This window comes from Homo sapiens, chromosome 5 (genome assembly GCF_000001405.40).
Source record: "Homo sapiens chromosome 5, GRCh38.p14 Primary Assembly".
Classification (NCBI taxonomy): domain Eukaryota; kingdom Metazoa; phylum Chordata; class Mammalia; order Primates; family Hominidae; genus Homo; species Homo sapiens.
The window spans coordinates 153,443,791-153,989,303 of NC_000005.10; the positions used below are offsets into that span (position 1 = coordinate 153,443,791).

The 545,513-nt window shown below is 41.2% G+C and overlaps 1 protein-coding gene, 3 long non-coding RNA genes and 1 pseudogene across 17 annotated transcripts, besides 11 other annotated features; 2 read left to right on the forward strand and 3 right to left on the reverse strand.

Moving 5' to 3' along the window:
• Positions 5,933 to 6,793: an enhancer, noted in NCBI's record as "OCT4-NANOG hESC enhancer chr5:152829283-152830143 (GRCh37/hg19 assembly coordinates)". NCBI's record gives its function as "activates a minimal SCP1, AML or CMV promoter by ChIP-STARR-seq in primed H9 embryonic stem cells {active_cell/tissue: H9 hESC(primed)}" and the evidence as "EXISTENCE:reporter gene assay evidence [ECO:0000049][PMID:30033119]".
• Positions 12,509 to 13,082: an enhancer, noted in NCBI's record as "OCT4-NANOG hESC enhancer chr5:152835859-152836432 (GRCh37/hg19 assembly coordinates)". NCBI's record gives its function as "activates a minimal SCP1, AML or CMV promoter by ChIP-STARR-seq in primed H9 embryonic stem cells {active_cell/tissue: H9 hESC(primed)}" and the evidence as "EXISTENCE:reporter gene assay evidence [ECO:0000049][PMID:30033119]".
• On the forward strand, positions 45,825 to 370,079 carry GRIA1 (glutamate ionotropic receptor AMPA type subunit 1). 14 transcript variants are annotated; one of them, NR_157093.2, is made up of 17 exons: positions 46,880 to 47,180; positions 50,138 to 50,275; positions 203,138 to 203,377; positions 206,540 to 206,724; positions 212,029 to 212,082; positions 230,710 to 230,871; positions 233,204 to 233,371; positions 242,435 to 242,539; positions 254,254 to 254,364; positions 255,077 to 255,283; positions 261,907 to 262,277; positions 320,644 to 320,842; positions 326,378 to 326,625; positions 350,831 to 350,945; positions 351,686 to 351,800; positions 358,566 to 358,700; positions 367,235 to 370,079. NR_157093.2 is itself a non-coding variant. In NM_001364166.2 (17 exons), the coding sequence occupies exons 1-17, from the start codon at positions 47,519 to 47,521 to the stop codon at positions 367,433 to 367,435; spliced, it is 2,748 nt and encodes a 915-aa protein (NP_001351095.1). In that variant the 5' UTR covers positions 46,880 to 47,518; the 3' UTR covers positions 367,436 to 370,079. The 14 variants fall into 14 exon arrangements, 12 of the variants coding, with proteins under 12 accessions (XP_047273084.1, NP_001351095.1, NP_001244949.1 ...); NM_001364166.2 differs by lacking the exon at positions 350,831 to 350,945 and adding an exon at positions 48,436 to 48,520 and having other exon boundaries at positions 46,880 to 47,542; NM_001258020.2 differs by lacking the exon at positions 350,831 to 350,945 and adding an exon at positions 65,960 to 66,016.
• Positions 151,145 to 151,234: a silencer, noted in NCBI's record as "silent region_16531". NCBI's record gives its function as "represses an Ori minimal core promoter by ATAC-STARR-seq in GM12878 lymphoblastoid cells {active_cell/tissue: GM12878}" and the evidence as "EXISTENCE:reporter gene assay evidence [ECO:0000049][PMID:35858748]".
• Positions 311,592 to 311,890, forward strand: RN7SL177P (RNA, 7SL, cytoplasmic 177, pseudogene; annotated as a pseudogene).
• Positions 338,817 to 339,365: an enhancer, noted in NCBI's record as "NANOG-H3K27ac hESC enhancer chr5:153162167-153162715 (GRCh37/hg19 assembly coordinates)". NCBI's record gives its function as "activates a minimal SCP1, AML or CMV promoter by ChIP-STARR-seq in primed H9 embryonic stem cells {active_cell/tissue: H9 hESC(primed)}" and the evidence as "EXISTENCE:reporter gene assay evidence [ECO:0000049][PMID:30033119]".
• Positions 347,458 to 348,047: an enhancer, noted in NCBI's record as "NANOG hESC enhancer chr5:153170808-153171397 (GRCh37/hg19 assembly coordinates)". NCBI's record gives its function as "activates a minimal SCP1, AML or CMV promoter by ChIP-STARR-seq in primed H9 embryonic stem cells {active_cell/tissue: H9 hESC(primed)}" and the evidence as "EXISTENCE:reporter gene assay evidence [ECO:0000049][PMID:30033119]".
• Positions 353,734 to 353,783: a silencer, noted in NCBI's record as "silent region_16532". NCBI's record gives its function as "represses an Ori minimal core promoter by ATAC-STARR-seq in GM12878 lymphoblastoid cells {active_cell/tissue: GM12878}" and the evidence as "EXISTENCE:reporter gene assay evidence [ECO:0000049][PMID:35858748]".
• Positions 381,009 to 381,549: an enhancer, noted in NCBI's record as "OCT4-NANOG hESC enhancer chr5:153204359-153204899 (GRCh37/hg19 assembly coordinates)". NCBI's record gives its function as "activates a minimal SCP1, AML or CMV promoter by ChIP-STARR-seq in naive and primed H9 embryonic stem cells {active_cell/tissue: H9 hESC(naive and primed)}" and the evidence as "EXISTENCE:reporter gene assay evidence [ECO:0000049][PMID:30033119]".
• Positions 443,638 to 455,197, reverse strand: LINC01861 (long intergenic non-protein coding RNA 1861). The gene is made up of 4 exons (NR_146729.1): positions 455,116 to 455,197; positions 454,397 to 454,570; positions 451,751 to 451,995; positions 443,638 to 443,673 (listed from the first exon to the last, which is right to left on the reverse strand). It is a non-coding gene; the product is annotated as a long intergenic non-protein coding RNA 1861 (long non-coding RNA).
• Positions 496,762 to 497,961: an enhancer, noted in NCBI's record as "MED14-independent group 3 enhancer chr5:153320112-153321311 (GRCh37/hg19 assembly coordinates)". NCBI's record gives its function as "activates an origin of replication core promoter dependent on BRD2, BRD4, P300/CBP and CDK7 cofactors, and independent of MED14, by STARR-seq in HCT116 cells {active_cell/tissue: HCT116}" and the evidence as "EXISTENCE:reporter gene assay evidence [ECO:0000049][PMID:35650434]".
• On the reverse strand, positions 510,065 to 530,173 carry LOC107986464 (uncharacterized). The gene is made up of 3 exons (XR_001742937.1): positions 530,051 to 530,173; positions 510,562 to 510,678; positions 510,065 to 510,447 (listed from the first exon to the last, which is right to left on the reverse strand). It is a non-coding gene; the product is annotated as an uncharacterized LOC107986464 (long non-coding RNA).
• Positions 514,954 to 515,561: an enhancer, noted in NCBI's record as "H3K27ac-H3K4me1 hESC enhancer chr5:153338304-153338911 (GRCh37/hg19 assembly coordinates)". NCBI's record gives its function as "activates a minimal SCP1, AML or CMV promoter by ChIP-STARR-seq in primed H9 embryonic stem cells {active_cell/tissue: H9 hESC(primed)}" and the evidence as "EXISTENCE:reporter gene assay evidence [ECO:0000049][PMID:30033119]".
• Positions 515,562 to 516,168: an enhancer, noted in NCBI's record as "OCT4-NANOG-H3K27ac-H3K4me1 hESC enhancer chr5:153338912-153339518 (GRCh37/hg19 assembly coordinates)". NCBI's record gives its function as "activates a minimal SCP1, AML or CMV promoter by ChIP-STARR-seq in naive H9 embryonic stem cells {active_cell/tissue: H9 hESC(naive)}" and the evidence as "EXISTENCE:reporter gene assay evidence [ECO:0000049][PMID:30033119]".
• Positions 516,169 to 516,775: an enhancer, noted in NCBI's record as "OCT4-NANOG-H3K27ac-H3K4me1 hESC enhancer chr5:153339519-153340125 (GRCh37/hg19 assembly coordinates)". NCBI's record gives its function as "activates a minimal SCP1, AML or CMV promoter by ChIP-STARR-seq in naive H9 embryonic stem cells {active_cell/tissue: H9 hESC(naive)}" and the evidence as "EXISTENCE:reporter gene assay evidence [ECO:0000049][PMID:30033119]".
• A 70-nt stretch (positions 530,174 to 530,243) lies between the features above and the next one.
• On the reverse strand, positions 530,244 to 533,399 carry LOC107983980 (uncharacterized). Its single transcript, XR_001742534.1, has 3 exons — positions 533,265 to 533,399; positions 532,473 to 532,566; positions 530,244 to 532,103 (listed from the first exon to the last, which is right to left on the reverse strand). It is a non-coding gene; the product is annotated as an uncharacterized LOC107983980 (long non-coding RNA).
• Positions 533,400 to 545,513: the final 12,114 nt, after the last annotated feature.

The window sequence follows — 545,513 nt, forward strand, 5'->3', positions numbered from 1 at the left end:
GCCCGCCACTACGCCCGGCTAATTTTTTGTATTTTTAGTAGAGACGGGGTTTCACCGTTTTAGCCGGGATGGTCTCGATCTCCTGACCTCGTGATCCGCCCGCCTCGGCCTCCCAAAGTGCTGGGATTACAGGCGTGAGCCACCGCGCCCGGCCAAAACCTGTTTATTCTTACTCCCATCATGGGATCACTTTCCCATTTTTGTATTATAGGCTCTGAGAAGATCCATGATGGTGTAAACTAAAACAAAATATTTCTTGAATTTATTTGAGGAAAAAGTATATGATACAGTGATATATAATAATATATTATGTATTATATAATATATATTTATGTTATTATATATAATATATACATATATAGCACTAAATAATCATATAAATATATATAATGTATATAAATAAAAATATACACACATATGTTTTTTCCCTCCTCTGGTTCACATCTTAACCTAATGTAGAACTATTTCTTATAGGACATAGTTTGACAAACCCTAGATTGAAATGATAATTAAAGACCTTGGTGGTTTTTAAATATTGGCATTTTATGACTTGGTAACACTTCATTAAGCAGCACATCAAGCCAGTTACCATACTGTGATAACTGATGTGCATAATGATGACCTGCACATTTTAAAGATCCTGAAGGGCAGTCTGAGCCAATGAAGAAAGATTGAATTTATGTTCCTATGGCTAAGGACTGAGGGCCCCTTTTTATATCTGGACCTTTTGCATATTAGTACCCTGAGAGAGAGAGAGAGAGAGAGAGAGAGAGAGAGAGACAGAGACAGAGAGACAGAGAGAGAGAGAGTGAGTTTATGTATACCTTTAGTGTATACTACTAAAAGGTGAACGTTTTAAACTGTATATATGTGCAGTTGCACAGTTACACACATCCATAGTTCAGATCTAAATAGAGCTCTGCTGAAGGGGAAAAAGCAGTTGGCACCCAAAATCTTTCTGGTAAGTTTTCATAGAGGGTTCTGATAAGAGGCATTTTGTTACATGAAAAGTGCATGAGCTTGGCAATCAGACAGATATGTAGCTAGCAGGCTGAGGTCTGTGAGTTATATATCTGAACCTCAGTTTCCCATCTGTTGAATGGGGAAAAAGTAGCTACCTCTAGATGTTAAATAGCAAATGTAAAGATTCTAGCACAGAGGAAGAATTCAATAGAAACTTTAGGTAAATTTACACCTCTTTTCAATGTGTCTTCTTGAGGACAGAATCTGTAACTTCTAAACTTGGGCTCTGCACATCTAGCATACATCATCTAGCATCTCAGCCTGCCATTGACTTTCCCGATAGGATTTCTACTGAGAAAATTCAGTAGGTTCAGTGGGTTCTACTGCCAGATGTAAACTGCTTTATAAATTGATTAGTTAACCATAAAACTTAAATTTTGAAATAAACTAGGCATTTATTCTCACCATACCCCTCCTGCCAAAGCCCATTAGCGGAAGAACTAGGGTGTCCTTCTTCCCTACCTCATCCTAGTTTCTTTCTGCAAACTTCAAATTGTCACTTCCTCAGAAGGCTTTCCTTGACCACCTTGAATAGTTCATTTTCTGTTGACAGCACTGGGTACTTCTCTTTTGGAGCACATTCTGCAGCAATCTTTCTCTTTCTCTATCTCTTTGCACTTCTTTGATTTTCATCTGTTCTCCCAAACCAGTTTGTAAACTATGAGAGGGCAGAGACTATGTATGACTGCCTTTCTCTGCCAGTGTTATTTTCAGTACTGAACAGTGTTTGGCACATAGTAGGTACTGAACAAATACTTGAATGAATAAATGCTCTTTTTCCATTTCTTACTAAGAGCTTATTCCTTGTGAGTTTTTCATCAAGGCTGAACATCGTAAGTAAGCTTGCAGCCAGAGTTCTCTCTGTGCCCCACCTCTGCGTGAAAACGTAACCCAGTGACAACTAAAAGGTCACATCCTAGAGGCTTTTGGCCAGCTTGCTTACAATTGGCTTTCAACAAAACAAAAAGCGATGGAAGGCAGGTGAGATTGAATCAGAAATCATCTCCATGTTATGATCCTTTTCTTGCTGCTGGCAACATGTAGCTGTTTGCTTGGTGTAGCTCAGTTTCTGGGTTCTCTAGCGCCACCAAACTTTGCAGACTTCACTTCCGGTGGGTTCACATTTGCATGAGCTCTGGCCATCCTACATTGCTCTACCCTGTAACATTTGTGACTTAACTGCCTGGCTTCTGACCCCATCACTCCTCCACACCCTACAACCCACGTCTCCCTTGTGCTATATTCCCCAGTCTTGGCTCTGTTCCCAGTGCCCTCAGCCTGCTGCCACCCACGGCACAGCATGACGAAATGATTCCTTCGACAATATTTGCCTTTGGAAACATAGCCCACGGGCAAGAGATGCCTGGATTTAAATATCCAAACTGTATTTCTCTGCAGCAGGAATTGAGGAATTGTGTTCTCTAGGGTCTTTCCAAACCCAAGTGCCTGTGTGTTCAACAGGCTCTGTGGTTTCATGAGAGACTGTGGATGGGATTGATTTTTTTCTTTAGCTCTTCCCCAGTTGACCTTGGCTGACTGCCCTGTGTCCTGGTATCCTTCTCTAAACCCGAACATGGAGATCCCAGGAAAAGAAAATGCTAAATCAAGGCCAGTGGTGATATTTACTTAGAACAGATGGTGACACAATCCTAAGCTTTCTCGCCCTGAGCATTACTCCAGGAGAATTTTCTGGGTCTGATACAGCTGAGAAAGGATGAATTCAGGCACATTTTTTCCCTGAGCCTGTCTACAAAAAGTGTGTTAAAAACTCATTATTCATTTTTAAAAATAGAGACCTCTACAATGAATTCCACTTCTATGTTCGTAGTATGTGAAACAGCATCGTATTGGAAAGGAACCAGACTAGGTGTCTGGAGATTTGCATTCTACTTCCAGCTTGAAAAAGTTACTTAATTTTCCAGGTCTCATTTTCCTTATAGGTTAAGCTGCCTTAAGCTTCCTTATATTACCATGTGCCTAATACCATGCCTGGCTAAAGATAATATGGATAACAGCAAGGACTAACATTTATCTACGTTTTTTGTGTGCCTGTTACTCTTCTAAGCATTTTGAGGTATTCAACTATTTATTGCATGAATAAATAACTAAAAACAGAAAAATGAATCCAAGTCCTTTTGAGAAGCTTTATTTTATATATATATTTTTTATACATATTCTAATTTAATTATCCTCTCTTAGACCTCTATCTAATACTGTCCCTGCCACTTACTAATACAATTTTCTGCTTGAGTTTTTGGTATCACTAGATGGCAGGGTACATGTTCTCACTCATTTTTGTTCTCCCAGCAGCTGGTATAAATCCTAGCAGATAAAAGGTGTTCAATAAATGTAAGATTCATAAATGGTCCAAGACCAATAAAATGTAAGCTCCATGAGGGCAATGGAGCAATGGCTTTGTCTCTTGTATTCTATACTTCTCTGTGCTAAAAATTGTGCCTGGCAAAAGTAGACGCTCAACAGCTAGGTGAATGAAGGAATGAACGAACAAGCTAATGAACAAACAGTAAAGAATCCACTGACAAAGCCATGTTTGCTCTGTTTAGGGTACAAAACTACTTGAGCATCTATGGAACAACAGCAAGACTTGAGGCAGAGTAGGCTGCAGATTTTAATAACACCTGGTAGACACCAGTAGCAGGCAAGGAGCTCGCACAGTGTACAGTGTGACAGTTTGCATTTAGTTGGATGTCTTATTCATCCTCCCTAAGTACAGAGATGATAAAGAAGAATGGGATCTCAGGCTGCTGCAAGGAATAAAAATTGATACTCCTTCCCTTTGAATAAGCAAGTCTCATTGAAAGCTTTGATTCTTTTGCCTATTAGAGAGTCCATGATCCGTCACTTCAGGCGAGGCCCACGTGTATGTTTATCTGGTAAGTTTGCAAAGGAATCTGGGAAACGCTGCTACCACCACCGCAGATGGTATCTCTGCCAGCCGTTTTGAATTGTGGCAATTGCTACCGCTCCAAGCTCCTCCTGTCCCGGCCCCCTCTTTTTAATCTGCATCCTTTTATCTTTCTCATTTCACATTTGTTTTCTGATCTGCTTGGTTTTGATACTAGGAATTAAAAACAAGCATCAAATTGCATTTTAGATCTGCAGAGCCCAATCATCTCAACCTGTCATTGACTTTCCCGATAGGATTCCTACTGAGAAAATTCAGGTGAGAGGACCTTGTGGTTTCAAACAACTGATGAAATCAAGGATATCGTGGGTTGCTGATTACAGTCTGGGCCGCTTGAGCCTTTGGTTATGTAACAAAAAAAAAGTAGCAAAAACAGAAATTCCTAAAGCTGTTACATATTTAGAGTCTAGTTTGTTACATGTTAGGCTATTTTATCAACTTGTGAAAATTTGTTTTTTATTGGGATATCATCCTAAAATGAGAAAGTATAACAAGATGTGTAGTGTAATAGAACCTCAGATGGGGAGTTCAGAGACAAGTTTTGCTGTCAGCTATGACCTTCCTAGCAACTGAAAAACTTCCTCAGTTGGCTCTTTAACTAGATGTTAATGTATCATATTTTATATATTGAGATTTAGCCATGCACGGCCCAATTAACTATAGCTGGAGAGGGAAAGAGAGGCAAGTTAGAACTGAGAAATTCCTGACCAAAGTCTCTACCTTCTTTGGTTCTCAAGATAAATGCTTATTCTATAAAAGATGGAATAATAAAAATCATAATACTGGCAGCCATTGCAACATTTGTGAATGTTCTTTGTGCCAGTCACTGTGCTTAGTGCTTTAAAATCACATCATTTAATCCTTATAACACCAGCATGAGGTGACAACTTTTCTTATCCCCAAAATACTAATAAAGAGATGTGGTTTGAAAGAGGTTCAAAAACTAACACCCCAAACTGGGTCAGATCCCCTTGTTATACCCTGTACTTTTCCTTTGTATTGATTGTCGAAGCTCATAGCTAGATATTTGTGTGACTTTGTTCACATTAGATTTAGGGCATGGGCTGTAACCATTTGCTCACTGTTTTTGCATAGAATAATGCCTGGCACATAGTTAGGGCTCCATAAAAAAAAAAAAATCACTGACTGAGTAAGCTAGATTTGCTGACTGGCATAGCAGCTGGAAAGATAGGTCTGTTTGCAGGAGTTGGGTACCTGAGGTCATTGGGACAGACATCAGATCCTAGGCCAGCCCATAAGTCAACCCTGAAGGCTTAGATATGAGGAGTTGGGGGAGAGGGATCAATAGTAATGAGAGCTCCAGCAACAGATAAGCTTCTGAATTCAGACATATAATCCAAGAAATCACAGGCAAGTGACTCGATCCTAGGTCCAAGGCTATAATCTAAATAGTCAGATTTCAGTTACTAGAAGGCAGAATGATATAGCAGAAAAGGCATGAGTTCAGAGCCAGAAAAGATCTAGATACAAACCTTCATTTGGTAACTCACAGCTGTATGGTGTTGTGATTGTCAATTGGAACCCTTTTTAAATATCTTTAAATTACCTGAAAGATGGGAATAAATCTCATCTTGTAAAGCTGTGGAAACACTTGATAACTACCAAATATTGGGCCCTTAGTATAGGCCAGGTGTGTGTGTTAACACTTTATACACATTAGCTCTCTTGCACTTCACAATTATTCTATGCTACAGGAACTATTGTCACCCTTTTACAGAGGAGGAAACTGGAAGTCAAATAGCCCCAGCTGTGGAGAGAGGCAGGTTAGAAGGGAAGAACCTGGGTGGGTGCAGATTGCAGAGATCCACATTGGAAAAGAGATGGCTTACCTTTCCTGCTTTCACCCATAGATGTCATCATGATCCCCTCAGTAAGGACAGACTTTATAGTCATTTTTAGCCATATGCTGCAGGCTATCAGTACCTTTCATGCGCGTCTGTGTGAAGAGACCACCAAACAGGCTATGTGTGAGCAACATGGCTGTTTATTTCACCTGGGTGCAGGCGGGCTGAGTCCAAAAAGAAAGTCAGCGAAGGGAGATAAGGGTGGGGCCGTTTTACAGGATTTGGGTAGGTAAAGGAAAATTACAGTCAAAGGGGGTTTGTTCTCTGGTGGGCAGGAGTGGGGGTCGCAAGGTGCTCAGTGGGGGTGCTTTTTGAGCCAGGATGAGCCAGGAAAAGGACTTTCACAAGGTAATGTCATCAGTTAAGGCAAGGACCGGCCATTTAGACTTCTTTTGTGGTGGAATGCCATCAGTTAAGGTGGGGCAGGGCATATTCACTTCTTTTGTGATTCTTCAGTTACTTCAGGCCATCTGGGCATATACGTGCAAGTCACAGGGGATGCGATGGCTTGGCTTGGGCTCAGAGGCCTGACATTCCTGCCTTCTTATATTAATAAGAAAAATAAAATAGTGTTGAACTGTTGGGGCGGCGAAAATTTTTGGTGGGTGGTATGGAGAGAGAATGGGCGATGTTTCTCAGGGCTGCTTCAAGCGGGATTAGGGGCGACGTGGGAACCTAGAGTGGGAGAGATTAAGCTGAAGGGAGGTCTTGTGGTAAGGGGTGATATTGTGGGGATGTTAGAAGAAACATTTGTCGTATAGAATGATTGATGATGGCCTGGATACGGTTTTGTATGAATTGAAAAACTAAATGGAATAACAGAAGGAGAAAAACAGGTATAAAAGGTCTAAGAATTGGGACGACTCAGGATATCTGATTAGAGAGTGCTTAAGGAGATTTGGCATAGTCCTGCCAGCAAAGATTATTTATTTACTTCAAGAGTTAAGAGTGGCAGGTTGGGGATAGCACCAGGAGATATCAGCTGTGATGGCTTGGAGAAACAGTGTAAACTGGCAGTGTAAACAAGAGCAGGGCATGTATGAGTAGTTGAGAACGGCGAATAGGAGTATGACTAGACAGAAAATAGTAGGGATGACAAGTTTTTTTGGGGGGGAGGGGCACAGTCTAAGTTGGTCTGGTGTCTGGAATGAGACTGGGGCCTAATAAAAAGGAGCATCTATATAGGAGCTTAAATGCGCTGTATCCTGTAGCATTCCGAGGACAGGCCTGAATTCTGAGAAGGGAAAGTGGTAAAAGTATTGCCCAGTCCTTTTTAAGTTGGTGGCTGAGCTTGGTGAGGTGTGTTTTTAAAAGACTTTTAGTCCATTCTACTTTTCTTGAAGACGGAGGACCATAAGGGATATAAAGGTTTCACTGAACACTAAGAGCCTGAAAAACTGCTTGGCTGATTTGACTAATAAAGGCTCGTCTGTTATCAGACTGTATAGAGGTTGGAAGGCTAAACTGAGGAATTATGTCTGACAGAAGGGAAGAAATGACTGTGGTGGCCTTCTCAGACCCTGTAGGAAAGGCCTTTACTTATTCAGTGAAAGTGTCTATTTAGACTAAGAGGTATTTTAGTTTCCTGACTCAGGCATGTTGGGTAAAGCTAATTTGCCAGTCCTGGGTGGGGGCAAATCCTTGAGCTTGATGTGTAGGGAAGGGAGGGGGCCTGAATAATCCCTGAGGAGTAGTAGAATAGCAGATGGAACACTGAAAAGTTATTTCCTTGAGGATAGATTTCCATGATGGAAAGGAAATGAGAGGTTCTAAGAGGCAGGCTAGTGGCTTGAACTATAGTATAACCTGCCTTTGCTGGTGTGTGGCAATTAGGCCTGGTGGAACCGCCATCAATAAGTCAAGTGTGATCAGGGTGAGGAACAGGAAAGAAGGAAATTTGGGGGAATGTGGTGAATGTCAGGTGGATCAGAGAGATACAGTCATGGGGGTCAGGTGTGGTATCAGGAATAATATGGTAGGCTGGATTGAAGTCCGGGCCAGGAACAATGGTAATTGTGGGAGACTCAACAAAGAGTGAGTATAGCTGAAGGAGGCAGGAAGCAGAAAGTATATGCATCAGGTATGAGGAAGAAAATAGATTTTGGAAGTTATGAGAACTGTAGAGAGTGAGTTGAGCATAGTTTGTGATTTTGAGGGCCTCTAAAAGTATTAAAGCAGCAGCAGCCACTGCACGCAGACATGAGGGCTAGGCTAAAACAGTAAGGTCAAGTTGTTTGCACAGAAAGGCTACAGGGTGCGGTCCTGGCTCTTGTGTAAGAATTCTGACCGCACTAACTATGCCTAGGAAGGAAAGGAGTTGTTGTTTTGTAAGGGATTGAGGTTTGGGAGATTAATTGGACACGATCAGCAGGGAAAGCACGTATGTTTTTATGAGAATTATGCCGAGATAGGTAACAGATGAGGATGAAATTTGGGCTTGACTGAAGTAATGGGGGCTGTCTATGAAGCCTTGCAGCAGTACAGCCTAGGTAATTTGCTGAGCCTAATGGCTGTCAGGGTCAGTCTAAGTGAAAGCAAAGAGAGGCTGGGATGAGGGGTGCAGGGGAATAGTGAAAAAAGCATCTTTAAGATCAAGCACAGAATAGTGAGTTGTGGAGGAAGGTATTGAGGACAAAAGAGTGCATGGGTTGGGCACCACAGGGTGGATAGGCAAAACAATTTGGTTGCTAAGGCGCAGATCCTGAACTAACTTGTAAGGCTTGTCTGGTTTTAGGACAGGTAAAATGGGAGAATTGTAAGGAGAGTTTATAGGCTTTAAAAGGCCATGCTGTAGCAGGCGAGTGATAACAGAATTTAATCTTTTTAAAGCGTGCTGCGGGATGGGATATTGGCGTTGAGTGGGGTAAGGGTGATTAGGTTTTAATGAGATGGTAAGAAGTGCATGATCGGTCGCCAAGGAGGGAGTAGAGGTATCTTATACTTGTGGGTTAAGGTGGGGGGATAAAAGAGGAGGACGCAAAGGAGGCTTTGGATTGGGAAGAAGGGCGGCAATGAGATATAGCTGTAGTCCAGGAATAGTCAGGGAAGGAGATAATTTAGTTAAAGTGTCTCAGCCTAATAAGGGAACTGGGCAGGTGGGGATAACTAAAGAGGAGTGCTTAAAAGAGTATTGTCGAAGTTGGCACCAGAGTTGGGGAGCTTTAAGAGGTTTAGAAGCCTGGCTGTCAATACCCACAACAGTTATGCAGGCAAGGGAAATAGGCCCTTGAAAAGAAGGTAATGTGGAGTGGGTGGCCTCCGTATTGATTAAGAAGGGGACGGGCTTACCTTCCACTGTGAGAGTTACCTGAAGCTCGGCGTCCGTGATGGTCTAGGGGGCTTCCAAGGCGATCGGGCAGTGTCAGTCTTCAGCCGCTAAGCTGAGAAGATCTGGGAAGGAGTCAGTCAGAGATCCTTGGGCCAGAGTTCCAGGGGCTCTGGGAGTAGCTGCCAGGTGAGTTGAACAGTCCGATTTTCAGTGGGGTCCCCCAGAGATGGGATACGGCTTAGGAGGAATCCCGGGCTGCGGGCATTCCTTGGCCCAGTAGCCAGATTTCTGGCACGTGTAGCAAGCTTCTGGGGGAGGAGGTTCTGGAGGAACGCCTGGCTGCTGCTGTTCAGGTGTTTGGAAGTTCTTGTGTGCTGGAGATGTGGCTAGGGTTTGTCTCGCAGTGGAGGCAAGGAATTGCAACTTTTTTCTGTTATTGTACACCTTGAAGGTGAGGTTAATTAAGTCCTGTTGTGGGGTTTGAGGGCCAGATTCCAATTTTTGGAGTTTTATTTAATGTCAGGAGCAGATTGGGTAATAAAATGAATATTGAGAATAAGATGACCTTTTGACCTTTTAGGTTCTAGGGCTGTAAAGCGTCTCAGGGTTGCTGCCAAATGAGCCATGAACTGGGCTGGATTTTTATATTTGATGAAAAAGAGCCTAAACGCTATCTGATTTGGGATAAAGAAAAAGGAGCATTAATCTTGACTATGCCTTTGGCTCCAGCCACCTTTTTAAGAGTAAATTGCTGGGCAGGTGGGGGAGGGCTAGTCACAGAAGGAAACTGTAAGCCAGACCAGGTGTGAGGAGGGGAGGTGATGAAAAGATTACAGGGTGGAGGAGCGGAGGCTGAGGAAGAATTGGGACCTAGCTTGGGCTGGTGAGGAGGGGAGAGGTCAGATGGGTCTGTAGAAAAGGAAGATTAGAAAGACTCAGCGATGCTTGGGGTTGGGACTGAGGGGACAGGCGGGAGGGAAAGAAGGAAGATTTGGGACGAGTTGCACTGGGCATAGATACTAGGAAGGGACTGATGTGTAAAAGAATGCCTGGATGTCAGGCACCTCAGACCATTTGCCCATTTTACGACAAGAATTATTTAGATCTTGTAGGATGGAAAAATTGAAAGTGCCATTTTCCGGCTATTTGGAACTACTGTCCAGTTTGTATTGGGGTCAAGCGGCATTGCAGAAGAAAATAAGGCATTTAGGTTTTAGATCAGGTGTGAGTTGAAGAGGTTTTAAGTTTTTGAGAACACAGGCTAAGGGAGAAGAAGGAGGAATGGAAGGTGGAAGCTTACCTATAGTGAAGGAGGCAAGCCCAGAGAAAAGAGTAGAGACATGGAGAAGGGGTGGGGGGTTCTTGCCCTCCAGAAAAGCAGAGAAGGGGTTGGGGCACGGAAATAAGGGATTGGGGCACAGAGATAAGAGGTCAGGGTGCGGAAATAAGGGATTGGGGTGCAGAGATATAGGTTGGGGTTTGGAAATAAGCGATTGGGGGATTCTTGCTCCCTAGGAAAGTGGGACTTGCCGCTAAGGGTGAAGGAGAAGGGGTTGAAGGGTACTTGCCCCTGCCCCAGGAAAGCAGAGAAGGGGTAGAGACAGAGAAGGGGTTGGGGTACTTGCCCCTCCCCCAGAAAAGCGGGACTTGCCGCTAAGTGTGAAGGACTAAGGCAGGCGTCCCTGTGTGGTCTGACACCCTTGAAACGTGAGTGTATAATCAGAGAAGCATCCTTGCAATGATTAAACACCAAGGGAAGGCTGCCTTCCCAGTCCGTGACCGGCGCCGGAGTTTTGGGTCCACGGATAAAACATGTCTCCTTTGTCTCTCCCAGAAAATGAAAGGAATTGAAATTAAGAGAAGGGGGAGATTGAAGAGTGGAAAGGAGAAAGTGGTTGAGGGACGGTGAGAGAGGTTGGAGAAGAGAGTAAGAAGAGGCCGCTTACCTGATTTAAAATTGGTGAGATGTTCCTTGGGCTGGTCGGTCTGAGGGCCTGAGGTCATAGATGGATCTTTCTCACGGAGCAAAGAACAGGAGTACGGGGGATTGATCACCCAAGGGAGGTCCCCCGATCCGAGTCATGGCACCAAATTTAGGCACCAAATTTCATGCGCGTCCGTGTGAAGAGACCACCAAACAGGCTTTGTGTGAGCAACATGGCTGTTTATTTCACCTGGGTGCAGGCGGGCTGAGTCCAAAAAGAGAGTCAGCAAAGGGAGATAAGGATGAGGCCGTTTTACAGGATTTGGGTAGGTAAAGGAAAATTACAGTCAAAGGGGGTTTGTTCTCTGGTGGGCAGGAGTGGGGGTCGCAAGGTGCTCAGTGGGGGTGCTTTTTGAGCCAGGATGAGCCAGGAAAAGGACTTTCACAAGGTAATGTCATCAGTTAAGGCAAGGACCGGCCATTTAGACTTCTTTTGTGGTGGAATGTCATCAGTTAAGTTGGGGCAGGACACATTCACTTCTTTTGTGATTCTTCAGTTACTTCAGGCCATCTGGGCATATACGTGCAAGTCACAGAGGATGCGATAGCTTGGCTTGGGCTCAGAGGCCTGACAGTACCATGTTGGGAGTTGACATGCAAAGTGAAATGTAGTTACTTTCCCAATTCTGGATGACCCTTAGGTTTTCTTCTGATATTCCAATGTGCTAACAGAATTGTTAAACTCAACTTCTCTTCTCTGTCATGGTTTAAAGAAATTCAAATAATAGAAGAGGAAATAATGGACATTTCTGGGACCCAGAGCATAGCTAAGTCAGTTGGACAATGGCAAATGTTGACTTCAGAGCATTTCCTCCTTGACTACCCCAAGCACACAGAAGCCATCCACTTCCCCTTCCAAAGCTAGTATTCAAAAATGCTTCCTGCCAAGTTAGGCTGAGGTGTAAGTGACTAAAGATGACAAAGTATGACTATGGGATATTAATTGCTGCAGAAACCAAAGTTTTGAAGCAAAAAGAATAATCGTGAGCATCAAATGAAATATTAAGTATATCTACTTTTAAGAAAATGGTAGAGGATATGGTGGAAGCCTCAAATCCCTCTACAGTTACAGAATTTGGATAGTAAACTATTTAACCTATATGTGAGGCTAGCTCTGTCCCAGAATAACCCTGAGATCACAAGTTAATTCTGAGATCTAAACATCTTGGTTGCAACCTTTTGATTTACACAGCTTATGGGCTGAAACGAATTTCATCTTTCTCAGTTTAACACAAGAACAACAAATTTCTCCATCTTTTGTGTAAAAGATCTGATTTTCATAATATGTAGTTTAGCACCTGATAACAATTAATTTGTTAAGTATGATCTGAGAAATGTTATGATGCACTGTGCTTTTGTCTCATTCTGTCTTTTTAAATAGTGCTATTAGCTCCTCACTGCCCATAGTGGCCTCATGGCTTTTTTGAGGTAATATGTACAGCTTAATCCAGAGAATGAAATATCTAGTCCTACATGGTATGGTAGTCAGAACTTTAAATTTAATAGGAAAACTTCTCTGAATACCTAATTTGTACACTTTATAGGTGAAAACTTGCAAATGATTGACAGGAGTACAGATTATATATGACTTCTAATCTCTTTCCCCATCTTGTGCTTCAACCCTTCCTCCATTTTGCTAGCCAAGATTTCCAGTCTCTTCAGGATTGCAGGTGTAGGGCGGAGTGGAACAGGAAAGTTCTGGCTTGACTGACATTGTCATGCACTGACGTTGCATTCCTTAGCCTTGGGAGCTGTTTACACTTGACTGTCTACTTTGAGGGGGGTTTCCAGAAAGGTTTTATCAGTGAGTGGCTGGCATCCACAGCTCCCTTGAAGGGGGCTTATGTATCTTTCTTTTGCCTCATTACTTGCAACTCCTGCTGAGTCCCTGGGAATTGGGCAGTACATCGCCAGCCTCTTTTAGGTGAGACCTTTTTATTTTCAGGAGGTCCTCCTGGAAATGCCTAAAATGATGCCTTTCCAGGATCTAGCACATGTAGCCCACATCTGATTCACTAGAATTGCTTAGGGATCTTTGCACTGAGAGCCTCGCTCTGAGAACACTGTTTGATCCCCACCTTCATAACCTCCACTTTGCTCTGGTCAGCCACTTTCTCAGGAATGATGACCAGCCTATTCCTCTACTAAAATTTTCCCACCCCTACTCTCCATTCCTCAGACTACAACATAAAGAGAAACTTAGTAGAAAATAGTCTCAAAGGCCTTCTACCTAGGTGAGTGGCAGGCTCCTGCCCAAGCCTCGCCATGGCAGGAAGACTCACAGCACACTGGCATTTTTCTCCCAACATCCTCTCAGTCTCTTCTCAGACTCTCCAACTGCATAGCATGAGGTGGGTGGGTGACTCAGGTGGTAAATGATTTATCTGCCATCTCCTTTTTGCAAATCCTGTATGATAGTCCTATTTTAAAATCTAACATCTATTTTCTTCATGCCTCAGCCAAAACTGAGAGAGGAAATTTGAATGTCCTGTTAAAACTCCATTTAACTCACAGGATCATTTTTCAATACTGTTGTTTTATTTAGGTTAGTCTTTGGAAGACATAACTAAACTCGATATTTGTAAATATGTGCTAATTTCTGGAAGCATTTCAATATCAACATTTCCTCTGGTCTCTCTTCCCATGTGACCTGCCGAATTCTCTGATGTGGGCCTTTTCATTTGATTCAGACTCACATTTAGGGAGTAGCAGGTTTAAGGTTAGAATCCAGGCCTCCTCACCCTCAGTGACCTGTTGCTTTCCACCAATGATAATGACAATAAAAATAGTACAATACTAATGATACACATTAATTGCGTGTAAACACTGCCTTTAAGTGTAATAGCTTAATCAATCTGACAACTTATACATAGACAATATTACGATGTCCATTTTACAGATAAGGAAACCGCCACACAGAAAGGTTAGTAACTTATCAGGGTCACACAGTTAGTAAGTGGCAGAGCAATTGGGTTCAGTGTCTACATCCTTGACCCTTAGAAAAAGAGTGTTTTTGTCTTCTTACTGTACACTTTACATTCAGAGCATTTTGATATAAAATATTTAATACCTCTGTATGATAAAGGAGGACAAGGATTACCCTCTTTCTTGATAGATGAGAAGTGCAAGACATACAAGTTGAGTAGGAGCCTGGTGTGAGGTCATACTGCTAATGGGGACAGAGCCCACATGTGAAACCAAGTTCCTTGAGTTCCTAGCGAGTATTTCACACTGTGTTAGGTGGCCTAATATATCATAGGCCTGTAACTGGTATTTCTGTAAGGGGAAAAAATTACTGCAGAGAGTTTTCCAGGATGTTTCAAACTAAATAAGAGAGGGTTGAGGAGCACAGGATGAGCATGGAGTAGGAGAGCATTGAACTAGACAAAAGCCCTACTCCAAACTTTATATATCAGTTTCCTTTAAGATTTTTTTAAAGAGATATGCTGTTTTTATTTATGTAAACAACCAATGTAGTCCAACCTTCAACTTTACAGAGAAACTGAAGCTCAGAGAAAAAATAACTGAACTTACATAGTGAGTTAATGCACAACTGAGTCTAGAAGCCAGCCAGTTTCCCAGTTCTCTGGCCCCACACTTTGCCCCTTGTCCCTTCTGCTGGTTCTCCTGTGTTATCAATGTAATATAACCCTGGAGTCAGGCTGGGAGCTGACATACAGTGAGTATGGTTTGTACCAATACCCTGGTAGTAAAACAAAGTGATTATGTTTCAATTAATGACATATGCATATGTATGCCAAAAAGAAACACCCTGCTATGCATATGCATATATTATTAATTATGCAACATGCTTTCTTACATTTATATTTTCATAGCTTTTTATAGCATTAATTACTTCGTTAAATTTAAGAAAAATGTGAGGGATGGCATAAACAGGCTTTACTGCCAGTAGGTAATCAAGTGCTAAGTAGCATGGGGTTGTCTGTGTGTCAATGAATGCTTCTTTCAATCCTGTCTTTGACAGTTGACAAAACTACACTTCTTGATTTCTACCATGATGCCTGGGTCCGCTGTGGTGTCAGGTGCTCAAAAGCAGTGGGTAATTGATGTTCTATTCTACCCTCTAGGTGTGCAGAAGTATTCGCCTTGGAGTTTGCAGAGCTGAGTTGTAACTACACCTTGACCCCAGTTAGCTGTAAGACTCTGGGTAATTCAATTCCTTTTCTAATTTTATTTTTCCTTTGTCACAACCATAATGCAGAGCATTTCTTGGCAAAGAAATGAAAGAAGACAAGGTACTAGTGGAAACATTGGATGAGGGCCAGGGTAGAAGGGGTGGTAATTTCACAGAAGTAAAAAGGAAGGAGAATCTGAACCATAAGATCCCAGTAACTGGCTTGCCTCTCCACACTCCTCCTCTACTGCTCCTCCCCTGGAGGCCTCCAGCCACACTGCCCTTTCTGTTCCTTAAATAGGCCACATTTTCTCCTTCCTCTGAACCTTCTCATGCTCTGTTTCTTCTGCCTGGACCCCACCCCTATTTTTGCACCCCTTACTGGCCTAACTCCTATTAGACCCTCTCATAAGTCCCTAAGTTAGATTCTCCCTACTGTAGACTTCCACAGATGCTTCTCCTCTCATCAAATCACACAACAGGCCTTATGGCAATTATTTATTCATTATTTGCCTTTCTTGGTAGACTGAAGCTCCATAATAGCAGGAATTGTGACAGCCTAGCTCTTGGCTGTATTCCCAGAGCACAAGTGCATAATATTTATTGCAGGACTGATTTCTGAGGAAAGCACATACTATATGATCCTGTCCATATAAAATCCTTTAAAATGCAAATTAATCTATAATGACAGTAAGGAGATCAGTGATTGCTAGGGAACCTGGAAGGAGTTGGGGGGTGGGAGACAGATAGATTTCAAAGAACCATAGAGAACTTTTAGAAGTGATGGATATATTCATTGGCTTGATTGTGGTGATGGTTTTACAGACATATACAGATATCAAAACTCATCAAATTATACACTTTAAATATGTGCAGTTTATTATACATCAATTATAACTTAAAGCCATACACATATTAAAGTATAAAGCAAATAGAAATGCTGTTGTAGGAAAAAAGAAAGAATTGAGTAAGATGTGCAGAGAGCTCAAAAAAGTCAGAGTGAAAAATGTCCATTAGATTTGAGTATTTTCAGGTATTTGGGAACCTAAGCGAAATCAGTGAATGGAAATCCACCAATGATGAACGGGCTTTCCAATTGGCTATTTTTCTGCCTAATCAACTCCATAAGATGATAGGGCATCCTTCGCTCCATCCCACTGGCTCTCTACACCAGTGTATTAATTTGATAAGGCCATTTTGCTTGTAACAAATAGAAATCACCCTGTGCTAGATTAGGCAAAAATAAGGAAATTATTATAAGAATACAAGAATTCCTGAGAAAGCCCAAGGCCAGGAATGTCACTCCTAGACCATGGGGAAATCAGAAATAAAGATCTGGAATGTGAGCAGTAACCCAGCATGCATGCTTAGTTTCCAATCCTTGCTCCCATTGGCACCTCTGCTTCTTTCCCTCTCCCTGAAAATCAGATTTGGGCACTCCTTAGTTGACTCAAAAAGACTAAGGACATCCTGTGGCTCCCCGATTGGCAAAGTCCAGCTTCAGCCACCAGAGCAGATGAGCTGTCACCTTTAAATCACAATTCTGAAGCTCTGGAAGAGAGAATAGAATTGGTTCAACTAGATTTGGGGGCTACCTCCATCTGCTCAAGTTTGGCTGGTGAGTCACTTAGATGATACATGCTGCTTGAGCTTTCCTTCTTGGCTGGGGGAAAATGGGAGGACATTTATTAAAGTAAAGGAGAATTGATGATTTAGATAGACACTCTGGAACTCTCTATTAAAGTTTGTTATAGATATGCAGAGTGGGGATGAGAATGTCCGATTCCCAGATAACAAAATTGAGCCTCGAATAATTCATTCATTTCCCCAAAGCACATTCTGTAAGAGACTGAAAGGCCTCCAGACTTTGACTACGAGCCCCAGTGCCCTTGCTAGAACACCAAATGGCTTTCCTAAAGCAATCCTGCCCTCAAGAAAGATTTTAAATATTATTTGAACTCAAGTGTAAATAAATGCAAATAGCTCGAGCATGATCCCAGCATTTTTGAGAGGAAAGATTGGAGGGGAGGCAAGATGGATTTACCTTTTAGCAGAAACCAAAGGCTTAAGCTGAAGAATAGCGTATTAATGGTAATATTTCAGTCATCCTTTGGTGCATATGTGGTTTTAAAAAGGACATCTGTCCATTCTGAAGCTCATAAACTACATTGCAAAAGTAATGATAAATGTCTTCATTTTGACTTAGTTATACTAAGGTCTTAAGGAGACAAAGGGTATATTGGGTAAAGTTGCTGTCAGAAAAAATTCTGACTCCAGATACTTCCAGCTTGTTGAAACAGAATGTATCTGAAATCTCCCAAGGAGACAGATTTTTTTAATGCCTGTTTCAGGACAATCCCTCAGATCAGAACAGCACAAATAGTTCAGATGGATGAGAAATAACCACTTATTGTGTGCTCACCTCAGGTGAACCAAATCTGGGTACAATTTGCAAAGAAGCCACAATGATGTGGGACCAGGAACCCAGCAGTGAGACCTGGAGTGAAGGCAAAGTGAACAGCTTCTTCCAGCCTGGGCTCAACAAACCAGATTTGCCACATTTACTCACTGGGTGAGCAGGTCCTTGTGCTTTTTCCATGCAAAGCTCATCCCTGAGACCCTGGAGGTAGAGGATTGGTGTATGACATGAATGAATCAGACATCGTTTCTGCTCTCACAGCTTTAACAGTCAAGCAGAGGCAACTGAACAATCTTCGATACAAACACAAAGTACAGAAGGATCTATCCTAAGAGATGGGTGCACATAGATCCTTTAGATTTCTCATGCCTCAAATTTAATTTCCTCTTCCACAGCTACCTAGAATGAGCTTACTTTATCAGCAGTGGCACTACTGTACCTTTGGTGGTTTAGGTAATTGGAATTATCCTTGGAGCTTTCCTTTCCCTAACCTCCATATGATGAGGTTGTGATTTATTAACCATAATCACATGTTCAACTGAAACTTGTTTTCAAAACATGTTTTGAAGCTGCCCTCTTCTATCAAGCCTCCTTTTAAGCATCCTTTCCAAGCCACCACCTTCTCTTATCTGCCAATAGCTGAAGTTTCCTTACAGTTCTATCTGTATTTACATTATATCTTTAAAATCCATTCTGAACTCTATTGATAGAACAATCTTCAAAATAGAAATTTGAGCATTTTATTTTCTAAGATATGAGTTTTAGATTGCTTTCCATTTTCTCTGGGAGTGAGATGCACAATCCTTGGCTGGCCTGGTGTCAAAGCGTTCAGTGACTAGCCTTTGCCCACACTTATCCCTATAGCTTCACCTTCAGCCACTCACTGCCTTCAACTTTCTCCTTAGCTCTACAGACCAACCTCAGAGTCCTGAGCAGGACATATTGTTTTTCACATAAGGACACTTAAACAAAAATCGGTCTCCTCCAGCTGAAATCATTTCCTCCGTTTCTGCTGCTCATTTCCTGGGTGAATCCAGATTAGGTTCCCTTTGGTACGTTGCTCCTTCATAACACTCACTCTGGTGGGAAATTAATTTAACATCTTTTTCCACTAAACTGTCAGTCCCATGAGGACAGGGGTTGTCTGCTTCATTTACTGCTGCATTTAACTTTTGGCACAGTACCTGACAGTCAATACATATTTGTTGCATGGAGGAGCCCAGGAACTAAAATGAAGAGTCAGAAAAAATGAGAATAAGACCTAATTGTGGAGGGCTCCAAATGCCAAGCAAAGGAGAGAAAACTTGAAATGCAAAACCTATCTCCAAAACCTTCCCATGGCCCCTTTGCAGCTGCTCTCTTTTTCATTGCTCCTGATATAAGACTTCTCCTCTGCCATCTTGTTTCTCACTCCCTGCCATGTCAAGGGCACACACAATGATTTGTTTTCCTCTGTATCCTCAACAACTGGCACAGGGCTAGCTAAAGAGTGCTGCAAATATCAGCCAATCTAGCCTAGGTTATGCTACACTGAAAAATCACACCCAAATCTCAACAGAGATCTATTTCTTGCTCATGTAAAGTTCATTGCAAGTGTAGCTGGGTCTCCAAAGTAGCTGGCCTCCATGCCATGGTCAAATACATGTGACAATAACTTCCATGTCAACATGTGCTTCCAAGCTCAAAATGACAGGAGAAGAGCAAGCTTGGCAGAACAAACTTGAGCAAATAAGTGTGCCCGTCTACTGACCCCATCACTCTTACATTTCATTAGCCAAAGCAATTCACACGGCCATGCTTAATTTCAGGAAGACAAAAATATATGTGCAATTCTCCATTTTTCTGGAAATGGAGGGGAAATGGCTATTAGTAAATAGTAGGAATGTATGCCCCAGACCTGAACATACAAACCATTCCTCTTTTTTTTTTTTTTTTTTTTGACAGACTCTCGCTCTGTTGCCCAGGCTGGAGTGCAGTGGTGCAATCCCAGCTCATTGCATCTTCCACTTCCCGGGTTCAAGCGATTCTCCTGCCTCAGCCTCCTGAGTAGTGGGACTACAGGCACCCACCACCACACTCGGCTAATTTTTGTATTTTTAGTAGAGACTGGGTTTCGCCATGTTGGTTAGGTTGGTCTTGAACTCCTGACCTCAGGTGATCCACCTGCCTCAGCCCCGCAAGTGCTGGAGTTACAGGCAAAAGCCACTGCTCCAGGACGTTTTTTTAAAAGTGAAAGCAAGTTTATTAAGAAAGTAAAGGAATAAAGAATGACTACTCCATAAGCAGAGCAGCCCAGAGGACTACTCGTTGCCCATTTTTACAGTTATTTATTGATTATATGCTTAACAAGGGGTGGATTATTCATGAGTTTTCCAGGAAAGAGGTGGGCAATTTCCGGAACTGAGGATTCCTTCCCTTTTCAGACCATATAGCATAAGTTTCTGGCATTGCTATGCCATTTGTAAACTGTCATCATGCTGGTGGAAACATAGCAGTGAGGATGACCAAAGGTCACTCTCCTCACAGTCTTGGTTTTGGTGAGTTTTAGCTGGCTTGTTTATTGCAAGCTGTTTTGTCAGCAAAGTCTTTATGACCTGTATCTTGCGCCAACCTCCTGTCTCATCCTGTGACTAAGAATGCCTTAATCTCCTGAGAATGCAGTTCTCAGGCTTATTTTACCCAGCCCCTATTCAAGATGCAGTTGCTCTGGTTCAAATGCCTCTGACATTTCCTGCCCCCCTCCCTTTTATAAGAGAACCCTTAATCCTAAGGGTTGTAAAGGGACAAAGATCCATCTTTTGTAACTTCTTCATGATGAATAGGGGTGAATGCCTTGGTAAAACAATTTTACCAAGGCTTTGACTGGAATATCTGACTGAGCTCCTCTCTACCCTGAATATAAGACGCATGTCAGAAAGCATCAGTATGGTGAGAGCCAATCATAACTCTGAGTTCAAACAAAAGGTGATATCTGGAAGATTAATAAGTGTTCAATTTAAGAAAACATTTAGTAATTTTATTTTGCATTTCTACTTGAAGAGTACAGCTGCAATATATTTCACAAGAGCAAAGCAAAATAAGCAAAATTATTCCAAGTAAACCGAATTAGAAGGCTTTCCATGAACTGGGCAGTTGTTGGAACCAAGCTTCTATGAGGTTGCTAGCTAATTCCAGTACATGCCCAGAATTAGAATATTGATCCAAATTTTTACATTACTTATTCCTCTTGTTTCTTCTGAGCAGCAGCTAGAGATCACTAGTTGGTTTACAGGAATGAGCAGGGTTAGTCTAAATTGCCGAAAAAAGAAACCTCAAAAACAACTGATGAGACTAGAATTTAAGAACAGGTATACCATAGTTTTTGAAACCTAATTTTTCTCTTTCCACTCTCCCATTTTTACTAAAGGCAAATCATGGTAAGATTGATTTGGTTGCCAAATAAGTTTTAGCTTTATACTTGGCCTAATTATTTGTATAAAGTGCAGCAAGAATAATTATTTTTCACATAGGCTTTTTAAATTGGCTTCATTGGAACTCTGGTCCATAGAAGGAATGTCAGATGAGACTTTTTGAAAGCCAATCCCAGCTATGAGCTTATGCCCTCAAATACCTATGAGTTGAATAAATTTCTCTCCTCTCGAGGTCCCAAGGTAACTTGGGGCTTCTGGGCCAGTCAGAAAGTAACATTCTTTACTTACCACAGATCAGAACCCCTGTACACGGACTCTGTAGACAAAGTATGAGGCCTATTTTCCCAAAGGGCTTTTATTGACTCTAAGTTTGATTCCTTAAAGGAAAGCACGCCATTCCAGTTAAAGTCTTGGTAAAATAACCAGTTTCTCTGTGTCCTGTTGCAAGAGAAAACACATTCTTATTGCACTTATGCAAATAACCATTGCTGTAAATTAAGAATACTCACAGATACTTTCAAAATTCTGGAGAAAACAGGTAGAGAGAAACAAATATGCTCCAAATTTTGTTCACAGGAGTATACTTTACTCAATTGCTAAAAACTGTAAATAGCTCAAAAGAAAAGTTTCCTTGACTCTGAAAAACAAAACAAAGGATCAGCAACATTTTAAGTGAAAAGCCAAATCTCCAGAGTTATCAATCAGAAACATGCATTTAAGAGCACCTGTTAGAGTTTCATAGCTGATTATAAAAATATCATTTAAAGAGGATCAAAACAAGATAACAATTGTCTATGGATGGCAAAGTAAACCATTCCATTTTTTAAAAGATAGTACTAAGTGGTCCTTGCTCTGGAGGGAATACAGATTGTCTGGTAAGGTATGCCATTCTAATTCTAGTGTCCCAGGATCTCCAGTGCTGAACAGTGCCCAGTCACCATAGGGAACTGTCATCCCAGCACTATGGCACCCCAATTTCTTAACCTCTTTTCTTCTCATAGGCCTGTCCTTCCTCATCTACTCATTCTTGTAGTCATAACCTAGGCTTCATCAGGTCCTATTATTTCCTTTTTCTGGGTTTTTGTGTTTTTTGACAAAGTCTCACTCTGTTGCCCAGGCTGCAGTGCAGTGACGCAATCTCGGCTCACTGCAACCTCCCGGGTTCAAGAAATTCTCCTGCCTCAGCCCCACAAGTAGCTGGGATTACAGGGGCCCACCAGCACGCCAGGCTAATTTTTGTATTTTTTAGTAGAGATGAAGTTTCGCCATGTTGGCAAACTGGTCTTGAACTTCTTGACCTCAAATGATCCACCCACCTCGGCCTCCCAAAGTGCTGGAATTATAGATGTGAGCCACCGTGGTTGGCCAGGTCCTATTATTTCAAATCTTCCAAAATATCAACTTCAAGCCAACCTATCACCTCCTATATTTCCCATTCATTCCCTGGACTCCCTATCTCCAGCAAACTTTTGACCCCACCTGTATTATCTTTTTCTTTTTTGTTGTTGTTGTTGAAACAGAGTCTCACTCTGTCACCCAGGCTGGAGTGCAGTGGAGCAACCTCAGCTCACTGCCGCCTCCATCTCCTGAGTTCAAGCAATTCTCCTGCCTTAGCCTCCTGAGTAGCTGGGATTACAGGCACATGCCACTACGCCTGGCTAATTTTTGTATTTTTAGTAGAGACAAGGTCTCATCATGTTGGCCAGGCTGGTCTCAAATTCCCGACCTCAAATGGTCTGCCCACCTCAGCCTCCCAAAGTGCTGGGATTACAGGTGCGAGCCACCATGCCTGTCCCCCATCGTATTTTCAATCCGTTGATCCATCTTGTTACTCTTACTGGTTTATTATAAAGGATATTGCAAAAGATACAGATGAAAATACATATAGGGCAAGGTATGGAGCAGGGGCATGGAGCTTCCATGCACTCCCTGGGTATGCCACCCTCCAGAAGCCTCCACATGTTCATCTGTCTATCCAGAAGCTCTCTGAACCCAATTCTCTTGGGTCCTATCACCATTATACTGTCCTTAGTCCTTTGTGCTATGGCCTCACTTTATCCAGCTTAAATCACATGATCAACCATCATAATAATTCTCCTTGACAGTCTTTCATTTCCTTCCCTGTGTCCTGAACACTAAAATGCATCATATTTACTTACCTACACTACAATCCTAAATCAATTTAACTCCTCATCCACTCAGGGGCAGAACATGTACAACACAAAGAGCCAGAAAATAACCTCCAACCAAATTTCTGATTTCTCTTTAAATTTGTGATCAATAAGTGTGTTCTTAATACAATCATACTGTATTTCCCAAGTTTGTTCTCTTTCCCACTCTCCCAGATAATTATTTCACACTTTCCCTTTCTTCTCAAACCTCAACACCTTCTCCCTCATCTTCACTCACAGCCTCTGACCTTGCTTCCCACTTGACAGGAATGAAGAATTGGAAAAGAACATCATGAGCCTCTCACCTACCTAATGGCTTTATTCCAGCAAAACTTTCTGTACTCTTCCCTCCCCCTTCAATTGGATCACTTCCAGCAGCATACAGACAAGCTGTTATTACTCCTATCTTCCCCATCATCAGTGACTTATTTACTCTGTTTCTCCTTATAGCAGCACCCCCTGAAAGAGGTATCTAAACTCTCTGTCTTCACTTTCTTTCTATTCTGTCTTCAGCTCACACCAATCAGGTTTATTTTTTCTTCTCAACCATCTTGCAAAACTCTTCTCATTAAGATTAACAATGACTTTTATGTTGTTAAATCCATGGACATTTCTCAGACCTAAGCTTACCTTTTTCCTACCAGGAGCATTTGATAAGGGGATTGAAACACTTTCTTCCTTTGCTTTCCAGGATGCCACACTTACCTGGTTTCCACCCACACTTCTGAGTGCTTTCTTTGTCTCTTTTGCTGGATGATCTGCATCTCCCTGACATCTGAGTGTTGAAGTGCTCTGGGGCTCAGTCCTCAACCTGCTTGTCTTTTACATCTGTGCTCTCTCCTTAGTTATCTCAGCCAGTCTCATTACTTTAAATACCATCCATATGCAGCCAAATGCACAGCCCTAGACTGAATTTTTTCCCTAATCTCTAGACTCATAGTTAACTTCCTACCTGACCTCTCCACCTGAATGTTTAATAGGCATTTTAAATTAAATATATGTCTAAAAATGAGCTCATAAAATTTCCCCACCCCCCAAAGCATGCTTTATTAATGGCAGTTTCATCCTTCTGGTTGCCTTGTTGTGCTCCTTGATGCCTCTCTCATTTCCTACATCCAGCCTTTCCACAAATCCCATTTGCTCTTCCTTCAAAATATAACCAGAATTCAACTTTTCATCAACCCCACTGCTACCACTCTATTCCAAACCATCATCAGCTTTTTCTTTGATTATTGCAGTGGTTGCCTACCTGGCCCCTGAACTCCTGCCCTTACCCCCTTTAGCCTCTTTTCTATATACTAGGTTGACCAGTGGCCCTTAGTCCCCCTCCCCATTACTTTTTATTGTAACAAAAATTAAAACCCAAGTCCTTATTCTGGCTTACAGGGCCATGCATGGGCTGGACCCTATATTCACTCAGACCTCATATCTTGATCCTTTCCCCTTCATTCTCTCCAGGTCACCCACACAAACTTCCTTCTGTTCCCCAACACCCCATACTTGCCTGCACTTCTGAGCCCTTTTTCTCATTTTCCTTCTGTCTGGAATACTCTCTCTAGATGTCTGCATGGCTGGCTCCCTCTTTTCCTTTGGGATTTTACTCAAAATATATCTTCACAATGAGGTATTCTTGGCTACTCTATCTAAAATTTCAATCTGTCTAAAATGTCACTCTATTCCTAACACTTTATATCCCCTTATCTTATGTCTTCACTTTGTGTAATTACTTCACTTGTGTAATTTTGGTCCATAAAATATATCACTGTCTAACATAATCTAGACTATACCTATGCATCTTGTTTATTGCCTCTTCTACTAAAATATAAACTCTATGAAGGCAAGAATATTTGTCTGTTTTATTCATTATTGTTTGCTGAGCTGGTAAAATAGTGTTTGACATAAATTAGCTATTCAATATATGTTTTTCACATGAATAAATTGTTTTTAGGAATATTACTTTGGGTACACCACTAGGCAACCATACACTATAAGGAATCGCCTGGTCTACCAGAAAGAACACTGATGTAGGAGTCTAAGAAACCAGAAACTTAGTCCCTGTTCTCTTATTAACTTGCTATGTGTTCTTGGGGAAATCATTTCTGTCTGCAGATGTCTGTTTTCCTATCTGTAATGTGAGAGGATTAAATTGGATTATTTCTTGTGTTCTATTCAGCTCAATAGGTAAGATAATGAGAAAGTTCAAGGAATAGGTGGGTCATTTTTGCATGAATTTTAGGATAATGTATGCTCTAGGAATTTTCAGTATTTGCAGTATGTGGCTTATAGTAGGCACATTAGAAATTCATTTGTATGTTAATCCCTGATTTGTTTCATCAGCTAGCTCTATGCATAGACCAACCTGGAAATTCCAGACTACCTCACTCAAGTTTTGGATCTTGGTTCACTTTGTTATGTAGCTAAATCTTTGGCTCTTCTCAACAACTTGTATCTTATCTTAGCATATAAGTTGGCTAAAAGAAAAGTCAGGATTCAAACTAGAGTTTTTAAACTCTAACCGTACCACCACACGAGGCTGCTTGTTCTGCATGGATGAAGGTGCTTGTTTTCAACACGAACCATGATTCATTTGCTGCAGGCCAACTCAATAGAAAAACAATTGAGTACTATCTATTCACCATAGCATGCTGTCATTTGTGGGTCTTGAATTGATCACCTCAAAGGAGCTTGCCTGTCATTTCCCTCAAGAAATAAAGGCTCAGTGAAAACACTGTGGAATGTTGGTCTCATAAGCATTTCACAAGTATTCACTGATGGCCAATAATGGAAACTACTGCTTAAGAACCTAGGCTTCAAAATCTCCTTTCTCACTGCCTAGCCACCTACATGACTTTCAACATGGGACTTAGCCATTCTGAACGTTCTTTTCCCATGCCAGACTTGGGAGGCATTATTGAGATCTGTTTCTCTCTCTCTCTCTCTCTCTCTCTCTCTCTCTCTCTTTCTCTCCCCTAAATCTGTCAATCTTCAAGTCCTGATGGTTGTGTTTGCATCCTGAATATATTTAGACTTCACCCACTCTTTGTTTTCTCTCTCTTTCTCGGATTATTGTCCATTACAAATATGATATTGTTACTTTCTTCCTTGGCTTTCTCTGGTCCTTAGACTGAAGTTCCACAGCCTAAAAAGGACTCTAAATGTGTCTGAGCTGGCCCCTACCCTCACCAGTCTTACCTCAGGGATCTTGAGCTCCCTGGTCTTTCAATTCTCTCTGCCTAGAACGTTCTTCCCCCAAGCCACTTTACCCATTTACTGATATTCATGCTTCAGGTCTCCATCAATATTATTTTCTCAGGGAAACCTTGGAGAAAGTCGTCTTCTTATTGTTCACTCTCATAGCACTTTGTATTTCACTTTTACAACAATTATCACAAATATAATTAAATATACATTTTTCTGTGATTACTTCATCACTCTTATTAGATGGCAAGCTCTATAAAAACAGAAGTTCATAAATGTCTTATTTACCTCTGTACACTCAATGTGCTCAATGCCAGGCATACAGGAGGTCTTGAATTTATTCCTGAGGTTGATATCACATCTCATACCATTGTAAGGATTCAACAAGTTAATCCTCACAATGCAGTTAGCACAGTGCCTGGCACATAGTAAGCACTCAGAGAATTGTAGCTATTTCTTGAGTCAGTATATACTACTGACAAATTTTACAGTTCAGCCTAAATACTAGGAACACAGAGGAAATGGAAAAGTTGTTCAGAATAAAAACAGTGGGAAAAATTTGCTGTTTTCTCTACTCTCCTTTGCTAACTTTAGGGCTTGGTGCTGAAGTCATAACTGTGCTGCCTGCATCTATCTCCAGTCCACACGGCCTCACCACAGCAGGAGCCCCCAGTGCTGTTTCTTAATCCTTCTTTTCCAGCCCTAATTGACAGACTATTGCTGTCCTGACAGTGGATTCTCTGAATCTGCTCTCCTTAAGCTCCCAGATATAACCACTCCCTGCACTTCAGCTGATGACTGTGCTGTCTGCTTCTCTGAGCCCATGCAAGACTAAATCCTTCTACTTTTTCTCTCCTATCTCACGTTCCCAGGGTCCACCCCTCTCGTGTGTCTCTGAAGAGGATGTTTTATTCACGTTCCTTTTTTTTTTTTTTGCTTCATATTATTTTTTATTATACTTTAAGTTCTGGGATGCATGTGCAGAATGTTCAGGTTTGTTACATAGGTATACATCTGCCATGGTAGTTTGCTGCACCCATCAACCCATCATCTACATTAGATATTTCTCCTAATGCTATCCCTCCTTCTGCCCTCCACCCCCCAACAGGCCCCGGCGTGTGACGTTCCCCTCCCTGTGCCCATATGTTCTCGTTGTTCAACTCCCACTTATGAGTGAGAACATGCGGTGTTTGGTTTTCCGTTCCCGTGTTAGTTTGCTGAGAATGACAGTTTCCAGCTTCTTCCATGGAAACCCATTGCCTATCTCCCGATCAGCCCCATGGTCAAAAAGTCCCCTTTCTGTGTGCGTGTGTGTGTATGTATGTGTGTGTGTGTGTGTGTGTGTGTGTGTGTGTGTGTGTGTGATTCTTACTGAGTCCTTTTTACTCTTCCTTTCCTTCCTTTTTTTATTCTTTCATTTTTTCAACTTTTATAATAGAGTATTTTAAACAAAAATAAATGTAAGGAGAATAATTCAATGAACCTCCATATAGCCTTCACCTAATTACAACAATCACAAATTCGTGGCTACATTTGTCTTATCTATAGATACCCAACACGCACCTCCACCAGATTATTTTGAAGCAAATCTCAAACATTATTACTTCATCCATATATACTATAATGTCTCTATAAAGGACTATTAAAAATAACCACAACATCATCACACATAAAATATTAATAGCAAACAGAAACAGGTTGACTTCCTCTCTTCTTATTTGAATACGCTTTATTTCTTTCTCTTGCCTGATTGCCCTGGCCAGAATTTCCAATACTATGTTGAATAGAGGTGATGAGAGAGGGCACCCTTGTCTTGTGCCAGTTTTCAAGGGGAATGCTTTCAGCTGTCGCCCATGTAGTATGACGTTGGCTGTGAGTTTGTTATAAATGGCTCTTATTATGATGCGGTAGGTCCCATTCATACCTAGTTTATTAAGAGTTTTTAACATGAAGGGATGTTGAATTTTGTAGAAGGCCTTTTCTCTGTCTATTGGAATAATCATTTGTTTTTTTTTCTATTGTTCTGTTCATGTGATGAATTATGTTTATTGATTTGTGTATGTTGAACCAGGCTTGTAGCCCGGGGATGAAGCCAACTCGATGATCATGGTGGATAAGTTTTTTGATGTGCTGCTGGATTCGGTGTGCCGGTATTTTATTGAGAATTTTTGAATCGATGTTCATCAGGGATATTGGCCTGAAGTTTTCTTTTTTCATTGTATCTCTGCCAGGTTTTGGTATCAGGATGATGCCAGCCTCATAAAATGAGTTAGGGAGGGGTTCCTCCTTTTCAATTCTTTGGAATAGTTTCAGGAGAATGGTACGCTACCCTTCTCTTTGTATCTCTGGTAGAATTCAGCTGTAAATCCATATGGTCCTGGACTTTTTTTGGTTGGTAGACTATTTATTACTGCCTCAATTTCAGAACTTGTTATTGGTCTATTCAGGGATTCAATTTCTTCCTCGATAAGTCTTGGGAGAATGCATGTGTCCAGGAATTCATCCATTTCTTCTTGATTTTCCTTTTATTTGCATAGAGGCGTTTATAGTATTCTCTGATTTTTGTTTTTATTTCTGTGGGGTCAGTGATGATGTCCCCTATATAATTTTTACTGTGTCTATTTGATTCTTCTCTCTTTTCTTCTTTATTAGTCTAGCTAACAGTCTATGTATTTTTTTTTTTTTTCAAAAAATCAACTTCTAGATTTGTTGACTCTTTTGAAGGGTTTTCCATGTCTCTATATGCTTCAGCTCCATTTTGATCTTGCTTATGTCTTGTCTTCTGCTAGCTTTGGGGTTTGTTTGCTCTTGGTTCTCTAGTTCTTTTAGTTGCGATGTTAGGATGTTGATTTCAGATCTTTCTAGCTTTTCAATGTGGGCATTTAGTGCTATAAATTTCCCTTTTAACACTGCTTTAGCTGCCTCCCAGATATTCTGGCACATTGTCTCTTTGTTTTCATTGGTTTTGAAGAACTTCTTGATGTCTGCCTTAATTTCATTATTTACCCAGGAGTCATTCAGGAGCAGGTTGTTTAATTTCCATGTAGTTGTATGGTTTTGAGTGAATTTCTTAATCTTGAGTTCTAATTTGATTGCACTGTGGTCTGAAAGACTGTTTTTTTATGATTTCAGTTATTTTGCATTTGCTGAGGGGTGCTTTACTTCCAATTATGTGATCTATTTTAGAGTAAGTGCTATGTGGCACCAAGAAGAATGTATATTCTGTTATTTTTGGGTGGAGAGTTCTGTAGATATCTATCCATTCCACTTGATCCAGAACTGAGTTCAAGTTATGAATATCTTTGTTAATTTTCTGTCTTCATGATCTGTCTAATATTGACAGTGGTATGTTAAAGTCTCTCACTATTATTGCATGGGAGTCTCTTTGTAGGTCTCTGAGAACTTGTTTTATAAATATGGGTGCTTCTGTATTGGGTGCATATATATTTAGGACAGTTAGCTCTTCTTGTTGAATTTAGCCCTTTACATTATGTAATGCCTTTCTTTGTCTTTTTTTTATATTTGTTGGTTTTGTCAGAAACTAGGGTTGCAACCCTTGCTTTTTTCTGCTTTCCATTTGCTTGATACTTTTTCCTCCATCCCTTTATTTTGAGCCTATTTGTGTCTTTACATGTGAGATGAGTCTCTTGAGTACAACACACAGAGGGTTCTTCACTCTATCCAGTTTGTTATTCTGTGTCTTTTAATTGGGGCATTTAGCCCATTTGCTTTTAAGGTTAATACTGTTATGTATGAATTTGATCCTGTCATCATGATGCTAGCTGATTATTTTACAGACTTGTTGATGTAGTCGCTTCAGAATGTCACTGGTCTGTGTACTTCAGTGTGTTTCTGTAGTGGCTGGTAATGGTTTTTCCTTTCCATATTTAGTGCTTTCTTCAGGAGTTCTTGCAAAGCAGGCCTGATGGTGATGAATTCCCTCAGCATTTTCTTGTCTGAAAAGGATTTTATTTCTCCTTCACTTAAGAAGCTTAGTTTGGCCAGATATGAAATTCCGGGTTGGAAATTATTCTTTCTTTCTTTCTTTCTTTCTTTCTTTCTTTTTTTCTTTCTTTCTTTCTTTCTTTCTTTCTCTTCTTTCTTTCTTCCTTTTATTTCTTTCTTCTTTTTTTCTTTGAGACAGAGTCTCGTTCTGCCACCCAGGCTGGAGTGCAGTGGTGCGATCTTGGCTCACTGCAACCTCCGCCTCCTGGGTTCAAGCGATTCTCCTGCCTCAGCCTCCTGAGTAACTGGGACTATGGGTGCGTGCCATCACGCCCAGCTAATTTTTTGTATTTTTAGTAGAGATAAGGTTTCATCATGTTAGCCAGGATGGTCTCGATCTCCTGACCTCATGATCCACTTGCCTCAGCCTCCCAAAGTGCTGGGATTACACGCGTGAGCCACTGCGCCTGGCCAGGAAATTATTTTCTTTAAGAATGTTGAATATTGGCCCCCAATCTCTTCTGGCTTGTAGGATTTCTACTGAAATGTCCACTGTTAGTCTCATGGGCTTCACTTTATATGTAACCTGGCCTTTCTCTCTGGCTGCCGTTAACACTTTTTCCTTCATTTCAACCTTAGAGAATCTGACAATTATGTGTTTTGGGTTGATGTTGTCATGTAGTATCTTAGTGGTGTTCTCTGTATTTCCTGAATTTGAATGTTGGCCTGTCTTGCTAGGTTGGGAAAGTTCTCCTGGATGATATCCTGAAGTACATTTTCCAACTTGGTTCCATTCTCCTCGTCTCTTTCAGGTACCCCAGTCAGTCGTAGGTTTGGTCTTTTTACACAATCCCATAGTTCTCGGAGGTTTTGTTCATTCCTTTTTTTTCTTTATTCTCTAATCTTGTCTGCCTGTCTTATTTCAGCAAGATAATCTTCAGGCTCTGAAATTCTTCCCTTTGCTTGGTCTATTCAGCTGTTGATACTTGTGGTTGCATTGTGAAGTTCTCGTGTTGTGTTTTTCAGCTCCATCAGGCCATTTATGTAATAGTTTTCTTTTATGTCAATTATCCTGTCAGGACTTAAATATTCTACATTATTCTAATTTTTTAAATTATTTATTCCAATCACTATCCTAACAAGGTATGCATATTGCATTTGGTTGATATGTCCATTGACAAATTTCCTGTGCAATTTATTGGTTGAAGAAACTGGTAATTTGTTCTGCAGAGATTTCCATATTCTGGATTTTGCTGACTATATCTCCATGTCTCTTCTCTTGGATCTCTCATTTGTCTTCCTCCATTTGATAGTTCTTTCAACAGATATATGTGCTCAGTATTTCTCTACTCCACTCTCAACAAAAGCAATACAAAGTATATCCATGATAAAACAGATAAACTATGATCTCATCCATATAAATGTAAATATGTGAATGTCTAGTTTGTATAAAGAAATGCAGAAAAAAATGGTCACAGAAGTGTTGATAATGGTTGTTTCAGTAGAAGTTTTTAAGTGACGACTTTTCTCATACTTTCATGAGCTAACATTTGCTAAAATGAATATGTATTTATATAACTAAAACGTGGCTAGGTTTTGAAATGGGGAAATAGACAAAAAATTGAACTATCTTACTTTCTCTGTGTTCTACACTTCCATTTTATAAGTTCACTTTGGAATGAATGATTGAGATTCCTTTTAATTTTTTTCATTAATTCAACAAATATTTTTAAGCATTTGCTAAATGGCAGACACAGTGGTTTAAAGACACGGGCTTCTCTATGCACCTGTATTAAACTGTAAAACTGAGCACATTAAGCAAGTTCTTTACTACATAGCTCTAGTTGCTACTGGTGGATTTTAAGATAAAGTCCAAATGCTACACTGGAACACAAAAGGAACCTCCTGGCCTGGCCCCTGCACAGCTCACCAGGACTCATCCTTTGCCACTCAAACCTTTCCAAACTACTCTGGCTCCTTGAAATCTCACCATGATTTATCTTGGCTCTAAGGCTGTCCTCATGCTGATCCTTCTGCATAGAAAATTGTCTCCTTTTCCATTAACCTTCATCCTCCATTCACATGTGACTCCTATTCATCCTTCATTCTTTAGCTTCATCAATTCAGCTCAGAAGTCACCTTTTCCAAGAATCCTTTCCTGATATGACCCCATCATACCCTGTGCATGCTTTTATCATAGAAACAATAAATTGCCACATTACAGGCTATTGATTCATAGATATAAGCACTAGACTGTGAGCTCCTGGAGGGCAGAGAACCCTGTTTAGCTTATTTCCTCAGATCCTCGCACTGGACAATAACCAAGTATGTACTCAATAAATAGCTTTGAGTGAATAAATGAGAGGCCCCTCACTCTAGTGAATTTACTTTCTTAAGGCTTCCCCACTGCACTATTTATAGTCAAATCCAGTGGCTCTCCTCCATAGCCTCTAACACCATTGTCCACACGTTCCTTCTCAGAAATCCTCTTTGCCTTGGTTTCTGTGACAACATATTCTTTTTTGTATTCTTCCGGCTCCTGAAATCTCTCCTTGTTTTTTTAAATATATATATTTTTCCTTACCCCCTCAAATATTGATGATTTCCAAGGCTTGATCTTCAGACTTTGTCTCTTCACTCTGCATTCTCCCTTGAAGACACTGCCCACCCCCACAGCTCCAATGCCTCACTCCTAACCCAAGTAGATGTTACCTAAGCCTTTGAGACTAGCTCTGACTTTAATTCTGAATTTCCAAGCTAGCTTGCTCACAGCCAAATGGCCACAAAGATGTACTGCAGGAAACTGAGCTTAGCATATCTCAAGCATTACTCATTTTTCTTGGCAATCCCTCCCCCCAACAGCATGTGCATACGTGTTCACACCCACACACACTCACAATGTTTTCTACCTTCTACAGTTCTTACCCTGATTATCAGTTTTATGTTCCTACTGTATTAGGCCAAAAACACTAGCATATAATTTTTACCCTTCTTTTCTAACTCTCCACATTCAGCAAATTGAAAATGTTTGCCAATCCTACCCTGCTCAAGTTTAATCTCACAACTCTTTTCTTTATATTAAAAAGTAAAAATAATATGAAAATTTCAAACACATAAGAAAATTCTGAAAATATTACGACAAACATTTCTGCTGTATTGGATTCAAAGGCATTTTGTTCTCCAAGAAATAAAATGTTACAATCACTGTTAAAACAACCCTATGCCTTCCTATTCCCTTACTCCTCCCTACAGTAACTGCCAATCTGAAGTTAATTTATGTTTTTCCTATGTCATGCAATTAAACAAATGTAAAAGCAAGAAATGTATTAAGCTTGAAAAATAAAGATCTATAGGTGAAAAAATATTGTATTCATAATATGCTTCTTGATTCAGAAATCGGCCATATTTATATAATTACAAGTAATATATTTGTAGGAATAGGAGGTGATTTGTGATAGAGAAATTGTATAAGAGCTAAATTCTTATTCAACACTTCCTTTTAACTTCCTCTTTTGATGCCCTAATTCTGGAATTCACTTGGTTAATTGTAATTGCGGTGACTTCCTGACTGGCTCCTGCCTATGTCTCCTAGGTTATCGCTCTAAAGCATAGCATGGAACATGTCACTTCTCCTGTTCAAAAACCTTTGATTATTCTATTTGGGTTTGTCCTCTGTAATCTGGCATCAGTCTGTCTTTCCAGACTCTCTCCCTCTTCACTGGGGTTTCTCAAGCTCAGCAGTATTGACATTTTGGGCCAGAAGATTCTTTGTTGTGGGGCTGTCCTGTGCATTGCAGGATGTTGAGCATCATCCTTGCCCTCTACCCCTAGGTGCCAGTAGCAAACCCTTTCCATCCAAAGTTGTGACAATCAAAAATATCTCCAGACATTGCCAAATGTCTCCTAGGGAGCAAAAACTCTCTCTCTTTTGGTGTGTGTGTGTCTCTCTCCTGTACACACACACACACACACACACACACACTCACTATCCCTAGCAAAGAATTACTCTAAGTCATAACCCTTACCTACATTGTTTAATCCCACAAACCATACATATCTTAGATTCAGATTATAAGGAAATGCTTGTGTTCTTTTGAATCCCAACATGTGATTAGTACCAGCGCTGAAACAATCTCAGGAGGCTGAGTTTTGCCTTGGCTAAAAGCTACATTTGAGGGGAAGCTAGAATTAAAGTTCAGAAAAACAAAGCCTTTGACTGCAAGTGGAGGGGATATACACACTGATAAAAAGAGAACAGCTTAAATATTTCCCAGAAACTCTCATGGAAGTGGGTGGTAAAACTCAGTGAGAAGCAAGAATGGAGAATGCGAGGCTGTGATAAAGAAGAGGCTATGAGAGTTTGCAGCATTGATAATAATAGCTAACATTTGAGTATTTACTATGTGTCAGACACTTACAGTGCTTAATCTCAAAACAAATTTCTAAAGTCTGTATTATTACAATTGCCATTTTACAGATGAAAAAACTACAGTACTAAGAAATAAAGAGATTTTTCCAAAAGTCCCAAAGTTAGTAATGAGCAGAGCTGGGATTCAAACAGAGACTTTGGCTCTGGAGCCTGACATCTTACCTACAACATCACACTTTCTTTTATAAAGAAGTGCTTTCCTGAGCCCAGTTTTCTTAGCCTAAAGTAAATGAGGTCTTGGCCTGTGTGGGCCTCCCTGCTACAGGTTACAGGTCATTCAGAACCATTTCTCCACCTCTTCCAAAGCTGCATGGGTTAAGTGTGACACCAATCCACTGAGGTCCTGAGCTCTGGAAGGTTTTGGTTAGCAGCTGTAAAGGATGCCATCAACTAGCTTTGAATGTCTAGTCCCTCCACTGCCCTCATGCCCTGAGTGAAAATTCACTTTAAGTTTCCAAAACTTCCTCTTTGAACCTTCACATTGTCTTCCTACGCTGACCTTGCATCCTCCTGTCCCATCATTGGGATGTATCTCCTAGGAGCTGATGCACAGAAGCATCTCCACATGCTCCCTAAAGTCCTTGTTTTATTTTTGTCATAGAAAATACAAGATAGAAACTGCTTTTCTGGTTCCAAGTATCCAATTCAGCACTGACCCAAATAAGGTGCCAATAAATTGTAGCTAACCATGAACATGTATTGAAGGTCAATTGTTGACAAGGCATTGTGCCAAGCACTATACATGTAGCTTTTCTTTTAATGCGCACAATAGCTCCTGAGGTATTATTATCCCCATTTTATAGGTGGGAAAAGGAGGTTCAGGGAGCTAAAATACTCTGCTTGAGGTCACATGGCAAATAAGCCTTGGAGCTAGTCTGCAAACTCAAGCACTCTGACTCCAGAGTCCACACTCTAAATATTAGTTGGGTAAAAAGTTAATAATTTTGAGGGTTACATTTGGCAAGCTTGGCTTTGTCAATAGGCTAACATCTGGACCATCTGTATAGTGGTCAAGGAGTCCTTGAGAAATGGTGCCTCACTCCAGATGCCCTAGCAGAAGTCACAAGGCATCCTCCGCACTCTTCCCTGCAGCCTCTCTTAGTTTCTTATGTCAAAGGTCTTGCTCCAGTTGGACCCACTCTTTCCAGTTCTGGCTTCCTGTCTAGGGACTGCCTCCAGTTCCACACTCTAGAGCATGTATGATTGGCAGTTCCTGCTGCCAATTCAAACTCTTGCTCAGTTCTCAGCCCCACCCCTCTCCCCAGATTCCCTTGTCTTTTCTCGGAATGGTCCTCAGAGGGTCCTTCCAGGGTTCCAACACTACAGTTTTCAGTAAGGAACCGAATTTGCACCTAAAGGAAGCACGTGCCTGCTATGCAGGGTGGTTTTCATACAAAAGAGCCTAGAGACACATGGAGAAGATGGCCAGTCCGAAGAGAATGCAGAATTTGGACTTTGGAGAAGAGGCCAACAAATGCTAGAATTGTGTCCACTAAGGGTGGAAGTCAGGAAGAGTCAAGGCTAGCCTGTTTCTCTGGACCATTGCCCATCCCACCCCCACTTCCCCTCATCCTGCAGGCTGGAAGTGCATGAGGACAGGGAGCTGCCATCTTGGTCTCCTCACACCTGACAGACATTCTGGAGGCCTGTGTTCAGGCTGTGGCTTTGGATTCTGACCACTGTTTCCACCTCCCCCACCCCTTGAAGGACATCCAAGGGTTATATGTGTGAACTGGAGCCAGAGTGGCCTACTGCCTGTGCCTGAGCTCTCCTGGTGGCATTTTGAAGAGGAAATAGTTCAGGCCTCTGATATTCTGGCTCTACCCAGTAAGCCCAGGTGTGGAGACCCCCCCTTGAAAAGCCTACTTGCCTTAGTCCCTCTGTTGCCATTGTCTTTGAAGTCAGGTTGGAAGAAACTTTTCTCTCTTGCACTGTGGCTCCTCAGTGAACAGGATCCTACAGTGGAGGAGAAATAGTGTCTTGACTTCCTGGTCAGTCCCTTGAGGCCCTCATTTCCCAGGACACTCCTCCCAGGCCAAGTCATTCTGTCTCCTCTGGTGAGATCACAACCCCTAGGGACAGGCCAGCTGCTGGTGGGACTTCCCCTGGGAGAAGTAGCTTCAGTGCTTTGAAAGGCTGAAGCCATTTCTCCCAGAGAAGGTGAGTCAGAGGAGGAGGCCCTTGAGATAGCAAAGCAGGAGGGGTTGGTCAGCTTTAGAGGGGAACAGGAGGCTCTTTCTATTGGAAGTTAGAAGCTGAGAACCATGGCAAAAGGAACACTTTAGAGTGAAAGAGTCTATGGAGAAAGACACCTGGTGTTCTCAGTCCTTCCCCAACTCAACTCTTCCCCCAAAACTTTACAGCAGTGGATCACTGTGCCCTGCTCGACCATCACAGACACAGACAGCCACAGCTCTGCAAGTGCATGGGAGAGATAGCCCAGTTGTGGTAAAGGTGCAGGACCCACTGAGCTACATCGTGGAAAATGTTGAGGCAATGACCTGGGTATCTGACATCCAGGAAGACCTATGTCCCAGGCCATAGATCTTAACTGCCTTTGCTTCTCAAGATGTCTGTCCTGCCAAAAGCTGCATAGGAACCCAGTGTTCCTCATGCATTTCTATATCAGAGGGAGTATAGAATACTCTAGGGCTGCCATTCAGACTCTGCCTCTGTTTTAGTTTCTCCCTTCTGCCCTTTGTTAGGGCTTCCTGATACCCTAGGAATTTACCTGTTCCAGGACTGCCATGTGATGGTGACAGGCAGTGATAGAACCCATTCATTTTGGGGAATGCTCATGGGATCTTTTCCTGACTGAGCCACCTAACTGGTGCTGCTGGCAGAGGGTGCAGGCAGTCATGGTGTGTCTTGGTCTGGCTCTGGAGAGTTGGGGCTGGAGAGGTATGTCCTCACATTTAACTCCAGAGCAAAGCGAGGCACCTGTACCAGATGCCAGTTTGCCCTGCTGAAGTACTTCCTTGCCTATTCCATCCCCCTGGAGTCAAAGGCTGGTGCCACATTGCTCTCACCAGCTGTTGTACCTTCTGGTGAGGAAGATTCTAGAGACCCCACCTTCCCCCAGTGAAAGAAGTCTTATGCCTTAAATAGTTTACCAATGATTTGAAGTCTCATTCTTGTTTTGAGTTCAGGGAGTATATTTTCTTATATTCAGCTAGAAAATGCCATAAATAAATAGTGGTTAGGTTTTTAGCAAAATGTGCTGTAAATAAATAGTGGCTAGTTTTCTAGGTAAGTCTATCCCAGCCAGGTTGACATTACTATAGTTGAAATGGTATACTTTCGCTAAAAATAATAAAAGACAATATTGTAGAATCAGATTTTGTTTACTTCAAAAATCATATGATTTTCAATATGAGATACTATCAATGAAGTTCTTGAGATTATTGGCCCTGCTTGGGAGCCTCATCTCAAGAGTTAGAGGTGGAAAGCATTGCCTACTGGCTGATTGCAAGGGTCAGGGGAAAGGTGAAGTGGGAAGACTACTGACCCCTCAAAAAGTGAGGGGCATGATGGGATGCAGAAACTGGCAGTGTCACGTGGGAGGAAATGACCTGTCTCAAGATCTAGTTCTGCCATTTGCTGGTTCTGTGGCCTTAGGTTAGTGCTTTAGCCTCCTGAGTTAGTCTCATCACTGGTTAAATAAAGAAGAGTTAAATAATACTATTTCTACAGGTTTGATGAGGGAATAACATGACATATAATGCTTTTAGAAGATTTCTGTGGCATATAGAGCTGAGTGGTGATTGACTTTGAAGGCTAAAAGACCAAGATGTGCCTCACCTGTAAAATAGGAGTAGTCTAATATGTATAAAGTACTTAGCCTGGTGCCCAGCACATGATGGCAAATGGTAGCTGCTGTAAGTGACATTATTATATTACCATCCTTGACTTCCCCAAGGAGGCTGATTCCCTTTTGCCATGCCTACACACTGTTCCATTCTACAAGAGCCAAGATGCTATTTCTGCTTGACTTAGAGAATGGAAATGGGATGGTGGAGCATGGTGGCCAGCTCAGAGCAGGCAGCTATTGAATCAGGTCCTAAAGATGTGAAGCCACCACAGCAGTCATTGGGATAGAAGAAGGGTGGGAATGGGGAATGAGGAGTTCAGGAAATACTTTATTCAAAGGGTCCACAAAAGAGGTGAAAAGAGTAGGGAAAGAAGGAATGCAAGGTGAGGCATAGAGGAGGGGAGAGGTAAGCTTTATTTAAAAGTCTATGTTAAGGACACTACAAACTCTTGCCTGTGTTTATTCCTACATAAGAGTTATTCTACCAGTCGAACTGTCAAGTAGTGGTCTGTAGCCTAATCATTTGGCCTTCCCTGTCTGTTATGCTGAAATATTATCTCAGAAGTCTTTCATGGAAAACTTACTGCATGAGCTATGGAATGGTGGGCAGATCACATTCTCCAGGGACTCCATCTGCCTCTTCTAAAAGATCTGTCGAACTTAGGCCCCTTCTCTTGTTAAAAGATCTAACTTAGGCCTCTTCTCTTGTGTTTCTGAAAGCTGTAGTTTTTGTAGCTATTACTTTGACCCCTTTAAATGAGCCTCGCGTCAGGTCTCACTGTGACAGAACATGAACAATACCACTCACACAGCCGAGCTTGGGCTTCAAGTCTCTGATCTGCTGCTACCTGGCTGGGTGACCCAGGGCAAATGACTTAACCTGAGATCCTACTTCATTTTTAAATTGAAGGTGCTGGACTCCAGGATCTCAAAATGTCTTTCCCACTTTGACATTCTACCTGCTTCTCTTTCACGTGAGAAATGTCCCATTCCTAGCCTTTCTATTTTTCTTCTGCATGATTTTGTCTCCCTTAGAGTAATAAAGGAGAGGCCAGAGGTTAGGCAAGCAGCAAAATTTAATACTAGAAATATGACAGTAAATTAGAATCATTTATGTTCCAAGTCTCCTGAAAACTGATTAAAATCTTCCTTTGGCCACGAGGGTGGGTGGGGACTACAAGAAGCACCATAATTACTGTTTGGCCTCAATCAAAGAAGGCTATCGGATGTGGGGAGAGGAACATTGGTTCTTCTTCTCTTTCAAGGCACATTCATTTTTTGAAACACATTCATTTTTTGAGTCTTATGCATGCTTTCTGAATGGCTTCTCAGAGCTCCTTCCTGAGAATAGTGTGACTGAACCACTACAGGGTGGGGTTTTACATACGAGGACTCTCGGTGCTAGGTCATGTGTCCCCAGGCAAGGCCCTTTACCTTTCTGGAAGTATTGTACACATTGCCAAGGGCCTGTGCAGTGCAAATTTACCAAAGTGATTTTACCAAATTTACCATGTCCCTTGGGACAATATAGAAAAGTGGTTAGGAGAACCAGCCTTGGAAGCCAGGCAGATCTAGGTTGAAATTCCAGCCCTGCCTCTAAATAGCTGTATAAGCTTGAGCAAGTAACATAACCTCCCCAACCCTTTATTCTCCACTTGTAAATGGAATAATAAGTGTTCATACTTCAGAGAGTTGTTGTGAACATCACACAAAATGAGGCAGTTATGTAGCCTGGCACTGTGCCTGACACATGTAAGTGCTCAAAAAAAAATTAGCTCACATTATAGTCATGATTCCTGACCCCTAAGAGGCTGAAAATCAAGTGGAAAGAGTCAAGTTAAATGTCAATTAAAATCAGTAAGTAATACAGATACTCAGAGAGGCCAAAATCAGTATGGGAGAGCATTGTAGGGAAGATGGGAATTGCATTGGTTCTTAAAAAATTAAAACGTGATCAAGAGAAATAAAGGTACTTCAGGGAATAATAAGGACCATCCATTTATCCTTTTAATATGTATTTATTGAGAAGTCACTGTGTGTTAGATGCTGTCCTAAGTGCTGGAGTGGATAAGATGCATTCTAGTAATGGATCAAATGATAAACTATGTACCATAGGTAGCGACAAATGCTGCAAAGCGAAAAGCAGGGTAAGGGACATAAAAATCATGGCAGCAGGTGGGCTGGATGTAGTAAAAGACTTCCAACCAGATCCTGAAGTGAGAGCAAAAGCAATGCGGATTTCTACAGAAGATGCTTTCCAGGCAGAAAGATGAGCAAGTGCAGTGGTCCTGGGACAAGATGGTGATTAGTGTGTCCAATGAACAGCAGGCAGGCTAGTGTGACTGCAGCAGAGGATGCCAATGAGGAAGGGTATAGGATACCAGTGAAAGAGGCAGCCAGCTGCCAGATTGCAGACTTTAAGTATGGATGAAGTTCTGGGATATTTTGGAGCCGGAGAGTGACAATGTCTGACTTCTTTTTAAAAATTTCACTCTGGTGGCCATACAGAGAGCAAATTACGTTGCTGGGGAGGGTGTACAAAAGGAGTAGAAATAAGGAATTGATAAAGATTGAGAGATATGGGTAGAATGAATGACCTGGAGTGGAGCGATGGTGGAAAGTGGTTGGGCTCTATATTGTTAAAGTACAGCCCATAGAATTTGCTAATGGGTTGGAGGTGGAGTTCTTAGCTTAGCTTGACAATCAGGTGAATGAAGGTGTCATGTAGGGAGATTGGAGGGATGAGGGAAGGAGCAGGTTGGGGAGCACCAGCAGCAGAAGTTTGTGTATTCCTGATGGGCAGATGTTTTGAGGGTGGGGGAAGTGACATAGGCTTAATAGAAGACTGGCACACTGAGCTATAGGAGAAGCTTTCTGAAGTGGATTGGAACAACAGGGAAGGCCTCCAATGCCAGGATGACTCTGGACTCTAACCAAAAATAATGACATTTCACACCTCTGTACAGGAATGGCTGGCAGAGTCATTTCTGTGTGTTTGGAGATTCACCAGTCCCTTCACATGGAGCATGTCATTAATGCCCTCTCTAGCCCCACAAAGTATAACCTCTCATTATCCCCACTTCCCAGATGAAGACATTGAGACAAAGGGGTTAAATAGCTCATCCAGAACCACCCATCTGGGGAGGATGGCGGTGAAGGTCTGGCTCTATTGTCTCCTAGACTAGGGCCAGATGAGCTGCAGGGCCTCTCAGGAGAGCTGGTGCCAATGCTGCATGGTGGCCACCCGCCCATGTGAGTGTGGCCCAGGTGGCCTCTCTGAAGGCATTGCTGATTTAAAGGAATAGTCAGTGCCTCCAATTTCTACCAGTAACAATGGTGCTGCGTAGAAGCTTCCCCATGGAATCGTGGAATAGACTTTTTTTTTTTTTTCAGGCACTGATCCTGCCCCAGGGTGTTTTCCAGAACTTGCATGGCTCCCTAATTACCTAGTAATGCTGAGAGCTTATGAAAATGCTGTCATTTGTGTGAGGAGGGGAGGGAAGACTGAAAGAAGAAGAAGAAAAAAAAGCAGATAGAAAATGCTGTTAAACCTGGCAGAACTCCAGGGTGGGTAATTACATTCTTTGGGGTGTGTTCTCACCACACACACAGTCTGTGGATTATTTTGGAGCCTTCTGTATGAATTGTGCTAGAAAACATGAAAAAATATTATCATTATTATTTTTTAAAACATCTTTAAAAATAAGGCCTTTCTAAAGCCACAGAGGCACCCTCTCTCTGATTGCATTTTTGCCAGTTGGTTAGCTGTCAGCAATCTGTTCTTAGATCATAAATTTGATGGTCCCCCCACCCCCTTGAATTGCTTTACACTAGAAACCTAAAATGTTAAAGCCAGAAGAAACCTTGGTGAAACACCCATATTTTGCAGATGGAGAAACTAGTCCAAGAAGGGAAGGAACTTGCCAATACCACTATCACAGGTAATAGGAGGTAGAGGAGAGAATGGGCCTCCCCAGACCTGACATCTGTCCTTTCTCTCCCTTACCCCAGCCCCTGCTGTCAAATGGAGTTACAGAGTGTCAGAACCAGAAGGGTCTGTAGCCATCACCACATCTAATCTTGTCATTTAATAGATGAGGAAACAGTCTTGTAGAGGAAATGGACTTGGCCCCTAAATTGATACTGGGCATGAGAAGTGGTTGGACTCTTGTCTCCAGGATTCCACTGGCACTCCGTGGCCTGTCAGTCAGATCAAGCTCAGAGGCACTACTCTTACCCTACCCCTTTTTTCCCTAAGTCACTATATTCCATATCCCATATATGTGTGTGTATATATATATATATTCCATATTTCTACTTTTCCTTGAGAAAAGAATCTGAGGATCTAGCCACTCTAGGCCTACAATTCCTCATGGTAATAATCTGCTGCCTATTGAGTCCCTGTGGCCACCTTTAACAGGGCACAGTCTCTCTAGTTCCGTTTGTCTTCCCCATTCTCCCCAACTTGGCTCACTTCATTCATTTCCCTGCCTGGCTCAAGGAAGCATTTGCATTTGTAATCCCTGTCCAACACCATTCTCCTTGATTTGCGGTGTCAAAACAAAGCCAAAATAAGTAAATCTTAGACTGTTTTGGCTACATGGTAAGAGGACTTAAAGTATGCCAAAAATATGAGCTGGGATGGGTCATAATTAATTTGAGGAGTAGGTGCCATGCTGTCTCTAGAGCACAATTTGAGCAGCATTTGGAGGCTTTTCCAATGGGATGTCAGCCACCTGGAGTTCCTCCATTAGATACTTAACTGCTGGACTTTAATGAGCACCCATCTTCAGATATCCCACTTTAAAATATGAAAAGTCTTAAAAGATAATCAACTTAATTTTTCTTCAGTGTAATATAATGGGAGGGACGCTGCAGGGTCCTGGTGCCCAGTCCCTGGCATGCCAATCACTAGTCCCCTTAAGGAAGGTTTTTTGGCCTCAATGCTATTTATATTTGGAACCAGATAATTCTTTTTTGTGGGGTGGATGCTCTGTGAATTGTAGGATGTTTAGTGGCATCCCTGGCCTTCACCCATGAGATTCCAGGGGTACAATTCCATAATTGTGAGAACAAAAAACATCTCTGGACATTTTTGCCAAATATCCCCTGGGGGAGAAAATTGCTGTCAGTTGAGAACCACTGTCTTAAGCTAATCATGTAGCCACTTTGAAGACTTTGCCACTTTGGGAATGGCAAATAGGACTGGGGACTCTAAAGAGAGACAGCATGATGAGCTAATAAAGGATGACGTCAAATAAGTTATTTAGGGAAATGAAGCTGTTTGGTAGGTAGTTCTAACCTTTGAGGATGAGGAAATGAGAAAATCACCTTCTACCAGTGGTCAATCTTTTCTTTCTCATGCACATGCCCGCTATTGTAACTAGCATACTAAAAATGCCCCCATGGCTCATCATGGTCCACCAGGAATTCAGTGGGTTCCAAATCCTGACACTGACTTCCTCTAAGTTCCAAGTTCCCCAGTACACTCTTCCCAGTTATGCACTGCCGGCTCCAGGCTAACAGAGCACGTGGCATTCTTTCCTGCCCCCAGCCTTTGCTGGGGCTCTTTCCTTGGTTTGCATGTCCTTCCCAGTCCTCAGTTACTGCCTATAATCTCCTCATCCTTCACGGCTCAGTTCTTTTGAAGCCTTGCTGGATCCCCACAGACAGACACACTGATTGCATCCTTCTTTGCTCCCCCGCTGCTGTGTTTACATCTTTTAGAGCACTTGTCATGGTCTTTCTGGGTGACAGTTGTCCGGGTTCGTCTGTCTTCTTCTTCTGCCACATTCACCTGCCTTGAGGCAGAGACTGTGTCTGATTCCTCTTCATATTGCCCAGCACCTGGCACCCTGTGAGATACAGAATAGGTTCCCCACCAACATTTGAAATGAAGAGAATTATAAAGAAACATGGAATAAACATTGAACCTAATGTAGTTTGACCTAGATGCCTACACTTGAAATATGTAAGTTCTATATTTAATCAGTGAACAACTATGTATTTAATAGACCAAGGGGAGCTATTGACCATACTTGAGCAGGGCAATGACGTAGACCTCTGTTTTAGGAAGATCTGCTTGACTATATGATTTATAATGACCATGGAAAATTCATCTTTTTGACTCCCTTAAAAGTCCCCTCCCTACAAAGTATGCAAAACAAATCTTACCTAATGCAGGGGGACATTGAGGTTTTGCTTGTAAAGGGTCTAAAGAGCTTCCTCTAAAAGGTGATTGCAAGGTGTGAAGCCTTTAATGACAGCCTAATTATTATTATTACCAGGCACAAAGCTTAGGGAACCTAAAAGATCCCCAGGTACTATTCAAAGTAGTAAGATACAAAAACTGAAAATGGAGAAATTAAAAGATGGAATCATTAAATCAGAGACTCTTAATGTTGGCAGAGACCTTAGAAGTGATCTTTCCTGATTCTGTTCTCTCATCTTCCTATGCTGATGCTTATTCTTCCTTTAGAAGGTTCCTACCCAGTGCTTGCTGTTATTAGAGCCTAAGAGTTAAGAGCTGGGGCCTGATGGTGGCATTTACTGTGTTTAAATGCCCAATCTCTTTCATTAGCAGTGAAAACTTGGGGTGAGTTTTTAGACCTCTGTTTCTTCATCTATAAAATGGGCATGAGGCTACCTACACAGGTATTGTACAAATAAATGATGCAGGTGCATTTCTTAGCATGGTACCTGGCACATTCAAAATAGTGAATAAACATTAGCCTTAAAAATTATTTTAGCTAATTAATTAATATATGTGAAAGTGCATAGGAAATCACAAAGCATTTGACCTCCAAGTTGTTCCTATTTTGGGGCTTCATTGTACATGGTCAGATATTTTTTACAAATCCCAGTCCTTGTAGCTGTCACTCAAGTCCACATGATATACAGTCCTGGTGAGGGAAGTGAAGAGTCTGTGGATAAAATGGCCTATTCATATGGCAAAGCAAAATGGAGTCCAAAGTCTATTATTTCTTTCTTACTAAAGACAAAGTTGACTTTCCTTTTCCTGGATCATCTCCTGTTGGACAGGAGTCCTGGCCAGGGCAGTAAGTCAACTGGTAACGGCCAAAGCACTCAAGTTTGTAGGTTGTACTGTACATCTTAGTAGGTCTGTGTCTTTATGACTTAATCCCAGAAGTCTTATCTTTTTCATCTGTAAAACAGGGCTCATGGCCACTTTACAGGTTTGGAGTGAAGATAGATGGATAAAAATCTGTAAAGTTCCTTCAAAAACTGTATTCTGTGGCGGCTAGTGGCTGCTGCTTTGCATTTAACACTACTATCCTGAACACAGCTGATCTCTCTACAGGTTATTTCAGCAGAAGCCCTGGTCTAGGAGAGTCTATGAAGTTCCAGCTTACACCAGACATGACCAGCATCCAGAAAGACCTGAAAGAAGCTTGAATCCTCTCACTAGAATCCCTGCAAAATGACTCATGTAATTGCTCTGTGTAAGTATCCTTAGTCTTTATTGTACACCCACACGATTCTGATGCTATAGACTCCTGTGGAATGCAGGGAAAGAGAGAAGGGGGCCCATTTTAAATGCCTAGGATTGAAAAGAGACCACCGTTTCACTTGTAAAGGTAGACAGGGACTGTCAAATACCTGGTCAAAATACCTGCCAGTCACTCCAGATCCTCCCTTGTTTGTCTATCTGTCATTCCTTCCATTAGGAGAGAGAAAGCTTTTTTTTTTTTTTCCTTTAAATTTCCTAGGAGGGATTTCTAGGGTCTTTCCCTCAGGAATTAGTTGTAGGAATAATTGGGCCAGTGGAGTGCAGGAGATATATCCAGCGCAGCCCATGCACTCCTAGAAAAAGTGACCTAGATCAAGCAGCTGGTGGATTGAGGACTATTGTGGGGACCCCCTGCCACCTACTGACTTACAGCTGAACCCACATTCCCAGCAGCTTCAGCCTGGGGGCTGGGGGAGCGGGCAGACCGAGCTCAGAAAGGCAGGGGAGGGTAAAGAGGACTGTGGGGTTGCCCCTTTCAGGACCAAGTGCCACGTGTCACACACCCCCACCTCCACCTTTCTGCACACACAGAAAGGAGGATAAGGTGAGGATGGGAGGAAGGGGGAACAGGTAGGGAGGTCGGCTGTGGAACTCCAAGCTAGCTCGGTGGGTATTAGCATAGAGCTTGCTGCCTGTGTGAGTGTGAGGGGGAGAGCGAGAGAGAGCAAGGGAGGGAGAGAGAGGCAGGCTGCGAGGGGAGAGGAGAGGGAGTGGGGGAGCCAGCGCTCCAGCTAGCATGAGGACGGGCTTCTTTTCCCGTGCTCAGTTAATCTGGCTGTCAGTTGGTGTTAACGCTGCAGTTTAAGTGTTCGGATTCCAAGGGAAACAGACAAACCTCACGAAAGGAAGGAAGCAAGCAAGCAAGGAAGGAACTGCAGGAGGAAAAGAACAGGCAGAACAGCGAGAAGAATAAAGGGAAAGGGGGGGAAACACCAAATCTATGATTGGACCTGGGCTTCTTTTTCGCCAATGCAAAAAGGAATATGCAGCACATTTTTGCCTTCTTCTGCACCGGTTTCCTAGGCGCGGTAGTAGGTGCCAATTTCCCCAACAATATCCAGATCGGTGAGTGAGGGGGCAGCCTGGGGAGGGACTTTCTGGGTCTGGCCAGGGATTTTTTTGGGGATAGGGGTTGTGTACCCCCTCCCCGGTACTGACTGTTTTGCTTGGCTCCCTAAAGCTGTGCTGCGGTAACAGAAGGGAGACTTGGGCTTACAGCCAGAGGAGGGGGCTTCTCCTGATCGGATGAGGGGCAGAGGGGAAGTGTTCACACACGCACACATACCCTACTCGCACTCCAGGCAAGAGCATGTGAAATGGAGGAACCATCGCTTTGGAGGAAAAAAAAAATCAGGCTGGAAAGGGTGGTGGGTGTTTAAGGAGTTAACTCTATTGCTTGGTAGATGGTGCTTGATTCCATTTTTAATGTAAGTATGTATGGTGTGTGTGTTTTCACGTGTGTGATTATATATTACATATGCACATATATATGTAATTGAAGGAGGCAGTGCTTTCTCTGCTGGGGGACAGAAAAGAGACCCTCGAGAAGAAGGAGTGAGGGGTGCTGGGTATATTGCAGCCACTGAAATAATGCCAGAAGGCCCCCACTCCAAGGCGGGTAGGCTCCCTCTCCTGTTCTGGACTCCTCCAGCTGCCTTCTCTTTGCTGTCTGCCATGCTGCGCTGGTGGTCTCCACTCCCCCGATCCTGGAACTTCCTCGCCTGCCTTTTCTCCGTTCCTTCCTTGCCCCCTCCTCTTAGATTTCCTATCCACAGAGGTCTACCTTTTACACACACAAACACACACACGTACACATGCTCCTTTCTCCTCCTGTTGGCTCTCCATTATCCTTGTTACTGGGCTCCATCCTCTCAACTTGGAGGCAGGTTTCAACATGCTGCATGCTTTTTTTGTTCCCCATTTCCCCTTCTTAGTTGTTACACTTCTCAAAGGCCCCGCCACCCTCCCTGTATTTCTGAGGGGACTGACAGATATTGCTACTCCTGATAATCATGAGGGAAAGCAAAACAAACAGAAGCAATAACACCAATCACAAAGCATGTCCACAAGGGCTTGGGGCTTCCGTGTGACCAGCATGTCAGTGTCGTTTGTGTCCCGGAATGAAGCAAGCTGCTGTGTTTGGAAGCATCTTCGTTGGTTTGGTTTCTAGTCTCTCTCCCCTGGTAGGGAGATAGCTCCACTAGGGAAAGTTCGCATTGCTGGGAGTTTGTGCTCTTTTGTGAGTGTGTGTTTGAGGGGGGATGTGGTGCAATTGATATTTTGTCGGGCATACATGTGCTGCAGTACCCATCTCTTTCAGCCTCTCCAGCTAGCTGGCGGCTTGGAGTGGCCATGGAGTAACTTGCTTTGTTTCCTGACACCTGTTAAGCTACATCCTGAAGTGTGTACGTATCTGTGTGTTAGTGCCTAACACGCAAAACTTCCTGCCTTCAGGGGAGACACTTCCCTTGTAGCCCAGCCCGTAGCCTTCTACTCCTCAACCTCCCATCCTTTCTCTTTCATTCATTGCAGAGGAGGAGAAAGGGGACAGGGAAGTGTTTGGGGTGTGGTCATCTGGGGGGAAGGGGGAGCATCATAATCAAGAATTTTTTTTGTTTTCATTCTTTAAAATGGGAGCACTTGTACATGTGGAAATCACTGGCTCTTACATGTGGCATTGTTTACATTTGTGCTTATATACTACCTATCCTTTGTGGCTTGGAAGTGTTTGTCTAGTATATTTGTGTATATAGTAAATGGTATAAATGCATGAGGATGTTTCATGTATGTGCTATGTTTTCTCATGTATCTCTGCATATTTTTAAAATTATATTTAGCCCTAACTTGGTTGTTCAACTGATAAAGCCATTGCTACTGTTTTCAAAAAAAAAAGAGATTGAAGCATTAAATTGTAGAACAAAATGCTGAAAATATCACTGCCATCAGGTAGTACTTGATTCTATTTGTGTGATCTGTAACAAAAGGCTTGCAATCCATTTATTGGTTCTTAAAAACAGACACCCACTCTACAAGAAGTTAGAAGTGCATTATGTTTGGACTGTGATTACTGTCAGATTTGAGATAAACTTCTATGTAAACATCATTATAGTTCAGTCTCTAGAAATGGCTGATTTTAATTCACAGAAATGTAATTGATTTACATGTTGACAGTAAATACAAAGGTAAGCCATGGACTCTTGTTTCTCGGAACAGGCATCCCATCAGGCACCTTTACTATACCTTTTACTAGAATAGAATGTTTGTATCCTCTTGAGATGCCTAAGATCCCACATCTTTGAAGCACAAGGTTCCACCATGCAAACACACAATGGCAATCCCTTATGTAACAAGTCATTCCTAGGTAACTGGGATCATGTGTGGTGAAAGAGTAAGCAAAACATTGTTTGCAGAAAAGCAAGAGTTTTTAGAGAAAATGAATAATAAACCTTAGGGGCAATAGAATAGTTAAATTGCATGCAGGTCTTGCTAGGCCAAAGACTAAAAACTGTCCATGTAAACAGTTATAGTAGTGGAGAAGCCCACAGGGTCCCAGAGCTAGATTTCAATCACCCTGCAGCACTGATTAGTACCTACTTCCCGTAAGGCTCTCTGGTGAGAGATGAGGCTGATGTAAGAAAAATTAGACATGACTAGAGGGTGAGGGGGCTTATGTGTATGTTTATATAAGAGAATAGCAGCTCCTAGGTGGTTTGCACAAGGGAGGAAGAAGAGAAATGGCACAAGTCTCCTGTTTTCTCTGACTTTAGCTGAGTTGAGGGGTACACAATCAAATGTTTGAGCAAAGTAATAGATATTAGAGGCCCATGTCACAAAAAAGCTCATCTGTAGGAGTTTAAGTTTCAGTGTCCAGTTAAGCCTATTTGAACTCTCATCTCTACCACTCAAGGCTACAGCTAGTGAGTTTGGCATGGGGAGAAGAAAAGGACTCATCTGGAGTGAGTCGTGAGGAACTAAAACCTGTCTCTAGCCCATATACCATGTTGCATTTTCTTTTCTCATAGGGGGATTATTTCCAAACCAGCAGTCACAGGAACATGCTGCTTTTAGATTTGCTTTGTCGCAACTCACAGAGCCCCCGAAGCTGCTCCCCCAGATTGATATTGTGAACATCAGCGACAGCTTTGAGATGACCTATAGATGTAAGTAATTGCTTCTATTTCTGAGATGTCTTTCTGCGCTAGACCAATGAAAGGAGGGCCTGTGGGTAGGTGGTGGTGTTGCAAAAATGACTTCAGTTGCCATTCGTCTTTGTAAGAGAAAGCCCTCCAAGAAAAATTTCTAGAGGCTTCTGAGTGATTCCAGCAGTTGGCATTTTAGCCCCTGCAATGCTTCATGTAATGGATTTGCTTTTTCACTGTCAGCTAACTTTAATGCCAGCACGATGGGTGCTTGGGTTGACTGCATCTTCCCTACCTTGCAGAGGTTTTCTGGCACAGCTGAGAGAGTTTTACACATACGAATCTTCTGAGAGGCATAGAATTAAGGGTCCTGAGTTTGTGAAAATGTGGTTTAAAGTGCTTAAGGCATTTCCTATCTACATGTTAAATGGACAGAATGTAGCTTGATAAGAAATAATAGCTGAGAAGTTGTACACATCTGGTTCTTCATTTTCGGAAGTGACCAATAATTAAAACTTGGTGCCTTGGTCATTTTAAAAATAGCTTGAGGAAATTGGTTGTTTAAGGCACAGTTTGTAGGATGGTCATTGAGCATCAAACAGAACAAAGGTGGCCTCAAGAAGAAGGGATAGATAAATCTCTGACATCTGAATTGAATGCATTGTAAAATGTGGGCAACAAACACCATTCTGAGTTTTCCTGGCAACTAGGAATGAAAAGGAAGCCTGTGCTCACATGATTGGCTTTTCATGACAGATGAAAGCATAAAAATTAATCAGGAAACATATTTTCCCTTCAGGGATTAAGCTCAAGTAAAAATTTATGGCAGGGAAATGTGAGCTGAATTCACAAGAACAATTTGAGACCCCAAACTGGATTGAATTGGCACGATAGTCTTGGTGTGTCACTATTGACTTGGTGACTTCTGCTGAGCTGTCTCTGGTGGAAGTCATGGACCATATTTCCTTTGTGTCTTTCTCATAGTCCCACTGGTGAGTTCTCAATGATTTGAATAGGCTATGCTTTGAAGTCTCAAAATGAGAAGTCAGAATTCTTTCTATCCCAAAGACCACTCCTAAAATAATGTTGTTACAAATTCCAAGAACTATAATTATAGCAGATTTCATTTATTGAGAACTTACTGTGCATCAGAACTATGATAAATACTTTATAGTCATTTATAGTCACATTCATTACCATGTATTAAGCACTGACTACAGCCCATGTAATGCACTAATTGCTTTTTATGTGTTAGCTCATTTAATCCTCACAGGAGCTTTGCAGAGTACTAGACATTATCTTCCTTTTAGAGATGAGAAAACTGAGGCTACAACAGATTATATAACTTGCCCAAGGTTACTCAGGAAGCAAATGGTGGTTTTGAGACCTGAAGGTCCATGTTCCTGGATACTGTGACAGATACACTGATTCTTATGGTACCCTAATCAACTAGTGGGATTACCCAAGAAATGAAAGGGAATTTTCAGGGTCTTGTAAGGCAGAGGTCTAATAAAGTACCTAAGGAGAAAAACTTACAGTGTTTCAAACTGTAGCTATGATTTGCACAGGACTGGTCCATTGAATAAATAAAATAGCAATTCTTCATTTTGGTAATGCTGAGGTTGAAAATCTTATCTACTGTGTTACTCACTACCCTTAAAAAAATAGCTGAAGTTTAATTGCTGAATTTTAGTTCTATGAAACTATCTTTCTGGGAATCTAGAATAATACTGAGTAGCTATTTTGCTATTAGATAACCTTTCTTTACTTTTTAATGTGGCTTTGATTAGGGTCTTTGGAAGGGGCATTTGGTTGGGGGCATCAGTGTACCTATAAATGTTTAAACGCATATACATGTGCTAATTTATTTCCTGGAGCAGGGCTCCATAGCTTTTGTCATACTTTATAGCTTTTGTATTACTTGCATAGAGAATCAAGAATAAATAGCTGGTGTGTGTATTCACTCATGCTGCTGAGAAATATCTACAGCAGGTTTTGGTTGAAAGAGATGTGAACTGCTCTCCTAGTAGTGTCAAGATGTTGACTGGCACAGCAAGAAAATAAAAGACAAAAATAGGAGAAAAGGTTCTAAGGCAAAAGGTGGTGCTTCTGTCTTGTTATCTCAGCAACCTAAGACTTGATCTCTAATAGGGTTAATGACTGTTTATTAGGGAGACAGAAATATGATACAGACAATGTTGTTCATTTTGGTCAACAGGCCTGGAGTGGATGAATCTGAGTTCTTGAACTTGATGCTGCCATCCATGAACTAGTGTACAGGTTTCCATGAATTCCTGTCTTGTTCGTTCAGTTAATTCTTTAAGTGTTTCTTCAAAGCTATAAACTGAAATAGATATTGGAAATACAGAGATGATAAAATGCCCTTGCTCTCAGGTAGCTTACAGTCTAGTGGGAAACATTGTTATGGGGATTATCTGAGAAGCAATAATCTTATTTTGTGCTTAGACTTTGTGTTTCTTTTCTTTAGCTCCCAGATCCCAAAGGGGGTACTGGGCAAGTTAGGTGGAAATGGTGGCCTGGCTGGAGGAGCCTCTCTTAAATTTCATGTAAGGCTAGGAATACTTTAGGGCTGTGTTCACTGTGGTCCATTGGTTTGGGAAAACTTTACATCTGTCCCAATTTTAATTGAGTAAAAAATGTCAGTGGGAGCAAAGCAGTTTTAGGAAGAATGTACTCATTACTGATACATGGAAAAGCAAGAAAAGCATCTTATTCAGACTAATTTTCTGTGCTGTGTTTTTTGAAATCTGAATTAGTAGTTGCCTTAAATTAACTGCCCAATAAGTCTTAGATCTAGAAAATGACCAAATTTTATTTGTTTTTTTTTCATAATTTTTGCTGTCATTTGATTTTTTCCCTTTGCATTTTGCTATTCATTGTCCCTCCACCAGAGGGTGGAGAAGGGAAGGGAGAGGAAGTGTAATGGGACCTGTTCATGCTAGACATGTTAGCAGCAGGGGACTAAAAATGAGGAGAGGTGGTTATATGGTAGGGAAGGTGGGGAAGATAGAAGAGGACTATGGCTACTACTACTGGCCAAGGTGAGAGTTTGGTGCCTTCTTCGTGTTCAATCTTTCTTGCTTCCCTGGTCTGCCATTGTTAAAGAGTAAAGCCATTGAATCAGCAACCCAATGCCTTGGGATCTCCTTTAAGCACTTTTCCAAGCTTACAGGGGTAGAGTTTGGGGAGATTGTGCATAGAGAAGATATTTACTGATCAGCTACCCAGCTTATTTTGGTGCCTTTGTGGTAAGTGTAAATAAAGGAATAAATGAAATGCTGATTGAGATTATTACTATTAGAGGTCTGAGTAGCATAGTTGCAGCTTAATTCTTACCTTTTAATTTATTCACCTATTTATTCATTCATTCATTCAGCAAGTACATACTGAATGCCTACTTCATGCCAAACACTGGGCCAGACGCTAGGAATATAGGGGCCAGGAAAGAAGGCACAGCCTCTTTCCTTGTGGAGCTAACAGTTTAGCCCAGAGGTTCACAAACTTCAGTGCACTTAAAATTCACTCAGGGAGCTTGTTTAAAGCAAGACTCATGATGAACTTTTTACTTCTTGAATCAAGATATTCAAGAGTAGGCCCTGGAGGAATTCTATAGCAATTATTATGGGGATTACACTTTAAGAATCTCTTTAATCTAAAAAGTCTTCCATCCCTTTAGTAAGCATTTTTGAGCCCTCAACCAAACCTAGGCATGACATAAAGTGCTACAAATGCAGACAACAGTAAGTTGCATTCCCCACCCTGGAGTACTTTATCCATAGTAAGACATTTTCTATCCTGTAAAGAGAAAATTAAAATGTAATGTTGTAAGTGCTATAGCAGCAATTTGTATGGAGTATTGAAGATTCCTTGAAGAGTGGAGTTTGTCTCTAGGAGGTGGTGATTGAATTGAGCCTCAACGATAAATAGGGTTATCTATCTGCAGAAGGGGTCACCAAATATAGCCATCCACAAGCCAGTTCCAGCACAGAGACTGAGTTCTGGGCCCATACACTGTGTAAGAACCATGGAATTTCACATTAGAACTTGGACATCTTGTCTTGACTAATATTTTTAAATATTAAAATATCTGGCAACACTAGGGCCCAGGTCTATGCAGCCTCAATTTGCTGAGATGGGACAGAGTAAACCCCATCTACATGGCCTCTTTCCCAATCAGCCCATTCTTCCCATTTTCTTTACCTGCTGGCTTTGGCAAGCATTGAGTTTGCAAGCCCTGATTGATAGCACTGCAATGTTGTCTGTGTTGTGTCTTTATAGGTTAGCTTCACCACCAGAATATAAACTGCTGTCAGAAAGACCATGTATATCTATAGTTTAGTGTTGAGAACACTTGGAAATGCCTCTAATACAAATGAATAAATGTCTGTAGGAGTCAGGGAATTACACAGCATAAAAATGTTCAGAGCCTCAATGACAATAGGTGAAAGGTAGCAACCCTAACTACAGTGGGATGCCCTCTGTCATGGACCTACTGGGGAAGCCCAGGGGCTTCCTAACAAGACATTAGGCACTGGCAACAGAGAGATGGCCTTAGCTCTTGCCTGAACATGGCTCATCAACTTCAGAGTTGCAACACAGATTTGTTTTTCTTGACCTACACAATGCTTTTTCATATTTGGCATAAAAATCCAGATTTCTGGCATCTTTAAAAAAAAAACTTAGGGCATTAAGCAACCCTAGGCCCACATTCCTGCTTAACTTCTATTTTCTAGAGCTGAGAAGTGCTGCCCTTTTTAAATACATAAACTCCCAAGTTAACCAAAGTTTCCATTACTTCCTGTTTGATTGCTAGAGTAATCAAATTATGTTGTTTGGGCAGGCCTGTAAGTAGGCCAATCTACTCATACCTGATTTATATCGTCAGCATTCATCATTTTATTATTTTCTTCTAATAATATCTATTACTTACCCTGTCAAAAATAATAAAAGACACAAAAGATGTATAACTCCTACTCTCAAAAAAATTAGTGTGTATACAGTAATGAAGAGAATGGTGGCTGATGGTGGGATAAACAAGAATTATTTTGAAGACCTACTATGTGCCAAATACTTTGCAGATGTTGTCTTAAGTTTTATAACTGTCTTGAAAGGTGATTATCCCCATTTCATTGATGATGGTACTGAGACTGAGAGAGATTGTGTCTTCTTTATATTATGCAACAAATAAAAACCTAAGCTAGTATTTAAAGCCAGTTTGGGGGGCTCCAAAACTCAATGAGCATTCTCCTTTTAAAGATCTATGAATATGGCCAGGGGCAGTGGCTCACACTTGTAATCCCAGCACTTTGGAAGGCCGAGGTGGGCAGATCATGAGGTCAGGAGATTGACACCATCCTGGCTAATACAGTGAAACCCCATCTCTACTAAAAATACAAAAACTTAGCTGGGCGTGGTGGCACGCACCTGTAGTCCCAGCTACTCAGGAGGCTGAGGCAGGAGAATTGCTTGAACTCAGGAGGCAGAGGTTGCATTGAGCCAAGATCACGCCACTGCACTCCAGCCTGGCAACAGAGCGAGAATTTGTCTCAAAAAAAAAAAAAAAAAAAAAAAAAAACTATGAATATATGGACAGAGAAAAGTACCATAGCAGTGAAATAGCCCAACGGTAGAAGTGTCACAGTGGAATTTATGATTCAAGCTTAAGAGCTAAGTCTTCCAAGGCAGAAGCTATGACTGTGGATGATGAAAACTTCTTGGGGAAGGTGGAACTTTAGCAGGCATTAAAGGGTGGAGCAGATTTTGGTTGTGGAGTGGGAGGAGGGTATTTTGAGTGGGTAAAGTCACAATATTCCTCCTCGCCTCCCCTCAACCACTGCTGCATATGCTTGTTACCATGTGGTGGAGATTTGGGAGTTTGCCTCCTGCACCACACTATGTTCTCAGCTCCATGGCAGATGTCTACATTTCTCTGGTTAATGTTACAGTCTGAAGTTGGCTCCTCAATCTTCACCCGTGCCCTTACATTAAGGCACACAAGTGTTGACATTTGTCTGTGGTTGACTCTTGGCTCTTATTATAATATTGATAATCATCAGCTTTTATGGATAGAAAAATCCTTGTAAACATTTCTTTCCCTGACTAGTTTGAAGATCCTGCTGGGATGAGTGAGCTTACTGCTCTCCTCTCAGCCACTCAGGATAAAGTGATCATATAGCACATTTGGAAAACTGGTAAGCTTCATGTATTTGTTCATTCATTCATTCATCCGAAACCCTTTTATTATCACCTTCTATGGGGATATGTACTGTCACTGCCCCACTCCATACCTTTGTAGACAGCATTAGTTGATTACAGAATTTTTTCCCACTGAATCTACACGTGGCCTCAAATTGGTGACAGCTGATGCAAGAGATGAAATCCATTTTTCATTACAAGGCATTGCACTAGAAATTGAGAAAAATAAAATGCATTAGGCATTGATTTTCCTCTTAAGGGGCTCAGGTTCTTATAAAGGAAATAGGCATAAACCAAATCTGCCTCTCTTTCTCTCTCTCTCTCTCTCTCTCTCTCTCCCCCTCTTACATACACACACACACACACACACACACACACACACACACACACACACATTCAGAGGAAGGAAGGAAAACCTTTAGTTGGAGGGATTTAGGTTTCATAAAACAAGGACATTTGAGTTGAATTTGGAAAGATAGGTAGGATGTAGATGGGAAAATATATATGTATATATTTGTATACACACACACACACCCCACACACCTTCCTGTAATGGCAGGTTTGATGCAGTAAATAGCATACTGAGTTGAGATTTGAAGACATGGATTCAAATGCTGGACTACCTTCTTGAATCGTTTAGGTATAACCTTGGAGAAACATCCCCTCCCCCAAGCTTATTTATAAAATGAAGCTCATGGTCTCTGAGAGTCCTTCTGGGGCTGTATTTCTATGCTGGCAGCATATGGAAAACACCAGAGATATATGATTAATAGAAGTTCTCTACCTTTGGCTAGCAAGAGGATCCCTAAACAAGCTAAGTGTCTAAGGAAAGCTCTAGACTTCCCTTCCACCAACTTGCACATTCAGGGCGCATTCTGTATGCAAATGCTGAAGCATTATGCCTACTTTGGGGCCTCAGATGAATTCATTCAATATTTAACAAATATTTATGGAGTGCTTACTATTGTGAACAAAACTAGAAAGCAGCCCTGTGCTCATGGAGCTCACCAGCTAATAAAGGAGGCTGCCATTAGATGATCACATGAATGAGTGTATAGGTTGTAATAAACAATCTGAAAGAAAGGGCCATGATTCTATGAAAGCATATACAAAGGAACCAGCTCGTGCAGGAGGATGAATAGGTGCTTGAGCTGAGGACTGAAGGCTTTGGTGATGCAGTGATGGGAACAGGAGGAGTGTTTGAGAAGCTTCCTGGGCAGAGGCCTGGCCAGGCCTTGTAGGCTCTGTTATGGATTTTGATCTTTAGCTCAAACACTAAAGAACCCATGGAAGGGTTTTAAGCAGAGAAGTGCCGTGTTTAGATTTCTGTTTTCTCATCAGAAATCAGATGCTTGATAGTACTTTGCCAAATTCACATTTGCTGAAGACGTCTGGCTTGTGTTTCAATGGCCTTGTTTCTTTACTTCCATCTCCAGTTTGGGATGGAGTCTGGCAGATGGGCAGGAGGATGGGGACAGAGGCCAGGGGAAAGGGAAGCTGATGACTTGGTTTAGGGGTGCGTTGTCATGGTATGTGGCTCTCTGTGTGCCCATGGGCATTCCTGGAGATTGGAGGCTGATCCAGTGCAGTGCCTGGAGAACTGGTGAGGCTGTGTGGAGGCAGGGATTCATTCAGAGTCCTCATTTATTTTAACAAGGAAGACATACATAGCACTGAAGCTCAGCCTCTGTTCCAATCAGACAACTCAGTGGTCTTCAAATTCACACTGCCATTTCCTTCACTTACACTTACAAACTGCTCCTTCCATACTGCTCTGCTGAAATTCTGTCCTTCTGGTCAGCCCTAGCTCTTATTTTACCTTCTTCACTGAGCCTTTTTTCTCTTTCATATTCACATGCTCTTCTGCCCTTCAGCTGTTTTTACCATCTCCCTAGCAATGGTCACGCTTATCCCCAGGTTTTACTCACCTTGTCACTTGAACACGTGTCTTACCTGCCCAACTGGACTAAGCAATGTGAGGTCAATGACCTTGTTTACTTTAGCTTCCCATCACAGTCTCCACCACAGTATAGTGTTCAGTGGTGCTAGATGAATGAAAGAATAGATGGCAGTGACAAGAATAAGCCTGAATCATTGCTGCTTAGGGTAATGCTTTTGATATTATGAGTTTTGAGAGTTCCAACAGGCTGTGCTGTAAATACCTATGGATGGTTATTACTGTGTAGCTCCAAAGTTATGGGGGTGAAAATCAGGTGTAAGTCCAATTGAAAGCTCATTTTAGCTCCCGCTGGACTATTGTCATGAGGGGTCCTAAATAAGGTATAAGGTTCCATCTTCTAAATAAAGAATTTCTGATTCAAGCCCTGGGTTTGCCATTGATGTATGAGCCTTGTATGCATCTTACGACTTTGGTGTGTCCCAGCCTGCTGTCCAGAAAGCACAGGGGAGCCCAGGGCCATGGGAGGTCCAGGTTGAGGAGGCAGGCAAAACTGGGGCAAATGAGGCAGTTGGAGGCTAATGAAATTGATACCCTATGGTTAGGCGTGTTTCCATGTGTTCATTGTTTGGAACCTCTAGGATGAAAGTAAAGTTTGAGAATAGCCTTTAGTCTGTCTACAAAAGTAATATATACATTACAGAAAGCTATAGGAACAGAGACAGCAAACACAATAAAACTTGTATAATTATAGTACTAAGGATACATTTTCCATCCTTTTTTGAACCTAACAATTTAAACATTAATAGATTTATCTTACTGTCTTATAACATGATTTTTTGCATATTACAACCTTTAGGCTACTTTTATTATTGCACATTCATTTTTAATGGTTTCATAAAAGCCCACTGTACATATGTACCCTAATTTATTTAAGCTGTCTCCTTTTATGGGATATCTAGTTTATTTCCCTTTTTTTCTTAAAAACAGTGCTGTGATATTTCTCTCAATAAAATTTTAATCATTTGTACATATTTTGTTGTGATTTTAAGGGAACTATAAACCCAGTAGAACAATTTCCAATGAAATTGAATAAAATTTCTAGTATGTGCAGAACTTGAGATAACTTGTTTAATGTGAGTTCTGACATTGACTTGCTGTGTAACCTTGAAAAGCTTTTATATCCAGTTTAGTTTCCAGATGTATAATATGGGGTGCTAATACCTGATTCTCAAACTTATTAGAACAGGCAAGTGCCATTATTTGTATGAAAGAGCTTTGAAAAATCAAACATGCTAGGCAAACGCAGGGTAATATAATTAACCAGGCTTCTTATCTATTAGCATAAATGCACATAAGTAAAATGTAACTAATTAATTTTTAGTGTTTTCCTAGGAAGGTGTTCATTACCCATAAATGAATCTATTTTATGGATAGGGAAAATTGAAATCTTAAGGCTAAGTTTATCCAAGATCTAAATATATAGCTATGCTAAGTCTGAAAGCATTTCTTTTCATTTATGATTCAATCCATGAAAATGGACGAAATATGTGGATCATAAGAGTTTCTTTGGCTTAAGAAATTATTGTTTATAGAAATAAGGGGGAAAGCCCATTTGAGCAGTAAGCAGTCAGGACTGTTTGTGGCAAGTGACAGAAACCCAACTAACTGGATAGTTTTAACTTCAGGTATAGCCAAATTCAAGGGCTTGATTGATGTCATCAGGACTGAGACATGCCCTCTAGATTTTTATGCTTAGCTTTTCTCTAAACTGGCTTTACTCTCAGGCATAGATATGTCATATATCAGATCCCAGCACTGGCAGCCTTCACCTGCCCAGCTACAAGTCCAGTGGAAAGGAAACTTCTCTTTTCTCATCAGTTCCACAAAAGTCCTGGGCCTGATGTCATTGGATAAAACTTAGGACACATGCTCATTTCTGAATATGACACAGTGGCCAGGATATTGTAGTCTTTTGCTTGACATGGGCCTAGTGAAATCATCATTTTTAGAGCTTGGGGTAGTGAGAAGAACCAAAAGATTGTGGATTTAAGCCAGCCCACCAAAACCATACGGACATGGGGGAGGAATAATTCCCTCAAAGGGAATCAGGATGCTATTACCAAAAGAATGGAGATTGAATGCTTGAGAGGCAAAATAGATATATATATATATTTTTGTCTATTAAGCATATATATATATACACTATCTATATATAGATGTAAATGTATTTATTGTCTATTTTATGTATTTATTGTAAATAAATACATTTACTCTCTCTATATATATATTCTATCTATATATAGATGTCCCCCATTGCACATCTTTTCAGAAAAGAAAATTCAGACAGGCTGGAGCTGAACCAATGCAGACAAAAAGTCAACATGCTAAAGTCAGAAGAGCCACCAATGAGACAAGCACATACAAGGGATTCTGGTGGGTAAGTCAAGATCAGAAGTCAGGACAGGCAAAAGGTCTGAAATTCAGGCTTCTGAGTTAATCAAAGCTGTAGGGGTCTTTGGTAATCCTTGTCCAGCCACGAGCAAACCTGTGTTCACAGAACAGTTAGAAAGTGCTAGCCATTCACCCACATAGAAGCGACTGGGAGGTGGTCTCTCCAGGCCACTCTGATAATAAGTTGAGGTTGTCGGCTGTAAAATGTTTGGTGATCCTGAGGCACCAATACTCTGTCCCAGTGACCAGGACATTTCCTGCTCTACTCAAACACTCAAGCTATTGTGCACAAACTCTTTAACAGTCCCAGTTGGAATCTTGGCTGCAAATCTGATGAGCCCACACCACCAGATGGTAGGTTCTCCTAATTGGTTCCATCCCCTCTAGTTTTTGGCAGGAACGAAACCTTCCCTATACCTGAAGAGGGGACAGGGAGAGCCAGGATCAAATGAAGGAGGCTTTAACCTCTGTTAAACAAGCAGAGATCTCAAGCTGGCTCCTGTCCAAGGCAAACAGGGCAGTATGGTTCTTTTACATAGGTCATGGATTTACAGGGGACTGATATCCTAAGACTAACACTGATGAGGCACAAGACTGTAATGATTGAAAAGTGGTTTAGCTACAAAGGTCAACTGATTTGGGGGAAGGTGCACTTGTTTATTCAATAATTGATATTTGTGGAGCATCGTGGTAGATGAGATTATTATTTGGCAATTATTTCTCTCTCCCTCAAACTCCTTGGGAAAAAAATATAACTTCCTGCTTCATTAATGTCACATTTGGTCATTTGACATGCTCTGGCAACTTAGATATTAGTAGATATGTTTGAAGCAGAGATTATGAGAAGAACATGCCCCAGAGAGCCTGCTCGTCTCATAGGAAAGGTAAATACAGTAAGTAGAAGTGTCCCAGTCAACCCACAGCCCACAGACTAAAGTTTGAAGCAGAGCTATCCCAGCTGACCTGAAAATCTGTGAGCATTGTAGGAAATGCTCAATGTTATATACCACTGAAATTGGAAATGGTTTGTTTTGCAGCAATAGCTGGCCAATAGAAGCAACCAGCGTGTGTTCCACACTTTGCTAGGCACTGAGGGAACATTGGAAATGACAGACATAGTCCTGGTCTCCATGGAGCACTATTGTAGCTAGGAAGATAGACAATGAATACATTTACAAATAAAATATATAGAGAGAGATCATTACTAGGGTCATAAAGAAAATAGGATGTAGTGACATCACCACTATGGTAGAGAAGAACACCTTTAAAGTAAGTGGTCAAAGAAGGCATTTCAAAGGAGGTGACTTCTGAGCTCAGATATAAAAGTTGGAAGAGAGCCAAATGAGAGTAAATTCCCCTGTGGAATGTCGAAATCCAGCCCCATGGGCAACTTGGATTGAGAATCTTGGTCTAGGCAGAGGAGAATGAGGTGCCCTGGAAAAATCTCCTGCAAACTAGGTCACTCACTTGTCTTAGGGCAGATACTAGCTTCTCTCTACCACATCACATGTGCAAGTCAAGGGCTGGCAGATCACTTGCTGCCAAGACTAGATGGTCTCAGGCATTGGAAGCCACTGAGCATAGCAAGGCAGAGAGGGGGAGGTATGCTAGGGCATTCCTAACCATGAGGTGATGGAATTGGCTATACTTCTTGGCTTGGCTCCAGAATACTCAAGAGTTGTTGCTTATTAGGATGGCAAGAAGGGTGTGTGTGTGTGTGTGTGTGTGTGTGTGTGTGTGTGTGTGTGTTCATACATATATTCATTCTTTCACAGAGGAGGAAAATGAACTAGATGGCTTCTAGATCCCTTTCCAAGTGTGTGATTATAAAAAGGATGCTGAGATTTAAATTATGTGTGAAGGAAATGTTAAATTGAAGAACTTCATCTTAGCTCTGTGCCAAGCTCCATTTGTTAATTGAGGTGGTTAATTAGAAAGGAGTCTCCCTTGAGCAAGCAGGATAAGCTCCAGCATCCCTAATCTATCTGGTAAAGGCTATAGAGGTGTCACACCTACAAGGGAGAACAAAGAACATCTAATGCAAGCCCTCTGTTTAATCTTCACTCCAGACACTGAAAAGCAAGAATGTTGGGGGACAGGAAGCTCACAGCGCCCGCATGGAATTTAGACTCCAAGTAGTTTATTAGCTTTGGGAAAATTATTTAACTTACACTGCACTTACTAGCTCTTCTTCCTTACTCCAAGATCACTCTGAATACTTTAAAATATGGTTGGACATGGTGGCTCACACCTGTAATCCCAGCACTTTGGGAGGCCAAGGCGGGCAGATCACTTGAGGCCAGGAGTTCGAGATCAGTCGGGCCAACATGGCAAAACCCTGCCTCTACTAAAAAATACAAAAAATAGCTGGCATGGTGGCACACACCTGGAATCTCAGCTACTTGGGAGGCTGAGGCACGAGAATTACTTGAATATGGGAGGTGGAGGTTGCAGTGAGCCAAGATCAAGCCACTGCACTCCAGCCTGGGAGAAAGAGTGAGACTCCTTCTCAAAAAATAATAATAATAAATAAATAAAAGATGGTTTCTATGTTGATGTAATGAACCAAGTATTCTAGGGTTATGGAAGAATTTCTCATCAGCAAATCCAGCTACTTATGTCTTTGTTTCTTGCAGCCTAGGGCTGATGGAAGTCTTCACACCCCTTCCAAGAACCCCCACAAACATTCCACCACCCCCACATACCCCTGCAAGAATGAAGCTTTCTGGGGCTATGTTCTCCTCAACACCACCACAGGGGTCCTCTCTCACTCCTTCTGCTCCTTTTTTCTCACTAGCGTCTACCCTTTCCCCAGGATTCCAGCCTATACATTCTGAGTTCAACATATCAAAACCAGAACTTGGCATCCTTCCTGCCAAACTCATTGCTCTTTTCTCACTTTATTTCTGTTCAATCATTCAGCCTTAAAATGTGGGTGTCTGGTTTCAACTTCTCCATATAATCAATATTATGTGTTGATTTCACCACCACTATGACTCGAGTCTATCCCCATTTTCTTCTTTTCCCACTGGATTATGGCTTTTGCCTTCTGACTGTCATCTTCATGATATAATCCACTTACAGGTGGCGGATCAATTTATTGAAGACTATTTCTGATCATCAAGCTTCTTGTCTCAAAAAAATATCAGTGGCTTCCCATCTTATTTTAAGTTCAAACTCAGACTAAAATATGAGTCTCTCCATAATGGGTCTCTGCCTGCCTTCCTTTTGAGACTTACCTAAACCCTACACTCTATGTTCCAGCCAAACTAGACTACCTAGTGTTGCCACAAACATGCCTCTCAGTCTTTCACTGCTTTGGTCATACTACTGATTCCATCTGAAATAGTCTCTACCACATTGAGCACCCACTCTCTACTAAACCCTGGAGATACCGCAGAAAACAAAACCAGCAAACTCCCTGTACCCTTGGGGTTTACGTCCTGGGAAACAAATACATATAATGATTTCAAATACTAGTTAAATGATACAAACATAGCCAAATAGAGTCATGGGACAGAGAGTGAGCTGTAGTGCTACATTAGATGGGTGGTCAGGGAGGACAGGCATCACCTGAAGAGATGATATTTTAACTGAGCCTTGTTGCAATCCATAGAACTTTCTGCAGTGTTGGGAGACATTCTATATCTGTGCTGTCTAATATGTAGGCACTAGCAACATCTGCCCCTATTACACATTAGAAATGTAGTGAGCATGACTGAGGAACCAAATCTTTCATGTAATTTAATTTTTATTAATTGTAATTTAAAAAGTCACATGTGGCTAGTGACTGTCATATTAGACAGTGCTAATCTAGATTCTAGAATATTTCAGACAAGAAAAAAAAAACAGTAAGCATAAAGGCTTTAAATGAGAGTGAGTGTATATTCAAAGAACAGAAAGAAGGCCAGTGGAGCTAAAGCATGCTGAGGAAAGAGACAGGGTATTTTGTAAGTCATGATAAGGAATTGACATGGAGTTTAAATGCAATAAAATCACTAATGGATTTTAAGCTTGGGAGTGTAGTGATCTGATTTAATTTTCAAAAGATTACTGTGGCTCCTCTGTGGAGGAAGGAGAAGTGATAAATTGACATGAAAACAGTATGTGTCAGTCAGTTTTTGCTGCATAACAAATAACATCAAAATCTCAGTGGTTTATAACAAAAGCTTTTTTAAAAAACAATCACATCTGCAGGTTGCAGGCTGCAGTCTGTAGGTCAACCATGATTCTGATTACACTGTAGGATAGGTTAAGGCTAAACTCCAGGAGGGTTCAGGTCTGCCCGATGTGTCTTTGTTTGGGTATTGAGGGTCAAGGGGCAGCAGCTACAAAAAGACCTGCTCTCCTTTTCCAGGAGCACAAGAGGCTAAGCTTTATCATGCAAATATATTTAAAGCTTCTGCTCATGTCATGTTCTCTAATATTCCATTGGTTCAAGCAAGGTATGCAGCTAAACCTAATGCTCATGGGGCAGAAAACACACTCTGTCTTCTAAAAGGAATTACAAAGTCATATGACAAAAGGCATAGATGTGTAATTTTATAACAATATCCAATGTAACACAGAGGGGACTGGGGAGGTTCCTACAATAGTCTGGATGACAGATGGTGGTGGCTTGGAAAAGGTGTTAGTAGAAGAGATGAAAGAGGTAAGATTCATAAAGTATTTTGAAGAAAGTATGCACAGGATTTAGTGAGAGAATGAAAGTAAAGTATGGGGTAAAGAAAACAGACCATTTTCCAAAGTGCTTCTCAGATGCTACCACAGCCCTGTGAAGCTGCTTCTCCCTCCCTCAATTGCAGCTGATTTCCTTTTCTCTTATCTCACTGGCTCTCTTTTTTGTGCTGCTTTTATTGGCCCATTTCAACTTTCTACCTTCTGTTCTTGAGAGGTTTTATCTATTGTTAAGACTCTGAGGTTTTGAGGGCAAGAGAATAAAATTATTTGTATTTGCAACCCAACTGCCTAGGGAATAGGCTCAATAAATATTTCCAGGGCAATACAATGGTTAAGAGCAAGGACTTTGGAGATATCATCCTCATTTTGGATCTTGTGTGATCTTTATAATTGACTTAACCTCTCAAAGCCTTGGTTTTTATTTATAAAGTGGCAGTAATCATACACTCCTTTTACAGTTGTGCAGATTGAAGGAGATCAACTTGGAAAGTGCTTAGCATAAGGCCTGGCATAGAGTAAGTACCCGATAAATGAGAGCTATTATTGTTTGTTCAATTTAATTGTTTGTGATGACAAGCTTCTTTGGAAATGCCCTCCAGAGTCTTCATCAGAAAATTCAATGTTCTTGTTGAAATGAGGGGCACAGAGAATAAAAACACTCTGGATGGGATTTTGTAATTTAGTAAGGAGATCTCTAGATCTAAAGTCTCTTTGATCTGAAAATGACAGCAACAACAAAACCCCAAAATAGAGCCACTTTGCTACTTGTTTCCTTTTACCATCTGCCAAGATGGTTCTTTTTAGTTCTCGAGGTCTTGCTTGGAGTCAGCTGCCTTAAAATAATAAAATAAAATTTAAATCTGGTCCTGCACTTATTTGGGAGCGAGAAGACAAACTGCTTTAACTAAATATATAGCTAGTTGCTGCTGGAGTGAAATATAGGGCAATGTTGACTAAAGTGTTTGAGGAATGAACTGCTCTGGGAAAGTGAATTTTAGGATAAAACTGAGGATTAATCAGAACCTGACTTTTTTTTTGGTAACATTTGTAATTGAGACAGTTTCCGACATGTACTTTTCAAGCTTTCTTGCCTTAGTGAGATGACTTTGTTGATCCTAGTTTAAAGTTGCCTTGATCATAAGTATCCTGTAAATCCAGCGGGCATTGTGAACAGAGATTGTCTGCGATTGCAGATGAGAACAGAAAGGTTGGGGGTGAAATCGCTGAAAAAGAGTGCATGAAAGAGGTGAAAAGTTAACATGATGAGTTTGGATATCTGCAGGAGGGTTTCTCCGGAGCTCTGCAAGATACATTTGGAAAAATAGGCTGGGTTCAGACTAGAGAAGGCTTTGAAGGTCAGGAATAAGTATTTGAGAGACAAAATAATATGTTTAAGTTGCATTGTTGATATTCCAAAGGTCTTGTTTATAAGCAAATAAAGGATGATTTTATTTAGCAAGTACTAGAATAATCCTCAGCAAACATAAAGTTACCTGACATCAAATGATGCAGAATATCCACATTTCTACACAATGAACTCTACAGGGTTCATTTTTAAAGTGTTTTAGGAGCTCATTTAGTCAGTGCTTCCCATTAGAACTGTGATGTTCTGAGGATATTAATAGGTTATTTGGGGAGCATTGGGGGTGATGAGGGAAGGTTGCATGGTTATAAATTTAGTCATGCTGATTAAGCAAAGTATAAGGGGTGCTGTGTTTTAGGATTTTGAAGACCCTTTAAAATGCTAATGTGTCTTGTTAATTTCTAAAAAAGAGGATACAGTATGTATTTTCCAAACTTAGTCCCTCTGTAGCCCACAGAACAGGCGGGTCTGATTGCTTGGTGAGTGACAGATCAATGACCACAACCAAGGAGTATTTTAAAAAGGGATTTTATTACTTGCAACAAGTAAGGATGGCTGACACTGAGCATAGTTCCCAAAGCAGTGCCTCCCCAAATAAAGGTGAACCCAGGGCTTTTATTGACCTGGTTGGCTGAATCATTGTATGTAGAGGTGAAGTAAAGGCAGTGCAGGTGCAGGTGCAGTCACAGATCATGCTTTTATACTTGTGGCATGTATAGGAAATGTTGAATAAGCTCATCTCTGGATGGGGATTTTAGTACGTTAATAAAGGGAGTTCACCAAAGTTCATCTCCAACTCAGGCATCTCAACCAGTTTTTGTTTTTTGGGCTTCTTCCTGGAATTTTTTTTGAAACAAGAACTCAAGGTGCAACAGTTACAAGTGTGTAATTTCTCATTGTGTGTACCCAACAATCTGGGGACCCTGAGTTATAACTCTTTTTGCTGAATTTGTGAATAATGTCTTGTGATGTTTAATCCTGTTTTACATATGGTGAAACTAAGGCTGAGAGCATACACAGGGATTTATCTGCAGTCAGGTAGCAGCCAGGTCACGATGCTAACACAGAACTTTTGACCGTCACCCAAGGCCTCCTACTCTTCCAGGCTCCCTGTCAATTTTTGGAGCCAGTCCTCTAAACAGTTTTACCCAGAACAAGGAATTGCCGGTGATTTCAGAAAGAACTGGCAGACTCGGGGGAGGCACTTGCCAAATTGGCTCAGGCTGGCCTTGCTGCCATGCTTCTTTTCCTCGTTCCTGCGAAGCCAGTTCTAGGTAACCTACCTGCAGATGTCTACCCTGAAATAACACCCAGCCTCTGTTACACTGCTGTTACACACAAACAAACAAAGCAAATCTGCTGCAAAAAGAGGCAGGTTGAAATAAATTATTTTTAGTGCAACATATAACGTCAATGTCAAAAATACGAAAGAGGCAGGTTGCATAGGGAGGCTGAGGAGGAGATGCTGAGATTCAGTGTGGAAGGTGACAAGATAAGAGGAGGAAAGTTTGCCCTGGCCCTGAGGCAGCAAAATTAATTTTGCCCCAGGCCTTTAACTGAGGGAACCAAATCTATTTATTACAGAAATTATAAAGAGATTTGGTGACTGACCCCACTTTACCTTGAGTGATTGGACTTTACACGCAGGTAATAGGAATAATAGTGTCATATTTATAGAGCATGTTCAGGTGGTTGAGGATATGGAAAGCCTTTCCAGTAAGGAATGGTTGGAGGCTCTGAGAAGGAAAAACTTAGACTTGGATTTCATCATCAAACTTCTAAACAAACATATTTGGAAAGGTACTGCATTTTCTATGGCCCAAGAGGCCAAAACACAGACAAGTGAGTACAACATTTGGTCTGGCAGATTTTGACTCCACACGACAGAGCCCATTCTAAGTGTGTGGACTGGCTAGCAGTGGCGAGGGTTCCCTTTCTCTAGTCTGCAAACCTCCCAATCAACATGGCTGTTAGAAACCTGGTCCTTTTGCAGAATTGCTTTACCACTTCTACCTTGATGACCCAGTGCCTGTGATACCACCGTTAGAAAGTCATCTAATTGCGTTTAAACTTGTTCTCTCCAGCATCCGTTGAATAGCAAAGACAAATCCTTCTGACCATAGTTCTAATTCTGTGGGCTGGCACTATGGATTTAATTGTGCCCTCCCAAAATCCGTTTGTTAAAGCCCTAACCTCCAGCATGATGGTAGTGGGTTTAGCTGTCGTCATGAGGATGTCATCCTCATAATGGATTAATACTCTATAAGAGACACCAGAATACTTGCTCTTTCTCTTTTTCTGTGCACATGCACCAAAGTAAGGTCATGAGAACACACAGCAAGATGGCGGCCATTGGCAAGTCAGGAAGAGAACCTCACCATAGTGGCACCATGATCTCGCACTTCCAGTTTCCAGAACTGTGAAAAAAGAAATTTTTGTTGTTTAAGTCACCATTCCATAGTATTTGGTTATGGCATCCTGAGCTGACTAACACCACTGGTAATTAAGGTGTTTCTTCCATGAAAAATGAAATGATGGTCAATAGGAAGCAAACAGAAGCTTAAGCAGAAGGGCAGAAAGGAGTGAATTTGGGAACCAGAGGGAGTCCTATAGAGACTAGACCTGGGATTTTGACAGTTCTGCTGAGGGCTGGCCCTGTGCCCAGCCTCCTTCCACTTCTCTTCATCTCACTAGACCAAGAAAATATGCACATCTGTTATCCACAAATACTCTGAATTCCCCCGCCAACGCAGATCCCCGGGAAAACCTAACACAAGCAGAACAGTGGAGGAGATGCACGGGGTATTTGGTGTTTCTCAGGAAAAAGGCTTGATTTTTTGACACCCTCTATCTTGGTCTCTTAATTTGTCCTGAGTCAGTGAGCCACAGTGAAGTCCAGAGAAAAAAATGGAAATAGGAGAATCGGGCTTAAACCTCAGTTTTGTCGCTGATTAACCTGTGATCTTGGGCAACCCACTGATCTGTTCTTTGTTTCAGTTTCCCTCCATGACCCTGAGTACTTTAATAGCCTCTATTCTCCCATGTATCTCTGTTGAACAGATCATAAAGAGTAGTGATTATGAATCCAGACTTTACTGTTACTGTCAAATATCACATTAATTTCCTCAGCCACTTTACACCTGTGCAACCTGAGGCAAAATTTTGTAATATCTCTATGTTTCAGTTTTTATAGCTGTCAAATGGGGTTAATAACAATCCCTATCACAAGCAGTCTTTACAGGCATGGAATGAAAAATTGCTTGTGAAATGCTGAGTGTAAGGCCTATTATATTCAGTAACTATTACCTCTATTTTGGTTCAACACCATTTTGCAGTCTCCCCCAAACACCCTGCTGCAACACACCTCTAAGCCTTGGCTATGCTGGCCTAAAAAACTTCTAGACACCCTTGATGACCCAAATGAAAATCTTCTGAACCCAAGGAATGCTTTCCTGGCTGTGTAGGTGGCAAGCATCACACTCTCAAGGGAGTAAAACTGTGCCTTTCTGCAACCATTATTGCCCATAACCCATCATGTTGTGATGCGTTTTTTACAAGATTGTCTTTTGTTGTCTATGCTTTTGGGGTTATATGCAAGAAATCATTATCCAGACCAATGTCACATGGTTTTTCCCCTATGTTTTTCTCCAGTCGTTTTACAATTTCAGGACTTACATTTAAGTATTTAATTCATTTTGAGTTGATTCTTGTGTAAGGGATGAGAAAACGGTCCAATTCAATTCTTCTGCATGTGAATAGCCAGCTTTTCCGGCACCATTTATTGAAGAGACTATCCTTTTCCCCTTGTGTGCTCTTGGCACCTTTGTAGAAAATCAGTTGATCATAGACTTGTAGGTTTATTTCTCAGCTGTCTATCCTATTCCATTGGTCTACATATCTGCTTTTATGCTAGTACCATGCTGTTTTGATTAGTATAGCTTTGCAATATATTTTGAAATCAGATCATGTGATGCCTGCAGCTTTGTTTTTGCTTAAAATTGCTTTGGCTGTTTGGGATTTTTTTGTAGTTCCATACAAATTTTGGGATTTTTTTCTATTTCTGTGAAGAATGATGTTGGAATTTTGACAGAGATTGCATTTAACAAGAAAATTAATAACCCTATTAAAAATGGGCAAAAGACTTGAATGGACATTCCTCAAAAGAAAGCATACAATAATGGACAACAGATATATAAAAAAATGTTCCACATCATTAATCATCAGGAAAATGCAAATTAAAACCACAGCATAATATCACCTCAGACCTCTTAGAATGGTATTATCAAAAAGATGAAAAAAAGCAAATGCTGGTAAGGATGTGAAAAGAAAAGGAAACCCTTGTATACTGTTGGAAATCATGTAAATTATTGCCCTCAGTTTACAAAACAATATGAAGGTTTCTCAAAAAATTAAAAGCAGAATTATCATGATTCAACCAATTGAATCATGGTAAACATCTAAAGTTCTGGGTATATATCTAAAGAAATTGAAATAAATATGTCAAAGAAATATCTGCACTCTCATGTTCATTGCAGCATTATTTACAATAGTTAAGATATGGAAACAACCTAAATGCCCATCAACAGATGCTAGGATAAAAAAATGTGGTATTGCTACATAATGAAATACTACTGAGACTTTAAAAAAAGAAGAAAATTCTGTTATCTGTGACAACATGAATATAACTAGAGGACATCATGCTAAGTTAAATAATCCAACCACAGAATGACAAATATTGCATGATCTCATTCATATGTGAAATCTAAAAGCATCAAACTCGTAGAAGTAAAGAGTAGAATGGTGGTTGCAGAGGCTGGGGACTTGGGGCATATGTTGGTCAAAGGGCACAAGGTTTCAGTTAGACAGAAGGAATAAGTTCTGGTGAGATATTGCACAACAAAGTGACTGTAGTTAATAATATATTATGTATTTCAAAATTTCTAAAAGACTGGATTTTAAATGTTCTCACCACAAAGAAATGACAAGTATGTGAGGTTATGAATACGTTAATTAGCCTGATTTGTTCATGCCACAATGTATATGTCTATCAAAAGATCACACTGTAACACAGAAATAGATATTATTTGTCAATTAAAAACAAATTTTTTAAAAAGGCTATTTTTCTTGCTGAATCCCACATGTCTCTGGGGCTAGGGTAGATGTCTTTTTTAACCAGATTGTGTCCAGCTTAGTCCGGTGTTCAATAAGCATTAAGTGTCTGAAGGGTGGTCAATGGACAAACAGATGAAGGGTTGCATAGATGAATAGAAGTCTACCATATCTAGGCTGGGAGTGGTGGCTCACACCTGTAATCCCAGCACTTTGGGAGGCCAAGGTGGGCGGATCATGAGGTCAGGAGATTGAGACCATCCTGGCTAACACGGTGAAACCCTGTCTCTACTAAAAATACAAAAAATCAGCCTGACGTGGTGGCGGGCGCCTGTAATCCCAGCTGCTCAGAAGGCTAAGGCAGGAGAATCACTTGAACCTGGGAGGCAGAGATTTCAGTGAGCCAAGATCACACCACTGCACTCCAGCCTGGGCAACCGAGTGAGACTCTGTCTCAAAAAAATAAAAATAAGAAATCTACCATATCTACTTCTCAGGCATAAATATGATAACTATTTCCTTTAATTTCCCATTGGATAAATAACTGTTTATAAACATCTAGTTGCCAGACCCATGCTTGGAGTCTCAGGGCTAAAAGAAATGCTCCCCATTTGCTCTATGTGCTAGTCACATCAATCCCACTTGATCCCCACAGCACCCTTTGGGGGAAAGAGAGTAGTTGATAATCTGATTTTACCAATGAACAAAGGCTCAGAAAAGACTAGTTGATCCTAAAAACACCACACAGCATTCTAATGTTGTAAAAATACCTGGATTTGAGTCCCCTGTACACTGATGCCTTGTGGTGTGGCATTGGCTCAGATGCTTCCCTCCTCTGGGATGTGGACTGGCCTCTGAGGTCTCTTTAACCTCTGGAATCATGTGAGCTGGAGCACCTGTTGGCTGGGGAGACAAAAGGCTGCTGCGTCCAGATCTCCCTTCACGAGGAAGAAATGTGTCTGCACTTTTCATATCAAAGCACTTGGGCAGCATGGGGGCGTATTGTGATGAGGCTGATGGATCCTCCCTGAACTGGTGCCTCAGCGTTCCCATGCCAACTGAGGGAAGGAAAAGAAAAAAAGGAAAAACAAAAATCAAACACGAAAACTGAGCTTGATCTAGAGCTGAAGAAAAATATTCTACTGATGGCAACATTCATGGCCGTATTATGAAGAAAAACAAATTCATAAAAACCTCAGCTTGGCCTTAATGGTTGGATCTTAAGATGAGTGACAAATGACGAAATATTGGGTATGAGAGAGAGGCAGGAGGTGGGAGGAGAGCAGGCCCTGCAATCAGAATCACTTATTTGTAACATCCATTCACGAATACATTGCCCTCAGCCACGCAGGAAACCCACACAGGCCTAGAGGATGCTCTCTGCTTTTTTCGTGGTCCTGCCATTCCCACCAGTACCCAGAGGCCCGAACCAGCGAGGAGAAAACATTCACTCTTTCTCTGAATATTCAATTGAACTTGTTTTCAGTTTCCTGACAGCATCCAGATCCCCAGAGTGCCTGCATGGCTTTATTTTTTCATCCACCGCCTGCTGACTGGTCCCTCTCTTAATACCCCTCCTCCCCCAGGGCTTGCTTCTTCCTGTTTTGTGGGGAGCAGAACATTTGAGCTTCCAGGGGTAGTAACCACTAGTGCTGGTAAGCACAGCTTTGGAAATCAGGGGAGGGACCCTCAAAGAACCATGGAAAGTCCCCTGGGCCCTCAGAAAGGGAGGGATCAAATTAAGTAAGGGAAACAGACATGAGATATGGGCAGATGGGAAGCTAAGTAGCTGTGGCAGCTCCTTATAAAGAGATCACAGCTGGAGATGCGTTCACTAATCCCACAGAATAATCCTCTGTTTCTCTTTCCTGAACCCCCACATCTAGTTCATCAGCAAGTCTGTCAGTGCTAGTTACAAAATATATTTTGAATCCACACACTTTTTTCAAAAAAAATCTCTACCATAACCCCGTATCCCTCACACTGTGATCTTTTTCCCATATCACTACATTAACCTCCTAACCTGTCTTCTTGCCTCCTTCCAGACAATGTTCCACCTGGAGGCTAAAGTGACTTTTTAAACGTATTGAGCTGAACATTCCATTCCTCTGCTTAAGTAAATGTAGACTCCCTTCCTTGGCCTACAAGGCCCTCCATGAACCTGTCCCTCCCTAACCTTACCTCTTGCCCCTCTCTCATGTAACTGGATTTCAGCCTTCCAGGCCTTCCTTCAGTTCCTTAAACAGGCCAAGCTGCCAGGGCCTTTGCACTGGCTGTTCCCTTTGCCTGGGATGCCGTTAAATCTCATCATGGCTGGCTCTAGTTCACTATTCAGGTCCCAATTCCCACGTTACTTTCTCAGAGAGTGTTCCCTGAACACTTAATCTAAAGTAAATTTCTAATTGCCCTCTCTTCCAGCACTTCAACATCCTTCAAAGCATTTTTTTTAAATAGCCCACAGGTGCTACTAAACTTTGAAGCTTTTTTTTTATAATTAGTACCCATTTTGCCTACTTACTTGTATTATCTGATGTCTTTTTTTACCTGCTCAGTGTAAGCGCCACAAGAAAAGGATCTGCTTCTTGTTCCTTGTATCCTGTGTCTAGTCTGGGGTTAGCACAGACTAAGTGCTTAGTAGACATTTATCAAGTAACCACATAAATGAATGAATTTCTGAAGTGGCTATTTCTTTCTACCTGGATTTGAGCTCAGCCCTGGGGATACAGACATGAAAAATACACAGCCACTACTCTGAAGCTGCTCATGGCCTAATGAGGGAAACTGAGAAGTCAGTAGTTTCAGGATTAAAAGCCAGTAGTTTCAGGATTAAAAGTATGATAATGTATATTATTAATCATGTGTATACATGTACAATAATAGTAATAGTGGCCAAACTTGAGCCATTATGTGCTCAGCACTGTACAAATATTATGCAAGTATTTTTTTTCATATAATTGCCACAATAAACTTATGAGTTAGTATTATCACATTTAAACTACATAAAAATGCATTTGGCAGATGCAGAAATGGAGATACTGCGAGGTTCAAATAACTGGGCCATGGGGACAGTTAGTAAGTGGCTGAGTGAATTCAGCCTGGCATCGTGCTCCATGTCAGAGCCAGTGCTCTGAAGCACTAGATCAGTGATTCTCAAAAGATGACCGTCCTGGACTGGTAGAGTCAGCATCACATGGCAGCCTGTTAGAAATGCCAGTTCAAGGCCAGGCACGGTGGCTTACGCCTGTAATCCCAGCACTTTGGGAGGCCGAGGTGGGCAGATCACAAGGTCAGGAGATCGAGACCATCCTGGCTAACACCGTGAAACCCCGTCTCTACCAAAAATACAAAAAATTAGCCGGGCATGATGGCACGCACCTGTAGTCCAGCTCCTCAGGAGGCTGAGGCAGGAGAATCGCTGGAATCGGGAGGTGGCAGCTGCAGTGAGCCAAGATCACGCCACTGCACTCCAGCCTGGACGACAGAGCGAGACTCCATCTCAAAAAAAAAGGAAAGAAAAGAAATGCCAATTCGAGGGTCTCAGGCCGGACCTCCTGAATCAGAAACTTTGGAGTTGGGGCTCAGCACTCTGTTTTAACAGGCCCCGCAGATGATTCTGAAGATGCTCACCAAAGTTTGACAACCACTACCTATTGAATGACTTAATTTTATGGGATACTAGATCAGACTAGATCAGAGTCTGAAGTTTTTCTGTAACTCAGTTCTCATCTTAACGCTGTGAGTGTAGATTGCTCTCAATCCACGGCTGAAGAAGCCAGATTGTGACTGAATAAAGCCAGTTACCCTGCCTGACCCTGGCTCCAGGACCTGCAGCATGTAAAACATCATCCAGGAGTGCAGCCCCTGTGAAGACAGCTGACCTGAAGGGCATGGAGTCTGTGACCCCATCCACCTTGAGAAGCATGCTTCAACCAGCAAAGGAAAGACAGTCCTAGACAAGGAAACATCATCAAGTCTCTCTGTAGGAATACTTCATATCAGACCATATTGCCATGTGTTGAAGATTATTATATAATGATAATAATTAGTACAATAGTAATACCATACATTTTGATTACATTTTTGACATTTTCAAGGCATGTTTATATTCTAATAATCTATTTTCCCTCTTGATAATTTTATTTTCTCCCTTAAAAATCTCTCCAGTTACACAAAGTAGAGTAGGAGTGAAAGGATTGTTAATCTGTTAATCTGCCTGTCCAGGGGAGAGGCAAAGTAAAGAGATGTATCTGTGATTTCATGGCCTGTTAGGTTCGTAGTAACAATAGCTAATGTGTGTTAGGGAGCTTAAGTGGGCCAGGCTCTTTGCTAGATATGTCAGTGCTTATTAATTTAATAAAACCTCTAGACCCAAGGCTTCCAGACTCCCAACTGGTCTCCTTCAGCAAGCAGCGTTTCTTTTCTTTCACCTCACTCTGAATTCTTCAGACTCTCTAGTCATTCATTTATTTTATTCATTCAACTTTTATTTAGCTTATACATCCTACAGAGAAGGTGAAGGGCACAGAGGTGAATGTGCTGGCCCACAAATTGCTAGCTCTCTCAGGGGAATCCAGAACAATGCAGTGCCACCCACAGTGGAGCCTTGAAGGACAAAGGCAAATTATTTACCAAATCAAAAGTTGCCAGATTCAAGATTCTCTGCAGTTCTTTGAGGTTTGAGCTTGGTGCATAAGAAGAAAGGGGGATTTTGTTCTAATGAAAGACAGGACACAAGGGCCTACCTACAAAAATTGCTGCAATAAATGAGGACATCATTAAAATTGTCTTTGTGGGGGCCCATGGATATGGAAGTGAGTAGGGAAGATGTATACAAGCAATGGAAGGAATAAAAGACAGAAGACTTCCTAGATCTAGTGCTAGAGGCTCCATAGTTCTGTTCCTTACAAATGCTGTAACTTTGGGCCAGCCTCCCAACCTATTCAACCTTCTGCTTCCTTCTCCATGAAATAAGAACCTGGATTTCTTACTCACCTGATTCACAGGGAACCTCTGAAAATCAAACGTAAGAATTAGTAATAGTAATAATAACAATATAAATAGCTAACATCTATTGAGCAATTATATTTCTTACTTTCACTGGCTTATTTCATTTAATCATGAAAGCATTTCCATGAAGCAGGTAATGTTTTAGGCCCCAGTTTATAGATTATAAAAACAGAGGTTTAGTAAATTACTAAGTTCACCCACCCTTAACAAGCAGTGGAACAAGGATTTGAATTCAGATCTGTCTGATCTTTGAACCTATTACTATTAAATCACTACCCCAGAATTCAAAAACAAATGAGGAAAACTCTGCGAGTCATGCTGATGAAATGAGCGGAATCAAAAGAGGGAACAAAAGGGAGGGCCTGGGGTCAGAGGCTGTTAGCTTGGCATGAAGGATGGAAAGCATTTCCAGATACCATGTCCTGAGTGAGCACAATGCTTAGGCTATGCAGCAGACCCTGGACAGTGGACCAAGGTTTAAGAGTCAGTGTGAACTTTCAGGAAGAAGAGTTTATGCAGAGTAACACATGCCATAAACAGAAGAAAGTATCAGGGACCAGAGAAACAGAGTAAGAGGCAGAGCTGGAGTCAGGCAGCTGCAGATTCCAATGGCCTCTGACTTTCTGCTGTAGCTGCAAAGGTACATTTTATTTAACTCCATGCCCAGCCCTGTGGCAGTCTGGGAGCCCTTTGACAGAACTACAGCTTCCACATCTGGCTCAGTGGGGAAGGAGAAATAGATCTTCCCGGGCAAAAAGAAGCAGCTCAGTCTTGCTGCCTTCCCTTGAGTCTGGACAGAACCATCCTCGGTGGTGAGCTTCCCAGAGCCTTTTGGGAGTGGCTCAGGGGACCAATTTGCTTCCTTGAAGAATTTTGAATAGCTTCAGATGTAGCTCTGGTGGTTGAAGCTAAGGACAATAATGAAAATAATATGATAGCTGACATTCATTGAACTCTAATCAGGGGCTTGTTTTAAGGCATATTTTAGGCTCTATGCACTGTTGTGTGTCTTGCTGCTCTCATTACACCAAAGATATTATAGCACACCCACATCTCACATTGAATCTGATTTATGTGTGAGTTGAGTGGCATTGCTGCACACTAGTTGGTGCAATGACATGTTTTATAGATATTTAAATATTTATTAATTTGATTTTACAGTTTGCTTTTAATATTTCAGAGTCAATATATTTATTTTTCTGGTCAGACATACTTTTTAGGCCCACCCTTCAAAAGACTGTAGGACCCAGACACTGAGTTTTCTCATGCCACCTGGAGAAAGTGATCCTGTAATTATTGTGTTGGGAGCTGAGTGCTCCCACACATTGCCTGTGGATAAGTGTAAGACTCTGGAATTAAACTGCCTTAGGTTTGAATCCTGAACCCACTACTTTCTAGCTGTGTAATCTTTGGCAAGTGCCATATCCTATTTGTGCCTCAGTTTTCTCATTTGCAAGATGGTTATTGTAAGGACTGAATCAGAGAACACATAAACAGTTTAAAATACTACCTGTAACCTGTATCATGGCATGTAAAGTTGTTATTATTGATATTTAAAATGTCCCAGTGAGGTAGCCACTATAGTTATTCCCATTTTGAAAATGAAGTCAATTTGATGAATGGTGGAGAGGGACATTGAACTCAGGTGGTCTGACCGTAGAGCTCATATTCATAATGAGTAAGAGTTTGTATCAGTCAAGTTAGGCCAGGTTATACCACAGTAACAAATGACCCCCAAACTTCCATGGGCTAATATAACATGAGTTTATTTCTTGGTCATGCTGCAAGTCCAACACAAAATGGTGGGGGAGTGGGGAGAGGCATTGCTCCTCATGCTTCCTTAGGGACCCAAGCTGAAAGAGGGACCATCCTAACATGATCACAGTGTCAAAGGAACTTATGTAATAAGCCACACCCTGGCTCTAAAGCCTTATTCCCAAGGTCACGGACATCATTTCCACACACAGTTCATTGGATCAAGCAAGTTGATGGCCAGGCTTAACTTTAAAGGAGGTAGAAAAGTGAAATCTTACCATGTAACTGCAAAATTGGGAATAGCTAAATGTTATCTCAGAGGAAGGTTTTGAGGATCAAATTAATTAATCTATGAAATTATCAAAAATAGGGCCTAGAACATAGAAAAATCTTCTTTAATGTTAGGTATGAATTCTTATTAATTAATGAATTGCCTCTTGTAGCAGCTCTCCTGTATAAATATCTTCCACCTGATTCTCTTGTTCCTGATATCTCTCTCTCTCTCTCTCTCTCTCTCTCTCAATGATCCATCTTGCAGACCTGATCCATTTTATTATTAGACCTCTCTCTTATCATGTCATCTCTCTTGTTCTCCCTTGTCTGATTGGGTAAGTTCAGAGTCCTAAGCAAGATATCTGAGGGCAATCCGTAATTCACTTCTAACCTACTCTGGAATTTTTTCTCCCACTTTTCTCTAAGGCTGTGTTCTAACTGGAAGGACTCATTCACTGTTCCCAAATTAGACTGGCACATTCCTACCCCATCCCTTGATATTCTTCATTCTTATTGTATAATCTCCCTTCTCAAATGCCTCTTGCCTTTCTGCAATTTTATATCCCTCATTATGCAGTTTACCACTTCCTCCAAGAAGCCTCATTTTTCACCACAGCCTGAAATGATTTCATTCAGGGCTGAACTTCCACAGTACTACTCATTTGGCTGAACTTTACTACTCATTTGACCCTGAACTCAGACTGCTTTGAACATTTTTTTTTTTATTTATGCTTATGTTGTTACTGTTGTGGAAAGAACACAGAGCACAGCATCAGACTCATATTGATCTAAATTTCAGGTCTGTCATTGACTGGCCTTGACACCCTGTGCAGGTCAGCCATGTTCTCGAGCTCCTTGCCCCTTTCCTGTGACATGAAAGTGATTATACCTATTTCATAAGAATGCTGCGAGGATAGAATTGAAAACAAGTTATAGTGACCTACATATAGGAGATGACTGTCCTCATCATAGCTGTGTCCCTAGTATCAAGAACAGTACCTGGCAAATAATAGTCAGCTCAATGACTATTTGTTGACTGAATGAATTATTAGTAATCACCAGCCACTCTTACTGCATGCTAGTTTTCTCCAAAAGCTGTAAGTTCCTTGAAGACAGCTTTGAAAAGTAAAGTTCTTTGGAGTCTTAGGCAACGGTTCTCAAGCTTAATTATACAGGAGAAGCAAGGAATGTTATTGAAATGCTAATAGTTGGAATCTGGATGTACTGAATCAGAATTCCTGGCACAGGGCCAGGCGCAGTGGCTCACGCCTGTAATCCCAGCACTTTGGGACGCTGAGGCAGGCAGATCACAAGGTCAAGACATAGAGATCAGCCTGACCAACATGGTGAAATCCCTGTCTCCACTAAAAATACAAAAATTAGCTGGGCGTGGTGGGGCTCACCTGTAGTCCCAGCTACTCAGGAGGCTGAGGCAGGAGAATTGCTTGAACCTTGGAGGCGGAGGTTGCAGTGAGCCAAGGTCACGCCACTGCACTCCAGCCTGGAAACAGAGTGAGACTCAGTTTAAAAAAACAAAAAGAATTCTTGGCACAGAGTCTAAACATCTGTATGATAACAAACTTCCGAAATGATAGAGTCTGAAGATTATGCTTTGAGAAATCTTATTTTGGAAGAGCTCCTCTTGACTGGATACAAATCTTTCCTGGTAGGGCTTTGTAAGACAACTCATCTATAAGGATGAATAAACTTTCTATCCTTCTGGACTAGCTTTCCTGCATAGCTAACTCATTTAATTCCAGGCTAGATCACTTCTAAAAAATCAATGCATTAGAATTGAATTAATTTGTGTTCACTTAATTGATATAGTGTGTGCTTTTCTAAATGGCACTAGGTTTGAAAGTGAAGCTGGTCACACTTTTTTACAGTAGGCTTCTCTAATAACACTTGATTCTGTCTTTGTACCCAGTGCCTTCTGTATAGTATTAGCTCAGGGATTTGTACCTTCTTGGCCAACAAACTTTGTTGATGCATTGAAAAATACAGTTTCCTAATTGCAACTCCAGTGAACCTGTAATATAGTAAGATCCTACAGGTCTCTGTAGGAAATATTGCTACTGAAAGTCAAAGATCACTCATTAAGTCCATCTCATAGTTGATTGTAGTCCAGTGGAAATATTTGCTATATTTGGCAGAACTGTCTTTGTATAAATAGTGAACAGATACATTCCATCTTAGCACTGCCAGCTTAGGATCTCTTAAGGATTCGACTATTTACTTAACTGAGGTACAGCCCATGGGACACACATCACCTATTGAATTCCAGGTCTTAGCAGTTTATTAGAAGTGTAAACAATGCTTCCATTCAAAAAAGTCAACTCATCCAATTGTTAAGACGATTTATCTTTTTTCTTTCATTTCAGCCTAGTGCAGTGATTCTCAGCTGGGAGTGATTTTGCCCCTTTCCCTTCCTGGGGGACATGTGGCAATGTCTGGAGACACTTTTAAGTGTCACAACTCAGGACTGGAGAACTACTATTGACATTTAGGTAAAAGCAATGGATGTGCTAACCATCCTGTAATGCACAGAACAAACCCCTACAACAAATAATTATCTGGGCTAAAATGTCAATAATGCTGAGGTTAAGAAACCTCATTCTATTTTTTGTACTCATTAACTATCCCCCTCAAAACATCTCATGTACCCCATAAATATATATACCTACTATGTACCACAAAATTAAAAATAAAAAAGAGTATAAAATTAAAAAAAAAAACCACCTAGTCTAGTTCTTTTTTTGGCCAAGTGCTGGGCACTGGTTCCCTCTGCTATTTCATTGTGTGGAACCTGGATGGGCTACTCAGAGTGTTCCTTGTTCAGAATCAACTTCAGCTGGCTTACTCTTAGTGGGAAGGCAAAACTTGGGAGATAAGGGTCATCTCAATTTCTCCTTTCTTTAAGCACTAGTGGTTAGCCCTGTAGCTGGAATACAAACCACAACCCTCTCTCCTGATTCACTATAAGAACCTGGCTTGGACTTCTCAAGATAGTTTTCCCTCCTCATTTCCCTGGCTTGGTTGGAACACACTCCACTCAGTAAGTTGGAGAGTCTCTGTGGGTATACAACTGGCACTTTGATTGCCGCAACTTTGTTATCTGTGATCATGGTATATAATAATCAGGATGAAAGTCAAGTTTCCTATTAGTAATTTAGCAACAGTCACTCAACACTGTAAAAGAAAACTACTCCTGTGGAAATTAAACAGAGTCATTTTCTTGTGGTGAAAAGGTCCTGGGTTTGCCTCAGTGGGTCTAGATTTCAGCCTTGGCTACTAAACTTGCTCATGGGCCTCTGTTTCTTTATCTGTATGATGGGAATAATAATTTCTGCCCTGATTACATTAATGATGGAGAGGATCTATAAGATGGCTCCTAAGTTCTGTAAAATGTACCGCAGTTGCTCCCCAAAAGTGAAACTTGGGATTGGGAAAACTTCTACACAATCCCAGTCTATGAATTAACACTTAGGAATCACTGCATTATTATTTGAAGAAGTATATTTATAACTGCAGCATATCAGCAAAATGAGGCCAATATAGTAAAGCAAAATGTATATTTTAAAGGACTCATATTCTAAGCTTATACTCTTTTTTTGTTCAAATACCTTTTCTATTATGCAATGTTATGGTGATAGATTGCAGAATGTTTGGTTGTGTTTTAAAACAACTTACATGAAAATATCAAACATTAACAACCTGTATCAGTCCCAGAAATGTCTTTAAATATTTTTCTGATCTTTGAAACTGAATCCAAAGGAACTCTGCAAAGTCTCCTCAGCAGGAATGTTATCATGGATGATACATTGTGAATAAAGTTGTGTGAATGTAAACTGGATGCATTTGGTATGTTAAAAATACTGTTCACATGCTTTATTAATTCATGCACAATCATCTGCAGGAGGCAGATCCTATTTGCCCGGGATCACACTGAAACACAAAGAGGGTGAATATGTGCACAGGGCAGCAAAGCAAAAAGATCAGCAGCTTTGGACTCAGGCAAAGCTGATGTCCCTGCTGAGCTCAGCCACTTATCAGCTTCATGACTCTATGCTAAATTTTAAGAGCCTCAGTTTCTTCATCTGCAAAAATGGAAATAGTAATACTACCCCACAGGGTTGTTTGTGTGACTAAGTGAGCCAATATAGGGAAGAGGCTAGATAGAGAGACTAGCACTTGGTGGGTGCTCAGGGTTGTTTGTTTCATTCATTTAAATTATTTCCAGTATCCCCTAGTGTGTAAATAGTGAATCTGTGACATGGAGGCTCTTCCAAATTTAATCCAGTGCCATATGCCTTCGTGATGCTGATCATAATCTTGAGAACACAATCCTGAACTCCGCAATCTTGAATACTGAAATCGCAAAAATTCAAAATCCCTAAAGTCTAAAATTTCCAATAGCTAAATTCCTGAAAAACACAATTTTGAAAGATTAAAATTGCAAATCTTGAAATCTTGCAAATCAAATCCTGGGGAAGGGATTAGTGTATTTTTGGTTGTACACAGGATAGGTGCATCGTGTTAGTTACATCATATTAGGCAGAACTCTTATCCTGTTATTGTCTTCATTTGGAAATTAATTATGGTTTAAGGAGATGCATATTGGAGCTGACAAGGGGCAGACATGTGGGCTTAATTTTAGGTGTACACTTGACTGGATTAAGGAATATCTAAAACCTGGTAAAACATTACTTTTGGTGTGTCTGTGAGTGTGTTTCCAGAGGAGTGTGTAACCTAAGTGGATTAGGCGGGGAAGATCTGCCCTCAGTGGTGGCAGGCACCCTTCAATCAGCAGAGGGCACAGGAAGAACAAATACAGAAGTCAAATTGGTCTCTCTGGCAGCTGGCTGGCTTTTCTTCTACTGCACTGGACATCAGAAATATTCCAAAAAGTGTAGTTTCACAATGTTCACTTTCTGCATAAGCATCGTGTGTGTACATGAAAACATGGAAACTTCCTTAATAAATGTAGAGATGTCTTTTTGTATATCTTCGTTGGTGAAATGGAACATTTCTTGAGATCTCAGTTCTGTGAGCAATTGCAAGTGTGGTGATGACCCATTGCAGTCCTTGATCAATTTCGTCAAAAGATTTAGGTTGTCCATCATGTATTTCAGATGATTGCAGTAGTAAAGCTTAGTGCACACAATTACCAACCATAGTTATATACATTTGTAAATTTTACTTTTTGACTTATTACTTTATGAGTACAGTTCATTTGCACATCTTTGTTGTAACCATGAAACTGCCATTAGTACACCTGAGTGTTTATGCTTGCGAAAATGTGTATGTTATTATTGAATATTTTATTGTGTAGAGTGGACTATGTGTGTTCTTTGCATTTTTATGTTTCTCAAAACATATAGACATTATTTTATGTTTCTCAAATAAAAGAAACATTGCCCTTTTAAAATGTGAATAAATGTCTTTTAAATTTTCTTTTTATTATTTTTTCCAGAATATGTTTTTGGGTTTTTGATCTTCTGAGATTTCAACATTTGGGATTATGGTGTTTGGGATTGTGTCTTTCAGGATTATAGCCAAACCCATTTCTTCTCTGCCTCTGAACATCTGCAAACCCACTATTCTAGTCCTCACTTTTAAGGGTACAGGCTCAGAGGACTAAACTGAGGTTCTCAAGCTTTTATGTGCATCAGACTCACCTGGAAAACTTGTTAAAACACAGCTTGCAAGGCCAACCCCAGAATTTCTGATTTGGGAGGTCTGGTGTGAGGACAAGAATTTGCATTTCTACCAAGTTCCAGGTGATGCTGATGCTGCTGGTCCAGGGACCACCTTTTGAGAATCACTGAGCTAAATGTTTCTTTCTCTTTTCAGCAACATTTCACTCCTGTGGTTCCTGACTGTTGTTGGCAGTTTTCCCACAATTTTCCAAAACTGGTCTTCATCCAGTGTCTCCTCTCATAGTAGACATCACATTCATCCAGAAAATAAGGCATTCTCCTATATGCCTTCTTCTCTCTTCCTCCACGTTCCTTCTGTCTTCAGGCATTGTCTCACTGGTCCCTGGCCCAGTCTGTCAATCAGCTGACATCACTGCCCCCACTTGCTTTGAATCATGCCTCCTCCCTTAATGTCTATGTGTCCTTGCATAGGTTGGTTACCAGAGTAGATATACAAAGAATGAATGAGTCTCCCCATCTTTCCGACCTCAAGAACTTGATTAGTGGTATCCTGACTGGAACAATGGAATATGGCCTTTTGTCTGCAAACAGAAACAATTATAGCAGGTTTTCTCACTAGGGTCATGTTTGCCTATTTTATGTTAATAAGAGCTGTTGTATTGACTTAGCTGTCTTTATTCTAGTCACTTCTGCTTCACAATAAGAGGCTATCTGTGCTTGCGTTCCAGGGGGTGAGTTACTGTCTTATATTGTCTGACAGGGCTGTCCCTTGAGGAATATCTTTCCCCAATGCCAGTTCTTGTAGAGGGGCCAGGAGGTCAGAACTTAAGCTAACAAATGATTATCTTTCTCAGCAGAATTACCAGAGGACCTCAGACTCCTGGGTTCCTCCTTAAGGGACTCAGGTTCACATCTTTGGCCCAGAACACACTGTAACCTCTGAGTTCAGGCTTTAGATGAGGCACCTCTCAATTCCTATGGGACCTCAACCCAGTCTCAAATACTTGGTCAAAAGGTGAGTTGAAACTTAAAACAGTACCAGCCCCTGGACAGTATAAGTTGGTCTCATCACATCGAAGTATTCATGATGAGCATCATAAAATCTTCTGAGAGTTGGTTTTGATGAACAGATAAGGAAGAATACCAACACCCTAAAAGTTGAGGGCAATTCAAGTCCAGATGAGAAGAAACGTGCAGGATTGCAGACTTGGAATCCCAAAGAGGCACTTAGTAATGGTTATAAACTCTGAGGGTTATTCGTAACTGATGCCTGGCCTTGGGGTAAATGGATATCCTGAGGCTTTGGGCAGAACAGTTGCAAACTCCCCAACCTTTTGCTTTTCTTGGAGGTGATGTTTGTATGAAAAGAGCAGTTTTCTGGAATTCACACAATAAAATGAGCCCTCTCATTTCAGGCCCTCTGCTGGGTAATCTTGGGCAATATGCTTCCCCTCTCTGAGCCTTATTACCCTGTTCCCTCATTTTCGAAGCAGATTCTAACCTCTGATCTGCTTCTGTGGTGGCCTCACTGGGATATTCTGAAGCTCAAGTGCTGCTGCTGCTAATAATAATAATACCAATTACTATAGCAACAGCAACAACTCTAACTGTGAGCACTTGTGCTGTGCCCAGCTCTGCGGATGGTCTCATGTGTTCCATCAGCCCATTCTTACAGAAGTTCTGGTAGGTAGTTACTATCATTATACCCATCCCATAGGCAAAAAAACTCAGCCACAGAAAGGTTAAATAGCTTGTCTCAGGTCACATAGCTAATAGTGGTAGAGTCTGTACTGGAACCCAGCACTGTCCTGCATTTAACTGCTATGGTACACTGCTCTGTAGATGTTAAAATTACTTTTGGTGAACTTTAAGTAACTATCAATGGAAGATGATTTCTTTGCCATGCGACAGTTTGCTCTCCAAGCTTTAAGCGGATCACCAAGGAGTCTAACTCCTCTGGCCCTGACTGCCTCCATCTTGGTTTCTTGCCCTGCATGGGTTCATCTTTTCTTTGTTTCCCCTCTCTGGCATTATGAAAATGAGAAGCAGCTGTGAGCCCTGCAGATTGCAAATGGGATTGTGAGTGTTGCTATCTCTCTAACAACTAATTCATTACCCAGTGGCAGATAGTTTCCGCTGTGCTGTTACAATCTATTTGACTTCCAGGTGCCACATGGAATAAAAAACAATTTGTTCAACAGTTGGGCCTGGGTGTTTGCATTCAGACAGGCATGCTTTACCTCCCTATGTCCTTGAGGGCTGCCCTCTCTGGTAAGGAGCCTTCTTTCTGGGCAGGAAAAGCTCACTGCACAGGTGATAGACACTGAAGGATATGTCTGGACTTGGAAGTAACTTGATCTAACCAGCCATACCTTTCAGAAAATATTCCAAAAATAGTTACTGAACACCTATGATGTGCCAGTTACTGTGCCAGGAGCTGGCTATGCAGTGACAGTAAGATAGACGCAAGCTCTGCTCTTAAAATAAGCACATCTGCAGATAACTAATAGCAGTAACTTCAGATAATAATAAAGGTCAGGGGGAAAATAAGACTGGGTGATGTGACAGAGAGCTGTTGGTCTGGACAGGGACAGAGAGGGATGGTTGAAGAAGAGATACATGAGCTAAGATGAGAATGGTAAGTGAGAGTTGGCTGTGGGATAATAGTGGGGAAAAATATTCTAGGCAGAGGGAACTTCAAGTACAAAAGTTTTTAGGTGGGTACAAGTTGAGATGGTTCAAGTAATAGAAAGGAAGCCCACATGGGGGTTGGGAGGTGGTGAGCCCTAGAGGTAGAGTGCTAGGAGAGGTGGTTGTAGGGTCAGTCAGGGACAAATGATGCAGGGCCTTCTAGACCATGGGCCTTCCTGGGGATCTTCTCTTTCAGCCCTCTACGGGCCCAGCCAACCAAGGCAGGAACTGCCTTCTGTGTATTCATCATATCTCTGAAGTCCAACCCCAAACCTCTCCAAGGCCAAGTCTGTGTCTTTTTCTTTCTAAATATCCTCACCCAAATCTTACACAGTTCTTGACACATAGCAGATTCTCAGGATAGCCTGATGACTTCAAGGTATAAGTTAAGGAAGATATTGCAGACCACAGATATATTTTATTTATAACCAAGGAAGAGCTTATATTTAGCAAAAGTCTGCACTTCCTCAGTAGGTACTAAGCTCCCTGTTACTAGAGGTACATAAGCAGAAGATGGAAGATCAGTTGGTGGGAATGTATTGAATAGAGGTAGTAGTCATGGTGTTTTGCAATAGAGATAGCAGTAGTGGTCACAATGATAAAAATAGTAATATTCCTATGTATTAAACAGTCAATATATGCCAGACCCTAGATGTATATTATCTCATTTAAGCTTCCTAAAACAACCTCATAAGGAAATACCATTATTATTTCCACTTCCAGTCACAGAGACTGAAACCTCTCACATTTAAGGACTGTGCACCTGGGGTCAGGTAGTGAGTAAGTGGTAGGGTCCACTTGAAAACCCATACTTCCAGTCCATACTTGAAAACCCTCTCTAGGGAAACTTAATGATTGGAGTCCATATTTTGACTTCATGTATCTTGGCTTTTTATTTCTATCCAGAGCTTTATTGCAGGGTGTAGGGGGTGTCACTCTTTTACAGCCTTTACAGCCCTTTTACATATATTAGGTAATAATATAGAATTGAATTCTAAAATAGCTGAAAGTATGTTTTTTCCTCCAGCAAAATCATTCCCCAAAGATCATCCCCAAACTGATGAGTATCTTGTTCCTGTGAGCATTACTGTACTGATCTTTCTCCCGTCATGTAGTACTTTGTTATTTGAGTCATTTCAGCTCTTCAAGGTACTCAAGAGTAGGTGCTGTTGCCTTACACTGTTTAAGCATTCTCATAGACCTCTGAATTTCTTCAGACCTCACACTCACTCCTTGTTGTGATTTAATATCTGTCTTCCCAACAGGGACTCAAGCTATATCCCCAGTACCTAGCAAATGGCAAGTGGCAGACACCCAATAGACAGGCTGAATGAATGAATGCTAAGTTCTGTCTATCATCTTCATACCATGGCTGCTCCCATTTAGTTGGAACGTGTGCTCTTCAGTTTCCACAAACCCCACAGCAGTGTCTTGGACTCCTCAACATTGAGGATGTCATGTATGTGTCATTTATTATTATCCTTGCTTTTGTGACACCCACCAGGCTCACTGGATCACATTGTCACCCTAGCCCCTGTGGGCATCTGGATTTGGGAACCTTAACCTGAGGATCTTGGTAAAACCTCCTGGTGTTTCCGGTTTGGGAAGTAGGCTGTAGAGTCAATACCTGCGGTCAAACATCAGCCCTACATCCTCACTAATTGTGTGACCTTGAGCAAGCCCCTTTACTTCATCTAGCTAATAAAAAATAAATAAATAAATAAAACAGTCACCTCTGCATAGGTGTATGGCAAGGACTGAGTCAAGAAATTTTTAAGAACACTTAGCCCAGGACCTAGAAGATTCTAGTAAGGGTTTAGTAAATGTTAATTATGGTTGTTAGTAACATCATCAAATTTTTAAAATATTATCACACTGACTTTTTGTGAATCTAGACTTGCTAGCTCTGGTGTGCATCCAATGATACAAACCCCCATATTCAACATTCCTCTTTGAAAGGTTTCACAGAATGTTGTCTGAGCTGACCTTAAAGATACCTTGCAGCTCCAAAGTTCTGTGACTTTCACCAGGAGTCTCAAGGCAAATGCACAGAAGGGTCAGGCAAGTATCGTGAATGGAGGCTGGACCAGGGAGCCCATGCATTCTTCCAAAGGCATTTCAATTCAGTCTTGTTAAAGCACTGAGTTGCACAAAAGAAACGTCACTGTTGGCCAGCCTCGGTTCTTCGGCTAGCTCCTTCAACCCAAGTGTATCATCTAGGATGGAGGAGGCTTCTGAGGGACTGAGGGAGGACAAATCTTGGAAAGAGAGGTACAAGGAAGAGATGGGATTTGGATAAGGCAAGGAAGAGCCAGGAGGCTTTGGATGAACTGACCTCTAGATACATTCATTTTTATGCCAAAAGTCCATTTCCCACTCTTTAAACCCCTTCACCTCTTCTCAAGAAACTTGTGTCTCAGCTTCAGAGAGCCATGGCCTCATTTAAAATGTTGTGAAAGAAGGTGATGGAAGCATCAGGTTCCTAGGCTGGTGAATTTTTATTTTTATTTCTCCATTGACACAGTTTAACCTTTGCTTTTGGCAGCTAGCATATTGCTCAAATAAAGTGAAGAGAAGGGTGTGGGGGAGAAGGCAAGAGATATTTGGCTAGAAGGTTATGAGAATCACAATAGCTGTCATATGAGTGCCGAGCATTCTTCTAAGCACATCCCATGCATAATCTCATTTAATGCTCACAATAGTCCTCTGAAGTCTAATGTCTATTTAGAAAAGGGAAGCTTATCTGAGGTTTAGCATAGAATAACTCACCCATGGTCACCTATGTGAAAAAAGTGCAGAGCTAAGAATGGAATTGAAATCTGTCAAACTCCAGAGTGTAGAGACTGACCAAGTAGACCCCCCACTTCCAGGCCAATGCATTTCGGCACTTGATTTGTGGCAAGGAGTCCTCTCAGGGTTTTGGGGCTATGCTGGTGCTTGCTATGCTGCCTCGGAAATGTCACCTAACCTAGAAATAGTGTTTATTCTGTTACAAAGCAAGTTGGAAGAAAAGAAAACACTCCTTTTTTCTTTTTTCTGTGCCTCCTCTCCTTACTTTCCTCTGAAACTTAAGTTCCAAGGAGTGCAATTAGCAGGTCAGCTTGTCTTGCTGAACAGTCAGGTTACTTTCCCTCAGTATTTGATGCCAAGTGAATGTTGAGCTGAAAGGCTGGCTGATAAATGCCCCTCTGGGGAGAAGGAACTGTGAAATAGCCTGGATCTATTGGCAGATACTAGGGCCAAAAAGTCCTTAGAAACTCAACCTGAAAAAAATGTCTAGGGAAAGCAAAACGGCCAACTAAGGTAGTAAACACTTCAGAAAACCTTGATAATAGCAATTTGGAAAATCTTGCATGTACAGTTTCATTTCATAAACCCCTCCAGTCATGGGATGGATACAGATGTCTTGCCTGAAAATGTAACTGGTAAATTTACAGATAATAATGTATTGGTAGTTGCTCACAGAAAGACAGTATCACGTTGTGGAGTAAGTGCTTGACTGAGACTAAAAGGTCTTGGTATGAGCCTCAGGGTCATCATTACCAGCTGTGTGACCCTGAAGAAGTCAGGCATTTTCTTGGCCATCTATGAAGTTGGATTTTAACTCCCCAACCCTAATCCACCAGCCATTCTTAATCAAGGAGTCAGATAAATGTCTGGCCCCTGTGGGATTCATATCACTGTCTTCAGAGAAAAGGGCATATTTGAAAAAGTGTATTCTACACGGTAACCTTCTAGAGAGGCACAGGCCTTTTTTTGTTTTGTTTTGTTTTGTTTTGTTTTGTTTTATTTTTGAGGTGGAGTCTCTGTTGCCCAGGCTGGAGTGCAGTGGCACAATCTTGGTTCATTATAACTTTTACCTCCTGGGTTCAAGCAATTCTCCTGCCACAGCCTCCTGAGTAGCTCGGATTACAGGCATGCATCACCATGCCTGGCAAAGTTCTGTATCTTTAGTAGAGACAGGGCTTCCCCATGTTGGCCAGGCTGGTCTTGAACTCCTGACCTCAAGCGATCTGCCCGTCTCGGCCTCCCAAAATGCTGGGATTGCAGGCATGAGCCACCGCACCCAGCCCAACACAGGCCATTTTTAATGGGTTGTTAGGATAAGGTGGGTAAATAGATGTGAACGTGCCATGTAAATTTAGAATGTCAAACACGTACAGACTAATGCTATTTACCCACCATCCACCACCATTGTTTATCCAGTTGTTTATTCAATTGCAAATGGCTTCTTAGCCTGTTGGAGAAATGATCTGAGGTGGTCAGAGGTATGGCCCATATCTGTCAAATAAAGCAACCTCCTGGCACATATGATAGGCCAAAACCCTATCACTTGGGATTTGTGAACAACATTCTCCAGTCAGCTGAACAAGCAGGTGCTAGAAAAGAGTGTAAATAATTCAACTTGTTTCAGGACATGTGTTTAGGTGAGTAATGTGAATGTGAACAGTTTTTATCTTTTATTTCTTGGTCTCAAGTTGGCACTATTAGGCATCCATTCCTAACATAAAATAGTGTCTATGAATGGCAGCTGGTCATTAGATGTACATATCCAAATCCAAGATCAGTACAATTTTCACCTCCACCTTGTCTTACCTCTTGCACTCCCTAACTCAGTGGCAGTGCCACAATCCACCTAATCACCCAGAAAGAGACCAAGAGACTTTTGATTCTTTTTCCCTTATCCATGTCTTTGATCTGCCACCAAGTTCTGGAGCTGTTACCTCTACTGTCTCCCTCTAATCTGTCACGCTGTCAATGGTGGCAGGAAATACCGACAGCAGCTCCTAACTGGCTTCTGCCACCACTGCTTACCCACTGCCAAATCCATCCCAATTCTTGCTGTCAGAATCGTCCTTTTAAAACAAATCATCTACTGTGGCACTCCTTGTTCCACACCTGGGGAAATCCAGCCTCCGTAGTGTGATATTGAAGGCTCAGCAGACTCTGACCCTGTCCCATCTCAATTGTCCTTCCACACCCCTCCCCTAAATTATGCCACAAATTCTTGTCTGTGTTCTAAACAATAGCCAGATTTCCCTCATTTCCCTCCTGTTTCTGCCCTCTGACCAAACTCAATTTGCCAGCAATGCTCTCCGTTTTTTTCTTTCTTCATCCCTGTCTCCTCTCAAGACTTTTAATCGTCCCTCAGGGCCAAGTTTAGATCTAATCCCTACCAATAAGCTTTCCTCAATCTCCCACCCCTACCTCCACAAGAATTAGCCTTCCCCCATTATATCCCTTATCATTCTGCCGTACATTAGCAAGATTTGTATGCATGACTGTTAGACTGACAGCTCCTTTGGGGGAAAGGGCCTTATTGTGCTCATCTGTCCATCTCCTTTCTCTCTTCTTCCTCTTGCCTCCTCCCTCCTAACCTCCTCCAGCCCAGCATCTAAGTGCAGTACATTTCACATAAGAGACACCCCAGCAAAGTGTGTTGAATAGAATCCATTAATTTGCATTCCATTTCTTTGGAAATAGCTTTTGGAATCCATTGGGCAGATAGTGAAAATTTCAACTAACATGATGGTGGAGAAAAACCTTAACTTTTGTGCTCATGTTAAATTTAGAAACATTTTGTTTCATTCTATCACCTCTGCTAACCTCTTAACTAACTTGAGGTTATGGAGAAAGGGCAGAAGACTTATTTTTCTACATCTTTAATATTTCCGGTCAATTCTCTCTTCTCCATCAGTATTGCCAGTGCCTTCGTTGAGACAGGTCATCTTTGTGGTTAAAGTTTGAAGTCCCTGAGATAAGACTATCTGGGTTTTAATACTAGTTATGCTAACAGACAGACCTTGGGTGAGTTAGTTACTCTTTCTGGGCCTCAGTTTCCTCAACCATAAAATGAAAATATTAATGCTACCCATTTTGTAGAGAGAGATTCCACAGGCCTAGTTGGTGGCCAGGGAACCCTGGGATAATAAAAGCAATCGGACATCTTGGGAACCAGGTAATCTCCTAACATTCCAAAGATACCTGCTGTCCCCTCTCAACGCCATACAGTGTGTGCCAGTAGATTATAAACTGCATAAGGAAAGAGATGATGTCTGCTCTCCTCCATATCCCTGGCTCCTGACACATAAGAGGATCATAAACGCACTTTGCAAAGCAAATGCCAGCTCTGGAATTCTGCAGCAGCCTGGAGACCAGACCCTGCACATCAAGGCCCAGTGGAAAACTAATGATTTCTCCCCCGCAGACCTGCCTAGCGAAGGGCCCCGTGGAGCTTGGCTGGTGAGAGCATTCTTCATTCTCCGCATGTCCCTGGCTCTCCCTCTCTCTCCCCACCTCCGCAGCCTCCCAGTCAAGCTATTGTGCATCTCCTGCTCTCTGTGTCTCGCTGCCTGGGTCCCTTTCTGCGCTGCTGCCTAAGCATTGTCTGTGATGTCTTTAGTGTGAAAGGTGATTCACAGAAATAAATTGCATTGTGTTTTAGGTCCATAGCAATCTACCTCTGTAATCATGTCTGTAAGGGACTTCATAATAGTGTGAGGGCCTTGGTGTCAGAACCAGGGTCTCCAGTGGCTTCAAGATAGATAAGTGCTGCAACCAAATGCACATTCAGCCAGTGAAGTTGCAAGTTAGAGGTGAAGATGGAGGTGCTGCTGCTATGAAGCAACCATACTCTCAGCCCTTTTATCTGCAGGTTGATAAAAATCAATCAAAACATGAGATGTGGTTTTTTGTTTGTTTTTAATAACCACTGGAAAACTAAGACTTGTTTAATAGAGTCTCAGCCAACAGCTTGTGCTCTTACCAGCCCTGTGATTAGACGAAAGGGAAAGTTCAAAGTGTCACCTAGAAGGGGGAGGCACCAAAGAAGAAGAGGCAGGGAGGTGATACAGTGAAAGGCAAGGAGGAGCTGGGCTGGAATCTGAGAAACCTGAGACTGATTTGTTCTAATCATCATCCTATGTGATGGTGGAAGATAAGAACCACAGATTCTGGAAGGAAATTGATGGCATAGACTCAACAACAGTGGGATGAATATTTATACACAATAAAAGGGGGGCAAGCTGGTTCTCCCAAAATATTTAGAAATGATGGGAAGTAGGGGGAATTGTGCTCCCTTGATCACATTATTCAGAAGTGACTGCATTCTTATGGCATTTTTAACAGTTTATTGAGATATAATTTATATGCCATAGAGTTTACTTATTTAAAGTGTATATCTCATGACATTTTAAGGTGATATATTGTTAAGTCTATGACAAAAAGATTTAAAGGAAGCAATGTGAAACAAAGACCACAAGATGAGTAGAGAGGCTGTCAAAGGTGGAGGGGTGTTTTTTTAATGTGTCTGCTTCCCCAGCAACTGGTAGATCTGCCCTCATCCCACCTCCCACCACCCAAGGTCTGGCTATGCCTGCAGGTTCACTACATGAAGTAAGAATAGGTGGCTCTTAGTCAGCTCACAGGACACTCACACAGCTAAATGCTAGGAATCCCTCTGGGAGGTCTACTGCAATCTTGGAGGTTTAGAATTTGTTCCGCTTGAACTTTCAGATTATGAGTCCCACTGCACAGCCACCCACCCACCCTTTTTGTGTGACACTTGCGTTAGCACAACATGTCCCTATTTCTCCCTCTAATTAGGTCTTTACCAATTGATTTAGAGGCCATGTTCAGTTTCCATAAGCAATCAGGTACATCCTACAGGTGCGTTCATATGGTATCATTTGTCCTCATTCCTCTGGATGGTTATGATCCTCAAAACTACCTTACCTGTAACCTATACTAAAATATCTTAATCCTAGCATGTGTAATTCCAATGAAGTCCTTCCTCTTGAAAACTACTCTTGGTTCTGTTCTTGAATTATTTTCTGTCAATATCTTCCTTGGAATGACACTGGCTGGGTTTGTGAACTAATCAAACCTCATGAAGGGGTAACTAGCTGGCCAGGGCTGAGAGAATGATTAAATTAGGTCACTGTTTCCTAAACACAACCCTTCTCCTATCTTCATGTATTTATCATATCTGTGCATTTACTTATATTTTCCTTTAACAAACATATTTTAATTAAAGTTATTTAAAAAGGAAACATATCAACTATTGCAAATAGAAAAACCAGTATCACTATTAATAGTTAGAAGCTATAAAATTAAAACAAAGCATTGTTATTATATTCTAGCCATATGCCATTGCATTCATAGCGTTCTGAGCCTGATTCTTGCCTCTTTTTGTTTAAAATAAAAGGGAAATGGCAAGGTATGGAGATAAATAATTTACCAAACAGATTTTCTTTTTCACTTAATAGCAGGAATAAAAGGAAATTTAAAATGAATGTGCATACGCATTGTGAGTCTGTTGTTTAATGCCATTCTCACATTGGGAAATTCCACTCACCATACCTGGGTTCTAGTCTTTACTGAGCAATTAAATTGCTATATGGCTAGCTCACCTTCTTGTACCTCAATTTGTACATATGTAGAATGAGGTTGGTTAGTTGAAATACAGAATTCCTTTAAACCCAAGTTTCTCAATGTTGCTCACGGGCAAGCTGCACCTGAATTTTCTGTGTAGGTATACTTGTTGAAAAATGTTAATTTCTAAGCTCCATCCAAGATATTCTGAAAAAGAATTTCTGGAAATTTTTCCTGTTTTTATCATTTGTCCAGTTGACCATGGGATATTATAAGATTCAAACCATCACCTTAAAGCCTGTATGATAAACTGAAGAGTAGAACTGAACTGTGAATAGGAATCAAGAGGTCTCCGTTTCAGCAGCAACTTACAGTGTAAGCTTGCGCTCAGCTAACCACTCTCATTTCTCCATTTGAGCAGTCAGGTCACATTCGGAAGGCTCCAAGTCCCTTCCAATTCTACAAATACAGTGTTGGGTTGCTTTGTTCAAAGTTTTCTCTGAAAATCTGTGCTGAGGCCAGGTGCTTGGTAAGGTTGAAGGTAGAGATGGCCAAATGACAGCTGTGGTCTGTGGGGTGCATTGTCCCCTCTGGAAAGCCAGCCAGTGCACGTGGAGACGAGCCAGAGCTGCCTCTGCCTGCCTTGCCTTAACAGCATATATCCTCCAGCAGGGCCAGCCAGATCGGGCAAGCATCTGCAGAAAGGCTTAGCGAGATCTCTTGCAAAGTCAGCTTAGGCCCTGCTGGAGAGACAAGAAGGAAGACTTCTATGAATGCTAAGTGGGTAGAAAGGAAACTACAGCAGGGTCTGGCTTGGATTAACTCTTCATATCCTGGATGCCCTGGATTGAGATCTGAGTCTATGACATGTGTGTCTTTTTCAAACTGCCTCCTAATGAAACACATATATCCATCATCCAGAGACTAAAAACTAAGTCTCAACCTGAACTTCATGGCCCCCCAGAGCACTCCTAGCCTGTCCTCTCTGCCTCAACTCCCATGGTTGGCCAACTGGTTCATTGATCAACTGATTAATTCATCCACCAATTATTTTTGAGACAACCACTCTGGGCCAGACCCTATGTTAGTTACTGAGAATATACTTGTGACCAAGATGAACAAGGTCTCTTTTCTCATGAAATTTAAGGGAAAAAATAAACAAATAAACGGGACAATCGCAGATGGGGGAAAGTGCTTTAGAGGGAAAGAATAAGGTAAAGCGATAAAGACTAGCAAAGGGGAGGCCTGTCAAAAGAGGGGACATATGAGACCCAAAAAAGGAGAAAAACCCAGTCCTACAAATATTGTGGTAATGTTCCAGGCAAAGGGAAGAATCTATACAAGCCTCTGAGGCAACAAAAGGCTTGAGTAGCTTTGGGAATTGAATGAACGTTGGTGTGGCTGGAGCTAAGTAAGATAAAGTAAGAATGATATGAGATGATGTAGGAGAGGCAGGCAGTACCCAAAACCTGCAGGACCCGGGAGGTCACAATTCCCATTTCCAGGCTCTTCTCTTCAGCCTAACTGCAATACATTTTTTCTTGAGCATACCTCTACTTTCCCACTGCCTTCATTTTGCATGTGCCTAATGCTTTTGTCTGGCATAACTTGGCCCCTAATCACAGTATAAGCAAATTCTTCCTCCATTCTTTCGTACCCAGCTCAAACATTACCTCCTTCACAGAGCTTGTCCTAAATACCACATTTATGCTGAGTAGACATGAGCTTTTCCTTCTTCTGACCACTCAACTTCCCCTGAGCTTCATTTACTCTTTCTCTTTTGTTCTCATTCCCAAGATTAACTTTCAGTCTAAAAGTTCCTTGTGGGAAGAGGAAAGGACCTAATATTTGAAGGACACTATTTGTGCCAGGTGACATGCTAGGAGCTTCATATATCCCATTTCATTCATGACTATAGTCTTGTAAATTAGGTGTTATTAGCCTCATTTTAGAGGTAAGAAACCAGTGTTAAATTACTTGAACTACAGCACAAAACTACATGATGCAGGTATTAACTCTAAATTCCCTCAGTATACCTAGCATTGCCCCTTGCTCATCATTAGTACTAATTTCTCGAAGTGACTATACACTCTGGCAACTTCTAATCCTCATTTAAGACCAAGAAAAGGCCGGACACTGTGGCTCACGCCTGTAATCCCAGCACTTTGGGAGGTCAAAGCAGGCGGATCAAGAGGTCAAGAGATTGAGACCATCCTGGCCAACATAGTGAAACCCCATCTCTACTAAAAATACAAAAATTAGCTGGACATGGTGGCCCACACCTGTAGTCTCAGCTGCTTGAGAGGCTGAGGCAGGAGAATCGCTTGAACATGGGAGGTGGAGGTTGCAGTGAGCTGAGATCACGCCACTGCACACCAGCCGGGTGACAGAACGAGATCCTGTTTCAAAAAAAAAAAAAAAAAAAAAAAACAAGAAAAGTGTTGCCAGGTATGGGGCACATACCTAGAACTGTGGCCATTCATCCTGCAACTTGAACTTTGGGCATCACCTTGATCCCTGATACCTACTTCTCTTCATCCCAATCTGCTCTGTCCTTCTGGGCCAGCCTGTTCTTCCTGATGATAAATAAGTATTGAACCTGAGCCTATTATACCCCAGGCCTCAGCTGAAGTGTCTATCCCAAAGTGCTTGATGTTCAGAGAGTAGCTCTAACCAAACTTTCCCCATCCAGAAGGATATCCAAAGACAAACTCATTGTCTATAACACCAAGAGATAGAACCCCTATAAGTCAAACTTCTATGCCTCCCCTACATTCTCCACTTTGTAGAGAGATATTCAAATCCTCTCTTTTCCTGTTAATTACTGAGCAGCTGTGGAATCAGCATGGATCACAATTCTGCCTTCCTTTTGAAGGAATAACATGCAAGCAGGAGTTGCCACATTGTGATCATGGACTTACTTCAGATGTATAATAAATGACATCCCATGAGAATGGCTTGACAGCAGCTGATGGCACTTGGCAAAGCATTCTTTATTTGCCATAGGATGAAATTATCACTTTACTAAGAGTAAGTGTTTACAAGCAACTGGAGATCAGGAACTAGAGAAAATAATTCCATGTCCCAGATTGAAGGTTTACAGCAGATATACAGTGGAGTGAACTAGCAATCACAGAGTCTAGTCTTTGCTCTGCCATTTGCTAGCTATGAAGCCTTGGCTAACTTCATTTCATTTTCTATGATTCATCTCATGGTACCTCCTCCTAGAAGATTTCCTTAACCACTTCCTCTTCTCCCAGTCTGGCCAGGTGGCCCTCCTATGTCCTTCCATAGTGCCTTTTTTTTTCATTTATCACATTATATTATAATAGTTATATAAACACTTTCGTCTCTCACTAAATTATGTGAGTAAAGTATAGTGATTAAGAACAAGAATGTTATAATCAGACAGATATGGGTTGGAACCAGGGTTTGGCTGTCATCTAGCTATCTGATAAAAATACACTTCTTAGAGCATTGTTATAAGGATTAAGCATACATAAAGCAATTAGCATAGAGTATGGGTCATAACTAGTAAATGTTTTGCCTTTTATTTTTGCCTTTATAGCCACAGTGGCTAACGCAATACCTAGCACACATGGTAGGAGGGTTGGTGATGGTGATGGAGATGTGATGGAGGTGGTGGTGATCCTGGTGATACCTGAGTGGAGGTAATGGTGGCAATGTTGGAATGGTGACAATGTTGTAATCCCAGTGGTAATATTATAATGGTGGCAGTTGTGGTGGTGGTGGTGATGATGATGATAGTAACAAATGAGGATGATAAGAATCAACAGCTAACATTTGTAGAGAGTTTACTATTGTATATACAAGGCATGGTACTAAGTACTTGCATATATCTAATTTCATCCTTTTGACTTCTTTTAGATATGGCCAGTACTCCACATCTTTCAAGTGGGTGAACTGAGGTTTCAGAAGTTGAGTAATTTCCTGAGAGCCTACATTTAGTAAACTAAGACAAAGTCAGAATTTGATACAGGCCATATGATGTCATCATATATATGTAAAGTGCTCAACTGTTGGTTACTTGAATGAGGAAGGAAAGAAGGAAGAAAGAGAAGGAGTGAGGGAGGGAGGAATTTACTTGTTTTCTAATCTTAAGATTCCTTTTCTGAAAATAGAGATAATTCTAGCATTTATGGAAATCAAATGAGATTAAAAAAAGTCAAAGCTCTTTGAAAACTGTCAAGTCTTCTCTATGTACGAGGGCTAAACCATCAGAGGCAGCTTCATAATTACTCATTCATTCATTCAATAGATATTTGGTTTTCTGTTTTAGGCACTAGAATATAGTGGGCAAAACAAACTAAAGTGCCTGCCCTCAGTGAGCTTTCAGTCGAGTCTAGTGACAGACAAGCAAATGCCAGGTGAAATATATAGTCCTGTGGGAAAAAATAAAGCATGGAGGGGGTGAGGGAATATGTGTGTATGTTGGGGGTGGGGTCACTCTTTAAATAGGGTGGTGAGGGAAGGCCTCTGATAAGGTGATATCTGAGCAGGGCCTGAAAAAGGTAAGCCAGGGAGTCACACAGAATCTGGGAAAAAAGTGTTTTATATCCCACAGGGGAGTTTAAAAGTCAAATGAGGAATGATATCACTGTGATAAGAATGCTAGGAATGGGATTATGCAGGAACCCCAAGGCCTGCTGCCAGTGACTATGCAGTCAAGTCAGTCTTTTCCTTGGTAACCTCCTCTGGTGGGGTCTCTGAAGGCTCAGTCAAGGTGTGATGTCCCAGGGGAGATACTATTATCTGAAAGCATGGTTCCTCTGGCAACAGGCAATGGGTCTGAGGGAGATATCTTCTATTCTCCATTCAACCATCCATGAGCATGATGACACTAGGCAGGTCATCTGTGCTCATGGCATCACCCCTTCCAGCTGGGAAAGACAAAGGAAAGTCAGGGAGGTTCTCCCCACATCAAATGGAAAAGTCCTGCTCCACCAGGGTCTATAATGAAATGGTTTATTTAAGTCTATAATGACCTAAGATAAAGTTAATTTACTTTATTCAGATTTACAGACATTACCAAATTACATAGGATTGCAAACACAGGAGAAGATAAAATAAATTACCAACCAGATTGAAGAGCTTAGAGAAATAGGTAAATAGTCATGGGAAGAGATTTAATTTAGATAAACCAAAGGCAGGATATCTGGAAAATGCCAAGGTCAGGGAAAAGCCGAGAGGAAAAGATAGCTAGTAAGATGGAAGAGACATGGAAAGGATTCAGAAAATGACGTTGGTGATAGTGAGTGTGGCCAGTATTATGATAAAGATAGAGGAAATGGGAAAGATATTACTGAAAAATATGGCTTCTCCTTAGAATCCCAAAATAAATGAGGTAATTTGTGGAAAGCAGTGCCAGACTGGATTCTGTGGTCTTAGTTCCAAGTCTGCTAGGAACTGCCTCTGCAACTTGGGAAAGCTTTTTGATTTTTTTCTAACCTTTAGCTTCCTCTTCTGTTATGACATACAATACGGTTCTAAGTCTAAATGTTTCTAGTTCTCTTGTGTTTAAGGAAGGCGCCATGTGCTCTGAGGAGACCCTGAATCCATCCCTGGTCCTCCTGGCTGACCTTAATAGAAACATTGAAAGATGGAGATTCATGACAAGTAGTCAAACGGAAAGGCATTCATTTTGGAGATGGATCAAGGGTCCAGGCTCATCGGAGACACTGAAAAAGTTGAAAGGTTGCAAAATTGAGGGAGAACGACAGTTATGATAGTTCAGTATAACTGGGTTTTGCCAGAGGTTGTAGAAAAAAGTTAAAGATTGATTTGAAATGGTTGAGGGGTATGTACAATGCAGAAGGAGGGGTGAGTTAAATAAGACAATTTATAGGCTGGATGTCTTCAGGGACTGGGGGGAAGTTTGGGTATCTTTAAGATGGCATGGCAGTCTGACATACAGGAATAGTTGTATCCACTGCAAATCATAACCTTCTATGCATTTCAGGGTCGGCTTAAGGATATTTGCAAAGAACATACTGGAGGGAGAACATCAGACTTGTCCTAGTTGCTTGGGTCCCGGGTTAGTTCACCACTACAGCAATGTGGGAGCTAACTGCATGCTAAGCTTGGCATGCAGGGATTGGCAAACCTTTTCTGTAAAAACCCAGATAGTAAATGTTTTAGATTTTGTGAGCCATACGGTCTCTGTCACAATTACTCAACTTTGCTGCTGGAGAGTGAAGGCAGCAACTGATTGGTCCCTCTTATAATTGAAGCTCCTGAGATGGCATTCTCCTGAATGATAATATTTAAATGAAGGCCATAGCTGTATTCCAATAAAACTTTATTTACAAACAGATAGCTGAATTTGGCCCACACACCATAGTCGGCCAACCCCTGTTTAAGGCATGATGGCCCTGCCTATTAGCAAATATGTCCTCATCAGTGTCCTGAAACATGTTCAATTTTATGTGTAACTCCTCCCTATTGGGAACAAAGTGAGGGCCAACAATTCTTTTCCAGTAGGTGGTCCAAAGAATATAATTACTGAGGCGTGTGTCACTGGAAATGCATTCCAATATAACAAACATCTTAGGTACTTAACTTGTTCATTGATGTTTGAGGATGAATTTGTAGGGGAACATTAGATGTTCGTATGATTGACCTATGTTGAAAGGAGACTTACTAAGGTAGAGGCAGGTTTTCACTTTCTCCAAGAAGGAAGAGTTGAAGAAGTCCCTTCAATCTAGAGGAATCATCATTGTGCAAACATCAGGGAAGAGATGGAGCAAAGTTAAATGGCTGGAAGTCACAGGGAGCTCTGTTATGGCTAGTTGTAACACAGATTATGCACCTGGAGCTTTACATTTTATAAAATTTTTTGGAAGTGCTTTGTTACCTTACTTATCAGAAGATGCTAAAGTCATTCCCATAGGTTCTCCATGAATGAAGGAATTCAATAATTATTACCGATGATGATAATTTATGCTTATTATAATGTAATGGTCATTAGCACAGCAGCAGCCATTCACTGAGGCACTGTGCCCAGGGCTCCACAAGCATCATCTCAAGTTGTTCCAACAGTCATGGGAAGCAGGTATGGGGAACGTCTTACAGATGAAGAAATTGAGAGTCAGGTTTGATAATTGGCCCAAGGAAACACAGTTTATTATAAGTGCCAAAGTCAGGCCTCAAACTCAGCTCTGCTCCCACAGCTGACACTCCTAACCAACACATTGTCCTATTGCACAACTGCAGCATTCTTTCATTAGTGGGTATGTTAATGTGAAGAACCAGCACTTGGACCAGTGCCTTATAAGGATCCTTTGAAACCAAGATTTTATTGTAGTTGAAGGGCAGAGAGCTAAATCACCAAAATGTGTAAGTAGAGACAGACCAGAATGTAATCTCCATGAAAGCAATGTCCTTCTCTGTTTTTTAATTTTTTCACCATGTTATCCCTAGCACTTAGTTGTGTCTGATAAATATTTGAATAAATGCATCAGTATGTGAACATTATTTGGAATTATTTTTTCTTTTTAATATCAAAAATCTCATAACCACCTAGGCCAAGCTTAACCCGTGGGCCTCAGGCCGCATGCAGCCCAACACGGCTTTGAATGAGGCCCAATACAAATTTGTAAAGTTTCTTAAAACATTATGAGACTTTTTGTGTGATTTTTTTTTTAGCTCATCAGCTATTGTTAGTGTTAGTGTATGTGATGTGTGGTCCAAGACAATGCTTCTTCTTTCAATGCAGCCCAGAGAAGCCAAAAGATTGGACACCCCTGATCTAGCCTGTCTCAATGTCTAGGCTTTGAGACACCCCTGATCTAGGCTATAGAAATGTCTCCTATTTCTCTCTCTTTTAACCACATAGTTCAATACCCTGGACACAGTAGGCACTTAAGGAATATTTGCTAAGGATGGGGCATGATAGCTGACCCTTAATAAATAAAGTGCTACATTGCCACAGTAATCAACAACCTTCTACCCTTCCTAGCTCCTGTGACAGATGCAACTACTTCTTATTCCCCATGTGGGAGTTGTAACTCAACACTTCTCTCCCCTATTTATGGATGCAGATTGGAAAATACATTAGAAAGGGAGAAGCCAAAATATCCTCTGATTTATAATCAGTACTTTGGTTGAAACTTTCATGACTATATTAGTAATAGCTAGTTACTTGTAACACAGTTTAGAGCCATTAATAAAATACCTCGTGGAACTTTTATGTGGCTCCATGTAGCAGAGCTCAGACCTGTGGAAGAACCTGGAGTAATTAGCTGGAAGGATGTTATCACAGTTAGCACCATCCAAAGAGTGAATCCACTGCAGAGTGAACTAATGAGCCCTGGTCTGAGAGACACTGAATCAGAGGTGACCAGGAGTCAGGTATAGAGGGGCTATACTAGGTATAGGTCAGATATAATTATCACTAAAGCCCCTTTAAAATATAAACGTCCTAGATTTTTGACATACCCCATGTCTCCATTTATTGTGACATTGTCTTTTGGTAAATGAACCCCTTCTCATAAAAAAAATTTTTGTTGAAATATAATATACATCACTTGCATGAATTTTTACTCCTGCTTGAGCAGGCTGAGCCTGGTTGGTAATGTTAGCAGGATCTCAGTCTATGGCAGACATACTGACTCTTCCTTTGCTTTTAAGGTGCTGTGATTTCAACTAACAGAATTCATGTTGTATTAGACCACATAAGCTCATGTCCTGGAAAGAGAGCCACCTTGCCAACCAGTTCATAAAAATTAGCTCAGCACTTTCTCGTGAGCTCCGCATGGTCCTGGGATGGCCTGAGGTGGGTCCCAGCAATATGTATTTTTTAAAAATCTTCTCAATTGTGAAACACAGTTCTGAAATAGAACTTCATCATTTGGGGTCTGCAAGGCGAATGGTGTTGTACCATTGTATTCACAAGTAAACTGAGACCCAGAGACTAAATGTCCCTGTTGTCAGAGGTACAGCAGTAGTTAGGGGCATATTTGGGACTAAAATTCATATTAGTTTTCTCTAGATACAGAAATATTTCAATCAGGCCAATTTTTATACAAAACTAACTTCAGGACTGATGGTTTAGCCAGTTGTTGGTCAGTTATATGTGTAGGTTTGTGTGTTATTGTTATAAAAAGCAGTATCCTTTCAAATTATATGAGGGATACATGTTTATCATGGGAAACTATAAAATGTGAGAAAAAGGGGAATAGAATCAAAGTATCTATCATTGCACAACTCTGAGATAACCCTCTTATTATGTTGCTATATGTCCCTTTAGACCTGCTATTCATATGTTGGGTTTTTTATTATTTTCTAAGACTGGGATTATGGTGTATGCACAGTTTTTCATTCTTCACTGTTATTATATTATGAGCATCTTTCATGTTAATAAATAGGCATTCACACTAGCTCTTAAATAGCTATGTCGAATTCCTTGATGTAATATATCATAATGTGTTCAACAGAGTCTTTATTGGATGTTTAGGATGTCTGTGTATTTTAAAAACAACAAACTTGAGTAAATACTATACAACTTCTAAAGCTCAGAAGTGAGATATTTAGGTAGCAAACAGCTCTGATGAACTTAAAGAGTTAACAATCAGCTAACCAGAAAATGAGCTCCCCCTCCTTTCAACCAGGTTAAAACCTGGTTCTTTCAACCAGGCTGGATAATTGAGATGGTACACATTAATGATCCCTGTTCTCATCATTGTTCAGTGCCAGGCATGGCCAACACTTTGAAATATTAGTAATCAGGCTCACTGAGTTTATTTTCAGGTTTGAAACAGAGCTCTGCACAATACATTATTACTTGTGGATCCTTGAGACTTCTCTGCCACCTCCAAGAGCAGAAGCAGGGTCTTCCGAGGTTAACAGTCACCACTGGGTTTTAATCAGGAAAAAGAAAGATAGCCATAAATTTAAACTCTGAAAAACTCAGTACCCACCCAGAAACAGCAACAAAATCAGATTGGAGTCTGGAAGAAAGGTCCTCTAGACTTGAGAAAGTTCAGGGTGAAATTGGGTTTATTGTGGGTCTGAGATCAGAAAGTAAAATTCTAAAGAGCTCAAGGCAACAACATCCAAAAAGTGGGCAAAAATGGCCAAAGAATGGACTGTGGTATTTTCTGGGAAAGAAAACGATTTCCCCTCCCTTTTCAAAAATTTTCCAGGAAACTAATTGTCAGGCAACCCACTTGTAGAATGGAAGCATCTCTCAAAGTGATCTAGAAATTCCAAGAAGATCTTTTTTCTACTGTTATGATGCCCAGGGGAGATAGAAGGGTGGCTTGCAAAGTGGACTCAGGTCTGCATTCCAAAACTGCCTTCATTCCCTTTATGTGGGACTAAGAAAATTATATTATCCATCTAGGCATTTGTCCTCCATCCATTAAATAAGAAGTAGAGAGGCGTTACAGTACTCATCAAGAATTCCAGTTCTATCGCTTACTATCGGTATGAAATTGGATCATCTCTTTAATCTCTTTGAGTCTCAATTTCCAGTCTTTAAAATAGAGACAAAAATATGTTCCTTAGAAGATTGCATTGAATATTAAAATACAATGAGCTATAGAGAAAGCTTAGGCTAGGATCTGTGACATGGTTGGTGTTTAATAATTACAGGATTCAGCAGGTGTTTTATTTTTTTTTCCTTTCCAGCTCCAAATTATTCTATGTCAGGTGTTAGGGGTATATAGATATGCTAAGATATGTTCATTTCCCACCAGGGAGTCGAGTCCACTGTGGGGTAAAGACGTGTACACACAGCTGTCCTAGAAGATCAAGAAGTAGAGAGCTGTGTCATGAAGGCTCTCCAGGGGTGAATGGGAGAGGCTAACAGTAGAGGCAGGCATTGGGGTGGGCTTTAAAAGATGAAAAAAAAAATTAAGGCAGGGTAGGAGCAGAAGCACTCAGATAAGGAAAAAATGGCACAACTGGTTGGATGAATTGTTACTATTATTGCTTGAATGGCACAACTGGTTGGATGAATTGTTACTATTATTGTACCTATTCTAATAGGTACAATTGTTAAGGTAAAGGAAAAAACCATATTTGCAACTAGAACCAAATCAACTACTGCTAGAAAATTTAAAATCTTCCTTCAATATCAAGGTAGAAAAAGCTTAGCATCTTCATTTTGCTACTAACATTCTGACCTTGGACAAATAACTTTACCTGTTCCTCAGCTAAAATGAGGATGTAAATCCTAACCTGTCTATCTTAATAGGATGTTGTAAGAATTAACTGAAATAATGTACAGTCTGCCTCACAATCATCTGGACGGCTTGAGAAAGCACAGATTGCCAGATCCCACCCCCAGAGGTTCTAATTCAGTAGGTCTGGGGTTGGACCCAAGAATTTATATTCTTTTTTATTATGATGATGATTATTATACTTTAAGTTTTAGGGTACATGTGCACAATGTGCAGGTTAGTTACATATGTATACAATGAATTTATATTCTTAACAAGCTCTCAAGTGATGCTGATATAGCTGGTCTGGGGATTACAGTAAGAAAACCACTGCTTTAGGTCAATGCAGTTTTTTTTAAAAGCTATTATTCATAACTGGCTCAAGAGTCATGTAAGTGTTGATTATGTTTTATTATGTGTCTAGACCCTTAATAGACTACTCAGGATATGCACAAATAGAAGATGTAATATTTTCTGTAGCATTCCCTACACCAAATCGGCCTTGCTCGGTCATGCATAGTTAATGTATGTGTTGATTTTATTTGTCTTCGTGTGGCTTCTAGTCTCACTAGAAAGACATACATTTATTTGAATGTTGTAGAATGATATTATTCATTGGAATAAAATCGGATCTTTTTACAGTTTTTTTTGTTTGTTTGTTTCTTAATGAGCAGGCCTATGATTCCTAAAGGACTTTTTATTTTATTTCATTTGAACCTTTGATAGAAACTGCATCTTTCATGTGACCACTCTCCATTTTTCTGCTCATATGACCACATTTCCCAGTAGTCTTTAAAGGCTCCAGTTTGGATGGGATTTCGATTAATGGAAGAGAACAGATAGCTCTGTAAATAGAGCCAGATGTCTCTTGCAATATCTGAAATGAACTGTCTCAACCATCAGAACTGTAAATCACCTTCAGAAGGCTCCTTCTCCCAGGAGTAGTCTTTGCATTATTCATAGCCCTTTTGCTGTAGTACATTCTTGTCTCATGAAGATTACAGCCAATCACTATGCTTTCATAGCCCATCCTCCTCCCTGAACCCCTGCTTTCATGCTGTGTCATAGCCTTGGCACTCTGTTCTTTGAACTTCTTTGAGGAGTAGTGTTTTCCAGGACCTAGCTTCAGTTATGCCAAGAGTGTTTCCTTTCTGTGATCATGATACATTGTAAAGTATGTGGTTCCTTTTTCAAAGGGAAAATACTATAGTCACCCTAATTCCTTCAAGAAAGAAGGCAGAGAAAGCCCCCCCTCATCCTCTCCGAAGCAGTCACATGCTCTATTCAGAATGAATCATCACTTTGGAATTGTCTGCCAGTGTTTTGTGGGGTGAGGCTCAGACTCTTTCTATGGGTAGATCTGTAGGCCTGTTTTCTCTGCACCAGAGGTCCCAAACTGGTGTTCTATGGATTGCATCCAGTGATTTTATGTGTAGCATAACTTTTTAAGAGGAAGAGAGAAGAAAATTGACTTTGCGATCAACATTACAAAAAAACATCATGAGACTTTGAATAGAAATTTGGATTTTCAGCAAAAAAAAAGAAAAAAAAAAAGAAGAAGGTTTGGCAGTACTGGACTCCCATCTTTAAGGGTAACAGCCGAATGCTGGCCACGTCCTGTAAGAACCCACACTCTCCAGTTTGCTGCTGTCCATACCAGCTTGTGTGACTCCTTTACATTACCTGCTTGACTCCTAAAGGTATTTCAATTAGTGGCCTGTTTTTGCTCTTTTTGGCAAGTTCACAGACTTACAGAGTTTGAAAGCTAAAGGAGTCCCTGAGAACAAGGATTTTCTAATGTTACTTCACATCAAAATCACCTATACCCTATAACCAGGCTGCATCCAGTACCAATTAAATAAGAATCTCTGGGGAGGACCAAGCTGTCAGGATTTTTTTTTTTAATTCCCCAGATGATTCCAGTATACAGATCAGTTCATCTAAGAACCAGTACCTTGGAAGAATACTACTCAGAATTTATTGTGCATACAAATCACCTGGAGATTTGTTAAAATGCAGATTCTGTGGGGGCAGGGTCTAAGGTTTAGCATTTCTTACAAGCCAATGCTTCTGGTCCCCCAATCATATTTTGCATAGCAAAGCCTAAGAGATCTTCTGGTCTGTCCTTTTTCATAAGTTCAAAGAGATGTCAAAATGAAGCTTTCCTTGTTAAGTATCTAAGCTTAGGATGAATTATTTATTTATTTCTCCAGCTTTTCTTTTCCAAACAACCTTTTTCTGTAGAAACAGGGTCTTGCTATGTTGCCCTGGCTGGTTTCAAACTCTTGGCCTCAAGCAATACTCCCACCTTAGCCTCCCAAAGTGCCAGGATTACAGGCATGAGTCACTGCATCTAGCCAGAGTTTGCTTTTAAAAGCATAAATGACAGTGGTGTCAAGGATATTCCTGTGGAAAGTAGTTTTTCCTCTTATTTACTTACATTCCAACATTCCTTCTTAACTAAAAGAGAAAGAAGTGGGTCTTCAGCCAAAAGAACATTATTTCACCCTGGTGATGCTCATGGGATTCCCATTTTATGATGGTAGATGTGTTACTGGTGGTGAATCCATACAGGTCTGCAGCAACCTCAATTCTTGCCTCCTCAAAAGAAAGAATTCGAATGAGAGGCATAAGACAGAGTGAAAGACTGAGGCAGGTTTCAGAGCAGGAGTGAATGTTTATTAAAAAGCTTTAGAACAGGAATGAAAGAAAGTAAAGTACACTTGGAAGAGGGTTAACGGGGAGACTTGAGAGACCAAGTGCATGGTTTGACCTCTGACTTGGGGTTTTATGTGCTGGTGTGCTTCGGGGGTCTTACATTACTTCTCCACTGATTCTTCCATTGGGATGGACTGTCCATATGCACAGTGGCCTGTTAGTGCTTGTGAGGAGCCGCATGCACAGTGTGTTTACTGAAGTTGTATCCATGCTCACGTGAGGCATTCTTCCCTTACCAGTATTCGTAGAACCATATGCCAGTTAAACTCCACCATTTTGCCTCTTAGTGTGCATGCTTGAGCTCATTCACCCAGTTTCTGAGATATTGGGAAAATGCGATCACCAGTTTCAGGTTTTTCTATCCATTGGGAAACTGCCTTTCCCTGGCACTGGCTGCAACCAATTATTATTTTAGAGAGACAGTTTAATAATCGCCTATCATCTGATGGTTGCCTGACATTTCTTGTGGTGGCAGCAGGGGGGACCCTCTCCTGTCCTGCTCGTGTCTGACTAGCTACCTACTGTAATAAATGGGGTGCAGATTAGAAAACAGGTCCTTACCCTCCCCCTTCCCCACCCAGTTATTGCTCAAGATCACATAATTATGAAATAGAAGAGCTGATACATAGAGAAAAATAGTTCCAGTTGTCTTTATAAGTGGTTCAAAACTCTGTGAGCTTCTTTGATGGGTTGAGTTGTAAGTTATGTGGCAGCCTCTCCTTTCAGGTGAGAATGAAGCAGTCAGCCAGGTCTAATTGCCTAGTTATATGAGTGTACTGAGTAGGTAACTCTCTCAATAGTTTAATTTGAGGTCTGCAATTGGAGAGTTGATGCTGAAACATTTCTCAGGACCAGAAATTTCCTTTCAGGCTAGCCACTTCTCTGAGCTGAAAATGCTGTCATGGTGAATTCATTCTTCTAGATCCATGTTTTTTAAGTATATTATCAAAGGACTATGTGTATCGGAATCCCTTGAGACTCTAGTTAATGACTGTCCACGTCCCACTCCCAGAGATTCCGAGTCAGTAAATCTGGGGTGGGGCTCAGGAAGTGGTTTTTTGTTGTTGTTGCTGCTTTGTTTTGTTTTTGAGATGGAGTTTTACTCTGTTGCCCAGGCTGGAATGCAGTGGCGTGATCTTGGCTCACTGCAACCTCTGCCTCCCAGGTTCAAGCGATTCTCCTGCCTCAGCCTCCCAAGTAGCTGGGATTACAGGTGCCCACCAGCATGCCAGGCTAATTTTTATATTTTTAGTAGAGACGGGGTTCCCCCATGTTGGCCAGGCTGGTCACAAACTGCTGACCTCACATGATCTGCCCACCTCAGCCTCCCAAAGTGCTGGAATTACAGGCATGAGCCACTGCACCTGGCCAGGAAGTGGCATTTTTCAGAAAACTCATCCAAGTGATTTTGATGCAGGTAGTAGGCCAGATGCAGAGAAATATGATATAAAGGTAAATGTCCTTTCTTCCCTGTCTACTAGTATAGTGACCATTTTCTCCTGAATCAAATACTGCAGCCTTGAAACTAGTTAAAACCAGGGTTGTGCCATACTTCTACTCAGCTCAGAAGGAGGCTCTCCATTTGAGAACACATGGGTTCCTTTTGCTACCAGGACATGCAGCTTGGAACCTCTGATTCTCAGTGATGTAGGCATTTTCTTAGCATACAGCAGCCTGGAATTTATCATAATGTACATGTCACAGGAGGATATGAAATAGAGTAAACACCTTTTTTATAGACTTTAGATTTTGAGGTCTCACTACAGCAGCGTTTTGCAACTTTTTAAAAAAGAACCAATAATGATCTCTTTGGATGTTCATAAAAGCCTCACACTCTGCTGTCCCATACTAGATTCTGATATACCTAACTTTGAAGGATGTCCACCATTGAGTGTCACTACATACAGGGAGCAAATTCCATTTCATTTTTCGCGCATTCCTACCAACGAAGAGAAATTTGAGGCACATTATTTTAGGAAATTTGTACCATAAAAACAATAGGTATACATCAATGTTTTATCATTTATAATGTTTCAACCTTAATATGTTTTTGACACTGCTCCTGCTGCACTGGAGGAATGTTGTAATAGATTGTTACATAACCACTTCTCCTGGCAGGTATTTTCCCCCTTCCTTATTCCACTAAGACTCACTTGCAACGCAAAGACCAGGGCCTCATGGAAGAAGGCAGCTGGGCACAAGCCTGTTGCCATGGAAAGCTTAGGGCGGGAAGCGATTGATTGGTCTCTGCATACAGAGACTGATCTAGAAGGCTTCAGTGTGTCTGAATGGACCTGTCTGGGCTGGAATTTCAGTCAGTCTGACAGACTGCTAAAGGAGACTCAGGTGTACACTTCAGCAACTTGATAACTCTTCCCCAGCTGAAAGTCGAATCATTTGATCCAACGGGAAAGAAGCTAAAATTGTCCTGACAGCTAAAGAGCGATCTGACCTTTGTGATCAGGAGGAGAATTTCTTGTGATACAGAAAGTGAAAGTAGAAACTGGAATGATGGTATTGATGATGAAGGCATTTAGAGCAGCAGGCACTGCCATTCATTAAAAGATTGCACTGTGTCAGGCACATGCTTTATCCTATTGAACCATCATGCCAAACTTGGGACACTTAGGTATCATTGTTTTTCATTTTCCATTAAGAACTTGAGGATTAAAGCTGTTAATCTATCTGTTCATGGTGAAATGAGTAGTATGTGGCCTGGGTTTGAACCTTTGTTATAGCTGCAATTTTTTCAGAGCTTTTAATTGTTGAACTACACGGTGTTTCTGGGGCTATTCTTGATCTTTGCACAGTGTGGGGGCGAAAGTTGGTCCTTTTAGGAATTCAACTATTCTCTCATTTAGTTATGGCCAAGAAAGGAGAGGCTCAGAGATCAGTTGGTGCCTCAAAAGGTCGCTCTTCCCTGCAGCCGACTTAATATGTCTCCTAGCTCCCAGTCCAGTGCTCCAGCAAGATCCGGAAGCTAAATATTCCCTGAAGCCTTTATAATCTATTGAGAATACACAACAGAGTTGCTGGGAGTTTTTCCAAGGCAGTAAGTCTCATTTTTCTTATTAGTTTGGATCCCCTGAACCCTTAAGGTAGTATCTCAAATGCAGTTAAGTGTTCAACCAATATTTGTTGCAAGAATAAACATTACTAGTAAGAAATGTGATCTTGGAGACAATATTTTATGTTCCTAGTCTCTAGTTTTCCTATTTTTGAAATAAGCAGGTGTGTTCTAGATATTTCGAAAGGCCCTTCCACTTTAAAACTTATTTAACTCTAGAGCAAGGATCTCTCACCTGAAGTCTGAAGATTGGTCTATGTACTCTCTGTAACCCTACATGAAATGCTTTAAAACTTCATTTACAGTTATGTGTCCATTAACAATTGGAATACATTCAGAGAAATGTGTCAGTGGACAATTTCACCATTGCTTGAATATCACAGAGTGTTACTTACACAAATCTAAATGGTGTAGCCTACTACACACCTAGGCTATATTGGATGATACAGATTATAGCTCCTAGACTACAAACCTGTGCAGCATGTTACTGTACTGAATACTGAGGCAAGTGTAACACAATGGTAAGTATTTGTGTATCTAAATATATCTAAACATAGTAAAGGTACAGTTAAAATATAATATAAAAGATGAAAACTAGTACACCTGTATAAGGCACTTACCATGAATGGAGCTTGCAGAACTGGACGTTGCTCTGGTGAGTCAGTGAGTGAATGATGAATGAATGTGAAGGCCTAGGACATTACTATGCACTACTATAGAGTTTATAAACACTCCACGGTTAGGCTACACTAAATTTATTTAGAAGTCTATTTTTATTTCATTTTGTTTTTGAAATGGAGTCTCACTCTTGTCACCCAGGCTAGAGTGCAATGGCAAGATCTTGGCTCACTGCAACCTCCACCTCCCAGGTTCAAGCGATTCTCCTGCCTCAGCTTCCCAAGTAGCTGGGATTACAGGCACCTGCCCCCATGTCTGGCTAATTTCTTTAACAATAAAGTGAACTTGGCTTACTGTAATTTTTTACTGTACAAACTTTTAAATGTTTTAACTTTTTGACTCTTTTGTAGTAACAGCTTAAAACACAAACACATTGTACAACTATACAACTTTTTTTTCCTTATATCCCTATGCTATAAGCTTTTCTTTTTCTATTTCTAACTTTTTGTTACTTTTTAAACTTTTTGGTTAGAAAATGTTTAAAGGGTAAAGACACAAACTAGAGAATTTATATCTTTAAACTTTAAATGTTTAAGAAGTAAAGATATTAAGACACAAACACATGCATTAGCCTAGGCCTACACTGGGTCAGGATCACCAACATCACTGTCTTTCTTCCACCTCCACAGCTTGTCCGGCTGAAAGGTCTTCAGTGGCAATAGCACGCATGGAGCTGTCATCACCTATAACACTGCCTTCTTCTGGAATACCTCCTGAAGGACTTGCCTGAGGCTATTTTACAGCTACCTTTTTTTATAAGTAGAAAGAGTGCACTGTAAAATAACAACATATATAGTAAATGTATAAACCAGTTACATAACTGCTTATTATCAAGTATTATGTACTGTACATGACTGTATGTGTTATACTTTTATATACAACCACAGCACAGTAGGTTTGTTTAAGCCAGCATCACCACAAACACATTAGTAATGCATTGTGCTACATTACTATGGCCAAGATATCACTAAACAATAGGAATTTTTCAGCCCCATTATAATCTTATGGGACCACCGTCATATAAGCAGGTCATTGTTAACCAAAACATCATTATGTGGTGCGTTACTATATTTTGGTATAATTTACATATAGTAAAATTCACTCCTTTTATACAGTTCTATGAATTTTGACAAACCTATATAGTCATTTAACCACCATTATAATCAATATATAAAATATTTTAATTATCCCAAAAAGGTTTTTTAAGCACATTTATAGGCAATTTTCTCCCCTGCAACCCCAGCCTCTGGAACCACTGATTTGTTTTCTGTTTCTATAATTTTTTTCTTTTCCAGAATGTCATCTACATGGAATTCTGCAGGATGTAGCCTTTGCATTCTGGCTTCTTTCACTTAGATTCATTTTGAGATCCGTTCACATTGTTGTGTGTATTAGTAGCTTGTTCCTTTTTATTGCTGAGCAAATTTTTCATTGTATGTCTGTACCATAATTTGTTTATTCATTCCCCAGCTGATGAACATTTAGTCTGTATTCAATTTGGGGCATTTATAATGAAGCTGTTATAAATATTCATACATAGTTTTTTATGTGAACATATTGCTTAATTTCTCTTGTGTAAATATTATGGGGAGTGGGCTTATGGAGAATTGAGAAATATACATTAATGTATCTATAATTTTTTTTCTGGGAAGATAGTACACAGCTTTTGTCGGATTCCCAAAACGGTCCAGGGCTCACAAAAGGTTAGGCCCCACTGACCTTGCTGCTTCCTCTGGTTTGTGTTGGGTTCTTTAAGCTCTGTGGTCTGGCTTTCAAGTGGAGCATCAAACTGAGAGGCAGCCTGGCTTAGGAAAACAGGCATTGGGTTAGGATTGAAGTGCTTCCCACCTTAGTCTAGTCTTTCACTGTGTGACATTGCCAGCCTTCTTTCCCTTTCCGGGACCTTGGAAACCCTGTCCATTGGTAACCAGTTTGATGGCTAAGCTCCATTTTTCCATCATGTTTCCTAGACAACGCCATGCAAGCTTCTGCTCCAGCCCCTTTGGAGCTCTGATTCAGACACTAATCTCAGGCCCTCCAAGGAAGCATCATTCAGACCTTCCCTGCTTCCTGCAGAGGCACATGTAGTACAGTACGTGAGGCTTTCTATGGAGCTGCTCTCATTTTTGTTCATTAACTTCTCTCCCTGGGAGGAGGCATGCCAGGGAGGGTGTTTATCAAGATGAGGCACATGACAATAGGAGCACCAGATTTCCAGTCCCTGTTTTGTTATCAGAAGTTCGCTTTCCAGACTTGGGCAAATCACTTTAATGTCTCTTGCTTAAAACCTTGACTAGCTTTTCAATGTTTTTGGGGACAAGGACTCAAGGCCTTAGAGATCTTGTGATCTCTCTACATGTGTAATAAATATATAAACCATAATATAGCTGCTTATTATCAAGTATCATGCACTGTACATGACTGTATGTGCTATACTTTTATATGCAACTGGCAGCACAGTAGGTTTCTTTAAACCAGCATCAACACAAACACATTAGTAATGCATTGTGTTACAACATTACCATGGCAGAGATATTACTAGACAATAGGAATTTTTCAGCTCTATTATAATCTTATGGGACCACCATCATATAAGCAGGTCATTGTTAACCAAAACATCATTACATGGTACATGACTATATTTTGGTATAATTTTATACAAAAAAAAATTGCCTGACTTTTGCCTACCTACCCAGCTCCTACTTCCTTGAGTTCACTCCTTTGTGCACTCCAACCCCACTCACCTATCTGTTATCCTTCTGACACACCCTATTGCCTCCTTCCATTTGGCTTTATCCTACAAAGTTTGCTGTTTACAAAGTTTACTCTGAAATAGAGGTCATCATTTTGAAGACTAGAAAACCAAGGCACAGAGACTTACATGCCTTGCCCAAGTTTGCATAGTTTGTAAATGGAAAAGCTGGGGAAAATCCACGGAAACTTGGCTCTGGATTCCATGCTATTGACCAACTCCTGACTTCCTGCCCTGCTAGACCTTAGTGGGTGGTCATGAAATAAAGGATGTAGGAACAGTGTGCCAAGAGTTCTGTTGGATTATTTTAGCTGAAATCTCATAATGGCTTTTTATAGAATATTAATGACTTACAGAGCTCTTTGCTCTGGGTTATGGACTTAGGTTTCTAAATTGTCATCTCCTTCTAGATAACTTTTCAGGAACTTATCAGCACCCACACAGGACTGGATGTGCTTTTGGAAGGTACCATGGAGGCTGATATGGTGTGGCTATATCAAATCTCATCTTGAATTGTAGCTCCCATAACCCCCACGTGTCAAGGGAGGGACCAGGTGGGAGGTAATTAAATCATGGGTGTGTGTTTTTCCGTGCTGTCCTCGTGACAGTGAATAAGTCTCATGAGATCTGATGGTTTTATAAAGGGCAGTTCCCCTGCACATGCTTTCTTGCCTGCCACCATGTAAGAAGTGCCTTTGCTCTTCTACCATGATTGTGAGGCCTCCCTAGCTGTGTGCAACTGTGAGTCTATTTAACCTCTTTTTCTTTATAAACTACTCAGTCTTGGGTGTGCTTTTATTAGCAGCATGACAACAGACTAGTCTAATACAGAGGCTTTGGGCATAAGCTATGGGCCTTTGGTTTTGAGGTTCTCCAATATTCAGCTGGGAAATTATGTACCACTAAGATGAGTTTTGGAGAAGCCTCCTTGAGAGTAATTAAACCAGAGCAGCAAAACAATAGACTCCTACCTGTATGGAAAGGACAGAGTCACAAGTCAAAGCTTCAGGCTGAACCTTTCTTAGCAAAGTGAGAAGGGTAGATCTGAGACAAAGGAGCAGGGATTTTTTTTAGGTTGATTCCTGTATTTATGTAACTTCTTTCTCCTCAACAGTACAGGTTTCTTCATGATACATGTCTTCAAGACAGCATTGGAGTAAAGGATTCTCAGTGGCCTTGTTTTATTCAATGGCATTTAGTAAACGTGGGGAAGGGATCAAGAGTCCACATCAGATCCTGGCCCTGGAGCAGCTTTTCTAGTCGGGGGTCATGATAGCTACAGTCTCTCTAGTATCTTCTCTGTGCCATTTAAATAAATAAATCAGAGAATTGGACTCAGAATCTGATTCTCTGATTCCGCTGAGTCAGTTCTTGGCCAGGGTCATGAAACTGGTAACTTGTACAGCCTGGACCCGTACTCAAGGATGTGAGACTTGGAGTGGGGGTTGAGAGGAGGACAGTTCATGACAAGCCTGACCCAACATAGTGCTGTGCCCAATTAGCTAGCTACACAGATAAGCAAACTGAGGCTACCACTGGGTCAGTTCTTGGCAAGGGTCAGGAAGCTGTAACTTGTAGAGCCTGGACAAGTGTCTGTGATGTCAAACCCCGTCCATGTAACTGCTAGTTACTATATGGGAACTCAAGTTTATTACTTAACTGTATTAAGCTTCCATTTTCTCTAAGAAATGGGGGAAAAAAAGCTTTTACCTTGGCTTAAAGCAGTTGCAAGAATTAAAAAGTTAATTCATGTTGTTTATTTATCAGAATGCCTAGCACATTATAAGTCTCAGTATAGGAGAATTGTATTATTCTTACCATCATCACCATCACCACCATTATTTGCCAAGAGAGAGGTATATGCAAAGTGCTATAGTGGTTCAAAGGAGGGGGCAATCACTTCCACCAGGAAGACAGTGGAGGGTAGTGTGAGGATAAATGTAAAACCTGAAAATTTAAACTTGAACTTGAAAGGAGACTGTGTATGTGGGAATTTTGGATCAAAAGGGGATTCCAATAGAAGAAACAGCTGAGTTAAAGCAAAGCGATAGAACACTGATAACAACTATGAATGGTGAATAGAGCATTTTGGCTGATTGCTGTGTACCTAAATGGAGATGAGGGTGGAAAGATGCATTGGGGGGTAAGACTTTGAGAACCAAGTTCATTTGAGAACCAAGTTCATTTGAGAACAACTACGAATGGTGAATAGAGCATTTTGGCTGATTGCTGTGTACCTAAATGGAGGTGAGGGTGGAAAGATGCATTGGGGGATAACTATGAGAACCAAGTTAAGGGAAGTGTCATGAGCAGAGCTATGCTCCAAAAAGATTTAGCAGGCCATCTATACCCATTATGTCTGGGGTGCATATGAGGGAGTTACAGGATGTGAGACTTGGAGTGGGGGTGGAGGGAGGGCAGTTCATGACAAGCCTGACCCAACACACTGTTGTGTCCAATTAGCACGACCTATTTTGGCTTTGAATGGGGAAGGAGAATCTGTGACCTCTGAGTCAGCCTTTATGGAATGCTCAAGACTTAACAGGTCTTGCAAGATGCATTCTCTATCAGTCATAGTACTTTAATAATGGTTCCTTACTCAGCTTCATTCATTCATTGGAAATTCATGCATGTCTTTGTAGTCCATAGGATTCTCAGAATAACCTTGTGACTAGACGAGAGAAATATTGACTGTGCGATTACTGAAGGCAAAGACTGTTTGTGATGCTTGATTACTTGATTTTTGCATATCCAACAAGTGAATGAGTGAGTAAGTGAGTGAGTGAGTGAATGATTGAATCTCCACTTGACTCCTGAGGCAACTGAGATGAGGAGATATTAAAATATCTCAAGGTGTCATTATTGGACACACATATGACTAGGACTTTTGTTACTTTCATACTTCTCCATTTACAATTTCTTAAAAGAGTACTTTCCAAAGTATATACAATTTAATGATTTGAAATCCTGCTTGCGGCCAGGCACGGTGGCTCATGCCTGTAATCCCAGCACTTTGGGAGGCTGAGGCGTGTGGATCACGAGATCAAGAGATTGAGACCATCCCGGCCAACATGGTGAAACCCCGTCTCTACTAAAAATAGAAAAATTAGCTGGGCATGGTGGCAGGCGCCTGTAATCCCAGCTCCTTGGGAGGCTGAGGCAGAAGAATCACTTGAACCTGGGAGGCAGAGGTTGTAGTGAGCCAAGACTGTGCCACTGCACCCCAGATTGGCGACAGAGCGAGACTCTGTCTCAAAAAAAAAAAAAAAAACCTTCTTGCTTTTGTTGCTGTTTTCTTCCTAAAAGTGGAGCTTTGCCTTTTCCCTTTTAAGTCAGTCACTGAGACAGTATTTGGTTTTGTGCCCTCTGAGAGTTATTTTCCAGCCCACGAGCCCCACGTTCTGATTCTGATGTGAGATAATGGAGCTTAGCCCTCAGAGATATGGAAGACACCAATTGTTTCGTTCTCTAAGTGTTCAGAAACAACTGTTCTTTTCTTTTCTTCCTTTTTTACTTCCCCTTACAAGACTTTCTTTTCTTTGCCTCAAAGAGGGTAAAGGATGGAAGATAGAAGGAGGAACTCAGGTTAGTCTATGGCTCAGAGGCCTTGAATAGTTTGGGAAAAAAATTAAACAACATGAAACTATAACTTCTCATTGTTCTCTGCTGCTTCCACCTCCCACTGACAGTGTATGCTTTCCATCAAATATGTGTAATATTGGTTGTGGAGCAGATCAAAAACATCTATTTTCTCTGGAATGTACAGTCAGTCAATCTTGAAGAAGGAGCATCGTATCAAAGAGGTCTGTTGTCAAATACCTACTTCCCCCTTTCTGTCCTTTCTCTTCCCCTTCAAGGGAAACAAATGTCTGGGTTGCAGAAAGGCCCTTTCATCTCAAATTGTTCTCTTTTCATTAGTGTCTTGGTTTGGGCAGGGGGTATGGAGGCAGTCTACTATGAGTAGTATTGTTGAGGACATGAAATGTTAAATAATAAGATTTTACATTTGTAAAGTGCCATGTTCCTTGCTTTTACAGACAGAAACTTAGGCTGCTGGGTTTTGAACAATTAAGTTGAGGAGCTATTTGGGATATGTTGTATAAATCATAACCGCTTGTTGAAGGGTGTGCTGAAATCAAGGTGTGACCTCTGCACAATTCAGGGACCTCCTCTTGGGCAAGTCTAGAGTCCCAGCCTTGCCAATGCTTCAGAAATGATTAGATTCAAGGTGCCAACATCAGGCCAACTGAACCCTTGAGAGATTGCCCTATAAACTGTTATTGGAGCAGCATCTGTTTGCCAGGGTAAATATTCAGTCATATGGACTGGGCCCTGGAGTCTTCAGATGGTGCAGCCCTTCCCAGAGGGAAGACTTCATGGGGGTCCAAATGCTGGTAAGAAGTTTTTGTTTGTCTGTGTCTGCCATCACAGCATAGAGATTAAGAACCTGGTATTTGGAATCAGACAGATTTTTGTGTATTATTTACCTGTTGCTGCATAACAAATTGCCCCCAAACTCGGTGACTTTCTACAACAATCTTTGTTTATTATCTCTTATGGATCCCTGGGCCAAGAATTCACATGGAGCACAATGGAGAAGGATGGAAGACCTGAAAACTAAACTGAAATCATCTAAAGACTTATTTACTCATGTGAGCTGTGTTGGAGCTGTCAGCTGCAACACTTACACAAGGCCTCTGCATTGGGCCTGAACTTCCTCACAACATGGTGACTGGGTCTTAAGGATTGGCCTAGATAAAGTCATGGCAGAGACCACTCATGGAAAGCTATGTCAACAATGGAAGATGAATGGCCAGGATGAAGACAGAGAGAGAGAGAGTAAAGAATTCCAAAGGTTGCCATGTTTGTCTAACCCTGCTTCACAGAACCAACAGACAAAATCTGTAGCCTCCTCTCCTTGTCAGATCTGTGTATTTTGTATGGGAATGAATATGTCAGAAAGTAGTAGCTTAGTGATAAATTATGCATCAGCCTCTTCTTCATTCTAGGTTCACCAGTACTGCCAAATTAACATTACCTGAGCACCTCCTTTGCCCAAGAATTTTTACAAGTGTAATTTCATTTAATTCTCACAACAACCCAAAGTTATAATTTTAATTTTCCCCCCTTTGGATTAGAACTTAGAGGATATGGAAACCTCTCAGTCACCCATATATGTAAACTACTGCTAAAAAGGTTTATTTTAAAGAAGTGGAGCTGTTATTTACTCTCATACATTCACCTATTTTAGTTTCAGGGAGTACTTCTATGGCGGACTTATGTAATACCTGTGATCGTATAAGAAAGTCTTTTGGTTCAGGTATTCTTATCACATTATCTAACATATCTGTGAGACTTACCTTTGATCTCCCATGTCGTTATACTTCCAAAGCCACCTTCAACTAAAATCTACACTAAACAAAGAAAAGTGCTTCAATAAATCTGTGTTTCTAAGCAATTGTCACCTTTCCCAAAAAAGTAAAATAGCAATTTCTATAGCTGTTTTTTCTTTTAATGGCTTTATTGAGATGTGTCACATACCATATCATTCACCCATTTAAAGTGTTCAGTTCAGTATTTTTTAGTATATTCACAGATATATACATTCATCGCCATAATCTAATTTTAAAACATTTCTCTCTTGCAAAAGTAGCCCAGTACCCATTAGCTGTCATTCCCCAGCACCCTCCCACCATCAGGTTCTAAGCAACCATGAATCTACCTTCTATTTCTGTAGATTTGCCTATTCTGACCATTTTCTATATATGAAATCATACTATTTGTGGTCCTTTGTGACTGGCCTCTTTCACTTAGCATAATGTTTTCAAGGTTCATTCATGTCTTAGCATGTATCAGTGCTTCATCCCTTTATGGTATATCCATAAAATGAAATATTATAGGACTATAGTATTTCATTTTATGGATATACCATATTTTGTTTATCCATTTATTAGTTGATAGACATTTGAGTTGTTTTTACTTTTTGACTACTATGACTAATGCTGCTATGGAAATTCTTTTACAAGTTGTCATGTGGCCATATGTTTTCATTTTTCTTGAGTGTGTACCTAGTGGTGAAATTGCTGTGTTATGTAGTAACTCTATGTTTAGCCTTTTGAGGAACTGCCAAACTGTTTTCCAAAGTGATTGCACCAGTTTACATTCTCACCAGCAATATATGAGGGTTTCAATTTCTCCACATCCTTACCAACACTTGTTATTGTCTGTCTTTTTCATTATAGTCATTCTGTGGGTATGAAGTGGTATCTCATTGTGGTTTTGATTTACATTTTGTAACGACTGATGGGTGTTGAACATCTTTTTTATTTCCTATTGGTTATTTTGTATATCTTCTTTGGAGAAATAGCTCTCCAATTCCCTGCCTTTTTTTTTTTTTTTTCCAGAGACAGAGTCTCACTCTTGTCACCCAGGCTGCAGTGGAGTGGTGCGATCTTGGCTCACTGCAACCTCCGCCTCCTGGGTTCAAGCGATTCCCTTGCCTTAGACTCCCAAGTAGCTGGGATTACAGGCATCCACCATGCCAAGCTAATTTTTTTGCATTTTTAGTAGAGATGGGGTTTCACCATGTTGGCCAGGTTGGTCTCGAACTCCTGACCTCAGGTGATCTGCCTGCCTCGACCTCCCAAAGTGCTGGGATTACAGATGTGAACCACCATGCCCAGCCTCTTGTCCATTTTTTAATTTGGTTGTTTGTCTTATATTATTGAATTGTAAGAATGTTTTAACGTATTCTAGTTATAAGCTGCTTATCAGATATACATTTGCAAATATTGTCTTTTTTTTTTTTTTTTTGAGACGGAGTTTTGCTCTTGTCGCCCAGGTTGGAGTGCAATGGCACAATCTCGGCTTACTGCAACCTCCGCCTCCTGGGTTCAAGCGATTCTCCTGCCTCAGCCTCCTGAGTAGCTGGGATTACAGGTGTGCACCACCACGCCCAGCTAATTTTTGTATTTTTGATAGAGACGGGGCTTCACCATATTGGCCAGGCTGGTCTCAAACTCCTGACCTCGGGTGATCCACCCGCCTCGGCCTCCCAAAGTGCTGGGATTACAGGCATGAGCCACCGTGCCTGGCCACAAATATTGTCTTTTATTCTATGGGTTACCTATTAGCCTTCTTTATGGTATCATTTGCAGCACAGTTTTAGATCTTTTTTGTTGTTGTTGTTTAGCTTGTTTATTTGTTTCATTTTATGTGCAGTACTCACTTCTGCTTTCATTCATTTATGCCTTGAGTGTCCATTATGTGTCAGGAACTTTTCTAGACACTGGTGATATGTCAGTGAATAGGATAGAACAATGTCCTTGCTCTCCTGAAACTAATATTCCACTCAAGAAAGGCAGATGATAAACAAATAAATCAAAGATTTCAGACAATGATAAATATGTTTAAGAAAATGAAGTGAGATAATGAAGTGGAAAATTTTTATGAGGCGTGTGTCCAGGGTGGGGAGGCAGCTTTAGGTAGATTCACACTGTTGGCATTTGGGGCCAGATAATTCTTTGTTGTGTTGTAGCTGTCCTGTGCAAATATCCTACAATGCAAGGACAGCTGCCTGTGTAAGGATATCTGTAGCAGGATCTCTGACCTCTACCCACTAGGTACCATTAGTACCTCCCTCACTTGCTATAATCGTACAAAATATCTACAGACACTGCCAAATGTCAGAGAGAAAAATCACTCTCAATTGAGAACCACTCAGATTAATAGTTGAGAAAGGCATCTCCGAGTGATGACCTGAAGACAGAGTCCACCTTATGGGAAGCAGTGGAGCAAAAGCATTCAAGATAGATGGTAAATAAGTGCAGAAGCAAGGTGGGGATGCACTTGATGTGTTTGAGAATAGAAACAAGGCTTTAGAGTGACAGTGTGGTGAATAAGGGAAAGAATAGTAGGAGATAAAAATAGAGAGGTAGGCTGGGGTCAGATTATGAAGGATCTAGTAGACAGTAATAAGAAATTTGGAATTATTCCGAGTACAGTATAATTGGAAGCCAGTAAGTCAGGGATAAATGGGTGCTCTCAAATATAGGAAATAAGCTGTAGATTTGGGGTTTTGTCCCACTTTATTTTATTTTGAGTTTTTGTGGGTTTTTGTTGTTGTTTTTGCTCAAGGATCCACAATCAGAGAGTGATAGAGCTAGGACTAAAACCCAAGTCTCCAGGCTAGTAAGCTATAGGTCTTTCTATTAAACACGGGTGACGAAGCAGTCTACATTTATTAACTGTAGGATTGCAATTGGCCGTTACTCTAACTGACCTTTCCCTGAATCCACCTTGTTTAAGAATTCCTAATATAGTACTTAGCATTTGGCATGAAAATCAAAGAAGATGAACTTTAGCAAGAAGCTAATCCAAATCTGCTTCACAGACCAGCAGCATCAGCATCACCTGGAAACTTGTTAGAAATGCAGAATCTCAGGCCCACCTCAAACCTACTGAATTAAAATCTGTGCCTTGATAGTCCCTAGTTAATTAGTATGCATGTTAAAGCTTGAGAAGCACTGATCTAGTTTATCAAAATATCATCAGAAACAGTCGAGTGATTCAAATGGTTTTTTTTAATGGGCTTTTACTGAGTCAGAAGACTAATGATGGTGTCATCATTAAGCTCTCATTATAACATCTTTTTTATTCCTTTCTTTCTTTGGCTCACAGCAATTCTTCACTCACAAAGTCCTATGTAGTCTTCCTTAATAACAGCATACATTCTTTCCTTTCATTTCTGCAGCCACCACCTTTGTCTTTACCCTCACTAATTTGTACCTAGCTTATTATAGCCATATCAAAATTTATGCCTTCCTCCCTTCATGCCCTTCATTGCCTAGAGCTCTCCGAATCTCAAACTTCATATGGCTTTTTCTTGTCTTCAGAGTAAAATTCACATTTCCAACTCTGACTTTGAAGGCCTTCTATATCAAAACTCCAAACACGTTTCCCAGAGAATCTGTTGTGTGTATGTCTTTAAGTCCATGTCTTTGTTCACACCCTGGAATGCCCTTTCCCATCCTTTCTACTGCCTTCAAGGCTCTGCTGAAATCCCACTTCCATCAGTGATGTCAAATCTACCCAGTTGCCTACCCAGGTTCTACGGCACTTGTTGCCTGTACCAATTATTTTTTGGTGGGGGGGTCTGATAGCATTATAATTTCAGGCACAAGCACAGGTCTTCATAACTAAATTGTAGTTCATGGAGAACAGAGGCCACATCTTTGTCTGCTCCCACTCTAATGCTTAGTAAGGCACTAAGCATGTAGTAGGTAATCAGTAAATATTTTGCCTTTGAATCTGAAGTTGTGGAGTAATGCCCAGATTTACAAGCACTTCGTTTCTACTAATTTATTTTCTCTAAGGGTCTATGCTACAGTTCAGCAATTGTGTAAACAGCATTGTTTATAAAGCCAGCCATGGGTAAGCAGTCTCAGATCAGCTGGGTGGTAGGCAATGGATGCAGTCCAGAATTTCAGGCCAAATAAAATTGTGAATCTTTATTTCAAGAACCACTGTATTCTGTGGGACCAAGCTCTGTTCCGGGTGTCAGAACAATAGGTATCCCTCCCTGCTGCTGAGCAGCTGTATGGGGCAAAAAGCCCCGATTGAGCCTGGCCCGCCTGAACCTGGGATAGCCCAGATATAAAATGATAATAACATTGACCTGAATTCTGTATTTTGTTACATTTTTGTGTTTGCTTAGTACTTCTTTCTTAAGGTTGTTGGCAAGAGCATCTGCTGGTAACTTGGCTCAGTGTGTTGTAGGTTTTTGTATATGGTTTGGGTTTCCTATTCCTGGGCATTGAACTATTAAGATTCCTGCAGATAGGCATAACTACTTACAGCCTTTTCTGTGTATATATTAGCTCTTACGGACCTCATAAACCTAAAGAGGTGCAGAGGAAAAGTGCCATCATTCTCATTTTACAACTGGGGAAGCAGAGGCCCAGAAAAGTGATCTAACTTTCCCAAGTTCACAAATGTGTTATCAGAGCTGCAACCAGAGCTAAGGTTGAGGCTTTATGAACCTTAGGTTACTATTCGGTTAATAGGCTCAGTGCAGCCTTACCTTACTAATTATTAAAAATAGACAACATTAGGATTTAAACCAGATGGTCTTTTCCTGTTGTTCACACTCTTACCCACTGTCAGCAATGGCCCATCAGATAATCCACACTGATTCATGAAAAGGCAAATATTTTCTGTTTCTGTTCTAAGCTAGGCTTGCCAAAACCGAGAGCAATATTCTCTATCCCCGAGATGCATTGCTTCAAGCACCTATCTACTTTCTCTGCAAAGTTATCCCTTTGGCAATGGTTCTTCAATTCTGATTATATCTGGGAGAGAAATAATAAACCTATTTAGATGCTAATTGGCTTTAACATCTCAGTGAGTCAACAGGCTCATGTATGTCCTACAAGAAGTCTCTCAAACCTGGATCATACAGCTATCAAACAGTGTTGCTCAGCCACCAACTTCAAAATGGCTCAATCCATTTGAGTTTACAAAGCATTCCATTTTATAGCAAAGGACATCTGTGCTAAGGATAGTGTCTTAAAGGCTAGGCTTTTGAGGTGGCAATTATTTTCTTGCTGAGGTTTCAGAATAGACAATTTTTTTTCCTACATTAAAACAGAGAAATGAAGAGTCTGAGTATTCTAGGAAGTTCATGGCATAATGGTAAGCAGATAAATTTCTGATATCCTTCTGAAAATTAACTTAGTAGCTTTGTGACCTCTGGCGCCTTATCTTCTCCAAGCCTCGGTTTTCTCATCTGTAAAATGGAAGTCATAATGGTACTTACAAGGCCAAAATGATGACTAAATGAGAGGATAAATTTAAAATATTTAGCTCAATGCCTGGCACATAGTAAGTGCTTCATAACAATTGAGTACTAGTATTACTATTATTTATTAATAATTCCTATAGTCAAATAGAATAAGGAGTCCCCCTTGTTCACTATAGATATTCAGAATGTCCTTCTCTCAGGCCTGAATGAGTAATTCCTTCTGGATTACTAATATCAAAAGTCCATTTGTATCTGATTGAGATGAGGAAAGAAATGCAGGATGGAGCAGGGAACCAGTCCTCACACTACATGGTTTACTCCAGCGATTCTCAACGTTAGCACTACCTATGTTTTGCACAGGGTTAGTCTTTGTTTTGGGGGGCTGTCCTGCACAATGGAGGATGTTCATCAGTATCCTTGGCCTCTATCCATTATAAGATGCCAGCAGCAAACCAACCTCCTCCAAGTTCTGATGACCAAAACTATATCCAGATATTTGCCGACTGGGGGCACTTGCCCCCAGTTGAGAGTCACTAATTACACAGTACATTTGTCCATGATGGGGACATGTAGGCTCACGGGGTAGCCAGTGACAGGCAGGCAGACAGGAGTGGGGAATTTTTTTTCTGTAAAGGCCCCAAGTAGCAAATATTTTAGGCACTGTCTGTCCCAACTACTAAACTCTGCCATGTAGCTTGAAAGCAGCCAAAGACAACACATAAATGAACATGTTCCAGCAAAACTATTTATGGGCCCTGAAATTTGAATTTCATATAATTTTCATGTGTCACTAAGTAATCTTTTTAAAATTTTTATTCAACCACCTAAAAATGTTAAAACTATACATGAGTCGTACAAAATCAGGTGGTGGGCTAGACTTGGCCCATGAGCCATAGTTTTCTGACCTTTGGACTAAGAAATACATGAAGCCGTAACTTCATATTTATCCCTAAGATAAACATGGGATAAATATGATACTTCTCCTAACACCATCAAATTTACATATAAATTTTAGAGAAAGCATATTATTTTATTAAAATGAGCATTGCTATATTTTGGAATAGGACCCAAGCCAAAATGAATTTTAGAGATAAAACATTATATTCCAAAGTTATATCTTGCTTCCCATGGGCTGTTGACCCATGCCTCAGGTCCCCAGAGGCCTTCATTTCCTGCCTTCATTTTCCCTTGCTTTTAGGCTACCTTGGTAGGAAAACTTAAGAAGTTGCCATGCCATTTTAAGTGAGAAACTAAGTCATATAAGAGCCTTTTAGACTTCCCATAACTGGTTACCCTTAGATAGTGTCCAATAAGGCACCTCAAAATATTCTAAGTGCTCTAGTGGTTGTCTAATATATTTCATCAGAGAATGGTTGTGTAATATACGATTGTTTAATCCAAGGTGGCTCCTATAAATCCTTTTTGAAATGTTCAAGTATCTCTGTCACACACTTGGGGTATGAGGTTTATTCACTTCCATTGTCAACTAAGCAGCATGTGTACCCCACAGCTTGATGAGTACCCAGAAAATCAGCAAATGGTGTGGGCCCTACTCTCAGGAAGCTGGAATCTGATGGTGATATTAGGACCTGCTCATATGAGATGACCCGCAAAGAGTACACCATCAAGAAAGGTGTTGTGGCAGAAGGAGAAGTGGAGTGGCAAGCGGGAGGCACATTTTCTAGCACCTCCTGTGCATTCATCCTGAAGGAGAGAGTTACTTTACCTTTAGATAAGTTTTTCTCTTCTGCCCAGAGTGCTTTTTTGAGACAGATTCTGAGACATCATCCAAGTTCAGCTGGGAAGAATGCCACAATTGATTAGAGCTGTCAGCCGTGGATGGGAGATCAGGGATTGGCTGGCAAAAGTGCCAGGGTGTTGACAGGCATAGTCTCAGTCATCTCCACAGTTCTTCCTGGCTGGAAATGCCTCTGGCTATATTACCCTTATTGCATGATTTCATGGTACTGATCAGATCCAAAGAAGGAGGATGATTGTGAGATGCAAAGCTCAGGGGACGACTACGCGGTGAAGGTGAGAGAATGCCCAGAGCTTTGAAGAGGCTGCTTCTTCTTCAAAGCTGTGTTCCAGCAGAGCACATTTTGTGCATACTTGAATTTTCATTGGCTCTAGGCTGAGCGCATTCTATTGTGGCGTTGGCATGGGAAGAGGGAGGCATGCGAGAAATATTGCATCTCTGCTATTCTCCTGGGCCCTTGTGAATGGGAATGTCTTCTTAATGAGCCTATCCCAGAGAGTCTGGCCTTTCAGATAAACAAATAAGCATCAGCAGGAGATGCTCACAAAAGGACTGGGCAAAATAGGGCCACGTTGAGTGACAACCCAAATAAAGGAGTCCTAAGAGGTCTGAAGCTGGTGGCTAATGAGCACATCTCCTCATTTGTGATTTCTTGGCCAGGACATGTATTGTTGAGGGTGCCAGGAAAGTCTGTCTTATTTTATACAGGAAGAAGCCTTTCTGGCCTTTGTCCTGGTACTGGCTTTTATATTTTATGTTGGGCTAGGGGCCTGCCTGGAGGACATTTACAAGGTGAGGAGAAATCTCAAGCTGATTTTAACCTAACACAATTTTCTTATCTTTCTAGTGATATATATCAGTTTTCTCACTTGGGAAATGGGAATAAAAATACAACTCACCTACTAGAATTGTTGGGATGATTAAGTCGGATGATTCTCAGAAAGCACTTCCCACAGTTTCCAATATGTAGTCAGCATCTGATACATGTTGGCTGCAATCATTATTAGTAACAGTATTATCATCATCATTTTGATATGTGGAAAGATACCAAAAGGAGTGTCCAGGGGTGAGGGATCTAGTTCCAATTCTGCTACCAGCTGGCTGTGAGATTTTAGGCAAGTCATCTCTCATGTCAACTGAGAGTGCTGGACGGGAGTTTTTATTCATTTTGTAAACATATTTGGAGGACCTACTAAGTGCCAGGCTCTATTTCCAGGGAGCAAATATATAAAGGTGAATAAGACACATTTTCTGTACTCAAGAGATCCCAAAGGTAATGGAGGAGACAGGTAACACATGTGACCACATAGCATGAGAATTGCTCTTACTGTGTGGCTGCATGCCAAATGCTCGTGAGGCCTGGCACGGAATTAGCAAGACTAAAGGCTCTGTCCCAGTCCAACCTTCTGTGAGTCTATAACTGAAGCATCCAAAGTATAAGCTGGGTGATTAGGGGAAGAAGAAGTCACCTAGCTGGCAAGGGGCCTAAAACTCAAGTCCCCTCCTTCTAGGACCAGAGTACTCACCAACTACCAAGCTGCCTTAAAATAAAAACATTCAAGAACAAGTGATGTGCAGAGAGGCAACACAGTGATAAGTAACTGGGGTCTGGAAATGGGAGACTTCAACTTCAATTTCAGCACTGTTATTTTGGTAGTTTAATGATTTAGAGTCAGTTGTTTAATCTCTTAGAGACTCAGTTACTTCATCAGCAAGGGTGTTACTATAGTAATACCTGCTAGACATTATTATTATATGGAGAGAGAGAGCTTGGTAAGCTGTGACATATACATTCTAGTTGGTGGTTGTTTCTGTTGTTATTATTAATAGTAACAACAATAAATATCCTGTTGTTTATTTTTTTGAAGTGTTCAGTGGCTGGTAACTGAATTAGAGTGCCTGGAGATATAGGTAAGGGTTTTTTGTTTTAATAATCATTATCTTTGTTCAAGAGAATAGGAAAAATATAAGCCTCTTTTTAACTTTAATGCAAAAAAGTCTTTATAGCTTGTGTGTGAAAAACAAGAGGAAGGGAGGAAGGGGAGGAAAGAGATTGTCTATTTCTACTTAAAGCTAATTAGAGAAGTAATTTTAGGTAAGAGTATTATGACCTGATTTCTGATTAATTTAAGTATTATTATACTGTTGTAATAGAAATCCCTGAAGTGCTTTATTGATTATCTGTTGGTAGAATGAAAGGGTAAGCAGCTGTAGTAAATAAAATTTTTGTCTGAGGCAAAGCAAAGGAGAAGTAATATAGGAGAAATTATTATAATAAAGATGGGAGTGAGAGAAGAAACCTGGGTTCTAGTTCTTTCAGATAGGTGACCTTGAACAAATCTCTTCCCTATACTTGGCCTCGGTTTCCCCATCGGAACAACCTAGGGCATACTCTAGATAATCCCTAAGGTCCCTTTCAGCCTTGACAAACTATGAGATTTCTACCTGTACAATACTGAAACAGTGATTAAGAGGGAGAGACACCCACAAAGAAAGAAATAGTTTGTGCTGTGCTCAAATGCCTGACTGATAAAAAAGAGAACAGACTCATAAAACCCACTAATTCAAATTAAATGGATAATTCTTGTTGATTTTGAGCTGGCAATCTCAGGCTTCTAAATCACAAGGAAACTCCATTTGATCCTGCAATGGTCTCTTGGTCTCTTTCTTAGCTCAGTAGTGCTAAGCACAGAGGTTTCATGGAAATCAAGAGAGAAAGAGAGAGAGAGAGAGAGAGAGAGCTGTTTAAAAAAAGAAGAACAATATACTTGGATGAACTAAAGAGTGGTCCTCATGAAAGCCTCATAATGTCCATTGCCTACCTGTTTAACCCTTTGTGGCCTGATTTTTGGTCCTCAACTGAAATCAAATTAGGTAGTCTTATGTAGGGAAATGAATAACTTGTACACTGTTGTTGTTTGCCATCTTTAGGACCACCAAAGGGTAACGAATTCAGCAGACCCACAATCCGGCACTTCAGGTTTTTGAAATTTACTCATGAAAATTTAGGAAGTCCTAAAGGCTGTGAAAAATCATTGAACTTCATTGGCAGGCAGGACCTTGCTTTCAAAACTCTATGAGGCTACAAATCAGAGATTGAAACCTAAAGAGGGAACAGGGCTTTCCCAGAGTCACCTGCCTTCCCAGGCAGAACTGGGACTCGAAGTCACAGCTAGACTAGAACTCCACTGATTCCAAATCCAGTATAACCAAGTCTCCTGTGGCCTTTCCCATGATCTGGACCCAAAGACTTTCTGATGTTCCCCAAAAGAGTTGTAGGTGCACTCTGTTCTCTGGTTCTTTGCAGTGTAATGGCAGAACTGAGGTTAGAATTCTCCTTGGATGTAAGGATCACCAGCCCACCAGGCTGGCAGTTAGACAAGGGAGTGATGGATTTGGGATGCTTTGTGTGACCTTGTATACAACAGGTTCTTAGACACAACCCTAGGACATGGAAAAGAATTACATTCATCCTGAGCCCCAGCTACTGTTACCAATTCAAATTAGGACAACATATTGATTAAGATACAGGTAGTTATGCTACCCTAAGAACTGGAATCTGAATACCTAGTTTTTATTTCTACTTCTACCGCTTGTTAGTAACCTATTCTTGATCCACCATCTAACTTCTGTGAGCCTCAGTTTCTCCATCTTTAAGACAGTGATGATAATGACAGTATCTGTAGAACAGCTTAACTTGAACTAAATGAGAAAAACTAAACAAAACACATAGAATTAAGTATGAATTTCTGAGGTTAGTTTATACATGTTTTAAGAGCTTAGAGAAAAGGAAAAAACATAAGTATCCTAAGGAGATTAGGAAATGCTTCCTTGGGAAGGTTGGAAAGCAGCTAAGCCTTGAAGAATAGGATGTATTTTGAACACTGGGAGAAGAGATGAGAAGGTAGTGAAGTGGAGGCAATAGCCTGCACTATCCAGAGACAGTTTCTGATTGTCCTAATGCTATGGGCTCTCTACTTCAGTTTAAGAAATATTCCAATCTTTGATACCTTCATTCAACAGTCCTTTCTATTTTTCTAATTTCATTTCCTGAATTGTTTCCCTGCGGAGGAGTGGGCCTACTTGTTGAAATAAATCACATCACAGATACCTCTTTTCTTCTCTTTTGTTAAAAGTTCTGTTAAAATATATATATTGTTAAAAAATTAAAGGTTATCTCCAGATAATTCCCCAAATGAGTAGGCTTAGGCTTTAATCATATTATGTTCCCTTCCTTCTTGCTCTTCACTTGCCAAGTTATACTAATGATCATAATCTCTTCTATGTGTTTTGGACTTTACAGTGTGTGAAGGTTTTATTGCCACTGTTGGCCCTCTCAGTGAGCTGATGCAATAATTTAGGTTATAATTGTTGGACTCTTTATACGAATGAGTTGCTAGAGCTTTAGAGATGTTGCCTGACACGTAGCAGGCTCTCAATAAATATTGGATGGATGGATGGATGGATGGATGGATGGATGGATGGATGGATGGATGGATGGATGGGTGAGTGGATGAATGGATGGATGGATGGATGGATGGATAAGTGGGTAGATGAATGGGTGGATGGATGGATGGATGGATGGATGGATGGATGGATGAGTGGATGAATGGATGGATGGATGGATGGATAAGTGGGTAGATGAATGGGTGGATGGATGGATGGATGGATGGTTGGATGGATGGATGGATGGATGGATGGATGGATGGATGGATGGATGGGAGAAACAGGGGCCTTGAGTGGATTGATAGCTGCTCTAAGTATCTGCTGTATTTTATCATTTTCTCTCCCTCTATGGTAACTCCAGCTTCAGCAGAGATCCCAAGGCACAGAAAGCAGGCATGCCCTGCAATCATTTATCTCTGGGATGCCCTGGAGCCTGTCAAATGGAGATAGGGACCAAGATGGTATGTTGTAATTTTGTGATATAGAAAATCTGGTCAATTTCCATGAAGCAAGGCCCTCACCCCTATGGCTGCTTGTATAAGATACTGTCCCCTTTTGTACCCTGTGTAGATAATGTGTTTGGAGTTCCTCCTTTAGTTGAGAAAAATAGAATCCTTGCTCACTTCCATCCCAAAGTCTGGATTTGAGAGGGATCAATGCTTGGTTTGCAGGGAGAATATGCAGAACAAAGGAAGGACCAGAAAACTAGAAGTCAGAAGACCTAAGTTCAAGACCCAAGTTCAAAACTTATAAACTTAACTTATTTATTCATTGATTATGTATTGATTCCTTACTCTGAGGCAGGCTTTGCCAGACAGTGAGAACACAGTAGTGAGTAAGGGGGACAAGACACCTGACTTCATGGACCTTAGTTCAAGTGGGGTAAGAGAGAAAAATTAAATAAATCAACTGAATAAGCAAGATAATTGTAAGATAAAGATTCCCCAGGCACAGTGGCTCGCGCCTGTAATCCCAGCACTTCGGAAGGCCAAGGCAGGCAGATCACCTAAGGTCAGGAGTTCGAGACTAGCCTGGCCAACATGACAAAACCCAGTCTCTACTAAAAATACAAAAATTAGCTGAGCATCATGGTGCGTGCCTGTAATTCTAGCTACTCGGGAGGCTGAGACATGAAAATCGCTTGAACCTAGGAGGCAGAGGTTGCAGTGAGCCAAGATCACACCATTGCGCCCCAGCCTGAGCAGCAGAGAGAGACTCTGTCAAAAAAAAAAAAAAAAAAAAAAAAAGAAAGAAAGAAGAAAGAAAGAAAAGAAAAGGAGAAAGAAAACACGATTCTCTGAAGAAAAAAGCAATACACTGAGAGAAGGAAACATGAAGGTATTCGTTTAAATAGTGGGTCAGTGAATGCCCTTACTGAGTAAAAGTGACATTTAAGCCTAGATTTCAATGCTGGATGGTATTCATGCTACAAAACAATTTGGAGAATATTCTAGCCAAAAGGGAATAATTTGTGCAATGATTTGAAAAATGGAAGGACAACCAGGGTAGCTGGAATGTTTATGGCAAGGGAGAGAGTGATAGAAGATTAAATCAGGAAAACAGAGAAAGTAACAGATGAGGCAGTGCTTGACAGGCCATGAAAAGAAGAGTGACTTTTATTTTAAGTGCATGAGAAGCCACTGGAAGGTCACAAGTAGAAAGGGATGTGGTCTCATCTGTTTTAAGAATTTGGTCCAGTCGGCTGGCCGCGGTGGCTCATGCCTGTAATCCCAGCACTTTGGGAGCCCAAGGCGGGTGGATCACGAGGTCAGGAATTCGAGACCAGCCTGGCCAGCATGGTGAAACCCCGTCTTTACTAAAAATACAAAAAATTAGCTGGGCATGGTGGCGTGCACCTGTAGTCCTAGCTACTTGGGAGGCTGAGGCAGGAGAATTGCTTGAACCCGCCAGGTGGAGATTGCAGTGAGCCGAGATAGCACCATTGCACTCCAGCCTGGGTGACAGAGGGAGACTCCATCTCAAAAATAAATAAATAAATAAATAAAAGAATTTCGCCCAGTCACTGAACTTCTTTGTGACTCCCTTTTCTCTCCTGAAAACAAGGATTAAACTACTGATTGTCCTTCCAAGAGGTTGTCTGAGTGTCAGATCATGTTCATTATAATACTTTGCTCCAAGTTGTGCTTGATAAATTTTGAACTGAATTGTTTCATAACAATATGAAAATGCTTTATAAACTGTAAAGGGCCATGCAAGTATAAAGTATTACCAATAACCATCATTTCCCCAAAGCTCTGACTCCTTTCCAGGAGTTTGTGTGGAACAGGTAAGATAACTGGCCATAAAATGCTTTGAAAACCCTATGCTAATAAAAGATACTTTATATTTATGTTCATTTGTTTATTGAAGTTTGCATTTGGTTCCTTTATTCCATAGCACCAATGTATTCTCTATTTTTGGGCTAGGAAACAACAAGCAGACTCAAGTGTGTTATTTAACCTCAAGAAATAAAAATATCCAGAGATAATATGATGAGTGAGGCTGAGAGTCAAGTCAGCAAGTCTTTGGTTAGAACTGGGCACTTCTTCACTCTCTTACCTGAGTAGATGGGAGCTTGTCCTCATTAGTCATAGGCCCCCCGTTACTTATAAAGAAGTTGTGAAAAATAATACTGACAATGATGATAATTTGAATGACACATGTTTAGTAATGCATATAGATATATACTCATGGGTATGTATATACAGTCCTTTGCTACTTTTCTCAAAGCATGTTTTTCTCATCTATTGTTTTAATTTAGCTCACACTCACATGCAGAGGTAGAGTAGGAGTATTCCAATTGGAGAAATGGCCATGAAGTGCTTAAGTGGTTTGCTTCAAGGTCACACTGTGAGTGATAGAGGAGTTGAAACCAAGTCACAGAGCTCCCTAGTCCTGTGCCAGCACTCTGTATCAAGACCCCTCAGCTCCTGCGGGGCCTTGTGAAAAAACAAAAACAAACAAACAAACAAAAAAAAAAAAACAGGATCCTGAGCCTCACATTAAACAATTAGGAACTGGAGCATTTTCACACTTTAGAAAATATTTGATCCATGTAGCCTAGCCCTCTTCCCTCATGTCACATACAGGGAAACAGAGGACCACAAGTAGGAGCCCACTTGGGCAGGTGAGTTTTCTGCCAACTGCTCAAGCACCTACTGATGCTTCAGCTCTCTGTCTTTTAACCTCATATGTAGCTGGTGACTAAGGTGGATGGAGATAATGCAGTAGAAGTCAAGGTGGTCCCCTCTGAGGACCATCTTACCAGAGAGGGAATCACAGTAGGAAGAGAACTCTTCAGTTAATTGATAATTTTTTCTTTGCAATGGAAGGGAGGTCTCTGTGACCTTGGGTCTGACCTCGAGCCTGACATGCCTTTTTCCCTAGCCCTCTCTTGCTCTCCCTTCAGGGATTTGGGCAAGGTAAATCTTCAAGTTCATTTACCTTCTTTAAAATTGGGCAGCTTTACACATTATCTTGGCCAATTTGAGCCTAAAAAGTGATGTAGCTCAGAAGCAGTCAAGTTTAGTTGGATGAACATGAGTATTAGGCTGGGAAGCTCATGCCCAAGTGTGAACCTTGTAGCCTTAATCAAGTGTCTGCCTTAGAGCTAAGCTTCTCTCTTGGTGAAATGGTTTAAAATACCCATCCAGTACATGTCCTAAAATGGACATGAGGTTCCTCTGGGATAAAGGATGAGAAGATACTTTGTATTTTGTAACATTCTACTCAGATGCAGGATGTTCATCTCATTAATATTACACTCTGGTGCCAGTTTCTGGGGGGTCAGCTGCAGAGAAGCTAGTTCAGGCTGCAACATCTCATTAGAAGCTGAAATTTGGATTCAGGAAGAGGAGCATGGAGTGGGTGAGAGCCACTGTCTGCTGCTCAGGTTCCTGCTGCTATCTGTATTCAGAGAGGCATCCTGGTACCTTAGCAGTGCTGCTCAGTGGGACGTCTCTGACTTTGATGTTGCACGTGTCAACATTCTAATAGGGCAGCAGCCGAGATGGGGTATGAGTTTGGAAAGACATCTTATGACAGCTTTTTCCTAAAGATGTTTCAAGAGATAACCCTTTAGAAATAACGAAGGTAGTTTATGCATTTCATAGGAAACCCAGCGGCTTACGTAGCAGCTCACTTCGAAGTCTGGCATGCGGACGGCTTCCTACTCTCCCGTTTTTGCCCTCCCTGCACATCTGTGAGAAATCATCACTTGTCACAGTAACACAGTATTGTATTTAGTTACATTGACAGCAATGGTGAAAGGACTATAAGCCTATTTCCTTCTAAACTGTTCACATCAAATGAACCTTAAACATTTACTCCTCTCTTAAAATGTAAATCAGATCACCTCAGCCTACTGTTTAAACATTCTATCATGGCTTTCCATCATGAATAGAATCCAAATGCCTAACACAAGCTGGATGGTAGCCTGATCTGACCTTTGCTGACCTCTCTGACCTCCCCTCACACACAGCTCCCCTTGCTCACTGTGCTTGAGCCACACTGGTCTTCATTTGTGCTCAAATATGCCAAGTTTTCTCCTACCTTAGGAGCTACTATTAAAATACCTAACTAAAGCTCTAAAGCTCTTCATGCCTGCACCACTCTTTTCTAAGATATTTCCTGCCTGCCTCCTTCACATCGAGTCTCAGCCCAGCTCAGCCATCTCTTCAGTCAGTACTTCGCTGACCTTCCCCTTTGGCCCCACTCCTACCCCTCTGTACATCTCCATTACATTGCCTTTGGTAATGTCTTCTTAGCACATATCGATTTGTTTACCTATTAATTCCATGCCATGAGAGGAGAGATTCTTTCTTTTCTCTTTTTTTTTTTTTTTTAGAAGGGTGTTGTTCTGTCACCCAGGATGGTGTGCAGTGGCATGATCTCCGCTCACTGCAATCTCTGCTCCCTGCCTCCAAGGTTCAACCTATTCTCCTGCCTCAGCCTCCCAAGTAGCTGAGACTACAGGCACATGTCACCACGCCCGGCTAATTTTTGTATTTTAAGTAGAGATGGGGTTTCACCATGTTGGCCAGGCTGGTCTCAAACTCCTGGTCTCATGTGATCTACGTGCCTCAACCTCCCAAAGTGCTGGGATCACAGGCGTAAGCCACCACACTCAGCCTGAGATCCTTTCTTTCTTATGGTCTCCTGAATCTCTAGCATGGAAGAATAAAGGTGCCGTAGCACAGAATAGATCTATTATCCAATGAATATTTGTTGGAGGAATGAATCAATCCTCTCTTTTTACAGAGGGAGAAGTTAGGACCAGAGAAGAGTAGACATCATTGTGTTTCTGAAGGTTTTATGTTAGCACCTTTGGGCCATGCTGGGACCTTGGCAAATTATAGCATTCAAGGGTTTTAGGGTAATGTTCATGGATCCCTAGAAAGTCAGCAAATGGGGATCAGGGTGTCTTGAGCCCTGTGAAAGTGTTGGCATATTTCTGGGGAGAAGATTCATAGCTTTTATTAGTACTTCAAATAGATATTTGATCCATTGGTAGCACCCATCAATTTTTCCTTTTAATTAGCTTAGTTTGGGGAATGTGGAGCGAGCCTAAAAGAGGATAGATGTCTCAGCACCACCTTGAAGACCTTTCTTCTTTTTCACTGACAGCATGGTTCCATCGTTCTGCCCCTGAATACGGGGACAGCTCCTCTTTTTCTATTACCAGAGCATATCTTTCTTAAATTCACTATTTCCATGATGAATCTACAGTGCCAGAAGCTAGAGTCTGGAATCAAAGAATTCCAGAGTTGGGAGAGCACTTAATTCAGTGTTCATAAACCAAAGTGTACAGCAGAATTTTCTGGAGAGCTTTTTACAACTATGCGTTTCCCACTCCTTCCCCTGACTTTTATTTGTTTGTTTATTTTTGTTAGAGATAAGATCTTACTCTGTCACCCAGGCTGGAGTTCAGTGGCACGATCACAGCTCACTATAGCCTTGAACTCCTGGGCACAGCAATCATCCACCTGAGCCTCCCAAGTAACCAGGACTACAGGGGGTGTGCCACCATGCCCAGCTAATTTTTGTATTTTTGGTAGAGACGGGGTTTCATCATGTTGCCCAGCCTCATCTCAAACTCCTGACCTCAAGCAATTCTCCCACCTCAGCCTCCCAAAGTGCTGGGATTACAGGCATGAGCCACCACACTTAGCTAATTGTAGTATTTTTGGTACAGATGGGGCTTCGCCATGTTGCCCAGACTCATTTTGAACTCCTGGGCTCAAGTGATCCGTCTGCCTCAGCCTCCCAAAGTGCTGGGACTGCAAGTGTGAGCCTCTGCACCCGGGTCCCCTGACTTTTAGAAGTGGAGTATATTAGGTTCCTAGTGTTTCTGTAACAAAATTCCACAAGCAGGATGGCTTAAAACAACAGAAACTCATGGTCTCATAGTTCTGAAGGATAGAAGTCTGAAATGAAAGTGTTGCTAGGGCTGTGCTCTCTCTAAAACCTGTAAGTGAGAATCCTTCCTTGACTCTTCCTAGCTTCTGGTGGTTGCCATCAATCCTGGGTGATCCTTGACTTGAAACTGTCAAAGAACTCCTGCACTTTAATTTCCTCCTCTGTCACCACATGGCTCTTTCCCCTCGTGTGTCTGTGTGTCTTTTCTTCTTATAAGGACACCAATCAAATTGTATTAAGGTCCACCCTACTCCAGTATGACCACATCCTAACTTTTTATGTCTACAATGACCCTATTTCCAAATAAGGTCACATTCTGAGGTACTGTAAGTTGAAACTTTGTTTTCAGGAGATACCCAAAACATGACATGACATGGGGTATGGGAATCTGTATTTTTTAAAAAAACTCCACCAGTGATTGTGTTGAGACACATTGCTCTTATACACATGCCCTTCACTGAAAAGGTGAGAGAAACTGAGGGCTGGGAAAGGGACAAGCTCAGAGTCACTCAGAGTCTCAATGACCCAGACTGGGGCACCAAGTATCATGATTCCCCCAACATTCTTTCTAATGTGCCAAGCTGCCTTTTGGAGTCTGGACCTGGTGATGCTCTCACTGGTCTCCAAGGACCAGCATTTAAGTGAATATTTCCAGTGGTCCATGTCTGCCCCAAGGGGCTACTTACTACTCCAGTGTAACTAGAGGGGCATTAGTGGATCTTTTGGTCAAATCAACTGCCTCCATCCCAAAGGATATGGTTTTGGGGCAAGTTGGACTACTCCAGCAGTCATGGACAGGCACCCCAGCTTCCTCCAAGTTGTACTCATGTTGCCCCAAATTACTGTGGCGGATGGCTGGTACTATGATGAAATTCTGTGTTATATGTGTGAGAAGACTTCCTTCCTCATCCATCACTTACCCAGAACACTAACATGTGGTATATATTAACACGATCCTCTCTTGGGTTAGCATGTGGGTGGGTTCTTAGGAAAATAAATTAACATCTGGAAAGACAACCCAAGCCTTGCCCACAGTGTTTGAGATGTTACTCAGTGGAAATATTGGTTGTCGTGCCCAATTTGTGTCCCCTCCCATTGTGTTTTTATGCTGGAAGTCTGCACAATCTGTTGATCCCCGTCTCAACTGGCTCCCTCACAGCAGATGCATTTAAAGTCACAGATCTCAAAGTAAGCAAATCTAAAGTGTTTAATCTATTATTAATCAGCTAGTTGCCCAAATGATAGAGCTCTAGGGGACCCTGAGGAAGACATCAATATTTATGGCCTCCTTAGGGAGTGCATATTTTTCTCTCTCTCCTTTATTCCCACCTTTCTTGCCTTCAGATGAGAATGGAAATATGAAGCCTGTTATGTTTTATGCCATTGTACAAGGCAGGAATGTCATGTTTTGAAATGAGATGACTACAATGTGGTATTTTATGTTTGTTTGAGAATATTAGCTGTTAGGGCTGTGGTAACCTCTACCAGATTGGGTTAAACAAAAGCAGTCTGCAGTCCATGATAATACAATGGAAAAGCATAGGGAACACAAGAAACCTGGGTGAACTTTTTCACAAACAATTCATTTTTCTAATGAGGCAACTAAAGCTCAGAAAAGGAAAGGGTCTTCCTTGTGATCATACATTCATTTTATCATTCAACAAACCTTAACTGAATACCTCCTATTCAACAGTGCACGAGCTGCCAGGAACAATGAAGTAAGTATTAACAGAAATGCCTAACATTTACTGAGCACTTCTTAGGTGCTGGGTACACACTAAGTCCTTCAAGTAGTCTCTCCTGCTGAAAGTGCTATTCCAAGTGCAAGTTGGAACAGCAGGTGCCTTGGCACCAAAGCTCTATGTGACCGACCTTTCTGACCTGGCCTCACTTCCTTCCCCCTCCCCTCATTTCTCTCTCTTCTCTCCCTTTATTTTTCTTTTCTTTCTCTCTCTCTTTTTTTTTTTTTTTTTTTTTTTTTTTGAGACAGACTCTTGCTCTGTCGCCCAGGCTGGAGTACACTGTCGCGATCTCAGCTCACTGCAACCTCCACCTCCCGGGTCCAAGCAATTTTCCTGTCTCACCCTCCCAAGTAGCTGGGACTACAGGCACCCACAACCATGCCCAGCTAATTTTTGTGTTTTTAGTAGAGACAGGGTTTCACCATATTGGTCAGGCTGGTCGTGAAATCCTGACCTCAGGTGATCCGCCCTCCTCGGCCTCCCAAAGTGCTGGGATTACAGGTGTGAGCCACTGTGCCCGGCCCCTGTCCTCATTTCTTATGCTCCAGCCTCAGTGGCTTTCATTGTTACTGTTTTTGGAATATAAATCAGGCTTATTGCCCCTTTGGACCTTTGAATCACCTGTCCATGCTGACTAGATTCCTCTTCCCGTCCTCATTTCTGGCTACTCATATTTCAGGTCTTAGCACAAAATCTTTTTCAGCAATTTCTTGAAAGTGAGTCACCCCATTCTCACCCATTAAGAGATAGTGACTATCGCTATCATAAGATAGTCACTATCTCTTAACAAACCTGTTTTAGTGTCATCCTACACAGTGATGTGCTGTCAAATCCTTAACACCTGAGTCTGATGGGGTGGTGGTGAGGAGGGGGAGTGTGGTGAGGAGGGGGAGTGTGCTGATTTCAAGCATTTGCCAATTTTCATGATGTAAAGACCTTTACTATGGCTGATTCAATAGTTCAAGCTATCAGCATGATGTCACTGAATGAGAAGTTGGGAAGAGATATACACAGTCCACTCTTGTGAGCCACTATGCACCAGCTCTGACATACTTCTTGTTGTCTGAAATTATCATATTTATTTGTTTAGTTGTAATTCTTTTACCCTCCTATGCAATGTAAGCTCCAAAGGAAGAGGAACCTTATTTGTTCTGGTTATGGTTGTATTTCTAGCATCTGGAACAGGGCCAAGAATATGATAGTAACTTAATAAATAACTGTGGAATGAATTATGAATGAATGAATGAGAATTCTCACAATAACTCGGTTAGGTAGGTGCTACTATTATCCTCATTCACCGAGTAAGGAGACTAAAATGTGGCTAGAGATTAAATAACTTGTCCAAGCTCACACAGTCAGTGCATGGGATTGCCAGGATTTGAATCAAGGCAATTTTTCTCCAGAGTCTCTTCTCTAAATCCCAAGTTATATGAATTTAACAAAGTCACTCCTCTTGAAGAGCTCAAAGTCTAGAGAAGAAATAGACACTTGAACAAAAGGGGAATAATGCACCCATGACAATGACAAATATGTACGTAATATACACTCAGAGACCTCGGTGAGTGAGAACCAGGAGAGTGGCATGGTGATTAAGTAAGGTAATATTTGATGGAGTCTTGGAGGATATCATTGGAGTGCTTTTTCCACCATGCCAAAGTTGCTTCCCACCTGGAAAAACTGACATTATGAAATCTTTCTTGGATAAGGAAGAGAAATCAGGCTTTACTCAAATGTAAAGAAAAGCACAGAAGCATTATTGAGATGGTTTGAGGGTCAGCCGGATATTTCAGTACACAAGAAAACTGATAGTCCACTTGAGGCACGTTTCCAGACAGGGTCTTAACTTCTCCTCACTGCTGATCTTGTGACATGTTCTCTGATGAAGGGCTTTTTTAAGCTCTAGGTTGAATTGCTCACCCATTTCTGCTTCTGATTCTTTGCCTCCTGCATCAAAATTTCAGGTGGCTACTCACCTGGGATGGTAGTGTGATATAGTTTGGATGTTTGCTCCCACCCAAATCTCATGTTGAATTGTAATCCCCAATGCTGAAGGTGGGGCCTAGTGGGAGGTGTGTGGGTCATGGGGGCAGATCCCTCAGGGCTTGGTGCTGTTCTTCCAATAGGGACTGACTTCTCATAAGATCTAGTTGTTATAAAATGTGGCACCTCCCCCACCACCCTCTCTCACTCTTGTTTTTGCCATGTGACATGCTTGCTCCCACTTCACTACCCACCATGATTATAAGCTTCCAGAGGCCTCCCCAGAAGCAGATGCTGGTGCTATGCTTCCTGTACTGCCTGCAGAACTGTGAGCCAATTAAACCTCTTAAATAAATTATCCAGTCTCAGGTATTTCTTTACAGCAGTGCAAGAACAGCCTAACACATAGTGAGTGGACAGAGTACTATTGCAGTCTCTGATTGTTCTAGTAGCCAGGCTTGAGAAACCACAGAGTCATCACTGACAACTGCCTTGGCACTCCCTGCCTCTTCTTCTCCCCTCCCCAATCCCAAATAGCTACTAGGTTCCTTTGTCAGGTCTTGCATCATACCTTTCCCTTCATCTCCACAGCTATCATTCTGGTCCAAGATATGGGTCTATTCATCCACTCATTCATTCAACATACGCTGAGTTGTTGTCTGCTCTGTCCCAGGCAATGTGGTAGGCTCAGGGAATACAATGATAACCAAAAGCAGACATGACTCCTACACTCACAGATCCTATTTCCAGGGGGGCATATTCTAGTGGGGCAAGCAGTTGTAAATCAAATAACCACCTGCATAAATGGATAATGCCACTGTGATGAAAATTACCAAGGGGAGAAGGACATGGTGCTGGGGGAGTCTCTAACAGGGCATTTGACATAATCAGGAACACCAGGGAAGTAGTCACATTTATACCAAAATCTTAGGTTCTAAAAAATGAGAAAGCATTAAGGTATCGAATGGAGGAAAGGTCATTCCTGCCAATTGAAAAGACATGTACAAATATTCTTCAATGGAAGGACCTTAGCTCCTGCCAGGATAGTGAAAAGCAGGTTGGTTTGGATGGGGACAGAGAACACAGGTAGAGAATGATGTGGGATCAGGCTGAATAAATACGGCAGTGTTAGCCTCTGTGTCTAGATATTTGAGGGAATCAATTTTTGCACTCCCTCTATAATACCTAGTCTCCCCTTCTGGCTCATTTTGTGCACCCTTTGCCAAATTCCTCTTTCTAAAGCACTGGGTTTGTGTGTATGTGTATGCACGCACTTCCCCCAACCCCCATGCCTCCATTACTCCTCTACTCCAAAAAATGTCAGTTGTTTTTCTAGTGCCTGCAATGTAAGGCCTAAGCCCACTGGCATCAAAGACTTCTGTAATTTAGCATCAACTAAACTTTCAGCTGTCACTTCCCACTGTTGGGAAACCATATAACATGATGTTAGAACATAGTGACAGAAGGAGCTTTGGAGTCAAATAGCTGATGTAAATCTTGTTTCTTCCATTTTCTGCCTTTGTGACCTAGGACAGATTGCTTAATCCTGCTGAGCCTATGGTTTTATACTTTTAAATTGAAATTATAGTGTAAAGTTTAAATCAGATAATTAAATAAAGCCTTGAGCATAATCCATGATGTACTGAAAGTAATGATTAAATAATAGTCTATTAGACTATACAGCCTACTCACTATCTCTCATTCTTATCTAGTATTTACTAGCTAGTTAGGCACTATTTCTATTGCTTAGAACAACTTCTTTCGCATCTATCCAAAATGTATAACCCTTTGGTCACCAGATCAATATCTTCAGCTCCTTCCTTTCAGGTACTATATATTGCATTTGCTTCATAACACCTAATACAATGCATGAAGCATGCTTTTAATAAACATTCCTTGGATGGATGAATAAATAAATGAATAAAGAAATGAAGTAAAAGAAAGTCAATTTTTATATTATTCTAAGTGAGGGAAAAAAGAGAAACGAATCAAAATATCTTGGAAATAAAATTCTGTTCCTCTCTGAGCTTTTGATTTGTTTATAAGCTGGGGAGCATGTTGCTTACCATTTATTTAGTCTCACAAGTATGTTAACATCATCAACATAAGGTTTATGAAGTACTTTATACTGCCTGGAGGAAGGATGGTATAGAAATTTAAAATATTATATATGATCCTTCCAGGAAGAAAAAAAGAAGCAATATCTATTCTGTGAGGTGCATCAATTTTGGATCACTCTAATGGAAGTGCCCCGAGCAGTTGGTTTATCTCTTCAAATGTGAATTAATTTATACATTTCAAAGCTCCTGATGGATACTTTTCATTTTAATTAAGTACATTTTTGCCAAATTTCAACTTTAAAAACTCAACAAATTTGTTCCCACACTTGCTTTGTAGAATTTGCAATATTAGATATAAATTTATTATAAAAGGGTATGTTAGAAACTTCTCATACTGAAATCGGCCACCCAGCAACTTTTTCTTAGGATTCAAGTGCTCTAACATGTGCTCGCTTGTTTGTCTGTGTGATTCGGTGGTTTTATTTTGATTTTCATAGAAAATAATAAATATGTCTTGAAATGATCATTTCATTACTGAGTATTGCCAGAGGTTCAGAGTCCTTGCGTGCATCTGCATTTACTCTCAGGTTGGCACTATAAACTGCTACTGCAATTGTGATAAACTATCGAGAACAGAAAAAAGAAAATTTGATACAGAAATAATGCATAGTAAAATAATGCTGGGTGAGGGCTCACTGACATAATAATGTACTGTATGGAAAAAGAGGGAAGATGCTGTTGAAGAAACTGAATATTCACGCAGCGCACAGTAGTTCAGGTGTGCTGAGCTCACAGAATCAATGTGATTGCACAGTACTATATTGCTGTCACAAATGGTGTTTTGGAGTAAACAAATACCATTGTTTCTAACATTAAATTAATATTGGTGATTCAAAATGTACTGAAATTATAATTTGTGTTTGTCTCATTTGTAAATTTCCTTTGGTTTTATAGTTTTAAGATAGCTATAAATAAAGGATTGATCTCTGACTTCATGTTTGTACATTTTCAAGTATCATTATAGTAAATATAATTTGTCAACATTGTGGATTCAGAAGAACAGTTTCCTTCAAAAAGCGTTCATAAATTACATCAGTTCGAAAAAATTGCATTAGTAGATGATAGTAAAAGCCTCCAAGAAAGTGTTGCATTATGGCCAAGCTTTATTATACCAAGTTCACAAAACATAAAGGGAGGAATCAGAAATGCAGAGAATGGCAGATATGGAAACAGCAGCTTTGCAGGTAAGAGTAAAATACTGAAGTTCTAAGAGGTTTTTAGGGTTGGATAAAATGGAAAAATCAAGACTGAGAGACCGCCAGAGTCCTGTGAGTATTGTTGATGAACTCTTAAAATGTGCAAACTCAACAAGCTATTGAAATGTGTGTGTGTGTGTGTGTGTGTGTGTGTGTGTGTGTGTGTGTGTGTTACAATATATGTATCTCTTCTTCAATGCTTTGGAGATCTTTTTCCTACAGGACTACTTCTCTAATTTACCAATAACAGGCTTTGTGGAAATGATACCAATTTTAAAGAAATTTACTTTACACCTATATTTTCCTAAAAAAAAATTTGTGAAACAAGGGCATCCTTATTTTACCTCTTCAAAACTGTTATCTATACCAAGTTATCATAAAAGCAGTAAACCTGCATTTGTTAGTTTTTAAACTTTATTTTCAACTTCCTATGTCTATAAATGTTTGTTCTTGTTTAGGATGTGTACTGTGCTTGTTAGAAGAATACCACCTTTTTTTCTTACCCTTTTAAAGTTGAGAAGATTATTTGTAAGAGTGTGAAATGGTCTAAGCATTGCCCCTTTAAATGGGGGTATTGTGTTAATTGTAAGCACTGCAAAGTGGGTTGCTATATTGTGGCTGTTGTACTCAGTGTCAAAAGATTTAGTTCCTTCTTGACCCAGTCCTAGTTATTCAAGAGTCATCAAACAGAGATACACAATTTTAAATTGTTTTTCAGAATGAATCTGAAGAGAGCGAAGAGTTGAGTGGAGAAGTCAGCTAGATCATCCTTGTCTATCTATGCAGACTCCTTCCCATAATTTTTCCCCAATCTAGTTTATGCCTAATTTTATACCAGGAATTTCTTCCTGACCTTTTAATTGCCTGTCCTTAGGGCATGAAAATTATGAGTGTAATTTTACAGACCATTCTTAACTTTTCAAAACCATTCCAACGATATTCATCTAAGAAATGGCCAGTGTTTGTGGAGCACTAATTTGTCACGCAGCATTGTGCTAGACATTCAAGATATCCCATTGAGTATCGCACGAAAACCCTGACCAACACATCCCTATACCAACTAGGTCAGATCCTCATTCACAGGTATTCATAATACATAAAATTCCCCTGCATAGCACTAGGTCACATGTAGGCAATAATTATTTATCTTGTATATGCCTTTTCACTCAACTGTGAGCTCCTAGAGGACATAGGTAAAATCTGTTTTGTTCACTGCTGAATTCCTAGAACCCAACATAGTATCTAGCACCAAGAAGCACTCAATAGAAGTTGGATGAACTAAAGAAGAAATGGTTGGTCTAGGAAGGGGTTGGGACCATAAGAAGCATACTGTTATTTAAGAAGCAAGGAAGGCATTTAAAAAGCACAGAATTGAATAAAGGCAGATTCCTGCAGCAAGAATGCCACACAAGTCAGAAAGTAGGCCAGATTATTAACTACAAACTAAGGAAGTAGAATAACCTTTTGTGATTGCAACATGAAAGCAAAAGTCCAAACCAAGAATCATCTCAAAAGATAGAAAGTATATTAGGAAAACATGCTTTAACTGTACCCGGAAGAAAAAGAAGTGGGCTACCCCTTTTAGTGTGTGAGGAGGGAAAGCAAATGACTGATTTCAAAAGGCAAAAACATCTCGGGCTTTATTCTTTTGCCCCACCTTAGTTTTTCTTTCCCAGAGTAAAGGCAGTGATATTATAAAAGCACACAGCATCCAGAGGGGTTGGGGAGGAGTATGGCCATGAAACTAAGGGCTGATGAAAGATGATTTTAGAAGTTGGTTCTTTTCATAGCAAGAGGCTGTATTCCTTGAACTGTCCAAGCCATGGCCTGTTGTTTTTCAGAACTCACAGAAGGTGGTAAAGGTCAGAGAGTGTCCCTGAAACTAGTAGATGGCTCTAGATTCCATTGAATTCCTGCCAAGGGGCCTGACAGCATAGATGAATTCTACTACTTCCAGCTTCCTCTAGAGTTAGCAGAGTCCAGGTTTGGGAGTCAGGAGACCCAGATTCTAGTCCTGTCTGTGCCGTGGTCTCTTTGTGGTTTTGAGCATATCACTTTATCTCTTGTATCCTCAGTTTCCTCTTGTGTAAAAAGGAGATTTTTCTCATCACTAGTTGGTAGGACAAGGACATTTTTAATTTATTTTTTCTCCCTAAATAATGCATGTATAACTTACAAAATCAAATGTTACTTCAAGTCATAAGACAAAATTCAACATTCTCTTCCCTCCTCCCTTTCTATCTTGGATTCCAGCTCTCATAGGGGATCACTTTAGGCTCTCTTAGCTGTTTCTTCTGATATTTTACCTTTGTATCTCTTGTATTGCCTGTTCTGGTTTGGGCTGCTATAACAAATACTATAGACTGGGTGGCTTAAACAAAAGATGTTTATTTCTCAGTTCTGGAGGCTGGGAAGTACAAGATCAATGTGAGGCCAATTTGGGTCTTGGCAAAGACCTGCTTCCTAGTTTACAGATGGCCACCTTCTTGCTGCATCTTTGCATGAAAGAGAGAGGAGAGAGAGAGAGAAATTGAGTCTCTTTCTCTTCTTAGAGTCTCATCATGGGGCTCCACCCTCGTGACCTCTTCTAAATCTGATTAACTGCCAGGCGCAGTGGCTCACACCTGTGATCCCAGCACTTTGGGAGGCCGAGGTGGGTGGATTGCTCAAGGTCAGGAGTTGGAGACCAACCTGGCCAAGATGGCAAAACCCTGTCTTTACTAAAAATACAAAAAATTAGCCTGGCTTGGTAACACATGCCCGTAGTCGCAGCCACTCGGGAGGCTGAGGCATGAGAATCACTTGAGCCTGGAAGGTGGAGGATGCAGTAAGCTGACATCACGCCACTGCCCTCCCACCTGGGTGACAGAGTAAAATTCCATCTCAAAAAAATAAAAAATAATAATAAATCTGATTACCCCCCAAAGACTCCATCTTCTAATCCTATCCCACTAGAGATTAGGGTTTCAACTTATGAATTTGTGTAGGGGGCACAAACATGGAGTCCATAGCAATGCCGTTTCCTGATTTTTCAATTTTAGATATTAGTTTTTGACTGTACTATGGCAGATGCAGAATATTAAATTAATATTCAGTATTTACGTTATGATGACTAAATAAATACCTTCACAACCAAGCCAAATAGCACACTCTTAAACTTTTTGTGTTTCTGCTTTATTGTTTTTTGTTTGTTTGCTTGCTTGCTTGCTTTGTTTATTTTATTCTGCATATTTTATCATTGACTCAGATCCAAAATTTCTGAGCAAACCACAGAATTCCTCCCAGTTACAATCAGGAGTGTGAGATGATCTCTCAGTTGCATGGTTTTCCCAGAGACCTTCCTCTGGGAGCCCCATTCAGCTGAAGCCTGACCTGGTTGCTGCTGTGACCTGCAGGAGAGCTATCTTCCTGGGACCAACACTTTTCGCTAGTTCAGGCTCTCCTATTCTCTATATCTCATTCTTCCTCATTACCAGTTATGCTCTCATTTTGGCAGAATGCATTTTCCCGTAGTTTCTTAAGAAAGACAACATGAGGGTAAATTTTTAGATCTTGCATATTTGAAATAGTTTTTATTCCACTCTTAAACTTCATTGATTGGAGATGAAATGCAAGCTTGGAAATAATTTTTATTCAGAATTTTGCACACATTATTTCATTATCTTCTTTTTTCCATTGTGGCTGATTAAAAAGTCCAATGTTATTCTGCATGCTCCTTCTTTGTTTGGGATTTATTGTCCCTTCTCCTCCTCCAGAAGCTGTTACGATTATCTTTTTGTCTCTAAAGTTCTAACTTCAAGACAATCGCCTTTTTTAATTCACAGGTCATTCATGGGGCTAGAAAGACATTCTGTAAGCTTTTTCCACCTGAAGACTCAGACCCTTCAGTTTTAAGAGATTTTCTTTTGTAATTTATTTGATATCATCCTTGCCTTCATTTCTGCTCTTTCATTTGCAGTTCCATATGTTAGGCTTCCAAGATTCTATTTCTTTGACTTTTATTTTATTTTTTGGGTGATACCTTCAACTTCGTCTTTCAGTATTTTTGTCAACTAATATATTTATCTACTGCATTAACTTCCTAGAGTTCTTTTTTGCTTTTTGATTTTTCCTTCATTATAGCATTCTATTCATACTCTAGAATGAGTGTATGTTTTTTTAATGTGTTCTTTTGGTCCCTAAATTGTGCTTGTTTCCCATGATTTATTTTCATTCATTTGCTTGTTAATTTTAATTTCTCCCTCTCCCTCCTCCATATTTAGAGGCCCTTGACTATCTGCTCTTATAAGTACCACAAAGCCAATGGGCTCTTCTGCATGCAAGTAGGAAGATGGCCAGTAAGTGTCCTCTCCCTTATTCTCAGCTATACCTGGTGATCCTAACCTAGAGTCTAAATACTTTGTCTTCTTCAGAGTCCACCCCCAGTCTTCTGCTTGGCTGAAAAAGAGGGATTACCTGGCTGCATAGGCTAGGGCAGGGGCTCTGGGGCTTTCCACCAGGTTTTACCCCATCCCATACCTCAGACTTCAAAGTATCCAGTGCTTCATATTTTTACACCTTTCTTGTGATCTGTGGTTTTATGGCTTTCTTCTTATTGACTCTACTCACTTCCTCTTCACAGATGGTTATTTCAGCTTTCTTCACCTTGCTAAGTCAGTTACCTTCATCCACTCTCCATCCTTCAGATGTTGTACTTCCTTTGTCTTCTCTTCCCTCTTTTAAGTTTCTCTTTGATCTGTATATTCACACCTATTTTATTATTTTGCTGTGATTTATGTGAGTTTGGGGGAGATAGCAAAGATAAGCATGTATGTTCCACATCACATGCATCAGACACAGTGTTGTGAAACTGTAATTTTTAAAATAAACTTTTATTGTAGTTTTAGATTTACAGAAAGTTCACAAGGTTAGTTCAGAGAGTTCCCAAATACTCTGTGCTCCATTTTTCTCCCCTATGATTAAAATCTTACATTAGTGTGGTGCATTTGTCACAGTTAATGAACCAATACTAATACTAATACATTATTATTAACTAACACTAAATACTTGTTTAGCTAGCTCTTTGGAAAGAAGTCACTATGTCCAGTCTACATTTAAGAAGTGATGAGTTACACTCTACCTCTTTGAGGGCAGAGTGTCTATGTAAATTATTTCAAATTATTCTGACTGGGAAATTTGTTTCTTCTCACTATTTATTTACATATCCAGTCATTTATTTATATCAATATGGATTCAAGGATATCTATTTTATACTTTGGGTTATAATTCAATACCATTTCATTTATTTTATTGCTCACATTGTGAAATGCTTTTTAATTGTAAACCTTTATCTAAAAAGCAAGATATGAGTTAAATAATATAATATAATATATATATAATTAATATATATAATATAATGTAAATACGGTCTACATCTTAGAAATAGTTCTTTAGTCCTTTACTAACTAACAAAGTGCTAGACACAGAATGCTGGGCAGGCACATAGGATTGGAACACTAAATACTTCTTTGGCTAACTTAGTGCTTTTAAATATATATTCAGTCATTTCTAAATTCCCAGTGTCATGTTCCATGAGAGGTCACATAGATGCATAAAAGCTCCCTCAAGGACTATAACCTTATTAGGGAAATACACATATATAGACAATAAAAAAAAAAACAGGTCAACACTGTCACTAAGTAGCAAATTATGTCATTTTCATAGTTTAAGAGTGACAGATTTCATGGCCTGAGTGATCAATTTGGATGCATCCATCATGGCTGGCATCCCAGAAAAGGCTGGGAATGATTTAGACAGAGTGAAATGAGAGAGTCTTTTAACCACACAGGGTATAACAAGTATGCATCTATTCTTTTTGGAATGTTTAAAAATTATCAAATCAGAAGCATCTTAAAATTCACTTTTCTTTGAAAAATGTATGCAAGATCCAGCCACTTTATTTTTGTTCATATTTGGTTTTCGGCTCTGTCCACATGTACATTTCAAAATCCAACAAACAATTCCATTGTTTATACATTGTGGCTTCCAGCTGACAAAACCCCTTTATACACTGGCTCACTGATCCCCACAGCAGGCCTGTGAAAGAGGCAGTTACAACAGGTATTACATAGAGCTCCATTTTGCAGATGGGGAAATGGAGGCCCCTGATTTTCAGGAGGTTGCACAGGTACAAATGGGAGAGGTGGATCTAGAACTCAGCACTCCTGACTCCAAATCCAAGGCTCTGTTCATCAACTTGGAGCCCCTGTTCTGACGCTGGAAAAGCTGGGTGGAGGAGAGGCAGGAGAGATGGAGACTCTAAAAACTCAGTGTTGTGGTTTGTTAGGTCTCTGGTGTCCTTACTCTCCCTTCTCAAATGAAATGTAATATCTCAGCCTTAGAGATTAAAATGGGTTGCCAGTTATTCTCCTTCCTTTTCCAGGAAGAGGGGATTCTGCACCACTAATCTTTGCTAGTTGAACAAGTTGTTTAATGAAAAATCATATTTGTTTGCTAAAGCTGGTCCCACCGGCAAGCCGGTGCTAGTGCCACTCAGCTGTCATACAGGCTGATGGGTCAGGCAAGAGGTGGACGTAGGGTCTCTGGGAATGGTCTGAGCTCACCCGGTCCCGTGGCCTCCCCAGGCATTCTGCACACTTGGCTGTCTGCAGCCTCCTCTGCTAGGAATGAAGCAGAGAGAGCAAGCAAACACCACCAGGAAAGCTTCTTTAAGGTCCTTTGAAGGGTTCACTCTGCGGGAGACTGACGGTTTTGAACATTTCAGCTCTGCAGAGCCTTAAGCCCTGTTTTGAAGGGGCGCTTTGGTCAATAGAAATTTGGTCCTTAGAACTCACTTTCCCTCTTTTCCTTTGTATACTTCAACTCTTAGTACGTTCAGGGACTACCTGAATATGAATTGGTTATTGAGACTTTCAGAGGCAGGATCTCTGAAGGTCTGTGCCATGGATCCTGCACCCCATTTTGCAATTTTGCATGTTATTCTTCTTTCTAGGTTTGTGGCCCAATTAGGGGATCACCAAATCTTTTTCAAGAACTCAGGTTCTATAGGCAGACTGCCAGGGTTTGTATTCTGGTTGCTTCATTTCACATCTATGTGGCCTCAGACCAGTTATTTAAAGCCTAGGAGCCTCACTTTTCTCATCTAAAAAGAAGCAATGAGTTCTTGCTTCAGAGGATGATTGAGTATTCAGTGAGATAATGCAATGGTCCCTAGTACATAGAAGCACTCTTAAAATATTAACATTAGTTTTACCTATTATTGAATAAACTTTGCTATTTCTGAGTGCCAAAGGAAATACCAAGATGGCTAAAAAACCATACTTGCCCTCAAGAAAATCACAGTCTAGCTGGGTCCAGTGGCTTATGCCTGTAATTCCAGCACTTTGGGAGATAAATGCAGGAGAATTACTTACACCTAGGAGTTCAAGACAAGGCTGGGCAACATGGCAAGACCCCGTCTCTAAAAAAAAAAAAAAAATTAATTAGCCTGGTGCTGTGGCATGTACCTGTAGTCCCATCTACTCAGGAGGCTGAGTTGGGAGGATTGCTTGAGCCTAGGAGGTCAAGGCTGCAGTAAGCCATGTTCATGCCACTACATTCCAGCCTGGGTGACAAGGTGAAACTCAGTCTCAAAAAGAAGAAGATCACAGTTTAGAAGCAGATCTAGAGAATGACATGTAAATAACAGATTACATATATAATGACCATTGTATAAATGTGATTTTATATGTATAATGATTATATATAGTGGATATTTTATATAATAATATACTATCACATGTTATTATATATTATGGCAATTATATATATAATCAAATATACTAAGTCTTGTCAAAGTAGTATACTCAAACTACTTGGGGGAGGGAGAATGCAAGAATAGGAAGAGCACATCCTGTCAGTGCTGTTACCTTTGATTTGATTCTGATGGTTTCAGAAAGGAAGCACCTGACTGGGTTCAGTTAAATTATGGGTTGAGTTTAGTACCTATTAGAGGAAAGGGAAAAATAAAAGCAAAGAGACTAGCACCAAATTAAAAGTATATTTTAGGAACACCAGACAATCCATTTGCAGTTACACAGGGGAAAAAGTAAGAAAAATATAATAGATAAGGTGGAAAAGCAGTTTATGCTTAGAATCTGGAAAGCCTTGAATGCCAAGCAGCAGAGGTGAGGGAAGGACTCAGATCCTAAGGTGGTCTCGTGGAGAACTGAGTTTGACAATCTTACTTATTAGCCTCCCTTAACTGCCTTCCTTAACTGCCTTTGGATCTGTATTTCCTTCTTAGGAATTTCTTGTTTCTTCCTTTCCTTATAGCCAATATTTATTGGGCTCTTGAGTTTATGATATGGTCCACTGAAAATCTACAATCTATCTGTCCAATGATACTTTAACAGAATAAAATGAAGGTTAAACCACGGCAGCTTTTTTTTCTCACTAACATTCAATAATTTAGGTTTAATAAAGCTTCCGTGGAGTGGGGCTATTTTGTTTAGGTTTTTTATTGTATTTTATTTTATTTGAGACAGAATCTCTCTGTGTCACCCAGGCTGGAGTACAGTGGCACAATCTCGGCTCACCGCAAGCTCCACCTCCCAGGTTCATGCCATTCTCCTGCCTCAGCCTCCCGAGCAGCTGGAACTGCAGGCGCCCGCCACCACGCCTGGCTAGTTTTTTTGTATTTTTAGTAGAGATGGGGTTTCACCCTGTTAGCCAGGATGGTCTCGATCTCCTGACCTCGTGATCCACCCACCTCAGCCTGCCAAAGTGCTGGGATTACAGGCATGAGCCACTGTACCCGGCCAGGGCTGTTGATTTTATATAATTTCCTTCCTTTTTGGCTGATTGAAGTCCATTGCTAATTCTAGTTTGACACTTTTTATTACCTCAACTAGATTATTTTGTCCAGAAAGTTTACTGAGCATCTTCTAGGCTAAGCACTTTAGAAAGTATGAAAGAAGTTTAATTCACAATACTTATCCTAAAAGATCACAATCTTGCTGATGGCACTTAGACAGTACAGCAATCCCTTGATATCCACAGGGGTTTGGTACCAGGACTCCTACAGATAACCAACATCTAGGTATGTTTAAGTCCTTTATATAACATGGCGTGGTGTTTGCACATAACCTAGGCACATCCTCTCACATACTTTAAATCATCTCTATATTACTTATAATACCTAATACAATGTAAATACTATGTAAATAGCTGCCACACTTTATTATTTTGATTGTTATGTTGTTAATTTTATTTTTAATATTTTCAATCTGCAGTTGTGAATCTGCAAACGTAGAACCCACAGATACAGAGGGGCAACTGTACTCAAATTATTTGAGAGTGGTGCAAGCCCGCCAGTGAGTTTGTCACCAGTTGAGAAGACTTAAACGACTAACTCTATAATATAGAGATTTATTCTGGGTGGTCAGGAAGGGCCAAGATCATAGATAGTTAAAGATCCAGAGAAAATGGGACTTTGAAGTAAATGAAGGGAGGGGAAAAGAAAAATGTGCCTGAGAAATAGCATAAGTAAAAGTCCTGAGGTACATGGTGGAGTCACAGGGGAAAGGAAGAAGGCTGTCGGCTTGACTAAAGTGTGTGCAGGGAGATGAAGCCCGCTAGATAAGGTGGACACGGAGGCACTGCGCACCTTGTTGCCAAATAGCGCCGGTCGTCAGAGAGTCTACAGTGAGAGCCATCTCTTCCTGTTTGTAATAGAAGTATGGAGTCTGGACCCGGCGCGGTGGCTCACGCTTGTAATCCCAGCACTTTCGGAGGCCGAGGCGGGTGGATCGCGAGGTCAGAAGATTGAGACCATCCTGGCTAACATGGTGAAACACTGTCTCTACTAAAAATACAAAAAAACTAGCTGGGCGTGGTGGCGGGCGCCTGTAGTCCCAGATACTCGGGAGGCTGAGGCAGCAGAATGGCGTGAACCCAGGAGGCGGAGTTTGCAGTGAGCCGAGATCGCGCCGCTGCACTCCAGCCTGGGCGACAGAGCGAGACTCCATCTCAAAAAAAAAAAAAAAAAAAAAAAAAGTATGGAGTTTGTAAGGATAGGTTTCAATCAGTAGAAAAAGAGAAATGCCCTCAAATCCAGAATTTATTTAGGAAAGAAATAGCGCTTTTCCACCCAGGTTTTTGACTGTGGAAAGTCAAAGGAGGCACCTGAAATTTCAGACCACTATACCCAAAGCACCTACATACATAGAAAATGGTGATCTCAAGCCTCAGAGTGAAAAATGAACATCCCAGGGAGACCAAAGAGGAGAAGTGCCTGTCTGTTTCTTGCCAGGCTGGGGGGCCAAAGGGAAACTGGGAGAAGAAGCAGAGACACGTCTACCACCATGGAACCTTGCTGCTAAAAATTGATTTCAGAGTTTCCTTATGTCTCACAGCCTGGGAACTTGAATTAAATGAGCTTTGCACAGAGATTGCCAACCCAAAAGACCTGGGAGGTGAAGCCTTCTGTTTATTTCAAGTTTAACTGTAGCTTCAGCTGTCAGAGCAGCATCACATCTTGGGATCCCACCTGGAGCATCCTAGCCTCGGGGCACTTCTTTATCTCATGAGGAAGGTGGAAGTCTGAGCTGATCAGATGCTTGATGATGAAGTGGATTCCTCCTGAGGTAGAAACTTCCTCTCACTGGAAGTTTTCAAGTAGAGGACCACTTTGCAGGGACATTGTCAAGAAAATTCATTCATTCGCTGGATGAACAGAATGATGATAAACAGCTAACACCGACTGAGCACATGCTGGTGCCAGACCCTGTGTTTAGCACTTTAAGTATTTTGCTTCCTATGTCTCCATGAGATAAGAGATGCTGTTATCCCCATTTTACAAGCAAGAAGCCAAAACCTCAAAGAGTTTGGAATCTTACCTAAGATCTCATAACTCATAAGTGGTAAATATTTAAACCAAGTCTGTCTGATTCTGTGATCCATATTCTTACTTTTTAACTTCTTATTTCCAGAAAAGTGCACTAAAGCCCACATACTTCACAAAGAGACTTTTTTTAATATCTTACAGCCCTGCTGTTTTATAATCTCACTGCTAAAGATGAAGGCATTTTTGGTTTCTGACCTTTTGCTGGGACATGAAGGTCTTGGGATTAAGGTTCATATACTCTCACATGTGTGAGTTTCATGTCCTCAGTGCCCATGTCTAAAAGCAAAAGTGAAAATTAAATCAGAGCGGAAAACACCTCTCTATTCAACACCAGATTGTTAGGGCTGAGCTGAAAAGCTCCTAAGTAAACTAGTTCATGGCCAAGTGGCCAGAGAACAAATTCTAGGAGCCTGAAATGTGAGATGGGAGAGCCAGTTTGCAACCCCACCTTGTTCACAGGATGATTTCAGGCAGGTTCCTTAGATGACTGAAGTTTTTGAATTGTAAGGGACCTTAGAGAGTCCTAATGCAGATTGTTATCAATTATGCTGTACAGAATTATAGAGTTCACAACTTATTCTGCAAATATTCATTGTGAACTTGCTATGTGCCTAGTATTGGCCAGGAGATGCCTCCAGGGCTGCTAGAAAGGAGAAGGAGGAACAATAGGACAAAGTTGTTCTCTCATCCTCACTTCTTTAGCTGTGCCCTCCATTGTCTGTGTCATGTCAGCATTGCAGTTAAGACTTATTTTGAAAAGGACACTATATACCAAAGGACTATAAATCATGCTGCTATAAAGACACATGCACACTTATGTTTATTGCAGCACTATTCACAATAGCAAAGACTTGGAACCAACCCAAATGTCCAACAATGATAGACTGGATTAAGAAAATGTGGCACATATACACCATGGAATACTATGCAGCCTTAAAAAATGATGAGTTCATGTCCTTTGTAGAGACATGGATGAAATTGGAAATCATCATTCTCAGTAAACTATCACAAGGACAAAAAACCAAACACTGCATGTTCTCACTCATAGGTGGGAATTGAACAATGAGAACACATGGACACAGGAAGGGGAACATCACACACTGGGGCCTGTTGTGGGGTGGGGGGAGTGGGGAGGGATAGCATTAGGAGATATACCTAATGCTAAATGACGAGTTAATGGGTGCAGCACACCAGCATGGCACATGTATACATATGTAACTAACCTGCACATTGTGCACATGTACCCTATAACTTAAAGTATAATAATAATAAAATAAAAGAAAATAAAATAAGAAAAAGACACTATATAGCTTGAATTGCTCTTAGACAGCAATGTTCTATTCTAACACTCCCATTTGATAGATGATGAAGCCAAAAAAGATAAAGTAATTTGCCCAAAGTCCAGCCATCGTTGCTAGCTAGTTGCCACTTTACCCCAGTACCTCCTACAGCCCTGGGCTACAGTTCCCACATCTCTACGATGGAGGAAGGGGAACAGACTCTCTCTAGCAGTCTTTTCCAAGGCCAAAGTGTTTTCATTTTCTGAATTTCTTGAACATCCACTGTTTGGCCAGTATTGTCCTTAGCTATCTAATAGTCACAACCCTTAAGTTCTTTTCTTTCTGTCCCTCGTGCCCTTTGTCTTCAGGCTGGTAAACTGTCATAGATATTGATCTGAGCTTTGTTTAATCATGCTAAGCTTATACCATGGGTCCCAGGGAAACTAGGAAGATGAACAGTATATAACAATTACAATTAACTTGTCATTTAGCATTAGGTATATCTCCTAATGCTATCCCTCCCCTGTCCCCCCACCCCACAACAGTCCCCAGAGTGTGATGTTCCCCTTCCTGTGTCCATGTGTTCTCATTGTTCAATTCCCACCTATGAGTGAGAACATGCAGTGTTTGGTTTTTTGTCTTTGTGATAGTTTACTGAGAATGATGATTTCCAATTTCATCCATGTCCCTACAAAGGACATGAACTCATCATTTTTTAAGGCTGCATAGTATTCCATGGTGTATATGTGCCACATTTTCTTAATCCAGTCTATCATTGTTGGACATTTGGGTTGGTTCCAAGTCTTTGCTATTGTGAATAGTGCCACAATAAACATAACGTGTGCATGTGTCTTTATAGCAGCATGATTTATAGCCCTTTGGCTATATACCCAGTAATGGGATGGCTGGGTCAAATGGTATTTCTAGTTCTAGATCCCTGAGGAATCGCCACATGTGCCCTAAAACTTAAAGTATAATAATAATTAAAAAAAAACAGTTACCAGTATTTATTGAGTGCCTAAGGTAGTAAAGGCTTGAGAAGCTGGAGCCTATTTTCATACCGAATATGTAAATATCGACATCTCTGCTCTAGAAGATCTAGGACACTCTGGAAAAGTGTCTGTATATCTTATATTAGGAGTAGTGGCCTCACCAATGTGGTGTCATGGTTAGTAAAGGACAGGCTGAGTGAACAAGAAGGGACTGATCATGTCTTTGCCAGTTGCCACCGCCTAGCTACGTTCTTGGGCATGGGACCTAATTTGTCCAGCCTCAACTTTCATCTGTGTGACAGGTCCAATAATTCCCCATACCACAGGGATGTTGTGATGATTAAATGATAAGCAGAGATTTTAGTACAGGATTGGATATATAGTAAGCTCTCCATAAATGGTAATACTATTACTATACATATACATGTATTTTACATACCTATATATATTTACATACATTTATGATCTAGTTTATAATCTCCAATATGCCTTGGAAGCTTCAGAATGAGTCTTATTTCATTTTTGTAATGTTACTATCATACACAGCAATAACAGAAACAAGTTCTAAAATTTCTCCCTGGAGCTTTACTTCAGGAGTTTGCTACCAATTAGAGGGGTGGGGGGAAGAGGAAGAGATGGGAGAAAGAGAATTTCACCTGTTTTAGTCTCTATATACAAATAAAGTGGGTGACCCCTAACTTTGCCAAGCTCTTGCCTCAGAATGAAACCACACCCAGTGCCTGTAACTTCCTAATCAAACACGTGAGTTACCTTCAAGGGTTACAAAATCATAGTTCATGGATGAAATATGTGTGGCCCAAACAGAATTCTAATTTGTTAAAAAAAACAGTTGCTAACCTTTCAAAATACAAGAATTTCATTTGAAAATCTAGGTTTCTGTCTTCTCACTTACTTTTAACTTTCTTAATCTGACCTACATACTCAAGGCAAAACTATATAGCACACTGTTTTATCACAAAGGTAACACTCAGCCAAGTCAAGAATTGTAGCGTTGTCAGCCCCCAGGAATGCTCTTGTGCCCATCCCTAGCTCTATACACTGTCTCTCCAAACAGAACCTCTATCGGGATTCATCATAACATCCTTGTTTTTCTTTAGAACTTTACCACCTAAGCATGCATTTCTAAATGTTAGAGTTTAATTTTGTCTACATTTTGGAATTCAGAATATACTCCTGACCTCACGGTAGGAAAAATCTTCTTAAACAAAATATAAAACCATCCATAAGGAAGAAACTGATAAATTGAACTGTATTAAAGTTAACAGTTTCTGTCCTATAAAGCAGGAGATACCATTAAGAGAGTGAAAATGCAAGCTACAGAAAGGAACACTCACATTTAGAATACCTAAAATCAGTTTAAAAAGAGGAGAGACAACCAAGTAGAAAAACAGGCAAAAGGTGGCCAGGCGCAGTGGTCAGGAATTTGAGACCAGCCTGACCAACACGGCAAAACCCCGTCTCTACTAAATATACAAAAATTAGCCAGGCCTGGTGGTGCACACCTGTAATCCCAGCTACTAGGGAGGCTGAGACAGGAGAATCGCTTGAGCCCAGGATGTGGAGGTTGCAGTGAGCCAAGATTGCACCACTGCACTCCAGCCTGGGTGACAGAGTGAGACTCTGTCTCAAAAAAAAAAAAAAGAGATGAGCTATTAACACTTAAAAAGGCACATCAACATTTCAATAAGCATCCAGTATGTATTTATGTGTGTATCTGTTTACGTTTGCTTAATATAACACTCATAGGATTCATCCTCATGATTGTAGATAGGTGTAGTTTACTCATTTTCATTCCTGTATAGGATTCTATTGTATGAGTATGCCAAAATTTATTCATCCATAATTCTACTCTTGATGGACATTTGGGCCGTTTACACTTTTGAATAATGAGTCTATAAATATTCTTGTATATGTGTCTGGGTGCACATGTGCACATATTTTTTGTTGGATATAAACCTGGGAGTGTTATGTGAATGTTCAGCTTTAATAGATACTGCCAAATAGTTTTTCAAAGTAGCTGTACCAATTTACACTCCCACCATCAATATGTGACAATTCCCATTGCTCCAAATTCTCTCAAACACTTGGGATTGTAAGTCATTTTAATTTTAGCCCTCCTGGTGGGGGTGTAGTGATAACTCATTGTGATTTTAATTTGTATTTCTCTTGATTATTTGTGAGTTTTAACTTCATTTCATGTGCTTATTGAAATGCTGATATGCTTTTTTAAGTGATAACAGTTAATACCTTTTTTAAAAATTGATTTTAGGTATTCTAAATGTGAGCCTTCAGTCAAATGTGTATGTTGCAAATATCTTCTTCCTTTCCATAGCTTGCATTTTCACTCTCTTAATGGTATCTCTTGCTGTGCAGGACAGAAACTGTTAACTTGAATGCAGTCCAATTTATCAGTTTCTTCCTTATGGATGGTTTTATATTTTGTTTAGGAAAACTTTTCCTACCCTGAGATCAGGAATATATTCTTCTATATTAACTTTTGGTGGCCTTATGTTTTTCCACTTAAATTAATGATCCATCTGGTACTGATTTTTATTTAGGGTATAGTATAGGGGTCTAGAATCAATTTTTCTACATAGATATCCAGTTGTCAGCATCATTTATTGAAAAGATCACCTTTTCTCCACTAAACTTCAGTGGCATCTTGGTCATAAATCAAGTGACCAAGTATGTCTGGTTCTGCTTCTGGTCTTTCTTTTCTGTTCCACTGGTTTGTTTATTTCTCAGGTACTTAGATTTAAACTGAGCCTTTGTATCTGGAACAGGAAGCTTTTCCCCTTTTTCAAAATTGTTTTGGCTATTATTAGACCTTTACATTTACATACAAATTTTAGAACCAGCATGTCACATTCCAAATAAAACCTACAGAAATTCTAATTGGGATATAATTTAATTACAATCAGTTTGGGAGAGTTGATATCTTTACAATATTGAGTCTTCAAATCCCAGAGCATAGTATATTGCTTCAATTATTAAGATCTTCTTTTATTTTTTTCAGTAATATTTTGTAGTTTTCAGTACAGATCTTTTGTTAGATTTATTTTGTAGGTATTCAATGTTTTTTGATATTATAAAAAGTGTTCTTAAAATATTATGTCATAATTGTTTGGCGCTGGTAAATGGAAATACAAATGATTAATTTTATATTGATTTTATGTCTCGTGACCTTGCTAAATTCACTTTTTTCTACAGTTTTTCTTTCTGTGAATACAGTCATGTCATTTATGGGTAATGAGAGTATTATTTTTTCCTTGCCAACTTGACCATAATATCTCCTTATTCAGTTTGTTAGTACTTTAAGATGTTTTTCATCCTGATTATGAAATAATAAAGTATGTGTAATTTTCTTTTCTTACAATACCCTTGTTCAATTTGGTATTCAGGTTATGCTGACCTCAGGAGGAAAATAAGGCAGTGCTCCCTCTTCCCATTCTTTAAAAGAATGATATAAACATATCACAAAAGATATATATATATATATATATATATATAATCACAGTTTCTTTATCCACTCGTTGATTGATGGGCATTTGCATTGGTTTCACATTTTTGCAATTGTAAATTGTGCCGCTATAAACATGCATGTGCAAGTATCTTTTTCATATAATGACTTGTTTTCCTCTGGGTAGATTTATAATCTCACCTTCTATACTATTGACATTGGTGGATTTTTTGCTTGGTTGCTCTCATATTTTCTCTCAAATTATTGAGGGGTTGGTTTTGACTTTGTTTATCTTGTCTATTGTACATTTATTTCATTAACTTCTACACTTTATTTACTTCTTCTTTTCTATGTTTAATTTGCAGGGCTTTTTCCTGACTTCTTAAAATGGATGCTTGGTTCATTGATTTTTTTCATATCTTTTCTTCTTTTCTAATATATGCATTTGTAAAGCCTTGCATTTCTCTCTAAAGATAGACTTAACCACATCACTATTTTCTTGGCTTGTTTCAGATTTACTAAATTTTAAATTTTTTTGACTTTTTACTCCTGTATTAATTTGAATATTAGGCACCCCTTAACTGTTCTTCTAGTGCTTACACTGATGATTGCAACATTCATTCTTGGCATATCAAATGTTATTGTAATTGCCACTTACACCCTTTTCCCAGATGGTACAAAGACCTTGAATACTTAGTTTTATTTATTTAACTGCTAATGTACATGTTATTATTGTTGCATAATTTTTATATTTTTACAGTCGACAATATGGTATTATTGTTGTTGCTGCTCTTTTATTCAGTCAGCATTATTTATATTTACCCATATATTTATAATTTTTATTACCTTTTATTCTATTTGTTATCTCAAAGTTTCCATCTGGAATAATTTTCCTTCTTTGTGAATAATATCATTCTGTATTTCCATTAGTGTGGGTCTGTTGTTGACAATTTTTTTTCTTTTTCTTTGCATCAAAATGTCTTTATTTTACATTCTCTATGGAAAAAAGTTTTTGTTGGATATGTAGTCTACATCACAGTTATTCTCTGTCAGCACTTTAAAGATGTAATTTAGTTGTTTCTTGTGAAGGGTCAGCTGTCTGCTTTATTGTTGATCTTTTGACAGTAATCTGTCTGCCTTTGCCCCACTTCCAGGTACAGAGTTACTGTCTTTGGTTTTCAGCAATTTTGCAATATTCTGGTTAGTTGCGATTCTTTTTTTTAATTTAACATCATTTGGGTACATTGGACTTCTCAAATTTGTGTCTTGATGTCTTTTGTCAGGTTTGGAGAGCTTTTGGCAATTAATTCTTCAGACATCATTTATGTGTCCTTCTTTTTTCACTTTATGAAATTTCATTTACAATGATGTTAAGGTGTTTCACTGTAACCCACATTCTTTTCCATATTTTCTATCATTTTCTCTTTATATGTTTCAATCCTGTTATATTCTTCTGATCTATCTTGATGTTTGCTAATTCTCTTTTTGGCTGCACCTAATCTGCCATTGTTCCTGTCTATTGAATTTTAGATGCCAGTCATTATACTGTTCAATTTTGGAAAATTTTTCGTGGTTCTTTCACATGGTTTTCAGTCCTCTGATAAAATTATCAATCCTTCATTTAATCTCCTGGGAGATAGTAAGCATAGTTGATTATGAAATTTATGTCTGTAATGTCTGATTACTCTATTATCTTGAGCCCCTGTGGGTCTATTCCTATTTTCTCTGCTTTTCTGTTCATTTTAATTTATGTTGTCTTATCTTCCTGTATAACAGTTTTTTTTTACTGCGTTCTGGACATTGAATTTGCAAAATTTCTTTGCAGAAATAATTTGAGGCCTAAGCTGATGTTATCTTTTTCCCTAGTAGATATATGTTTGCTTGCTGCACTAGTACTCCATTATCAGGTCAATCCAATTTCAGGGATTGAGATGATTTGAAGCTACACTGCAACCCTTACTAGTACCTGTCTATTTCCAGTTCAGCCTTACTCCTATTGGGCAGCCCTTCTGAGTCCCAGCCTAAAGTTGGGTTTAACAAGCTTCCCCCACTGCAATCACCATATTTTGGTCCTGGACTCCAAATTTCATCTTTCTATTTCTGGCAAGCTCTTAAATGAGCTTCCTCTTAGTTGTTTAGTTGCTTACTCTAGAATTAGTAAATATCCCCAAGGTGCAAGCAGCTCCAAACACAAAGGTTACCTCCCGGGCTTCCTCCATCCTTAGATCCCAGCCCTGCTATTCTTTGCTCTTTTGTTAGCTCTCCTACATCTTCAAGTAGATTTGTAAATATTTTGCCCAGCTTTTCTTGTTGTTCTCATTGGGAGTATTCGTCCAAATTACATAGTCTTTCATTAACACAAGAGGAAGTCCTGTTCCTGATCTTGAAAAAAATGATAGATATGTCCACAATAGGCTGAAAAAGGCAGTGATTTCTCCCTTCATATGAGGAATACATTCTCCCACAATGTCCAGCTAGCCTCCTTCTCATTCACCTTAGCCCAGTGACTTTGGCATTTGGGATTCAGACTCTTTTCTTTTTTTTTTTTTTTTTTTTTTTTTTGAGATGGAGTCTTGCTCTGTCACCCAGGCTGGAGTGCAGTGGAGCAATCTTGGCTCACTGCAGGCTCCACCTTCCGGGTTCAGGTCATTCTCCTGCCTCAGCCTTCCGAGTAGCTGGGATTACATGGCCCACCACCACACCCAGCTAATTTTTGTATTTTTAGTAGAGACGAGGTTTCACCATGTTAGCCAGGATGGTCTCGATCTCCTGACCTTGTGATCTGCCGGCCTCGGCCTCCCAAAGTGCTGGGATTACAGGCATGAGCCACCGAGCCCAGCCCAGACTCTTTTCTTAAATATTCCAATAAGGTACAATTTGATCATCCTAGGTTTCTTTCCTCTAAGTCTGGCATGATATGGTTGGTAAATGGAGGTTAACTATTTTATTATTTTGCTAGAGAAGAACTCCTAAAGCCCCTATGGGGTTGGCATCATTCTACTGTCTGCATGCCTGGAAGATCTAAAATATTTAGTGGGCCCAGAACTCCTCTATGAGGACAGATTGCCAGACTGCTTTGCACTGCAGAGCCTTTCAATGGAAAACTGGATTTCTAGCCTCAGTTGTGATGTGAGACCAGGACAGTGTTGAATGGAGACTAAAAATAGGGTGACTTACAAACAGATAGTGTGTATCTCCCAGGGAGTGTGAAGTCCACTTTCCAAAGCAACTGCCAGCATAAGGAGTGTTAATGCCCTCTGGGATCCAAGTAGGATGAAAACAAACCACAGAAAATGAGGTAGGATGTTCAACTCTCCCTTTCAGTGATCAGGAAATCTACATGCTCATAGACTGGATTATTCAGAATAGACCTTGTTGAAAGTTACTGGAATGGAGGAAAACCCTACAAAGATTTCCAGATTCCCTGGGGAAGACAAAAGTATTTGGTCTTTGTTGTTATCGTTGTTGTTGTTTAAAGTGAACTCCTGTCCTTTGCTCTAATTCAAGGAAGAATTTCTGAGTATAGCTACTCTATGCAAAATAATCTCTGCCTTTAGGGCTTCCCCTAATTGTGGTCGAGAGTGTAGTCTCCAGAGTCAAGATGCCTAGATTTCAATCCTTATTCTACTATTTATTAGCATTGTAACCTTGGGCAAGTTATCTAATTTCTCTATGTTGCAATTTCCCCATTTATAAAATGGAAGTAAAAGTGCTACTTTATCTCCAAGGGTTTTTGTGAGGATTTTAAAAAGTCATGCATATAAAGTATCTAGAACAGTGTCTGGCACATGGAAAAACTCAAATAAAAATAGCTATTTATAATTAATTTTGTTTTAGTATTATAATTGTATAGTAATGCTCAACACGTTTATCGTGTGTCTCTCAAAGCCCTGGATTTCTTATCTCAGTTCTGCACTCTTTCATTTAAAGTTCTGAACAGGCTGTCTTCAACCTGGTGGATGGTTCAAACAGGCTGTCCAACTTTCTTAGTTGGATATGGGGATTTCCAAATCTTGCTGCTCATTTCAGAAAGCTTTTTGAAAATATAGACTCCTAGGATTTGCCCACAGAGATTCTGATTTAGTAGATTTGGAGTGAGGCCTAGGAAGCTATATTTTAAAAAGCTTGCCACTACGTATAATATGCAACCAATTTGGAATGACTGAACTATGATGACCTGGTACCAATTATTAAATATATGGAGCCAATTATTAAATATTCATAAATTTTGCAAACTGATTGTTAAACCATTAGTAGTTATTAGCTATGGTAGGAATATTTACACCATGGAAACTGGCAAATCCTACATTCTTTTTTTCCTGGAAAGCTGGTTTACTGTCCCACCACTGGCACAATCTTCTTAGCCCCTGGGATCTGGAGTATCTCTGTCTGAATCTCCTTTGGTTAGAACTTTACATCTCCATGATTTTCTGTTCTCTAATTGAGGTTTTGATCTGCCAGGCAGTAGATATTCCTGTGACTGAAAGGGCTTCCAGCTAGATATCTCTGCAGCCATAATCAAGCTCTCCATCATTGCTTTGTTTTGAGGCAGAGGTGGAAAACTGGTGGTCAGTGGTGATTCTGGTTCACAGATGCATAATTGTTGGCTCTCACGAAGACTTAAAATTAAAGTCGGAGGCAGCTTTTTAAAAAATTATAAGATGGCATATAAAAATCCAGATTCTCACCTTCTCTTTCAAAAAACAAACAAACAAACAAAAACTAAGTTGAAAGAAGATCTGGACCTGCTTTTCAGTGGACAAAGTTCAGCCAAAGCTACGTGAGCACTGGCAGGGGAAAGGTGTTCTCTCACCGGCTCATTTGTTCATTTATGTTTTCCGCCTGGCCTTGAGCTTGCAGCTCCTCTGGGAAGCAGTGTGTTCTGTTGGAAAAGGTGCCAGACTGGGTCTTTGGAGATGTAGGTTTGTAATCATGACTCTGTTTTTTAATTTATCGTGTGACCTTGGTCAAGTCATTCTCCCTAACAGAGCCTCAGTTTCTCACCTGCAAACTAGGGAGAATGCTTGCTTTGTCTGCCTCTCCAAATGTGAGATGGGGAAATGTGAGTCCTTGACCACCAGCTGTAGAAAAGTAAGGAATTATTGCTAAATATTGATTCCTATTTCCTGCCATTGGCACCTAGGTGGGAATGAATAATCCCAGAACAGGTTCTGATAGGAGAAAATATTTGAATAGATAGGAGTGCTGAGAAGGGATAAGGAGAGAGTGCCTATAATGAGAAAAGTGCACAAAACAGAAATACTAGTGAATATGCTGAATCTACAGTCTTCTTAAGGGAAATTTGGGAACATGAGAATTTGAAGTTGATACTATTAACCAACCTCATGTCACATATAAGAAAATATGGGCTTGGAAATCAAATCTGCACATAAATTCCAGAAGGCTATGCCTTTGTGCAAGTTAACTTATCTGAGCCTCTGTTTCCTCATGTATACAAGGTGGATATTAGAATCTATCTTGCAATGCATTGTGAAGATTCAGTGGGATAATGCATATTAAGTGCCTGAGATATTTTGTGAATGTCCAATAAATGGCAACTGCTGTTATCAGCTCAAATCAGGCATATGCAAATTGAACTACTGGCAAATAGGGAAGTAGTTAGGAGAATATGATGTATTGTTAGTGGATATTTCCTTATCAGAAAAGAACTTTGCATAATCCGTAAGGGACTTCTTCTACTTCCCATTCCACTGAAGAACTTCAATTTAGTATTTTACCCAGCATTTGCTGCAAGCTTCGTAGGATACCCAGCCACACATACCCATATCAGCAGCAAGTTCTGAGAGCCAGCGGCAGTATTAGCATTATAAAGTGTTTCCAGAGTTGGACCAGTGTGTGCTTCCCCTTCATAAATCCTTAAATCTTAGGCTCACTCAGCTGGAAAAAAAAAAAAGAAATCTGGGTTTGAAGAACACTTATTTATTTTTTATTTTCTCTGCCTTGTGTGCTTCTTTTGACTGCGCATCTGAATATCAAGGCAAGAAGTGCTCAAGTTCCTCTGGGCTCTGGAAGGCTGGAACCAATTGGTATTCTTGGAGTCGGTCCTTTTTGGACTAAAGCTCCTTTTTCTTTTCCTCCCCCCAATAAAAATTTCTGTTCCAGGGAGTACTTTCTCAGTCACTCCTTTCCTAATGTAATTCTGTTTGATTTCCACTGAACGGCTCCTGAAAGGAGACACTGAACCATGCCTCCACAAGCATTTCAATTCCTCAACACCAGCTTTCAGGCAGGAGCAGTTCCAGATGCATTTTTATATCCAGTAATCATGCATTTAACCAAAATGATTGATGCAGCATTTTTTCCCCTCTCTATCATTTCCAGTCCATTAGTCTTATTTGTTTTCCATGGTTTGGGTTCCTGCCAAATCAGTGAATATACAAATACTTGCATAAGTCATGCACATCTACACACACATACATGTAATAGGTACTGGGTCTGTATCTGAGTTGAATATTCAACATTTTATTTCCAGGCTTCATGTCTCCACTGAAGTTTTAGCCGCTTCTTTCCTTCTTTCTTACTTCCCTCTCTCCCTTCTTTTTTTCCCTCTCTTCCTCTCCTTTATAGTCTATTAAGTTGGTGCAAAAGTAATTGTGATTTTGCCATTACTTTTAATGACAAACCACAATGGCTTTTGCACCAACCTAACACTTTTCCCAGAAACAGCCACTTTTTTTTTTTTGTCAGCCATCATAGAATCTGATATTCTTCAGCGTTAAAGGGGCTTGAGAGAGGCATTTACATAATCCGTTCACTTTAGTTTCAGAAAATCAACAGGCCAGAAAGGAAACCATGTGCCATCCCAGGCTTTCCTTGGCCCTTAGGCAAACATTCCAGTGCCACGTCCCCCATCAGCCCTTGCACGCCCTGGACCCTGCCCGCTGCATCAGCCACCTCTCCACCTCAGTCTTCACACTGACCTCTCCACTTCAATCTTCACGCTGTAGCCACACAGGCCTTTAGTCCTTGCCTTGGGGCCTTCACACCTGCTTCTCTCGCTGCTCGGACAGTTTTTCATACATAGGTGCACACACCTTCTTCACTGCTCCACCTCCTATTTATTCTTTAGGTCTCAGCTCAAATGACACTTCTTAGATCACACACCATACCACCCTCTCCTGACTTTCCACCCTTTCTCTTCTGACACTTATTACGATTTGTAATTTTGTATTTACTTGGGTATTTAGTTGTTTAATGTATCTTCACTTATTAGAAGACAAGCCCTATAAGGACAAAGACCATGTTTTCCCCGCCCCTCAATTGTTTCCTCAGTGCCATAGACAGTGCCTTGTGTTTGATAGTGACAATAGTTAGCAATCATAAAGTGACAGTATCTAACATCTGTTAAAAACTTGCTAGTTCCAGGCACAGTGTCCTATGATTTTTATATGTATTTACTCATTTAATACTTACAACAATTATCCCGTAAAGTAGGTGTGATTATTATCCCCGTTTTGCAAATAAGGAAACTGGTCAAGTCACTCACCCAAGATTATATGGCTGGAAAGTGGCAGAGTTTGTTTGTAACCCAGGCATTGACTCCAAAACCTGAACCCACAACCAGGCCATGCTACTCCTGTTAAGCACTTCATTAATATTCATTGAGAGAATAAGTGAAAAATATACCTTAATCAATTAGTAGCAAAACTGAAAACCTAAATTGTTTGATTGATAAGCCATTTCTCTTTCTATGCAAACAGAGAGCCTCTCAGGTACCACCAGAATGCAGCAGAAAGAAAGAGAAGATTAACAAATTCATTTATTGCTGATAAGAACTATGAGAGGGACGCTGTGATATAGATCATGAAGTGAAGTGGAAATTATTATTTTAGATTCAGGCAGGACCCAGTGGCAGGTGGAAAAAATACAGAGTCAATTGAAGAGGCCTTAAGATAAGGAATCAGATTCTCCAGAAACATCAAGTGGGTTTACAGTTATTATCATTAACAATTTAGGCAATTCTTATGCTATGGATAACATTTTCCAAATGTGATTTTAAAGTATGAGTAATCATCAGTTTTATGAAACTGCTGCTCAGAATTCTAGGATAAAAACTCCAATAATGAGCCTTGTTCAGTTGTTCCATGGCATGTGGAACAGTTCCTAGCACATATAAGCACTCAACAGACATTTATTTAGTAATTAATGGGAAATGAACATCAACAAATCCATCAGCAAATACTTACTAAGTACTCGTTATTAAGTCTATACAGATCAAGGCACAACAAGGCACAAAAGTAAAATGTCAGATTTCTTTTCATGGAGAGCTCATAATCCAGGTAGACCCAGAAATAACCACCACAATGAATAAAAGCTGCTAGCTGGGCATGGTGGCACATGCCTGTAACCCCAACACATTGGGAGTCTGAGATGAAAGGACCGCTTGAGACCAGGAGTATGAGACCATACTAGTCAACATAGTAAGGCCCTGCCTCTACAAAAAATTTTTAAAAATCAGCTGAGCATGGTGGCCTGTGCCTGTAATTCCAGCTTCTCAGGAGACTGAGGCAGGAGGATCACTTGAGCCCAGGCGGTCGAGGCTGCAGTGAGCTATGATTGCACCTCTACATACCAGCTTGGGCAACAAAGCAAGATCCTGCCTATTAAAAATTGTTGATAAAATAAAAAATAAAAGTAAACGCCACCATCACTGGGGAGTTGCTTTGTCCAGGGGCTCTGCCATGTCCCTCTGCATATATTAGGTCATCTTTATACTCGTAACAACTTTAAGATGATGGTACCCTTCCTCATCCCCATCTCTAGATGTTGAAACTGAGGTTTAAAGATGCTAATTTCTGTCCTAAAGACACAGAAACAAGAACTTAGTGCAGCCAGGATTTGAACTCAGGTCGGTTTGAGTCTGGAACCAATGATGCCAAATGTCTTCATCCCTTTATTTTGAAAGCACTATCTGTGGGTGAGGCATACTAGAACTACAAGACTTTGCAGTATCAGAGGATGGGAGTGGCTACAGAGGGATCAATGAAAGCAACATTACCCAGTCTCTCCAGGTCTGCATATCCTGCTTACCTGGGTATGAAACACTCCATCTCTCACCTGCCACAGTCCTGTCATTCAGGTCCCAGATTCAGTATCACTTCTGCATATGCTGCTTACTTGGGTATGAAATACTCCATCCCTCACCTGCCACAATCCTATCGTTCAAGTCCCAGATTCAGTGTCACTTCTTCCTGGAAGGCTTTTCAAACATGGTACAATTTGATTGTTTCTTCCTTTATGCTCCTTTTAGAATCCGGTGTGTTTCCTGATTATAATTCTTATCTCGCATTCTGATTACTTGTTTCCCATTAACTAGTCTTTGAGTTCCTCTAGGACAGGGGTGACCAATCTTTTGGCTTCCCTGAGCCACTTTGGAAGAAGAATTGTCTTGGGCCACACATAAAATACACCAACATCAATGATGAGCTAAAAAAAAAAATTCGCAAAAAAAAAATCTCATAATGTTTTAAGAAACTTTACACATTTGTGTTGGGACATATTCAAAGCCATCCTGGGCTGCATGTGGCTCACAGGCCACAGGTTGGACAAGCTTGCTCTAGGATACAATTTTATTCTCCCAGGGCCTAGCACAGCCCCTAGCATATAGTAAGTCATTTAATAAATAAGTGTGGAACGAATGAATTTTAGGTAGAAATTGTCATCAGATGGTTCAACTAATATACAGCACAATTCCAAGAGAGGAGTGTATTCTTGGGCATCAGGGAAAAGGGACTTTGGAAAAGTTGAGTTGGAGGCCATGTGGCTATTAAGATATCTGTCTCCACATGCCTCGACTGACTGTGTGAGCCTTGGAAAGTTATTCTCTCTTCACTTCAGTGTTTTCATCCTTATAATTAAGATGATAAAAACTGGGTTGTTGGGAAGTTGAAATAACTTAACATGCAGGAACTCAGCAGAGTGTCTGTTCATTGTAAGTACTCAAATGTTGGCCATGGCTATAGCTGCTGCTGCTTGTCTTCTCTGAATTATTATTATGGAAATTTGGGTGAGTACAGCATTTCAGGCAGCAGGTCACTTCTGAGTAAAAGTACAGAACTATGAAGAGATCTCCTACCCTTGGATATAAAAACAATTCACAGCATTGCCAAGAAAGACTGTAGATATTCAGGGATGAGAGTGAGATTCCTATGAGCCAGAGAATCAAAAGCTCTGTAAATTAGTGAGTTCGTGATATCATGCTACGCTCCTGTTTTTAAGAGCTAGATATCAAAATAAATGGTCCAGTGTATGTGCCTGATGGCTATGTCTTTTCCACTGTACACACAAGTAAGATTCTGCATGGTGACTATCATTTTGTTTTCAGGAAGTAGATGAATCAGCCGTTTGGTTCCCTGGGAATGTGGGCTGCTGGCTTTTAATTCTTTTTGGGGAAGATTTCTATGTCATCAGCCATCTTGTTTATCTGGAAACATGGGACAAACGTTGGCTCTCTTTCTACCTATGTAGTCCTTTGCTAGGGTTGTACAGCTTGAGTAGAATTGGGAAAAGTGATTTGGATCCTTGTGACTGGGATTAGGGAGAATTGGTACATGAGTATACAGAATCTTTTCATTGATCTCCTTGCCTCTGACCTTGATTTAGCCACCTACTTTCAGTGGATAAGGCCCTACAGAACAAACCAACTGAAGCATACTTTAGGATAGGCCACACCTCTAATCTCATATTTATTATGACCAACTAAAAACTGCTTATCCTTCTCTTTATGTCTATTATTTAACTTTCCCCTCCTCTCTACCTTCTTTCCCTTAAGTCCTTCTGATACACTACATGCTCCTGCCATTGTGACTATGAGTCTAAAAAGCTGGTGGCATTACCCACCTTCCCCTCCACCTTCAAAACTCACATGTACACCATGCTTTGGGCTTCTCTGATTTGGCTCACTATTTCTTCAACTTAGAACGCCCACTTTCTATTATGATCATTAAAAGATCCTGGATTTATGTGTGGGGTGGATGTAGTAACAACTGGGAAATAGCATAAAATTATTTGGTTTCTTGTATGCTGGTTTTCTTCCCAGAGGTAACCTGTTTGGTTTGACGTTTGGCTTAATGTTGTTAATTTGACGAAGGTGGAAATGGATGGGCTAGAAATCTTTGTGGGACTAGGATAAGGCTTGAATGGTCTAATCTAGGGATTCAAACTTTCTAGTTAAGAATGTACAACCTGTGAGGATAATTTGCATTTTATTCTACATATATCCCAATTTAACCAGCTTTCAGACTTTAAATCACCATAAGATTTTGGAAAACTTCTACTGTCTAAATACAGAATAAAGTTTTCTAAGCCAGATGAAAAAAATTGCATCATTCTTGCACCCTGCAGGCAAATGCATGTTGACTGCAAAGCTATATAAATGTGTGTTGAGTGATTTAACAGGTCTGGCTATTGAACTTGTTAAAAATGGATGTCAGGAAAGAAAAACAGCAGGTGGGTGTAGACTGGAGGAGTGGGCAATGCCTGCTGACAGAAAGAGGAGTGACAGCTGACAAGGAGGGAAGGCCCAATGGAGACTTCAGGCTCACCACGTATGGAGCAGTCTGGGGACCGAAACAAAGAAATGAAAACAAACAGAGCACCCTACCACCTCAAGAATCCCTAAGGGAGTTATAATATGCACAAATGCTCATGATTATTAACTAGGAACCAGTTATTCTATGCCTGCTATGAGCCAGGATTCATTCCAGGAAATTAAAGAGAATAGAAAGAAGTATAAAATACAGTGCCTAGGTCTGCAAGTATTTATTACCTGTGACACTACTATGTTGGCCAAGGAGAAGTTCTGTATATTATGCTCTTTTTATAAAAGCAGAAGCATGTATAGAAACTATTAGGATATTTTTCTTCAAAATGTTTAAAATTCTTTAGCTGCTTACAAGAGAAATTTATTTAGTACTACTTTCTCAAAGATCCCATTTCCTGACAATGCTAATAATGGAGGCATTTCAAGATAATGACCTCATAAAATTCACACAACTGTCTGTCTGTGCAGACTTAGATAGCACAGTCATGACCTCACTTAGGTCAGGGACAGATCTTAGCTTGATAGGGCAATGGTCAGAAATGCAGTTTGGTTTAAACAGTTTTTTCCTCTTCTCTGTTGACTCATTTAATGAAAGAAAGTGTCTCATTCAACCTGCATATTTTTTTCAAAGATTCCACAATGATGGGGCCATGTCTCCTATGAGTTATTATACAAAATGGACACTGAGTCCTGAGGTACATTAGGAAGCCCCAAACTTATCCTTGTATTTAATTCATTTGAACATTTTGGATATTTTATTTTATCAAGCCAGTCATTTCGAGTTGAGAAGTCCGAAGATCTTACTCATTTTAGAAAGACTAGGTTAGGGCATTTTCTCTGGGGAAAGACCTCTTCTGTAAGGGAACTTCAAGAAAGGGAGCAGATGGGCTCTGTGTCTACTGAGAGACAGGAGGATAATCAGGCAGTGACATAGCCCATGGTACTGGAGAGAAAGACAAATCGCTATCCACATAATGGAAGGCATGGGGTAGGGTGAGCCAAATGGAAGGCTTATAAAGGCAGCAAGCAATGAGGACTAGCCATTTATTTAAAATGGAAAAGGGACAAGGTATCTTTATCCCACTTTATCCCACTGTCCAACAAAATTATTTTAAAAAAAAGAGAGAGAGAGAGAGAAGATGAAGAAATTAAGAGTGGGAAAATACTACTACAACCGTTTGGCCTTTCTGGCCTCTTAAAATCTGAGGCAGGTCAGGGAAAACATGGCAAGAACACTAAACTTAAAGAGTCAGGAAATGGATGCTCAAGTGTTGTTGCTGCCTCTGACTCAGCCTTACTGTGTGACCTTGAGGACAATATTTCCCCAAACTCCACCCCAGAGCACTTACCGCTTCCCTGTAGATAAATATAAGGAAGTTAGAACAAGTCTCTACAGTTCTTTCCATTCCTGACATTCTAGGCTTTTATAATGAGCTAAAACAAGAAGCTTGTTTTTTAATGTGTGACACACCATGAAATGTATACAGAGAAGTGACCTATAAATTCTGATTAAGTGTGAATTAGATGCAAATACAAAATGCAAGATTAGAGTGAAAAGCATTACCCCTCTGTAGGTCAGGAAGTATAATGTGGTTTCTTTGCACTATGAATAATGAATATTGTACATGCCGAAATGAGCACTGGAAAACATAGAAGGAACTAGATGCTCTTCTAGAATGGGCTTTCTTCCCTTTGGGATAGACTTTTTTTTTTTTTCCTATTTTTGCACCCATGCTTAGAGAGGACACAAACATCTCTGAGATTCTACTTGAGACAATGCGACAAGCACTTAAAGGAACACCAAATCATTTGAGTGCACAGGCAATGACACCATCTGTAGACTTATCTGATCCAGAGAACCTGAGGTGGAGCCTATAGCCTCTGGTCAGTTGGAAGCGGTGGGGAAATCTCAAGAACACTTGTCCTGAGAGAAAGAAAACTTTATCTGCTTGTTACACATGAGCCTGAGCTGAGGAAATAGACCTGGATCCAGGGAATTCGTGTTTACTGGGTGCCACAACTTGTGTTAGCACTTGACATGATTTCTTCTATTTAAATATTAGACTAAAAACACTCTATCAGACTAGGGTTTTAAAATACTATTTCATTTTTTTGGTACCTATTTATAAAATGGGGAAACTGAGTCTTGGGGGATATTAAGGTCTTATAGACTGTAAATGGTATAATCCAAGGTTGAAAGGTTTCCTGACTCTAATGCTGGTTCTCTTTCACAATACCTCATTGCCTTCTGGAAGTTGTAGTTCCTACCCTAGTTCTGCCTTTATTTGGCTGTGGTAATCAAAACAAATCACTTAAGTTCTTGAATCTCATTTTGTTCTTCTGTTAAATATCACAAAACCAACCAACCAACCAAAACAGTGAGAATATAGCTTTGTTATGCTTCCATGATTTGTGGATGGTCTTCACAGGCAACAATTAATTCATGAGGAATGATGCCCACTGCTGTCATGCAACATAGTGGCCCTGGATTTTAAGGAATCCATGTATTAATACATGCAACCTGAAATCACATATGTAAATTGTATTATATACTTGCATATCTATATTGTTTTAGAGAAGAGGCTAAAGCTTTCTTGAGAGGCTTTCTGTGGCATCTATATCCCCAAATTCCTAAAAATCATTAGGTTCTTGGCAGCTCATTAAGTGATTAGTAGGTCTCCTTATGATGTGTTATAACTCAAAACATCAGTAACCATCTGAAAGAAATTAAGGTTTAGGACAGGCATGGTGGTACACACCTGTAATCCCAGCATTTGGGGAGGTAAAGATGGCAGTATCGCTTGAGGCCAAGAGTTTAAGAACAGCCTGAGCAACACAGTGAGACCCTATCTTTACAAAAAATTTAAAATTGTTATTAAAAGAAATTAAAGTTTAGTACATGAAAGCAGCTGAAACTCAGAACTGACCCTTACATCAGAAACCATGTGGTATCATGGAAAGAAATCTGGCAAAGAATCAAAGATTCTGGGTCCTACTTTACTCTGCTGTGAACCCACTCCATGAATCTGGGCACATACTTGGGCCCCCATTAGTTTGTCATTCAAAAAGAGATGCTAAGTTCCAGCCTGCCTCTCCCAAAGCACTTTTTAAAAGAATCAAATGTGATAATATGGATGAAGGCACTTTGGCAAAATATGAAGTACCCTGCAAAAGTCTGATATTAACCATGAGATATTAAAGTATCAAGTCATTTCACTAGTTGTCAACTGAGAAAAAGGGAAAATTGCAAGTTCCATCAGCAAAATTTAGAAGCCTTGCTTTTTCATTCCTTCAGCAAGGTCCTACAGCTGATATTTATGCATAAATTTTCTTGACTTTAATGAGAATTGGTTGCAAATACACCTTACAGGATTCAAATGGAGATCATCACCATTCTAGGAGCTGCTAAACAGAACATGTGGCTTCTTCTCTAGCCAAGAGTTCTCCTCTTTTATCACCTTTATTTTATGATCAGTGGTTCTCAAGGAATGGTCAAGCACCAGCAGCGTGAGCATCTTCTGGGAATATGTTAGAAATGAAAATTCTCGAGCCCCATCCCAGACCTACTGAATCAGAAATCCTGGAGGTGGAGCCCAGCAGGCTGTGTTTTAACAAACCCTTAAGAGGATTCTGATGCCCTGCACACTTAAGTGTGAGAACCACTGCCATAAGTGATTATCCTTGGAGAGACCTACTTTGGTCCTGGGTACTTTAAGGAAAATCGTGGGGCCCCAGTAATCCAAACGAGTACCTCATCTAAGTCTCTGAAGGGCTGATGTTAGAGCAAAGGTTGGGCTAGTGAATGTCAATGTTAGCAAACATGGTGGGTGTGACCCAAAACATAATCAAATAGGCCTCTTAGGTTAAAGTCCTGATGTTAGGTTTGCTGGTTGAGAAGGAATACAAATGTATCTCAAGGAATGCAGTTCTCTCAAGATTCAGAAAGTATGGATACCTTTGCCATGCCTGGCAGCTTGAAAGAAATAGCAATGTAAAGTTAAACCACGCCTATGTGAAAGTTAGCTCCATAGCAGGCTTTCTTCTCTGAGATTTGAATTTATGGAACATGATAACAAATATGAAAATAGATAATTTTTATTGAATATCATATCACTACCACTATTTTAAGTGATTTGTATGTATTAATGGCTAACCTTTTTTCAGGTAGTTACTCCACCAAGCTCTTTGCTGGGCCCTGAAAATGTAACAGTGAACAAGAAAAAAATCTCTTTCCTCAAGGAACTCACACTTCAATGAAGGGAAATTAGAAGAAATTAGCCTATTACTGTTCAAGTTCAGGGTGTTTGCAGAGGCCTAGATGCGGCACCTACACTCAGTCTTATGTAAATAGAGGTTTCTCAAAGGAAGAAATGTATAAATTTAGACCTCTGTAGAGTGAGAGGAGTTGATCACTTTAGAGTGGAGAAACAGATTTAGGATAACTATACTCTAGATCACACAGCAAGTAAGTGATAGTGTTGGGATTTGAACTCAGGTTGGTTTCATCCAAAGCCATTGCTTTCAACCATTAAGGCAAGGGCAGAAAATGGGTTTTATCAAGCCTGTCAATTCTGACAAATTAATAATGGCTTCCAAGAATGTGGATGGTGAATACTCGGTGAGCACTGGGCTCAATTGGAAAAAAAAATGCCATGATTAATTAATAATGTCTTCCCTGGGTTCAGAGAGGAGGGTGTATGTGTCATGCATTTGCCTACCCTGCAGTACAGAGTACTGCCTCCAGGACTTAGCACGAGAGGATGAAATCTGCGGTTGTTTCTTATTCATGTAAGAGTGTCTATGACTTCAAGGAACCTTAGAGCTCAATGGCATCAGCAGGGGCTTATTATATGTTAGCAAAGGTAGCAAGTGACAGCCCAGGATGGAGCATTCAGTAAAAAAGAGAATAAAGTTTCCTGTCAAAAGAGAAGACACTAATTAAGTTTAACAGTGAAAAACAAACAACAAAGCAATTGGTCTTACTAAGAGACTAAACTTCAAAATTTGTAAGCCAATTTCATTTTCATCTTTTACCTCTGTTAGTTCTATCAACATGGACGGCGTTAATATGACAGAATATTTGTTTGGAAATAATGGGATCCATATGTATTGAGTCAGCTTCATCACGCCCAGGGGAAACTTAAATTTTAAAATGCCACCCAAAATATATGCATTCAACATGCATAATGGCTCATCTGTTGAATAGTTGGGAAGTGATATCAATCAGAAGGATTAAGAAGATGGCTGTTTAAGGCAATGATGATAATAAATTAGTGCCAGTTTGCTTCAATATGTTTTATGGCGTCAGTAAGATGGTAGGTGAGCTCTTTGAAGTCTCGTTGAATATGGTTGTTTCTGCAGCACATTTGTTAAACCCATATATGGATTGAAATCATACTAATGACAATAACTGCTCCTATGACTCAAAAGGGAAACAAATGGATACTGTCAAGTTAGTCAGTGCTTGGAAATGGCTTCTGGATGAATTTCCTTTGCAAAAAGTCTCTTTCACTTTCCCCAGCTCACCTTGACATTTAACCGTAATAAGCACTCTTTACTCTAGACATTTAACAGATGTTTTTAAATAACTCAGTTATTGGGTATATAAAAAGAAGAAGATGACCTCCCCAAAAGTCCCAAGGTCAGAGCTATTTGCCATCTGAGCAATTGTCCCCAGGAAGAATGTTGTGAATGATCACTTCTCTCTAACCGTGACTCAGCACAGCACACCAACCTGCACCCATTTTCAGAGGCTCACCTTGGGTTGAGGGTGACTTTGAGTATATGGGCCTCAGCAGTCACCGCCCAAGGGCTGTGCCTGCTTGTCATGCTTCTCTATCACCCCACCCACCTGCAGCCATCAGAGAGGACCAGTTTCTCACTGATCCTCCTCCCCTGATGCATTTACATGAGAGATGGGGGAGGAGCTTTCCCCCTTGAGACTTGTTCACCTTGTTTTACTTTGGAAGACAAGATTTTACAGTACCAGGAATCAAAACATTTCTCTGATCACGTCATGCTGACCAGTGCTAAATTATCTCTGATTCATTGTACATTTTACAGGTTATTTGAAACCTCAACAGGGGGGAAAAAAATTGATAGTATTCTGTGTAGAAGAGGCTCTGGCCACAGACCGAAAAGGACTTTATCTTTACTCATCCCTACCAGATTAGATAATCACGTGGAAAACTGTAAGAAACATCTTCAACATACAAGAAACATGCATCTTTAGTATCTTCTGTATGCAGATTCCAACATGGAGAAAGTGTTCTAGAGCCTAAGGTTTGAGGACTCCAGGTTTGAGTCCATGTTAAATGGAAGGAGGAAGAGAACCATTTAAAGGTTTGCATTTAATGCTTTTAATACATTCAGGACTCAGTAACGTCTCCTGTGCAGAGCTCCTGATCCATTCACGGCAGCAGAGACATACCAAGTCAGCACAGAGAAGATGCCTTGGCTATACAATTCATTCATGTGCCGCAGCCCTGGTTGGCTGCTGAATATAAGTCCCTAGTACATCTCTATTTTTTTTTTAGCAATATTGCTGCTGAAGCTTAGCTGTGTGCTCTCGTGTGTCCCATCCTGCTCTTTCTGCCTCAGGTGTGTGGTCTAGTTAATCCTCCATTCCATGGGAGAAACATAGCCCAGGAATGCTGGTTGTGAGGAGATTTGATTTCTACTCCTACTTCTGCCATTAACTGTATGACTTTGGGCAAGGCTCTTTCCTGGTCCCAGCCCAGCCCCAGCTATTCAGCATCCATTTAGGATAGGTTGGTCTCTAAGGAGCCTTTCTAGCCCCAGCATTCAAGGACTTAGTGGAAACTAGAATTCTGGGTTCAGTTGAGTTCAGTGCCACCGGCATTTGCCGACTGACTTCCTCTTTGTCATCAAGCACCATACGGGGCACTGCAGGGGATATGTTTATATCAGAGCTCTCTCTGATACCACGGCACTCACGGGCAAAGGGAGAGTGGGATGAGAAAAACAAGTGTATTGATATACCAGTGCAGAGCAGACTATGTTGTATGCTGGAAGCAAAGTACAAATGATTATAGGGTCCAAAGGAAGCAGAAATTTCATTTATTTATGAAAAGTCAGAATAAAACTTCATGGCATTTCAGATCAGCCTTGAAAGAGAAAATTCAAACAGGATCCAGTGAAGTTTCTATAGCAACATTTACTGAGCAAATATTATGTGCCAGCCAATGTTCTGAGCACTTTGCACACAGTAACTTATTTATTCCTCTCAGTCTTTTGAGATTAAGACTCTGGTTATCTGATTCTGTATATGAGGAAACTGAGGCATAGACTGGCTAAGGAATAGGCTTAGGCTCATGCCACAAACAAGCACAAGCACAAGGATTCAAAGCTTAGCGATCTGGTGCCTACGCCCGTCACTTAGTGTGGAGAGTCAACTGACTGTCACATAAACAAGGCCACCGAACCTGGAGGGAGGGAGACCTGACTCTGCAGATGAGCTTTGTGTCCCTGGGAAAGTCTTTTCAGCCTCTGACCTTCACGTTTCTTAACTCTGAAATGCGAATGAAAAATAGTTTCCTCGTTGGGTTATGATGATTCAGCAAAATGGCAGGAATAAGAATAGATTTTAAATGATTAAAAGTTCTAGATGATTTTAAATAGGAGAGAAAAGCAGAGGAGCTGATTGAGCAAATGCTGAGAGGAGGTAAAGTGTGGGACATATTTAGGGCAGAGTGATTATTCAGTATTAGGGTCTCTTCTCCACAGTTTGAGAGGTTCCCACCTGAAGTCTTGTTCCATCTCATCTCTTCCAGCTATGCCAGGCCTTGACTCTGCTCTCTCTATGTGGAGAATGACAAATCTAGTCTCTGTGTGTGTGTGTCTGTGTGTGTGTGTGTGTGTGTGTGTGTGTGTGTGTGTGTGTGTATGTGTTGTGCTGTTGAAGCTGAATGCCAGCACAATTCTCATCAGCATTTGAGTTCATTGGCAGCATTTGAAAGAAAGTATAGACCCTTAGCTCTCAGTGCTAATATAGACATTGGCACATTAGTTTCAGCTGAATTAACTCATGTAGGACTGACGCTAAGGGACAGTTAGAGTGGAGTGGAAACTTCTCTGCATACAGAAATAACATCTCAGCACTGTCTGTGTAGCAAGATGTATTATCATCATCTTATTGGTACTGGACAAAGCAGGATCTTCAGATGGTGCCCAGCGACTATAGGGACTAATGGGAAAGCAGAAGGGATGCAGCGTGGTTAAATCCAAAAAAAGAGCAGCAGCTCAAGAGACAGTAGGAAATACGATGGACAAGGGTCAGGAGACCAGGATTTGAGCCCCAGCTTAGGTGATTGGTCCTGGAAATGTCATTTCTATAAATTAGCACAACTGATAAAGATGCTCTCTAAAGCACCTTCGGTTCTGATAGCCTAAAAATGCATGAGTTATTTTTAAGCAGAAACTTAACTACAGCTATTCTTAGTCTCTCAACTAGAAGCTACATGTGATTCTGCATTTCTTATTAACTGAGAGGTACAATTTTCCACTGCATGTTGCTCTTATCTTTCTTAGTGGCCAGATAATGTTATTTATAAAACAATAACAATATAGCCTCAGATAACTGCAGCAACAGAAACAATAGTAGTCATTTACAGGGCCAGGAACTGTGCAAAAACACGTTTTACATGCATTTGATTCTCAGAGCAGCACCATTGGGTGGGTACTATTATTTCCATAATACAGATGAGCAAGCAAAGGTTTCAGAGTTACTAATTAACTTGCCCAAGGGACGAAGCACCGTTTTGAATCTGGCTTGTCCACCATCAAACCCTTTATCCTTAACCACTCAGGTGTCTAGCCCAGAGTAGACACAGGCACGTGAGCCCAAGTGTTCCAGGTGGCCTTTCAGCCCCAGAAATCTCCCCTCACTTGAAAAATAATCTAGAACAATTTTTTTCAGAGGAATCAGTCTTTCTTCCCCAGTCAGAATGAAGTCACTAACTCCAGAGTAAAAGAATGGGGCAAGCGATGCTCTCTGTAAAGTGAATTCTAATGAGGTAAAAGTGGGCAGGTCTCTACTGGAGGAGAGAGGACAGCAGCGAGGAGAGTGGCATGGGAAGTGGAGAGAGCTGCATATGCCCCCACCTCCCCAGTTCTCTGAGAGATATTCCACACAGGAATTCCTGACCCTTGCCCAGCAATTGTTCAATGACTCTGACCATGGAAAGCATACGAGAAAAAGTACGCCAGAAAAGTTGTATCATGGTCGGTAGACCAGAGACAACAGAGAAACTGGCTGCAAGTCTCAGCATCACTCAGAAAGCCTTTGTTCCCAAGGCACTATTAAGTATCAGGCAGACAGAGATTCCTGAGACACAGCTCCTGTCCTCACAGGAAGGACTCACTGGATAAGATGGGAGGCAAACCCAGGCAGGCTAGCATTGATGCAAGATGCTGAGTGCCATAACAAACGTCTAAGCAGCTTGCTTTAGGTGTAGTGTGAAGGGAGGATCAGACATAGTTAATTCTAACACGAGGTAGGAAGTGTTAAGTGTGCTAATAGCAATACAAGCCAAGAACTATGAGAGCCCAGCGAAGGATGGATTAATTCTGACTGGGACTCTCACAGAAGAGGTGGTGTCTAAGTGGGACCTTGAAGGATTGGAATGAGAGATAGAGCAGTGATGAGATTCTGCTCATCACAGGGGAGTTGGTGTAAAGAGGAAAGTCTATTTGCCTGTGCTTGCTTTTCCGAAGGCAGGACGGCTACAAGCATGGAGCTGAAGTTCAGACTGACCTGGCTTTGATTTCTGTGTCTGTCATTTCTGTGTGCCCTTGAACTTTCATATTTTCCTCTGTAAATGGAGATTCTAGTACCTTCTTCATGGCATTGTGATTGGGAACAATTACATTACAACATGTTTAGTAATGCAAGTGTTTAAGTACATGTTCAATAAATGATAGTTTTTATTGTCTGTGCTATGACTATTTCAGTGAACATTATCTCAGTCTTCTGGGTAGCATCTGAGGCTAATTGGCCACTGTTAGGCAATTTTAAAAGTTAACGAAATGCACCTACAACTTCATCTGCATTTGTCCTCTCTTCAGATCCTTGTATATGAGCATCTTTGCCTATTCTTGGATCATAGTCTTGCTTTTTTGTTTTTGATTTGTTTGTGGGTTTTTTTTCTATACAATAGAGCAAATTATTGATTCCTTTTTATAATTTCCTCTTCCTGTTCTAAAGTCCTACCTTGGATGGTCCACTCTTTGTTGTGTGTTCAGATCCAGTAGTGAGTGCAGAAGGACAGTTACCATAGTCAGCCTCTCAGTTAGAATTCTGTCGTGTCTACAGACCAGCTTTGTTCCTCTCCTAGTCACCACTATGCTGCTGAGAATCATCATAGAATATGGGAACTGCAGGCAACTGCAGCCAAATCTTTTGTTTTACCAATGAGAACCTCCAGCCCAGGGACAGGAAGAAAATTGTCAAGTTTGTACAGAGAGACAGGCAGGGGTGGGCCTGTGTACTAGTCCTCAAGTGTGCTGACTCACAGGCCAGTGCCCTGGATGGTTTGCATGCCCTTTCTGCTTTTCTTCCGCAGACTTAGGCTGTGAGGAGGGCAAAAATGCCTTTCCTCCTCCTCATTTCCTCTTCCCTCCCCCTTCCTCCCTGCTTTGGGTAAAGCTGAAACATGCAGCTCGTGCTTCCACAAGGCATCCTCAGCATGCTTTTCACAGCACCCTCTGCTGACTCCGGGGCCTTCACAGCTTGCAGCCCAGTTGACAGCCAGTGAAGTGAGAAGATTGGAAACACTTTAAACTGTCTCAGCATTGAAGAAAGTGAGAAGAAGGCAGGTGGGAAACGTCTGTGATGAGCGACATTGTAGAGAGTTAACAAAAACTGGGAGACTTTCAGGGTTTCCTTCTCCTGCTCCCCTGAAACCAAGGATTATAAATACTTTCAATCTTACAGGACAACTCTAGCTGTGCAGTGGTGACTAGGTTGAAGAGGATTTGGAAGCGGTACTTGGGCTCCGTGTACACACACTTGGGAACACATGCACACACGCATTTATGCATTTGCACTATGTAGTAGGCATTTCTGCCTTGGACTTTTAAAAACATGCTTGCCCTTTAGGATCCTCATCTTGGAAATCTGCCCTCTTCTCCCTCTTTAAGGGATTGCCCTTCCCTCTGAATGTGCAGAACATGCTGTTCTTCTACTGCAGAATTTATTTCATTTTCTCATGCAATTTTTATTAGTGGCTCATAAGTGTGTCTTTCATCGCATTGGAATGACCCTCTTAGAGGCAAGGGTCTTGACTGTTGTTTTCCCCATACTATACCACATACACTATGTTGAATTGATAAATTTACTTATTCAGTGAATGTTTTGGTATTATAATAGACATGTTGCAAGGTAGTTTAGCAAAGTGATAAGGACTCATGTGGAATCAGACATACAGGGGTTTGAATTGTAGCTCCACTATTATCAGTTCTGTGACCCCTGCCTACCTATGTTTTAGTCCCTCTTTTGTTAAATGGCAATAATAATAAAGTACACCCTCTTAAGCTGTTACAGAGATTAAAAGAATTGATGAAAGTAAAATGTGTAGTCTATTTTCTAGCATTAAAGTGCTCAGTATATGCAAGCACCTATTAGTAATTAATGTTAGAAATAATAATGATAATTATCATCATCATCATCATCATCATCATTTGTTGCCACTGTGGCTGTGCCAGGTTCTCCAGATCCTCAATGATCCCCTTTCTTTTCTTAGATATGTGAGGGAGATAAGCAAAGGAATATATTGAAGAGAAAAAGCCCAATGTTTATTACTGCGTGGCTGTTGCTATGCTGTGGGCTTCTATGAGCTGGAGGACCCAAGAAAGCTACTTTCCCTGTGGCCCTCACCTATTCTTGGCTGTCTGGATCTCAGCACTATGGGGATCAGAAGAGGCCACCCCAAAACAATAGGAAATAAAAAGGAATTTTTGCCCAATGCTTTGAACAAGGCAGGTCCAAGCTTCCCACCTCAGATCTTCAGAGTGAAGTCCCCTCCCTCCCATGCTCAAAGCAGCTCTAGACCTGCACAGCACCCTCAAAGAAGCAAATCCAGCAGAGATTTTATGGCTTTAGCACCATCTGGCCTTATCTCCTTAGCTGTCTTGAAGGAGACAATAGAGGGTGGAGGAGAAGTAATCATCCTAAAACCAACAGGTGGCCCCAGTTGTAGGCTATGTAGCAGCATGGCTGTGGTGGTGGTGGTTGCTTGGTGTATGTGTGGAAGTGCAAGGGAAGTCTATAATGCAGTGTTCTGAGTGTGTGCAGAACCTATGGAGGAAATCAGAACTTGAGATAGAGAAACAAGTCCTGTTAATGGTAACGCCATTTGGATCTGGAAATAACTGTGTTTGCATAGTCCATGTCTGTTCTCTTACAGATGAGGAAACAAAAGCTCTTCATTTAAGGAGAGAAATAGTCCACTCTCTTGTTTACTCTTTTACTTGACATTGATTGAACCTCTCAATGGCAAAGACTGTGTTGTGCATTAGATAGATATGCTGAGAAATGAGAAAGAGGCTGTGCCCTCAAAAATTTGTCCTAAAAGGGGAACATCTAGATAATCAATGAGCTAATAAATGATTAGATACAGTGTTGTCCCTTCAACCATCTCTTTGGATTCACCACATTCTCCACACTCTCTCTAAAGACTCCCACTCATGCCCCTGGTGAGTCAAAAGCTCCTGGCCAGTAGCCTCTTCTCTGATCAACTCATATATTTCTGCTCATATCACCTTTGCTGGTGGCATACCAGAATCAAGAATCAATTCTGTTTGTTTTCAAACCTGTTTATATTTCTGTGTTTTTATTATACTTGGACAATTTAATTAAAATGATGTGAACTAGTGAAATATGAGTGCAAAAGAAAGTCTTTTTTCTGAAACTAAATACTTTTGAAAGGCTATCGGATGAATCACTAAAATCATTGTAATATTAGGTATCAGAGAGACGACTCTAAGGTTGGGGAAAAGCATGGAAGAAAATCTAAACTTATATTTATTTTATAAGTGCCTTCAAGTTCCTGATATCAAAATATTGATCAATACATGTGCTTCACAGTGTTTTAAGTTTTTTTGGTATATTTTTTAAATAATCTAATTGCCATCCACGTTGCATCAGTTAAGAGGGCTTCAACTGTAATTAAGACTTTGAGTAAAGTTCTGTGAAGGATACAAACTAAATGTTGTGACCGAGAACAGCAGGATGACCTGCTTAAGGTGGTCCTTGCAAGATAACAAGAAGCCAGCCAAGCAAAAGTAGGGGAGAAGAGTTTTGGGCAGTGAGAACCGCATCGGGGGAGGTGTGGTATGTTGCAGAAGCAGCAGATGAGGGAAAGGGAAATGATAAGGTTTTTCAGGTCAACAGCGCTTAGACAGTGCAGATTCTCAAAGGTCATGCAAAGGAGTTGGGACTTTATTCAAAGCATGATGAGAAAGCATGAGGGGCTTGAGGGGATCTGTTTGACAGGATGTGATTTCCATTTTCAAAAGAGCTTCCTGGCTGCTAGATGAAGGATGGATGAGAACGGAAAAAGGGAAAGTGGGCAAGGTGGAGGCAGGGATGAATTAAAGTGACAAAGGCAAGTGATAAAGTGCAATAAGTCTACAGTGACAGGTGAGCAGTGGCAGAGCCCTAGGCCAGGGTGAGAATGGAGATGTAAAGTGGGCATTGTAAATACATTTGTGACATCTTTAGAGGGACGTGCATCCATATTTTCTTTAGTCAATCTGCATGACCAAACTTACAGCTAATTTTTGAAAGGCATAGGTGATCTGATGGGGGAGAAAATCCTACCAAAAGTCAGGCAGCTGGGTTTTCTTTTTCTAGTTTGATATTTATTGGCTGTGCTACTCAGAGCAAGCAACTTAACTCTTGGAAGCTCATCTAGAAAAGGACAATAATAATATCCTGTGCAGCCCACCTCATATTTGGGTTATGCAGTTTAAATAAATAGATGGCTTACATGTATCTAGGACTTTGGTAAGCTTATTCCTTCACTTGATCCTCACGGCGCATAAGGCAGATACTATGGTCCTCACGTCACAGGTGAGCAGACCAGTACCTGTTCAATAAACCGTTATTGAACATCTACTATGTCAGGGTCAGGGACAGGCCCTGAGACTTTTGAAATAGATTAGACCCAGCCCTGTCCTACAGAAGTTCACAGTCTGATGAAGAAGACAGATATGAAAATGTGAAATTATAGAATATCAAGATACATGCTAAGACAGAAAGTACATTAGAACCTTAGAGGAGGAAGAAATGAATTTTTTCTGGAAGGAGTGAAAAGCTTTCCACTGGAGTCAACATCTGGCTGGGGTCTTGAAGGATGTGTAGAAGTTTTCCAGGTATGGAGGGTCATTTTTGAGAAGGATATGCAAAAGTATGCAGGCCTGGAAGGAAATGGTTCATATGCATCTATGTGGGTGGGGCCTCAGGTGATTGGCAAACTGTTAGGAATGAGGCTGGAGAGTGAATCAGGGGCAGGGAGGCTCCTGCTCATGGATCTGTGAGTGAGTGAGTTATGCAAAAGCAGGAAAACTAGTACATTTGCTTCATTTTCATTCTTTCCTCAAATGCTTCCCCCAGTTTCATAGTATACATGTTCCTGTGCCTTATACTCCCTTCTTCCTTGCTTACTGTTTCCTCCAGAATTAATTTGAATCTCAGCCTTTTTCCTGGAACTCTTAATTTTAGCAGGGATATACAAAGGGAACACTCCAGGATAGTGAGAAATGCCTTTTTTTCTCCAAATGTCTTCCGGAATTCTGTTACTTAGCAGGAGTTGTTTCCTGCCATGTTTTGAGAAACTTTGAAAAGCGATTCAAACGTTGGTGCAAAGGGAACTAAATACTTGGTAGTGAGGAGCATCTTGGCAGAGAAGGCAGCTGAGCTTTTGCTAAAGTCTCAGTGGTTGAAATTGTCCAGGAGGCCTGAGTTTTGGTCCCTGGGCTGGGCAGCATGTGCTCTTGGTTGTCATGCCTCCATTCCTCCTTCTGGAAAATAGTAAAGAAGAAAATGTATAAGTTAGAGAGGTGAAAGAGTGTTAGAGCTAATTAAATCTCACTTATTTTACTTATGAGGAAATAACTCCCAAAGAGGAGAAATGACTAAGTTCATATAAAGAACCTGCAGCTAACTTGGTCATTTAGTCATATAAAGAACCTGCAGCTTACTTGGTCATTTATGCATTTATTCCATTCAGCAGACATGTTTCAGTGCCTCCCATGTGCCAGGCACTGTGGTAGATGCTAGGACAATAGTGATAAGTAAATAAACATGATTCTTGCCCTAATCAGGGAGATGAAATTAAACAAATAAACCAAAAGTTAAACAAAATAATTAAAGATAGAGATAAGGTATGATGGAAAGAAACAAGGTACCGCAATAGAGAATAAAGAGTAGGGACCGGGCACGGTGGCTCACTCCTGTAATCCCAGCATTTTGGGAGGCCGAGGCGGGTGGATCACAAGGTCAGGACATCGAGACCATCCTGGCTAACACGGTGAAACCCCATCTCTACTAAAAATACAAAAAAAATTAGCCAGTCGTGATGGCAGGCACCTGTAGTCCCAGCTACTCGGGAGGCTGAGGCAGGAGAATGGCGTGAACCCGGGAGGTGGAGCTTGCAGTGAGCCGAGATCGCGCCACTGCAATCCAGTCTGGGCAACAGAGTGAGACTCCATCTCAAAAAAAAAAAAGAAAAAAAAAAGAGTAGGATGAGTATTTTAGAGAAGGCCTCTATGAAGAGAGAACATTTTAAGCTGAGATCTGAAGAATGCGAAGGGGTCAGCCACTTAAAGAGGGTTGGAAGAGCTTTCTAGGAGATAACAGCTTGTGTAAAACCTCAAGGCAAGAAAGTCGGGACTGTCCTGAAAGGTAAGAGAAAGACCAGCATGAAGCCCAGGCAGAGGTGTCATGGCCTGGAAGCAGATGTGGTGGGAGAGATAGGCAGGGCCAGAACTCAGAGCCTCAGAGTTCAAAGTGCCCTTATTGGCAGACTCTTGATTGATCTCACACCCCTGCGGAAAAGGAAAGGCAAGTATACGTGCATTGCAAGACTCTATTGGCCGAGCATTTGTTTCAAATGTCGTTTTCGCAGCATGCTTTGCTGAGACCATAGATTACAAAAACAGAAATAAAAATGATTCAGCTTTTCTTCTGTGTCTACCCCTCAACTTAATTAGTGCTCACAGCTCCAGAAATCAGTTGAGGGCAGGGGTCAGGAGTGAATTCAGATATAGATGAAGTGGGACTTAGTTTCTGGTGTTGCCACTTGGTTTTAAAGATGCAGAACTTCTTATCTTCCATAGCTTTATTTTATCCTTCATTTTTGTCCTTTCACTTCCTCAGTGGATAAATCCTAGCTAGAAGATGAATTTTGCTGATTTAGGGCACCCTCGGGCTGTCCTCTGTAGCTTTCAGTAAAGCTTTGTCTTGATTGACAGATGCTGATCAAGTTCATGGGTATGCATTACAGTGTACGTTTGCTGGTTGGCCTAGGAAAACCCATTTGCACGTATGACTTTCATAGGAAAAGAATGGCAAATAAGAAACAAAAGATTTTTTTTCTGCCACTCACCCAAGGAACAGAAATTAAGACAGCCAAAGGAAGAGTCTGCCTTCATTTAACGGATGATTTACCTGGTGTTCCTTGCGGTAGTGGTTCATTCGTGAACCAGCAGAAGGTATTTTGTGACTATGGGGATTGCGGAGATGACTGGGCCAGGAGGGGAAGCTGTAAAGCTAATCTCTCCCACAACCCACTTCTCTTTGGCTAATGGCTTTGCTTTTGTTTGTTCTGCTTTGGCTGGTTCATGTGCTAGTTCCCAAAGGCTGCACAAAGGCAGAGCTAGGTAGATGTACTCCCTACCAGGGCTCTTTAGTGAATCCCACCTCCTAGCCCCAGATGAGGCTGAGTGAACACTCACTCCAGCCTTGGACTGTAGCCTTTACTGTGGCCCCTGAACCTAACCCAAGAATGAGACTTGTTGACCCAAGGCTCAGACCCCAAGTCTCAGATCCCTTATTTCAAAGAGAGCTCCTCACCCCAGCTCCAGACTGAGCCCCTGGCCCAGCATTCCTGGCTGAGTCCCCACACGTGGTAGAGCCTTGGCCTCAAAGGGTCCATCCACAATGTTGTGAGTCCCTTGGTACATATTCACTTTTTGAATGAACCTCTGAGGACCCCTGCCCTCTCAAGACTGGCGTCTCCTCTGCCATCTCATCAGAGTGGCTTTTAGCCATGGAGCAGTGTCATAGCCTCCTCTAGTCCAAAGCTGGCCGGTGCTAAGAAGAGGAAGCCTGGAACTCAGAACCTCTGTCCTTGTGCCAACATGTTAGTTGCAGTCTATCTGTGAGCTTCACAGTCCCATTGACTCTTGTACAGAAATCAGCAAGCAGTGGTCTTCAGTCAAACTGGGACCTCAACAATCGACTTTGGTCCTGTCAGGGTTCCTTTCCCTTACTCTTCTTAAGAGCACCCAGAGTCACCATGAAAGAACCACAAGTGGAAAAGGAATACGTGGGCTCAGACGTGTGTCCATCCTTGCATGACCCTTGGCTCCTCATCTGTTCATGGGTTTAAAGGTCATCCTTCCTGCCCTGCCTACCTTATTGAGTATTCACAACAGAAAATGAATGTAGGAGATTGAAAATTGTATAATGCACTCTAAGTTATTATTACCTCTCCCAAATTGTCAGCATTTCATCCTTGCTATCTAGCAGCAGAATAGTGTAGGGTAGGAGTTTACAAACTACAGCCCACAGGCCAAAGCCAGCCCAAGGCCAGATTTTCTAAATAAAGTTTTATTGAAACACAGCAATGTAAATATGTAAACTCATTTGTTTACATATTGTCTTTGGCTGCCTTCATGCTATAAAAGTAGCACTGAGTAGTGCAGCAGAGACCACATGGCCCGCAAAACCTAAGATATTTACTATTTGGCTTTTTGCAGAAAAAGTTTGCCTATACCTGGCATAGAGGAGCAAAGTGAGGACTCTGAAGTTGGAATGCCTGTGTTTGGATTCTGAATCTTCTACTTAATGGCTATATGACCTTGTGCAAGTTAATTAGCTTCACTTTTCTCTCTATGAAATAAAAATAAACATTGTATCCCCACCCTGTGCTATCAAATTAGCATTAAATGAGTAATTCATGTAAGGCACTTAGCTTAGTATTTGGCACATAGTGAGTGCTCAGTGTTGGCTGTTATTATTATCCAAAGAATGAAAGCTCTGGTTTGTGTTGATGGACTCTCAGGGGATGGAGTAGCATGGTTTATGGCACAGGCCATGGAGTAGGACAGAACATTATTTATATCCCAGCTCTGCCACTCACCACATGAATGACTCGGAGAAGATTAATTAATCTCCCTGAACTTCAGCTTCCTCATGCATGAAATAGGAAAAAGAAATTAAAGAGTTATTGTGAAGAGTAAGTGATAAAATGCATGTGAAGTGCCAAGAATAGAATTTGGAACATAGTAAACACTCAATAGGTGATATAAATACAATAATAAATAAGAAGAAGAATGGTACTTTTCTAAGTAGTACTAGCTTCTCAGAACAAATAGACAGTTGGTAGTGACTACTATGCAAACATCATGTGAGGTAGGAGGTTCTACTTATCATTAATAATGCTCTGGACACCAGGTTTTGCATATTCCAGGCACATGTAAATTAAATACACTTTAAAATGGAGTTGTTTAGACAGCTGTCTAGGCTTTTATCTAGGCCAATAGTCCTTCAAGACCAGGTACCTTTCTGTACTAACAATCCATGACTCTATGACTGTTCTTAGGTGAAGTGATAGGTCAAGGAGAACAGCATACACGTTGAGTCACTCTATGGACCATCCCGGAAAGATCCTCTTCTCATAATAACACGTGGGTACACAGTGATGCTAAGGAGTTTGCCATATGGGGTGAAAATGCTCTCATTTTGAACCCATTCAACATCTTCAGGGTTGAGTTCTGTAATGGGATGTAAATCTTCTTTCCTGGGGAGAAACGGCTGAGGAGACTGGGTGTTGTAGGTGGAATACATTAAGGCTGGTGGGGTTTGAGTGCCAGCCCAAGAGCACAGCTCTCATTCTCAGTTGGCCTAAGCTAACAGGGAGTGATCAAGTTCAGTGGACTGAAGCACAGGGGAGTATTACGTATCTTCCAGACCTGTGGATGCTAGATGGGCAACCTAATTTAGAGGAATATGAAACAAGTAACAGCACCGTGCAATTTTCGTTATTCCCTACCTAGCTCTTTATGAGTTATTGTTCATTATATTAGCAGAAAAATGAGGATTTGGAGAGCCTCTTCCTTCAAGTGGGCTTAAATCTCAATTGCAGGTGAAAAGGCATAAATACACAAAAAGTTACTTGATAATATAAAATAAAATAATCAATTCATTCAGTGCAAGACATGTCATGAAAGAAAGATGGGTCAACTTAGTATCCAGAGATTAAAATAGGTAAATGACTTGCATTCATTCATTTATTCTCATATTCATTCATGTCCAAAAATATTGTGTAGTCATTATGGGAACCCTTCAAAGGGATATGAATAATAATATAAGCTTTATGAGGGCAAAGGCATCATCTGTCTTATTTACCACTCTATTCCACAGTGTCTAGCCCATAGAGGAAAGACAAGGACTGAGTTAGACATAGATCCTTATTTAATACTCAGTGTTTAGATGTATGTAGTTCCTAACACATTTGTGGACATTTATGGAGCTCCTAACATGATTTTGGGCTCTAATTTATGAAATACTGCAATCAGACATTTAGTAGACATCTGTTGGTTTGATATGCCCAGCATGCATCTCCTCTCTGTTCACAGCACCTTAATTTTCCTCTGGCTGGTAGCTTAGTAACGTGGATAGTTGTTCTGCTTCCCTTGACCCAGGGGCGGCCCATGCCCAAGCAAGGCTAATCTTGAACTGTGTAAACAGTTATCACAAATGGCTGGAGCAATGGTGAGACCCTAAAGAGACTGTCCATGAAATGCTGACATCTAGATTTCTAGAGCTGCTGCAATTTCTGTCTTATATGAGGCACTTTTTCAGCTGGGGCTTCCTCATATCCTTCCAAAATTCTGTTCTTACAAATTACAGAACCTAAACTAATAAAGCATGGGTGTTAGATAAAAAATTGATAAGACGCACACATTTTTATGTACATTTAAAAGATGGGTGGAGACTTTCAGTTTATAGCTAGGAGTAGGGAGGTGTAAGGGTCTTTATGAAGGAGATGGCATTTGAGCTTAACTTTTAAAGAATGGAAAGGATCTGCAAAGATCCTTAAAGAAAGAAAGCAGGAGGCAGGAGGCCTGTGCAGGCTGGAGCAGGGGCATGAGTGTAGGCCCAGAGCCTACGGCCGAGAAACAACTGAAAAACAGCCACGTCTGTGCTGGAACTCAGTGAACTCACTGAGCATCCCATGTCTGTCGTGCCATTACACTTAAGTCAGATGTTCCTGTTCCCATTTTCTAGCTTATCCTACTGAGTCACAACAACCTTCCCCTCCATTGTCTCTCATCCATGGACTGGACTTGAGCTATGGGATGTTAGAGAGGAAAGGTCTTGTGAGACCAGCTAGGACTGACCCTCTTAGGCCAAAGTGATGCTAGAGCCCTCCAGGCACCCATGCCACACATGAAGTGCCGGATACCTTAGAAGAGCTCAGTTTTACTCAGAGAGCTATGTGATCTCTTTCTCCTCACCTGCATCTCTACTGCTTTCCTCCTTTCCCCCTATACTGTGTCCACATGGGCCTTCTGTTTCTCAAGCTCTTCAGTCTTGTTCCTGAGCCTCATTCAGAGCCTCTGTTCCATTCCTTCTGCCTGAGACTGCTTCTTTAGCCTTTAGCCTGGCTGGCTCCTTCTTAGGGTTCATTTCTCAGCTCCAATGCTAGTGACACAGAGAGGTCTCCCTGACCATCCTGTCTAAAATAGTCCTGCCAGTCACTCTCACATCATCCCATTTTATTTTCTTTGTAATATTCGCAGCATCCAAAATGGCCTTGTTTATTCACATGTCATCTCTCTCCCTCTCTAGAGCCTAAGCTCCAAGAGAGCAGAGACTTATCTTTTTATCCAGTGATGTATACCCCTAGCACCAGCTTGCTGCCTAGCATACACTACACATTCAGGAAACTTGTTGGATGGGTGAATGATTAGGCAGAAGAAAGATGGAGAGAAGAAACAGAAAATTTCAATCTGTAGGACCTCACATCCCCAGTGAGTACAAAAGTTCTATTACAGGTACTTCACCAAAACAAAAAAAGTTTGAGAAACACTGATTTAGTTTAAACTCTGTTATCCAGAGAGGAAAAATGCAGCCCAGAGAGGAGAAGGGGCTTGTTCACAGACGTGCTTCTTTGCATTTACTTCTCCACAATCATGTCAGGCACCTGAAGATTTTTATAAGGGAAGCTCCAGTTGATCAGTCTGTTTGCCCTGGCCCCCTGCCCTTGGTTACATATGTCAGCCCACAGGGTGAGTCTAAATTCCAGGACCAGTGAGCCCAGCCCTGTTCTAATTCTTAGCCTCGTATGCAGTACCACATCTCATTGGCTTTCAATGCCTAGTAATTAAGACCCATGCTTAATAATAAATACACAAATATGACCTGGGAGGATGGCTTTTCTTCCACATCTCCTTTTGCAGCCATCTTCCAACTGGGCATCAGGGCCTGGATGAAGAAAGTTCTTGTGAGTCTCAAATGAATCCAAAACCAAAGTGAAATGCTACATTGACACATGACACAATGACCTAACTTCTCCAGCCCGGGCAAGGCCCTTGGCAACCTAGTCCCCACCCATCTCCAACTCTGTGCCATACCCTGACCCCAGTCATACTGGTGTTTCTGGAGTTTTTCTGTTGTGCCCTTCTCTTTTATCTTGGTGCTTTGGATAAAGTGGTCCCTCTATCTAGACACAGGAACAAGGTGCTTAACACTGTGCCCGGCCTCTGCTAAAGGACCCAGTTAACACTGACTATAATAGCAGTTATGATCATTTATCCTGTGGCTGATCCCTTTATTACTCTCTCAAATCACCCTTTATTTTCCTTAATGTAAAACTCACTGAACACTTGCTTAAGCTCTGTGAAGGTAGAAAACATGTCTGTCTTGTGTAATTGTGGTACCCCAATTTTCTGGCAATATTAGTTTCTGGTGCCAATAAATATCTGTTGAATTTACTAAATAAATGATAACATTGTATCTAGTAAATGACAGACACCCTGGATGTGTCTCAGAATCCTAAGTAAATGTGATATTGTTTAAGGGCTTTGGGATGATTTATATCTATTATGGTAATTCTTTGCATGTCAGCATTATATCTACGATACAAGAGAATATAAAAAGGGATGGACAGGCACTCTTATTGTCCTCTGAGTGATGGAAATGAAGCACATCCCTTGATGTTACAACGTTAGAGTAAGATGATGAAGAATGTGATTCCCACCAATAAGGATAGAATTATTCCAGGAGGGGAATGAGTGCCTGAAAGTCCCCCCATTCACACATACTTTTGATCTCCCTCCCCTAAAATGAAGCTGTCCTGTCACCTCATTATCTGCTATTTACAATGAGGCTGCCACATTCCCAGGGACAGGAGCCAAGGAGAAATGTCGGTGTGAGAGGCCTTAAATGAAGTGACAATAAAAAAGGAGTTGTTAATGCCAGGAGTTCCCTCCCTGGGAGACAGCTGTCAGGGCCAGTACCCAGGGCTGGGAGATTTATTGATACTAAGTGGATGGTGCCCTAACCAGGAGTGATTATCAAAGAGGTTTGAGTGAGGTGAGGATAGAATTGGACAGCCCACGCCATGCAGTGTGTGGGTTTTCCTGCTCTCACTGGTTCCTGCCCTCCTGCTTCCCCAAGAGGGAATTCCTGGCCTCGTTTTTTACTTACTCTGATTGTTGGACACGCTCTGCTACAGAGTTTCTTGGAGGCAGGGCCCTCAGAATCTGACACTCTGGCAGGGCTCCCTGAATGCTCTCTCTATCTCTGCCAGGCCTTTGCTGTTGCTCTTCCTTCTACCCATATACAGTACTCTTTATGCACATGTAACTGTACCAAAACCTCTCTCCTGGCTGATTCCTCCTTATCTTTCAGTGTCAAAGCTGGCACTTCCTCTTGGAAGCTTTCTTTGAGGTCCCCAAAGGATGGGGTTAGGTGTCCCTGCCTGCTGAACTCATCCTTAACATAGCATGTAGACTGAATTGCTATTGCCTACATAGTTGTCAGTCTCTCCCATTGTCAAAGTGACAATCCCAAAGTGGTTGGGGATGGGCTGGTTTACCACTGTATCTCCATTGCCTAACATAGTGTCTTCACAAATGCCAGATACTGGGTGTCGAATGGTGGGTGGATGGATAGATGGACCAAAGAATAGGTGTGTATGTGTATAGACTTCCCAGGGATGAGACAGGAATACATCAAACATACCACTCAATTTTATTTGCTTATATTTCAATAGATTCTAATGTAGTAATGCCTCTTTATCTGGCATCAGGGGAAGACAGTGTGCTACATGAGAGGATTTTCCAGAAACTGAAGCTGACCCATGTCCCAAGACTATTTCAAACATCCATGACATATCACAGACATTAAGGACTCAAGCTCTGTCGTCAGACTGGTAGAGGTCATCTCTCAACTTGCCTTGTGCTGTTTCTAGACCTCACTTCTCCAATTTGAAACCCACCTCAGGGAATGAAAGGAGTTAATGTAGAGAAATGTCTTTGGCACAGTGTCTGGCACTTGGCAGGTGTTGAAGTATCAGCTCTTAATTATTACTATCAGAAAGCATTACAGGCCAGTCACAGTGGCTCACACCTGTAATCCCAGCACTTTAAGAGGCTGAGGTGGGAGGATCGCTTGAGACCAGCAGTTCAAGACCAGCTTGCGCAACATAATGAGATCTCAACTCTACAGTTTGGAGCTGCAGTGAGCCATGATGGCACCACTGCACTCCAGCCCAGGTGACGGAGCCAGACCCTGTTTCAGAAAAAAAAAAAAAACAAAGAAGAAGAAGAGGAAGAAAGAGAACACCATATTCAAGTGCTTTCTAAATGGCAAATACTGTGTTTCATCCCAGCAACATGATGGAAGTCTGTGCATTAACCCAGTACACACAGAGTTCTGATTCTGAAAAATGCCCCATCTCTTCTCTCCTACTTGTCATATCTGACAATGTAGTCTCCATCTCTGGCTCCCTTTCTAGTCTGCCTCCTTTCATCTCTCTACTGGGTAACTTATTCACATAGCAGGTTAAAAGTTGTGTCTTAACACTTAAGACTCCAAATGCATCTATTCAGAAGTCACAAAGGTAAATCTGTTCAGGAAAGTGAGATATGGGCTGAGGCACAACTCCTGCAGAGTAGTGATCTTTGCAAAGAGGTAAGAAAAGCAGGCTGCAGGCAGGAGGGGGACAGTGCAGGATCCCAGGATTTTGTTACAAGGGAATCCAAGAACTCAGAGACTTACCTGCTTACTGGATTTGAAAAAGTGCACTGGGGGTTGCTAGAATTTGACTAAATAACTAAAATATTGTCGAATCAGTAAACATTTTCCAATCAATTAGACTAGACTCTAGAATGTCAGAGTCTGAAAGGGCATTAAGCATTATAGAGATCAAACAATCATTTCACAGATGGGAAAGCTGAGGCCTAGGAGAGCGTGGGATTTACTTAAAGTCATACAAGTACTCTGTAATGATAAAACCAAAAAGAGAATCGTCCAGGTCTTCTGACAGCTAGCCTAGTACTTTGTCTACAGAACCATGTTATCTCTTCTGATTGAATATTGGTTGTGACAGATTCAAAGTAGATATAATACCTCACAACTACTAATTATATTTATCAACATTTAACCAATGACTGCCTTCTCCCACAGGCCTTGGGCCTATAGGGTCTGTCTGTCTGTTTCTGTCTCTCTCTCTTTCTTTTACTTCCTCTCTCTCTGCTGTTGCTTAAGTTTGGCTGAAGTGTAGAAATGGTCTGACAGTCAGGCACTGAGCAACTCTGGGAGCCAGGGTTCACTCAAGTAAATCCAGGCCAGGCTACCTCCAAGCCATGCTCTTTTAGGGAGTAGTGCGTAAATGCACCCTCTTAGCCTTAGAGGAGAAAGCACTCTGTTTAAGGTAAGAGATGTTTGCAGAAGGGGAAAATGAGGAGATAATTTGAAGGGGAAAATGTCCTGGCCTCCTGTGTGTCTAAGGATTTGTTGTGTCTGCCTGCTCCCATTTCGTCCACCCCCATCTCACCCTTTCCTACTTCACTTCTAAAGTCCTAGCAAGAAACACCATCCATGAGGGCCCCAGAGGCCCAACTAAATGTGTGAAACCAAGTAGGTGACATGAGGGAATAGATCTGGATCATAAGATTTATATCCTGTAGGATAATATTTTATTGCAGCAAGGGGAGAGAAGAGATCCTAAAAATACTGTAGAGAGTATATTATAATATTTTAATGAGGTTTATGTGCTCCCCATATACACTTCACCCTGGATGATGGATTGTGCATTTTGACAAATCTATATTTAACATTGGGAGAATAATATGTGATGTATGCTTCCTGGTAGAGAAATCATATTTATGGAAATCTTTATTCTAGTTATTATAATAGACATTTAAAGACAGTGCCTATTGTGGGCTGTGGATAGATAGAGTGTACTCATTAGGGTGGAGGAGAAAATAGTGTGAGTGGCAGAGGATAAATGGCTACCTTAGAAGACAGCAACCCAGGCAGGGGAGCAACTAGTTCAGGGTGACCCAACAGTCACATCTCTGTTTGGGTTCAGCTCCTCCTCAGCCCCTGCTGCAGGTCATATGCCCTCATCAAGCACTCATCATTCATTTATTTATCAAATATTTATTAAGCATCTACCATGTCCCAGACACTCTGCTGGCTTTTGGGCACAAAGAAGCATGTCCTAATTTTCAGGGAATTCACATTGACTAAAACAGCCACACATATATACAAATAAACAAAGAAAATTATTTTAGATTAATTAAAGAATGGGAAATAAGACAGAGTGATGTGATACAGACTGATGAGGGGTCACTATTTAGAAGAGGTGATGAAGCAAGATCTATACAGAGAGGTGAGATTTGGGCTGAGGCACAACTGCTACAAAGGAGTGATGTTTGCAAAGAGGTAAGGGAAGAGCATTGCAGGAAGGAGGGGAACAGCTGGTGCAGAGTCTCCCATGCAGAATGAGCTTGGAGCCCAGAGGAAGAGAGTGAAAGCCAGTGTGGCTACAGCAGGCAGCAAGGAGAAGACGGTTGTAAGTTAGGTGAAGTCAGAGGAGCAGGCTATTCATGCTCTGTGTGATGGTCAGATGTTGAGACTTTTCCTGTGTGCAATGGGAAAACTTTGAGTGGATTTGTACAAGGAGAAAGAACAATGTGTTTTGTTTGTTTTGTCTTTGTTGTTTAAATAAGATCTCTCTGGCTTCTGGGTAGAGAAGTGATTTTGTCACTGAAAACCAAATGTCCTAAAGCTCAAGGCCATGAACACCACCTTCAGATACCAGGAGGGCTATAGAGTGGGTCAAGAGCAAGAATTGTGTGAAACCAGAATCTCAGTAACTAGAAGTATGCAAGCAGATGTTAATGATCACCTGCCAGGTTTCCTGCAGATGGTATGCTGGTTTTCAGTGGGAGTAGGACAGATGGGTTATATGGTTCAGCTGCAATCTTTAAGAGATTATGACCTTTAAAGCCCATTTTCTCTAGGGACTAACAGAAAATGGAGACTCACAGTAGACAATTAGGTACCACTGGTTAATTGCATTCTTTATTGCAGCATGGGCCAAAAGATTTTCAATAACATTTCAAAAGTATTCACCAAAAAAAGGTCTTGGAGGCAAATAGATTTGACAAAATCTGGGATAAAAATGGGTAGAATTCCTCACAATCTTTTATGCAGCTAATGTGAAGTATGAAACTCTAAAACAGGGACAAAGTATGCACCATTTCCCAAATGTATTTGACCAAAGAAGACTTATTTTTTAAGGAGCATCTTGTGGGGCTATAGTTTCATGAAACCTTCTGGGCAATGGTCGCATACTGTAATTTGAGATCCCATACACAGTGGCAATGTGGGGTTCTGGAAACAGGTGATATGGTAAAAAGAGTAAAGGATCTAAGAGCATTAACTTTTTTATCTTAAAAGAAAAAAATAATAATACCTAAGTCACAAGGATGTGATGAGGACTAAATAGCCTAATATATGTAAAAGGACCACAAAGCACTCTAAAATACTGTTTTCATGACAAGGATGAATGACTTTCCTCACCATCCACCTTGGAAGGGCAATTTTTAGGCATTGAAGATGGCCTTGGGGTTGGTCTCACTGGGGCAAAGATTATGAACTCTCATCCTATATCATATAGTAAAACAAAGTTTAGGAGCTGACTGACTTGGAGTTTAATCCCATGACCTTGGTCTTATTAGCATCGTATTTTAATTAGAAGTATAATCAACCACAAACCAGGATTGGCAACTGCATTGGGATTCTACAGAATCGGTCCTGTGGGTATGTTCTCACAGCTAAGCTATTACTATGGCTGATACACTGGGGGGTCTGAAAATCAGCTAGCAAGATGTACAAGCACAAAGTGAACATTAGCAGACAAATGAACACTGAGAGTTAAGGGCTGGGCTAGACTGGGAAAATCGACACTTGTTTTCTTAAACGTGTATTAGCAGCAATAGCTGGATTCTTCCTGTAGCACCTTTTTATGCTTTGCCTTTAATTGATAGACAATGTGAGGGGAAGATCGTTAGATTAAGAGTCAAGAATATCTGCCCAAGTCATATGTCCTAGCTGTGCTACCTTGAATATGTTCATTAAATTTCTGAGCCTTGGTTTCTCCCCTTTAAAAAAATGACCCAGTCATCCCTTTCTAGCCTCAATAGGGTCATTGTAGAGACCAAGTAAGGTAATAGATGAAAGTGTCTTATATACATGGCTACTGTAATTAATAACCATGACAACTTCTGGCTTCTAATAGATATCTAATAAAATTGGATTTACACAGATGAATGAGGCATCGAACAGGTGAATGTGTGAGTGGGGTAGTTAGATGGGTAGGATGGATGGACAGTTGGATAGACTGGTGTGTCGAAAGGATGAATGGATGGATTGGTTTGTTGGATGGGTAGATGGATAGATGACAGTTGGGTGGATAATTGATGGGTTGGATGGATGAACTAGTGGATGGATTCATTTTGGAGTCATCTGACCACTTTTTGCAGTCTTCTATTCATTAATCCTTCTCTTCTCTTGTAGTCTGTTCCCAGTTCTCCAAAGGAGTCTATGCCATCTTTGGGTTTTATGAACGTAGGACTGTCAACATGCTGACCTCCTTTTGTGGGGCCCTCCACGTCTGCTTCATTACGCCGAGCTTTCCCGTTGATACATCCAATCAGTTTGTCCTTCAGCTGCGCCCTGAACTGCAGGATGCCCTCATCAGCATCATTGACCATTACAAGTGGCAGAAATTTGTCTACATTTATGATGCCGACCGGGGTAAGCCAAGGGTTAGGGGAGGGAGACTTTTGAGGGATGGAGAGAAAATTACCAGCAGAAAGGAGAATGATGCCTCACTGCTTCCCTGAAAAATATGGGAAAATTATCCAAAATGCTTTATTTCTGAGAAATCTGACTGATTTATCAGTAGCTGACCTCTAATTCAGTTTGGAAACGCATTCTGAGAATAATTCTCTTAATGCACCATGTCACTCTACAGCTCACTAAGCTTTCATGGCTCCTGAGTCCAAACTCAATGCAAAAGGACCTCAGACTTTGGAGTCAGGCAGATCTGGATCTGAAACCTAGGTTCTGTCCTCTCCAGCTGTTTGACTTTGGACAAACTCTCTCTGCCTCAATTTCAGCACTTATATAATGGGGATAAAATTCTCTATGCCTTCATTTTCTCATGTCTATAATGAGGATAAAAACAATGTCTATCTTATAAAGGTTTTGTGAAACTGAATGAGATGACTATGAAGTGTTCAGTGCCTACAACATAGTAAAAACTCAAAATTCTTTCTCTGTTTTAGATGTTATCATCATCATCATCCTCCTCATCATAATCTTCATCCTTCTCTGGGCTTTCTAATTCTTCCTCCTTTGAATTTAACATCACATTTTCCAAATGTTTTCTATACTTTTTCTTCTCTATGTCTTTACTCATGTTATTCCAGTTTTCTGGAATGCACTTCCCTTCTCCAATTTACATCTGTAAATCCTTCTCCTCTTTTGCAGGATGTCCCTATTCCCCAATTCTGTGGATGGGAGCACTCTCTCCAACTCCCGTGATGTTTGTCTTGTACTGTCCTACCTTCTCATTGTATACTAAATAGTCTTGTAATAATTTATTCACTACTGGTGTAAACAAATAAATGGGTCACGCAAGACCTGAAAGGTGAGACAGAGGAGTACAGTACTGATGTGGTTGCCTGCAGGGAGTCTTAGAAAACTTTTGAGTTGGAGAGAGGTTTGTGAAAGTGATTTTTCAGGCAGTTAGGCAGGCGTCGTTCAGATGGGAAGGAGCCAACAGAAGAAACCAGGAACACCCTATTTTCTTTGATTTTCTCTTCACTGTCCCCACTTTGATGACTTCCCTTCTCAGACTGTGACTATTGCAGGGGTCACCTGGAAGTCTATTTCAGGACAGCTTTGCAGCATAATGTAGCTGGAGGCCTGGAAGTAATAAAGCCAGAAAAATGTACCTTTGCTTGTGGGAGATCATCTCTGGGGTCAGCAGAAGCACCCACACTCTCAAAAGAGCTCCACCTACCTCAGAACTCAGAGCTCAGAGCCCTGCCGTTTGTCAGCTGTGTGACCTTGGACTAATGACTAAATCTCTCTAAGCCTCAATTTCCACACTATAAAATAGGGATAATAATAGTATCTACCTTGAAAGATTAAGTGGATTAAAACCAGTAGAACAGTGCCAGACACACAGTACATTTTCAGTAAATGTTGGTCTCAAACTCACCAAACAACTTGCACTGAAAAGGAAACAAAGATAGGAAGGCATAGCAGAACCAATCTGCAGATGATTCTTGAGGCCAGATACCATATTGGTCACTGTGGAAGAGGTTAACTGTGTTACTGAAAGTCAGAAATGACATACATACAAAAAATTAATCCATGCAAGATCAAAATAATATCTGTGAATAATTAATAATGACACCCCCCCCCAAGATGTTCATGTTGCAATCGCTAGAACCTGCAAATATGTCTATGTTACATGGCAAAGGAAAATGAAGGCTGCAGTTGGGATTAAGGTTGCTAAACTATTGACCTTTAATAGGGTAATTATCCTGGATTATGTTGGGGGGACACAATGTAATCACAAGGTCCTTAAATGTGGAAGTTGGAGTCAGAAGAGTCAGTGTCAGAGTGGTGCAATGTGAGAAAGACGACCACCATTACTGGCCTTGAAGATGGAAGGGGCCATATGCCAAGAAATGCAGGTAGCCTCTAGAAGTTGGAAAGGCAAGAGAGTGGATTCTTCCCTAGAACCTTTAGACACCAACACAGCCCTGCTGACACCTTGATTTTAGCCTGGGACACCTATCTCATGCATCTTACCTCAAGAACTGTAAGATAGTACATTTGTGTTGTTTTAAGCCAGTAAGTGTGTGATAACTTGTTACAGCAGCAGTAGGAAACTAATACACCATCTAATTCTCCAAGAAGAAACAAAGCAGCATTGAGTAATGGCCTCTCTACTCATTTAGCTATAGATCAGAAGAGAGTAGTTTAATTCAGGACACATTTTATTTATTTATTTAGTTAGTTAGTTAGTTAGTTAGTTAGTTAGTTGAGACAGAGTTTCACTCTTGTCACCCAGGCTGGAGTGCAATGGCACGATGTGGGCTCACTGCAACCTCTGCCTCCCAGGTTCAAGCAATTCTCCTGCCTCAGCCTACCAGGTAGCTGGGATTACAGGTACCTGCCACCATGCCTGGCTAATTTTTGTAATTTTTTTTAGTAGAGATGGGGTTTCATCATGTTTGCCAGGCTGGTCTCAAACTCCTGACCTCAGGTGATCCACCCACCTCGACCTCCCAAAGTGCTGGGATTACAGGCGTGAGCCACTGGGCCTGGCCTGCCAGGACACATATTAAACACCTACTGTGTGAGAGACAAAGTATTAGGTATTAAAGATACTATATTGAACATTCACAAATTTGATCAGCAGTTATTAGGTGACCATTTAGATGCTAGGTTGGCACATTTAATAAGCAGTTACTGAGTGCCGAATAAAACTAACAGCTAATATTTATAAAACCCTTGCAGGTGTCAGGCTCTGCTATGTATCAAACATTCTCACTTAATCCTCATAATGACATTATGAGGTGAGCATTATTTACACCACACTTTACCTTTGAAGAAACTAAAGTTTGAAGAGGCTAATGAGCCTGCACAAGGCCATTTAGCCATATGTTGGATTTGAGCCTCAGATTGTTTTTTAATCACTAGTTCTACCATCTATGTTCAGAAACACAGTGTCTGATCTCACAGAGTTCAGAGTTTTGCAGCCAGAGAAAACTAGAACTGAGTTTGGCAGAAGAGTGGGTTTGGGGGTAGCCAGGGGAGGTAGGTGCCTGATGGGAGTGGGTGGTGCCCACAAATCCTGACTGTCTGTCATTTCTCTTCTACTCATCTGAACTTTAGGCTTATCCGTCCTGCAGAAAGTCCTGGATACAGCTGCTGAGAAGAACTGGCAGGTGACAGCAGTCAACATTTTGACAACCACAGAGGAGGGATACCGGATGCTCTTTCAGGACCTGGAGAAGAAAAAGGAGCGGCTGGTGGTGGTGGACTGTGAATCAGAACGCCTCAATGCTATCTTGGGCCAGGTAGTGAAAGCAGCAAGGGCTCAGGGTGGGTGCGGGAGGTGATTCAGGAATAGCCAGACACACTTTTGCCTTGGGTGTTATAAAGAGGGTTATAAAGAGGGTTCTTGACTAGGTGAGACTAAAAGACCTCTATCTCATTTTCTATAATTCACAAAATTTAATTCTGAAATAGCACAAACAATGGGAGCCTTGACATAGGGCTTCAAATGGTTCTCAGACCTGTTAACTCCAATGTATCCCTCTATTGTTTAAAAAAAAAAAATGCTGGATGCAGTGGCTCAGGCCTGTAATCTCAGCACTTTGGGAGACTGAGGCAGGCGGATCACCTGAGGTCAGGAGTTCAAGACCAGCCTAGCCAACATGGTGAAACCCTGTCTCCACTAAAAAAAAAAAAAAAAAAAAAAAAATTAGCTTGGTGTCGTGGCATGTACCCATAATCCCAGCTACTCAGGAGGGTGAGACAGTGAGGCAGGAGAATCCCTTGAACCTGGGAGGTGGAGGTTGCAGTGAGCCAAGATTGTGCTACTGCACTCCAGCCTAGGCAACAGAGCAAGACTCCATCTCGAAAAATAATAAAAAATAATAATGATAAATTACATTCCATTTTAGAGTTTATGAAATGTTATCATATTAGGAACACAGCTTATAGGGCCAAATTTCTGGGTTCGACTCTGGACTCTGTCACTCATGATCCAGGGTTTGGCATCTCATTCCTTTCACCTTCTTACCTGTTTTGAAAGGCTAAGGAAGCAGCAGGCACCTTTATTTCCATTGTTTCCCTGAACATGCCCTTCCCTTTGAGAAATCAATTGACAGTACATTCTTCTATAAACAGGCATTGTAACTTCAACAGTCTTGAGCTAGATCTCTCTAAACTGTGCTTCCCCTGGTCTCAAAACAAAAGCACATGCCCACCACAGAATTAGCAGGATTTTTTGTAGATTCCTTATCTTTTTAAACTACATTTATGTATTCAGATTCAGAGCTAGCAAGGTAGCAGACGTTGCAATAACTTTTGAACAATGTCATACAATAAAATTGATAGTTTTAGGTACTTGACAACATGACAAAGTTTGTTAATGGCCTTCAAGACCCCTGGGGCCCTCACAGAGAATCTTGGTACTAGGACAGCTATTACTCAGAGGCCTCAGCAATAGAACACAGACAGAGTTTGAATGTTATGGATTCTTTAAGGCACTAACTGTTCTACTTTATGAAGTACAAATTTGGCCTTCCCTCTTGGAAAGAGAAACCCAGCAAAACTTGTTCCTTTGAGATGGAAGTTCTCTGGGCCGGAGTCAGGGATTTGAATTGCAGTTTTCAATTCAGGCAGGATAAGATAATAGTTAAGAGCAGAGATAAAACCAGACTGGCTAGGGTTCAAATCCCAGCTCTAGTATTTACTGGCTTTGTGACCTTGACCAGGTTTTTAATCTTTCTACATCTCAAGTTCTTGATCTGTAAAATGGGCATCATCATCATAATAATAGCCACTTTTAGAGGGCTCTTGTGAGAATTAAAAGAATCAATATATGTGAAGCACTTAGAACAGAGTCTGCCCCACAGTAAGTGGTACAAGCAAGCATTTGCCTATTTTTGCTATTCCTAGTGCCTACTAGGACCAGCTTCTTGAGTCACTTTCTTCCTTGGGCATAAGTGAATCCATCTGTAAAATGTGAATGAAGGCCTCTGTTCTATAAAACTGATAAAAAGGCAAGATAACATAGTCGATGGAAAAAGTGCCAAATGATAATGACATATTAATAGACAGATGACCTATTGTATATTGTTCTATGGTACAGACAGTAGCTATTACTACTATTTTTTTAGTGTGTATGGTATACCAGATACTATGCCAAGACCTTCCCATGCATAATCCTACTTCATTCCCACATCAACTTTGTAAAACAGCTTTTTTCAATTCCCCTATTTTATAGATGAAGAAAAGAGAGATTATACTTGCCCAACATCTCACAGCTAGCATATGATAAAAGCAGGAAGTCAAACCTATCTTGGTCTGGCCAAAGAGCCTAGCTTCTTAAAAATGCAACTTTTCTGCTTCTGCTATCTATAATTAACTCCTCTCTCAAAGGGCAAACTTGCGTTTTGTAAAGAAGTGACCCGTTTGTATGGGTATTTTAGATTGTAGCATATTGACATTTTTTAAAATTGTTTCATTCATCTATTTTGAAAAGTAAGACCAAAGAGTTGAAAGGATTTTACAGATCACTTGATTCTTTGCTTATGCTTACATTTTATAGATAGAATGACTGACGGTCAAATTGATTAAGTTATTTGCCTTAGACAAATAATGAATGACAGTAATGAGCCTACAACTTATATCTCTGACTTACAATCTCACACTTAGCATCATCCTGGACTATCTCACATTCAGTAACTGGGAACGTACCTGGGATACAGTTACATTCAGTAACTGCATACAGTCTAACACAAAATTTTCCACCTAATCTGAGGAAAAAAACAGTGACTCAAAATTCCAAATAGGGAATTAACTGCCTGTGTCTGTCTCCAGCCCCCACCCAACTAAAATCTAAGCTCGACGATGCCAGGGATTTTTGTTTTATTTTCTTCCCTGCTGAGTCCACAATGCCTTGGATAGTGCTTGACACCAAATAAAGTATTCAATACATTCTTTTCAGTGAATTAAAAGAATAAGGAATCAATGAAGCCTCTAAGAAAGTTCTTAAATGTAAGATAAATCTGGATTTCTATAGATAGCCATTGGCTGGATAAGAGCCTTTAAGATGGAGGAAAAGGCATGTCAGGAGGCCCAGAGGGCATGTGAGGGCTGGGTTTCATACTGCAGTTTTGCAGGCTGAGTGATGGATGCTGAGCGTCCACTGGAGAGGATGGCAGGAAGATAAACACACAATCAAGAATATCCTTGGAAACCATTAGAAAGAGTTTAGGGTTTATTCTGTAAACAATGGGGAGTCAGTGAAGGTTTGTGAGCAAGGAACAGGATTATTAGAATATAATACTTTATCAATATATGATGCCAAAGCATATAAAACAGTCATTAAGCACAAAATTAGTTAGAAGTGAGAATAGACCAGGACCTGTTGAGGTTATCCATCACATCCCCCTATGTTATTGTCTTCATGGTGCTTGTACCTGCTGAAATCTTGTTCATTTATCTATTTATATATTGACCATCTGGCACCCTACTAAAATGTTAACTCAACTCAATGAGGGCACAGAGACCTTGCCTCACTTGCTCAATGCTGTTTCCCCAGCACATAGCATAGTGCTTGGCATATAATTTATGTTAAATAAATGTTTGTTGAATGGATTAATTAGTTAATCATAGAGGGTTTTACAGAGGAGTTGAGATTGGAGCTCAGCCATTAAGGATACGAACAATCAGAGAGAATGGGAGAGGCCATTCAGACACAAATATTGTGAATGAAGGCAATGCATTGGGAATGAGCTTTGAAGTAATGGGGGTCAGTGAGGTGATGGACCCCTTGTGAAATTGCTTCTTACATTTATAACACCTTTCTCAGTTTGTTACCCTGTATATATTTATCTGTTCACCTATTTATTATGGATCTCCTCTCAATGAAGTGTAACCTCCAAGAGGGCAAGCACCATGCTTCTTTCACCTTTCCACTGTGTTGCCAATAGTGCTTCACCCATAGCAAGCTCTTAATACATATTTGTGAAAGGAAGGTATTAGAGGAGGGAAGGTCAATGTATAGGTTGGGGAATAGATAGATGGGAAGGTTGGTATCAGGTTGGATCATATGAAATTGCCAGTTTTTATAAGTCAAAAGTCATCAGTTATCAGCTGTTTCCTTTGTTTCAATTTGTACTTTCATCTTGTGGGGACAATATTTCTCCATTGCCTGAATGTGGTTGGTTTTAAAATATCATGTCTTTGCTGTTTTGTGTTTATTAGAAGCTGAATAGGTTCTTGATAAAGGTGTCTCATTGTTGAAAAGGCAGCAAACCATTTGACAAGCAGATGAAAAAGTAACGAAGAATTATTAATAAAACTATCATCCCAATAGTATTTGAGCTCCGTGGTCTGGAATTTCACAATCTAACCACTATTTCAAAGAATTCATTGTGTGTGCTTGCATTTAATTATTCCCCACATAAAAAAACATGAGTCACTATGCACATACATCCAATTAAGTAGATGTCTGAATGTGGATTTTAATAACCTTGAAAATTTATTCAGTTAGAGAAGAAGCCCAAGTGCTTATCATCTGTTATATGTCTCCTTGCAACAGTGCAGGGAGAGAGACACCGAGCAGAGTACACTAACCCCAATTTGATGATTAAAAAAAATAGGGAATTAGATCTAGTTAATCTGCAGGCTGAGCTAGATCTAAAACCAAGGTCTGTAGTCTTAACCATTCATTATTAGGTGTGTCTCCTGCCCAAGCAAACTTCTGGGCAGTTCTTTCCACAAATATTTTTTCTACCTGTGATGATTAGGGATAGTCTGCATTTTGGGATAAAAGGGTATTCATTGACACTGGTTCTTAATGATTAACCATAATCAAACATCAAATGGAAAAGTTCACAGGAGTCAGGTCCCTGTCCTGATACTGCCACCAGGCTACTATCAGATCTGGGCAAAGCATTTTCCCTCTGTGGGTCTTGACTTCCTATCTGTACAGTGAGAGTTTGGACCAGATGATCCTAACTTTCCCTTCCAGCTTCTAAGTTGGGCAATCCATTAATGTCTGAGTACCTAACTGATTCGGGGAGGAAGGCACAAAATTCAGAAAAAGAAAGAAGAGCATCTATATATGGTTCATGCAAGGAATTGAAGGTGAAGTCATCCACATACCCATCTGACCATTCATCCACCATCCATCTATTAACTCATCTGTTTTTCCAATCAGCGAATATTGTCATGACAGATTTCATGCAACATAAAATTCCCACCTAAAGAAGAATCTCCACATACAAGGAAGGTTTATGAAAGAAAGAACGCAGTGAGCATTTCAGATGGGTCCTTGGGGTTACAGTAACACCACTCTACCCTTGGAATCAGACAAAACTGATTTCAAATTCTGTATCTGCCACTTAGTAGCTGTAAGATTACAACTTACAGAGGTTATATAATAGGCAGTCCATGCCTATTCCTTATTTGTAAAATAAGGATGCTAACAATGCCACCATCATTGGATGGTTGGGATATTGTAGTTCTAGTACTTAGGGTAGGGCACATTGTAAGCACTCGATATCAGCTGCCGTTATTACTGTTGTTGTCGTGGCTTTAACTGTTAGTATGATTAATGAGTCTCCACCTATTATGTTTTGTAGATTATAAAGCTAGAGAAGAATGGCATCGGCTACCACTACATTCTTGCAAATCTGGTGAGTAGAGCACTGCAGGCTCTCAGCTCAAGTCCTTTCCAGGTTTGGGGCCCTACCTTGCTTCTGTTGTCCCTGGCTGATGTGAACTGAGTAGGTGGAAGGGGCAATTCAGGGCTGTAATAATGAGTCTTGGCAATACTACATTTTTATCTTCTCCACATCCCACTCATCAAACCACAACACACTATTCATGAACCTCTAACCTTCCTTGGAAGAGAGCATACTGGTGGGCACGGCTTTATCATCTTCACAATTCCAGCTTTAATTGGCTCTGCCCCTTGGCAATAGGGACAAAATCACCACATCTTTGAATTAATGCAAGATGTCTTGATCTTACTGGTTTGGGTCCTCCATTTTGACCCCAGTGATAGTTTTACTTCTTATAAATACATTTACATCATAATTACACTAGTATTGACAAAATTTTAACCAGAAACAACTTCCCAGCATGAACAATATTATGTCCATTTAGTTTATATTCACTTTTCTATATGGCATAGATAAGTTTGTTTATATATATATATATATATATATATATATATTTGTTTTAATGTACTACAGATCATTGTATTGAGTGCTACTGTTTTTTATATTACAAAGAAAACAACTCATCAAATCATTTTTTGTATATATTAAATTTTACCTAGTAGCACATACTATTATGAGTTTTCTTTTGTAACCATTATTTCTGTCAAGTCTATTTTTTCTGGGTCATGTTTTGTACCTCCAGCTTTTTTGTCATGAAGTTTAATTCTTCTAGCTTTTCTATCCAAAGCCAAATGTATTTTTATTTGGTGTTTAGCCCCATTTTTAAAGGCTTTATTGAGACATATTTTATAAAGCACACAATTCATCCATTTAAAGTGTACAATTAAATGGTTTTCAATATATTCACAAAGTTATGAAACCATCACCACAGTCTTATTTTAAAATTCTTCATCACTGCTAGGAGAAATCCCTTACCTATTAGCAATGACTCCTTATCATCCCCTAAGCTCCTCCAGCCCTAGGCAACCATTAATTTACTTTCTATCCGTATGTATTTGCCTGTTTGGAGCATGTCATATATGTGAAATCATACAATATGTGGTCATTTGTAATTGACTTCTTTCACTTAGCATAACATTTTCAAGTTTCACCCATGTTGCAGCATGTATCAGTACTTGATTCCTTTTTATTGCCAAACAATATTTCATTATGAGCATATACCACATTTTCTTTATCCATTTTTCAGTTCATGCACATTTGGGTTGTTTTCACTTTTTGACTATTATGAATAATGCTGCTATAAAATATTAGTGTACAAGATTTTCACTTTAATATATACCTAGGCATGGAATTACTGGGTTATATGATAACTCTATGTTTAACATTTTGAGGAACTCCAAAATTATTTTCCAAAGTGGCTGCATCACCCATCAAATTTTAATCAATAACAAATTTTTCCATGTGACAGTTTGAATGATGGCAAGTGTCTCTTAATGATAACTATTTCTACAGTTTATTATCCTGTTCTGTCTTTGCAATTTTCCATGTTTCCATTAAGAAGTGGTTTCTAGCTTTTTATCTATAACAAATTTTCAGGTTTTAACTTACTTAACTGAACATATAACTGGCTTCAGTTTTAACCATGTTATTTTGTGTTGATTATCTCTATGAGCAATAGTAATTGAACAAAGGATTAATATTTGTTACTCATTTCTGGAGTAAAGTCTGTTAGTAGAAATAAGGCACAGGGTGCATGAATCTAAAAATGTGACCAAAGCATCCTGCCTAATCCAGAAATTCTGTCCTTCTTTCTGACCTGGTATCCAGCCTTAGATAGATCCCTGCCTTACTCTTCTTTCCCCTTCTTCAACTAACTTGTCTTGGCAATATTTCGGAGTGAGGACTTGAAATAAGAAGGGCTTAGAGAAGTAGGTTAATTTAGGCCCAGCTGTTAATGGCTAAATATATTACCTTTCTCAGAGGTATTTGCATTTTAAATGAGGGTGGCTCTCCAGACACTTTTGGGGAACGAAGAGTCTCACCCTCCAAAGACCATTTGCAAAAATGGAATTTTTGACTTCGGAGTGAGGAAAGCCCTTAACATCCCTTGACTCCCAGATCCTTAGTGCTAGAGCGGACTTAGGAAGTCAACTCCACTTAAACCTCACTTGTTTATAGGGAAACAACCAGCAAAGGGGTGTGACTTGGCCAAGGTCACACAGTGAGGCAGCACTAGAGCTAGGCCTGTCACCAAGGGTAGCAGGCAGTATTCAGGCCTTTTCTATAACTCCAGGTCATCTCTCAGTGAAACTTTGTAGGCACCCTGCTGCTTAAGAATACACAGAACAATACATAGAACAAGAATACACAGAACAAGGGTGGGGATAGGCATAATTACCTCTCTGGGGTGAGATAGAAATTGCATGCCAGTGGCCTTAGAGACACTGAAAGACCCCAGGTAATTACATTGCCAGCCTCCATCTGTTGCCAAGTAACCCCTCAGTCACAGCATCACCAAGTCAGCCTCTTGGGCTGTTGTATCCTTCTGATCTGCATTTTTCTTCTTCTGACCTAATGACCTCTCAAATGCTTACAGCTGCCAGCTAATAGGATGAAAATTGCATATACCATCCAAATAAAAAAGACTTGCATGTTTCGATAGATTAGTTGATAATTAGGCTTCAAATTACTAATTAATTCAGTTTGAAACATAGTCGAGTATGTGGTGTGTTTTCTTCCCCCTTCAGAGGAATAATGCAATTCATAAGACGATAATTTTTAGAATTTCTGCCACATAATTAGCCTACTGCTGCATAGAACTGACCCACTCCTTCGGAATGTTTGTGATTAGGGTGTAATTATAGAGTTAGAGACCAAGGAAGGCTTTGAAAGGTTTAACAAAAGGAGGGAGCTACACTTTTATTTTACAGTTCTTTCTGTCCCTGTCGGAATGCATGAGCTTCAAAGTAGCCAGCAGCATTCTTTTAGCAGATCACTTCGGAGGAATGCTTCTGGGGTTCAAATAGCCACCTTTGAAGGGCTGCCGGAAGAGAGGAGGGGAGGAGATTGTAGGTTAGAGAAGACAACTTATAGGCAAGGAGTCAAAACAAAACAAAGCAAAACAAAAACAAACAAACAAAAAAAAAACCTTGTTTTTTGTCCAGATGCCCCTTTTAGCTGGCTCTGTATTCTTGGACAACTCTCCAATCCTCAGTTTCCTCATCTGTCAATTGAGAACAATAATTCCTACTCTACCTACTCATAGTGTCACTGGGGAGACCAAATATGTTGCCAAATGCACCATGCTTTAAAAAGTTAAAAGTGTTCTGCACAAATGGAAAATTCTTACTTCACATATTAAATCCGCCCATCTGTACATATTCACATATGGTGTGTATGTACATATGCATATATATGCTTGCATATATATCCATATTTTATAGGAGAGATATGTATGTTTATTTCCATAGCATTGGTGTGGGCATAAGATGAACTTGAACCATGCAGAAATTGGAAAGCTATGCCACTATCTCTCACAGATGTGCCTGGGTCCTGGAACACACAAGTGCTGAGCCTGGCTGCCAGTGGTCCTCCAAACCCTAACACTGACTGTGCATTCACTCCCTGCTCTGAGACTGTGGGGAGTGCAGACATCTGGCAGCCAGAGTCCTTCAGAGTTGTAGTTCTTATCTTTGTGACTCACCAGAAGCAAATCTTAGACCAAATGAGTGTTTCTCAAAACAGAGGACCTGTGGACCTCTGTAGTGTTTCTGTAGAGCCAGTTTGGAAAATGTGGCACCAACAAGCGAATGCTTCAGTGCCACTGCAATTGCCAATATGAGTACCTAAACCATGGAGTAAATGGTCAGATTGTTATACTGGTATTTAGAATTTTACTGGAATGAAAGCACATATTTTAAAATTCTCATAGAGAACTAGAAGATTGGGAGAATTTACACAGGTTTCAGCAGACTCCTGTCTGAAAAATATTGAATTTGTTGGACAACATTGACCAGTGTGAACAATATGGTGCCTTCTAGAGGAGTAATAACAATAGTAATATCAACAATCTCTCTCATTTTTATACCATATTATAGTTTATGTGATATTTCTGTATGAATCATACTACCGGGTTTTGGATGTCATAATACTCCTATGAAGTAAACAAGGTGGAATTCATCATCCCCATTTTACAGATGTGGGAACTGAGGCTGAGACATTACATGACTGAGCTGCAGAGGAGAAAGACAGGAACCTAATTAATGGAGTTTGGCTGTCAGGAATATGACAAAAACCAAGAGATGTGGGCATAAGAATAAGATGATCAGGCTAACCTGATGCTGAGACACTTGAGTCACTGAATTAGAATTCCTTAAACCCCTAATAAATTACAACAATAATAACAATGGCAATAACTTCCACAATTGACTGATTGCTACATTCTAGACACTATGATAAACACTTAAATGCATGTCAATTAAACCTTCCCAATAGCCCTTGAGGTTGATATTATCCTCAGATGAAGAAACAGAGCTTCAGAAAGGTTGACTTTTCCACAGTCACAAAACATATAAAGTGATGGAGCTGCACTTCTCCTCAAGGGCCATGGAATCCCAAAATTTGTGTTCTTATTACCGTGCCATGTGAGTGCTGGACAGGGAGAGTTGGGGAAAGAGTCAGGAAAGAGAGGGGGTTGTCCTGGACAAGACAGCTTGAGTTTAAATCTTGTCTACAGTAGCAGCAATAGATCTGACATTCCAACCCAGGCTCTCAAATTCCCATTGGACATCTGTCTCACCATTTACTCCATGGTTTAGGTACTCATATTGGCAATCGCAGTGGCACTGAAGCATTCACTTGTTAGTGCCGCATTTTCCAAACTGGCTCTACAGACACACCACAGAGGTCCACAGGTCCTCTGTTTTGAGAAACACTCATTTGGTCTAAGATTTGCTTCTGGTGAGTCACAAAGGTAAGAACTACAACTACATTGATGGAATTTTATTAAAATTATTATTTCTAGTGTGACAGAAGCTGAGGAAGAGATGACGGAGTTAGCCCATTCCAGGTCTTATCGGGGTACTTGGGAACCAGGACAGTTGGCCATTTCTGCCATGTGCTTGCAGATTAACTCCTGTAGAATGTTAGATTGGAAGTTTTAGTCTATTTGGCAGCTATTCCAAGCCCCCAGCCCCATGCTGCTGCTCCTCTGCGGGATCAGCCCTGAGCAGAAACTGTTCTTTAGTCTCCTTGCTCCCCTGTGGTGATAAATCTGTCAGCTCCTTCTGCAAAGCTGAGCTCATCCACTTTCTTCAGTGCCTCTCTTCCTGTTGGCTCTGTACCTCACAGTTATGTTTAGTTTCTGCAGCTTCTGGTTAGGCAGGTGGTATAGTAGTTGGGAAGGGTGGCTTTGGAGCCAGTTCTGGGTTTGAATTCTGACTTTTATACTTATTAGCTATGTAACATTAGTCAATTTATCTACCTTTTCTGAGTTTTTGTTGCCTTATCTTTAAAAAAGAGAATGATATTATGTACATTCTTATAGGGTTTTATGAGAACTAAGTGAGATCCCTCAACGCTCTCGGAAATGAAATCACATCTACCTGTTTTATGCTGCCATAGCCCCAGATATTTTTTCACTTACTATACTTGAGATTAGATAACTGATTCTCTATTATTTCATGTCTTCTTCCCTGTTTATCTACAAGCTCCTAGAGGAAGGATTGTGTGTGACTTATTCTCTGTTGAATTCCCAGGGCCTGGCGAAGTGAGTTGCACATAACAGGTGTGCTTTAAAAAGTCAATGAATGAATGAATGAATGAATGAATAAATGAATTCCTAGAAAATAATGTCTGCACCTACATATCAAATGTACTTAAAGGCAAAATCTTTTAGCACCTATGCTAGAAGAAGTAGAGGTAGTAGGAATATGAATTTAGTTATGAATATGCAAATAAGTAGTTAAAGACAGGCCTAAGAGGCCTTCTAACCCACTTCATGTAGAGAGCCAGAATCTCCTCTACAACGTCCCCAACAGAAACTCAGCCATCAGGTTCATGCTTGAATAATACCCAGTGATGGAAAAGTCCTACCTCTGAGACAGCCCCTTTTCTTCTCAAAGGGCTCAGACAGTTTCTGCACTCTTCCTGGAACAGGGCACGACCTGTGTGCTGCTCACCCTGTGTCACTCTCTCATCACTTCTGACTCTAATGCCCTCTGGCTCTTGCAAAACTTACCTGTGCCTTCCCACAAAGCAGCCTTTGAGTATTTGAAAATGGCTACCTTGCTTACTCTTTGGTGTTTGCACCTTCAGTCTGGACACACCCCTGTTCCCCCAGTGCCTTCTCTCAGGATGTGGTTCTTACAGCTGTCCAGACAACCACCAAACATGGACCAGGCCTGTCCGTATGCCTGATACTGCACTGGGCTCATGCAAGAAGGACTAAGAAGCATGAGGCTGAACTTTGTCCCAGAAGCAACCTGACCTTTTCTTCCAGCTAGATTAGAACATGTAAAATAACATTCTCAAAAGAATGCCAGAGAAAAATCACAGCCTGTGAAAATATCTAAGCCTCATAGATGGCCACCTACCCTGTCACAGTGTGGTGATCAGAGGCCAGGGAGGCCGCCTCAGCTGTGGGGTGTCTGGGAAGGCTCGTGAGGCTGCATCTACAAGGCCAGCAGTCATGTAGAGTGTGCCCTCCCCCTTGTTTGAAGAATCCAGCGGAGTGAGAGCTGAAGGGTACCTATGAAACTCATCTCACCCGGCGCCTCATTTTATAAAATAGACACTCAAGAATGAGAGAAAGGAGGTGATCTGTCTGAATTCACCCAGAAGTTAAACAGCAAAGCTGGGCTAGGATTTGGAGTATTCACTTGCTCCTTCTTTGTGGCTTCTTTTCTCCAAACTGCCTTTTCACAATGTGCCCATATGCCTCTGTGTTGAGGGTGGGGCAGGAGCAGAGACAGAGACAGAGACAGAGAGGGAGCTCAGAAGTGCTTCCTACTCCCCACTGTGCCCCTCTCAAGGACTCTCTTTGCTGATGAAGCTTATTCCAGTTTCCTCTTCTTCCTCCCACACAGCCTTCCCTCTCCCGCTCTGCTCTCACCTCACTGTTCGGTAACAGACACTGTGTGATCTCCAGAGCTGACACTGCCCAGAGCCTTTGGAAGGAAAAGGAGAGTGGGTGGATAGAAAGACAAACCCCAGATGCCAAAGGATGCTGTCTTCCAAGGTGATCCAAGCATCCCAGTCTAGGTTACTCTTTGTATTCACCCCCATCCTCTGAGAGAATTCACCCCAGAGACCTCTGAGATTTTCTGCCTCCCTCCAAGAAAAGTAAGATTCTGGTCCCATTTTATAAGGAGAAAAATGAAGTTCAAGTTGTTGAAAAACCTTTTGTAAAGTCATTTGACTAAAACTGGAATTCAAACTTAAAACCTTTCCCATTCTAAGGATTAGGCTTGTTCTCCATTGGGCCACACTGCCCAAACTGGGGAAACCTTTGCAATTCTTAGGACTGGTATTATAATTGAGCAAAGCCAAGAAATAAACTCCTTTCTTCCTTAAACTGCCTGGGTTTGAAATCTGGCTCAGCTACTTACTAGCTGTTTGTCCATTGCAAGTCACTTCTCCTGTTTGTACCTCAGCTGTCTCACCTATGAGTGGGAATATTAATGTGGATCTCATAAGATAAAGATAAAATGAGTTAATGTATGTAAAGTTTTAGAACACAGAGTGCAACAGAAGCCCAGGGTCTCATCCTAACTCTGTCACTTACTCATGACCATTTATGCAAATCATATTTTTCTGTAAGATCTCAATTTGTTCTAGAATTGGCATAATGTTTTCAAAAGGAAAAAAATCAGCAAAACAATCTTCCTGCCTGTGTGATTTAGGGTTCTAGTTTTCCTGATTGTCTTCAGTTCAGAGGTATCAAAAAATATCTCTCATAGCCACACTGGCTCCCTTAAGCTTAAGGAAGAGGCTGTTCTATTAATCTCAAGCACTTGGTGTGTGTATCTTTCGATCTTGCAAACCATGCACACCTAGGCTGATTTGGAATGGCCTTTTTCATGCTGGGTCAGCATCCTTTGGACCATTTCAGATATGTAAGACAGTGACTATGATTGCTCTGACAGAGCATGGAAACTCACTGTCACCAGCAGCCTTCAAGCAAGAGGGGCCCCTTAGCACTAATTTTGGCAGATGGTTGGTGAGCTATGTAACTAGAAGAGTCTGGTCCTTGTTTCCTTACCTATCCCTCTTTTTAAGACAGAAAAATAGAGAATACAATGGGAGGGAAATGGAGCTCCAGGAGACACAGGATTTTAGGTAAATACTTACTATGTGCCAAGCACTGTTCTCTAAGAATCTGACAGGTAACATAGTTAATCCTCACAACAGCTATGAGAAATACCATAATAATCCTTATGTTGCAGCAAAGGTTACTGAGGCACTAAAAGGTTGAGTAGCCCTCCTGAGGTTGCACAGCTAGGAGGTGGTGGAGCTAAGATTTGAATCTAGGCTGACATGCACAGGCAGTTTCTGTGACAGAGGGCAGTAACCCTCTGTGGCTCTGACTCTGAACCTCAATACATGCATATTTTCTGCTTGGTGTTCCCAGCCCTCTTCACCCAACCAAAGGCACTTTTTTTTTTTCAGGCTTCATGCTTTTGCTGCAAGACCTTCCCTGAGCTCCAAGATCAAGTTTGGGTCCACTCATTTTGCTCTATAATTACTTGTGTAATATTGGCCTTTCTCACTAGACCTTAGGTAACTTGAAAGCAAGGACCACACCTGTCTTCTTCTCTGCTACATTTCTATGTATAGCATGGGCCTGACAGTGTTAAGCACTCATGAGTGAATGAGTAAATGGACAAATAAATGATTTACTACAATATTTCTTACCTGGTTCCCAGTAGCTTTCATATTTATCATGTTTGGACTTTCATTCTTCTTTTTATCAAACATTCAATGGGCACCTACTATATGGGAGGCCTGTGAAGGTGTAAACCGGCTTTTCATCAAAAGATGGGCATGCTATGAGTATTTGCTTGGCCTTTTCTAGATAGGAAGGTTTTGATCATGTAAAGGGTAGATGCAATTGGTTTTAAGTCCACTGGGAACTGTAGCCATAAGGGCCCACCTCATACCAGGAAATTTGCTCTTGCTCTGAAATGGCCTTGGCCAGGTGTCATTCCTGACCACAACAGTTGGGGCAGAGTAAAGATGAAGGGACTCTCTGGAAGACCAACTATTCCCAGGCCAGGTAGTACACCCATGCAGCCTTGCACTCAATAGCCCAACCTGGAGTCCCTAACCTTCTGCCAGAAAGTGCCAGCATTTTATCCTAAATCCCAGGGCTAAGAGAAATTAGTTTGTGAGACCCTGACTGACATTTACAATGCTTTGTCAATACTGGATACTTGTATGAGGTATGTCTGTTGGTGTGTTTGCAGATATCCAAGTGTGCCTCCCTGGTTCCAAATGTAACTGGATAAGTCAACACGAATGCTTTTTTCTTCTCAATATTTATGGTGTTTTCACTGATTTAAGCACAGCTACAATACCTTGTTTAATTAGAGGGAACCAGACTACCCTCTGTGTTACCAGAGATTATATAGGGAGAGGACACCTTAAAGGTTTGGTTGGTTAAAGTGGCTAAAATAGGAAAATGTGAAGACTTTTATGCAGAGACATGGGTATTTGAGGACACAATTAAGTCTTCAGCCCAGGAGTATTCCACAAATTCACACATATCCATATTCATGCGCACATACCTGTGTGATCATAGAATTGTAGATCAAAGCTGGAAGAGCCCTTAAGAGAGAAATCAAGTGGCTCAGAAGTTTCCAAACTTTTTAGTTTGAGGCTCTATTTTCAAATGGAATCTTGGGGGAGAACTCTCATATATAAAACAGATAAAAAGCAGAGCTACTATGGTGGAAAAGAGAGGGTGGGATTTAGGACCACATCTTTCTGCCTTTTCCCTAACCTAATATGGTAACTTCTAAAATGCCTGCAACCAGGAACATAGCTTATAAGATCATTGATGTAGCCAAAGTTCTTATTTTGCAGATCAATCAACTAATGGCTATACAGGTTGAGATAATTGCCCAAGGACAAACAACTCATGAGATTCAAAGACAGGATTTATGTGGTTCTCCCTAAAACTCTTTTCCTGACACTTCTTATTTATGACCTGGTTCACAATAGACTACACAAAAAAGTCAATAAGAAGACCTCTTTGATCCACAAGACAAAAGCTGAGGCTGAGTGGTGACAGGATTGAAGCTTATAAAAAAATCATGAGAGGGTGAGAAGAAACTTTCTGTTCCTTCATTCCTCCACATGTATTGAGCATGCACCCTGATCCAGGTACTGCTTGTGGACGCTGTGGGGGCCAACGTCCCTGCCCTCCAGGAGCTCACAGTCTCACAGGGAAGATGAGAAGGGCCCCTGCACGTTCAAAGAGAAAGCTAGGAGAGGCCTAGAGAGATAGGAATAAAGTGCTGTGTGGTTCACATTTCAAGTACCAGCACACATTAAAGGAGCTAAGGGAAATGCCCTGATCTCATGGAAGCCTGATACTTCCTTCTTGGTATAAAAATGTGTGCTGCTCTGAGTGCTTCATTGCAGGACAGGACATAAATGAATAGATTGGCCTCACTAGTGGTTGGGAGGCTTGATGTACAGTGGTTAGAAAACAAGTCCTAGAGTCTTTTTACTTGTTGGTCTCTGTCCCTCACTAGCTATACTGTACTGAGCAGGAGCTACTCCATTAACTTAAGCCTCAATTTTTTAAATTTCTAATTTGCTAATGGGAATGATAATAGTACCCACTTTACAGGATTGCTATGAGGATTAAATGAGATAACACAAATAAAGTACTTAGCACAGTTTCTACTACACAGTACAGGTTTGATACGTGTTAGGTACTTGTAATTATTGTTTTAGCCAAAGTCTGCCTTCTATGACATTTGCCCTTTCATTGGCTCTGGCCTGCGTTCCAGAGCCTCAGAGAACAAATCATCCATCTCTTCCCCATGACAACCCTTCTGGGACTCAAATACATCCTTCACTTACTTTCTTGGTCTTCTATACTTTTTTAGGCTGATAATTCCCACTTTTAAAAAAATACTTCTAATATAAGACTTTTCAAACCACAGTTTCCTATAACTACTCTCTCAATGGAGCTGTCATCTAAGATTTTATCTGACAATTTGGGGAAACTTGGCATGTTCAACCTGTGCCATTCAGAGTATACAGTACAAGTTCTTTGATTTTTCTCTCAACTTACCTCCTGTGGATCTCAAGGGGATGGGATGGAGGAAGTGCTCTTTCCAGTGTCCCAGGATTTGTTTAATAAACCTTACTTGCCCGTTTCCTTGAACAATGTTAGATGCTCCTTCTTCCTTCTGACTGGTGTGGTGTCAGCACAGGCAGGATGATGAGGGCTGAACAGCTCGTATGTGACCCCTTGAAAGAATCCCAGAGCAAAGGAAATCCAGCTTTGAAGATAAAGCCTTTCATCCTTCGATAGCTATGTTCCTATACACCTGCTTCATGTTCTCTCAGGCTTCTTGCCTGACCCAGTCCCTGTATTTGAAGCAGTTCTAACACCTAACCTCTTTTGACCCAATGATAATGATAATGGTGAATGTGATGATCATAATAATAGCTAACATTCATTAAGCACTTACTATGTGCCAGACATGGTACTAAGTGCTTAGTTTTATTAATTCTTTTAAACCGTTCACCAATCCTGTGATGTAGGTGCTATATCTGCATTTTGAAGACCAGAGAACTGAGCCTCAGAGAGGTTAAGTAACCAGTAGACACATATAATCAGTTCTTTTCTTTCCAATTGCACGTGATAATTAATAGTCATAATGATGGCCCAGAGCCTCTTCAAGATTCTTAAAGCATTCTCCAAATCTTCACAGCAAGATGAAAGCATGTCCAATGTAGTTGTAGTGTTAAACACCTCTTTAGGATATCATAATTACTTGAAATGCCTTTTCATTCTAATCCTTTGAAAATTATAATTGGCATATGATAGATGGAGTGACTATATTAACTAGTTTACTTAATTGAGCGCATTTACTCCCCATCATTGTACTCAAATGCCTTTTCAACATTGTGTTACCTCCTACAGTGGATATAGAGAGGAGACAGATTCTGTTCTCAACTAATCCTCTCACCAGCCATATAACCTTAAGCCACTATTCCCCTCTTTGGGCCTCAGTTTCCCTATCTGAACAATATGAGGGGTTTGTTTTACCTCCTACAGTGGATATAGAGAGGAGACAGATTCTATTCTCAACCAATCCTCTAACTGGCCATATAACCTTAAGCCACTATTCCCATCTCTGGGCCTCAGTTTCCCTATCTGTACAATATGAAGGGTTTGGTCTTCTCTCCAAAATCTTTGCTCCTGTATAGGTCAAAAGTCAGCAAACTATGGTCCCTGTGTCAAATCCAGCCATCACCTGATTTTATATGGCTCATGAGCTAAGAATGATTTTTTACATTTTTTAATTGTTGGGAAAAAAATCAAAAGAATGATATTTTATAATATGTGGAACTATATGACATTAAATTACCATGCCCAAAAATATTGGGAAAGCCATGCTCTTCCAATTACTATATGCTAAATAGTAATAGTAAATTACTATTTTCTATATATGGCTACTTTCATGCTGCAATGGCAGAGCTGACTAGTTGTGACAAGAACTATATGGTTTGCAAAGCCTAAAATATTTATAATCTGGCCCTTTACATAAAAAGTTTGCTGACCCCTTGCATAGATGTGGAATAGGGGGACACTAATAGGCTTCAGATAAACTAGACACTTTGGAAGCATCTAAAGACCCTTAGGAGGTTAGTGTCAAGGAGAGGAACCTAGCGCAGTCCCACAAATATTCGTTCAAGAAAGACAGCTACATTTGAAGGCCCCTGCTCTGGCAGGGTGACATATTCTGGCTATTAACTGTGCCAGCCACAGTCTGAGGTTCATTGTCCCTCTTTGTCTGGAGCAATCTTGACACACCATCCTAAAGCTAAAGTCATATGTTTCTCCACTGGTGGAGCAGTAGAACACATTTGTGAAGAAGACAGATTTTATAGTTGGACCACAGTTTGAATTCTTGCTTGCTGTGTGATCTCAGGGAAATTTCCAAAGGTCTCTTAACCATAGCTCCTTAACAGAAAATTAGGATGGATACTCACTCACTCATTTATGCAAATAAGTATTGGGTGTCTACTGTGCACATTTACCTCTTGGAATTGTTTAAGTAATTAAAGGATTATGTATATAAAGCATTTAACAGAATGCCTGACTCAGGAATAGAGCTTGGAAAATGTTTAAAATACATCTCAAACAATTATTATTCTTTTGTTTTTAAATTACAGTAACCTCAAAACTCTTAAAAAGCTGTTTGAATAAAGTTATATAATGCATACAAAGGGGCATTTTTAGCCATTATTGTCATTTTTGTTCTTATAAGCAATGCTTCTGAAGCCGTTTTCAGTGGAGCACTTAACAGCACCAGTGTGCTTTAATTTCAGGCCAGGAGATAAAAAATTAAGCAGGGCTCTCTTAAAAGACCATAACAAAGCTTCAACAAATGCAACAACTTCTCTCCCCTGTCTTGCCACTGCTACTCTGTCCCCCACTTTCCAGTGACTAATGGATGATATCTAAGATACATTAGAGCTATCTGAGGATCGATTTTTATTTTTTAATAGTATTAAAAATACAATATATTCACATGATAAAACAGATATTACAGAAGGGTATAAAGTAAAAGATAAATGCCCATTCTTTCCAATTCTATACTTCATAGAAGTAACTATTTTAAACCCTTTTCCTGCATTTGGTTATTTAATGGTTTCCTTTACACTTCTACATCATATATTTATGTTTCTTTTTCTTGCTTTATCAACTTTAACTCCATATCTGACTTCCCATTAGAAAGATGACAAATCAGCTCATATTACACCCCCAACATCCCCTTCTCAATGTTTGTTAGCCTATATGCTATTATTTGGAATTCTTCTGATGATTACCTTGTATTTTTTACATAGTGAACCTTGATTTTTGATTCACCAGCATTAGAGCTTTGTCAAAATACAGATATCCAGTTTCCTCTTTAGGGCTACTGAATGATAATCCTTGGGGATGGTTATTTTGCAAAAGTGCCTCAAGGTATTCTGATACGTCCCTCAGAACCACTTTCTGAGAGCTTACAGTTTATTGGTCAATTTCTTTGCATTTAATAATGACAGTAGACACAGCATTCTTTCTCACCGATTTATTAGTCACACATGGGGCAATGTGAAATGCTACATAGGTGCAGAAGAAGCAGACAAGAACACAGTGACCTAATAGCCCTAGGAACTCACTCATCACCAAGCTTCACTTTAGGTGAGAAACAGTCACTCAAAGAGAAGCATCTGGTACCAGTGCTGGGAGGTCAGTGGAAGGAGAGTGGGTTTAGACCTGCATTCTTGTGCTGAATAGCTGGAAAAACACTTGACTAACCTGAAAAACAAGTACTCTGTAGATTAATTTCATTTTTTTTTTTGTCAGTAGTAACAGTATATAGAGCAATGGTCCCAGCATTTGGGAACATGTTGTAAATAGGCAAAGTGGCTCAAAGAGAGTAGTAATCAAACTTCGTAGTTAAAATTTTTAATAGAATATAATTAGCAATGTAGTATTTTTATATAATACTATATAATTAATAGCACAAATAAAGCAGATAAAGAAAAATGTTCTAATTACCAAATATTACCCTCTAAGGTTTTTTTTAATAAAATGGCAAAGAAAATTAGAAAATTATTTAATTAAACCTTATTTAATGAGAGTTCCCCGGGGAACAGAATGAGTGAATTGAATTTTCCCATAAACCAGTGGGCAAAGAGTTAACACCTTTATTTCCCCCTTCTTAGTCAAGAACACAGTTGTGCAGGTTCATTTTCTTGAATTATGGAGAAATTTAGTCTAGTAACTATAATAGAGTCATTTCTTAGTGATTAAAAGCATTGTAGAGATGCAAGATTATTATTCCCAGCATGAAATCTGAAATAGGAGGGAAGATGTCAGCTATTAGATGAGAATATAGTTCATGACCACAAGTTATTTCCTAATTTTGTTTCTTTTACTTAACATCATAGCTATGAGCTTGTTTTATCATTCTCTGTCCATTTTTTCTTAGGAGGGGATGGGGGTTCAGTTGGGGAGTCTTATTAGTTTGATCATAAGTAATTAAGGTTTGGCTGCACTAACCTTGTTGTCAGACATTCTGGTGACAAGATTGAGTGGCATTTATGTTGAGCAGTTGAGGAAACTCGGCCATTTCCTTTGGCCTCCATTATGTCTGAGATGGAAGCAGTCAGTATGAAATGCCCAGGACCTTGTTACAGATTTTCAAGAGACAGAATTTGACTGCAGGAGATACTTTCCATTTCAATCTCCCAGTAGTTACTTTATGAACATGTTCTTTTTAAAGTCTCTAAGAACTATGAGAAATCTTTCAACTGTGCTCTAGCTTTTAACCAGTGCTGGGGTAAGTGCTCTCTTAGATGGTATAACGTCTTGGAATGCATATTGGGTACAGGAACCTAGTTCTGATTTCACCTTTACTAATGGCTTGCTAGAACCATTGTGCAAATCAGCTACATCTGTGAAACTGTAAACTGTGGCTGTGGAACACGTTAAACTCAAAAGGTATTTTCAACCTGAATTTCTCTTTTCAACCAATTACAATCACCCACTGGTATTTGCTGCCTGCTGGTCATATTTCTCCTGGATAATTGGCTTTCTTTCTTGAGGAAAGTCTCTGGCTTTTATTTGTTCACTCAACAAATATATACTGTGCACCTACTCTGTGCCAAGCATTGCTCTAGGAGCAGGTTCTAGGACACATCAGTGACCAAGACAAAAAAGGTTCCTGCTCTTAGGAAACTGACATTTCAATAGGAGGAAAGAGGCTATGGGAACACATGAGTAAACAAGATAATCTCAAATGGTGATAAAAACTCTGGAGAAGCTCTAACAGGGCACTGAGATAGAGCAGACTGGATAGGGTGCTGGGGGTAACTCTACTATGTTCTTCCAGAAGCAGTTCCCTGAAACAAGGATTCAAGTACAAGGGGCTTCTTGGGTGCCAATCCTAAAAAACCAGGGAAGGGAGGCAGAGAAGGGAAGTCTGCCTACAAAGTTTCATAAACAAGATGCCTACACTGCAGGCTACTGAAGGAGAACAGTCCCTGAGGGGATCCCAACATGTCAGTGTAGAACTCACCTCAGGGTCATGCCATGCAGGGGAGAGGATTCTGGGGCACTTATCTACTGACTCTTCATCTGTCATTGATTGAAAGCTGCTTCTGGGCATATTAACTCCTTAACATGTCTAACTTAGCCTGCAGGTAGGCGGAGTAGCCAGGTGTTTGCAGTTGGTACGTAAAGTAGAATACCCATGTAGAAAGGGGAGTGGAAGCGAACAGGATGCTGAGATTGTCTACAACAGGGCAAGAACTAGTTCTTTAGATAAGAAGTCAGGAAACACCTCTCTGAGAGATGGCAGTCTAGCTGAGATCCAAAAAATGGAAAGGAGCCAGACAGGGAAATCACATTTCCAGGCAGAGAGAATATCAAGGACAAAAGCTCTGAGTGTGACTAAGCTTGCTTTGTTTATAAAAATAGAAACAATAAAAAATCGCAGAACTTTAGAGGCATAGGGGTGGGGGAGGGTTGTTTTTGAATCATAAAGTCTATTCTTTTAGATAGAAAAATCAGAGAAAGCCAATGAGAAATTCAGAAACATAGACGGTATCCTAGGATCCCAAGAGGGAGCTGGGACCGCTGCTCTAATTCCTTGGCTCCCAGTTCAGAACTTCTCCATCGACCATGGATCCCCTGCTCATTTTCCCATTTCATTCATTGGAATTTGGTGGTTTCCCCCAAGCCATGGAGCTGAAAGGGAATTGCCTGTATGATCCCACTCAAATTCCTTGGGCAGTTTTCCAAGATACGATCAATGGCATATGAGTGGAAGATCTGCATGTGACTTCTGAAAAAAGTTCTTCATGAAGAAGTTGTGCATTCCATTTTTTTTCTTCCTGCTGGGCAGGCCCCCAATTATACCTAAAAGAAACCCAAGTTAACACAAGGCTCTATGTGACCAGCTTTGGGCTGCCAATTTGACCTCCTTTCCCACCCTTTCTCTTCAAACTCACTGTGCCACAATCACACCAGCCTCCTTACTGTTTCTTGAATATGCCAATCATCCTCTCACCTCTGGGCCTTTGCTCAGAATGCTCTTCTCCAAATATCCCCATAGCTCAGACACAGGCATCACTTCACTCAGGTCCCTAAGCCAAGACCACCTCCTTGCGGAGGCTCATCCTCATCACTCCTTCCAAAGCATGACACTGCCCCTCCCCATCCTCTTACCTCACTTTATCCTTCATGGGGCTCATTGCTACCGCAGAGTATACTATCCCAGATTATACTATACTATGCTGCATATTTACTTGTTCATTTATTGTCTGTCTTCCCCACTAGAATATAAGCTCCATAAGGGAAGAAACTTGCTTTATTCACTATTAGAATAGTGCACTATGACTTTTCAAAAATGTTTGTTGAAATGATTAATCAGTGAATAAGTGAGTGAGTGACTGAGTGAACCAATGCCTAACAGAGGCCCTTAGTTCTGGTGCTCTCTCTGTTACTAACTCCCTAAATGACGCCTCTGCAAGTTGATTCTTCTACTCTGCCTCAGTTTCTTTATCTGGCAAATAGACATATAATGTTTACCTTAAAAAAGGATAAACTGAAATGAGGCCATAGATATGAAAGTACTGCACATTATTGAATATATTATACAAATGTAAGATTTCCTTTTACAGTCGAAGCCTTCTTGAGTTTTAGTAAACTTCACCAAATGGGGTGGAAAGTGTCATTATAATAAACAATCCTTCATGGTTGCTGGAATTGATCAGGCCTCATGGAGTGGTGAAAATTTACCCTGTTGTATGGAAAAGAGCACAGGGTGAGGATGGAGACTGGGATCAGAACTCGGCCTCTTCCACAGACTTGCTGGTGTCCTTGGGTAACTCATAGGAGCTTGCCCAGTGAAATTCAGATTCCTCTTCTCTCAAAATGGTTGGGTATTGGGATGGTAGACGAGATTATTCCCTCCTTAGAGGTTTCTACCTTGTACTATATATCTGCATCATCATAATAATCACAGCCACTATTTATTGATCACTTGGTCTGCCCCATGCACTTGACATGTGTCGTTGCATTGTATGTTTACCCCAACAACCAGACCTCCATTATTCAGACAAGAAAACTGTCAAGTAACTTAGTTAATAGTGGTATAACTACTGGCTTATGCATAGCAGCGCCAGCACTCCAAACTAGGCATACTGGCTCCTGAGCTGTGCTAATTTTGTGCACAAACTAAGTAATAATCAAGTTCAAAGGAAAGGAGGCCTAACTGTCTCTCCATTGAGTAGGTTTCATCTGGTGGAACTGAATGGAAAATCCTGTGGTTTTGGAACAGGTTAAGTTGATTTATCCAGGCAGCATGTTCTAACTTCTCCCTCCTCCCCCTCTCACAGGGCTTCATGGACATTGACTTAAACAAATTCAAGGAGAGTGGCGCCAATGTGACAGGTTTCCAGCTGGTGAACTACACAGACACTATTCCGGCCAAGATCATGCAGCAGTGGAAGAATAGTGATGCTCGAGACCACACACGGGTGGACTGGAAGAGACCCAAGGTGAGTGGATGGGCAGCCAGCAGCAAAGGGCCAGCCTGGTCCCTTTGCCTGCCCCAGATTTCTGAGCTGCATTAGTCTTTACAAAGGAATCAGTTTTCTAAAGCGAACAAATTCAGGGAAATATATTTGTAAAGATTATTAGGTACAAGGTGCAGGGGTCAGACAACCCAAAATGACATGGTTTTAAGGAGGGAGACATTTTATTTATCTCTCCTGTGAACAAAACTTAGGAGTCAGCAGTCCCAGACTTGTAAAATGGCTCCACAGTTATCAAATACCCAGGCTTCTTGTACCTTCTTGCTCTGCTGTCATCCACATACGGCTGCTGCCTAATAGTACAAGAGGGCTGCTTAAACTACAGCCATTGCCTCAGCATTCTACCCAGTAGGAAGAAAAAAAAACATGCAATGCACAACTTCTTCATGAAGAACTGTTTTCAGAAGTCACAAGCAGATCTTCCATTCATATGCTATTGATCGTATCTTGGAAAACTACCCCCAGTTGGCTGCAAGGGAAGCTGGAAAATGGTGGTTCTATTCTGGGCAGAGCCACCATGTTGCCCAGCTCAGGAGGATGCTCATTTCATTGTAGATTGAGCTTCTTTGTGTAGTGAGGTGGCCCTTATTCTGCTCAGCCATGTGCCCAGCTAAAAATCAGGGCAACCTAACTAAGGAATATCCAGCAGATCTCTACCTGGGAGAGTCCACTCTCAGTAATCAGGCAGACTCTCTGCTTCTCACTTCCCAGCAACACAGCTCTAAATACTGCCACCAAAATCTATTTTGTTTGTTATTTGAGAATGCTTGGGAATAAGGATAGCGAATGATTCTTTTTCTGAAGTCAAACCAGATAGATTGACAGTGGCCATATGGAACCCTGTGTTGAGAAGGATACTAAGGCCAAGTTTGTTTATCTGGACAAACAGTGAATCTTTGACAGACTTTCTCTTGCCACTCAATCCATTTCTTTTTATAAATGGCAAACCGTATAACAGAGATACTTCTTATCCCACTATTCAAACTGATTTAACTCTTCAATAATGAAGACTTATTTCAATATGATCTTAAGCAAACAAAATCGCAAATATGCTTTCAAGCAATGAGAAAACTACATAGGAATTAATTAAGTAATGTGTAATGATTGCACTCCAATTTCCAAAAGACTGAGCAGATGACAAAAATAACCAAATGTAATTTAATTTTTTTTTTTTTTTGAGATGGAGTCTGGCTCTGTTGCCCAGGCTGGAGTGCAGTGGCATGATCTCGGCTCACTGCAAGCTCCACCTCCCGAGTTCACGCCATTCTCCTGCCTCAGCCTCCCAAGTAGCTGGGACTACAGGCACCCGCCACCACGCCTGGCTAATTTTTTGTATTTTTTAGTAGAGATGGGGTTTCACCGTGTTAGCCAGGATGGTCTTGATCTCCTGACCTTGTGATCCACCCATCTCAGCCTCCCAAAGTGCTGGGATTACAGGCGTGAGCCACTGCGCCCGGCATGTAATTTAATTTTTTAAAAAAGAAGTGAGAGAATTAAATTTAAAAAATTAGAAAAATACCCATTCATTCGTTCTTCAATTCTCTATTGTGAACTTGGAGTGTGCTAGGCAACATAATAAGTATTAGGAACAAATTAGTGAAGAAAACAGACATAGGTTCCAAAGCCAGGATATATTTTCCTGGACTGCTCTCCTGATTTTGTTTCATCCACATCCTAGTCCCCTTTTTGTCAGGAGAGGGTATAATTGATAGTTGTTGTGAGAAAGAATGAGGGGAAAGTTTACAGGATATAAACTTACCACTTAGGTAAGCCATATGTGGAAAAAATTAAGAGCTCACCCTTCTTTCATTTTCTTTTTGCTTTTACTTTTACAAGAGATGAAAGAGTTAATCGTTCCTCTTGGTTTCCAGCTGATGACTGTAATGCCGGGATAAACCAGCTGATTTTTCATGAACTGTATCCAGCCTGCAGATGTGTTATATGTAATCTATGCATTTTTTCCCAAATGAACCAACATTTTAAAAATTGCAAGATTGCACACAGAAACCTAGAATCCTGGCTTCTCTTCAAAAATTATAACTGGCAGTACTGAACTCACAGTTCAAGGAGGTCAGCATTGACTAGCATGGTCGAGCAGCAGCACCCATCTGCTTGAATATTTATGCTTCTCAGGGACACCATCCCTGATTCACCACTGTCTGCCCCACGTATACCATGCATCTGGCCCACTGCACACCCTTCTCATCACCAGAAAACACATTCCCAAATACAGCACCCAAACCTGCCTTCCTGTCAGCTCTCTTTGATACCTAACTGTCTCCATTCCTCCCACTAGTACACCTCTGCGCTCACCTACGATGGGGTGAAGGTGATGGCTGAGGCTTTCCAGAGCCTGCGGAGGCAGAGAATTGATATATCTCGCCGGGGGAATGCTGGGGATTGTCTGGCTAACCCAGCTGTTCCCTGGGGCCAAGGGATCGACATCCAGAGAGCTCTGCAGCAGGTAAGACCACCAATGTTTGCCCCATCTCATAGGAGCCTACTGGGGGATTTCAGCATCAAATTCCAATAAAACACAGCTATTCTAAAGAAAAGGAAGAAAATGCCTGAAGTTCAGAACAACCACTGCATTGTTGGTGTTGGTGGTTCTTAGCATACATTGAAGCTCATATAAAAAAAAAATGATATGGAACAGTCATTTCTTGTAGTGTAAAAGCTGTATTTTCTCCTTAGCAATTTTGCTGAAAAAGGAGAGCTGGTGATTTTCTGTGTATGGGAAAGGGACTTGAAATACACAAGGATGAAACTGAACCATGTTAATGGTCTCCTGGAAACACTCCCCTCTTGCCCTGATTTTCTGGATTTCTTCCTTTGCTCTCTGCACACATTGTATGAGAGCCTGGGGTATGTGGACCCTAAAAATGTTTCTCAGTACTTCTGATACTACCTTCTTGCTTCTCAGCATTTCATTCATCAATTATGTTTGCACTTAAGAATAGTTAAAGGGCAGGGATAGAAAATGGCCACGCCAACTCCAATCAATTGGCTATACAAAAGCTTCTGAGGCTGAATCCAGATACAACAGAGAGAAGCATAAATATTCAATTAGTGATATGTCTGCTGTGGAAGCAGCATGAGACAGTGGTACATGTGGGTGTATATTTAACATGCCTGGTTTAGAAGATTTTGGGGACTTGCCCTCAGCTTTATTGCTCTTGGGGCTCCTGTAGATCTCTAAAGCACCTCAAGCCCAGGCTATGATTCTCAAACTGCCAAGGAATAGCACTATATTTTTGTTCTGATGCCTCCTGCTAGAGAAGCTGTATTTCCGAAGGGACAGGGAGAGGATGGCCGTGCTTGCTGCAAAGGAATAACAAAGCATTGGCCACAATGACAAACCAGCACAGCAAGATTATTTGGCACAAATGTCCCTCAGGACCCACCCTCCCCAACAAATGGAGTTGCCTGCCTAAGACCAGCTTTACTTTTAAGACGACATTCAGCAGAAGATGAATTTGGGCTCCTTGGGGAGAAGAGGAGCATTTCTGAATGAGAGAGAAATGTACAGCAAAATGTACAACTATTCCCACTTGTTTGCCAACCACACGTGCACAGCTCTAGCAACTTTCACAACCAGGAGAAAGAGATGCTGAAGGAACCTCACCAGCTGTTCCTCAGCCCTGATGAGTGCCTTTCTGTAGAGAAGAATATGTAGGTCTGTCCTTTGAAATGAAGCTAAGCAGGATTTCTACTAGCTACATGAGGAACATGCTAAGGAGGACCTCCAGCTGCCATTTCTGCCCTCCCCTGGTCCCTGTGCAGGGTGGCTCCCAAGTCACTAGGCAGCAACAACAGACACCAGGCAGCTTGCAGGGGAAAATTGCCAAATGGACAGTGCCTGCGCCTCCCTTTCTACCCCCACCTCAGCTTATTTAAAATGCTCTTCCAGACTCCACAGTCGAGACAGATTCTGTTTGCAATGTGAGGCTGGTTTCAAAAGGTCCCAGAGATTTGTCCTCAGCTTCACAACCCTTCCAACTCCCTTGCCTCTCCCATCTTAATGACGTCCTGAAAGGATAGTCTGATGCCACCATGACAGTGATGAAGCCTGGGAGGCAGTTCAGGGTGGCAGGAAGGACTCTGTACTGGGAGGCAGGAGAGCTGGACTCCACGTCCAGCTGGGCCCCTGGCTCTCTGGATGACCTTGAAACATTCACTTAGCTCTCCTGCTGCCTTCCCTTTCCTTCCCCATGAAAATGAAGGGGGTGGAGAGAGGACCTCAAGTCTCAACTGGCTCTGAAAATTCAAACAGTCTAATTTTTTTTCTTATGGTCTAACCCATGTCCTTCTGGTTGTAGTGTATACTTAGCACACTGCTTCTGCCCTCAGTAGGGTTTGAAAGGAAGCAGTTTCCATAGTCAAAAGAACAATGACCTCTTTTATTTTGTCTTGGAGCCAAGATATGTGTGTGCCTGCCCTTCATCAGCTGTTCTTTGAGGATCTATGGTGTGCCCTGGCTTGGAGCCAAGCACTGAGGACAATAAAAGAAAGCAAGGCCTGCGCTCAAGGAACTCCTGGCAGTGTCTATGGAGAAAAAGAGAGGAACAACTATCCCAAATAAATAAATAAATAAACAAACAAACAAATAAACCAGAACATTCTGACCTTAAGATCAGAGGTTCAAATCGATTCATTTTCCAATCTTTGTTAAGCACCTAGAATGAAAAAGATTTTGTTGAAAGACACCTTAGAGATTACTGACTCTTCTTTTCCCTCACTTTATAATGAAACAGCAAATCCAGAGTGGGCAGTGACTCACCCAGGGTCACACAGCAGCTTAGTGGCGGAGGCTGGACCAGATCCCAGTCCAGGGCTCCTCTTCCCCCAGTTAGGTCTGTGCTATGGGCCCAGGGGCCCTTGCTTATAAGCATTGACCTCTGGAGCCTTCCATCCATAGTCAGGACTACTCTTCAGCAATGGCTTTTTCTAGACCCATCTCTTGAAATAGCCATGCCACCAGGGAGCTGGGTAAATCCTGATGGTATCCAGTCTTAGAAACCTGAGGCTTGGAGGCTCAGGTCTCTACTGCCTTCACCTCTGGCCTTCAGGTCACATAGTGGGAGAGAACCTGTGGTTTAGCTTGTGTTAGACCTGGGTTGTCTATAAGTTAGGCCAAGAGGTCCAGCACAGCCTACCTGGAGGGCAAGCATGCTAGGGAGTTAAATTCTGAAAATAATATGTATGGTGTGTTAAAGGCTTAGTATACACAAAGCTCTAAACATTTACACATATTATATCATTGGATCTTTGATATAACACCTTGAGGTAGGTAGTTTTATTAACCGTGGTTTGTAAATGGAGAAGCCGAGCTTCAGACAGGTTATAAAACTTCCCAAAGTTATACAGCTAGCTAGTGGTAAAGTTGGGACTCCAAACCACATTTAGATGATGCCTCCCTCTGTATGCTTCACTGCTCTGAAACCTCAAGGGCACGGCCAAACAGGGAAGACACAAGAGCTATGGCCCAGCCCCCAGCAGCACATGGCCTTGGGTAATATCTGTGCACCCCCTCCCCCTTCACTCCGCTGTAATTTCCCTAGCAGCAGAATGAAGATAATCAGCTGCCTGCCTGCCCCCTGCTTGCCATCTAGGGAGTCATTCAGAATATTAATGAACCCACATCCTGGAGGCCCTCAGCACTCCAGGAAGGATGCTCATATGTCGCCTTCTGGACGGTGGAGAAGACTCAACTCCCCAAGTCGGGTTCTTAACATAGGGGAGGTAATAGGCATTTGAGAATATGATTTTTTAAAAGAAATCTGTAGATTCTTTTGCTTAGAAAAATGCATATGTGTACATACATAATTTCTGCATGACCAGGAGTAGAGAGAACATACATACTCCTAGAATCCATCCCAGGGCCTCAAATTTAGAATACCTCCCCTAAATAGTAATCATCCCTCTTGGTCTTTGTTTTTGCAACCTGCCAGCCAACAATCAAGCATATGGAAGTGAAGGTATGCTCAGAACTTTGCTAGATGGGGTCTGGGGTTGGGTGGGCAATGGAGTTTAAGACGCAGTCCTGCCTTTAAGGGCTAACACAGGTGGGCTTATGGTGCTGTGGATGATCAGAGCAGAATGCCATCACTGAGGAATGCAGACATCAGCAAGGCTTTCTGTAGGAATGTGACTGGCCTTTCAATAGGATGACCACTTTATTATCCAAAATCTATCATCCAAACGGGAACACTTAGGAGTGAAAGGAAAAACTACTATCAATTATTCCAGAACAAGAGTACCAGAACTCTCCTGCGTTAGTCCATGTGCATTGTTATAAAGAAATACCTGAAACTGGATAATGTATAAAGAAAAAGGTTTCATTTTAGCTAATAGTTTTGTAGGCTGCACACGAAGTACACTGCCAGCATCTATTTTTGGTGAGGGCCTCAGGAAGCTTCCAATCATGGCAGAGTGTAAAGGAAGAGACAGTATGTCACGTAGTAAGAGAAGGAGCGTGATAGATAAGGGAGGAAGTGACAGGCTCTTTTACACAACCAGCTCTCATGAGAACTGAGTAAGAACTTATTCATTACCATGGGGAGGGCGCCAAGCCATTCAGGAAAGTTCCGCCGCCATGATGCAAAAACCTCCCACCAGGCACCACCTCCAACGTCCAGGGTCATATTTTAACATGAGACTTGGAAGGGACAAATATCCAAACTATATCACGTCCCAGGCAAACTGAGATGGGTGGTAATGGAACCGTTAAATGTATGGTAAATTTGAACATGGAGTAAATTGGGTTTTGGAGGTTCTGGATGGGGATGTCAATGATACCCAGCAAGAGACGAGGTAGGGTGAGGGTACAAGAAAGGACTTGCACATGTCACATTGGCCTGTTAAGGAATTAGGGATAGAAGAGCTGGGTTCCAACCGTGGCTCCACGCAGAACTATCTGGGGGATCTTGGACTAATTGCTTGCCTTTTCCAGATCTGGATTTTTCCTGTCTGCTAAACAGACATAATCCTCCTAGTGCTGCCTCCCTGACTGGCTTGTCACAGGGCTCAGAATTTTAAGAAAGCATCGTGCTTGTGGGCCAAGCATCGTGGTTCATACCTGTAATCCCAGCACTTTGGGAGGCTGAGGTGGGCAGATCACGAGGTAAGGAGTTTGAGACCAACCTGGCCAACATAGTGAAACCCTGTCTCTACTAAAAATACAAAAAGTTAGCGGGATGTGTAGCAGGCACCTGTAATTCCAGCTACCTGGGAGGCTGAGACAGGAGAATCACTTGAACGCAGGAGGCAGAGGTTACAGTGAGCCGAGGTTGTGCCACTGCATACCACACCAGCCTGGGTGACAGTGTGAGACTATGTCAAAAAAAAAAAAAAGCATCATGCATGTGTTTCTTTGAACTTCAGGGAAGCTGCATGAGACAGTCAGAGCCAAGATTATTCTTCCCATGACTCAGGTAGGAAAGTGAAGCTTAGGAGGGTTCTGAGATTTGCTCTGGCCAGAGTACCTAGAATGTGACCCAGCAAGGACCTAGTCTACAGGCCTCACAGCCAGTGAGCATCCAGGAGGAAGGATCCACCTGAGGGCAACTGCAAAGGGGATACAGGAGCCCTGCGTCCAGTTTGACTGCTCGGCTGTCTCCTTCAGGACTGCCTTTCAGGATCCAATGAGGGCAGGGGAGAGCAGTCACTGTTGACACCTGACAAAGATTCTTTGCTTGACCAAACTTTAGTCAGGCTTCTGAACCTTCTCCTAGGCCCATCTGTGCAATTCTTGTGAAATCCAGTTTTGGCAAAGAACTTGCTAAGTCGGTTTAGCAAGAACCCTGTCCACCACGTCCACCCTCTTTGCCATGATCATCTTCTTCAGCCCCCACCATCCCCCAGATTATGTCGGATCATCCTCGTCCATCTTCAGCAAGAATCCTCTTAGGCCATTTTAGCCAGAATTCCTCTTAACCCCGATGCTTGCTGTTAGCAATTTCCTATCCACTGACCCCCACCCTGCTCCTTGGCTATATATTCCCACGGGCCCATGCTCTATTCAGAGTTGAGCCCAATCTCTCTCCACCTCTGCAAGACCCATTGCAGGGGTCTCTATACCTATTGCTACGATTCTGAATAAAGTCTTCTTCACTGTGCTTTAACAAGTGTGCTGATTAATTTTTTCTTTAACACAGCTGAAGTAATAGAGACATTAACCCGCATTCTCTCAGCACCAAGCAGGAAAGGAAATATATGCTTCAGCCTCCCATCAGCAGCAGACTCTGAGCTGGCACCCAGTACCCTTTACAGGAAGCCCAAGGTTAATTCTCCATCTTTCATGGAGGGAGTTGAGGGCGCCAGGATGGCGACAGAAGTTCCGGGAGCAGGAACCAAGAAGAAGTGCCTGGGCTCCATCAATCTGACCTCAGACACCCTGGGATGGGGGGAGAGAGGGATAAGTGCCCAGATCCCAGAGCTCAGACCTGATGGATGGGGACAGTGGTTTCAAGATACACATTTCTGAGAAGCTTCTTCCTCTGTCTCTGAGTCCTGACTCTCCTTGATAAATGGTTTGGGGCTGAGCCATTCTCTTGAACTCTCCTTGCTCTGCCATCATGGAATGGTGTTTCTGGGATGTCTCTTTCGCATTCTCTGATACTTTGTTTTATCTCAGTGCAAGTAAGACTTGGCTTCCCCAACTAGATACTAAGAGCCTTCAGTTACCCTTGACCTCTCAATGACTTACTGTGAATCCTGGAGTCAAGCGCCATCAGCTCTGAGTCTCAATAATCTCATCTGTGAAACAGGCAAAATAACGTCTGCTCTGGCTACTCACTGGGTTTCTGTGAACATGAAATAAGCAGCTTCTTGTGAGATCACCGTGACAGTGCAAGGGGTCCTTGGGTCACTAGAACTGTGCAGGTAGGACCCTTGACCTTATTGGAAACTGAGGAAGGCAGTAAAAGTGTCAGTGACATGATCCTTCTTTCTTCTGAAAGAGTCCCCTTGTCTTAGACAACCTACCAGCCCCAAGGCCTCAATTTTAGATTTTATTTTTCATAACTTTTACCCACTCTACACAGCACAGTAGTAGTAGTCGTCATTATCATCATTATTATCATCTAAATAATATAAACTATGCATTGAAAACTTATGTCCCAGACAATGTGCTAAGTACTTCTTGGAGGAGGAAACTAAGAAGCAGATAGTTTGAGCAAGGAACCTATGGTCATACAGTTAGAATGAGCAGAGCACAACCTGGGAAATGCCCAGCAGCAATAGCAGAAAGCAGGTAGAAAACACTACATTGCACATTTTTGTGTTGTCCTCCTGAAGCCTAGCACAATAGCACTGGCCTGTGTTTCGGCGAACACTTGGTACCTTAAGTGAAGATACCAGAAGTTACCAGAAGCTCCAGATTTTAGACCTGCCTCTGCCACTGGTTAGTCATAAGACTTGAGCAGATCACTTTACTTCCCAGAATTTGGCATCTCCCATGTAAATAAAGATCATAATCTCTAAATGGCATACTTCAGGGGGTTCCTGTGACTAGAGATGAAATAATATGTGTGCAAGTGTGTCATAAACATGAAGTTTTTAGAAAGTAATATTAGTATTAAGTATCACCATTAACAACAATAATAATAACAGCTGGCATTTTTTGAATACTCATCATGCACCAAGCATTGATCAAAAAATATCTCTTTTAATCCTTAGAACAACCTTAAGACATAGTTAACTCTAATTGGTTCCATTAAACAAATGAGAAACTTAGTCATAGAGAGATTATGTACTCTGCCATACTAATATGCCATGCTGATTATTAGTATGAAAATTGAGACTGGGGCTGAAAAGTAGATGCCTGTTTGGATAATTAATGACACTTTCAGTTTGGGCAAATCAGTCTACCAGTCTACCATCTGCACATCTATCCAAGTCTGTTTCTTTGGAATGAGTCACTTACATGGTACCCACCAAACTAACACTATCTTGAACTGGAAATAAGGGAACACTAAAGATTGGCAAGAGATTACTGAGGTGATAAGAAGGTGAAGTTGCTGATGGACTGGAATTGCTCCTTTCTTTTATTCTTTGTAGTAGAATCTGTACTTTGTTTTCTCTCTGAAAAGCAAAGATAGCCCAGACATTTATGGAGCTGGGGATTTCTCCTGATTTCATCTAAGAAAGTAAAGAGCATGTTGTAAAATTTGCTCAGTGCTCTGGGCCTGTTGTGACCTCCTCACTGAGACTTCAAACCAGAAGGTGACAAGAGGGTCAACCTCGAAACAGGAACACACACACATGCACACACACACGCATTCTCTCTCTCACTCTCAAACACACACAACCCCCAACTCTTCTTATACGTTCTAACAACAGAGGAGCTAGCCACTGTCAGAAAAAAATATAAAACTCTGCAAAGCTTCCTTTTAAGCCATTTGAAGGAGGGAAATAAACAGTGCTGGGTCACAGGGTTGGATTTGTATTTGTAACAAGTAGACACCTCACCTCACTGGCCTTAGGCAAGAGGGATCTGAGGACACATGGTGGATCACTATTAGGGAATGTGGTTGCTTGTACCTGAGCTGATGATACACAGCTAGACTCAGACTCAGTTTGAGAGTGGTCTTGGATGACATTTATCAGTCACCTACAGAGCAGCAAGCTCAACCTTAAATATCTTGGATCTCCATGGTCACCATTTGACTTTTGATATGAATTTGAAGATAGAAGGCCATGAAAGTTTGATTTTGCCCATTTGTGGAGAAGTCTCATGCGGCATATTTGAGGGTTCCAATACAATTTTATTTTAGCCAACTGAGATTTCTTTAACACCTTGCATTCTCTTATCTGAACACAATGGGTTCTCCCTAGGTGCTTTGAAGTTTTCACACCACTTTCACATTAGCAGTTATCATTTAAGATAAAAAAAGGGCAGAGATTTTTGGAAACTGAAGGCTTAGAGAGCTAAATTGCCTGAGGGCACTTGGCTATTAAGGATTAAGCTGGGGTTAAATCCAAGTCTTTCAATTGCCAAGTATTTTATTCCCTGGACTCAGGAATAAAGAAGAAATTCTTAAAGGAATTAAGAAGCCATCTCCAAGCATAGCTTAAGGCTTCATTCATAAAGCTGGCTTCTTGTCCTGGGTCTTCTGACTCATTAGTGATGGTGCACCATTTTCTTTCCTTTGCAGGCCCCCCATACTTTCTTCATCTTCAGATGTGTATCTGAGAAGGGCAGTGGTCATAGTGGTTGTGTGATGGGAGGTGTTTGGTTAGGGATGGTGCAGACATTTCACATTAGTATGCACTCTGACCCATTGTTAGTATTTGCCTAAAGAAATAGGTAAAAACAATTGTCAGGATGAATCCCAATTTAGGGAAAAGAGATCTGTAATGCATCCCTTGCCTGTGGCAAGGGAGTGAAGAGTTTTAGCATTCAGGATACTCCAAGACATCATTCCATGGAACACTCTTGGGTTCTGAATTTCTACTTCAGTGGAAAAAGCAAACACACATAAAGTACATCTGAGTTCACTGCCCACCACTTGGTTTTGTTTTCCAGGTGCGATTTGAAGGTTTAACAGGAAACGTGCAGTTTAATGAGAAAGGACGCCGGACCAACTACACGCTCCACGTGATTGAAATGAAACATGACGGCATCCGAAAGGTAAGGTCCCCCTTTACTTCTGTTCTGCAGAGAGAAGAGGCTGAGCAGGGACTCTGGCCAGAGCTGAGGGCCTGTGAGTCCACCTTTTCTGGACTGGATCTTTGAAGAAACTCAGACAACACAGATTCTAGACTTGGCTCTGCCACTAACCAGCTGGGACATTGGGCAAGTCTCGTTCTTCCTCTGAGAATCCATTCATTCATTTGCAAAATTAAGTTTAAAAAAATCTCTACATTTGTCCCAGGATGCTTGTGAAAATCCAAGGTAGAGGAAAGCACTTCTAAAACATAAAGTAATTGATGTGTATAAAATGCCACTCCCATTCCTGAGGGTTTCTAAACTAAGAACTTGAGAATGATGATTATTGATGAGGTTAACTATCTCTTCCTAATCGATAGTTGGTCATATCCACTCTATTATTTATACAAAAGTAAGGGTGAAAATATATATGTTTACATATATGTATAATGTATAATATGTTTGCATATGAAAATTCTTAGAATAGCATTCAAATCCTTGGAATAACATTTCGAATTCTACCAGAACCTATGTGCCCGGGCCTCTGCCGATTTCTTCACCCTTAACCCTTGATACTTCCTTCATCTCTCCACTCCAGTCATTCTGTTTGTCTTTCACCTCCCTGAATACACCATGTTCTTTCTCATCATTGAGCCTTCATACATGTTTCCTCTGCCTGGGACTTCCTCCCCCCATCTCCCTCCTCTTGCCTGCCAATCCCTCCTCAGCCTTCCACACTCAAAGTAAATGTCATTCCCCAACGAAGCCTTCTCTGGCCTTTCTTATTATGCTTCATGGAAGCCTCTACTTCTCTGCTCATGGCCTTCATCACATTGCTAATTCCATTTGGTGGCGTAGCATAATGACTGGGAGGCATTGTACAGCATGGCGTAGAGCTGGTAGGGTGCCATGGATCAGAATGCTGGCTCTGGAATCCTCAACACTGAATCCTGGCTTCACCACTTACTAGTCTGGGGTTCCGGATAATTTATTTGAGCTCTTTGTTCCTTAATTCTCTTATCTAGTAAGTGGGGATCACCTTAACCATGCCAACCTCATAGGGTCATTGAGAGGATTAAATGATCTAAGAGTGTGCAGAAGTTCTAAGTACTGGAACTGGCCCATTGAAAGTTGGGTCTTAATCTCTCAGACTTAATGCTCTCTATGCCTGTGCTGTCAGATAACCTTGCCACTAGCCGTATGTGGCTGTTTAGGTTGAATTTTAAATAAATTCCAATTTAAAAATCAGTTCTTCAGTTGCACTATCTACATGTCAAGTGCTCAGTAGCCACATGTGGCTAGTGGCTACCACATCAGGCAGCACAGATGTAGAACATTTACATCACTGCAGAAAGTTCTACTTTAAAGTTCTCTTTGTCCACTCTCCGTCCTCACCTCCCTTAAACCTGTCTTCTCTGCTCTTATGTCTAGAACCGCATCTTCTACCTCACAGCCAATCTTATCTCATTCATTAAGGCTATGTCAGTTGTCTATTGCTGCTGTACAAATTACCACAAACAGTGACTTAAAACAACACAGATTTATCATCTCACAATTCTGTAGGTCAGAAGTCTGACTTGAGTTTCACTGGACTAAAATCAAAGTGTTGGCAAGGTCATGTTTCTTCCTGGAGGCTCCAGAGTTAAGTTTGTTTCTTTGCCTTTTCCAGTTTCTTAAAGGCCACCTATATTCCTTGGCTCCCATGTTACCAAGCTTTCTCCATATTCAAAACCAGCAATGTTACCTCTCTCTGACCCTTCTTCTATCATCACATCTTCTCGCTAACCACAGCCTTCCAGAGCCCATCTCCCATCTCTGACTGGAAGATCTCCTCCTTCAGGAATCAGCTACAGTAACCTGCCTTGACTTACAGCAGGTACCAAATAAGGGCACCCTATTTGGCTATGAATGTAGCCACTGGGAACGTATCCACTTCTTCAGCAAACTTTTGGCATGTTGATTGTACACAGACACTCTTTCTGGGCTCAAAAACCCTTGAGAATGACATTTATCCAGAAATAGTCCAAGTCTGAGTTCATTTTTGTTGTCCCATGGTCTTCTGATTTTTGCTGCTGGAGAAGACATTTGCTAGGTCACTTAGCTCTTATAACTTTCAATTTCCACATCTGTAAAACGGGCACAGATCATGTCTGCATTAGCGCCTGATCACTGTTCAGTGAATGTTACCTGTGTTAGTGGTTATTAATAGCTATAGTAAATGTTGAAGAGTTAGCACACGGCTGAAATCTGGAAAACACTGAGGTGGCTTGTTTATTTCTTTCAAAGCATTTAGCAGCTACTGTTAAGAGTACTGCCTCTGGAAGGGACACCAAATATGTGACCATCTCCCCAAGGCCATCTTCCTTTCAGATTCTTTTTTTGTTTTTTTGGAGACAGAGCCTTGCTCTGTCGCTCAGACTGGAGTGCAATGGCATGGTCTCGGCTCACTGCAACCTCCACCTCCCGGATTCAAGTGATTCTCCTGCCTCAGCCTCCCGAGTGGTTGGGATTATAGGTGCCCATCACCACACCTGGCTAATTTTTGTATTTTGGGTAGACACGGGGTTTCTCACGACGTTGGCCAGACTGGTCTCAAACTCCTGACCGTGTGATCCATTCACCTCCGCCTCCCAAAGTGCTGAGATTACAGGTATGAGCCACCGCCCCCAGGCTTTTTTTTCTTTCTTTCTTTCTTTTTTGAGGCAGGGTCTCGCTCTCTTGCCCAGGCTGGAGTGCAGTGGTACTATCATAGCTCACTATAACCTCAAACTCCTGGGCTCAAGTGATCCACCCACCTCGGCCTCCCAAAGTGCTGGGATTACAAGCATGAGCCACTGTCCCCAGCCCCTTTCTTTCAGATTCTGAGAACTGCTGGTATCACCTCCTGCCTTGACAATGAAAACATAGATGCAGCATTTTTGTGTAAGGCCCAAGCAGGCAAGCCTATTGCTCCTAGATAGAAAATTGTTGACCATAGACCTGGGCTTTTCCTCAGAATCCTCAGAATGGCCTTTTGCTCTCAGGGAAAAAAGAATATTGCTATTTCCTGGATAGAACAAATTGGCATTTCTACATTGTATATGAGTAGTTATGTGTTTGCCATTATTAAAATATGGATGTCGAACTGTTTTCCCCAACTCTGGAGTAGTGGATTAGCTTAAAATATAGCCAGATTATTTTCTACACGTTAGTGGTCACTGGGTATATTGGGGTTATACTGAAGGTGCAACAAGTAAGAATAGAAGCCAGAGACTTCTATGCCATTTCTGCCATCATCCAGCTGTGTGGCCTTCAGCATGTCTCATAGTCTCTCTGGGTCTCTAAAATAAGTGAGAGACATTGGGCTGTGCAAACCTTAATTCCTCTCAGCTCTGACACCTTGGATGTCAGTGCCATCTGCTGCATTTTTACCATCCTCTCCCTACTCACATTGTTCCTCTCCTGGCTGGACTTCGGCTTCCTCTGTGAAAGTAGAATTTCCACTGGGGCCTTCATCAATTGACAAACTGTCCTTTGGTATGAAATTCCCCAGTTGTTACTCCCAGAACCAGAGGCCCCAGCCCTTTGAGTTGACCCTAACTATTGCCCAGAGACTGTTGGGAGGCTTTTTATCTCTTCAAGACTTGCTCTTCATCAAGAACTTCTCAGAAGTGGAGGCACTGTAGCAAGATTAATGGTTCTCAAGCCTCAGCAAATAGAAGAATTACTGGGAGGCCTTATTTAAAACGCAGATTCCTGGGTCCCAGCCCCTGGGTACTCTGCTTCTGGAGAACAGAGATGAAGCCTAGGAATCTGCACCTTCTTGAATCCTCCTCTCCAACCCACAGATTTTCTGGTTGGTGCGTAAAGAGTTTGATAAGAATCACTGGCAACTACTAAGGAAAGAAGATGGAAGTAAAAGGAATACAAATAATATAATATAATATAATATAATTTATAATATAATTTACAAAAAAAGAAACACTGACAGGGTGGCTAAGAGCTTGGGCTTTAGAGGCAGACAGACCAGGATTTTAAGTCTGCTTTAGTCTTTACTAGGCACATGACCTTGAACACATTATTTAGCCTCCCTGCAAGTCATTACATCATCTCTAAAAGGGTGGTAATACTCTTTGCCTCCCAGGATCACTGTCAGGATTGAATAAGACAATGCCTGTTACACCACTGCTTGTAGTAAGGGATTCGGAAAAGTAGCTCCTGGCACGTAGCGGACATTCAGCCCACATTTGTTTACTTGTTTGTACTTTTAAACTCCCTTCTATAGGCCACAGGGATTTTATATCAGCATTGCATTTGGGGGAGTCAGGCTGTGTAAGCCTGTGGAATGGATAAATCAGCAAAGAGAAATAACAGAGTACCTTAAAATCCATGAGCAAATGGTTGTGCTTTAGTTTTCAGATCCCAGGGCTGTTTTTAAACTTACCTTCCAATGGCCAAATCCTTTCTTAGAATGTGGGCTTAAACGTCCTTTGTTTATGGGGGATCTGCCTTTCAGAAAATCAATTCCTCACATCTGTGGCTTCAGGCTTTTTACTCAATCAGCCTCCTAACAAAGTAATTTTTCTGATTTTCAAGGGTGACCTAGTTGTACTGGTTTCAGTGAGCATTACATGGCCTTACCTGATTGTGTATAGTAAAAAGGAGCTGTTTCTTCCAGATTTGGAGCCTCAGAGAAACTCTCCTGATCTTCAGGCCTATTTCCTGTTCACTCATGTGCCAATATACCCTCTAGGTACCTGGATACAATTTGACATCCCACTGAAATGTGGGTGTTCTAAGCATCCATTCATCATAAAGTTTAGGGGCTTCAGATACCAGGATGGGTACTTGCTCTACTAAAATGGGATCCTTAGGAAATCCCGTTCAAGGATACCACTTCACTATGGGGTACTGATTTAGGGTCTCTCTCTGAATAAAATATCTTGTCAAAATCTGGTAGAATCACAAATTCTGATAAATGGCTGCCCAGTGGAGAAGTTTAGGGAAAATTATCTTACATTTTTCATCGAAGAACTGGTATTGTTGATTTAACCGTCTTTTCCCATCACCATTGTTCCTATAGCAATTTTTAGACTGGGTGGAGGAATCTACTTCTCATTTCAATTCGATTTGAGTGGCCCTGCCCTGCCCCAAGTTTATTATCCCCACTTCTGACCCTGTGTATAACTAGAATGAAAAGACTGGGCAGGAAACAAGACTAAAGGGACACAAAGTCCTGCTGATATCAAAAGTAATCTTCTAAAGTCCCAAAGAATTTATAGCTTGCCATTCCATATGCTTTTTGGAAGTTTTGCTTTAAATCCTTGTTACCCAATTTTGACCATACTGAATCATGTTATAGCATCAGATATAGACATAGCATCTCAGATATAGCCTAAACCTCACCACCTCTCTCCATTTCTACTGCTGAGCCCAGAGCCCAGGCCATCTTCCACACACCACACAGTAGCCTCCTTACCAGTCACGAGTCCTGCTATGTTCTTGCCCCTCTACAAGGCTACTTTTCCACCACAAGACGAGGACAATAATTTTCAAATATATATCAGGTTATATGGCTCCTTTCCTTAAAACTTTTACCACTTTCCTGTTGCCAGTAAATATACAACATGGCCCTCAGAGCCCTCAATGCTGCTTCCCTGTGGCATCAGCTCTCACTCCTCTTTCTCTAGCTCATTTCTCTGCAGTTACACTGGCATCTTTGCATTCCTTGAGCACAGCCTCGCACTTTCCTCAAGTCACTTGCATATGCTATTCCTTTACCTGGCATTTTCTATCACTAGAGTTTCATGTGCTGTGTGCCTCCTTGTCATTCAGGTCTCAGTCCAAGTGAAGCCACCTTGGAAACGACATCCTTGACCAAGCACTTTTAAAGTCACTCCCACTCACCCAGCTCACAGTCACAATTTCCTTTTTATTTGTACTTTTCATGGTGCTTATTCCTTCTGATATATTTTTATTGGTTGATTGATCTAGATTGAGGTTGGCAAACTTCTGCCTACTGGCCAAATTCATCCCACCACCTATTTTTGTACAGCCCATGAGCTAATGGTTACATGTACATTTTTAAATGGTTGTAATAAATCAAAAGAAGACCATTTTGTGACATGTGAAAATTATGAGAGATTAAAATTTCAGTGCCCATAAAGTTTTTCTGGAACATAGCTATGCTCATTTGTTTATATATTATCTATATCTGCCTCTGCATGACAACAACAGAGATAAGTAGTGGCAACACAGACTATATGATCCACAAAGCCAAAGATATCTACCGTCTGGCCCTTTAGGATAAAGCTTGTCAACCCCTGGTCTGGATATGTATTTTCTTCATACTTCTCTACCTCCTAAATGTTCTAAAACGCCAACTCTTTAAAAGCAAGGACCATATTTGTATTTTTATTATATTCACAGTGCCTAGAATATACTGAAACAGAGTAAGCACATACAAATAAAAGGTTGTTTATTACATCACTGGGAAGTTTATCAAATGTTTCTGGGCAATCAGAGAGCACACTATGCTAGCCCATATTTCAAAAGATCTGCCAATAAGTAAGGGAAAAAAATGCCTGCAAATTTAATAAAATAACACCTCAAGCAGAACTCAGATAAAGTTACACATAAACTTATTAACTTCAAATCTTTTAAGTGTGTTAATTTAGATAATCCTAGGTGCTGTAACAGATAAACTCTGAAATCTCAGCTGTTTAATGCAAAAGAAGCTTTTTTTTGTTCACTCAGTGACCACTTTTTTGGCTGAGGGTTCTGGCTAAGACTCAGGCTCATGGACCCTCCACTGTCTACTTGGGTCTTTCTGGATTTCAACATCCAGCTAACAGATAGGAATGAAAGAAAATGGCAACTCTGCTGGAGATTTTTGGGGCATCAGCCTAGAAGAGATGCACATCACTTCTGTTGTATTCCGTTGGCCAGAACCCAGTTACTTGGCTCAATCAGAGGTAAAACAAGCTGGGAAATGTCATTGCTGGCCAGGTAGCCACTCTCCACCAACATCTCTACACCATGGAAGGAAAATAAGAATGCTTGGGAGTCAGCTAATTATCTTGGCCACAATAGACAACTTAGTCTTTAAAAATTGATACTAAAGGATCTTATTTTTTGAGGTAAGGGGCTGTGGTCTCAGAGGCAGCCTGGAGATACCAATTTCTGAATTTGATTTGATGACTGTGCAATATAGATCAATTGAATTTTCAGTTCTATGATCATCTCCTTTTAAGACTTTCTCCACTTAAAAAATCTGATCTGTCATCTAGATTCATTTTCTACATTCAAAGAATCTTTAGAGGTAGATGGAAAACACGGAGATCAAAAATTATAACTGGCCCCAGGAGAAGACCTCTCACTGTCAGAATTGTTTAAATCCTCTCCTGACTGGTAGGCCCCAATCTTTACCAACTACTAACTCTGATTTACTTTTAGAAAGAATCAAAATTCCTGCATATCCTCAGTAGAGAATCAAAGTGCTGTATTATAATCCAACCATTTCCCAAAGAAAGGAAAATTTGCTCTAATCTCCAAAGTGCAATGTCTGTTCAAAAATCTTTGCCAGCTTTCTTTTCATCAAACTGTGGAACCAGATTTCTCAGTCTACTAGTTTACATGAGGCATAGGCATGAGGCTGAGTATCACTCAGCCCACTGACCCTGGCAATATTTTGTTTTATCTCCCTACAAAAGAGTTAGAAATAAAATAGGTTTGTTTACAATTTCTAACTATTCTACTAGCTTTTGATATGAAAGTACCTAGCATATAAGCCAAGCTATACCACATTTTTTTAGAGATCCCAATTTAACAATAGTGCTAAAATTAATAAGTAGTGCTAGCTTTGAAGGACAACTATCCTTAAAAATTAAGGTATCTTTCTAAGCCATATACATCTGGCTTACACAGATTCATCTTGCTTTTTTTTCCTATCTTGTATGAAAACCTTGGGATTTTACGGCAGTTTTATAATTTTTAAACCACATACCCTGAACATTCTATACATAAAGAAGGGTTATATTGTCAAGTGAATTTCAAAATGCTCTATAATGCATGCTTCTTTTGCAGATAATGTTCAACAGCAAATTGAAAACAGAAATGTCTTGTAGTATAGAAACCTGTTAACCTTCAACTAGGCACTACCCTAATGAATATCATTTTTTAGCTTACTGACAATATGAACCATACACTGTGCTAATTGTTTTACATGCATTAACTAATGTAGTTCTCATAGCAGCCCATGAGGCAGGTACCATTGTTACATCCACTCTACAGATCAGGGACTGAGGACCACAGAGGTCAGGTAACTTGCTCAAGCTGATAGTTGGTAATTAGGAAAGCCTAGCTTTTAAACCAGGTCTGGCCTGAGGCCAGAGACCAAGATCTTGACCACTGGGCTCCCTCTTTTTTAAAATAATACATCTTAATACTCAGTGGCTTTTAGAGGAATTGGTTGCATGTCAAAGGAAGCAACTTCCTTTCTACTGATGGTTGTGCAGTTTGAGTAGGAATATTTAAACCTGTGGACTAATTGTGAAGAAGGAAGAAGAAAGACAGGAAGGAAAGGAGGAAGAATAGGAGGAAGGAAGGGAGAAAGGATGGATGACAGGGAAGAAAATGAACAAGAAGGAGGAGAAAGGGAAAAGAAAAAAAAAACCTTAGGACCATCTATGAGGGGATAAATCATATTTGACAGATATTTTCCCAGGTTTGTATTGATTTTATTAAATAATCTTACCTTTGAGGTCCACAAGACCTGGGTTCTATGTTCTGCCACTAATCTACTATATAACCTATTGTTTTGTTAGATCATTTAATCTCCCTAAGCCTAAGTTTTCCTATCTGTAAAGCAGAGAAAATAATCCTAAGCCTGCCTGCACTATCTGCATAGTGTAAAGATGTTATAAAAGTACTGTGGAGATTTAAAAAACAAAACAATACCAAAGGAGAAAACTTTACATCATAATATACTACCAGAGTGCTTTTAAACATCTATTTTTCAGCTAGAAGGCTCCTTGAGAAAGGCAACTCTTGCGGGGAATCCCAATAGGTGAAATAGATAAAAAGCAGAGCTGAGCATTAGAGCAAGGATGAGGAAGCCAGAGCTCTCTCCTCTTCACTGCCCCTCACCACCTTCCATGAGCGGTGAAAGGCCCCACAAGTCTCTTAGGGTTCCCTAGAACACAGTCCTTGCAAAAGCAAGGGAACTGAGACCACACTGTCTTGAGCAAATTCTGTGGTCTCTGCGCCTCTGCTTCTCCCTGTGAAAAAGGAAAAAGTTGGACAAAATGATTCTTCAGTCCCCTTCCAGTTCTGACATTCTAGAAACGTGAGTTTCTGGTTCTTCTGTCATTAGAAAGCAATGTCTCCTTCCACCTTGACTAACAGCATCCCTCACAGGGAACATGGTACACATGCCTGCACTGAGGGTAAGCCTCCATGCAGTATCCTGAGAGACATGCTCCCCGTCAGACCTCCGAGCTGTCTCAGCATCGATAGGGTGCACCATGTCCATGCTGGGTCACTGCTGCCTGGATGCATTCATTCTGTCCACAAACATTTCCTGAGCTGCTTCTCTGGGAAAAGATGTTCTAGACTAAGACAGGAACTCTGGAACAAGTATGTTTATTTCAGTCTTGTCCATGAGAAACTCATAGCACCATGGAGAGATGGGGACAGACACACAAACAGCTAGACCCAGTGTTCTAATGGGAACGTACACAAGGTACTCAGGGTTGTGTCTGGCATGCAGGGGGCACGTCCCTGGAGTTGGTCTCCCTGGCTCATATCCTGGCTCCACGGCTACCCTGTGGCCTTGGGAAAGTTACTTCACTTTCCACGTCTCGCTTTCTGCATACTTAAAATTGAAAGGATAATTAACTACCCACTTCGCAGGTTTTGTGAGGATGAAAGGAGTTAAAACATAAAAAGCACTTTAAAAAGTCCCTGAAATGCAAGCATTCAGTAAATGATAACTAATATGATTTCAAGTCCAGAGCCCAATCCCTTCTTAGGAAGAACAGCATAGTGGCTAAATGCAGCCTCTGGAGAGAGATTGTCAGGGTTCCAGGACAAGCTCAACCACTTTGCAGCTACTTCACCTCGGGCAAGTTAACACACTCCCACAGGCCAGACGAAATGGCATGAAAACTGTTGAACACTTAGCCTCTGACATAGCAAGAGCATCATTAGTGCTGGCAATTATTGTTGTTAATGGCTGCGAGATTACAGGAAAAACTATTTCCAACTGAAGGAACTGGGAAAGACATGAAGGTGAAGGTGACATTTCAGCTGACCATTTGGCAAATGCCTCAGTTTTTGTGAGCCTATGCTGAGTTCTGGCTGTTGATAGACCTGTTCATCCCAATGCATATGCACTTCTAGTTCTCTTTCCTTTTTCCTTTGTATCTAGAGCCAGCAGAATGATCACAAAACAAAACACAATTGTCTAAAGCAAATAGAGATTAGAGACAGAGATAAAGAGAGATAAGTATAGGAGGTATAGCTTTAGGGTGTGTATGTGTGTGTGTGTGTGTGTGTATTAGTCAAGTCATTCTACTGTTTCCAAACTTTCAATGATCCCCTGTTGCCTTGAGGTGTAGTCTACACTGCTTAGCCTGGCCTTCAAAGCCATCTGCTACCTATACCCAGATACCTACTGCCCTTTTGGGCTAACTCTATCTTCCACCCAGGACCCACAGAACTTAAACATCTGGGCAGATTCCTGTCTTCATATCTTGGCTCATATTCTCCCTAACCTGAAAGGTTTTGGTCCAGACCATTCATCTCTCATGATCATAAGCCCTGATTCCTCCTGTTGCATTTTTCCCTGTGTAAGATCCCACACTTGGCTTTTGCTTCTCTGAACTCCTTAGGCCCACTCACTTGTCACTTCTGCGGCCATGTCATGTCTTCCCATGGTAGACCAGAGGCGTTCTCAGAGCAAGCCCTATCTCTCAGACTTCTTTGCATCTCGTCAACCCTGCCTGACAACAAGCAACACTAATGTTTTAGCTCAGAGCCTTGTGCACAATAGCAGTTCAATTAATATTTCTTGAAAGACCTTGGAAAATGAATTAGTATAAATAACCTACTCAAATTTGAAAAATTAATATTGTCAACCATAATTTTTAGACACTCCTATATATTCAATATTGTAATAGTTTATACTTGGAGACAGAAGAAATTTTTAAAAATAAAGGATAAACAACCATCATAGGAAGTTAAATCTAGATGGAAAAATACAGTTAACCTAAAAATAAAGTAAAAGAATGTAATGTTTAAATCATATGATTCCAACTATAGTTCAGAATGAGTTCACTGAAGTGCAGGGTTAGTAGACATGGGGGAAAGAGGGGTTTGACCCTGTGAACAACTGCAGGGAATTAAATCCCATGGTCCTGGCTTGCATTGTACAAAACAGACTGGCTGTGTAAACAGTTAAGCCCTTATCCCTCAGAGGTGGCAATTTCCAAACTGAACCAATTATTGTGGGGATTTTCCCTGGGAGCAAAATTGGGGGCACCTGAAAAGCACTGTGCTTCTTATTATTTCTGTTTACCAATATTTTAGAGCTCGGTGTGTCCAATTCTTCATGAGCTCCTTACTTGCCTGTCTCTGGTATTGACTGGGTGACCCAGAGCAGGCCAGTTCAGAGGAGGCTGGCCCACCTGACACCTCCACTCTCTTCTCATTAACAGATTGGTTACTGGAATGAAGATGATAAGTTTGTCCCTGCAGCCACCGATGCCCAAGCTGGGGGCGATAATTCAAGTGTTCAGAACAGAACATACATCGTCACAACAATCCTAGTGAGTACTCAGTCCTTCATCAAGGTTACTTGGGATTCAAGCTAGGCCAGCACAAGGGTTTTCCACCAGGACTGAAAGCTGGCCTTTCTTCTTGCCAAAACTGTGTAATAGATAAAAGCAGCAAGTCGAAAAGGGAATGCCCTGAAAATGAGAGGCTCTGAGTTTTCACTCTGTATCTCTTAGTTTCACTGTCTCATCCTTTGTACCCTTGGGTAACTTACTTACTTTCTCTTGAGCCAGCTTTCCCATATTTAAAACATAAGAATGACACTAAATTGTGCTGGTTTTCATCTGTCCTCCCTCAGTAGAAGCTATTTTCAAAGAAAGTCCAATACATAAAGTAGCTGTAAGTGAAGATGCTGTAATTTTCAGTGACTGATCATGAGAAACCTGGAGCCTGTTTAGGGTCTATTTCTCCTTCAAGATGACCCCAGAGGTATTTCCAAAAAAAATACAAAATATCCTGGAACATAATTTGAAAAGCTGTATGCCATATCTCAGTGATAAAACATTCTTATTTTAACAAAGTTTGCTTCCTTAACACAAGAAGCTTGTAATGGGGTAGGGAGTGAAGACATTTAGGAAGTGAATTGAGGGGCTAGAGAGCCTTCCCCAGTGTTAACCAAACATGATATTATGCTATGCCAAAGTCCTCCCTACCCATGGGTGAACCCATAACCCACATTCTGCTATCTCCCCATTTCTCTTCCAGGAAGATCCTTATGTGATGCTCAAGAAGAACGCCAATCAGTTTGAGGGCAATGACCGTTACGAGGGCTACTGTGTAGAGCTGGCGGCAGAGATTGCCAAGCACGTGGGCTACTCCTACCGTCTGGAGATTGTCAGTGATGGAAAATACGGAGCCCGAGACCCTGACACGAAGGCCTGGAATGGCATGGTGGGAGAGCTGGTCTATGGAGTAAGTTCACTGCAGGGTGGGAAATTAGAGGGCGGAGGCAGAGGGTTTGACAGGAAATCATTTGGTGGTTGGGTGGCCCTGCCCACAGATGTCTATGAAACCCTGTAATTGAGTGTTGTTGCTGCTGAACAGATGAGTCATCCAAAATCCAATTTCTTCAGACACTCTTTGTTCAGGTTACTGGTCCCAGGTCCCTCAATCCCACTCAGAGTCTTGTGACGTCAGTTGATTGTCGTCCAACACAGGTGACAGCATAGCTCCAAGATCAATTTTCTTGAGGCAGACTGCTGAGTTGTCTATACAAAGTCACTTGTGGCTCTCTCAGTATCAGTTTCTTCTCTGATATTAAATGCATCTGGAGCCAACCTAACTTTCTAGTTACTTGCCTCTCTAGTTTCATGCTCTCTCATGAAATTTCCAATTCAGTCAAATGCCCCTTAATTACTCTGTTCCCTAGAGTGCTCCCTTCCACTCTCCACCCCTAAGATACTACTCCTTCAAAACCTATATCAAATAATACTTTTTTCAGGGTGTGTTTCTTTCTTTCTTCTCATAATAGGTATGAATGTGCCTTTTAATTGTTCTCGCCTTCCCCTATAGAATTTAGTTGCTGGTTTTTTTTAATGGTTTACCCTGCCTTATATAACGGTTACCTGTGTAACAGGGGTAGGACTATTCTATCTTTATAGTGCTCACCACACTTGAAATAACTCCATGCACAATTGCTATAAAATCTTCAATAAATTACAGCAGTTTTGAAAAGCTGCTGAATGTCCCACATTGTTTTAAGCATTTGGGGAATTATTGAGAAGCAAAAGATTTGATCTTTTGCTTAATACTTTATGAGGTAGAAAAGACCCCATCTTTTAACATTTTATGGGGTAGAAAAGACAATGTGAGAAAATAGTAAAAGGTAGTATAGAATAAGGAGTCTATATTGTATGGCTCAGCTAAGGGCTAACTAGAGTTTGTCTAGCCCTCAGTGGGGATGTGAAACTTGAAAAATGACCATATTTAAACAGACCGAGAGGCCGGGCACAGTGGCTCACGCCTATAATCCCAGCACCTTGGGAGGCCGAGGCAGGTGGATCACCTGAGGTCAGGAATTTGAGACTAGCCTGGCCAACATGGTGAAACCCCATCTCTACCAAAAATACAAAAATTAGCTGCACATGGTGGCGGGCACCTGTAATCCCAGCTCCTTGGGAGGCTGAGGCAGGAGAATCACTTGAACCAAGGAGATAGAGGTTGCAGTGAGCCAAGACCATGCCATCGCACTCCAGCCTGGGAGACAAGAGCGAAACTCTGTCTCAAAAATGATAATAAAAAACATATGAGAGAAAAGCAGCCCAGGAATTTTTAAAGTATAAACAATAGGATGGTGGTGGAAATAAGTAAGGTGTGAGAGGAGAATGAGAAAACGCATGGTTTTTGTTGAGGACTTGGGTTGAAGAGTAGTCAGGGATACATATGAGTAAAAAATAGCAAGAGGAAGAGTGTGGATGATTCAGTGGGCATTGGGAGATCACGAAGGTATTTGAGTAGAAAGACAACAAAAGGCAATGGAAGAAGCCTCCAGCTGCCTTGTGCAGGGAAGGGACCACCACGGCTTCACTCATAGAAACTAAAACACATGCCAAGCCCCAGGTCAATGTTAAGTGCTCATAAGGACAAGCAGCCACTGAGGAAGATGATAAATCTTGTTTCATATCAGGGCAAGAGGAGCCATGATGGCCCTGAGAGACATACAAAGGGAATTCAAAGAAGAAAAAGATGGAATAAAGGAAATCTTCCTCAGGGAGGTAGCTTTTGAGATGACATGTGAAGGTGGTTATTGAGTTGGGGAATGGGATGTGCTTCTCTCCTTTCTTATTCCCTTTACCACCTCTCACTTTGGGAAGCTCCATGGACAAAAGGTAGAGACCTGGATAGTACATGCTGCAGCTGGAGGCTGGTTTCCATGGGAACTCCCATCAAGCTCTTAAGGTCATCCCCATGGCAACTGCTGTGCACTTTTCACCTTCTCTAGCATTTATCTTCACCTTCACCTCATGTAATGTGGTTTGCTTGGTTAAAAGTCTGCAGTGTGGGCAGAACAATGCCAGGATCATCCCCAGTAGCCAACACAGCTGGTGGTGAGTCACTGGCACAGCAGGGCTCAGGCCAGCTGGAGTTACCTATGGGTGCCTCAGCAGCCAGGCCTGCCTCAGTAGCCTCCTCCTTATCAGGCCTGTTCCTCTGCCCAGTAAAAACTGTTCTGACCAGGTGCGGTGGCTCATGCCTGTAATCCCAGCACTTTGGGAGGCTGAGGCGGGTGGATCACGAGGTCAGGAGATCTAGACCATCCTGGCTAACACAGTGAAACCCCATCTCTACTAAGAATACAAAAAATTAGCCGGGCATGGTAGTGGGCGCCTGTAGTCCTAGGAATTCGGGAGCTGAGTAGTTAAGGCAGGAGAATGGCGTGAACCTGGGAGGCGGAGCTTGCAATGAGCCAAGATGGTGCCGCTGTACTCCAGCCTGGGCGACAAAGCGAGACCCGTCTCAAAAAAAAAAAAAAAAAAAAAAATACTATGTTCTGAAGACTCTGTGATGGCCCCAGTCGGATGCTCAGCCTTTCTTTTTAGTTTGGCTTTCCTTTTCTGTTCCCTTGGGGAAGAACCAAGTGATTTGGAGAAGCATCTCTCAACCACCAACCACCAGAGATCAAGAAAAATTCATTTGGAGGCTTCCAAATTTATTCTTTCTGTGGCTTTCTAAATAACTAAGTCGATCAGGCTCTCTCTTATCTTCCTTTTGCTCCCTCTTTTTCCGTCAATAATGATAGTAGTCACATTTCATCGTGTAGCGTGTGCCAGGTGCTATGTTGAATACTTTACTCACATTCTTTCATTTACTCTGCATATCGACTTCATGAGGTGGGTAAGATTACTGTTTACATTTTATAGATGAGGACACTGAGGCCCTCTAGGTTAGATAATTTGGCAAAGGAAACACAGCTAGTGAAAGCAGAGTCAGAACATGCAGCTCTGGCTTTTGTACTCCACACTGGGACATACTGCCTCTGTAGAAATCCCACCATCCAAATGCTAGGCGGTAAAACCAATATTAACTGAGAGAACAGCAAATGTCTGCATTTGCAGATGCCATATGCTGCAAATGAAGTTTCTGCTCCTCACATGGTATATCTTGGTGCCTCCTTCACAGCTGTCTTTACTGTCTGTCCTTTGTCTTGGTAAAGCAGAAAGAGAGTGAGCTTTGCAGACAGACACCTGGATTTGAGTTCCAACTCTGCCAACTTGCTGGCCCCGACTTTTCCGGGGCCACCCCTGTGAAACAAGGAACGTGAATTCTTTACCACAGGCTGTGATGGGGAATATTCATTTATGCAGGGCCTGGCTCAGAGCAGATCTCCATTTCTGATAGTTTTATTCACTTTATGCTTTTTTCTACCACATGAAAACTATATGCTGTTTTCCCAGGATAGTTTCTAGACATCACGTATTTTGTTTTGGGATCTGCTAGGTCAGTGATTCTAGAGGTGTGGTCTTTGGACCAATAGCATTAGCACCACCTGGGAACCTATTAGAAATGCAGATGTTCACATCTCACCCCAGGCCCACTGAATCTAGAAACTCTGGCGTGTGTGTCTTTAAAAGCCCTCCTGGTGATTCTGCTGCACACTCAAGTTTGAGAGCCATTGTCCTAAGATGTCAGTTTAAGAAAATAATTTTGACTGCTCACATTTCACAGTACTCTCATGTATTTTGAATTATCTTGACCCTCACAAAACAAGCCTGTGAAATTGGTGAAACAAGAATTATTATGCCTGCTTTTAAAATGAGGAAATTGACATCCAAAAAGACAACTGTTTCTTTTGAGGCTACACAATCAGCCAGTTGCAGAGAAGAGCAGCCCGGTCTGAGATCCGCTGTGCCCTCCACTACCCAGTGAAGCTCCAGTGAGAACCTCAGTTATTGGTGGTGGAAATCAACTTCTGAGGCCTCTCAGTCAATATTAACCAAGCTAAAATACTACTGCTTTTCACAAACCACCTTCCCTCTCTAGATATGAGTTTCTTATCTGTAAAATGAAGTAGTTGAACTTAGCATCTCCCAGTATGTGTGTATCTTACATACATGGGTACCTCTTGATGCTTAGGAAGATGAATGACCCATGGCCAAATAGTTTTGGAAATGCCACATTCTACTTACTCCTCTTGGAAATTCTCAGTGCATTGTGGTCATCTAAAGGTTCTGGGAAGTTCTGCCCCAAGCATGTTTATTTTTATGTTATTTTCATGTTATTAACCATCCTTCCAGAAATAATGTTCTATTGAACAAATTTTTGAACTACAAAATGAACTAAGCTTTAGGACAATACGGAACAGGCTGGGTATGGTGGCTCACACCTGTAATCCCAGCACTTTGGGAGGCTAAGGCAGGCAGATCACTTGAGGCCAGGAGTTTGAGACCAGCTTGGCCAACATGGCGAAACCTCTACTAAAAATACAAAAATTAGCTGGGCATTGTGGCACATCCCTGTAATCCCAGCTACTTAGGAGGCTGAGGCATGAGCATTGCTTGAACCCAGGAGACAGAGGTTGCAGAGCCAAGATCACACCACTGCACTCCAACCTGGGGAACAGGGCAAGACCCTGTCTCAAAAAAAGAAAAGGCAATATGGATCAATGATTTCCAGTCTATGATCTCTTATTAAATCACATTAGGAAGCATCCAACAAATCCATGCAATATCATTTACCCCTTTCAGAGCTGGTCTTCATCCACCTCCCTTCCGGATAACTTGTGGTCAATCCCTCCAAGTCATTTCCATTACTTGTCTCCCCCATTCTTTTTCTGTTGGTTTACAAACAAAAAAGTAAATACCTTCTCCCCTGTACTGTCTTGTATTTGTAAAAATTACCAAGATTTATGCAGTGGGTATTAGGGGAAAAAACAGAATTGCTATGAAATTTACACCTGACTTCACATTAATTAATGGAAAGTTTCTTTCTACAAGTGAAAACTTAATTCATCCTGAAGCCAGGCTTTCTATTCCACTTAAAGCACCTTCTCAATAATCCCAGACAATGAAAGTAACCAGAGGAAATCTCTAAGCAACAGCCAACTGGTGGGTGGTCAGCACCCTGACCTGCATAGCATCTGTCACCAGCTTCACTTCTGGGCTGTTGTACAGCATAAGAGAAAGCCATTTGCCTTGAACAGACCTGCATAGGCATGTCTCTCATCTCAGAAATGAATGCTATGGCATCTCTCCATGGAAATCCTCTTAGGTTTCCAGGATCTCTTGATCTCAGGCCAACAGGAGCAGTGGATTTCTGTTGAGTAGATGCCAGTGCTTCTGCCATTGGAGAGAGGTAGGAAAGACAGGAGAACAAGGCATGGTTGGTGATTCCATGTGCTGGGTGCCTAAGGATGAATATTTCTTGCAACCTTTTTATGTTTATCTGCATGCTGGATTTGAAATTTAAAAACTGTATTATATATGTATTTCTTAGACTTCTTCCTGAAGAAGAAAATGACTGCAATACTACTTTACCTTTTCATCACAGGCTATTATTCCCATGGTTCCCTCCTCCTGGAATGCTGTTCCATGCCAGAGCAACCTGTCAAAGTCCTACCCCTCTTTCAATGCCAACTTTATATGCCACCTCTTCCAAGATGCAGTCCCCTATCTCCGCAGCCAGAATGAATCCCTCCCTGGTCTCTGGCAGAACTCTGTATATCTTGGATAACACATACCCCTTCCACCTTGTAGATTGGAAAATTGTTTGTGTGTTTCAATGTCTCCTAATTTGTAATTTCCTGAGGGTGGGGACCATAGTCTACCTACAACTTTCAGCCTGCAGATTGCACATAGTAAGTGTTCAATAAATATCTATTGAGTTAAATTGACCTTTACTCAGGACTATCTTGGTTGCAGGAAAAAGAAACCCAATTCAAACTGACTTAGGCAAACTGACACATTGTCTCATGTTCTTGGATTCCTCTGTGTCAATACAGAGGGATGTATTGACACAGATTCTGAGGGAATCCAGGGTAAGCCCTGAATTTACAGTTGCCTGAATTATGACATAAGGGGTCATCCTCTGCATCTCTCAGGACTAATTCTCACTAAACCCATTTGAGTCCTATGTCATCCCTGAATGGATGATTCTGGCCAGGGTAGTGGGGTACATGGATTGACCGGGACCTGGGTCACCTGCTTCCCCATGTAGCCAGAGTGATCAGACCCATTCCAACCTGCAGGATTGAGAGTGGGGCAAGAATGGTTCTCCTGCCAGAGGAAGGGAGTGGGGCTGCTGAGCAGGCAAAAACAACAGATACCACAACAGCTTCCTTCTTGTAGTATGAGGAAGATGCCTCTAACATTTAGAACAGTCAAATAACTAGAAAATCTCTTGTAAGATATTGAGCTGACCATCCATTCATCAAAAATATTTTATAGAGTAGGAGGGGTTGGACTTCAAAGGTTCTTTCCCACTCTCATATCCTTTAAGACACAAAAGAATAGTCACAATGAGAAGAAAAACAAGAGAATGAAAAGGGCTGCTGAGCTCACCTGCATTTTTTTTTTTTTTTTTTTTTTTTTTTTTTTCAGAGAGCAGATGTGGCTGTGGCTCCCTTAACTATCACTTTGGTCCGGGAAGAAGTTATAGATTTCTCCAAACCATTTATGAGTTTGGGGATCTCCATCATGATTAAAAAACCACAGAAATCCAAGCCGGGTGTCTTCTCCTTCCTTGATCCTTTGGCTTATGAGATTTGGATGTGCATTGTTTTTGCCTACATTGGAGTGAGTGTTGTCCTCTTCCTGGTCAGCCGCTTCAGTCCCTATGAATGGCACAGTGAAGAGTTTGAGGAAGGACGGGACCAGACAACCAGTGACCAGTCCAATGAGTTTGGGATATTCAACAGTTTGTGGTTCTCCCTGGGAGCCTTCATGCAGCAAGGATGTGACATTTCTCCCAGGTCAGTCAGCTCTTCTCAATCCCTTTGCCTAATGCTATGGTTTTGTTTGTTTGTTTGTTTGTTTGTTTTTTAAATACTGAAAAGTAAAGAGATGAATTATTTCAGACCACTGTATTCAGTTTTTCAACTATTCTTTACAATCAACTGTCCATTGCACGCTGTGGATTATCTGGATCATCCTGTAGCTGGGCCATCTCTGTCTGCTCTCTGGGTTGATGTGCTCTGTCAAGGTTAATAGGCATAATTATGACTGATGCGTTGTAGCTGAAAGGTACAGAGGAAAGAAGGGAGCATTGTGTGGTACAACTAACACTTATGGAGCACCTACCAAATGCCAAGCAAGGTTCTGAGTCCTGTACATGCCTTATCTCATTGAGTCCTTACAGGAACATAAGGTGGTACTCCCATCATGTCTCTTTTTACAAATGAGGAACCACAGAAATGTTGAATATCTTGCCAATGTTACACAGCTAGTAGGCAAGTGAGTTGAGATTCAGAATGCTGTCCTTTCCTATTTCTGCATGGTGGGAAGAGCACTGGATTATGAGTAAGTTCTAGCACTGGTTCTAGCACATGGGCCCTTTATGCGGCTCTCAGAAAGTCACCTCACCCTAGTAGATGTTGGCGTCTTCATCTTAAAGAGAAAAAACTTCTCCTTTTCTTTGGTTCTGAGAAAGACTCTGGAAATAATCTAGTTCCAGTGATGATGGAAATTTGTTTCTTGTAATTAAAAAGTGGAATTTCAGGCCAGGCGTGGTGGCTCACGCCTGTAATCCTAGCACTTTGGGAGGCCAAGGCAGGTGGATTACTTGAGATCAGGAGTTCGAGACCAGCCTGGCCAACATGGTGAAACCCTGTCTCTACTAAAAATAAAAAATAATAAAACAATAATAATAATAAATTAGCTGGATGTGGTGGCAGGTGCCCGTAATTCCAGCTATTTCAGGAGGTTGAGGTAGGAGGGTCACTTGAACCCGGGAGGCAGAGGTTGCAGTGAGGCAAGATCATGCCACTGCACTCCAGCCTGGGTGACAGAGTGAGACTCTGTCTTTAAAAAAAAAGAAGAAAAAAATGGAATTTCTCAGAGGTGCCTCAGATATCACATTGAAAGCACACTCGGGTAACCAAATCAGTGGGATTTTAGCCCCCCACATGGAATCAGAATGGCTCCATTTTTGTCTGTTTTATATATTGGACTTGTGAACACAATTTATTTTGGGAAAAAAAAGTGACTGAAGCTAAGAAAAGAGAAAGGGTGGACAGGAGATGGGGGTGAGGAAGGTAGGAAACCTGCCAATCTAGACCAAGTCCACATTTACTGACCTCCTGTTCTTCTGACTACATTCTGGATGTGCATGCCACAATTCCCCACCAATTTGCCTGATAAATAAGCACTGACTCTATTTCCTTTTACAGTTGCTTAATGTCTATGAACTCTTTTTCCAGTAGGCACTCTCTTAGATTACCAAATTTCAAAAGCCTACAGGGAGTCATGGCTCAGAATTTGGCCTCCATGGACAGATCTGGAGGCATAAGTGCATAATATCAAGGTCTCATAGACATGTGCTGGAGGCATCTTTACCACCTATCTACGTTTTGCATTTCATTGTCAAGGAGGACCAATATTCCTAAGCGGCAATGGAGTAAATTCTTTCTAACAAGCTTCCCTCAGGACTTATTTGGCCTGCTGTATAACTTAGAAAGTCTCATCGTTCATTATAATCTTGTTTTTCTTTAAATAAGAAGACAGTGGGGGGTGGGGGGCGCGTGGGAGAGGAGGTGTGAGACTGGCTGCTTGGCCAATACTGGCAAACACATGGTGAAGAGTAGAGAGAACCAAGCAGGGGAAGGGCTTGCTTAAAAATAAATCAGGCCCGTGGATAAACAGTGGGAAGAAACAATTCCTAACTAGTCAGCATAATGTAGGGCCATCACAACATGCAGGTGTCAGAGAAGACCCATGAACTTGTTTTTTCTCCTTTATTTCCTTCATCAGTGAGCATCTCATCTTTTCACAGAACCTTTATGCTGTGATCTCAGGGTGTGTTTTCTTTCTCCCCACTATTCCTCCAGGGGTTTCAATCTTGTGGTCCATAAACTGAATCTTCTGTCAGACAGGTTTTTGTTTAATCTGTACAGAATTTGGCAATGGTTACCCAAAACTGAGTGGTAGCTTCCCTCTTGAACAGGTCCGCGCATTCACGGTTCACCCCAGCCCCAACCTGACCTTCTTTGTTCCTGTGTTACTCAGCTGGCCCCAGAGGGTGTTTGAGTTTGTGACCTCTGGCTGCAAGAGGATTTTCAAACTATGCTTTCCGGACTTCTGAGGGTTCCACTAGGGTATCATAGGAGTTGACATTGAGGTGAAGAGGAGACTGAACAACATATCCAGCCTCCCTCCTCCCTGATTTTCATAAAACAACTCTACTCTATGCCTCTTTTTCATTAATAAAATGGAAATAATAGTTTCTACCTCAAATCTTGTTGGAAAGTTTAGAAGTATGTATAGATCCTATAACACAGTACCCAGCCTTCACACAGGAAGCGCTATAACTGGATGCTTTTTTTATTATGTTAATTGATTTTTTTTAACTTGGATTTTGTCTAAACTTCACTGGAAGAAACGATGCCACTGTTCACACTGATTTGAAAGCCTAATACCTTCTTCTAGAGAAGTCCATTAACAAAGCAGAAATAGCCAGTGGTTTATGCCAGAGACCAGCCACATCTGGATTCCTAAGACTCCTCCTCATAGGAACTGGGAGGAAGGGTTGGTGACTTTGGCTGAAAGGTCTGACAGACACAAGAGTGAACTGCCAAAGGAAGTTAGAACTTTGATCCACTTGAGATGGACTTTTTTTAATCAAGCCAACCTTGGTTAACCCCAGAGTTTAGGAGCCTGTAAAATCTCCCTTGAGAGAGTGAGAATGTATTAAAATGTTTCTTGGAAATATATGTAGAAGAGAAGAGACATATACTTCATCTTACCTTGAACCAGACAAAAACACAAGGATGCTAAGACAATGATCAAAGTTAGAGACTAAGAAGACAATGAAAAACATCAGTAGAAACTTTTGTTGTCATTGTTGTTTATATATTTCCTGATGAAGTCAGTAAGTTTCATGACCTTCTGATATGCACAGCACTATGTTAGACACTCTGGGTGCTGCAGTAGAAGGGGCTTTTAAAGCTGACATTCATCAAACATCCTTCCAAATGAGCTTCAATTAACTGATCTTGCTGCTTATTTAAAGAAAATGTCATAAACCCTTCCTAATTTAGTATTTGGGGAAATCAATTTCATCTGAATTGCATATATCTGCACTTATCCACAAGTAGCTTTAACTCTTTCTAATCTCTTCAAAGTTGATGTTAATGTCTAGTAACCAAAACCAACAAAATGTGGCTAAGTGTAATTGTCTGCAAATAACATCAAAACCTGACCATAGTAATATGGTAAAGACAAAGATAACCCAGTAAAGAGGGTTATCTTTCTCACATATAAGAAAAGTGGTAGCAGGTAGTGGCTTGTGGTGAAATCCAGATTGGCCATTCTGTAAATTATCTTGGCCTTTTCTTCTTGTTCATAAGATGGCGGTTCCCAAATATTGTGTCCATGTTCAAACAGCATGAAGGAAAAAAAGTGTTGCCTTCTATTTCTGTCTTTTTGGATCAGAAGAACAAAAGCTTAACAAAATACTCTCCACCCCACACAGATGTCTGCTTCTTTCTCATTGGTCAGGACAGTGGCCATGATTATTTCTAGTGGCAAGAGAGGCTGAGAAGGCAAGAATTTAGGTTTTCCAACCTCTAGAGTAGGCAGGGTAGGAATCGATATTGGGGGAATCAACTGGCAGTATTGGCCACTGTGCCTAAAATCAATGTTTTCTGCACTGGCACCAGGAATAGATAGAAATAATCCAGAATTAGCACAGTCAATGGTGTATGCCAGCGAATGCTACTGAAATGCTTTAAAGACTCCTCCACCCACCCTTTGAAATGTATATTCAATAAATTGGTTTTGTATAACCCATTTTAACAGTGAAAGTTAAAAATCACTTCAGCTATGATCACAGATTACAATTTATTTTTTTAATTAGGTTGATGGTGAGATTAAAAAGGGACCCATGAATTTACTTTTAAGCCTGCTTCTTGTTCAAAAAAAAAAAAACAACTTTTTTTTTTAACTCAGTCACCCCAGCTGGAGTGTAGTGGTGCAATCTCAGCTCACTGCAGCCTTGACCTTCTGGGCTCAAGCCATCCTCCTACCTCAGCCTCCTGAGTAGCTGGGACTACAGGCACAAGCCTCCACACCCAGCTAATTTTTGTATTTTTTGTATAGTTGAGGTTTCCCTATGCTGCCCAAGCTGGTCTTGAACCCCTGAACCCAAGTGATCTGCCTACCTTGGCCTCCTGAAGTGCTGGGATTGCAGACATGAGCCACTGTGCCCAGCCCAAAGACCTATTTTTAATAGATATTTTAGATTTTGAGGAGTATGTTAAAGAAGGAATAAAAATCATCACAGACAAAACTTATCTTTAGTACCTTCAACTTTCATTTCTGATCCATTTCCCCATGTGTGTGGTCAAGATCATTCATTTATTCAACAGATATTGCTAACTGCCTACGACATGCAGGGTATGGTTCTAAGTGCTGAGGATATGAAGATATATTGGTGATGGAGTGTGGAGGGCAGGAGCCTTTGCTTCAAGGAGCTGGCAGTATAGAGATATGAGAGACATTAAACAAATTATCGTGAATGTGTAAGTTGGGATGTGCTATGAATAAAATGAACCTGCTGTTGCAATAGATAATACAAGAAGTGGAATTAAACAAGCCTTACTTAGAGTGTTCTGAGAAGGTTTCTCTGAGGAGCTGATGGGTAAGAATGAGCTAGACTTGTATAAAGCTAAGAGACATAAATAGCCATATGCAAAGGTTCTCAGGTGAAAAGGAGTTTACTGCTCTCAAGGACTGGAGGAGTGACAAGTATGTCTGGCTTACAGTGAATCAAGAGAACGGAGGTTTGAGATAAGATTGGAGGAAGAAGCAGAGGCCTGCGCAGGGCCCTGTGGTCACATTTTAAATTTGATGTTTTATTTTAAATGCAATGGAAGACCATTGGAGGGTTTTAAGCAAGGGAAGGATTGATTTGCATGCTAAAATACCACTCTGGGGAGCTATGAGGAAAATGAATTGCGGCAGAGAAGAGTCCAGAGTGGAAGCAGAGGGACCAAACAAGAGTCTCTCATAGCCATCCTGAGGAAATTACAGTGATGGAAATTAGAATGATGGTCATCGACATGGATTTATGGTTCACTCTGAGACTAGAATTGACAGGACTTGCTGATGGATTGGATCTATGAGGATGAGGAGGGGGAGGAATCAAGGGTGAGTCCAAGAGGGAGGAAGCATTTGGAAAACAGGGAACCACAGTTCCAGGGACTATTAGCTCTGGGCAGGATCAATAGGATGCTCTAGTCTACCCACCCCATGTTACACATGAGGAAACTGAGGCCAGAGAGGGAGGGAAAGACATTTTATCTAAGATCACCCAGGCGATACCTATGGCTGATTGGTGCCCAGTCCAATGCTACCCTACTGTGTAGTCTCAGCCCAAGGCTCCATTGCCTTCAAATGAACTGAGAGTGAGCTTCTTCAGCTTATTACACCCATGGCCCCACTTTCCCAATGGCTTCTCCATGGCATCAATATTTTCCTGGGTTCAGGTGACCTTAGTAAGAGAATGAGAGGAGGTTAGAGGGTGCTAGGAGAATGGAGGAAAATGGGAAATTATGACTTTAGCTTTCAGAATTCTCTCTTTTATTCTTGATCATAGACTGAATTGGAATGTGTAATAATTGTCTCCACCTAGTGGAGATAATTACTCTCAGGAGAAGAAGTCTAAGGCGGGGGGAGTGATGGTGCTTTGGAGGTCTCCTGGAGCCTGATATCATAACCTCCTCCCTCCACTAATTTATTTATTTATTTATTTTTTCCAAGACCGAGTCTTGCTCTGTTGCCCAGAGCTGGAGTGCAATGGCATGATCTCGGTTCACTGTAACCTCCACCTCCCGGGTTCAAGCAATTCTCATGCCTCAGCCTCCCCAGTAGCTGGCATTACAGGCGTGTGCCACCATGCCCAGCTAATTGTTGTATTTTTAGTAGAGATGGGGTTTCACCATGTTGGCCAGGCTGGTCTTGAACTCCTGACCTTGCGATCTGCCCACCTCAGACTCCCAAAGTGCTGGGATTACAGGCATGAGCCACTGTGCCCAGCCTTGTTGAGGGCCTTTTAACTGACTCACGGTAGGAAGATGGTGGCCAATGAGGACAGCCCAAGCCAATAACCAACGATAGCCTGACCTTTGCATTCACATACAAGTTTCATAGTAACCAGTATGCCTTTGGCACTGAGAGTCTATGAGAAACCTTCCTCTTTCCCCTCTTTCCCCCTCCTGCTCTCTGTCCTCCCATCCCAGCAAGAGCTGTGCAAACCCATTTCTCTTGCTCTTCTTGATGTCACTGTAGTATTGTGGGGAAGAGAAAGAGCCTGAGAGTAAATATTGAGGCAAGTTGATGAAGGCAGCCTGAAATTGTCAAACATTTCTCATTTTGAAAATGCAAACGTCATTTAGGCCACAGGTTCATTTCTACAAGGAACAGTGTCACAAGGATGTGTCAAAAATGATGAGCAGGAAATGTGCGATAGCTAATCTGGGTCTTGGGACTAGGCATGGGGGTTTCTGCTGGGACCCTCTGCGTCAGAATTACCTGGGATGTTTGTCCAAATGCAGGTTCTCAGACTTCATTTCAGCTCTCTAGAATTTGAAACTCTGCAGTTGGAGAGAAAGTTCTACATGTTTCACAAGCCTCCCCACCCACTTCTGCCCCAGGGCTGATGGGATTAAAGTTTGGAAGTCATTGAACTAGGGTGCTGCCCAGAGAAGTCAGCTTAAAAGTACAGAAAGCAAGGCCCATATGGCAGCTAGAAATGATGCTGAGTCAACATTGAGTTTGATATTGAGTCAAAAGCCGTAAACATGGAGCCCAGGGTCCGCCAGCTCACTACCCTATAGTATGTTACATGCTGGGTGAGCGAGGCCCTTGGCACAGGAGTGTTGACTGTGGCCTTCAAAGCAGGGGCCTGGCTGTCCTGATGACCCTGCCTTCTGCAGGCCAAGCCAGCAAGAGGAACTTACCAAGGGTTTCACCAGCATATTTCACCTTGACAGTTTTTTCCTCTCCATTAGCAAGCAACACCAACACAAAGGGACTGGCCCAGGTGAGGTGATTCTGCAGTCATGGCAGGTGTGAAGTGTGCATGGACTGTGTGGGGGTGGCCCCCATCATGGGAGATAGGGTGTGGAACTCCAGATCAGTGGCTCCTACTTTTTCCATTTTAATCTTCTGCTACCTGATGGTGAGACCCAGAACCAGGTTCTGCTACTGAGCAGTTTTACAGACCTTTGAGAAGAAGAGTAGAAGTTTCACAAGCTCCAAAGGCAGCATGGAAATGTTAAAATGAGTGCAGTGACAGGAGAATAAAAGCCTTCACTGGATATGCAAATGAAACCATCATTTTCTGTGTCTCAGCCTGCAGTTCTGGCCATCAGCAAGGGGGAAGCATAATTGCTGTCTCTAGATTGTTCTGGAAGTTTATACTTTGAACATTTTAATTGACGGAGAGATTTGTTTTCTCCAAAATTACAATAGGAAAATTTTCAGAAAGTTTTTCACAGAGCTGAAAGGGATATTGAGGACCAATTATTCATTTATTTATTCATTAAGTGTTTCTTTAGCAACTGTTATTTAACAAACATTGTTCAAGGTACTGTGAGAGACATCACAGAACATAGCAGACAAAAGCTCCTACTCTCCTGGAGCTTGCATTCCAGAGAGAAGAGGCAGGCAATAAATAAAATAAAAATGTGATTAACATGGCCATCCCAATTCGATAGGCGAGGATTCTGGGTGACAGGGAGAGGAAGGGACATAGCCAAAATCACACAGATAATTAGTGTAGGTTCAATAGCATAGGAGTGGAAGTCAGCCGGGGGCTGTGGTGAACGGCACATGCATGTGTCAGCTAGAGAGGATAGCTCCCCCTCGGCTCTGGATAGTCATTGCCATGGGAACTCCATGCAGACCAAACAAAAGCATGCCTAGATTCAGCTTGTACGCCACCAGTTTGAGAGCCCTAAAAGAATGGTGAGGAATAAAACAGCCACCGTATGTACTTACTGCATTTAGACACACTTGGAATATCGTATTTATATATACATTTTTAAGGGAATTTTTCTCCTTTTCCCCTCCATTTTTGATTCCAAGCATGAAATCTGATTGCTGTATTTTTCTTTCCTTTCATACACTTTGGAAAATCCAGACCATAAATGGTGGCTGCACTAAAAGAAAGATGGTCCCTAAATTCCTGTATCCAGAGAAACCTATTTATGGCTAGCTACATCTTCGTAGGTTCTGCATTTTCCCAGAGACGACCTCTTGTTTTTCTTTTAAACCCTCACTGGATATATGGCATCTGTGACCAAGAAACCCAGTTGTTCACCTGCAAAGAAGTATTGAGCTCTAGACAGAAAAAAATGAAAGCATAACTAATTGAATTGACGAGGAAAGTATGCTGAAACCCCTATGGGGAGCCTGATGGTTTTGAATATGAGTTAGGTACCACCATCCAACCGTGGTGAATGAATCATTTTTGCTACACCACTTACATATGCTTTTACCTCTAGCTATGTCCAACGGAGATAATAGGTGAATTAAGTCCAAGACACCCAGCAGAAAATAAATGGTGTCAAGAACACTAATAGAAACCACAAACCTAGCTGATGACAGTCACTGTTTGCATCTAGTGGCTGAAGGAGAAACGGCCTCAAAATAAGGAGGCATATTGCCTGCTAAAGCAGAGTGGAGTCCCACCCAAAGGCAGAAGTAGGACCAGCTGTTGTCACAAGGGATGGAGGAGGTGGTAAAGGAATTTAAAAAGAAGCTCAATCTCAGCTACTACTAACCCACTGGATGAGTCACTTTCTCTCTGTGTGTCTCACTTTTTCCTCTGCAAAATGGAAGTAAGATGGTCTCTAGTATGTCCCTAGCTCCCCACCTAAGGCTCACCTCCTTATGATTCCCAGCTTAGCCAAGGCTCCAACCAAGCCAAGTTGTGCTTCATTCTGTCTCCCAGCTCCATGCTCCCATTATGCCTTTATTGTTCCCTCTGCTTGGAGTGACTTTTCCCACCTTTCCTGCTCAACTCCTTCCCCATTTGCAAATGTTGCCTTCTCACTCTCCCCCAACCAACTCCAATTACTCCTCTGAATCTGTGATTTATAGTCATAGTTATAAGCTTGAACTCTGCAGCAGGGCCGGCTGGGATTGAATTCTGACTCTACTACCTACTAGCTGTGTGAGCTTTAGAAAATAACTTTCCTACATCCAGTTTCCACTTCTGGAAAACAGGAAAAATAATAAGACCTACCTCAAATGAGATATTTTGAGGATTAAATGATGAGATTCATGGAAAACATTTGCCTTGCACGGGGGTGACACACTGTAAATGCTGTTGTTATTGCTGCTGTTGCCATTGTTGCTGTCACCTACACCTCTCTGAGGGCATCTTAAATCTTCAACCCTGCACTATAGTTACCATGTCTGTTTCTTATTGAGACTGGTAGACTCATTTCTACAACTTATTCAAAACCTGACATGAGGGGTTGTATGTTCTAAATACTCAACATATGTTTGTTGAATGTCCATCTTCACAATAGCTAAGGACTCTGTCCTGTTTTTCATTTAATCAAGAGAAAATCGGCTAATAGGGAGAATTTCCAGCTGTCACTAACTACCTGTGTAACACAGGGCAACTCAGTCCTGGTCCCTGAATGGATTTGGAGAAGAAGTGGGAAGAATTGGAGATAAAGAAATAAAAGGAACCAGAAAATAAAGTTACCTTGTCATCCTAATGTTGCCAGCTACCCCACTATTCAGGAAAGCTCTGATCTCTTTGCTGGAAAAATAGTAGCAAAAATTTCTTTCTTTCATGTGTTGTACCTACTATGTGTCAGGCACTCTGACAAGTGTTAGATCATGTTACTGCTAATCTTCTTGAAAACTCTGCCTGGTATATCAACACCATTTTGTGATGAGAAAACTGGGGCTCAGAGAAATTAATTCACTTGCATGTGGGTACCCAGCAGGGCTGAGATTATAACCTGTGTCAGTCTGATTCTAATACCCATGATTTATCCTTGACACACAGCTGTCTTCCAAGACCAACAATCTTCTGAAGGTCCCTTAGGGCTCCCCAGGGATTGTTATAATTTTTTAAAAAGTGGGAGACATCCTTTTTCCTTTATAGGATTCCCTAACTCTGGTTTTTTTAATGGGCCTTGCTTTGAATTTTTATTCAATTTTTATTATTCCTAAGAGTATCTTTGTCTTTAAGAGCCATCTCCTGAGGGAGCAGAGGCGAGCACCCAGGAGAACATTTTGCCCCCACCAAGATCAGGTGCAGCCTGCTCAGCTGGAGTGAGGGAGATGGTGAGACAGAAATATGAGCAAAAATGTAACTGGTGCCACTTTGGAAAGTCAGCTTCAGCTGGGAAGGGACTGTGGGACATTCCATAGTCACAGCCAAAGCTGGAGAGGGCATGTTGTTAACTGTAGCACTTTAAGTAGGAAGGATAAATGGGGAGAAAATGAGGAAATAGAGTCAGAAGTGACCTTAAAATTGTGACTGTGAGAGAGATCTGGAATCTATTTATCCTATGGGTAAATTCCATTTGTCCTATAGAAATGATCGTGCAAATGTGATAAGATGTGTGCGTAAGGACATTCGTTTCACTGTTTTAAAAAGCAGGAGATGGCTTAGTGTCCATCAGTAGAAAGCTGGTGAAAGAAATGCCAGCCCATCATGCCAAAGGAACAGGAAGCGGCTGTTGAGGAGGATGAACAATAATGGTTGTGCTACGACCTAGAGATCTTCAGGGTCACAGAACTGGGAAGTCGTGGGTTATGGTCTTGCTGATCCAAATTACAGGCTCTTTTCACTGCCACATGCTGCCTCCCTGGAACACAGGAACTAGGGAAATGTATAACCAAGGGTTGCACAAAACCCTTTGTTACACGTACTTCATAGAATCAGTGCTAGAGTTCTTCTACGAAAGGAAAAATTCGTGTGGGCTAAGGTGAACAGAGACTTCTGGGAAGCAATGAATGGTGCCTTGAAAGATGAAATAAGATTTTTCCACAGAAGCAAAGAGAAATGAGGAGGGAATCCCTGCTGGAGGATGATCGTGAGCAAGCGCACTAAGGTGGATAGGGAGACACGTAAGGGAGGGAGCCAATACCAATGAATACCTAGAAAGAATCTTGATTGACAGGTACCATAGCTCAGCAAGGTGGGTTGAGCCATGCTACCTGTCAATCAAGATCCTTCCTAGGTATTCATTGGCAAGGGCTCAGAGTTCACCAAGTTTAATGATAAACCCAATACCATGACTTTTGGGGCCCTGTACCCTGCTATGAGGCTATTAAAGTGTCACCTTAGAAACACACAGAGTGTAAAATAGGTAATGTTGGACCACTTCTTCAGCTGCCATCAGGAAGAGCTCTAGGAAGTAGCTCTCAACTTCCTGTGGAGCACCTTTGTTGATTGGTGTTAAGACTTAGTCCACCATGCATGGAACTTTGCCAGCCACATTCTAACTTCTGGGATTCAAAGGGTCCTGGCTGGGCACTTGGGGGAACCCACTGGCCACCGCTGCTGCCAGGTTATTATTTATCTTTATCTCCTGAGCAGCAGGTAGAAGAGGCTGTTAGAAAAATGTCTTCCTGGCTGGGGACCCCCCTGAGATTCATTTTCTCTTTCACGTCTCATTTTGGGAATGGAAAAAAAATCAATAGAGAGGGAGTTTGCTTTATTTTGGTTCTGGCTATTGCAGACATGTATTTCTACAGATACAAGAAAGGAGTCATCACTCCGATGTTTTAAATTGAGCACCACCTGGGATCTAAACCTTGCATTAGGCACAAGGCTAACTAAGCATTATGGCAGATTTAAAGAAGCAAGAAGTGAGTTCAGACCTCTAAGTTTGCGACACAGTAGAAGAACCAAGGTATTCAAGGAGAAAAATAGATAATAAAGCAGAACATGCTTTTGAATAATTCCCAAAAGTGGGGTTAATAGTCAATAGGTAAAGAAGAGAGAAAGATCACTGAGGACTAAAATGATCTGGGCTGGCTTATGGAAAAGGAGAAACTTGGGCTGGTCCCAAGGGATTAAGCAAGACTTATAGGAGGAATTACAGGTAAGACAAAGGGGTCGGCGGGGCGAGTCAAGCAAAGAAGGGGAGATGACTGTGTTTTGAGGCCAAGGATCCCATTATTCAGACAAACCTGGGTTTGGATCCTAGCTCCAGCAGCTACTAAGCTTTCAGACTTGAACCAGTAGGTTAACCATTGAGTCTCAGTTTCCTCAAATTTGAAAAAAGGTCCATTCATACCAATATCACAGAATCATTATGAGAATACATGAGCAAACAGAGACCTAGTACCTAGCACATACCAGAGCCTCAAAAATCTTGATTTTCTTTCCCTTCCATTATGTTAATCACCTCACTTCCTTCCCACCCTATCCCTGGTCCCCCACCAATCATTTATTCCCTGCTAAGAGCTTTCTGAGACTCACTGACAGGCATCTCCTTATCTGGCTGTGCTGCTGGCCCACCTCTGGCCAGAGGAAAGTCCAGAGGCTATTTCCAGCAGGAGGAGGAAGGCTGCCAGATGCAGTGTTATGACTGGAGGATATTGGCAGCATCACTCATCCCATCCCAGTGTTATTTCTCAGCTCAGTTATTGGATAGGAACTGAATCCACACACCTGCCCACTTTGCTAGTGTTACTCATTTCTCTGGCAGTGACCCTTCCCTGCCAAACCAGACTGTCCACAAGTCCGTTCCTGCTCTCCTGAGCACCTGGTTTTGTTTCTTTGAGGTCAGCATTAGGTTCATTTTTCTTTACATCTCAAGAGTGATGGATATTGGCTTTGCAGGAATTGTAAATATGCAGGGCTTTCTCAACAGAGCAGCTAAGAGCGTGGGCTCTGGAGTTAGGCCTGGGCTTAGTTCTGCCTCTTACACTAATTTTCTTTGTGATTCTGGGCAACTAGGTTTTCGTGTCAGAGCCTCTACCACTATTGCTGTATAACAAACCACTCCAAACTCATGACAAAAAATAACAGTTATTTTATTAAGATCATGGATTTCATGGGTCAGGAAATTTGGAAAGGGGCACCATGGATGACTTGTCTCTGCTTGTATCTGGAGCCTTCGATGGAAAATCTAGAAGACTGTGGATAACTTGACAGCTGGGGGGAGGAATTATCTGAGGGCTTACTCCCTCCTTTACGTGTCTGGCAGCCGAGGCTTTTGGCCTGAATACCTACACGTGCCCTCTCCTGGCTCCTCTGTGGGCTTCCTCACAGCACGATGGCTGGGTTCCAAGAACAAGTGTCCCAAAAAGAAGCAGGCAGAAGCTGTATCACCTTTCATAACCTACCCTCAAAAATGACATAGTGTGACTTCTGCCATTGTCACAACCCCAACCAGATTAAAAGAGAAGGAACATAGATTCCACCTTTCAGTAAGAGAAGGGTCAGCATCGCATTGTAAGGTGTGGAATGGAGGGGGTAGGGGTATTGTGACCATCTTTGGAAAATACAATCTGCCATACTTTATATATAAAATAAGGATTATATATTGTGGAATCATTATGAAGATCGAATGGAATAAGGTATTTAAAGGGCTTAGCATGGTGCTGACATGTAATAAGTGCTCAATAAAAGGCATGTGCTCTCTCTCTCCAAGTAGAGGACTATATGGCATTTATAGTCAGTGATTATTAGTATTCCATGTAGTCAGTGTTTATTAATTTTTTGTGTCCACAATAGACACCAGTGATTACTTTTAAGCTAATTAATCAAAACATTAGTTCCTTAATGAGTCTATAGAATGGGGTCTTAAAATACATATAGTTTCTTATCTCATCATCTCATATTATACTTTGGGAAACTAAGGTTGAAGAAGTTCACATAGCCGGTAAAGTTAGCATCGAGCATTTTATAATCTAGGCTTGGATGAAGCATTTTTATTGAAAATAGCTCAAGTGACCCTTAACAAACAATAAGCAATTTTTTAAAGGACTAATGTTTAGACTTCAACACCTTTCAGGTTATGTAGGACCTTGAACATCATCATAAGCCTTGGAGGCAAATGAAAAGAGACAGGAGGAGCATTAGTTCTTGGTGCATTCTTATTTTGCCACAGGAAACCCTTCAAGAGATCTGAACACTAAAATAAGCCCAGTCACTGCCTCTGTCTTTTTGAGACTATGTAAACTGCTCCTCCATCCCACGCCCAGAGTCTCCATGTTTAGGCAATGTTTGCTCAATGTAGTCAGTAGGACAGAACAGTTAAAGCTAGCAACATTGAGTTGCTGTGCCTTTGCATATCCACCTGAGAAGTAAGGCCAAGAGGAACAGAATGAATGGGTCATGGTGTGTATTTCTTTATCAAGGCTGTGTAGAGAGCCTGGCTAGACAAGGACAGGAGTCAGAAGATACAACTGTGGCTATGTGCCCATGGGTAAGTCACTTTTCTTCTCAGGCCTCAGGTTTCACACTTCGAATGATCTGACATTCTACAAAGGAAGGTGTTTCCTGAGCCCTCATGGCCAGTTCTGTATTCTCCTTAGTACCATAAAGAATACATAGAAATAAGGAACACCAAGTCTTTCCTTTTATGATGTGTATAGTCTCATTAGGAAGATAAGACTAACACACATGAAACAGTGAACTTACAAAGTTCAGGTGTATCCTGGGCCCCAAGTGCCATCCACGGGTGATGCAGATAGGAGAGATAGACATTGGTAGAAGGTCAGTCCTCATCTCCATCTGACTCGGATGGGAAAAAGGGGAGACACATGATTAAACCAGAAGCAAATATATCAGCCTTCCCTAGTAAGCTAAGGCTTCTTACATTTTACCATATATGTTACAACAAAACTCAGACAGGGAAAAGGGAATTTTCTTACTTACACACAGCAGATTCATATTCATGGTGATGCTTGTTTTTATTTAACTTCAACCTCTTTTTTTACTTAATGGACTCTTTCCTCTTAAATTTAAGATAACACATTGAGCAAACAAAGGTATAGATAGGAGTGAAGTTTCCCCACATCTTCCCCCTTTGACACACAATTTATTTTCTTTTTATAAATTTTATTAAGATATAACACACAAATAAATAAGACACGAATTATAAATATACAGCCCAACTAATTTTCAGAAAACTAATTTTCAGTGCCTGTGTAATCAGCACTCAAATTAAGAAATAGATGATATCAAGAATCTCAGGTAACTCTTTTTGTCTCCTTCACACTTCTCCCATGACAGGAGTAGCCGCTCCCCTGATTTCTGATGCATAGAGTAGTTTTATGAATTGAACTGTTTTTGAATCTACTGAATAGAATTATATAGTATCTATTTTTTGTGTCTGGCTCTTTTTGCCCAATATTATATTGTGACCTTCATCCATGTATCACATATAGTTGTAGTTCATTCATTCTCATTATTTTATAGTATTCCATTTTGTGGATATACCACAATTTATTTATTCATTCTTTCTGGATGAACATTTGGGTTGTTCCCAGTGTAAGGCCATTATAAATAGGGCTGCTGTGAAGATTCTTGTAAAAGTCTTTTGGTATGTGTATTTCTGTTGGATGCATAACTAGGAGTGGAATTCCTGGGTCAACTTATATATATTTTCTATTGTAGATGCTACCAAACTGTTTTCAGAAGTAGCATACAGATTTAGACTCATCAGCAATGTATATGAGTTCCAGTTGCTCCACATTTGCCCTTTTCCTTTTAGCAAGTAGATGAGTTGTAGGATCACATTATGGTTTTAATTTGCATTTCCCTGGCAACTAGTACTTCTTTCATATTTGTTAGCCATTTGAGTAGCTATCCTCTTTTATAAAGTACTTTTGTAAGTCTCTTGGTCACTTTTCTGTTAGGTCATCTGTTCTTTTCTTATTGTTGTACAAGTATTCTTCATATAGCCTTGACATAAGTCCTTTTTTAGTTGTATATATTGTTAATATTGTCTCTCATTCTGTGGCTTATCTTTTCACTGTCTTGGCAGTGTGTCATGTTGAACAGAAATACATAACTTTAATGTAGTCCAGTTTCACAAGATTTTTTCTTTATGCCTAGTACTTTTTGTGTCTTGCTTAAGAAGACTTTACCTACCTCAAAGTCATAAAGATATTCTTTTATAGTTTCTTCTGAAAGTTTCAGCTTTACCTTTTACTTTTAGATCTAGGTGTTCTATAGGTATGTGTGAGAGAGAGGGTCAAGATTTTTTGTTTGTTTGTTGGTACATAGATATCCTATTGAACTTGCATGATTTATTTTAATGTCATCCTTTCTTCTTACTGTATACCACTTTCACATAAATCAGTTACCAAATACATGCAGGTCTGTGTCTGGATTCTTGATTCTGTTCTGTTGATATAGTTGTCTGTCTTTGCCAGGGTATTACCTTATCTTAACTACTTAAGCTTTATAGTAAGTCTTGATAACTGGTTCTGAGATGGAAGCTGGATGATCCCATGGGGTACGGGGTGTAGAAGGGATTCTCTTCACATAGAGACTCCTACGAGAAAATGTCTGCAGTGTTTTCTAACTGTGAGATACTATGATTCTGTTGGATTAGCAATGATTGTGGCTTTTCTCAAGGGTCTGGAAGAAATCAATAACAGACTCTATGTTAGTGATTTTTCTGAACAGTTTCACACCTAAAAGTGATGGGTAAAGCTCAGGATCAGGATAATTGTGGGTAGAAAAGACATCCTTTAGCATCCAAACTTGGAGCATGCAAAACTCTAGGGAGTGCCAGAGGAAAGGCAAAGAAGGATTAATTATCTTTCATTTAAATTAACCTAAAAGAAGAAATTGCATTTCAAATGAGATAGAAGGTACTGGGGGGACAAAAAGGAATTTGCCTTGCATTCAAAACATGGTTGCTTTTATTGACCCATAGTCTCAACTCAATGTGTAAGGAAAGCTGTGGGTTGCATCATCATATCGTTAGAGATGAAAAAGTAGGGGAAACAGCCAAGATGGCTGAATAGGAACAGCTCCGGTCTACAGCTCCCAGCGTGAGTGACAGAGAAGACGGGTGATTTCTGCATTTCCATCTGAGGTACCAGGTTCATCTCACTAGGGAGTGCCAGACAGTGGGCGCAGGACAGTGGGTGCAGCGCACCATGCACGAGCTGAAGCAGGGCGAGGCATTGCCTCACTCGGGAAACGCAAGGGATCAGGGAGTTCCCTTTCCTAGTCAAAGAAAGGGGTGACAGATGGCACCTGGAAAATCAGGTCACTCCCGCCCTAATACTGCGCTTTTCCAATGGACTTAAAAAACGGCGCACCAGGAGATTATATCCCCCACCTGGCTCGGAGGGTCCTACCCCCACGGAGTCTCGCTGATTGCTAGCACAGCAGTCTGAGATCAAACTGCAAGGCGGCAGCAAGGCTGGGGGAGGGGCCCCCGCCATTGCCCAGGCTTGCTTAGGTAAACAAAGCAGCCAGGAAGCTCGAACTGGGTGGAGCCCACCACAGCTCAAGGAGGCCTGCCTGCCTCTGTAGGCTCCACCTCTGGGGGCAGGGCACAGACAAACAAAAAGACAGCAGTAACCTCTGCAGACTTAAATGTCCCTGTCTGACAGCTTTGAAGAGAGCAGTGGTTCTCCCATCATGCAGCTGGAGATCTGAGAACGGGCAGACTGCCTCCTCAAGTGAGTCCCTAACCCCTGACCCCCAAGCAGCCTAACTGGGAGGCGCCCCCCAGTAGGGGCAGGCTGATACCTCACACGGCCGGGTACTCCTCTGAGACAAAACTTCCAGAGGAACGATCAGACAGCAGCATTTGCGGTTCACGAAAATCCGCGGTTCTGCAGCCACCGCTGCTGTTACCCAGGCAAACAGGGTCTGGAGTGGTCCTCTAGCAAACTCCAACAGACCTGCAGCTGAGGGTCCTGTCTCTTAGAAGGAAAACTAACAAACAGAAAGGACATCCACACCAAAAACCCATCTGTACATCACCATCATCAAAGACCAAAAGTAGATAAAACCACAAAGATGGGGAAAAAAACAGAGCAGAAAAACTGGAAACTCTAAAAAGCAGAGCACCTCTCCTCCTCCAAAGGAACGCAGTTCCTCACCAGCAACGGAACAAAGCTGGACAGAGAATGACTTTGACGAGTTGAGAGAGGAAGGCTTCAGACGATCAAACTACTCCGAGCTACAAGAGGAAATTCAAACCAAAGGCAAAGAAGTTGAAAACTTTGAAAAAAATTTAGATGAATGTATAACTAGAATAACCAATACAGAGAAGTGCTCAAAGGAGCTGATGGAGCTGAAAGCCAAGGCTTGAGAACTACGTGAAGAATGCAGAAGCCTCAGGAGCCGATGCGATCAACTGGAAGAAAGGGTATCAGTGATGGAAGATGAAATGAATGAAATGAAGCGAGAAGGGAAGTTTAGAGAAAAAAGAATAAAAAGAAATGAACAAAGCCTCCAAGAAATATGGGACTATGTGAAAAGACCAAATCTATGTCTGATTGGTGTACCTGAAAGTGATGGGGAGAATGGAACCAAGTTGGAAAACACTCTGCAGGATATTATCCAGGAGAACTTCCCCAATCTAGCAAGGCAGGCCAACATTCAGATTCAGGAAATACAGAGAATGTCACAAAGATACTCCTCGAGAAGAGCAACTCCAAGACACGTAATTGTCAGATACACCAAAGTTGAAATGAAGGAAAAAATGTTAAGGGCAGCCAGAGAGAAAGGTCGGCTTACCCACAAAGGGAAGCCCATCAGACTAACAGCGGATCTCTCGGCAGAAACTCTACAAGCCAGAAGCGACTGGGGGCCAATATTCAACATTCTTACAGAAAAGAATTTTCAACCCAGAATTTCATATCCAGCCAAACTAAGCTTCATAAATGAAGGAGAAATAAAATACTTTACAGACAAGCAAATGCTGAGAGATTTTGTCACCACCAGGCCTGCCCTAAAAGAGCTCCTGAAGGAAGCACTAAACATGGAAAGGAACAACCAGTACCAGCCACTGCAAAATCATGCCAAATTGTAAAGACCATCAAGGCTAGGAAGAAACTGCATCAACTAACAAGCAAAATAACCAGCTAACATCATCATGACAGGATCAAATTCACACATAAGAATATTAACTTTAAATGTAAATGGACTAAATGCTCCAATTAAAAGACACAGAGCGGCAAATTGGATAGTCAAGACCCATCAGTGTGCTGTATTCAGGAAACCCATCTCACGTGCAGAGACACACATAGGCTCAAAATAAAAGGATGGAGGAAGATCTACCAAGCAAATGGAAAACAAAAAAAGGCAGGGGTTGCAATCCTAGTCTCTGATAAAACAGACTTTAAACCAACAAAGATCAAAAGAGACAAGGCCATTACATAATGGTAAAGGGATCAATTCAACAAGAAGAGCTAACTATCCTAAATATATATGCACCCAATACAGGAGCACCCAGTTTCATAAAGCAAGTCCTGAGTGACCTATGAAGAGACTTAGACTCCCACACAATAATAATGGGAGACTTTAACACCCCACTGTCAATGTTAGACAGATCAACGAGACAGAAAATTAACAAGGATACCCAGGAATTGAACTCAGCTCTGCACCAAGCGGACCTAATAGACATCTACAGAACCCTCCACCCCATATCAACAGAATATACATTTTTTTCAGCACCGCACCACACCTATTCCAAAATTGACCACATAGTTGGAAGTAAAGCTCTCCTCAGCAAATGTAAAAGAACAGAAATTATAACAAACTGTCTCTCAGACCACAGTGCAATCAAACTAGAACTCAGGATTAAGAAACTCACTCAAAACCACTCAACTACATGGAAACTGAACAACCTGCTTATGAATGACCACTGGGTACATAACAAAATGAAGGCAGAAATAAAGATGTTCTTTGAAACCAACGAGAACAAAGACACAACATACCAGAATCTCTGGGACGCATTCAAAGCAGTGTGTAGAGGGAAATTTATAGCACTAAATGCCCACAAGAGAATGCAGGAAAGATCCAAACTTCACACCCTAACATCACAATTAAAAGAACTAGAAAAGCAAGAGCAAACACATTGAAAAGCTAGCAGAAGGCAAGAAATAACTAAAATCAGAGCAGAACTGAAGGAAATAGAGACACAAAAAACCCTTCAAAAAATTAATGAATCCAGGAGCTGGTTTTTTGAAAGGATCAACAAAATTGATAGACCACTAGCAAGACTAATAAAGAAGAAAAGAGAGAAGAATCAAATAGATGCAATAAAAAATAATAAAGGGGATATCACCACCAATCCCACAGAAATACAAACTACCATCAGAATACTACAAACACCTCTACGCAAATAAACTAGAAAATCTAGAAGAAATGGATAAATTCCTCGACACATACACCCTCCCAAGACTAAACCAGCAAGAAGTTGAATATCTGAGTAGACCAATAACAGGCTCTGAAATTGTGGCAATAATTAATAGCTTACCAACAAAAAGTCCAGGACCAGATGGATTCACAGCCGAATTCTACCAGAGGTACAAGGAGGAATTGGTACCATTCCTTCTGAAACTATTCCAATCAATAGAAAAAGAGGGAAACCTCCCTAACTCATTTTATGAGGCAAGCATCATCCTGATATCAAAGCCGGGCAGAGACACAACCAAAAAAGAGAATTTTAGACCAACATCCTTGATGAACATTGATGCAAAAATCCTCAATAAAATATTGGCAAACTGAATCCAGCAGCACATCAAAAAGCTTATCCACCATGATCAAGTGGGCTTCATCCCTGGGATGCAAGGCTGGTTCAATATATGCAAATCACTAAATGTAATCCAGCATATAAACAGAACCAAAGACAAAAACCACATGATTATCTCAATAGATGCAGAAAAGGCCTTTGACAAAATTCAACAACCTTCATGCTAAAAACTATCAATAAATTAGGTATTGATGGGACGTATCTCAAAATAATAAGAGCTATCTATGACAAACCCACAGCCAATATCATACTGAATGGGCAAAAACTGGAAGCATTCCCTTTGAGAACTGGCACAAGACAGGGATGCCCTCTCTCACCACTCCTATTCAACATAGTGTTGGAAGTTCTGGCCAGGGCAATTAGGCAGGAGAAGGAAATAAAGAGTATTCAATTAGGAAAAGAGGAAGTCAAATTGTCCCTGTGTGCAGATGACATGATTGTATATCTAGAAAACCCCATTGTCTCAGCCCAAAATCTCCTTAAGATGATAAGCAACTTCAGCAAAGTCTCAGGATACAAAATCAATGTACAAAAATCACAAGAATTCTTATACACCAATAACAGGCAAACAGAGAGCCAAATCATGAGTGAACTCCCATTCACAATTGCTTCAAAGAGAATAAAATACCTAGGAATCCAACTTACAAGGGACGTGAAGGACCTCTTCAAGAACTACAAACCACTACTCAAGGAAATAAAAGAGGTTACAAAGAAATGGAAGAACATTCCATGCTCATGGGTAGGAAGAATCAATATCGTGAAAATGGCCATACTGCCCAAGGTAATTTATAGATTCAATGCCATCCCCATCAAGCTACCAATGACTTTCTTCACAGAATTGGAAAAACTACTTTAAAGTTCATATGGAACCAAAAAAGAGCCCGCATCGCCAAGTCAATCCTAAGCCAAAAGAACAAAGCTGGAGGCATCACGCTACCTGACTTCAAACTATACTACAAGGCTACAGTAACCAAAACAGCATGGTACTGGTACCAAAACAGAGATATAGACCAATGGAACAGAACAGAGCCCTCAGAAATAATGCCGCATATCTACAACTATCTTATCTTTGATAAACCTGAGAAAAATAAGCAATGGGGAAAGGATTCCCTATTTAATAAATGGTGCTGGGAAAAGTGGCTAGCCATATGTAGAAAGCTGAAATTAGATCCCTCCCTTACACCTTATACAAAAATTAATTCAAGATGGATTAAAGACTTAAACGTTAGACCTAAAACCATAAAAACCCTAGAAGAAAACCTAGGCATTACCATTCAGGACATAGGCATAGGCAAGGACTTCATGTCTAAAACACCAAAAGCAATGGCAACAAAAGCCAAAATTGACAAATGGGATCTAATTAAACTAATGAGCTTCTGCACAGCAAAAGAAACTACCATCAGAGTGAACAGGCAACCTACAAAATGGGAGAAAATTTTTGCAACCTACTCATCTGACAAAGGGCTAATATCCAGAATCTACAATGAACTCAAACAAATTTACAAGAAAAAAACAAACAACCCCATCAAAAAGTGGGCGAAGGACATGAACAGACACTTCTCAAAAGAAGACATTTATGCAGCCAAAAGACACATGAAAAAATGCTCACCATCACTGGCCATCAGAGAAATGCAAATCAAAACCACAATGAGATACCATCTCACACCAGTTAGAATGGCAGTCATTAAAAAGTCAGGAAACAACAGGTGCTGGAGAGGATGTGGAGAAATAGGAACAGGTTTACACTGTTGGTTGGACTGTAAACTAGTTCAACCATTGTGGAAGTCAGTGTGGCGATTCCTCAGGGATCTAGAACTAGAAATACCATTTGACCCAGCCATCCCATTACTGGGTATATACCCAAAGGACTATAAATCATGCTGCTATAAAGACACATGCACACGTATGTTTATTGCAGCACTATTCACAATAGCAAAGACTTGGAACCAACCCAAATGTCCAACAGTGATAGACTGGATTAAGAAAAGGTGGCACATATACACCGTGGAATACTATGCAGCCATAAAAAATGATGAGTTCGTGTCCTTTGTAGGGACGTGGATGAAATTGGAAATCATCATTCTCAGTAAACTATCACAAGAACAAAAAACCAAACACCGCATATTCTCACTCATAGGTGGGAATTGAACAATGAGAACACATGGACATAGGAAGGGGAACATCACAGTCTGGGGACTGTTGTGGGGTAGGGAGAGGGGGGAGCGATAGCATTAGGAGATATACCTAATGCTAAATGACGAGTTAATGGGTGCAGCACACCAGCATGGCACATGTATACATATGTAACTAACCTGCACATTGTGCACATGTACCCTAAAACTTAAAGTATAATAATAATAAAATAAAATTAATTAATTAATTGAAAAAAGAGAAAAAGTAGAAAAGTTGGTGTTAAGTAGTGCATTTTTTAACCAGTTGAGTCTAAGGTATTACACAGTAAAGAGTGTGTTGGGGCAGTTAGATTGGAGGTATTGGCTAAATCACAAATCATCCAGCTCTCTGCAAATTCACAGAAAGAGCAAACTCATCCATAGCCTTGAACCACAGAGCAAACATTTTTCTGTGCAAAATTGGGTTACATTTCATCTTGTGAATTTTCCACCCCTGTTTATACTGAAATGATAGGGCTTTGAAAAGAATAAACAACATTCCCTTTCTGTTGCATCAAGACAAAAACCCCCACACTCAATAAATCAAAACTGTACCAGCAAAAATTGAACAATTCCATCATTTGCTGAAACCTCTAAAACCCTCAAATTTGTTTGAGGGCTTCTGTAAACAACTTAATCAATCAATGTTAGCAAAAATATGTGTTAGGCACCTACAGTGGACTAAGAACTGAACTAGGTGAGTGGTGGATTCTCAAGAAAAATGTCATGTGTGAACATACACATGTATGCAATTATTGTTTACTTAATTGAGTAAAAAAATGCCCATTAAATAATCGAACATTTAACAATGTGGGGCTAGCTCTCTTATCCCTATTCTTGCAGCATCATAGCAGCCTTTATATACTATTACAGTTGCTTGTTCAACACCTGTCTCCCACACATTGCTTCTGAAAATTTATTGTGTATTTAAATTACCTAGGGATCTTGTTAAAATGCAGATTCTAGTTCCATAGTTCTGGGGTGAGGCCTAAGAATTTTTATTTCTAACAAGCTCTCAGGTGATGCTGCTGGTCTGAGGACTGCATTTCAAATAACAAATAACAAAGCTCAAGGCTGACTCCAAGCTCCATGAAGGTAAGGACCTTTCTGCCTTGCCCACCCCTATAACTCCAGCACCTCCCAAAGAGCCTTGATGAATGTATGTTGAGCTAGTGAATAAGTAAATGAATAAATATCCTAATAAATAGTATTTTATTAGCATGTAACAGTACATTTTTACATAGGTAGACATGAGAAAAGTTTAACAGTACGTGCAAAAATGGAGAAATAAGAATAATGATGGTCTGATGAAGTAAACAAGGCCTGATGGAGAGAATAACAATAAAATAAGTAGGAAAGTGGGGTTAAATTATAAAGGGTTTTGAAAACTAGGCAAAGGACTGAATGTTACACAGAAAATAAAGAATAAATTAGTAAGTGCTCAATAAAAGAATGGTGGACTGAAAATTTCCTTTTGGACTGTTTAATCTGGTGTCATTGAGCAGCCTTGAAAGTAAAGCGGTAGATAACACATTGTTGCATTAATCCAAAATGGACTTCATAACGTCCCGGACTAGTTTCTAGGCAGTTAGGAGAAGGAAGGAACTGATGAAACCCACCTGTATTTCAATGGCATAATTCATTTTCTCCTCTTATGTCAGAATGCAACTGCTCTGATTAAGCCAAGTGAGCCAAACCCTGTAACCTAGCTTTAATCATTTGAGGGTTTAGATCTCAGATTCCAAGGTAACTAGCACATAGGACTTTGTCAGTCATGAGGTTAGACTTATGTTCAGACCAGGTTCAAGTGAGAATCCTCCCTGCTTCTAGGCCCTCTTCCTGAAACCTTCACTGTATGCCTCAAATCTAAGCCCTTTAACCACCTTGATCAGACTCTATCACTTCTTCCCCAACTCTGAAGGATAAAGTCTAAACCTATTAATGTATCATTCGAACCCTGTGAAATTTAGCCTCATCTGCTTCTCTCTCTTCTTTCTCTCTCTCTCTTTCTCTCTGTCTCTCTTTCTCTCTCTCTCTCTCTCCATCTTCATCTCTTTCTCCTATATTCTGGCCTCTTGTGATCTGTTCCATTCCAAACTCCTGGGCCCTTTTTGAGTTTTCACCTCTCTGTCCTTTTGCCTGGAGAGTCTATTCCATGCTGTCTCTCTAATATACTCCTTCTTCACAATTCAGCTCCAATTTCACTTTCTCAGGGGACCCTTTCCTGATCTCAGCTCCACCTGCTAGGACAGCCTGTAGCTCCTGCCTTCAGGACTCCTGTGTTTTTCATGCATTTTTACTAATTCTAGCACATTGTCTGTAATTCTACAATTTTTCTCCTTTTCCAAACTAGAATGTGAGCTCCCTAAGGCAGAACCCATTTTTTTCCTAGCTTTATTGAGGTACAATTGACAAATAAAAATTATATATATTTAAGGTATACAACATGATGTTTTGATATGTGTGTATGTTGTGAAATGATTATCATCCATAATCAAGCTAATTAACATTTCCGTCATTTTACATAGTTATCCTGTAGTGGGGAACAGGGTGATAACATTTAATATCTATTATATGAGCAAATTTCAAGTATGCAATGCATTATTATTCACTATAGTTTCTAAGCTGCACCTTAGGTATCCGGAACTTATTATTCGTTTTATAACTTCAAGTTAATACTCTTTGACCAACATCTTATTTCCCCCATTCCATGACCCCTGATATCCACCCTTCTACTCTCTTCCTGTAAGTTTGACTTTTTGAGATTCCACATATAAGTGGGATCAGGTGTCATTTGTCTTTCTGTGTCTGGCTTATTTCACTTATAATGCCCTCCAGGTTCAACCATTCTGTCACAAATTGTAGGATGTACTTCTTTTTTAAGGCTGAATATATATACCACATTTTCTTTTTCATTCATCCATCCATGAATACTTAAGTTGTTTCTATATCTTGGCTATTGTGAATAGTGCTACAATGAACATGACAGTGCATATATCTTTGTGAGATGCTGATTTTATTTCCTTTGGATATGTACCCAGAAGTGGGATTGCTGGAGTGTATTTAGTTTTATTTTTACTTTTTTGAGGGCCCTTCACATTATTTGCTGTAATGGCTATACCAATTTACATTCACACCAACAATATATAAAAATTCTGTTTTCTTCACATCCTCACCAACATTTGTCATCTTTGGCTTTTTGATAATAACCATTCTAAGAATTGTAAGGGGATCTCTCATTCTGATTTTGATTAGCTTTTCCCTGTTGACTAGTAATGTTGAGCACCTTTTCATATACACATTGGCCACCTTTCTGTCTTTTTTGGAAAAATAGCTATTCAGTTTCTTGTCCATTTTTAACTAGGTTATTTGGGGATTTTTTGCCATTGAGTTGTAAGAGTGTCATATATAGTTTGAATATTAACCCCTTATTGGGTATATGGTTTGCAAATGTTTTCTCCAATTCCATAATTGCCTTTTCATTTTGATTGCTTCCTTTGATGTATGGAAACTTTTTAGTTTGATGTAGACTTGCTTGTTAATTTGTGCTTTTTCTATTTGTGTTTTGATGCCATATTCAAAAAGTTATTGCCAAGACCAATGTCAAAAAGCTTTTGCTCTATGTTTTCTTCTAGGAGTTTTACAGTTTCTGGTCTTACTTTAAGTCTTAAATCTGTCTTCAGCTGATTTTTTGTGCGTAGTACAAAATAAGAGTTAAATTTCTTTTTTTTTTTTTTCTTTGCATGTGGACATCTAGTTTTTCCAAGACCATTTATTGAAAAGACTATCCTTTTCCACTGTGTATTCTTGATATCTCTTTAATACTGTAATGGTGGTATATAAATCACTTCTTGCTTTAGTATAAAGGCTAAAAGATAAAAGTACCAAAAATAATTATATTTAAATAATTTGTTATTGGTTTGTTATATATATGTTGTAGATCCATTTATCAATAGATACATAATATAAAAACATAGGAATTGTGACATCAAAAACAAAATGAAGAGGCAAGTAAAAATGTAGAATTTGTTAATTGCATATAATTTAAACTCTAAATTTCAAATAGGTTCAAATAGATTGTTATAACTCAAATAGATTGTTACAATGCTAAGATGCTTTACATAAGCCTCCTTACGTAAGATGTTTTATGTATGCAAAAACCTACAGTAGGTACAAAAAAGATAAAGAGAAAGGAATCAAGGCATACCACTACAGAAAATCATCAAATCACAAAGAGAAGAAGAAAGAAAGGGACTACAAAACAGCCAGAAACAATGAACAAAATGTCAATAGTAAGTCTTTATCTTTCAATAATTACTTTAAATGTAATTGGATTAAATTATCCAATAAAAAGATATAGAGTGGCTGAATGAATAAAAAAGCAAGACCCAACTACATGCTGCCTATAAGAGACTTGCTTCAGCTTTAAGTACACACATAGGCTGAAAGCAATTGTATAGAAAAAGATATTTCATACAATTGGAAACCAAAAGAGAGCAGAGGTCACTGTATTTATATCAGAAAAAATACACTTTAAGTCATAAATTGTAACAACAGACAAAGGGCATCATTATATAATGATGAAAGGGTACATTGATCAAGAGGATATAATAACTATAAATATATGTGAAGTCAACATCAGAGTACCTAAATATACAAAGCAAATATTAATAGGTCTAAAGGAAGAAATAGCAATATAACAATAGCAGAGAACTTCAAGACCCCACTTTCAACAATGGATAACTTATCCACAGAAAAATCCATAAGGAAACATTGGACTTGAACTACACTTTATACCAAAAGGACCTAACAGACTATATGCAGAACATTCCATCCAAAAGTGGCAGAATGCACATTCTTCTCAAGCACACACAAAACTTTCTCTAGGATATGATGCCTATGCATTTCCCTTCTCTGCCCCATTTTCCCTGATGTTCACAATAGCAGTTAAGTTACTTATGTTGTTATTCACCAACCCTTGCTTTCATGTAAGCTCCCCAATTCCTGCATGTGTAAATTCCCATCCACCACAGTTCTGGCACCCAGTTCAGTGACCAGCTCATAGCAGGTGCTCAATAAGTATTTGTTGAATTAGGGGTTGCTCTTAAGGACCCCCCTAAGAGCAGAGATTGCCCTTGATATTTCACCAGAGTAATTTTGGAACTACTGAATAAAAAAGGAAAATTGCTTAGCCATGTTAGTATCTAGCTTTATAGTTCTATCTACTACAAGAGTCTCAAATGGAGGTGGGAGTATCACATGCCTGTCTGTAGTGCAGGAGAGGCTCTGTCCATAACTTATATCAGTTCACCATATAGTTATGTAAATGCTCTCTTCCAAGCCATGCTATGCACAAGGGAAGGATATGGTGATAAATAAGACACATTCCTTACTCTCAAGGATTTCAGTTACTATCAGACAATTACAATGTATTGTGATTTGCACTATGTCAAGAGAAGAGCCAGAATTTATGGAAACATGGAGCAGAGACCTTAACCCAGATCAGGGGATAGGCCAGGGAAGGCTTTCTGGAGGAAGTTGCATTTAACCTAGGACTAGAAGGATGAATGGGTATTAGCCAAGTGAAAAGGCAGGGGAAAGGCATTTCAGGCAGAAGGAACATGTTTGTGAGCCATTGTCAGGAACTTGGATCTTATCTTAAAGATGATGGGAAACCATTTAAAAGTTTCCAGCCAGAGAGCAATTTGATCTGATTTACATTTTTAAAGGATCTCTCTCTAACTTAGTGGTTCTCAACTGGGCATGATTTTTCTCCCCAGGAGACATTTTTGGATGCCACAACTTGGGGATGGGAGCTACTGGTGTCTAATGGGTACAGGCTAGTGATATTGTTAAACACCCTGCAATATACATGACAGGTCCCCACCACAAAGAATTATCTGGCCTCAAATGTCAATAGTTCTTAGGTTGAGAAATCCTGTAAGCTGATATATGTAAAATAGACCATTACAGATTTAAAGAAGGGTGACCAGTTGGGAGGATATTGTAGCAGGAAGAGCCGCAGACAAAACCCCTCAGATACTGAGTTAAAGAAGAAAGGGGTTTATTCGGCCGTGAGCGTCAGCAAGACTCCTGTCTCAAGAGCCAAGCTCCCCAAGTGAGCAATTCCTGTCCCTTTTAAGGGCTCACAACTCTAAGGGGGTCCACGTGAGAGAGTCATGATCAACTGAGCAAGCAGGGGGTACCTGACTGGGGGTCGCATACACCAGTAATTAGAACGGAACAGAATAGGACAGGGATCTTCACAGTGCTTTTTTATGCAAATAACCAATTAGGTCAGGGGTCGATCTTTAACTACCAGGGCCAGGGTGTAGCATTGGGCTGTCTGCTTGTGGATTTCATTTCTGCCTTTTAGTTTTTACTTCTTCTTTCTTTGGAGGCAGAAATTGGGCATAAGACAATATGAGGGGTGGTCTCCTCCCTTAATATTACATTAGTCCAGACAAATAATTATGAATTTGGATGGGGTGACTGCTGTGGAGGTGGTGAGAAATAATCTAATCCAGAATACATATTTAAAAAATAAAACCAATAGGATTTCTGGTCAATTGGGAAATGGAGCATGAGGGATAGAGAACAGTTAATGTTTTAGGTCTCAGTAATGCAAAGAATGGTGATGTATTTTACTGAGATGGGGAACATTTGTGGAGTGACAGGTGTATGGAATGGAGAGAAATCAAAAATTCAATTTCCAACATGTTAGGTTTGAGATGTCCATTAGACATACAAAAGGCAATATGGAACAGGCTCATGAGTCTGGAGGTGAGGGAGAAGATCCAGACTGGACTTCAGTATTTTAGGAATCATCAGCATACAGTATTTAAATCCATGGGACTGAATAAGATTACATGGGACTCTAGTGCAGAGGAGGGAGCCAAGCCCTGAGCCCTTGAACACTTAGAAGTCATAAAGAGCCATCAGAAGGGACTGAGAAGGAGCAGCCAGTGAGGTTACAAAAACACAGGAAAGTCTGGAGTTTTAGAAACCAAGTTAAAGGAGTGTATCAAAAACGATGCCATAAATACCTATCACCATTAAAGGAGTTACGTAATTCTTTCTATAAAGAGACTGAACTCAAATTCCAATGCCTTTTTATCAAAATGCATATGTATATGCTGGTATTTATGCCCTCTGTTATCATTTCCATAAGACAAGAGAAGAAGCATTAACCAACTGAAAACTTTAATTAAAATTCACATAGAATGAAGTTGGGAAGGGAACCTGGGCAGAGGCAAGAGCCTTTTGCTTATAAGCAAGATGTGATTAAACCCACTGTGATAGTGATTCATAGTTCCTGTTTATCAAGGAGACAGGCTCAGCCTCTAGCCTTATGTATGATCGCTGGATGTTTGGGGGTAGCTGAACCCAGAACTCATTTTAATGACATCTCCCTGGATTCAAAAATGTTTTTATTCTTCTCTAATGCTTTAACTTTGAGAGATGATCTGATCCTGAATGTTATCTTTGATGGCTCAAAGTACAATTCCCTAGAGTGAAATCAGATCGTACCTTTGGGTTCTCTTAATTTTCCAAGACTTTTACACCTCTGAATGAGGATTGCCCTGAAAAAAATATAGTGGACGCTCTAATCCTACATCAATCAAACTCCATCTCTCCTTCCACCCCTCCTCAGTTATTTGCATAAAATACTCAATTTGGTTGGAACACGGTACACACACAACCTCTTGACCATGCTTCAAACTAAGATAGATCCTGCAATGGACTTTCAGGGTGAACTTGAACAAATATTGGGATCATTAGAGAATGGTGCTCTCTTTGGCCTAAACCCTGGTTCTATCAGTAAAATATGTGGAAGAACAAATTAAGATCAGGGATGTATTGGGTTAGGCTGTAAGCCTCGAAGTTCAGGTCAATCTTCAATTGGGGTGGATGGGGAATGTGGTGATATGAAGTAAATGCATAATGTATTATCTTATCATAGTAATAATCACTACCTTGTTTATCCAGTACCTGAAAGCATTAATCTCATCTCATCTTCATAACAACCTTTTGAGTTAACAATTAAGGATACTCCATTTTTCTGGGGACGTGTCTGGCAACCCCGGTAAAAAAAAAAAAAAAAAAAAAAAAAGGGATACTCCATTTTTCCACATATGAAACAATTTGGAGCTCGGAAAGATTACATAAATTGGCCAAGACCACATAATTAGTAAATGGCACAACTGGAGTCAAACCCCAGTCAATGTGATTGCCAATTACTGTGTGATCCTTCCAAAGCAATACGATGGAAACAACCCTCAGCTTGATTTGCCAGTCAGGATTTGCCATCTAAAACTGGCTAGAACATTAATTTTGAGGGTGACTTTGGAAAAAGTCATTTAATCTCTCAGCCTCAGCCTGGTTTTCCTCACCTGTAAAATAATCAGGACGAACTTCCAGTACTTGTGTCTGATTCTAACTTGTTATATCAGAATTTTAAGCCCTTTCATTTGCAAAAAGTGTCCGTATTTTCAGAATACAGTCATCTATTATTGTATTTGATTCTTACAACAACTATGAGGCAAGCAAGCATTATTCCTTCTTGTGTTTTACATACAGATGGGGAAACAGGCTTGAAATGAAGTAGGTACCTTGTCCATGGTTAATGCAGCTGCTCCCCAGTCAACTGCTCTAATATACCAGGTACCTCGCCTCCTCCTTTATCTCAGGCATTTTTCACTCTCCCAGGGCCTACCCCATTTCTTATTCCCAGGAAGATTTCCGTTGCTAATTTAAAAGTTAACTGCTAAGAGGCTAAAGGAAGGGTATACATAGGGGCCCCTATCCCCACCAGGGTGCTAAACTGGGGCTGAGGGACAGGAGCAGGCCAGACCCAGCTCCCCAGGAACAGCGACTAAGAAACAGAGACACAGACCAAGAACCCATCCAGACAGGATGCAGAGAAAGGAAACTTTCTGTAGGACATTCCTATAGGTTGGGAAGTGCAAGGTTGTGGATGTCATTGTCCAGGGAAGTCTGGTAGCTGGTTCTCCATCAGTTATTCTGGGAAAACTCCTACTAAAATGTTTTCTCTTCTAGTGCTTCCCTCCTCAGAAAATGTCACCACTCTCTTCTGAGACACCCCAACCAGAAACCTGGGAGACAAGAGTAGGGAAAGGGTATCCTCGGGGTTAAAAGGTGAACTCTGGACACAGACTGTGTGTTAATGGAAATACACCTAACCTTGCCAAGCTTCAGTTTCCCCATTCATAAAATAGCGCTAAATATGACTTCCCTCATAGTGTGAGATGAGGAATAAATATAAACATCTTGTAGAATTCCTGGAACAAAATAGTCACTTAAATATGGAGCCCTCAAAAAACTAGTGAGCTCTATTCCTCACCCCCTGCATCCAATCAATCTTCAAATAGAAATTCTACCTCCTGATTCCATTTGGGTTTGTTCATTTTTCCTCCACCCTTGCTGCCATGATGTAATCCAGGTAATCATCTCTGATCTGGGCTCCTATAATGTTGCGTGTTCATCTCCATACCTTCTTTTTTTTTTTTTTTTTTGGAGAAGGCATTTCGCTCTTGTTGCCCAGGCTGAAATGCAATGGTGCGATCTCGGCTCACCGCAACCTCCGCCTCCCAGGTTCAAGTGATTTTCCTGCCTCAGCCTACCAAGTAGCTGGGATTACAGGCATGCACCACCACGTCCGGCTAATTTTGTATTTTTAGTAGAGACGGGGTTTTACCGTGTTAGCCAGGATGGTCTCGAACTCCCGACCTCAGGTGATCCACCCACCTCGGCCTCCCAAAGTGCTGGGATTACAGGTGTGAGCCACCACACCTGGCCCATACCTTCATTCTTGTTTCCACCTTACCCTAATTCATTCTCCATTCTGCAAGGCAGGGATTTCTCCAAAAAAAAAAAAAAATGTGAATGGGCTCTATTCTCCATCCCTTACCACCTTGCTGCTGCAAACTCCTTCTAGCACCCAGGGCCCTGCTTGGCTTCATTCCTCACTGCCCTGCACCTTTCCACCAAGGATCTCATTGTATCACCTCTGCCATTCTTCCACTGGGGGAACCATTTATCTCTTTCACTCTCACTCCTAAGGTCTTTGGTTTTTGTTATTTTCTCTGCCTGTAACAACCTTTGCCAGCATCCAAACTTTCTGTGGCGAACTCATTCTTCAGGTCTCAGCTTAGAAAGTCCCTCATCTGGTAAGCCTGGAAAGTGTCACTAGCACAAGGCCTGGCACATAGAAGCCTCCTGATAAATATCTGTTGAATAAATGTCAATGACAGCATCAAAGCTGACTCAATGTTGACTGAGGACAGGCTAGGCTCCCATCTGCGCCAGGGTTCAGCTTTTAGGTTATAGACAGGATTCAGAGCTGTGAGATATAAAATAATACAGGCTTTTTCATAACATTCCCACTGGGTCAAGAGCATACTCACAGTAAATTACAAGTGGTCCACTCAGCCCCTGAAGACCAGGCAAATACCTGAGACATGTCCTTCCCCTTTAATCTTTTCTCAACTTCATCCTCCTTCCCACAGGCTTTCCTTTCTCACTTAAACCCAATCAGTAAGACACATGACATCTCTCATGGGAAGAAGATTTATGATATCTCTGGAAAATTCTTTTTTAATCTGCCATAGCTTTAAAAACTTGAGTTTTCATGGCTGCTAATTAGAACTGTCAGTATAAGTCACTGAAAAAAGTGCAATCTCTTGGAAAACAAAAAGAAAGTAAGAAAGTACTCTAGCCATTTCCATTATGATTTATGAGACGTGTTGTTGATGATCTTATTAATATCTTTTTAAAATATATGCTGATTGCTAATGTTCTCTATAATAAACTGGCAAAGCACATGCAAATCCCTATTGATACACTAGTTTTGGGAACACATGGGTGGATATAAGCAAAGAACAAATGTTTGGCATCTAAAGTGAATTTTGTTTTCAATTTTGTGTTCCGCCCAAGGAACATTTGTTGACTGACTAATGTATTAGGGATTGCAAAGGATTCAAAGTTGAAGATCTCACCCCTACCCTCCAGCTGCTTACAATCTAGTACAGGCGGAGAGGAGAACAGCTTCAACAACAGGTAGCACATATAAACCAGGTAGGCAGAGTGAGATAAGGGAGACAGGTGTGGAGGGCTAGATGGAGAACTGGGCACAGCAGCAGACTGCATGCATGAGGTCAGAACTGAGCTGAGCCTGTCCTCTGCTGCACTCTCAGCACAGTGTCAGGCACATAGTAGCCTTTCATAGTCACAGCAGGGACGAAGGAAGGATAGAAGGACAGTTGAGTCCAAGTTCTAATCCTGTCACTTAGAGGAATGTGGCCAACCACTATCTTTTCTGACTCAAGCTCTTCATCTGTAAAATGGCAACTGGGGGAAAATACTTCTTCCTAGGGAGTTGCTGTGGGAGAGGAACTTGTGGTTGTCATGAAAGTTGTCCACCAGATATATCCAGCTCTCTTCCTTTTATGCACAAGGCAAAATTGCTGGTCCATTTCCATACTGATGCTAGTTGCAGACATTGTATTTCATCTGGCCAGTGAACTATGAACAGAAGTGATGTGTGTCACTACTGAGAAGAAGCTTTAAGAGCCAGTATGTATGTCACTGGGGATGTTCCAGATGGCAGTTTCTCTGTCATTCTTAGCCCCAGGAAAGTGTGGTAGGACAAGAACCTCCAACCAGCCTGCCATAGATACGTAACCTGAGCAAGAAATACATCTGAAAAGACAACAAGTCTTGGCAGGGATGTGAAGAAATTGGCTTTTTTTTTTTTTTTTTTTTTTTTTGAGATGATGGAGTCTCACTCTGTCGCCCAGGCTGGAGTGCAGTGGCACAATCTCTTCTCACTGCAAGCTCTGCCTCCTAGGTTCACGCCATTCTCCTGCCTCAGCCTCCCGAGTAGCTGGGACTACAGGCACCTGCCACCACTCCTGGCTAATTTTTTGTATTTTTAGTAGAGATGGTTTCACCGTGTTAGCCAGGATGGACTCGATCTCCTGACCTAGTGATCCGCCCACCTCGGCCTCCCAAAGTGCTGGGATTACAGGCGTGAGCCACCGCTCCCGGCCAGAAATTAGAATTCTTATACACTGTGAGTGAGAATGAAAAATGGTTCAGCCACTATGGAAAACAATATGGAGGTTCCTTAGAAAATTAAAAATAAAACTACCATATTATCCAGCAATCCCACTTCTAGGGGTACTTATACAATATAATTGAAATCAGCATTTTGAATATATATTAGCACTCTCATATTTATTACAGCCCTATTCACAGTTGCCAAAATATGGAAATAACCTAAATGTACATTGACAGATGAATAGATAAAGAAAATGTGGTGTACACATACAGTGGAATATTTTTCAGGCTTAAAAAAGGAAATTCTCTAATATACAACAACATGGATGAACCTTGAGGACATTATGCTAAGTGAAATAAGCCAGTCACAGAAGGACAAATACCGCATGGTTCCACTTATATGAGATATCTACAATAGTCAAATGCATAGAATTAAAGAGTGGAATGGTGGTTGCCAGGGACTGAGGCAGGGGGAAATGAGGAGTTACTAATCAGCAGGCATAAAATTTCAGTTAAGCAAGATGAGTAAGCTCTAGAGAGCTGATGCATAGCATTGTACCTATAGTCAACAATACTGTGCACTGAAAACATTTTGTAAGAGGATAAATCTCATGTTAAGCATTCTTAACGTATAAAACTAAAGCTTTTTTTAAAAAAAAAAAAAAAAGAAAAAGAGGAAATATGCCTAGTGTGTTAAGCCAAGATCTGGGGATTTGCAGGCTGTTTGTTATCACTGCATAGCATATCACAGCATACAGAATTTAACAGAGAAACCCCTTTATACAACCTAAAGTTTAAGTAAATATAATAGCTAGGAAAGATACGAAAAAAAATATGTTGCTTTAGAAGAGATTGCACCTGGCTGAGGGGGTCCAGAAAAACTTCTTGAAGAAGTTGTCATTGGAGATGGATTTTGAAGTGAGGAAGAATGTCTAAAGGCACATATGGGGAAGCAAGATAAGAAGAAGGTAGGAGTGTGCAGGAAGGAAAGTACTCAGAATGGACAGGGCGGTGGATGACTAACAATAGTCACGAGAAGTAGCATAGGTTACCACTCACTCTGTCAGTCGCTGTCCTGTGTGACTTACCTGTACTTATTCTTATTCATTTTCCATCACTGCCATAACAGAACTTAAATCTTACAGCGGCTTAAAACAAAACAAATATATTATCTTACAGTTCTGTAGCTCAAAAGTCCAGTATGGGCTTTGCAGGGCTAAAATAAAGGTGTGAGCAGGGTGATATTTGTTTCTGGGACCTCTGGGGAGAATATGGTGTTTTGCTCATTCAGGTTGTTGGCAAAATCCACTTCCTGTGTTTGTGAGACTAAGATCTTGGTTTCTTTCATGGTTCTCAGCTAAGGGCTCTTTCCTGCTCCTAGAGGATACCCTTAGTCTTCGACTTGTGGCCCCCTTTTGCTCTTCTCCAAGCCAGCAATGGAAGATCAACCTTCTCTCATGCTTTATATCTTTCCTATGTCTTCTTCTGTCTTACTCCTTGAGCAACTCTTCTGCCTTCCTCTTTCAATCTTAAGGTCCAACATGATTGCATTGAGTCCACCTGGAAAATCTTCCTATTTTAAGATCCCTAACCTTAATTCTGTCTGAATGGTCTCTTTGCCTTGTAATGTCACATATTCTCAAGTTCTAGGGATTAGAGCATAGATGTTTTTGGGGGGCAAATTTTCTGCCTATCACACCTTACTTTGTGGGTGAGGAAATTGAAGCTTAGTGTGCTTAGGTAACTTGTCCAAGGACACCACCCAGTTCTTGGCAGAATGGCTTTTGATCCCAAGCAGCCTGAAAGTGAGCCTTTATTCTTAACTGCCTCTTCACCCAGAAAATAGAGAGGAGAAAAGTGGAGACCGAGGCTAAAATGATAGATTAGGAATTTATTGCAGACATCGTCAAATGGCAGACACAAAAAAATGGCTTAAGGGAGTATTGTATAATGATTGTCAGTCACCATACATTAGTTTTCCATTGCTGTGTAATGAATAACCACAAACTTAGTAGCTTCGACAACACCCATATATTACCTCATGGTTCTATAGGTCAGAAGTCCAGTAGGCTGTGACTTGATTCTCTGCTCAGGTTCTCATAAGACTGGAATCAAGATGTCAGCCTGCTGAGCTCTCCTCTGGAGCTTGGGGGTTCTCTTCCAAACTCCTTTCTTTTATTAGCAAAATTCAGTTTCTTGTAGATATAAGACTGAAATCCCCATTTTCTTGCTGGCTGCCACTGGGGACCACTCTCAGTTTCTTGAGGCCATCTCAGATACTTGCCCATGGCCCCTCCAACTCAGTGATAGGACCCTCCCTCAAATTAAATCCCTCCCACTTCAAATCTCTCTGTCTTCCTCTTCTTCCTCCAGATGGAGAAAATTCTTCTTTTAAAAGACTCATGTCATAGATTAGGTACGCCCAGATAATGTTCCTGTCTTAAGTTCAACTGATTAATAAACGTAATTACATGGGCAAAAGCAAAATCCCTTTTGCAATTGAACATAACATAATCATAGCAGTAACACCAGGGGGCAGAGGTCATGGGGCGATCTTAGAATTCTGCCTACTGCACATCCTATGCATAACGGGGTGGATAATCTCATGCTCATTGGACATATGTGGAGCACAGAGGTTAAGGTCCAATGGCAGAGCTGGACACAGGGCCCAGGTCCTAGTGATGAACATAATATCATGTCCCAGCTAGGAAGGGCTGCTTCTCCTCTTTGAGAACTGGGGAAGAACAATTCCCATTTCCTGAGGGTGAGGATGAAGTTGAAGGTTCCTTGGTGCCTCTTTCAACTCAGAGCAGGCCCAGAGCCGGCTGTGTCTCCAATTATCTCCTTGTTAGAGGGAGGGCATTCTGAGTGAGGACCCCTGAGAAAAAGGGGGAGAGATACAAAGTTGGCATTTCTTATCGATAATAATTCAGGCAAATTTATGGCAACAGTTCACCAAGAGTGGAAACCTGTCTAGATCTGTGAGAACATTAGTCTTTTATAATACTTTAAAGAAAAAAGTTTGTTATTTTAACTTTGTGCAATAATTTGCTCTATAACAAATGCTTTCCTGAGTAAAGATTCTGAGGAAACATGATTTAATGACCCTGTAAGAATTATGGATGTATTTCGATTCCACTTTCCCAAAAATGGGTGCTCCTCAAGTGTTTGAAATCAGTTTATTCACTCAGAATAAATGATCCCTTGTGCAATCATGTTTTTGCTATTTATTAGCTTAAGAAGTATTTTCCCTACAGAGGAAAGCGTTACAAATTTCCTACTTATGGAGTTTCACATTCACTCAACAAATATTGAGACTGTACAGTTATTAGGTTCTAGAGAATTATGAAGAAATATAAAATCCTTTAATGATTTAATAATTTAGTGCAGTGCTAACAATGAATAGGAGGAAAGCAAGGAGAGCTACCAACAGGAAAAGTAGAGTGAGAGTTTCACATTCACTCAACAAATATTGAGACTGTACAGTTATTAGGTTCTAGAGAATTATGAAGAAATATAAAATCCTTTAATGATTTAATAATTTAGTGTAGTGCTAACAATGAATAGGAGGAAAGCAAGGAGTGCTACCAACAGGAAAAGTAGAGGAGTTCAGAGAAATGAGAGGTGAGCGTAGGAAGCAGCAGTCAGGCAGGCTTCTTGGAGGAGGTGGCACTTGGAGCTGGACTTTAAATCATTCAATCCAGAGTCCATACCCTAGCTTCGGAGGCAATACTTGACTTAGTCCTTCCTTCACTCTCCAGACTCATCCTGTGCTGCCAATCATCTTGAACACATGAAGGCTTTTCCTGCTTCAGAACCTTTGCTCTTCCTGTTTCCACTGTCTAGAGTGTGTTCCTCTAGATTTTTCTCACGTCTAGATTATTCTCAACCTTCGGCTCTCCGCTTAAATATCACTCCTTCAGAGAGGCTTTCATTCACTGTCATGTTTATGTTCGTCCCTTCCTTCTCTCTTCCTGACTGTATGCCTCCCATCAAGTTAGAAATTACAAAAAAAAAAAATAGACTGGGCATGGTGGCTGACACCTATAATCCCAGCACTTTGGGAGGCCAAGGTGAGTGGGTCACCTGAGGTCAGGAGTTTGAGACCAGCCTGGCCAGTGTGGTGAAACCCCATCTCTACTAAAGATACAAAAAATTAGCTGGGTGTGGTTGTGCATGCCTGTAATCTTAGCTACTAGGGAGGCTGAGGCAGGAGAATTGCTTGAACCCAGGAGGCAGAGGTTACAGTGAGCCGAGTTCACGCCACTGCACTCCAGCCTGGGCAACAAAAGCAAAACTCTGTCTCAAAAAAAAAAAAAAAAAAAAAAAGAAAAGAAAAAGAAATTATAGGTATTCACTCACTTAGGAAATTAAGAAATCAAAGTAAAAAGGTAAGGAAAAAAAAATAAAGCCCATAATGCAGGCATCTTACATTTATAGATGTTATAGATGACTCATAGAAGAACATCTTAAACATCTTGGTTTACATACTTCCAGACACTTATCTCTGCCAAGGTTGAGTTTTTAAATGGGGTCATATAGTGTATTCTGTTTTACAATCTGATTTTTTTCACTTCACCTCTTATGGTCCATTTTTCCCATGTCATCTTTCACTTCTGAGAGTGGTAACTGCTTCTACCAGGTATCTACACTTGTCCAGATAAGCACATTGTGCTTGTCCTCACGACAGCCCTTTTAGGTTGTTCCTGTTCTTATCCCCATTTTCTAGGTATCCCCATTTCACAGCTAGGTGAAACCGAGGCTCAGAGATGTGAAATGACTTGCCCAAAATCACACAAGTTAACAAATGGCAGGGGGCAGGGGTAGGAAGTCTGTGGGGCTGCTGAACTTCCACTTAATAATTCTCTTTACTGCCTCGGAAAGAGCTGAGTGTCCCTTTGAAGAATTGGCTGGGGAGTTTCTGAGTAAAGAGAGGAAGAGAGACTGTTTCCTGCCTCCGACTGCTGTTCTGCTAGCTCAGTTGGGGATATGTGGGAGGGAGGGACTGAGTGTGCAGGGAACTGAGTAGGGTGAAAAAATACCTGGCAAATGGGGATTTTCAATGGGTTATTTTAAGTAAAATCGCTCCTTTTAATATGTGCCTTGTGCTGGAGTTAACAAACGTTAATTAAAGCAGAAGTGCATATTGTTATTTTATCTCCCATTTGCTTATGGGTCGGGGTATATTTTTAAAAAGCCCACAACATCCCACATTTAAATATGTTCCCAGTCCTAAGAACTTCAAATGCCAGAGATATGTTTGGCCACAGATGACAATGCAGGCCCACACCTGGCCCACTGAGGCAGAGACCCAGGCCCTTGGAGCCCATCTCACCTCTGAAAATGAGCTGATGGATCAGCAGATAGTAAGAGCTCTGGGGGTGGGGGCCTCTGGATGCAGAGAAACCATATGTTTTGGTATTATGGGCCGTCCGGCAGGCAGCTATAAAAAGAGAATAGCTTCTTCTAAGAACTTAAGCCCAAAAATACACAGAAGGAAATGGGAGGAAGTCCCATTTATAACAAGAGTGTGTTGCCAAATATTCTTTTGTGTCTAGGAACTGTGGTAAGTGGTGCTTGAGACCTGAGAAGGTAAATCTCGAGAAAGGAGGGTGGTGACCCTGGTCTAAGCTGGACCCCTTCTCAGCACAGTGAAAAATCACATGAGTGGAATCAGATGGATCTGGGCTCACATTTCAACCCCCTCACTTGTTCTGTGACCTTAAATAAATTATTTATTCACTCTGAATCTGTTTCCTCTTTTAACAAAAGGGGATGTGTTAGTTTGTTTTGCATCACTATAAAGGAACAACTGAGGCTAGGTAATTCCTAAAGAAAAGAGGTTTATTTGGCTCACAGTTCTGTGGGCTATACAAGCATGGCACCAGCATCTGCACAGCTCTTCTGGTGAGGCCTCAGGAAGCTTTTACTCATGGCAGAAGGCAAAGAGGAGCAGCGTGTCACATGGTAAGAGAGGGGGCAAGAGGGAGGAGGAAGTGCCAAGCTCGTTTAAACAACCAGCAGTTGCATGAACTGATGGAGCAAGAACTCACTCATTACCATAGGGAGGGCACCAAGTCATTCAAAGGGATTTGCCCCCATGACAAACACTTCCCACCAGGCCCCACCTCCAACATTGACAATCACCTTTCAACATGAGATTTGGATGAGACGAACATCCAAACTCTCTCAGGGGATACACCCACCTGGCCCAAAGAAAGAGATGGGAATTAGATAAATGTCAAGTGTCTTCCATAGCATCCAGCTCAGAGTTGGTTCTCAGAGAACAGTGGCTATGATGGTGAATATGTTTGGGGCAAAGTGAAATTGTTGCTTGTTCACATTCTTGTCCAAGCTTCCACACCATAGTACAGGCTGTTCCTGCTCCAAGAAATGCCTTTCTTTCTGTTTCAGAAAGCTCAAAGCCAGCCTGCCCTGCAGAGCCCAGTTACGTGACATCTCTTTCCATGAAACCTTTCCAAAGTTTTCCCAGTGGGGTGTAGCCTTTCCCACCTCTGCATGTCCTTAGCACTTAATCAGTGACCATCCATGCTGTTCACTGCAGCACAACTATCAGTTGTTTCTGTGTGGGTCACATCTCTTCTATTAAATTGATTTTCTCTTAAGTATTTCCCATCACGCTTGGTGTGTAGTCAGTCCTCAGTAAACATTTGTGTAATCATTCATTTATTCAGTGTATGTTCACTGAGCACCTATTGTGTGCCAGGCACTGTGCTAGTGCTGAGGGTGTAGCAGTGAATGACATTGATAAGACCCCCGCCCTCGCTGAAGTTACACATTAGTGGAGGGAGATAGATAGATAATAAATGAATAAACAAGTCAGTTGGTACATATGTAATTATATAAAGATCACATATACTTTGATAAGTGCTATGAAAGAAATGAAAAAAATAAGAGAAAAGATGGGTGATGGAGGTAATGATACTTAGAGTGGTGCATATGAAGAGGTGACATTTGAATTGAAACCTGAAGGGTAGTAGGAGGCAGGTTTGGGACAATTTCAGGGAAGTGAGTTCCAGGTAAGGGGATCAACAAAAATTGCAAAGGTCTTGAGGTGGGAAAGACTTCGGTGTTTTCTAGAAACAAGAAGATCAAAGTGGCTGGAACATAGCATGGAGGAAAAGACAGTACAAGAGGAGACAAGACGCGGGCTGGCTCAGGGAGTGCCTTGGTAGAATATTTGGATTTTATCTTCTAAGTGGGACAGATTTTAAGTGGGGTGGGAACAACATGGTCCTACTTATAGTTTAAAAAGATCTCTCTGGCTCTTGTGTGAACATGGATTGTATAAGAACAAGAGAAGAGGCAAGGAAATGTTATGCTAGGATCTACTATCTGGAATGCTGCCTATGAAGATGAGGGGATGATTGGACTGGATGGGCTGGATGTGTGGGTGAGGGAAAGAGACAAGTCAGAAATGACTCCCTGGTGTTAGGCTCAAATAGCAGGGTGGACAGTGGTGCCATTTCCTGAGATGAGGAAAATGGAGAAGAATGAGTCTTCTATTTATTTGCACATTTTTTGTGAGGGTTCATTGAGAATTTTGAATTGGATACTTCAGGTCTAAGGTACCAAGTAGGCAGTTAAATATATACATTTAAAAAACAGGATAGGGGATAGAGATCTAAATTGGGGAGTTTTCAGCCTCTGTGTATACAGGCCATGTGTCCGGAGGAGATCATGAGAGCAAGACTGTAGACAGGGATAAGAAGAGGGCTGAGGCTTGAGCTTTGGGCACAGCAATAGCTCAAGATTAAGCAGAAAGAAGAAACCAGCAACGGAGACAACCAGCAAAGATAAGCCAACCTGTGAGGCAGGAGGAGACCCAGGAGAGAGTGGGGCCTAGGAGCAAAGAGAAGTGTTTTCAGAAGAAATCATTGTCATCATCATCATTATGAGTAACATCTTTAGCTCTGCCGTGTCTGTGCTAAGTGTGAGATGTGACTTACTAACTTCACAAGTCATGAGATGGGATTCATTATCTCCCTTTTTCAGGTATGAAAACTGAGGCTTAGAGAGAGTCCTATTCCATTTGTGTTGCTATAAAGGCTTACCCCTGGCTGGGTAATTTATAAAGAAAAGAAGTTTATTTAGCTCACGTTTCTGTAGGCTGTACAAGAAGCATGGTGCCAGCATCTGCTTCTGATGAGGGCCTCAGGCTGCTCCCACTCACGGAGGAAGGCAAGGGGGAGCTGGCATGTGCAGATCACATGGAGAGAGAGGGAGAAAGAGAGAGGAAGATGCCAGGCTCTTTTTAACAGTCAGATCTTGTGGGAACTAATAGAGCAAGAAATCACTCATTACCAGGAAGAGGGCATCAGACCCTTCATGAGGGATCCACCCCCATGACCCAAACACCTTCCACCAGGCCCCACCTCCAACACTGGGGATCAAATTTGAACATGAGATTTGGAGGGACAAACATCCAAACTATATCAGAGAGTGAACCAAAGAATGAATGAATGAATAAATGAATGAATCTACACCCATTTTTTTGCAAACTGCCCACACTACACTCCCATAGCCTACCTAACTGGAAAAAAAAAATAGGAACAAAGGACGATTCTCTTTGAAATATAGCCCTGCAAGTGCTAGAATAGTACACCAGCTTACAGAGTACTGGGCTTTCCTTAGAGCTTGTTGTCTAACCTCCAGCCTTCCAACCCTGAGACTCACCCCCAGAGTCCAGGGCCCTCCCCCATCTGGAGTGCTGGAACACAGTGACCGGCAGCTGGGGCAATTAAAATGAATCACTCCAGCTCTGCCAGGGAAGAGCTGAGTGATTTGCAGCTGGTGACAAATGGGATGATTTGCCACTCAGACGCAGCATCTTGGATGAAGTGGCCTCATCAGTGGAATTGTTGCATTTGGCCAGCACTAATTACCCTGGTCTAGGAACCTCGATGCCCAGTATCAAGTGAGCCTCTCTCTGAACACAGCTCAGCTCAGTAATTAGTCAAGATGGACTTTTTTCTCCCAGTAATTTAGAGACAGGCCATCTGAGCCTGTGCCTTTATGCCCGTTTTCATTCCTTTTTATAAATAGCCATTTGAAGAAGAGGACAAAGGGAAATAGGTTGCACTCAGTGACCTCTTGAGCTCAGTTGAATGAAGGCACACAGGAGGTGTCCCTTCTGTCCCCTTCCTCTTGGGGATGACACGACGTGTTTTTGAAATAAAGAAGAATGTCCATATCCAACTCCTTGTCAGAGATGTCCTAGAGGGGAGGCTGCTGGGATCAAGAGTTGATTGCTGCTTAATAACTTTCCACTCCCTACACAGGCCCCAAGTGTCTGCTTTCCTGAAGGCCCCCTGCCTTAGTGTCTGCTCCCCCTGCCCCTATACCCAGGTTGCTGCTCCTCACACTGTGTGCATACCTCCATCCTGAAGGGCAGAGAGTAACTCTGCCAGCCACTTTGCTACCTGCTTTATTAGTATTTTTCTTTTTAATTCTTAAGAATACCTGTAAGATGAGTACAACCATTACTCCATTTTGTAAAGAACTAAGCACAGGCCGGGCATGGTGGCTTATGCCTGTAATCCCAGCACTTTGAGAGGCTGAGGCAGCCGGATCACGAGGTCAGGAGATCGAGACCATCCTGGCCAAAGATGATGAAACCCCGTCTCTACTAAAAGTACAAAAAAAATTAGCTAGGCGTGGTGGCGCATACCTGTAATCCCAGCTACTTGGGAGGCTGAGGCAGGAGAATTGCTTGAGCCTGGGAGGCAGAGGTTGCAGTGAGCCGAGATCACGCCACTGCACTCCAGCCTGGACAACAAGAGCGAGACTCTGTCAAAAAAAAGAGAAGGAGAAGTAAGCACAAAGAGATGTAGCGATTTGCCCAAAGTCATACAACCAATAAGAAACAAGGCAGGATGCCCTTCAGCTTCATCTGAACCCTGAGCCCATTCTCTTGACAAACAATGACAGTGCCCTCTGCTTTCTCTCTAAGGATCACACAATAATAATTTTCAAACAAATAATGGCAATAGGTTTTCTGGGTGTTTGTGCAGAAGAACTAATAACTGGATAGATGGTTTTTAAAATATGTCAACTACTGTTGCATATTAGCTTAGATCAAAGGTCTCTGATATTCGCAGTAGAGATTGAGAGCAGGAGTCAGCAAACTATGGCCCCCAGGCCAAATCCAGCCTGCCGCCTGTTTTGGCATTCAAGTGTTACTGGAACACAGCCATGCACTTGCGCTTACATATTGTCTATGGCTACTTTTCACTCTGCAACAGCAAAGATGAGTAGTGCAACAAAGACCATAAGACCCACAAGCCTGAAATATTCACTACCTGGACTTTGACAGAAAAAGTTTGCTGGCCTCTGTTTAAAAGCAACAAATCTAAACTGTGACATTAGAAGCACACATTTAAAGGCCTGCAATGAATCCTAATCAATAACCAGAACAAGAAATGCCTATCGGAAACCCAGAGAATGGTCCCATCAGATCCTTACTATCTTCCGTTAGCATCAAGTTATGCCCTAAACGATACATACACTATTTTGTTAACAAAAGGAAAAAAGATCCTTTGCAAAAAGAGACAGCCTGCTTCCAGCACCTTACTCCCAGACCATGTCCGAATTCATTTACCCAGAAGGCGTGAACTGTCCATTGAGCATCTTTCCTCTCCCACAGCCCCTGCTCCTGTGGATCACTTAATGCTATCACTTGGATCTCGGCAGTCAGCCCGCCCCTTCCCATTTCTGTGGGCTCTGCAGTACTTTTCACCCATCATCATCATTGTTAATCAATAAATACCATAAACAATCATGATAGTAACACCTTAAATCAATACAGCCGAGTGATTATATTGTAATGGAAGAATGATAGTGGTTTAATGGGAATACAGAAGGGGTGGCTCAGAACTATGCTGGCAAAAGTTGGGGAAGTTTACAGAGGAGGTGAAATCTTACTCACCTCTTCTATTTTATATCTATCTCCTGGCGTTCTCCCACCCCTGCACCTGTCTGCTTGGTGATCTCCCACTCCTACTTCAAAATCTAGCACAATATCTCCTCTTCTGGTAAATTTTCCTGACCTCTGCTAGCAGAGTAATTAGCAAGCCCTTCTGTGTTCCTTCCATGCTACTTTCTTACTTGTCATGTAACTAAGATAGTAGAATAATTATTGTCTATGATATTTACACAAGATGATGATGATGGCTTAACAGAGTGTTAAATATACTGTGAGCTAACAGTACTGTGCTGAGCACTTTGCAGGAAATCCATGGTGTCTAACATTAAATTATATGTTTTTTAATCAGTAGGCTCCACTGCCTTCCTATCTTCTCTATCAGACTGTGAGCCCATGGAAGGGAGAGACCATGGCATATTCACTTTTATCTCCTCAGTGACCAGCAGTGTCTGCCATATAGGAAATGCTTGCAAAGTAAATGAATAAATAGTATGGTACTCACAATCCTAGAGATTCCTGTCTCCTGGTTCTTCAACCAAACACTAATCTATGTAATGCTATGAAGAGATTTTATAGAGGCAATTAAAATCTCAATCAGTTCAGTTTAAGACACAGAGATTATCTAGGTGGGTCTGGCCCAATCAGGTGAACTCTTAATAAGCAAGAAGTCATCTCCAGCTAGTGGAGGTTAGAGAGATTCAAAAAATGAGAAGGATTTGACACCCTATTGTGGGCTTAAAGATGGAGGAAGTCAAGTGATGAGAAATGCAGCAACCTCTAGAAGATGACAGCCAGCAAGGAAACAGTGACCTCAATCCTATAACCACAAGGAGATGAATTCTGCCAACAACCAGTGAGCTTGGAAGTGATAAGAACCACAGCTCCAGCTAATGCCTTGGCTTCAGCCTAGTGAGACCCTGAGCAGAGAATCTAGCCACCCTAAGACAGACCTCTAATCTACAGAACTGTGAGATAATACATGAATGTTGTTATAAGCTGCTGTGTTTGTGTCATTGTGTTATGCAACAATGGAATACAAATACAAGCAGGAACACAATACAACAATGGAATAAAAATCCAATTATATCAGATATTGGTGGTCAGACTGCTGACCAAAGGTTCCGCTGGGCTTTGAAGAAGTCAGTGCTGCTGAGATCCAACATCACAGGAGTCATGAGTTAAAGAAGTCCATGTCCACCCATAAATGAATCAGAATTAGGTGAGGGAGGTAGTGTCCTGCAGTAGCTAAAGTGCTGGATAAGAAATATGAAATCCCAGTTTCTAGTCCCAGCTCTGTCATTGCCTTACTGTGTGACTCTGGGCTCGTCATCTTAGGTCTCCGAATTATAGTTCTCTTATCTCCAAGATCAGAATATTCCTATTTCTCCCATCCATTTTACAGGGCTGTAAATAAGGTTGAAGTAAGATAATAGATTCAACAAGCCACATAAGTTATAGCCAATTCTGCAGGAAAAAAAAAAAAAATCCTCAAATACCCAGGGGGGTTTGGGAAAAGCCATGCCAAGTTGCAAGGCTAATAAAATTCAGGTGACTAGGCAGACAGACCTCCAAGGGCTTCAGATCACAGCTGTTTCTTCCCTGCCAAGAAAAGTGCTGCTTTGCCCTGTGGCTCCCTGGGAGGATAATCATCATCATAAAAAGTAATGCTTTGTGTTTCAACAGAAATTTCCAAGTGCTTTCCCCTGTACCAGTTTAATTCCAGCAGCTTGTATCAGTTAAAGGAAAGAAATGGACTGAGTCGTTCTAGTTTTGAAAGTGTTGGTTTCTCACAGTGAAGGAGGGTAAGTCTCACCTATTATACAGAGCAGGAAGACAGAGGCCCAGCTAGGCAGGTGACTCACCAAGTTGTGGAGATGGTCAGTGAAAGAGAAAAGGCTCTCATTCCCAGCCCTGGCCTCTAATAATTCCAGCTCCCTGCGTTTAGTATGGAGCTGGGAAAATGTAACTTTCCTGGATAGAGGCCCAGCTTCACCTGAGCCAGTTCCAAATTGAAGGTAGGGAGGATTGCCTTGCCCTCAAGTTCTTATCTTGTGAATCACATGCAAATGAAGCATTGGGATTAAGTCAGACTTTGAACTTCTTCCCCTAGCTCTCCAGTTATTCCAAAAATGACAGTTGCTGGCTGTTAAGCAGCAAACTCTTTCTTTGGTATCGTCATTCAGTAGGCGGGGATGTAGGGACTATCGTTCAAGGTAGGCTGCTATAAACAACAACAACAACAACAACAAAAAGAAAAATGTCAATTAAAAGAGAACAGGGAAGAAGGAGTCTTAGGTGTGTGGAACTTTTGTGGGAAGGCTTTGGGCTTCACTAGATGATCCTGAACTTGGGATAGCTTCGCTGGGTTCTTCAATTTAGGGATGTTAGAAAAGGAGGCAGCCATCCTGAATACTTGGTTTGATGCCATGACTCCAGACACTTTGGACCATAAGCAGTTTTGGATTCTCCTCAGCCTGACAATTCTTCCCACGGTCCAAAATCCAATGTGCATGGAGATGCCAGGTTATAAGACAGACTATTTATGCATTCATTTACTAATGAGGGCCTGCTCCATGCTGAGCACTGGAGATACAATGCTACACCAAAGAACTAAAAGATTCCTTTGCTTTCATGGAGCTTATGGTGTAAGGGAAAAAAGACAATAGAAGAGGCAAACAGATGCCATAGTTCTGCTGCTATGAGAGCTACATGAGGCTCTGAGTCTTACGGCTGAATACTAAAAATGTAATGATTAGGATGAGGTCTGAAGGATGAATAGGGGCTGATGCATTGATCAGGGGAAAGAGAAGCATGTGATAAGGATGGGAGTCTTTTGAATATGAGGGGCCAAACAAAGAGCAGTATGACCAGAGTACAGCAAGTATGTTGCTGGGTGACAATGGAGAGTGAGCCAGGGGCCAGATCACACAAGGCCTCGAGGCTCATCAGAGTTTGAATTTATTCCAAGTGTTAAGAGAAAAGCTTTGGTGAGTTTTAAGCAGAAAAGCAACATGGTGCAATTAATATGTTTCAAAAGATCACTCTGGCTACCTTGTACAGGTGGCCTTGTACAGCTGGGCAGTAGGGGCATAGAGGACTGGATGGAGGCAAGAAGTCCAGTTCACTCTCAAGTGACATCAACAAGATGGCAGAGCCAGGCACAGTGGCACACCCCTGTACTCCTAGCTACTTCGAAGGCTGAGGCAGGGGGATTACTTGAGCACAGGAGTTCTGGGCTGTAGTGTGTTATGACAATCAGGTGTCCACACTAAATTTGGAATCAATATAGTGACGTCCCAGGAGCAGGGGACCACGAGGTTGCCTAAGGAGGGGTGAACTGGCCCAGATTGGAGTTGGAGCAGGTCAAAACTCTGATGCTGATCAGTCATGGGATCGCGCCTGTAAATAGCAACTGCACTGCAGCCTGGGCAACATAGCGAGATACTGTCTCTAAAAAATAATACATAAAACAAGATGGCAGAATAGGAGATAACCTGCTCATATCCCCCTAACAACAATAAGAATTCTGCAGCCATCCACAGGAAAAAAGTCTCTCTGCAGGAGCTTTGAGATTCAGGTAGGAGATTATAAAACACTGGCAGAGCCCAAGACCTAAGCAGGCTGTTTTAAGAGTGTAGAACAGCACCCAGGTAGCAAACTTGAGCATGCTCTTAGGTTCAAACCTGTAAACAACTTTGTTCCTCAAAGGGCTTGGCTTCAGCCCTATTTGGCTTTGAGCCTGCAACCAAAACCATCTGTCAATGGGTCCAGGAGAAATCATGCACCTTCGTGCCTCTGCAGAAAGTTTTGTCTGCCTGATGACACTGGTCTTGCCAGTGGATCTGAAAGTTATCTGGCAGTTTGGCTCCAGCCCCCCAACAGCTGCAGGCCCAGCTTATTAAAGCTTGCACAAGGAACCAGAGGGAAACTCACTCATACCTCACAGACCAGGAATTGCCTGTCCATAGGAACCTCTGTGATGGCCAAGAAGATTCCATCCCACAGCAGATCCAGAGGGGGCCCAGTCTCAGCTTTCACCCCTCTTGCTACAGTTGGGAAACTCCCCCACCCATGCAGGAAATTAGTTGGGAAGTACACACATCTGGGCTACTGGGGTGAGCTCACCAGCATCTGTGCCACAGTGGATCCTGAGGGGGCCCAGTCTTGGCTTTAGTTCCACTTAAACTGCAGTAAGAGAACTGCCCTGGCCATACAGGAAACTGCTGGGAAGCATACATGTCTGCAACACTGTAGGCAGGGTTGCCAACATCTGTTCCGCAGCTCCTCTCACTATAGCCAGGAAATTGTCCCACTTATGCAGGGATCTGTCAAAAAACACAAAGCCATATGGACCAGTGAGACAGGCGTCTGAACTCAGGTTCCTACCCATCTTTCCCATACAGCTCCAGTACCCGCCTTGACTCTTCTCTAGGTCCAACCAAGCTGGAGTACCATCCCAACCTCTAAGCCTTCACAAGACTTACAGAGAACCCTAGATTAGGATACCCTCTAGTGTTGAAATAGCTGCAGCAGTCACAGACTCTGACAACAGGTTAGATTGTCAGAGTCACAGACTCTGACAACAGATTTCTGGACAGGCCAACTGAAGGATGAGCACAAACAAAGCCAGATTGCAAAGACTAGAATAAATATCTAATTCTTCAATGTAAAGAGATTGACATACATCCACAAGCATTAAGAACAATCTTGGAAGTATGACCTCACCTAATGGACAAAACATGACACCAATGAGGGACCCTAAAGAGATGGAAATATATGATCTGTTGGACAAGTGATTCAAAATAGCTGTGTTAAGGAAGCTCAATGAATTTTAAGAAAACACAGAGAAAAAATTCAGCAATTTAACAGAGAGATTGCAACAACAAAAAAATCTGGAACTGAAAAATACAAATTAATGAATTTTTTTAAATGCAATAGAAAGCATAAACAGCAGAAGTTAATAAGGCAGAAGAAGGAATCAAGAGCTTGAAAACAGTCTCCTTGAAAATACAGCCAAAGGAGAAAATAGGAAAAAAGAATGAAATAGAACAAAGAAAGCTTATAGAATCTATGGAATAGCATCAAAAGAGCAAATATTTGGGTCATTGAAGTTCAAGAGGGAGAAGAAAAACACAAAAGGGTAGATGGCTTATGCAAAGAAATAACAGAGACCTATCCAAACCTAAAGAAAGATATAATTATCCAGGTAGAGGAAGGTCAAAAGTCACCAATAGATTCAACCCAAATAAGACTATCTCAGACAAGTTGTAATCAAATTTTCAAAGATCAAGGACAAAGAGAATTCTAAAAGCAGCAAGAGAAAAGAAGCAAATAACATGTAAGAATCCCAACACACCTGGCAACAGACTTCTCAGCAAAGACTTTGCAGACCAGGAGGAAGTACTCTTGGTGATATATTAGGAGTACTGAAGGAAAAGATAAAAACTTGCTAACCAATAAGCCTGTACCCAGAAAAGCTATTTGTCAGAATTGAAGGAGACATAAAGACTTTCCTGGACAAATGAAAGACCCAGAAATTCATCACCATCAGACAGTCTTACTAGAAATCTTAAAGAGAGTTTTTCAAACGGGAAGAAAAGGACACTATGTGTAACAATAAAACATCTGAAGTTATAAAACTCACTGGTAAAAGCAAATATACAGACATTCACAATATTCTAATATTATAATCATGGTGTGTAAATCACTTACATTATTAGTACAAAGACTGAAAGACAAAACTATGAAAAATAACAATAACTACAATAATATGTTAAGAGGTAGAGCTATTGAATGTTTATTGTAAGCCTCATGGTAGCCACAAAGCAAGGATTTCTAATAGTTAAACAGAAAATAAAAGCATACTACTAGTGAAAATCTCTTAATCACAAAGAAAAACAGCAAGAAAGAACAGAATTAAAGAATCTGTTTTTTGAAACTAGAAAACATGTAACAAAATGGCAGTGGTAAGCCCTGACTGAATTACCTGAAATGTAATTGCTTAAATTATCCAATTAAAAGACATAGCGTGGCTGAATTAATAAAAATAAATAAGACCCAATTATATGCCACTCACAAGAGGGTCACTTCACCTATAAGAGAACACATAGTCTGAAAGAAAAAGGAGGGAACAAGATATTCCATGTAAATTAAAACAAAAAAATGGAGCAGGAGTAGTCACACTTATATCAGAAAAAAGTACATTTTCAGGAAAAAAATTATAACAAAAAAGACAAAGAAGGCAATTATATAACGGTAAAGGAGTCAAATACAGCAAGAGAATATAATAATTATAAATATATATTCAACCAGCATCAGAGCAGTTAAATATGTAAGCAAATATTAATAGACTTAAAGAGAACTATACTCTGCAATAAAATAATAGGAGAAACTTCAACACTTTCCACAATAGAGAGATCATCCAGACAGACGATAATCAAAGAAACACCAGACTAGTTGTTTCTAGATGCACTCTAGACCAAATGGACCTAACATACCTTTATAGAACATTCCATTCAAGAGTTGTAGGATATACGTTATTTGCAACAGAACATAGAACAGTCTACAGCATATATCACATAGAAAACGAGTATATCACATACATATATCACAATACAAAACAAGTATTAACAAATTTTTAAAAATCAAAATTATGTTAAGTATCTTTTATAACCACAGTGCAATAAAACTAGCAATCAATAACAAGAGGAACTTTGGAAACCATACAGAATTACAGAAATTAAACAACATTCTCCTGAACAACCAATGAATCAATGAGGACATTTTTTAAAAATTTTAATTTCATGAGACAAATGAAAATGAAAACATGACATATGAAAACCTATGAGATACAGCAAGAGGAAAGTTTATAGAAATAAATACCTATGTCAAAAAAGTAGAAAGATATTAACAACCTAGCATTGAACTTCAAAGACCAAAAAAAAAAACAGAACAAACTAAATCTCAAATTTACAGAAGGAAATAAATCATAAAGACCAGAACAGAAATAAATAAAATAGGGGCTAAAAACAACACAAAAGCTCAAAAAGAGTTGCTTTTTAGAAAGATAAAACTGACGAACCTTTAGCAAGACTGAGAAAATAAGAGAAATGACTCAAATAAATAAAATTATAAATGAAAAAGGAGACGTTAAAATTGATACCACAGAAATATAAAGGATCATAAGAGACTGTTGTGATAACTATACACAACAAATTGTAAAACCTAGGAAAAAAATAAGTTCTTAGACACATGCAACCTATCAAAATTGAATTAAGAAGAAATAGAAAACCTGAAAAGACCAATAACAAGCAAGGAGATTGAATCAGTAATAAAAAGTCTCCCATCATAGAAAACCCAGGACTGACGGCTTCACTGCCAAATTCTACCAAATAGTTAAAGAAGAACTAATTTAATTATTCTCAAACTATTCCAAAAAAATTGAAAGGGAGGAAGTTGTTCCAAACTCATTCTTTGAAGCCAGAATTACCCTAATCCCAAAACCAGACACAACAAAAAAGAAAACTACAGGCTAATATCCCTGATAAACATAGATGCAATAATCCTCCACAAAATACTAGCAAACCAAATTCAACAGCACATTAAAAAGATCATGCACCATAATCAAGTAGGATTCAGCCCAGGGATGCAAGAATGGTTCAACATATTCAAATCAATAAACATGATACATCCCATTAATAGAATCAAGAACACAAATTAGATGATCATTTCAATATATACAGAAAAAGCATTTAATAAAATTCAGCAACCTTTTATGACGAAAACCCTCAACAAATTAACTATAGAAAGAAAATACCTCCACACAATAAAGGCCATATATGAAAAATACAGCTAACATCATATTGAATAGGGAAAAGTTGAAAGCTTTTCCCCTAAGATATGGAACTAGACGAGGATGGCCACTGTCCCCACTTCTATTCAACGTTGTACTGGAAGTCCTAGCCTGAGCAATCAGGCAAGAGAAAAAAATAAAGAACATTCAAATTGAAAAAGAAGAAGTCAGATCGTCCCTGTTTGCAGATGACATGATCTTCTCTATAGAAAACCCTAGAAACCCTCCAAAAAGCTAATAGAAATTCAACAAAGTTGCAGGGTATAAAATCAAAATACAAAATTAATAGTATTTTTATAGTCTAACAGAAAAATACCTGAAAAAGAAATCAAGAAAGCAATTCCATTTACATAGCTCCAAAAAACACATCTAGGAGTAAATTTAACCAAGGAGATAAAATATTTCTGTGGTAAAAACTATAAAACATTGATGAAAGAAATTTAAGAGGACACAAGCAAATGGAAAGATATCCATTATTCATAATTGAAAGAATTAATATTGTTAAAATATCCATATCACCCAAAGCAATCTACAGATTCAATGCAATCCCTATCATAATGTCAACAACCTTCTTCACAAAAATAGAAAAATAATCCTAAAATTTGTATGAAATAACAAAAGACCCTGAAGAGCCAAGGCAATCTTGAACAAAAAGAACAAAGCTAGAAGCACCACACTACCTGACTTCAAAATAGTCTACAAAGCTATAGTAACCAAAACAGGATGGTACTGGCATTAAAACAAACACAACACACAGACTAATGGAACAAAATAGACAACCCAGAAATTAATCTACACATTTACAGCCAACTGATTTTCAACAAAGGTGTCAAAAACATGCAATGGGGAAGGGATAGTCTCTTCAATAAATGGTGCTGGGAAAATTGGATATCTACATGCAGAATTAGACTAGATCCCTATCTCTCACTAGGTACCAAAATCACCTCAAAATGGATGAAAGACACAAATATAAGATTCAAAACTATGAAAGTACAAGATAAAAACAGGGGAAACGTTTCATGATAGTGGTCTGGGCAAGGATTTTTTAAACAGAACCTCAAAATCCCAGACAACAAAAGCAAAAATAGACAAATGGATTGCATCAAACTAAAAAGCTTCAGCATGGCAAAAGAAGCAATCAACAGGGTGAAGAAACAAGCTACAGAATAGGGTAGAAATATTTGCAAGCTATGTATCTTACAAGAGGTTAATATTCAAAATATATAAGGACTCAATAGCAAAAATGCAAATACGTCGATTAAAAATGGGCAAAAAACCTGCATAGACTTTTCTCAAAAAATAAGTATACAGATGGCCAACAGAGTGTATGAAAAAGTGCTCCACATCACTAATCATCAGGGAAATACAAATCAAAACCACAGTGAGATATCACCTCACCCTTGTTAGAATGGCTATTATGAAGTAGACAGAAAATAACAAATGCTAGCAAGGGTGTGAGGAAGGGGAACTCTTATATGCCGCTGGTGGGAATATAAATAGTGCAGCCATCATGGACAGCATTATGGAGGTTCCTCAAAAAATTAAGAATAAAACTACCATATGATTCAACAATCTCACCATTGAGTAAATATACAAAGGAAATTAAATCAGTACATCAAAGAGATATCTGGCACTTTCATGTTTATTGCAGCACTATTCACAGTAACCAAAATATGGAATCAACTTACGTGCCCATCAACAGATGAATAGATTTTTAAAAAAGTGGTATGTACTCAATGAAATAGTATTCAGCCATAAAAAAGAATGAAATCCTGTCATTTGCAACAACATGGATGGACCTAGAATACATTATGTTAAGTGAAATAAGCCAAGCACATAAAGACAAATACCACATGATCTCACTTACATGTGGAATCTAAAAAAATTGATCTCCTAGCAGTGCAGAGTAAAACAGTGGTTCCAGAGGCTGGGGAAGTGAGGGGGAGGGGTGATGGGAAGAGATTTGTGAACAGGTGCAAAGGCACAGTTAGATGGAAGGAATAAGTTCTTGTGTTCTATTGCACGGTAGGGTGACTATATTTAACAATAATGTATATTTCAAAATAGCTCAAAGATAATATTTTGAATGTTCTCACCACAAATAAATGATAAATGTTTGAGGTGATGTACATGCTAATTACTCTGAATTGATCATTATATAATGTATACATATATCAAAACATCACACTCCACCCCATAAATATCTACAATTTTTATGTGTCAGTTGAAAACAAAATAAAATTTTAAAAAGGAAAGAGGTACAGTTTAGAGGCCATTGTGGTCATCCAGAGTTGGGAAAGCTGCTGCAGCTTCAAATGACCTCAACACTTGTATCTGCCACCTACTAAGATGAAAAGAGCACTGGGATAGTTCTATGTGAAGACTGGTATGATTTTCAGACCTGTTGTGCACTGGTTCTGGGGCACTGGGGGAGTGATTTTGCCCCTTTGTAACTATCTTGCTTGACTGCTTAATGGAATTCGTATATCCTGGTCTACCTACTTATGATTTTAAATCACACAATCTCATAAATGGAAAAGTGTAAAAGGAAGCAACTGGTCCCTAACCCCATGTGAACCTTGACCCCTTCTCTGTCCTCCTTAGAGTTGCATTCCCAGCACTTGGTGTCCTGGGGGACCAAGAGTCACCACCAAGTATATCTCTGTAAATGGTTCACTACTTGAACACCTTCAGAAATGGAGAAACACTCTCACTCTCAGGATAGCCATCTCAATGTTGCACACCCTACCTATCAAAAATATCTTCCTCATATTTAAGTAGTATTTGTTTTCCTGAAACTTCTACAAAGTTCTCCTAAATCAGGTCACATAGTACAAGCCTCATGCCAACTCTTCAGTGAACATGTCTCTTCAAGTCTCTTCATCAGGTTAAATGTTCCTTGTTCCTGCAACTGCTCCTCATGCGACATAGCTTTGCTCCGCTCTCCTGGTCTCATCCATTCCAACAAGTGTTCCTCTCTTTTATTTTCCCCTCCGTGTGAAACGCCTAGGAGCATTCTTTTCCACATAGCAAGCAATGACATATATTTGTTGGATTTCTTGGAGTAAACCCTGTCTGCCTAGAGTGAAAAGGGATCTCCAAGAAATCAAGGTAAAGTGAAGTGTCAAGGGATGTAGGAATAACACATATAAGGTCAACACAGATAAGGGTTTTGCAAGCAGTGTGGAACAACAGAGCAGCCAACAGGCCCGCGTACTGCTGTCCCGAGGCACAGTAGACTCTTGGGTTTCTTGGTAAAACTCATGGGTTGCATTGGTGATTTCTCTGATTGTTAAATATAGGGTTTCAATTAAACACTGTCACCTATTGAAGGCTCTGAGCTTGAGGCTGTCAGAGCACTTGTCAGAACGGGCTTAAAGGTACAGGGGCTCCAGAATAACACTTCCTTGATAAATTGAACAGGATGGAAAGAGAAATGAAATGCAAATAACTTTACCACCATAGGATTCATTATGATATGATGCCCTAACTGCTTACCACATAAAATCACCACAAGTCACATGCAAATCATCTTGTAATATCTTGGGAAGCCCTGGACTTGGAAGTATCCTATCAGATCAGAGAGATAACAGTGGAACTCTCGGCTGGTTATGTTTCTCTTCATTGTTTGGGAGATAAGAGAGGGGAATAGCAATCTGAAAAGTTCAAAGATAAATTTCTCACCTCATAATTGATTATCATATTTGCCTTTTTTTATCTTTTTTATTTCAACCAAATTATCTTCCTTGGGTGAGTGGGGGAAAGAATTGTGTCTGCACACAATGGTGGCATTCCCCACAATGGTTGGACTATGACTATTCTGATTCTATTTCCAATGTATTCTTCCTTCCTTTCCTTCTAGTCCACTATTTTGGTGGCCTTTGCCAGCCAGGAGAGCAATAATAAGGCAGTCTGAAAACATGTCTAAACCAATCAAATGTTTGCATCATGTGTATAAATGCATTTGCATTCATACATGTTTGCACAAAACATTTGCTGTGTATGTAATTGCTTATACATATTTGTGATTTTTGTGGGCAAGTGTTGACATATCTGTGTCTTTGTCATCATGTGTCTTGCTGTTATATATGTGTAAAAGGGAGTGTGAATACGTGCATGTGGGCTTTATCACCCCTGAAGGACAGCAACCCCACAGATCCATGTCCGTAATAAGGAACAAAATATGGAGTCTCTCTAACAACATTTGAATTCTCACATCTTGCTGACAGATGAGAAGGGTGCAATAGGGCCTGACCGCTCTGCTGCCAAGCCCCGGACCCGTGCTCAGTCCCTCCCCAGAGCTTTCCACAGTTGATGTCCATGCTGCTGATGCCTCTTCCCTTTGGCCTGCAGGTCCCTGTCTGGTCGCATCGTTGGTGGCGTCTGGTGGTTCTTCACCTTAATCATCATCTCCTCATATACAGCCAATCTGGCCGCCTTCCTGACCGTGGAGAGGATGGTGTCTCCCATTGAGAGTGCAGAGGACCTAGCGAAGCAGACAGAAATTGCCTACGGGACGCTGGAAGCAGGATCTACTAAGGAGTTCTTCAGGGTAGGGACATCCTTTGTCCCAAGACACTTTCACAAAAGGGAACCACAACTGTCATTAAAATGTCCTTCTCATTATATAGCCTGAGATAACAGGCAGCCAGAGCAAGTGCTTAACTGACTGTAAGTCAGGGAAACTCAGGACATTTCTAAGCTTTCTACCACCCCCCTGAGAAATCTACATTTCTACATTTGTAGAAGCTTCAAAGCTCCTGCATTGATTTGGATCCCTTGCCTGTATCAGTCTGTGCTAATGCTCTGAGGGCTGCAAAAGACATCAAATACAATTTCCTCTCTGTTATCACGGAAACCTTATAGTCTAGTTAGTAATCAATTAGGAACAGCTTACGGACAACAGCTGGACCTGATGCTCTTTGTGTCCCCTCCTATCTCATAGAAGGAGCTCAGTGAATGTTTGTTGACTTGATGAATAAGAGGATAGTATATGGGAAAAAAAAAACTGGAAAAGGTGATCTATTAAATGGTGCCAGGAGAGAGAGAAAATGTGAAGTGGGAGTGGAGGTGGTGAGATGTGTTTTGGCAGAAGACAGTGAGCGGAAGCAAAGGAGCAGAGAGCTTAGGAGCACAGCCTTCAAGTTCAGCAGATGGAGGCCCAGAACCTGGCTCCATCCCTTACTTGTTCTGTACACTTAGCCTCTGTGACACCATTTCCATTCATCCATGTAATGAGGAGAACAATGTCTATATCAGAGCTTAACAAGACTAAAAGAGATAGGGTATCTAAAATTAGAGGCAAAACAAGGAACAATCAGTGGAGGTTCCATATACCATTAGGACTTCAAGGAAATGCAAACCTTTGGGAGTCATTCTGAAGAATGGGTAGAGACTAAAGCCATACAGGGTAGACGTGTAAACATTTATAGATATCACAAAGCCAGGGTAGACCTGTAAACATTTATAGATATCACAAAGCCAGGCCAGACCTGAGTAGGCTAAGTACAACCTAGACAAAAGGAACAACTTGGACAGACACCGAGAAGCAGGAAAACCTGTGGTTTCCCTGGACTTTAGGGATGTTTATCCCAGGAGTTGAAGAAACAGTACATGGAACTACCATCTATGGATCAAATAAGAATAATAAGAAACATTTGCTACCGCCTACATATGAACCAGGTCCTGTGCTAAGCACACCCTACACAAATTATCTCATTTAATCCTCTCATTAAAGATGAGTTAGAGATTGTCCCTATTTTATAGCTCAGAGTTAGGATAGGTCCCCATTTTATAGATCAGAAAATTAAAAGAATCACCTAAGATCACACAGCTAATTAGTAGCAGAAGGAGCAGAGACAGCACGCTGCCATATTGCCTCAGGCAAAAGAGAAGGGATCCTGTACAGACTCACCTAGTTATCTCACTACAACTTCTTGGAGCAAACTCCAGGCCCCGAACAAACCACTGTGGGAGATGCTGCAGGTTCTTGACCATGGGCTTTGTATTCTGTATGACAGACAGGAAAGGGAACAAAGCCTTAAGCATCATTGATCCTAACTCCAAGGCTAAAATCATCAATTTTCAATGTGTCAGAGCAGGAAGGTGCCTTAGAGGTCACCTAGTCAGAGGCTGTCATTTTAGAGAGAGGCATTACTTGCTTAAGCTCACCCAGCCAGTTAATAAAAAAGCCACTTACAATCTCATTACAATTCCCTGACATTTTTAGCCTGCAACAAAAGTGTGAAGAAGGTGCCTGTTTCTACTTGTCCATAAAGCCTGTCCTATGCCCCAACCCCTGCTAATGCAGTTAGGGAACCATCTAATTCACTTAACAATGCTCTCATCCTTATAGCATAGACAACATGCACCAGTCCTCAAAGTACTTTTGCACCTATGGTTTCATTTTTGTTTCACCTGTGACCTCAGGCAGAAGAGGTATTTGTGGCAGCCACTTTGCGGATAAGAAATTAAAACTTGGGAAATTCTTTTGATGCAAGTGTCAGGGGTGGGTACCAAATCTGAGTTTTCTTGTTCCAATCCAAGTATTCCTGTCACTGAACCACATGGTCTTAATGTGGTGGTGTCATTAAACTGACAAACATTTTTAAAAAGATCACTCAGGATGACAGCTGGGCTTGTGGACACATCTAGTCTAACTGTACCATTTTATAGTTGGGAAAACTGAGGCCCAGAGAAGAAAATGGTCATGCCCTACCTAATGAGAGGCACAGCTGGGATTTAAAATTTCAAAAGTCTTTGTTAATCACTACGTCAGTTGACATATTACTGCCTCTTGTCCACAGCACAAAGTTAAGAACCTGGAACCAGGGCAGTGCATATTCTACAAGTTCTGTGCCCAGGCCTACTACATTGGTGACAAATTGGTTGTAGTCCATGTACTTACTTTGACAGGTCAGTAGTGGTTGCCTAGAGATTCTGAGGTCACATCTGGGCTTGATGTGAAAGGATTCTTTGATTGATATCAGTGTCTCTCATGTATACAGGAAGGGAAACTGGTACCAAGAAAGCCAGGTATGAGGCATTCCTACCCTAAAGTAAAACCTGAAAAAAAAGGCATAATTATTAGTAGTCATTGCACTACTTACAGAATGCCTTCTTGTGCCAGGCACTGGGTTATGCCTGTGTTCTCATATAATCTCCACGGCAACACTGTGAAGTGCACAGTATTATTACTATTTTCAGAAGAGGAACACTGAAGCTCAGAAAGGTTATGCTACTTGCCCAACGTCTTTCAGCTAATAAGATATAAAGCCTAAAATGAGGGAGGCAGCTGGTTGCAGTGGAAAGGCACAATGTGTGCAATCAGGAGGTCAGGGACTCTTGGCTCTGCCACTAACAAACTGCATGACATTTGACAGTTTATTGCCACATCATGGGCCTCAGTTTCTTTACCTGTAAAAGGAGAGTACTGCCAAGATATGTCCCATGCATAAGCCTTTCCATCTCTGTGACTCTGACCTTGGATAATTATCCCACCAGGAGTTTGGTGGGTGGGGAGATAAGGTTACCTACCACCCCCACAAGGCAAAAGGAGGGAATAGTGAGACAAGAATTCTTCTACTCCAGTCTCTGAAAAAGCTGGCTTCTTGTCCCCATGACAGCCCAGAACTTCTTGGCAGCCCCAGCCCAGAGATGCTTAATCCTCCATCGACAGTTTAATTAAGATGTATGAAGAGTCATGGGAGCTGCGGATGATAGGAGAGATCCAAGAACAAATACCCTGAGTATGCTTCCAATCTTCCCTGCCACTCATGCTACCTTCACATTCCTGGAGATTAGATTTTCCTGATAGTTCATCCCAAGTGTCTGTGTGCACAGCCTTAACATTTGGGGCACTGGGGTGAGGCTGAGAGGACATATTAATTTTCTGCATACTGTTGCCCAGAAGGCTCCTCAGCTCTGCCTGTCAACAGCCCAGTTCCCTGCTGTGTCCATACTGTCAGGTCAAATTGCATCTTGCAATTGCCCTGCTGTGTGTTTTGTTGATTTGTGCCTGGAAGATTATCTGCAAATCTGGTCACAGCTGAATTTATACATTTTCCTGTTTCCTGTGAGAGAATATTAAATACATTGGCAGACCTTATGATTAGTTCTGGGTATTTCCTCCCCTAACCTTGGAATCCTCCCTCCCTTTTCTCCCTTCTTTCTTCTTCTTTCTCACATTGACATTGTTGCTTGAATGACGTATCTTCAGGTAAAGAATCAGATACTTCCAGCTAGCCAGGGACTTAAAGATTATAATGCCCAAACTCCCTATGGAATGGATGGGGAAACTAAGGCCCAAAGAGAAGGGACTCTCCATAAACAAACCCATGAGTGAGAAGTAGAACTAAGACTGATATCCAGGGCTCCTCACAGCCAGTCCAGTGTCCTTTCTAGATTGTAAACCGGACTGTAAAACGAGTGATATAGTTTATCTAATTATAGGCTATTAAAACTGAAGTTTTAATAGCAACTATTTCCATTACTTTTCCCTCAAGATCTATGATTTTCCTGGGCCCCGAATGTCTTTATTGATCAGCTGACTCAAATGACAATTGTAGATCAATATCTTACCAACAGTTGACGTGCGCTAATATCAAGGAAATAAACCTGATACTTGTATACAGAAAAAAGTGATATGCTGCATGTATAATGATAATTTTATATTAAATAAATCTGAAATCTATATATTAACAACTGAATTATATAGAATATATGACTCTAGCAACAACTATTTTTAAAAAGTAGTCCGTTACATGTATTTAACACTTGTCCATTTAGAAAACATTTGTAATAGCCAGACTGTAGTATCCCTAAAATACATCTACCCTTTGGGAAAAGGTCACCGTTTAGAAACAGTATGCTAGATGAGAAGTTTGATCATGGTCCTGGATCATGGGCCCTGACTAAGGGCCTACCATGTGCAAGGTACTCAGTTAGACCCTGTGACGGACCCACAGGAGGGAAGACATTCCCTCAGGTAGCTTCCACATACTTGAGACCTACATACAAGGAGAGATGACTTGCAATCTTTGCAGTCTAGCCTGGCCATCCAGTGAGTGCCCCAGGCAGTGTGTCCCATAAGAGTATCAGCCCTCACAATACTGTTTCTCAAAGTGAGGACCATACAGGCCATACAGATCAGAATCATCTCTTGGGGACAATTCCTAAAAAAGATGTATTCTAGGTCCCACCTCAGAATTGCTGAATCAGAATCTCTAGATTTAGAGCTAGGGAATATGCATTTTTACAATCGATGTACATGATAATGGTGCCTACTAGAGTCTAAAAACCATTGCCTTTGGAACTGAGGTGGACTCCAAATACATAGGATTTATTCTGTTCTATGAAACAAGGATTTGGTTAGACAGAACCAGCATCTCAAGTGGAAAAAACAGTGCAAGCAAAGTCCTGAAGGGGAGAAGGCCCAAGGTGAGTTTAGGGGGAAATACGGAAGGCAGGTGGGCCATATTTGGAAGGTTTTTAAATGTAAGCAGATGACAATATTTGGTCCCAAGTTATCAGCTTTATTAGACAACAATATATTTGATTGGTGCAAAAGTAATTGAGGTTTTTTGCCATCAAAAGTAATGGCAAAAAACCTCAATTACTTTTGCATCAACCTAATACATTCTGAGGACAGGTCTACCCATGATCCAGAAATTCTTCAGTGCTTTCTTCCAATAATGAAATCAGATTCCACTGATATTCAGCTTTCTATTTCTTCTGGTTAGTATAAATATGGCCTTATTGAACAATAGATAGGTCCTTTAATGTATTTAAAAGTCAGGCAGGGCCCCAGTTTCTTAATTCTCCCCTTGTTTAGGAGGAATATAATTACTCAGAAGTAATTAAAAGATCTGAGCTATTCTGTTCATTCTGAATTTGCAAGATATTTGTACTTTGGAACCTACTGGTACTAATTAGAGCCTCTTATTTTGCAATCACTCATAATTTGTTTCTTCCTGAGCTAATCTCGCTCATGAATGTGTGATCAAGCTACACTCAGCTCTTCATTAATGTGTGCACCGACCCCAATTCCAAGCGCACTTAATTCCAGCTTTGTTTCTGTCCCTACCAGAGGTCTAAAATTGCTGTGTTTGAGAAGATGTGGACATACATGAAGTCAGCAGAGCCATCAGTTTTTGTGCGGACCACAGAGGAGGGGATGATTCGAGTGAGGAAATCCAAAGGCAAATATGCCTACCTCCTGGAGTCCACCATGAATGAGTACATTGAGCAGCGGAAACCCTGTGACACCATGAAGGTGGGAGGTAACTTGGATTCCAAAGGCTATGGCATTGCAACACCCAAGGGGTCTGCCCTGAGGTAAGTAGCCAAGATTTGCTTCCTTGGTACTCCCTCTCCCCTCCCTATCTCAGGAATGAAGCTTCTGTGTCTGCTACAAGCCTCCAATGCCACAATGCAAGCTGTTGAGGGGGCTCTTCTTCAACACCTATGGGCCTGAAAGATTCCAGCCACCCAAGATCTTCAGCCCTGAGGTTGGAAACTGACCTGGGGGCCTCAGCTTGCTGTGACTGTCACTGCCCATGTGTTCTTCCCCATGCCTCACCTTCCTCCTCCAAGTGCGTGAAACATCAATGAACCTTGTGCTTTTGTCGTGTGATCTGTAACACCCCATCCTTTACCAGACACCCCTGCATCCAACAACGCTATGAACAGAGTTCTCCAGCAACCTGAATTCTTTGACAGAAGGTGGTTTATAATGTTTGTCTCAAAAGAAACATAAACATGTTGTCCAAATGAAAAATCAAATCTTTCGAGTCCTGAGACTCTGGCTGTGGAAATCGAAATAGCATCTAATGAATAGCACCAAATTAATTATAGCACCTATTCTTACCTAGAGACTGATTTATTTAGCAAGATATAGACAGTTTGGTAAAGAAGCAGAGTGGACTTTACTTTCACGAAAAGAAATCCTGATATTCATTCTCAACAGCTGAGGAAGAGTCCTGTAGACATGGAGTCACAATACCTAGATTTAATTCTGACTGTCTTACAAAAGGTAAAACATATCATCTTCCAGCCCTTAGTTTCCTCATCTGTAGAGGGAGGATAATTGGCCCAGCCCTTCCTAGGTCTGAAGTGGTTGTGAGTTCAAATGGTATAATTTATGTTGAAGGTCACTGAAAACAGTACACTGTGAAGTCACCTATGAGACATTATGTCAATTACAGAAGGATTAAATCATTTGGGGGAAGAGTTGCATTTCAGGAAGGGTAAGAAGGATTAATAAAGTTTGCAAAATGATGGAGAGGGATTCCTAACCCATCTGGATATGACATCTGGGTCTACCTCTGCCTCCACTTTATTCATTTATCTTAATAATACTAAGCCCCAACATTGTTCTGGGGACTGGGCTAGTAGCTGGAGCTACAATTTTGAACAAGATAGACATAGTCCCTGTCCTCATGCCACTACATTCTTGCAGGAGAGACAGACATTAAAGAAATAATTAACATTTAATGACAATTCTAATAGATACTAGGACAGTCTATAAAAGGGGACCTAGAGAACATCTACTTCCTGCAATGTAGCAGAACAAAATTCTCACTATGAAACAACGAGATATGCTGGATAAGATATAACAAATAGCCTTTTAAGTGCAAGTTAAGAAATTCCTAGGATCAAAAAGAAAAAACAAATCAAAACTAGAACTAAAAGCGTAAGCTTATTATTCTGGGACTACGCTAAGCAAGGCAAAGTTATAAATTATGTGACAATCTACATGAGCAACAATTAACAGTACAACTAAAAACATAAGGTAATCAAAAACATCAGAGGTGGGGGAGGGGGGAATCAAAGGACATTCCCCAGAGTAACACACAGAAAGATGAAAAGAAAATGTAACACAGAGTTTAAGAGACATGAAAAAGAAAAAAATTGAGTCTGCTGTGAGTTCCAGACAGAGACAAGAGAGAATGAAGTGGAGGCAATATTTTAAAGAAATTTTCTGGAATTTATGGAAAGCATAAATCCTCAGATTTGAAAATCAGTCTTAAGCATAATAAATAGATAAAAATCAGCAGCTGATTCAATTGAAAGCAGAACAATAAAGACAAAGAGAAGATCTCAAAGCACCCAGATATAAAAAGGTTCAATTTGGTCTGCAGGATGAGTGGGGTATGGCTGGGAAGACAGGTCCAAAGATGTTTTTTTCAAGCTGCAGTTTGACAGATTAATAGGAGTTAACTAAGTGAAGTGAGGAGAAGGGAAGAAAAGAGTAGTTGAGGCAGAATAAATAGCATGTGCAAAGATTCTAAGGCAAGAAATCATTGCACAGTCGATTAACCAAAAGCCACTAAGTGTTCTTGGAACACAGGTAATAATACAGAGGAGAAATGTTTAAGCTGAGATTGGAGGATGAGGTGGGGAAGAATTTTATAAAGAACTTTTGTCTTTATTCAAAGAGGAATGAAAATACTTTGAAGAACTTTAAGTAATTATCGGAAAATTGAGAGAATAAAGATACCTGGAGAAGTGTAGACATAATTGAATATGAACTAATGAAGACAAATCAAATGGCCTGGTATTTATCAGTCATGTGTTTTTGCCTGGTTGAATCTAAAAGACTCTTTACAAGTTTGAGCAAAGTTCAAAGGGGATTCAGATGATAGTGTTTGGCAACGAAGAGGCTTTTATCTCAGAAACTTATTGATCATCAGCCTAGAAAGACTCAAAGTAGAGAGTGAGTTTTTATAGTTCCAGGAACATCAGTGATACCTCAATATTACAATTTACTGAAGGTTTCGTGAGTCAAGGACATCCACATAAATACATGGATGTGAAGTTAAGAAAACAAAGCACAGACACATAACATAATTTGTCCAATCAATAGAGTACCTCTGTCATCCCATCCCACACATAGTTTCCTGGAACAAGGTAACAACTCAGGAAATACTGTATATTTCCTGATACTGGAAATACTGGAGTGACATGAACCTAAAACTCAGGCCATTTGGCACTCAAATGACTTTCCACTATAATAAAAACCATCATTGAGTCAGTGCCTATTAAGTGCCACTCACCGTGGTACATGCATTATCTCTTATAACCCTTGCAACATGACTATGAAGTACCATTATTTCCATTTTACAGATGAGGAAACAGAGTAAGAGTTAAGTTGCCTGATCAGGTTGACACAGCTAATAAGGTAGAAGCCAGATTTCAAGCCCTGGCAGTCTGACTTCAGAGCCTATGGCTGTAACTCACTCTAATGCTGCACTGGGCTTTATGAATGACAGCACCATTAAAGGCAGGGGACTGGACTTGGGCCAGGTCCTTTGCACCTATTCACATGAGCCAAATAACCACCAACTTGGGAATTAAAACCAGACCTTTGAAGTCCAGAGCAACCACTCACCACTCTGAAGGCAAAAGGTGATAATGGACACTGACTTTAACACACCCAGCACCATTCCTTTGAGGAGTAACCCTGCTTTTATGGATTTGCTTGCTGAAAGACACTTTCTAGAACAAACAATGAAAATAATTCTGCTTCATAATAAAAAACTAATTCTTTTGCATACATCTCTGTAAACACATAACAAGCCATTTATTGATTTCAAAAAAGAGAGCAAAAGAAAAGGAGAGAGAAATGAAAAAGCAACATGTTTCAAATACAGATCACTGACGACTGAACTGCAAGTCAAGAACACCCAAATGATGGTCATATGCTCCTGTCTTCCTACAGCGCTCCTTTCTCTCCAGTGCAAACCTGATGGTAGTCATGGGGCCATCATAATTCCTGATTCAAAAACAAAAGAGTAACGCTCGTCTTAAAAGGGCCTCAGGTGTCTGGCCTAGGAAAGTTCCTCTACCCTTAATGGGATTCTGCTTCTCATCTGTGCATTAAAAGGGAACACTGCTAGCAACCAATAATATAGAGGTTCCACAAAACACACCATTAAAGAATGGTTGCAGAAAATATGAGTAACCACGCCTCTCCTACACCCCAACCCCCCCTCCCCCCACACACACACACACACTCCAGCCAAGTTTCCATTATAACTCTTTTTCACACCCCATATGATGCCATTTGACCCAAGACATGGTCAAACTCCAAAGAGTTATGGCAAACCAAATACCACAAACACATGTGCCTGTTCCAGCAATCCTAGATCCACTGACTTGATCCCAGGAAACCATTCTGCATGACAGAGGTGGACAGTAAGGAGAAGAGTAAAGACATTTGTGCTTCCTTTGGACCCATTGAAGAGGGGCTGATATATGCTTAAAGATAACCTGGCAGAAGAAGTCCAATTTTGTTCAAATTATTTTGAATCATAAAAAATACTTTTTTAAAGGACTGTTTAACTACTCACAAGGCTGCAAACTCTTTGGAAGTGTTTACACTACAAAAAAAGTGCTTGAGTTTGTTCCAGGTATTATTATAAACTTCTCTTCAGCCCTATCAAAGGTAGGGTTTTTGCAGCTTTCACAGGCAGATGTCCTCCAGGCTTACTGCCTGTAGTTGTATCAAGAGAGGACCTTTCTGGCTGTCCTCCTCCACTACTTGCTCTCCATAAAGCCAGACTTCACTGTGCCTGTGGGGCATTCACTCTCTTACAGCCTGCCTAGAACAAGCTCCAGATTTCTCCAAGACAGATCACCCAGTTATGCTTCAGAAGATCAGATAACTGACATCTAAGGCCCAAATGTTCCTCCAAAACTTGCCAAGTCTACTTGGCAGAAGCCAGGCCATGGTCCCCATAGAGTGTTAAAAAGCTGTGTTAGTGACAGAATGGGGCTTTTGTTTATTTGTTTGTTTCTTCTGCTCTGGAAACAAATACTCTGATGAAGCAAGGTGGTTCAATCCTTGATTTTCCATTTGGACAGGTGGTGTTTCTTTGAAACAGATGCTGTTTGTTGGCTGTCACTGCATGTTTGGGGGTGGGAGAGGGGCTGTTATGTTTCACAAGCCCTCAGGTTGTAGATAAAGACCTATGCAGCCAACGTCACTCACTAGGGAAAGGCAATTGGTAAATCCACTAATTATGATCTATTGGCCCTTTTGGTGCCAACTTAATGTATCTTGCTAGCCTAAACTGAAATGTCTTTTCTTTATTATGATGAATACTTCCTTTGATGTGTTCAAATTTCCTAAGTGAGGGGGCTTAGCCCACGTTTTATCAACCTAAGAAAGAATCCACACCAGATTGGCCTCAGTTAAAATGTCACCTGATGATTCTCTTTCACAAACTACCTACCAGGAGTTTAACGGATTTGCTAAGAGTTAGACCCTAATCAGGACATTGGTCAAAGTCTGGTCTTTAGCTGTGACTGTGGTTACATGGAGTCTTCTTTGGTCTCTGTGATCATGACATGTTTGTCTTCTGTCATGTGTCTTGTTTATGCCAGATGTATGGGCCAAGGGGGCAGGAGTGCAGTACAGCTTCACCCTGCAGCTTACCGGGTAATGGGCACCCAGGAAGGTCTGAGACCCACTCTCTGTGCTTTCCATTTAGCTTCACCGATTGGTTTCCAAATACCTTCTCACACAAAGCACTGTGCATAATGCTGCAGGGAATGGCAGTGAGAGATGCAATCCCAGTGCTTAAATAATGCATCATCAAATACAGCTCATGAGCAGAATTATGTAGATACCTATTATCCTACCAATGCCATAAGAGAGCCAGAAACACTCAAAAAAAAAAAAAAAGGAGGAGAGTCAACGTTTGCGTGGTAGGATTTGCAATGGTGGAAGAATTGTGGAAGAATTGTGATAGATGGGAAGTGGGGAGAGGAGGCTTCATATTAGGGGCTGAAGAGGAAAAGAGAGCAAATGCAGAAACGGAAAAAAAAAAACATGGGGCTTGTTTTCAGGAACAACAAGGGGTCCACTTTAACCAGAGAATTCATTAATAGGTAGGAGTGATTGGCTGCGGTCATATTGTGAAGAATCTCAAATGTCTCTGCATGTTTTACTATGTCAGTAGGAGCCACTGAAAGTCATTTACAGGGAGGGACATGATTGGACAGGCTCCTGGAGATTACCCTGGCGGTGGTTTGCGATACGCATCAGAGAGAGGAGGATCACAGGGAAGGAAGTCATTTAGAAACCTGTTGTGGTCATCTTGGTAGGAGATAATGAATGTGGTCATGAGTTACAACGGGATGCAGACACTTGGGAGAAGTGGTGGGCTCTATGTTCGTCACTAGTCATATCCTTCACTTTAAAGCTGGGAGGTTTGGAAAAGAAGTCTGTTACGTAAGCTTTCTGGGGCTTTTGTGCCCCTGCCTAAGGCTTGACTGGGTACAAACTGATTTTGGCAAGGACAGAAAATGGAAAAATACGGGATTTACCTCCCAAACAGAATAATTGCTGCCACCTCAATTTTACCTCTGAAATGCCTACCTGGTTAAGAAAGGCATCCCTGGAAAGGACACAAGCTTTCCGGCACACCAGCAAGAATGATGAAGGCCGTCGATCACCTTTACTTACTCCCTGCTGCATTGACTATATCTGGCCTTTATCAATTTTTTCATATCACATGAGCTCAGAATTGTTCATCACCATTTTAGCCTCACTGGCATTCCCATTGAGTATATTTTTTTCTCTCTTCACACAACCCTGTGCTGGAAAATATCTAGCAAAAGTTGCTTGTGTATATTGGCATCTGGCTAAAGAAAAGGAGGGTGGTTAAGGCTATGAGTCGGGAAGAGGTATCACCAAGGTTTTGTAGGGAAGGCTGTCACTTTCAGGGACTGAGGGTTTCCTCCTAGTTGCTCATCCCCCATACTGGGACGATAAAACATGCTTGTATCTTCCATGAAGTCCAGTAGGCCTTCCCTGGAATCCTTTTTTTGCCTAATGCTAACCTGAGTGCTACAGAAGGCCATAGAGAGTTCTCTTCTTTTAGAGAATCACATTGACCCAGAAAATAATTGGGAAACAAATAAGCAAGTGCTTTTTTGTGTGGCATTAAGTCGATTGCTCTAAAGAGCCCTTCCCAACTTCGGTGTGTATCAAAATTACCTAGGGAGCTGGTTTAAAATGCCCTTTCCTAGACTCTAATCCTTGAGACTTCTGATTTTGCAGATCCAGGAATGTGCAATTTGAACAAGTCCCCCAGGTGCCTCTGTTCTAAGTAAACAGCAGTCCACTCTGGGAACAAGGGCTAGAAGAGGTCAGGGAGGCGATGTGCTAGTGGTCTGAGGAGGCAGAACATGAGGAGGAGGCCCTGAAGGAATAGGGGGATGAATATGATGGGAGATGACCAGGAATCCTCATGGAATGGTTCACAACCCGAATTCCTGGAGTCAGATCACCTCCACTCAAGTATAAGGCCCGTTACCTTGCCAGAGTTTGACCTCACTGGGTAAGTCACTAGAACTTCATAAACGTCTGTCTTCTTATCTGAAAAATTGGAATAATAATTTTGTGCAGCTGCTTTGATGATCTGATGAAATAGCATGAAGTGCCCATTACAGAGGATACTTATTAGTGTTCATTTTCTACCCCTCTCCTCCTCCCATTAGACCTACTAAAAAGTCACTTTTGAGCCAAAGAACTTATTTTTTTCTTTTTTGTAAAACCAACTGTGTTCATCAGAAATGCATATGAGCCCCACCCTCATCCCCCTCACACACACTGGCTGCATTAGAAATAAAATATCTCTGAGAACAATTTGTGGTCCTCCCCCACAGAGAACATGCTAAAAAATAAAGCCCTAATATTTCTTTTTCTCCCTCCCTCCCACTCTCACAAGTAACAGCCTGTCTTCCCATAGTATAGTACTGGTGCAGAGCCTGCTGCTGCTGATAAATACAGTATGTCCCAGGGAAATGACAGTCCCTTTCAATTAGTCCTTGCCTCCTGATGGGTAGCCAGGGATGCTTGTTGTCATGGTAACCCTATGAACTCTGTGACCCAGGTCGGGCCTGATCAGAGACAAAGCCCTCTGAGTGGAGAGGCTGGATTTATTTGCATCCTCAGAAGAGCTGGAGAGAAAGGAAGAGAAGGAGGAAATGGGGGGATAAAAGGAGAGATAGAAAAAAATGGGAGGGAGGTTGGGAGTGAGGGAGGTTGGGAGGGAGAGACAAAGGAAGGAGGGAGGCAGAGAGACAGAGAGAGAGAGAGAGAGTGTGTGTGTGTGTGTGTGTGTGTGTGTGTGTGTTTCAATAGAGACTGGAGGTTTGCAAAGGAGAGAAGCTTTCTCAGGTCAAGACATGTGGGATGCATTTCAGAGAGTACCAAGAAAGCTTCCTAAGAGACTGGTGCGCTAGTCCGGTGCAAAAGTCCAGACAAAGGAGTGGCAAGCGCTTTATTTAGCATTTTAGGGGTGGTGATAAGACTTGTTGTTAATATTATTGAACACTGACTCATCTCAGGCACTCCTAAGAAGTGATGTGCATTATCCTATTTAATCCTAACAACACCGTGGAGGTAATATTGTTTTCACCTTCATCACATAATTCAACCTGATTCCAGACCTCTTCTCACCCATTAGGCAAGAATGCCCTCTCAAAGATGTAAGGAGGGAAATTATGAGGAAGGGATGATTATTCAGATAATAAAGATTATTTAATCATCACCCCCCACCACACACACACACACACACACACACACACACACACATACACGCACACACACAAATAGCATTGGTCCTGCCCAACCAATATACAAATAAGAAAACAGGTTATACAATATACAAATAAGAAAACAGCAGAAAGCTTTCTTTCTGCTCTATTTGAATTCCCTAGGGAATGCTTGCTTGACTGCACCATTTGTACTTGTGGGGAATAAGGAACCTCTCCAGGATCAGAGCCATATCACAGGTGGATGTCTTACCCTATAACTACATAAAAATGCAAAACTGTGCATCTGATGCATATTAAGGTTCCCCTGCTTGTCCATAACAGATTGAACCAAAAACATCCCTAAAGATTTTTATGCTCCTGAAAATTCTATATGTTTTTTGTTTCTTTCAGCAATGTAAAACAGGTCATTTTAAACCAACTGTGCCATAAGTTTAGAGGGTGGGGTAGGGGAGCCTTACATTCGTTTTATACCAATGATGTGCTGGGCAATGCATTCAGTGCCCTGTGATGGTCATACATTAATCCTTCCCTCATCTTTTGATTTAGATATTATCATTTCCCTTTCATAGTTTAAAAAACTAAGATTCAGAGGGTAATGCTTTACCCAGGTTCTCAAAGTGATTTGTGGAACAGTGCTTAGGTACAAACCCTGACTCTGAAATCCTCATTCTTTCCACAGCCCACCTTTGTGCTAATCAAGACTCGCATCACTGCCTTAAAAGGTGGCATCCTCAAAACGTCCAGGGAAAACATCAGGGGACATGAGATGTCAGATGGCCTCCACAAACCAAGCACTCTGTCTTGAAGCACTAGGCTAGGCTGCAGATCCACGCTGCTTATTTGTTTTGGAGGATTCTGGTGAAATCACAAAGACAAATGGGCAGTAACTCTGGTTAGAGCCCATTTTTTATTTATTTATTTATTTTTGAGATGGAGTTTCACTCTTTTTGCCCAGGCTAGAGTGCAATGGCGCAATCTCAGCTCACTGCAACCTCCGCCTCCTGGAGGTTCACGTGATTCTCCTGCCTCAGCCTCCCGAGTAGCTGGGATTACAGCCGTGCACTACCACACCAAGCTAATTTTGCATTTTTAGTAAAGACGGGATTTCACCATGTTAGCCAGGCTGGTCTCAAACTCCTGACTTCATGATCCATCCGCCTCGGCCTCCCAAAGTGCTGGGATTACAGGCATGAGCCACCATGCCCATCCTAGAGCTCCATTTTATAATGCCTGGTTGAGAAGCTCATAAATGGCAAAGCAACACATTAAAGAGAGAGAGGAGGAAGGTGGTGAAAGCGAGGTGGCAGGGATGTATCTGGGAAGATAAATAAGGGAAATGAATGGCCTTTACCTAGGTGAGAACAGCAGCTCAGTGCAGGCTGTGATTTGCCCACTGAAGCACTGCTCCTCCTGCTGATACACAAATTGCATGTTGCTTTCTTTTAAGAGGCTGTCTTGGTCAAAAATAGCATCTCTTTTTTTCCTCTCTCTCCCTCCCATCAGCAACTTAATTTCAGACTTGCTAGGTCTTTTGCGTTTTCTAGGAAGGCAGCTGCTGTAATACAAAGGAAGACCAGGAAAGAGACGGATTGGATATCTGTCTCAGCTCTGCCACTTGGGGCTTATGGGTTTGGAAAGCAAATGTGTTTTGGTGTTCCTGAGACCTGAATTCAAATTCTGCCTCCCGCATTTACGACCCATGTGATCTTGAGAAAGTAGCAAGCTGCAGTATCACCCTGAAGTCAAGACTGGTATGAATCCCAGGTCTGCTAGTTAATAACAACTGTTTCTTGGACAAGTGACTTCATCTCCTTAAGACTTAGTTTTCACCAAATGTAAAAAACTGGAGGTAACTCTGGCATTTATTTCCATAGTTGTCAAGTGTGATTAGATGAGATAATACAAAGTGTTTAGCACAGTGCCTGGCACATAGTAAAATGACTGACAAGTGTTAATTATCCTTATTTAATGTCTTTGAAGCTTAATTTTCTCATCTTCCAATCGAGATCTTCCTATGAGATTCATAAGATTGTCTTGTGAATACAATGAATCCCTTATGAAGAGTTCATGGTGTATGAGGAGTTCTTGAATATGAATCCATTTTTTTCCCTGTTCTCCTTCCCTTTCGGCCCTCCACACTCACCATCTCTTCTGTTTGTGTGAGTATCTGACCCAAATTAGTGGCAATTACCTTCTCTGGGCTACACCACACTACGATTGTTAACATTGCAATATGGCAGAAATTTCAGAATACCAAATGTTCAGCTAACAGCCACACTGCATTCCTCTATATGCCTGAAGGTAGAAATTTCCAGTGTCTGAGAAGCCCAGTCTCGGAGGGCAGGCAGAAAGGAAGGAATAAGGGGTAGCCCTGAGCTGAACCCATGCTGAGAAATTCCCAGCCATCTGTCCCTGTAACATTTTGTGAATGGTCCCACAGGCTAAGATCATGGCTTAACAATCATATCTAATCAGCCTGTTCCTCAGAGTGAAAGGGGCAAAAGCCCAGGTGAATCCTAACCAAAGGAACCAACTTCCTCTCACACAGTAAACCAGCAGAGTCCCCAAACAAAGAAAATCAGGCAGGGAAATTTGCATATATTATTCATCCTTCCTCAGAACAAACGTCTAGTAAACAAAGAGCACAATGAACTCTTAATCATATTCTTTATTCCCATGGGAATAAAATGTATTCCTTTAGAGGAATAAAAAAAAAAAAATAGTTGCATTAGTCAAGCCAGTCTCCCTGTGGCCCACAAACACAACTTTCCCCCACTCCTGTATCTTCACTTGTATTGCTTCCTTCTGCCCTCCACCCATATTTCCAGGTCAACGAAGCAAAGGCCAACTCTCCCAGAGAATCTAGCAGAGAATTTAGCATGCAGGAAACCCCTGCTGATTGCTTATCACATAGACCAGTTCCTACCCAGCCAACTTCGATGTACATGATGACTTTCTGAGCACATAATCAAATCAGTTGCTGTGCCTGGTCTGTCTGATTCATGGAGAATCAGGAAATACTAGTCCTACTATATAGACCACATAACACAAATTAAACCAACTGACAACTTGTAGGTCTCTTTGGCCATTACTAATAAACATCCTAAAGGCAACAAATGCAAGTACATGACCATGGTCATGCAATTTATTTCTACCAACATTCCAAGTATAGTATTTTCAAAATGCCAAGTCAGTACTCTTAAGGGAAACAAGGATGAATAAACTATGACATTAGCACTTCCAAGATTCATCATCTAGAGCAGGGACCGCAACCTCAAACACCCCAGGGCCAGGTAAAGAAGACGAGTAAAATGGGCCAGGGGTAAAACCTATGTGGTTTTCTCATTTTTAATAGAGTCATGAGTACAGACAATATTTCTCTAAGAAACAAATCCACAGTGCAAACACTATGGTAAATAATAATTATAGTTAATATTTATTGAAGACTTGCTATCTATAGCAAGCAATCTCTAAATTCTCATATGCATTTCCTAATTTATGTAATCCTCACAAGAACCCAATGAAGTAGGTACTATTAATAATCTCATTTTACAGATAATGAATCAGTGGCACAGAGAGACTAATTAACTTGTCAAAGTTCACACAGCGAGTAAGTGGCAGAGCCAGAATTTGAACCCAGATAGTCCAAGTTCAGAGTCTATGCTCTTATCAATCACACAATGCTATAAATGAAAGCTGACACTGAGGATCACAGGAAATGATGAAGACTAGTGAACAGGGCTATGTGTCTTATCTAGACGGGACAGTCTCCACTCATTCCAGTCTAATGTTGACATGTAGGAATGTTGTCACATATTCTCATTTTTCAAAAGAAACTAGAAATCTCAATTTTTATATAAACTATACAACTTTTTTAGTAGTGATCACATTTAAGAGAGAAGGATAAAGAGAAGGCACAACCCACTAACAACTAACGCTAATACAAAGGAGACTGGAAGTACCATAAAAATAAATAGATAAATAAATAAGGCAAAGTGAGGAAAACATGCAGTTAAGAATTAATATCTTGCCCATCCCCAGGGTGAAAGCTCTAGAAAGGCCTCCAGGAGGAGGCAGCATTCCCTGAACAGTTCCTTAACCAGTAGAGAGAACAGCCAGGCGGAAGACGGGGAGGAAGGTATTTCAGGAAAAGCCACCGCAAGCATACCATACAGGAGTGAAGGGAAGGGTGATTCATGCATTCTTTTTCAATCTTTGTTGTTGCTGTTTTCAGCAGGGAATCACTTCCCCAAACAAAACCTCTCATGGAATCCCATTATAAATGAGAGATACAGTGGAGCTGCAAGAGATAAGGGGCTGGAGGTGGTAGTGGAAAGGGAGAGGAAGAAGAGAGAGGGCCAGCAGGGTCAGGCTGGAGGTGGGAGACCTGCAGGAGCAGAGTTTTCTTCTCTTCCTCAGGAGCCATTCTCTGTCACTGAAGGGGAGAATTCTCCAGCATTGTGACCCTGTGTATTTAAAAGTCCACAAGAAAATAACGGACCTGCTGGCCTCCCCTGCATCCTGTTCACGCAGTCCTTAGAATTGGCCCAGCTTTTCTTCCTTTCATTGAACCAGGGGTGGCTGAGATGAGACCAGTGAGCTGGCTCTTGTACTGAATAGTGTTTCCACTCCCTCCATTAATTGCGGGGGGACCTTCATTCATTCCCTCTGTTATCTTTTGTCAAGCATCTCCAAGGTATCTGACACAGACCTGTGTGCCTGCTGCTGCTGACAAATGCTTCTGCATTACAGGACCAGATGTGGTTTACTGTGAGCTGCAAATGAACTGTTGACACCTGCTTCTCACAATGTGGGGTGGGCTAGGCATCACACTTGCCTTAGAAATGCTTGCTGTCTCTAGAATTCCTGTTGGAGGAGCCAGACTTCAGATCCCTATCCAGGTCTCTGGGCTGTATCCACTGATCTTAACCAGGTTTCTTCACAGAACCCTGAAGAAATTTACAGGGCCAGAAATAAATATTTGCACATTTTAAACTGCTGTGCAGTTTTGAGGGGTTCAAGAAACCCCTATGGTTTATCTCAGAAATTAAAAAGTACTCCTTCATTCAACAAACATTTATGAAGCAGCTACTGTGTTAGCTATTGTGCAGTGTGCAGGGTTCCTGCCAATAGAGCTCAGATTAGATGAGTGGAGATGGATAAGGGAATGGTGAGTTTGCTGTGATAAAACATGCAAGTACAGTGGGACCAGAAGGCTCAGTCCATTCTGCCTTGGGTCACTGCAGGAGTATTTGCAGAGAACAACACACATCAGAAGCGTGTAAGATGACTAGGGTTCCACAAAGTGGTGAAGTGTCCTAGGTAGTACATGTGCCAATGCAGAGGTGAGCTTTAGTTATGCTACCTAGTCCAATCCAGCTACCTGAATTTGTCCAGAATTACTCTCAAAGCACTTTCCCATCTGTCACCTCATTTACTCCCAACTCTACAGGCAGCTGGGGCAGGAGCATGCAATTATTCCCATTTTACAAATGGGAAAACTGAGGTACAGTTAGGGTCATCAACCACCCTGGTTTGCTCAGGATTGAGGGGGTTTCCAGGATGTGGAACTTTGGGTGCAAAAACCAAGACTGTCCCAGGAAAACTGGGACAGCTGGTTACCCTAGCTGTAGTTACATGACATGTCACATAATTTGATCAGAGATGAATGAGGTACTCAAATCACGCCTTCAGACTCTTTCCTCCACCCAGCATGGAGTGATTAAGTGAGCACTCTGTATATATCATTTGCTTTAAAAAAAAATTAATTTGTGTCATTTGTACAGTCAGAAACCAAAGACAAAGCCTCTGTCTTCTGCTGACTCACTGCCTGACCAGCATTTCTTCTCATAAGATCGCAGAACTCTCTGTTCCTTGAGTATACTCAAGAGGGGAACACCATCTGGAATGGTCAGGTGTGAAGGGAAATTTGATCCTACCTGTATTCCTTAAGGAACCCGGGGATGTCTGCATTTTAATTGAGGCTCCTGATATAACCCCACTAACTATTTTCTTTTGCTTGGTCACTGGATAGCCTCTCCCAGTTCACTCATCACCCCAACCTCCTGAGTCAGCGGAGTCCTATGGGGTCTGAGTTGTCTGCCCAGTCAGTTTACCTTAAATGGTCCACACAGCCAGTGATGTCATAGACTGAACTAAAGACAGAGGACTTTGAGACCATTGTCCAAAGGAAGCCATTAAGGAGTGCATCTAGGACCCAGGCCCACCAGTACTAGTCCTGCCTAAATTCAGCCATGCTTTTCCTCGGCAGTGGCAGGGTAAATGAGCCTTGGTTCCTACGGAGGCTCTGGTCCCCACTCCCAGCAAAAGAACCCCGGCTTAGCCTTGGAAAAGAGGCAGAAAAAATCCACCCAGAGAAGGTTTCTCTGTCATCCCCTCGAAATGGTTTTTTATCCTCCACAGGCCTATGTGTGAGGGACTGTGGAATATTGCTTAGTTCAGGGAGAAGTGTAAAAAGAGAAAGGAGGAAAAGGTGAACTGGATCTTCTTCACAGAGGGAGAACTGTGCACCCCTGAACCCTCAAGCCCCATGGAAGGAAGAGTTAGAAGGACCATGCTCACTTGTGCACTGACCCTTAATCCAGTGCAAGCAAATTCTCACCCTAAATAGCCCCCATAAATGTGTTTAAACTTTACTCATCAATACCTGCTCTCCCCTCTTAAGGGTAGATGGAGAGTTCCTCGAAGGCCCTTCCCCTAGAATCCTAGTGGTTCCCAAACTGCAGATATCATGTATCAGTAAAATTACAAAAAAATAAAATGGTAAAGTGTGGACACTTGACAATATTTTATATTGCCAGGAAAAGACAAAGGAAACAAAAAAAATTACCGTCTCTTATTAATACCATTTAATAACAGAAGGAATATGTTAACACTAAAAATTAATGAAGGAAACAATTACAAACAAAGGTCTGTCCTTTAAATGGAAAAGTTCCATGTCCTGAAAACTCACTACACAACGCTTATCTTTCCTTCTTTTCCCATTGATGAGTGAAAACTATCACAAACCAGTTCCAGCTCATTGGATGAGCCGTTTGGGAACCACTGATTTAATCCCAGCTTTTTATCTAGCTCGTGAATTTCCTCCATGTTATTCCTGACAAACAGTTGTCCCATGAACAACATCCCAACAAATCATACTTTTCAAGTAGCAATTATCAGAGGGTGCTAATAATTCCAGGTTTGCCGTCATACTAAGCAGCAATCTGTGTCCCTGTGGCTTTGTCTCCCTGATCTAATTCTGCCCTCTGGCATCTCAGAGAATAACGCTAATTCCTCTTCCACTGACAACCAACCTCAAGTTTCCATGTGAGTCCTGCTTGCTTTGAAGTGGCCCACTATCTCCATGATCCCTGGATCCAGGGTTAAAATTTTCAACCTTGTCTCTTCCTCTCATATAAGCCGTTATATTTTTCAGTTAATTGATATACATTTGCTTAGAACTGACTGTATCATTCACTCTGCTGAGTGTAGATGAGCTTCTGGTCTGAGGCCTCTCTCTGCTTAAAAACCTCCTGTATCTCCCTTGCCCATGGGTAAAGTGTTGATGTTCTAGCATAGCACTCAAGGAAGTTCATGATTAGGACTCTGTCAGCTGTTCTAACCTCATCTCCCCGAAGGTCCCCTCATCATGACTACACTCCTCGGGTGGGGACTTTGCCCTTTTCACAGAACACTCCCTAAAGGTTTTCTAACTTCCACCCACTGTCAGAATTCACCTCTCTCCTCTTTTGGTGCTTCCATAACCCTTTATTTTAAAATCTGATACAGTCTTTCATGAACTATTGAGAAATATTTCTGCCTCACATACTAGATTGCATGGTCCTTAAAGGAAGAGGTTTACAATTTGTTCAAGTTGTTATTCCTAGTAAGTACCTACAATGCTTAACACTTGATTGATCTTCATAAATGTTTGAAGTGTTGACCCAAAGACACTAACTCTTTACTCTGAAGGCTTTATAATCAAGTTGAAGACTAAGACCAATACACATCAAATAGTAGTAGACAATGCAGTGAACTGCCTGCTAGATGCCAGGCAAGTTTAAAGGAAAGGTCAATGAGAAATAAAGTGCTCAAGGGCAGATTCAAGGAAAACATGGGGAGCATTGCAGAGCAACCAGGTCTTAAAAGAGAAGTTAAGGAGAACAGCAAGAAGCAAGCACACAGGAGCAGGCAGAGGCACACTGGTTGAGAAAGTAGGATGCCCAGCAGCCTGGTCTGATTAAATCAGAAATTCCCTCTGTAGGAGGACAAGCAAAGCATATTATCATAGGCTGGGCAGAATTCCAAAGGTCATTTCATCCAACACTCCTCAGACGCTGAAACTCAAGGTTTCGAAGGCAAAAGTGGAAGTGTAGACAATTGCTACAGAATTGAAGCCCAACATTCTGTCCTTTGCCTTTCATAAGTTGAGACAAAATTAAAACCATCTGAAATATCTCCCTTGGCTGCTTTTTTCAAACTTTAATTTCCCTGCAAGTATATGATAATTGAGTTTCTTTAGAGCACAAGGCTGGATATATTGGACCTTAATGTGCACAAGTTCATCCTAGAAATTGTCTTTAGAGTACCAAGTCTTTCCTCCCCAAGAGTTCCAAAACTAATTCAATATTTAGAATGCTCCCCTGGACCTCCCAGTTCCAGTGGCTGAATATCAGGGCTCAGGCATTAGAGGATTCTTTTTGTTCTTTGGCCCTCTTGGGGACTAAATGCCATGTATGTCACCATGTCAGTGACTACAGCCTTGGTTTCATCCCCTGATGACCCACAACCATCATCTCCCTTATGCTGAACATCTCTCTGAATCTTGGAATTTTCAGATGACTCTAACTTTGCCAAATTAGAATCATGCCTGATTCTTTTTTTGTTTGATTGTTTGCTTTATGTTTGTTTACTTTGCTCAGTGCCAAGCACAGGATTTAGCATAAGAAAAGTTCCACTAGAGGTTGTTTATTCAAGTAAGTAATTATTATAGCCATCCGTATATGAATGCTTTACAAAATTTTGGCTGATGGTCCTCGCAGGTCTGTTTTATTAGTCAATTTATAAACTCAAGTTTATGTCTTCAACTTGACCATCTCCTTTGACTTCCAGATTCGCCTCTTCCCACAAAACTGACTCTCCACTTGGACATCTAACAGGCATCTTAAATTTAATGCATCCACTTTGGGAGGCTGAGGTGGGCAGATCACGAGATCAGGAGATCAAGACCATCCTGGCTAACACAGTGAAACCCCGTCTCTACTAAAAATACAAAAAATTAGCCAGGCGTGGTGGCAGGCGCCTGTAGTCCCAGCTACTCGGGAGGCTGAGGCAGGAAAATGGCATGAACCCAGGAGGCGTAGCTTGCAGTGAGCTGAGATCATGCCACTGCACTCCAGCCTGGGCGACAGAGCAAGACTCCTTCTCAAAAAGAAAAAAAAAAAAATTAGTGCATCCAAAGCTGAACTCTTGGGCTTCTCCCAAATCCATCTCTTTTTAGTCTCTCTCATCTCCACAAATGGTCCCTCAGTCTACACAATCTCAAGGGAAAAATCAGCTCGAATCTTTCCTTCAATCCCCCATAACCAATCTATCTCCCTTACTCAAAATGTATCCTGAACGTACAGCCTCTCTTCTTTCCAATCCTTAATTCACTCTTACCTGGGCTCCTCCACTAGCCTTCTCATTGGCTTCCATGTTTCCCCACTTGCCTCCCTTTAGTCCCTTCTCCTCCCTGCATTGGGAGAACTTATTAACTTGGTTTAAAAGGGTCTGTCATTCCCTGGCTAAGACCCTCCAATCTCAGAATAAAATGCTCAATCCTGGCCTGCAGAGTCCCTGCCAGCCTCTCCAACCTCATCTCCCCATAAGAATGTGATCTCTTATCACCCAACCCTCTTCTCTCTCTAGTCTCCGCTTAAATGTCACTTCCTCAGACCCATGTTTCCTGACCACCTCTGACATTTTCTGTCATTTCACCTTTTGTTTCCTTTATAACACTTCACATATTCTCTTATTGCTTGTTTCTCCAATTAGACTGTAAGCCTTACTAGGGCATGAACCATGTTTGTCTTATGCATTAGTACATACCTAGGACCTCTCGTGGTGCTAGCACATAGTAGCTGTTCAGCTATATTCATGGTTATTAAAGAGGGTTTATGGCAAAGTATTATGGTTTCCCACTCAATGTAGATGTCCCTTCTATAAAATCATAACAAATAACCATCTAGTCTCCTTCTGAATGCCTCCTCTCCAAGGGTTTCCTCTTAAGACAGCCAATTCCATTTCCTTTGGCTCTATTGTCATTTCTTTTCCATATTGACTCAAATGTCCTCCATGACTTTTGCCTATTGGTCATAGTTCTCCTCCTTAGGAACCCATAGTATAATTTTCTCTAAATTCTCTAAATTAATCCTTCAGATATTTGAAGACAATTCTTATATTTGCCCTAAATCACACCTGCTTCAATGTTATTCCACACACATGATGGCTCCAGAGGTATCCACATCATTCTGGTAATTGATCTCTTGACACACTCCAGTTTGTTATTGTTTCTTAAAATTGTTGTCTAATAATGAGTGCCAGACTCCAAAGGAGATGGAACAAGTTCATAATGGAAGACCATCACCTTCCTTTGTATGATTCTAATACCTCTTTTGATATTACATATATATATATATATATCTCCTACATATATGATATAAATAAATATATATGTTGTGTATATATATGATAATTTGTATATATATAATTATCAACAGCATCCTGAGCTCGTGAAACTAAAACAATTTCCAAGTCATTTTATCTAGACATTTCTTTAAAATATGTAAGGCCAAACTTAATTAACACTAATCTATGAAGAATATCTAATTAACTGCAGTGGGCAACTGACTTCCACTTTTAGGAGAAAGAAAATAAAGTAATCTCAGGAATCTTTTTTGTTAGTCTGTAAAATCATTTCCAGGTAAAATCTAGAGCTTAATCCATATGTTGTGCCATCTTTTGCTTTTCCACACCTCTGATCCTAGGTAAGTTAGAGCTAACGAGTATTTGCTGAGCTTCTATTATGGGCCCAGCATATGTTATAATTTCTTTTACACATAGGAATCTGAGGCTTAGAGAAGTTTACTGATTTACCTAATGGCACACCATAAGTGCTGGGGCTAAGATTTAAACTCAGGTCTCCTGACTTAATTCAGATGGTCAGCTCGATGGTAATCATAATAATATTGTTGTTGTTGTTGTTGTTGTTATTTATCAACAATAGTAGTAGCTAAGTCATTTCATGAAACAGCTCATTGATAGTCCATTTGATAATTCTGAGTTGGAAATTCTATTATCCCATTTGACAGATGGAGACACTGAAGCTCAGATGGCTGACATAGATTAGCCTAGGGCTAGTTGTAGTTAGTTGCAGTGAGAATTTCCCAGTACCAGGGATTCTTATTCAGAGCAAGGCTAACCCCAGAGATGGTCCCTGATGGCAAGTGGAAAATCTGAAGCCACAGGAGGCAGGTAGGAGGCTAATGCATTTGGAAGAAGTTTATAACAAAAGGAACACTCACTTGCCTGGAATACCCACGTATTCTCTGAAGACATTTTAGTCTTTGAGGTTCATCCCATTCTGTTTTAATTTTTTCGAGACAAAAAATGACCAATCTCTTATTTGCGTATTCAAGCATTCTTAATAAGTCACTAAAACTCTTATTTTTCATAACTCTCCTTTTATTAAAAACCTTGGGGAAGAGAACAAAACATTCCACATTGACCTTAGTGAGTTGTTCCTAGGTAGGCATGATGAAAATGCAAAACTGAACCCCAAATCTAGCCAACTGAAAGACATTGATTTTTCTAGAACAGCACCTTCCAAACACCAGTCTGTGGACCAGTCACTGCTTGCCCAAGACAAAGTTCTCACCAGCGTGAGGTAAAATGAGGAAAATAACAGCAATGTGTCTAAATTCATTCAACCTAAAGACTTCCTTTCATTCTTTATTGTTGTCCTTCCTATTTCTTTGATTATTTGAACATCTTTACTTCTATAAAAGGAAGTTGCCAGCAGATGGTAGTTGTTCTCTTTAAACGTTTCTACTTAGTGAAGTTAACATTTAACACACACCTATGTTGGTCCTCCCACACCCACTTTATTTTTTTCTCATCCGTGAAAACTAGATATCTAGAAACTACTGCTAGGCTAAGGGATAGCTTCTGCTATCCAAGACCCCCAGATTTTCCAAGGTTCCTGGCCTTGGAGCCTTTATATTTTATAAAGGAAATATTTTTTAATCACATTCACATCTTTAACTTTTGTTTTGAACATGTGAAATACAACCTTTTCTGGATAACTCTATCATGATCAATAATCAATGGCATTGGATTAGAATACAGTGAATCTGCTGGAGGGCAAATATCATAGGGCAGTTTTCCAGAACCAGAATCGCCCCCGGGCCACCATTCTTTTAGCAATTCGTTTCTGTCTCCTTAAAAAAAAAGAAGAAGAAGACCAGGAAAGGTGGCTTATGCCTGTATCCTAGCACTTTGGGAGGCCGAGGCAGGAGGATTGCTTGAGGCCAGGAGTTAGAGACCATCCTGGGCAACATAGTGAGACCTCATATCTACCAAAAAAAAAAAAAAATTAATAGAAAAGAAAAGAAAAAACCTGCTTTGGCTCCTTCCTTGTTGTGAAGTTGTGAATTAGCATCTTATGAAATGGCATAAGATGAGGCTTTTCTTATTTGCTGACTTTATTCTGCTTGGGCTTAGAAAATGGAGATTCTTGGGTATTACAACTGTGTGCAAAGTAAAAGTTTAAAAAGGACTGAGTAGTGGGGGGTGGGGAAGGTCTAAGTGAGCCCAGGCAAGGATCACACAGTACCCCACCTGCACTCAGCGTGAAGCACAATGGTTATATGCATGGGCTTTAGTCACACAGAGCTGAGTGACAGCCTGGGGCAAGTTAAGTATTTATCTGTAAAATAGAAGTAGTAAAAATGATAACCAAACAGGGATATAAGGATTAAATGAAATAAAGCACGTAAAGTGCTTAATACAATGCCTGGCCCACAATAGGCCCTCAGTGAAATAAATATTAACTACAACGATCACCTTATATCCCTGTGCATTTTCTTTGCTCACTTTCTGGTCCTTTTCTGTTCTGTTCTAGATAGGTGAGTTTACCAAATAGCTGAGACACATAGGTTATAGATACGTAGGTGATATTGCATTTAGATTTTGGCCATTCATTTGTTCATTTGGAAAAAAAAAAAAAACTACACAGCATTGAGCATGCTGTAATAAATGTTGTACTCCCACACTGCATGGACTATCCCATACTACATGTTTTGGAGAAGGATCTAAAATCACAGAGAACATAGCTCCAGGGAACTAATCATCTGTTTGAGGAGACCCAGCCAACATACCAATGAGCTAGAACAGCACTGTAGCATAAGAGATAAAGTCAAGTCCAGAGAATCTTCCAGAAAGGGGAACATTTTGAGGTGAAATTTAATTAAATGCCTTTTTAGACAGTCCCTTGTTGGACCTGATTGTGAGATCATGAGCCCATCAATGTAGGATATAAATTCCTCGTACCTCACCCATTGTGGGAGATGCTCTGTGAGGACCGTCTACTTTCTCTAAACACTTCTTCACACTATTGACCCCAAACAGGATTATTTGCCTGAGTGGAACAGTGAGGACTTTATTTCTAATACAGAAAAGTGGTCTTATAGTTCACAGCAAAAATGAGAATTAGAACCTTGGGAACCCCAACCTTTGTTCTCTCTTTTAGTTGATCCCTATAGCTTCCCTTGCTGTGCCCAGTTCCCTTTTGTCCCTGCACTGATACCACTTCCTCTCCCACTTTGAGTCTTTCTACATACATTCCCTTAAAACAGAGAAGTAGAGGAGACAAGAGAAGGAAAGGTAACAAAACATAGGCAGTGGCTATCTACTTACCCTAGCATTGAGCCTCTCTCAGGAAAAATACCCTTTGTGTGTTATTCAGGCACAAAGACCATTTTGGCTTGCTTTCTTCCCTTCTTCCTTTCTTTCTTTCTGTCTGTCTTTCTCTCTCTCTCTCCTTTCTTTCTTTCTTTTGAGAGGGAGAGAGTGGAGAGAAGAAGAAACAGAGAGAGAAAGACAGAGAGAGAGAGAGGAGTACTGGCCCATAAAGGTACCTAAAAGACTAAAGAGTGCATTTCTGGGATCTGTTAATGGAAATTGCTTTCCCAGCTTGAAAATTGCCACATTTAAAATCCCAATGTGGGGTAAGCAAAATCATAAATATGAACTCCTTTTCAGACAGCAAACCAGCATTTGGAGTCTCTCTCCTTGCCTTCAGGGATCCATATGCCACAGTCTAGTTAGCTGCCCAGCGACTGACAAGCATAAATAAAAGGTAACGGTTATAGTAATCAGAGCTGCTGTGAGTCAAAAGTGTTTCCCAGGGAGGGATCAACATGCTTCTGATAACACTAGAGTCACCAAATAGCCAAGGTTCAGCTCTTTTAAAAACAAACAAATAATGAAAACAATGAAAATAAAAATGTTTGCTCTGTCAACTGTCTACATTCAGCAGTGGAATGGAACAGGCACCTGGGATTCATAATAGTAAAAGGGTCAGGCCATGGGGAGCAGTCTGGGTTTGATGGCTTCTTTGCCTTCCATCAGTGCTCCTTGCCACCTACCATTGGGGACATCCTCCTTCATCGTATTACTGCCTCATGATGGTCTGTGAACCCATCTCACCTAAGTTAAGTAAACACTGGGCCTCAACTTAAGGTGATACCATCATCAGAGTAATCCTTAGGAGAAAGTAGATAAATAGAAGATGAGGCATGTTATGTCCTGAAAGATGGTCAACTCCTTGTCTAAAGAACTAGGTTAGGTGTTGAAGGATGAGGTGGCAAACTCAGCCAACAAAATTGTTCCAGCCTGTGGCTCATGCACCAATGGGCCCAGCACATAAACCCTTATAAGTCACACTTGAACAGGGTCTCAGAGGGCAAGTGAGGAGTTGTCCATAGAGAAATTTAGATGGACTCCCTTGGCCCTTGCAGATGGCCCTGGATATGTTATATGTACATGTTGTCATTGATGTGGCCAGAAACTCCTGCCTTGGGATTTGCCGAATACTAACTTGACTTATTGGAGCAGGTGTCTGTGGTCCTCCAAAGCTGTCAACTGTTAAGCATGGTGATTCCAACTAAAAGTTTCATGATCCTCACTGCCTTTCTCTTTTAAGCCTAAACAGCAGTCATGTAAATGAAGTAAGATTGTTCTGAAAGCCTCAGGAAAATGACTCAACCATGGCCTTCTGATGAATCTGTTTTCCTCTGTCCTGAAATGTCTGAAGTGTTTAATTACACCTTAATCTGACTCTGTCCTCTTCTACTTCTCAGGTTTTCCTGAAATTTGCCTAATTATTTCTTTATGTGACTTGATTAATAGAATGCCAATCATGTTGTTTTTATATCTCTCTTTCTATGTCTACTGTGATGTGAGAAACACTCAGAGGAATGGGTGAGCCAGGTGCCTTCCCCTGCTCCCTACTTTGCCAAGTTGATAACTCCTTTGACCCTTGAACATTAACCATGAGCACCGATGCCCGTCTTTCATTCAGGCTGTATTAAAGTCCACTTTGCAAAGAAAAGAAAAAAAGAAAGAAAAAGAAATCTATAAAAGCAGACAGGAGGGGAAAACTATTGGGGCCATTGCTTTCAAAATACCCAACTTCTGAAAACTTAGGTTACAATGACGCCTCTCCATAATGGGAGTCAATGATGGAGACTATGCCTTGGCTCCATCCCCCAATTCCTGCAGTGATGTTGGGGGCAGGGCATCCTCAGGTCAAAGGGCAACCTGGCAGGCTGGGTAATGGAGCTGATTCACCGATCCCTTGGGTCACGTGACTTGCTGAGTGTTCTCCACCTGTTACTCATCGAGTGTTATTTATTCGTTTTTAAAGAAATCCAGTAAACCTGGCAGTGTTAAAACTGAACGAGCAGGGGCTTTTGGACAAATTGAAAAACAAATGGTGGTACGACAAGGGCGAGTGCGGCAGCGGGGGAGGTGATTCCAAGGTCAGCCCCAGTAAGAAAAAAAAAAACCTAGTGGGTATGAAATAGCATGGCTGGTAACCAGCAACTGTTCTCCCAATACCTATCCTGCTTCCTAATACTAAAAAGAAAAGATAAATTAATGTCAAAGGGAAGCCCTTTGGTTGAGTAGAAGTAGCATCAAACTATCCTCTACTTCTCTTCCAAGGGGCCTTCTGGTTTACCACAGTTTCCAGTCCCCAGGACCCCAGCATCTGCTCTGGTCCCATAACCAAGATATGAGGACATTGTGCCTGGACCTTCTTTTCCAGAAATGTTCCACCTCCTCCAACTGAGGGCAGGGTCTGTGTGCTACAGGGTGCCCTTTTTTTCAAAGGGCCTGCTCTGGATCCTAGGCATGGAAGCAGATTCTGAGATACACACCAAGGCTGGGTGAGCAGCCAGAGAGCCTGTGGACAGGGAGGGTCCCCAGGCACCCATGGCAGCTGGACTTGGGCCAGTATCTTCAGCAGTAGATGGTAGACGTTGCTGGTTACTCAAAGTGATATAGTGATACTCATCTTGCTATACTAGAGAAAGAACTGTGTGAGTGTGTTGGGCGGGCAGTGACATGGTGGGGCGGGGCCAGATGGAGTATTTTAGAGTATCACTTTGTCAGTGCATATGATCTTGTTCAATGAATGATGTGAATGAATACTGTCTGTGCTGAATAACATAAAATAACATTGGTAATGTTATTTATGTTATTTCCCCCCTGGTTGAAGAGGTCCCGTAAACCTAGCGGTTTTGAAACTCAGTGAGCAAGGCGTCTTAGACAAGCTGAAAAGCAAATGGTGGTACGATAAAGGGGAATGTGGAAGCAAGGACTCCGGAAGTAAGGTCAGTCACCGGCTACAGAGGTCACGCACACCTGTAACAAAAATGCACAGTGTTGAACAGTGTCCTCCGAGCCTCAGAGAGGCTTGGAGGCCTTAGAGAGCTGGGCCCCAGCAGGGCCTTGATGTCCAAGAGTCCAGGCAGGGTTAAAAAGTTTGAATATCAGCACGCCAGTGTTTCCCAACCCCATGGAACCTGATCCTACCCCTTCAAAAGGCTCCATTATCCACTGTGTTCTGAAAAAAATGGAAGCAAACCAGTGAGGAGTTATATGCAAGGCTGTCACCTCATGGCAAGTACTCTTTGCTGTGGGACAGGGCCGTTTAGCACACAACCCAGGATGGTCCTTTTGGCTACCCCTAATTATTTACCCAAAATGATGGTCTGGGTCTTGCTCAGGGATACTGAACTCTTTTTTTTTTTAACTTTTTTTTTTTTTTTTGGACAAGTCAGACATCAAGCAGCTGGCATGATCCCTCACCTTTATTTTAAGGATACCCTTTGGCTTACACATTCAAGGGCCATTGAATTGGCCTCCAAGCAGGGTTCTCCATCCAGGTACAGGTGTGAATTCATGATGAGTTGAAGGAAGAGAGTCTCATGACCTGAACTTGTTACCTCTATCACAAATTCCAGGCTTTAGAGTTGAAAGAGAGCCTGCAGAGGATTTAATCCCACCCTGGCAAAACTTCAAGCATTCACATACCACCTGTGTCGTTATTTGCTTCACGTGTTCCTTTAAAGCTACTATCTTCATTACTACTTTAATCGAGTTCATATAAAAAGTAGCAGCACTACTATCACAAGTAGAAAGTCAGTACTTCTTGCAAAAAAAAGAAGGCAACCATATAAATAACTATAATGACAACAAAAAAATATTAAATTACAGTCACCTTTACAACTGAGGGCTGCTGCTTCTTAAAAAGCGAGAGGAGCAAGTGATCAGTGTTAAAGATGATCAGCACCAAACTGAGATTTTCTTGTTGGCTTTACTCAGAAAGATTAAAAGAGAATTGAAAAGAGAATGACATCCTCACTTTGTAGTCAATGTCATTTACTTCAGTGTATCATCTAACACTGTCTCCCATACCATCCAGAGGTGGGCAACACTCACTGTGTGACTCGCCCAAGATTGCCCAGTGACTCAATGATAAAGCTGGGCATGAATTCATGAACTGAGCTTAGATATCCTGCCCCCACCCCCACCCCCCGGCTTGTTTTATAATATAATGCCACACTGTTTCACCATCAGCAGGGTAAGTCCATCCATTCTGGATGTACTCACTTTCTTTCCCCTACTGTCAGCAAGGCCTGGAAGGCAAAAGGACTGAAAACACACTGTGTACAAGCCCCATCCCTGCCCTCCTCACAGGTAAAGAGCATTGGCCATCTGGAAGGACCTGGGAATTCACACAATGATGCTCTGCTCCGCTTGCTCCTTCCCCTTCCCACTGAATGTTCCTGCACTAAAGAGACCCCAGGAGGGCAATGTCAGAGGGACGTGAGTGGAGAAAGAAAGCCCTTGAGACCAAGAGATGCAGAAGTCATTCCATTACCCCCACGCCCTAGAGACTTTGGGCTCCAGCTATGTTCCTGCTCAGGGTCAGGTTTCCTGATTTCTGTAAGGCACAGTAGGCAACAGCCTGGAGAGAACCAGTGACTTCTAGGTGAATCTTCTGGGAGTTATGTGTGGTCCAAGATAACATGTCCGACATACAACAGTTATCCATATCAGAGACTGAATGTCAAAACACCCTGGATCCTGTCCAAAGTCCCAAAGCCACACATCCTTAAATTTTCTAACACTGCCCTAGAGGAAGGGACTAGACAAAAACAAAAGTGTTTCTTTTAAAACTCTCTTCTGGACCTTGAGCCAGAAACACCTCTGGGGACAATTTCCCAACACACAAGGCCCCTGCTCACCAATGCATAGTCCAAGCACATATTCAACTCAGAGTGAAGGCTTTCTGTGGGGACACCCATGTTACACTCAGACTGATGCTTCTGTTCTGAAAAATACCTCCCCCTTTTGAAGAGGCCTCAGCCTTAGCCAGTCCTTGGGTTCCCCTCTGCAAGCCACATCATCTCCTCAATGCAATTTTGTTTTGAGTCAGGATGTTCTGCGGTGCATTGTACAGCAGCCGGTCCCTGAGCACACACTGCTGAGAAAAGCCACCCCCACAGCCATCACTTTCACAGTATTTGCCTTGCTGATTATTAGAACAATGGGCCAGTTCTCATCCCATGTCGCTCTTGGGGAAAATATGAAGGCTAGGGAACTGGCCTAGATTGGAAATGGAAGAGCAGACGTTACCAATTAACACGAGCTCCTTTTTTGCATTCCCTAAAGGTATTAGTCTCTAGGGAGAATTTTTAAAAGGCATGATCCCAGACCCTCTAGAAACTCCTTAGGTGCCTCAAATGTTTTGGGGGTGGGGACAAGTGTCAAAGGTCATTTGGTCCAGTTCTGTGTTCAGTGCTTGAATTCCTTACATGACCTTGTCATCTTCTTCCTGAATGTGTTCATGTTTGAGGAACTCACCACTTCCTATGGCAGTGCATTCCACCTTTTGACAGCTGTTTATTTAAAAGCTCTCCTTTGGTTGAACCAAATCCACCTCCCCATAATTTTCTCACTTTGGTCTTAGCTAATGAGTGAGCCTAGCCAACCACTCAGCCTTCACTCCCAGGAAGTAGTCAACTGCTCAGGGAAACGGTCCTTAAGCCAAAAATACAAGTTTTGAGAAAGCACAAAAGAAAGCCTACTGTAGCAGAAAAGCTAATGGGTGGACCTTTCTTTGTGGCCCTAAAAGGCTAAGTCAGATTACAGATTCAGCATGTGGAGGGCACGTAGGCTTCCCCTAAAAATCCAGGTGTAAACATAACAGAAAATTGTATGGAACTTAGATAGGATATAGAGAGAAGCAAAACTGCTTTTGCTTTGTACGAGTTTATACTTTCTCCAAGAAGATAAGAAGGAATGAAAGCATTTGGAGAAACTGAAGCTTGGCCTGAAGTTAGCAGGTCTTGATGGCAGGCAACACCAGTCTCAGTGGAAGTCACTGGTCTGACGGCCAAAAGCCTTGGCTTCTCCCTAGAGCTTTCTGCTTATTCCATAAAGAAAGTTTCAAGTCTCTCTACCCTAGGACTAGCTCAGACCTCCTCATGAATCAGCCCTACATTCTTGGAAGGGATGTTGGCTCAGAAGCACAGAGGGAACCTGAGACAGTCCCCCAGTATGTGGAAAGAACAAGGAGAAATATAGGGGGGGAAATCTCCTTTCCATATGAGGGAGACAGCAAATCAAGACAACAGGTTAAGGAGAACAGATGAGTGGGGGGGTTTCATCACCACTCGTCACCATTCGTCACCATAGCAACAAGCCCAGCGATTCTGCAAGACAGGAGTTATATTTTTCTTTTCACCTGTCACTCTTCTTGGTACTGTCACTCTCTTTCCCCACTCCTGGCGGGAGGTGAATTGTGACTTTTCCACCCCCCCCTGACAAGCTGCCTAGCTTTTCTGGTGTGCAGCTGCTATGGAATAGGAGAATGGGGTACCCTGAGGGGTGCTCAGAAGACTCAAACTCCATCTCTCCCCTGTCCCCGATCACAGCTGGGAAGTGTGTAGCTGTGAAATGTGAGTAGCTGTTTATACACAGATCCACGAGGAAGCTGCCTCTTTTATGGACACTGCAGACCAGAGGAACCAGAGCTGTGGTCCTCAAATAAAAGGAATTTTTGTCCCTGCCCCAGGATTTCCCATTTTATTCCCACAGAGTGAGACAAAGAGAGTCAGTAAAGGCAACTAAACAGAAGACCATGGCCTGAGGCCTCCTTAGAAAGACCGTATCAAAAAGCTAATGACACGCTTAAAGGGAATCAGAACATTTTGTGTAAATTGAAACTCCTCAGCTATCTGGACTAAGACTACACCAACACCAGTCCTTCATCCCACATCCTATTAAATAAATCTGAATTTAGGTGGTTGTGTTACCTGTGATATTGGTGGCAATTGGGCCCAGGTTCTCCCTTGATTCCAGAGGTCTTTCCTGATTCCTCTACTACAGAGCTGTGTCAGCATAAACAGTGATCAATGACATTGTGCATCCTTCAAAAGGTGGCAGTTCCTATACCGTCTAGCTGTCCTCTTTGTAAAGGATGTATCCCCCCTCACACACATTGCCATCTCCCTGGGCCGGAGACCTTCTTCTAAAGTGAAGGATGCTCTTCACCTCCAGACATAATCAGTCATTAGGCCCTCCTTCTTTGCCTATATAGAACATGCCTTTCCACCCCCCGTCCATATGAAAATCTCACCCTACTTCCTTCCTAGATATACTGGAAGTGAATGCTCCTCCTTGTAAACCAGGGAGGCAGATACCCTCTTAGGGCCTTTTGAAGATAATAACAGAAAAAGATGCCCATCACTCCCTTGTCCTTGGAGGCTATCCACAACCAAGGTAAACCTCAAGAAGAAAACAGCTTGGTGACCAAAGGGGCAAGGTGTGCTTTGGCTATTGAAAGACTGATCAGCTCATGAAGTCAGCAGCCTCCAGCTTTCTTTTTTACCACCTGCCCTCAGGCCTGTCCCTCTACCTACTCCTTCTGAGCTCCACTGTCAACCACTCTTTACTAAGGTTTGAGCTGATAATACATGCCTCCTAACCCCACCCCTACCCCTGTTTAAACAGAAGAGTTTCATAGGAACTTCTGTGAACTCTAAGTCCCCCAAGGACTCTAAAGCATTACTCTCCAGAGGAAGAAATACATGCCTTCTGAACAACAAACAGGGAGACATTTTGAGTGTTCTAAAAATCATGTGAAGTGGGAATTTACCTGTTCAGCCAACTCTTGAACCAAGCACTGAACTCATTTTTTGCACATTACCCTTATCAGGCCATTATAGAAGAGCAGGAGAAATTTTGCCCCTTTGAGTCCTTTGAATAATCATTTCTACTGCTTCCAAAGCCAGGCTATGCCTTGCCAAGTGTAACCTATATTCAAGAGCCATCTGCTTTAGCAATACAGGAAGCCACCAAGGGGGCATGCTTTAGATAATCCTACAGCTCTGCTGGCCAAAGCTGCTACTGGAAGGGAAGGGATGCTGCTATTTACCAGCTACAGTCCCCAAGCTCAGTCCTGCTGAATCCTGTACAATGCACCAACTAGAACTAGGGCAGAGGCCACTGACTTATTGGTCAATAAGCGATTCCTTTCCATATGCCCCGATTCTAATAGGCAGACGTCAGTCGAAGAGTCTCTAGGGCAATACGGTCCACCCCTTGCATGGCTCACCTACTTCCCCACCTGAAAAGGAACACATGGAGAGGTATAAAGGCCACATCCTATCCTATGCCACCAACTAGCCAACGATGGTGTGTACCTGTGCCAATTGAGGCATTTCATTTTAATTCAATGAGACATTTATTGTACATGAACAAACAATATAAACAAAGGTGTTAGAGCTGCCATGACATCTAGGAATGAGTATTCTCCTAGTAGTTAAAGATGTTCTTTTGCCTGTGTCAAGAGTTTGACTGAGCAACTTGCTGCGCTTCCTGAGCCATTACCTCTCACCATGACCATCAGTTGTGTTTGATTGTTCTCACCACTTGGGAAGGTGTTGTCCCTCAGACCTTCACTTTTGAACTCCACTGGAGGTGACAGAACTCAGGGATGATCTCAGGAGACCAGTGGCCTTCCTCTGGCTCCACAGGGTGAGCCCTGGCCACCTCCCACCATGACCATCAGTTGTGTTTGATTGTTCTCACCACTTGGGAAGGTGTTGTCCCTCAGACCTTCACTTTTGAACTCCACTGGAGGTGACAGAACTCAGGGATGATCTCAGGAGACCAGTGGCCTTCCTCTGGCTCCACAGGGTGAGCCCTGGCCACCTCCCACTAGACATGAGTACTTGTCTTCAGACTCCTAGGAATGAAGCACCCTTTTCTGTGACCCTGCTCATCCCAAACCAGTGTAAGATCTTTTATCTCAGGCAACAGATATTTCTAAATTCAGCCACCTGGGTCTGCCTCCAGTGTTTTTAGCAAGCACCTCCAACAGAAAAATGATATCAATTAAGCATAATTATTAAGATTTAATAGAGCCATTTTTCTATCTCAGAGCCTTTTTACTATTCTAAGCCCCCTAGTTTTTCTTCCCCCTAAATTGGCACTCAGAGCAGTAAGTTAACATATATATCAGTTGGTCTTTATTATATATACAATAACTGTCTTATTAAATTGAAATCGAATGCACATCTAGGGGAAAGTTCATTGTAAGTACCAACTCTCAGAAAAATGCTCGGGGACATAAACAATGAGTGAGGCCAATGGGTTACCAAGCAACAGAGGAAATTGGGGCGGGGGGGGGCGGGGGGCAGGAATGGAGCTGAAAAGGAAGGGACATGGTTTTTTGAAAGAATGGGCTAAGCTCAAAGGTGCAAATTTTGGTAGAAGCTGCCCTAAATTTCTTGTGATATCTCTCACCCTAGAAAAGGCATTGAGGAGTGGGGAATTGTAATTACAAGTTCAACATAGTCAGGGAGGCTTGGAAAATGTATAAATACATATACACACACACTTTTTTCCTGGGGAATGTTTAACACTTGGTCAATGAATAAATAGCCTATCCAGCTATTGCAAATGTTAAAGAGGGTGTGGGGTTGTGTGTATGTGTGAAAATATGCTGCTGCTTGGATGGTCTTTAGCCTCTTGACTCACTTTATTCTTCCCCCTCCCCTTCCTTTCCCTCCTCCTCTTCTTAGGACAAGACAAGCGCTCTGAGCCTCAGCAATGTGGCAGGCGTGTTCTACATCCTGATCGGAGGACTTGGACTAGCCATGCTGGTTGCCTTAATCGAGTTCTGCTACAAATCCCGTAGTGAATCCAAGCGGATGAAGGTGGCATCGTCTTCCCGGGCCTTTTTCCTAACCTGTTCTGTGATGCAGCTGGGTTTCCTGGGAGTCCCTTTGCTAGAAAGGGTGGGGAATGACAGGTGGTTGAGGTCAGCACAAGACAGGAAGCAGGAAGCTGTTACGAGGAAGGTGACGGGGACAAAGGCAGCCATGAGAAAGGAAGGAAGATGGGGTGTGTCAGGCCAGACACAAGGCCCAAGAAAAAAATTGCATTTGCCAGAGTGGGGTCAGTGAGATTGAAGGCTAGTGGTTTACATGGATAGGTAGCGCAGCGAGAGGCAAGAGTGATGGCTACCAAGGCTCATTCTCTCTGAAGTTTCATCAGAAGTGTGGCTGCAAAAGAGAGGAAAGGATGTCTACCCTCTACTCTGTGCTGACCTTGTCATACCTGGTGAATTGGGTCTTTTCTTAGGCTCCACTCTAAGAAATAGACATTGACAAAGAGGACCATGTGCAGAGAAAGGTAAGCAGATTAGTGAGATGACCCCAAACCACATCAAATGTAGCTAACGGGAACTGGAGAAGAGAACTGTGGAGGATTTAAGAGCTGTCTGTAAAATACCAATATTTTCCAAGTGGAAAAAGAAAACAGGCTAGTTCTATGGAGTCCCAAAGTATACAACAAGAACAGATGACTAAAGGTGATAGAGGATAAATGTTAACACGATACACTAAATTTACTTTTCTAAAAGAGCTATCTAAAGAAAGGCTAGAATATCCCAAAAAGTAGCAAGCTTCAACATCACTGAAGGTATACAAGTAGAGGATGAATAACTCTTGACAAGAATATGGATTCAAGCATCAAAAGGCAGTTTGGATTAAATGATCTTCAAGGCCCCTCAACATTTAGCTTCAGTAAGAAATTATTTGTGGAAGTTAATCATGTGAACAATACCATGATCAAGGCATCATGAGGACTCAGAGAGGAGGGAGGTGCATTCTATGATCTCCAGCACCTTTCACCTTCCACAAAGAATGGGCACAAAATAATTACTCAGTGAGGCAATCTATGGCATAGATAGGAAGGCCTACAGGAATTTAGAGAAGAAAGATTGAAGAAGGCTTCCAGGAAGATGCCAAAATTCAGAAGGACAGGTGGGATCTAGATAGAGAAGGGGAAAGAAGTACAGTCCCTCTGGGCAATGCAGCCATGGTGATATGCTGACCTATACTGTTACCTTGATTTGACAAGACTAACAAGATCCCTTGGTAGAATTTGCTTTATTAGATTGTACCCTAAGAAGCCTACTTTTCAACAGACATTTGCCTCCAAGCTCAGTATGCCCACTCTTGGATCCATACATAGCCTCCTGCCCAGCCTCTCCCTGCCTTGGACCCTCAATCCTACACACACCTCCGGGGTCGCCCTTGGAGAAGATATCTCTGAACATTTGCTCATTCTGTTTAGAAATTCTGTATTTAGTTCTGTACATGAGGAGCTGGGGGCCTTCTGTCCTGGCATTCAGCATTTCCCTGTCAGCCTACCTACCCCACTCCCACCCTAGCAATCTGCTCTCCTCACGTACTCCATACTTTCGCCCCCACCTCATGTTCCCACTCATGTGCCTTTTTATGGGCCGATCCCTCACCCTGTCTTCTGTTTCATAGAGCCCATTTAAAAGGCAACTTCTCCAAGACACAACAAGGAACAATTAAGGAATGGAAGTTCAATGACATTTCACCAGGGACCTAGGAACACCCCAATCCTACTCTTGACCAGCTCATCCATCTCCAGGTCCCTCTCATGTCCTCTCAAATGACAAGAACTACAAAGGCATGGGCTTCAGACTCTAAACCCAATGTAGACCTCCAAGGAGCTTGGCTACACACACAAGGACTCCTAGAACCTACTCAAAGCTCTTTGACCATTCCATTCAAAACACAGGACTAAAGACTCTCCTACCTTACCCTCCAAAATGAGGAAAGGTTACTCCGGTGGCAAAAAAGGGGAACAGGACAAGAACTAGGGGAGCTACAACCTGTACCATCCCTCAAAACCTTCTCTATAGACCATGACTCAAGCCAGAGGCCCAGAGTTGGCCCAGTACAGATTATAAGGAGTTCCTTTCTTCTCATTGCTTGTCTAAGACACAGTACAGCATCATCATCTAGAGTAGAAGCTCTGGAGAATGAACGTCTGGGCATAAATTCTATCTTCTCCATTTGTTAACTATGTCATCTTAGGTTTTAGTAACTCTCTGATCCTTATTAATTAATTAATTAATTAATTTATTTATTTATTTATTTATTTATTTATTTATTTTGAGACAGAGTCTTGCTCTGTTGGCCAGGCTGGAGTGCAGTGGCATGATCTCAGCTCACTGCAACCTCCATCTCCTGGGCTCAAGCAATTCTCTTGCCTCACCCTCCCGAGTAGCTGGGATTAGAGGCGTGTGCCACCACACCTGGCTAATTTTTGTATTTTTAGCACAGATGGGGTTTCACCATGTTGACCGGGCTGGTCTCAAACTCCTGACCTCAGATAATCCACCCACCTCGGCCTTCCAAAGTGCTGGGATTACAGGCGTGAGCCACCACACCAGGCCTCTGATCCTCATTTTCTATAAAATGGAGGCAGTGGTAGTACATACCTCATAACATTGTTGTAAGGATTGTATGAAATAATGGATTATAAAGAGCTTGGCAAAATTCCTGGGCCCCAGTAAGCCCTCAGTAAATAATAATGACAATGATAACTAGTATTTCAAATAATAGTTGTTACTAGTGGCCAGATACATCCTCCTTAAAACTTTCCTTTTATTATCCCTATTTACATGAGCTAGGGTTCTTAAGCTATATAGATTGTGAGTTCCTTAAGGTAAGGGGTTGTGTGGACATCCCACACACTGAGAGTAAGTATTAGTAAAATTAATGTGAAATTGTATCCAAAGGAGAAAATCTCTTACAGGATGAGGCAGGGCATGGGAGGGAGCTGCTCTTAGTTAAAGCAAGTATTGCCGTCAAAACCACCCAGTCTAGGAATTACAAACAATATCATCCAAGGGGCAGTTTTGGCCCCATGTTTGTGCTCATGAACTATGACGAGACCAGTCATCCACCAAGCAGGAAAGCTCCTGGACATCCAGCCCTTTCTCTGGGATTACAGTGACTCCCAATAATCATAACCAGTGCCAGGTGGTGGTGCCAGAGTGGCTAATGCCTGGGATCCTCTTAAAACTGGGACCATGTTGACCTTCACTGAAGTCACACTATTTAGATTAAAATGAGAATCTTTCAAAGAGGCCACTGAGTCATGGCATAGCTTCTTGGGGACATTCTCACCCTTCCCTTTACAATGAAGATGTTAAATTTTTCAGAAGCCAACATCAGGGTCTCTTGGAATCATTAATATAATGTCTTCCACCACAATCTTCTAGAATTAATTCCGTTGATTGGTGTGACTTCTACCCAACTCACTGAGGCTCCTAATAGAATTTCCCATCTTCCAACTGCAGAAAAGGTACTTTCTTTATTAATCAACCCAGCCTTAATTGTTGATGCTCCATCAACTCCTCTCTTATCCGAAAGAGATAAGACAAATGCATTCAACTTGCCTCTCAGACTTTTCAGCTTTGCAGCTCTCTTTATTTTTCTGTGCTTAGCTTTCTCCAAAAGCAATTAGTTCTTTTCAGAAGTGCAGCCCCCAACCTTACAGAGACCCAAATTGGTGATGACATGGGCATTTGATGAGAGCTTTCCCTCTCATTTCTTTCCATTATCACAGTATTTGGTCCACTCTTTTTTTTCTTTATTTTTTCATTTTATTTTATTTTATTTTGAGACGGAGTCTCACCCTGTTGTCCAGGCTGGAGTTCAGTGGTGCAATCTCGGCTCACTGCAACCTCTGCCTCCCAGGTTCAAGTGATTCTCCTACCTCAGCCTCCCGAGTAGCTGGGACTACAGTCACGTGCCACTACACCTGGCTAATTTTTTGTATTTTTAGTAGAGATGGGGTTTCACCATGTTAGCCAGGATGGTCTCGATCTCCTGACTTCGTGATCCACTGCCTTGACTTCCCAAAGTGTTGGGACCACAGGCATGAGCCACCACGCCCCGCCCTTGGCCCACTCTTAAGGCCTTAACCCCCTAAACTCGTTCAGGGTCATCTTCTCATGTGGCTCAACAGTGCTTAAAAACATCTTCCTCACTCTTCATGGATGAAAGAACGAGAGGAAGAGGGGCAGAAAAGAGAAAGAAGGGTGGAGGAGAGAGAGAGATGAAAGGAAGCGAAGAAGGAAAGATGATTTTTCAGTAACTTTTATGTTCAAAGTGATTTCTACACATTTTCATTAACCATGCAATAAGTTGTTCTTACAATCCTACAGATGAAATAAAGGTTCAAAGAAGCTAAGTAGCTTTTCCTGACTAGGTCACACAAGCTAGAAACTAAAAAACCAGGAATTAGAACTCCAACATGGTCTCCACAAAGCCTGGGCTTTTGGTACTAGCCAAGCCACTTTTCCTAAATCTCTCTGTCCTCCTTCAACCACATGGCAACGGATCATTTTTGAGCACCTATTCTCTGTTCTTCCAGTCCCAGCCACAGTGCTGCTCACAAAGACAAATAAAATGTAGCTCTACCCTTCAGTTCCCCTCATCTGACTGACTATAGTATTTAAACCCTTGCTGGGTGTTGATGGGTCTCTTTCCCCTTTGACATGTCGATGAGCAGGACAAGTGTCACAGAGATAGTGGGAAGGCACCCTACAGGCATCCCTTCCACAAAGACATACTGAGCACCACTGCGTGCTGGGCAAGGCTTGGCACTGGGGATACAGTCAAGAACAAAACAGACACTGCTTCTTTTCTCAAGAAGCTCAGAGTTTGATGGGGAAGACAGAACATAAGCAAACACTTGCATGTTCAATGAGTGTTAGTGAAAAAAATGCCCAGTGCTGTCAAGTATAGAGCAGAGGCCTGTCCTGATAAAAGAATGGGTCAGTCAGAGCAGCTTCCCTGAGAAACTGATATTTAACAGATTCAAAGCATGAAAAGAATTAAGCAGGAAAATGAATTGCCAGCCATACACAAGTGTCAGAGACCCAAAGATGTGAACTCTTGCCCAGAAAGGGGAAGAAGGCCAAGGAGACTGGGACACAGACTGAGGGAAAAGGGTGATATGTGAGAGTGGGAGACTCAGAGAGGGACTTCAGGCAGCTCATAACATTTCGGTCTAATTCAAATTGTCATACAACAGCAGAAAATACATAACCTAAGACACATTGCAAATTGAATAAAATCTCAGGTCCCCTGCCCCTCCCCTCTGCCTGGGCAAACAGACTGGCTCCTGAATCCTTAGCTGATATTAAGAGCAGCAAAGTATTATTCACCACCTCATTCCCAAAGGAAAATAATCCCCAGCCTCTCTCACCCCCACTAGAGATGCTGACCTTTCAAAATTATATACGGCTGTGCTAACATAGGGCATGTTTAAGCTACAGCAATTGAGGGCTTGCACATTTTCCTGGAATTAATGAACAGCTGAGAGACTTGATAACTCAAGGGGAGCATCCTCCACAGCAGGTGGTCACTGGTGCTTTGCACGCCTGCCTGAGCAAAGACATTACTGAAGTTTAAGCTTTGATTAGGATATTCTATGTGCAGAGGCTGAGCACTCTCTTCTTAGAAAAGCAAGTGGCTGAGAAGTTAGGATGCAATCACTGTTAGGGAAATAAGGTCCCAAAGGGCCAATTTTAGGGTCTGTAAGTTGGATTTTTTACTCATCCCTTTGTCTCTGAATATCAGTTCCAAAAACACCACCACCACCCTCAAGGATGAACTTTAAGAATGGCTGGCATGTCAAGGAGGGATAAGGGAAAGCCACATTCCCAAAGGCTAGGGGAGAAGTGACAGCAGTTTATGACAGTTTAGCCACGACGGGGGGCGGGGAGTGGGGGGGAGTAGGAAGAATCACATTTAGAAGGTCATTCATCTTGTCACTAGGTCACATATAACTGTTACCTTAAACAAGTCAGTCATTGTCATCAGGTTGTCTGTAAAGTAAAAGAACAAATTAGATCATGTGGTTCAACTTTGCTTGCATTTTTGAATCACCTGGGGAGCTTTTAAAACTCCAGATGTCAAGGCCATACACCACACCAGCATCTCTAGGATAGGATTCAGGCATCAGGGTTTTTTCCCCAAAACTCCCTGGATGGTTCCAATGTGCAACCAAGTTTCAGAACTAGTGATGTAGTTGACATTAAGCATTGCTTTCCACTGCAAAGTTTGGGCTCCATTTATCATTTCTCCTGACTTTCATAAATGTATTCAAAAAGAAGCCAGTGAGAAGGTAGTAACCATCCATGATAAGGGTATGGAGTCATTGACTTTGAGAAGTGCTCAGCTTCCTTGAATACCAACTCTAATGATGTGACCTTCGAGATTTTTAGTTACATGCCTGGCTAAATTATCTCAGACTTTGGCAAGCACCAATGTTGACTAGGTTATCAATCTTGTCCTTTAAGACAAATTCAGGAAGTACCAACAACTTCAATGGAATATTATGAAAATATGTGAGCCTTATGAGGAACAAAGTCCAGGGTGATCTGTGTAAACTTTAGTGGTCTTTTTTCCTTAATTAAAGGGATGTGGCAGAGAAAAATCATGAATGATAGACATTCCAAGCTAATCTATAGAAGTTTCCATATTTCCCACAGATATAAATAAAATGTTATTTTCTCTTCAACATTTTTAGGTGAGGATAAGTAACCATTAATTTATCATATTTTCATTTTACATTTCCCTGGTGTAGCTTCAAGGTAGTATTTATTTGGCCTTTGACTTAGAAGAATGCAATCCAGGTCACACTTTTTCTTCAATGGAAGACAGCCAAGGGAGAATGTAAATAAATCAAGTCATGGGTTTGAGGAGGAGACAGAACCAGTGTGGGTGGTGCATCATATGGGGCAAATCTGTCTGAATCATGGATTTTAAAAAGAACATTTTAAAACATTGTCAGAACTGCCAGTAATACAAGGATAGCAGGGGAAAAAAATGGGTCAAAACTGCCCTGTTTATCTCTGTCTGGCCACAGAAGGTTGACTGATTTCTCTGGTCACTAGAATAATGGCAATATGTCAGAGAGGAAGTCATAGACTTTTTGAGATGGATCCTAGGTGGTTGGTGTTTCTTAGACAAATTCAAAAGCATCATTATGCATCTAATTTCTTACTGGACACTCTGTGGGATAGCTGAGGATTGAGAAGACATGGCCCTTGCCCTCCTCCAGAAAGCTGTCTTACAGAAGACAAAACTTATACACTGGAGGCAGAACCATTACAAGAGAATGTATACTGCACGAGTACAAGATGAGAGGAGCCAGCACTTACAGCAGGCTGGTGTAGTCTAGGAAGGCTTCAAGACGACAGTGAGAACAGAACGCACCTTGAAGAAGAGGTAGGGTTGGTCCCATTGACAATTCTTTATATTGATTCCCACCAAGAAACCAAACCCCACCTCAAAAATTCTGTGATTGTTTCTTAATGGAAAGTTTGAGATGGACAGTAAAATATAAGAGTCTGGATTTCCTATCATCAATGGTCTTTCTCCAAAGGAACGCTCAACAGAACGCTTCCTCTTGTCTAAGACGATATGGTTCTAGACCTTTTCTGTGGTCTTGAATATCCCACTTAACTCATCTGATTCTGGGGTGATCCTTGGAGTCCTTTTCAGACCTAGAATTCCAACATTCTAGAAGTCACAAGCTTAGTGGCACTGATCTGATATGTCAGTCTGGAAGTACAGGGTCTACATGCTGATGGGAAGCAGTTGACACACAGATGATAATCTTTGGAATGCATTCTCATTTTCTTTAGCACATGTTCCTTTCCAATTAGATTTTGCATATTGTATTATTCAAACGAGTCCTACATTCCCTTAACACATGCCGCTATAGAGGTAGGCTAGAATTTTTTCTGAAGTAAATCAGAGGTAGTTTTCCATTTTAACCAAACAATATCACATCCTCAATTTATTTGAACATTTCAAAGCATTTTTCATGCGGTAGCACCATTCTTGCTATAATAACAGTGTGTAGGTGCATAGATAATCATGTCATAGACATGGAGGTTTAAAAGTTCTAGAACACTAAGGAGATATGTACAGTCACATGACTAATTAATGTCATAACCAGAACTAGAATCCAAGTTTCCAAACCCCTTTCCCGGAAGGTTTTCCACTTAGTTGTGTTGCTACATCACACATTAATCAATAATACCAAGGAAATATTCCACCTTTAGAAATCACAGAATGTAAGAATAAGAAAGGATCTTCTGTCTCACCCAATCTAACACACTTCATTGAACATTCAACTTGAGGCTAAGAGAGGGGATCAGACATGTCCAGAGCCAAGTGATAGTTTTCTGTGTTCCTGAGAAGTCAGAATTAGCGTTGTAGAATAGGAAAGGGGGTGGATGGGAAAGCAGAGTTGGATTTACATTTGAAGTCCAGTCTTGACTCATTCCCATTGCCTGTCATTGCCAAGGACCCGGGGAAGAACCCCCGGTCCTCCTGAAAAGGGTTTTTGTTTGATCCCACAGCAATCCATCAACGAAGCCATACGGACATCGACCCTCCCCCGCAACAGCGGGGCAGGAGCCAGCAGCGGCGGCAGTGGAGAGAATGGTCGGGTGGTCAGCCATGACTTCCCCAAGTCCATGCAATCGATTCCTTGCATGAGCCACAGTTCAGGGATGCCCTTGGGAGCCACGGGATTGTAACTGGAGCAGATGGAGACCCCTTGGGGAGCAGGCTCGGGCTCCCCAGCCCCATCCCAAACCCTTCAGTGCCAAAAACAACAACAAAATGAAACGCAACCACCACCAACCACTGCGACCACAAGAAGGATGATTCAACAGGTTTTCCTGAAGAATTGAAAAACCATTTTGCTGTCCCTTTTCCTTTTTTGATGTTCTTTCACCCTTTTCTGTTTGCTAAGTGAGGATGAAAAAATAACACTGTACTGCAATAAGGGGAGAGTAACCCTGTCTAATGAAACCTGTGTCTCTGAGAGTAGAGTCACTGGAACACTAATGAGGAAACTGCACTGTTTTATTTTAATTCAGTTGTTAGTGTGTCTTAGTGTGTGCAATTTTTTTTCTTACTAATATCCATGGTTTGCAGGTTCTGTTAGGCCCTTTCCTTCTCCTTACTTCTTATCCCCAACTCCCTACCCACCCCTCTTCAGTTTTCAGATTGGAGATTCAAGATTTGTTCCACTTTACAAGCAAGAGGAAAAAAAAGCAACCTTCAAACTAATTCTCCATGGGGGCTCTCCATGTTACCCTCCACTCCTTGGCCCAAACCTCTGATGGAGATAGACATTGTTGGAGAAGTGGGCTGCCTTCCCCAAGTGGGGCACTGCTTAAGCACTTATTCAGTGGAGAACACAGGTGAAAAGCAACTCAGGATGAGGGTGGTGGAGAGGGCAGGGGCAGATGTGCAGTCAGAGAAGGACTCCTGAAGTTACTGCTGCTCAGAAAAACAGTTCCTTTAATGTGGAAGAGCCATTTCATAGGTCATAGGTGGTATGGTATATTTCTTCAGAGTCAACCTTGGCCCTGAGAAGTATGTCCTCCTGGTGTGCTCAGGCTCAACGGCAGTCTGGTGGCTGAAGGCACTTGGCCTCCTAAACCAAGCAGAATTTTGGGAAGAGATAACAGCCAGGGAGATATTGCCCATGATTCTCACTTTTTCTTTGCCTGGCATCTAAGCAGGAACCCATTGTGGAGTAGACTCTCTTCTTCTATGGAGCCTCTGACATGGGGAGCAATGCTAAGCAAGCTAAGTGTAAAAGAAAAGTGACAGAATAATTTTGGAAGAGGAAGCCTCATCAAAAGCTCACACAAAATAGAGCTTCCCATGGTGTGCCCTATCCTAGGTTTAAGAAAACACGTATGAAGTTTATGCTGATGCAAAGAACTTGGGTTTTTATGTTAATATAAAGTGTTGTTTTAGCATGTGGCCAGATGATGCTCTGTCATCTTTAGAAAGTGAGATAACCAAGGAAATAATTGAAGGAGTATAGGGAGATGGATTAAGTTGATAATGACATTTAGGGCAACTTAAGACCTTTGATCCCAGGTTCTAACTCAAAGAGGCTGACCTTCCCCCAGCTAAGATAGCATGAGGACGTTGTATTCCAATATACGTATGATTGGGGCTACAAAGCTGAACTAAAGCAAGATTGGTGAAGTGGCAGGGTTTATAGAGAGAAGCCCAGGCTGAGTTCAGCTTTTGTTGGAAGTGAGAATCCCTGACATATAGCTTTCTTGGAGATCCCAACTCTCATTCTTGGTGCAACTGGCTTCCAGCTCTCCAGCAGTCACTCTCCTAGGTGCATGATTCAGTGCGTGCCATGTGTCATTAGCTTTTACTGATAACCATATTCTGGCTTGTTCCCTTACCCCCTACTTCTATCCAATTTTCTCTGCTAGGGGTTATCATTAGCAATTGACATGCTAAAGGTTTTGGAGCCCACCTAGGGGTAGGTGCAGCTTTATTGGCTTTTCTGTGGATTCTCTCAGTGGACCCACACCATCTCTATGTCTCTCCACTCTCCTGCCTTCAGCCATAGCAAAGAATCCTTCCAAAATCAAACTCTTCACTTTTTTGACTCAAGTGTTGTTGTTCAGTCTCTCGCGTGTCAATGTGGTCATGGTTCATGAAACCGGACCCTCAAGATGGATGATTGCTTTTAACTACTGCCAGCTGATGTCTCTCAGCCCCTGCCCTCATACAAGATTTTTCTCAGCCTTCAGCCTACCACTGCAGAATCCGATGTGACCCACCATTAGGGAGTCTGCATCTTGGAAGAGTTGGAAATAACCCTTTAACATCAACATGCTTCAAAGACTTTTTGCCTTTGGCCTAGTAAGATGCCTCTCCAGCTACTGAGCCCACAAGTAACATGAGCGGATAAAAAGAGACTTGTTTGTGCTAGAAATGAGGGTCTATGCTATGAGGGGGTCCAAGACTCTGGCGAAATGTGCTTTTTCATCAATGGAGAAATGAAAGGAAAACACAAGCAAGAAAAAAGTTAACTTGTATTATGTATTTTTACTACACTTTTCTTAAAAATAGAGCATTGGGAAAACTCTGAAAGAGACTGACATTTTTCTCAACAGGAATCCATACTTAACAGTTCTGGCTTTCATTAAATTTTGCTCTTTGGTACCTGGGCCTTTTATTTAACATCTATATTTGTTTTAACTCTCTTGGCAGATGTGTGAAAGGATTCTTGCTTGATCAAACACTAAGTATTTTTTTGGTTCTTGTTTTTCTTTCAAATAGCCAGGTTTTTTTCTTTTGGTATTTGCATAAAATGAAAATATCACCGAATATTAAATCACTGTGGATCCATTATCTACTTTTCATATTTGTCCATTCCATTTTTGTGCCATTTCTGAAGCCGGGGCTCTAGAGATTATTTCCTTATGGCAGAGCCTAAGACTAGTAGGTTTTTAACTGTGACCACTGTTTCTAACTCACAAACAGCTCTCGAGTCATTTCAGCTGAACTAGAACATTGTGAGTTATTCATCCAAATAGGATAACCACAACAATTACAAAAGACAAACGGTGGTATTTGGCTTCCAGGAGCTACAATTCCAATTGCATAAAAACCAGGGCTTGACTTGCAGCCATCACAGTACCTCTAGGGAACTGGATAGTTCACATGGAATGTCTCCCAGACATCCCCAAACTGGAGAGGTATAGCTGTGATGTGCACGAAGTCACAGCCAGAACCAAATCTAGACCATGCTTATAAGTCTGGATTATCTAGAGGATAATTTTGGTCCTCAGACACCACAACTTTCATTCTTGCCTAGAAGCTTTTTTTTCCCCCTTAAGCAAAATGGCTTTCTGTAAAGGATCTGACATTTGTTGATACTTAGATATCAATGATTAAGAACAGCTTCAAGTGTTTTCTTTCCCAAGGAACACTGCATATTAACAAGGACCAGAGGTCTAGAATAAATGAACAGGGAAGTTCAAACAGTAGCATGGACAATAACTACTACAATAGAAAAGGGTTGGGAGAAAGAAGAGAAACTGGCAGGCTTGTGTAAAACCACAGTCATTGTTTGCATACACCTTGCAGCATCTAGGGTACCTCTGAGTGAGGAAGCACTTAACACCAGCTGACTGCAGAGAAAGACGATTTCTGCTGCCTTACTGTCAAATAGCTTGGACAATGGTCATAATGGCTATCATAGCACAGGCTGCCATGTATTGAGCACTTGCTATGTTAAGCACACCTCATACCTTCTATATCATGAAAAAGGCCCTCAAAGTAGGGCCTTTCAGATGAGGAATCTGAAACTTAAAGAAATTACATAACTTGCTCACAATCCTGTAAGTGACAGCACCAGGATTTGAACTAAGTCTGTCTAAATCCAAGGCTTTACAACCCTAACTACCCACGTCACTGTTAACCAGGTCATGATGAACGATGGCCAGGAAATACCAAGTGAGTTCTCTACCTACCTGTTATGCCAAAGTAACTGAAAATGGAATGGTGAAAGCCACACCTGCTACTCTTTTTGGAAAGCCACTCCATGCTCAGGGCATGGAGAGATCATTAATCTAGACAGGATTGCAAAAAGAAAAGAGGAGGGAAGAGTGCATTTGTAGCAGCTTTACAATGGATCTAGGCTCAGGAGTAGCAAGCAGGTAAGGGAGGGTACTAAAAACCAGGTTCCATTAGCAATGGTTGATCCAGCCTGGAAGAGGGTCCCCAGAGCCTTCATGAGGAAAACGGAGATAACTTTTTCTGTTTGGTCAAGTTCAGGATCAGTTCTGGTCATGACAAGGGCATTGGACTTAGGTTCAACTAGTGGTCAAAGTAACTCCATAGTAAAATTAGGTTAACACTGGACTTAGAACAGCACCCCCCTGTCAGAGAGATGCTACAGGTGTGAACGTTGAAACGCATATTCTCTGATTTTTCTTCCATTCCAGATCCTTAGAGTTCACTATTAACTTGATGTCCTCTGTGTGCCCAGGAGAGGGGAAGAGGGAGGAAGGAAGTCAAGATCACCAAGACTTTTTCTTGAATCTTTTATATCCCTATTCTTTAGCTCATCTGGTCATTTACACCCTGATGGGCACTGAGATGGAGTCAGCAAGGCCCTGCAGAGCGGGCATGGATGTCTTTCACTGAAATAAAGTAAAAAAATCAACCTATCTTGAATAAGAGACAAAATAGCAAGTTTGTTCCATAACAAATGCTTATGTGCTATTTAAGAAGGAATTTCTATGGGGGTAAAGGTAAAAAAAATAGTGAGGTTCTTGGCTGGGCGCAGTGGCTTACGCCTGTAATCCCATACTTTGGGATGCCAAGGTGGGCAGATCACCTAAGACCAGGAGTTTGAGACCAGCCTGGCCAACGTGGTGAAATCCTGTCTCTACTGAAAAGATACAAAAATTACCCAGGTGTGGTAGCACACGCCTGTAATCCCAGCTACTCAGGAGGCTGAGGCAGGAGAATTGCTTGAACCTGGGAGGTGGAGGTTGCAGTGAGCTGAGATCGCACCACTGCACTCCAGCCCAGACGACAGAGAGAGATTCTATCTCAAAAACAAAAAAAAAGAAGAAGAAAAGTTGGGTTCTTGAAGAAGTTACTTTCCAAAGGTCACACCATGAGTAGAGAAACAATAGCGGGAAGGCCAATGGATTAGGGTTTACAATACCTGGCTTCTCCCTGCTCTGTCTTTCAAGCTTGGACAAGAAAGTGTACTGCCCTCAGTCTTATTTTACTCATCAAAGAAATGGGACAAAGGCAATGATTCTCAACCCTGCTTGCACATTAGAATAAACTAGGGAAGTTTAAAAAAATCACCAATGTCCAAGACACATCTCCAGATTTAGTCGGTCTGAGATGAAGCGCAGGCATAGTAGGTTTTTTAAAATAATAATTATTATTGTTTGCTTTGAACTCCCAAGTGATTACAATGTGCAGCCAAAGTTGGGAACTACTACAATCTGGCCATCCTGGGGATCAAAGAAAGCATTCATGAAAACTTCTTTGAAAATTATGAAGTGCTGTATTAGGAGTATTTGTCAGTGGCCAGACCAATCACAGAGCCCGGGTCACCTGATAGTAGTTCACTTTTTCAGTATGGTTTCTCCTTTCTGTTGCTCTGGGCACATTCTGACTTGTAAGAATGTCTATGGGCCAAGGGAACTGGGTTTCTTGTGAAAGCCAGAGGCCAGTATTGCACCTGTGAACAGTATCTCCTCTATCTAGGAGTCCCAGTGAGTAAGAGCCTAGACTGGGCAAGATAGCCCCAGATATCAAATCTCCATAGTCCCAAAGAGGAAAATGTCATTATATTTATCTGATATCAGAGGAGGAAAAGACAGAGTCCCCAACTTGAGCTCTACATGCTCTTTTACCCTTTAGGCATATTTGTAATAACGTAACATTCTGCTGGGCATAAGAAGAGACACAAGACATTAGAGATAAGATAATCATCACAGAGGTCCCTCCTCAGGAAAGGGGAAAAAACAACTTTGTCAAATGAGTCAGCCTTCAACATGGTCAGTTATTTTCCAAACCGGAAAACTACTTGGCTGTTTCCATTATAGACACCAGATCACACCACCTGCATTTTTAACAAAGTCCACTGGAAGGCACTGCCCATCAACTGCATCTTCCTGGGCACACTGAGTCCTCTGGTGACTCTAACTCTTAAGTCCTCTTCCTCAATGCTATTTGCCATTTTTATAGCACATCAAGGAATGGGAACCAGCATTTGCTCAGCACTAACTGCATACCAGGCAGGAAGCTAGGGTTTCCAAGTACATCTTTTTGTCTTCAAAACAATCCTGTGAGATGGGGATTTATCACCATCATAAGAGGAAATGGAAGCTTAGAACCCAAAGTCATGCAGCCAACCAATGGCTTGGCCTAGATTCTAATCCAAGTCTGTCTCCAAAGTTACATATAGCATTTCCACTTTACTTGACCACCTCTTGGGGAGATTTCACTGTGCTAAGGAAAGCAGCAAACAGAGATTTTAAAGACATGAAGTCTATTGCCTGCATTACTATCAATATGCTGTAAAGGCCCTGGGCAACTCATTTCACTACTTTTGGCTTCAGTGTCCTAGTCTGTGAAACGAAGGGAAGAAGATAAACCTAACAATATCTAAGATCCTGTTTTTCAGTAATTCTCAACCACGGGCGCTTTTGTCCCCAGGAGACATTTAGCAATATCTGGAGACATTTTGGGTTATCAAAACTGGGGAATGGAGTTGCAACTGGCATTTAGTGGATAGAGACCAGGGGTGCTGCTAAATAGCCTACAATGCACGGGGAAGCCCCACAAAACAAAGAACTATGCAGCTCAAGGTGTCAATAGTGCCAAGGCTGAGAAATCGTGTCTTATGTAATTATAGCATCCCAGTAGCATGTTGGGATGTGGACGATGACCAGATAAGGCTGAATAGGAGCAGGATGAAGATCTTAAATCAGGTAAACCTTCAGAGAAGATGAACACTTAACATGAATTTAGGCAAGTAAGAAGTTGAGTTTAGCGAAGGAAGCTGCAGTCAGAAGAGTTCGGCCCTATACGTAGACAGGCTAGAGAAGCCAAGGTCAGAGGTTCAATCAGGCAATCAGACAGTCCTAACAACGTGGCTCAAGAGAGAGCAGGGGACTTTGCCTGCAAATGTGGTTTATGCTCTTCCCAGTCTCCCAGCTCTTTTTGCCAGGTGCCTCTGCAGCCAGAACAAGTTTAGAGACTTATCGGTGAGCCCTCCCTTCCCCCAAGAGACTGAATAAGCTTCACTTTTACTTTTATCCCAGAATAATATACATGCATCCTTCTAACAAACATAGGTAATGAGCACCCATGTCCACAAGTAGATGTCATGGAGAATGAGACAAATAAGTGATAGACCTGTCCCTTGGAAAGTTGACAGTCAGGAAGGAAAAATGAGACACGTAAGCACCACTAAGTAAAACAAGTTTCGACCTGGTACATGCCAGATGGGAATAAAGGCAAAGTGCCTGGGTCATCTTCCAAATGCCATCATCCTCTTGTGTCCAGTCTCTGAAGAAGGTCCTCTGACCTTGGATTACATGACCATCTATACCCCTCTTCCCTTGATCTCTGTTTTTTAGCTACTCCAGCTTCTGTCCGGTTCCTCAAACATGCCAAGAACAGTCCCACTTCAGCACTTTTTGCTGTTTTCTCAGCTTGAAACCCCCTTCACCTAGATCTTTGTGAGGCTGGCTCCCCATCCATCCACATGGTAATGCAAAATGTCATCTCCTCAGATGGCATTTCCTGTCCACCCTATCTAAACTGGCTCTAAGGTTACTCACTCTTGCATTACTCATCGCCACCTAATAATATCTTGTTTACTTGCTTATTGTTCTCTTCCCTGCCTGCATCTAGAATAAGTATTCACAAGAAGAGGGACCTTCTCTGCCCAGCACAATGTCTGGCATGTAATAATTCCTCAATCAGTATTCACTGAATGACATAATGAATGAGAGAGGTAGAGCTGAAATGCTAAGGCATCGAGACGGAAATAGGCAAGGTTTCTTTGGGAAAGTGTGACTACTAAATGTAGCTGGCACCACATTGCCAAGGAGAGCAATAAAAGAGAAGGATGGACTGGACATGGGGAGCTGATGCTTAATTCGTCATGAAATAAGGAGTTGTTGAAGTTTCTGGAGCTGAAAAAGAAATTCATGTACGTATCAGGTATTAAGCTTAGCAAGAAACTAGCACAGTGTAGGCATCTATTATGTGCCAGGTACTGTGCAAGGCACTCCACCTTTCCTCTCATTTAACCCTCATGGCAGCAACTCTATGAGTCAGGATCACCATCCTAATTCTATATGTGTGCAAACTGAGGCTCAGAAGTAGAAGCAGAACTTTAGCCACCTAGATTTTATGTAATTCCTACAACACAGGAACTCACATAACAGATTACTAGAAGCCATCTGTCCACTTGATAGTTTCCAGTAAAAAGCCCCAGAAGGATACTACCAGAAGGGGGAAGACCTGCCACCTGTGGATGGCACTGCTTGATTATGTAAGAAAGTCACCAGACAAGGAGTCAGTAACAACCAGGGCCCCAGTGGGTGTTGCACTAACAAAGGCACTGTGTTGAGGAGGATTCTGAGCCCAGTCTATACTCAATAAAAGGGAACGGTGGGCCGGGTGCGGTGGCTCAAGCCTGTAATCCCAACACTTTGGCAGGCTGAGGTGGGCGGATCACGAGGTCAGGAGATCAAGACCATCCTGGCTAACACGGTGAAACCCCCTCTCTACTAAAAATACAAAAAATTAGGCGGGTGTGGTGGCGGGAGCCTGCAGTCCCAGCTACTCGGGAGGCTGAGGCAGGAGAATGGCATGAACCCAGGAGGTGGAGCTTGCAGTGAGCCAAGATTGTGCCACTGCACTCCAGCTGGGTAACAAGAGCAAGACTCCGTCTCAAAAAAAAAAAAGGGAACCATGATGGATTTATAAATCACCCTGAGCACAAGATGAAGAAGGGAAGCTTCTTTGTGACATATCTGCCTTCATTGGTATAGCAGAACATTCTCCTCAATTCCAGAATAATTGTAGGCTTTTTGGCCCATGGGAAATGTTGACAATAATATATCATATGTACCACATGGTAGGGTCTCCTTTAGTGCTTGTAAGGGCTCTACATGTAAGTGTTTGGACTATTACCACAGTAAGGCTGTCGTTACAAACCAACAAAGAAAACAGCACACACAATCAGTCCATAAATACCAAGCCATGGGAACTATGTGGTAAAATAATTAATAGCTATAAACATTACCACTGCTATTTGTTGAACATCTACACTGCGCTGGGCATTTTACATACATGGTCTGACTTCATGCTCACAATATATTTGGAAAGAGATAGTAGCATTTCGACTGGATAAATGTTTTAAATAAATGAACGAAGACTCAGAAAAGTCTTTAAGAGTTGAATGGGATGTTAGAAATGATCTAATCATTATTTTATCCAACTATATTTTATAATATAATAAATGAACTTGAAACCTTAGAGAATGAGTGACTTGCCTAGGGTCACATAAGTTCCTAGTGAGACTAGCTAGAAGCTAGCTCTCCTGGCTCAAAGTCCAGGGTACTCTGCATGTAAGAAAGAGGTTTTCTCACATTTAAACAATCCTAAAACTCAACATCTGGCTTTTCTTCCTACTTTTGTAGAGTTACTTGAGGGTATCTAGATAAACTGGGCCATGATCTAAGGAAGGTGTTTTAGAGAGAGGCTGCTGAAAGCTGTAACTAAGACTAGACTGAAATCTCAATAGAGTAGGGAAATGCCTAGCTAGTGGGACTTCAGGATCATGACCAAATTTCTCCCAACCAAAAACATTTCCTTAATGTTTACTGTATCCCCCCAAATTCCTTATCCAAGACAAAGCCTTTTATTCCACAAAGTTTGTTAAGTTTCTTTGTAAATGCACTTGGTATGCAAAAATATCTGGCAAAGTCAAACTTGCCCTATATACCTGTTACAAGGTGTTTTCTTAATAATAGCTTTTAATAGAAATTATAGGTCAGGTGCAGTGGCTCACGCCTGTAATCCTAGCACTTTGGGAGGCCGAGGCAGGCAGATCGCCAGGTCAGGAGTTCAAGGCCAGCCTGGCCAATATGATGAAACCCGTTTCTACTAAGAATACAAAAATTAGCCTGGTGTGGTGGTGTGCACCTGTAGTCCCAGCTACTCGGGAGGCTGAGGCAGAAGAATCGCTTGAACCTGGGAGGCGGAGGTTGCAGTGAGCTGAGATTGTACCACTGCACTCCAGCCTGGGCAACAGAGGGAGATTCTGTCTCAAAAAAAAGAAAGAAAGAAAGAAAGAAATTGTAGAGAGGCACTTGAAGGATAGGGCAAATGAGCAGGAAGGTAAGAAAAGAATTCACCATTAGAGGATGTTGAAGGCAAAGTTCACAATTTTACAGTTGGGAAGCCTTTGTTTTAGTGTGTACACCTAAAAAATAGTCATGAAAGACAGCAAAAGTGGCTATTCAGCAGAGAAGCCTGATACTCTGAATGTATCTAGAGTTTGAAGCGGAAGATTAGGTAGTTATCTAAATGATTCCAGGAGTAAGAAGTGATTTTATTAAACTGATATTTATATAAATATGCTAGAAAAATAAAATAACTCCTTATCCTTTTCTCCATCTTGCTTTGAAACCTGATCAGAAAAAAAATCATTTTGATTTTTCTTTAAAAAAAATGCATTGTGACTTGGAGATCTTGTCTTCATATACAAACTCATTTAGGAAAGAAAGAAAAAGATACTATTAATTCAATTTGATTGAGTAATCAGCTTAATGAACTGGTTAGACCCCATTTAGTAATGATATAGAAACTAGCTTCTCGGGCATTGGAAAACCATTAGGAAAAAAAAAACAGTATAATACTGGTAGTAGATATCTGTGGATTTTGGCAACAGGGCATTCCTCCCTTTGGGAAGGAGCTCAAATCATGTGATCCTGTTTGTACTGCCAGTCTTAGCACCCTGCCCCACCCACACCTCTGGCCCAGGCAACTATAGTCGCTTTTTGCACTGGCCACAGTGACTGGGCTAGATATGATCATATGGCCCAAGTTGGGCCAATTAGGATCCTTTTGCACTGGCCTAAATGATTGAGCTACATATGATCATATGGCCCTATTTGGGCCAATTAGAATCCGTCTCCAGGATTTTTAAATCTGGAGATCAAATGAGAGGGAGGTCTTACTTTTGAATCCAAGCAAAAAGTATCCAAGGGTATCTTCTAAATCATGTAGAGAAAGCCTCTCTACAGTAAGAAAGAGCAAAGATAACTTATCCAAAATTCATAACGGTGGGAAAAAGTCCTGATGGCATGTGAGTCTCTGGACCCGATTTTCCAGAGGTCGGCCCCCTTAACCAGATTTCCCAGGGACATGAACTAATCGATTGTTTATTCTGCCTAGTTGCTTTGAGTTAGATTTCCATCTCAAATAACCAAAGGAATTCTGATCCATCAATCAGTGACAAGCCATAAACCGTATAACTAAGAAAAAGGAAGTCAGCGTTTGAGATACAACCAGTTGCTTCCATAGTTAGCAACTGGTTTCAAACGAGTTTGATCGGATTCAAACTTTTCATGTCCAGATCCATGTTAGTGTATTGAGGCTCCAATGTCACCATCCTGACTCCTGTCAGCCTCCATTTTCTCCTCTGCTGTCAGAGGAAAGAATCCCCTCCTAGGGGCTGGAGCAGGGGCTGTGAGTGTTAACTCATAAATAATTGAAAGCTCTCTGAAAAAGATTTGGTGTTAAGGATGCAATAAATAAGTCCTCAAAGGGGTGCCTTTCTGTCCATAAAATTTTATTTTCTTCATCCTTTGGAAAATAGTCTATTAGCAGAGAGCTTCTCCCTACTCTCACTTTTCTCTCTCCCTTTGAATCATTTCAGGGAGAGAAGGGGAGTTTTTATTGTTCATGTTTACTTTTTTTCTTTAGCAGAGACTGGACACCTACAGTTGGCTATCAACTTTGCATTAACTGTGTTTCCACTGTTGTTAAAAAACACACTAAATGCATACATTCCATGAGGACTTGAGGGAGGTTGCATAGACAAATGAGAGTGTATAAACAGAAAAATGACAGACGCAAATTATACTAATACACAGGCCAGCAAGGCCAACGTGCAGTTTAGTACTTTAAAAAGCCCCTGAAAAATCTGTACCATGTGTTGACTCATACACAAAATTCCACTCACTACATTTGATTCTTTTACTTAGAGTGATGATTGCTCTGGAATAATCATCTTTCACATTGCCGCAGAATTCCATAGCCATAAAACTTTTTCATAACTGTCATCTGTCTTGGTCCACAGCAATGTTCTGAATATGGATGGAGTAGAGATTATTCTTCCTATTTTATAAATTAAAAACCTGAAGTTTAGAGAGATCAAGAGACTTGTTCAAAGTCACACAAGCAAAAGTGGATAAGCTGGAGCTAAAATATGAACATCCCAACTCATGATGGTCTCTACACTCTGCCAAATGAGAATGACAGACAGTTGCTGGGGATGTGATTGATATCCCTTACGTGGAGGAAAAGAGTAAAAACATGCATCAGTTAACTTGAAGATGTAATTGGCCAAGAGCTGTCCCTACATATAAAAAAGTGAAGAGAAGGAAACTAATATTGGTTGCAGGTAGAACCGAATTGAAGGATGATCTGACAGGACAGATGTTCTTGTTCCATCACTAGAAATTTAGGGAGGTGTGGAAAATTCTGTTCACTAGAAATTTAAGGAGGTGGGGAAAATTCTGTTCAACAGAATGCCTCAAGGAGAGCCCTCCAGGTGACTGCAGTGAATGTCTTCTAAGGAGTTACCAAGAACCCTTGAATTTCTCTGAAGGACATGCAAAGAGAGATGGTGCTGCCATTTCCCCTAATTGTGTATTATCTGTCCTCTGTATAATAATAAATATACTTAAAGAATATTAATCAGAAAAATTCCAGATGATACAGCTGCTGGGGCACCAAGAGGTCACAATCAGGTACAGGTGAATTTCTATAAGCCAGGCCCTGTGCCTGATGGCATGATATGCTCTCTCTTTTAATGTCCATAAGAATGGTCTGTGAGGCAGGCACTGTTATCTGCATTTTCACTTGTGATGCTCAGAAAGGTTAACTTGCCCAATGTCACAGAACTGTCAATTGGTAGAGTCAGGTTTAGATTTCAAAGTTATCTATCTCTGGACTTTCCCAGCCTGGCAGAAAGGTAAATGCTGAATCTTCGTTAATAGTCCAGAATGAAGCAGGGCATGGTGGTATGCACCTACAGTCCCAGATACCTGGGAGGCTAAGACAGGAGAATTGCTTGAGACCAAGAGTTCCAGGCTGTAGTGCAATATGATTGTGCCTGTGAATAGCCATGGCACTCCAGCCTGGGCAACACATAGTGAGACCTCCATCTCCAGAAAACAAAAAACTCTAGAATAATGACCTTGTAAACTAACTCATGGTCCATTTTTCAAAAATATGGATTTACAATAAAAACCAGTTATTTATCTTCATTTTTCTCCCATACCCACTGAAGAGAGAGCTGCAGCAAGGCCAGTTTGCAAAATATTTTCTGCACATCTAGCCTCATTCTAGTCTCACAATAACTTTATGAGGGCAAAGGGTGGGCACCAACATCCCCATTTTACAGATGAGGAAACACAGGCTCGGAGGGATTTAATGGGTTGCCCAAGGCCAACCCAGAACTTTTAACTACAGCTCCAGAAATCTTCCCACTCCACTCTCTCACCAAGCCCAGCACATATTCAGTACTCAATAAATTAATGAATTAATAGTAGATGACTTAATGCAAGGACTATATCTCAGAAGGATTGTGCTTTCAAATTCTCTACATGTAGCGCTTTCCTTGCTGCAGAAAACGAAGACTCATTAAATGGTCAAATCTGCAGAAGCCCTTCCCCCTATTCCCCTGAGAGAGGTGTCAGCAGTGCCATTTCCTTTCAACTTGGCCTTCCCCACCCCCACAGAGTGTGATCAGCCCACCTGCAGGCGCGTTCATTTGCTCTTTTCTCATCTATCCTACAGCTTTCTCCTGTCCCACTGGCTAGCACACTGCCGAAGCTCACACTTTCCCTTGCCCCCTGCCTCTCTGGCAGCAGCATGAGTCATCTCTGCCCATCCCTCTCTCAATCCAGCCCAGTAGGACCGACAGTGGCAAGAAGCATATGTGGAATTCAAGCCAGAAGATCACAGGAGACTTGCTGCCCCAACCCCACAGAAATGACTTCCTGCTGCACTAATCTTATTATGAACGTGAAGCCATGCCTGTGCCAGGGAGGGAAAGGTGAAGAGAGACCGCATATGCCCAGGATTTAGGATTACCATTTTCTTCATCTTGGGTTAATCATACACAAGTTCCCAGAATCTTGAACTCTCACAATTACAACAGCTGGAGGGTCACTATCTTAACATGCCTCTTGCTTGCATTCTTCCAGGAACATGCATACTCACCAACCTCCTTCAGGTAACTGGGTTCACATATAGCCTGCTCAGACTTTTTTAAGATAAACATCTCCACAATGTTCAGTAATACCTTGTGTAGCCAGGTATGGTGGTTCGCATCTGTAATTCCAGCTACTCAAGAGGCTGAGGAAAGAGGATCACTTGAGCCCAGGAGTTCAAGACCAGAACTGAGCCACCCCCATCTCTAAAAAAATAACAAGACCCCATCTCTAAAAAATTTTTTAATAGTAGTAATACATCATGTGACATGATTTCCTCATTCTCCAGGGTCATGTTAAGGGTCAGCTAAGGCTATATGTGTGTATGTATGTATGTCTCTGTATTGTACAGGCAAGAATATTTGTAATCTGCAGCATGCTATACTGGTTGTAAGGTAGCATTATTGTTATTATTATTTCCATAGTTTGGGTTCCTCCTCTGCATTCTAGTGATGCTTCAGTTTGTCACTTTACCCCAAGGTAACCCCCAGATATCTCAACATCACCAACTCCCTCATCTTCAAAAAGAGAAAGAAGACAGCAGCTCATATTTAATGAGCACAGTGTTAATTAAGCACTTTGTATCACTATGGCATTTGATCCTCTTAAGAACCCTGTGCTGGCCGGGCACAGTGGCTCACGCCTGTAGTCCCAGCACTTTGGGAGGCCAAGATGGGCGGATCACGAGGTCTAGAGATCAAGACCATCCTGGCTAAGACGGTGAAACCCCATCTCTACTAAAAATACAAAAAATTAGCCGGGCATGGTGGTGGGCGCCTATAGTCCCAGCTACTCAGGAGGCTGAGGCAGAGAATGGCGTGAAGGTGGAGCTTGCAGTGAGCCACGATCGCACCACTGCACTCCAGCCTGTGTGATAGAATGAGACTCTGTGTCAAAAAAAAAAAAAAAAAAAAAAGAGAGACTGTGATTATCCTCATGTTACAGATGAAGAAACTAAGGCCAAGAGTAAACAAGTAACTTGCACAAGATTGAAAATTATAAAAGGTAGAGTTAAAATCTGGGTCCAAATCTGTGGGACTCCAGCTCCTGACCCTCTAACCATGAGACTACAGGGTTTTGGAAGTCACCCAATGTGAGAGGCCATCATCTGCTCTGTTCTGTTCATTCATTAGGAATTCGATACTTTGGGGAAAGGGTCCCTGTCCTCAAAGAGGAAGTGGTCTAGGAAATGGAGCAAGAAAAAAGCAGGTGGTGTGGTAGCAGGTGCCTCTGTCACTGTCATTCTCAGAGGTTGGAGCTCAGTCAGGACACAGAGTGCTGAGGAAGCCCCACATCTGCACTTTGCCTGGATGTTTTGTTAAGCAGGTGGAAGTTGGTGGTCAGGAAGACCTGGCTCCACCCTCCTGAGTCCCAGCTCTTCTCCAGGGCCATTGATGAAGTCATTCTTGAAGGAGGGGCCCACGAAAATCTCAAAAATTACAAAGCACAAGCTCTGGAAAAGGTCTTCATGTTTGGGGATGAGCCGAAAGCAGGACAGCATGCTAGCTAAGAGTGGAGAATATGGAGTCTTGCCTTCAAATCCTGGCAGTTGGATAACACTGAGAAGTTAGTTAACCTTTCCAAGCCTCTGCTCTCTCATCTATGAAACGGGTATGACAATGCTTACCACAAAGGGTTGACTAAATGACCTCAAGAATATAAAGCTCTTTGCACAATGCCTGGCATACTCTAAATCTCATATCTAGTCAATGTTAGTTATGATGGAAAAGAAGGAGTTAAGTAGCTCAGTGTGGCTTTTCATTCTCAAAAAGCCATTTTATTTTGAATTCAAGGGAAAAAAGAGAAATGTTTCTCAAAACTTCAAACCTTTCTTAATTTTATTCAACTGGCTCTCATGCAAAAACAAACAAATGAAAGCTATTTAGCTCTTGTTTTGTCCAAATCCTTATTTCACAAATAAGGAACCGGGTCCCAAAGAAGAAAAAGAACTTGTCCAATGTCTCAGGCTAAGTTGCTGGCAGAGAGTCCAGAATTCCAACAGCCTCCCATGACATTTGTTTCCAAGGCCCAAGATCCTTGAGAGGAATTGTGAGAAGAGAGGAAGGCAATAAATACGCCGCCCTGCAACAGCTGAGACAGTTTGAGCTGACTTCACAGGCTGATTCTGCATCTAACAAAGCACCACCCACAGAGGGCACCACTTACGCAGATACCAGGGTTCAGGATGCCCAAACTGTTTTCTTTCCTCCTGGACCATTTAGACTAGCATCAAGGGAAGTTAACATCAAGCCCCCAAATGGCATAAATATCTGTGCTTAGAATCAAAACCTAAAAGAAGTGATATTGTGGTCAATCCAGGACTAAAATCCAGACCTCCTAAACATTCCAATTAGGGACTTACCAACCCACCCAGATGGCTGTTCTCATTTTCATTACTGTGTGACAAACTTGCACCAAAACTCAGTGAAGTAGCCAAATTCTGTGGGTCCAGAAGTGGACAGAGCATGGCAGGGACATCTCTTCTCTGTGCCACAGTGTCTGGGACTGAGGTGGGAAGACTCAAAGTTTCACAAGCATGACTCATACACACACACAGGAATTTTCTAGAGGTTTCTTTGCCCTCCTGTCTGGTACCTGCATTGGGATGAAGTGAAGATTTGGTCTGCCATTTACCCTGCATGTGGCCTCTCCACATGACTTGGGCTTCCTCACAGCATGGCAGTTCCTAGGTAGTCACAGCAGTTCAGGCTCCAAGCAAGGGTACTCCCATGAACAAGGAATACTTTTTATGACCCACCCTCAAATGGGTGGCAACACTTAGCACATGGCATAGCTTCCATCATACTTTACTGGTCAAAGCAGTTACAAGCTCACCTAGATTCAAGGTAAGGGGATGCAGATGCCACATCTCAATAGGAGTGTCATCAAATTCGCAGGCATTTTTTTAGAGTGTAGCTGCCCCTTGCATGTGTATATCACCAGCCTAAAAATGCCCTTTCAGCTCTGCAAGCTCAGTTCCATATTTTATAGCTCCTCCATCCTCAACCCTACAAATAAAGCAGGAACACTGTGCTTAAACAAAATAACATTTTATCTGAGTCCTGACCCTTGACTGGGGCTCCCTGGCAGGACTCTGGTTAGGGTGGCCACTTACTTCCATGATATTGTTCATTCATACCTTTTATTCTGTCTCCTAATCTACCCCACTGCTAAGACGTTTCAGTTCTATTTCAAAATATATCTGGAGTCCTTCCACTTCTCCCCACCCCCACTGATGACAGCCTTATCAGAGCACATCACTCTCCTGCTATCTTTCATCAACTTCTGCTGCTCTTAGAGTGGAATCTAACTTTTGGTCCCCCAAGAGCATTAGTGTGCAGGACCTGGCCCTGCCTACCCTCTGAGCTCACTCATCTCACTCTCCTTCTGGCTTATTGTTTTCCAGCCTCACCAACCTCCTCTCTCTTCCTCCAAGCCATCTCCAGGCCCTTGCACTTGCCCCTCCTCCTGGAATGCCCTTTCTGCAGCTATTTGCACACCTGCTCATTCTGATCCTTCGAATGTCAGCTCAAATGTCTCCTCTTCGGAAAGGCTTCTCTGAGCACCCTCTCCATACACCTTTGGTCCCTTCATGCCAGTCATCATAATCTGTAATGAATATGACATCTTTATCTTTGTGTTTGTTTTCTGATGAGTGCAGGGACCTTGTTTTCTTGTTCCCTGCTCTGCCCCTTGCACCCAGAATCCTCTCTGGTCCACAGCATGTGCTCAATAAGTATCTGTGAAATGAATGAGCCAGATGTAATGCTGCATAGCTTGTGGGAGCAGAAGAAATTGAGTCCATAAGTTTATTTATTCTTAAAAAGCAAATTACAGCAGTCCCCTATACTTGCTGGTGATTCCACCGGTCAACAAAGAATGTGCTTTATAAAACAAAATAGAAAGAATTGAAGAATGTTAGTGCCTTGATAGGGCCCTCAGAGATCATTTAATTTCTCATTTTGTAAATGAGAAAACCAGAACCCAGAGAGGTTGTGGGATTTTACCCAAGATCATAACCATTTCTTCATAGCACAATCTTTCTTAGTATTTAATTTCTTTAATTAAACAAGCAATTGTCCACTGAAAAAAAATGAAAACTATATAGAAATGTCTCGTAAAGATTGGACCTCCCCCGTTCTCACTCCATACTCCAGGAGGGACCGCTGTTTCTACTTCGAAGAGAATCCTTTCAGGCCCCTTTGTGTGTGATTAAAAACACATATGTGCATACTTACGCATCTAAATCTTTGCCGTAACACTTCACTATCTTGAAAATTACCTTAGACTTAGAAATAAAAAGACTTCTTTATGAATGCATTATTTTAATTACCACCAGCTGCAGTGGTTTCAAGGAAAGGGATTCCAGTGTGTGCTACTCAGTAACTGAGGGAAGAAAGCCCATGGGGCATTTGGCTGGTAGGAGGACTCTGTGGGATTGACCACCCAGGAGCCACGGTTGGGGGTGGAGGGGTGGGGGGGAAGGTTGGGGAGGGGATGCAAATGAACTTTGCTCTCCTCGACCACTCAGGACCTGCTGATTTGGGTGGTAGGTGAGATTCTAAACTTTCCTGATGAATAAGTGCTGACTGATCCATAAAGAATGATTAGACAGCTGAATAATCTCCTATATGCTTCATTGTAGGATTCAAAACTAGAAAAAGGAAACTTTTCTAAGGGAAAGTGCTGAAGAGAACCAGGAAAAGGGAGGTAGAAGAGTTCAACAATTAACAATGGGAAGGCAGGAGTCAGACAGGCTGGGTTCAAATCTTGAGAGCCTCGCTGAAGCTTGGTTTTCCCATCGGTAAACTGGGGATGACAGAAGTACTAATGGCACTGGGTACATATGTACCACCCAAGCATGGGGGATACTTTTATTTTTAATTTTCACTCATTTATTTATTTATTTTTGAGATGGTGTTTCACTCTGTCGCCCAGGCTGGCATGCAATGGTACAATCTTGGCTCACTGCAACCTCCACCTCCCAGGTTCCAGCGATTCTCCTGCCTCAGCCTCCCAAGTACCTGGGACTACACACACATGCCACCACGCCTGGCTAATTTTTGTATTTTTAGTAGAGACGGGGTTTCATCATGTTGGCCAGGCTAGTCTCGAGCTCCTGACTTCAAGTGATCCAATGGTGGCTACTTTTAAAGTGAACAGATGGTAATGACTGTGCTGGGTGCCTTCCATGTTACATTTCATTAATCAGATGAAACAGAAATTGAACTTGGTCAGGAATCTCAATGATCCAAGATCTTTAAAAAATAAAAGTTGTTCATTATACCAGGCTGAAGAGGGCAGTGGGATGAGGAAGTGGCATAACAAAACTTGTATTCTTGTTCTCTGCAACAAGAAGACTGTGGAGAAACCTCATGCCCAGCCTCTCTAAGTCCAAGTTAGCCCATCTGTGGATAATAATACTTGCCCTACCCCTAAGGATCATGTAGTATATGGGATGCTGTGGTGTATTGCAACTGACACAGTATAGATCTCACTAAATAGAGAAGGTGTGAATGAATTAATACATGGATAAATGGAAAGACATGGGATGTGGAAAGAGTCGTCCAGGCTGTGAGGTTACCTACTAAATAGCCTTGTGAGTCACTCTCTCACACCCAAGTTTTCTCATCTATGATTTGAGATGTTGATTCTTATCAACTATAAGACATACATTTTTCACTTTGTTAGCATCTCCTATAGGGATGGTGGAGAAGCTCAGCCCTGGGGAAAAATATCCATGAGGCAAAGTGAGTGCAGTGCCTAGGACCCATAATACTTTTAGGAACCCACAAAGTGTGTTTAGTTTATTTCAAAATAAGAAGAAAAAGATAAACTTTTAGGTCAAAAAATCTTGTAATATATAATATTAGTAAGTTAATCTGTATACCAATAGTCATAAAAAGTAATTTTAAATATTTTCTCTGGAAGGGAACCACAAAAGTCATAACACAACCCTGGCTCAGCCCTCCACCTAGCCCAAGGTGATAACCTTGGAAACCTTTTATTGAGACCCTAGCACTTCATAGTACACTACCTAAGAATCACCACACTCTCCTAAGGGTTGTTAGATAAAAGAAGGAGGTAACTTGGTTTGAGTGTCCTCAAGGAGTAGAACACAGACAACTATCAAAGATGCTGCAGAGGAAAGTCCTTGAGTGAAGGTCAGTTTGCATCCCCTTCTAATGCCAATAGCTTATGATCATCAATCAATATTCAATTTGTGTCTTCCTGACTTTCAAACACATATCCTGATATTTCTCCAACTAGATGTTCCTTCTGCAATGAAGGTGAGATGGCAGAGAACCCAACATGAGGTTGAATTATTCCGAGCAAACGTCCCTGGCCTCATGTGTCAATTAAAAGCCATTGAATTTTAGGTCCCCCTCACCTCTGAAATTCTTAAACAAGAAAGATATAAAAAGGAAATAAACTATATGAAGGTGTAGATAATAAATGGTTACATTTTGCAGCAGTGTTCTTACATTTAGAAAACACCAAATCTTTTATGCTAGATTTGTTTCTTTTTTTAATGGTAGAGATTTTAAGCTGCTCAATAAAGTCCATTTTCTCTTCTTCCTAAAAGTCCATTTTCTCTTCTTCCTAAGTACACAACTGGACTACATTTCCCAGCAGCCCTTAGATGTGGCCACATGACTGAGTTTAGCCAATGAGAGATGAGCAGAAAAAGATAAGCGCCACTTCCAGACCTAAACCGTAAAAAAAGCCCCATGCATGGTACTTAATGCTCTTTTTCTCATACAGCTAATGATTGGTTGACAGCATGAAGCAGCAACCCCCACCCATCAGAACTTCTTTTGACTGTTATGTAAGCCAGAAATTATTTTGTTGAGCCATTACATGTTTGGATTTATTTATTTATTGCTGTGATATGGCCTGCCCTAGTTATACAAGCCCTAAACTCAAATTTAACTTTCTTTTAAAACATACGATGAAAAATCAGGTATTAATACATCATTTTTTTAAGTTGCTGAAGCCAGATAATCTGGGCAATAGTCACAGTTGCCTTTTAAATACATGTAGGACAAATGCATTTAAATAATGACCCAGCTGTCCACCAAAATGTAACTTCTAATATAGGACAAATAGAACTTTGAACTTAGTTATGGCCTCTGTGTACGTATTTAATAAACTTTTTTTTTCTGTCTTTGATACTTCCAAGTAGCTTATTTATGTTTTATGAAAATGGTTTCTATAGAGGGAAAAAGAATAAATGATCCCCCAAAATAATATTTCCTTTTTCTGATACCCAATACCACTGTATTACCCCACTTCCTCTCTGGCCAATGAAAATCTGTCCTGCCTACAACCTCCGCTGCCGAAGAAGCTGAAATTAACCCAAGTAAAGCCATTCCCCAGGCTGTCTGGCACTGTCCTATGGCCTGGCAACAAGAGAGGAACTGAACAATCCATGCCTGTCCTTCAAGAATGAGGAGTAGGAAAAGTGAGAGAATTGCTAGTGGAGCCAGATGGTGAAAGGAGGTATCAGATTTTAATTAGGAGATGGCAAGTCCAAACCATGTGCAAGCTAAATTTACGGAGGAATTGGAAGAGCACAGAGGGTGAGAAAGGGCTACACTTGGTAGCAACAGAAGAATAAAGCAGGTGCATGCAAAGATGCAGAGACATAGGAAGAGTCAAAATGAACTTAGCAAGCCCAGTCTCACATCCTAAAAAATTCCCACTTTAAGCTACAGTCCCTTTGCCTTCTCCCAGCAAAATCCCTCCAAGCACTAAGACAACTTGAGAGATTTCATTGCAACCAAAGTACCTCACCAGATTTGCTTCTTGGTACATCCCTGTATGCCCCAAATGCCTAGCCTGTGTATTCCGGTACTAATGATTTTCAGATAAAACAGGTTCCGTTTGATATTCATTTATTCATGTATTCATTTGTATACTTATTTATTCAATAAATAATTGAGTTTGTTGAGCACCTACTCTGTACCAGCTGGGGATATAGCTATGAGCAAGACAGCCAATGTCCATACCCATATGTAACATACATTCTGATAAGTGATAGAAAATTAATAAGTAAGCCAATAAGCAAACAAAAAATTGTAGTAGGTTCTCTGAAAGAAATAATCGGGATGATGCAAGATATTGTTCAAGGGGAGTGGAGAGGAGCTGTACCCAGATGGCCAGGCGAGCCCCTCTAAGGTGATGTTTAAGCAGACAGCTGACCAATGTGAAGGAGCCAGCTATGGGAAGAGCTGGGGGAAGAGTCATCTGTGCCAGAGGGGAAAGGGAGAACAAGGCCAGGCACAGTGGCTCATGCCTGTAATCCCAGCACTTTGGGAGGTCCAGGCAGGCAGATCATTTGAGGTCAGTAGTTCGAGACCAGCCTGGCCAACATGGTGAAACTCCATCTCTACTAAAAATGCAAAAATTAGCTGGGTGTGGTGGCGCGTGCCTGTAATCCCAGCTACTTGGGAAGCTGAGGCGGGAGAATCGCTCGAACCCGAGAGGTGGAGGTTGCAGTGAGCCAAGATCGCGCCACTGCACTCCAGCCTGAGCGACAGAGTGAGACTGTCTGAAAAGCAAAAAAAAAGGAAAACAAAGGTGCTTCAGCTGGAAGGACTCAGAAATGTAACAGAGGTCTACAGTCCGGTAAGTAAAACAAAGATGAGATCAGAAAGACAAAGTACCTGGAAGGGAAACCACCTTGGACCAGGATGGAAGTGTGCAGAAGTGGTATGGTGAAGTGCGATGGAACAAACAAGAACTACACTTAGCAGTCTTTCCATTGGCTATTTCAATTTACACATAAGAGTAGGGTTGTTGTTCCATATTAACACCAATATAGACAGAATCCATTCTTATGGTCGGTGCACATGCCAAACCATTGTTAATTATTTTGAATATTATCCTTGCATCAGAGTCAATTATGTGATAAGCACAGAATTATATACGTGGTGCAGGGGGAAGAAGAGAGGCATAATATGCATCTCTTATCCTCTGCAGTTCACAATCAAATTAGGTAATAGAGAATAAATGAATAACTCAATTATAACACACCAAAGCGTTTCTTGTATTAGAGATAAAAATAATGTGCTTTGAAAATCAGGAGAAGGAAGCATGAGGAATTGAGAAAAGAATCTTACTGGAGGTGAGATCTAACTGGCACATGATGCTGTGATGGGATAATATCGTGCAAGAGAGTGATGTCCATGACCCACAGAGGGGAAAACCTGAGCATGAACACAGAGGCCGAACACCAGGATCTATGTGAGGAGCAATGAATAGAGTGGCATCGAGGGGTGGCAGGAGGGGACACCAAGTGGAGGGTGGGAGGAGAGATAAGGCAAGGAATACTAAACCGGGGCAAGATCAGGAGGGCTATGAATGTCTGCCTCAATTGCAGATTTTTTCTCTTGGCAAAAGCAACCACCTGAGAAGGGCCATAGCATTGTGGTTAAGTACAAACTTTGAATCCCAGCTCCTCCACTTTCCAGCTGTCAGAGCTGGGAAAATCCTTTTATCTAACTTAAGTTTCCTCATCAGTAAAACTGAGAAATACCAAACCTCACAGGGCAGCTGATACTAAGGTAAGATAAATATATTGCCTGGGGTACAGTAAGTACTCAATAAACACTGTGAGTTTTGCTGTTATAGAGGATTTCTGAGGGATGGGGAGTTACATACGCTGTTGTTTTGGAAGTTACTAGTTGAAGTATTAAGGAAGATGGACTGGAGATAGGGGAGGGCCTAGCATCAGGGAAATCATATTTAAATAACAATCTCTATAGCTGAAAAGAATCCTAAATGCCATTTAATTTAACCCTTTCATTTTACAGATAAAGTGAGGCTCAAAGAGAGGGTGTAACTTACTAGAGCCTAGGTATGTGACTCCCTATACAATGAATGCCCTTTCCCTCACACATTTTCTCCCCAGCCTTTTCTATACCCATTATCCATCCAACAACTCAGTCTAAACAAAACAAAATTTACAGTGCATACTGGTTTCAGTGACTTGAGACCTGGAATTTAAGCCAGGCTAGAAGAGGATGCCAGTTTATTGACTCAAAGTAGGGTGACCAGCATTACAAGTCGCCTTTACCCCCTCCCCAGGCGAATATTTGCAAACCTTGAAATCAATGGGCCAGGCGCGGTGGCTCACACCTGTAATCCCAGCACCTTAGGAGGGCGAGGCGGGCAGATCATCTGAGGTCAAGAGTTTGAGACCAGCCTGGCCAACATGGTGAAACCCCATCTCTACTAAAAATACAAAAATTAGTTGAGCAAGACCACACCATTGCACTCCAGCCTGGGCAACAAGGGTGAAACTGTATCCAAAAAAAAAAAAAAAGAAAAAAAAGAAAAGAAATCAATGAATCATTCATATCTAAACCTGAGTCTTATTATAGGGGGCTTGGTCAAAAACAGCCCCTGGACCTGTGGCAGCTCATCTCTGTTTGACACTAATCGCATGTGAATGCTTGAGTTAAGAAGGCATCATTAAAAGTACATTAAGTTTAATTATGCCAGCAGCGTGAGGCAGGGAGATGCTACAGCTTAATGCAGAATGCATAATTAGATAAGACCTAATCCATTAGATTCTTATTTGTTAAGAAAATGTGTCTCATCTATAAGTGTCACCACAAGTGATGTCTGGGAACCCACCTCCCAGATGAGGGCATTTCCACCATCTGTGAGGCCTTTGGCGATAAATATTGCCATGATACACTGACACGAGGATGCTCCCAACTCCTACAAGTGAGCCATCAATGACAGCAGGCTTCAGGATTCCAGGGCAAGGAGCCCAGCTTCCTTCTGTCTCTTGTGTAGTACAAGAGTCCTGGAATAGAAGGCAAGAGGCTTGGGCTCTGTTACCACCTCAGCCACTTTCTAGTTATGTGATACTTGGCTCTTAAGCCTCTGTATGCCTGGGTTTCCTCATCTATAAAATAAATCATTTTAATTATTATAATTGCTTCACAGGGTTGATGTCAGAATTAAGCAAGATAATCCATGTAAAGTGCTTAGAGCAGTGCCTTGAACGTGTTATGTACTCAGTAAATAGCAGTTGCTGTTGCTGTTGTCATCATCATCATTATTGTCACCATTAATCTATAGATAATATTATTATTCCAGATAGTCTATTATTACTTCATCACCACCACTGGGCAAGCAAATCACTTTTCTTCTCTAAGCCTCTGTTCCCTCTTTTATAGAATAAGATGCTATCTCCTAGTCATCTCAAAGGTTCTTTTGTTTTTATTTTGGTTTTGTCTTGTTCTTTGCTGGAAGAGTATCCATATGTTGATAAGACTCTCAATGGGCTCCCCAAAATGTTAAGAACAACTGTACATTTTATGTTTGGGAGTCACTACTCCTTTGAGATCTGATAAAGGAAAATAAATCCCCAATGCAGAAAACACACACATACACACATTCACACATACATGCATGCACGCACAAAATTTCAATTTTAAGAAGATTGTGGGACCTGCCTGAAATCCATTTGTTGTTCCCACAGGTGTCCACAAATGCCAGGCTCAGAAGCTCTGCTCTGAAGTTCCCTTTTAGCTGCCTACCTCTGTGAGCCATAAGGCTCCCATGTCCTATCTGTGAAATGGAGCTAACAAACCCTGCTGAACATCCTATACTATTCACAAGTGCAGACAGCAGAGCATGATGATGAAGTCTCTGCAGTCAGAATTCAAACTCCAGCTCTGCTTCCTGTGAGCTGTGTATTCTTGGGCAAGTACTTTGATCTCTCTCTTTCTCACTTTCTTCTTCTGATCACTGGAAAATTTAAATGAGATAGTGGATGAGAAGGACAGAGATCCAGCACATAGTAAACCCTGAGGAGATTTTGGCCACATTATTGTCATTATTTTTAAAAAACCTGTGAGGACACATAATCTAATCTTTTTATTTTATAGATGATAAATTTGAGACCTAAAGAAACATTCAGAGAACAAAGATTCAGCACCAGGCACAATGAAAGGACATTCAAAAAATCATGGAAAAAAAAAAAAAAACATGTTGGGCGTGGTGGCTCACACCTGTAATCCCAGCACTTTGGGAGGCTGAGATGGGTGGATAACCTGAGGTTAGGAGTTGAAGACCAGCCTGGCCAGCATGGTTAAACCTTCCCTCTACTAAAAAAACACAAAAAATTAGCTAGGCATTTTGGCACAAGCCTGTAGTACCAGCTACTCAGGAGGCGGAGGCAGGAGAATTGCTTGAACCTGGGAGGCAGAGGTTGCAGTGAGCCAAGATTGCACCACTGCACTCCAGCCTGGGCAACAGAGCAAGACTCCCTCTCAAAAAAAAATATACGTAGATATATAATATATATAATATTATATGTATATTTTATATATTATATAATATAATGTACCTATTTTATATATAATATAAATATCTTATATATAATATATTTTATATATAATATATAATAACATACATTTTTATATATAATATATTATATATACTTTGTAAATATTATATATATTTATATACTATATAAATATATATAGTATACATACTAAATACATATATAGTATATAAATATATATACTATATAAATATATAGTATATAACATATAGTATATATGTATACAAATATATAGTATATATTATATATAATATATATTATATACTATATATAATACTAGTATTATATATTATATTATATTATATATAATATAATATATATTATAATTATATTATATATAATTATATGTTATATATTATAATTATATAATATATTATTATATTATTATAATATATAATATATATTATATTATATATTATATAATTATATAGTAATTATATAATATATATTATATATTATATTATATATAATATATATTATATATTATATTATATATAATATATATTATATATATAATATATAATATATATTATATATATATTATATAATATATATTATATATATATTATATAATATAGTATATAGTATATAAATATATATAATATATATAATTATATAATTATATACTATATATAGAGTATATATATATAAAAAACAAAAAAGAAAGCCTCTGGACATGTGGAAATTTAAACGCACACATACAGAGAGCTGGAGCTGCACTAGGATGCCAGGGCTCAGGGCAAACCGACAGTAGCAGTCACCAAGGCCAATCACACTGCTCGGAGACCATAAAGGAAGCAGTCACTGGAAAAGCATTGCCTGGTAAGTAAAGTGTATGCTGAAGCCCACAGTCAGGCAGGACTGGCTGTGGAAAGGGGTTGGCTGTCTGGGTTTGATACAGCTCTCTCCCTGGGCTGGAAACCTCTCATCCCAAACCTCTCATCCCACAGCCACTGGTCCCCATCCAAAAGTTGGTCCCCATCCAAAAGTTCAGCTGGGCCAAGTGCATTTTCCATGCTAAAGCCCAGCAGGGAAGGGGTCTGAACCACAACAAGATACAATTAAAAGTCAAAGCATCAAGTGCTTTAAAAAAAAAAAAAAAAAAAAAAAAAAGCCTTTTAAGCAGTTGCCGTGACAGAAATATCAAGGACCCCAGAAATTTTCAAAAAAAAGGAAAACCAGATCAGCACCCTCTGGGGTTTCAAGCTCCTCACCTCAAGAGTCAAGTCAAGGGGAGATGAAAGGAAAGCAGGTCGGCACAGACAAAGCACGTCCAGGTTTGATGCCCACCAGTAAGTACAGCAGGGTATTTCTCATCATAGGCTTGGAGCCAGATGACCTGTGTTCAAATTCAAGTTTCTCCACTGTACAAGTTACATAGTCACTTTAATCCTCAAGTGGCTCAACTGTGAATTGGGGAGAATGATGGAACCTGCTTTCAAAATTGATCATGCTCTTAAAACACAGGATCTGCTAAAAAGTAGTGTATAAACAATTACTTCTTAAAATTTTTAAAAATAAATTAATAAACAAAAATCCTTGTATCCTGGCAGCCTTCCATCTTAGAGTCCTCAGAGTCCATCCTCAGAACACCAAAATATCACTATCTGATGATCAGAGATGTTTGCTTAAAGAAACTAGAATTCTTAAACCTTAAGCCTTTGTCCACTTGTTCTGGCTTCCGCAAGTACTATGATTTTTTTTTTTTTTTGGAAGCAATTTCTCAGCCTGCCTAGGAGAGTGATTCTCACCTGTCTCAGTTAAATAAAATATCATTTCCATTTCTTTTTTTTTTTTTTTTTTTTTTTGAGACGGAGTCTCGCTCGTTGGCCCAGGCTGTAGTGCAGTGGCATGATCTTGGCTCGCTGCAACCTCTGCCTCCCAGGTTCAAGCGATTCTTCTGCCTCATCCTCCTGAGTAGCTGGGATTACAGGCACGCACCAACATACCTGGATAATTTTTGTATTTTTAGTAGAGACAGGGTTTCACCATGTTGTTCAGGCTGGTCTGGAACTCCTGACCTCGTGATCCGCCCGCCTCGGCCTCCCAAAGTGCTGCAATTACAGGCATGACCCACCACATCCAGCCAAAACATCATTTCTTATACAGGGTCTAACAATTCCTGTTACGTTAAGGTGCATTTTCAGGGAGAATTGATTAGGAGTTCTAGGATCTCATGAAGAAATAAGCTTAAGAAAAGCTGTGTTAAATAAAGAAAATGTTTCCGTACTTCAGGTCTTCTCAGGGCCTTTATAACATGTATTGACATATTTGAGGGGAGGGTCTTTCCTCCCTGACTATTTCTTTCTATTCTCTTTGAGCACCCTCCTTCTCTACCTCTCACATCAGTGCTGTTGGCCCTGATTATGAATTTTCTTTCATCTATATACTCTCTCCCTAGGTGATCTCAAATAATCCTGTGACTTTAAATGCCACTATAAGATGACAACACTCAAAAGTCAACCTCCTGCTCTGAGCACTTGCTCCCAATCTGATTTTGGATCAACAGGCCCTCTTTGATGTCTTATTTGTGGATGCATCACACGTAACCAGTCCAAAGCAGAATTCTTGACCCCACCCTCCAACCCCATCCAGTTCCTTCCTAGTCTTCCCCATCTCAGTAAATGGTACTACTATGTACCTAGTTTTTCAAGCCAATATCTTGGGAGCCATTCTCTGTTTTTTTTCACATGTACATCCACTTTATTGCAAATTTTGCAAACTTTTTTCCTCCAAAATTATCTCAGTTAGGTCACTATTGCCACTGCCATCGTCTAATCCACACAATCATCTCCTCCCTAGCCACTGTGATAGCCTTTTCACAGCCCTTCGAGATCCCACACTTGTTATTTCCAATTCAGTCCCTACACAGCATCAAGTGATGAGCCAAGAATGTGTCAATCTTCTGTGTAAACCTTCAATACCTCCCCACTACCCTCAAGATAAGGTCCAAATATCTCACTGTTTCTTTATTTTATTTATTTATTTATATTTATTTATTTATTTTGAGATGAAATTTTGTTCTTGTCACCCAGACTGTAGTGCAGTGGCATGATCTCGGCTCACTGCAACCTCCGCCTCCAGGGTTCAGGTGATTCTCTTGCCTCAGTCTCCTGAGTAGCTGGGATTATAGGCACCCGCCATCACACCTAGCTAATTTTTATATTTTTAGTAGAGACAGGGTTTTGCCATGTTGGTCAGGCTGGTCTTGAACTCCTGACCTCAGGCGATCTACCTGCCTTGGCCTCCCAAAGTGCTGGGATTACAGGCATGAGCCACTGCACCCAGCCCAAATACCTCACTGTTTCTTATTAGGCCTTTCCTGAGCTGCCTCATGCTCACCTCTTCAACATCCTTTCTTATCAGATCCCATTAAAGCACATGTTTCATCCATATTAAATCATCTTTTGGTTTCCTCAAATAAACCCCATTCACTATCTCTTCCATCTACTTAAACACTTTCCTTCTCCCTCCTGTCATCTTGTCCCTTTGAATCTTAACCTGAACACCTTTTCCTGCAGCAAGTCTGTGATTCACACAACCTATTCCAAATAGATTGGGTACCTTTCTACTACATTCCCACATCCCCTGGTATTTTTCTAATCAAAGATTTTTTGTAGTTACTTGAGCATTATGCGCCTTCTCTCATCACACATTTGCAGGACAGGAACTACATCATGCATCACATAGTGACAGTTTGGTCAGTGATGGATGGCATATAGGACAGTGGTTTCTTAAGATTATAATGCCATATTTTTACTGTACTTTTCCTATGTTTAGATACACAAGTGCTTACCATTGTGTCACAATTGCCTACAGTGTTCAGTACAGTAACATGTTGCAGCCTATTCCATATAGCCTAGGTGTATAGTAGGCTCTACTATCTAGATTTGTGTAGGTACACTCCATGATGTTTTACAATAATAAAATCACCTAACAATGCATTTGTCAGAATGTATCCCCAAAGTTAAGTAACATATGACTAAATATTGTTTTCATATTGGTAATCTCATTGTCTAGAACAATACATGGCACAGAGTAGAGGCTCCTTAGGTGTCATAAGGAATTGTGAGAAGGAAGAAGAGAGCAATGAAAGCTGTCTAGGAAAGAGAGAGAGCAAAAGCAAAGGTTAGGATGAAGACATGAACACCATGAGAGTGGAGATGATGATAACACTTTGTGGGCTGAGATGATGTTGGCTGTGTAGAAAAGGGCTAGATACAAGATGCCTATAGATACCAGCCCTAGGAGCAATAACACTGCCATACATAGTCCAATGCATACTATATATAACAAGATGGGATCAAAAGAAGGCTTGGCTGGGAGCCTAATGATGGATTCAAGTCCTTTACTCTTCTTTTAACTAGTTCGATGACCATTCCTTGAAGTTCAATTTTCTCACTTGTAAAGAGGGTTTAGACTAGGTGTCTTTTAAGTGTCCTTTTTAAAACCTACATTCTGTGCCACAACAGACTATTTGCCAAACATTTTTCATAGCGTCGACTTAGTTCATGCTTTTTTTTTAACATATCCTTAGTCCTACTTTCTGATGAACACTTACACATTTTTCAATATCTAGTTCAAATAACATCTTCTCTGAGAAACCTAACTTATCCCTGGGGTGAGTTAATTCTTTCTCCACGTAGTCTTTGATATAGTTTGGATATTTGTTCCCTCCAAATCTCATATTGAAATGTGATCCCCAATGTTGGAGGTGGGGCCGATCTTGGAAGTTTCAGTCATAGGGGTGGATCCCTCATGAATGGCTTGGTTCTCTCCTTGTGGTAATGAGTGCATGTGAGATCTGGTTGCTAAAAAGAGTCTGGAATCTCCCTCTTCTCTCTCTTCCTTTCTCCCTTGCCATGTGACATGCTTGCTCACCCTTCACCTTCCCCCATGAGTAAAAGCTTCCTGAGGTCCTGACCAGAAGCAGATGCTAGTGCCAGGCTTCTTGTACAGCCTGTAGAACTGTGAGCCAAATAAACCTCTTTTCTTTACAAATTATCCAGTCTCAGGTATTTCTTTATAGCAATGCAAAACAGAGTAACACAGTACCATCATAAAAAATATACACATGCTTTTTTTTAGCACTTCCCACATTATAACTCTTTCTATAATGTGACTGTATCCATAATACTTCATACACATAAAAATAATGGCCAAGGACTTCTGGATTTCAATAATGGCAGAGCAGCTTGTGTGACACTAACTCCCAGGTGGTAACAATTATAAACTCTGGCTAAATACCTTTAAACAACTGTTTGAAAACTCTAAAGAGCAAGCAAGAACAAGCAGAAACTGGAAGCGATTTAAATCTTGAAGGATGAGACCCTTATAGCTAAAATCCACAATGAGTAGCATTTTACCTTCTAGGCATTTTCCAGTCCATGTAGTAAGATGTTGGTGGATAGAATTCAAGCAGAAAGCTCTGGTCTTATTGACCTGAGGGGTCTGAGGAGAGAGTTTAAGGAAAATAGCCCCTGAAAGGCTAAAAGGGCAGAAGGGAAATCCAAGCAGTTGTGCACCACAGGAGAAACAGTTTGGAATTCTCATTTCACCAAGTTATAAGGTTTTGGTAAACATCTCAGACTTTTCCTTGAAATTTCAAAAGGGCCATGCCTTAAGAGGAAAGATCATATCCCAAGGCTAAAAGATTCACCCTAGTACTAGGAATAAACCCAAAATAGATCCCCTCAAGCAAAGCATAAAATGAAACCTTTCAAAGGTCAAAGTGCCCTGGCAGTAATTTAACTCCCTGATAAAATAAAACTGAATTATCTTCATAGGAAGATAACAGAATACAGAATCTGGAAAACATATCATCTCAAATCTCTAGGATACAACAGTAAAATTATTAGAAAGGAGAAGAAACTGGGAAAGAGATCCACAAATGACCACAAATCTTGGAGTTCTTCGGAGAATCAGACCCAATAGAAGATATAGATATATAGATATAGATGATATGGGTAGACATAGATATATAGAGATCTATTATAAGGAATTGACTCACATTAGCATGAAAACTGGCCAGTCTCAAGATCTACAACATGAGGTGGTAAGCTGGAGACCCAGGAAAGCCAAATGATTTCATTCCAGTCTGAGTCTGAAGGCCTGAGAACCAGGAAAGCTGATGGTGTAGTTCCAGTCTGAAGGCTAGTGGGCTCAGAACAGCCAATGTTTCTGTTCAAGTCCAAAGGCAGATAAAAGCTGATGTTCCAGTTTGAAGGTCATCAAGCAGGAAGAATTCTGTCTTACTCAAGGAAGGGTTAGGTTTTTGTTCTATTCAGTTCTTCAACTAATTGAATGAGGTCCAACCTCATTAAGGAGGACAATCTGATTTACTCAGTGTATTGATTTAAATGTTAATCACATCCAAAAACACCTTCACAGTAACACCCAGAATAATATTTGACCAAATATCTGGGCACCCCATAGTCCAATCAAGTTGATACATGAAACTAATCATCACAGATGCAGAAAAGGAATATAACAAATAAAGAGTTATTTTTAAAAAACAGTGATAAATATGTTTTTGAGATCCATAGGATAAGATATATTAATAATTGAAGAGTTATGGAATTTCAGGACAGATATGTAAACTCTAAAAGGAGAATGAAAGAGGCATCCTACAACAGTAAAACATAATATCAGAAATAAGAATTAATTTGGATGAGCTTGATAGCAGACTAGACAATACAGTAAAATGGATTAGTAAACTTGAAATAAGGTCAATAAAAATCATCCAAACTGAAGCACAGAGAGAAAATATATTGAAAGAAATCTTGATGATATTTGATGGTCTGTGGAGCAATATCAAATGGTGTAATCAGAACCTAAAAGGAGGCTAGAGAGAATGAGACAGAAAAAAAAACTGATGATATAATAGCCAAACTATTTCCAAAGTTAATCTAAACAATATTTCACATATCTAGGAGGTTCAGCAAAACACAGGCAAGGTTTTTTTCAACTCTAGGTAGAGCACAAACATCTGAAAACCGAAGATAAAGAAATAATCTTGAAGAGAGCTACAGAAAATGAACACACAAAACACAAGGAAATGCTAATAAAAATGATGACTGAGTTCTCACAGAAATATGGAGACCAGAATAAATGGGTAAAAAACATCTTTAAAGTGCTGGAAAAGAAAACTGCCATCGCAAAATTTTATATACCATAAAAAATACCTTTCAAAAATGAGAGCAAAATAAAGACATTTTCTGATAAATGAAAACAGAGAATTTGAGGCTAGCACAGCCACACTAAAAGAAATACGAAAGGAATTTCTTCAGGCTGAATTTAAATGACACCAGATGGAAATATTGATGTATAGGAAATGATAAAGAGGAGTGAGAACTGTACATATATAAGTAACTTTAAAATATTATTTCTATTTCTTTTTTAACATTTTAAGTCTGACTTTTTAAAGCATGAATAATGACAATGTACTGTGGAGTTTATAACATATGTATCAGTAAAATACATGACAAAAATAGAACAAAAGATGGAAGTTAGGTAAATTAAAGTATCCTTTTGTAAATTTCTTACATTAAATGTAAAGTGGTATAGTAGCAATTCAAATAACACTGTTACAAATTAAGGAAAGACTGTAATCCCTTTAGCAAACACTGAAAATATAATACAGATTTAGGTCTTTAAAAAATAGAGGGCATAGAATGTAATAACATAAAATATTCAGTGGGAAAGAAAATGGGAAAGGAGAAACAATGAACAGAGAGAATGAGAAGAAATAGTAATATGATAAATTTAAATCTATGCATATGAATAATTGTATCATGTACAATTGAATTAAATGCTCCAATTAAATGGCAGACATTGTCATACTTGATAAAAAGCAACAATTATTTTATACTCATTTTAAATATAAAACAGACAGGCTGAAAATGAAAAGAAGAGAAATGTACCACACAACTGGTAAGCATAAGAAAGCAAGTATGAGTTGTATTAATATCGAACAGACTTCATGTCAACAAGCATTAACAGAGATTATCAGATACATTTCAGAGGGATAAAAGCACCAATTCTTCAAGAAGACATATAATCATAAATGTACACTCACCTAATAACAAACTTTCAATATCTGTGAAACAAAATTGAGAGCAGTAAAAGAAGTTAGACAATTTTATCATCATAGTAGATATTAACACCCACTCACAGTAATTGATAGAGCGAGTAGCCCAAAATATCAGTAAGGATACAGTATATTTGAACAACATATTTAACCAATTTCAACTACTTATATTTAAAGAACACTACACCCAAAAACATTAAAACACACATACTTTTTAAATTTTTTAAATTTATTTTTTAATTGATGCATTGTAATGGTAAATATTTAAGGGGTATGATTTGATGTTTTGAGACCTATATGTTATATAATGATCCAATCAGGCTGGTTAGTATATCCATCAGCTCATGCATTTATCCTTTCTTTGTGGTGAGAACATTCAAGAGCCTCTCTTCTAGCTATTTTGTAATACAAAATAATTTACTGTCTACCACAGTCACTACTGTGAACTCCAGAACACCAGAATTTATTCCTCCTAACTAATTGTAACTTTGTACCCATTGACAAACCTCTCCCCATTCTCTCCTTCCGCTCTCCCTCTCCAATCTCTAGTAACCACTGTTCTACTTTTTGCTTCTATGATATATTAACTTTTTTTTTAAGATTCCACATATGAGTGAGATCATACAGTATTTCTCTTTCTGTGTCTGGCTTATTTCACTTAATATGATGTCTTCCAGCTTCATCCATATTGTTCCAAATGACAAGATTTTATTTTGTGGCTGAGTATATATCATGTTTTATTTATCCATTCATCCATTGTTGGACAGTTTGGTTGATTCCATATCTTGGCTATTGTAAATAGCACTGCAATAAGCATGGCAGTGCAGGTATATGTTCTACATACTTTCATTTCTTCTGGATATATATTCAACAGTTGGATTGCTGGATAATAGGGTAGTTTCATCTTTTGTTTATTGATGAACCTCCATATGGTTGTCCATAATGGCTGTACTAGTTTACAATCCGGCAACAGTGTGTAAGTGTTCCCTTTTCTTCACAGCCTAGCCAATACTTGTTTTCTTTTGTCTTTCTAATAACAGCCATTCTAACTGGACTAAGGTGGTATCTCACTGTGGTTTTGATTTTCATTTCCCTGATGATTAGTGATGTTGAATATTTTTTCACGTTTGTTGGCCATTTGTATGTCCTCTTTTGAGAAATGTCTGTTAAGGTCTTTTGCCCATTTTTTATGAAAGAGAATCATTTTTTTATTTTTTAACTTTTATTTTAAGTTCAGGGGTACATTTGCAGGTTTGTTATATAGGTAAACATGTGTCATGGGTATTTGTTGTACACATTATTTTGTCAACCAGATATTAAGCCTAGTACCCTTTAGTTATTTTTCCTGATCCTCCCTTTCTTCCCACACTCCACCATCCAACAGGCCCCAGTGTGTGTTGTTCCCCTCTGTGTCTCCATGTGTTCTCATCATTTAGCTCCCCCTTTATTTTTTATTTTTCTTTTTTTTTTTTTTATTTTTTGAGAAGGAGTCTTGCTGTCGCCCAGGCGGGAGTGCAGTGGCGCGATGTCGGCTCACTGCAAGCTCCGCCTCCCGGGTTCACGCCATTCTCTTGCCTCAGCCTCGCGAGTAGCCGGGACTACAGGCACCCGCCAACAAGCCCGGCTAATTTTTTGTATAAGTGACGCATGTGGTATTTGCTTTTCTGTTACTGCATTAGTTTGCTAAGGATAATGGCCTCCAGCTACATCCATATTCCTGCAAAGGATATGATCTCATTCTTTTTAATGGCTGCATAGTATCTCATGATGTGTATGTACCACATTTTCTTTATCCAGTCTATTGATGGGTATTTAGGTTGATTCCATGTCTTCACTATTGTGAATAGTGCTGCAACAAACAAACATGTGCATGTGTCTTTAAAACAGAATGATTTATAATCCTTTAGGTATATGTCCAGTATTGGGATTGCTGGGTCAAATAGTATTTCTGTCTTTAGTCTTTGAGGAATCACCACACTGTCTTCCACAACGATTGAACTAATTTACACTCCCACCAACAGTGTGTTAAGTATTCCTTTTGCTCTGCAGCCTTGCCAGCATCTGTTATTTTTTGACTTTTTAATAACAGCCATTCTGAATAGTGTGAAACGGTATCTCATTGTGGTTTTGATTTGCGTTTCTCTAACGATCAGTGATGTTGAGTTTTTCATATGATGGTTGGCTGCATGTATGTCCTTTTGAAAAGTGTCTGTTCATGTCATTTGGTTGCTTTTTAACAACCAAATGGGGTTGTTAATGGGGTTGTTTGGTTTTTTTCTTGTAAATTTCATTAAGTTCCTTATAGGTGCTGGCTATTTGTCAGATGCATAGTTTGCAAAAATTTTCTCCCATTCTGTAGGTTGTCTGCTCAATCTGTTGATAGTTTCCTTTGCTGTGCAGAAGCTCTTTAATTTAATTAGATCCCATTTGTCAATTTTTGCTTTTTTTACAATTGCTTTTGACATCTTCATCATGAAATCTTTGCCTGTTCCTATGTCCTGAATGGTATCATCTAGGTTGTCTTCCAATGTTTTTATAGTTTGGAGTTTTACATATAAGTCTTTAATCCATCTTGAGTTAATTGTTGTATATGGTATAAGGAAGGGGTCTAGTTTCAATCTTCTGCATATAGCTAGTCAGCTATCCCAGCATCATTTATTAAATAGAGAATTATTTCCCTATTGCTTGTTTTTCTCAGCTTTGCAGAAGATCAGACAGTTGTAGGTTTGCGGCCTTATTTCTGGGTTCTCTATTCTGTTCCATTGGTCTATGTGTCTGTTTTTGTGCCAGTACCAGGCTGTTTTGGTTACTGTAGCCCTACAGTAAGTTTGAAGCTAGGTAGCATGATGCCTCCAACTTCTTTCTTTTTGCTTAGGATTTCCTTGGCTATTTGGGCTCTTTTTGGTGCCATATGAATTTTAAAATAGTTTGTTTTTTTAGTTCTGTGAAGAATCTCAGTGGAAGTTCAATAGGAATATCATTGAATCTATAAATTGCTTAGGGTAATGTGGCAATTTTAATGATATTGATTACTCCTATCCATGAGCATGAAATGTTTTTCCATTTGCTTGTGTCATCTATGGTTTCTTTGAGTAGTGTTTTGTAGTTCTTCTTATAGAGATCTTTCACCTCCCAAGTTAGCTGTATTCCTAGGCATTTTACTCTTTTTGTGGCAATTGTGAATAGGATTGCATTCCTTATTTGGCTCTTGGCTTGACTGTTATTGGTGTATAGGAATGCTAGTGATGTTTGCACATTGATTTTGTATCCTGAGACTTTGCTGAAGTTGTTTATCAGTTTAAGAAGCTTTCGGGCTGAGACTGTGGGGGTTTCTAGATATAGAACAAACAAACAGGGATAATTTGACTTCCTCTCTTCCTATTTGGATGTCCTTCATTTCTTTCTCTTGCCTGATTGTCTGGGCCAGGACTTCCAATACTGTGTTGAACAGGAGTGGTGAGAGAGGGCATCCTTGTCTTGTGCCAGTTTTCAAAAGGAATGCTTCCAGCTTCTGCCCATTCAGTATGATGTTGACTGTGGGTTTGTCATAGATGACTCATTATTTTGAGGTATGTTTCTTCAATATCTAGTTTATTGAGAGTTTTTAACATGAAGGGGTGTTGAACTTTTCAAAAGCCTTTTCTGCATCTATTGTGACAATCGCGTGGTTTTTGACATAAGTGCTATTTATGTGATGAATCACATTTATTGATTTGCATATGTTGAATCAACCTTGTATCCTGGGGATAAAACCTATTCAATCATAGTGGGTAAGATTTTTGAGGTGCTGCTGGATTCGGTTTGCCAGTATTTTGTAGAGGCGTTTTGCAACAGTGTTTATCAAGGTTATTGGCTTGAAGTTTTCTTTTTTTGTTGTATCTCTGCCAGGTTTTGGTATTAGGATGATGCTGGCCTCATAGAGTGAGTTAGAGAGGAGTCCCTCCTTGTCAAATTTTTGGAATAGTTTTAGCAGGAATGGTACCAGCTCTTCTATGTACATCTGGCAGAATATAGCTGTGAATCCGTCTGGTCCTGCACTTTTTTTAGTTGGTAAGCTATTTATCACTGACTCGATTTCAAAGCTTGTTATTGATCTATTCAGGGATTCAATTTCTTCCTGGTTCAGTCTTGCAAGGGTGTGTGTGTCCAGGAATTTATCCATTTCTTCTAGATTTTCTAGTTTATGTGCATAGAGGTGTTCCTAATATTCTCTGATGGTTGTTTTTATTTCTGTGAGGTCAGTGGTAATATCCCCCTTACCATTTCTTATTGTGTTTATTTGAATCTCCTTTTTTTTATTAGTCTAGCCAGCAGTCTACCTATTTTATTAATTTTTTCAAAAACCCAGCTCCCAAATTCATTCATCTCTTGAGTGGTTTTTTTTGTCTCAATCTCCTTTAGCTCAGCTCTGATTTTGGTTATTTCTTGTCTTCTGCTAGCCTTCGGGTTTGTTTGCTCTTGGTTCTCTAGTTCTTTTAATTATGATGTTAGAGTGTTAGCTTGAGATCTTTCTAATTTTTTGATTTGGGCATTTGGTGCTATAAATTTCCCTCTTTAACACTGCCTTAGATGTGTCCCAGAGCTTCTGGTATGCCATATCTTTGCTCTCATTAGTTTCAGAGAACTTCTTGATTTTGCCTATGTTAGTCAGGGTTCTTTAGGGTGACAGAACTAATGGGATAGATTTCTACATGAAGGGGAGTTTATTAAGGAGTATCAGTTCACACGATTACAAGGTGAAGTCCCACAATAGGCCATCTGCAAACTGAGGAACAAGGAAGCCAGCCGGAGTCTCAAAACCTCGAAAGTAGGAAAGCCAACAGTGCAGCCTTCAGTCTGTGGCCAAAGGCCAGAAAGCCCATGGCAAATCATTGGTATAAGTCCAACAGTCCAAAAGCTGAAGAACTTGGAGTCTGATGTTTGAGGGCAGGAAGCATCCAGTATGGGAGAAAGATGGAAGCTGAAGACTCAGCAAGTCTAGTCCTTCCATTTTCTTCTGCCTGCTTTATTCTAGCCGTGCTGGCAGTACAGCTAGATGATGATGATGATGATGATTATTATTATTATTATTATTAGATTGTGCCCACCCAGATTGAGGGTGGGTCTGCCTCTCCTAGTCCACTGACTCAAATGTTAATCTCCTTTGGCAATACCCTCACAGACAGACCCAGGAACAATACTTTGCGTCTTTCAATCCAGTCAAGTTGACACTCAATATTAACCATCACACTGCCTTAATTTCATTATTTACCCAAAAGTCATTCATGAGCAGGTTATTTAATTGCCATGTAATTGTATGGTTTTGAGCAAATTTCTTAGTCTTGATTTCTAATTTGATAGTGCTGTGAAGAGACTTTCTCCTCCCCAACCCCACAGTGTGTGTTCTTGACGCCTTTGTCAAAACTCAGTTGGCTATAGATATGTGAATTTATTTCTGGCCACACTATCCTTTTTCTTTGGTTGGTCTCTGTTTTTTATGCCAAAACAATGCTGTTTGGGTTACTATAATTTTGTAGTATATTTTGAAGTCAGTTAGTGTTATGCCTCCAGCTTTGTTCCTTTTGTTCAGTATCACTTTGGCTGTTTGGGTCTTTTGTGTTTGCATATACATTTTAGAATTATTTTTTTCTATTTTATTTCAGAATGTCATTTTTATTTTGATACAAATTGCATTGAATCTATAAACTGCTTTGAGTATAATTGCCATTTTAACAATATTAATTCTTGCATTCCGTGACCATAGAATATCTTTCCATTTGTTTGTGTCCTCTTCAATTTCTTTAATCAATGTTTTATAGTTTTCCTGGTATAGATCTTTTATTTCTTTTGCTAGAGTGAGCCCTAAGTATTTTATATTCTTTGTAGCTATTATAAATGGGATTGTGTTTTCATTTCTTTTTCAGATAATTTACAGTTGGACTGTAGAAATGCTACTGATTTTTACAAGTTTATTTTGTGCCCTGCAACTTTACTGGACTTGTTTATCAATTCTGACAGTTTTTTTAAATAATGTCTTTAGGTTTTTCTATGTATAAGATTATATTGTCAGCTGGGCTCAGTGGCTCATGCCTATAATCCCAACAGTTTGGAAGTTCAAGATGGATGGATCACTTGAGGTCAGGAGTCCAAGACCAGGCTGGCCAACATGCTGAAACTCTGTTTCTACTAAAAATACAAAAATTAGCCAGGTATGTTGGTGTGTGCCTGTAAGCCTGTAATTCCAGCTACTTGGGAGGCTGAGGCAGGAGAATCGCTTGAACCCGGAAGGCAGAGGTTGCAGTGAGCCAAGACCATGCCACTGCACTCCAGCCTGTGCAACAGAGCAAGACTCCGTCTCAAAAAACAAACAAACCAAAAAAAAATAGATTATATTGTTTGTGAACAAGGCTAATTTGACTTCTTTCTTTTCAATTTGGATGCTCTTTATTTCTTACTCTTGCAGAATTGCTCTGCCCAGGACTTCCAGTATTGTATTAATTTTCTCCATTTAGTATAATGCTAGCTGTGGGTTTGTCATATATGTTTGTTGTTGTTGTTTTTTTTTTTTTTTGTGGAGTGCAGTGGTACAATCTCGGCTCACTGCAAACTCCGCCTCCTGGGTTCAGGTGATTCTCTTGCCTCAGCCTCCCCAGTAGCTGGGATTACAGACACGTGCCACCATGCTCAGCTAATTTTTGTATTTTTAGTAGAGACAGGGTTTCACTATGTTGGCCAGGCTGGTCTCAAACTCCTGACCTCAAGTGATCCTCCCGCCTTGGCCTCCCAAAGTGCTGGGATTACAGGCATGAGCCACCATGCCCAGCCATACATGATTTTTTTTATTTTGAAGTATGTTCCTCTATACCCAGTTTGATGAGGATTTTTATCGTAAAAGGATGATGAGTTTTATCAAATGCTCTTCGGCGTCTGTTGAAATGATCATATAGTTTTTGTTCTTGGTTCTGTGAATGTGATGTATTACATTTTTTGGTTTGCGTATGTTGAACCATCCTTGCATCCCTGGGATGAATCCTACTTCATCATGCTGAATAAACTTCTTATTGAGTTGTTGAATTTTGTTTGCTAGTATTTTGTTGAGGATTTTTGCATCTATGTTTATCAGTGATAATGGCCTGTAGTTTTCTTTTTTGTTGTTGTATCTTTGTCTGGTTTTCGTATCAGAGTAATGCTGGTTTTATACAATAAGTTCGAAAATATTCCCTCCTCTTCAATTTTTTCAGAGTTTGAGTGGGATTGGTATTAGTTCTTCTTTAAATATTTGGAAAAATACAGCAGGAAGACATCAAGTTCCAAACTTTTCTTTGATAGAAGACTTGTTATGATGGCTTCAATCCCATGACTCATTTTTGGTTTGTTGAGATTTTCTGTTTTTTCATGGTTCAATCCTGGTAGATTGTATATATCTAGGAATTTATACATTTTATTCTAGGTTTTCCCATGTGTGGGCTGATTGCTGTTCACAATAATCTCTAATGATTCTTTGTACTTCTGTGGTGTCAGTTGTTATGTCTCCTTTTTCATTTGTGATTTTGTTTATTTGAGCCTCCTTCCTTTTTTTCTTAGTCTAGCTAAAGGTTTGTTCATTTTGTTTATCTTTGCAAAAAACCAACTTTTCATTTTGTTGATTTGTATTTTTTTAAGTCTTAATTTCATTTATTCCTGCTCTGATCTTTATTTTTTTCCTTTTACTAATTTTGGATTTGTTTTGTTATTAGTTTTCCAGTTCCTCAAGGTGAATCATTAGGTTGTTTATTTAATGTCTTCCTACTATTTTCATATAGTAATTTATTGCTGTAAAGTTATCTTTTAGTACCAGTTTTGCTATACCTTATAGATTTTGGTATGTCATATTTTCATTTTCATTTGTTTTAAGGACTTGTTTAATTACCTTTTTAATTTCTTCATTGACTCATTTGTCATCCAGGAGCGTGTTATTTAATTTCCATGTATTTGTTTATTTTCCAAGGTTTCTCTTCTTATTGATTTCTATTTTTATTCCATTATAGTCAAAAAGCTACTTGATATTATCTCTACATTTCTTAATTTGTTGAGACTTGTTCTGTGGCCTAAGATATGGTTTATTCTGGAGAATATTCCATGTGCTAATAAAAAGAATGTGTATTCTGTGGCAGTTGGGTGAAAAGTTCCATAAATATTAGGCCTATTATGTCTAGTGTGTAGCTTAACTCTGATATTTCTTTGTTTGTTTTCTGTCTGATGACCTGCCCATTAATGAGAATACTATGTTGGGGTTTCCAACTACTCTTATATTGCAGTCCATCACTGTTTTTAGATCTATTAATGTTTGGTTTATATACTTGGAAGCTCTATTGTTGGGTACACAGATATTTGTAATTGTTATATTCTCTTGCTGAGCTACTCCTTTTATCATTACATAATGACATTTTTTGTCTCATTTTACAGTCTTTGATTTGTAGTCTATTTAATCTGACATAAGTATAGCTGCATCTGATTTTTTTCGTTTCCATTTACATGAAATATCTTTTTCCACCCCTTCACTTTTAGTCTATGTATGCCTTTATAGGTGAAGTGGGTTTCTTGTAGGCAGTACACAGTTGTATATGGTCTCTTTTCCCATTCAGTTACTCTATGCTTTTTAATGGGAGACTCGAGTCTGTTTCTATTCAATATCATTATTAATAAGTAAGGACTTACTACTGCCATTTTGTTGCTTGTTTTCTGGTTATTTTGTAATTTTCTTCCTTCCTTCCTTCCTTCTTTCCTTCTTTCCTTCTTTCCTTCTTTCCTTTTTTCCTTTGTGGTTAAGCAATTTTCTCTGGTAATATTTTTAATTCATCACTTTTTATTTTTAGTAAATCTGTTACAGATTTTTACATTGTGGTTACCATAAGGTTTACAAAAAACGTCTTATAGCTATAACAAGTTATTTTTTAAAGTAACAACTTAGATTTTGAAGAAAATAACAGAAACAAAGGAAAACAAAAAAAAAACTCTACATTTTAACTCTAACCCCCTCTCCCACATTTTGACTTCACTTTGTTTCAATTTACGTATTTTATATTACTATCTCTTATTAGGTTGCTAGTGCTAATACTGGTTTTGATAAATTTGTCTTTTGGGTTTCATACTAGAATTATGATTGGATTGTACACCACAATTACAGTATTAGAGTATTTTGGGTTTGTCCATGTACTTAATTTCACCAGTGGGTTTTATACCTTCAAATGTTTTCTTTTTGCATGTTCGTGGTTTTTTCTTTCTGATTTACTAACCCCCTTTGGTATTCCTTGTAAAATGGGTCTGATGATCTTAAATTCTTTTATCTCTTGTTTTTCTGGGAACAACTTTATCTCTCCTTCATATTTGAAGGATAGCTTTGCTGGATACAATATCCTCAGATGTCAGTATTTTTCTTTCAGCACTTTAAAAATGTCATCCCACTCCCTTCTGGCCTGTGTGGTTTCCATTGAGAAATCTGTTGACAAAGTGAAGCTCCTTTATGTGTATTTGCTTTTCTCTTGCTGCTTTTAGAGATCCTCTCTTTGTTCTTCACCTTTGAGAATTTGATTAGTATTTGCCTTGGGATAGTCTTACTTGGATCAAATCTGTTTGCTGTTCTCTGACTTTCCTGTACCTGAATACTTATCTCTTTCTCAAGTTTTGGAAAGTTTTCTGTTATTTCTTTGATTAAGTTTTGTACTCCTTGCTCTTGCTTAGCTCCCTCTTGAGCACCGATAATTCTCAGACATAATCTTTTGAGGTAATTTCTATATTTTATTGGCAATCTTTATTCCTTTTTCTTTTGCTCTGTTCTTACTGTGTATTTTCAAATAGCTTGTCTTTGAGCTCACTGATCCTTTCCTCTGATCTATTTTGATTTTATAAGCCTCTAATAAATATTTTAGTTCAACAAATGTATTTCTCAGTTCTATGATTTCTGTTTGATTTTTTTTTACTATTGCAATCTCTTTATTAAATTTCTTGATGAATTTCTGAATTTTTTTCTGTATTATCTTAGAAGTCACTGAGTTTCCTTAAAACTGCTATTTTGAGTTATTGGTCAAAGAGTTCACATATTACTATCTCATTAGAAGATTACCATCTCATTGGTTTCTTGTTTCGTCCATTTGAGGAGATCATGGTTCCCTGTTTGCCCTGGTTTCTTGTATACGTATGTCTACGTCTTTGCACTGAATGATTATTTATTCCAGCCTTCTTTTTACAGATGGTTTTGTTTTTTATTGGATATGTTTGCTTACAGATTATTTGTAATTTAGCTATTGTCTTTCTTTTTTTCCCACAAGGTCACTGTCTCCTTTTTCATACCATATGGTGCCTTTAGCCTAGAATTGTCTCGGTTCTAGTGAACAATCAGAATGCTGCCCATCCAGAATGGGGGAGGTCCCAAAGGAGATATCCCTGTAGTGTGGGAAACCTAGGTGTTTGTGCCTAGAGGACCTGTGGAATGAACAACCTGTGTCATGGTGCTGCTGAACAGCCACTCTGATTCGGTTTTGGTTGAGTTACAGAGCAGAGTTTCCAGCATTAGGAATGGTAGTTCTACCTCCTCCCTTCTTCTCTGGCTGTCTTCAGGGATATTTCTTGGTTCACGCACTGCCATTGCTTCCTGTGGGTAAAGACAGGAACGTGTCTTCTGCCAGGGAAACCCAGGATGGTGGGGAAGTTGGTTATCCATCTCAATCTCACTTTTTCAAGAGTAGAAACTATGAGTCAAAGGGAAGTTTTCCAGGTACTAGGTGCCAAGCAGATTGAGGGGAGGGGCATTGTAAATATGGAAGTCCAATTCTCTTATTAACTGCTTGGAGTTTTTTTTCACTTTTCTGTGGCCCTAAAAACTGTCTCATCCTCATATTCAAATCCTCGGATATTGCTGGTAATAATCCCAGCACTGTATTTTTTTTTATTTTCTAGTAGGGTTGGGAGTGGGGAGTGAAGCCAGCTTGCTTCTACACTGCCATTTTTGAATCAAAAGTCCCCATATCATTTGCCATCAGAGAAATGTGAATTACATCCCTGATGGGATACCATGTCATACTTACTAGATATACTCAAAAAGAAAATTCTGATAATACCAACTGTTGAAAAGAGTGATGCAACTGGAACTCTCATATATTGCTGGTGGGACTATTAAATGGTACAACTATTTTAGAAAATAGCTTAGAAGTTTTTTATACACTTACCTACCATACACCTACTCTGTGGCCCAGAAATTCAATTCTATATAGGCAGCTTTTTTAAGATAACCCTCAATAATTCTGATTTTCTGCTATTCACAGCCTTGAGTAATCCCCTCCCCTTGAGTAACATGCTTCTAACAACAGAATAGAGCAATATTGAGGGGACATTGCTTCCATAATTAGATTACAGAAGATGGTCACTTCCATCTTGCTAACAGTCTCTCTCTATTGCCTTCTCAGCTTGCATGCTTTGATAAATCAAGCTGACATCTTGGAGAGGCCCATAAGGCAAGAAACTGACAATAGCATCCAGCCAACTGCCAACTAGGAACTGAGACCTTCAGTTCAGTAGACTGAAAGGAACTGAATTCTACCAACAACTATGTGAGCTTGGAAGGAGATCCTTCTCCAGTCAATCTTTCAGATGAAACCCCAGCCCTAGATGACATCTTAATTGCAGTTTTGTTACACATTCTGAAGCACAGGATCCAGTTAAGTGGTACTCATATTTCTAATCCACAGAAACTGTGTGATAATAAATGTGTGTTGTTGTAAGCCACTGCATTTGTGGTAGTTTGTTCTGCAACAATAAATAGCTAATATAAACTCATAGGTATTTTCTGAAGATAAATAAAAACAGAAGTCCATTAAAATGATTTGTACAAGGATTTTCATAGCACTATTATCTGTAATAGCTAAAAATTAGAATGTTGATCAAAAGGTGAAAGGATAAACAAATTATAGCATATTTATGTAATGGAATGCTACTCAGCTATGTTAATAACATGTTAATTACTTTAAGTGATTTGATTGCTAATAGGATGCACAAAACTTAAACAGTTTATACTCAGGAAACAATTTTGATATGGGCAAAGGATACAATACAGCAATAACAAGAGGTCCTAAATAAAGACTTCCTTATTCTTCCAAAATGGTGTTGGGTTTCCCTGGACATGCATTGTGTTCACCTCTCAAACCACCATTTGTATGCACATAAAGATCCTTGGAACCATGAAGCCAAAGGTCTGCCTGAGGTAGGAGTCTCTTACAGTGAGTAGGATGCTTAGGTAGGCACACTACAACTACATGTCCAATCTCTAATGTCAACATTCCCCTGGCTTCACCTGAACCAGGTGAATCCATAAATCTAATTGTTATTAGTAAACAAGGCTGATAGGCTTATATATCCTGCCCCAAAATCACTTACATACACATAGTTGTAAAATACCATTTAATCCCAATTATTATATTCTCTAGCTTTGCTCAAGTATTAATATACTCCAGGCAATTCTAGTTATAGGTACATGGTCAATCTGACTGAGATTAATTAATACTACACATAAACACATAAGCAATTAAAAGAAACAAACTACTGATACCCGTACAAGGATAGATCTGACAACCATTATGTGAGCAAAAAAAGCCAGTCACGAGAGTCTATTCTGTGAGGTTCCATTCATAGGATATTCTAGAATAGGCAAACCAAAACCATGGTGATAGAAATTAGAAAGTGGTTGTCTCTTTTGGAGGGAGAAAGGGGCAGAAGGGGGGAAATGAATGACAGAACACACCTGGGAACATTCTGAGACTATGGAAAAGCTTTATAACTCGATGGTAAATACACTTATTTAGCAGGTAAATAAATTGAGCTCTCCCTTCTGTGTTCTTCCACAGTGGCCACATACACCATGTGTTCCAGATGGCACAAGTACACAACGGCAGAGTTTCCACTGGTCTGGAGCCCTAAGCAACTGTGTGGAGAAGTTTGTCACTGACTTGTGCTGAACAAGTAGCATGTGTGATAAATCATATGTTAAAGCAATGATATTTATTTATTGTTACTTCAACATAGCCTAGTTATCTGACTAACATAGTAGGATACAGATTTTTCTCTGTATCTCACAAGCAGCATCCCATATACTTTCCTGAAGCAATAGTTTCTCCATGAATAGTCACTGAATGAAAACAATCAAACACCTACTACTTTTCAGGAGAACACAAAATGATCAATTTGGGGCAAGAAAAATGGAAGAATATAATTAAAAAAGCTTAAAAATTATATCAAGGAACCTATTCCCATCATGTCTTTCAAATAAAATGGAAGACTATAAAATATAAATGGATAAAAGACCAGGCTTTAGAACTAGGTTTGAGCTCAAGCCAAGGAGAGAGGCCTCACTTAGAAACCAACCTTGCTGGCTCCTGGATCTTGGATTTCCAGTCTCAAGAACTGTAAGAAAATTTATTTCTGTTGTTTAAGCCACCTAGTCTACGATATTCTGCTATGGCAGCCCAAGCAGACTAATGCAGCCTCTGATAATATCATTATCATCTTCATTGAACATCCTCAATAAATGGTTTTAGTTAGAGGGATGCTTTCATTCTTGCATATTTTGTTCAACAAATTCATATGCCTATTATATGCCTGACACTCTGCAGGGCACCAGCGCTTGAAGAATGAATAAGGCAAAGTCATTGCCCTCATGGAGGTTACATTCTAGTAGAATAAATTAAAACCAGATAACCAACTACTATATAGCATCCAGTACTGAAAAATGCCATGAAGAAAAATAAAAGCTTGAGGGATTAGGGTATGACCAGAGCTGCCAGTTTATACTGAATGATTCATTCAAGTATTATACTGAATGGCAAGAGACCCGTGAGCAGAGATTCAGATGAAGTACAGGAGACTGTCACGGAAATATCTGGGGAAAGAACTTCCAGGCAGAGGGAAGAACAAGTGCAAAGGCTCAGAAATGGCAATGTATTTGTCAAATTCAAGAAACTGCAAAGAGGCCAATGTGGCTGAAGCAGAGGAAGCAAAAGAGATTAAGAGTGGAAAATTAGGTGAAAATGGTAGCAAGAGTTCAGATAAGGTGGGGCCCTGTGGGCCTCAGGGAAAACTCTGGTGTTTTATTCTGAGAGATGGAAAGCTATTCAGGGATTTTATGCAGAGGGTAACTTGATTTGACTTATATTTAAAAGAATCACTCTTGGCTGCTGGGCTGCTTAATGGAGGATGGATTGGGAGTGGGGACAGGGGAGACAGTAAAAGCAGGAAAGCTGGTTGGTTGGCAGTTTATTGCAATAGTGCATGTGAGATAGATTCGTGGACTGGTCTAGGGAAGTCAGGTGAGATGGTGAGAAGATGTCAGATTCTAAATATATTTCCAAGGAGAAGGATTGGCTGCTAGATCGAATGTGGAATAGAAGGTAAAGAAAAGAGAAGGGATGATCTCAAGGATGTGGATGTAGCAGTAAGGGCCCTTGCAAAGACACAAGATCATCTGGATTATAATTTTCCACCCTACTTTTAACTTGTGACACAATCCCTTCTGTGTGTTGTGTAATAAATCTTTAAAATGGGATTAACGATGTGAAGATCAAATCAAACTCAAAAGGCTTTGAAAAATCAGTAACACAGACCACCAAATGGTTATCCTTTATTCATCCCCAAATGCATAACCTCGGTGAACTGCTGCTGCTGCCTTTCTGCCTGCCTGGTCTTCACCCCCTCCCTGGCATGCAGTGATGCAATAAGTCATAAATAATACTGACACAGAAACCATTACTATCTCTGGCAGTGGACAGCATGTGGCATTCTATGAGTGATGGTGGCCCAGCACTCAGGTTCAGGTGGCTCAGGAAAACAAGTTGCTCACTTTCCTGTCACAGACACCCCTGAAATGATGAAGGGGGCAAGATCAGGGGCTATCCAGGGACCTTGCCTCTGCCTCTAGCTGCCCTTTATAAAATGGCCATAGCACAATCTGCTGTGTTCCTTCACTGTGGTAGTCTCCTGAACAATAGCACAAGGAATATTGGCACTTTCGAGAAAATTGAATTTCAATTTAAGTAACAGAAGTGACCCCCTGCCCTTCCTGTCCCTATCCCTGCATTATTTTTCTCCATACCCCATCACCATTTGACATACAATAAGTTTTACCTTTGTTAATTGACTATCACTCCCTCCTGTAAAATATAAGTTTCTTTAAAGCACAGACCTCTCTGCCCACTCTGTCCACTGCTCCATCCAAAATGTTTGGTAACAGGCAGCCAAGGCACAATAAATCTCCGTTGCATTAATTAATGGATAGCTTTTTGAAAAGTTCTCAGCCATTTTTGGAGATCACATTAAAGATTTTGCTTATAAAAATGTATAGACATTCAAAACATTTTGGCATACAAATTCAGGGAGTTTACAGAAACCTTGACATCCATCCTTGAAGCAATCTTTTCCATTAAAAATCCATTAGTATAATCAAGAAAGCCTGCGTCAGCAGCCCCAGGTTTTAGAATGTAATCAAGCTCCACCAATGCCTTGCTTTGCGGCTTTGGACAAGTCATTCCTACAATCTAGACCTCACTCTCATGATCTGTAAAGTGGCTGGAATATACAAGGTGATCTAGCACATCCATTTCAGACCTAACATTGTTGGTTCTCTAGTGCTGCAGACATAAAATACTCTAATCCAGATCCTTCACTGTGCAGACTGAAAAACTGAGACCCAGAGAAAATCAAGCAGTAGCCATTGCCCCAGAATGACTCTGCTTTGATCTGGAATTTTCCCACTAGCCAAAGTTGTGTGTCTTCCTGCTCTTTCATTGCTAAGATGTGGTTTCCAGTTCAAGGCTTGATTGATTGGGTCAGTCAATGCTTTTTTATTGATTTGACCCAATTCCAGAGCCATAGAAAGTTGGCCACTTATGGTTGATGGGAAAAATAAAGGAAAGGTATAGCAGTCTTCTTACCAACTCAGCTATCCTTATCAGCCTGTTTTTTGTTTCATATTTTCTTATCGAAGAGGCTCATCCACATGGTATAAATTCAAGGTCATGATCAGGTGGGAAAGGTTTGACTTAACTGGAAGAAGGCATTTTGGAACAGGGAAAATCCACAAGTCAATGCCTGTCAGAGCTCTTGGTTCAGAGTCGGTAATCAGTCACTGGAGGGAAGGATTAAAAAAAAAAGGGTGGTAAGTTGTTGTTTCCATGTCTAACTTTCAGATTCTATGAAGATGAGGAGCGTGCTTTCTGTAACTTCTTCCTTCCCCCAATTTTATATATGCCACTTCCCATAGTTAGAGAGTAGGACCCTGAACTATAGCCAAGTGCAGATACAACAGCTCATTACTGCATTAGTTTTCTGTGGCTGCTGTAAAAATTTCCAAAATGGGTAGCTTAAAAATGTATTCTCTCACAGCTCTAGAGGCCAGAAGTTCTAAGTCAGTTTTACTGAGCTGTAATCCATGTTGGCAAGACCACACTACTGTGGAGGCTCTAGGGCAGCATCTTCCTGGCCTCTTCCATCTTCTGGTGATTGCCACCATTCCTTGGCTTGTGATTGCATCACTCCTCGCTCTGCCTCTGTGGCCTCACTGCCTCCTCCTCTTCTGTGTGTTGAAATCCCCCTCTGCCTCTGTCTTATAAGGACACTTATTATTGGATTTAGGACCACCCAAAAATCTCAGAATGATCTCACCTCAAGATCTTTAATCACATCTACAAAGATTTTTTTTTCTTCAAGTAAGTTAACATTTACTAGTTCCAGGAATTAAATGTAGACATATCTTTGGGAGACCACTTTTCATTCAGCCTACCACAGTTTCCTTCAGAGATACTCACCCAGGACAGCTGTCCTGGACAGTAACACCTGTGGGAGTTCAGTCAGGCTGGTGGGAAAAGTTTTAAGATGAAGTTATAGGATATAGACACAAATCTTCTCGGAAGGCTAGAAGGTTTTTGCAAAAGTCTCAGGATAGGGTTATGGCTGAAAGCAGCCTAATCCTTACCTTGAGTAAATAACTTAGAGTAGATACATAGGAATGCAGAGGAGTTTATCTAAATAACTTGCTTACTCAAGTGGTCCTAAAACTAACCTTTGATCATTCTAGGGCAGGATGGCTCCCTCAGGGGGAAGGCGACCAGGTTGGTTACCCTCTAATGGTGCTGACTCAAAGCCTTTGTCATTTAAGGTGTGCTGAATAAAAGCCAACAGGGCCAGCGAGTCAGGGCCGTGGCTGCAACTCTTTACAGCACTCTCCTTGGAGTCTGTAAGTGGCCCAGACCCTCAGCTGGACTGACAAGCATAATATCTATGTCGGTGTATGTTATTCATCCATCGTTGGGTCAGGGTCTGTGGGACAGACCCCTGCAAACACCCTTGTCCCCACTGTTACCTAGGTATGAAGACAGATCCTTCCTTTCTAATTATTCCCCTTGAATATAATTTGAAAAAGTTATTTCAATGCTTTTTACCACTGTTATTATTTTGAAAAGAAAGAATAAGAAGAGAATGAAGAAGAGTCTCCTTCCTCCCTGTTGATACAGGGATAAATTATTTCATGCTGGCTGGGCTGGGTCATTAGAAGTCAGGCCCATACAAAGTCAGGAGGTCAGACAGGCTTGGTAAATTATAGCTAAAACAAAGTTTGTGAACATAGCATGGCAGGAGAAGTATGAGCCACTGTTTTCACAGCTCAAGGTAAGAGGTCCAAGAAGACATCAGGCAAAATCAAAACAAATATGGTAAAGGGATTAGGAGCCTACTTTTAGCAAATTTCAGTGGCTTTGTATGGTGTGCTCAGTTCTGCACAGTCAACTTCTCTTTACATAAAGGGACTCCAAATCTCAAGCCAGGATCCTTCCCTGGTGGAACAAGTGGCCAAATAAGGAGGCCTGTCTTCGGCAGCTACCTTCCTTACCCAGCCCCAGCTCAAGCCCCTGACTGCAGCACCCTGTTGGGAACCCAGGAAGCTGCAGAGCATATACCTCTCAGGAAGCAGGATAGGAGTAGAAGCATGAGAGAAGATGCCTTATAGTCTGCCTTGACAACACTGTTATGTCCCTGTAAGTGAGAATCATATAAAGGAAATTGCAGATGAAATAAGAAAAACTTCAAAGCTGAAAGTTGCCCGAGATTTGTGGCCTTGCATTAAATGCATGGCATTTGCTGTACAAGTTCCCATAATTGGCTAAGAAATCACACAGCTGGCGCTTTCACTCAGCCCAGGGAGATGAAAATGACTTGCAGTCCTTGCAAACAGAGGTTTTTCATGTCTCTCCCCAGGGTAACCTGAATATTTGCTGCCACACAGAGCATATTACTGCCCCAATTTGTTCTTTTTACATTCCTCAGGAGACAGAACACCACAGGAAACTATTCCTCTCTTATAGAGGCCATATGTGTCTTCCCATTGGCCTCCTCCAAAGACTTCTTGCCACTTTCTCTCTCCCAGCTGTCTTCTCTTCCAAATCTCACTGCCAACAGCCAGTAAGGCTCACATCATTTTTCCCGGGGTTATTGAAATAATCTTCTCATTGTTCTCCTTGCTCCATTCCCCTCAACCCTCATCTCATCGTGCATAGCCTACAGTTTGTATGTCAGTTTCATCATGTTACAACCTTGTAAAGGACTCCCCCACTGCCAGCCTCCATGGTTCTGTGGGTAGTGACCATCAGCTGTCAGGGCTAGCACATCATCACATTAAAAACATTTACACTAATGAAGACTGCAAACAATACATTAATTTTGTATATTAAACCAAATGAAAAGGTATACTTTATAATAAAGTCACTTTCATTGACTCATCTTAGACTTTCCCAAGTTAAGAGAAAAACGGGTGAGTTATTTTAGCCAGCAAAGTGGGAATTTCATATGACTCATGGCCTCCTACCTGTACTCTTCATTTTGCAAAAATTATGAATTACTAAAATTTATAAATTTGATTTTCAGTGACTTTCATTTTTTAGATTTTACTCACATAGTAAAGTCGTTTTTAGTTTTACTCACATCGTATATGGTTGAATCATATACATTAAGTTTCTGTTCGTTACCTCATCTTGTAATAACAGCTGAAGAACTTTCACCTAATTTAAGTAGCATTTTTGAAACAGTAAGTATAGGTAAAGACAGGAATCCAAGCCAATTCAGATGAAAGTTAATTTGCCAAAAGCGAGTTCACTGAATGATCAAGAGGACATGTCACCCACATGAAGCTGCCTGTGATGGAGAAAATTTACTATAGCTTTGAACATGAGGCTCAAACCAAGAGTCACAGATCATAAAGCAGGTGTAGACGTGATTGAGCTGCTTCTCAAGCTGGCAACTCTACATAGCAGGCTCAACACAGGCTCCACAGATTTTTCAATGGCTAACAAATCTCCTGAACACACTGAGGAGGTCAGCTAATTTTTTATTAGGAAAACATCAGAGATAAATAAAAGAAGAGTGAGCAGTTTATTTCCCTCATTTTACATGGATAAGAATACTATGAGAAACATTCACGGCATCAACAAATCTATGATGACATCAAATGCAAAGCAATGATGGTAGTAAATTTTGCAGTGACATGCACATATTAATGAGATGTCAGAACTGGTCACTTCTTTTATTATTTAACCACATAATATGACAGGATTTATTTATGCATGTTCTTTCAGAGAATATTCTTGCTTTTATGGAGGTAGAATAGACACCTAACAGAAAAACCCAAAATTCATTTTCTAAGATAAAATTTAATTGTGAAAAACATTATTTTTACTTTGTTTTCCTCATAAATGTCAATTTTTTCAGAACTTTAAGTAGTTCATTTGCTTGTATGCATGCTTGTTAATTTTTTTGTGAATACCACAACATAAAAGATTATGGCACTGATTGCTTTAATTTCCTGAAAATGTGAGTTTTGCCAGGTAGAAGATGAGTTGAGAGGTGGTATCAAAGTCTTCACATGCTTAGGACAATGTGTTGTGCTGATAAATACGAAAAGTCATATGTATCTCATCAAACAAACAAAATGGTAGAGAACTGTTGATTGGTTTTCCACTATCATGTCTCAATCACTCTTTTTAGTCTTAGCGTCCATATTAACACACTGATACTACCATTTGCTCCATCCAAATTGCACACTGCCTGCACAACCTCTCGCTCCACACCTCTCTGGCTTTGTGCCAGCTCTCCTGTACCTGGAAAGTCCTTCCTGCTCCTCTCTATACCTGACTCAGATCCTTCCTCTTCCATGAAGCCTCCTCTGGAAACCAACAGTTCTCCTACTTCAATGGACATAAAGGGGAGGGAGGAGGAGAAAGCATATTTAAAATGCTGAGCCACTCCCTCAAGATTCTGACTCAGTAGGTTTTGGAGTCCAAGAATCTTTATCCTAATATCCCTAATGAGTCTAAAGAACATCAGTTGGTCCACAAAACACTTAAGAGTCACTGCAAAGACTTGACTATGGGCATCTTGCCCTCTGACAACTCTTATAAACATGCACTTAGCCAAACCTCATTCATCCAGTCCTATTTCACGTTTCCAACTGGACTGTCTTCCTCCCTTAAATCCACCAGCACGTGGAAAGTCCACAGTAAACAAAGGATGGTGTTGATGGATATTCGACACGATGTAATGCACCATATTTGATAGAGAACTTCAGGCTCAGACACTCCTCTCCTCACACATGGCATGCCTCCTCCCTTCCTTGTGGTCTGGGCATGGTTCATTCCCTATTGCAGATCATGACAGCAACTCTGCAGGTAATGTACAAAAGAGACAGACCACTCTGCTGGAGAAGGCCAAGGATAGATTTAATGATAATGACACTCTGGAGGCTGAAGGATAATGTCGAGTTGATTTCCCTAAAGGTGGAACAACAACAAAAAAGTATTACATTTTCCGGAATGAGTGATTTAGATTAAATATATCAAACACATCCCTGTCTAGAATGCTAATTAGGTTAGCATGGGGTGTGGAAGCACATTCCATCTCTAGAGGATCAGAGAGTATTAGAGCTGGGAGGAAATTGAGCAGTCTGTCCACATCCACACACAGCCCTCTTGCTGCAGGAAAAAAAAAATATGTATGTGTCTCTCGCTATCCCAGGCTAGTTTCTCTCCCCAGGTGCCCTGGACACAGTTCATATATTCGTGTGTGTGTGTGTAATTTATATATATATATATAATCTATGTGAAATTTATATGTATTATTTACACACACACACACACACACACACACACACACACACATATATATATACTTTTTAAAATAGAGATAAGGTCTCACTATGTTGCCCAAGCTGGTCTTGAACTCCTGGGCTCCAGTGATCCTCCCATCACAGCCTCCCAAAGTGCTGGGATTACAGGCATAAGCCACCATGCCAGCTCCTGGACAGGCTTCTATCTTTGACTTCAGTGGCCTTGCCCATCAATAATGCCCTTGCTCATCCTTTTTAAACATTGATTCGATTTTCTCATAATAATGCAAATATACACAGTCTCTTTTCTGCTAGACATGAACAAGCAGCCTTCTGCCAGCTCCCATAAGGGTAGAGAGGGACAGCCTGGCCACAAAGGCACTGTGGTGAAGTTGAGCTGAAAGATGAAACCTAGAGATAGCAAACGTGTCCTGAATCAAGCTAAGCCGTACTTTCTAGTTGAAATCATTGCCAAAATATTAGAAAGACAGGAATTAGAAAAATTCAATATTTCATTGCTGAAATATTAGAGAAACAGGAAGGCACAAAGATAAAACACCCAAAACTTCGCCATCTAAAGAAAAAGTTAAAAATTTTTTTTCAGTATTTGTTCTATATGTGTGCATATTTATAGGTTTCACAAAACTAATATTCCATTTTTAAAAAGGCTTGTGGAACATGATACTTCCCAATTTTGGCAATATAGGATGAATATTTCCTCATCAATATATGTCCTTTTCCAAACTGATTATTAATGACAACATAATATTCCAGTAATGGATAACCATAATTTATTTAACTCAACCTATATTGTTGACCTTAACCTTGTTTCAATTTTTCGCTATTCTAAAATACTTCTTCTTTGTTCATGGGCAACATCTCTGAATATTTCCTTAGGATAAATTCCTAATGGTGACATTGCTGGATTAAGAGAAGTACCTTTTTTAACAACTTTTGGCATACCTTATCTCTCTCCTAATTGCCTCTCAATATCGGTAGAGTCAGTTCTTCTGTAATGCTTGTTTTGAAAGTGTGTTGCAATATGATTGATTTGTTAGGGAGCAATTCCAACATACTGCAAATTTCACATTTGCTTATATGAAATAATGCTCTCTGCAAGAAACACTAGGTGAACTCAGAAAACTGCATCCTACTCAATGGAACCATGTAAGAATACACAAAATGCACACATGAATTTACACCAAACATCTACCAGCTACCTTAGTTAACCATGTATGTTGTGAGCCACATGTAAGCACATCTGGTGTCACAACCTTCTCTAGTTTCAGATAGCCCTCCCTCCACTTCACAGTAATTCACAAGCTGCAATCTTTCTGATGCCCACTTCCATAAGCAAAACTTTAGGTCTGTTGCAAGGTAAAATGTCATATTACTGCAGATCTTAAGAATTTTTTAGCCATCTAACATGTGTAAAACTATGCTATCATTTTTGCAAGGTTACTATTTTCTTTTTTAATGTATCACTGATGAATTTTCAAGTGTTGTACTCCGAACCTCATTTTCCCCTTAAGCTCTGTGGTTTTTATGTATAATTTTATATGGCACAGTGATTTTTAGGAACATATATGTCACACTCTGACAGAACTGACTGTACCTGAAACTTAGCATACCTGAAACAATCTTGATTTGCAATTATCCCAGAACCTCTTCTTTTTCCCATGTCATCTCAGAAAATGCTATTAACATCTACTTTGTTACCAAGTTAGAAACTGAGACATCAACTTCCTTGCACAATGATCAGCAGTAGAAACAACCAGTTTCCTTCACTGTGTGCCTGTTCTGTTGTAGACAGAGCGCTGGTTGTTATTCTCCTTGATTTGTCATCAAAACGATTCTATTTCCAATGATTCCTTGGATTCATTTCATGTTTTCCATTCTCACATTCTCCATTCTGGCAGGTTCTCATTAACTACTGCGTGGCCTATTGGAATATCCATCAACAGACACCAAATTCTCTCTGTTCTAATGCTTCCATTATGCTGCTTCATCTGCATGGAATGACCTTCCTCCTGTTTATGCATGATCTATTTCTGCTGAGTCTTGAAGTAGCCTCTCAAATATAAGCACTTTTTCCAACTCTTCTTTGACTTTCTTAAGCAGCGCATTGCTGCTTATCTTTGTCCTCACAGCACCATTTTCCTCAAAATAATTTAAATAAAGTATATTTTAAATGGATGGGCAGCTTTTATTTATGTGGCTAATTCTTTAATTAACTCATCTTTTAACCACGTTAGTGGCACACGTAAACTGCTAGCCCCCAATAAATTCTGGGATTTTGACAAAGCTCTTTATCTAACCACATGGACTTCATCTCCTTCCTCTCCACCCACCCAGTGTAATCATCATCCTGAATTTCATGCTCATCCTTCCTTTGTTTCCCTTTGTTTTATCACATCTGTATACACTTCTAAAAATTATTTATTTTTATTTTCCTGGCTTTTAACACCATAAAAAGAGTATCACGCTATATGTAATTATTTAGAACATTTTTTCACTTCATGTTGTATTGTAAGGTCCATCTACATTGTTTATGTCACTATGATGCACTTGTTTGATCTACTGTATATGTCCATCATATTGAGCTTATTAATTGGATAGTTCAGATCTTCTAACCCCTTGTGGATATTTTTGTCTTCTTAACAATAATTAAGACAGAGGGAGATTAAAAGCTCCCATGATAATGGTGTATTTATCAATTTCTCCTTGAAGTTTGACCAATTTTTGCATTGAATTCTTTTGAACAGTTGTGTTATATTTAAATTGTTAAATCTTTTGGAAAATTGATTCTTTTATCATTGTGTAGTGACCTTCTCCATCCCTGATAAATCTTTCTGTTTTTATTCTTTATTTTTACACTATTTATAATACAATGTTATTACATAATAAAGTCTATTGTTATTTATAATTTGATGTTAATATAACTATTCCAGCATTCTTTCATTAGTCTTTGTTTGATATGTCTTTTTTAAAATTTATTCTTTTATTTTCAATTTGTGTGTGATATTATGCTTTAGGTGTGGTTCTTATGAATCACATATAGCTGGATTTTTTAAAACTAGTTTGTCTATCTTTAAGCCGGAAATTTAGACCATTTACATTATTTGTGATTTTTTGCTCCTCTTTTTATATATTTTGTTTTAATTCTATCTTGCTTTTTATTTCCAATTATAATATATAATAAGAAATTTAGCATATTCTCACAACATTTGATCTTGTCTCCACACATCTATCATATTTGTTTTACCTATACTTTAAGCTACTAAGATGTATTCTTTATTCTCTCATTATTTATTGCTTTTAAACAGTATTTTTAAATAGTTGATCGTCTTCTTGCATTTGGGGCTCTGTTGAAAAGTCTGCTTATGTTTATTCCCTTGCATGTGATTTCTTCTCTGGAAACATAATTTTTCTGTTTTTAATATTTTTAAACATCACTATAATATTCCTAGGTGTGGGGCTTTTCTTCTTTCTTCTTTGGCATTTCAGGAACCCTTTCAATATGAAATGAGCTTTCATCTTTTTGAATTGAAATTTTTAGGGCGATTACTGTAGAGTCACATAGCTGTACAGAATAATATAGGAAGATCCCTATATACTTTGCTCAGTTCCCCCAATGGAAATATTTTACATTTCTGCTTGGTTATTTTTGTGATTGCTTGTTCTTGTTTCATAATTTTAATATCTTCCCCAATCTATTTTTAGGTTAATTTGATGTTCCGGGTTATCCGGGTTTGAGGGTTTTTTCCCCTAATATTTCTGCTTCTGATAAAAATTCGCTCTGCTGTTTTTCTTTTGAAATACTCATGCTCTCAAACACATTGTTACGTTGGCCTGACCCTGGGATGACCAGCTACTTTACCAGGCTTCGAATACAGGAAAAAACCAAACCCCTATCTGTGTCAGCCCAAAGAAGCTCAGGGAAGGGAGAAAGGGGAGAGGTGTAAAGGCCTTGGCAACCAGAACACCACTGTCAATCCTCCTTAGCCCACAAAACAACTCCTCATGTTTAAGCTTTAACTTCCAATCCCCAGGGAATAACAGTTTTAGGTGGGAACATTTCTTACATTATAATTCACCAGTGCTATGATTAGAGGAGGAGGTAGGTAAGCAACTGTCTTAATAGTGAGTTCTCACTGATTTTTTTCAGCTTCTCATAAGCAAAGGGCTTCTGTTGTGGCTTCTTTCTCCTCAGAACACTTGTAACAGAGATCGGAGCCACTGCAGATGTGGTAGCCATACTGCTAGCCTCAAAGCAATGGAGTGGGGGAAACAGCAGAGCATCAACATTTGGGGAAGCTGAAATCCAGTGAGCCACCTTGTCTTCCAGTGATTTTTAAATATTATGAGAATATAAGGGTGGGCATTTTTTATATGGCTACTCTATGAGCTGTAGATTTAGAAAGATGAATACTCATCTTTCAACTCATTATAAATATACTTATTAAAAAATATAAGACTTTACCCTGCAGATAAGTGAATCTAACTCCCCAGAACAAGCAACCCTCAGTTCCATGGGAATGCCAGAGAGAAGGCAAGGAAAGAACTTGGAATTCTAAAGCTTTCTGTAAGACCCCATTAAGAAACAGAGTAGGCATAGTGAGAACCTTAGGGGAAAATATCATTGCCTACTTTCCCTGCTTCTTCCTTACCAACTCTCATACCCACAGGTAATAGCACTGATTTAGCAAAGAGATTAGGGACACTAGTGCCAAATGCAATGAAGGGGCCAAAGACTGTTTTCTAAACCGTGGTCATAAATGTGCCTAGCTGTTCCTCCTCCTGCCCATATCTAATTAACACTATGGAAAATGGGCTCTTGTCTTTCTACAGACAATTCTACCTGCTAAATAATGCCTCTCCACACCTGTTCAAACCAAATTCTAACATCCTCCAAATACCCAGTAATAATAATTAATAAATATTTTAAATTTGTTAATAAGAATTATAGAAAGTCTGTATTTAGTAACACACTGTATTAAACATTTGCATGTATAAATTCTTCATGATAACCCTACTAGATAGGTGATATTATTATCTTCATTTTTAAAAGAACAAGGCTTAGAAAAGTAAGTAACTTCACTTTGGGAGGCTGAGGCAGATGGATCACCTGAGGTCAGGAGTTCAAGACCAGCCTGGGCAACATGGTAAAACTCCATCTCTACTAAAAATACAAAAATTAGCCAGACCTGGTGGCATGTGCCTATAATCCCAGCTACTCAGGAGGCCGAGGCACAAGAACTGCTTGAACCTGGGAGGCGGTGGTTGCAGTAAGCCGAGATTACGCCATTATACTCCAGCCTGTGCGACAGAGCAAGACTCTGTCAAAAAAAAAAGAAAGAAAAGAAAAGAAAAGAAATTTGCTGAAGTTCATATAGTTGATAAGCAATAGGGCTTGGATTCTAATTCAGGCAGGCGAACTATAGAGTCTGACTTCTGAGACTTAAGATCTTCCTACCATTCCTGAACACCAACAAAAGTGTCTCTGCCACGTATTTTAGTGCTTGTTTGTGTATAACATAGCACTTGATCTATTTATTTCTATTACTATTACACTATAATGGTCTCAGGCCTGTGATCTTTGTTTCTCTGGTGAGATTATTAGACTTGTAGAAGACATAGGCTGAACAACCAATATTTGTTTGTTTCTCCTGGGGTACTAGACAAATAATAGCTGTTGAATACATATTTATTAAAATCAAGTCAAATAAAGTAAAAATTAGAAAAACTACAGTGTGCAGAGGAAAAGATAAATTCACCTTTGAATTAGTAACATTGTAGCATGAGTTGAAAAAACATCCATCAGGTAACACTCACGTCTGTGAAGTACCATGTGGCTTTACATTGTCTTCTCATCCATGATATCCTTTGCAACGCAAAAGTTTGTTTAAGAGTTCAAAGAATACTTGGTATTCACATTTTACAAACTAGAATGCCAGGATTCAGAGAAGTAGTTGGCCACATTCATGTGCATAATAATCAATTTCTAATATAAAGGTGGTAGGTGGTAGACATTTGGAGTCTAAAGAGGTTGGATTCAAATCCATATACGGAATACCCTAGAAAAAGAGACCTGAACTCTGAGGTCAGTTTCCACATCTGTAAAGAAGGGATAGCATCTCCTATTAAGAGGGTTTTTATAAAGAAAGATATAATTCAGAAAGCAGCTAACATTTCCTAGAACCTAATAGGCCCTTAATACATAGTAACTATTACGAAAAGGATATAGTAAGTGTAGTAGATAAGAACATAGGCTTGGGAGTCAGAGAGACCTAGGTTTAAATTCTAGCTCTGCCATTTACAAGCTATTTGACCTTGGGTGATTACATAACTTCTCTAAGCTTTAATTTCTTCACTTAAAATTGATATAAAACTTCCAAGCCCTGCTCTGATAAAGAAGTTTCAACAGGACTAACCCTCCTGCTAACTACAACTATAAAAGCTGAACAAAATCTGTAAAAACTGGCAGAAGCCAATGTATAGCAATCAATGCAGGCAAAATATGAAGAGCTGTGATTCTGGAGAGATTCTGGAAAGGGGCTATCTTAGTCCATCTATGCTGCTATAACAAAATACCACAAACAGAATAATTTATAAATAATAGAAATTAATTTCTCATGATTCTGGAGGCTGAGAAATCTGAGATCAAGGAACCAATGGGACTGATGTCTGATGAGGGCTGCTGTCTGCCTTGTTTTGTTTTGTTTTGAGACAGAGTCTTACTCTGACCCCCAGGCTGGAGTCCAGTGGCCCAATCTCAGCTCACCGCAACCTCCGCCTCCCGGGTTAAAGCGATTCTCCTGCCTCAGCCTCCCAAGTAGCTGGAATTATAGGTGTGAGCCACCACACCTGGTTAATTTTGTATTTTTAGTAGAGACAGGGTTTCACCATGTTAGCCAGGCTGGTCTCAAGCTCCTGACCTCAAGTGATCCACCCGCCTAGACCTCTCAAATTGCTGGGATTACAGGTGTGAGTCACTGCACCCAGCTAATTTTTGTATTTTCAGTAGAGACGGGCTTTCACCATGTTGATCAGGCTGGTCTCAAGCTCCTGACCTCTAGTGATCCACCCGCCTAGACCTCTCCAATTGCTGGGATTACAGGTGTGAGTCACTGCACCCAGCTAATTTTTGTATTTTCAGCAGAGACGGGCTTTCACCATGTTGATCAGGCTGGTCTCAAGCTCCTGACCTCTAGTGATCCATCCACCTCAGCCTCCCAAAGTGCTGGGATTACAGGCGTGAGCCACCACACCTAGCCTTGCTGTCTGCTTTCAAGATGGTGTCTTGTTGCTGCATCCTCCAAAGGGGAGGAATGCTGTGTCCTCACAGGGAACAGAAGGGCACAATGGAGACAAAACACTCTCCTCACATGGCAGAAGAGCAGAAGAGTAAAAAAGGCCTAAATTCATTCCCTCCAGCCCCTTTATACAGCAATAATCTATTTATCAGGGCAGAGCCCTCATGGCCTAATCACCTTCTTCAGGCCTCACCTCTTAATACCACCACAATGGGGATTGTTTCAACATGAATTTTGGAGGGGACACACTCAAACCATAGCAGGGGCTATTCATTTTGGCTTTTTTCCCTGACAGCATTTTCCAATTTGTAGCGCAGGTGAATAGAGCCCGAGAAGAAAATGGCAACCTTACTGGGCTGAATAGGCAAAAGTCAGAATTCAGGACTGACAAAGCAGCTGGGATCTGAGGGTGAAATCCCAGAGAAAATAGAGTCTGGGCACTGGGAGCATATTCCTCTTAAATTGTGGATCACATCCTAAACCATATTATGCAGATTAGGACAAGCAGTAGAAAAAAAAATCAACTGGAAGCCAAAAAATATGAGCAAATATTTCAGCCATCACATGGTACTGAAAAGATGAAGTTTGGAGTTCAAGCCCCATCAAGATGGACAGGTCTTTGTAAAAAATCCTGAGGTACTTTAAGGGCTGTTAGGGAATAATGACAACCATCCTCTAGGATTAAGGGCAACTCAAAAAGGTCAATCATAGGAAAGACTATGACAAGATCAAGATGATTCACCCATACTCTATGTGCTTGCTAGGAGAAATTCAGACTCTTTGGAGAAAGGTAACTTTATCTAGCACTTCTACAACTTTTATCCATTGTGAAAAAAAAAATTAACAGGGATGATTTTAAAAGGACTGAATCTTTATTTGACAATTAAATATTTTAAAATTAAAAGAAATTAAAAATAGGACCAAATGACTCAAAATCAAGAGAAAAGGATTAGTAGAAACAGACCCACAGATGATTAGGTAGTAAAGGTATCAGACAGAAACTTTAAAGGAACTATGATTAATATGTTCAAAATAGTAAATAAAAATACAGATATTTGGCAAAGACCTGGACTCTATTAAAAATGTCAAATAAAAATTTTAGAACTTAAATAGTATAAATGATACTAAGAATTTGAAATATGGATTTAATAGAAGTTACAAAAGGAAGAATAGAGGATTAGTGAGTCATTTTATGGGTTTAAAATATATAACAAGAATAGCACAAAAAGTGAGCAGGGTAAATTGAGTTAAACTGTTGTAAGTTTCTTGCATCACTTGGAAAGTGGTAAAAGTACCAATCTAAAAGAATCTGTAATATATCCAGGATATGTAATGTAATTTCTAGGGAGACACTAAAAACATAGTAAAACAATATGTAATTAAAAAGAATAGAATGGAATAGAATAGATATAATAAAAATAATTATTTGATCCAAAAATAAACATAAAAAATAAATCAAATAGAAATTAAATAGCAAGATATAATTAAATACAACAGTCTCAGTAACTAAATACAAATTGAACAAATACTTCAGTTATAAGACATTGATTGTCAGACTGGATGAAGAAGCAAAATATAATTATGTACTGTTCACAAAACATACTCTCTGCATTTAAGGGCAGAAAAGGATTGTTGTAAAGTATGCATAAAATATACCTTCAAAAGCAATAAAGCAAAAGCTGACAAAACTAAAAGAAAAGAGAAAAATGCATCATCATACCAGGAAATTTTAGCACACTTTTCTTGGTACCTGATAAAAAATTAGCTCACAAAAAAAAATCAATAAAGATAAAGAAGTAAATAATATGGCTGTCATAATTAACTTACATATCTGTTTGTTTCCTTTTGTGTGAAAAAATTCACATAATTAATATATGTAGAACACTATTTCCACTAGTTCAATAACTGCAAAATACACATAATTTTCATTTATGATAATAGATCAAATAATCTATAGAAATGATGACTAAGACCCAGGATTGTCTGGGCAACCACATCCACTCACATGGTTTCAGCAGCTCTTCTGCTCAGATGCTCCTAGACCATCTGGTTTATGGTAACAGACTCTTAGCTGGCTTTTCTGCCACCTTTTCCCTTCAGTTCAGTCCATTTTTCCACATTGCTGATCTATGCTTTATAGTGAAGACCAGAATATTTGCTTAGCTCTAAAGCTTCTTCCCCCACAGATTGCCTGTTAGTTGCAAGGGAAAAAAATCCAACTATACAGTAGAGAAGTCAGACAACACCTTGACCAGGTGATCAAAATTAAAATCACCAGATAGTGGCAAATGAATGTGTGTGCCTCTAGATATGGTGCCCTGAGACGGACACAAAATCACTTATAGAGTATTCCATCTGGGAATGCATAGCCTGGTTCTATGAGGCTCTATGTGAAGAAACATCAGACAAACCCAAAATAATGAGCATTCTATTACAGAAGCAAAGGAATCCATTCTTCAAAGAAGTCAGTATTGTAAAATAAAGAAAGGCTTAGGAACTGTTCCAGGTTAAAGACTAAGGATATATAACAATTAAATAAAATACGTGACCAAAGACTGGAATCTACACTGAAGGCCAAAACCATTACATGGGGCATTATTACTATATTGATTTACAGTTATTGTCAGTTGACAAAATTGGCATATAGACTATAGATAGATAAACATTACATTGATGTTAAATGTCCTGAAGTTAATTACCATTCTGTAGTTATAAAAGAGAATATCTGTATTCTTAGGAAATACACAATGAAGTATAGAAATAAAAGTGCATGGTGTATCTAACTTATTATCAAATAGTCCAGGGGAAAATATATAGCTATTTTTTACATATATATATTTTTATATACATATGATTTACATGGAGAGAGAAAAACAGACAATACAGAGAGAGGTGACAGAGCATGCAGAGAGAGAGACAGGATGATAAAGTGAATAAGAATATCTAACAATCAATCAGATAAAGGGTATAGCAGAAAGACTTTGTATTATTTTTGTACCTTTTCTATAAGTTTAAAGTTATTTTTAAATAAAATGCTTTCTAAAAATGAAAGGAGAATAGCTTAGTAGTTTTCAATAATTTATGTGCATCTTTAAACTAAGGTAAACATGAGAATGGCCTGAAGACTTGGTAAAATGCAGATCCCTGGGCCTGCCTCCCACCACCAGCCCCAGAGGTTCTAAATCCATGGATCTTTTTAATAAGCTCTCTAGGGAGTTCTGAAGTTTGAGGCATATTCACCTAGTACATGCCCTGAGAGTGGAATGTTGATTTTAGGGAGTGCACAATTTTATATTAAATAAAGTTATTTTCTTTGCAATTCTTTCTTTAATCTTTCTAATGATATCAAGAAAACAGTCCATATTTGGAGATGGTTCATTTTTAACACCTCTTAATGCATTTCATCTTCCCCATAACAAAGAGAGAACAGGTTACCAGTTCAGAGCTTGTGCAACAATATTGAATTAAAATTTAATCAAATTATCACAAATATGTTATTTTTCTATGTGTGGTAACTGATAATAGTTTACTATTAACCCTAGTGATACAAAGTTTCTTTTAAAAATTAGTTAATATAATGGACTTGACTAAAAAACTATTATAATAATGCAGGTGAAACATATATGACAAAAATTCTACTTGTGATACAGCAAATGACTGAAGCTTAGAAAACACAACCCAAAAGGAAAGATTCTGGTTCAGATTGTCCCAAGTCTCCCTTCCAAGTTCACCTTTCACTACTCCATGGATCCTCATGCAGATTCCCAGCTCCCTCAGCAAGCCCTGCACTCTCACGGGTCTGGCCCAGTTCTGCTCTTTCTACTTCCTGAGTCTTCCTTATCTCCTCCTCATCCTGCCATCAGCTGGTTCTATTCTGTGAAATGATTTTGTCAATGTAGAGAGGATATAAAGGTCTGGCTCTTTAAGAAAGCCAAGGGTGGGGTGGGGGGGTTACAAAACATGTATTCCCTTGAAAAAAAGAGCCCTGAGTCAATGAGATAAGAATAGCTAGAAGAGCAGTTCTACACCTAGGAATGTATTTTGAGGTAATAATCAGAAGAGCACACAGATGATTGCGGGCATTGACATTTCTTACCGCGTAATATATAATAGCAAAATACTAAAATTATCAATGTCCAACAACAGAAGACTGGTTAAATAATATAATTCCTTATATAGAAGCACCATGGTTTATTTTACCAATAAAATCCATACATTTAAAGCATGATTTATGATAAGGGGGAAAAGTCAAGGATGTAATAGACACTTTGATTTTCTCCCCACCATTCAATTCATTCTTTCTGTTTTACATGGCCACAGAATATTTGGAGAGATTGAACTCATCTCCAAAAGGGCTCTAATTTGTCTAAGCTGGTGGTTCTCAAAGTGTGGTCTCTGGACGAGCAACATTAGCACCACCTGGAAGCTTGTTACAAATACAAATTCTTGGGCACCATCTTGATCTACTAAATCAAAAACACTGGAGGTGGAGCCCAGAAATCCATGTTTTAACAAGCCTTCAAAAGGATTCTGATGCATGGTCAAATTTAAGAACCATGGATCTAGGTCGTCTTGGTAAACCAGTCTCTTACAGCTTGATTTGGGAATGAGCACATTACTCAACAGAGGCCAAAGAGATGTGAAGGAAAATTTGGTGGGAGCTTCTGGGAGAGGTTTTTCCACACTTAAGGGAGTCTATAGGAAGAAACAGCCCTTCTTCTCCTGGTCTCCTTTGTGTACAGATGTGATGCCTGGGATTGCTGAAGCCATGTTGCCTTATTAATTAAAGCAGAAACTGATGGAGCAGAAGATAACGGAGCTGAGAGACAAAAAGATGAAGGCAGAGCCACCGGCTTAAGGGAATCCTAAATTCTATGCTACTTCTGGGTTTTCAGTAATGTAAGCTAATCTATTTCTTCATTTTAATCCCAGTTTGAGTTGATCGTTTCATTACTTATAGTTACAAATTCTCATCTGCTACATGGTGTAATACTAAGCTTGAAACACATATATAGGGAAAAAATACTGGAAGAAAAGATATTTAACATATAAATCCTTGTTTTATCTAGGTCGAAGGGTTATAAAACAGGGTTATTTTCTGTGTATTTTTCCAACTTGTTAATAATAATTACTTTTACAATCATAAAATATATTTAAAAACAATAGTTGGAGGAGGTTATTTTAAACATGTTCCTTTTAAAAGAGAGTCAAGAATCACTAAAACAACAGAAGAGATCATGAAGACAAGTAGTATGGGACCCTGGGCAGATGGCAAACCAAAGGAACCAAGAATACAGAGTACTCAGAATTAGTAGCAGTGAGGTGTTAAAGAGATAATTAACACTTATATTCCAAATAGCAGCTGAATATAAATGAGAACAGATGGGGCTCAATAGCTATGAAAAGACCTAGGGCAGCACAAAGATAAACAAGCAAATATTTAGAGAAAAGAGATTTATAATTAGGAGCACTGTGCTCAATTTGTGCCAGAGGTTTCATTTCCTTTAACCCTTGCTCCAACTCAGTTATTCCAGGATTTATGACAATTAGCTACCTATATTCCTAGTATCTATAGCTTATTATACCTAACAAGTATTGCATGCTTACTATATACCAAACACTGAATATATATTATCTCACTTAATTTTCTTTCAGGTAGGTACTATTCAGATTAGGTTGCTAAAGCTTAGAGTGGCTAGCACCTTATCCAAATTTACATATGTGGAAAATGATGAAGCTGAAATTTAAACTGTTCTGACTCCAGAACCTGCCTGCCTTCCTCTATGCTACCATGGCAACCAACAAATGTTTGTGGAATAATAAATGTCATTGTACACATTACCTTGCTTTATGTGCTACTGTCAAAATAAATACTTCAAAGCCTTCTCACTCACTGTTACCCGTGAAGCCTAAACACTCCTGGTCAGAGACAAATGCAATTATTGAATGGGCACCCCTGATGAAAGGCAGTTTAGAGCCTCCCAAAGGACAGAACAGAGAAAACCTGGAGCTTGGAGCTCTGGACAGACAGTAAGTTAGATAAATACATTTTCAGGGTTCAGAGTTAGTGAGCTCCAATGAGGGATCACCTATCATTTCATGGACATGATGAGAATTACCTAGAAGGGATTGAAAGAATCTCAGCCTGCAACTCAAGCCCTGTTTATTGATGGGTACAACTTAAGGAGTAAATTGAGCCAGATTAAGAGAAGCTGAAAAAAAGAGTATCTGTCTAAACAGGAAAGCAACTGAAAAAAGAGTGAGGATCAATGGGGTAGACAGATGCATCATGAACCTATTCTCTCCCTGGATGCAGTTGTCCTACTAGCGGCTCCTTTCCAAGAGGACAGATTCTGAATGAAGCAACAACCACCAAGAGAAAAACAGAGTGAAGCATTATGGTAACCACACGAAGCTCAGAAGGAACTAGTGCATCCTGGGCCCCCACTTCCTTATTTCTAATGAGACTTGGCTATCTTCTTCAAGTGTACCCCCAGCCTGGGGTACAGCACCAGGAAAGAAAGCCTAGCCAGAGAAGCTGTCATAGTCTCATTGTTACTACTCTGAAAAACAACATGGTGGGAGCCAGCTGGCTTTTAAGCAATTAAGCTCACTTAGGAAAACAAAAGTTGTATCTTACTTTACTTTCTATTATGACGGTTCTAGCTGGGGTTTTCTGGCTTTCTGTTTGGTACTGGGTTTGGCCATTTAGGAGGCTGATGATCAAGAGGATTCTAGAATTATGGTGGGGGAAATGAAAAATCTAATCTACCACACTGGATTATAAATTCAAATGTACAGAGACTATATGTGTTTTATTCACCAGTGTATACTCACCAGAGTAGGGAATGAATGGATGCATGCATACTAACTTTCTAAAAATGCCTTAGAATCTCAGGTTGGAAAGTGACCTAAAAATATCTACCTCAGCCTCCATAAAATTAAGGACCCCTTTTACAACATTCTTGGCAAGAGTGCATCCCATGTCAACCAGTTCACTAATCCTTTACCTCACTCTAGGAAACCTATTTCATATTCAGATGGCTATGTTTTTTTATTCACCCTTACCCTGAACAAGAATCTTTCTTCCTTCCTGAAAATTGGAGCCACTGGTCCTCATTCTACTCTCTGGGAAGCCAAAAGTAAGTCAAGGCCAAAATATCAGACCATTTTAACAAGTCATCCCTTTGCATATCAACTGTCTTGACTCTACTCCAGGTTTAATATACCCTGTTCCTTTAACAATGTTTGATATTATTCCAAGTTCCTGGCCATACCATTTCCAATATTCCTTAGATCCAACATGTGACCTAAAGAATATTAGTCTCCAAGTGTTACCCAATCAGTTTAGAATGGAGTAGAACTATCTGATCCCTGGTCTGAATAGTCTTGATATAATTCCAGCCCAAAATGAGATAAGCATTTACTCAGCAGAAAAGACTGCTTAAAAATTACCTATGAATAAGCCCCCTGATGCTGAAACATTTATTCACTCATTCAGCAAGCATTTACTGAGGACCTAATACGTGCCATGTGCTGTACCAGATGGTGAGTATACAGAGATCATTCCCACCACTGTAAAACTTGAGTATCATGTACAATGGAAGCTACTGAAGGCTTTCAAAAAAAAAGGAAAAATAAATAAAAATTATTTTATCATTACTCAATTCCTTTCCTATCAAATGACCAATATGTCTAGGATCTTCTTGGTGCCCATCTTATTTTCATGACCTTTTAACACTCTGGCCCAAGAACCCTCATTTAGTGTGGGGTAGCGAGTGGAAAGGGCGTTTGCCTGGATATCAGAACTTGATTATTGTCTTGGCTTTGCCAATAATTTGCTTTGCAACTTTAGTTTTGTCTATTTCCTATTGACTCATCTGCCCATTAAAAAGGTATTACTAGATCACTAAGACTTCTTCTGAAATATTTTGTTTATCCATACAGTAGCTATGTCCTTAAGCACCTTCAGGTGAAAAACGAAATCGCTTTCAGAAATAGGGTGCCCCCACTGTCATTGGTTTTCATATGCAGCTAACTCCTCTCCGCTGTTCCCAGACACAGGTATTCCTCTGAGCCTCAAGGACACAGAACATGTTTTTTAACACCCACAATATACAATTTATTACTAAGTCCTGATGTTTCTGCCTCTAAACACATAACTGAAATTCATCCTTGGCTGGGCGCGGTGGTTCATGCCTGTAATCCCAGCACTTTGGGATGCCAAGGCAGGTGGATAACAAGGTCAGGAGTTCCAGACCAGCCTGACCAACATGGTGAAACCCTGTCTCTACTGAAAATACAAAAATTAGCTGGCATGGTGGTACGCATCTATAATCCCAGCTACTCAGGAGGCTGAGGCAGGAGAATTGCTTGAACCCAGGAGGCGGAAGTTGCAGTGAGCCAAGATAGAGCCACTGCACTCCACAGTGGGTGACAGAGCAAGACTCAACCTCAAAAAAAAAAGAAACTCATTATCTTGGCTCTTTAACCCAAGTACTGTGCTACCTCCTCAATGGTCTTCTCACTATCCCCTTTCCAGCCTGCAATGCACTCTCTACATATAGCCAGACTGATCCTTTTAAAGCTTAAATCATGCCCCTCAACCACCTGAGAATCCTCTAGTGACTTCCTACAGCAGCCAAAATAGAATCCAAACTCCCTTCCTTAGCTTACAAGTCCTTTCCAAACTAGCCCTGCCTCCTTCTCTGTTAGCATCTTGTACCTTTCCCTCCCTTGTTCCCTATGCGCCACCCTCCCTGGGCTCTTCCCATCCATCCCACACACCTAGTTCTCTTATTCTAATCTCTTTGTACATCCTGTTTCCTTTACTGAGAATGCTCTTTCCATCCTTGGCATGGCATCTTGCCTTCTCTTTTAGGTGTATGCTGCTAAACAATCACCTCAGAAGCTTCTCCTGACCACTGTATCTAAAGAAAAATCAACCAATCCCCATCTCTCTCTCTTCCTCCCTACCTCACATACATGCATGTATGCACACGCCATATACACATGCACGCACACAAACACATGATCATGATCATTTCTCTGTGTTTATTTCTATCAAAGTACTAGCCAACCTGTAATTATCTTGTTGGTTTATTTGTTTGGCATCTCTCTGCTCCACTAGAAAAAGTTCCATAAGAGCAAGAACCTGGTCTGTCACTCTATTCCCAGTGTTTTGAAGAATATCTGGCCAATAGCAGACACTTAAACGTTTTTTGAATGAGTAATACATGAACCAATGAATGAGTGAAGGGATGAATGCGACTCTCATTTCATGCCTTTTAATACTTGTATGGGGGACAGGGAAGGGAAGGGTGGAAATGGAAAAGATAAAGGATATTGAAGAGTGATGACCATGATGGTGAGAGTTTAGGAAAACATGTCAGGGAGCAGTAATCAGCCCTCAAAGTTGTACTCAACATAAGAAAGGAAGTTGTAAATTTCTAACAACCAGGGATGTCCAACCAAGATATGGTCTGCCTTGTAAGTGAGTCAGTCCCGTAGGATGTGCAGAATAAGCTGTATGGCCACCACCAGGGCTATTGCAGAAGGGATTTATGTGTATTGAGATTGGACTAGGTGTCTTTAAACAATGAGCTCATGGCTAGAGCAGTCCCAGGCCAGCGAGCATGGGAACACTAAACCCCTGCTGAGGAGCTTCCTCCTCTGGTAAACACACAATGTATGTTCAATTAGTTTCTCTGCTCCAGAAGAACTGTCTCTTCGTGCCCTCGCAATGAGATTCTGCTAATTGAAAACACTTCATTCTATCTGCTTGAGAGGATTGGACTAAACTAGGCTACTGAAATGTAGCACATCCCTAACTGGGGCAGGGGAGCCACAGTAGAGCAGAAGCCCAGACAGTCTAGGGAGAGGTTGAAGAGAAATGCATTTCATTTCAGGCACTATTTCAGAAAGACTAAAATTTCCAGTCTTCAGAGAATGTATTTCAGATAAAGAGTCCTCCCAGTTAGGGGAAACATTTTTCCCGTTTGCCTTGGAATGATTCATTTAAACAATGATAAAAATAGGGCCTCTCCAGGCCCTGAACCTGCTTGCAGGGAGACCAGGTTTTAACCCAACAATTTTGCTTCTGAAAGAGTCATTCATTGGTATGTGAACTATGGACGATAAGGTTAAGACCTAGGCCAGGGAAAAGGAGCACACATCAGAATTCAAGGCACCAGTAGTAACAGCAAAAAGCAATAACGACAAAATACCTTACACCAGTCTCTGTGATAACTTCTCTGCCACATTGTCTTCTTTCACACAGCATTCCAAGAACAAGTGCCACTGTGATCCCATTTTACAGACTAGAAAACTGAGCCCCTAGCGTTAAGTGACTTGGCCAGGGTCACAAAGCTAGAAAGCCGTGGAGGAGGATCAGCCTCTGGTCTGCCTCCAGAGCTAGGGCTCAAAATGAAATTGTTCACAGATCACACAAAAACTTGTTAAAATGCAGATTCAAATGCTGCGGGTCTGGGGCAAGGCCTGAGATTCTGCAATTCTAACATGTTCTAAGGTAATGCTGATATGCTGGTCCATGAACCACACTTTGAGGAACAAGATTGTAGGGACAAAAGCAAGGGTGGCACCTAAATATACCCAGAAATTTTCTTAATTTACCACTAAGGCACATAAATCTTAAATAAAGAAAATAAAATGTCGTTTGTTTTTTGGTTCAATTCTCTGCCTTGGAGACATTAGATCTTAAAGGCTGTAACCTACTGATCACCTTAGCCCAGAAAAGATTTGTCACATTGTTCTCCAACCCAGCCCCTTTTTCCTCTTAAAAAAGAACCAGCAGTTGGCAATACATAAGGAGACAAACACAATTAAACCCCAAAGAAAAAAACCCCACAGCCCTTCCATTTCAATTAGAATCAGCGGCTGTTGGAAATGGGCAAATTTAGAGCTGTAATACCAACGGAAACAGTGAATTCTCAATTGTGATCAAAGGCTTCATTTAGCAGGCTGAAAAGCAAGCATGAGCTTAATTGAACAAGAGAGAGATCGCCTCCAAAGCAGCCAGGAATAATCAAATAGCATTGAAAAATATAATGCATCAGATGGAGAGGAATTAGCCCTAGGTTCCAAATGACCTCACCTGACCTATAGATCCCAGCTTCAAGGGAGAGAGACCTCAGCGGTTACCTGGTCCAACTCCCCATCTTATTCACTTTAAGTCAGGAATTTCAAAATCTTTGGCTGTAGCGCACAGTTCGAAATACAATTTACACCCAACCCAGTGTACAGGCACCATCTATAGATGAATATCTTTAAGTAAAAGCTTTACAATATGATATGTATTTTTTCGATATGTGAAGTACCTGCTCTTTTCTCATGTTTTTCAACGCTCAAGAGCTACGAAATTGATTTCAAGACCCACTAATGGGCCATGACCCACAGTTTGAAAAACACTGGGTTAGATCATCCCACTTAAGTGCACAACCAGCCCCTTCATCTTACAGGTAAGAGAGATAGACATTAAACAAATGATCACACAGATACATATTTAATAGCACAAATTGAAGTGAAAGTAAAAAGGAAGACCAGGGATGTGATGGAGATAACAGGGGGAACTATTTTTGACCAGAAGGATGGCTGGAATGAGTCAGGAAAAGCCTCTCTTGAAAGAAACTTAAAACTGGGACTAAACAATGAATAGAGAGTAGCCGGACAAAAAAAAGAAAGAGGGGTCTCTTTAAACATCTCTTGTTCTGGGAAATGTACCATTATCTATGGCAACCTCACGTGGTAATAGCAGCAGTAGCAGCAGCAGCAGCAGCAGCAGCAGCAGCATCTGCCCAACCCAGTTTCATCAAGTTTTACTATTTGTCAGAAGCTGAGACAAGTGCTTCTCAAGGCTACTGGAGCTTAAGGGAACCGACTGCCTGGTTTGAATCCCACCTCCAACCTTTACAAAGTTTCTGATTTGGGGCCAGATAGTTCAGTTTTCTCATCTGTGGAGAAGGAAGTATTCATCTTGCATGCCTCATCACATTGTTGCTAGGATTAAATGAGTTAACACAAGGGGCTTAGAACAATTCCTGGCGCATGGTAAGTACAAAATAAATTGCTAAATAAGGGGATATCACCTTGAAATCTTCAACAACTTGCTTCAGGCAAGCACCCCCTGTCTATTGGCACCAGAAAAGAAACCCATTGCCATCTTTGAACTAACTGGTTTCCAAGAGGTGTTTTGATTTATTTTGTTTTTTCCATAACAGTATTATAAACCTAGTAGGACAGAGGGCTGAAGTCCTAAACTCTGCAGAGCCCTACAGACAAAGGAGACAAGGAGAAACGGAATGAGTCTGATTCCCTGCTCCTAATTGCCATCTCAGGGCCTGCATTCACCACTATTCTCTCTCCTGCCTGATGAATTTCCCAGTTCAGCACCAAGGATACAGTTGATTTCTCCGGAGAACTATAATAATGAAATTACAGTATGTTTACTTGATGCAGAAAACCTCTGGATAGATAGTAAATTAGTGGCCTCACAATGTTGAAAAATCTTCAAGCTTTCAAGAGGCCTAAACAGATCCAAAATGCCAGGTTCAAGTCACACCAATAATTAAAATTAAATTATCGTGCTGAACTGAAAGTCATCTCCAATATAACATTTTTAAAATGGTTCTCCAAAGAAGAACTCTATCTTGGCTTCAGGGAGGCATCTATCATAAACCCACAGAATCAGAAACAAAAAAAGCAAGCTGCGTCCATTGTGCACGTGCTACAGCTAATTCCCCAGGACAGGCAAGAACAGAGAGGCTTGGAGGGGCATACAAAAACACCCATTGCTGGGGAGAGGCAATAAAAATGAGGAGCAAACCTGATATTTGTATGTTACTCTTTACATCCATCTTCTCAATTTGTCCAGTCACTGTCTCTGCAAAGTAGGAAAGGCAGAGATTTTTGGTCCCATTACACAGCTGAGGAAACTGAGGCTTCAGTGGTATAGTGGCTGGAGTCAAGACACATGGCCAGTAAGTGGTACGGATGGGATGAATGTTCATCCTAGAGTAAAGGAAAGATAGGGAGAATGGAAAGAAGTAGAAAAAAAGGAAATTGGCATGCCTGTCCTAATAGCAGATGATATAAAATTTAAACACAAAAGACATATTTGGGACAACTCAGCAAATTCACACAAAGAGTAGTTATTAAAATTATGCTTGTGCCTATGCACTCTTGAAAGATGCTTATGATGTTATTATACTGCTAGTGACATAAAAATACTTACCGTTAGCCAAAAATTTACCATGGGCTAAAGACCTGTCTAAACACTTTATATGAATTAATAATCCTCCATTTAAACCTTATAAAAACTTTACAAGGTAGAAGCTGTCATTTTATGTCGAGAAACCCAAGTTCAGAGAAGTAGGTTATTTGTGAAACACACACAACTAGTGAGTCTAGGTCTGATGGCCAAGCTCAAACCCCTAGTCACTTCAACATGCTGTCTTCCTAGAGACCTGGTGGAAAGAGGAGAGCATTAGTTGCACCAAGCTATAGCAAATGGATGAATCCATATAAACCAAGGATTAAAGTGAATGCACACAGTTCCTGTGTGCCCCAGCAGGCACCCTTATTGAGCTAATGAAATGGTAACTTCTGTTATTTACTTGACAAATATTTATTAAGCACCGACTATGTGTCAAGCCCTGTGCTAACCCTGGGAATATAGCAGTAAGTACATCAATAAAACTCTCTGACCTCATGAAACTTTCACAGGGTACAGGAGCAGATGAAAACAAAACAAGTGACATAAATATTATGTTAGCTGGTACCAAATGCTGCAGAGAAAATTTAAGCAGGAATGGGAAATGGGAAGCAATTTTTAAAAACAGGATGCCCAGGAAAGGCCTCACTGAGAAAGGTGATCTTTGGGTAATATCTTGAAGCAGATGATGCAGTGAGCTGTGTTTATATCTAGGGAAAGAACATTCTAGATAAAAGGAGAGCAAGAGCAAAGCCTCTGCAGTGGGAACAATACAGAAGAGCAGGTGGCTGGAATGGAGTTTTGTAGGAAATGAGATCAGAGGCCATGGGGCCAGGAGATGTGGGGCCCAACGGGCCATTATTAGGACTTGGGCTGTGAGTGAGATGGGAGCCATTGGAGGTTTCACAGAGGAGTGACAAGATCTAAGATCCAACTCATCTTTATATGATAACTCTGGCTGCCATTTAGACAACAGACTCAGTGGGCAAGGGTGAGAGTGGGGAGGCCAGTAGGGAGGTGAGAGGTGATGACGGCTCATTACTAATGATTATTACAATATGAGCATGATTCTTTACTTTTTACCAGTACCTTCATATAAATTATTTCACTTAATCTCCATTTAAATAAAGAAACGGAGGCTATGGCTTGTTGAAGTGACTTGCTATGTGGTTTGCTTAAGTCCTTCAGCAAGTTAGTGGCAGAGCTGAATCTTAAATCTGGAATGTTTTTACTTCTCATGCAGTTCTCAAGTCTCATCTGATCTTCACCTCCCACCCAATTGCCTTGCCTCTCTGACTTCTGTGGGCTCAGATGATCTCCAATCGACCATCATGGCCAGCCACAGAGCCTGACTATAAATATCACTGATAAGTATCTGGTAACCAGCAGACAGGCGGCAGAACCCACACATAACAGGGAATAGAATCCAACAAAAGGAAAAGTCATCATCAAGCTCTGTCCTCACAAGGGCATGAGCCTCCTGAACAACGCGTAACAGGAAAGGAGGGCAGGGGGCTCTTAGAATGTCAACTGATGTTTATTCAGCAGTTCTGTGTGCTCAGAACAATATTAGATGCCATTTGAGAGAAAGGAAGGAAGAAAATTGTCTGCTGTCAGGGAGATTATAATTCAGTGGGGAAAGAAGACACACACTTGTGGGTAGGAAAGACAACGCAACTGAGCAGGAGATGAGGTGTCACACACAGACCGAGAGCTCAGGGTTTCAGAGCCCAAGGAGTTCTGTGAAGGTTGAAGAGATTAGACAAGCCTCCAGGGAAAGGGAGGAAAAAATCTTGAGAAAGAAAACTTCTGGATCCTTTCCAAAGGTAGTCACCAAATTCTATAATCTGAGTGTTTCTAACCATCTCAGGAAAGCCTTCAAACATCGCTTATAGTCTTGGTATGTCATACAGCCTTAGTGGGTCTATTTTTACTTTCCACATTGCTTTGCCCCTTTGAGGGTCCCAAACCTACATGCCACCAGAAGAGGGATTTTAATCATGAAGGCCAAGAAACTGAAGCCAAGCAAGGCTCCTTACAAGATGGCCAATAGGTAATTTAAAACGTCCAAGCTAGGAAGGTCTCTAGTGGCTGTCTAGTCCAGGCGTCAGTAAACTATGGCCCACAGGCTGGCCTGTTGTTTTATAAACAGTTTTATTAAAACACAGCCATGCCCTTTCATTGACATATTATCTATGGCTGCTTTCACACTAGAACAGCAGAGATCAGTCATTGCAGCAGAGACTGCATGGCCCTCAGAGCCTAAAATTATTTGTTCTCTGGCCATTTAGGAAACACTTGCTGACCCCTGTTCTAGTTCAACTCCTTTATTCTAGAGGCATGAAAACAGAGGCCCAGAGAAGTTAAGAAAATTGGCTAAGGTTATTGGATGAGTTCAAGTGTTGTCCAGCCTAGAATAGGAAAAGTAATGTGAGAATTTGTCATCCTTCATTCATTTGGTTATTCACTCAACAATTGTTTTATCAACACCATGGGCCAGGCACTGGGTAAGAATACTGAAGTGCATAGTACAGATAAAGCTCCTGCCCTCAGGGTTCCTGTCTGAGGGAGGAGGGGAAGGACATTTTAAAAAGTGAAGAAAATAACTACAAAGTATGCAGACTGCTATAAAAGAAATTAACAGAGGGATGGGACAGGATGTAACTTGGGGAAGAGAGGGAAATATTTTAGACAGGGAATCAGGAAAGACCTTTCTGAGGAGGTGATGTTAGAACTGGGCAGTGAGTGATAAAAGCCATGAAGAGCAGGTGGAAGGGCATTCATGCAGAGGGAATAGCAACTGCAAAGTCTCTGAGGCAGGAACAAGCTTGAAATGTACAGGGAACAGCAGGAAGGTACATATGGCCAGAGAAGGATAAAAAAGGACAAGAGTGGTATGAAGTGAGGGCAGAGGTGAGCAAGTGCCTGTAGGTGGTGGCAACTATCTCCTGAGCATATTTTCACTGCAGTTACATCATCACCATCATTTTCATCATCCCCATAATGAGGTTCTAGGAAGCCCAGGAAGGGAACATGTGGTACCTGTATTTGCCTGCTATAGAAAGCAGTGCTGGGTATAGTTCCCTCCTAGCCAGGGGCTGCATAGCACTTTTAGTGATTGTAAGGGCATATTTCACCTTCCTCAGACCACAAGACAGACAGCCCACTAGTTAGTCATTTGGAGTCTTCTACACCTGGATTTGAATCCCGACTCTTCCTGACCTTGCACAAGTAGCTTACGTGTTTCTGAGCCTTCAGTAAATGGAGGCAATTGTACCTACTTCCTGGGGTTGTGAGAAGAATTAGATAAGACAAAGTGGGTAGAGCTCAGCCTTTGCTCAGTGCCTGGTACATGCTCAACAATTTGATAAGTATTTATTATTATTAGTGGGATACACGCTGGTAGAACTTGCCACTGTATCTCAATATTTGTGTGCCAAAGACACACAAATTTCTCACTGCTGTCAAGTTGTCAAATGCATGGGTAGAAGAACCAAATTCCAGAGAAGCCAAATGACCAACCCAAGGCAATTAAGGAGAAGGGTCGCATGATGACTCAGCCCTTCAGTGCCCACCCAGCTGCTCACTACATTTCACCAACACAGCAGCCTCAGTTATACTTTGACCATTCACCTCCAAGCAAATACCACTGTACTTTGAAAACAAGGGTGGGAAGGGACCAAAGAAGTCCTTTGAACAGTCCTGCAGCATTCAAAAGAGTCCGTATTATGTACCTGCTATATATCATGGGTACAAAGATGAATGGTCCATGCTCACTGTACCCTTGAGGAATTCACAGGCTTGTAGAGAAGACAGTTATAAAATTATAATCTTGAGGGCCATCTGCCTACCAAATGAAACAATTTACTCAGCTCAGGGAGTCAGGGACAGGAACCAGAGAGAAAGTGACACCTGAGCTGACTCTTGAAAGGTATTGAGTAAACCAGGAGATTGGCTTGGCTGAGCAGAGAGTGATAAGACTGAAAAGCACAGCTCATGGAGGGTCTGAACCCCTGAACCAAGGAGCTTGGCTTGATGGGCAAAAATGAGGCATGGAGCAGGGAATAACCTGCTCAGAGTGACATTTGGCAAGGTCACTCTGGGTGCAGGCTACAAGGATGTGAGGGAGCAGGACCAGAAACAGAACAACCAGTTTTGAGCCTACCTTGCAAGTCCAGGCAAGAAGCAACAAAGACCTGAGCTATAACCATAAGGGAGGGCAAAGAAAGAAGAGACTGATTCTGGAGCCTCTGGTGAGGAGAATCTGAACCATGTAGTGACAGTGGGATGCTAAGACAAAGAAGAGAGAGAAGGGGCAACTGCTGCGCTGGGTCTGCCTTTCACCAAGGGGGGAAATTGAGAGAAAGTGTAGGCAGGAGCAGGGAAGGAAGGCAGAGTTCATCACAGAAAAAGAAGTAATCGAGCATAGTGCTTTCCAATTGTGTATCTTTTTTCTTTTTTCTTGGTGATAATACTTTCAAACTTCTGTGACAAAAACCAGATGAAATGAGAGATGCCACATGTGAAGGGAAGGAAGGAACAGAGGCCATTCCTCTCCTCACAGACCCCAGAGAAATGAGAGCCATTCAACTCCTTGGATCTTTGATCTGATGAAGTCGAGGCTGAGTTCTTAAGACCAGGTGAATGCAGTTTGAAAATTACTGCTGTAAAGAAAAAAACAAATCATCCCATTAAAAAGTGGGCAACTGATATGAATAGATATTTCTCAAAAGAAGATATACAAATGACAAAAAAAAGTATGAAAAGATGCTCAAAATTACTAATCATTAGGGAAATGCAAATTAAAACCACAATGAGACACCACCTCACTCCAGCCAGAATGGCCATTATTAAAAAGGCAAAAAACAATAGATGTTGGCATAGACGTGGATGTGGTGAATATGGAATGCTTATACACTGCTGGTGGAAATGTATACTAGTACAACTGGAAAACAGTGCAGAGATTTCTCAAAGAAATAAAAGCAGATCTAACATTCCATCCAGCAATTCCACTACCGTGTATCTATCCAAAGGAAAAGAAGTCATCATATCAAAAAGACACCAGTACACATATGTTTATTGCAGCACAATTTACGGTTGCAAAGATATGGAACCAGCCTAAGTGCCCATCAACTGATGAGTAGATAAAGAAAATGTAGGTCAGCCGCGGTGGCTCACACCTGCAATCCCAGCACTTTGGGAGGTTGAGGCGGGCAGATTGCTTGATCTCAGGAGTTCAAGACCAGCCTGGGCAACATGGTGAGACCCCCATCTCTACCAAAAATACAAAAAAAAAAAATTAGCCGCATGTGGTGCCATGCACCTGTAGTCCCAGCTACTCAGGAGGCTGAGGTGGGAGGATCTCTTGGGCCCAAGAGGCAGAGGTTGCAGTGAGCTGAGATTGCACCACTGCACTCCAGCCTGGGTGACAGAGCAAGGCCTTGTCTCAAAAAACAGAAAGAAATAAAAAAGAAAATATGGTATATACACACCATGGAATACTATTCGGCCATACAGAAGAATGAATTAATATCCTTTGCAGCAATCTGGAGCTAGCGGCTATTATTCTAAGTGAATAACTCAGGAATGGAAAATCAAATACCGCACGTTTTCACTTATAAGTGAGAGCTAAGCTATGGGTACACAAAGGCAAACAGAGTGGTATAATGGACACTGGAGTCTCAGAAGCCAGGATTTGGAAAGTGGGTGAGGGATAAAAACTACATAGTGGGTACAAGGTACGCTACTCAGGTGATGGGTGCACTAAAATCTTAGGCTTCACCATCATACAATTCATCCATGAAACCAAAAACCACTTGTACCCTTAAAGCTTTTGAAATGTTTAAAAAGAAAAAGAAGGGAAAAGTAAGCTTGTGGTGTGTGAGCCCACAGGAGGCCGCAGAGGACAGGGCCAGGAGCCAAGAGCAATTGCAGCAAATCCAGACTAGAACCAGGTCTTTGAGAGCATTTTCCACCCTCCACTACCCAATAGCATATAGTCCATCTTCTATCCCTCCTCACAAAATTATGAAAGTGGTAAGACCCAAATCTACATTACAAAAGAGGCCAGAGCTTTGGCCCTCTCTGCCCCATCTCTGTAGTGCTTCTGTTCCTGAACAGGACCTTACCAGCCTTTCCCTTCTTCTCCCCCAGGCCCACCTTGTTGACTGAAACCACCCCAGATCCCACAACAGCCTAGACCCCTCCGTCGGCCCAGCCACCCCAGCACAAACAGCATGAGAGTTGCTGCTGTGTCTCTGCTACCACTATGCCAGGCTGCCTTTCTGTTTTCCCTGGGCCTGATTATCTTAAGCTACCTCTGGGGCCCCACCCGGCTGGGCCCAGTGTTATCTCCTATGCACAGTCATCGTCTTGCTAAAAGGCAATCAGAGGAGCTGACTTTAATAAATGTTAACACCCTCAATGTGAAGTCTGGCAATTAAAACTCCTCTCCAGGACCTCTGAAACAGGCCTGTGGAAAATCCCCCATCTTAATAAGCTCCAATCATCAGAGGACGCTGAGAGAAAGCAGGGATAAGGAGAAGTCACTGAAATTTTCAAAGGGGAGGGAAGCAACCAGGAAAGGCACCTTCCTCCATTTCTCATCCCTCCCTCTGAGGATCCCACTCCAGGCCAATTTCATCCAACAGGCCTGAGAAGCAAACAGAGGCTGATCAGGAAGGCCTTAAGGGTCATCTTGTTCAGTGGTGTTTAGATTTTTGGTGCATTAGACTCACCTGGAGGGCCCCTTAAAACACAGATTGCCAGGGTTTAGTTTCTGATTCAGTGGGTCTGGGGTAGGGCCTGAGAATTTGCATGTCTAGCAAGTACTCAAGTGCTGCTGCCACTAATGGTCCAGGGACCACAGTTTGAGAACCACTGATCTAGCTCAATATCATCATATTACAGATGGTGAAACTAGGCCCAGAGAGATAGGAACTTGCTCAAGATCTCATATCTAGTTAGTGCACCCCATTTGAAAGGATCAAAGCAAATCTCTTGAGAGCAATTCCCAATTGTATGTTTTAAATTTTTTTCTCCATAGAATTTTAAACATTGGGTTTATTAACAGTCATCACCACGGTCATCATTATCCTGAAATGAGATCTTTGAAATCAAAGGAAGAAATAGTTGGTAGTTAGCATGCCAAGTAACAGGACAGCCTGCCTCATCAATACACAGGAAGCCAAATTGGAAAAGAGTTCTCCTAAGTGAGTTCTTTGACAAGATTTCCTTTCTTTCTCCTTCCTTTAGATCAGATTAGAGGCAGGTTAGATTAGATTTAGGTCCAGATTGGATTTCAGGGCCCTTAGACATCACTTAGTCCCCTGATCACCCAAACAAAAAAACATGCCATCATATTATTCTTATCACTTATCAGTGTCTGGAATTCATACTTACTTGTGTTCTTGCTTCCCACAATCTCCTCCACTAAAACCTATGTTCATGAGAGCATGGACATTCTCAGGGCCTGGCATTTACAAGCTTTTAATAATTATTTGTTGATTAATTAACTGAGAACCATATTAGCTAGGAAAGGATTCATTAATCTGATGAATTTATTGACATTTGGCAGGGATTTGAGTCCTGAGGCCATAGTCCGAGAAAGATGTGATCAGGTAGAAGGCAGGAAAGTTACCCTGGCACCAAGATCCCAAGAAGCAGCAGAAAAAAATGTTGCCACAATGGAAAAGAGATTCTAAGGGCCAATCCCAGCCACTGTCCCTTACCCCCGCAACACACACACAAGCTCTCACACATATTTTCACACATGCCCCACACTCTGCCTCCCAAGAAAAACAGCTTAGCAGCTGAGCTATCCAAATCACACCATAAAGATCCCAGACAGGGGAAAAGATCATCCACTATAATTACCATGTAGGAGCTTTCATATGGCACCCTGCTAAAAGCAGGGAAGCAAGACGGATCAGAACAGACAGCTTATTAAATTATCCAGTGCATCAACTCAATGAACACTTCCAAATGGTTTTCTTTTCCTCTTTTTTTCTATCCATGAGTTTTTAATGTTTGCTCTCCTTTCTCCACTGTTTAGGATTCCCGTTAGGTGTTCAGATCACTGCTTTCCTTCTGCCGGCTGCTGTCTCTTATCATCCACCTTCCTGAATCATTCACATAGAGTGGGAGATACAGCATGTCATGTTGCAGACTGGACCCAGCTTTTGAAGTTAGAAGACCCACGTTTGATCGTGGTTCTTCTGTGTGATCCTGGGCATGCTATGAATTTGCCTGAGCTGTGGATTCCTCAAAGGTAACATAAGGGTGATAGCACAACTCAGTTTGGGGCAGAGATTAGAGGGGATGACATATAGCAGCCCACTTTCCAAACTGCCAAAAGAGGAACAGGTGTGAGCTGCCAGGACCATGTCAGGATGGATTTTTGGCCTTTGTCTAAGGCACAAAATCATTTGGCAAGTGCTAGGAAGAGGTCCTCTGCCTCCAGATAGTGCTACAGAAATGCACTACACAAGAGCTTTCAATTTGATTAACAAATATCCACCTTGAAAATGCAAATAGACAGGTGAAAAAAATGCATCTGTCTACCTTCCAGTCATCCTCATTTTAGTGTGAATCTGATTAAAAGCATTCCTTTCCATGAAAGGGCTAGATGAGCCCTGCCTGGATGAAAGAATGAATCATCTGGTAGAGTTTGGGCAATCAGGAAGGAAATGTTCAAGCCTGGGAATACTACGAAAGTGAGTTTGTTAGAATCCGGGTGGCTATAAAGAGAAGTTAAATTCTCTAAGCCCCAGTTTCCTCATCTGTAAAATGAGGGTAATAGTACCTACCTAGAGTCATTATTAGAATTAAATAAGGTAAAGTATGAACCACTTAGTGTGAGCATAGCACAAAAAAGAACTTAGTGAAACTTAACTACCACTACAGTTACTAAGAGTGGTATCATTATTATAATAACATTTATTTTTATTACTACTTCTACTAGCTGTCAATAAGCAGCATATGGCCCTCTGAACCTTGCTTGGAAAGATGCCCATCTTTCAAAGCCTCTTTTGTATCATTAATCTATTGCTGTTTAATAAAGCACCTCAAACTTGATGGCCTAAAACAACCATCATTTATTTTGCTCATGAATCTGTAATTTAGGCAGGACCTAGGGGAATGGCTTACTTCTGCTATATATGGCATCAGCTGGGGTAGTTCATCTGAAGACTAGAGGATCTAGTTTCAAGATCACTCACTTACACTGCTTAAAAAAAATGGTGCTACCTCTTGGCTGGGAACTCAGCCAGGGATATTGGTTTCAGTTCCTCTTAATCAGTTGTTTGGGCTTCTAAACAGCATGGTGACTGAGTTGCAAGAGGGAGCTTCTCAATAAAATAAAAGAACATGGCATTTTTATGACTTAGCCTCAGAAGTCACATTATGTCCCTTCCTCTGTACTCTGTCTGTCCAGGCAATCACAAAGATGCACCCATGTTCAAGGGGAGGGGACACAGACCCTACCTCTTCATGTAGGAGTGTTAAGATTGTAGAAAAAACATGTGGGATGGAAAATATTTTTGCAGCCTTCTTTAGAAAATATAATCTGCCATACCTCTCAGGAAAGTCTTCCTGAATTCTTCACCCTCACCAGTTACATGACCTCCTTTGGTGTCCAACTTTCTTTTACCACTCACATTACCCTGAAATGTTCAGCACTGTCTTTCTGTTTTTCCAATATCCAAAATAAATGGCATGGAGATGGTGGCAGAAAAAGGAAATAGAGATGCTTTACAATTTGATCTTGCTATCACTGTTTGGACACAGACAGCTCTGGAATATAATTTTATTCATTTAGAACTTTTCAACCTCTCAATTTCCTCATCTATGAAACAAGGAATAATAGTGATGACACCTCAATGAATTTTTTGAGAAAATCATATTAAGCACATCTAACTTCATGAAGCACGTAACTTACATTAGTAAACCTGGCTTTTAAGAGTTAGCACAAAAATATTAGCTATTATGATACCACTAAGTTGGAATTTGCGACAATTCATACAGAAAATAGATTTTTCTTACCCTAAGAATGTCCTGTGTTGTAACTAGTGAAAATTAAAGGTGGAGAAAATGTCAGGGAATGAAGCAGAGAGGAAAGATATCTTAAATATTTATGGCACGGCTCTTTTAAGCCTTTCACATGGAGGAGGTGGGGCTTGTACGGCATCCTCTAAGCTGAGTCCATTTTGGAGAGGTAGTGGAAGTGGGGAAGAGCATGAATGAGTAGAGAAAACTGGGCCAGTGTGAAGGGTCTGAAGGAGTCGCATCAAGCAGAGAGTGCCCTGTCTCGCCCAGCCAGACGACACAAAGCAGAAGATGGCATTTCAGATGCCCTCCAGCTCAGCAAGTCTCTACTCCTCCATTCGCAGAGGTTCTTTGTCACAAAGAGAACCTCCTAAGCCACAAAAGGAACTTAATGGAAAGATGCTGGAATGTTCAAGAAAGGAGGTGGGCTGGCTCCAGGGGTCTAGGCAGCAGGGAAGGCTGTGTGGGCCTTCTTACCAGAACATTGCCATGGAATGGGATTTGGCTCCAGAGACCACTATGATCAGAGTCTTTCCACTCCAAGTTTCCAATTCCCAGTGTCTTACCCTGGGTTAATCAGCTATGGCAAGGGAAGCAGGATCCGACAGTATGGGAGTGGCTGCTGTTAGCTCATCCGACATAAAGAGACAACTGTAGAGAAAGAAAACGAGGCAGAATTGACACAGAGAGGCAGCAGTGGGCAGGGAGCCCTTACATAGTGAAGGTCCTGGCCAGGTCCTCCTCCTCCCTCTCCATTGTCACAAAAACTGCCCTGCACTGGGTGGCGCAATGGAGTTCCAGAGAATTTAATAAGCAAAATGTGTTTATTATTCATCTATCACGTGCCAGACAGTGTGTTTAGCACTACAGATACAGAAATGAATGGACACTCCATTTCACAGCACAGGAGTACTTAGTGGTTAAGAGCCCCCAACTGGGAATGACAAAGATCAGGGTTCAAATTCCAGTTCTACCCCTTATGCATTGTGTAAATTTGGCCCTGTCTCCTCAAGCTACAGTGAAGACTGGCTAATAATTGTGCCTACCTTACAGGTCATTATAGTTCATCACAAGGATTTAACAAGAGAAGGTAGACAGTCCTCATGAGATGCCTTACACCTAGCGAGCACTGCATATACTTGGCTGTAACTCCGACTGTAACAAAAAAAAAAAAAGGACTTCCCTGCCAACTTTACCTGTCAGTGCTAGAAGAGACTGTATATTCTTATTCCAGGGTATAGGCAGATGTCCTGCCCAGTGGGATCCAGCCCCACAAACATCAGAATCACCTAGGAAACCAGTCAACAATGCAGCCCCCAGCCTTGCTCCCAGATTGTCTGATTCAGGACATCAGGAGAAAGGTCTGGAATCTACATTTAAAGCTTCCCCTCACAATCTAAGTGATTTTAATACATAATTATTATGAGTACCAGTGTTCTAGACTAGAAAATCCTCTTACTTGAAGGCAAGGAAACTGACAATGATGGAAAGAAAACAATTCGACTTAAGATCTCACAATGAGAATTACTGGGCAAATTAGTTTTCTATTGTTGTGTAACAAATTACCACAGACTTAGTGGCTTAAAACAGTACGGTAAAACTATTTTTTCCTAGTTTCTGTAGATCAGAAGTCTAGGCATAAGATGGCTGAGCCCTCTGCTGTTTGGTCCCAAAAGGCTTAAATTAAGGTGTTGGGCTGCCATCCTTTCTACAGCTCAAGGATCCCCTTTCAAGCTCTCATGGTTGTACGCAGAATTCCATTTCTTGGGGTTATAGGACTAAGGGCTCTGTTTCATGCTGGCTATCAGCCAGGGGTCACTCTTAACTCCTAGAGGCACTCTCCGGCCTTTCCATGTGGCCCCCTCCATCTCTAAAAGCCAGCAATGGAGAATCTTCTCACATTGAATCCTCCCCATGCTTTGAATCTCTCACTTTTCCCATCTTTAACCTCTAGTCTCAGATGTAAAGGGCCGATATGTAGTTAGGTGAGGCCCAACCATTTGATTAACTCAAAGTCAACCAGTTACTACCCTTTATAACAGCTACACAATTGCTGTATGCCATAACATAACCCTGGGAGTGACAGCCTGTGATAATCACAAGTTTTGCCTACATTCAAGGGAAGGAGGTTTTACAAGGGTGAGGGTCATGGGAGGTCATTTTAGAATTCTGCCTACTACACTGGGAATATAATCTAAAACTCAGACAAAACACAGCTTGTCAGTCATGCAGAAGTCACCACCCCTCACATTACAGCAATAGCTTCCTAACCTCTAAATCAACATTTGTACCTCCAAACCAAATAATACAAGAAAAGTTCATCGATGTAAAATGTAGCTTATAACTGTTATTTCAAGGCATTGTAAGCACATAGGTTGTCGATGTATTGAACAGGCACTTTCTTTGGTGTATCTCGGTGAAAAAATTGACAGTCGAGCTTACTCACCAACCCTTGCCTGTGTCCAACAAACACAACTGAAATGGAACTTAAACTGACCATCGTAACCAACCACTCACAAAATCAAGTGCTCAAACAGAAACAGATGGGAATGACAAAGGAACCTAACCTAGTACAGGTTGAGTTTATTTTGTCTGAAATGCTTAAGACCAGGAGCATTGCAAATTTTGGATTTTTTTAATTTTGAAATGTTCACATTATACTTACCAGTTTCCCTAATCTGAAAATGCTCCTGTGAACATATCCTTTGAGCATCATGTCAGAATTCCGTAAGTTTTGAATTTTGGAGCATTTCAGATTTCAGATTTTTGAAGTAAGGATACTCCATCTGTACCTCCTATGTACTTAGCACAATCTTTGTACATTATCTCATTTAAGAGTTAAGACAGTCTCATGAAATAGACATTATTATTCCTATTATAAATAAAGAAAATGAGATCTTTGGGAAAAAAAAATACAGGTAGCAAGAGGTAGTACCAGGATTAAACCTAGGTCAGGTCAGTCTAACTTCAAACTACATATTCTATCCACAGATCCAATATTAATAAATGTTGGTTATCTTCTCTATTACCTCAATCATACAATATATTTTTAAGACAAACAAAAAATCTCCACCAGCAAAACAAGACAGTGTCCCTCATGCAGTCTTAAAAAATAAGAACTACATTTTGTTCCTGCCCTAAGTAAAACTAAATCTTTCCAACAGTGTCAGATGTATTACTAATTACACAATTACATTATGCAGTCGTGCTTGTAATAAAATTCTTGGAGTGCTTTTAGCAAATTCAACTTTGGAGAAAATAACGACTTCCTTTAGAATTATTTACTAAATTAAGCAATTCTTTACTCAACATTGTTTTTAATAATTCAAGTACAGGATGTTTTATTATGAACATTTTCTAAAACAAGTTTAAAAATAATTCCATTCTTATGAGTATGAGCATGGTTGTTCCAAGAAGGTATTTTTAAAAAATATTTAATATTCCTGTTCTGCCAGACAGTGAAAGATTTTTCACATTTTCCATGATTATTTCAACTGGAATGCATCTCCCTCCTGCCCCCAGGGCTGACAGAGTTGGGGAAGAAAAGCCACAATTTCATTTATATCACTCAGCAGGTTACCACAGATGTTTGCAAGTTCTTTGGAGGAGGGGAAAATAAAGATGTCATGACAGAAGTTTTTCTCCCTTTTCCAAAGACAGTTAAAACTTTCCCCATCCCATGCGGTCTTCTGCAATGTGATTTTGCCCCCCCAATCCCCACCCACCCATCAGCAAGTGACATCTACTTGATCTCCTAGAATCTTGGTGGGCCTGTGACTACAAGGACCAGAAGAATATGGTAGAAGTGGTTTCAGTTCTGGAATCAACCCTCAACCAGTCAGGTGGCTTCTGCTTCCTTTTTTGGACCACTCAATTTTGCGATGCTCCCTCTGAGAAGCCAGCCAACATGCTGTGACATGCACAACCACACGGAGAGACCCTGTGGAGGCACTCTTGGCAACTGCCAGCTTCAACTGTCAGTCATGGGAGGCAACCATCTTGGATGCCCAGCCCAGTGGAGCCTTCAGGTGACTGCATCCCAGCCACCATCTGACTGCAACCTCACCAGCAAGCCCACAGGAGATCCACCTAGCTGAGCCCAATCAACCCACAGAAACATGAAAGAAGATAAATTGCGGCTTTGAGTCACTGAAATTTGGGGACATTTATTATGGAGCAATAGATAACCAGATACCCCTCTTCTAATTTGTCATGTATGTGAACCAGACCAGACCTGGCCACTAAGTGAGTAACTGTCTCCATGAAGGAACCATTAGAAATGTCCTGCTTTTCTTTGGGTCTCCATTTTCCCATCTGGGAAAAAAGAGGTAGGGCTAGATCAGCAGTCACAGTCTAGAGTCTATGATGGGTAGTCAATAGTTAGAAACAATATTTCTAAAAACCTGATGAAAGCCACACATTTACATGTGATGAAGCCACTCTGGCTAACTAAAAACCAAGTTTCCTTGTTTTGGGTTGAAATTACATCAACTCCGTGTATCAGCACTGTTCCTTCTGCTAGTCAGAAGCTGGTTAGCAGTCCCAGATGGCTTTGATAGCTAAAAATGAAATAAAGAATTAAATGCTGCTTAGTTCATGCAGTTTGTTCAGCATAGAAAAAAAAAATTTTTTAACATGAGCTTCTCAGCTGAGAAAGGAATCCTCAAGCAAAAAAAGATGGTAATGCCTGGGAAACATGACCTATAATAATGTTAATAGCTATCACATACTGACCACTTACTATCGACTAGGCCATATACTGTGCTGAGTGAGTCACAAGTAGTGGCTCATCTGATCCTTCAAATAACCCATGAGGTGAACACTATTTTTTTTTATTTGACATAGAAAAACTGAGGCACAGAGAGGCAAACTACCATGTGTAAAGCTATACAACTAGGAAACAACGGAAATGACAGAGCCAGGATTAAAACCCATCAGATTATAAAGCCTACATAGTACTACCTTTTAAAAGTATATATTTGTATCTAACTCAAATTAAATGTCCCCTAAAATTGTTCCTTCCACCTTTCCTCCTTATAAATAATATGTGTCGAGAAGACTGTTGGCGTTTGAATAGTAGTCCAGGCCTTGGTCATGGCATGAAGAAGTGAGACTGTGTGTTTCACAGGACTGGCCAACATCACTGGAGAATGAGCTCTCACACACTGCCTTATGGGGTACAAATTGGTAGCAACCCATTAGAAACTTGTCTCAACATTTAATAACTTTGAAGATGTGACTATACCATGTCCTAGCAATCTCATTCTTAGGTATATGCACCAGAAAACCTGATGCACATGTAGCAGTACTTACGTGGAAGTTTATCACAGCATGTTGGTTATAGCAAAAACTCAGAAACAACCTCAACATCCATCAACAAGAAAATTAAAAGTAACTGCAAATTATTGTCATTCAAGGAATTACCACATTTTAAAATGAATCAACTAGAAATGTATGTTTCAACATGGATGCATGTCAAAAACAATATTAAAAGAAAAAGGTAAATTGCAAAAAGATACAGTATGACTCCATTTCCATAAAGCTATACAATATGTAAATTTTATATTTGGTTTATACATGCATATATATGTAATAAATGTAAAAGCATTTGGGGAAGATCACAGTTAGCTCTGGGAATGGAGAAAGATGGGGAAAGCCACACAAGAGTCATTTTTATGTGCAATATTTTATTTCTCAAACTTGGTAAATTTTAAGTGTGTACTATATTGTCAGTTCATTTTGGATGCTTGAAAGATTTCATCATTTTCTTTAATTGTTCAGGAATGCAACTTTCATACCATATCCAAGCTTTTGGCCTTGAGAATCTTCTGCTCAGTCATTTCTTCCCTCCTTCTACATATTCTCCACAGTCTCCCTCACTCCACATCACTAATCTGGACCCCATGCTTTCTTTCAATCAAAAGATGTCATTTATTTAAAATTTAAAATCCAAACGACCCTGAAATGGTTTGCATTTTAAAAGAAGATTTAAGTAGAAAGGGCTTTCAAGACCTAAAGAAGTGACATTATAAGGGTGGAACAATTCTCATGGGGTCCTATGTGACATCTGCTCACATCCGTTCATTCTACAAATATTTATTGAGTACCTACCAAGTGCTAGGGGCTCGTAAGTTGCCACATTGCCCACCTCCAAGAGGAGGTAGCACCCTCTGCAGTTGTATTCTGTGAGCCCTGGTCCCAGGTTCTATGGGATATAACAATGACAAAAAAAGAGCCATGTGCTGTTCACATTAGCAACCACTCCAAATAGAATGAGACAATACACAGTAATTGATGAGCTCTGTCATCCAGCTGCCTCATTTTATTAAATGGGGAAACAGGCTCAGAGAGGAGGGCCAGAATTACCAAGTCACAGAGCACAGCAGAGATAAGGCCTAGGTCTCTGGACTCCAAGCCAGTGTCCATTTCTCTGTCCTATACTGCCTCTTTCTACACTCCATAAGGCTGTCCCTGAGTGGGGTAGAGAGAAGGAGTAAACAGATAAGAAGAAAAAAAGAAATACCTATTCTTCTCTCCCTGAAATAATGTCACTTCTCTCCCCACCTTTTCCTTTCTTCACTTCCCCTGCCTTTCAATCAGCAGGTACTAAAAGGCTACCATTGATTGCAATGATTTCACACTCTTGTTATGGATCCAGTGTTACCATTAATGCCCTGCTTGACAAACAAGCAGCAGTCCCCATTGCAGTAAGACTCAGCTAGGTGAACAGCCCTTCTGGGAGCTGACTGGGGAGATGGACAGAGCCACCCAGAATAGAGGAGAAAAATCCAGGCTGAGAACCAGCAGGCTTTATTCTCATTCCAGCTCTGCCACTCACGTGCTGGGTGAGCTTGGACAAGGCTTCCCCATCTCTGGGCCTCCACTTGATCACCAGGTTCTAAGATAACAGCATCCTAGCTCTTATCAATGACAAATAACTTCAGTGGTTTGCAACCCTAAGTCATATACACAGAATATAACCTGGCCCTTTCTAGATAATCTGCCTGAACACAGGTCCTACAAAGCAGCAGAACAGGTCACAGCTATCTATGACTTGAGATGTCCTCCACCCATTTCCTATTCTACTGAGTCATATACCTTGATGTTTCCCCTAAAAACCATATTGTCTACCGCTTTCAGCCAATAGGCTTTGGGGAGAGTTCCACCCCTAATTTCAGGTATAAATCATTGAAGTGAGGCCTAAACCAATCAGACTATCCTATCCCCTCTTGACAGCGATTGGTTCAGGGATGGACACATGTCTCAGGCAGAGATAATAAAAGAAATTGCCTTTTGCTGAGAATGCTAGAGAGGAGGCAGATGCTCTTCCCTGCTGGGTATGAAGCTGAAAAGATAGTAGGTCTTGAGTTTCTGCTCTCATCTTGGAGCCTAAAAGCAAGCTTAAACAAACAAACAAAAAAACAGTAGGACCAAGAGATGGAAAGAAATAAAGTGGTTCCTACTGGCATCAAATCATTCCTGAAACCAGCCTATCCTTTGACTTTAAATGGTCTAAGCCATTAAACTTTCTTTTTTTACCTACTTGAGATAGGTTTTCTGTCACTTACAATTAAAGAACCCTGAATGACCCACTGTCCCACACAGGAAGCTCATTAGGCTTTTCTTTGAATGCCTTTAGTGATGAAGACCACTCTCCCTCTTATTCTTTCTTCCAAGCTTATTTTGTCCTTGCCAATCCAACCCTGTCCAAGGGAGACATCAAGAGGCAGCTGAGAGAAGAGAGAGGAAATGACAGATGTGAAGAGCGAGACCATCTTCAGCTACAGGGATGGCTGACATTTATAAGATGTGTTAAATCACTAGGGTCTTCTAGGTTGTTTAATATCATATATTGATTTGCTTTTGTTTCCCTGAAGGGAAGAAGGATTTGACTAACAGCCAATGTTCCCATGACAGCAAGTGCCAGAGGGTTTTACTGAACACAGAAAAATGGAAAGCTAGAAAGGAAAAGAAAAACAGAAGAATGATGGGTTGTGAAATTGGAAAATAATATATACTTCACTGAGGCTGACATGGCCCTGAACAAGCAAGTGAAGAAGGTGAAATTCATCTTGGGCATCTTGCCACCTCCTCTAATAGCATCTGTAACCTCTTTTCTACTTCACTGCTCCTCTTCCCAAGGGGGCACCATTTGATACCCCCAGAAAGCAAAGGTAATTAGAGTTGTTCTTAAGTACTTTTCACACATCAGCACTTGGTCCATTCACATACTCTCTGTTCTTTCTAATAAGTATGGTTAGGTGTCTCTTATGGCAGAATAATATTTTTTCTTGTGGTGGTGGTGGTGTTCCTTTTAGAACACAATTTGAATTTACAGTTAAACTTGTAATTATAATTTAAATTGCCAATCCTCCCAATTTCTGCAAGCATCACAGCACTAGTCCTCACAGTGTCTCCATGTGGTGAGCACAGTCAAGACTGTTCTGCCAAACACTGAAGGAGAACCAGGACACCAACTGTATACCACACCTAGCCTAGTGCCCAGCACGAAGCAAGGGCACGGTCAGCAGTTCACAAATGAATCTCATGCAAGTCCTTTGACTGCATAGGGAACAGAGACTCAAAAGAGGAGAAGCAAGCCACCCAAGTGACTTTTTAACACTTCCTTAACCCAGCACCCTCCCCCAAACTCCATGCCACACATGCAGTATTCCATCCCACTGTAGCATGCCTGGCTGCAGTTCTACAGTTACAAGCATTGCCACCCTTGCCCACCTCTGCCTGGGCCTACTGCCTGGTTTGTTTTTGACCCACTCAGTTCTAATTTTTCTGTATGCTATCAATGCCATCATTGTTATCATTGTCGATATTTATTAAGTGCTCACCATGTATCAGACACTGTCTTGAGCCATCTCACATATATTACCTCATTTAATTCATTGACAGACTTATGAAGCTATATCCTCATTATTCTTGTTTGCTAATGAGAGAACTGAGGCTCAGGGATAGCTTCAAGGTCATGCAGCTACTAACTGGCATTCCGGACCTGAATTCAGGTCTTCTGATTCTTCCTTCTCCCACAAGGGCCTGAACTAACATGCAGTAGAACAAAACAGAAGTCATTATGGTTTCAAATGCGGGCAGCCCTTGATTTCTCACCTGCTTCCTCTCTTTTTTTCTGTAACGAATTTGTTGTGTGTCTTTGGGCAAGTCACTTGGCATCTCTGGGCTCTAGGCTCTTCATTTGTAGAAGTGAGGAGTTGCACTAGAGCTAGCTGGCCTTAAAGTGTCCCGTTTTCAGATTTCTTCCTTCCTTTGCTGCCCAAGGCACACTCACCAAATGCCACCATCTACCTTTCAGGAATGAAGAATAGTGTGGTAAAAATGAAAAATACCTGCTGTTGCCTTTTCTCAGAAATCATTAAATGAAATTCATTAAGCATTTAGATGTAGGAGATCAAAAAATCATGGAGAGTCAAGATAACATTCTAATTACAAGTTAATTATAAAAATCTAATAGCTATCACTTATTAAGGGTCTACTGTGTATGAGGAACCTTGCTGAATATTTCATAGATTGTTCCACTGAATCCTCAAACACTGTAAGGTCAGTATTCATATCATCCACCTTGTACAGAGGATGAAACTGAGGCTGTATGACCTCAGAGTGCTTAAGTAACCTACTTGAGGTCAAACAGCTGGTTGGGCTTGAAACTCAACTGGGCTTTACTACAAATCATCTCTCAGAGATTTTGCTAAAGTGTCCAACCCAGAGCAGAAGTTGTCTCTGAAAATCCCAATTAATAGGTTCAGACAGAACTTTGCAATAGTGAAGAATTTCTCAAATATGCAGACTTTTTAAAATCAGAACCACAATGAGATACACAAATGGAGATCACAAGCCAACAAAACATGTAGCCTTGGTCCCAATTAAAGGGAGAAGAGAAGCATGTGTGCCTCTCTCTGAAATGATTCACCAAATGCAGATGGAACTCTGCCTTCCTGTCAGTGTTGTCTCTATTTGTAGCAAAAAAGGTGCTTAAAAATGGAAAACACTGTTTTGAATGCAGCCATCAATCTCTTGTGCAATGTCAGTATCATTAATCTAATTAGTAATAAGAAGCCAGGTAGATTGTTATCAGAGCAGCCATCAATAGACAGCTACTGCCCTATGTAGGAAGGCATTTTTTGCCTCTATGCAGAGACAGTGTGATGATGATGGCTCCTGTGGCAAATACCAGGGCAGGAGAGCAGCTTTGCAGACACCTCTCTATGGCAGCTTACAGAAGAATCTTACCTCAAGGACCCAGGTTTCCCAGTCTCTCCCCAACAATCCTGTATGCCATTATAAATACTGATCTCTCTTCTTTCCACTTATTCAATTCCTCTCATGTCCAGATAGATCAAATCTTTGCTATAACACCTTCCCAAAGTCTTCCAGCACCCACTAGCTTGGTATTTTTGTTGCATTCTGATTCTCTCATGGGATAGTTTTATCCTCTACACTAAAGAATGTTTGGTTCTGATTCTAGCTCAGCCATATGACCTTTGGCTAGTCACATTCTCTCTCTGAACTTCAGTCTTCATCTATTAAAAAAAAGTGGTTGGGTGAAGAATGGAAGATCAGTTTTATTTCATGAGTCTTCTCCTTTCATTTGGTATTGGCTGTCTGAAAGCCTGGACATGCAATGCTGAGAAAGCTTGTGAAGCCAACTCTGATCTCAGCACAAAACACTATTATGGTTGATTGGTGATGTCTGCCATGGGCATAAGTGGAGTGAGAAATGTATCCCTGTGCTATGTCACTGCCATCCACGGTCCAGATGGGTATCTGAGACTCTTCAGCTCTGACAATACATAATTGCTCTTCTTTGTATCCAGTGTCAGGAGCACACTCAAATTCTTTCAAGCTTTTCCAACAAAATATCCCAAGTGGCAGAGGTGAATTAACTGACATATACACTTAGAGACCAATGTAATAAAGGCAAAGAGAAAAGCATATCAAAGCAGTCTCTGGTTCTAGACTTTCCAGGTCAGCCCCTATAAAACCAGCTGGATGTATTTCCTTCTTTGGTTGCCTTTGAGATTGCTTGTTGTATTTTTACAATAAACCATCCTTAGCTGAGCTGGACTGAGTTGATTGCAACCAAATTAACTCTGTTAAGTGTCCCCTATAATAGTCCCCACTTGCGAAGCACTTACATATATTAGGCATGTGCTAAGAGGTAGACTTAATTTCATTGGTATTCATTATTATCCTGTGAAGTAGATATTATTACCTTCATCCCACTCATGGTGAAATTGAGATTTAGAGAGGTTAAGTCACTTGCTGAAGCTCACAACTGTTAGAGCCAGGATTTCATGCAGTTTTCCCTAATCATAAGCCCTGTGTTCCTGATCTCTGCATTTGCAAAACAGCTTCCAAATTATATCTTTTTAATTTTAATCTTTAAAGAAGGTGGGGGTACCAAAACTGACTGGTACCACAGGATATGGCATATTTATTCTGCAATGTCACATGCCTCTTGGGCGCAGGACCATATACCCCTGAATGTGTGCATATGCCAATTTGAGAAAGAGAAAACAAAATAGGCCAATCAAAGCTTATTCATGAAGAGTTATTCTGACATATTTTCAGACAGCATTTTGGATGATTTTCTGAAGTTGCCCTCTCCCCTAGGCTGGTGACCTTGGGCACCTACTCAATCTCCATAGTCCACTCCTAACTGAACAACTCAACTGCACTCATTGCAGAAGCAACCTCCTGAATTCAAGTCCTCTGTTACTGTCCTCTTTCACAGAAAGCCTTTCATCTTCCAAAAAGGCAGCCAAAATATTTCATATATTTATTAGAGGGTGATTTAGAAGTGTTAATATTTAATTCCTTCTCCCATTTTTTTAACAAGAGTTTGATTTTAAGACATCAAGTTGGCCAACTGAGCAATAATAACATGCCTGAGAGTGAAGAAATAGTACGCTATTAACAAGTGATTTCAAATTAATCCCAGGATATTTCCAACATGGAAATGCACCTCCTAACACCCTTATCTTTTTGGCCTCATGCACCTGGCTATGGAAGAGATTTACACTTGCAAATTCTAAGCTCTAACAGAGTAATATTTCTGCTTCAACCCAGCTTCAATCTATTCTTTAGAAATAAAGAAAAGAAAATACTTTGTTGTATTTGGCATTGAGATTTGTTCAGTGCAAAGAGGTGGCATTTGCTGGGATGAAAGAAAAAGGAGTATTTAAGGACTGGCATAAAAAATTGGAAGAAATAAACTGGAAGAATTGATGGCTCATGGGGCTTGAAGACAGACCTAGTGAGGAAAAAGGCTTTTCTATTTCTGCAAATTTAGTTCAAAGTTATTGTTTTTGTTTGGTAGGCCTGAGTTTGGGGTTAACCAAAAAACCTCCTGGTTTCCTTCAGGTACAAGGAGGGAAGCATAATAAGAACTATAGGGACAATTAGTTTTTTATTAAACATGTACCATATGCCAGGCACTGTGTTAAACTCCTCATTTTGTGTCATTTTATTTAGTTTTAATCCCCTCAGCAACCTCAATAGGGAAGTTCTGTTATTGCCACTATTTTGCAAATGATGAAAATGAGACATGGATAGGCTAAAAAACTTATCACATCAGTAATAAGTGACAGAGCTGGGGCATTTCAAACCTGGAGGCTGTCCTCCCAGTCACAATATGCTGCCACTATGGAAAGGTCCTCCAGGCCCAAGAAGCTACAGTCCTGATCAAGGTCACTTCACCAGCACCGGGAAGGGGACCCTGGACTCCAGTGTCAAGGATGCCTTTTCTGTAGCATTCTCTATTCTTCCTACTACCCTACAGACTTGGGGTCCTTTACAGCTGAAAGAGACCTGAACACCATGGAATACTATGCAACCATAAAAAAGGATGAGTTCATGTCCTTTGTAGGGACATGGATGAAGGTGGAAACCATCATTCTAAGCAAACTATCACAAGGACAGAAAACCAAATACCGCATGTTCTCACTCATAGGTGGGAATTGAACAATGAGAACACTTGGACACAGGGTGGGGAACATCACACACTGGGGCCTGTCATGGGGTGGGGGAAGTGGGGACGGATAGCATTGGGAGATATACCTAATGTAAATGATGAGTTAATGGGTGCAGCACACCAACGCGGCACATGTATACATATGTAACAAACCTGCATGTTGTGCACATGTACCCTAGAACTTAAAGCGTAATAAAAAAAATAAAAAATAAAAATAGGCCAGGCGCAGTGGCTCACGCCTGTAATCCCAGCACTTTGGGAGGCCGAGGCGGGCGGATCACCTGAGGTCAAGAGTTTGAGACCAGCCTGGCCAAGATGGTGAAACCCCATCTCTACTAAAAATACAAAAATTAGCCAGGCATGGTGGCAAGCACCTATAATCTTAGCTGCTTGGGAGGCTGAGGTGGGAGAATTGCTTGAACCTGGAAGGTGGTGGTTAGTGAGCTGAGATCAAGCCACTGCACTCCAGCCTGGGTGACAGAGCGAGACTCCATCTCAAATAATAATAATAATAATAATAATAATAATAATAATAAATAAAATAAAAAGATGATCTACTTCCCTTCTCCACTCCATTTTACTATGAGGTCACTGAGGCCCAGAAGTAATAATAGCCTGTCCAAGGTCAGAAACAAGAGCAGTGTCTCCAGGATCATCTTGTCCTTACTTCTTTATGTTTACTGCTTACTCCAACACCCTTCCCCACCTATGGCTACTGTGCATAGCACATCTATATTCAATAGTGCTTCTGTTATACCCACTTGCCTCATCAAAACTCATTCATCCAGTGTCCTAATACCACAAGTTTTTGCTAGTTGATCCTGTTATGTCAAAAAACTAAAAGAATCCTAGAATGTCAGAGTAGGAAAGTCTCAAACATATAATCTTACCCATTTCCTTCATTTTAAAAATCAGAACAGTGGCCCAGAAAAGACAAGACATTTGATAGTGCCTAAGAACCTCAATGGATGTGCAGTATTAGAGTACAGGAAGAAAATAAACCAGAACCTCTTTTATATTGATTTTATATTAAAGTTGAGAAAGAAATTAAGGTTTACTTCTACATAACATGCAGGCTGGCACTGGTTCTATCAGCCTGCAGTTAGGAGATCACTTATTACCTATTGTACATGATGGGCCTGAAAGAAGAATGGCTTTAAACACAGTTTAGAGATGACAGTGGACCCTCTTGTTTGCTTGGTTTTAGAATATTACAATATATTGAAACTTATATGCTTTAGGATTTCACTACAGTTGTTAATTTATTAAAGAAATAAGACTGGTACATGGTAGGATGTTCTTTCTTCATAGTGGGATGCAGTTGACATTTAATTAATTGATTTTTGACTGCTATATAGCAGCATTATACAACAATCTCCTTTTTTCCAACCTTTAAGTTCAGGGGTACATGTGCAGGATGTGTAGGTTTGTTACACAGATAAACATGTGCCATGGTGGTTTACCACACAGATCATCCCATCACCTAGGTATTAAGCCCAGCATCCACTAGCTATTCTTCCTGATCCTATCCCTCCTCTCACCCACCATCCTCCAACAGGCTTCAGTATGTGTTGTTCCCTCCCATGTGTCCCTGTGTTCTCATCATTTAACTCTCATTTATAAGTGAGAACATGTGGTATTTGGTTTTCTGTTCCTGCATTAGTTTGCTGAGGATAATGGCCTCCAGCTCCATCCATGTCCCTGCAAAGGACAGGATCTTATTCCTTTTTATGGCTGCATAGTAGTCTGTGGTGTATATCTACTACATTTTCTTTACCCAGGTTATCACTGATGGGTATTTAGGTTGATCCCAAGTATTTGCTATTGTGAATAGTGCTGCAATGAACATACACATGCACGTGTCTTTATAACAGAATGATTTATATTCTTTTGAGTATATATGCAGTATTGAGATTGCTGGGTCAAATGGTATTTCTGTCTTTAGTCTTTGAGGAATCACCACACTGTCTTCCACAATGGTTGAACAAATTTACACTCCCATCAATAGTGTACAAACCTTTTTCTCTGCAGCCTTTCCAGCAACTGTTACTTTTTGACTTTTTAATAATTGCCGTTTTGACTGATGTGAGATGGTATCTCATTGTGGTTTTGATTTGCATTCCTCTAATGATCAGTGATGTTGAGCTTTTTTCCATGTTTATTGGCCACATGTATGTCTTCTTTTGAGAAGTGTCTGTTCATGTCCTTTGCCCACTTTTTAATGCAGTTGTTTGCTTTTTTCTTGTAAATGTGTTTAAGTTCCTTAAAGATGCTGAATATTAGACCTTTGTCAGATGCATAGATTGCAAAAACTTTCTCCCATTCTGTAAGTTGTCTGCTCACAATGTTAATAGTTCCCTTTGCTGTGCAGGAACTCTTTAGTTTAATTAGATCCCGTTTGTCAATTTTTGCTTTGGTTGCAATTGCTTTTGGCGTCTTTGTCACAAAAACTTTGCCTATGCCTATATCCTGAATGGCATTGCCTAGGTTTTCTTCTAGGGTTTTTATAATTTTGAGTTTTACATTTAAGTGTTTAATCCACCTTGTGTTAGTTTTTGTATATGGTGTAAGGAAGAAGTCCAGTTTCAATTTTCTGCATATGGCAAGCCAGTTCTCCCAGCACCATTCATTATATGGGGAATTCTTTCCCCATTGCTTGTTCTTGTCAGGTTTGTCAAAGATCAGATGCTGATATGTGTACAGTCTTATTTCTCGGTTCTCTATTCTGTTCCACTGGTCTATGTGTCTGTCTTTGTACCAGTACTGTGCTGTTTTGGTTACTGTAGCCCTGTGGTATAGTTTGAACTCAGGTACCATAATGCCTTTTTGTAGACTTGTTCTTTTTACTTAGGATTGCCTTGGCTATTCGGGCTCTTTTTTTGGTTCCATATGAATTTTAAAATCGTTTCTTCTAATTCTGTGAAGAATGTCAATGGTAGTTTAATGCAAATGCATTGAATCTATAAATTGCTTTGGGCAGTATGGCCGTTTTCACAATATTGACTCTTCCTATCCATGAACATGCAAAATTTTTCCATTTGTTTGTGTCATCTGTGATTTCTTTGAGCAGTGATTTGTAGTTCTCCTTGAAGTGATCCTTCACTTCTCTTGTTAGCTGTATTCCTAGGTGTTTTATTCTTTTTGTAGCAATTGTGAATAGGAGTTCATTCATGATTTGGCTTTTGCCTTACCTGTTGGTGTATAGAAATGCTAGCAATTTTTGCATATTGATTTTGTAACCTGAGACTTTGCTGAAGTTGCCTGTCAGCTTAAGAAGCGTTTGGGGTGAGATGATGGGGTTTTCTAGATATAAGATTATGTCATCTGCAAACAAAGAGAGTTGACTCCCTCCCTTCCTATTTGTATACCCTTTATTTCTTTTTCTTCTCTGATTGCCCTGGCCAGAACTTCCAATACCGTGTTGAATAGGAGTGGTGAGAGAGGGCATCCTTGTATTGGGTTGGTTTCCAAGGAAAATGCTCCCTACTTTTGCCCATTCAGTATGATATTGGCCATGAGTTTGTTATAGATGGTTCTTATTATTTTAAGGTATCTTCCTTCAATACCTAGTTTACTGAGACTTTTAACATGAAGAGATGTTGAATTTTATCAAAGGCCTTTTCTGCATACATTGAGATAAACATGTGAGTTTTGTCGTTAGTTCTGTTTATGTGATGAATCACATGTATTGATTTGTGTATGTTGAACCAACCTTGCATCCTGGGGATGCAGCCGACTTGATCATGGTGGATAAGCTTTTTGATGTGTTGCTGGATTTGGTTTGCCAGTATTTTGTTGAGAACTTTCGCATTAATGTTCATCAAGAATATTGGCCTGAACTTTTCTTTTTTGTTGTATCTCTGCCAGGTTTTGGTATCAAGAAGATGCTGGCCTCATAGAATGAGTTAGAGAGGAGTCCCTTCTTTTCAAGTTTTTGGAATAGTTTCAATAGGAGTGGTACAAGCTCATTTTTGTACCTCTGCTAGAATTTAGCCATGAGTCCATCTGGTCCTGGGTTTTATTGGTTGTTAAGCTATTTATTACTGCCTGAATTTCAGAACTCACTACTGGTCTTTTCAGGGATTCAATTTCTTCCTGGTTCAGTCTTGGAAGGGTGTATGTGTCCAGGAATTTATCCATTTCTTCTAGATTTTCTAGTTTATATGCATATAGGTGTTTATAATATTCTCTGATGGTTGTTTGTATTTGTGTGGAGTCAGTGGTGATATCCTCCTTATCATTTCCAATTGTGTTTATTTGAATCTTTACTCTTTTCTTTTTTATTAGTCTAGCTAGTGGTCTGTTTTATTAATTTTCTCAAAAATCAGCTCCTGGATTCATTGATCATTTAAATGGCTTGTCATGTCTCTATCTCCCTTCAGTTCAGCTCTTATCTCTGTTATTTCTTGTCTTCTGCTAGCTTTGGGGTTTGTTTGCTCTTGGTTCTCTAGTTCTTTTAGTTGTGATGTTAGGTTATTAACTTGAGTTTCTAGATTTTTTGATTTGGGCATTTGGTGCTATAATTTTCCCTCTTAACACTGCTTTAACTGCATCCCAGAGATTCTGGTACATTGCCTCTTTGTTCTCATTAGTTTCAAAGAACTTCTTGATTTCATAAATTTCATGATTTACCAAAAAATTATTCAAGGGCAGGCTGTTCAATTTCCATGTAGTTGTATGGCTGTGAGTGAATTTCTTAATCTTGAGTTCTAATTTGATTGCACTGTGGTTCAAGATAATTTTTGTTATGATTTCACTTCTTTTGCCTTTGCTGAGGCTATGTGATCAATTTTAGAGTGTCATGTGGTGATAAGAAGAATGTATATTCTGTTGTTTCTGGGTGGAGAGTGCAACAGATATCCATCAGCTCCACTTGATCCAGAGCTGAGTTCAGGTCCTGAATATCTTTGTTAATTTTCTGTCCTGATGTATCCATCAGATCCACTTGATCCAGAGCTGAGTTCAGGTCCTGAATATCTTTGTTAATTTTCTGTCTTAATGATCCGTGTAATATTGTCAGTGGGGTGTTATATTTTCCCACTCTTTTTTTTAGAGTCTAAGTTTCTTTGAAGGGCTCTAAGAATTTGCTTTATGAATCTGGGTGCTTCTGTATTGGGTGCATATATATGTAGGATAGTTAGCTCTTCTTGTTGAATTGAACCCCTTACCATTAGGTAATGCCCTTCTTTGTCTTTTTTTTAAATCTTTGTTGGTTTAAAGTCTGTTTTGTCAGAAACTAAGATTGCATCCCCTCTTTTTTCTGTTTTCCACTTGCATGTAAATTTTTCTCCATCCCTTTATTTTGAGCCTATGTGTATCTTTGCGTGTGAGATAGGTCTCTTAAAGACAGCATACTGACGGGTCTTGATTCTTTATCCAGCTCCCCACTCTGTGTCCTTTAATTGGAGCATTTAGCACTCTTACATTTAAGGTTACTATTGTTATGTGTGGATTTGATCCTATCATCATGATGCTAGCTGGTTATTTTGCAGACTTGTTTATGTGATTGCTTCATAGTGTCATTGTCTGTGTACTTCAGTGTGTTTTTGTAGTGGCTGGGGAGTACTGACTTGTTGCCAGCCCAAATGTACCTGTAGGAGGTGGCTGGAGACCCCAGTTGGGAGGTCTCACCCTGTTAGGAGGAACGGGATCAGGGACCCGCTTAAAGAAGCAGTCTGGCTGCATTTTGGTAGAGCAGCCATGCTGTTGGGGATCACTTCAGCCCCCTCCCCACCCTCAATCAGTTTCGGCTCTCCAAGGCCCACAGGCTGGACTAGCTGAGACACCCAAATAGCAAAGGTAGCAGCCCACCCCGCTCCCCTGGCACTCCATCCCAGGGAGAAATTAGAATTCTGTCAGCTGTAGAACACAGGTAGGGGTGGCTAGAGGTCCTGGCTGGGAGGACAAACCCAGCAAGGAGGAATGGAATGGAGTCCCATTTAAAGAAGTGGTCTGGCCACACCTTGACAAAACAGCCTCACGGTGCTGGGAAACTACCTCTGCCCTGGTTGGCTTAGACTCTCCAAAGCCCACAGTCTAGAACAGCCAAGTAATCCAAAAACAAAGGTAGCGCCTTGCCCCCTCACCCTAGACACTTCGTCCCAGAAAGATCAGAGCTGGAGGTAGCTGGAGGCCCTGGCTGGGAGGTCCTGCCCAGTAAGGAGAAATGGATCAGGCTTCCACTTAAAGAAGCAGTCTGGCCACATTTTGGCAAAGCAGCTGTGCTGTGCTAGGGGGTCCCCTCCTTGTCTGGACTGTTTGGACTCTTCAAAGCCAGCAGGCTGGAATGGCTGAGTCATCCAAACAACAAAGGTGGCAGCCTACCTGTCCTGCCTGGCACTCCCTCTGTCCCAGGGACAAAGCAGGCAGGGGTGGCTGGAGGCCCTGGCTGGGAGGTCCTGCCCAGTGAGGAGGAATGGATCAGGGTCCCAGTTAAAGAAGAAGTCTAGCCACATTTTGGTAAAGCAGTTGTGTTGCACGGGAAGTAGAGGGGGGCATTCCTTCCTTATCCGGGCTATCTGGACTATCCAAGGCCCACAAGCTGGAATAGCCTAGTCGTCCAAACAGCAAAGATGGTGGCCCTCCCCTCCCCCTGGGGGATCCATCCCATCTCACACAGGCTCACCCTATTGCCAATGACTGGCTAGAATTCCAGGCCAATGGGTTTTATCTTGTGAGGTGCTGGTGGAAGTGGGGCCCACAGACCAAGGCTGCTTGGCCCCCAGCTTCAGGCCCTTTCCTAGGGGTATGTACAGACCTCCCACCTTGCCTGAGTTGCAGTCACCTTTATCAGAGATTCCGGGCCGGAATATGTAAAGCTCCTGGGTCTCTGTGCATGCCTAAGCAGCTGCTCTGTGGAGACTCCACATAGTTCTGTGTGTTAGACCCAAGGCCCTGGTGGAGTGGGCTCATGAGGGGATCTCCTGATCCTAGGGTTGCAAATATCCATGCAAAGATCCATGGAAGAAGTGGGGTTTCCCAAGGTCACACATTCACTCACCATTCCCCTTGGCTGGGAATGGGGGTTCCCTTGGCTCTCTGTCTCTCCTGGGTGGGTTGTCACCCTGCCCTGCTTTTCTTTGTTCTCCATGGATTGAATCATTTCCCTGATCAGTCCCAATGCGAGTACCTGGATATTTCACTTGAAGGTGCTGTATTCATTCGCCCCTCTGTTTCTCTCCATGAATGCCCCACAGTAGCTGCTTTTAATCAGCAATCTTGCTCCATTTACTGGAATGTTTATAACATTCTGCAATGAAGCAGAAACTAATCATGAAAATTTTTGGTGCCACACCGAGATTAGCTAATTATTTTATGAGAAAATACCAAAGAGTTGTTGAAATCAAAGTTATTCTTTTTTAACACGAAATTTTAGGTCTAAAAAACTAGAATCTTGCCAATCTGCTATTTTCTGGGATGACAACTAGCTGTCAGTTTATACTACCCAATATATATTTTCAACAATGACCAAAACAATTCACCCTTCAAGGTAAATGTGAAATTTTCAAAATGTATTTTTAAAAATTAGCTGCTTTAAAAAAAAAAAGGCCGGGTGCGGTGGCTCATGCCTGTAATCCCAGCACTCTGGGAGGCCGAAGCGGGCGGATCACGAGGTCAGGAGATCAAGACCATCCTGGCTAACATGGTGAAACCCCGTCTCTACTAAAAATACAAAAAATTAGCCGGGCATGGTAGTGGGCACCTGTAGTCCCAGCTACTCAGGAGGCTGAGGCAGGAGAATGGCGTGAACTGGGGAGGTGGAGCTTGCAGTGAGCCGAGATCACGCCACTGCACTCCAGCCTGGGTGACAGAGAGAGACTCTGTCTCAAAAAAAAAAAAAAAAAAAAAAAAAACCTCATGCTAAAGAGAAGGCATTTTGAAAAGAGATATTGGGAATGTTTTCTCATTGTATATTGCCTAGATTGAGTTCTGAATAAAACTTCACTTTGTAAGCTGGATTTTAAAAATCTTCCAAATGAAGAATTTGAGTGGTTTTAACCTAGTTTTAAAGAGAAAGCAACAACTAATTAGCCTCTAATGAGATAGAAATTTACTAACCAAATTTCAACTAAAACCTGTATGTAAAAGTGGTGGAGGGAATTTTAAAATGAACATTATGATTTACAAAATACATCCAATTATACCTTTCTTCTCAATGGATTAACATATTTCTGTGCAGTATCTTTTTTATTTTTATACTCATTAAAAAGCAAGTATAAAAATAAACTGAACTTGGACAAGAATTTGTAAATATCTAAGTCTTAAACCAAGCATAGCTCAACTGCATTGATCTCCCTAAAATATTAATACTGCTTAACTACTTTACATGCTATGTGAATAATATTTAACTGAGAGCAAAAAACATTTATTTTTAAATGTTTTATTTCAGCTCTTATGCTTTTAAAATGTCTGTTTGCTGTATGTTTTATAATGTACCAAATATCTAGTACAGTGAAATTTGAATGCAATCTTAAAATAAATATGCACACATTTAAGATGTGTGCTCCACAATATTTTACTGAGACAAAAGCTGGTACAGAAAGCTTGGCAGTCTCTGGTCTAAAGACTCATAGCTAGGGGATTTGGAAACCCAGGGCCTAGAAGCACTCTTGGCCATGGTCATATTTGCCAGAGTCAGAAAAGCTCGGCATTAGATGCCAAGTCCCTGCCATGGCAGCCAGCAGATAAGAACAACTAAGCCATGTGAGTTCTCTGAATGCAGGGAAAACCCCAAGGGTCACTCTCCAGTCCTATCTCAATTCTAAAAGGCTACAAGCTTTTTGAAAAGCTTCACAAAGTTTAAAACTTTGTGTGGAGCTAGTGTCCAGCCATGTTAATCCTCTCCTTGAAAATCTCAAAATATTTCCCTTGCCCAACGTTTACAATCCATGGATCTTTCCCATTTTCCACTGAATTTCTCTTACCAAAGAAGGAATAAATTTTACAACAAACTCACATTGTCCTTAAAGATTTTAGAGTACATCAATTCAATGGTAGAGTAAGTAGCCATTAAAATAATAAAATAGATATTTATTGATTGAAATGATGTAGAATGATGTTTATGATAAATTGTAAAGCAAAAAGCATATGTACAGAATATGTACAAAATATACGTACAGAATAACTGCAACAAACATACACACACACACACACATACATATTTCTAACTGTAGTTATATCTGAGTGATGGGATTGGGGTGAATTTTTTTATTGCTCATTTGTATTTTTTTCCATTACAAACTTGTATCACTTGTATCAGGAGGAAAAAGGCTGTTGTCTTTTGTTGTTTTGTTTTGTTTTGTTTTTTGAGATGGAATCTTGCTCTGTCTCCTGGCTGAAGTGCAGTGGCACAATCTCGGCTCACTGCAACCTCCGCCTCCCGGGTTCAAGTGATTCTCCTGCCTCAGCCTCCAGAGTAGCTGGGACTACATGTGCACGTCACCATGCCCAGCTAATTTTTTGTATTTTTAGTAGAGACGGGGTTTCACCATGCTGGCCAGGATGGTCTCGATCTGACCCCGTGATCCGCCTGCCTCAGCCTCCCAAAGTGCTGGGATTACAGGCATGAGCTACTGTGCCCGGCCAAGGCTGTTTTTTAATTGAACTGATCCAAATAGGTATTCCCACTGAACAGCCCCTAAGAGGGGTTTTACTTGAAACAACGAGAATAACAATCACCCTTACTATAGAACGATAGTTTTGTTTTAAAAGCCTTTTTAGTCCATTACCTCCTTCATCTCTGGCAACACAATATTCTTAAAGCACCAACAACCTGAAATTGTTTCTCCCCTGCTCAAACCCCCTTCTAAAGGGGTCTACTATTCCAGAATAAAATCCAAGATCATTTGTATGGTATGCGGACCTCTTATAATCTAGCCTTATCTTACCGCTTCGGCTTGATTTCCTTCTGCTTCCCACCTCCCCATATATTCTAGCTACCCTGTTCCTGAATCCATCATACACTTCCCTGCCTCTTTTTTATCTTTTCTCTCTAGAATGCCTTTTTTATATGTTCTACTTTATAAACTCCTGTCAGTTCTTTAAAACTCAGATCAAATGTTTCTCTATTGAGAAATTATTACTCACACATAATATTCTCTCTATCCTCACAGCGGCTTTCATTTTCCTTTGATAGCACACTTCCCTAGGGGACAGCAAATCCCTCAAGAGCAAGGGCTCTGTTTATTCAATTCTGAATTAACACTAACAACAATTCCTGGCATACAGGTGACATCAATAACTAGTAGGTTTCTTAAAGAAAAGAAAGGTACCTTTGCACAAGACATAGGAAAGAAAAAGTTACATTAAGATAGGATTCTCAAAAGACATGGCTAGACTTAGTAAGGGAAATCTCAGTGTGGTTCAATGATAAGTGATAAGACAAGCCCAAGCAGGAAAACGATATAGCAGCTGCTATATTTGAATCATCCCACCCAACCAGCACACCCAAAGGTCTCACCTTCTCTCGACAAGATAGGAATTTGATACTTTTCATGTAAGTTTGGGATGCTAAAGGCAAAACAAAACAAAACTTGGTGGGAGCTTCCCGTGGTCCTGAAGCTATTGAACTCTAGCCACCCATTTCCCTTCATTTATGAAGAAATTACTGATGCCCTTATGTGGTAATGGAACTGTTTTAGGCTCTAAATTAGAAATATAGTGGTCAAAAAGACAGATAACAGGCTGGGCGCGGTGGCTCACACCTGTAATCCCAGCACTTTGGGAGGCCGAGGTGGGTGGTTCACAAGGTCAAGAGATTGAGACCATCCTGGCCAACATGGTGAAACCCCATCTCTACTAAAAATACAAAAATTAGCTGGGCATGGTGGCATGCACCTGTAATCCCAGCTACTTGGGAGCCTGAGGCAGGAGAATCACTTGAACCCCGGAGGCAGAGGTTGCAGTGAGCCAAGATTGCACCACTACACTCCAACCTGGTGACAAAGCAAGACTCCATCTAAAAATAAAAATTAAAAAAAAAGATAGATAACAGCTCTGCTGTGTTTTTGGAACTTACATTCTAGTTGTGGACAAAGACACTAGACAATGAAAGAAAAGCTATACCAGATTCTGATAAATTGCCAAGAATTAGAATAATGTGACATGAAGATAAAAAGTGGTTACTTTATTGGATGGTCGGGAAAGGTCTCTCTGTGAAGGCAATATTTAAGATGGAGTCTGGAAACAAGAATCTACCAGCCAAACCAAGAGCATTCCAGACAGATAAAACATTGTCCTTCTCCCTAAGGGGAGAATGAGCTTGTTATGTTCGGGAAAGAGACAAAGTCAAAGTTGTTGCAGCATGGTAAACAAAGCAAACAAGATGACGGGGGTGTGGGGAGAGCAGGTGTATAATCAAATAAGGCTTTTTATGCTAGGGTAAGGAATTTCAATCCTTTCCAACTGTGATGAGATAACTTGCTAACGAGGAATTTTCAGGCAGGACCAACGGATGGGTAGAGGGCTTTGACGCTCCTCTGGATTAATCCTGAACCTTAATCTTTAGGACTAGCCAACCACATGATTTCTCTGGTTATGGTCTTGATCCTAAGACCAAACTATGTAAAATTGAGTGTGGAGAATATGGGGTAAGGAGTATACACAAACAAGAAAGTAGATCATTTATAATTCTATAAGAGACAAACATAAAACCCAGGGTAGCCAATTTGGAATGTTGCTAATCAGACCACTAGAATGTAAGCTTTGGAAACACAGGTCCTTTGTCTGTCTTATTTATAACTAGATCTCCAGTGCTCATAATAGTGCCTGACACACATTAGGTGCTCAATATATACCAAATGAACAAACAAGTGAAGAAAATGAACAACAGATGTGGTAGCCAAGCCGATGTATCTTGCACATCTCCAGCTACTGGGAACTTTGTTTACCAAAGGCCACTGATGAAATTCACCAAGTTTCCCGTGGACTTCCGCCAACCGCTGCCCGAATGTGACACAGATACTGTGGCAGGCCCATTATGGAGACACAAGACTCCCTGATAGCCTTGGTGAGGCTTCCTTCGACTGCTCATTGGTCTATGATGCTTCCACCAGGCCTTCTTTCCTTCTTCCTTTACTAGGAGCCTGACTTGCCTGTTAGTCTGATAGATCTCCCAGCCTCTCCTGCTTCCCTCTCCAGTATTTCTCCAAGCACTTCTCCTAATTAAATCCCATCTTGGCTTTTGCTTCTTGGAGCACCCAGACTAATGCAAAAGATCTAGAATACTTTCAACTGAGATGCAAACTAACAGAATCTCTTGCTCATCCGGTATTACCTATTTATGTACTTCCTTCCCAGGCAGGAATTAAGCAACCCTGAAGCCAAAGAGAAGAACAGGTCTATAATTGCTCCTAAACAGTAAAAGGGAGATGTTGAAGAGATACTGAAAAAGCATTCTTTTATTTCTTCCTATGTCCTGATATATAGAAGCTACTTTATATCCTAGTAAAGTCTTACTTTAATGTCCTTAAAAAGTAGGCTCTTTATAGCTGTAATTTCCATAACTCAAAGTCTTTGATCAGAAAGCAATTTTTTTATCTAGTCTCCTGGATTCGTTGATAAAAGAACCAGTGATTTCTGTGCTGTACTCAAAGATATACAAATCTCTAACACATCCTTGATCAAAATTTATTCTCCCAACATCCATGTAAATTAAGTGGAGCACAGAATACTATCCCCATTCCACAAGTGAAGACACTGACATTTAATAATACAAAGTAGCTTCTTAGTAATTTACAGAATACAGAGTACCCACACATAGGTCTTGTGACTTGGAACACAGGGCTCTTTCTCCACATCATGCTACCTGTCATAGCTAGGGCCATGGAGTGAACATGTTATTTTTTTCCATTCCCAGAATCTATTCTGCTTTTTTCTGATAACAACATCCCACCTCTATTCTAGATTATGAGTTAATTATGGGCTAATTCTACCAGAGCTCAGAAGGTGAATATATGACCCAAGATATGCAAATCGTACATTAAATGCTCTATAAATAGACAAAATAACCCAAGCAAGGCCACTGAAAGGCACCTGGAATCTTGCTACATTGCCTGGGAATAAACCAATGCAGCAAAACGTATAAGGAGCTCAAACAATTCTATTAAAATATAAGAAAAATCTAATAGTCTAACTTAAAAATGGACAAAAGGTCTGCATAGACATTTCTCAAAAGAAGACATACAAATGGCAAACAGGCATATGAAAAGGTGCTCAACGTAAGTGATCATCTGAGAAATGCAAATCAAAACTACAATGAGATATCATCTCACCCCAGTTAAAATGCCTTTTAACTTAAAGACAAGCAGTAACAAATGCTGTCAAGGATGTAGAGAAAAGGGAACACTTGCACACTGTTGGTGAGAATGTAAATTCATACAACCACTATGAAGAACAGTTTGGAGGTTTCCCCCAAAATATTAAAAGTAGAGCTGCCATACAACCCAGCAATCTCACTCCTACTATGCACCCAAAAGAAAGGAAATCAAAATATCGAAAAGATATCTGTACTCCCATGTTTATTGCAGTACTATTCACAATAGCCAAGATTTGGAAGCAACCTAAGTGTCCATCAACAGATTAATGGATAAAGAAAATGTGATATATATATAGAATTAAACACTATTCAGCCATAAAAAAAAAAGAATGAGATCACGTCATTTGCAACAACATGGATAGAACTGGAGGTCATTACGTTAAGTGAAATAAGCCAGGCACAGAAAGACAAACACCACATGTTCTCACTTATTTGTGCGGGCTAAAAATAAAACAATTGAGATCTTGGAGATAGAGATTTATCAGAGGATAGAGAGTTAACTATGGTAACTCTCTATCTAGGATAGAATGGTTACCAGAGGTGGGGAAGGATAGTGGTGAGGTTAGGGGAAGTGGGGATAGTTAATGAGTACAAAAAGAAAATAGTTGGAAAAATGAATAAGACCTAGTATTTGCTAGCACAACAAGATGACTATAGTCACATTTGACTATAGTAAAAAAAATTAACTGAATCACACATTTTAAAATAATTTAAAAAGAATGACTGGATTGTTCATAACACAAAGGATAAATGTTTGAGGAGATGGATATCCCATTAACCCTCATGTGATTATTACATGCCTGAATCAAAATATCTCATGTAACCCATAAACATATATACCTACTATGTACCCAAAACATTTTTAAATTAAAAATTAATTTTAAAATGTTAAAAAACTATATGGTGAAAATCAGGTCCTAGAGATGGGGAAACATGAATGCTCAGGCCAGGTGTGGTGTCTCACACCTGTAATCCCAGCATTTTGGGAAGCCGAGGCAGATGGATCACCTGAGGTCAGGAATTCGAGACCAGCCTGGCCAACATGGTGAAACCCTGTCTCTACTAAAAATACAACAATTAGCTGGGTGTGGTGGCATGCCCCTGTAATCCCAGATACTTGGGAGGCTGAGGCATGAGAATCTCTTGAACCTGGGAGGCAGAGGTTGCAGTGAGCCAAGATCACACCACGGCACTGCATCCTGGGAGACATCCTGGGAGACTTCATCTAAAAAAAAAAAGAAAGAAAGAAAGAAAAGAAAAGAAGAAACATGAATGCCCAGTGACTCCAGCACCTGGATCCAGCTATGCCTAAAGCTGTGAATTATAGATTTTACAATTGTGAGAGCTAATAAATGCCTTTTTAAAAAATTTAGATACCCTGAGTTGCATTTCAGTCAATTGTCAAAAGCATGAAAGAAAGGAATCAATATTATATAGATACTGATAGTACCTCAGAAAGGGAAAAATAATCACAATAAGTAATTATTATTTAGAGCTGGAATGTGGCTAGCATGTGGCTTTACGTAAACTAATTTTTTTTCCTTTGTTTGTTTTTTTAAGTCATGGAGGACAGTTCCCAAAATCCAGTTTTATTTCCATTTCTATCAATGAGCAGAGACAAGAACTGAAATCAAGAAACTTCAAAAGGATTTTTCCTTGAACTTCAAAAATTCAGTTGGATAATTCTCCCTAGACATGTTAATGTCTGCACCAGAAAGAATAAAATAGTTTCTATAATTCCACAAGCTTTAGACTTTCAGAGGAAAGGTAATTTGTCACTGAAGTAAAGAGATGAAAAGTGGGGGTAAAGGTGTCTCAGAGGAAAGAGGAAAAACTAGATCAATACTGGAAAATGTTAGAATATACAAGTAAAGTCTCACCCCAGCATCCTCTGTTCCCCTCACTTTATTTTTCTTCATTGCACTTCACACCTGACAAGGAATATGTTTATTTGTTTACTTATTGTCTACCTCCCCACCAAGAACATGAGCACCATGTGGCCAGTAGCTATGTCTGTTTTGTTCATTGCCCTATCACCAGCTTCTAGAAAGGCAATGGCACATAGTGGCTACTAATAAATAATCGTTGAATGTTTGTTGAGAAGATATTTGCATTTCTACAACCCTTTTTCTGAATTATGTATTATATAAGAACATTTAAGTATTATAGCAATATCAACTGATGATTATCTTCAACTATTTAAATGAAATTTGATATGCATGCAAAAAGTAGAAATCTATGCTATCAGCAACATGTCCACTTACCATGCAAACTGGTACCATGGTTGATTGAATCATAAATCACAGCAGCATCACTTTTGCAACTAAAACACCTCAGAAGGAGCAAATAGGCTACAGAGCTGTGCTGTCTAATACATTAATCACTAGCCACAAATGCCCACTGAGCACTTGAAATGTGGTGAGTCTGAATTGAAATATGTTATAAGTATTAAAAAAAAAAAGTAAGTGGGGAGCTAGTTGGCTTAACAGAAGGCTCCAACAATTGTCCCCTCCAAAGGAGCATCAAATTTAACAACTATGTACACATAAACAACACCTTCATAAGAACCAAAAATCAGGTGAGCACTCACCTTACCTAGTTTTAGATTCCTATCACTGAAAGATGCACTGAAGAGGAAGAAAAGGCTGTCGAATTGCTGACACCATCCCTCCCCAGTCGCCTCACAATAGCTGTGTGGTGTGGAGAGAGAATCCATGCACTTGGGAGTGGGAAAGTGCAGTGACTGGGAGACTTTGCTTTGAATTCAGTAATGCCCCATCAGAGGAGAAAGCAAAACTCGGCTGAACTCAGTCAACACTCACCCATGTAGGGAGCATTTAGACCAGCCCTAGCCAAAGAGGAATCACCCATTCCAGTGGTTGGAACTTAAGTTCCAGTAAGCCTCACCATTGCAGGCTAAAGGGCCCTATGGCCCTAAATAAACTCCAAAGGCAGTATAGGCCACAAAGACTGCAACTCCTAGGCAAGTCCTAGTTGCTGAGCTGAGCTCAGAGCTAGTGGACTTTGGGGGCACATGACCTACTGAAACACCGGCCATGGCAGCTAAAGGAGTACTTGTCCCACTCCTCTCCCAAGCCCAGGCAGCACAGCTTGCAGCTCCAAAAGAGACCCCTTCCTTCTGCTTGAAGAAAGGAGGGGGAAGAATAAGAGAACTTTTTCTTGCATCTTAGATACGAGCTCAGCCACAGTAGAATAGGGCACCAGTCAGAGGTGAGAGGTCCACATTCCAAGCCCTAGGTCCCAGACAACATTTCTAGATGCACCCTGGAACAGAAGGAAACCTGCTGCCTTGAAGGTTGAACAGAAGTCACCTGCTGACTAAAGAGCTCTTGGCTCCTGAATAACCAGCAGCAATACCCAGGTAGTATACCATGCGCCTTGGGTGAGACTCTGAGAGGTGCTGGCTTTAGGTGAGACCCAGAACATTCCCAGCTGTGGTGGCTACAGAGAGAGACTTCTTCTGCTTGAAAAAAGCAAAGGGAAAAGTAAAGAGGACTTTGTTTAGACATAAGCAACTTACTAAGCTTGAACCATGAAGAAATCCCAAACCTAAACAGACCAGTAATAACTAATGAGATTGAAGCAGTAATAGAAAGTCTCCCAGCAAAGCAAAGCCTGGGACCCAATAGCTTCAATGCTGAATTCTATCAAACATATTCTTTAAAGAGAATTAATACCAATCTTACTCAAAATATTCCAAAAATAGAGGAGGAGAGAATACACCCAAACTCATTTTCTGAGGTCAATATTATCCTGATACCAAAACCAGTCAAAGACACCTCAAAAAGGAGCTAGGCACAGTGGCTCATGCCTGTAATCCCAGCACTTTGGGAGGCCAAGACGGGTGGATTGCTTGAGGTCAGGAGTTCAAGACCAGCCTGGCCAATATGGTGAAACCCCATCTCTACAAAAAATACAAAAAATTAGCCGGACATGGTGGCAAGCACTTGTAATCCCAGCTACTCGGGAAGCTGAGGCATGAGAATTGTTTGAGCCATGGAGGTAGAGGTTGCAGTGAGCTGAGATTACACCACTGCACTCCAGCCTGGGTGATGGAGCGAGACTCTGTCTCAAAAAAAAAAAAAAAAAAAAAAAAATCTAGAAAAAAAAACTACAGGTCAATATCACTGATGAACATTAATAAACAAAAATCCTCAACAACATACTAGCAAACCAAATTCAACAACACATTAAAAAGATCCTTCATTATAACCAAGCAGGACTTATCCCAGGGATGAAAGGACGGTTCAACATATGCAAGTCAATCAATGTGATACATCATATCAACAGAATGAAGAACAAAAACCATATAATCACTTCAATTGATCAATTGATTCTAAAAAAGTATTTGATAAAATTCAGCATCGCTTGATGATAAAAACCCTCAACTGGTTATAGAAGGAACATACCTCAACATAATAAAAGCCACATATGACAGACCCATAGTTAGTATCATACTTAATGGCAAAAAACCAAAAGCCTTTCCTCTATGACTGGAAACACGACAAAGATGCCCACTTTCACCACTGTTATTCAATACAGTACTGGAGGTCCTAGCTAGAACAATCAGACAAGAGAAAGAAACAAAAGATATTCAAATTGAAAAGGAATAAGTCAATCCATGTTTCCAGATGATATGATCTTATATTTGGAAAAACCTAAAGACTCCACCAAAATACTATTTGAACTGATAAACAAATTCAGTAAAGTTTCAGGATACAAAATCAACATACAAAAATCAGTAGCATGTCTACATGCCAACAGTGAATAATATGAAAAAGAAATTAAGAAGGTAATCCCGTTTACAATAGCTACAAATAAAATTAAATACCTAGGAAATAACTAAGAAGTGAAAGATCTCCAAAAAAAGGTATAAAGCATTGATGCAAGAAATTAAAAAGGACACAAAAAATGGAAAGATATTCTGTGTTTGTGGATTGGAAGAATCAATACTGTGAAAATATTCATTCTACCCAAAGCAATCTATAGATTTAATGCAATCCCTATCAAAATACCAGTGCCATTCTTCACAGGAATAGAAAAAAAAATCCTAAAATTAAGAAAAAAATTCTAAAAGTTATATGGAACCACAAAAGACCCATAATAGCAAAAGCTAAGTGAAAAGAGCAAAACTGGAGGAATCACATTACCTGACTTCAAATTATACTACAGAGCTATAGTACAGTATTGCTGGCATAAAAACAAACATATAGGCCAGTGGAGCAGAATAAAGAACCCAGAATTAAATCCATACATGTACAGTGAACTCATTTTTGACAAAGATACCAAGAGCATACATTGGAGAAAGGACAATCTCTTCAATAAATGGTGCTGAGTAACCTGGATATCCATATGCAGAAGAAAGAAACCAGATCTCTATCTCTCACCATATGCAAGAATCAAGTAAAAATGCATTAAAGACTTAAATCTAAGACCTCAAACTGAAACTACTCCAGGAAAACATTTTAGAAACTCTCCTGTAAATTGGATTGGGCAAAGATTTCTTGGGTAATACTCTATAAGCACAGGCAACCAAAGCAAAAATGGACAAATGGGATTACATCGAGTTGAAAAGCTTCTGCACAGCAAAGGAAACAATCAACAAAGTCAAGAGACAGCCCACAGGATGGGATAAAATATTTACAAACTACCCATCTGACAAGGGATTAATAATCAGAATATATAAGGAGCTCAAACAACTCTACAGGAAAAAAACTAAGAATCTGATTTTCAAATGGATGAATGATCTGAATAGGCATTTATCAAAAGAAGACATATAAATTGTAAACAGACATATGAAAAAATGCTCAACATCAGTGATCATCAGAGAAATACAAATCAAAACTACTATGAGATATCATCTTACCCCAGTTAAAATGGATTTTATCCAAATATAGGCAATAATGAATGCTGGCAAGGATGTGGAGAAAAGGGAACCCTTGAACACTGTCAGTGGGAATGCAAGTTAGTACAACCACTATGGAAAACAGTTTGGAGGTTCCCCAAAATACTAAAAGTAAAGCTACCATATCATCCAGCAATCTCACTTTTAGGTATAAACCCAAAAGAAGGGAAATTAGCATATCGAAGAGATATCTGCACTCGCATGTTTATTGCAGTTACTATTCACAATAGCCAAGATTTGAAAGCAACCTAAGTGTCCATCAATAGATTAATGGATAAAGAAAATGTGGTATTTATACACAATGGAGTACTATTCAGCCATAAAAAGAATGAGATCATGTCATTTGCAACAACATGGATAGAACTGGAGGTCATTATGTTAAGTGAAATAAGCCAGACACAGAAAGACAAACATCACATGTTCTTGCTTATTTATGGGAACTAAAAATCAAAACAATTGAGCTCATGGAGACAGAGAGTAGAAAGATAGTTACCAGAGGTTGGGAAGGGTAGTGGTGGGGTGGGGAGAAATAGGGATAAGTAATGAGTTCAAAAAAGTTAGAAAGAATGAATAAGACCTAGCTAGTATTTGCTAGCACAACAGGGTTACTACAGTCAAAAATTATTTAATCACACATTTAAAAATAATTAAAAGAGTATGATTGGATTGTTTGTAACACAAAGGATAAATGCTTGAGGAGATGGATATCCCATTTGCCCTGGCATGATTGTTACTTATTGTGTGCCTATTTCAAAATATCTTATGTACTCCATAAATACATACACCTACTATGTACCCACAAAAATTAAAAAACTTTTAAAACTCTAAAAAAAAAAAAACCACACAAGTATTCAGTCTTAGTACAACAAAAGACTTAAGTTAATAATTTTTACTTTGATTACATGTTGAAATTATATTTTTATATATTGGGCTAAATAAAATATATTTTAATTACTACAACAAAAGGCTTAAATTAATAATTTTTACTTTGATTACATGTTCAAATGATTTTTATATATTGGGCTAAATAAAAAAATATATTTTAATTAGCTTCTCCTATTTCCTTTTCCTTTCTTTAATGTGGCTAAGAGAAAATTGAATATCTTTGGCTTGAATTTGTAGCTTACCTCTTACTTCTGTTGGACAGATTACTACAGAGTGCCAGCTTTGCAAACTCAAGCCTGGGAACTTGAATGATAAACACTAAAATCACTTTCTGGCCTCTTGCTTGATTATTCCAGGAAACATCAAGAGTCAATGTTATAATAAATACTTTCTTTTGGCTACATTCTTTTTCTCTTTTTTTTTTAATTTTTATTTTTTGTTTGAGATGGAGTCTCGCTCTGTCACCCAGGCTGGAGTGCAGTGGCGGGATCTCGGCTCACTGCAAGCTCCGCCTCCCGGGTTCACACCATTCTCCTGCCTCAGCCTCCCGAGTAGCTGGGACTACAGGCGCCCGCCACAACACCCGGCTAATTTTTTGTATTTTTAGTAGAGACGGGCTTTCACCGTGTTAGCCAGAATGGTCTCGATTCCTGACCTCGTGATCTGCCCGCCTCGGCCTCCCAAAGTGCTGGGATTACAGACGTGAGCCACCGCGCCCGGCCCATTCTTTTTCTCTTGAGCTAATTGTTTAATGTCTCCGTGAGATGGTACTTTTTTTATGCCAAGAATTCCAATAGTGGAATTCCTGACAAAGCAAATGCCACAGGGGGTAGCCACAAAATGCCCTCGGTACATGAAATATCTTGCTCATTAATTTTGATGCCAGAGACAGTTTGATATCTCTCTGTTTAAAAATCTTGCACATTAAATCAGCAACATTGAAAAAATTGGCTTCTCTCAATCCTTACTCCCTTGCTACCTGCACATACTGTTCTCCCTTCTTGGGATTTCCATTTCATTTTCATCAATTTTAAATGTTTTCTCATCTGGTGATATTAACAAAGAGGCCTGAATTGTTGCTTATCTACTTTTGAGGTCTATTTATTTTATCCCTCATCACCCAGAGTGGGATTAGAGTTCATCCAGTAACTGTTAAGTCTTAGAGACAAAGCCTTCTAATTTTTTGCTTCAGTCCTGCTTCTCGGGAGACAATAGTCAAAATGAATGAATGAACCACCTAGGCCCCAGGAATATTATCTACATTGCTCAGCTGATTTCTCAAAATCAAAAGAAATCCAGAGGAACCGCTCTGATTTTCCACAAGTCAAGGTTTAGATGCCACCCACGGTCCATCCCTGATTTCCCATGCCAAGTCCAATGGCTAGACTTGTTTGTAGACGTGTTTGGCTAGACTTGGAGGCAGGGAGATCAGAGAGTGTGGTCCTGGGACAGACACTTCAGAATCACTTGGGATCTTATTAAAAATCCAGATCAGTAGGCCTCATCTTATACTTCCTGAGTCAGAAATCCTGAGAGGATTTCCGGAAAAAATGTCCAGTCTTAGCCTGGAAATCTGTACTTCAGTAAGCTTCCCATGTACATGCGCCCTAAAGCTTGAGAACCAGAGAGAAGTGTAAGCAACAATATGGAAGGGAAAATGCAGGGAGAAGACTAAGGAAAAAGCAGACAGAAAGGCAGGGATAAGCCTTTCCAGAGGGTGGTATTGATGTACATTTCCATACTATCATGTAACTTTTTCTTTCTCAAACATTTTTCTTTAGAATACATTGCACAACACTCATAAGCACATTGTCTCCCAATGTCTTCACCAATGACAGCTGAAGCATTGTGCCAACATTTATGAAAGATAAATAAGGGTAGGCTACATCTATAGTTCTCTTCTAGGTAGCCTTGTGAAATCCTTGACAAAAATGAATTGAGCCCAGATAGGATATTCTAAGGAAGAAAGCACAATAGAGCTTACTGATAAAGACAGCCTGTTCTACCCACTCCAAAGCCAGGCTGATTATAGTAATTGTGGACCCCTTCATAGTGTCTGCAAAGCTCCCCAAGGTCCTCTGAATTCCTCAGCCCACCAGCTCCACAAGCCATATTTATACAACATGACCCTGCCCTTAAGTCACAGTTGTCTGGCCCTTTCTTTGGGGAACATGGAAGTGAGGCTGAGAGATTCTTGTTCAGTCTAGGCTAGTCTCCTAAATGGGGTAGATACAAATTCAAAAGCTGTAACATGGCTGTATTCTGGCATCCCTGTGATCTAAGAAAAAGAGAAAGCTGGTGCTCAGGGTTAATAAAAAATAAGAGACGGCCGGGTGCGGTGGCTCATGCCTGTAATCCCAGCACTTTGGGAGGCCAAGGTGGGCGGATCACGAGGTGAAGAGATTGAGACTATCCTGGCCAACATGGTGAAACCCCATCTCTACTAAAAATACAAAAATTAGCTGGGCATGCTGGCACGCACCTCTAGTCCCAGCTACTCAGGAGGCTGAGGCAGGAGAATCGTTTGAACCTGGGAGGCAGAAGTTGCAGTGAGCCGAGATCACGCTACTGCACTCCAGCCTGGCGACAGAGCAAGACTGTCTCAAAAAAAAAAAAAAAAAAAAAAATGAACAAGAGCAGTGTATTAGTCCATTTTCATGCTGCTGATAAAGACATACCCAAGACTGGGAAGAAAAACAGGTTTAATTGGACTTACAGTTCCACATGGCTGGGGAGGTCTCAGAATCATGGCAGGAGGTGAAAGGGACTTCTTACAATGCAGCAGCAAGAGAAAATGAGGAAGAAGCAAAAGCAGAAACCCCCAGTAAACCCATCAGACTTCGTGAGACTTATTCACTATCACTAGAATAGCATGGGAAAGACCAGCCCCCATAGGTCCACTACCTCTCCCTGGGTCCCTCCCAAAACATGTGGGAATTATGGGAGATACAATTCAAGTTAAGATTTGAATGGGGACACAGTCAAACCATATCATTCTGCCCTTGGCCCCTCCAAATCTCATGTACTCACATTTCAAAACCAATCATGCCTTCCCAACAGTCCCCCAAAGTCTTAACTCATTTCAGCATTAACCCAAAAGTCCACAGTCCAAAGTCTCATCTGAGACAAGTCCCTTCTGCCTATGAGCCTGTAAAATCAAAAGCAAGCTAGTTACTTCCTAGATACAATGGGGGTACAGGTAGGTATTGGGTAAATACAGCCATTACAAATGGGAGAAATTGGCCAAAACAAAGGGGTTACAGGGCCCATGCAAGTCCGAAATCCAGCAAGGCAGTCAAATTTTACAGCTCTAAAATGATCTCCTTTGACTCCAGTTCTCACATCCAGTTTACACTGATTCAAGAGGTGGGTTCCCATGGTCTTGGGCAGCTCCACCCCTGTGGCTTTGTAGGGTAAACCTCCCTCCTGGCGGCTTTCATGGGCGGGTGTTGAGTGTCTGTGTCTTTTCTAGGTTCACAGTGCAAACTGTCGGTGGATCTACCATTCTGGGGCCTGGAGGACAGTGGCCCTGTTCTCACAGCTCCCAGTAGGCAGTGCCCCAGTAGGGACTCTGTATGGGGGCTCCAACCCCACATTTTCCTTCCACACTACCCTAGCAGAGGTTCTCCATGAGGGCCCTGCCCCTGCAGCAAATTTTTGCCTGGGCATCCAAGCGTTTCCATACATCTTCTGAAATCTAGGCAGAGGTTCCCAAACCTCAGTTCTTGACTTCTGTGTACCCACAGGCTCAACACCATGTGGAAGCTGCCAAGGCTTGGGGCTTCCACCCTCTGAAGCCACAGCCTAAGCTATACATTGGCCCCTTTTGGCAATAGCTGGAGCAGCTAGGACACAGGGCACCACATCTCCAGGCTGCACACAGCATGGGGACCCTGGGCCCAGTCCACAAAACCACTTTTTCATCCTAGGCCTCCGAAAATGTGATGGGAGGGGCTGCCATGAAGGTCTCTGACATGGTCTGGAGACATTTTCCCCATGGACTAACATTAGGCTCCTGGCTATTTGTGCAAATTTCTGCAGCTGGCTTGAATTTCTTCCCAGAAAATGGGTTTTTCTTTTCTATTGCATATTCAGGCTGCAAATTTTCCAAACATATATGCTCTGCTTCCCTTATAAAACTGAATGCCTTCAATAGCACCCAAGTTACCTCTTGAATATTTTGCTGCTTAGAAATTTATTCCACCAGAAACCCTCAATCATCCCTCTCAAGCTGAAAGTTCCATAATTGTCTAGGGCAGGGGCAAAATGCCACCAGTCTCTTTGCTAAAACATAACAAAAGTCACCTTTGCTCCAGTTCCCAATGGAGAAATTGGGAGAATATTGCTATCAGCATTTTGGGCAAAGCTATTCAACAAGTCTCTAAGAAGTTCCAAACTTTTCCACATTTTCCTATCTTCCTCTGAGCCCTTCAAACTGTTCCAATTTCTGCCTGTTAACCAGTTCCAAAGTTGCTTCCACATTTTCAGGTATCTTTTTAGCAACACCCCACTCCTGGTACCAACTTACTGTATTAGTCTGTTTTCATGCTACTGATGAAGACATACCCAAGACCGGGGAGAAAAAGAGGTTTAATTGGACTTACACTTCCACATGGCTGGGGAGGCCTCAGAATCGTGGTGAGAGGTGAAGGGCACTTCTTACATGGTGACAGCAAGAGAAAATGAGAAAGAAGCAGAAGCAGAAACTCCAAAAGCCATCAGATCTTATGAGACTTATTCACTGTCATGAGAATAGCATGGGAAAGACTGGCCCTCATGATTCCATTACCTCCCCCTGGGTCCCTCCCACAACACGTGGGAATTCTGGGAGATACAATTCAAGTTGAGATTTGGGTGGGGACACAACCAAACCATATCAAAGGTCAAACTTTTGTTCTATTCAGACTTTCAATTGATTGGATGAGGGCCACTTACATTAGGAAGAGCAATCTGCTTTACTCAGTATACCCATTCAAATGGTAATCTCTTCCAGAAACGCCCTCACAGACAAACCCAGAATCATGTCTAACCAAATATCTGGGCACCCTGTTGCCTAGGCAAGTTGACACATAAAATTAACCATCATGGGGACTCTCTCAACCTGTTGCAAACATACCTCATTTGGCCTGTACTGCAATTCCAGCTACAGGCCTCAGGATTTAGCTTTGGTACATCACCCTCATCAACACCTGCCCAATGGGTACTGGTTTTGTAGAGATACAGTGCAAAAATTAAACAAGAGATTCCAAACATCTCTTATGTAAATCACACTTCAGTAAAGAAAAATAAGCAAAAGGAGTGAAATGAGGGCAATGCTTCTGCCATATGACCTGCAGTGAGATCTTGCCTCTCGACAACTGTCAGAACATCCTTAATGCATAGACAGATGCCCAACTGGAAAGTCAGAAGCCTCAAGCTGAGGAAGCAGTATGTTTGAAGTAACAGAGGTCTCCAAGACCATCCCAGGTTTGGTCAGAAGATTTAGTACTCAAAGTCATGATATATTATGCTGAAAATATACAAATCAAAATCAGCAAAGGAAAAAGGCACATGGGCAAAGTCCAGAAGAAACCAGGAACATGCTTCCAAGAGTCCTCTCCCAGTGGAGCCACATCTCCTCTATGCTTAATTCCTCCAGTATCAAATTGTGATAATATATGTCAAAGGCTCTCTACTAGGGAAGCTCACTAGAGACTCATCACCCAGGGTTCTTATTAGGAGCTGCTCATGTAGGTACCCTCTACTTGGCACAGACCAAAATTCCAGGCTCCCAGAGGGAAAGCAAGTGTGCAGCATAAACCACATTGTTTGCATAAACAATTTAGGCACAGGGAAGGAATCAGTAAATGATGAGAACTACACTTATGCCCCTTCCTTTGCATTTTAGCTAAAGGGACATTCCCTTTAAACAAGTTCCCAGACACCAGACAAGAGTTAACCTTGCAAGCAAGCTATTCTAAGAATAGTAGTCTCAAGCCTACTATATGATTTTTTTAACACAAGCAGGAAAGAACACGTGCACACAGACACAGGATTTGGGATGAGTGTGAGAATGGAGGAAAAGCAACTGTTACAGAGAGGGAGGTGGGAAAAGTGAAATTCAGTAACAAAAAGTTGTGAAATGTAGAGTTCCCTGACCCCCTCATGGGACTTGCAACAGGGGTGCTGCTCATTTGCTCAATGGTTGTAGGCTCAAACCACTTATGGGAGAGGGGCGGGTGCAGGAGCCAGGGTGAGCACTTTTGGGCTCCAGCCACATGGTAGCATCCAGGGGTGTGTTACAATTAATGCTCTTTTAGAAATTGTCATCCTTAGATGGCTAAGTGTTACACCAGCTCAGTGGAGAGTCAGGGTAACACCCTTTTACACACTGCCCTATTGGTACCAAGGTCCTTGTCCAGCACCCAGGAAAAATCAGGTCGCACAAATGAAGGATGGTGAATGTGGGTATTTTATTGAGTGATGGGGTGGCTCCCAGTGGGATGGATGGGGAGCTGGAAAGGGGATGGAGTGGGAAAATGATCTTCCCCTGGAGTTGGTCATCCCATGGCCAGTCTCCTCTCCAACCATCCCCAGCCAAACTCCTCTTGATGTTCAGACACTCCTTCTCTTCTCTTCTCTGCTGTGCTGCTCTGCAGTGGAGTTTGGGGTTTATATAGGCACAGGATAGGGTCATGGTGGGCCACAGTGGTCTTGGAAAAGACAACATTTGGGCACATAAACAGGAATGCCTGTTCCCATTTAGGGCCAGGGGTTTCCAGTCTTGAGAGTGGGGCCTTTGCCAGGGAACTCCTCTCTTCTACCCAGCATTTCCTTGCCTCCTGTCTATATCAGTTGGGCCAAGAACTGGACTTTTTTTCTGCCACTTTCTCCTGCAGGTCTCACTGCAGGAACTTGGAGATGTATTGTCCCTAGTTCAGAAGTCTGTGGAGGGTGAGAGTGGGAGCACTTACTTCAATGATCACACAAGGAAGGCAATAGAATTTACCAACTCTCTTAAGAATTTGGGTACTCAGCCAGAACACATGGACAGAGATCATAAGGTCATCACTGAGTACCGCAATATATCCAGAAGTCCTATTTACAACAGTGATCAGCAGAAATGTGAAATTCTGAATGCTCACATGAACTGTCTGCAGTCGGTGGAGCAGAACTGAGCCTCCTGCACAAGTAAAAGAGGTAGACAAAGGTTGCAGGGCTGTAGCAAGGAAAGGAACACAACTAATGAACACTTGCAATTGAATGAACGTATCTTCAAGATGTTGCTATTTAATTATTCATTGCACACAAGTTCTAAAGATGCTAAATAAAGTAGAATTTGCTGTTACTAGAGTTTCTTCAGTCGCAATAGAATATTCTCTTTTTGTTACTCAGAAAATAAAAATTAACAACTCATCTGTGATTCAAGAAACATTTGCAGAAATATTTTTGCTTTTTTTGGTCATGAGGTTAGAACCACAAATATGTATCATATGTTAAAAGAAAGCCAACCTTAAATCAACAGATACAATGGCACTGTAAAGCAGAGATCTTACAGGAGAAAAGATTCCTGGTGGCAAACAATTGCTCTTGCCTTAGGATTAGAGTTGTGTGTATTTAAAAGGCAATTGTTTTTATTTTTAAAGTGGTTGCCTAAAAATTCTTGGCATCATCTGAGAAAACCTCAAGGACAAAGGCAGAATCTAAATGCAAAAATGCTTTGGATGGCCTTACCAACTCTCCATCACAGACTGAGAGCTGTGCTACACTTATGCCCCTTCCATTGCATTTTAGCTAAAGGGACATTCCCTTTAAACATGTAAATATCTCTTATAACCATAAAAATTCTTCAGATACCAACCCCAGGGGAAGGCTGAAAAGCAAGATGAGCCCATCTGTTAGCTTAATAGGAAAGGCTCAGAGCCTGGGGAGGACATAAACAATGTCTTCCAAGAAGCATCTTTCTCCCTCTCTCTGATTCTATTATACTGATAGTCATTTACATAATAGTAACTTACTTTTTAACAGACTGAAAAGTTCAATGTCTGAAGTCAAGGGGACCCACCATCTTTGTTGGATTAGACAGGATCTAGGAAATTGCAAAGAAAATGTGAAATTTCTGCCCAAGTCTATGGATGATAAAGGAGTCTGTCCACAGATGTAATCATCCAATACATAGTGCTATGTCCCACACTCATGGGAAAGATACTCTAAAAGCTTTCAACATTGCAAGCATCTTGAGTCTTCCTCCCTCTTCCTTATCACTAACAAGCGGTAGAAATACTTGTATTTGATTTGTACTTTTGGGGGAAAATCTTTTTATATTAAAATGCACTTGATGATTCTATCTTTCATAAATCTAAGTGTAAAAACACAAAACACGGAGGAAGAAAACTAGATTGTGCTCCTGCTGAAAAGCAGTGGGTGGGTGCAGAGACACTGATCGAGCTCTCTCCATCCTGCAGCTAGGCTGGGGGATGACAGTTTTTCCCATCACCCTCTTGGTTCCCAAACTGTATTAGACATCTTCCTGTCTGTAGTTTCTCCCCCGCACCAGATTTCTGAGTTGCTTTAGAGACAAAAGGGAACAAGCCTGGTATACTCTCACATATTAGAATGATGATGGCCAGAAATCTATTAGATTTCTTGTGAAAAAAGTTACAGGGTCAGATTTAAGATACAATATGGGGTGATGAAGTGGTTATCTAATTGGGCCATACCCCATGATTCTGTGGAAAATTCCAAAGTGGGTGAAAGGAAAACCAAGGGTAGACCTGGCGACTACCCCTACTTTGGTCAGAGCTGCTCCTTCCTTATTTATCTGCATGTATGTGCTCACATGTGTATACCCATGTGTCTATGCATAGGAATGTGCATATATGTATTTCTCATATGATTGATCTGAAAAAAAGGATTGTGTTACCTAGAAAAACAATTTAACAGTTTATGAACTATTGCTGGAGATGACGAAGTAGTGAACTAAGAATCAAATAATTAATTTCCTATGTGGCCTCAGGCAAGTAACTTCACCCCTCTAAACCCTTTTAACCTGATCAGCTAAATAAAAGGGGTAGCCTTTCTGTTGTCCAAAGTCCCTCCAGCTCTGGAAGTTTTGATGCTTTGATGGAGACGGGAGTATCTCGAGGGAAGGAGTCAAACTATCACAAGTGTGCAGAACTCTCCTTGGAAATCAGAGAGGCCATCAACACCTTTGGAAAGGGTGAAATGCCTTTTCCTGTGTTAAAGCAAATGCAATACTTGGCAAAATGCCACTCCAAGCCATGTCTCAGTCCCCAGATACTTTCTGAGATAGATAGCTTCTGGGCCATAGAAAACAGAAGTCCAAATCTTGCATTGAAAATAATCGCTTTTTCCCCCTAGAAACTCTTCACTTTGCTTCTGTTGTAAACCAAAAATAAACTTCTAAGGCCCCACAACCATCTGAATGGACTTCCTCTTTGGCCAGGGCACTCTTAAAATTTAACCTGAGAGACTGGTTCAGGCCATGACAGGAAGTATGGGTCAGACAGACTTCATTATACCTCTCCTACATTAAAATCAACACAGACCTTAAGTCTGATAAGAAGCATTTACCATCTATTCTCTCTAAAGCCTGCTACCTGGAGGCTTCATCTGCATGATAAAACTTTGGTTTCTACAATCTCTTATCACAACCCAGACAATTCCTTTCTATTGAACCCAGGTCTTTAAACTCAACCAATTGTCAACCAGAAAATCTTAAATCTACCTATAACCTGAAAGTCCCCCTACCTCTGAGTTGTCCTGCCTTTCTGGACTGAACCAATGTACATCTTAAGTGTATTTGACTGAAATCTCCTGTCTCCCTAAAATGCAACCAAGCTACACCCCAACCACCTTGGTCACAGGACCTCCTGAGGGTGGTGTCATGAGCCATGCTCACTCATATCTGGCTCAGAATAAATCTCTTCAAAGATTTCATAGAGTTTTACTCTTTTCATTGACAGTGTATACCTCCCCCCACCCACATGCACATGCACACACACTTTATTGTCCACAGCACTAGAACACTACTATAAGCAAGGAAATTCAGCATCTCCCTGAACACATAGAGGAACTATGGGCTCAGATTTGGGATTGATTGGCAGCCAACTCCCTGGAAAAGGTCAACCTATCAGGAATTCGTGAATGGGGCTGTCAGATACAGTAAGTTCCTCTTCAAAGGTTTAATTTCTGACTCCCTTGTTCTTTGTTTTGAGATTAACTTCCTTGTCCCTTCTCCTAAGCTACCTGCTCTGTAAACAACTTCTCCCACCAGTCGCAATCTGTAACTCACATCTCTTCCTTATTTGGAAAGAGTCCTCTTTTACTCCTAGCTACCCATTCTGTAAACTGCCCCTCCCACCAAAAGAGATTTTCCCACCGAAACCACCCTTCCCACATTTGCCACACCCTGACATGCCCAAACATGCCTTGTACTGTAAAGGACAGCCTCTCCCTTCTCGCCTAATTAGCCATACTCAATTTTAAACAGTAGCCAATCAGGTCAGTTTAGATTGTGCAGTCCAACTCCAGCCAATGGGGACAGGACACAGAAGCAGGGACTAACTGCATTAGGCATAAAAACCCCTTCCCTCCTTTGTTTGGTGTGCCCTCACAGCGGCCAGAAGTGCGAGTGGCACCCTTCTGCAGAAGTAAATTTGCCTTGCTGAGAAATCCTTTGTTTGAGTGCTCCTTTTTCTTGTGACTCTGAGCTCTTGTTTCCAACAAGGCAAAAAAAAAAAGTATCTTCAGGCCATCCAGTTACACTTTCTGGAACCTCTTTGTCTTAAACTCTTCAAGCACCAGGTATCAATTTGGCAGCTGTATGAGATGCTATGCTAGAAGCCAAGGGTACAGAGGTGAGCAAAGCAGAGTCTCCAGTTCAAGAAGGCCTTGGCCTGTGGGTAGGCAAAAAATACCCACTATAATGTAAAATGCTGAGGACTCTCAGAGCTGAAGCAGGAATGTCTTGGGCATTATTCTTTACTTAGTGCCTAGCAAAACTTCAGTAACATAGCACATGCTCAATATAGATTTGTAAAATGAATAAACTTATGGAAATGTAGGAGGAAAAGCAGTTAGTTTTGACTGGTTTGTGGGTGGGGGAGAAAGCAATTGAAACTGTACCATTTGTTCATAGGGAGACTCTGATAAGCTGTGAAATGCCTGATGACACTTGTTACTCTTCTTTCTAGGAATTTGTTCATCTTACCAGGATACAGAAAACTTCCAGTCAAGGGAATAAATCTCTGATGTTAAAATACTAGACATAACCAAGTGAGGTTTCTGAGGGTTGGTTTGTTTAGGCTTTAGGTAGAAATGGGTACATGGAAATGTTCAGTCTCAGTTCTGATTATTACTGCCTTTTTTGCATTACCACCACTCCTGCCTTCCAGCAATATGCACCAAGGCAACAAGTGATTTATAATTTAATGCTCCAAGCACATTAGTTTAATTGAGGGGTGCCAAAACACTAGAACCTCAAAAAGTATGATTAACATATTTCAATTTATTCAAACCTTCCTCTCCACTTATAATTAATGGGGCTGGGGATACAGTTACCAGATAAAATACTGGATACCAGTTAAATTGAAATTCCAGATAAACAATAAATAATTTTTTAGTGTAAGTGTGTCCTCAACATTGCATGGAAAATACATAACCCTAGACACACGTAAAATGTGGCAGCCCTAGCTGGAGGGAGAAGAATTAAGGTAAACAGAGCAAAGAGGTATGTCCTTAATAAAAATTGCCACTACAAAAGCCAAAATAGACAAATGGGATCTAATTAAACTAAAGAGCTTCTGCACAGCAAAAGAAACTACCTTTGGAATGAACAGGCAACCTACAGAATGGGAGAACATTTTTGCAATCTACCCATCTGACAAAGGGCTAATATCAAGAATCTACAAAGAACTTAAACAAATTTATAAGGAAAAAAAAAACAACCCCATCAAAAAGTGGGCAAAGAACTTCTCAAAAGAAGACATTTATGCAGCCAACAGACATATGAAAAAATGCTCATCATCACTGGTCATCAGAGAAATGCAAATCAAAACCACAGTGAAATACCATCTCACACCAGTTAAAATTGTGATCATTAAAAAGTCAGGAAACAACAGATGCTGGAGAGGATGTGGAGAAATAGGAATGCTTTTACACTGTTGGTGGGAGTGTAAACTAGTTCAACCATTGTGGAACACAGTGTGGCAATTCCTCAAGGATCTACATCTAGAAATACCATTTGACCTAGTGATCCCATTACTGGGTATATACCCAAAGGATTATAAATCATGCTACTGTAAAGACACATGCATACATATGTTTATTGCGGCACTATTCACAATAGCAAAAACTTGGAACCAACCAAAATGTCCATCAATGATAGACTGGATTAAGAAAATGTGGCACATATACACCATGGAATACTATGCAGCCATAAAAAATGATGAGTTCATGTCCTTTGCAGGGACATGGATGAAGCTGGAAACCATCATTCTGAGCAAACTATCACAAGGACAGAAAACCAAACACCACACGTTCTCACCCATAGGTGGGAACTGAATAATGAGAACACTTGTACACAGGGCGGGGAACATCACACACGGGAGCCTATCATAGGGTGGGGCACAGGGGTTGGGATAGCATTAGGAGGAATACCTAATGTAAATGACAAGTTAATGGGTGCAGCAAACCAACATGGCACATGTATATCTATGTAACAAACCTGAATGTTGTGCACATGTACCCTAGAACTTAAAGCATAATTTAAAAATAAATAAATGAAATAAAATAAAGAAAAAATAAAAATAAAATAAAAATTGCCACGATATCCAAAGTTCAGGTGTTAGAGTCAGTTTCAAAGTTTCCCATATAGTCCTATTTCCTTGGAATTCCATTAGTCCTGCAAACATTTGCTCTCTTCTAGGTATTCTTATAAAATCGTTGACCAAAATGAATTGAACCCAGATAGGATATTCTAAGGAAGAAAGTGCAATAGAGCTTACCTGATAAAGACAGCCTGTTCCACCCACCCCAAAGTCAGGCTAATGATAGGTGTCTGCAAAGCTACCCAAGGTCCTCTGAATTCCTCAGCCCACTAGCTCCACAAGCCACACTTATACAACATGACCCTGTCTGCCCCTAAGTCACAGTTGCCTGGACCTTTCTTTGGAGAATGTGGAAATGAGGCTGAGAGATTCTTGTTCAGTCTAGGCTAGTCTCTTCAATGGGGTAGATACAAATTCAAGAGCTGTAACATGGCTGTATTCTGGAATCCCTGTGATCTAAGAGGAGAAAAGTGGTGTTTAAGGTTAATAAAAAATAATAGACAAGAACAGTGTATTAGTCCGTTTTCATGCTGCTGATAAAGACATACCCAAGACTGGGAAGAAAAAGAGGTTTAATTGGACTTACAGTTCCACACGGCTCGGGAGGCCTCAGAATCATGGCAGGTGAAAGACACTGCTTACATCATGGCAACAAAAGAAAATGAGAAAGAAGCAAAAGCAGAAACCCCTGATAAACCCATCAGATCTCATGAGACTTATTCGCTATCACGAGAATAGCATGGGAAAGACAAGCCCTCATGATTCCATTACCTCCCCCGGGTCCCTCCCACAACACATGGGAATTCTGGGAGACATAATTCAAGTTGAGATTTGAATAGGGACACAGCCAAACTATATCATTCTGCCCCTGGCCCCTCCAAATTTCATGTCCTTATATTTCAAAACCAATCATGCCTTCCCAACAGGTCCCCAAAGTCTTAACTCATTTCAGCATTAACCCCAAAGTCCATGGTCCAAAGTCTCATCTGACACAAGGCAAGTCCTTTCTGCCTATGGGCCTGTAAATCAACAGCAGCTAATTACTTCCTAAATACCATGAGGGTACAGGTATTGGGTAAATACAGCCATTCCAAATGGAAGAAATTGGCCAAAACAAAGGGGCTACAGGGCCCATGCAAGTCTGAAATCCAGCAGGGCAGTCAAATTTTAAAGCTCCAAAGTGATCTTCTTTGACTCATATCCTGGGCAGCTCCGCCCCCGTGGCTGTGCAGAGTACCTCCCTCCTGGCTGTTTTCATGGGCTAGCATTGAGTATCTGTGGCTTATTCAGGGGTACAGTGCAAGTGTTGGTGGATCTGCCATTCTGGGGCTTGAGGATGGTGGCCCTCTTCTCACAGCTCCACTTAGGCAGTGCCCCAGTAGGGACTCTGTGTGGGGGCTCCAACCTCACGTTTTCCTTCCACACTCCCCTAGCAGAGGGTCTCCATGAGGGCTCCACCCCTGCAGCAAACTTTTGCCTGGGCATCCAGGCATTTCCATACATCTTCTGAAATCTAGGCAGAGGTTCTCAAACCTCAATTCTTGACTTCTGTGCACTTGCAGGCTCTACACCACTGCTGCCAAGGTTTGGGGCTCACCACCCTCTGAAGCCACAGCCTAAGCTGTTTGTTGGCCCCTTTCTGCCATGGCTGGAGCGGCTGAGACACAGGACACCAAATTCCTAGGCTGCACACAGCACAGGGACCCTGGGCCTGGCCCACGAAACCACTTTTTCCTCCTGTGCCTCTATGCCTATAATGGTAGGGACTTTTGTGAAGGTCTCTGACGTGGCCTGGAGACATTTTCCCCGTGGTCTTGGGGATTAACATTAGGCTCCTTGCTACTTTTGCAAATTTCTGCAGCAGCTTGAATTTCTTCTCAAAAAATGGGTTTTTCTTTTCTACTGCATCATCAGGCTGCAAATTTTCCAAACTTTATGCTCTGTTTTCCTTTTAAACTGAATGCCTTTAACAGTACCTAAGTCACCTCTTGAATGCTTTTCTGGTTAGAAATTTCTTTCACCAGATACCCTGAATAATCTCCCTCAAGTTCAAAGTTCCACAGATGTCTAGGGCAGGGGCAAAATGCCACCAGCCTCTTTGCTAAACCATAACAAAAGAGTCACCTTTGGTGCAATTCCCAACAAGTTCCTCATGTCCCTCTGAGACCACCTCATCCTGGACCTTATTGTTCATATCATTATCATCATTTTTGTCAAAGCCATTCAACAAATCTCTAAGAGGTTCCAAACTTTCCCACATTTTCCTGTCTTCTTCTGAGCCCTCCAAACTGTTCCAACCACTGCCTGTTACCCAGTTCCAAAGTTGCTTCCACATTTTTGGGTATCTTTTCAGCAATGCCCCACTCCACTGGTACCAATTTACTGTATTAGTCTGTTTTCTTGCTGCAGATAAAGACATATCCAAGACTGGGAAGAAAAAGAGGTTTAATTGGACTTACAATTCCACATGGCTGGGGAGGCCTCAGAATCATGGCAGGAGGTGAAAGGCACTTCTTACATCTCAGCAGCAAGAGAAAATGAGGAAGAAGCAAAAGCAGAAACCCCTGATAAACCCATCAGATCTCATAAGACTCATTCACTTTCATGAGAATAGCATGGGAAAGATCAGCCCCCATGATTCCATTACCTAGGTCCGTCCCACAACAAGTGGGAATTCTGGGAGATACAATTCAAGTTGAGTTTTGAATGGGGACACAGACAAACCACATCAAACAGATATTCAGAAAGGGACAAAAGTAAGGAGAATGAAAAATCTCATCATCTTCATTTTAGCCCCTTCCGAGAGTCCAGCTGCATTTCTGCCTGCAGTCTCCATCAAAACAAGCTATATCCTTAATAATTTCCCCCCTTTTACTTGATCCAATTCAAGTCAGTTTCTATAATATCAGCTAGTACTGCAAATACTTTATTTTTTTAACCTGCCTCTTTTCACAAGGAATTTCAGACACCCATGAATAAAACATGGATAGCCAGATGGATAGAAGACAGATTGACTTCTTCCTGAGAGTGCAGTCACTGATGGGCAAAGCAGCAAAATCACCCATCCTGTTCTACTAATCCATCAATTTATTCTGCAAGATGTCCGCTGAGCACTTGCTTTGTTTCAGGATCTTTTTGGGGTGCTGGGATGCAGTAGTCAGTAAGGTGACCAAAGGTCTGCCTTCCCAGATCTATGTGTACAAACACACACACACACACACACACACACACACACACACATGCACACACAATGCGGCAGTAATCCAGAACCACAAGATATAGGAAAAAATAGGAAAGAAAATTCAAATCCAAGATATGTTTCAACAGAAGACATTGAAAGAATTGTTGCCCCATTAAATATATGCAATGAAGAAAATATTATATTTATGTCTATTGCCCAGGAGAATGAAGGTGACACTTAACAAAAAGAAAAACTAAAAGTCAGGAAAAACTTAAACTAATCTTCTGCTGGGTTCTGTTTACAGTATGATTGTTTTACCATTTTTTCCAAATTATCAGCCTTCCTCATTCTTTCAACTAATCTATGTTCTCCCTATATTTCAAAAAGGTAATTCAAAAACTATCATCTGTTCCTATTCGGCCATCTTGGCCGAATCTCTAATCATAAAATCTCTAATCATAAAATCTAATCATAATCTCTAATCATAAAATCAAAGTAAATATTAATAGAGATAAAAACTGATAGAATTGACTATTTAAAAAGAAAAACAGGCCAGGTGAGGCGGCTCACATCTGTAATCCCTACACTTTCGGGTCACTTGAGGTCAGGAGATTGAGATCAGCCTGGCCAACATGGTGAAACCCCATCTCTACTAAAAATACAAAAATTAGCTGGCCGTGGTGGCAGGCACCTGTAATTCCAGCTACTCAGGGGGCTGAGGCAGGAGAATCACTTGAACTGGGGAGGTAGAGGTTGCACTGAGCCGAGATCATGCCACTGCACTCCAGCCTGGATGATAGAGCAACACTCTGTCTCAAAAAAAAAAGGAGAGAAAATAAAAATATATGGAGGTCATATAAAAAGATAAATATTGCTCTTTACAAAGCTGCTGTATAGGGGGTGGAGCCAAGATGGCCGAATAGGAACAGCTCCAGTCTACAGCACCCAGCATGAGCGACGCAGAAGACGGGTGATTTTTGCATTTCCAACTGAGGTACCAGGTTCATCTCACGGGGGAGTGCCGGACAGTGGGTGCAAGACAGTGGGTGCGGTGCACCGTGTGTGAGCTGAAGCAGGGCTAGGCATTGCCTCACCCAGGAAGTGCAAGGGGTCAGGGAACTCCCTTTCCTAGTCAAAGAAAGGGGTGACAGACGGCACCTGGAAAACCGGGTCACTCCCACCCTAATACTGTGCTTTTCCAATGGGCTTATCAAACAGCACACCAGGAGATTAAATCCCGCACATGGCTCAGAGGGTCCTACGCCCACGGAGCCTCACTCATTGCTAGCACAGCAGTCTACGATCAAACTGCAAGGTGGCCATATCAGGGATTCCTCAGGGATCTAGAACTAGAAATATCATTTGACCCAGCCATCCCAATACTGGGTATATACCCAAAGGATTATAAATCATGCTGCTATAAAGACACATGCACACGTATGTTTATTGTGGCACTATTCACAATAGCAAAGACTTGGAACCAACCGAAATGTCCAACAATGATAGAATGGATTAAGAAAATGTGGCACATATACACCATGGAATACTATGCAGCCATAAAAAATGATGAGTTCATGTCCTTTGTAGGGACATGGATGAAGCTGGAAACCATCATTCTCAGCAAACTATCGCAAGGATGAAAAACCAAACACCGCATGTTCTCACTCATAGGTGGGAATTGAACAATGAGAACACACGGACACAGGAAGGGGAACATCACACACCGGGCCTATTGTGGGGTGGGGGGAGGCGGGAAGGATAGCATTAGGAGATATACCTAATGTTAAATGACGAGTTAATGGGTGCAGCACACCAACATGGCACATGTATACATATGTAACAAACCTGCACGTTGTGCATATGTACCCTAAAACTTAAAGTATAATAATAATTTAAAAAGCTGCTGTATAATTAAGATGATATATAGAAAATCCATCTATAACTTGAACTCTGCTATACAAAGTTTAGTCACTACTGCTATATTTGAAAATAAAAACATACAAAAAAAAAGATAAATATCTCAGTATAAACATCCCCAAGGGAAAATTGGATCATATAGGGACAAGGAAATACAAAATAGGTACAGGTAATTGGTAAGTTAAAAGCCTATCAATCTCTCCAATAATGAAATAAATGTAAATCAAAATATAAAACTTATTTTTCACTTATCACATTGACAAATTTGCAAAAAAAAAAAAAAAGAACATATATAATGCAGGTAAAAAAAAAACTGTGGTGGACAGAAGTGAGGATTCTTCGCACTTCACAGAGAGCAGTTTGGTGATACATGCCAAAACATTAAATGTGTTCACTCCATGGCCCAGCATTTCTACTTCTCAGAAGTTTTCTTTAGGAAATAGAAAGACAATGGAATATAGTTACAACAACAATATATTCACTGTAGATACGTTTACAATAGAAAAAATGGAAACATTTCAACACATCAGTTAATACGTGAATTGATAAACTAGGTATATCTACCTATACGATGAAATACTAGCCACATAGTAAAGATGATAATATAGGTTTATATAACATTCATTGGTATGGAAAAGATGTTCACAATCTACTACATGAAACAAAGCAGTTACAAAATAGTTTGAAAATAGGGGCCCCATTTTTCTCTTTTTTTTTTTTTTTTTTTTTTTTTGAGACGGAGTCTCGCTCTTTCGCCCAGGCTGGACTGCAGTGGCGCTGTCTTGGCTCACTGCAAGCTCCGCCTCCCGGGTTCACGCCATTCTCCTGCCTCAGCCTCCCGAGTAGCTGGGACTACAGGCGCCCGCTACCATGCCCGGCTAATTTTTTTTGTATTTTTAGTAGAGACGGGGTTTCACCGTGTTAGCCAGGATGGTCTCGATCTCCTGACCTCGTTATCCGCCCGCCTCAGCCTCCCAAAGTGCTGGGATTACAGGCGTGAGCCACCGCGCCCGGCCCCATTTTTCTCTTTTTTGACATATGTCCCTATTTACATGCATGTATTTGAAGAAAATTCACCACCTGGCCAGGCATGGTGGCTCACACCTGTAATTCCAACACTTTGGGAGGCCAAGGCAGGAGGATGGCTTGCACTCAGGAGTTCGAGACCAGCCTGGGAAACATAGTGAGACCCCAGCTCTTGGAAAAAAAAAAAAAAGAAAGAAAAGAATATTCACCACCATATCAACAAGGGTTATGGGTGATTGGATAATGGCTGATACTGACTTTCTCTTTTAAAATGCAACTTCATTTTCTGATTTTTCCAAAGAGAAATCTTACAATCAGAAAAATATAGCTATTAAAAATACTATTATAAAAGGATTTCATTCAATAATAAGAAAATTTCATAATTGTAATATAAATAATTGGCCAAAATATATTAGCAATTCATTAAAGAAGTTTAAATCACATACAAACATGGAAAAATATTCAACTTTACAAGAGATGAAAACTAAAATATGCCTTTAATTTTAGTGAATATTTTTTAAAATTTAAAATACACAGTGCAGGTAAGGAGTAGTTAAACAAGCATGATCAAACATTGTTCATAGACATATAAAATGGTACCACCCTTTTGGAAAGCAATTTTTCAATATTTTTAGAAATATTTAATTCCTTAATTTATTCATACGCTTTGATGCAATATTTCTACTTTATAGTATTTCAAAACAAATAAAATTAAATGCAGATACACACACATGCCATGTTTAGCAAATCATGTTTATTATAAACAGAAATTTTTAAACAAAATAAATATCTATCAACCAGGGAATGATTTAGTGTATCTTACAATAGAATATCATGGCCATGCACAGTGGCTTATGCCTGTAATCCCAGCACTTTGGGAGACCAAGGCAGGTGGATACTTGAGGCCAGGAGTTCGAGACCAGCCTGGCCAACATGGTGAAACCCCATCTCTACTAAAAATACAAAAACTAGCTGGGCATGTTGGCGCATACTTGTAATCCCAACTACTTGGGAGGCTGAAGCAGGAGAATCGCTTGAACCAGGGAAGCGGAGGTTGCAGTGAGCCAAGATGGTACCACTGCACTCCAGCCTGGGCGACAGAGTGAGACTCTGTCTCGAAAAGAAAAATAATATATATATATGTAATATATCATGTGACATTGGATATTATATTTATAAAGAGTTCATGATAATGCAAAAGCACTTATATTTTTTAAATATATAAAGTTAAATATATATAATTTACATAGGCATATTACATATGTATATGTAAAAACTAAGTAAAAGAAAATAAATAAGAAAAAGAAAATCTATACCAAGTTCTTAAAAATATCTACGAGTAGTAGGACTAAGGGTAATTTTTTTCTTCTTATACTTTCCTGTATTTTCTAAATGTTAAATCATGAATATAGATTATTTTTATAATTGAATTTTTCCCCCAATTTTCTTCACTAGGCTTGGTAGATTTTCTACTCCATGAAGCTACAGCACTTAAATATTCAGCTTGCCATATATAGTCTTGCCCAATAGCTCATTTTTATCATATCATGCCCTTCTCAAACCTCCTGTAGTTCCCCATTGCCTAAGATACCAAGTTCAAATGCCATGTGGGCATGACTTTCAAAAACTCAATAAGCTGTCCGCAACTTAGCCTCATTTCTCACTCCTCTCCTAAATGGCACCTGCATGCTCATTTCTGACCATTTTCATTCCTAGTTTTGAACCTTGATCCAGGCTGTCTCCCCACCCGAATGGCCCTTCGCCATCACCTCTGCCTCTCCAAGAGCTCTCTCTCCTTACGAGACTCAGACCAACCCCACTCCTTTGGGAAGCTTCCCATGATTACTCTGGCGTCCTCTCATCTCACCCTTCTCTAACTCAGTCTCTACCACTTAAGAGCTCACTTTAACCTTTGCCTTACACTGCCCTCTGTAGCTAATTGGAACAGTATTTTTCAGGTGGATTGTGTATTGGCAGGAAGAGACACTACACATGAGCACCTACTAACATTTTCCATCTACTTGCTAAAATAAATCAGAAACATAAGGCAGAGAAAAGTGGCCTTTGCAGGGCAAAAACCAAGGCAGCACCTTTCAAATGTTCCCCAAGTCTCCTAGTAGGGAACCAGTAGCTGCCCATGACTTCCTTCACCACAGGTATGGTCTCCCCTATCTCCAAGGTTCAGTGTTGGCTGTGCAGTGGTCCTCCCTTACCTGCAACGAATATATTCCAAGACCCCCGGTGGATGTCTAAAACTGTGGATAGTACCAAATCCTATATTTTACTGTGTTTTTTTCTACACATACATACCTATGATAAAGCTGAATTTATAAATTCGACATAGTAAGAGATTAACAATAGCTACTAATAAACTACAACAATCATGACAATATGATGTAAAACAGTTGTGTGAATGTGGTAACTCTCTCAAAATATCTTGTTATACTGTACTCTCTATTTTCAGCCTGTGGTTGACCACTGGTAATTGAAACTGCAGCTAAGCAGAGACTACAGTAGTAGAGTCCTTTTGTACCCAAGCCCACCTTACCATTCAGGAAGGATTTACCCAATAGTCTGTGTATTTAATAATCCCCTGTGAGGGGATATTTCTAGATGTTAGACTCTCCTGGTTCTTGAAACAATTGCAGCCTCAATGAAGCTACATCTTCCCCTAGGAGGGAGAAAAGTAGAGTCTGTGCCCAGGAGTTTCTGAGGAGTGTAGCTCTTTTAAGCATCCCAGGTAGCCATGGCCCCTCCCTTGGTTATCCACCATTTACAACCATAGGGCTTCACCCTCAGCAAGATTGTAAGGGTAAGGGAATGGGAACCAATGCTTTTTGATCACTTGCCATAACCATCAGGATCACCATCATAATATCATATTAAGCACCACCAGTTTTGAGCTGCTCATGTGGGCCAAGAATGCGACACGAATTATCCAATCCATGTGACAATGCTGTGAGGTGAGTATATCATCTCCACTTTTTCAGACAGAGACACAGAGTCTCAAGGTCAGTATCTCGCTCAAGGTTGCATACCTTCAAAGTAACAGGGCCAGATGTAGAGCCTCTGCCTGCAAAGCACCACCCCATGGGCCTTTCTGTAAATCCTTCACAGTGACCGTCTCAGTCAAGAACTCTGTCCTGACATCTAACCTAATTCCTGCATGTTGCAGCTTCACACTCTTTCTTCCTGTTCTCTTCTTGGAGGAACTGGTCCCCAGGCTTGGAAGCAATAGTTCTTTTGCCAGAATTGTTAAAACACTCTTTGGCCATCTTTCAGGATGAATCATTCTAGATCTTCCTAGGCCTCATATTTTGAGCGATTAATTGTTTCCATTCTCCTCTCCTGAACACTCTTCTCATTCTCTGCAGCCCTCTGACATGCACTCTCCATTTTGAAAGGTCCTTAAGAATTTCCAGAGTTGTTTTGGGCTTTTTATTTTTTTTCCAAGGGACTTGGGAGAGGCATGATGGTCAGGGATAGGAAACCTTTCCATCTATCCAAATAAAATGGCTTGTTTCTGAGGGAAGAGAGATTAGAGGAAAGCTCAGAGGGCTGGGGCCAGGAAAATAACTTTGAAACTTAAAATAGATGAATTCAAATAAAGATGAATCAGAAACACAGGATTAAATTTTTCTGAGGCCTCCAATTTAGCAGGAAATGTGCTGGATAAAATAGATTTGGATTTGATTTATCAAATGCAAAATATTTTTTTCTTTTTAAAAAAGTGGGTAAGATTCTGAGTATACTCCAAGCCCTCTCACTATCAAAATCAAGCACCACCAGGCAGCCATTGCCCATGAGTCAGAGTCAGGTTAAAGCCGGATGCCTGGCTGAGTCCCTCCAGAGCTAGCATTTTCCAGTGGATTGCCATGTTAATCGGCATAAGAAACAGTAGGGGTGTAGAAGCAAGAATTCCAGGCTGAAAATCAAGAGACCTGGTTCTAGCCCCAGTTCAACCAGATGACCTTGGCAAGTCCTGGGCCCTGGACCTTCCTGACCCTCCATTTCCCCGAGTTTAAACCTGAGGGCTTGAGCCTACATGATCTCAGTGGTCCCTTTCTAGGTCTTATATTTTATAGTTCTCCAGTGAATATCAGCAGTTTCCAAAATGGCTTCCACCAAGCACTGATCCTGCAAGATGCTCAGTGGAAAAGCAGTTCAGTGGTCCCATTTGTTGGTAAAGACTGCATATGTGAGCTTCCCCTTGAGATTTAAAAAGCTTAATTTAATTCAACCAATGAGTTCCCAAATCTTATACCGTACACTCTTTTTTTAAATGTACTATTACCCTGTGAAATGTATTTCGGGAAACAGTGACAGTAAAAGTCCATCCTTCCTTCCTTCTCACCTCTGGGGTTTTGTCATCAATGGTGTCTCTTCTCCCCACTCACATCAGAACTTGGAGAGCTCCATTTGACACGGGAAACCCTGAGGACTCTGCCCTTAATTAAAGGAGCATAAAGCAGCAAGTTAGACAGTGGGCAGGCAGAGGCAGACGTGGGCTATCTGTGTTTGCAAACAGAACCAGGGCTAAGATGGCAGAATGATGAACTCACTGTGTATTGATGTTTTGCCCTTCATGCTATGGAGAGGCTGCAGGTGCATCCCTCTCCCTGAACATCACCGTAGAGGTCCTTGCAGCATGCTCCCTTTCCTCAGGGGCTCAGGTGTTTCTGGACAAATCGAAAGAGCAGCAAGACCATCAGAAGAGCAACTCCCCACTGGGCTGCTGTTTTGGAAAAACCTAACCTCACTGAGGGGCTGCCTTAGTCTTCTCAGGCTGCCACGATAAAATACCACAGACTAGGTGCCTTAAACAACAGAAATTCATTTTCTCACTTCTGGAGGCTAGAAGTTCAAGATCAACGTGCCACCGGGGCTTGTTTCTGGTAAGGCCTCTCTTCCTGGCTTGTAGAGAGCCTTCTTCTCACTGTGTCCTCACATGAACTTTCCTCTGTGCATGGGTGAGAGAGACCTTTGGTACTTTTCCTATTCTACAAAGACACTGATCCTATTAGATTAGGGTCTCACCATAACCTCATTTACCCTTAATGATCTCCTTAAATGCCCTATCTTCAAATACAGTCACCTTGGGGGATTAGGGCTTCAATGTAGGAATGTGGAGGAGACAAAATTCAGTCCATAAAACAGGGAGATTCCTCTGGATTGCTACAGAGAGGGAAGGAGAGATGTGAGTTTGGGAGTTTAAGAAGCAGAAAGAGTCAGAGGAAGAAGCAAAAGAAATGTCTTCAAGGGCTAAGTGGATGAATGACTGTAGTCTGTGGGTATATCCTGCTCCTTGCAGAGCCCTAGGAAGTGCTAGGACATCAAAGGGGAGGTTGTGGCACATCTGGAGAGGCTGTGCCCTGACACCATGCATGACTCCATGGGCCAGCTTGGCACAGAAGGCACAAAGCCACCTGCAACGAGGTCACATAGATTTGGGCAAGGAATGACTTGTGTGGACACAAAGTCCAGGCTGCCCACCAAGTGCACAAGACCTCAGGACATTTTCCCATGCTATGGAATAAGAAAGAGCCCAGGAATGACAGAAATTTATTTTCCCACCATCCATAACGATGAAATCTTGCAGCAGATTAAGTTTGTTTTAGAGAAATAAAATAAACATGGCCCACACTTTGCATTTTGGAGGAAATTTTACAGCTGACATTCTGATGTCACTAGTTGTAAGCAGGATGGGTGGGAGGCCAGGCCTCTAAGATCCAGTCCAGATATTGGTAAAAAAGATTTGGCAGATTCCAAGCAAGGGAGGGCCAGCTAAAAGTTATTAGACAGGATTTGTATTGATAAGCAATGCAGTCCAACCTGACCCCTTCAGGACATCTAGGCCCCAATAATTCACCCTGTTTTGCCCCTCTTGTTGACTTGATGAGAGGTATATTAGTTTCTTGTGGTGGCTATAACAAAATATCACAAAGTTGATGGCTGAAAACAACAGAAATTTATTTTCTCACAGTTTTGGAGGCCAGAAGTCCAAGATCAAGGTATTAGCAGGCGTGCACTCCCGCCAGAGACTCTTGTAGGGGGCTCTGTTCTTTGCCTCTTCCAGATTCTGGTGGCTGCCAGCATTCCTTGGCTTAGGGCTGCATCCCTGTCTCTGTTTTCACAACACCTTCTCCTCTTCTGTGTGTCTGTCTCAAAATTTCCTCTGCCTCTCTTATAAGGACACTGTGATTGTATTTAGAGTCCATTCAGACAATCCAAGATAAGCTGCTTCTCTTGGGATCCTTAACTTAATCACAACTTTTGCAAAATAAGGTAACATTCACAGGTTCCAGTGAGTTGGCATGGATATCTTGGTGAGGGGCTGGTATTTTCAGTAGACCACAGGAGGGTCAAGGCCATGGGTAGCTTAGCCAGGTAGGGCTCATTCCACCACCAGACAAACCCACCACCACAGCCCCTAGTATGAGGCCTGCCACACAGTGGGCTCTTAATGTTTGTGAAATGAAGACTTTGTTGGATAAGGGCCAATATGATGAGAACTAGAGCTATCAGCTGGGCTTACCCTTGAGAGGACTTCACCCAGTAGAACCCAAATTTTTAGATTCTCTTTGACTAGATGAACTTACACACAAACACAAAGCAGAGAGTGGGGGTGGGATATGCATATTCAGGTATCCACATAAAACTTCCAGCTTTTTCAATTGCCAAGTGAGGAGAGTAAAAGAAAATGTCATTTATTTTAATAGTCATTTCATAAAAGAAAGAGCATTTTAGCACCAAAAGGAAGATCATTCCTTTAGAATAAAGGACAGTGTTTAAAATTAAATAAATCCAGCCTCATTAAAAATTCACTTTGCAGTTCTTTTTTTTTCTCAGCTTGCCACAAATGAAATTCCATCACAGACCTACACCAGTTTGCAAATGGGCATTTGAAAGCAGCTGCAGGGAAAAAATTTTGGAAGGGAAAAAGCCACTTCATTCTAGGAATAAGGAAGAGAGTATCTGTCGTTGGGAGAGTCTCCCCCTCCCCTAAATGCCCCAAAGGCCATCAGAACTCCAAGGCTTTATCCTATGACCCTTTCTCTGCCCATAACACAGCCACTGCAGCCTTCTGCCAGGACCCACTGAGAGTGAACACAAGGGAGCCTCTTGAGAGATGCCCGCTGTGGCATGAGACTTGCTGATAATAAACAACATGAACCCCTCCCTCTTGTCTCTGCCTTCCCGACTTCTCTCCCTCTGACCAACTCAATCTCTGCCCACTTCTGCCTCTTGCAAGACCTTTCCTCCTTTGGCACTGATACAAAGTCCGAGAGGCCTTTGCCACTTCAGTGCCTGTCACTCCCCATCCGCCAGCTTCACCAGATGGCCTGTGGTGTGTGTGGTCCTGTGCATATGCCCACATTCTTCAAGACCCTCTCGCCCAACCAGAAAGCTACCCCAGGGCTGTGCAAGCAGCATCACTTCCTAAGACCTAAAGTGTCTCTGTGCCTCATCTGTAGGGCCAGGTAAGGTGATCTCCACGTTTACTCCCCTATTGCTGGGGAAGCCAGCCAAGGAAGGATGCATGTTCTGCCTGGTGCAAAGTAACCATGGGAGCTTCCCCGCTGGATTCCACAAAGTTATCAGGACATGTTGCAAATAGAAGGCCACTCGTGCCCCAAAGCCAAGTCTGACAAAGTCCCTCATGCCTGATAAGAAGTTCTCTCCTATTCGTGAGAAGAACTTAGGACCTTGTAGATTGCTGATTGACTTGGTGTTTGCACAGCAGTCTGGAGGACAAAAAAGACCAAATGCCTTAAACACAAGCCAGAGCCTTTGACTCAGTGAGGTCAATTCTAAAAATTCTAAGAAAACATCAGAGATCCATCCACAATTTAGGTATCAGGATGTTCATTACAGTTATATATGTAGTTTTGGGAAAATGGGAAATAATTGACACATTGGAATCTCTTGCAGCTAATAAAGGTTGCCCAGTAAAAGATTTCTTAATGACATTTAAATATAGTCACTGTGTAATGTCACTATATAATAATAAGTTGAGATATTAGTTGGTGTTTATTTTTACTATGTAGAAGAATCAGGAAAAATGGGAGCTGTTGTATTTTGTTCTCTCTGAGTTTTCTTCTCTCCTATATGTGACTGTGCTCACTGGTCTCAGGGGAGATACGTATTGCAGGGAAACCTGCTCTCTGGGTTTTTGTTCCAAATTCTAAATTCACTGGGGCAATTTGCAGAGGATAGGGAGAAACTATTGATGGGGAGAGACTGAGGTGAGAGAAGAGAGGGCAGGAGAAAGATTTGCGGGACTATCCCCTTGCCTCTCTTACCACCCAATCCCCTCTGCGCCACAGCCTGATGACGGTCCTCAGGGGAATGGTGGCAGTGTGTCCCAGGGCATTCCACCCTAAGTCCCAGCCCCCTCTCCCCATCTTGGCAAAGATTCTCTTGGCAAGCCTGGCACAGAAACTGCAGCATGCCCAACTTCAAGGGACTTTGCACATATGGCAATGACTCCACATCATGACACACACCAAGGGGCCAAGACAAGACTTGCACTATTTCCAAGCCAGTTCTAGGGAAACTCAAAGGGTGAACATGGAGAGCCCACCAATGAGACAGAGTAGGTGCATACAATCAGAAAATATTTGGTATAAAGAACTAACCTGCCTCTTCTTACATGTGGCATAAAATTCATACCAAGGATAAAAGCTAAGTGCAAAAATAAGTGTGGTCAGTATCTTCCTCATCTTGTATTTTTTAAATGGATGTATATTTATATAGACATACACATACTGGCTAAGATGTATTGACTGTTTACGAGGTGCTGAGCAGAATCCACTCACTGCCCTAACTCTCTAGAGAGCCCCATGAGGGACAATGCCATTATCCTCATTTTGCAGATCAGGAAACTGCGGCACAAGGAAACCAAGTCATTCACTTAAGGCTGTGAAACCAACGAGTATCAGAAAGAGGTTTTGAACTCAGGTCTTCTGACTCTAGGGTACCCCTCACCTCCTACAGCCCCCACTGTCAGTGTCACCCCGCTGTGAGTGCCCCTCTGCTGATTAAACTCCCAGAAGTATAGACAGTAAAAGGTTCCTAGTATAACCTTGGTGGTGAAATTACAGGAAGTATTAATTTTTCTCTGTGTTCTTGTCTACATTTTCTATTAAATACATATGCATTATTTCCACAATTAGAGAAAAATCCATTGTATTTAAAACAGAACAGAAAGGCCTTTGTGTTCTCTGAGACTTCAAGATGCTCCCAAAGCTCAGTATGGCCCCACGTGGGGAGTTAGTCCTCCTGCAGCTCAGCCCCTGCCCGCTCAGGATTCTGCTCCCTTGCTGGGCTCCTGCCCTTTGTGTCCAGGCTGGCTCTTGGGCCAGCAGGACTGAGTCCAGTTGCCTCTTTGGGGCCTGGGAGAGGGAGCCACATAGAGAGCTTAGCTGAGCAGCCTTCTCTCTCTCTTTGGAGAGCCTAAAAGGGAATGCAAAAGGCAGCTCTTCACAGGCATTTGGTCTCCCCCATCACCACTCGCAACCCTAAATCTGCTCTCTCACGCTATGGGCAGGCTCCTGGGGGCTGTCAGTCTGCAGAACAGTCAGCTGTGCAGGAGCGTCCCTCTGAGACCCAAGGCTGAGGGGCAGCAGGCCCTGACCCTAATATCAAGTCCCAGCCAAGGAGACAGACCTCTGCATGGACTAGAACTGGGAAAAGAGCCTCAGACTCTGCTGAGTGAGGACAGTCTACTGAGAGCTCCCTCAAAAGGGGAGCACACAAATTTCCTAATGATCAGAAACATGTGTGGACATTCCTGAGAATCCAGATCAGCCTCTGTAGATTGTAGATTCTCTGGGCAGAAAAGCCTTGGGAAGCTTAGCCCCCCACCATCCCATTTACCCTGGAGAGCCCTCCCGTCTGTTGCACTGTCCAGAAGCCTCTTCCCTCTCCTGGCTGGGATATCTTTCTAACTTGTAATGAAAGTTGCTCTCTCCACTTCTCAATGTGTAGTCTGTCTTAAGCACTCCATTCCAGGAATTCCAAGAGCCCAGGGGACTCCATTCCAGGAATTCCTGCCTCGGGAGCTTTGCACTTGCTATACCCTCTGCCTGAAACACTCTTCATAGGATGAGCTGGGCATCCCTGTGTCAGCTTGAAGTCACTCCTCCAGAGCCTCCTGACTGCCCTGAGTTGACAGCCAGGTCCTGAGCACAGCATATCCCTGCCAAAGGCCACAAACTCAAAAGAAGGAAACTGGCCCAGTGTAGGTGGACAAATGGTCACTGGCACTGGACTCACGGGCTGGATGATGAAGGGGAGTAGTGGAGACTGTATCAAACCGGAAAGCAGGTGCCCCATCCAAAGAGGGAAGCCACTGCACAGCCTAGCTTGGATGCTGCCTTGTAGAAATATAAACTGTGTGGCTGAACCTTCAGTTCAGACAGGGAAGAGAAGTCAGAAACCTGGACCTCCATGAGAACTCTTTAGGTTGTTTATATCTGTTGAATACTTCCATGCATGCATGTATACCATAGGCACCTACAAAGACTGCTTCCCTGGGGTGAGCTCCGGCACCCCAGCCTGAGCTTCCCCTCACCCTGGCAGCTCCTGGTCCCTCACCCCACACCCATGGCCACGTCTTACTCCTCTCACACCTATCCTCAGCCCTGCACAGCCAGGCCTTGCCCCTCTCACCCCTGTCCTCAGCCCTGCACAGCCAGGCCTTTCTCCTTTCACACCTGTCCTTAGCCCTGTGCCCCATGCCCAGCGTGTGCCTGATTGTCCTGGCTCTGGCCTTACCAACACAAGGGGCTAATGTCCCCACCTGTAACCAGAAAGAAGGAAAGAGCCCAAGGCCCCAAGAGGGTTGCAAAGGCTGCCAACCCCATGTGAGTGCCCGGCAGCCTCTATTGCCAAATCACCAGGGAACACAGACAAATGCCACCCCCGCCCCTTGAGTTGGTGAGAGCTATTTCCCACCACATCCTGTCCTCCCACCCACAATCTGCAAACCAGCATGTGTGCCTCCATTTCACTAATTGCAGGCTGACTGATGGGGCTGTAACAGCATTCTGGCTTCTGGGTACAGGCAATCAGAAGCCAGGCTGGAGCCTCGGCAAGGTACTGCCTGGACCCGAATGGGAGCTGACACCTCCCCAGTTCCATGAGCCCTGGGGCCCTTTACCACATAGACTAGAACTGATCCTAACATCTTCCCCAGCTCTGGAGCTCAGCTCCTAAATTCCCCGGGAAGGGACTTCCTGTTAGAACAAGGCTATCAATCTTCCGACCTCACCAGGCCTCTTCTGACAATCCAGAGACAGCTGAGATTCCAGCTGTGGGGGAGGTGGGAGGGAGATCATATGACCTTCTTCATTGATTAGTCAGATAAAGTGGTGCCCCCGCCTTGATGCCTGCTTCCAGGCTGAAATTGATGTGCAAATTCTGGGGTTTGTTCATGAGTTCAACAGTTGCAACAAACACTGCTGACATGGATTGAGTGGTTACAGGGCACTAGGTGCTCTCCATATATTAGTTCATTTAATTATCACAGCAGCCTTATGAGATTGGCATTCACATCTGCTTTTTATAGATAAGGAAACTGAGGCACAGAGCAGTTAAGTAACAGTCTTAAAGTCACATGGTCTCTTAGTCCATTTGGGCTGCTATAACAAAACACTGAGTTGCTTATCAAAAACAGAGATTTCTTTTTTATTTTTTTTTATTATACTTTAAAGTTTTAGGGCACATGTGCACAATGTGCAGGTTAGTTACATATATACATGTGCCATGTTGGTGTGCTGCACCCATTAACTCATCATTTAACATTAGGTATATCTCCTAATGTTATCCCTCCCCCGTCCCCCCACCCCACAACAGGCCCCAGAGTGTGATGTTCTCCTTCCTGTGTCCATGTGTTCTCATTGTTCAATTCCCACCTATGAGTGAGAACATGCGGTGTTTGGTTTTTTGTGATAGTTTGCTGAGAATGATGGTTTCCAGCTTCATCCATGTCCCTACAAAGGACATGAACTCATCCTTTTTTATGGCTGCATAGTATTCCATGGTGTATATCTGCCACATTTTCTTAATCCAGTCTATCATTGTTGGACATTTGGGTTGGTTCCAAGTCTTTGCTATTGTGAAGAGTGCTGCAATAAACATACGTGTGCATGTGTCTTTATAGCAGCATGATTTATAATTTTACTTTGGAGTTCTGGGATACATGTGCTGAACGTGCAGATTTGTTACATAGGTATACATGTGCCATGGTGGTTTGCTGCACCTATCAACCCATCATCTAGGTTTTAAGCCCCAAATGCATTAGGTATTTGTCCTAGTGCTCTCCCTCCCCTTTCCCCCAACCCGCTAACAGGCCCAGTGTGTGATGTTCCCTTCCCTGTGTCCATGTGTTCTCATTGTTCAACTCCCACTTATGAATGAGAACATGCGGTGTTTGGTTTTCTGTTCCTGTGTTAGTTTGCTGAGAATGATGGCTTCCCGCTTCATCCATGTCCCTGCAAAGGACATGAACTCATTTTTCTTATGGTTTCATAGTATTCCATGGTGTATATATGCCACATTTTCTTTATCCAGTCTATCATTGATGGGCATTTGGGTTGGTTCCAAGTCTTTGCTATTGTAAATAGTGTTGCAGTAAACACACATACGCATGTGTCTTTATAGCAGAATGATTTATAATCCTTTGAGTATGTACCCAGTAATGGGATTGCTGTGTCAAATGATATTTCTGGTTCTAGATCCTGGATGAATTGCCACACTGTCTTCCACTATGGTTGAACTAATATACACTCCCACCAACAGTGTAAAAGCATTCCTATTTCCCCCACATCCTCTCCAGCATCAACAACAGAGATTTCTTTCTCACAGTTCTCATGGCTAAGAAGTCCAAGACCAAGACATCAGCAAATTCAGTGTGTGGTGAAGGCCAGCTTCCTGATTCATAGACACCCGACTTCTTGCTGTGTCTTCCTCACATGAGGAAGAGAAGACAAGAGGGATCTCTCTGGAGCCTCTTTTATAAGAGTTTTCATCCCATCCATGAGGGCTCAGCCCTCGTAAACCAATTACCTACCCAAAACCCCACAAGTATTCTCACATTGGGGATTAAGTTTTAATATGTGGATTTTGGGGGGACACAAACATTCTGTCTACAGCATATGGCTGATAAGTGACAGAATTGGTATCTAAATCCAGGCAGTCTGGTTCCAAAGCCTATACCCTTAACTGCTACCTTGTACTTATCGAAAATCTACTCTAGGTATTGCAGGCGTATATTAATTCACATGGAGACATCCTACTCATTGTTATTATTATTGATCTATTATTGAATGAAAAAGAAGTGGCAACAGAATGTATAAGTTTGATCCTTTTGGGAGAAAAAATATATATGAATATATCATTGCAACAGCTAGAACATAAAAAGTAATGTAATGTGACAAGGTGGTGGAGGAGGGTGGCTACAAGTTTACACTTGAGAGTCAGACAGACCTCAGCTGAATCCAGGAAGCCCCAGTCTCTCCCTGTGTAACTATGTCCAGCAATCACTTGTCCTCACTAAGCCTCAGTTTCCTCATCTGTAAATGAGAGGCTGAACCTAAAATCATCAGTGTACAGATCAAACACAAAAGACCATCTAGTATGTTATTCCATTTATATGAAATGTCCAGAAAAGGAAAACTGCAGAGACAGAAAGTAGATTAGTGGCCACCTGGGGCTGAGGGTAGGAACTAGGATTAACTGTAAATGAGCCTAAGGGGTTTTACTGCGATGATAGAAATATTCTAAAACTGGACTATGCTGATGGTTGCACAACTTTTTAAACTCACTAAAAAAACTCTGAATTGAAATGATTAAGGAATTAAAATGGATGGACTTCATATATGGAAATTACACCTCAATAAACTTCTAAAAAATTATGTAAAACTGCTATTACATAGTAGGCCCTCAACAAATAGAGGTGGTTATTACCATTACAATTGTTAATGGAACTATTAACAGGTTTAGAAAGTGGTATTCCCAATAAATTAAAACATTTTTGCTTATGCTTATCTGTAATTTTTACACTTGTACAAGAAATGTATTTCTTATACAATAAAAAGAGAAAGGGAAAAAATCAATTCCATTAAAATATCATGGAAGGAAAGGATCCTATTATCATGGGAATGATTTTAATTTTCCTCCCTTAGCTTATTTTCCATTTTGCAACAATGAATGTGTACTGCTTGGATAAAATAATGGATTATAGTTTTTCATAAATAGTTTATTTTATATTCCATCTTTTGCTAGACACCAGGCAGCATATAAGGTGTTCTGAGAGGTTGCCCCCTAGGGTCTTGCCGTCTAGAGTGGAGGCAGGAGAGATAAATGGCCGATCTGGAAAGTTGGAGAACAAGTAGTTCATGCTAAGAAACCAAATGAGTTGCCCCCAGAAAGGCTAGCGGACCCCAAAGAGGAGGAATGCGCTGGCTCAGGGCCACCCATGCTCTCCTGCGGCAAGCCTGGAGCAGGGCCTCGGGAGAAAGCCAAAGAGGAGGAATGTCTACATACTCATAAATATGAATTGAGCACTACCTCCATGCCAGACCCTGCGAGGAGCTGGCGATGCATGGTGACAGGACTGACAAGGTCCCTGCTCTGCGATGCCACACCCCCCGGGCATGGAGGGGTGTCGAGACCCTGCCGCTTCAGCTTGGCTCTGAGCACAGCATGCACCAATTATCCTTTGTCTGGTCGATGTGCTGGTGCCTGGGGAGGGTGGGGAGGTGGGGAGCCTCCCCAGGGATTCCCTGCTGCCCAAGCCCTCATCCACAGCTGGGCAAGGGCAAGAATTAGAGAAGGCCCAGAATTACAACAAGTCCTGGGTTCTCATCCTGGCACTTGGTTCCACAGGAGTAAATCCCTTCCTTGCCGAGACGTCAGTTTCCTCATCTGCATAAAAGAGAGTGTAATGGTCACGCGCCTCCGCAGATCTGTAGCCAGAGCTTCTAGGTTCAAGCCTGGCTCTGCCACATACCCAGCAACTTGACCTTGGCCAACTTTCTTAGCCTCTGAAAGCTCCAGTTTCCTCTTCTGAGAAAACGGGTGAATTGCTAGCACCTAACCCAGGGAGGTTTGTGGGGATGGGGAGGACTGAACAAGGTAAAGCATAGAAAGCTCGGAACAGGGTGCCAAGCATATACTTGGCAAATGTAAACTACAGCTGCAGCTTACTTCCAAATCTACCACCGGATGGCTCTAGGGGATTCGGAATTCCTGGGGCATCCCAACCTGGAAGATTGTGAGGTAACAGCACCAGCTTAGCAAAAACATATCTAAAAGGATAGCTAGAATTTGGGAGGGACGGAGGGGCTATAAAACCGGGAGAGGAAAACAAATGATTACGTTCCTCCCATTAGCTTTGCACGCCCCTTACCCACATACTCAGTCCAGGGCTGACACCTGCTGGCTGAAGAGGAGCATTGCAAAGAAAAGAGACCTTTCCCACTGGCTGGGGGATCTGAAAGTAATGTTTAACCCCAGAGAGAAAAGACAGGTAGGAGCCTTAGATATGAGGATGAAGGGGCCTGGGATGTTTGCACTGGAAAGGTTTAGGTAGAAGGAATTTAGGCTGCCCTGGAGCTATGAGACCCAAGTTCAAATCCCAGCTTTTCTACTTACCAGCTGTGAGACTGGATAAACCATTTAACCTCCCCAGGCCTCAGTTTGCTTATATATGAAACGGGAATAGTAGTGTCTCATTCTATGGTGAAAATGCACATAAAGTGCCCGACAGAGTTGGTGACTCCGTAAAGGTTACTTTTCCCTCTGGATGTCTCCACCTCACTCCTGGGATCTCAAAGGTGAAGTACTTTGCAGGGGTCCTCAAACTTATTTATGTCACCATCCCCAAGTGCCTATCAAAAACACAAATGCTCAGGCTCCCCTGATGTTGCTGTGGATCAGCTCTCTAGGGATGACAGCCTAGGTGTCTGTGTTGTACCAAACTCCCAATCCTTATGCCCCTCCAAGTTTGAGAGCCTCCAGAATCGTGTGAGAGCACCAGGCTAGGAGTCTAGCTTTGTCTCTCCCAGGGGCATTCCCTTGGCCTGTCTCCATTTACCCACCCACTAAATGTGGCCAGGAGTCCTGCCTGGCATGCTTCTCAACAGGGAGGGTGCTTTGGAAACTGTGATGCTAATGCTGAAATGAAAAAGCAGGAGTGTCCAGAATAGTAAGGTACTTGCCCTCATGGGGTCTCTCCTTGAGAATGAGCTTAGGAGATGAAGCCACTAAAGTCAGGGTGGAGATGGAGGGAGATGATGGAGAGAAGAGGGGAAGCTGGCATAGCTCCTTCAGGGCATCCAGGGGCTGGCTGTGCAGGAATGGATGATCAGGAGCTGGTCACCCATGAGCTGTGTGACCCATCCCAGCAAGAAGAGGCAGGCAGCAAGGAGAGAATTCCAGCTGTGGGACCCACAGGAGCCCCCACAGTAGAAGCCCGTGGGGAGAGTGAGAAAGAATCCTGGCTGTGCCTAGAGCGGCAGCCCCTCCACTCCCCTGGGCCCCTCCCAGGTTGCCTTCCTCTCCCCTCCTGGGTGCCTATAACCTGGCTAGACTCACAACCTCTACACCCTGGAGGCAGATGGGGTCTTTGTTTTGTGTGTGTGTGTGGACAGTAAAATCAAGGCTTGGAGAAGAGAAAGGAGTCCCTTGCCCAACTTCTTAATGAATCCTCAGCCCAAACCTCCCTAAATTTTCATGACAATAACAGAGGAGGCTGGTCAAGGATTATTATTTCTGTCACACAGAGGAGAAATTCAGATCAGAGATGACATGTAATTTATCCAAGAACACACAGGAGAGTTGAGCCTCAGACTAGGCTATCATTACTACCATGCCGCACATACTCATTCCTGCTGCAGATAAAAGATTGGGCCAGTGACCCCCTGGGTCACTTCCAACTCTATATTTTCTAATTCCAGAACTGCAATCTATTCTTTCAAATTTATGTCTTTCTGGTTCCCCCAATGAACCATCAGCTCGAACCAAAATGGCCTCTTCTTGATTCCCTAAACAAACCTGAGACTTCCCACTTATTTTTCTGTTCCAAACCTCCCCTCACCACACCCAACCACACCCTCATTCTTCCATATTTGTGAACATTCTCCAGTCCTTCAAAGCCCAGCTCAATTCTCACCTGCTCCAGGAAACCTTCTCTAATCCCCCCAGTGAAAAAATAATATCGACTTGTGTGAACAGGGAAATGGAATCAGAAATACAAGCTATTTAATAAGCATCCCTACCTGGCGCTGTGCTATGAAACACATATACATGTATTATACGCCTTCTATACATGTACATTATTTGCAGTACAGTTAACCCTTGAACAACGTGGGTGTTAGGGAGCCAACCCCAGGAACAGTCAAAAATCTCTGTCTAACTTTTGACTTCCCCCAAAACTTAACTGCTAATACCCTACTGTTCACTAGAAGCCATACGGATAACATAAACAGTCTATTAATACTTTTTTTTTTTTTTAGATGGAGTCTCTCTCTGTCACCCAGGCTGGAGTAATTGGCACGATCTCGGCTCTCTGTAACCTCTGTCTCCCGGGTTCAAGCGGTTCTCCTGCCTCACCCTCCCAAGTAGCTGGGACTACAGGTGTGTGCCACCACGCCCAGCTAATTTTTGTATTTTTAGTAGAGACAAGGTTTCACCATGTTGGTCAGGCTGGTCTCGAACTCCTGACCTCATGATCCGACTGCCTCATCCTCCCAAAGTGCTGAGATTACAGGCAGGAGCCACCATGCCTGGCCAATTAATACACATTTTTATGTATTACATGTATTATATACTGTACTCTTACCCTAAAGTGAGCTAAGGAAGAAAAAAATATATTTACTACTTATTATGTGGAAGCTGATCATCATAAAAGTCTTTATCCTCATCTTCACATTGAGTAGGAGGAGGAGGAGGAGGAAGAGGGACTGGTCTTGCTGTCTAAGAGGTGGCGGAGGTAAAAGAACATCTGAGTGTAAGTGGACCCGCACAGTTCCAACTCGGAGTGGTGAAGGGTCACTTGTGCATGATGTACATGTGTATATATTATCTCATTTCATCTGCAAAATCTCAACAAATAGTTGAGAACAAAGAGTTAGCCTGTCTTACAGATGTGGAAACCAGATCTCAGAGAGCTTATGTGGCTCACTTAAGGTTATCTGGGAGAGAAAGCCTCAGGAGGAAAATATTAAAACCCAGTGTAGGAGAGGGTTGGGGTGTGACAGGGAGGCAGGTTTCAGAGCAACATGACAAAGAATGTGGAGCAAGCAAGAAACTAAAAATCCTTGAGAACCTGTGGTCAGAAGGCTCCAGGTCTAAAACACCAGGTGGGAGAGTCATTTCCCTCACGCAACAGCAGTGTGTTAATTCACACAGCACCTTCATCTGCTTTATCTCATTTAAAAACAATCATCTTTTTAGATAGACAACATCATCATTCTACAGAGAGAGAATCAAAGGCTTGAGAAAATCCTAACCAAGCTCACACAGTCTGTAGGTGAGACTGGAATATGAAGCAAGCTGGATTTCAGAATCTTTGTTCTTTCTGATACACAACTGTATTATTTACAATATCGCCTAGAAATGTTTGCATAGAAGCCTGCCTCTACTCTTGGTTCACCCTCTGTTTGTCACAGGGCCTCAGGAGCCACCATTCTGCATGTCAGTGCACCCTCTCAATGCTCATTCAACTCTGACATTCCAGGACTCTTTCGATTTTGTGAAAAGCAGCTTGTTTTTTTGATCTTCAAGAGCTTCAGATGAAAATAAAATGATGTCTAGAGTAGCTCACCTTTCAGTAGATCCATGGATAGGTGCCAAAACCAGGCGCTGGATAAAAAGAAAGCAGAGCAGGGAGAAAAAGGGCTCAGAGCAGGAGTGAACACCCATTCATTCAGCAGAGGGCTGTGAGTCCCTCCGCAGGTTGCGGGTACTCTGAGGACAGACCGACGCACCCTGCCCTCCCGGATTCCCAGACGCAAACGCCTCCTCCTCCCTCACCAATTTGCAGAGTGTTGGCCATGGAGGAGGAGAGCACAGAAGGGCACTTCCTCCCTTGGGTCCTGATGGTCAAATGAGTGGGCCACGTTCAAGCTCTGAGAATCTCAGCAGCTGCTGTGGGCTCCACCACTCTCAACCACTGGAGAGGGGCCAAGGGGGCCAAGGTACCTGCCAAGGGCTCACCTGCTGCCACTGCCCTGGAGAGTCCTGCCCACTCTTAACCACAAGCTCTACCTGTTACTACTTGTCACCCTCCCAAATCCAGCTGTGAGTGGACCTTTCCTGGGTGACCACCCCCGCCAGCATCCAACCTTTCCCCCCGATCCCCACAGCTGGAAATGAGCTTTCCCTTCTCCGTGGTTGCATCCTCCCTTTGTCCTCTCCCCCTTCCCTGTGTCTTCATCTGATCCACCCAAACAGATCCCAGTCCAAGAGTAGGTTCTGATTCCCTCAGGGATCCCTCCAGGGTCTAGCACCTTGTAGGTGCTAATAACAGTTTCTAAAACAATGAGTGAGTCATTGAGTGAGTGAGGGAAGTCAAGCAAGGACAAGCTCCATGGTCCTGATGCTGTAAAAGCAGCTGGTTGGTGACAGGCCATCCAAGCCACAGCATGTGGGTAGTTTGGGTCAGTCAGACTTGTCTACCTGAGACATCACCAGCAGGCAAGCCCACCAAATGCCAGTGAAGGAGAGCCAGATATCCATCCTCAGGGAGCCCTAAAAACACCGAGCAATTGTGGGCAATGGTGACTTCGTTATCTAATGGGTTCAGATAGTGCTTTCTCAAAGAAACTTTCATGAAAAAGGAACTAATTTTGAGAAGTGATCTGCAAGAACAGGGCCTGTGGTGAAATTTGTGTGGTGAATACAATTCTCTCCTTCTTATAGGCCCAGTGCCCCCAGCATCTTAACGCTCTGTGAGGTCATGGTGCAAGGCAACTGTTTAACTTCGAGTTTCTCACACTTACTTGACAGCTTCATTTTTCTTTAATAAAACCTATTTAACATCTCAAGAAACTAGTGTTCCAGTGGTCACAATCAGAAAATGGGAGGGAGCTGGCTTTTCAGACATTTTAGCTCTAAAGGAGGTAATTTATGATGATCTGGGAAGCCTTCCCTTCCTTCTTTTCCTCAGCTATCCTTCTGCCAGAAAAAATAAATAAATAAATAATGAAATAAAAATAAACCTATACTTTATAGGAATTACAGCCTTAAAGTAAAAGGACAAAATTACAATGGCAGATTTTGAGGCTCTGGCCAGCGACATGGGAAGGCAGAAGAACAGGGCCGTGAAATCTTTGTCCTCTGTCATTTACTGAAGATCTAACCTTCAGCAAGTTTCTTAACTTTTCTGGGCCCTAGGTCCCTGTTCTGTGAACGGATCAAATGAATTACTAAGTAACAAGTGCTTAGACCAGCACCTGAAAGATTCATAGCATCCAAATAAACTTCCATATTGTTAATGGCCTTTATTATCTGAAAAGATGTGAATTTAGTGATTTTTCCACGCACATGGTAACTTGAGGATCTCATGACTTAGTAATACAGTCCTTTATGTACATAATTGTGGAGCAAAATGGACAAAGGACAGAAGAGAGACAGTAGGCACTAGGAAAGTTTACAAAGGGAAGGACTCGTGTGTGCCTCAGGTTCACTGGGAGTGGGAAGGTTAGCTGGGTCAAGCATGAGCAGAGAGGAAAGTAAGTGCAGTCCTAGGGCAGGAAAAGCATCAGTCAGCAAAGGCCTGCAGGTGCCAATGAGCACAGCCCAAGCCTAATTAACTCTGCTCCATGTGAGCAGAGAGTTTGTTCCAAGAAGATTGCTGTTGACAAGACACCAAACCAACCACTGGGAGTTGGCGGCTTTGTTGATGTTTGGCTGAGGAATAGAGTCATCTCCAGGTCCTGGAGATAACGAGAAGTGACAGACGATCTGTTGAGCAGAATGGAGCATTTGCTTCCCCAGCTTGCAACATTTGCTTCCCTGCTGTATCTGTGAGGGCCCCTCCTCAAAGTCCCTCCAAGGCTGGGTTGGTTGAGAACCATGTCTTTGCAAGAAAAAGAAACCTACTGAGGCCCGTTCAAGAGTCAGAGTTTCTTGGGAAGATTTGGGGGTGTCTTGGAGAAGGCAAAAGCAAGAAGGTCAGCTGGGCCTTGGGAAAAACTGGAAAAACACCTAGTGCCAGGGCAGGCGCTCTGTCTCTGTCTCTCTGACTTTTTCTCTTTCATTATCTCTTTCTCTCTGAATCAATCTGGATTCTCTATTCCAGTCTCTCTCTCCCTGTGTGTCTGAGCTTATATTTCTTTGTCTCTCTCCATCTCTTTGTGAATGTGTTTTCCCTTTTTGCCTCCTCCCCCCATCTTTACTCAGTCTCTTGCTTCCTGTGTGTCTCTCTCTTCCTCCTCTCTTGTGTGTGTGTATCTGTGTTTCTGTGTGTCTCGCTCGGTGTCTTTCTCTCTGTTTCCCTGTCTCTGTGTGTGTGTCTCTGTGTCTTTCTCCCTGTTGAATGTATGTGATTTTCTCCCTGTCTCTCCCCATCTCCTCTCTCCATCCTCACCCTTTCTGTCACCACCTCAACCCTCGAGGTGGTGAGAGAAAGAAAATTACCACCTCAACCCTGGAGTCTACTTGACCTCTTAGTTCCAACGCCCAGTGATAACTCCCTTTCAAGATGACCATTCCTGGTCTAACAGTTTCAGCCAAGGAGAGTCACCAAGATAGCTTCAGGGGTCCATTCCTTCATCTAAGAAGGGGTCTGGGATGGACACTCACCCTAAAGTGTGGCTCCTACAGCAGGACAGAACTGCATGGTGAAAAGAGTACTCAATTCGAAGTCAGGTGATTGGGTCTCCTATTAGCACTGTGTGGTCTGAGGCCAGGAACTACCCTGCTGTGTCTAAAATATTCCAGCTAGAAAATGAGGAATTGGATAAGGTACCCTGTTACAAATACTTCTAGCCCCCCAAATTCTATGATATTCTACTTACAAAACAGGTATAGAGGCCAGGCGCAGTAGCTCATGCCTGTAATCCCAGCACTTCGGAAGGCCAAGGAAGGAGGGCAAATCACCTGAGGTCAGGAGTTCAAGACCAGCCTGGCCAACATGGCAAAACCCTATCTCTACTAAAAATACAAAAATTAGCCAAGCGTGGTGGCAGGCGCCTGTAATCCCAGCTACTCGGGAGGCTGAGGCAAGAGAATTGCTTGAACGCGGGAGGTGGAGGTTGCAGTAAACTGAGATTGCACCATTGCACTCCAGCCTGGGTGACAGAGAGAGACTCTGTCTCAAAAAAAAAAAAAAAAACATAGAGACTAGGAAAAACAGAGAACGTGGAAAATGGCAAGGAAGCAGAACATTTAAAAAAGAGAAAATCATGTCCTGTAAGCAAGAGTTGGTAAGAACTGTCTCTAGAGCAAGGGGCTGTTATTCCTGAGATGCCAGAGAAGGGGATCTGTGGTTCCTGAAGTTCAACGTGCCTCATCTGCAGAGGCTGTTTTAGGTGCAGATTCCCAGGTCCATCCCAGACGGTCTGATTCAGTAAGTCACCCCCAGTGACTCTGGTGCAAGGGGTCTCAGAACCACCCTTGAGAAATGCTGAGTGAGACTTTTCAAAGGATTAGAGCTGCCTTACTAGGAACTGGGCTTTCTGTGGAGGGCAGTCTTCTCCCTGCCTTTGAGGGCACACAAGAAAGGCAGGGCTACCCTTCTCATTCTCTATTTCTCTAGCACTCTGAAGTTCTAACAGAAACAAGACTGCACTGGGAGCTGAAGATCCAAGTGGGGAAAGGTTTCAATGTCTACCTCTTTCTCTGGGCTTCACTCTTTAAACTAGAGGCCATACACATCAGAGAAATGCAAATCAAAACCACAATGAGATACCATCTCACACCCGTTAGAATGGCAATCATTAAAAAGTCAGGAAACAACAGGTGCTGGAGAGGATGTGGAGAAATAGGAACACTTTTACACTGTTGGTGGGACTGTAAACTAGTTCAACCATTGTGGAAGTCAGTGTGGTGATTCCTCAGGGATCTAGAACTAGAAATACCATTTGACCCAGCCATCCCATTACTGGGTATATACCCAAAGGATTATAAATCATGCTGCTATAAAGACACATGCACACGTATGTTTATTGCGGCACTATTCACAATAGCAAAGACTCGGAACCAACCCAAATGTCCAACAACGATAGACTGGATTAATGTGGCACACATACACCATGGAATACTATGCAGCCATAAAAAAAGATGAGTTCATGTCCTTTGTAGGGACATGGATGAAGCTGGAAACCATCATTCTCAGCAAACTATCACAAGGACAAAAAACCAAACACCGCATGTTCTCACTCATAGGTGGGAACTGAACAATGAGAACACATGGACACAGGAAGGGGAACATCACACATTGGGGCCTGTTGTGGGGTGGAGGGAGGGGGGAGGGATAGCATTAGGAGATATACCTAATGTTAAATGACGAGTTAATGGGTGCAGCACACCAACATGGCACATGTATATATATGTAACCAACCTGCATGTTGTGCACATGTACCCTAAAACTTAAAGTATAATAAAAATATACACATATTAAAAAATAAATAAATAAATAAATAAATAAACTAGAGGCCATACATCTTATCTCCAGAGAAGAGAAGGGAGGATACAAGAGTCAATTAATCCTCCTGTGCCTCTTCCATTACAGCTGAGCTTTTAAAGACTGGACTCTGGGTCAGTGGGAATGCCTCCGAGATACGTTCTGGGCTGAAAAATAAAGTACTACCCTCTCATTGAAGCCTTCAAATTCCTCCAGCTTCCATGCATCTCCCTCCTCTGAGGATCCATAGCACCTGGGCTAAGTTGGTACCAATCAGCACCTGGGGTTTTATGTGGCTTGAGAAGAACCCAGACATATCTGAATTTCTATTTTAACAGGGGACTCAAGAATTCACAAAGCACCTTCACACCAACCATCCATTTAATCTCAGTAATCTCATGGAGCTGATTGTGTACCTGATGGAAAGACTGAGGATCCAAGAGGCTGGGCTGGAAAAAGGGCAGAGCTGGAGGAGAATGTAGGCCTCTGCCTCCCTCTTCCTTCCATGTCCTCATTCCATTTCCTCCAGGAAAGCTGTGGCTTGGAGAGATGGGCGGGTGGGAGGGGAGCACTCCACCTCATGAGGGCTGGAGCTGGGACCAGGAGGGAGTGGGTTGTTGTGGTAGCAAGTGGATGGAGCAGTGTGCTTGTTAGGCTGATGGCCCTGTCTCAGAAGCAAGGGGAAGAGGTAATCAGCTGGGATAGAAAGCTGGGAGAAAGAGGAGGCAGCAAGACAGAGTGGGGGACAGTATGGATTTGGGTGTCAGGAAACCTGGAACCTACATGTGTGACCTGAAGCAAGACTCTACTTCTCCACAGGTGAAGGTTGCCTCAGTTTCTGCACCTGTACATTGAGGAGGTTACATTCACTGTTCTCCAATGTACCTTCCTCCTCTAACACTTGGGCTTGTCCATCACTGGCTGCCTCCCTGACTCTCTACCGAGCCACTATCAGCAGAAGGCTGAATAACATGCGCCAATATGACCCAAAGACCACAGAAATTCCCTAGACTTTTAGGATAACTCTGTTGCTGTCCTATTCCACTTCCCACCCACCACAGCCAGAAAGTTTCCTAGAAGCCTCAAAATTCTCAGGTCACACTGGATGGCAGGCAATGCTGCAAAAAGCTACAGTGACAAAAACTGACCAGAAGATGGAGCCAAATGCCCTGGAATCCGAAACAGTTTTATTTGTCGAATTTTTAATTCTAGGGCTACAGAGCAGAAACTAAAGCCACAAAGGCAGTAAGAGATGTACTCAAGGTCCCCCATCTGCTCAGGGGCAGGGCTGGGAACCACGCCAATCTCTGCGGTCCCACACGTAATTCTACAGTGTCTGTTTCAAAGGTATAGGTGGTTCTCTAGAGAGACCCAAAGTTTTCTTCTAGACAGAGGTTCCAGACTCAAGGTCAGAAAACTCAGGCTGCTTAGGGCAGTGGAAGGAGCACTGTGCTGGGAGTCAAGGGACCCTGGTCTGAGTCTGACCCTGCTCTGATTCCCTGTGTGACACTGAGCACTCTCTCCACCCACCCTGGGGTGACATCAGCCCTTTGGCCAGAGCTTGTCCTATGCCTCACCACTCAGTTCACTTCTGCCCTGGGATTTAGCAGCTCTGGGGCCCAACCCAGCTCTCCTATGACTCCTGACATGACCTCTGGCAAGTTCCTTCACCCTCCAGGACTCAGTTTCCCTGTGTGCTCTCAGAGTACTGGGTCCAAGACCACAGTCTGATGCCTTTTACCAGCACTCCTGCCAGCTCCTTGTCACTGCTGCTGCTGTCCGTCTCACTGCCTTTGTCCTCCTGCCAGGGAGACATCATGTCCACATGAGGGTCCTGGGGCTAGGCTAGGTCCTCCCACCATATCTGGAGCCCCCACTGCATTCAGAGGACCTCCCCCTTCCCCAGACCCAGCTAGGTATGGAACATGCACAGGGCACTAAACAGGAAAACAAGTTATTATAGGGAGCTACGCTGAGAAGCAATGACAGAGAAGTATGACCTGGGACAGTGAAGGAAACATGGCACTGGGGAAACAGATACTTTAGTCCAAATTCCGACAGTAGCTTTTAGAAGCCTACGGCCTTAACCTAATTCACCCTAAAATATAAACAGCTGCTATCAGATACTTTCCAGAGAGCGTGATAAAGGTAGAAGGAGGGAGAGGGCCCCAGGCATTGAGGAGCTGAAAGGAGAGGATAGAGGAGAAAGAAGCAACCAGAGAAAATCTGTGGGAGTGGAAGGGGAAAACTAACTTTTCCTACCTTAGGACATCTCCAAAGCTGCTCCAACCAGAAGGCAACGACACAGGTTAAAGAGATGTTTCCTTGGAAGATACATGTCCAGAGAGAAAGGAGAATGTTTTCTGGGAATACCACTTCTTAGACACCGGACTTAGACAAATGACTCTTTGATGGAGCGGGAACTCTTTCCCCAACTCTGCTCGGAATCAGCAGCCAAGTTCCTCAGCTCTGGAGAAAGGAACAGTGGCCATAAAGTCACCACTGCCCTATGAAGCCACAGTCCCTTTTCCCAGGCCTCTCAGCCCAACTTGTTAATTTCTATAGGTGGGTTTTGAATCCATCCATATAGCTATTTAATGTTGATTGGTTTATTCATGAAGCACCAAAGTCACTTCAGATGGCCAATAGCACTGTTCCTGGGTCCTCTTATCCCTGAGCAAAGCCAGCTTCTCCTCTTCCCAGGACACCTACTTACTAGGATCAGCCCGACCTGGGCAGCGCAGTCACTCCAGCAAGACATCCATACGGGCTGGTGGCTATGACCAATAAGCCTCACCTCCTGACTGTTCTGACCCAGTAGGGGTCCAGGAGACTCACCACCTTCTCCACCTCTGCTGCTCCTCACGGAGGTTACTCTGCAGCTTCCCCTTCTCTTTCCGCGGCGTCTTCTTGTAATCATCTTTGCCAAACCCTGGAGGGGATGATGGAGAGAAAACAGATTCAGGTGAGAGGCTGGCTTAACAACACAACCTGCAGTGATCAGGATCTGCTTCCTCTTTATCCACCTCCCATCCTCCCTCTCCTCACTCTTATAAGTGTATCAGGTTTTTTCAGCTTTCTTAAAACACTTTCACATCTATTATATTATTCAATTAGAGCCTCATTGCCACTTTCCAAGGTGGGCAGGGAAGGGATTAGGAACCCATTTTACAGAAGAAGAAACTGAGGTCCACAGAAGGAGGGAGACATTTCTAAAATGATACAAGAAAACTGTTGCCATGGGACTAGAACCTCAGACTCCTTCCTCCCAGTCCTGCCAAGTAGGGCAGGACTATGAATGAGGGAAACATCCCAGCTCACACATCAACATTGACTGGTGGTGCTATAGTTAAGAACACCCCAGGAAAGACCCGGAGCCCCTGCTAAGCACTGCACAGCCTGGGGTCAGCCTTTGGGGTTCCTGTGGGCTATCAGAATGGGTATGCGGTCACCTGATATAATGTAATGACACAAGCGTAACCAGATGATGCATGTACATATGACATGCATGAGCTAGTGCATCTGAAATTCAACAATTTACAGATGTAAGTTCCCCAGTGGCCATTTATTTCTGCTCATAGTTCGCATGGCCTCTGACCCCAGTATTGTTTATCTGTAGTTCCAGACTACCTGACAGACAACATTTTCTGTAGATCCTAATCCAGATTTCTGGCAACTCTGGAGATAGTTTCCTGCTGATAAGCCCCCTTCTTCCACTGCACCCCAAGTCACAGCCCCCTGAAGAACATGCCTAGGATACAGAGAAAACAATCTCATATAAGCAGGAACACAGAAACTCACACCTTAGGACAGAATTCGTCTCAACTGAGATGTATTGCTTCTGTGTACATCAACCTGAGAACAAAGAATAATAGCAGCTGACATCTTCCTGGGACATTCTGATACAGACAGCTGGTTTATGAACATTATCTTACCTGAGGAGCACTCAGCCCTATGAGATAAACATTGTTAGCCCATTTGATAAATGAAGAAATGGAGGCTCATAGGGGTTAGAGGAATTTCCCAAGCACTCACAGGGAGTCAGCGGCCACACAGAGTTCTTCAGATATCTCCCGACAAAAGACAGAGTTGGGTCAGGCCCAAGGTGGGGTACAGAATCAGGCCCCTTTGAAGCTGCATATACCTCCTTGTTCTCCTATCTTATGTCTCCCTCATCAAGGCCTTGGCCTCAAAGAGCCCACAAGCCTGAAGGGCTCCCCTCCATAGGGAAGGCTTCACCATGGTGCTCCGCACACAGACCCCCCCACAGGGAGGGTGTCTCCAGCCCGGGGAGCACAGGTTCCGGGGACCCACAGCCCTGATACCTTGTTTCAGAGGAGGGATGACAACCATCTAGAGTCTACACCTCTATTCTTCATAAATCCACCCAGCCCTGAACTCCACAAGCACAGCTGTGCTGGATGAGCAAGTGTGTTCCTTCTCAGCCTGGATTGTTTTATTCTTTCCTAAGAATGCCGACACCTCCCCGCTGCCACCTTCAACAGAAAACTTGCCCAGAGCAGAGAGCACAGGGCATTAAAAATGGGACTGCAGATGGTGAGGACTGGAAGAACAGTTATATAAGGGAAAACTGAGGCCCAAGGAGGCAGGGAGGTGCTCAAAATCTGTTAGGGAGTTGGAGAACTCAGGGAAGAACCCAGGTCCCACACTTGGCTATGCATCTGCTCAGCCCCCCGACATCTCTGGATCACAGGAATCAGTTCACAGCCCCCTTGACTTTCCCAACTACTCTTTTTCTCCTCCACAGGGAGTCTGCCGTCTGATCTGAAGACCACTCAGCCTGAGTTTGGAAGGAGGCATCCATGCCTAGTGAGAAGGTGAGATAAAGCCCTGTGCAGTGGCTCACACCTGTAATCCCAACACTGGGAGGCCAACGTGGGTGGATTACTTGAATCCAGGAGTTTGAGACCAGCCTGGGTGACACGGTAAAACCCGTCTCTCCAAAAAATACAAAAATTAGCCAGGCTCAGTAGTACAAGCCTATAGTCCCAGCTTCTCAGGAGGCTGAGGTGGGAGGATGGCTTGAGCCCAGGAGGTTCAGGCTGCAGTGAGCCAAGATGGTGCCAAAGCACTCCAGCCTGGGTGGCAGAGTGAGACCTCATCTCAAAAAAAAAAAAAAAAGAAAAGAAAAGAAAGGGAGATGAGTTTCTCACAGCACAGCCAACTCAGAGGTATAGGTGCTCTCTTCTAACTTGTCTTTGACTCACAAACTCTCGTGGTGTATAAATATCAAGTCTCACTGCCCATCCAAGGGTAGAAGAATTGGACCTTCTCCATGTGGCCCTAGTAGGTAGAATTAGGACCAGTGGGTAGAATTTATATAAAGGCAGATTCTAGCTCCATATAAAGTATAACTTTATTATAGTCAGACCTATTCTAAAATGGAATAGACTGTCTCCCAAAGTAGTGAGCCCCCCAACACCAGAAGTAACCAACTGCTGGGGATGTTATAAAACAAACTTCCTCAAAGTGTAACCCACTTGCATTAGCATGTCCTGGGCAGATTCTTAAAGAGGCAGATTGCTGGGACCCTAAATCAGACTAAGTGTGGGCCTAAAAACCTAAAGGAATGTTTGAGAATGTCTGCTCTAAAAGAATTATTGGATGGAATTTGTTCCCTTCCATCTCTCAAATTCTATGACTCTCTCATTCTGTGAAATATATATCTTCCCTGGGTATTTGAATTGTACAAAGGACATCATAAAAACAAATTGCTTTTTAAGCCATAAATCCATCATGGACGGCTGTTGACAAAGGAGATATTAGGGGGCAGGCAAACCACAAAAGCAGCCGTTAATCCTCCCTGTTCCTATACCCGAAGTGGCAGCCCTATCACAGATCCCTGGCTGCCTATGACTCAATGGTCCCATCCAATATCATCTCAACTCCCATGAATCCAAGGCCCAAATTCTTTAGTCATGGCAGGAACCAAGGAAGAGAACAGAGAAAAATACCCACTTAACCATTCTGAAGCTGGAGAGCAAACTGCTTTCTCTGCTGGCCTACTAGATGCTTTCTGGGGTGCTCTGGAAGGATTTTATACTCTCTATCCTTCCTGTTTTCAGCCCTGAAGTGGAAAAACTGGATGTACAAATGTCCCCATGCATCACACTCACATCATGACAAATGTTTCCAGCCAAAGCCTGGGGCTTAATCTTAAACCCCACCCCAACCTCAGCCCCTTTGATCTCCCTGTCAGCTTCAGGGAGCTTCCATAAATTGTGGAGACATTTTATGCCAACCTTTAGAACACTCATTCCTCAGATCCCGTAATGCAACTTCTGGGAAATAATCACTTATATGTTCAAAGATGTATGTAAAATGGTATCAACTAGAGCATTATCAAAGTAATAGAGATAACAGAATAATATTAGCTAACACATATATGATACTCATTTCATTTCCTAAATGCTATTTATATGTTAATTTATTTAATCCTCACTAATATTCTGAGTTTATAGGCAAAGACACTGAGGCTCCAAGAGGTGAACTACTTGCTCAAGTTCACACATCTAACCTAGATTTACACCCAGTTTGCCTCTAGAGCACATGCTCTTAAGAACTTGGTACATTTCCCTTTAGTAACTGAAAAATAATTAGAAACCACCTAAGTGTCCTACAAAAGGATTGGTCAAATAAATTAGAGCTTCTCTAAAATGAAATATAAAGCTATTAAAAATAAGGTTAAAAATATTATTGTCTTATTAGGCAAATATGCTCATAATGTTTGGTAATGTAAGAAACACAGAATAAAACTATATTCCATATGAATAAATTTTGGATAAATGTGTATATGAAGGAAAAAATACTCTGGGGAGGTTCTTGGCAGGGAAGGCTTTCTGGAGGAGGCTGGTATTGAGCCAGGGTTTGGAAAGCTATGTTAGGGGCTTGGGCAGGGGCTGCAGTCCCTGACAGATGCTGTGGACACTCTGAATTACCCAGTATTGAGTACAGAATAGGTCCTCAGCTTGAGATGCTTAGCACTGACTGAGAGTCTAGAAATCACCATTCAGTTCTGGCTCCGTTACTAACTACAGATTCAATGTAGCCAAAGACCCATTCCCTCTCAGGGGTCTCAGTTTTCCCATTTGTACAAAGGCAATAATGATACCTTCTCTGCCTCTTCCTTGAGCCAGGCTGGAGGTGCAAAGCTCAAGTGAAGGCTTGAGCTATGAGATTCCTAAGGTGACCAGTGAGTGAGCAAAATTGACTCCTCCTACTGACTACTTACTGAGTCCTTACTATGGGCCAGAGACTGTGCTAAATGTTTTGTAGGAATATTCAGGTCTGCCTTCATGGATATGCAACCAGTATAGGCACTCAAGACCACACTTAGAAAGGCCGACATTTGGGGCTTTAATCTCTGTGGTCCCATCTTGAGGTGTTTAATAATTTCATCTTTGAATTCCGACTTGTTAAGAGAAGCCCAATGGGACAATGAAACACGTGCTGGGACATGGAGCCTCGGTTCCCCCGGGGCCCAGTGCACTTAGGTAGGGCCCAGGTACCTATAGAGCCTGCACTTACCTGGCAACTATCCCCATGCCTGAGGGAGCAAAACGTTAAATAGCAAATAAAAACACCATGGCAGGCCAATGACACTGTGGACAAAAGGAAAAATATTTTTCTTTTTTTTTTAGACAAGGTCTCATTCTGTCACCCAGAATGGAGTGCAGTGGTGCCATCATGGCTCACTGCAGCCTGGACCTCCCTGGGCAAAAGGGATCCTTCCACCTCAGCATCCCCACCACCCGACCCAGTAGCTGGGACTATAGGCATGCACCACCATGCCCAGGTAATTTCTGTATTTTTTGTAGACACAGGGTTTCACCATGTTGCCCAGGCTGATCTAGAACTCCTGAGCTCAAGCAATAACACCCATCTCAGCCTCCCAAAGTGCTGGGATTATAGGCATGAGCCACCAGACCCTGTCTTCTTCTCTTTTTGAATTAAAAACTCCATATTTTCGGTTTGCCCTGGAGCCTACAAATTGAGTAGCCAGCCATAATATTCCTGTAAGATATGTGTTCATTTTATTCCATTTTATAAAAGAAGAAGTACAGCTTTGAGAGTATATTGCCCAAGATAACACGGCTAGCAGCTTACCCAGAATTTGAACCCAGGTCAATTTGATCCCAGAGTTCATGATCTTAACACTGCACTATATATAGGAAGTCAGGCAACTGCATATGTGAGGATCCCCTCCAGAGCCCTGTAACCACAATCAAGGTCATCGCTATTCACACTAGGGTCAGCTTCTCACCTGGGTGAAGAAGGCAAAGCCCTCACAACAGGAAATATCTTTACTGTCTGCTGAGAAGTTATTGCCTGGTCCACTAAAACGAGGGTTTCATCCACTGTGTGAGATTCCACTCTCTGAAGGAAGCTGAATGGGTCTCATAAAAAAACCCACAAGGTGCACATTTCAGCACCGTCACCTACTAGCTGAGTGACTTTGGTCCCTATCTTGACTCCTGGGGACCTCAGTTGCCTCGCGTTAAAATAGGAGTGGAAATGCTTATGTGAAAGTTCTTTACAAATCTGGTACAAATCAAAGGTGGTACCATGGCTATTAGACACCATCTGACCTTGCCTGCATCAGCAAGAACTGGCCAGAAGCTGGCTGTTTTCACTGTATTCATTATTTGCCTATGCATGAGTGAATGCACTGGGTACTGGAAATATGAGTGACTGCATCTTCTTTGAGGAAGTAGCAAGAAAGAGACTTGAGAGAAGCCTAGTGATCACAGGAATATCATTTGGCCCCAAATGCTTTATTCAGGATCCCAGATCCCTTCCTGCCATTCTCTAAATCAAATATGTAAGCAAAACTCACTATTCACAAAGTGTGGGAGGTCAGGAAGAAAGGGGGATAGGATCCAACCAGTAGCTCTGACTCCAGGATGGATGAAATAACCATAATACTGCAGGTTGAAACTGGCTGAGGTGGCTAGAATGAGGCTTAGTCATGGGCTTACTTCACCCGACAACCACCCTCCCCTCTCACACTGCCAACCCAGAAATCCAAATGAGGATTCCTTAACTAGGAAACATGATCATAGGTAGGGGACCGCAAAGGGTGGGAGAAGCAGATTCTGTACTGGTACCATGTTCCAAGGGCTTTATCATCTTAATCCTCACTCTTGGAAGCAGGTATTATTATTCACATTTTAAAGTGGAGAACACAGCCTCAGAGTGGTCATCATTTACTCAAGAATATCTCTTAAAATGTTAGTCCTCACCACCAGGCCTTATTCTCCATAAAGTATTTCCATATACTCCATAAAGTATTTCCATATACATTATGTTAAGAGATGCCCAAGATGTCACAAGTCAAACAGAGGTGGATGTTATTATTCTCATTTATGGATTAGGAAACTGAGGCTGAGAAAGAAAAGCTAAAAAACTAAGGCAAGAAGCCCAACTTCTCCTCTCATCCTTCAGGAGGCCCCAGAGCCATACAATTAAGACAGACACAAATTTGCCTGGCAGAATATGAGGAAGTATTTGGTGTCTCAGAATATCCTCCACCATCTTATAGTCATAATCAACTATAGCTAACATTGATGGGGTGGAGTGCATCGCCTTACCCAACCCTGTGAAGTGGGTACCATCCCATTTTACAGATTGTCAAACTGAGGTGCAGAGAGGTTGGATGAGCAGGGCACATAGGCAATAAAAGGTGGAACTGGGACTTGAACTGAGGCTCTCTGGCTCCAGAGCTCACTCTTAAACTTATTGCTGTTCTGCTTCCTAAGGGAAAATGAGCAGGAAAAAGCTTACAAGCCGAAGTGGATTTTAAATGATCACTGACAGCTGATGGGGCTGCCTATGCTAGGTGGCAATGGTCCCTTACCCAATTCCATTTGAGTGGGGACGCAACCCTGAAGATACAGAAGCAGCAAGAACCACCCAGTCTCCTCCTTAAATCCCAAGGAACTACAAGATGCAGGAAAACAGAGAACCTTTGGCAATATTTGTTTTTATTTGTTGTTGTGTTTGTTGATTCTCTATCCTCTTAATTTGGGTCTTGGCATCTCTTTTCCACCTTCCACCTTTGGTGCATCCTGTCCTGGTTTCCTTCCTGTGACTTCTTAGCAGGACCAGCTGCCTTTCCAGGCGGGCTCTGTGAATTTGACTGAGCAAGCTCACAGATATTTTGTCTTCCCATTTACTGTATTTTAGGTAATGAAGAGACAGGCATGCATTCAACCATCAGGACTCTTCAGAGACCCTGAACTCTGCTGGAGAGAGCAGGCTTATTTTTCACATCCAATCAGGATATAACAGGATATCCTCAGTAAGTCACATCTCTTCAAAGGGTGACAGTCATTCCATTACCCTGTCTGTGCTGGCTGCCTCTATCCCTCAACCTGCCCAGGTTTGTCTTCTTCCCCATAGGGCAAAATTGGGAGTTCTTAAATTATTTCTTTACTGTCTCCTGTTAAGTTCAGGGCAGAATTAGCTAACTGGCTCAACATCACTCTAACCATGAAGAATCCAAACACTTTAGCTCAGTCTCTTCTTTTTATGGCTGAGAACTGAGAAGCAGTTAGTGCAGTGGTTATGCACACAGGCAGAACAGGGGTTGAATCCACTCTACCACCCTCGCACCAGATTACCTCAGGCTGATGTCTTAACTTCTGCAGGCCACAGTGTCTTCATCTGTAGACAGAGATAAGAACAGTTCCATCTTTGTGGGACTATTGTGAAGATAAATAGGATAATGTATTTAAAACCTCCAGCACAGTGGCCTAGCATGCAGTAACTACTCAGTTGATATTAGCTGTTATCATGATTAATAGATAGAAAGTATCTCAGTATAAATCCTGTGAGGTAGGGGTGGAGCCAGAATTAGTATTCAACTGTCTTGGGCAACTTTCATTTAATTTGTAGAGTTTCCTTCATCTGTTTAATGCAGCATATGGTGTTAATGATGCTGGAAACAGAATTCCATAACCATCTTTTCTACTAAATTGGTGGATTTCAATGAAGAATGATAGAACCCCTCCGGAAACCTTCTCAAACTCGTGCACTCCTCTCATCCCACTTTTGGCTACCAATGTACCTGCTTTTTGAGAGGAGCCAGTCTGAGCCACACTTGCCACCATTCCTGCTTCCGGGTGCTCATGATAGGGACACTCAAAAGGACCAGACGACCCACTAGGTCTTTGTTTCCACTCCTGGGGAGTGGGCCACATTGCTTGACTTTTTGGATCCCTGGCACAAAAGACCTCCTCTTCCTTTAAAAATACTTGAAATAACTGAGATAATTGCAGATTCATGTGCAGTTATTAGAAACAGAGAAATCCTGTGTACCTTTTATCCAGTTTCCCCCAATGATAACAGCTTGCAAAACTAAGTGTCCTTTCACAACCAGGATATTGACATTGATACAATCCATCTATCTTACTCTGATTCCTCAGGAAGTGCGAGCCAGCAATCGGCGGTCAGTTGGATAGCAGGACGGCAAAATGGAGAAATGGTCATCAACACTACGGTGTCATTAAATAAATATATATAGTACTTATTTATATGGTGTGTGTGTGTGTCCGTGCGTGTGCATGCATGTAAGAAATTTATATAAATAAATATAAATAGTACTTATTTATATGGTGTGTGTGTATGTGTGTATGGCACACACGCCTTTAGTTCTATACATTTATCACATTTGTAGGCTCATGTGTCCACTTACCAACCACCACCAGTCAAGGTACTGCATCACCACAAGGATCCCTTATGTTGCCCTTTTAAAACCACACCTACCCTACCTCCTCCCCCATCCCTAATACCCAGCAATTATTCATCTGTTCTCCATTTCTAAGCTTTTGTCATTTTAATGCCATATAAATAGAATTATATTGTATGCAATCTTTTAGAATTGGATCTTTTCACTCAGCATAATTCCCTTGAGATTCACCCAAGTTTTTGCATGTATTGATGGTTTATTCCTTTTCGTTGCTGAGAGCAATCCACAGTATGGATGTACTACAGTTTATTTAATTTACCAGCTGAAAGATATCTGTGTTGGTTGGGGCTCTTACAAATAAAGCATCTTTTACTAAAGTATCTTCTATTTATTAAAAATAAAGCTGCTAAGAACATTTGTGTACTCCTCTTTTCTTTCTGATCAGGAATTGATATAGACGCTCCTACCTGACTGAAGCCCTTGTTCCTGCTGTGGCAAGCATGACTTGTCACCACACTGTCCTTTCTATGCCAACTCCTAGTGGCTGTAGATACTCTGTCCAGATGCTCCCCCACGGACATTTATCTCTAAGTAGGCACCTCCCAAGCCTTTCCCCTTAAAGAAATACAACAGAACAAGCATGAGTTAGGGAACCAGAAAACCTAGACTCACTCTGCAAGAGCTCTGCCATGTATAGTTGTGAAATCTTGAGCAAGTCGCTTAACCCTCTGAATCTCTATCATACTCATCATAATAAAATAACTAATAGTTGTTGAGGTTTCTTTACCAACAGCTTATAGTGACAGTGCAATGAAATAGTGAAAAGCAGGAACTCTGGTACCAAGCTGCCTGACTTTAAATCCTGGTTCTACCACTTGTTGGCTCTGTGACCCCAGGTAAGTTACTTAACCTCTCTATGCCTCAGTTTTTCCATCTATAAATAGGCATGTCAACAGTACCTGTCTCATGGGGTTGTTGTGAGGATTGAATTAATACATATAATTAATACATGTAATGCATGTTCAGAACAATGCCTGGCATAGTGCTTATGAGTTCATGAGCATAAGCTCATCTTGTTATGTGGCAGGCACTGTTCTAAGCACTTTATGTAATTATTTTGTTTAATCCTATCAATAACTATAAAACAAGTGTTGTTATGAGATTGATTTTACAGATAACAAAATTGAATTAAGGGAGTAAGTCACTTGCTCATGGTCACAGGCCTGGAAGATGAGGGAGCTGAGATTCCTTTTTGAGCCTGTCTTTGCTCTTAACTTCTACACCCTCCTGGCAGCTCATAAACTGGGAGTGCCATTGCCTGGCCTCACAGAGCAGTTGTGAGGATTACAAAGAAAAATGTACCCCATGATGCTTGGTATTCAAACTGCTCTATACATGTTAGTTTCCTCTTTTAACAACCGGTGGCTGATGTACAGTAGATGATTCTGTAGTTCCATACATAGCAGAAATTGGCCCCTTAAGACATAAATCACCAAAACAAAGGTAGCAATTTGAAGATATTGACAGATGCATCTACAAACATTTGCAATGCTTACCTGACTCAACAATCACAACCAGATTTGGGACATGTCCATCCAACTCAACCACAATTCATTACAACCAAGCAGCTGTCTCACTTCTTTTTGTTGCAAGACAAGCAAGCCCCAAAATTGCCCAGGAGCATTTTTGGCTTTTCCCAGGAAAGACGGCTCTTAAAAGAGCCCTTGGCTCTGCAGCTTTGATCACCATAGTGCTGATGACCATTTCTCCATTTTGCCATCCTACTATCCAACTGACCGCTGATTGCTGGCTCCCACTTCCTTGTCAGTCACCATCTCTCACCATCTCTCGTCATCTTGCCTCTCCACCAATCTCTATTGCCACTGTCCCCACCGTCTTATTGCTGAATTGGTCACTGCCTCCTGATCGCTGTATTCATCCCTTTGTGGTTGCTACATGTTGCAGGACAGGCAAGCCCCAAAATTGGGGCTTAGCCCAGGAGGGATTTTGCTTCACCTGGGAAAGAACTCAAGGGTGAGCCAGTGGTGTTAGACAGTGATCATTTATTGAATGGTACTGCTCCTTGCAGGGCAGGGTTCATGGGCAATGCGCCCAGAGTTGGTACTTGTGGGCTGCTGGCTAGCTGTATTTATATCCATTTTTAATTACCTGCAAATTAAGGGGCAGGTTATTCAGAAATTTCTAGAAAGGGGGTGGTAATTTCTGAGTTGTTACCATGGCATTTGTAAACTGTCATGGCGTTGGTGGGAGTGTCTTATGCCAATGAGCAATGAGGGCAACTAGAGATCACCTTTGTCACCATCTGCTGGTTTCTGCTGGTTTTTTAAACTTTACCCTATCTGGACCAGTTCCTGTCCAGAATAGAACAGCAGGGTGGTGACCAGAAAACAAGTCCTGCTGGTCTCTTACCTCACTTTCTCAGAGGGCTTTGCAGCTACAATGCAGAGACTGCTCAGCCACTGGCACGAGTGTGAGCTCCTCTGGGACAGGAATCACATATTCTGCATTTTGTTCTCCCAGCCCTTAACCCAGTTGTCTGGGAAGGAGTAACCTCTCAGTATATGTGCAGAAACCCAGTAAGATTCTGGTATAACACAGAGAACCCCATGCCAGGGATCAGAAGACCTGGGTTCAGGTCCAACTGAGCCTCCTACCAACAGTGTGACTTTGGGAGAGTCACTTCCTCCTATGAGGCATCAACATCCCTAGCAGTGAAATGAGAAGTTTCAACCATATACACTCTGGAGTCCCTCCCAGCTCTATATTCTCTGCTGGTAGCAAAACAGTAGGCCACTCTTTGTTTTTTGCTTTTAGCTTTAGTTCCTTTTCCCCTGCCTCCTCCTTCCTTTTCTTCTTTTATTTTTTCCTTTTCTTTCAGTCAGTCAACAAACATTTCCTACTACATGCCAGACCCTATGTCAGAAGCTGGGAACTCAATGGTAAGCAATATAAATGCAGAAAAAAAAGTACTTAAGTGTTTGTTGATTTACTGAATACTATAACTGCATACTATTCAATTCTTATTTTGAATGTTTGCTTGAACATACAAGCTAATTTTGCAGTTTCTATTGCTCTCAATGATATGCCAATGAGAAGTAAAGGAAGACCCAGTTGTAATGAACACTTAAGAGAAGTCCTACAATTCCGACATAAGCAGCTACAGAAATTATGTAGACACTTCAGGTTTAAACAGGTTTGGCTGAAACTGCCAAGGTCACTGCAACAGTTAGCCAGGTGAGGATGGCTGGTAGAAACTCTGTAGCAAACTACCTCCATTCCAACTTACAAATGCGCTTTAAAAAATTAAACATATTGGTACATTCACAGTCAAGTTGGGAAAATGACTTCTTTTGTAATGTAGCTTTTTACACCATTTGATGTTTTGGAGTGAAATCCCCCCTCCCTTCAAGAGTATGACGCTTTATCAGATTCCATATGTGAGAACTTGGTGTGAGCCCCCCTCCCCTTGGGACTGTTACATTAAACCTTATCAGACTCCCCATATGCGAATTACCAAGTTACCGACCTCAACTACTGGACTTCAAAAATACATATACACTCAAGAGTTTAACAGACACCAGGAGAGCTTAGGCAGAGCTACACTCGTCAGCCACCTCTCCAAACACAGAGAGCTCAGACTCTGTGCTCTGTCATCCTGTGACAGGATGACACCCTGTAGCCTTCATGCTAATCTCTGAAGACTGGCCCTAGAGGGACCTCACCTGTCGCATGTGTCTCCACTGTGGTCAACCCAGCTTCCACCTAAAACCACTTGTAGAAAGGTGTATCTCAAACATTAACTAGACTTACTCTCCACAGAGGTCTGCTCCTATCCTAATTGAGCAACTAGACTTTTAATAATTTTGGAACTCACTTACTATATGGTTAACATACCTCTTCTATACAGTATATTCCCTGTGAGGTTTGTGCTCATTATTCTCCCCCTCTTTAAGCATTGTGAAGCTACAACATTCTCTATGGAAATAACCTATGTGATTTGTGAAACCATACTTTGATCACCTATTTCCACTATACAGAACAGCTTTATAACTCACTTGAGAGCACAGAATGGCTAATGTATACAGAAAGAGACAAATGTGGGACTGACACAAGTAGAAATAGATGATGGTTTCACTCAATTTGCAGTT

Coding starts and splice junctions, on each gene's coding strand:
- GRIA1 (NM_001258021.2), top strand. CDS start 48,409: ATGTGCTGCAGTACCCATCTCTTTCAGCCTCTCCAGCTAGCTGGCGGC. Junction 50,276..203,137: donor CTTTGAGATGACCTATAGAT/GTAAGTAATTGC, acceptor CTTCTCTTGTAG/TCTGTTCCCAGTTCTCCAAA. Junction 230,872..233,203: donor TGGACTGGAAGAGACCCAAG/GTGAGTGGATGG, acceptor TCCTCCCACTAG/TACACCTCTGCGCTCACCTA.